General features: G+C 42.5%; 1 protein-coding gene across 6 annotated transcripts; it reads right to left on the reverse strand.

The window, feature by feature from the left end:
* Positions 1 to 47,446: 47,446 nt before the first annotated feature.
* CADM1 (cell adhesion molecule 1) lies at positions 47,447 to 334,014 on the reverse strand. 6 transcript variants are annotated; one of them, XM_054005223.1, is made up of 12 exons: positions 333,856 to 334,014; positions 122,988 to 123,134; positions 121,610 to 121,762; positions 115,238 to 115,375; positions 113,194 to 113,349; positions 99,237 to 99,336; positions 93,640 to 93,812; positions 88,670 to 88,735; positions 75,930 to 75,962; positions 64,069 to 64,122; positions 51,344 to 51,475; positions 47,447 to 50,326 (listed from the first exon to the last, which is right to left on the reverse strand). In XM_054005223.1, the coding sequence occupies exons 1-12, from the start codon at positions 333,968 to 333,970 to the stop codon at positions 50,208 to 50,210; spliced, it is 1,386 nt and encodes a 461-aa protein (XP_053861198.1). In that variant the 5' UTR covers positions 333,971 to 334,014; the 3' UTR covers positions 47,447 to 50,207. The 6 variants fall into 6 exon arrangements, with proteins under 6 accessions (XP_053861198.1, XP_053861201.1, XP_053861200.1 ...); XM_054005226.1 differs by lacking the exon at positions 88,670 to 88,735; XM_054005225.1 differs by lacking the exon at positions 64,069 to 64,122.
* Positions 334,015 to 576,716: the final 242,702 nt, after the last annotated feature.

Genomic DNA, 576,716 nt, shown 5'->3' on the forward strand with positions numbered 1-576,716 from the left:
GCCTACGGTGCATGGCAGTTGAGCCTTTATGGGTCATTAGGTAGATAAGTAATGCATCAAGTAACCATATAAGTCCTATTTTACTGAGACAACCTCAGTGTTTGATGTGATGTTCCAGTCTTCAGGAATTTTTCAGGGCACCAGAAATGTCCCAGGTTTTAAATGTTAATCAAAACAGTTTTGTAAAAAAAAAATAATTACTATGTTTAAGATGTGTTGTGGCACTGAGTCGAATGTGCTCGGTGCTTCCAGGAACAAAACAGTCCCGTGCAACGAACGTTGTCTTGAGTGGAGACCAAAGTTGAATGAACGCGGACACTTTAAGAGATCATCTTTTGCTTAAAGTTAATAATGACACTTTTTCATCATTCCATAAAACTGCTTCAGATATCAAGTTACTGGGGGGAAAAATCCTCTGCTCTACAAAATATGCCCATGTCAGTGTTGAATCAGAAGCTGAAGGAAGCAAGACATTTTGAAAAAGGGCAGACCCCGGACGTTGGCGGACAGGATCAAACTGGGGGCCCTCTAGAGTTTAGTGCATGAGCCTCTATCACATGAGCTAAAAGCCAACTGGCTGTTAGCTAAGGCTGTAGCACAGACTCATTAATTGCTCTCTAAGTGGTCTCAGTGCCACTAGATGGGACAGAATGCCACACCCAGGAGATGCGTGGGTTACACCATGTTAAACCAATGCATAAAGGTGAGACTTTTACTCCTTAAAGTCCACTTCTTCTAGTCCAAAAGCACATAATTCATGATTGGCTTCCTCACTTTGAAATACTGGATTCCCATGCTCTCTGGAGCAATGAAATTTCAGAATAATTATATAAAAAAAGATAGAAAACTGATCAAGCTTGTCCTCTTGATACAACAACAACATGGCCCACTTTGGTCCCATTTATCTATAAATTGAAGTGTTCTTCTTAGGAAAATTAAACTGATTTTCTGAACCTAGCATGATATTTAAGTGTTAAAACTACAGCATCTGCTTTGTACAAAGCCCTCACAGCGGTTGGGTTTGGCCGATACTGGTGCAGTAGAACAGTTCTGATCCATAGTAGTGAGACTGGTTTCCAGCAAAAATCAGCTTGTTTCTTCCCCTGTAACAGTTCAAAAAAGATCCAGCAAAACATGGCCAAGTACAAGTTGCCCAAGTGGGAGGCATGCAGGTCCCGTGGCAAGGGAAGATCCGGGTGTTCTGGCAATAGCCAGAAAGCACCACACACCTTGCCCAAGATCTTACACATTTATTATTAAATTTATCTCCCTCCATCTTTGTTACTGTTTTGCTTCGTGCTCTCAGACTCGACTGCAACAGAATATAATTTGAGCTGTGAAAATACAGTCAGCACTTACAGCTGCTGTTGCCTGATCGTCCACGATTTTGTCAGCTCTCCATGGTTGACAGAGTTTTCTGATGTGAAGTAGGTTTTGCAAACCAGTTGGGGCAAGCTACTAAGATAAGAAACCACAGGGAGGAGGGGTAGACAAAGCAAGTGGGGGAGAAAGTGAGAGGGGAAAATGGGACTCTATGCCTCTCATTCAGCAGCTAAAACCTTTTAAGAACATGATGCTGTAGAAACCTGAAGTCATTATTTTGTATGGACCCCGAATGGCTGCATGGGTGGATAATGCCTTTCCCATGCTACCAGCACACCACAAACAATAGCAATGGCTCCCAGAGGGGCAGATGCATGATGAGAAACAGTTCATCTTGACATGGGCTGCATCGATGTTACAAGTGCAAATGATTTATTTATTTTTTTTGGCCATAGGAATGTAATATGCCAGGTTCACGGTGTAACTTATCAGTTACAGTTCAGCCTCTGGTTGGACCAGTATCTAGAGAGCAAAAAGGCGGTTTATAACAGCCAGACATGATCTTGATGCTGCTGAGGACTGATCTTGTACAGCCCAAAGTGACAGAACAGCACTGCCTGCTTGCCAGCCTGCCCGGTTTCTCCAATCACGCTTTCCGGCAGCCAGCAAACCTCTCTCATTAACAGAAAGCTCTGACCCATGCAGCTCATCACAAAGCATCTACAAACAGCCCCTGATGTACACCATACAAAGATAAAACAACAGAGGAGGAGAACAAGGAGCCTTCACAAGATGTCAAAACAAGCCAGCGCTGCACTGCAGCCACATGGGCATACTCCAGGGTTTGATTTGCTCAGGCTCTTGCCAAACTTCTTTCTATTCTTTTAAAAAATAAGTTTTCCATCGTAGTCCTTAGGCGCCAGGCAGGGCTGGGCTGGAGCCTTCGCTAGCCTGCCTTGAATTTGTGAATGGTATGGCTTGTTATTGAGACATGAGAAGCAGCTTTAAGCGGAGTTGATAATCTGCCCCAAAGTCAGGGCCCTGTTTGGAAGAACCGAGCAAAGGCCTTTCCCTGTGAGCCACCCGTGGGGAATGCAGCACCGCGCTGCTCCATACAAATGTAGCTGATCATGCACCTGCATCTTAAACAAGCCAGCGGGACTAGGCGACTTTCCAGAGAGTTTTAGCAAAACAGTCACAACGGCTGCTGCAACTTCCTATGGGGGCAGTGAGGGTTTCACAGGGCTTTAGTCTCTGGTGAGCTCTGCCAAGTCCAAAAGGGTGCAGTTTGGTGTTGAAAGGGGAAGAGTTGGCACAGTTGGAGTGTTTTAACCAGTTGGCTTCTATGAGACTAATGAGCCAACAGCTATGTGGGGGAAACCAAAAACCATCACAGCGCTCTCCAGTGAACTCACACAGAGCAATGGTCGCCCATGGGCGAACACTTTTCACAAAGTGGCCACTCCATATCTGAGCTTTCCCAGGAAACCTGCACAACTCCTCCACAAGATGAGCCTGGAACTTGGCTAGACACTAAAAACCATGGGATCAGCAGACATACTGGTTTATTGGCTCATTACAACTGTTGAAAGGACATCCCACTGCTTGCTAACCCTGTCATTGCCCCACTTCATTTTAAGTGGTTCCCCACAACATGTGTTAACCCTTTATGATTAACAATCTGTCCTTTCTTGTATTTAGCTCACGCACTCTGGGTTCCTTCCCCAGACCTGAAGAGCTCACTGAAGCGCAAAAGCTTGTACCTTCCACCAGCATAAATTTGTCCAATAAGAGGTATTACTCACCTACCTTGTCTCTCTCATATCCTGGGACCTACATAGCTACAACAACACTGCACACCTCTAGGGGCTAACAAGGGGTTAAACTTGGGAACCACATCCCATTGTTAAACAGGCTGGAGATTTCCAATGCAAAGAAAGAAGGCCTCCTGTAAATTGCAAATGAGACTTTAATAAGCAGACCATGGAGTTTCTTCCCATGTGGTTGATCTTTGAGAATTTGCCATTGGAAAACCTTAACCAGGTCCAATTGCTGAACTGGAGCTCAGTTGAACTCATCTCATTGCAGAGATTCTGGCCCCAGTACAGAGTCCATCCATATAATTGATTAATTCATTGCCCTGTGGACATAATAATGAACATATCCAGATCTCATTGCCTCCTGTAGCCTGGAATTGCATTTCACCCAGCCAGAAGCGAGCACACATACGCAACACACACCTCGGTGTCCCCAGAGAGACCGCCTCCCCATCACTTGGGAATACATCCTCTTTCTGTGATACAGATGCTGAGCCTCCAGATTTCCTGTTTGACATCAACAGCAGAGTTTCATTTATTTGGATTCCTTGGTTTTATTTTGATGATGAGGGGGAGGAATGGTTACTGTCAGAATACTGTGGGATAAGAGGGAAGGTCCTCTCATGGATCAGTTACTTGTTACAAGATAGGAAAACAAAGGCTAGGAATAGTCAAGTTTTCACAGTGGAAAGAGAGGAACATTGTGGGGTCCCCCAAATATCTGTCCTGGGACCTGTGCTGTTCAACATATTCATAAATGATCTGGAAAGGGGGGTAAATAGTGAGGTGTCAAAGTTTGTAGATGATACAAAATTACTCAAAATAGTTAATCCAGAGCTGACTGCAGAGAGTCACGAAGGGACCTCACAAAACTGGGTGAGAGGGCAACAAAATGGCAGATGAAATTCAACGTTGATAAAAGCAAAGTCATGCACATTGGGAAACATAATCCCAACTACACATATAAAATGATGGGGTTTAAATTAGCTGTTACCACTCAAGAAAGATCTTGGAGTCATTGTGGATAATTCTCTGAAAACATCTGCACAATGTACAGCAGCAGTCAAAAAAGCTAACAATGTTAGGAACCATCAGGCAAAGGATAGATAATAAGAAAATATCATAATGCCACTACACAAATCCATGGTACACCTACACCTTGAATACAAGTGCCCTTCTGGTCGCCTGGTCTCAAAAAAGATATATCAGAATTGGAAAAAGTACAGAGAAGGCAAGAAAAATGATTAGGGGTATGGAACATCTTCCATATGAGGGGGAATTAAAAAACACTGTTCAGTTTAGAAAAGAGATGACTAAGGGGGAAGATATGATAGACATCTATAAAATCACGAATGGTGAGCAGAAAGTGCATAGGGAAGTGTTATTTACCCCTTCACATAACCCAAGAACCATATGTCACCCAATGAAATTAATAGGCAGCTGGTTGAGAACAAACCGAAGGAAGTAACTTCTTCACACAATGCACTGTCAACCTCTGAAACTCGTTGCCAGGGGATGCTGTGAAAGTCAAAAGTCAAAAAAGAATTAGATAAATTCATGAAGGATAGATCCATCAATGGCTATTAGTCAAGATGGTCAGGGATACAACCCCATGCTCTGGGTGTGTCTAAATGTCTGACTGTCAGAAACTGGGACTGGATGACAGGAGACGGATCATCCAATATTTGCCTATTCTGTTCATTCCCTCTGAAGCATCTGGCCACTGTCAAGAAGACAGGATACTGGCCTAGATGGACCATCGGTCTGACTCAGTATGACCATTCTTACGTTCTTAGAAACTTCAAAAGAGAAGGGGAAGGGAAATCAATGCTGAAAGCCATTCTGAGACCAGGCAACTTCTCTACAATGTGGCAGTGGATAGCTTCACACACCACATGTCACCACTGCACACGTATGGGCAAAGAAAGCTGAAAACTTCTTTCACACGCATCCTGAATGCAGGTGCATAATAGTAATAAGAGGGTCATGGCACTGCCAGCCACCAACAAATAAAACCAAAAGGCATCCAAGGAATTCCTCAATCACCGGAGCTACCCAGATCAAAGGGTTTGCACAAGTGAAAGGGGAATGTCGAAACATGCAGCTCTATCGTATTTGACCTCCCCTGCAGACATACCATGGAATTCCAGAGTCTTTAACAAGGACACCAGTATTTTGTCCAGCTGTTTCCAGATGGGTTTGCACATTAGGACATATTTAATCCCTGGAGGAACACAGACAACTCTGTAGTCAGCCCATCAAAGCACTCTATCTCTGCAATCTCTTTTTTCTTCTCTTTAATACTGAAGTTGAAAAAATAGCTGCTTTGTTTGATAAGGGTTATTTCCCCCAAAGGCATAGTGTTGTGGGTTTGTTTAATTTAATGAATGCATTCCCATTCCTTATTTATCGGCTTTCATATTTTAACAGAGGGAATCCTGAGTGATATTTTACTGAATTTCCAATGTCTGTAGAAAACCAATACTTCATAAACATTTAATTATGCCCTTACCTCACCTGCTGGTGTTGGGTTTCTAGGAGCCAAGGAATCTCACTACTTCTTCAGTCAGTCAAGCTCAGAAATACACATAGGTACAGTTCTCACTTCCCTGGTACCGCAGTCAAGTGGATCCAAACCGCTCTTCAGCAGGTTGGTGGTGCAGACATACCTTATGTGGCTACAACATTTTGCACTTGTCCAGAGCCCTTTGGCGGAGGGTTTTCAAAGCCCTTTGGAGACATTAAAGTATCACTGCCTGCCTGTGAGGCAGGTCAGTGTCACAGCAGCAGAATCTGACTCAGGATTCCCACCACTTTTACCACCAATGTTCCTCTTATGGGTAAGAGGGTGAGTTAGACATAGGATGGGATTTCTGAGATGGCCTCACAGCTCCCCAAACCCATTGAAATTCAGTGGGAGCTGGGATGCTCGACTACCCTTTCAAAAATCTCTCCCTAACCTTGTTCCTCCTGGCCCTCCATTGCAGCTGCTATGACGTCAGCCACTGACATGTCAATGGACCATTAGGACATCTCCGGAATGCCTGGCAAGGTGGCTGGCCCATCCTAGCATGATGTACTAGGATCAGTACAGTGCAGCCAGTATGTTCTCTCTGGGCTGCTGGGGAGCTCTCCTCCACAGCCTGGCAGAGCCCCTTCCAGACCTTCTTAGGCAGTGACTGCCCTGCTGTTTTACATAGCCTGGCCCCTAACGTCACCATCAGGGTATAAGGAGATGTTCCTTCTCCATTAGACTTGGGCAGGTGTTTCATTCCCAAGATCCAAAGAATAAGGGTGAAATCTGAGCCCCATGCAGTCAATGGGAGCTTTGCCATTGACTTCAGTGGGGCCAGGATTTCATCCCAGGAGTTTAGAGAATGGCATAGGAAAGTACTTGTCTTTCTCCCATATCCTTTAGGACACTGCAGACAGGGCAGATTCCTCTGAAACCACTGGTTCTCCTCATTTCTCCCTCCATCTCTCAAGGAAGGTTTTTTTCAGGAATGGAATGCCTGGCTCATTCTTTTAAACTTGGCATAGGGCATCAGGCACCAAGCCACATGACAACACAGCTGATGGAGATAAGAGGACAGAAGAAAATAATTCTGTGCTGTTTCAGAATAGCCCTCTCACACACACACTTTAATTTCACTACTCTCCATCCTCTGCCCGACAAACTTGTACAATGGCTCATGGGTTTTTTTAAGACACTTTTTTAAAAAAGACCATACACTTATATTAATTAAAAGTCTGCACAGGAATGAGATTAATTAATTCTCTGACTACCCAAGAGTCCTCTCTTTGTGTTCACTTAAATGAGGTTTTAACTGTTGTCTCAATGATGTATCTGGGCTAGTTCTCTCCAGACAACACTTGCAATGTTACTCAGACGCGCACCGTATCGGCAAGATTCATTTAGACAGAAAATGAAGTGTGCAAGGCCAGCCCAGGCTCTGCTTTTGGCAACGTTTGGGAGCGAGGGGTTTAGGACACAAGTGAAATTAATTTGGGCAGCTCAACTCCCCTGGAGAGGAACTGTTCCTATCACAGAGAATCTGGCAGCCACCACTCAAGACAGCTTCATTCGTAGAGGAGCAAGAGGACATTGTATGTGAATGGGCCAGGTCACAGGAGGGCTATAACAAGAAGGGTGCGTTGGCAAAGCTATGCAGCGGCTCAGAGCTTGGGTAGCTGGGCGTGGTGCAGGGTGAAGGTGCCTTCACGGGGGCGGGACTGGCATGGCACAAGGTGCTGCCAGTCACAACCAGTGCGCTAGGGCAGGGATGAGCGTAGGAGCTTGCACAGCACGACTCCCACTATGCCTGGCTGCTGGCCAATGATATCAGCCCTGTCAGTTCTAGAAGCAATCCAGACCAGCCAATTAACACCCTGCTCTATGTCCCCTCCCAGAATCTTTTCTAAATGCCATTTTTCTGAGAGGTCTGGCTTTCCTTCCAGGTGGGTCAGCTGCAAAGCCTGCTCTGATTAGCCACAGCTAAAGGGGATAGTTAGCATCCTACCATCCACAAGGGGGTTTCAACCATCTGAAGCGAAAGGAACAGAAGAAAGGAGGAAGAAAAGAGGCGCAGAGAAATGGCCTAATGCAAAACACTACAGACGTGTACCTAGAGGTCACTTTACAATGAAAAGCAGAACGTGCTGTGAGCAGAGTCTAAGCTCTTGGTGAGGTAGAACAGGCAGCGTCGTTTATCTCCTTTTTCAGAACTGGGCTGTTCGTAAGGGGTGGCATTTGACTTACAGAAGGACAGAGCGTAGCAGCAGCAATGGGCCCTAAGATCAGCCTAGGGTCTCATGGCACTTTATGTGGCTGAGAGAGTATTCTCCCCATTTCACAGATGGGAAATTGAAGCAGAAGGAAGTTAGTTACTCCACTGTAAGAAGCAGAGTAGGGGTTAGAACCCAGGAGGCCTGGACTCCAGTACCTGCCTAACTATTTGTGGGGCCTCAGGAAGCCCTGGGCATCCCGAAACCATAGAATCATAGAATATCAGGGTTGGAAGGGACCTCAGGAGGTATCTAGTCCAACCCCCTGCTCAAAGCAGGACCAATTCCCAACTAAATCATCCCAGCCAGGGCTTTGTCAAGCCGGGCCTTAAAAACCTCCAAGGAAGGAGATTCCACCACCTCCCTAGGTAACCCATTCCAGTGCTTCACCACCCTCCTAGTGAAATAGTTTTTCCTAATATCCAACCTAGACCTTCCCCACTGCAACTTGAGACCATTGCTCCTTGTTCTGTCATCTGCCACCACTGAGAACAGCCGAGCTCCATCCTCTTTGGAACCCCCCTTCAGGTAGTTGAAAGCAGCTATCAAATCCCTCCTCATTCTTCTCTTCTGGAGACTAAACAGTCCCAGTTCCCTCAGCCTCTCCTCATAAGTCATGTGCTCCAGACCCCTAATCATTTTTGTTGCCCTCCGCTGGACTCTTTCCAATATTTCCACATCCTTCTTGTGGTGTGGGGCCCAAAACTGGACACAGTACTCCAGATGAGGCCTCACCAATGTCGAATAAAGGGGAATGATCACGTTCCTCGATCTGCTAGCAATGCCCCTACTTATACAGTCCAAAATGCCGTTCACCTTCTTGGCAACAAGAGCACACTGTTGACTTATATCCAGCTTCTCGTCCACTGTGACCCCTAGGTCCTTTTCTGCAGAACTGCTACCTAGCCATTCGGTCCCTAGTCTGTAGCAGTGCATGGGATTCTTCCATCCTTAGTGCAGGACTCTGCACTTGTCCTTGTTGAACCTCGTCGGGGTTTTTTTGGCCCAATCCTCTAATTTGTCTAGGTCCCTCTGTATCCGATCCCTACCCTCTAGCGTATCTACCACGCCTCTCAGTTTAGTGTCATCTGCAAACTTGCTGAGAGTGCAGTCCACACCATCCTCCAGATCATTAATAAAGATATTAAACAAAACCGGCCCCAGGACCGACCCTTGGGGCACTCCGCTTGAAACCGGCTGCCAACTAGACATGGAGCCATTGATCACTACCCGTTGAGCCCGACGATCTAGCCAGCTTTCTATCCACCTTACAGTTCATTCATTCAGCCCATACTTCTTTAACTTGGCGGCAAGCATACTGTGGGAGAGCGTATCAAAAGCTTTGCTAAAGTCAAGGAACAACACATCCACTGCTTTCCCCTCATCCACAGAGCCCGTTATCTCATCATAGAAGGCAATTAGGTTAGGTCAGGCACAACTTCCCCTTGGTGAATCCATGCTTACTATTCCTGATCACTTTCCTCTCCTCTAAGTGTTTCATAATTGATTCCTTGAGGACTTGCTCCATGATTTTTCCAGGGACTGAGGTGAGGCTGACTGGCCAGTAGTTCCCCGGATCCTCCTCCTTGCCTTTTTTAAAGATGGGCACTACATTAGCCTTTTTCCAGTCATCCAGGACCTCCCCCGATCGCCATGAAGTTTTCAAAAGATGATGGCCAATGGCTCTGCAATCACATCGGCCAACTCCTTTAGAACCCTTGGATGCAGCGCATCCGGCCCCATGGATTTGTGCTCATCCAGTTTTTCTAAATAGTCCTAAACCACTTTTCTCCATGGAGGGCTGGTCACCTCCTCCCCTTGCTGTGCTGCCCAGTCCAGCAGTCTGGGAGCTGACCTTGTTTGTGAAGACAGAGGCAAAAAAAGCATTGAGTACATTAGCTTCTTCCACATCCTCAGTCACTAGGTTGCCTCCCTCATTCAGTAAGGGGCCCATACTTTCCTTGACTTTCTTCTTGTTGCTAACATACCTGAAGAAACCCTTCTTGTTACTCTTAACATCTCTTGCTAGCTGCAACTCCAAGTGAGATTTGGCCTTCCTGATTTCACTCTTGCATGCCTGAGCAATATTTTTATACTCCTCCCTGATCATTTGTCCAATCTTCCACTTCTTGTAAGCTTCTTTTTTGCGTTTAAGGTCAGCAAGGATTTCACTGTTAAGCCAAGCTACTCGCCTGCCATATTTACTATTCTTTCTACACATCGGGATGGTTTGTTCCTGCAACCGCAATAAGGATTCTTTAAAATACAGCCAGCTCTCCTGGACCCCTTTGCCCTTCATGTTATTCTCCCAGGGGATCCTGCCCATCTGTTCCCTGAGGGAGTCAAAGTCTGCTTTTCTGAAGTCCAGGGTCCATATTCTGCTGCTCTCCTTTCTTCCTTGTGTCAGGATCCTGAACTCGACCATCTCATGGTCACTGCCTCCCAGGTTCCCATCCACTTTTGCTTCCCCTACTAATTCTTCCCTGTTTGTGAGCAGCAGGTCAGGAAAAGCTCCGCCCCTAGTTGGTTCCTCCAGTACTTGCATCAGGAAATTGTCCCCTACACTTTCCAAAAACTTTCTGGATTGTCTGAAATGCCTATGTTTGTCTTGCTGACCAAGAGAGGGGCAGAGGAGTCTGGTAGAAGAGAGATCCCTCTCTTCCCAGCAGCAGGAACAGAAGAAACCAAGGGTCAGCCCATGAGAGAATCACTTAGCTCATCGCTTGCTGCACTCCGGGGCCTGCATAGAGCATGGAACGCCGTGCCCTAACACTAACCCTATGCACTGCTTCCCCTAAGGCCTTGGAAATAAAGCTGTGATATTCATATGAGATCAAACACCGTAAGAGTGTCAGAGGAAGGAATTAAATACTTTCAAGGGACATAGAAAAGCTGCAGTTATCCCTCCTACCTGAGCGGGGCAAGCACTGCGTTGACTGAGTGAGCTAATGTTAAGCAACTTTTACACCCAGACAAGAGGCTGTTTAAGAATTGCAGGATTGCATTAATCTTTGGATAATCATGTAGCAGCATAAAAACCCTACTACACATAGCAAGATAGCAGGGATATGGCATTTTCTGTCCTCCACAAGAGGAGCAGACCAATGCAGAGTTAGCACAGACACCACAAAGTCACAGGCTCTCTGCAGCAGTGTTATGTTACTCCTACCGCTATCTGACTGCTCCATTAATTTTTTTCTTTTATGCCGTTTTACAAGCCACCAATCTTCTCATCAATATGTGAGCAGCCTCCTATGGTCAAAGATTAACTGATAGGGGAGCAGGAGATTTCTCCTCCAGAATAATGGGGTCTTTAGCTAGTTCTAATAGGCTGCCAGTTGGGTTATTTACATTTTAAGTTAAATATAAACTCTCACAGAGATTTTCCCCAAGGAAGATAAAGGCTGATGATTGGGGTAGTCTTACTTACAAGCAACACTGTGTGAAACATTTGGAACCAAACTTTCCCAGTGGAAGGAAGGAAGGGGGAGCCATGTACTAGTCAGCGTTTGAAGCTTTAGCCCCACTACAGTGGGGACTGTAAGAGTGCCATGCATTTTATTCAGGGAAAAGAAATGTGAGAACTGGAAAGCACCTGAATTAATCTAGACACTTCTGAGCGGCTGAGCATAATATTGTTCGGAGGATAGTTAAAATGCTTTACATTTCCTTAGTAATATAGGAATTGCCTTCCTGGTTTAGAACAGTGGTCTATTAGTCTTGCTTCAGTCACAGGAGCCAACACCAGCTTCAGAAAAGGGTAGTTCTGAGAGAAACTGCCCTCTGAGGAAGTTTCTTCCTGACCCCTATTAGTCAGAGGTTGGATTATGCCCTGAAGACGGAGAGGTTACATCCCTTCCAAAACTCTTTCTAAATCCTCGTGACTACAGCTCTGGATATCATCCATACAAATGTCTTATCCATTTAAAAAAAAAATCCTGCCTTGATATTATCTTGTTGCAATGAGCCCCACCGACTAATTTAGAGCACCTGAAAGTGGGGAAGTAGCAGCCCCATTTTGCGGATGGAGAAAATGAGGCACAGAGAAGTTAAGTGACTTCCACAAGCTCATCACACAGCTGGTCAAGGGAGGAGAGTCTGGGCTATAACTGACTCTCTTCACTTTTAGTGTCCTGTTCTAACTAAATTTTAAGAATAGGAAGTGGGTAAACAGCCCAGCGTAACAGCCTCCTTTTTAAGGTATCATCTTTTCACCATCTCTTCTCAGTTACCTTCTCCAGAAACCCACTCGGTAGTCTCTTCTGCACTGCTTACTGCAGTCACCTTCCCTGTAATTCATTTCTCCTGGATGTGCATCACCATGTGCTCACTAGAGAAACCCACACTTAGGTAACCCATTTATCCCAAGTTGCCCCATTCCAGAACTATGTCCTGAACCTCCCAACAGCATCCAAGAGAGAATCATCGGGGCTGATTACCTTGGCACTTCTTTACCTATGGGAAGATGACGAAGGCACCTCTCTCAGCTTTCTCCTCCTATTTCAAACACTGTTAGTTTTTGGGTTTTTTTTTTTGAATGAGTCAGTTTCTCTTCAACATTATTTGTACTGCACCTAGAAGTCCTGATCAGGAATCAGAGCCCACAGTGATAGACTCTGTACACACAGAGAGAATAAAGACAGTCTCTGCCCCAAAGACCTCACTCTCTGAGTGAGTGATGAGACAAATAATGACAGTGGGACAATGTAAATAGCAAAATCATCCCGATTAGCTTAATAAATACAGGGGACATTATAAGCATTGCCTTGCCATTGCCATGTGATTTGGAGGCATCATGGGCAGAATTTCAAGGAGGGATTTGAAAGAGAGCAACGCAGCAGATTATAAATAATTATAATAATTAATGGAGATATCCTATCTCCTAGAACTGGAAGGGACCTTGAAAGGTCATTGAGTCCAGCCCCCTGCCTTCATTAGCAGGACCAAGTACTGATTTTGCCCCGATCCCTAAGTGGCTGCCTCAAGGATTGAACTCACGACCCTGGGTTTAGCAGGCCAATGCTCAAACCACTGAGCTATCCCAATCATGGGGGGCAGCATGCATGGGTGAACCAACTGCAGGAAATGAACTAAAGGACTCAGCTGGCATCACTGGCAAGTGTCAATGGCACAATGAACGAGTGCTGTAGGTAGGGTGGGTGTTTGCACTGGAAAATTAAAGCAATTAAGAAGAAATAGGTCTGTCCCTGGGGTTTGGTACATGACGCCCCAGCTGGTCAATACTGGAGGGAGGAGCCATCACGGCTATACATGCCCTGTTAGCAGCTCCAACACATACAAAGCCTGTAGCAATGATGTACATTTTAAAGAGGGGGTAATGCTGGCCCCCTCTCATGACTTTCCAGTGTGATGTGATCCCCTGGTGGGAGGTACTTAAAAACACTGGTTTTAAACCCAAAGAGCTCAATTCTAATGCCAATTAATCAGGCGATTTGTGTTTCCTGCCAATGCACCAGCCACAGGGGTGGAGTGAGGCTGTGGTGTCTCCGCTCAAATGCGACTCCAGAGCCAACAGTGATTTTCAAAAGCTTCCTCACAGTCCCAATGAGTGTCACAGGGAGGGAATTGGCAGGAGGTTTAACGATATGTATTTCAAGAGAGACATGGAAATGTGGCTGCTTTTAAGAGACACCATAAAAATACACCAGACCTACGATAAACTCCACCATAAAGACCCAAGCTGGAGAGCGTACAACACTATCTCAGTGCCAATGTTTCATTTACTGCGAAGCCAAAATAAATACCTATTACATGACTCCCTCTTTGCTCCAATGACTGCTGCGTTTCAGGGTCCCAGCTCCCCTCAGCCTCCATAGCATGGAACACGGCACACAACCCCTTGGATAGCTGCAAGCCAGACTCCAGGCTGTGCACTCGGTGCTCGCAGTAAGATGCAAATCATTTCCCTCCCTCACCAAACCTGGGTAAGCGAGCACAGTGATAAACAGCAGCACAGCACTCAGACACCGCAGCAATTTCTATTCGTAGATTCCCAAAATACTCTACAACTGTAGGTAAGAATCCTTATCCCATTTTTTTAGATGGCAAAGCATACAAGTGTGACTCGACGGATGGCGTGCCCCCGGGTTGGTGGGATTGGTGTAGCAGGCTCACCGCCTCGTGCACCGCCGCCACTCCAACCCTGCACAGGTCTGCTTCTTCTTCCAGCTCAGCCCTCCAGCCAGGTCAGGTAGCCCCTTCCCTTAGGGAAGCTGAGGTCAAATGACTTTTCCAAGGTCTCAGCAGAAAAGGCTGGGACCAGAACCCAAGTCCCACCTGACCTATCCATTGGCCCATACTCTCTGTTATACTGTGCAGACTTTACCCAAAGACCAAAGGACGTTTCAAAGACCTGTCCCCCCCCACAGGGGTTGCTCTCTATGGTCGTCATCTGTTATAGCAGCACCTAGGAACCTCCATGAAGAATCAGGCCCCCTTTGAGATAGGTGCTGTATAAGCATCTTACAGGGATGACAGCGCCCGCCCTGGTGAGCTCACATCGCAGGCGTCAGACCGGGCACAACCGGTGGACGGAACAGATAAATGGGGTGGGAGCCAGCAGGAGGAAGATGAAAATGAACAGAATTTAGCAGATCACCACAAGTGTCGACCGTGGTCTCTTCTCACCCTTCTCTTAATGGATCTCACAGGAATTGCCAAGCTGACGGATAACGTAATGAAGTCTGGGATCCTGCCTCAGATAGTGACCAACACCCGAGTACAGCGTAAGCCGTTCTCTCCTTCCTATCAACACATGCAGCCAGATGTGCAATGCCGTCCATCATCTGGGGGACTCCTCCCTAACCCAGGCATTGAACAGCCTATACATGGAGACAGGAGATTTGAACACCGTTCTAGCAATAGCTTTCGGTTAAGAAAAACCCAAAGCCAGCAATGGTTTTTCAGGGCATCTCCCTTTATTACACACCTGGCCCATCTCCCACACCTTCCCTTTGTCCTCTTTCATCATCCCTCTAAACTCTGTCCAGGACAAGCCATGCCGCACTTTTTAGACCTGCCCCTCTAACCAGCACCCAGTTCCCACGATCTCTCCCCAATGGACAACTACATTTTGGGGTTGGCCGTGACCTTGCTGGTGAGTCCTGCCCTTCAGTTTCCAGGCTCCAGCATGGCTCTCCAAGGTTATGCCGATCTCACTCTCCACAGGCAGTTTAGATTTCACCTGCAATTCTTCTGACAAATCCTTATCAAAAATGCCCATAGCAAGTCTATGGTGACTTTGTTCATTCTTATTAGCTGTGCACAGATTAGCTCTTTGCAGCGCTTAGCCAGTTTATACAGATTTCTGATAAATGTTTTGATTGATTTTCCTGACTTTGGAAAGAGAGAAAGTGGGGTGGGGATGGGGGGGGGGGGAAGGAGGAGGAGGAAAAAAGAAAAATCACCCTTGCTTTTCTGCAGAGTTGTGTCTAAAAGAATCCACCTCCTTAGACATCCTTTCAAATCAACAAAGTTTTAAGAGGTCCTTTCAGCCCAGAGTCCCAGATCCATAAATTCCAAGGCCAGAAGAGACCATTGTGATCATCTAGTCTAATCTCCTGTATAACAGGCCAGAGACCTGCCCCACAATAATTCCTAGAGCAGAGCTTTTAGAAACACATCCCATCTTGATTTTAAAATTGTCAATGATGGAGAATCCACCACAGCCCTTGGTAATAGTTCCAATGGTTAATTACTCTCACTGTTAAAAATGTATTCCTTATTTCCAGTCTGAATTTGTCTAGCTTCAACTTCCAGCCAGTGAATCATGTTTTACCTTTCCCTGCTGGACTGAAGAGCCCATTATTAAAATACTTATTCCCCATGTAGGTATTTATAGACTGTGATCAAGTCACCCTTAACCTCTTTGTTAAGCTAAATAGATTGAGCGCCTTGAGTCTCTCTCTCTCTCTCTAAGGCATGTTTTCTAATCCTTTAATTATTCTCATGGCTCTTCTCTGAACCTCTCTCCCCAAGTGTTTATCAGAGTCACTGTTTCTCAGGATAGAGGCCCCCATCCTGTATGTATGACCTACATTCTTTGTTCCCAGATGTATACATTTACATTTAGCCATATTAAAATGCACAGATAGCTTTCACCCATTTTACTGAGTGATGCAGATCACTCTGTATTAATCTTCATTATTGACCACTCCCCCAATTTTTGTGCCATCTGCAAACTATCAGTGATGATTCTATATTTTCTTCCAGGTCATTGATGAAAATGTCTGGGACCCCACTAGAAACACACCCACTCAATGACTTCCTGTTTATAAATACATTTTGAGACCTATCAGTTAGCCAGCCTTGAATGTGTGCCATGATAATTTGACATTGTTCGAGGGTTGTTTTTTTAAAAATTTTTTATTAAAACATTGTGTGGTCAAACAAACACCTTACAGAAGTCTAAGTACATTACATCAACACTATTGCCTCTCTCAACCAAAGTTGTCATCTCATCAAAGAAAGATACCAAGTTGGTTTGACATGATCTATTTTCCATAAATTCATGTTGATTAGTATTAATTATATTATCCCTCTTTAATTCTTTAAAAATCAAGGCCCATACCAGCAGCTCCATTATCTTCCCTGGGATCGATGTCAGACTGACAGGCCGGTAATTACCTGGGTCATCCCGTTTACCCTTTTAAAATATTGGCACAACATTAGCACCTGCAGTTACACTGGCGGAAGCCGTGGCTATATCTCATCCATAGAGAGTTTTGGAATCCAAGCTTCTTCAATACCCTAATCTCCTCCTGTGACAAACATGGTTATGCAAATCGGGGAACGCTACAGCCTGACCAGCACCACAGATTGTAATCTTCTTGTCCTCTTCGGAAACTGTAGCAAGGGATGGAAATTTCCGATGGCCCTTTCATGCAGCCATTTACTCTCTGCCAGATTTATCTTCCTACTATTAGCCTTCAGAGCTCTGATTTGTTTGCCTGTCATTTGGACAAATGTTGACGGGCAGAAACAAGCAGAGGTTTTTTTTGAGGCTATCCAGCTCCAGCTAGCAGGATCAAGGAAAAAGGATGAACAACTGACCCATAAAATAAATACAAGGCTTACAGTTTCTGGTAAAGATTAAATATTGTAAGAGTCATTTCAAATGAATAGATAAAAGCTAGTGGAAGGAAAAACCTTAGACCCAAGTAGAAATAGAAGCACAAAGAAAAAAAAATAGATGTCTTATAAGTTTTATGGTGAGTTTGATGATACAAATAGGTTTTGCTCTGAGCAGACTAGGTCTCACAAGCTCATCCCAAATAGGCCTCTGAGAAATCTAAAGAAGAATGAGTGAGAAGCTAAAGGACAGCACTGCTATTATGCTGAAGTCAGCGATGCTAGGTTTTTTTTGCCCATCTAGCTGCTGCACCAGAGAGACCATTACTCAGTGCTGTCTGCTGTGGGTTTTACCAACAAATGCAATGAAGTTTGATGCCTCTGTTTACAACTGGCTCTTACAGTAAGTGAGTGAGGACCTTTTGTTTCTCAGTGCTCAGGTTTTATAACAAGAAGATAGTTGCCTTCCAATGGAAATGTGCATGAGCAAAAATGCACCACCTAAACAGGGAGTCAGCCTGCAATTCCTACAGCTATATCCCCCCCAAGTCCCTAATGCTATCAATCCTATACATTGTGATAGCGTTTAATCAGGTTCAGGGCCTCAATGTGCAAGGCACTGTACAAACATAGAGAAGGGACAGTCCCTGTCCTGGAAAGCTGATGTAATTGTTTCTCTAACTTATGTTCTGACTTATTTAGAAGTGAACTGAACCAGTCAGAGAAACTTGCACACATGGGCTGAGAAGCTGAGGTTTGCACTAGATCAAACAGCTGTCGTGGCACACGTCACATAGTGTTGTAAAGATTAGATTGAGAAGGGCTGGTTGAAAATTTTCCACGAAAACGAACAGTTGGTTTTCAACAAAATAGATTTTTTTTGTGTGAGAAGTATCTGCCTTCTGCAGAAAATTTTGGTTTTGCATTGAAAAACCAAACACCTGAAAACAATTTTTACTTTTCAGCCAACATTTTTCAGGTTTCTAATTTCCATCAAAAAAAAAATTGAAATTTTCCACAGGAGAAGGAAACCCCCCACAAACAACATATTTTGACCAACTGTATGAGGAAGAAAGAATGAGAAGACTTCTCTCTTCTCTGTAGCTTTCAGAAGAGAGAAGACCGGACACCTAAAAGATTCACTTTTAACCCCCAGTAGAGGAGATCTCTGTATTGGAAATCAAAGTTGTGCATTTTGGGTGCAATTTTCAGAAGTGCTCAGCACTGGCTCTATTTTGTTCCTTTTGATGTCAATGGTAAAATTCCCAATTGGCTTCAGTCATTAACACACCTGCATTACACCATCTCACCAGCAGAACAGAATTAAGAAATCCAAGGGACTTATTGAGTCGCCCTCTGGAATGGTGCTGCAGCCATATCCCAGCTGAAGCCGGCCCTTACACTTTGCGGTGACAGGCACAGAACTAAAACGGTTTCAAGGAAGCAGCCAGTGGCTCCCGTAGAGCGGAAGGAGGTGACAACCTCCAGCGCTGAGCAACCTTGTCAGCAGCCAGACGCTGTGTCATAATAGTCGTAATGTATAAACTGTGCGAACAGGCTGCAATGGACAGGAATGAAATGTATTTACCTTTGTGTTGCTAGCTAATAACAAGACCTTCAAACCTCATGGACTTTTGACTGACATCATGCGTGCAGTACGTTTCCAGCCCTGACACTCCCAGGAGGGAGAGCTGCCGACCTTGGTAATAAAAATATAAGAAGCTTTCTGTTGAATAAAGTAAAGAATTGAGTGTCCGCAATGATTCCCATTCCCAGCTCTTCATTTCCCTCAATATTACTGTGTAACTGTTTGCTAAAGCACCTAAGTGACCCAACTGTTGGATTCTGTGCTTGTCAGACCATTCCAGAGATTTAATTTGTCCCCCTATGTCCTAGTTCTGTGAATTGGTTTTATTTAGGTCCCCTTGGCTTTCCGACATATTTTCAGCCCAGCAAAAGGAAGCACTGTTACTGCACAGCGCTGCTCAACTCCCTGCATATTGCTAGAGACATAAGGGGGCAGTAGTACCCCTCGTCTAGCCCATATTTCCCTGCTCAGAGTGTGGCTTTGCATGGAGTCAATGCAGCTGCAAACTGAGACATGGCCACAGCTGGCTAGGAGAGGGGGAAACCTGCAGGGCCATTGTGCTTGGCTCTTTGGGGACCAACTAGCTTTTCAGGCAACCTTGCTACAGCTCCCCACCCGACAGGGTTTAGGAAGTTGCACGTGGCCCAAGCGCTGTTATTTTAACCAGCCAGTTTAATTCCTCAGGAGTAAACGGGGTTGATCGTGCACACAGTAGAGAGCATCTGTCCCAGCCACAGAGCAGGGCAATGCCAGGCCACACTTTACCCAGATCCCCCTTCCACCAACAGACTCGGGGGCATAGTGCAGAACCTGGGGGCTTGGGTAAAGGCCCTAGGGCTGGAGCAGGAAAAGGATTCCTGCTACCTTTGGTGGGGCTCAAACACCTGGCTGTGGAGGCCTCATTCAACAGCAGCGGTTCATAGGGTGAGTGTTCTGTCTCTCCAAAACCCATACATGCAGCAGGGCTTCCTGCAGCCAGAGTGCAAAGCAGAAGCCTAGACTGCAGCTCATTCCAGCCAAGAGTCGACGAGGAACCAACACCCCCACCCATTCCAGCCCAACTCCCACCGATTCTTCCTCCCCGACCCGCACTGCCAGGTTCAATGCCTGGCTGTCCAAGCCGTATGCCTCTTAGCTGGCCCCCACCCCGCTTCCTTGCAGACCTCCGCACTCAGAGCCTGCAGGTGCAACTCTAACCCCTTCCCTACCTTCTGTGGATGGCTCTACACACCTATTCATGTAGGGTGCATCTAAAGCATCACCATTTTCAGTGGCACCAACGCGCTGGTCCATTAGGCACCTGGGAGGTTTCCTTTGCTTCGGTGTAGACTGTTATATGACATTCCTTACCGGGGTGTCTGGGCAGCTGGCATTTGGGAAGGGGGAAAGGAAGAGTAGGCGGGTGGTGCGATAGGCGGGAGCCTCAGCTCTGGAATGGGAGCCTTGTCATGGGCATTTTATGATGCTTTCGGATGAAGGCATTTAAATAGCACAATAGTGCATGTCAGGAGAGAGAAGCAAATCTCTCCAGCCAAATCCCTCCCCCTTCTAATTTGCACAGGACTAGAGTCTCATTTTGATGTGTATTGATTGGCTCACTGTCTCCCCCCAGGACTAATAGGAGCTGCCTACGTAATTCATCTGTGCATCCAAACGAGACGGTATTCTTAGTATTTGGGGTAGTGTTATTCAGTCATTCTTTGTGGCTGTCCTGCTTGGCCCTGATATCCATTTGTTCCATGCATATGCATTTCCTAGTGGCAGAATGAGATTCATGGGGCCACTTGGGATGGTGGTCTGGAAGCAGCTAGAGCTGGAAAGAGTCAAGTATTTCTCATATGATGTACTGAGAGTCTAATTGTCTTTGGCCTTGTCAAAATAACAGCTCAACATTTTGCAGATAAAAACGGTTCTATACACAATCAATCAACTCCCCCTGCCCCCTTCTCAGTGTAAGGCAAAAAGGGAGTAATATGTCCATGTCAGTGATAGGGAAACTGAGGTCAATGATTTGGCCAAGGTTAAAGGTGGAGATCTGGAATTAGAACTCAAGAGTGCTCATGATCAGATTGTACTTCCCTTAGTGGATTGGTAACATTCCCAATGGCTGCTCAGTTCAGCTGCCTATAAGCCCAGTATCTGCTCCAGTTCTTACACTATTCGTTTCAGTTCAAAGTGGTTCTGGTCTACCTCGTTTTTTTCTATGCCGCACCCAGCACAGTAGTATCTGGGCACCTTCCATGGTGCATTAACCAATTTGACAAACATCTGTCATGTTTGCCCTCACGTGCGCAGGGCTGTGTCTTGTTTGGGAAGAGTTCCCCCTGCAATGCTTTTAAAGCGAGGCCAAGCCACCCTGGCGTCATTGTGGCATAGATTGAGAGGCAGGAGTCCCCAGGTTCACAGACACCCACAAGAGGAATCCAATAGTTTAACCCCTATTGCAGATTTTGGGTCTTTCATGATTCACATGAAGTTTTATTCTGGCGCTGGGGCCACTGTCCAGGAGCCATGCGCGCAGTCACATACTAGTGATTGTTTGCTGGCCAGTTCCACATGGAAGCAGGTGAACTAGTGACTTTTTTTTAGCATCTGTATCATCTCATTTCATGGACCATCTCAAATCATTCTGAAAGACCTGCTTGAAAACAAGGCACAAGGAGGAATTTGGGGAGACTCTGGAAGTTTACTTAGAGAGTTATGCTGAAAAGTCTCTGCTCCTCAGTTAATTTTTCTCTCTTTCACCGAAGGATCAGATGCATTTGATTCAATCCATTCAAGCAGACAACTGCTTGGGCAAACACAAGCCAGAGAGTTAAACTGCAGCACAGAGAGAATTGGAGCTGCACTTGGCAGCAAATTAGACATTTAAACACCAAGCAGAGCGGCTGGCGAAGATTAAATGCATTATAGATTTGCTAAAGGGGGGGCGAGCAAAAGAAAAGGTAGATCATTGGCACCCTTCAGGCAACAGGGTGAAGATTTGTTTACGTACCAGTGTGTAATCAAGTGGGAATGAATGCAAGACACGAGGCCTTAATTTTTCATTTGCAATCATGACCATGTCCACCTTTTCACAGAAAAACACTGCCATTCTCCCTGTTCCCTTCTACAGCAGCATTACCAAGCAGAGTGAAAATTATCCAGACATTATCAGGCTGATTATGGCCAGGGAGCAGTCGGGGGAAAGAAAGCTCCAGGGGCTTGCAGATGAGATGCTTTAGCCAAACAGTTCTCTAAACAAGGGGGTGCAGGAAGGAATTTCAATCCATCACAGGCACAGATCACCTCCATGCCCCCATGTCTGGGAATGAGTCACACCCAGGACTGGCAGGATTGTATCGTGCCCAGAAAACATGTTTTGTATACACTCAAAAAATGCAACCAACATCTCCCTGTCCTCAAAATGAGATTAGCGCTAGTGAAAGATGTGTGGGGTGGACAGCATGGAGTCCCCTGTTTATTTCCAGGACATGCATGGCATCGGCAGCGTAAACTTCCACCCACACCAGCCCGTACAGTCCTAACCCACATCTCATCCTGCCTATGGAGAGGGTCGATTTTAATGATGGAAGTTGGGTCTTCATCACCCTGCCAGTCAGTCCCTAGAACCTCTGCTGAGAATGAACAGGATTTCCTGGAGGTTAGTGCTCTGCATTGCCATGCACAAACTGGGTAAAATCTCTGGTCCTGGTCTCGTGCCCTACAGACTGGGAGAGGTGCAGAAGCATCACACTCAGCACAGAGAGGGATTGTGATGCGTTTGAGGGAGGAAATAAATAAAGTGGCCCTTGTTGCTCAGTAATGTTCTCTTCCAGCCATTGTTAGGTTCCCGATAAGGTCCAGTCCTGTGCAGTTCAGTTCAGTCCAGGGATTGGGATGCTGTACCATGAAGAATGGAAGATTAACATAGAGGGGAAACAATAGGAAGGTCAGAGCTCTGATTCCCTGCTGCCCTGCACCTTGAGTAGTCATTTACCCCTGGGCAGAGTGGGTGCAAAGCACGGGCAAATCCGAGTGGCAGCATTTCACCCTACTTCAAGCTCACATTGCATAGGCGTAAATGCCCACCCGACAAGAAAACTAGACGCCAAAGCTCCAGCACTGACCCCATGGCGGGGGGGAGCATTCAAAGAAGGAGACTCCGAGCAGCTATTGCAGGGAGATTAGTGCCTCAGCACTGGTGAGAGACTGCCTTCAGACTGTTTGTGAAGAACCCTGTGGCAGGTTACAATCCCCCCAGAACGTGCTGCCTCGCCTGCCAGATCTCTTACGGAACAGGCATGCTTGGGAACACAGAAAGGGGAAGGAGCTGGAGTGAGAACCAGACAGCAGGAAACAGGGAGCAGTGGAGAGGAAGGAGATGAAGGTGGAGACATGCAGAGGCGCAAAGGGGTAAGGAAATAGATGTGGAGACACTAGGTCGCCTTCTCTAGCTCATTTATATTCTTGTGCAGCTGCCATATTGAGTAGCTGTTGCCAAGCATGTTGTCTCCATGCAGATGAGAGAAAGGTTGCAGCACTCACAGCCAGTGAGGTGCCAGCCCCCAGGGACAGCGGAGAGTTGAGTACAGAGAGAGAGAGACAGAGCGCGTGAGCAGGAGGGCGGGGGGAAATGTGTGATCAAATATTCCTTTTATTCCTGGAAGCCTTCATGTCTCCGGATTGCTCGTTGCACGTGCGCCTGATCCGACTGCTCTAGTGCAGGTGAGAGGACTCCAAACACTGCTTGGGCTGCCAGTTGCAGCAAGGGCTCTCAGGAGAAGGACGCAGCCTTGGCATCGGTGAACAAAGGGGAAATGGGCTGCAGGGGAAATCAGCAGATAGTGGACTTGCCCAGGGCATCTGTATACTGGGGTATAAAGCTGAAGTACAAGTCATTAATCATCAGTTATAAATGACCAGGCCAAACACTTGGCCTCAGGGAACCAAGGAACCTGGCAGAAGGAAATCCCATTTCCCTTCCATGCAGAGGGGTCAGCCGAGAATGGGGATCTGTTCCCAACTCGTCCAAAAAGATGTTGAGCAGATGGTGCACAGAGAATAAGTGGCCCCCAAATGAGATGAGAAAGGCCAGACCTGAACAGATGGGACTTACAGCATGTCCTCAAGTGACCCAGTCTGAGATAACCAGCATTTCCACTGAGGCAATTACAGGCTGTCATGAAGCTAGATCTTCCAGGCTGCACATCGGAGCTCAGGCAGATTCTGCTGCCCCGCACAGATGGGGTAAGCTGCAAAGTTCACGTCCCACCTTCTCCTGAGTCTTGAGGGGTGTTTAGATTTGGGTTCAACCCCTAATCACAAAGTGGAGGAAACAAGAAAATACTGATCCAAGGTAACTTTTAAGGCTCTAGTTACAAGCTAAGTAAAAAATCCTTCACCTTCCTCTCGCACCTTCCATCTCAAAGCACTTTTTGAACATTAGCCAAGCCTCACAGTGCCCTTCTCTTCTGGGCCAGGCAAGGATTGCCCCTGTTTTACAGGCAGGAAAATGGAAGCAGAAAGATAGATTCTGACCCTGAACCAGAAAAGCACTTAAGGACATGAATAGTCCCAATGAAGTCAATGACTCACACGTTTAAAGCTACGCATGTGATTAAGTGCTGTGCCGTATCTGGGACGTAGGGACTTGCCCATGGTCACACCCCAGTAAAGTCCTCTGCTTAACCACTAACTGCACACTTCCTTTCTGCCAAAGGCACCCAACAACAAACCCAGGCATGCAGACCTGCTGTCTCTTTCCAGCTCTTGCCTGTATAACTTTGTCTTCCATTACCAGTAGTGGAATGGCTGAATTGTATCTCCCCTGTATCCATTTTATCGATATTAAAAGGTGTTATTTTATCAGAGCAGCTCCCATCCTACAGGGCTGGATCAGAAACTGATGCAGCAGAATACAGGTTATGAAGCAGGCAGGCAGACACGTGTGGGTTAAAACTGATATTAACTTAGGTAGGCCTTATCTGACAGGGAAAACAGATGGAAGCCCTTTGCAGTCAGTGTCTATACATATATATATAAGAGAGAGAGACTGTCTGACAAGACCTCAGGAACAAAGCACTGGATTCAATCAGTCTGACTGTGCCCTGGCAAACAGCTCTGAAAGGCAATTAAACGAGAGTGAAATGGGTAAAGGTGGAAGGAGAGAGAGAGGTAGGGCTGAGTAGGGAGCAGACTTTAAGCAAGTGAAGCATCGCAGCTTTGAATTAAGAGAATTGTTCTAGCTGGGAGACTGTCCTGGCAGCAAGATGCTCCTGGTTGGTTGGGCTCATGGGCCAGAAGAGATGTTCTAGAAAAGCCATGCAAGAGGTCTAATAGGATCACCATTTTAGAAAGAGGAGCAGGGGCTGCAGGGTAATCTGCCCAGCCATGCAGGAGCTAGGTGCAGCCTTTAGTTTTCAGAAGATGGTCGCTTGTTTTCCATTGTCCTTGGAAAGAACCAGACATGAAGTAAAGGGCTCAGAGTAGTAGAGAGAGTTCAGATTTATTCTCCAGAACTCAGCCTGGGCAAGCTTTGTTTAGAGCATTTAACACTGAAAAGCTGTGAGAAGATCATTACAATACCTGCGAAGATTGACCGTCTCTGGAACACAACAGGGCAGGAACATTTGCTAGCTACTAAATCACTCCCTTTTTGTAGACCAGGCTTAATCCAGATCAGTGCTTGTGAGCGAAGTGCTTTCACAACCATTTCAAAAGCTAACGAAGTGCAATGGATTGGTAGGACACAGGGTCTTTCACTCCAGGATGTTGTTCAAATCCCACATGGATTGATAGTGACCAGAAAAGTTGTCGCCATCATTCAGCAGACCCTACCTGAAATGAGTTTGGGCCTCGGAACAGTTATCAGTGGGCAGTTCTAGGTAGTCTTCAGCATAAGAACATGAGAACGGCCACAGAAAACATAACGGTGTCCAGCACTCTCCATCCAGCCAACCCCAACGAGGAACATTCAAAGCAAATTTAACATAAAGCAGATTTCCAATGTATTTAACCTCCCTGCCCAGCCTGTGGTCACAATGGCAGTACAAACAGATACAATGCAAGTAGAGCAGGTGATGCTACTCGTCTTACAGCTTCTCCATGAGACACCCTCATTTCAGAGGTGTTATATTATATGGTGCTAACTTTCCTTCAGTTACCAGCCAGCACCCACGCATGCAGATCCCTCAGCTGGTGTCAATCAACATGGCTCCATTGAGGGCAGGGCAGCTGTGGTGACGGAGACCAGTTCAACACCTGGTTGTATGGTACATGGGCAGCAATTAGCACCTCGTAGCCTGGGTCTTTTCTCCCTCTGTGCAATGAGCCTTGGGCACTGATGTCAGTCAGTCAGGAGAGGGTTAATGCTGAATCTAATCCCAGTGCAGTGCAAGCAAGTTGTCAATAGGCTGGAGTTAGGCTATCGGCGCTCCGTGGTTGAAAACTGAATGGAATTTCTGAGTCCGAGGAAACTATATTACCGTATGGAGGAGCCTGTGCCATAATCAATTAGGCTGCAGAGATGCTTACCCCTCCTCTCCAAAACAGGAGACAGTTGATCAATATGAACGCTGATGCCAGCAGTAAGAGAGACAAGCTTGGAGAGAAACTGGGGATGATATCCGCAGCTCTCTATTTGGTCTGCACAGCTTTAATTTCTGTTACATTTATTTTGTACTAGGACCAAAGTCCAGCAAGAAACTTCTGCAGTTAGCCGGGTGCCTGTAGTCACTCATGCTCTCAGAGAGAGCAGCAGGGCGTGCAGTACTTTGCCCTTGTGTGTCTCCTTTCAGCCGAGCATCTCAAAGCACTTTACAAAGATTGACCCGGGGGTCATGTCAGTCTTCAGCTCATAAGGGAAGCAATGCTTGTCCTCTTTGCTAACAAAGGGCTGCATCCTGCCCTCAATTACACACATATGTAACCCCATTAACTTTGTTTAATGGGGTGGCAGGTATAGACCTGAAGGCAGGATTTGGGCCAATGTTTTTAAAGCTTGATTGAAGACTTTCCCCATGGCTTCAGCAGTTCTACAATCTGAAAAGCAAGCACCAAAGCTTCTTTTAAATCAGCCATTTAGCCAAATACTGAATTATGGCTGGACCATCAGCTCACCAGGTTTTTAGTTCATAGACTTTACCTTGTTTTACTTATCTACTGCAGTTTCTAAATCCCATTTCATGGCTTTGGCTAGGAATGAACAAACAGTGCAGTAAATTTTCCATGCAACTTCTAAACAGGCATACCATTTTAACAGTGCCATATCTTATGCCAATTTAGGAATACTTAAAGTTCTCTTGCACCTGTTACGTTTAACCTTCTGCATGCTTGATTAGGCATCTAGACTAATCCAACAATTTGAATTTAGCCATCATCCTAATCACTCTGAAATTTACTATTCAAACGTAGGAGTACTCTCCTCTTCACATGCCTTTGTGAGCAGTTTTACCTGCATTAACAGTCATGCTCTCTTTCCCACTCAGAGCCGTAGATATTTTGAAGCAGTTTGCACTTGCATAGCACCTTCTGTCTGAAGATCACAAAGCATTTTATGAACGATGCATTAAACCTCACATCATCTGCAATATAGGGGAGCATTATCCCCTATTTTACAGATTGGGAATCTGAGAGATCAGACATGAAATACATTGCCAGCAATCATAGCAAAAGCCTGTGGTAGAGTGAGGAAGAGAACCCAGCACCATGACCACAGGACAGTCCAGTCACCATAAAACTGACTAGAACATTGTATAGTAATTCCAAGGATCCCATTTGCTGGCACAAGAATAGGGCCTCAGCAGAGCCAACCACCCTGGAGGTTGTCATTAGTACACAAACAGAGGTGGGCAGCTTGACCCCACAACTCAAGCACGACAATGTCCATCAGGCTTTCATAAATTCATAGATTCTTTAGGCCAGAAGGACCTACCAGATCATCGAATCCAGCAAAGGCCATGGCACTTCATCACTATTAAAGTGTTTCTTCCAAAAAGGCATGCAGGCTTGATCTGAAGACATCAAGAGATGGAAAACAGATTGTCCCAATGATCAATCACTCTCACTCTTACAAGTTTGTGCCTTATTTTTATTTTGAATCTGTCAGGCTTTAAAGTGTCCAGCCATAGGTAAATATACCGACATCCACATGGCCACCACACCCTGGAGGTTTACTGGGTAATAGCACATGTGAGAATTAATAGGAATTGCCAGACTGAATCACATCGGGGCTCCACAGAGTCCAGTAACCTCTCAGACAGACTGGTCAACCCCAGCTGCTTTGGAGGACAATGGAAGAAACTTGCTAGTGTACAATTAGAAAATCTGTCCATAATAGAAGATTTTCCCTAGCTCCATCAGATAGTTTTTAACTGAAATAGGAAAATTTCTCCCCCTTCCCAAGTATTTGCCACATCCTTTATAACAGAACGATGGGTATACTCATTATCCATATAAAAGCATAATTCTGCCTGAATCCCATTAGGCTCTGGACTTTCATGATATATGGTGGCACAGAGTTCCACAGGTTCAATATGTAATATTTTAAGTAGTATCTCCTCTTATTTGTTTTAAAAATATTGCCTTTCATCATGACTGGACATCCCCTTGTTCTTCTGTTATAAGAATGTGTAAAAAAAATAGGTGCCCCAAATTTCCTCATCTGTATATGCTCAATAGTTTGATCATTGTTCCCCCCCACACCCATCCTGTTTGTCTTCTCCCTACCAAAAAGAAAAAAAAAATCTCAATCTCTATGCACACAGAAGTCTCTCCTGACCTCAAAACATTTTCATTGACCATCTGTGGACTCCTTCACCTTCTTTTTTTCTTTTCTTTTGAGATTGGGTGACCAGAACTGAACACATGTGAGGGTGAGCCATTGATTTATAAAATAGTGCTGTTATACTTTCAGTTGTTTACTATCCCATTCTTTCATTTTCTTCGCTTTTTTGACTGCTGCTGCATATTGGAGCAGAGGTGTTTATTGAGCTGTCTGTAGTGATGTGTAGGTCTTTTTTTCCCAGAGTAATGTTATGTCCCTGAAGATTACTAAGTCATTACCCTTAATAGAACCAAAATAATAGTTACAATGGAAGATGTCCTCTGGGTTTGAATATGGATATCAATCATGTAATTACCATTTCACATTTTTCATGTCATGCCATGAGTGGCTTGGTATCTAAGTATCACTAATGCTTGTTTAGAGGATGAATACCACTTTGGCCTTCTATCAAGCTTTGTGCCCAAGATTGCATCACACGTTTCAATGATGGATAAAAGCCACCATTAGTCCTATTTGACAGATGGGTTAACAGAGGGAAAGAGAACTTAAGGTCATGCACTGAGTCAGCAGAACAACCAGGAAACATAAGTTCTGTAGACTCCAAGTACTGGATTCAAGTTACTTGCTTGCAGCTGCCTCTGAGAAGCCATTATCTTTTCAAGAGGAGCTTAGTACACAATGAGCCAACATGTAGGGGTGAATTTTTGAGTGGGAGAGTTGTTCAAATAAATTTTGAGCTGTAAGTCACACACTCGTGACCACAAATTTCTGATTCAAGCTGGCATAAGCGGGGACGGGGGATGGAAAAGTCACTTAGTTTCAAAAATACCAATTAAAAACATTGAAATTAAAAATTGGCCAGCTCTATAATTAGTCAAATTCTTGTCTGCCCACACCCACAATTTAGTTGAAGTTTTAAAGAGACTCAAACAGCTCTATTCTGACGAAGCCAATCACAGTTGAGTCGTCGCCTTGCCTAAATTTTCAAAAATGACTCATGATTTTGGCTCCCAACGCGAGAAACCTTAACAGGGTTTGATTTTTCAGAAAGCGCCGAAAAACCTCCCTCTGAAAATTTGGTGCATTTAAAGAGTGCCTCAGGCTGGGCACCAACAATGAAGGCTTCCAAAATCACCAATCAGTTTTGAAAATTTAGGTCCCTCTTATCAGACGAGCAAAGAGCCACTTCGGAAAAGAGGAAGCAGATGGACAGTCCTTAGTGATGCTTCAATTTGTTTAAACCATAAGAAGAAATTATCCAAGACAAGCCTTTGACTTATAATAGGAAATGTCTCTCCACTTCTACCCTTTAAAACAGGCCAAGGCTCCTTTAAACTTTTATTAGCTATAGAGTATTTTCTCTCTTGCCGTAATTCAGATGTTAAAATATTAGCTAAAGCTTTGCCTTCGAGGCTGGAAATTGTTTTTTCCCTTTGCTGAAATTATACATCCAGATAAAGTAGTGTTCATTAAAGAAAGATTAGGAGAGGATAATATGTGCAAGGTAAGTAATCTTTTGCAAATGGTTAGTAAATTGGAACTACCACAATTACAATCTTGTTCGATGCACAGGGCTGAATTGCTCTGCCTGGGCTCGTAGTCTCAAATAAAGCTCATTTCAATTGGTATACTATAAATATTGTATACTTGCTATGTTCATAACCATCTGCTTCACTGGTTGCCAACAGAACTTTCTTACTTTTCATTCTGCTGCAAAGAGGCCCTAGATAGGTGTCTCCTGATTGCTTCTTTTCACTCATCAGCTCAGCTGGTGACCACTAACAAGTATGAAAATGGCAAATTCTTCTTCACACAGATAACATGCTACTTACCCTGGCTGATCTACAACCAAATGCCAATACAGTTTCTCATAGGAATGGTCTAGAAAAATCTCATTAGCAGTAAAACTAGGAAGAAGTCATTGGGCTCATCTTCAAATTAATTGTGAACAACCAATAGGGCAATGTGAAGAATTTGCAATCTAAGTCCTCAGCACTGGGATAACATTCAGTTAGCAGGGATCTCATCTGAACCTGCTGAGCAAACTACTCCTCGATGGTCATGACGTATTGGGAGACACAAGAATACGTTTTTGAGAACCAACAGCACACCTGGACACTTGCTGTGCAGACACCTCTTCCACAAAGGCTGAGAAATCTTACTGAAATATATGGGGAGAGGCAAGGCAAATTAGGACTCTGCAAAATATTCACAATCCACTTGAAACCACTCAAAGACAGGATTTCCTAAGGATGTTGTTCTTGTTTTATTTATCATAGGTCATTTTAGCACTACTTCACTTCCACAGCACCTTCCCTGCGAGTATTCTCAGAGCACTTTACAGTTATTTAGACTCACAGCTCCCCTGGAAAGTATTTTACAGATGGGGTCAACTGAGAACAGCGCTAGTTAAGGAGCTGTGCATTCACACAGAGGTCACACACTAAGTCAACAGCAGAGCGAGGAATAGTTTTCACCCTCAAATCTTTCAATACTTTCTTAGGACTCACTTATGTTGAGATGTCTAAAGAACATTGCCACTTGATGCCTAGGCAGGTAGAAAGCAAATATCAGTGCCACTGATTGGTTTATTACAGCTAAAATTTGCACACACAGCTGTTCTAAGTAAAACATGCTTGTGTTCCTGATACGCTGTTCCCCCCAACACTGCATTTGGTTCATCCACCTGTAGTGTCCTGTCTTTAAGACTAAGCTCTTGGAGGCAGGAACTGTCTTTTATTATCTGTCCCTACAGCACCTGGCACAACAGAGCCCTGGCCTGAAGGGACCTCTAAGTGTTACGGCAATCTCAATACTACCAGTAGTACACTGGCTCTTAGCCCCCTGCTCCTCAGCCCATTGGTTGAGTCAGATTCCAAGGCCAAAAGGGACCACTGCGATCTTTTAGTCGGACCTTCTGTGTAGCACAGACCAGGGAATGTCCCCAAAGTAATTCCTAGAGCGGATCTTTTAGAAAAAACAGCCAATCTTGATTTAAAAATTGCCAGTGATGGAGACTCCACCACAACCCTTGGGAAATTGTCCCAATGGTTAATTACTTTCACTCTCACCATGAAAAATGTACACCTTATTTCCAGTCTGAATTTGTTTAACTTCAACTTCCAGCCATTGGATTGTGTTCTCTGCTAGACTGAAGATCTAATTATTAAATATTTGCTCCCCATGTACCTACTTACAGGTTGAAATAAGCCACCCCTTAATTGTCTCTTTGTTAAGCTAAATAGGCAGCTTTTCTAATCCTTTAAACCTTCTTGTGGCTCTTCTCTGAACTCTCTCCAATTTATCAACACCCTACTTGAATTGTGGACACCAGACCGGGACATAGGATTCCAGCTTCAGCAGCACCGTAAGCTCTTTGGGGCAGGACCATGACTGGCACTCCTAGGCGCTACTGTACAACAAAGAACACCACTGCAATATCAAAGCATATCCAAGGGAACGGAGGTGTCATTGTCTAAAGATCCAACAAACTTTTAATGCAGACAGTGCCCTAATACAGCAGGCGCCTGCCTTCTCTAGAGCCAGCCACCCGCCAAAAGAACGCTGTTTCACTCCTATTCTCTCAGCCCTTCTCTCCACCCAAACCTACCTGCAACAACTCAGCTAATGCAGAGTGGGCGCTCTTTACAATACAAATACCTAACTTGCAGGCCCAATGGTACAGGGAAGCATCATCCCAATCAGATGATATAGTTTCATTTCTTGAGTGATTTGTTTTTGTTGTTATTGTTGACTTTGCACCAAAGGCGGCGGTGCTGTGAGGCATACCAGTTCCCTTTTGCTCTGGGAATTGCCTTTTTTTTTTTATATATATACATTACAAACCAAAGGACTCTTTAATAATATCTTTTACTCTCCAGAGCTATGTGCAATGGGATATAAAGCAAGAAAAACAGGAAACCATTATATCTGGCATTAATGATAGCTAGATAAATGAGCACGCCAAAGGGAACAGAATCTGTCACTAAAGCAGAACAGCTCATGGTCCGCCTAACTGTTAACATGGAATGCGAGCTGAAGCCAAAAGGAGAGAGAAAGAGAGAGAGTGAATTCAATACAGTATGGGACAGATATTATCCCATGTGGAACACCTCAAACTACTGCCTAGAAAATTTGATTGGATCTTCAGAAAAACCTATTAGTTTGTTGTCAGGACCTTCTATTGATAACTGACTTGTCATTTCAAATCAATGACTTTGAGTTGTAGTGTTTCTGATATTTTTTAACAGCATATTCTATATATAACTCTCAAACTCATTAAAATTAAGACACATTTTGCTTGCGGCAAGTTAAAGCACCATTACACAATTACTTTATGTAGCACTAGTGATGGAGCCCTGTACTTTTACTAATATCAAGTTGGCAGAAAAGTCAAGGAAGCCATTATACAGATGACAATCATTTACTAAATTAAAGTAATTCCTCACTATGTTTGGTTAACATTCCAAAAATTATATTACTAACCTAAAAAAAAAAAAAAAGAATCATGGAGTTAGTAACAAATTACTTATTCAACTGTTACAGTGTTAAACCTAGAGGAAACAGTAAATTTTTATTTAAAGTCAGGATCATTTGCTTCAATTTAACAAAATCTAGTCATGCGCTGAGATCATTCGAATTAAAAAAAACTCAGCAATAAGGTTACATAGAAGGGAAAACAGTTTGTGCATTTGGCTACTGAATGCAGCGTGTCTGATTACTTGCCTTGTGGGCAGGTGATGTGTGCGCGCATTTGGTGCAAACAACTCACAGCCATCAGAAACCAAATACAGACTCGAGACTCAACTGGAAGAGCTATGGGAAACAGAGCGATATATAGACGAGACTTTCTGGGATCCAGTAGGGTGGACAGCCTGTGTGCTGTTGAGGAGAATGAAAGTCTCAGGGAAAGGGTACATCCAGCTGGAGAGAAGCGAAATGATCCCATAGTCGGGGCCGTCCTTTCAGATAACTTGCTGGTATCCTCTTGCACTGAGATACCCCTCCAGGGGAGGGAAACCTCCGTTATTAGGAAGAGGCAGAATGGGGAGATTCGATTAACAGGAATATAGATAATCGGGTTTGTGAGGACTGGGAGAACGGCATGGTGAATGGCCTGCCGGGTTCAAAGGTTGCAGACCTCTTGAGACACTTATGTACAGTGCTGGGGAGGAGCCTGTGGTCCTGATACATGACATAGGGAAAGACAAGAGAGAGGGCCTAGAGACCAAATTTAGGCTGTTAGGGAACAGATTAAAGTCTATGATTTCCAGGGTAGCATTCTCTGAAATGCTTCCAGTGCCATGCACAGGGCCAGTTAGACAGGCAGAACTACAGGGTCCCAATACACGGATGAGAGGAGAGATTTAGGCTTATTAGGAACTGAGGAACCTTTTGGGAAAGAAGGAGCCAGTACAGGAAGAATGGGCTCCACCTAAAGCAAAATGGAACCAGAATGCTGGCATGTCAAATTATAAATGTCATAGTGGAGTTTCTAAAATAAGGACTGGAGGACAGCCAACAGATGTAGAGGAGCACATGGTATCTCAGTGGAGGGTTTATTAAAGATGATTCTCTATGTTTCAGTAAAGAGGAGGGGATAGGAGTTGATTAAGTACAGGTAGGAACGGAAGAAAAACAGTCACACGAAAAAAAAGAGTTCCATTCAATTACATCACACGAAGGCAGACAATTCAATACTGACAAATTTAAGTGCTTGTATACCAATGTTACATACATTACCTCACCCACCTTTGTCTCCCCAGAAGCCTAAATAGTAAGTTGGCTGGACTTGAGTACCTGGTACTAAATGAAAATATTGCTATAGTAGGCACCACAGAAACTTGGAGGAATGAGGATAATCAATGGGACACTAATATCAAGACATAAAATACATAGGAATGAGAGTAAGTTGTCCTGGCAGGGGAGTGGCACTATATGTGAAAAAGTCAAATATAGTAAAAATCTTAAATGAATCAAACCGTACCATAGAAAGTGGTTCTCAACCTGGGGTCCAGGGCCCCCGGGGGGCCACGAGCACGTTTCAGGGGCGCCGCCAAGCCAGGCCAGCATTAGACTTTCTGGGACCCAGGGCAGAAAGCCGAAGCCCTACTGCATGCGGCTGAATCCTGGGACCCCGAGCCCTACTACCCGGGGCTAAAGCCAAAGCCTGAGCAACTTAGTATCATGGGGCCCCCTATGGTTTGGGGCCAGGGGCAGTTGCCCCGCAACACTGGTCCTGGCTTTTATATTCACAAAAACTGTTGTGGCACAGGTGGGCTGTGGAGTTTTTATAGCATGTTGAGAGCATCACAAGGAAAAAGGTTGAGAACCCCTGCCATAGAATCTCTATGCATGGAAATCCCATGCTTGAACAATAATATAGCAGTAGGAATGTACTACCAACCACCTGACCAGGCTGGTGACAGTGACGGTGAAATATCCAAGGAGAACAGAGTGGCCATAAAGACAGAAAATGCAATAATAATGGGGGATTTCAACTATCCTCATATTGACTGGAGTATGTGTCACCTCAGGCAGGGATGCAGAGATAAAAAGTCTCTAGACCCATTTAATTACTGGTTCTTGGAGCAGCTAGTCCTGGAACCCACAAGGGGAGAGGCAATTTTTGATTTAGTCTTAAGTGGAACTAAATCTGGTCCAAGAGGTGAATATAGCTTAAGTGCTTGGTAATAGCAACCGTAATCTAATTAAATTTAACATCCTTGTAGTGGGGAAAATGCCAAAGAAACCCACTACAGTAGCATTTAACTTCAAAAAGGGTAACTACACAAAAATGAGAAAGATAAACGTAAATTAAAAGGAACAGTCACAAGGATGAAATGCCTGCAAACTGCATGGAGGCTATTTCAAAACACTAGCAGAGGCTCAAACAAAAAGTACAGCCAGTAAAAGAGGCGGTTAGAGGCAAAAAGGCATCCTTTAAATATTGCAAGTCAAATCCTACTGAGGAAAACAGAAACGAGCATAAACTCTGGCACGTCAAGTACAAAAAGTAAGATTAGGCAGGCTAACAAAACTTGAAGAGCAACTAGCTAAAGATGCAAAAATTGACAGCAACATTTATTTAACTACATCAGAAGCAGGAAACCTGCCAGTCAGTGGGATCACTGGACAATCCAGGCGCACAAAGAGTACTCAAGGAAGACAAGGCCGTTAAAAAGAAGCTAAATGAATTCTTTACATTGGTCTTCACCGCAAAGGATGTAGCTGAGATCCCCACACCCATGTCATACTTTTTAGATGACAAATCTGAGGAACTGTCCCAGACTGAGATATCCTCAGAGGTGGCTTTGGAACAAATTGATAAATTCAACAGTAACAAGTCACCAGGACCAGATTGTATTCATTTAAAACTTCTGCAGGAACTCAAATATGGAATTGAGGAATGACTAAATGTGGTATGTAACCAATTACTTACACCAGATGACTGAAGGACAGATAACGTAACACTGATATTTTTTTTTTAAAGGCTCCAGAGGTGATTCTGGCAATTAAGGCTAGCAAGCCTAACTGCAGTATCAGGCAAAGAACAAAATTATCAGGGACACAGATAAACATGATTTGTTGAAGAAGAGTCAACACGGCTTTTCTAAAGGGAAATCATACCTCCCCAATGTAGCTAGAATTCTTGGAAGGTGTCAACAGTCATGGTGATACAGTCTAAAGTAAAAAGAACGAGGAGTATTTGTGGCACTTTAGAGACTAATAAATTTATTTGAGCATAAGCTTTCCTGGGCTAACACCCACTTCATCAGATGCATGCAGTGGAAAATACAGTAGGAAGATATATATATACACACACACAGGACATGAAAAAATGGGTGTTGCCATACTAACTATAACTAGAGTAATCAGTTAAGGTGGGCTATTATCAGCAGGAGAAAAAAATTGTAGTGATAATCAGGATGGCCCATTTCCAACAGTTGACAAGAAGGTGAGAGTAACAGTAGAGGGCAAAAATTAGGATGGGGAAATAGGTTTTACTTTGTGTAATGTCCCATCCACCCCCAAGTCTTTATTCAAGCCTAATTTGATGGTGTCAAGTTTGCAAATTAATTCCAATTCTGCAGTTTCTGGACTTTCAGAAAGTTTTTGACAAGATCCCTCACCTTGGGGGATATGAGGGAAGATTCTCTCATGGATCAGTAACTGGTTAAAAGGCAGGAAACAGTGTAGGAATAAACCATCAGTTTTCACAGTGGAGAGAAGTAAATAATGGGGTCCCCCAAGGACCTGTACTGGGACCTGTGCTGTTTAACATCTTTATATAAATGATCTGGAAAAAGGGCTGAATAATGAGGTGGTAGAATTTGCAGATGATACAAAATTACTCATGATAGTTAAATCCAAGGCTTACTGTGAAGAATTACAAAGGGATCTCACTAAAACAGGTGACTGGACAACAAAATAGCAGATAATGTTGATAAATGCAAAGTAATGCACACCGGAAAACAAAATCCCAACTATACATACAAAATGATGGAGTCTAAATTAGCTGTTACCACTCAAGAGATCCTTGGAGTCATGACGGATAGCTCTCTGATAACATCTGCTCAATGTGCAGCAGCAGTCCAAAAAAAAAAAAAACCCCTAACAATGTTAGGAACCATTAGAAAAGGAATAGATAATAAAGCAAAAACAATATAATTCCACTAAAAAAAGCCCACACTTTGAATACTGCATTCCGTTCTGGTCACCCCATCTCAAAGAATATATTAGAATTGGAAAAGATAGAGAGAAGGGTAACAAAAATGCTGAGGAGTACGGAACATCTTCCATATGAGGAGAGATTTAAAAGACTGGGACTGTTCAGCTTAGAAAAGAGATGACTGGGGGGGGTCGGGATATGATAGAGATCTATAAAATCATGAATGGTGCAGAGAAAGTGAATAAGGAAGTGTTATTTACCCCCTCACATAACACACATTTCATTTCCATGTTCATTTCAGTAGGCAGCAGGTTTAAAAAACAAACAAAAGGCTGTATTTATTCACACAATGCAGTCATTTGCCTTGGGATATTGTGAAGTCCAAAACAATAACTAGACTAAAAAAAAAAAATGAGAAGTTCATGGAGGATAGGATATCTGGCGCCAACCACTGTCAGAAGACAGGATACTGGGCTAGACGAATCATTGGTCTGACCCAGTATGGCCATTCTTATGTACTGGGGACATGTTAGTTTCCCCTCTTAATTTTCTTCTTTTCAAACTTCTCTCTCCTCCTCATTTGAACATCTCAAGTTTTTACCTTGCCATTTTGAAGAGCTAATGCAATGGACTCACAACCTGGCATCAGGAAACTGGCTCTGAACATTAAATTCAAGGTCTATTTTAAAATGTTTGCATGATTTTCCAAGAATAGATTAAAAAAGAATCCCTGTAATACTAAAGTATGAAAAATATTAAAAGGTGACATTAAGCAACTTAAAAAAAAACTCCAACCAAGCAACCAGGAGAATAAAGTTGGAAGAGAGCCCCCACAGTCAACAATGTCTCTCTACTCCACTTTGAAATAAGATTAGAGCAGCAAACATGGCTGGAAGCTGAAGTTTAAAAGTTTACCATGGAGGGTAATTAGCCATTGAAACTGTTCATTTATCAAAGTGGTAAATTCACCCCCATTTTCTCCAGTCATTAAATGGAGATTGGATGGCTTTCTTCAAGATAAGTCCTAGTTAAATCACGGGCTATTGGGTTTGACATTGTTTCACTGGCCCAGTTGGGAGGGATAAATCCATCCACCATGAGAATCACTGGATGTAATTCCCTGGCCTTTGTTCTACAGGAGGTCAGATTAGATGATCATAATGGTACCTTCTGGCCTTAAAATATATTAAACTGAAAATCTAGAATTCTACCCACTTTCCAATCTTTGAAGCCTTTACAAGTCTGTGGAACAAAGAATTACAAGAAGAGTTGCGATTCCCTCCTCCAACTCCCATGTCTCAAAAACTGTTGTTTCTCCAGGCCAACAATACATTACTCCAGCAACTTCCTTTCAGGCTCCACTGTCTCTTCTCCCCCTCATAAACTTTAAAAATCCCATTGGATCTGGCATGCCTTGTGGTAATCAATGTTCCCTATTGCAGACACTTTATTCAGGACCTGATAATCTACAATGCCCCAGAATGCATTGCAGACCTGGGACCAAAGTATACCTCGGGTTTCTAGTTTTAGGTTAAATACGGATAGATAAAATACCCTGCTACAAAAAGAATAAAAATAAAAATCAGTGTTTATTCAATCCACACTTAAAGTGGTTCCTTGTATCTAAGCTTGTCTACATGGAGAAGTGATGCAGACTCTGGGCATGTGATTTCTAAAGTATATTAACCTGGTAAGCATTAATTGGTCAGTGCAGACTCTCGCTGGTGGTTGGAACAGTGCTACATTAAAGCCCACTAGGGAACATATGAAAAGAGAAAGTCCCCAACCTCCCCCTGATTTTTGGACATCTACAAACTCAAAAATTGCTAAAAATACACCCCCAAAATGAAATTAATAATCCCTGAAAAACAGAAGCCCTAAGTATACCTTATTGCACCAGTCATCTGCAGAACCTGAGGAGAGATGCCTGAGAGAAAAGATCAAGGAAAGGAATCATTGCTGTGAGGCATGGCAAGGCGAAGATGAAAGGCAGAGGAAGGTTGGTGGGAGAGATGAGAAGGAAGGTGGAATTGTCAAAGTTTGGATAAATACTAATTGGTTGCACTCATCTAGTGTTTGCCTATCCATGATGGCCTGTTGGATGCAATTAAATGGACAGGACAAACCTAACATTTGTTTCTGAAAATGACTGAGGAGGTAATAGCCCCATTGGAAGTTAACAGGTTCTGCCTGGAAGTCCAACAGCAATCTCTACCATTGGCTTGCTAGGGAAGGAAAGGCTATGGCATGAAAAGGAGACACATTCAATATGCAATCCAGGAGCACAGAGAATGGCCTCAGCTGTTTAAACCTTTGCAAATGAAAGCAAGATGGATGCTGAACTGATTTAGACTGCACTGTCAATGGTCAGGCAAATGCATAATACCGTCAATTATATTCACACCTTGAAGTGAGATAGTGCACGTTGCATGTTGACATGAATACCTTTCAGACACCTCAGATTCAGTAGCATTGAACTCCTGTTGTCCAGGCAGACATTTTTATGCCATAGGATGTAATGAGGTATAAATAAGAACCATTTGAAGTTGTTACTAAGTAAATCTGTGATCATTTCAAGCAACAGTTTCTGTTTGTGTTTCTTTTTCCAAACAGATGGATATTGTAGCATGAAATTGCCAAGATTAGAGGGAGCTGTAGTTTAATACACATGGCTGGGGAAATAGCTGGGCCATTCGAGGAACTAAATCCAAAATCTTGGCAAAAGCCCTGCTCAGCATTCACAGAAGGTAAACAGCCCAAGAGCAAAGCAACTGCATTTCCTTCACAGCACAGAAAAGTTGGCAAATGTAAAAATAATGAGAAAAAGCTCTGATTTGGGAATGCTATGACTGAACCACATATGCCCATAAATAAATCATGAACTCTCCAACATGCAACTTATTTTTTTCCTCACAAAAGCGATGGCTGGCAGCAGTTTCACTGAGCAGTGTACACAACTGGATTCTTAATGGGCTATTAATGTTCAATCAAACTTTTAGCAGTGGAACCCTTGAAACTGAGAAGAGGCTAAAACCAAACAGGTCTTTGTGCTTTCCCCATCTTCCGCAGCAGCCTGACTGTGCTCTTGTGGGCTTTTCTTTTGTAAGCCATCCACTACCTTGCTTTTGAGCACACCAAATTATTGAAAATTACTGCAGCTTAAAAGTGGCAGGATGATTGCGCTGAAGAAAAGCTGTAGCATTAATCATAGCACAGAGCTTTCAGGGAAGAGTTCAGACTCTGGTGGGGTTGTATGCAAAGCTTTCGGGAAAAAAGCAGCACATCAAAAGATTAACACAAAGCAAGACTCTCCCCACCACAACATTCACAGACACTTAAACTTGCACAATGGAACCAGAAGTGCAAAGGATCAGGCTGTGTATTCATAAAGTACCTACCTGCTGTAGTACCTACATGCTACACATACAAATAAGACATACAGAGCAGCCATAGTTATACCAAAGCACTGAGCAGCTCTCCAGACTCCAGGTAAACAGAAAATAGTGGGTAGTCTTTTTTTCCCCCCTTCTGTAGCTATTTGAATCAGCCAGCTCAGAACACAGCTCAAAAACACCCGACCTATGAAACTCCAAGGAACCAAAGAGATTCAAGTCATCAGGTAGTTTAATGAGTTACACATGAAGTCCTTTCACCTTTTGGAGCAATGCACCTTTGCATTGTTTGCTCTGGAGATGCCCAGAATTCAAATAAATGGGGAGTAGCAAGCCAAGACCCGTGTGTTACACGTGCATGGTGGAAGATGACCTGAGAGCTCCTGATTATGCCTTCGCTAGGTGATGCTCCCTGACTGATACTGCATTCAAGACAAAAGAAGTCCAATCATTTATTGTGCAATAATATGTTAAGTGCATGAGACATCAATACCTCTCCATTTATTTAACTTACTTTTTGTAACCTTGAAAACATTTTAATGGAATTATTTTGGCCTGTGGGAAACGATCAGAAGATGCACCGCAGAGTGATGAGATTAGAAAAGGTTTTGCTGGCTCAAGTTTGTCAGCTGTGCATGCTGTAGGTACGTCTGAATAGTTGGGCTTGGAACGTATGGTGACTCTCTGCCAAGTAGCATCACGGCACAAACTTGGACAGCAATATCAATTCAGCTCTTGTGGTTTGGAAACCGCAGTGTTTCCATTGTAGCTCCACAGATGCCTCATGTAGAGCTTAAAAAGATGTTCTGCTTGGAGGCTATTCTGATCATGTGTCAGATTTTCTACATTTCTCTCTCATTGGGATATTGGCATGAAATCAGATCTATGAACTTTGCTGTGTCCTACTTGAGTGCTTAGGCCACACACACTGTATATCTGAGCTCTAAGGACTATAAGGTGCTCAGATACTAGGGTGAAGAAGACCGGACATGCTGCAATTTAATGTGATGTCACAAAGGGGATTGTGGCTTGAAGGGAACAGTAACAGCAGGGGCATGCACCTCATCTGTGGTTGTAAAATACCCTGTCAACTGATAACACTTTATAAGGGTCTCTAACATAGGCACTGTGTTTTGATGCAAATTTCCTTACTTCCTAGTTTTCTCCAAGTTTTCCTTGTGGCATCAACAGCTCTGTTAGTCAAGTTTTTGATTTTGCCAATGACTCTACTCAAAAGCACACAATCAAGAGCAACTGTGAATGCCAGACTCTTCCTAGATCTGCAGCACCAGGCTTTGGCAGGGCAGCACAGAGAAACCACCTCAAGTATATTTCAATTTATTTATTTATGGGCAGTTCTGCAGTGCTCATCTCTGTAGTACCGATTCAACAGAGCAATAGCTCTACCCCCACCCCTATTTCTTTGTCCAAGCCATAAAAGATTCATGCCTTTAATTTAAATACTGCAGCTGCCTCATAACCAGATTCCAGAAGAGGTGGCCTAAGGGAAATGTCTGGGGAGAAATTAACATTCATTTTGTCACTAGCTAAACTGAGACTGATTAGTGCTGAAAAGTCCCTTTCATGGCAGTACTTTTTAATCAAGTCTGGTGTCTCTAGTCAAACAGGTTTTAGGTATTAGGATTCTGCCTCTCTGAGCATGTTGCAGGTTTCAAAATAATGAAAGAATCAAACCTGAAGAAAACAGAAATCGGAGCTGAATTTGGGGTGGGAATGAGGAGGGGGAAGCTGCATGTTTCCATATTCACCTACCATTACAGGATTTAAATATTTGTCTGCTATTAAAGATTTGTGCTAGACTCTCCCAACATCAGCCCTGGAAGATTGAAATATCAATTACAGATCAATTTTCTCCTTAAGTAAACACTAATGCAGGATAAACAGTATTAGAAGATGCAATCGTAACATTGCTGACTTCAGGATGGACTTCCTGCTGCTCAGAGCAAGTTTAAGCCTGGAGATTAATTAACCTGAGAAGATATCACTTAAGGAAGATTTAAGACGATCATGTTGGGAATATGAGTGAATGAGATGCCGTGCATGTTAAGAGGAACGCTGCAGAAAGGATATAATGTGCTTTGATTTTCCCCAGTCTAGCTCTTGTTTTCCCCAGAACCGATTCTTTACGGCTTTAAGGATTAGATTTGTGAAACTGGACACATTTTCTTTTCGTGGCTAAATGGTGGTAAAACTGCAGGATATCCAAGTAATTCCTGGTCATGATTGAAATAATTATATAAATCTTTCAAAGCTCGTGCAGCCATGTCGTCGTCTCTGTGCAGGTATTTACTGCCTAACAATCCCCAGCGCTTTCAGGTATCACTTGTTTCATTCATTACTGGCTGTATCCTGTGGATTTTACTCCCCGCTTCTTTTAACTTGGTCCTGCTATTCTTAAAGAGTACTTCAACTTCCTCACTCGTCCAGTGACCTTTTGGCAGCATTAAGGAAGAGGACTCTAAATGATTCGAAATAAAAGCTGACACCCCTCTCTCACCGTATGTTCAGCGTTCCTGAGTGGCGATGTAGGATTACGTATACTCCATTGAACTTCTAGCACAGGGAGGGAAATCAAAAGATGTGAGGGTCCATGTCCCATTGGAGTTGCATTTTAGAGAGGAAGGATGATTCAGTGATTAGGGCACGGACCTAAGAACTGAGACTTCCCCCTGAGGAAGTCTCTGTGCCTCAGTTCCCCCTCTGTACAGTGCAGGAAAATAGCCCTTCCCTTCTCATGGGGGTGTTGGGAGGATCAATGTTACAGATTGTAAGGCGCTCAGATACTATGGTAATAGGGCATAGTCAGACACCATAGACAGAAGGACGTATGTTGCTTAGGCAACACTCATGTTTGTCTATAAAGAGTGTACAGAAGAGTTTTAAAACCTGCTACTAACCTGCTCCCCAAGGCCAATGACAACAAAATAAATGCTCACGCCAACAGGGATGGTGATAATTTCCCATCATCCCCTTGTATAATCCTCACAAAACTCTGGATTGGGTTTTGAGGCGAAGCTGGGGAAGAACTGTGCAGTACAGGACAGGGATTCGGTGCATGACCAGGTCACGCCTGCATTTGCAGATGAGGAAATCCAGAATCCCATCTAGTAATAAAAAATTCTTATCCTGAAGGGTTCTAAAGTACTTTAGAAGTCACACAGTATATTGGGATTGCTCACCCACTAATGAAATACAATTGCTGAGATGGAATACAGGAGTCATTAGGAAGAAAAGAATATAAAGATACTATAACCAGGTGAAACTGAAGGGATAATTTAGTCAGGCAGTATTGGAAGTTGACCAGGATATGGGGTTAATGCACAATGCAAAAATTCTAGTTTTATGGAAATCCACATTAAAATGTTCACATTTTTGTGTTACTTTACATGCACCAAGTTTCAAGTTTATGTACTTTCAATTTCATGGATTTTATTACACCCAAAATTGGCAAACAAAAACGGATGTTCAGGTTTTTTGACCGGAAAACCATCTCTGCTTCAAAAGAGAACCACCTTCATTTTGAAAACAAGCCCAGCTTTGCTCATAAGCCTCGTACCTTAGTGAAATTTCCCACAAAGCGGGCTCATTTCCGAGTTTGTAGCAAAATGACGAGACAGTAAAGCCCAAGGGATGTGTGTGTGGGTTTTTTTTTTTTTTTTTTAAGTCTTGCATTTCCCTCTTCTTACTTTAAACCCTCTCTCTGGGTGATCTCACCCACTTGCAGGGCTTCAATTACCAGTTTTATGCAAGATGTCTGAACGTGTCCATTTCTGCTTGGTCTCCATTCTGCCACTTCCCTACACCAGCTTGTCTCCAACATCTCCTGGAGAGCATGCTGTAAATTCAAGTTTAACAGACCTGAACCCCTGATTCTCCCTAACTCCCCCCCCCCCTTACATTCACTGCCACTATGCCCCCCCACACACACCTTGTAATCTGGGAGTTATCTGCCTATCCTCCCTCTCCTTTGACCCTCACACACAGGCTGTATCCAAATCCAACCTCTTCCTGTCTCTCCCTCGTTCTGCAGAAGCGAAACACTCGCTCAGGCCCTCAGTCTTCCAGTGATTATTGTTAACCTTCTCTCCAGCATCCCTGACACCCATGTTGTCCCCATAACACTCTGTTACCAAGATTTTCTTTGACCAAGCTGACCACATCCCTCTCCTAGAAGCCCTGCTTCAGGCTATCCTTCCTCCCAAACTTCTGGTCTTTGCCTCTAAGGCCCTACATAACTCTTCCCATGACTCGTTTATCTGCTGCTTTTGTTTCTGTGCCCCTCTGTCCTGCCTCCATGTCTTCTATGTCCACTCCACACAAGCATCCTTCTGCTGCCCTCTATACTGTCTTCTGTGCGCAGAATGTCCTTCCTGAACTGATCTCCAAGGCCACTACCCTATCTGTACTAAATCGCTTTTGAAGACCGACCTCTCCCGTAAGGACTTCAACACGAAACTAACCTTCCAATTATGGCTTTGTTGTGGGATATCTGGAGATAATTTATATATTTTAACTAAAGAAACCACTGTGTTATATTATCTAATCTCAACACTTACTACCCTGACCACTTTACTGCTACATCGTTCCCTTCCCTTCAACTTGCGTGTGTTCTTTTGCCTTGTGGATATAAGCTCCACAAGGCAAAGGTAGTACTATAATTTTGGAAAGCATCTAGTACCTAAAGGGCACTACCACAAACAGATAATTAATGTTTAGTATACCTCTAGTTAACTCTACTGCTGCAAAAAGTACCATGAGAACTTTACATGGTTTAGCTGACACAGGTGTGTGTGTCAGCCAAAAGACGACACCCTGCAGATAAGTGTCCCCCACACCACCCTAAAGTAAGCCACCTAACTCAATTGCTGACTGCACCTCCTCCAGTACTTGGGGTTTGATTTGGAAGTCACCCATTCAAATACTGACCATAGCCTACGCCTCTGCTTAGCTTGTGTGATCTGAAAAAAACAAACAGAAAGAGTGTGACAGCAACATCTTCAAGAACTATGGCATTTGATTCTTTAGCCTCTGTGACTAATATGGGATTAAAATTTAATTTCATTCATATCTAGGAGGATTTCTTCACAATACAGCCAATTGCATTTATATTTTCTATCCTACCCTTCTACATAGATCACTTAACTCACCAATAAAATGCAGCCACCTCCCAAGTGGAACACAACAGTTGTTTTACAGTGGACAGCCACATTCTTTAGCAAGTTAGAGGACAAAGTGAAGATGGGTATCCAAATTGGAGCTGCAAAAGGGATGGATTTAAGAGAGGCAGAATGTTATCGGTAATAAATTATTCTGTCAATCATTTTTCATCCAGTTCTTGAGTCAATAAATTGCAAAACGTGAACATGCCATTCTGTTAGGTGACTGCATTCATTACAGTGTAACAGTACAGCAGTATTCTATAAATGGCTAACTGTTTGAATGCTTTTAAAAATTAAAGACACTGAAACAGGTCTTTAAAAAAGTCAGACTTTGTTAAATTGCCCCAAAGTACGTTAACAAAGTAGCATGGCCTCTCGGTCCACAACAGTTTTGTGCTTCTTCGTCCTTTATTATTAAATACATGAAGGGTGGGATTTTTCAAATCACTTAGGTGATTTAGGAGCACAAATCCCATTGAAATTCAATAGGACTTGTCACTTACATCACTTAGGTGCTTTTACCCACCCAAGTACGTTCAGGTATGTGCGCATAATTTGTTTTTAGGGAATTTGACTCCTATGGTTCTGGAGTTTTAGTGCCTGTGGTCTGGACAGGGGAAATGCAACTGCTATTGTGGTGCACAGGCTGAATCACCTCTCTCTGGCAGGCCATTTAAAAATAAAAGAAACAACAAACATTCCCTTTTAAATTGTGGAATTGGGTAACACTGTCGTGGATTTAGCATTCTGAACGAAAGCTTCAGAAAAACCTCTCTCCAAGGAAACCATCTCTTCTACAGAACAAGATTTCTCTTTTCAAACTTGCAGAAGGCATTGAAAGATGGCACCAATTAGAGCCGATATGTCACCTAAGGGCCCTAACCAACATATTGGGAAAACTCATCAGCCAAAACAATAGTGAAGACTAAATTTCCCTGCCCCAAGGACCTGGCTTCATTTTATCCTGCTGCCAAATATGGGAAAAGAATGTCTGGAGCCTTCAGAAGAGCTTTTAAAAAAAGCTATGTTGACAGCACATATTCAGAAATAATTCAGAGCTGAAGAAACTTTAAAAATGATTCTCTTGTTTCGGGAGCAACTATTGTTGTTTGGTACATCCAAAAATTAGAGTCATTTTCCTTGTTCTTCAGAATACTCAAGCCGGCTTGTGTGACAGACCCAAAGAGAGGGCTAGAGGTAATACTATCTCCTACAAGCATACCGGAAATAAAGGAGTGCCAGCTAATCACCACTATATTTTTCTACTTTGCACAAGATGGGGTGAAATAAAAGGGGACTAACTCAGACATAGTACATGCCTTTGAAAGAACATAACCATAGTCAAACAGGGAAAAATATGTCAGGCCATTGTTAGTGAGACGTTAATAAAAAAGGATTTTTAATTATGAAAATTGAAGGCATCTTTACACGAGCTATCCGAAATAATACAAGACACGTAGGTCAGTGATCACAGAAGGGACTTAAAAATACAAATCCACACAACAGCGGCATGTTCTGGCTGACTCAGCATGTTGTCTAGTTGCCCGAAATGTTACAAGGTCCTGTGGCTCTAACTAGCACTGCTGCCTTCGCCAAAGAACAGCGTTGGCTGCCTAACAACCACTTGTGAGTCAGAATAGGGAGACAGAAACAGGTCAAAAGATGGGGAGGGAGGATTAAAGAAGGGAGATTTATTTCTAGGCTGCCATAGATCTTGGGGAACCCACAACAATTTTTTAAATTGGAATTTCACCATAGGCGAGCCAAGAATGGACTTCACTGCAACTGGCCACCCTGACTGTGGAGGTAAAGAGTGCAAAGTGAGATTAAAGAATAGTTTTGTAACATTAATTTTTTTTTATTAAGAAGACAGATATTTTATAGTACTTCTCTGTTTGTAAAAATGATATACATGAACCAATACAAAATGTGAATGGGAACATATGGATATGTATTTTCTTACACTGTAACATCGTCCATGGACACCTTAAAACAGAACTGGCCTAAGGGGGAAAAAATAAAAAGGGCAGGTGAGTAAAGAACAAGCTTATTTGCCATCAGTTACACATCCTTCATTAAAGAAAAAGTAAGTTTGTTCTTTCTACACTCTTAAAAAAACCCTTATGATCTAAACCTGTACAAAGTAATACTCAACAATACATTTCAACAGCGCACTGTATACTGAAGAAAAAAATACATAAACCAATATACAACTAAAATCCATAATTTCCTGGGGTTTTTTTTGTTTTGTTTAGTTCTCTTCCAATGTGTGGGGCCGAAAATTTTGCAATCTACCTGAGACGGAAAACACCAATCAAAACACATGAACCTGAGACATGTCAACATTGTAAGTCAAAGTTACATCGGTAACACTGCACTACAGTACACTTTCAAAACAGAAAGATGGGCTGGTCAAAAAAAAAAAAAAAACCAAAACAGAATGCTAATTCTGTGATCAGTGTGTAAAAAAGCCTCCCCCCAAAACCTTCCACTAAAATGCTAAATGCTTCTTGCCCTTGGCTGTGGTTTGGCTATGGGCCCAGCTGGTGCTGAAGGCTCAGAAGGGAGCTGCACTTGACAAAATTTACTTTCCTTTTGTGGATTCTGAGGGAGGGGAAAAGACAAAATACTGCTCAAGAATGGATTTGGTTTTTTTCCCTTTTACATGCCAACCCGTTCCCAAAAGGCTCTTGTGTTGCAGTTGATCTGCCAAAAAGTTAAAAAACAAAACCCACAACTTAAAAAATGCTTCCTAAAAGCCCAAGAAGTTGTAACAGATGCAAATTTTTTCCCTTAAATAAATCAGTGTAAGTTTTCTACATAATGTAACAATAATAAAAAATCATCTTTCAAAATCCAAGATTACTCACTGAACAGTTCAGTATAGATATATTTGTTGTTTTTTTTATGCTATCTTCTCATTGTGGACTGTTATCTGTAGGTCCATCATAATACTAATTCACATTGTTTTTTCTTCACCTAAATATTTTAAAATCTGTTTTCCTTGCAGTTTTTAATGCAAATCCCCACATTTCCTTTATCGGAAAAGAAAAGAAAAAGGCAACTTCACGTATCCAGTTTCTCCCGAGGCTACAAATCTAAAACATTTTCAAGGTAACTTATTTTTAGTAACTGTGCACCATGACTGCATTCATGCAAGGATCAGTAATTTGTTGGCAGATGGTTCTTAAGGCTGAGGAATGAGGCCAAGGCCTAGTGTATGAAAGGTAAAGAGATAAAAAAATACAACATTTGAGTTTTGATTAAGTGACTGAAAAAGCCTACATGCTGTTATTTCCACCTGCTCTGACCTTTGCAGAACTGAGAAACAGGGCACACCAGCATGAAAACAATAGCGACCCTTCTTCTGTCCCTCCTGCTTTGTCAAACCAAATCTTAAGGAATTAAAGTTTCACACAGTCTCTGGTTGGATCTCTCAGCATGACAAATATCTGTAATATACAGTACATGCAGGCCAGATCCCACTGCCTTCCCTAACTAGCACAAAGAGAAGAAGGAAAAATAATATAAAATCTGCTCATTTAGAACTCTTTGCACACCATGAGGACTTTTCTTTTTCCAGCAAATTAGGCAGAAGTAAGGCCGATTGGGAAAGCTTGATGGAATTGTTTGGAACAGAAATAATCAGAGCAGAACTACCTTTTCCCCCCCCCCTTTCCCTCCTGTGGCAACTCAAATTTGTCCACTTGCATAAAATGAACAGCCTTCATCTGTCAGTTCTGCTTACGGCAACAACAACGAGGATTCCGTCATGCCCCAAACTTGTCCAGACAGCATGAGGGTACCTCTACTGAGCAGTCTACAAACACAGAATTCAAGACAGATTCAATCTCACAGTGACACACCTCACTTGCAGATAACCCTGTGCAGTAATGACTCTCCGTAGCCAACGGAGTGCATTGTCTGAGTCACAGCCTATTTTCTACTCTCCACCACTAGAAAGCATTTGAAACACGGGCAGCCGCAAACAGTTTTCATAGCTTCTTCATCCAAGCCTTTAAGACAACAGAGAAGAATGTATTATGGATACATTGAATTGCAAACTACGAAATCTAAAGCGTGCTGGTTCTCCTCCTCCGATGAGATTGAATTTTGAACAGAAAAATAGTGGCGTTAAAATAAAGAAACACTAAAAACAATTAAATCTATTCCAAGGGGTTCCAGCAGGCAATTCCAAAAGAACAGAAAGGGGGAGGGGGAATAGAAGAAACACACATAACCCGCTCCCCGCCCCCCAAAAATAAAATAAAATAAAAATAAAACAAGGCACAGAATTTTCTGCAAATGACTTAACTAAACTAAATCCAAGCTGGACTTGGCCAAAAAATAAAACCCAAACTGAGGTGTCGAACAGCAGAGTGTACTTTACAAATAACATTTTTTACACAGCCAATCCCGGATCCTCCCAGTCTGACATCTCTCCACCCATTCATTTAAAACAAAAACAAAAACAAAACAAAAAAAACAAAAAAAGAGACACAAGCTGGTTGCAACTTCCAATATCACTGTCTCTGTCATCTAAACTGGGCCAGTAACTGTCCACGGTTGGACACCTCATTGAAACGAAGGCTGATCTAGATGAAGTACTCTTTCTTTTCTTCAGAGTTGTTCTGTCCTCCTTCTGCATTGATTATAGCTGTGTCTGCGTCCGCTGCATCATCTGCTCCTTTGGCTTCATGAGTGAAGTATGTACCTGAAAATAAAGCAGTGAGGTTCTGTGACTCATTGATGGTCTCTGCATAAATGGCTGTAACACTGCCGCTTGCTTTACTGCGAAGAAGCCAGGAGAAGGGGAGAAAGAACCATCACCGGAAGGAAGGAGAGAAGTCTGAATCTAGGGGTTCCGTAGGTGTTACTCAAACCAACAGCTGTGATAGCATTAATCCGCAAGACAGCACAATGACCTCAGACATTAAGCTTGAGATTTTTCCAATGCTGCCTCATGGATTTAGATGCACACTAAATTCAGTGGGAATTATGCATCTAAATTCTGCAGGGAGGCTTTGAAACTGACAGTCTAGGGCATTATAAAAATGACCCCAAGGAAAGAACGAACATGACCGGTTAGGACATTATATAATGACCCAGGGCGAGTCTCTCTCCATGACTGGGTAGATTGAGAACTACCAATAACCATGCTTCTCCCCACCCCTTTTAAAATTTTGTCATTGCAATCAGAGCCTCCAGCACGGGAGGGCGGGGGTGGGCACTTCAGCGGTGACACTGGCAGTGCTCAGCAAAGTACATAGGAGTTCTCAGGAGCACATACAACAAGTGATGATCATCAGCATCCCACACTGACCAAAGGGCCTTAAATGCTCTTATGAGTGGACTGAATTAATTTTAAGTTACTTCATGCCATGTAAGAGTCTGGAATGATATTGCCCCTAGAGTGCAAAAATAAATTAGTATATTCTCAAGCACGTCATGCCCTTCCATTAAGGATGGCATCTCTTTCATCTATCCTCTCCCAATCCTGAGGCGCTTTCCCCCTTCTTCTCGGTCTCTATTGTGCGCCCCCATCTTGCTTTCAGCTTCTTCCCATCCTGTATTCCCGTTTCCTGGATCCCCTTCCACTATACAAGTCCGTCTGCTGCTTTTTCTGTTCTCGCTCCTGCTGTGTGGCAAAACACTGTGCCCTGTATCACTGAGTGTTACAGCTGCCACCACGCCAAACCCTCCCAACGTTGTGTTTTAAGCCTCAGCTTACCTTTATGTCTTGCAAAGTATCGCCCTAAAATGATGAGCAGGCAAAGCATTGCGAACACCACCACGGCCACGACCCCGCCGATCACCGCATGGTCCACGGCCCTTATGGACCCTTCATCACCTGCTCGAGAATCTGTCAAGAGCAGAATAGGAATAGGAATTTGGGACTTATTACAGGGTGATTTGAAGGTTTGGCTGCCGTTGTGCCCAGGGTTGGAAAAGCCACCCTTTTACTTTTAAAAGGAGATGGGTAAAGCACTGCAGTGTGTGTGAGTGAGAGTGAGATATGTGGGCAGTTGTGTGCAGACTGGGCCACAGGTGGAGAACCACTGATTCCAATGGGTCAGTTCACACAAGGGTGCAGACAGGCCTGGCTAATCAACTCACAAGGTATTTTTCCACTATGCAGCAGCAGAGTCACCACTAATGCATGTGGAACAAGATCGGGAAGGGAAGGGAGACATGGAATCATCTGCATCTTTTGTGAGGGTCTGTCCACACCTCTGTCCCCAATTTCAATTCTCCCTCCCCCCCAGGTAAAGGAGATGATCTAACAATTGGCCAGGGAGTGCCAGTATGGTGACATCAAATATCAGTTGTATGGAAATATCAACAGGACATTTATTTATAGGAATGTTCAATCCCCCAAAATTTTATTTGCATCGCAAAAAAGTAATCAAGTTCTCAAGTTTGTAATTTCAAAAAAAATCTAGGATTATATGATTAAACACATTTTTTCTCAATACCATTCCATGATGCATCAAATAGCAGAACTCTCAATGCAAACCATAAAACCCTCTTCAAACACAGATAGCGAGCAATAATTGTACATTGCCTCCAACCGCTTTATTTTATTTATTTAACACCTCGCCATGCAATTAATTTTCTTTTATAAGCATCTCTCCCTTAGGATGCCAGTACCTTAGAGAGGAATGACTTATTTGGCGGGGGAACAACTCTGAAATGAACCCGGAATGAGCTATGGCCATGTAAAATGAATGTATAGCAGTGTAAACAATTTTAATTTAAGAATGCAGCTACATCAACCCTTGCTGCAATTCTAATGGCAACCGAGATTTATAATGTAGTAAAAAACAATTATTCTCCCGTTGATTAATACATTAACATTTGGAATGGAAGCTAAACCATTGTCTTTTTTTTTTTATTGAGTCAAGCGCGACACCTCTATTAAAATGATTTACTAGCCGTACCTTACAATTTAAGCACAGCAGCAACAGAAACGGTAAAAATCTTTTAACTTTACATGATTTGTGAAGTCATATGTGAAGGATTTACCATTTAAATCTTTCACTACAAGCAGCACATGGCCTATAAATCTGTCCCACATGCAGTTGCCTGGACACCTAAGAGAAATGCATTTCACCAGGAAGACTGAGAGTGCAAATTCAAGTCAATTTTTAAGAAAGATTTATCTCTGTCTCTCTCCAAATAACAGAGCAAATCTCTGAAGCCTCCACCTCTAATAATATTTGAAGTTTATCGATCAAGTGTACAGATCCGTGACAGCTAAAGGTAATGGTGCTCTTTTGAGCCGAAACCTGATACAATGTTTTCAGCGGGAGCGCAGGATTTACACTTTCTATCGATATTTCCAATTCTGTTCTAAGATTAAGAACTGAAGGATGTAAGTAAATAATTCGTGACCGAGAGCTCCATAAAATGCATTTTAATTAAAACAGTTTAAATTAAACAGAAAAAAAAAATCTTAAAGTGTTTCTTCGAGTTGCCTTTTAAAAGTAACAGAACAAAATGGGTAGAATTGGCATAAACTAAGGAATGTCTAGGTTTAATTAGGTCAAAGTAGGTGCACATTAAAAGGACAAAATGAAGAGCAGCCAATTAGATAGAACCATGTTAAATAAAATCCCCTTCAGCAATATATCTAATACGTTAAACTAAGTGTGGCAAAAAATATTCTCCTGTTAGCCAAAAGCTTTCACTACTGGGGTAGCTCTGGCATGATATACATAGAAATCATTTAACTATGATTAGAACGTACTAGAGAAAAGCGTGATAGGGGTTAAGACTTCTTGGTGCTCACAAAACAGTGCCTACAAATGGCAGGTATATCCCATATAGGTTATTCCTGATTAGAAAAATGAAATGCAAAATTCTCTCTAACATAATGACAAAGTGTATCTGAAGGACAAAACTTATCAGGAAAGCAACCAATGAAATATTTTACTCAGTTGAAAAAACATAAATGCTGATCTCTCAATGAGGAGAATTAACTAATCATGACCTGCCAAGGGTTTCAGATCCAATCAGGTTTTTTTTCCCCCCCTCAAGTAAATTTTTCATAGCTGGGTGGAGACAAACAGGAAGAAGATATTTACAATACAGAAGATACATGTACAAAGGTAAGTAATTCAGAGAAAGGTGCAGATCCTGAAAACTAAGGGCAGAGAAGGGCTCCCAGTGACTGCAAAATATACCCTGAAAAAATTTCTCCTGAGAAGGGCATTCTCTGTTACCCGAGCTGCAGACATGTGCCTTATCAGAAAAATACATTTGCATTTGCTGTTGTGGCCAGAGGTGTAATGACCATGATTACTGACAGCTGCTCCACCCAAACATCATGTCCCCCTTGGCACCTAGACTGCAAACATACTAGGGGCAGGGACTGTGTTACTTGTCAATATAGCACCTAGAACAATGGGTGATCCCTGACTGGTGTTCTAGGCAACCCTTCTAAAATCATCTCATTCCATGTTCCAGCACAATATTTAAGGTCTTTAAAAAGTCATTTTCCACAAGACAACCAAAGTTGGCTGATCCACTCAGTGGTCATTTAAGACAGGTTTCACTGTATTTATCAATGTAACCAATTATTTTTATTTGTTCTAAAATCTATGTACACTCTTCACAGCTACTTACAGCAGAAGCACACCAATTCAACAGGTATCTTCCAAGTCTCACTCTGATCACACAATTAAATAACGCCCCACACTAACTCACCTATCTTCCTCAGTTTGTTTATTGCAGTTATATCAGTTAACTCCAAAGACTGGCAACATCAGACGTTATGATTTCTTAGTGCTGCACCCTCTCTGAGGGAGAGATGGACGTACCCCAAATTAAGAGCAAGGATTTCTTGCTGACGTTGGGAACAGTTAGGGCAAAGTATGCACATCAAAGCACATCTGTACCATGTGAGAGCACAGCCCAAGAATTGGAGCCAAGATGCATTTTGCTTGACCCAACACAGATGGAGAAAAAGAAATAGGACCAGAGCTTCAGATGGTGTAAATCGGCATAGCAACAATTACAGTGGAGCTACGTTGGTTTACCCCAGCCGGAGATCTACTGAAGTGGTGTGCCAAAGCCACTGGCCTGACAGCTCCTTGGTGGTTTCTGTTCAATCTGTAATTAAGTCAAGAGCAGTGAGTCTTTAGTCATGTCCCTGCTTCCCTGAGTACTGACTTTCAAACACAGCTTGACAAACATTTTTGGCCGGTACAGCTTATTAAATATGATTTCTTCCACTGGGACAGGCACTATTTTTCTTAATTATTTTTATGGAAAACAATATTTTTTTCCAAGTATACGCTCCAAGTTTATGTTATTGCGTGTATGGCTAAATAGTCTAAGTTTACGTGTTAATTAAAAATTAAATACAACACACTGAGGATGTCTAGTACTTGCAAACCATCTAGAGACAAATCTGAGAGTCAGTCAACAGTGCACTTTTGCCTTAGAGGAAAATGGCTTCATATTTGTATTAGATCATCAAACGAAAGGAACTTCTCTCAGAGTCTGACTGCTAATACACTGGATGTTTATTCCCTAGAAATGCTGTACATATTACTCAATTAAAACAGTATTACCCAATCAGATGTATTTATGCACCTGCTCCCACTTCTCCCATCTTCACAAACAGCCTTCAGCTGAGGAAAGGTAAGTCACCTCTGCAGGGACTCTGCCAATGCACCCCACTCCTGACCTGCAGAACCTCCCTGTTACGTCTGTACTGAGTCTCCCACAAAGCTCTGCCAATAGATGCTAATCCTGTCTTGCAGCCCTATTCTTCATATCCTGGGCCTTGAGCAGAGTCTACCAGTTGTCTTAAATTGTGTGGCTGTTTCATAAAGTTGACAGATAGGGACTCAGGTGACTCCCTGATAACTCATCGCATTTGTGACCCAAGATAAAGTTTTAAACTCTGCCTCCAGAGAGCACAGGCTCTAAACCATCAAGCTCCATCCTTTCGTGTACATATTTCATGTTTAGCAGCCTGCAGCCAGCTTCATAGAGCAAAATAAAACCACCACTGCCTCTGCTTCATCTAGTCTCTCTCTGGGCAGTTTGGCTACTTGCCATTTCAACTGGGAAAGAAAATTCAGGGGATATTTAAAGCTCATTATTTAATTTTTTTAAATGGAAAATGGAACAACAGATGCATTCTAGCTGCCAGTGGGCATCCAGGAATTCCTGCACCTTTAAGATTACACCTGGCAGGCAAGGCCACTGTTGATCCAAACTGAGGCCTCAAGTGAAGGATTCATTTCAGAAATCATGCTCAGCTCCACTCACAAGTGGGTCAGTGTCTCACTGATAGGAAGAAAGAAAGTTCCTGAAATAACAACGATCATAGAAAAAAATTCAACTTTCTTCCCTCCAGACAGATGGATCAGCCTTTCTGCTCTTATTGCCAATGCTTATCAGTGTTTTGAATGGGATTTTCAAGAAGAGGAGCTTACCATCTAATGGCAGGGGCTGACTGCGTTTAAGGACTTATATGGCTTTCTGTCATCATACACCAGAGCATCTGGTGCCATCTCCTCTTCTTCCCCTGTTGTCACTAATTTCTTCACACCTTTTTGTTCTTCCTCTTTCTTCACGTCTCCATATTCATGCCTTAGCCACCACTCTCCACTAAGCATTGAAAGATCAGCATCACCTCTCTTACCCAATCCTACATGCAGCACCACTGTCAGGACACTTAACACTAATAGAGTTTCTGACTACTAATGCAGGAAGCGCTAATGAGGCTTTTCAGTGGGGCAGATATCACTGGGGAATCACTTGGTGGCATCTGACCCAACCGATCCTGAAATGAATGAACCTTTATTTTTAGGGATGACTGGAAACAAATCATTTCCCATTTATTTTAAAGTGCCACAGGGCATCAGATCAGGCTATTTAATTTTTTCTATTAAATTACTCAAGTGCAAAATAAACAAAAAAAATTCACACCTGAGATGGGAACTTACCTTCTTTTTTACTTGTGCTTTAGATATAGGGAGTAAGAACCCCATCCTGTAGCTCAAACACACAACGCTACTATTGACATTCATATGAAATCTCCATGTACAGGCTGTAGTAGCAAACCTACAGTGCATACATTATGTCCACACACACATGCACGCTTTTCCAGATGGTAGAGCTCTTTCCTGGACATGCATGCTGAGTTTTCAGCTCAGTTACTAGCCCTGAAGATCAGGTGTTGTTACAAACAATGACTCAAGCCCCTTCAGAGCAGTGGGGAGGAGGGGCATTATCCTAACACAGGGAATAGTCAATGATTAATGCCAATTCTTTGTTGGAAAGAAAGGGATGTTGGAGGGAGGGAAGAGGGGAGAGAGTAGCGGAAGCAGCAGCTTTCTGAAATTGGTGGCAGGAACAAAGATTTGACCTTAAAAAAGGCATCTGCTGAAAAATGTGCCCCCAATTTACAAAACCCACTGTAGCTTCATATCTATGATAAAAAAAAATCAAACAACTTTATTACTGAAGGGGGAACAGGCTAGATGGCAGGAACTGACAAAATTGTTTGCTAATCCTAATATGTTATTCTTCCTTAAGATTTGCTTTGCTCAGCACCAATTCAATTACAGATGCTACAAATCCTTCTGACATTTAATTCCCTCTTGTCAGAGAGTAGGAAATGTATACATGCTCCGCTTTCCCATTAAGATGTTAATATACATTGGAGCACGCTGGTCTCGAAAGGGCACAGCCTTTTTAAGGGTGTGTTTGGTTGAGAGGAAGCAATGTAGGAAGGTAAGAAACAGGTGAATATACAGTGTTGCATGTTGCTCTCTGAGCAGCATGCAGTGGTACAGCACTATTCAGCAACTACTTTGCACTGTAGCAAAAGAAAAAAAATCATCCAAGTACGGTTCTAATATGTCAAAGCATCTTAAAGGAAAACTGCAGTGATTTGTTTCACCACCTCCTTAGAGGGCTATATTCATAACTTAATATAGGTTGAAACAATGAGTTTTTAAACACTGTTGTACTGCCTCCATTGAGGGAAAAAATGGAGCTGATGACTTTGAATTGGGGGCTGATACAACAGCGAATGTCTCAACCAGGGGATCAGCCTGGTATGAACTAACAGCAAGAACATTCTGCTCCCATTTAAAAGTACAGGGAATTGGAGACTTTGGAAGTTATTTTAAATTTTTTTTTAAAAACTGGATAAGCCAACTGTTACATTATCCACAAATTAAGAAATATCCGAGCTTTGACAATATATTAAACCTGAAGTTTTCCTTGAAACGAGCATATCTGATAAACAGTATACATAAGGAAAAAAGGAAACGCTCTTTTGTATAGTATCTATTCAACACCATAGATCTGTTAGATATAGTTCCAGATTTCTGGGGAGGATGGATTAAATAATACAGTTAATAGTGAACCCATGGCAGTGTGCAATCTGTAGAATTTCAGCAAAAACAGCGAGATGCCATAAGGACTCCTCCTTGTTTTTGCTGATACAGACTAACATGGCTCCCACCCTGAAACCTGTAGCATTTCAGTTCTTTGCGTATCTGTTTTTCTGGCTTAAGGAAAAATCCCTAGTGGCCTCATGTTTACCTTTTGTGAGAGGGAGGATAAATTAGGAGAAAACAGTCGAAAGTACCATGTTGGACTATGAAACTGATCAGTGAAACTGCTTATGCATCTTTTGATTCCAGACAAATTTCTGTCCAGAATCATTTTCACAGTACTATATGCCGTTAATTGCTGCTTTTTAAACCTGAATATCCTGTTTTAATTAATTTATAGTTTTAAAGACTAACAACTACTTAACCCCAGTTTCCAAAGCGGACATGATATTTTGGACTTCCAGAGAAGTAACTGTTTTAAAACAACCAGAATACTGGAGACTATCGACTGTCTGAAAAGAAGGGAGTGGATTTTGGTGGCAGTTTTCGGATAGTGTGGGTTAAAACAGCTAGAGCAAGATTGGAGCTCTGGGCTAGACTGTGGCAGATCTTTTCCAGGTAACCGGTGAATGGTTCTGTCTGATTCTGTGTTTACTGGGCCATTTTTTAGATGTAATATTTTGTATTTTCCAGATCCCTTGAGTTTCTTTTTACTCTTTGCAAGCGGTGAGAACTCAAGCTTCAGAGCTTGAGAACGACTGGATAAGATACGACAATGGACTCATCACTTGCCCGAATTTAAAATCCAAGTCATATCTGATTTTTTTTTTTTTTTTTAAAAGCAACACACCTGTAAAACCACTGACCGAAATGGAATGTTTTATTTTAAAAAATCTGCACAAGAACTGAAAGCCCTAGGTGACCAAGTTCAAGTCCTAGATGGAATTTAGGCCTGGTAATTAAAACTGAGAAGCTGGGTTTATATCAGCCTGTCCCTCTTGCACAAAACAGCTGCCCCTATAATGAGTCAAGGTTCTTCACAGTAGCTCCCGGGGTGACTAAAGGGATGAAGGTTTCTTCACAACACTCCCAACCCCCACGGTGCATAGAAACTTTAGGTTCTGAACTTGATGTCCAGCACCGCATCACCAGGCCAGACTAGCCTCAAGGACTGTTTTTAACAATGCACCTTCACAGTGGTTTTTAGTGCAATTCCATGTGCTCCACCATTGTGGCTCATTAAGGCTCTATTTCTACCACCTGGGGCACAGTGTAACTAAAGTACTTAAGGAGATATAGTTTGTCCCACCTCTGGCTCAGGGAACAGAGTGTTTTACTCCACTGATTTACTGCAGCTGCTATGTCTATTTTTTCTGGTTTACATTCTGCTATGGAGACCAAGGTCTTAAAACATTTTCTGGGGGGAGAAATAGGGGGGTAACTGACAGCTCTGAAGTTTCTTCTGTGCACATTTGTACTGTAAAAGCAGAAGATTGATAGATCCCTTTGTGCATGCGCAGCTTGGCCGTTAATTTCGGCAATTGAGATTTACCGCTGTACTCCCACAAAAATTTCTTAACAGCACTTCCATTTCTAGGGGGAAATTAATTTTTAAGCTATGATGTGGGACAATTTTTTTTAAAGTCTCTTCGTAGCTACCATACTACTCATGTTTTTGCAATACATGGATTGTGCTGGAGAAGGGAAAACAAGTGATGCTTTTTAAAAAAAACCCTAAACCCAGTAAATATCTTACTTTTAAAAGGTTTCAGAGTAGCAGCCGTGTTAGTCTGTATCCGCAAAAAGAAGAACAGGAGTACTTGTGGCACCTTAGAGACTAACAAATTTATTAGAGCATAAGCTTTCATGGACTACAGCCCATGCAGCATATGCATCCGAAGAAGTGGGCTGTAGTCCACGAAAGCTTATGCTCTAATAAATTTGTTAGTCTCGAAGGTGCCACAAGTACTCCTGTTCTTCTTTTTACTTTTAAAAGGTAAAGTTAATGAATACCATTTTCAAAAGTGCATATGTGACTTAGGAGACAAAGTCTCATTTTCCAAAGTGACTTAGAAGCCTATGGCCCATTGACTTTCAATGAGATTTAGGCTCCTTACCTAAATCACGTTTCATAATGGGACTTTGGCCGCTAAATCACTTTGGCACTTTTGAAGATGTTACCCACTGTCTAAAAGGCATAACAACATGTAATAAAAAAAGCCAGTCTATCTCTGCTAATAACTAGGAGGCTAAAAAAAAAACATTGACCATGAACATTTTCAAAGCGCATTTTCTATTTAAAGAAGTACCTTGATTGGTCAACTTGCTTTGTGGTGAGTTTTATCAAGCTGCCTATGAAAACCGTATCAGCTAAAGCAGCAATGGGGTTTGGGATTTTTCGTGCCTGTCATTAGTTTGGAGAAATGTGTCATGTTCATCCATAAATAGGGAAGGATTGGAATTGCTACCCGGATGCAGTAGGAATGGATGATATTATTATTCATGATGACAGTTTAGCATTAAGTGCGCTACACCTACTCTAATTTATTGATGGACTGTTTAAGACTGGTGTTAACCTGTTTGTCTTGTATTATAATTGAATTTGGTCTCTAACTTAAACTATAGAAATTCAAGGAGTTCATCCTTCTTCAATCAATAAGTTCCTCTGCAGTGACCCATTTCAAGATAGCTTCATAAAAAATAATGTATCTTGTTTTAATAAATTTAATCACTATGACAGCTGCTCAATTTTTATTGGCTGTTTCTTCAGACATCTCTCTGCTAGAGAATGAAGCCACGCTTACAATCAATAGTAATTGATTAATCAGCATCCCCCTTGAACAAAGATGCTAATCAGGTTTTGATTAGCTAATCAAACCAGATGCAGAGGCTACATGGTTTTTCCTTGATTGTTCAGTGTTTTACAAGATGTGTATCACCACTGTTGAGAAAAGTAAGATGACTATAATGCATCTGTGGGGAGGGAAACTACAATTTACTGAATTAATTTAACTGGATTATTACAATCATAAGCAAAAAAACATCTTAGCACTTGTGACAGGTGAGTGATTGACAAGACTACAGCTATGATACCCCTGATACTATGGTGCCAAGGAGGGGTTGATGGGGGAATAATTTCATATGAGTTCCTGTGAGCATAAAACAAATTATTTCACAGCAATAGGGTCTTATGTTACAGAGCAAATGTTTGAGTCATAGGGACATATGTACCTCAAGCAGCAAAAGTCATACAGGCCACTGGAACCTACCTACCTAGATGCAGGGGAATAGATGCATTATATAAAATTGTACTGTTCGGAGAGCCCCCGGGGGAACTATTTAGCAGGGTGTGAATACCAGAAATAAATGTCATACTGCGCAAACCCTGTTGCTGAACTAGCATTTAATGATGCCAGAGCTCATCAATAATTCTGTCTGGAGGGGCTTCCTGTTCAACTCTGGGTGCAATTCAAGGTGTTGCTATTCATTTTTGAAGCCCAACGTGCTTGAATATCGGCTAGCCACCAAAATCCCAGTCTCCCAGCATACATGTAAAGGAGATGAGATCAGCTGGACACTCACTCATAGGCCTTAGAACTGGAAGTTTGGAGGCTGGGCATTTTCAGTAGGTGGCTCTCAACTCGGAACTTACCTTTACCATATGTCGGAAAGCCTGAGTTTGCTGACTGACCTTCTGGGCATGACGGACGGCCCATCTGGCTACTCAGGGTATGTCTACGTTGCAATAAAACGCCCGCAGCAGGCCTGTGCCAGCTGACTTGGGCTTGCAGGGCTGGGGCTGTAGGACTATAAAATTGCAGTGCGGACGTTTGGACTGGAGCCTGGGCTCTAGGACCCTCCCCTCTCGCAGTGTCCCAGAACCCAGGTTCCAACCTCAGCCTCAATTTTTACACCGTAATTTTACAGCCCCACAGCCTGAGCCCCTCGAGTCCAAATCAGCTGACCCTGGTCAGCCACAGGTGTTTTATTGCAGTGTGGACATACCCTCAGACTTTTGCTTAAGGGGTTAGTGTATGCTTGTTTATAGCTAAGGAAGAGGATGCGACACTTCTGTAATTCTTAGTGACGTTGATGACTAAAGTTGGTGGCGTTCATCTCTGGGCACATGCGCATAAGTAATAAAACAGTTTTTAAAAATCTACAAAATATTAATAACCTATAGACCAAGTTCTCAAAACAAATGGTCTGTTTTACATCTGCAAAAACATACCAAATGGGCATGTGCTCGTGCAAACAGGACACCTTCTCACCCACTTGGTATGGGCAGCAGGTGTGTTAGCAATGGATTTCGTGAAGATTTTTGAAAATGTAGCCCTACATTTTAAAGCTTCAAATAGAAAAACACACCTATCAGCAGAAAATATGCTATCCTGTCAATGCCTCTAGGCAGAATGAGTCACTGGCTGCACTGGAAGCAAAATGGGAAAATTAAACAAAATTATTACCTTGTCCCTATGCCAGTCAGTACTATCCATTCCTCAACAGCCCGCTACACTCAGTTTGAGAGTTTGTGCTGTGGTCAGGAATTTGAGAGACAGGCAGCTCCACTCAAAAAGCAGCAACAGGAGTGATGGAAGAGATTCATTTCAGCAATTCGACTACGGAATTCCTCTCAGTTATTCAGTTAATTGGCTATCGTTTTTTTGTTCCAATTAACTATCAAATCAAAACAATAATTTCCCCATCATACATTGATACATCACAAACACCTGGTACTTCTTAGCTATCAGGACCGGCTCAGGCCTGAGGTATCCGGTATCAGCACCGCCAGGCTCTACAGCTGTTGTACAGCTCATGGGATGTCCTATTCGGATAAAATGCACGGTAGTTCAATAATGTCTAACCACTTGGCCAATTTACACCTCTAGTGGCACACACAAAAAGACGCAGATAAGTTTACTGCGAATAAAACAAAAAAAACTTTCTATTAATTAAAAAAAAGGTATCAAATTGGACTTTTTTTTTTAAACTACAAAATGGAGAAGCATCAAATCAAGACGATGCCTCTGGGCAGCACTGCTCCCAAGTACCTATGGACCCTGCAGCCAGCCCCCTCAACAATTGCCAGGAGTCCCACAATGGAAGCAGGACTTAAAGTGGGTCTGCTTCACCATGATTTTGTGTACTATGGAAGAGCCCCATTCTGACGCCTGAAGGGGAACCCATATGGCCCATTTCTTTCTTGACTGTTTAAAAGTCTCACATGGTGCCTCACAGTTCACGTGCACTCAAGACCTCACAGCACAAATAAAAATGGGTCAGTAAAACGAACAATTAAAAGTGAAGCAGTGACAGCAGGTGCTAAATTAGAGTATTTAGAATATTCAGAAGGAGCTCATCTGACTAGATGTAAGTGAGACCAAGTGATTTAACATACATCTATGTACCATAGTTTATGTCTGTGTTTCAACTACAACTACCACTCCCAAATCACCCGCTGAAGAGAGGTTTGTTTCTTAATTTGTAACAGTAATGCCTGCATTTGGGAAATCAGCAATAAAACCTACTTGTGCAAGTTGCTCAGTCTGCTGTGAAAAAAGGTTCAAAGCATCTAATTAATTTACATTATAGCGCATGATAAAAGAATTGTCCCTTTCTCTCCCCATTTGAGATAATCATGTCATGACAATTTCCCAGCACAACATGAAGTAGCAGGCAGGGTGGATTTAGCGCAAACTGCATTTTTATAGACGTTCATACAATCCAACATTCGGGAGTGTTTTACAAATGTAACAAAATTTCAACTGAACCATTCTCTAATTAGGATTAAAATATTATTTCAAGCCACTGAACTTACAGTTGCTGTTTGACAACCTGAAATATGAATCACATCGTATTGCATACATTTCCCTGCCCCCATTCTGAAGTATGTTAATATGTAAATGCATGCCAATATTGAGAGAGGAAAAAGAAGCCGAAAACAAGTATATTTCTAAAAGACAGGCTTCTATATTTCACTGCTACACAACAGCAACTGTGCAATGCAAAATGGCCAAGATGCAGAAATCAAAGTGGACGCAGTATCCACAGATTGAACACAACACTGTTTTACCTAATTACTCGCCCTTACCTGAGAGATCCCCATAGTCCAGTTCCTCTGCGGAATTTGGCAACCGAGTAAAGCCTTACAAGTAAAAACAAACTCGTTTTTCTTTATATTCCTCAAGGGACAACAATAATACACTTAACAATTGAGGATGGATTTACTGGAAAAAAAAGTGAGTCAGTCACTTGCCACCTTTGGATGGTTTGAATAGATTAGCTTGTAAATGCAGTTCTCCAATCGTCTACTTTAGTACTGATAGACTGTCAGAAAGATTCCTCAGTCTACACGGTTTAAAACACATGAAACATGAAGGTGAATGTTCAAAATCACTCATCCATAACAGCATGCAAAAACCCTTCCCAAACCTTGATTGTTAACTGTCAAATGGTGTGATGTATCACTTTATTACAGTTCTATTTAGATTACACGTGTGTATATGTAAAATTTTATTTCTAGTTACAATACAAATTGAAATCCTTGGCCAATGTTGACACAAACAGCATTTTATCAATTTATGGATATCTTGGATAAAAAGGTTACCCTACCTTTCCAGAACTACTGTTCTTTGAGATGTGTTGTGCATGTCCATTCCACTGTGTGCGCGCCTCATACACAGCGTCAAGAGATTTTTTCCCTCAGCAGTACCTATCAGGGCAGCAGGAGTGCCCTCTGGTGCCTTCCACTGCTGCGTCCAGGTGTGAAAGGCCACGCTGCCCCCAACCCCCCTTCAGTTCCTTCCTACTAGAAAGGCTCTGATAAAGAGGGAGAGGAGGGTGAGTCATGGAATGGACATGTGCAACGCATCTTAAAAAACAGTTACAGAGAAGTAGATAGTTTTTTTTCCCCTTCGAGCAATTGCACATGTTCATTTCACTGTAGGTGACTCAAGCAGGGAGGGAGAACGCACATGTGGGCCAAACAAACACTGCTACCTAAAATCTCCAATTAGAGGCGCAGGGATGCAAATACACCTACGGTGAGCACCCATAGGGACACTACTCAAAGAAGAGTGAATGTTGACTTGTCCACACTGGGGCTATTAGAATCTTGCTTGACTTTGGACAAGACTTTGGGCAGGAGCAGAACTGGAGGGAAGGCACACAACAGGCCTTCTGACCAGGGTCAGAGGAACGCATCGGTCAGTGAACCTGGGCTGTGAATTGCTCAGGAACAAAAAGATGACATTTTGTTTGCTCTTATTGTAAACAGGTCCACTTGGGGAGTTCCCTGCTGCTAGAAAATGGACCTGGACACATCTGGGCTCAGATACCATCGTGGTGATCTGCAAACGACCTGCTCAGGCAGTATACCAGAGTGTTTTGAACTCCTGGAAGGTAAGCAGCTCTCAGGTTGAGAGAACTGGCGATGTAGAAATTCCAAAGGAGGATTGCCTCCCGGCATAACATTGTCAAATGGGCTCCCTCTGGTTTGTATACTTAGAACACGGCCTCTGCGCTGTCTAAGAGTACCAACGAATTCCGCCCCTCGATACACAGAAGGAACACCACGAAAGCCAAACAGATGGCCCAAAGTGCCCCGATATTTATATGGAGATTTAGATCCTCAAGAAACCAAAGGCCCTGAGTATGAAGGGGACCTAAGTGAACTCTCCAATCTAGATCCAATGCATCTGTGACTAGAGTGAGTGACTTATGGAGGAGCAAAAGGAAACTCCCTCGTCAACACAGGTTGATGGGTACTACCTGATAGGTACTGCCACTGGTGTGTAAGTCCCCGGAGACATAAAGGTCACCCCTGAATCCTTAAGACTGTGAAGCCTCTCCTCTGTCTTATCGGAAAAGAGTGTGAGGCCTTCAAAGGTTTGTTGCACCTGTGGGGGAAGACCTGATGACTGCAGCCAAGATGAACATGCCGAGTGATGATCGAAGCCATTGCTCGAGCCACAGAGTCCACCACATTCAGGCTCGCTTGCAAAGCTGTCTTGGCAACAAATTTGCCCTCCTCCACCATAGAAGTGAATTCCTGCTTTTGGCTCATCAGGAAGTTTGTCTCTGAACTTCAGGATACTTCAAAGGCCCTAAGCTGTAAAGCTCCTGTGCAATAAAGCTTCCTGCCGAACTGGTCTAGCTTTTTTGCTTCTTTTCCTTTAGACGTTGAAGCCTCATGTCTCTCTTCTTCTTTAGCAGCAGCAACGACCAGGGAGCCTGGAGGAAGGTGATGATAGAAGTGCTCGAATCCCCGTGAAGGGACCTATCTTCTCTCCACCCCTTTTAGCAGTGGTTGGCAGGAAAGATGGGGTCTACTATAAAACCGTGACAGGTTCCAGGATAGCCTCATGAATAGGGAGAGCTACCCTAGAGTGTCCTCCAGAGGCTAAAATGTCCACAAGCCTGCATGCCCTCTCCTGTACCTCTTCTGGTTGGAGAAACAGAGCTGCAGCCACCCTCTTCAACCAAGTCTCAGTGAGCTCTGAAATCAACGGGACGGTGAGAGCTTGGCTCAGTCACTACCACCTCATCAGATGATGAAGAGGCGGCAGCTCAGGATTGTTGAGGAGGTCCCCTCCTCTAATTCCTCCACAGGACAGTCCTGTGCACGCAGCTCCACCTGCACGACTCTGGAGGAGGAAAGACTGACCTTGTTGCAGATGCTCCCAGCATCTAGGTAATGTGTAAGAGTGGGAAGGGAGCGAAGAGACTCTAGAACATGGAAGGAAGCCCCTAGGGTTCTAAAGGGGCCATTGATATGGAGGCAGGGCCCGGCTATGTGCAGGCCACTGGTCCTTAGAGAGCTGCGGCTGTGGCCAGTACCATGATGGGCAGGCACCCCACTGCGGGTTGCTGGGCATGCTTGGGGCAAGACACACATGATCCAATGGACTCCGTTACCTCAGATCACAGTGGAGCTGACCCCATTGGTACCGGGGAGGCCAGTTCTGAGTCTGGAGATGGGGGTACCAGTGAGATCATTGCTGGCTTCCTCTAGATAGAGCCCTATGGCAAGGGGCCACAACTACAGAAGCCACCAGTACTGAATGGTGCTCTGGGGTTGGAACTGGGACCAGGTGCTTCCAATCCTGGTACCAGGCGAGATACCCAAACATCAGGGGCAGCTGCCACCGACAGGTTAAGCAACTCTCTGGCAGCCTCAAAAGCCTTGGCTGTAGACAGCACCAGAAAGGGCTCCGGAGTCTATGGTACCGAAACGCTTGCTGGTCCTTTGGGGATTGGTTGCAATGGACCTGTCCCAGCCTCTGGAGTCAACAATCCCTCCAGGCTTACTGACTGTGTCTGGGGATGCCTCCTCTTTGAGGGCACCTCTGAGTTCTTGCCTCTGCTCAAGTGCCTTCACCATAGACTTCAAAGGCCCCAATACAGAGTGTTTGGAAGATTCACATTGTCTCTTCTTGAGTGCCAGCAACAAGGATCTGCCTCTGGACTCCTAACAGGGGGAGCACTTGTAACGGACTCTTACGTGCTCACACGCATTCAGAGCGGGAAGGTTCTGAGGGCAGATTCCACAAGCAAGTACTTGAGTCTGGCAGCCCGATCCTTTTTCGATTGGGGTTTGAACCTTCTACAAACGTGACATTTGTCACTCACATACCCCTCTCCCAGACACGTAAGGCAGATGGGGCGTGGGCTGCTCACGGGCACAAGACTTGTTACATGAGTAACAGGCCCCAAAGCCAGGAGACAGAGGCATTTAGTCCAATACCAGGTTCGGAAGCCCACTCTCGAGAAACACTATCCTAAATTTATTCTAAATATGTACAAACACTACACTAGCCTAAACACTAATTCTACAGACACCGTGTACACTAAAAGGAGGAAGACTTGCAGATATAAAGTTCGGTGCTCCAACAACTGTTACTAACAGGAGGAAGGAACTAAGTGGGGTTGGAGGTAGCATGGCCCTTTGTACCTGCATGCAGTGGCGTGAGGCACCAAATGGCACTCATACTACCCTGCTGGGTACTGCTGAGGGAAAAAAAAAAAATCTTCCACAACTGTGCGTGAGACGCACACCTACAGTGGAATGGACATGTGGAGTCACTCAAAGAAGAGCACATTTCAAAACTACACAGCAGCCTTACAAGCAGATTGCAGGTTCTATCTTCAGTGAAAAAAATCTGATATGGAAAATGATTTTTTTTTTTTAAATTTCAAAACTTGATCCGTTTGTGGAAAAGTATCCTCAAAGCTGATAAAGCAGTTAGGCAGGATAAACCCCTTCCGTGACCTTTAAATACTAAGAGCTATTGCAAGCTACCACTACAACCCAACTAGCTTTGGTTTGAACCGTCGTATCTTTTTTAAATGTGTTTGAAAAAAGGTTTTTTGAGGGGTTGACGGGAAGCATAGAAAATTTAGTTTCGCGAGGACAATCTTATTCTTTACTACTTTGTTAAAGTGTCAGCACCAATAAAGTATCTGAAGGTCAAAGAACTCTATTTAATTAAGGGATAACACCCAGTGCGATGAAGTAAACTGGTACTTGTAATAAACTGCTGTTGCAAGTGACTGGATGCCAAAGAATGTACACTCAGATTTATATACACTAAGAAGTAGTACGGTTTTAGCTGAACTGCTGCTGACCACATCAGCTGTGCATGGACAAGGGCCAGAACCAGATTACCTAAAAACTGCTGGCAACAGATTTCTGCTCTTTCCTAGAGTGGACAGGGCCTTAGCTGTATGAGTAGAAATATCATCCAAGTCTCCTGAGATTTCATTGGTTGAAAGTGTTCTCTTGCAGAAATGATTTTATCCATTGTATAAAGACACATTACCATTATTCAAATAATAATGACAAATGGGCAACAAAAAGCACCTTAACAATATATCAGAGAGGTAGCCGTGTTAGTCTGAATCTGTAAAAAGCAACAGAGGGTCCTGTGGCACCTTTGAGACTAACAGAAGTATTGGGAGCATAAGCTTTCGTGGGTAAGAACCTCACTTCTGACTTGCATCTGAAGAAGTGAGGTTCTTACCCATGAAAGCTTATGCTCCCAATACTTCTGTTAGTCTCAAAGGTGCCACAGGACCCTCTGTTGCTCTTAACAATATAGTTGCAAATCTCAGAAAGTTAATCCCTCTCATTTACGTGGTCCAATGAGTATCAAATAATGTTATATATGCTCCTATAAGCATAGTTGCTATTGAGGAATGGCAAAAATGGAGTTTAGAGCTTGTGTTTACTTCATATTCTCTTTTGAGAGAGAGAGATTTTAGGAAGAAGGTATAGAGGTGTTTTTTTATAATAAAGATGAAGAGGTTTATACAATATTGTTGACCTGCAAAATTTCCCCATTAGAAAGCAGCAGGCAGTCAACATACACCTCATTATAGATGAAACTGTCATTTTCAATGACATAGTGTTTAAAATACACCACGTCATCTGGAATCTACTGCTTGAATTATCTACTAACGTAGAAAACCATTTAGATTAATGGCACGAAATTTGTTTTCGCACCACTGTTAAATTTCAGGAAGCTGCACATTTTTTACTATAATATGATCATCTTTGTATAAATATAATTAGAGTTGACTCTCAGAAGAATTAGACATGCAAACCTGTGCTCTGAAGAGCAGCCATTCAATTTTTATCTCACTAAAATTGCTTCTGTACAGTGTTCTCTTTCACTTAAAGGGAACTTCGTTTTCTCAATAATGAAAAAAGGGCAACGTTGCATTTTTTATGAAGCAAAGAATCTTTTTCAAAAGGAAATTTAACAATTCAACAATTCAGTTTCTACCTGCACCTGGTACACTCAAAAATGTCACCGAACAGTATTAAAACCTGTTGCGAGGCATTTTAAATATGTGGTAAATTACTTCTTGATTTTTCTCATTAAACTTTCATATCGACTATTAAAGTCCTTTCTCTTCATTTCTGATTAAAATGTATGCTAAGTCTTCTGCAACTTCTTTAAATAAATGAAAGTTAACTTTTCACTCCAATGCAATTTTGCTGCCAAATAATAAAACTTAAAAAGGTGAAAACATCAAGTTACAAGTTTAAGCACTTCCAGGTACAGATATTTAAGTGATTACGTTAGTATGCCATTTATTTATTCAGATTTATATTGACAAAATAACATTGTGTAGCGTCCCGTAATTAATCTCTATTTTTTAAAGCAACAATTATTTTCTTTCCTTATAAGACAGGAAATCAAATTATGGCTCTATTTTATGTTAATCATTTTACACCAGTTGACAGACATCTTAAAACATACGTAAAGATCTTTGTGACATTTTATTTAAATTGCCCCAAGGATTGGACGTGCGAGGTAACATTTTAAATTATTTTATTTACTATTAGGGTTATACATTAAGGGGAAAATTTTCAAATGGAACAAATAGCCGTTAGGCGCCCACTGCTGCCCTATTATGTCAATACAGAAGCCAGCATGAGATTGTTCTTTATTGTACTGTTTATATGGCCAAGATTCTCAAAAGTGGTTAGTGCTTTTGGATGGCTCAGTTTGGGATGCCATCTTAAGCCTGATTTTCAGAGTGGGGAACTGTTAGAAAGGAAACAGTAACTTAACCCATTGGACATTTGTGTTACCATCAACATCAAAAACCCCTCATGTGCTACCAATTACCTATTCCCCTCCTTAGCTAGCATGAATATCTACAATATTGAGATGGATAATATTTTTTTCCTCCCTCAACCTCTAATCAGACTTTGGTGTCACAGACATTTTATTATGAAATTCTGTCTTTCTTTCTTTGTCAGCTTTAGGAGGGGTTTTCCCAACCAATTTATTTCCTTGCTATTATTCGTGGGAGTTCTGTCTGCACTAAAATGGTAACCTACTGTTCCCTGGCTAAATATTATAGCTGAAATGCCATCAATAACTTCCCCTCCATTCATTAGCCTCTTCAGGGTGTGCTTTTGCAATGTGTATGCTGTTAGCAGGATCCCTTGATTGAATTACAGTTTCTGAATGTTATTTTTATGTATTCAGATAAATATGTACACATGTAGAACAGATATGCCATTTGTAGTGAAGTACAATGTGCACTGGTTTTTAAATTATTTTTTAAAACTGGTTTAGGGCTTGTTTAAAACTGACTCGAGGTAAGAACTTGAGAAAATGATAAAGTTCAGATATTGTCTTTGCTGTGGCAACACCGTGCATGATGAACGAAAGCATGGCCGCAGATACATGCTCTCTTTATATAGGCAGTATAAGAATGAGTTCGGCAATTATATAGAGAAGTTTCTTAAAGGGTAGATGACCTATGAGGCTAAGCTCCTAAGCCTACCATGGAACAAAGATTTTAAACTGTTAAAGCAAATAAATTTAGATGTTGGTGAATGGGGGGGAATGGACCCGGCCTATTCTCCAAAGTCTATGGGCTTAGATGTTTAACTAATTATTTTTGCCATTGCTATACCATGTTGTGGAAGCAGAGAGAGAACTGTCATGCATTGCATTCCCTTCCTGTCAGTTCTTTCTCTGCTTTCATAATGTTCAACCCTCACATTAATTCTATTGATACAGGGAATTGGGATTTCAAAATGCATGGGGGAGCTTCAGCCCCACTGGCACTATGAAGTGAAAAAATAAAAAGGGAAAGCGGATTTTTAAAAATTTTCAGTAAAACCAGTTTACCGCAGTGCAGCAGAAACACAAGCACTACTGCCAGCCATGACCATGCTGTTATTAGAGTTCTGATAATGAACAGTGCAGAGAAAGGAAAAAAATGCACAAGAAAATTTAGTTATTTCATTTTTAAACAGAAGAGTTAATAAAGTTCGTGCTTTAAGTCACTCATGCATTACTGCTGCAAATTCTGTACCATGAGAAAATAGGAATGGCAGGGTTCTTTTGGCTATTGTTTTACATGCACACACGCACTCTCACACGTGCATACACACACTCACACACGTGGCTCCTCTTTTCCAGGCCTCTAGGATACACTCCAAAAATCATAATCACTCAAAAAAACCTTTCAGAGATTGTAGTTTTGTATGTCTCACTAGCCGTAAATTCCACTCTTACAGTCACATTTTCTTTACTACCAATCTATTGGATTTAAATTTTTAATTAATTTTAAGTGTTTTTTGGAGAAAATCCATTTGGTTTTATATCATGCCCATGCATTTCTAATCATTCGTGTACATGCTCACTCAGATTGGTAAGAACAAATGGCCAACATACATAAACATCTGGTATACTCCATACACACTCCAGCAACACAAGCTTGGAAAGAAACCCAAAAGTCTTCCTAGGGAAAGAACACTTTGAGAGGAAGGTATTGTGGAGCTCAGGTAAATTTTTAAGGCTGAAAAGACTATCAGAACTAGTTTGCCTAGCACATCTTGTCATTCAAGTTGTTTCTGTGATAAAAACTGACAACTCTCACCCCTGTAGATTAAGGGCAGGTCTTCACTACAGGGAGGGGTCCATTTAAGATACGCAAATTCAGCTATGCGAATAGCATAGCTGAATTCGATGTATCAGAGCCGACTTACCCTGCTGTGAGGACGGCGGCAAAATCGACCTCTGCGGCTCCCCGTTGATGGCGCTTACTCCTACCTCCGCTGGTGGAGTAAGCGCGTCGATTCAGGGATCGATTGTCGCGTCCCGACGAGACGCAATAATTCGATCCCCGAGAGATCGATTTCTACCCACCGATTCAGGCGGGTAGTGTAGACCTAGCCCAACATACTGAAAAACAAGGTCTTCTTGGTGTAATGGAGCCCTCTCAAGGCAGTTAAAGAATTAAAGCTATTAGTAGATCTAGTTAACAAATATTTGTTATTTTGCTGCAACTGTGTTCCAATGAGATTTCCTTCTGCAACATCAACACCCATATCAACCCTTCACAACAGTTATGGATTCAATGATTTCATTTTGATACCTCTGGGGCTCCCTCCCACTAGCGCAGGTTCTCCCAGAGATCAACAAAAGTGTTATTTCAGACAAAGAAGATGTCCACCTTGGTTTAGTTTACTAGTCCTAGTTGGCAGAATGGCAGACCCTTCTAACTCTCCCCACAGTGACGCAAAGAACAGCTTTACTTGCAAATGGCTAGGATTTCAGACAGACACCAAAGAGATGTTAGTACAAATGTTGGGTATTATATGAACTAGGTATCCTACAACTGGACATATTAAGCTTTTCTTATACAGATCCCTAAGGTCTGAGGCATGGCATCCCCATGTTTTTGCTTTAACATCAAGAGGAATTAAAATGGGAAAAGCCTCCAACCCATCAACTCTTCTCTGGCTGGAAAGTACTGATCGAGCATCAGGAGAACCAGTAACCTAAAATCCTTATGGTGAGCGGGTTTCACACAATTCACTATGGTTACTATTCAATCAAACCACACTGGTAAAAGGAAAAAAAAGGAAGAACTTGATTTACTCCACAGTCAAGCCATGTGTATTCCCTGAACATCCTACTCCGTTTTGGATGTTTCTAATATCGCCAATGGTTTCTATGGAAACAATCTCAAGCTTATGACTTGGCAGATGTAGTAAAATCAAGGTGGAAAAGTCTTTCAAATATTTTGTTTTAAACTGCATGAACAGTAGGACCTGTCTGGTGATCTCAGTAGGTGCTGAGTGCACTATTATCATGAGGACTGAAATTCAGGACTCAGTCTTGGCCTTGCTCTTGTCCCAGCAGCGGTTGGGGCACTTGATAAAGCTCATGCAGCCTCCCTATATTTCTCTAGAAACTTCCAATTATTCAAGGAGCAGTATGCACTGGCCTTGTAAAGGTACATGTCCAGACTTCTTTTGCCAGGGGATATGGCCTCTGTAGCACAGAGACTTTGATAATGAGATCAGGAAGAGAGGAGCAAGTAAATAGAGGCTCAATATAAAGAGATCCTCGGTGATCAGAGGATGCCTATGGAGTAGGAAAGAAATACAAGTAGGATTTTCAAAAGCGCTCAGTGTTGGCCGAACTCTGCTCCCGAGAAGCCCATGTTAAAACTCCTAGGCAGCATTTGGCCAACACTGAGTGCTTAGGAAATATCACTCCTAATTTTTATGGCTAGGCATTTTGTTGCCAACTTTGTCATCCTAATTAGTCCAAGATATTTTTAAATTCCACAGTCCCCCTGAAAGTATAAGGGATTTTAAAATGTCAAATAGAAAGTAATATCAGTCACTCACAAAATGACACAGAAATAAGCCTGGAGGGCTGAGATGAGTCACTAAATCAGGAAATTCTGGATAAAACTGATTAATGACTAGGATTGGGGTGTGGTGGAGCAACATTAAGAGAGGCACGATGGTGCACTATCCTAGGAATCTGAAATTTAATATTTCAATCGATTCCTGAATCGGAGATTAGAAATAGAAAAGAGTTAGAGTTAAGTCATTCAGCACATCTCCGAATGTGTATTTTTAACCGTTGTAGAACTTTGCTTAGCCGACTTTTTCAAAAGTCCATAGTCCTATTTCATCTGTATTTGCCTGTAGTTTTAGTTGAAGTTCTAACCTCTTGTACACCTCTAAATAGTTCTCCTCCCTCAGTTTGGACACATCAGTTATGTCCACCCCTTAGTTGTCACTTAACCCAACCACTGTATTCATATTTAGTTCTTTTAATCTCTCCTCGAATGTTAATGATCAGTAGGTTCCATAACTTTTTGCGTTCATCTGATTTTGAATGTTTGTTCAATGTAGTCTTTGTTTTATGAGGTCATTTGGGCTTTGTTACTTTACAATGGCTTCTCCTGCTGCAGCTGCTAGAAATGCATTCATTTACCAGGAGGCTTGACAAAACCGCTGTAACCATGTGAAAATGTGTAGCATTTAACAGACCCTGTCTGTGATCATAATTTAGAGGGGGAGGTGGGCAGTGTATGAATAATATGAAAACATCCTAAAAAGATTTCTTGAACAAATTGAAAAAAAAATGTATTGCAAATTAGATTGCAAGTTCTTCAGGACAAAGACGGTTTTCCTCCTTTTGTATTGTATATTATCATCATATTCATTTAATATCTCAGTCCCCCTCCCTTCATTGTTGCTGAAGATATGTCTCACTAGATGAGAAAGTGATTATTCCACATTATGGATGTATTGGCTTATCAAATTTCAGAGTGAAACATGGAACAGTTGCATTACCAAAGTGAAAAAATTAATATTAATCCCTTTACTCCCTCCAAAATATGGATTAGAATTCATTACAATTGTCAGATTTGGTGTCATTTTGTTTAAAAAAGAAAGTAGTTTGTGCCAAGCTCTTTGTATGCTGGAATTTTGGCCTGAAGTGAATATTTGAACATGGTTTAAAAATAGGGAACAAGAAAAGCCGTCAAATTGATAGACTAATTTGAACAGAAGACAAGGATTGGTTTGCTAGACTGCTATGACAATAAGAAGAGTTAGTGTTGGTGTTTGTTTTAAAAAGCTCTTCTCACAGGGTGATGATGAAAACTTTACTCCCGACCTATGAGATGAGAGGGTCTTCTGTGGAACATCTACAGAATATCAAAAATATCACTTGTTTCCAACAGACTTAAGGGATTCAAGTTCTTCCCAAACCAAAAACACTACTGAAAATTTTATGCATCTCTTAAAAAATTAAACTTGAGTTCATATTTTCAAAAGCCAGATTTCTTTTTAATCTTTGATGTGATTACCCCACTAATAAGGATTACTAAAAATCAGTCGCTCCCTTTGTACTGCTCTTACATGCATGCCATTTCCATCAGTTTGGGGAATTGCTGCTAGTCTAGGACTGTAACAATTGGTGGTTAAACGCAACAGAAATGACAAGACTAGACATCCTTTCAAGCCTTAAAAATTATGTTATATTTATGAGATCAGTCCACTTGAAACATGATTTCCCTTGAAGACTACATTTCCTTCCCCCCCCCACCCCCAAGCTTGTCTTGCCACTCAGCAGTGCTGAGAAAGTAGATAAACAGGAATGTGATACCAACCGTGAACTGCCGGTTCTGTCGTCGCCGTTGTGTCTACACACGGGAACAGAGGATTGGAGGAAGGGAAGAAACAGGAGGAACGGCATGCAAAAAAAGGGAAAATGGAAAAAATGGAACAGATAATATATGAGCAAGCTTTCAAAGAACATTGCGTGACAAGCAATAATAAAATGAAAGGCAAAAAGCATTTGAAGTGAGTTGCACTGTTTAAAGGACATGCCTTGAATTCAAAAGCTGTGAGCCTGAGGAAAACAGTAAATTCTTTGTTTTTCTGGAGTCTTGCCAGGAAGATATTTACTGGTTGTCAAGAGCTAAGGGGAACATGAAATGTGGGGAACACCAACAGTGTCAATTCTTTGGTTGAGTACTCCCAAAACACAGATGCTCAAAACTAGGACAGACCTAAAAGCCTGGAAATGGTTTCATACATTCAAACATTGCCTTCACTAAAATCTTCCCCTCCAGCCTGTTCACCCCAGGTCCTTCAATCAATCAGCCTCAAGTTTCCCCTCCTCCAGCTGATGCCAAGAAACCTAGAAGTGCTATAATGCCTGGTTTAATTTCGGCATCCAGCTCATTTTAGGGTTGATCAGGAGGTAACAATTAAGCAACAGAGAGACGATGAGGACTAGCGCACAGTGTTTTCACAGACCACATTCACTCAGAAACACTTATTAAATTTGTAGGTGGCCTTTTTGCTTGGTTTCTAATGAATCATGCACCAATGAGACATTCATTTGATTGAAAAGTACAAGTCTTCGCAGAATACTGGGGCGGCAAGTGGAGATCGCCAGTTCCTCTGCTGAGAAATATCGCCTGATCTCCGATTCTTTTTTAGTCTTTTATGCTAAGCTCTGAAGAAAGCATTTATTTTTCAAGAGGCTGAGTGTCATATGTTACAAGTTAAATATATTGCATTGTTTTCATCTAACCTCAAATATATTGGTTTTGAAAACTTGCTTCACATCAAACTGTGAAGCTTTGATAAAGGCTTTTGAAATATTTTTGGAGTTGCTGCTTAATGTGAACATATAGACCGTTTATAAAGACTAAACTGTATTTTGGATGAACTTCCTACCACCTCAGCTCTGAGTGTCCTGGCAATTAGATTATCTTCCCAAAATTCCCTATTCTAACTGGGTCTATTCCGCATCAACACTGTAAATGGCAAATCCGTCTCCATTTGTTGACTTACACCTGGTTCTACTTTCAGACTCCTATTACTATGCTAAATGGGTCAGAAAGTTGTTACTACATGCATTTGTTGGTTGCATGCTATAATCGGCTGGTTATTCAGAATATATTTGTAAATTGTCAATACTTACAAAAATATTCGCAAACTCTCAGTAAAATATTGACGTGGTCAGTCACATCAGAAAGGGGCTTCAAAGGACGACATTTGGACTACAAAGGCAATGTTTAAATGAACAAAAGCATATGTCAAAGTGCAGAGCAGCACTCCAAAACATATAATTTCTATAAACTAGCCAGGAAGTTTAGTTTTATAATTATAGTACACAATTTCACATAGGCGTTCCCCCTCAATTAACATGCTCTCCTCAGAACCATAGGAACTGTAGTCTTTCCATACTCAGAATAAGCAATAGGAAGCATGAAGGGCTATTCCTCTGTAATTTAGCTAAGGACAGTCTAGGTTTGAATTTCTGGACCATCAGTGAAGACGAGAATCACACAAGGAGTACACAATACTTACAGATTCAAAGTCTGCACACTTTAAATATCAAAGCAAAAAAAAAAAGCACAATTTAACCAACTCTACACCAAGATTTGCATGACAGATTATCAAGCCATCATTAATCTGTTCCCACTGCCAACATATACTGTTCTTATCTTGGCAATCAAATCTAACACGTTCTTAATATGCTAGCACTCGTTCTCATGCTGGGAACTTTGGTGAAGGCAGCATGGAAGCCTTCCAAAACAAAAATGAGAACAAGAGTGGGCCTTTATTCTTTTGGAAGCAGCATTGTGATAATGCCTTATTTTAAACAAGCAAATGGTGAAAGGAAAAATGGAGGTGGGGGTAGGGAGTGTTGTTTAGAAAGAATTACAGAACTGTCAACTCTTGAGATACCATCTTGGCATCTACAAACAGTCTCAATTTACTGTCTTCCTGAAATAAAAAAAAGTTATGTCAGCATTAAGATTAAATAAAACTGTGCTAGAAGCAACCTTGTACTCATATGCTGGAAAAGATATTAGTCAAGAAACAGTGTGAACTGGACAGTGCATCTCGCTTCCTCTTCTGGGGACAGAGACCAACAGCTTTACAAAAATAAAGTTCTCAAGCAGTTTATAAGCGAGAACAAATATCCAAGTCAAACAACATGTTTGCTGCAGCTGGAATGGTAAAGTTATGATTAGCAAATGGATTGGATGATTACAGCAGGAAACACAGACCAGTTAAAGGTTTAGAACGTGCTTTCTGGAGGTCCTTCTCAACTCCACCATCTTCTTTCAGAACAAGGATTGTATACATATTTTTACTTCTTTTAACGCATGGTACAATGCTGCACTGCAGAGGAATGATCTCATGTTCAGAGATTTAAAACAACACACGCTTAAGGAAGATTATTTTGCATCATGAGAGAGAGAAAATTAGCCTTTTGCTGTGCTCCTTTGATACGAGTCTAATGAGTATATGCAAAACGGTGTATAAATCACTCAGGAACACTACTGTTCTGCTTGGTGTAAGAGAAGAAATATAGCAGTAACAGGAAAGACTGGGGGGGGCTGCTACTGCGAGAATATCTTATGATTTTACCATGGGTTGACTAGTTTTTAAACTAATTCTCTGGATTTTAGCATGGTTACCCACTTTTAGTTTTATTTCATACTGAGGATAACCATGTCACCCCACTGATTAACTTTACGGTCCAAATTCTGGAGGGAGCGGTGTGTTGTTTTCCTAGTTTAAAGGTCCAGTGAAGTCAATGAGAGTCTTCAGGGACTTTGGCAGGCATTTGATCAGGTCCCTTAGTGATGAGGGATAGCAACAATCACATGAATTTTATGAAAATGAAATTTATCCTATGATGCTGACACTGGATGTTTTCTATTCTGAGGTGAGTACAGAGGATAGAAGGAAGAATACAACAAAACATTGAGGCAGAGTAAACGCATTGTTAATCTTAAGGTAAAACAAAGAATAGGATTTTAAGTAAGGCTCAGCTAAAATTGTTTTATGTGGTGTAGTAAAAACAATCCAACGGCCTTTCCAGTTCTACATATCCATAATCCTACTGTGTTCACTAGATCAGGGGTTCTCAACCAGGGGTACACCGAGGTCTTCCAGGGGGCACATCAACTCATCTAGAGATTTGCCTAGTTTTACAACAGGCTACAGAAAAAGCACCAGTGGAGTCAGTACGAACTAAAATGTCATTCGAACAATGACTTGTATTGCTCTATATACTATACACTGAAATGTAAGTACAATATTCATATTCCAATCGATTTATTTTATAATTATATGGTAAAAATGAGAAAGTCAGCAGTTTTTCCACTAACAGTGGGCTGTGACACTTGTATTTTTAGGTCTGATTTTGTAAGCACGTAGCTTTTAAGTGAAGTGGAACTCGGGGTACACAAGACAGATCAGATTCCTGAAAGGGGTACAGTAGTCTGGAAAGGTTGAGAGACACTGCACTAGATGACTGTTTTATGAGTATCATTAAACATGGTATCCCAGGAAGGAATTTCTCCGCTGATATAAAGTTGCATATTTCACTTAATATCGACTTCCTTTTAGCATCAGACATAGGACTCACTCAGTTTACCGTGACCAGGACTTGACTGAATTAAACCTCTAATACACATTATGTTGTGGTAGAATATGAAGGTATCTGCAAAATGGGAAAACACTGGCAACATTCAAGTCTTTAGACACCAGCCATTTAACTAAGTAGCAAAAAAATGCATTGCTTCAGAGGCAGCGGGGCAATATTTAGTTGAAACAGTGGCACAAGCGCTCCACTGTGGCACATTCTCATTCTTTCACATGGCTTCTCTCCAACTGAAAATTGTTCACTGAGTGTGACAGACTGCGGGTTTAAAGCTAATCCATAAATTAGTCCATAGTCTTGAACAGAATGAACAGCATAAATGAAAACGAAAATCTTAGGAACAAAATTAAATGCCTAAACTTAAAATGCTTTTTCTATTTCCAATTGAACTGCAGTGTTACTATCTTTAAGAAGCTACAGATCCGCTGGGGCTTTTTAAAAACAAACCCCATACAGGAATGGATAGAAGAGTAGCATCTAAAAGTGCACATAAGGTTCAACTGCACCCATTTCACATGTCAGTCTTTAAACCAAACTAAGAAGTACAAACACAATATAGTTCCTTTCTAGTTTATTTCCTTCATTAAAGTAAAAAAGGAGCCAATAGGCTTTCTAATCAGACTCACTGAAATCGTGTTCCATCTGCTTTTTTCAGATTTCTTCACATTTAGAAGGCCAGGGCAAGCATGAGTTCCCTTGATGTTACCATTTTTACAGCAATGCCCTAAGTAATGAATGCTCTGTATTTATGAAAAGAATATTATTTTCCGGTTTATTTCAAATCCATAAGAGATAGTAAAAGGAATACTGAAAAAAAAAATCTATTAATTTCCACTGACCTAATGCCTAGCTTCATTTCATTTATGTTACACTTCAATTAAACTGAATGGTGGCAGGAGGGAGGATGAGGTGAATTCAAGCCTACATATAATGCCGAGCCGCAGCCATCCTTTATCTCTAAAGTCTTCCCAGAAGAATGATGAATGGACTCCGTGTTTGATACTGTAAGATCATGCTTTGTAAAATAATTCCAAGTTGGCTTCAAAGCTTTTGCAGAGGTGTACTGCACTGCACCCCCGAGACAGCTTCATTTGCAGACCAGATGTTTCACAAAAATAATCAGGATCTGCTGAGTAACTTTGTGTGTGTGTGTGGGGGAGAATTCTAGGTCTGGTGCTGCAACTTGGTCTGGGATTTTTAACATTTCTTCAAGAAAGCCCTACAATATGCACTCTTGCTTAGGCCCCAGCCTTGCAAAGAAAATTTAAGAGAAACTGCACAGAGCTCCCTGAAGTTAAAAAGGCTCCACACCTTTGCCTATGCTCCTCTCTTTGCAGGATAAGGGGGTTAGTAGCTATTATTTTAGAATGAGGACTCTTCCTACAGCATGCACAGATATTGGAAGCTACTAGATATACCAGCGGTCATGGAGAAGCCCTGTGAATTTTGAACTCAACAAAATAGTAAGTAGATATTTAGACTATATCTTGTTGGAGAAGTGGAATAAGCAGTTTTATTATTTTTCCATTAGTCCTCTTGCTTCAAAATAGACAAGTTTTCTGAAGATACACAATTAAGTAAAAATGATTGCTGCAGTACTTTATTCATCACAAACAAGTAACAAACAAATCAAAGTGCTCTGGCTGTTATTGACAGAGCAGTGGGGTAAGACTGGCTTAGTTATTTCTTTGCAGGCATGTAGGTTATTCTCTCCCTTTTCCCCTTTAATGTGGTCACATACTGGATGAAAATGTCAGAGGAGTACGATGTTAACGGTAAATTAACCTGACATTTTATCAGGGACACAGGGAAGCTTCTACAGAAACCAAGAATGCTACAATAAATAATTTGGGGAAAGGAATGACTAAGCGGTGTAAATCTCTTCACCAGCCTGTGAAGCATTGCGTAGCACCAAACACCTAGCTTTGTGTGTGTGTACATTCAAAGTTTACAACGACAGAGTACTGCGAGGCTCTTATTTTCAGATTCATGTTTTCGGATTTTCAAATGTCAAGTTGTATACACTGCTGCATCTTTAAAGAAGCATTCAGAAAAGGAGACAAAACTGCTGCTGGGGCCATCTGTAGTTTGCCCAGACCAGGTTGGAATTAACCAGCATCATCCATTGTATAAGTTCATGGGAAAGAAATAAGTTTTCCATTTATCCATTAAATTCCATCTGAACAGCAACACCGACATCACAAAGTGTCAGCAATAGTAACCGATTAGGCACAAAGCTTCCACATCCACTGGTACATATGTAGCCCCATTAATCCACACGGTCTCTGAACCTCCCACAAACCTATTGCTCAAAATACCTTTCAGCAAAGAATACGTTTTACTGCATACTTCCCACCTATAACTTTTTTGGATTACTCCTGGAATAAATCCCAGGCAGCTGTAGTTCATCACACTAGCAGCTGAAATCAGGAAGAGGACAAACTTGTGGCAGGAATAGATTTATCATTTTAAATGAGTTTTCTAGGATGTAAATTCCAATTTTAAAATGATGCAACATTTTTCTTCGCTAATGAATACAAGAGTTCCCATTTTTATATTCGATACCTATGCAAAGATGGAAAAAAAAATTCCACTGACTTAGTTTCAGAATCTAAGTTTAACCTGTCCTTCAGGAAGAGTGTTTAAGACAGGAACTCAGTGCTATTCAGAGGAATTCATCTGGGAAGGCAGGAAATCCTTGGAATTTTTAGGCACCAGCACTGTAGCTTTAGCCTACAGAATATTTACGTGTGAAATCATTCCAGGTTTGGCAACACCTACTTTATTTATTTATATATAAAAAGACAGTCAAGTTGTTTAGTCCCCACATTTAAAATTTCACAAAACGGAATACTAATAAAACATTAGCATTTAAGTGAAAATGTATGAAAAATACTTCATTTCTACTTCAACAACCTCCTCCGGTATTTGCAAACTAAACAGTGGAGCATTTACATAAGATTTGGAAGTAGATTCATAATTTTACTTTCTAATGCTTAAACTTAAAAACAGCAGAACAACTGAAAAGTTTGTTCTACTTTTACCATTTGGTTTTAACCATTTATGGCAGCGTTTCTCAAACTTCATTGCACTGCAACCCCCTTCTGACAACAAAAATTACTACATGACCCCAAAGTGGGGGTGGGAGGGGGAGAGGAGGTGCAACGCCAAAGCCCAAAGGCTTCAGCCCCAGGCGGGGAACCTGTAACCCAAGCCCCAGCAAGTTTAACACCAGCCCTGGCAACCCCATTAAAATGGGGCCATGACCCGCTTTACGGTACCGATCCACAGTTTGAGGATCTATGGTATCACCAATAAGGATGTGTTTATTTTTAAACCTTCCAGCATCTCTAACTTAAAAAAAATGTTTTAATACATTTTAAAAGATTTCACAATTATTTTAAAGGCAAGTCATCTGATATGAAACCTGCCAGTCCAGGATCAGGACGTGAGGAGTTGCTGAGGAGCCTTGATATTGCTACAGGATTGCACTCGAGTCTCTGTACAAGTTATAAAGGAACATCCATGCAATATAGACTCAAACATGTAATCTGCAACACTAGGGATTCCCTAGAAGTATGCTAAGTACATCCCACGTTCCATTAAAACGGCTGCCATGTTACACGCAAGTCCCAATAGCAGAGGAGGCAACAAACATGACTGTACAGGTACACAATTAATTGTTTATGTGCTGAGGGGGAAGAAAATTAGCTCTACAGAGAATAAAAATTCTTTAAAAGGCAGACCATTTTTTTATACTACATTATGACCAAAGAGAAGGATTTTTTAAAGAAAATTAAGAACTCCCAGGATAGAACAGCTGTCCAAAAACAGTATTTCAAGTGAGGACTCCAGGGGCAATTTAAATTATGCAGTTTGCTCTGCCATATCATATTGTACATCTTAATGCACAAAGCCACGAGGACAATTTGAAATGATAAAAAAAAAGGTTTTGCCAGTGATAACAGCTGAAATGCCAAAGGACGGTCAGAAAATCAGGGTAGATACTGAAAAGATCAAACCATCATGTGATAAATCGTAAGTAGCAAAGCAGCAGATTCAGAGCAAATGGTTTAAAGGTTGTGCTCTTTCAGACGCTCCATGACTTCCCCGCAGCACTACAGAACTGTTTCCAGAGTTCAGCTTGACTGATCAGGTCAAGTCCATGCCAGCAGTTTTCACAGTCACATCAGGAGTGAGTGTGAGAGTGAGAGAGACACTTATGCTCAGGAAGTGGACTGATTGGACAATGAAGGCATGCCAAAACTTGCCTTAGGTTGTCATCTAGAGTATGGAGAAGAAAGCATGGCTAGCCGGTGAAGCATGGCTGGCTGGCTGGCTGGCTGGCTGGCAAGGGGGCAGCACTGAACAGGGATTGTTAATGGGCTGGGGAGGAATTTTGTACAGATCAAGGGCCATATTTTGTAACAAAATATATTATCTGTTATAGCGATGCAAGCTCTCTGGTGTAGAAAGCATGCTCTCCTGTAATGGCTGTACAACACCGCCTAGCACGTATGGCTTTATACGAATCATCAAAACAGGTGTTTGCCACTGGAGACTATGGCTGAAGAACCTACTGAACATGCCCAAGCACAAATGGGCCCTTCCTAGGCCCGTTTTTACGGTAGAAAAAGTGAGCCCTCAAAGCATCTTCAGTACCTGAATCAGGAAGCGTTCTCTACACTGGAGGGGGCATCTGGTAAGGAGTGCAGTGTAAATGCAGAGAATAGGAGCTTTGCCAATGAAAACTCTCTCAAACACAGCTCATTTTTCTTATGAAGACGGGGTCCTGGCAGAACCGCCCTGAGCTTCCATGCGATGGCAGCTGAGTGTGCCCCCAGCTTGTGTGGGGAATGAAAGGAGAGAAGTTGAAGTATAATGGAGATAAAAATCTCCCCCGATTTGAGGAATCCCATTTAAAAATGCTTAGAATTGGTTTGGGTGGAAGACTAAGCATGAAAAAAGGAATTCTACCACCTCTGAACAAAGACACTCACCAGTATTCAGACTATATGCCAGGGATGGCCAAAATGCAGCTTGAGAGCCGTATGCGGCTCTTTTCAGTTAAAGTATGGCTTGCAGAGACCCCCCACGCCTCCCCACTATTCTCCACCTACGAGACTGGGGTGGTGGGGCTACGGGATTCTGCCCTGAGAGGAGGAGAATCGCAGGGCTTCAGCTCCATGGGAGTTGCCTGCCGGGGCTTGGGACTTCAGCAGAAGTGGGGTTGAAGCCCTGAGCCCCGGTAGATGTGCCTTGCAGGGCTGAAGCAGGCACGCCCTGGGACTGGAACTACTGAAGATTATCGTATGTAGCTCAGAGGGTCAGTACATTTGGCCATCCCTGCTATGAGAGAACATTTCAGTATTTTGGAGGCAATACAATTAGAAGTTATGTATTGTCCTTTGAGGCTTTTAAGTAGTATTTCTACACTACTACTGTACATAATTCTTGCAATGATGCTAGTTTGTAAATGGATTTCACTTGCAAAACCCTTTACTGGGAAGAAAGGAAGATAAGCTTCAGTATAAAACTGCAGGAACTTACTCATCCGTGTTTGGCTGCTGAAGCTTCTAAGGTTAACAGGGGCTGCAATGAACTAAACAATGCAGGGGAAGAGTGGAAATTAATTTTTATATCCATTTGTCAGACTTGGGTTTCCAGTTAAATTTAGTAGACTGTCTAGTCTCTGTAGAAATGGAGATGGAAAATGTTCAGTTCCATAACCTTTAATCTATTTGGAGAGAGGAGCAAATGTTAAATTCCATGAGTGCAGATATTGAGCCTTCAGGATAAGATAAATACACATATAGCTGCTTGCTAAGACACAGTAACTCTGCAAGATCACATCCATCAAAGAGAGGGATTTGACAAAGTTGTTCTAGTAGCAATTTCAGTTTAACAACGCCTCAGTGCTAGCTCGTTCATTAGCACAAAAGCATTCTGTGCTGAGAGAAGATACAACTCCTGGATCAGGAGGTTAAAGTATATCTGTAAGGTGGCCTCAAATCTCAAGCTGATAGGCCAGCAACAGAATGAGACAGAAACAGAAAGTTCACATTGAAACCAAGGAATTTGGCACAATTGGCCTGTTTCTGCCCTCATTAGAGTCAATGGAAAAGTTCCCATCGATTTGGATTAAGAGTAGAACAGAGTACAATGTCACTAATACAGTCTGGCCCCACTCACACAGGTCAAACCAGATTAACTGATGAGGGTTATGGCTGAGCATAAACTATGTTTAAACATGTTTTTTAGCTCTGTTTTAGAAGCCAGAGTACCTGGGGTCTTTTTCACCCTGTTATACTCACTAGATAGGTAAGGGGAGAGGGGTTTCTACCATCAGGAACAGGCAAAAAATGGGTGTTTGATTGCTGCAAGAATCATAAGATACCCATGACTTGCCCACTATAAGTGGCTGTCAGATCTCACCAGGCATGTGGATCTCTCTGAGTCTGAAGAAGATCTTACGATCTTGAGGTGTCTGTGTCAAACACAAGTGAATTGTCAGAGAAATCTGGGGAGCTAAATTTAGATTATTCGGATCATCATCATCAGGTCCCAAGGCCATTACAATAACTCTTCTGGAAATGCTCCAAAGGCAGGGCCAGCCGACAGGGAATGTTACATGGGAGAAGACAGATTACAGAGGAAGAACAGTAGGGAAACTTGAGAGAAGAGGAGGGCACAGTGATGGAGCCAGCTAGCGCATCAGCGGTGCAACGTACATTTTGAAGAATGACTGACACTAAAAACTACAAAGGCAGCCTGGATTACAGGGGTGGGGTAGCCAGTAGATTTCTGATCCAAGCCAGTCTGTGGGGGAAGGACTAAGAATGTGTGTGGCTACAAAAGCCAACTCATAAGAGCACAGATTTCATACTGAGGGGTGCTGCAGCAGCCTGGGGATCAAAGGGTGAATGGTAAATGCAAAATATTGAATAATCAGTGAGGCAACCAAATCTGCAAACATCAGTAATAGGATTAAGCCACTAAATAACAGAGGATGCAATATAATCAAGTTCAACATCAGTTAAGGGGGACGCATACCAAGAGCCAGTGATATTTAGTTTCCAGAAGAGGGACACTTATTTTAAAAAAGAATGAGGAAGCTAGGAGCACCCAAAAGGAGAAGTTGGAGAACTCTGTAGAATCAGCATGGAGGTTGCCTAAGATGCCTTATTGTAGTCTTGGATGGTAGCAATGATTGAAGCATTTGAGCTACAAACAACATGTAATTTATTATTCGAAACAGCTACGATATTGAGTGTGGAAGGGTAGCTTAGCAGAGTATCCATCTATACAAAAAGTACTAAAAGTGAGCCCAAAATGACATGTTAGCAATACCTAATTTCATTTCCAGGACAAAGAGATGAGAACATTATTAGTGTTACAAAGCACCACATGAATATAATGCAATAGGGCCAAAGCAGCTTGGTTCCTGAAAGGGTAAGTAAGCCTCTGTAACCATTTACAGTTCTTTGAAAGCATTAACAAAACAGTGGATAAAGAGCCACCGAGTTACAGCATTCCTTTAGACCGAGAGACACTTGATAAAAAGTCTCCTCACAAAAGGCTCTGAAGGAAACTTTGACAAGATGAGGTGAGAGGTTAAAGACATATTATGGAATAAAAAGTCGTTAAAAGATAAAAACTGTAATAAATAGCCAAGTCTTGAGATGGGAAAAAGTTAATGCCAGCATGTTCCGAAGTTCAATAGTAAGGAGGCTGACAGTGGACCTGGAAGGAGGAAGACAGTGACATGGCAAAATCTGGACAACACAATGACAGATGAAACACACGGTGACAAGAGCATGTTAAGGCACATTGGAAGGAAGCTTTTAAATTAATTGTCCACCTCCGCGAGTCCTGATTTAGTTGTAAAATCATATGGGACTGGGGGTGGGAATGTAGGACAGTTAGAGTCGGCTAAGGCACGATGGTAGTCACAAAGATAAATAAAATGTTATGCTGCCTTATGAAGGGGATGGAATACAATACAGGAAATATTAAGTCACTGGACAATCGATGGTACATTCTCACCTTCAGTATTGTGGTCAGTTTGTCACCTCTATCTCAACAAAAAAACATAGCTGAAATAAAAAAAAAATCCAGGAAAGGGCAATGAAAATGAGCTGAGTACTGTAGCTGAGCAGGGGAAATCAGAAAAGCCTCCCTTATGAGGAGTGACTGGGAAGACAGATGTAGTTATTGTGGAGAGGAGCACGAGGTGAGATGATGGATCGATGTAAAATAATGAGTGGTGTATTATGGACAGTTGGGTATTCCTATTTACCTGGTCCCAGAATACAGGAAAATAGGAATTCAAAATTAAAAGGCAACTTAAAAAAAGGTGAACAGAATATTCTTTTTAATATTAGAATAATATGCATAATTGACTGGTGGGCTCATATATAAGAGCTAGGTGGTGGTGTTATTGTTGCAGGATATTGAGGTAGATAGCTTGTTTTGTTAAGTTTCAGAAATAGATGAAACACCTATGAATAAGAATAGCACTTGTAATCATACCAGTTGGACAAAATTACAAACCAACTTCATGCTTCCGGGCATAAATAGCTCAGAAAGTGATATCAACTGGGGTGAGCATGATATTTAACATCTGCTCCCCGAGTTAGATGTACTACAGGGGTGTTTATACCTTCATTTGAAGTATCCGATATTAGCCACCAGTCCTGGACTAAAGGGACTGTTAGTCACGTCTGACATGTCAATTTCCATGTTCCAAGAACACCTGCAGTAAGGACTGTCCAACTTCCTGAGATTATAACACACCAGTACAAGAATTGTATATTATGAAAAATAAAGATTTTTTTTCTCCCCTTCCCCCCCCCCCCCCCCCAGGCTTCTGTTTATAGACATAAAAGACAATACACATTCAGGACATTTCCAATGGTCATGAAGGTACCATACCTGTGATGGTGGTAGGGGTGGTGGTGGTGGTGGTTGTTGTGGGAGGAGGGATAGTTGTGGGGGGATCTGGATAAAAAATAAAAAGGAAAATAAAAAGGCAAATTAAGAAAAACAAGCAGAACACAACAATGATCAACAATGATAAGAGAGAAACGAGGACACTGAAAAGCAGCATGGCTGTTTGATGTCTTTATTCCCCTAAAAACAGGGGGGTGGGGGGGCAAATTTCCCAACTGGCTTTACAGACAGAGAGCCAGAACCCAGCTGGTATAGCTGCACTGATTGCAATGGAGCTACACACAGACTTATGCCAGCAGAAGGGATCTGGCCTGAAATTTCTCTTGTTCTGTCATTTATAAATGCTTAAAAAAAAAAAAAAAACAACACACCTAGCACAAATTAGTCATTGATGGGAGAGCGCGATGGAATGGGAGAGCTATAAGAAAAACAAACCACAAACTTCCTATAACAAGGAGGACAATTTGCTATGTACAAAGACAGACAATGGTGCTTTGTCATTTTTCTACATTTACATTTGAAAATTCTGGTGGGGAAGGGGGGAGTTCCTGCTGCGCTTAACAGACTAAATATCCACAGCAGATTGAGTCTCTCTCATGCGCTTTTTCCAGAACTGTTAACTTCATTATTCTTCCTCCATCAATACATCTCTGCAGGATGTAAAACTACTTCTAAGCTAGTAATAAACACAAAGAAACGAGAATGTCACTATTAAATATCAAGTTTGAGGCATGCAAGATTTTATCAAGACTTTTTTTTTAAATAAAGTCAATATCTTTGTGACTGATAAATATCAATATTTTAATGCTGCCCTAGCTTTTGTTAATATCGCATCCTGGATGGGAAAAAAACCAGAAAACTGAAGAGATTTGTTTTTCTTTACAAAGAATTTATAAAAGACACTTGACCTGGTAAAGCCACCAAACAGTGCTAGGCTATACAATATAAAATATTTATACCATATAGAGTGTCAGATCTTCACAAAAGTTACTTGGGGAAGGAGGAAAGATGAGAAAAGATGTGAAAGAAAAAAATTATATGTATATCAATGCCCCAAAATGATCAAACTGAATGTGTTAAGTAGTCAGCAAGACTTTGAACTAAGGAATCATTCTGCAATAATAGAGCATGAAACGGTTCATAGGCTTTTGATTTTAAATTTTATCTAAAGCATGTCAACTTTTCATCACTGACACATCTGTTACTCTTTTATCTCCAAGTGAGCTCTCAAATTCTCTAATTAATACATCCAAACTTTAATTATATGCTGCACCTTTATTGTGTTCAGTACAACTTCCTGAAAGTTAAGAAACATTACCTTGGAGTTCGCTTCATTGTGAAGTCAGCTAAAGGAAAATGATCATTCATGAAGAATGTCTTTAAACATTTTGTCCTTCTCCTGCAGCCACAATAGCTGGGTCCATTTCTTTGTTAGATAACTTCTTCATCATCCGCCTAACTTGGGATAGGCTGACAAGGTACTACACTGATGTTTCTTTATTAGCAGTGGAGACAGAGCAAAGCATGAGAAGAAAATCACCAACCTTTGTCACGGAGGATGAAAAACTGAATTTTGTGTTTCACTGTCTCCACCAGGGGAAACTGCTACTGACAGTTTCGTCCCTACTGATTGGGGGAGATGATTGTCTAGTCTCATGTGCTAATCACACTAGAGATTTCTAGGAAATGTCTTTGGTCACTCCCAATGTGAAATCAATTTTTAGGCAACAACATTTTCAGTTTGTCTTATCTTGTATGTGATTAGACATCCTTGTAACACATCAGCAGAATACAAAGGTGTGTGTGTGCGCGTGTGCGTGTGTTAAGGACAGTTCCGCAGCAATCACTTTGCAGGTTCTTGCTGCCCGAAGTCACTTTAGACTTAATTTAAACATATGTGTATTTTAATTTTATAAGGAGATTAATCTTGATGAGGTGGAGTAGGGCTGACATGTCAGATGGTCACAGCTCTTCTGCAGTCATTACATTCTATTGCATCAGATAACTATTAAGGGACTTGTTAAGACACGGAGTGATTTGACAGACTAATCACCCTATTTTCTTATTCTCTCTCTTAAGGTCAATTTGGTGCTGGTACAAAGTCCTGTATTGACAGCCCTAGAGAATAAGTCCTACTTATTTATGGAACAGGTAGAGAGGCAAGCAATAGAGAAACCTTTTAATGCATTTTGCACTAGGCTTGTAGATGCTACTTCCACGGGTCAGTTTCCATGCGGAGAAAAAGATGCCCAATGTGGTGATGGCTTATGAGACATGCATGCTTTATTAAGAGGTGGACTCAGACTGCCGACACATTTCCATGCAGGACACAGCATAGTATTTGTATTCCTTAATACAGAGTTGGGGTAGATTTGAACCAGTGCACTAGAGAAGGAAGCCATGAGCAATCCACCTCTCCTAAGACCAACAGCTCTGAATTCCTGGGCTGAACATGCATAGCATCAAGGGACTTCTTTATACAATCTAGAATATCGAGCCATATTGAGACACTCCTGATTTTACAAAATCTTGATACGATGGGATGTAGAAAAGTTACTTGACCATGGACCCCCCGACAGACCATAAAAGTGGCTAATCATGCCTATATGGCTGTCACATCTATGCACTATGGGCACAGGCTAAAAATCTTTCGGAATTTTTATTTCTTTTAAAATAATTTAATTGCAGTCTTTCCCTGTGAATTCGATGTGCCAATGAGAGGTAGAGCACTGACAGCCCTAAACTTCTTGTTCACACAACAGATACAGCAAAATCAGTGATAGAGTGTGCTAATATGAGCTCTGAAAATTTCGCTCTTAGAACATGTCTAACATTCAGAAGGGAGTTCAGTTTCCAGAGCACATTGAATCCTTGGCCTGAAACAGCCAGAGATTCCAACTAGAGCCATTCCCACTAGAGCTGTTTCTAAGAGAAGCTCACTAGGAACTGGAATGAGACCAGTTCATTTAATATCTGCTAAATTTTGTTTAAAATCCTCATTTATGGGACAAGTAGTATATGAAGCCACCAAGAAATGGAAAATCGTTTCATTGTTGTTTTATTATATTCCATAGTTCTAGTTTCAGATGAACTCCTTAGTTATGATGTTTAGGACAATATACAGAAAGTGTGATTGCATTGATGCAATAAGCATGGGCCTTGTTTCACATGTTCTCATTTAGTACGAAGAGTTTATTCCTTCTAGGACTGCAAAGTCAGTCAGGTGTTGATCTAAGGAAAAAACGTCAGTGTGAATGCACCCCCACCCCACCAGAGCCAGAGAAGAGAAACGACTCTGAAATATGGATGTGTGTCTTATGAAATAAACTTTCACTTTAAAAGCAGACGACCTTTTCTGGGGCACTTTAGGGGGAAAATATTGGAAACGTTCACCATTTGTTTAATTCAGCCGTTTTCAAACTGTGGGTCAGGACCCCAAGTGGGTTGCGACCCCATTTTAATGGGGTTGCCAGGGCTGGCATTAGACTTGCTGGGGCAGAAGCCTAAGCCCCATGGCACGGGGCCAAGGCCAAAGCCCGAGGGCTTCAACCTGGGGTGGTGGGGTCAGGTTACAGGCCCCCAAGTCTGGGGTTGAAGCCCTTGGGCTTCTGCTTTGGCCCCCACACCCTGGGTGGTGGGGCTCGGGCACTCAAGCGTCAGTCCCCCCTCCTGGGGTCGCGTAGTAATTTTTCTTGTCAGAGGGGAGTTGCAAAGCAATAAATTTTGAAAACCCCTGGTTTAATTAAATCCATAGACATACATTTCTACAGGGGCCTCCCTTTATAAATGCCTAAAATATGCTTGTGTACGAAAGTCAGAAGTTGGGCACTCAAGCTGCCTGATCTGTGTCAGCACAAGGGATTTTGAGCTGTATTGTTCCAGGCGGAGCTAATATGGAGTAAGTTTTAAACCAGAGAAAGCTTCCAAAACACAATACCAGCACAATCTTAATTGTAATCATTCAAATGACATCAATTATCAATACTTGCGAGAAGTCAAGGGGGCTTTAGAAGCAGTCAGGATTGACCACCACTGGCTCTCATGCTGATCTGTCCTTATAGCTTGCCATGCTATCTGCACAGACTAGGGGTGGCAGCATTTATAAAATGCGGGGGGGGGGGGGGGGGGGAAACCCATGCATCTTAAGTCTTCCTAAAGAACTAGCCTTACACATGTAGCACAAGGGAATTGTTCATAATTAGACTGGGGATCATTCTTCAAGTGTCTATTGAATCTTCATTATATGCCCGACCTCCATGACAAGAGCACAACAAGGTTAAAAGTGATGGTAAAATAATGCAGAGGAACTGAAGAATTAAAGTAGGTACTTAACCGCACTTTAAAAAGATGCTGAGGCATGTTTTAGTATCTGTTTGGCAGCCATAGATATGTTTAAGACATCTCATTCCTCCAGCTTATTTACTGGTTTGTAATGATCCGGATACGACTTGCTGATTCTTCAGTCATTTAACTTGCTAAAAACGGAGTGGAGAGAAAATCCTGCACCATTGCTGCAGATATTGCACAACAGATTAGATAAGACACCATAGGGAGCAGTCCTACAATATTCAGGACTGTCAGAGGATAACTTAAGCCCCCTCCCCCCCCCATGAGCCCCTCCCCACAACCCCTCCAGCTTCTGCTCTGGCTTTTTCCCTGTACTGCATCTTACAATACATCCCACCTCCACGGCAAGCTCACAATGACAGCTCCGAGAAGTCATCACTTACTGGACTTTGAACATCAGAGGCTCTGCATCTGAGGCTAGCATTGGGGGAAAAGAGTGAAGGAAATGGTTTCCCAGAACCCCCAAATATAATGAGAGGATGCATCGGATGTATCAGAAATTCCAGCATTAAGAAACGGTTTACTTTTTCAAAAGCTTTCAGAGAGTGGCATGTAGCAATTATGTGTAAATGAGTGTAGGAGAATGGTGTTTTTTCCTCACGTACCGTATACAAACAGCATGTAATCCGCAGACGATTTCCCCACCGCATTTGAAGCCTCACAGCGGTATGTACCATTATCTGTTTTGTTTAGGTTATTAATGAGAAGGTTTGAACCCGACACTACAACGTGTTGAGGCATCTCATCATCTACTCTTAACCATTTCACTTCCGTAGGCCTATGCAGGAGGGGGAGAAAAACATTTGCATTACTAATTCCGACAATCAAGTCGGTATTTTCAACATTTCATCCACATCCAAATATGAGATCACATGACAGACAAAGACACTAAGGAAATGACGTGACCTTCCTGAGTAAGATGCACTGATTAGTGAATACTCTCTTCATTTGCTTTTGAACCACTCATGTCTCACATGCTGAAGCACTTACATTACTTACAATTTATCCTATACCAATTGGAAACGATTCCCTGGGAGATTAATATTTTTTGCCTTGCTGTTTCACGCAATCCAAGCAGAACAGACCTCACCAAAAGATAATTCTCTCATTTATTTGGGGGGAAAACCCACAAACCCGTCAATGGGCTACACTTGTATGTACAGTAGCCCTTTAAGCATGAATTAAATTTCAACATTTTATTGTAAAACACGTTAATTTAACAAAATTGATACATTTTAGCAAGTTTGAACGCTTTGAAAAGGGATACAGTTGACTCATTTGCAACATTTTTGTCTCTCCTGTTTGTTAGTACCATTTTAGCAGCTGGAAAATAACATTGCCTCTTCTCCCCACCCCTAATTACCCTTTTTCCATTTGGTAGTCTGTTTTCTCATCTGTTGCTAATGAAACAACAATGAACGTAATAGTTACGCAGCTCAGGGAACAGGGAAATTCCTATAGAGTCAGTGGAGGGAACAACTGTTTTTGTAGGTCTCACAATGGCAGTAAGACTATCACTGACTTTCATTAAATGTTCAAAAACACGTCAACACAGTATTTGGAATCAAGAAGAAATTCCTCACCACTCTAAGTGAGAGAAAAAAATACTGTACCTCTTAAGACAACTGAATACTGCTCTTCTGAGGAGTAAAGGGGAAAAAAAAAAAAAAAAAAAAAAAAAACAAGCAAACTCCAGAATATTATCTAAACAGAAATGGGACACCACACATTTCTGATGCAAAGTAAACAATTGAGAAGCACCGGCCTAAACTTTCCATCAATTCGAACAGTCTCAATGGGCAGGGACAGATCTATGAATCAGGCATTATGGCTGACTAAGAGATATTCAAATCATCGTAGGGTACATTAAAAGCTTTAAACTGCATCTAAAAACAATAGTAATTGAGTGTGTCACCATGACCCAGTAAAGTAACTTAAAAATTAGTATCGCGTGTGTCAGCCTAGCAGGCTGTGGCGAATGGGCTGCTTGGTAATCAGAACTCCTGCTTGACAGGTGAAACACTTGGGCTATGTCTACACTACACAGCTTTTAGCGACATGGCTGCGTTGCTACAGCCATGCCGCTAAAAGTCACGCAGAGTAGCCGCTGTTTGTTGGCTCTCCTGCCGACGAAAAACTTCCAACCCCAACAAGGGGCGTTTGTTCACACAGGCGCTTGTCGCGGCAAAACTTGTGTCTTTCAGAAGTGTTCTTTTTAGACAAACGTCTTGTCATTCAATTGGCAGTGTAGACGTAGACAGAGTGTGATAGGTGGGACAATATTTAACAGCAAATTAACGTTACCCTTTTGATTGTACACATCTTGGCAAAACACACAAGTAACCTACCAACATGTGCTTATGCATACAATCATATCAACATGACTAGAGAGAAAGAATTAGTGTAGACACAGTACTATTAATGAAACGGAGAATAAATGCAATCACTATCCCTCTGCTATGGCATTAGGTTCCACAGTATTTCCCTCCCTCTCCCACCCCTCCCGCAAAGAAAGGAATTTGCGATGTGTTTAATTTACTCCAATTTAGGTTTTCAATGTAGGTCATGAGGCATTTGAGATCCTTCTCAAAGTTGGCTTTGCCTTTTGGAGTAAAAGATGAGCTCTTACTTAGCCTATGATGCAATTTTTAAAAAACCTTTTACTCCTGCAGAGACGAAAGGAAAGTTGGGATTTTTTTTGCCAAGAGCAAAAGCTAATGTTTTGGCAAGGAGGTGGTCATGAAGGACATTTTGCTAGAACACACGGCCTCTACACAGCCACATACTTACAAAGGGAGAAATATGGGCTAGTGCTTAGAATAAAAGGACTAATATGGTAGCTGACTTCCAAATAGAACTCTCAGTCACTGGGGGACCCTGAGCTAATTGCTTGGTTTAGCTGTGCTTTAGTATCCCAGTTGTAAAATGGGTATCTATCTATCTATCTAAACCACTATCTACCTCCCTCACATAGGTTTTGGAGGACTTAAGAGTTTGGAAAGTACTTCAAGATCATTGGATGAAAGATTATGTAGGAGAGTCAAGTATTCTTAAGGCAGCCAGATTCGGGGGATAAGATTGGTTGGTTGTCTCCTGTTGGAGAGCCAAAAGAGGGAGCTCGTACCATTTTTGAGGGTCCCACAAAAGTTTGGGCTTTTCTTGGTGACCAAGTGATAGACTTTTGTAAAGAAAATAGATACTGAGAATTTTGAGGTTGCCCACCAGGCAATCCGAATGGATGTGACAGAAGGGATCTTGGGGCTGGGCAACAGGAACTCCTGCATTCTGATCTCCTGTTGGCCATCAATTCACTGTGTGGATTTGGGCAAGTACTAACCATTGTGTGCCTCAGTTTCCTGCTCTGTAAAATGGAGGTAATTACCTACCTAGTCCACAGGCATCTGTGGAACTTAGTTAAAGCATGTAAACCTCTATACACAAACTAGGTGTTATTAAAATTGAAACTCAAAATTTGACCTGTTATTTGACTGTGTGGATAAGTTTCATCTTAGTGTTGCCAAGCCAGGTTTTATTGCTATTGGCCTTGCTTTTCTAAACTGCCTAATGATTTTGGGAGTCTCAACTTTGGGGTGCTTACCTTGAAGAGATACAATTTTAATGGAGTTGCTGCTCAGCGCTGTCTGAAAATCAGGCACCTTATAAAGTGTCCCAAGTGGGACAACGAAAAAATAACACCCCCAAAATCTTATTCTTTTGCCATAGACTTTTACATTTCAAGCTTGCAGATGATTTAGCTGGGAATTGGTCCTGCTTTGAGCAGGGGGTTGGACTAGATGACCTCTTGAGGTCCCTTCCAACCCTGATATTCTATGATTCTAGGTCATCAGAAGATTCTGACGGACAGCAAACTTTAATATCGGGCAAGAGGGGTCACAAAATGACTTTTACTGTTAAAGGGGCATAGTTAGAGTCATTAAAAATGTTATACAAAATATATGCAGATAGTAAACTAGTGCGACAGCAGCCACATCTCCTATGAAGTTATGTACAGTGGTGGCAATTTGCACATTCAGAAAGGACTTCATTTCCTTACGTGTAACACCTTAGACCACTAAAATTGAAAGAATTTTGCAACTCTTGTTTACTTGTCACCATTTACATTTGTTTAGTTTTTGGTTTAGTCTAAGTTTAGACAATGAAAATGGACTACTGCGTAACTAGGCACAAAAAGATCACGTCTAGCCTTATTTTTCAAGTTCTAATCCAACTCCACAAAGTCACGTTTGGGTTGCAAATATCGCAGGGGAATATTTCTTTTTTTAAAAACTTCCACTGGAATTAAAATATCAAGGAAACTTTCCACTTAATATTAATTTTTTGAAAAATAAGCTTTTATGACAACTATATTTCTAGAACACTTTGACCTGGCAGTTACCCTTAAAGGCTATATTTTTGATGTAAATGCTTTCAGATCCCCAGATGAAACCCACTATATAAAAAACAGTGTTATCACCATATAGGCATCAACATAAAGTTAGATAACAGACAGACTGGGGCAAGTGTCTAATGGGGCACTGCAAGGGTCAGGGTTACTTTCAGTCCTACTGAACATTAGTCATATGGAAAAGGGAGTATATTATATGTTCATTAAATTCACAGATGATACTAAATTAGGAAGAGTTGCAGTTACCAAGGAGGACAGAAAAATACAAAGGGGCCTAGAGACATTAGAATCGTGGGAACAGAAATCATAAAAAGGAGATTCAACTGGGAATATGCAGATTAACATCTGGGGGAAGGACTCAAATGCTGAATGGGGGAGAAGAAGCTGGGAAACAGTACTACTGAGACAGATTGAGGAGGGATAAAAGGTCGGACATGAATTTAGAATGCAAGGTGAAAGTAGGAAGCCACTGCATTTCTGAGGTTTATATACCTCACGTCACTGCCCATGGAGATAGAACTCCAAATCTAGATTGTTCTAAATCCAACTATACCCAGAATAACCTCTTCAGTTCTGGACAAATTACCAAAAAACGGTAGGGGGTTCAGAGAAACATAATGAAGATGATGAGAATAACCCTACATCTACACTATGAGCCAAAGGTGTGATTTCCCAGCTTGCATGTCCGCACTTATGGTAGTTCCATTTGATCTAGAGTGGATGTAAATAATAGTGGTACCATGGGCAGTGGTGGCAAGGTACCCACCAGTGGTACCCATCAGTTTCAGGAGTGTTTCATTGCCACCGAACATACTACTCTACTATTTATACTCACATTAGTTCTCATCAAGCTACTAGAAGAACATGTATGCAAGCGGAGGAATCACACCGCTAGCTTGTAGTTTAGATGTAGCCTAAGAAAGGGAGGGACTGAGCTCATAAGGAAGAGAAAAGGCTAGATTACGTGATTAAGAAGAGTGAGTCAACATATTAACCTACAAAAGCATGTAAACCCAAAATGGAAGAGGAATTGTTTAAGGAGGCTACAAGGGTTAAACTAGAACTAATGGCACGAAAATAAAGGGGAAAATTTACATGTTGCAATCAGGAGTTTTGTCCTGGGGTACAATCTATTAAACTGTATAATAGCATCACTGCACAAAACACTGAAAACTACACCACTAAAAAACAAAAACCACCGCCCAGAACAATCACATACAGACAGGGAGAGAGACTAGCTAATCTTACAGTTCCACTCCAACTCTAATGTGCCATAGTCTCCACCCCTTGTGACATAATTACTCAGCCATACTTGCACCTTTGTAGGATTCAGTACGTAGTCAATGGCCTGGATTTTGTAGATTCATTACAAACCAATTGCCATCTAAGCCATTCCCTGAAGGAAGGGATGTCCTGTCATGTGGCATCCATAACAAAATTCACATTGTTTCCCTTTGTGCGAGAGAGATCTTACTGCCAGTGATGCCACGAAGCACAGAGTTGCTTCCTATGTGCCCATTTGTGAAAAAGCTCTATTTAGAGCTTTGAAAGGAGACATTTTCCACCTATCACTTACATCAAAATGGATACAGGTTAAAATCAAGATCTTAATATTTTAGCTGATGTCCAGATTCAGAGAACATTCCCCTTCAGCACTCACTGTTTGCAGAGAAAATAGTTTACCCATGAAGAGTATCTCATTAACTTCCCACGGTAAGAATGTGAAAATCACTTTTCTATAGCATGACATAATTGGCACTGGGTGATCTGTTCAAGCCTTTGAAGTCCCAAACTTACTGTGGCTTTCCAAAAGCTGTGCATGTCAGTTCGAGTGGCTCCCCTTCTCTCGTTAGACCTTGCAGTGGGTAATTCTGTAAAACCCGCACTTGAGGCTTATCTGCATGACAAAAAAAAAAAAAACACCACACCAAACCGTTTGACAAATTATCTCATTGAGCAGAATCAGATTTGTATGCACCCATAAAGGAAAGCCTGGCATCAGTACTCCTACCCTTGCCACCTTCATACCATTCATCTAATCAGTAAATAGATTCAGTATTTTCTCAAATTAAATTGACTAATAACACCAAAACGTGAGACTTAGATAAGAGCGTTTCACACTAAGTGCAGCACCATCGTTTCCTGGAAAATGCATTTTGTTACATTGAAGTTTATCTCTGAACTCACTCAAGCTAAAGGGAACTCATTTGCCTTCATGCTGAGGTGAAACCCAAGATATTTGTGGTGCTCAGAATTGATACATTTTATCGTGTGTCATATTACTGTATGACAGTACTTTGTGCTGCTGCATATTAATATTTTCGGCTCTACTGGAGGCACTTGTGCAAAAGACAGAAAAATCATAACTGCTGCTTCCTTTGTTTGAGCAATGCCAGGTTCTTCCTAGTGCAAATGAAATTTGTGTAAGTCTCAAAATAAACACAGGGGATTAAAGCGTTTACGCCAAAGGACACAGCTCAGAAATCCTTCAGAAAGGCCCTGTAGGAAAAAGGCCACAGTCCGCAATTAATAAGAAAATCATTGCCTTCAACAGCTGAAACAGATTAAAAATGCAATCTCAACTGTAGCTAAAATGTTATGAACGCAAAAATCAATTCAATACCACAAATGCCATTAAGCCACATATATTTTTTAGAAAGTTACTCAGCTGTAAGAAACGGGGAAGGGCAACAACTCAGTATGCATAAAGGTTGAAACAATTCAAACGTTTTTATTTTGTTTGAGAATCTCTTCTGCCAATACTATTGGCTTGTTGCCTTTTATTAACAGTGTTTAACTCATTAACATGCTTCATATGGAATAATGGAAATAAAAAAAAATCCATGGCTGGGTTTAACAATTTAAACCCTCATAATTTTCAGTAATGGAATAAAGTACACTAGTAAATCCTCTCCTGAGATAGCTACACAATAAATGCTTTTTTATAAATGAATCCTTGTCTCATAGATCTTTCTTGCGACTATGAAACCATAAGACTTTAAAAAAATATCATTGTGCTGGTTTACCAGGTCACAGTAAGTATTTGCAACATTTTAGAGATGCAAAATGATCATATACTGGATAGTATAAAATATTTACACATTTGAAAACACCAGCTGACCTTCTAGTTACATGGTTTAATTTGTGGTAGCTGCAAAGTAAATCTGTACGAGTAATTGGTACATATATTCCAGATATTCTTATCAATCATTCATTATTATCATAACAAATCTTTAGACTGAAATTTTTATGATGAATTTATGGTCTCCAATAACTAGGTATCAGCTATTAAACATTATATTTAAACATGCCAAGTAGAGCCCTGTGTGGATGCAAAATTTGTATCCGCATCCAATCTGCAAAAATGGTCCACGGCTCTAACTCAGATATCCACAGATTGCAGGGCTCTAATGCCAAGCTCCTAGAATTCTGTAATTAATGAGACCTGCAGTAGTACATTCTGGGGCAGTTACGGCATGCCTCAGATAGCAATAGACGGCATAAGGCCAACAACAGATGGACATTTATGTACAACAAAACTGCCCTGAAATGCGAATCTTGGCACTTCTTTATATTATACAGTGGGATTTCTGATAAAAACAAAGATGAGTCGTTAGAGCCACACCTACACCACCGTAGTACAGTACTGGTAGTCAATTAGTTCTAGTCATCTAAAGCTGTTTCCTAATACACTTACAACTTTTCCAGTGGCTTTAAAAAACCACCACCAAAACCCCACCCCCGTAACTTTATAAGGCATCCTTATTAAGCTGAATTCATTCAAAAGCTTACACACCAGCCATCTAAAGGACCCACTACAACAGCAACCAATTTGAAAACCAACCTTACTACAAGCCATTCTGGGTTTGATGAGATTTCTTTAAAAGCACTCATGTTGCATGCCTATAAAATACACGAAAAGTAGCCTTTAAAGAGGCCAAGATAAGACTTGCTCTTGCTCTCTTGTTGGTAGATTAGTTTGTGCCAGCCTGACCAAGCACAATGTTCCGTGGTCTTTAAGTCAACCGATGAAATAAAAAGTGCTGTACATGGAACATGTGGCCTCCCTAGAGGTCATTGTCAATAACTCTCCGTGTCTGGCCAGCGATGGTTTCTCTGAATAGGGTGCCTATCTGCCCATGTGCCAAAGATACAAGTCTATAACGCCTGTTGACAATCCTGACACACAAGTCCTAAGGCTGTCTCCACTTCTCACCTCTTTACATAGAGCCATGCTGCTTCCCGCATCCAGGTGTGCTGGAACAATTTGTAAAGTGGGGATGTTGAAAACCACTGAACCAAACTCTAAACCCTGTATTTGATGGAAACCCCTTCAAGCCAGAGGGTGCAGCAGCACCCCGAGTCCCAGCATCTATGCCTGCCTAGCTCGAATACTAGCTATTGCTGAAATTGACTCGGCATTTCCTCTTTCCAAAGAGCATACACTGAGTGTACACACAGTTTAAAGAGCACGTCTCTTTCAGAGGAGACCCTGAAAGGAATGGCGTGACTGACAGTCTGAATGTACACAGAGGATACCATGACTTTCCTCAAAAGGTCAATATTTTGCATTAGAGTCCTCAGCTAGAAATTCCCCTCCATGCTCTGCAGCAGTTGGTTGTCACTCTCTATCCCAAAACTGACTACCTTTCAGCAGGGCTGTATGCAAAACAGATGGTCCCACGGGTAACTTGACCATCTTGTCCTTAATACCTATTTTGAAATGGTGGTGCTTAATTCATGTTTTAAGTTTATACAGCGCTTTTCATCTCCAACTCTTCCCGAAGCACTTCTTAGGCTGTACCACACGTAGGCCTGCCTTGTTTAGAGACCACCCTTAAATATTAACCTCACCTTAAAACCATGCAAGGTGGGGGAACAACACAGGATACAAGCTGCAGCTTCTACTGAAGATACATGTGCACGTCAAACTGTTTAAAAAGGACTGAGCTTTTGCAAAAGGGGCACCAGCTACCGGTGTGGTAAGAGACCGGTGCTGTGCACACAACAAGGACAGCAAAAGTAGCAGCAGAGCAAGATTCCTTCCTCTTCATCCTCCCACGTGCCCCTGAGCTGGAGACAGCCCTTCCTGTGGAAGCAGAAAAGCAGCTTAAGCCTCTGGGACTCGTTGGCTGTTCGGACTTGGCAGTCAAAGATGTAAACTGTGGCCAACGGGCGCTAAAGGCAACTGACATTTTTAATAAGAGTAAAATGCTTAACTGCAAATTTTCTTTTCTTGCTGAACCCCAAATAGGAGACAGAGAGTGATCACACTCTGACACCCCCTTAGAAATACAATCAGCGCATACAGAATGGGGGAGTGCTGTGCAGTACCTTTAATTTTGGTGGCCATGTACAGTAATTTCACTGTCCACAAGAGTGATCACAAACGGCAGTGAGAGAGAAAATTGCATTATGCTCAAAGTACAGACAATGCTCTTCGGGGCTGTGTCAATCAGACCAGATTTGATTCATATCACACTAATAGCTCGTGGCTCTTCAGGAATTTCAGTGTAAGTGTTATGGGGCATACAACAGCTGCCCCGGCAGAACCATCCATTTTCAATACACACTGACTGTGTTGGACCAGAGCCATTAATAATACAACAACATTATGTAAAATGTTTTTTAAACTCAAGAGAGCGTTTTCATAACTCAGCCCACTTCTGACTTTTCCGACCTGGGAAAAGCAACAAACTAATGATCCTCATGGCTGATACAGCCCATCAGACTGAAGGTTTTCTTTGCACATTGCTGCCTTCAAAATCAACCAAATGAACAAACAGTCTGTTTAAAACACACTAAAATTCATGGTGTGTATATATGAACAGATAGATCAAGAAAATATATCAACGGGCTGCTTTCAGTAACACCTAGCACGCTAGTCTATTATATTCATTCGAGAGAGCAGATAGAGAGGCATAGCTGCAGCATCTCTCCTGCTGCACAAGCCATCTCAGAAGGCAACTAGCTCTGTGTAAACATGAAAGCTTGTCTGTCTCTCTCACCAACAGAAGTTGGTGCAATAAAAGATATTACCTCACCCACCTTGTCTCTAATATCCTCGGACCACCATAGCTACAGCACTGCATACAACATTTCCAGTATAAACTAAAGAAGTTTGTAACCCAACTTGGGCATGCATGGACCAGAGAGAAAACTTGCATTGGTGCTGACTTTATCTAGCGCTACATGTTCATTAATATAGCATTCAATATTTTGTTTCTTGATTTCAAGTATGAAACGCTTTTTAAATGCCAAATCTTTTGCCAGCTGAGAAAATTAGGAAACTGAATCTTCTAATAACTCAATTAAAAATTATCTTGCTTAAGTTTTGAGTTTTTAAAGTCTTAATATGTTAAAATCTATTTTCTGATTGTGTTAATCCCAGTTTTAATCTCTTTGCTGATCTAGGAGACACTGTTTCCTCAGAAGAAAATATTTTCAGCTGAAGTAGAAGAATTCCTGTCTACTTTCCTTTACGTTAGTTTAAAAATCGTCCAAGATGTACTTCACAATACTCCTTCCAATAGCCTTTGAGGCTTGTGAAAGTTTTATATGTATTCTCATCTCCTTAATCTATGGGTTTTGACCTGTTTTACACTTTAATAGGCATGATATATTGTCTAAATTAAAATTAACAAGGAAATTGCTCATAGAGCTTTGATTTTCACCAGTTTCTAAATCAGACTGCATATATTAACTCCAGAAAAAGCAAAATTAGTCAGAAAAAATATTTAAGTTAGAGGGGAAAAATGTCTAAATTATAAGAACACAACTTTTGAGTTAAAGGGTAAAAATGCAAACAGAAAAAGCAATAAATTCAGTTGGCATTTTAATATGAAGCTTTGCAGATGCAATTAGTGCATAAATCTAGACTATAGATTAAGACCTGGGGATAGGCCCTCAAGGAATATATTTTTCAAAAATGCCAGAAGCATCAATATTTGTATATTGGCTACTATGTATATATAAGTGCCATCTTTATCCTAAAATCAGATGTCCCCTCTTATCAGGGGATTATATTTCATAGTGGAATGGGTAGGGACTTAAGAGTCTAATAGGTCTTTCCATCTCAGCTTTTATCATCTTAGCAGCACACATCTGTATCAATGTTATGGTTCATATAATGGTTGAATAGCAACATGGGATTATAAAATAAACAACTATCAGATCGATAGATCTCATTTTTAAACTAACAGTTAAAGGGATGACTGACATACAGTGGGTCTAAAGGAGCGTTTCTGATCTCCAACAGACTTTTAAAAAGTCATCCCTGAAACATAAAGAGAAGATTTAAGCATTTAACTTGTAATAGTAACGAAATATTAAAGTTAAGATGCGCCAGTCTTCTTATTCCCATTGTGCCTTTTCTTATTCTTTTTTACACAATGACATGCTTTCATTATATAGTGTCTAACCTTTAGTCTGAATGTCCAGACTAAGTGTTGCTACCTTGTTGTTATTCAGATTAGTTTTTTTTATTTAATATATAGCATGCGGCTCTTGTTAAACAGCCAGTTACACTATTAGAGGCACTTCTCAGATGGTGAACTCTGCAACCTTTGCCACCAATTATATGTCCTGCTATACCCAAACTTAACAAAACAGATGTACAGCCACCAAAATCATAGGCATATACAAAGAAATGGTTAATTATCTGGTTCCTGGGGGCCATATGTAGCAAAATGGTTAATTTTTCATTTTAAAAAGTACAAGGCTTTGGTCTAAGTCGGACAGAGAAGACAGGGCTTTTGAACGCAAAGATTTTGTGTAGAATTATTTCCCATTTTAAACATCTAACTGCACACTGCTGCTGTATGTTTGCCGAGCCTCACAGCAAAACTATCAGACCCAGGCCCTACTGTATGTTCTTCATTCTCAACAACATTCCTCTGAGAAAACCTTATTAATGAGCTTGTAAACGAGCACACAACTGGGAAATGTCACAAACAAGAGCGACTAATGCCCCAGAAAATCAAATAACTCAACACTTGGCTGATTGTGGTGCCTTTCATATTTACAATAAAAAAACATAAGTCTCAGATTCTGAAGGGGTCAACACCTCACTGAACAAAACAACTCATTTATTTATGTTCAGAAATCTCCAGATGATAAATTACATTGATGTTAATCACTTCACTGCATACCATGCAATTAATATCTGTACTCACCAGAAACAAAGATTACTGAAAGTATGAAAGCATACATATATGGTGGATTTTTAGCATAATTGGGTACAATGAATTCTCCTGGCATAACAAGCGGTTACAACTGTTTCCATGGGTATATATTTTTATAAACATGCATGTAGACATAGAAATAAATTAATTAGAATTTAAACCCAAGAGAAAAAAATACAGAGTTAAGGCTTATACTTTGTCATCCATTTTCAGTGCTATAACAAGCAAAGGAAAAGTACCACAAAGACTGAAGATTAATCTTTAACACATTTTTCTGGGGGTATTTTCTCATTTCAACTCCTTAATGATCTTTTAATGTATTTTGTTGCTGTTTCCTCTCTAAAAATTATATGCAATACAAACATCCATCCACCCCTTGTGCAATAATGAATTCTAAAAGAGACAGCTACTCAAGAACCATTGGAGATGTCTGAACTAATACCATGCAGCACATTGTATCAATCCATCGCAGAGTTATACATTTGCTACTGTGACTATTAATCAAGCATGAAAGAGTTATTGTTACTGAACACAGTTGCCATTTGTCAAACTCAGTTTTGCTTTTAAAAACATTATTAAGACATTATGGCCTCCTTGTTTGCAGAGATTTCATTTCAATAATATCTCCTACATTCCTATAGTAGCATTTATCTTAAAAGTTCAGAAAGGACTAGACTTTGCCACCCTTTACTCACGATGCTATTAGCTTACTTCAGGGGTCGGCAACATTTGGCACGCGGCTCATCAGGGTAAGCATCCTAGCAGGCCAGGCCAGGCCAGTTTACCTGCTGATGTGGCAGGTTCGGCCGATCGCGGCCCCCACTGGCCGCGGTTTGCCGTCCCAGGCCAATGGGGGTGGTGGGAAGCCGCGGCCAGCACCTCCCTCGCCTGCATCGCTTCCCGCCGCCCCCATTGGCCCGGGACGGCCAACCGCAGCCAGTGGGGGCCGCGATTGGTGGAACCTGCCGCGTCAGCAGGTAAATAAACTGGCCTGGCCTGCCAGGGTGCTTACCCTGACGAGTCGCGTGCCAAAGGTTGCCGACCCCTGGCTTACTTCATAGAATCACAGAATATCAGGGTTGGAAGGGACCTCAGGAGATCATCTAGTCCAACCCCCTGCTCAAAGCAGGACCAATCCCCAATTAAGTCATCCAACAGCTTTTTGCCTCATATCCCTAAATGGCCCCCTCAAGGATTGAACTCACAACCCTGGGTTTAACAGGCCACTGAGCTATCCCTTCATGAGTAGGATGAGCTACTACTCAACATCAGAGAGGCAAAAACCAAACTCAGAGTTCATTTATTTGAGAACTTGCAGCTCACTTAACTACTTTGCACACTTCACAGTACAGTAGTAAAGTGATTGTAGTATTTTTCTATTAAGTCTCTCTCATATCAGACATCATCACGCCCCTATTAATCCAAAACAGGGAGCAGAGTCCTACAGTGCTAGCTATCCTTATCTCTCTCTCTCACACACACCACAGTCTCAGAACATGACAAAATGCTTACAAATAAGCAGACCACCAGGTAATAATGGAACAATCACATTAAGCATAATGAGCAACAGCCTTACTAAGTCTTTGCTAAGAAATGGGGTCATTATGGGGCTTGTGGAACAGTGAGAGACAAATTCTACTTCACACCCAAAGGACTTGGAAAACACCAGAAGTCCATGTTTTTTTCCCCTGCAACTCTGCATGAGTAGGTTGAAGGATAGGGACCTTGCTGCCTACTGATACCACAGGGGAACGTTAGGTGAGCAGAATACTAATGTCACAATGGAATCTGGATAGGACACTAGCCTTATTCTAATGAAAAGTGCCCTGGAATTTCTGATGGTAACCACGAGCAGTTGGGGCATCCTTTTCTCACTCACATAGGTTTGGACGCTGCAGCAATACGCTCCCTCAGAATCATGCTGAGGCATAGTTCTAAGTAGACTGAGACATCAACTCTACTTCCCGCATCACCTGAAGCTGTGCCTTCCCTGACACAAATGTCTCCCTCTCCATCCCTACCCTCAAGTGAGATAACAGATGCTCGTTTGCTAGCTTATTATAAAATCCTAGTGGAGACAAGGCATCTGAATTTTTTACCCTGACATAGGCGAGGCAAAGGTCAGGGATGTGGTTGACCTTGCCTAATTTACCCTACCGTAAAACTCCACTTGTCTCCACTGTTTTACTTTTACAGCTAACACAGCTGCACACATGCCTTTCTGATCAGTGAAGTCAGAGCCTAAGATGGAATCCATTGTCCCTTAGAGCACTGACTCCCCACCCCAGCCTATTTTAGGAGATGTAGAGAGCCCTCAGCCCAAGGGAGTAGGGCTGAGAGCCATTTCAAAAAGTTAGCTCTTAGGAGTGGTTGGTAAACGAAAAAGAAGCTGAAATCTTTCAATTCTTTGAACTGTAACACACAAGAAAACGTACAAATGAATTGTTTATAAAACTCATTGTAACAGGTCACTTTGCAGGCTGACTTCTTGTACCTCAATTGCCAGTGGAATGATTTCCTTTTCTTAACAGCTGAAAATATATTTCTAATGGAAGAGAGATATATTTAAGGACAGCATTCTCAAGAGCACCTGCATGAATTAGAAGCAGAAGTGCTATTGACCTTCAATGAGACTTGAGCTCCTAAATCACCAAGGAGCTTTTGAAAATACTATTTTTTAGGGTCCAAATTTTTGAAAGGGAAATTTTACCCTGGCTATTTTATAGTGGTAATTTACACCATCTGAGGGGACAATAGGAGGAACTTGTTTATTGGGGAAAGGTACTTGGACTTTTCTGCAATCATTTGGCTTCTTTTGATGGCTACCCCAAACTAATCTTCTCTTTGATCATTTGCATTTGCACCATGCACATATTGGTTAATCTGTGGTGAGGTTTCTTTTTCAAGAGCATGACAGAAAAAACATTACCACAGCTGCTATTAACAGTGTAGGGAATAACCCAAGTACATTTTTCTTGGAAAATTACTATGAAATATGTAGGAGAACATCTGAAAGCACTACTTCTGTTTCAAGACTACCCTTCATAAGGCCCAGATTATGCTGAGTTCATTCAGCCTTTGCTCTCTTTTGTGGGTTTTATTTTGATTTGTTTAGTAGGACGCCAACCATTTCCTCTCCCCCACATTCCAGGCTTTATGGTTTATGCTGTGTTTCTTGTGTTCGTTTTGCAACTAGCCTTATGATGTCCCTGCACATTCTGAACTTGAAACCAACAAATATTAGCTCATAAGCTTTGAAAGTTGGATCCATCACTTGAAAGTTGCCTGCTAATACTTTTTTCTTTCTTTTTCATACACCACCTTTCTTAAGTCTGACAGACTAAGAGCACTGGGGTATATGACACCTTGGGAAACCGGTCTACTCTGGCTCCCCGTATAGTGTCAGTAGCTGACATTCCAAAGACACAGGCATGGTGTGCTGTATGGATGGAAGGGCAAGTTCAAGCTGGCATTGTGCAACAACAAATGCAATCAGTTTTTTAAAAGCAACCAACCCTCTTTCAAATTATGCCTCTCTGGGCTCAGCAACACAACTATGTAAACACATGTTTTGACACAGCACTGTGTGCAAATGTTAATTGCCACTTGCTTGGAGATTCGGTATACTGTAAAGCTGGAGGTAACAAAGTGGTCAGCTAAAGTGCATGAAACAGCCATTTGGAGGCTACTTCGCTCTGATTGCAAATCCCAGCTCTAAAAAGCTATTGAGAAAGTGACAATTATGCCTGATTTTAGGAGTATAATTTCTTTAAAAGGCTGGCCCTGCGTCAGAGGACGCTCTGATCTACACTTCAGTCAGAGAAGACAAGTGGATTTTCCTCCGCCTTATGTAGCCCCTCTTTGGGTAATGGGTAAACAAAGCACTGAACTGCATGCACCGTGCACAGTGAGGAGAAACTATGTGGAACAATAACACTTAGCTTTTATATCACACTTCCCCACTCTGGAGATCGCAAAGGGCTTTACCGAGGAAGGCTGTGCTGATGTGGCAGCACTGTGGATTCTTTTTGATGCTCAGCCTCCCCAATATCAGCAGCCACAACCACTCCCCATCCTCTGATCCCTACTTCTGCCATCGGATCATACTGGCTCCCTTCTCTTCTAGTGGTCTATATACAGAATTCCCAGTGGTCTAGAAACAGAACTGCCTGGAATCCCCTTAGAGGGTTCCTGCCAGAGTTTTGATCCCATCAATTCCTTCCTTACTTCCTCCCTAGGCCCGCAGTGAAACCTCCGACCATATTGTCTTCAAAAACAAAGTTTGGAAAAAATAGATAGGAGACTGGCTCCAGAGATAAGAATTGGGCTCTAGAACCTTCCACGCCTTGGACTCCAGGTCAGATCCAAAACAGGCTGGTACTGACTGGAAGCCCTTTCCATGTGATGGTTCTTTGGTGGCTTTTGGATTCATTCAGATTGAATATATGGATCAAAAGATGTTAGCATAACCCAGTCACTGTCCAACATTAAACAGTGTTAAACGAGGTTCAGGATTTGAAATACAGAGACCTCAGCCTGCCTAGTCCCATGGAAAACACACCATTAAAAGGAAAAAAAGGCCAAAAGGTTAAAGCATTTGAAATGTCAGTTATTAAATAAGGCTTTCATTTTAACCACATCCCTTGTGCCGTCCCCTTCCCTTTAGCTGGAGAGAGATTTTTAGAAGGAAAAATAAAATCGCTTGTTTGACAGTCTTAGTCTATGTCTACACTAGCGAGTTTTTGACCGCACAGCTGTACCGATGCAGCTGTAAGATCTCGCGTATAGCTGCTCTTTGCCGACAGGAAAGATCTCTCCCATTGACATAATTAAACTACCTGCGATGAGTGGCAGTAGCTGTGTCGGCGGGACCCCGAGCAGCGTAAGTTTGGCTGACATAAGGGAAAATGTAGACGTGGCCTTAGATGGTATCAAAGGTGGTAAAAAACTGTCCTTTTGAGGAAAAGAGGGGGAAAAAGTTAGCGGAGATGGGTTGAGCTGTTACGATGTTCGATTCTCTTTCATCCAGGTGGTGTTTGGGAGTCAGCTGGAACCAGTGTGGTTGGTCATGACATCTAGGTCCCTCTCTCTGCCCCGTCAAATCAGGATATCTTTCAGGATTGGTATGACAAAGGCCCAGGGTCCCAAGCGATGGTGGGGGTGGCTGTCATGAGGGTGAAGCTCACTCCAGTAGCAAATTTTTCTCCCCAAAATCTCTTTGAGGACCTGCAAAAGGAGCGATAGGCGGAATACACCCCCACCAATTAGGCCTAGTTTCCAGCACACCAATTCTGGTTCACAGATTTCCACACTTCTCTCGGGTACCAAGCACGATCTTAACACAGTCCTCGAGTTACATTAGTAGGCCTGGTTGTTTAAACTAATTCAATCTCTGTCTCACTTTTGCTTCTTCTCACATCCACATTTGTTCTTTACGTTATTGTGATCTCTTATAAACCTTCATATATTTTTCAAAGACGAGCTCACAATTAGGGTACATTTGTAGGCCCACTTATCACAATAAAGCTTAGACATAAGTATAATTCAGTGTCCTCTGACTATACAAATCTTCATTACCACCCCCACAACAGGTTCAGAAGAAGGGCCAGAAATTGACGCATCTTGGAGACCAAACTCCCCTCAACACCAGGAGAGGGCTGACACAGATTGATAGAGGGAGAGAGGAGACTGTTAGGACACACATTGTGCAGCTCCCTGGGCCATTTGCTCGTTCTGTGGATCAAAAAGCAATGATCGCTGGCAGAGCTATTCATCTAGTGCCTTTCACAAGCTCCAGGTTAATTTCAGAACATGAAGACAAACATGCTAGTCAACAAGACCATTTCACATGGTTTCCCCATCCTCTTGCAGAAAGCTCTGCATTAAGTGCATTCCAACAAACTTGTGGTAAGCATTAGGTAACACCTCTCCCTCCCCAAGAGACACCCAAAGGCAGGCCTAAAATTAGCAATAAGTGGAAAAAATGCCCTTTGCAACACAAAACCAATACAGTGCAGGTTTTGGATGTCCCCCACGACCTTCAGAGAACCACAGGTGTAAACATACTTTGTCATCATTCTGTGTGTTGCCTTTTACAAGCTGCAACCAAAAGGATTCAGAAAAGAGATTTATTCTCTCTTTCATAGACAAATGTAGAAGGAACCCTACTGCACACACTGTTAAAAAGACGGACCCATTTCTACTGCGCCAAAAGGTAGGCATTACACAGAAATATCCATAGGAAAGCCTTAAACTACTAATCTGACCCCCTTCTAAACAAGTTTAAAAAAAAAAAAGCATTTCAATTTTCCTGTATCATCTGAGAGATGGGATTTTTCCCCCGTTAAGTAGTTGATCAAGCCTCACAAAGGTGCTAATGTATTATTAAGGCTAATGGAGCTCTACAAGAAATGTTAATGGACATTAAGTTTGCATAAAATGAATTACACATTAGCACAGTCACAAGAAATCTAGTATCTGCCAATTTAGGTAGTATCTGATCATTTTTGTTTTCCCTATTATAAGGACATTACTTCATGCTAGTTTCAGTGATATGAAAATTGTAAGCAGAATGCTCTTAATGAAGCTACATAATGAAATAGATGAAACATTAACAACTCTCCACTCCCTTTATATAATGTTACGGTTGAGATGAATCTACAAAAGAAAGGAATTTGAGTCATCTTAGCATCTCACCACTTTGGGGGGTCTGCCTCAACACAAGAGAACAGCAATGTCAGGTTTGTTTGCATTTCTGATTTCAAAAGCCATATTCCACTTGATAACATGACACAGTGATGCTAACATGACTGTGTCCTGTGTCACAAATATGAACATGAGCCACCTCTGCTGTGGATTGCCCCCTGGGTATTTTCAGAAATCTACTTTTCTATTTATGTACATCACTCATGTAATGTGTATAAATGGCAGTTCATAGAGAACGAAGTGAAATGTCCCACCTAGCTTTTCTCCTAAAAGTAGTCAGAAGCATTAAACCCTAAGATTAGCTTGCTTTAACAGGGTGCTTTTACTTGACCTTTACCTTAAAGGTTCCACTATTTTTAAAACATATTTCTGCAGCTGTAATTTAGAAAAGAACTACTGTACTATACTTCCCATTATATGCATTATGAAAGTCTCTCTTGCATCCCAGCATGTGTCTCTCAGTTCATTTACCAATGGAGAACTGCAGTAAGTTACTTTAAATGGAGCTCGGCAGTGATGATAACTTTTAAAGAAATACATGCATTGTTAAAAAAGTTAGGACTTAAAATTAAAATTAATCTGCTGTGACATAATTACAAGGCCTAGCTATTAACCCTTCAAGGTGCTAAATCTGGGTAAAGCAAGGTATTCTATGTGGAGAGAATAAAAGTAGGAATTTGGCATCACAGCAAACTGCAAGGAGAAGTCATTGTTTAAACCATTAAACAATACTCAATACTTTGATTTCTACATTTATAAACCCTATCTACACTGTAATAAAACCTAATTACATAATTAATGGTTTTGAACTTCTGTTTAAATGAGAAACATTCTAGGTTAGAAGAATAGAAAGCTCTGGTACTCACATATTACTTCTAGGTAGCGCTGGGTCTGTAAGTCTTTGACAGCGGGGTGATCTACCAAGCAGATGACAGGGACCCCATCGTCCTCGCGCCCCACGGTCAGCAAAAGCTGACTAGTCACAGTGAACATATCAGACCATTGCTCCACTTCAGATTTGCCTGTCAGATAGATGAGGGAGAGAGCACAGAGTAATCATGGGAGAGCATATTCATGACAACATCACATTGTCATCATCTCGCTGGCATCACCATGGTAGACAAAAGAGGTGCTGGGAACAATGTGCCCTTAAATTTCCAACTTTCATCTCTATAGCATTGACTGCTCAGGGCAGGGAGGTGTACACGTGGGTAATACTATCCCTCCTACCAAAGTCATTAAAAAACTTAAAATATACAGTGCGCTGTCATAAGGATTAAAAATGCCAGGATGCTTATAGTGCCACTGATTTAAGAGCTTGGGGGGTTTTTTTTGGAAAGCATCCTGGAATTCAGATGCTATGGAGATGAAAACCCATCATCAGCTATTAGGAGGGAAAGAGAGTAAATGGATTAACATAATTAAAAACAGTAATTAAAATATTTAAACAGTGACGCTGTTGAAGATCCATTGAAAATATCATAGCAGTGGGTTGGAGTGAAGTATATTACAGGGCAAGACTTCCAGAACACACACAGAACAGGAAAGAGGCGGCTCAGGGTTACGTGACAAACTAATGAGGTTTTCCATGAACTCAGCACATACTTGCTGACCAGAAACCACTGCCTCTTTTAAATGAGCTTATCAACTGCACTTTTTATGTTTCAAATCATGGAGATAAAATGGATAAGAGGGAAACCCACAAGCGACACCTCCCCTTCAAGCCCACAAAACAGCTCCTGTGGATAATACATAAGTAAAACATGTTGACAACTGTTTAAAAACAACAACCTGTTCTGTTTAGAGGAAAGATTGCATAATCAAAGAGGATTCTGGTTCTCTCTCCATCTGAGTCCGTATAAAATCAAGAACAAAGAAAACTATTTCAGTTTCCCTATTTCTATTTTTGAAAACCCCACTGTGCCAAAGAATCAGCAGGGTGATTTGGTATTTCAAGAAGCCTCTACTTGCTCGGCAGTCTTCAAAGATACAGGACTGTTGGAATTCAATTGCTGAAGCGAGAAAGCTTAATAAAGGAACTGGACAGGTCAAGCACAAGTGGTCAAATACTGTTGTACTGGAGCCCTACAGAAAGCAAAAGAAACCAAAGAGGAGGCCATTTGAAGATCCATGCATCATTTAGATGACAACAGGTGCCGGAAAGCAGTTGGTTCTATGGGATGCTACAGGTGACAGCAGCTTTGCCGTCCACTATTACCAGCATAAGTTCAGTATGTGTCATTGTGCTAAGGGAGGGAAGGGATATATGTCCTCTGTCCGGAGGACTTTATCCTGTCCTTGCAGGGGGTTAAATTTGCAGGCTGTGTCTGACTTCTGTAAAGATGTTATCTCAGATGGGACAAAACCAGAGGTGATGGCATGTGCACACAGACTTAAACAGCACATCATATGCAATCCATGTTGTGACTTATCTGTACAAATTCCACAAGCACTAGACTTTACAGAGTAGAAGAAACCCATGTTATATGAACATCTACACAATCCCGCATGAAGAACTGAGCTAGATCTAAAAGTGCACTGAAATGCTTTTACACCCCAGTTGATGCCATCACACTGACCCCTAAATCAGGGCAAAGAGCTATCTTCCCCGCACACCGTAAGAGATCACGGAGGACATCAGCAGCTGAAGAGCAAATCCAGAACTCTGAACTCGGATTCTGGCAAGTAACTAAAGGACAAAACAGGTGTAAAGACCTTTACTGCTAAGATGCGTTTGTCATTTAAGTCTGCCCATATATTTTGCCACTGACATGGCGTCTGAAACAGCTTGCTCTATTTTTTTTTTTAAACCAAGTGTTTTCTATTCTCTGTCACCACAATATTATATTTAGACAGTATAAAATTTGACCACGTCAGTTAAAACGGTGCTGATTTAGAAGATAAATCTACCCCTTAGCTCCTTGTTCCCTTTGAACCATCTGATTTTGGTGGCTGGTCTGCTGGCCATGGCAGTGCAGTTCAACTCAATCTCCTCTCCTTCAGTGGCAATGTCTTTCTGGATATCAATCACCAAATTGCGTGGTGGGACTAAAATCAAAAATATAAATCAGAACAAGGTCAGTACATTTTTATCTTTAACTGGTGTATACCCGAGAACATATCAACAAGTTACTCAATGTTACATAAGAACGGCCATATTGGGTCAGACCAAAGGTCCATCCAGCCCATTCTCCTGTCTACCGACAGTGGCCAATGCCAGGTGCCCCAGAGGGAGTGAACCTAACAGGTAATGATCAAGTGATCTCTCTCCTGCCATCCATCTCCACCCTCTGACAAACAGAGGCTAGGGACAGCATTCCTTACCCATACAGGCTAATAGCCATTAATGGACTTAACCTCCGTGAATTTATCTAGTTCTCTTTTAAACCCTGTTATAGTCCTAGACTTCACAACCTCCTCAGGCAAGGAGTTCCACAGGTTGACTGTGCGCTGTGTGAAGAACTACTTCCTTTTATTTGTTTTAAACCTGACAGCTGGATTCTTTTTGGGTAAACTAGGCACCCAGACTTATCAGATCTCTTAATTTATCAAATTATTATTTGTACTATTGTCCCTTAACACACAGGTTCCTAATAGTTGTGTTCAATGTTTTCAGCCCAGCTTTCAACTTCATCAACTATTGCTCATTAAATTCTCACATTTTCTATAGTCCCTCCCAGCTAAGCATGGTCCCCTGTAAATTGTATGCTCTCTTTCATACTACATGGGTGTGATACCACACAAAGAATACAGCTTGCATTCATATAAATTTTACAGTCAGTAATGAGAAGGGAAACAGAAAAAGGATTACATTTAAAGGTACCATACCTACCTACAGTTTTAGCTTCCTAAAGGTAAAACTTTTTTCATCTGCTCATCAGTTTCAAGATGTGGAAGATGACCAGCAAAGATCAAATACATTTAAGCCTCTTAAAAAAAGCCACCAAGCCTGGGACCAGAATAGAATGCCACTGTCTCCAATTGCCAATGCATCTCCCATCAAAATAAACCAAAAGGCAAATACAATCCCAGATCTGATGAAGAGATGTGGAAACAACTTTGGATCTTAACAAAGATAACTGCTTCAGATTGCAATTACTGCAAGCTGAGAGTTTTCCTCTCTTTAAGGCAAGTACCCTCTAGAGACAACACTACTGTGAGCTACAAAGCCAGAGGGCTGTAATCATCATCAGTGAAAAACAATCCAATACTATTTAGGAACAGTGTAATACCCAAGGGAGACCACCACCACCACAGTAGCATGCAATCCATAGACAGGATAAAAACAAGTTTAAAATTCTGAAAAAGATGAATAAGTCAGTAAGGAGGGAAACATGAATATATCACCCAATATACACAATTCCATCCCTATTAGGCCTTTAAGTAAAGCATTTAAACTGATATTTCCAAAGATAACTCAACATTTTTTGTTCTCAACACTATGATTAAGCAATTGTCTGGTTGAAATATGACTCATACATTTTCAAGCTCACGAAGAACAAATGTATAAATATCTTCCAGATGATCGAAGGACTAATTAATTAGTCACTTGTAGCTTTTCTCCAAGATGAGTGAAACAGACCATATATTTCAGATTTTCATATGTTCTAATCCATTGAGAATAAATAAATATATAGAGTGTCATAGAAGACATTAAAACACACGGCAAGAGAGGAAAAATAATAAAATGACAAAGAAATGGTAACAGGCAGCCACTGATGGCTCCTTCACTGTAGCAGTGGTGAGAGACACCTACAAAGTCTCTTGGGAAAGCAGAGAAACCTATCATTGAAAATGTGACTGGAAAGCATAATGTTAAAGCTACTACTAAGTGTAACATCAACACGGAAATACAGGTGCTATTTACTTCCCACGTACAAGATCCCATCATAAAGTGCTAGAAAGGAGGACCAAGGACATGCTCTGACTTACTTTCTTTTTATGTGAACATTTAATCAAGGGAACAAGGTTTAGCCTAGTGTTTTGAGCACCTGAGATCCTGGTTCCCAACCCTGAATGACAGCCACTCTTTGCTCTTGAGCAACTGAATATGCTTCTGCCTTTGTTTCCCGCTCCATGAAAGGAGGGCTAGGAGCACACTCACATGCATAGGCACCCCCAATATGCCAAGAACTGACATACCTAGATGCTCAGGGCCTTACAGATGCATCAGGTATACCCACAGCTGCAATTCCTCTAAAATAGCGCTGGAATAGAAGAAACAAAAAGTGGTATATTCTGAATCTTGAAGTGCAACTTTCTTAATGAGAACAACTAAATTATTTTTCTAGCCTGTTATAGAAGACACAAAATACTTGCTTATAGGCCCATTAAACAGTTATCACTGCTTCTGATGCATCTCTTAGCAATGAGTGAATGTACATTAACTAACTCAATACATTTAAACATGTACCAATTGGAGAGAAACTGAAGGGGACAAACACCATCCTATTCAGCTGAACATCAGAAAACTGAAGTACAACTTGAAGGCTGTTGATAAACCTGAGATCCATCCTAGGGCGGATTATAAACATTGTTTCCACAGTTTTAACACTAAGACAGAACAGAATCTTATTAAATATGAGAAAAACAACCAAATTTACAACCAATCAGTGAGTGAGATTTTACATTAAGATCTTCCACTGCGATTCGAGTTCTCTTATTAACAGGGGCTTAAAAGCCAGCACTAATCTTTAGACATGGCTGTAATACTATTAGCTACTATTATCTGTAACTATATTAACCTTATAACTGCATCTATATCATTGCTTGCAAACCATGAGAAATAGGATGAAAAAGAGGAGAATTCAGTAGATTACATTTTCACCTAGACAATTCTGAGTAGAAAAAGTGAACTGCAACACTCCAAAATGGATAATACCTAAGCAAATGAGCACACACAAAACGTCAGATGAAAGATTTCAAGTTCTTTATACATACAAACGAATACATAAAATGGTGGCTATTAAATCAGCCCAGACAAAAGTTAACAGAAATCCCTCACTTTGCATTATAATTATGCTTAAGGTTTTGCTTAAACAGCAAGCAACTAACAAACATGCATAAGCATCTTGAAGCACTTTAAGAGGTTTAACAACTGCATAATGTACATAGTACTTTCCTTAAAGAACACCACAGGCAGCGAACAAGACTTTAGTCTTCATTTATTATTGTGATGCTAGCAGACCAGGTGCCAGTTTATGCCACTGTCCCCAGACCTTCAACTGGACACTGAGCCTTTGAGCAGAGATTATTGGTAGCAATGCTGATTTGACATGCGCATGTGCCCTATACATCCTTGTGCCCCATACTAATGATATGTAGGACTGCGTGAGTGAACCACCTTCAGTTCCTTCTCCACCACAAAGTCCCACAGAGGAAACTCCAAAGCAGAAGGGAAGTAGGGTGGGTAGTGAAGCACCCATAGAGGGACACTTCTCGAAGGATTCCAATTACTGGACTCCTTCAACTAGCATCCCTATGGGTGCTCCACTTCAGGTGGCTTCCGAGCAATATCTTCATCATAAGGAGGGAGCTTCGAAGTAGAGTCCAACACCGAAGACAAGACCGCATTCCCCAGGGCACCATCTGATCTAGAAGAATGATCCATCACATCGTGTTTGGAAAAGGTATGTGTTGAAGTCCAAATTGCAGCCTTGCAGATCCCACCAATGGGAACATGTTTAAACACCACCATAGACACTGACAGAAATCTAGTGAAATGGGCTAACACCTTGGGAGGAGCTTGTGTATCGTCAAATTAACAACAATGAATCCAGATATCCACCTGGACAGACTCTGAATGGAGACGGTGGTTCCTTTGAACAGGTCAGCAACTGAATTGCCTGGGAGACTAGCCAAATGACTTGGTTCTCTCCTTTGTACTGAGGTCAAAGTGGCCGTTTTGATGTTGAGCTGGAGATCTAACTGTGGGGCATGGGCAGTGATGAGTTTACGGCAGAGAGAAACCTCGTTGCAAGTCTGGCCCTTGAGCAACCAATCAAGGCATGGAAAAACCATTGTCTCCAATAAACAAAAGGTAGTTGGTGACCACTGCCAAAACCTTCAAGAATACTTTTGGAGCAGAGACAAGGCTGACTACAAGTATCCAGTACTGGATGTGATCTTGACTGACCAGAAACCAAAATAATCTCTCGTGAAAAGGACAAATTGTGGCATGAAAGTATAAGGTCCTGAAAGTTGAGGGCTGAAAACCAACCCCCCTGGATCCATTGGTGGAATTACAGCTGCAAAAGTCACCATTCTGCATTTTTGTATTTTCAGAAAGTTTAGGAGTCAGATCTAGAATTGGTCTCCACCCTTCGTTCTTATTTGGGACCTTAAGTGATCGATGATTCACCTGTGGTCTCAGCAAAAAGAGTTTCAGTCCATCAAAGGGGCAGTCCTCAACAATACTTTGAAACTCTCTAGGCAACCCACAGAACTGGAGCCAGGATGCCCAATGTACGGTGACTGCCATGGAGATGGAGCAAGCTGCAGTGTCAGCTGCATCTAAGGAGGCCTGTAAAGATGTTCTAGTCACTAGCTGACCTTCAGCTATGGCAGCGTGGAACTGCTCGCGATGTTCTGCTGGAAGGTGTTTAATAAATGTGGTGAATTTGGAATAACTGGTGAGATTATTTAGCCACAAGAGCTTGGTAATTTGCAATTCTAAACTCTGGGGTTGCAGATGAATGGTGCTGTCTGCCACGTTCACCACTTCAACAGCCAGGGAATTAGGCAAAGGATTCAAAAATAAATGTTCACAGTTCTTGGCTGGGACAGAATACTTCTTATCAGAATGTTTGCACATGGGCAATACCATTGCTGGGGTCTGCCAGATGGTGTTGGCAGGATCCAGGAGGGCCTCATTTATAGGCAAGGCCTCTTGAGCAGAAAGTGTCATTTGCAAAATGTCCAAGTGCTTGTGCTGTGACTCTCAAACCTCCCCTAGGGGAACATGCAATGAATCCGCAACATGTTTTATTAGCTCCTGAAACTGTTTGAAGCCAGAGAAGGTGGAGGGGGCATAACAGCTTCATCTGGGAAAGATGTGATGACAGTTTGAAGAGTACCCTCCTTGTCTGCTTTGGCCTTTTACTCCTCAAAGGTTTCCTCCTGCAGTTGAAGTAGTAGACGAGGAACAAATGAAATATGGGCCTGCCTACCCCAGTGGTCCCAATGAGAAAAGTTACGAGCTAGTAAGAATTGCTGTTGGTACGCAGACCAAGGGTCCCAATATGGCCACTGAGAGGAACCATAATTAATATACTCCTATTTTTAGATAAATAATATACTTAAATCTTATTCCTTCCCTTTTTCGCCTCACTGAAAAGAATCTATGACCACGATCCCCACCCTCCTACTGAAGTGTGACACACACAGATATACTCCGCTACCCTAAAGATGAAAGGCATGCGGTCTAGGAAAGTTCATGAGGATAGTTTGCAGGATTACTAAAGCCAGCTGACTGTCTTCCCCTAGTAAGTGTTTGCCATTCCCCAGACTGTTGGCTGGGCAAACATCCACTCCAAGTCAGTAACAGTGTCAGATTTACTCCAAAATGTCACATTAGGAATTCATATGTTTACACTCAGCCGATGCAGTGATTCATCCTCCTGCAGCCTCGGCAAGGCAGGTATTGTCCCAAATGGAGACACTGACCAAGGGAATTTAAGTGACCTGCCCAAGTGAGTCAGTGACAGGCAGAGCCAGACTTAGAATTCAGGGGCGTCTGGCTCCTAAACCTGTACTTATCTCACGAAACAGAAATGCTGCAGAAAAAACAAACACCTGGCTTCTCCACTACAAACAGGATATTAATTAGAAAGAGGAGCACGGAGAGTGATTACAAAGAAATTGTATTGGGTAGAGGCACACAGCCAGTCTTTTCCTCCCTTAGCTAACACAACTAGTCGCTAACAGCTAGGATGTTCCATGTGGCAAATGGCTCACTTGAAAACGTAGGTTGATCTTTGCTAGTCACCTTCAGAATCTTGAGATTGCTGTTTCGAGTCCTAGACTCAATAGATCCATAAAGGCAGTTGGTCTTTAGTGTAAAAGCTCTTTGGAATAAAAAAAGTTGATTTTTAGTGAAATCTCAGAGTGGGTGTGGCTCTATAAGGCAAGTCTTAAGAATTGATTAAGTTTTAGCAACTTTTGGTGGCTGGAACTGCTAAAAAATAGTTTCCAAAAACCATGTGCTGATTCCCTTTCCCCTCCCCTTCATTCCTGGACCCTCCATGTTAACTGAAGAGTTCGAGTTTAGTGCCCGGCACTTACCAAGCACCGTCATAGTGGTATAAATTTCCTGTGGGGGATCGGTGTAGAGCTGGCAGAAGTATCTTCCTTCATCAGAAACGGAGACATTTGTCAACGACACTCTGAGTTCACTGTTAGAGAAATTCACTAACTGAAACCTGCTGTCCTTCAAAGCTGTGGAACAAACAGATCATTCGTGATTGTGATGAACAAGACAGATAGTACATTTCCTCCCACAAAAACATGGCAAAGCCAGAAGCCTGAAAGAGTAGTAATGGTGCCTAAACCAAACTCCTGCATTTTCCACATTATTCCAGCTCCTTGCAGTTTGGGTTTGAACAATACTCACGTGCTCAGACCAATATAACTAATCAATACCAATTCTCCATACAAACTACTGATGTGTCTAGCTTTTGTTTTTCAGAAGATGCAGTGATGTTTTTGGTAAGAAGGCTGCCGTAAAAACAATTCAGGGGGTTATTTTGTGGCTTAAAGCAGAGTGCAGGATTGATACCATGAGTGGATTAGAACCGGCATGAAGCAGAGATAAGAATCAGGGCAAAGAATTTAAGGTTTAGGTTTCCTTACACAAGTAATTACTGCTAAAATCCCTTTGGGAATTTTGACAGCACTGACAAATATTTCAACTAAGACTCACTGATGGTCTTTCTTGAGTGCCAATTTTGGGGCAGAGTGTCTGTAATACCTAGCAAAATGGGGACCCTGATCTCTGATCTGGGTCCTTAGATCTATTGCAATACCAGTAAATCACAATCTCCTCTGAGTTTGTCTCACCCAATTAGTTACTTAGATTGTAAACAGTATTGGAGAAGAGACCCTCTGTGCTGCGTGTACACAGAGAGCACAAGTAGTCCTGGTCCATCCCGTCCAATTCCAACAGCAGCCATTAGACTAAATAATTTAAATAGTTTCATTTCAATTGTTAGCCTCACAGTATTGTCTAAACAGGAAATAAAGCCATCCTCCTGCACTGAGCACCATGGCGACAGATTTTGTTTTGGCTTTAAAGGAGACAGATTATCTTGAACATGTCAATCTTCAGACCAAACATATTACTCCTCAGAACATTGTATTCTCCTGCATTACTCTATTCAATTTATTTGTGTCAGCTAAATATTTGGCGCTCGGTTGCAATTCACCCTGAATTACTACAATCAATTCCTATTGCAAAGTAAAACAGTCTGACTTTTAAAAGGGACCATCAAGGTTTCCATTAAGGAGAAAGATTATGATTGCCTGTCATCTACGCTCTGAAGAATCAACTAAACTTTAAGTGCCTAACATTAAATTAAAAAAGAGGCTTTAGCAATATCTTTATCCAGAAGGCTAGGAGGGTGGGGGTCAGTTGCTACCAAATAATACAGGGATGGAAACTTACGCCTGAAGTCTTTGAAATAAATCGTCTGTCTGTTGGGATTCAATAGCTGAATCACTGAGTCATCACTGTTTTTGACTCGACAACTGATGGTGGCAACTTCTCCCTCCACTACTGTCACATCTTCAGTAACCAAGTTCTGTCCATCACCTTAAAAAGAAAGGAAAGAAAAAGATTAAATGCTGTATTGCCAAGTTTTTAAATTATGTCACCAGGATTCGTGTAGAATTGATCAAGAACAAGCTTTGGTGGACCCCCATGCTGAAGCAAACTATTCCTTCTTGAGTATGAAGAGGGTATTACTGCCTTATTATTGGCTTAGTGTCTATGGCATAGACAATTCATAACTATAGTTACCTGGGAAATAATTTCATTGCTGCACACATATATAGTTGGCCATTGGACAACATTTGAAAGGGGGATCCTGGGGAGGAAAAATAACGACATGCCGCTTCACTCTAATGAACACCACTAAATTAGACTAGAATAACTGGGAGAGTTCTGTGGGTGGTTAGAGTGGAGAAGGGGCAGTTGCTTTTCTAAAAAACAAAGACTGCCCCTTCTGCTGTATGCATTGGCAAGGCTGCTCTATAAACTGCTGATGGATCATTTCATCTAGATGTAAAAATGTGACTCCAAGGGAAGAGCTGGGCAAAGACGGAGCAGGCAAAGTCTCTTGCTCCTGGAAGCTAAACATCTGCTACCTTATCCCACCCGCCCAGAATGAAATATTTTAAAATTAACCCCCTGGTTGGCAGATATGCAAGGAACATATGCCAAAGTGGGGGAAAGAGGGAAGGGAGCAAGAGGAGATTTACTCTAGGGGGCCACGTCTTCATCTCAACCCTACATCACAGTAAGGAGCCAAGCACCATGGCACAGACTGGCTCCTAAAAAACAAGTGGTGGAGGCATTGTGAGACGTGCAGTTGATGGCATGATGTCTACCTCTTAATTCCCTGGAAACCAAAAGAGTATCAGAGCTACACAAGAGAGTGAAAGGGAGAAATGAACTGATAGCGCTGCTGATAAAACAAAGCTGTAGGGAGTAAAATATCAGGACCTATTAACGCATTCAAGACATTTCCTGGAGCCACATGTGCAGATCTTGGTGCTAAGGAGGCAAACCGATTCACTGAAAATGTGAAGCGCTTCCAAGAATACAGCGATCCTGGGATTTCCTCTTTAAGTGGTGTGAAAATCTGGAGCCCAATTTTTAGTTCATTCAAATTTGATTGCATTTGCTATACAGCCAATTTCTAGTACTGTTATATTAAAATATACTAAAGGAGGAACAAGAAGGGAAATGGAAGAGCTTACTTCTATAGTATATTATAATTATATAAGAAAGATTCTGGAAACACTTAGTTAAAAAGTTTTCCCCCACTCTCCAACCAAAAGTAGAAAAGGGAAAGCTGATGGGAATTCTTGCTAGTCAAAAAAAAAGCTATTGGCAGCACTAACAATCCTAAAGATTCAAATATCTCCAGCAAAATATTGAGCAACACATGGCATCATCATTTTCTGTTGTTGTTGTTGTTGGGATGGAGGTGAGGGAACCGAGCCCACTGAGCGATTTAAGAAAATGTGACTGGACTACTCAGATTCTAGAACTGAAAAAAGTGCTGAATTATTGTTAGGACAATTGCAACACAAAATACTGCCTGTTCTTGTTAAGGTTTTTGAAAGGAAATCACTTGTGGTACGAAGTGCCCATGTTCACAACAGCCATACATGAGAAAGCCCCACAATATCAGGCATTCCCCCCTCTATACCTACAGCTTTCACTCAGTCTCTGGGATCTGGGGAAGCTTTATACAGTCGGTGACACTTCCTTTGGCGTATTCTCCATTTTTTTTTTTTTTTTAATATCTGTGAATCACCACAAATAACAGTTGCTATTTTCTCAGCAGCGATTTGCATATTTTTGAGGAAATACAGCAATAATTGTACTGTTTTATGATAAAGCAATAGTTTTCAAGACTCGCTTAAAAGGCAATTAAAGTACCCATAGATTGGGTAGTTTGTTACATACATTACTGGTCTTTTTTTTTTAATTTAATCTCAAACTACACAACTAAGTTATACTAAACCTCTGCCTTCAAGGATGGGAGCCTTTAGCAGGTCCAAGCTGAAGTGGTAAAGAGATCATAGTAAGTTTTTATCAACATACACTTCATCACATCAATGCGCATGAAAGTTAGGCCTGGTCTACACGGGGGAGGAGAATCAAAAATACGCAACTTCAGCTACGAGAATAGCGTAGCTGAAGTCGACGTATCTTAGATTGAATTAAAATTTCTTTACTTTGCGTCCTTGCGGCGCAGGATCGACGGCCGCCGTTACCCCATCAACTTTGCTTCCTCCTCTCGCCGAGCTGGAGTTCAGCAGTCGACGGGAGAACGTTTGGGGATCGATTTATTGCGTCTACACTACACGCGATAAATCAATCCCCGATAGATCAATCGCTACCCGCCAATCAGATGGGTAGTGTAGACGTACCCTAAGGGTGGCCAAGCCCTATAACACTGACATTGGCTGTGATAACAAGGACTGTCCTAGAAAAAAGTCAAGGGTAGTTGACTGAGATGAATAAAGACGGGAACAGAAAAGTATTTGCTTAAATGTCTGAAAATTATATTTACCTTTCTCAATCTTGAATTGTCTATAGATTTTATGTACTAAGAATGCAACATATTTTCCCCTCCAGCAGGCCAAATATTCTTTCCAATTGAATGATACTTAGCAACATTAAAAAACTGCGAATAAGGGAACACAGGAGAAAAACGGACAACTTTTAAATGTAATGAAATAAACTGGACTGGAGATTCGGGGGTGTAGAATGGAAAAGCGAGGTATATCATGAAAACAATTTAGTGACTGCCCCACTCATATAGGACAGTTCACATGCACAACAGAGACTTGATAATTTCCAACCAGGAAAACCTGCACAGGCAATTAGGCAGCCACTAAACACAATAATGCAATAAGATGTGCAGCAGAAGTGTATATAGAAATTGTTCAACTAATATAAATAATATTACCAAAGCCTTTTGTATTTTATCCTTTCCAGGACTAAAAGGAAGTCAATAAATAAAATATACTGGATATATCACATCAGTCAGAATGTTCTGTACCAACAAGCAAACCCAATAAAAACATTCAGTAAACATCAAGTAACTATGAAAGGTTAACAAGTTAATTTTAATGCCTGAACACAACACCTGAAACACAATCGCTATTGTTCTAATCTGCATGAGTGTTCTTCTACAAATATTTTCAATTGTAATCTAATTGATCTGAAATTCATCCCACTGGGCGACTCCATTTATGTCAGAATTATACTTACTCCATTATTCATGAGCCTTGCAAAGTATCACTATATCCATGCATGGTACACATGTGCTTATGACTGGTAAGCAAGAGACCATGTAGTGATATCACAGTAGCTCCAGTTCTATAAAGAAGAAATCTGCAACAGATAGCCAGCTAAAAAATTACATAGGCTTCAAAACAAGGAGTAAAGTTACCAGCACACTTTTTTTCCTTGGTAAGAAACAATGATTTCCTTTAGCTGGGTTATGCAAGAGACCAAAAAGAGCTGGCGCTCAAATTCCAACAAGGATAGATTCCTTCCAATGATGCCAAAGCTGTGGGTTGATGTTCTCAAGGTGCGAACATCTCTGAGGACTGGCAGCTATGGTCACAACTGTTTTCTTCAGGTAACAAATGACAATTCTTACCTTTGTGCTGTTGTACGTGCTCTACTCCATAAAGGTCCTGAACCCCTAGAAGCTACTATGTTCGAAATATGCCACAGATGATAATAGCTTTATTTGCCATGGAAATATTCGAACTATAAAGCTCTACTATAAAAAAATAGAAATAAACCACAAAATACTTTAACTCTTTCATCTGCATGCAGCATGGCTATTTTAGATAAAGTAGGTACACTTCTCAAAGACGCAGGGTGACCTAATTGTAATGCCAACCTTGTATTGCATGAGGAATTGGCTGTACTATACACAGACCTTCTGCATTTTTGAAGTCAAGCCTTCTTCCAGTAAATTTTTGTTTATTAAAAACCCGACAAGCCAGAGTGATAAACTACTCCAAATCAGGAAATGTATTTCAAACTGCAACCTTTTGTGTTGAAGTTTCTTTTATTTAGCGGGTGGACAACTATCCCTGCTTGTGCATCGTTTATTTTGTTATGGAGACTATACTTGTATGTAAATGAGCTCTTTTACACCGGATACTTTTTTTTTTTATTCCTGTAATTTATCCAGGACCCAATTATGCACATCAAGACTAGGGAGAAACGGTACGGAATATCAAATACCTTGTTTACTACTCCCTTCATTCTTTAATACTCTGCATGCTTAGCCTCGGGAGATCAGCTTTACTTCCATGGTGGACATTTACCAAGTCTATGAACTCACCCCCCCCCCAGTTAGCCTGCTACTAAACAATGCTCTCCATATGCTTTGGAGAAGCCCCTCCATTTGAATCTGCAATAAAAGAGAAGGCCCACAGTAAACCAGAATCCAGATTACATTGTGACAACATATTGATACCAGAACTCTTCAATGTAATTTAAACAGAAAGAGTATTTTGCAGATAACAAAAGAACAGCCCAGTGTATTAAAGCACAGCCAACTGCTCAGATCAGAGAAAATGAAATTAGCACTTAACTTCTTGGCATTGGGGTGACTGCATAAAATGTTACAAGACTGACTCCCACTCTCTCAAAGCATGAATATTGAAAGACTGTTCTCACAAAGCAATTCTCTTTAAAACATTTTAAAAAATATAGATTAGCAGCAATTTGTCCTCTGATTATCAGATATACACTTTGTCATAAACATACAGCTAAGGGTAGCATAAAATCCCTCTTTACCCTGTAAAGGGTTAATTCCTCTTTTACCTGTAAAGGGTTAAGAAGCTCAGATAACCTGGGTGGCACCTGACCAAAAGGACCAATAAGGGGAGAAGATACTTTCAAATCTGTGGGGGAAGCTTTTTTGCCTGTGTCTCCAGGAGTCAACAAGGAAACAGAGCAGGGAAAATACATCTCCCTAAGCCATATCTGAACTAAGCATCTAGTCTTGCAAAAATAGTAAGTAATAGCAAAGAAATGCGTTAGATTACCTTTTGTTTTAGCTTGTGAATTTTCCCTGTGCTAAGAGGGAGGTTTATACCTGTTTTTGCAACTTTAAAGTTTTGCCTAGAGGGGAAATGCTCTGTGTTTTTGAGTCTTTTGTTATTCTCTAAAGTACTTGCCATCCTGATTTTACCAAGGTAATTTTTTTTTTACCTTTTCTTTAATTAAAATTCTTCTTTTAAGAACCCAATTAATTTTTCATTGTTCTTAAGATCCAAGGGTTTGGGTCTGTGTTCACCTATACCAATTGGTGAGGATATTATTCTCAAGCCTTCTCCAGGAAAGCAGAGTGCAGAGCTTGGGGGGGGGGGGGGGGGGGGATATTTTTTGGGGGAATAGGACTCGAAGTGGTCCTTTCCCTGATTCTTTGTCTAAATCACTTGGTGGTGGCAGCATACAGTTCCAGGCAAGGTGGAATTTGTGCCTTGGGAAAGTTTTTAATCTAAGCTGGTAAAAATAAGCTTAGGGGGTCTTTCATGCAGGTCCCCACAACTGTACCCCAGAGCTCAGAGTGGGGAAGGAACCTTGACGTGCTTATTTTCGTAAACTGCAGTAGGTGATGCTGTGGAAGTCCAGAAACTGAAGAAAAATCCTTAATGCAATCTCCTCTCTGAGTCTAGTGATATTTACAAGTCAGCTGTACAAAAACCCTCTCTCTCTTTAACTGACAGGAGCCAACGTATCAGGTGCATGCAGCGATATCTGGGCTCAAGTTTTAGAGAATGCTGGGGAACATAATTAAAATAAAACCCTTACATTCTAAATTTCTAATTTTCTTCATAAATGATGCTAGTTCTGTCAGGTCACAAAATAATCCTAAGGAAAATTAGAGCAGAAGCTAAGCAGTAAAAAGTACATAAAACAGAACTGGAGAGGCTATCTACCCAAAAGAGAAATTCCAATTTAAGTCCCTTTGGGTCACTTCTGATCTCTCATCTGCTTTCAGACTATACAAACACTACGGACAAAAGAACCGGTAAGTGGTTTCACTTGTTGATGACATAAAAGCAAGCACAGACTGGAAAAAAAACTTTCAACTTTTTGATTGGCAAGATGTGTCGAATTAAACTTAATGATGGGAAAATGTAAGAGATGTAAGTCTATAGTTAATGACTAAAAAGAATGCTATTGAACTAGAGGTGAGAAAGGGAGGTATCAATGAATGTCTAGAAAATATAGAAGAAAGGCGTCAAGGACACTAATGACAGCATATGCATAAAGGGTTAGCATTAAGGCTAGAGAGTACAAGTATAACTTAGTAACAATGGGACTATACGTGCTTCCGATGAAACCTCAGAATAAAGTTTATTTCTGTGCACCACAATTTAACAAAAAGGTTGATAAGCAGCAACACAGACACAATTTACTCTTAAAATTTCATATTTTTCTCATTATTTAACCTGTAAGAGTAATGTAAATTTTAATAGACTGAAAAATTGCCACATGCCTTTCACAATGCTCAGTGAAGGAGTGGCGAGGGCTTTCAGGAGAGCCATGTTCAAATCCTGCCACCATTTGGAAGAGGGATTTGGAGCAATTTCTCTGACCCTGGGTGTTATCAATGTGTCTGTGCCTATTGCTAAATCATCTCAGATTTATAAAGCAATTAAAAAATATCAATAAAAGCAATCAAATGCCCACTAGAGAGGATGTGTCCCCTAGGATTCATTAAAAATACTCTTGATGAATGTGTTACAGGCATTTAATTTTTTTCCACCAGGTGCCTCTACAAGACTATCAATGCTCACTCCTTATCTCCTTATCACATAAGCTAAACACCATTCTATACTAACAATATACTCAGCACAGTTTTCTGGAACATCGCCAAACAATTATTATCTAGTTTGCCAAAATGACGCTGTCTACTTAAGCCGTTATGTTGGGGAATGGGGGAGTCTCCTATTCAGACGGGAAAACAAGTGAATGTATTGCATGCAATTGACCTCACTATCCTTTTTGCACAAGAAACCCTGGAAAGGTGGTTTATAATGGCTAAAGGGTGGAATCCTGGTGGGAGGCCATGTTAAAATACTTGGCAACACACTACTGTGTGGTCTTGTTTGGTAACTAAATCTACAGCGAACCACACAAAGATTTTTGTGATCAATTTCAAGTTGGCATTGCACCTGTTTTTCTGCAGTAATTTTTTTAGGTGCAAACAAGACGATGTTTTTTGGATGCATTCAACTTGCTAAGTCATTAAACAATGAAGAATTTAACAGGAGGGTTAGCTCCCCAGCTGAAAATTGTCACCAATACAGAAGCAGAAGCTTCTGTTGTGGATAAATAGCAGCAAAAAAAAAGTTAACCACCACTAAAACACCCCGGGGAAGAATTTTATCAACCCAATTGAGAAAAGACTTCTGGAGAAGGTTAAGCTGGATACATTCTCCATACTTCTTTGTAAACACAATATTCACTACAAAGGATTAACAAAGCTATTAAGATTTGATTTCCATCTAAGCAATTAACATTTTTTTAACTCAATCCTATCTTTCAATTCATTAAACCATTCCTTATATTTGTCGAGTTTTATATCAAGTCAAAACCCTATCTGAATTAATAAGAATTACAGCAAAAGTAATTTAGAAATAAATTACTTGAAGTTCAAGTCACTGAAGCTTCTGATGATGGAATGTCGCTCCATTAAAACAGACGACTGATTTCTTTAGAAATCCAGTGCCTAGGCTGGCCCAAGCTGGAATGTCAATATGTCTAATGGAAGTGTGTTTTCACCTTTAGGTTTGGGGTTCATGATGGGATCCAGGAAGCATAAGAACAGTCCTGCCTTTTTGGAAACAGCTAGTGCCTCAACTTTCATGAAGATTTGAATAGTTATTTTGAATCAAAGGCCTCCCAATCTAAACATTGTTTGAAAAGCTTCTCTCCAACAAACCCCCTCCCCTCCCCTCCCCCCCCACACACACTTTGACCTCTATCGTAAGACCATCACAGCTGCCATACTAGGTCAGACTTTACAGACCTCTATCATACCCTCCCGTAGTTGTCTCTTTTTTCAGATCTTTTAAATCTTCCCTTGTATGGAAGCTGTTCCATATCCTTGGTCATCTTGGTTGCCTTCTCTGAAACTTTTCCAGTTCCACTATATCCTTTTTGAGATGGGGCAACCAGAACTGGTTACAGTGATCAAGGTGTGGGCACATTATGGCGTGTGTGTGTGGGGATTAGTGCCATTATCATATTTTGTCTTATTTTCTATCCCTTCCTTAACAGTTCCTGACCTACTGTTTGCCTGTTTGATTTCAGCTGTGCACTGAGCGGAAGTTTTCAGAGAATTATCCATGGAAACTCCAAGATCTTTCTTGGGTGGTAACAGTTAATTTAGACCCAATCATTATATATGTATAGTTGGGATTATATTTTCCAATGTGTATTACTTTGCACTCATCAACACTGAATTTCATCTGCCAATTTGCTGTCCAGTTATCCAGTTCTGTGAGATCCCTCTTCAACTCCTCACAATCTGCTTTGGACTTAACTATCTTGAATAGTTTTATATCATCTGCAAACTTTGCTACTTCACTGTTCACCCCCTCTTCCAGATCGTTAATGAAAATGTTGAACAGCACAGGTCCCAGTACAGAACCTTGGGGGATGCCGTCGTCCACCTCTCTCCATTGAGAAAACTGAATTTATTCCTACCCATTGTTTCCTATCTTTTAGTCAGTTACTGATCCATGAGAGGACCTTCCCTCTTATCCAATAAAACTTAATTCCCTTAAGAGCCTTTAGTGGGGGACTTTGCCAAAGGCTTGCTGACAATCCAAGTATATTGTATCAACTGGATTAACCTTATCCACATGCTTGTTGACATCCTCAAATAATTCTAGTAGATTGGTGAGTCATGATTTCTGTTTAGAAAAGCTGTGTTTACTCTTCCCCGACAAATCAGAGATATCTATGTGCCTAAAAATTCTGTTCTTTACTATGGTTTCTGCCACTCTCCTCGGTAGTGAACTTGGGCTCACTGGCCTGTAATTGCCAAGATCTTCTCTGGAGCTCTTTTTTTAAAAAACGGTGTTACATGAGATACCTTGCAGTCATCAGGTACAGATTTAAGTGACAAGTTATATACACCACACTTAGTAGTTCTGCAATTTCATATTTGAGTTCCTTCAGAACTCTTGGGTGAATACCATCTGGTCCTGGTGACTTAGTGTGTAATTTATCAATTTGTTTTAAAACCTCTTCTATTGGCACATCTCTTTGGCACAGTTCCTCAGATTTGTTGCTCAAAAATAATAGCTCTGATGCGGGTATCCCTCACATCCTCTGCAGTGAAAACCAATGCAAAGAATTTATTTAGTGGTATTGTCTTCCTTAGTTGCTCCTTTAACACCTTGGTTATCTAGTGGCCCCAACACCTATTTGGTAGGCTTCCTGCTTCAGATGTACTTTAAAGAATTCGTACTGTTAGGATTTTGTGTCTTTAGCAAGTTGCTTCTCAAATTCTTTCTTGATCTGCCTCATTGTACTTTTTACAATTATCCTGACAGTTTGTGCTCCTTATTTTCCTCACTAGATTTTGACTTCCAAATGTTAAAGGATGCCTCTTCGCCTCCAACAGCCTCCATCACTTGGCTGTTTAGTGGAATTTTTTTGGTCTTCTTACGATCTTTTATGACTTGGGTTATACATTTAGTCGGAGCCTCTGTTATGGTGTTCTTAAGTAGTCCCCATGTTGCTTGCAGGCATTTTACCCTTGTGAATACTCAGTTTAATTTCTGACTAGTGTCATTCTTTTTACCTCCCTTTTTTCCAAGGTAAATGTTACCATGATTTTTTTAGTATATTCCCCAAGGATATTGAATTGCATTATGGTCACTACAGTTACCTCTTGGACCAGATCCTATGTTCCACTTAGGACTAAATCAAGAATTCCTTCTCCCCATTTGGGTTCCAGGATTACCTGCTCCAAGAAGCACCACTCTAGAAATTTTATCTCTGCATTAGGACCTGAAGTGACATTTACCCAGTCAAAATGAGGACCATTCACATCACCCATTATCCTTGTTTGTTTTAACTAAAACACTAGATAGTATAAGACAGTGTTTTCAGTCATCTGTATACATATTAAGTGTCATGAAATAGAGAAAAATATTAATGTGAATCATGCAGATTACAAGCATAAAGATATATTATGACAAACAGCAGTCTCATTTCAGTTTCCCTTCAAACATTTCAGGAAATATTCAGCAAAATATTTACTGGTGGTAGATAAACATTTTAAAGTGTGTTTAATTTCATTAGATTGCATTTATATTCTAACAAAGAAAAAATACGGAGAGGGGGGGGAGAATCAGTTTTATGTTCCCAATGCAGAATCACAGGGGGTGGTGTGAGTGAGGGGAGCTGTGCTAAAGGGTGAAAAATCCTTATTTGAATAAATATCCTCTAATAATCAGCAACACTTTTAAGCAAGTTTTGAAAAACAAGTGGAGAAAAATCAACTGATTTATATTCATGTTGGATAGATTTTGTTCAATTAAAGTTAACTGTGCACAAATTGAATATAAAAAAACCTGTATGCTTTGTATCTGTATTATATATAATTAATTTCCTGTTGAGATGTCTAACACTAAGTTAAAATTCTCTCTTCCAGCTTAGATATGCATTATTACGTGGGTATGTTTGATTAGCTTTAAACTCCAAAAGCTTATTACTATGCACTTTAAATATGTAAATCACATAATATAGTGTAATGGCTCCTTTGGAGTCATTAGGGGCTATATAGTAAATATGATACCGTTTCACAATAATTTAAATACATGTTAAGATGATAGTCTAACTGGTTACTCTACATTCTGTTGCCTTGGATATTTGCATATAGATCACAGTCATATCTCCTTGACAACAATTAAGGTGCATTGTCTCCAATTCTCTGGGTGGATTTGGTAAAAGAAACAAAGGAAAGAAAATATTTAAAAGACCCACATTCAAATACAGTTAATGACTTGGCAAACCCTGGAAATTCAGTTTGAAAGTTGAAATCCCATCCTTAACTCACCCCTTTAAATCCCAGTGTTTGTTTAAATACTGTAAAGTTTATTAAGTTAACCATTGCTCAGGGGCACAAGGAATTTGTTAAGAACCACACTAAACTCCACATTTTCTTGCTTTTTGGTTACATGATTTAATGCTTATTCTTGTCCACGATGCATTGTTTTACTTCTAAATACATTTCCACCATATATCGACACTAACTGAAACACAATCAAGACAAGAGAGTCACTGAAGTGTCTCATTTTTAAAGGAGCACTGTGCCTCCAGGATTTCAGTCCCTCTGATTTCTCCAGAATGTTCTTGATACAAATGGTTTCAAGTTTTTCACTGTGACATTACAATGGATTGAGATTTTCCTGTTAATACAATGACAACAGGATTATTGGGTCGAAAAATATAGATAAGAAAAGCTGATTTGACCGTGGGGCAATTCAGTTTGTCTGTCCTACCTCTACATCCGCCATCACACACAGCAAGCTCAATTTATTTGGTGGATGCCTGAAATATTTCAATGCATGTTATGGAGTTTTACACGGAGACATTTCAATTTCAACATAAAAGGTATTTCTGAGCCAAGCAAAATTGTTAAGAAACTTTTAGTCACCTAATTATTACATCCAACGTTGAATTCTGCAGTGCTGAGTACTTTCATAGGGACATGACTATATCCTTCGAGCCACATGCGCTAATCCCATTAGCTTCCAAACACAGCCTACACACTCCGAGGCCATATGTGGTAAAACTACACAAATTCATTTCCAAGTATTCTCATCAGTGACTGAAATAAATTAAGTTGTTACATCATCATCTTTGGTCCATTCTTTAAAAGCATTTGTCTCCTTCATGGCATGTTACGGCTCTGCTACGGGGCTTAGCTGGTGCTATACAGCTTCCTAGAAACTGAACATTGGGTTTACATAAGGTAAGTGAAATGGCGTCTTAAGTGACCCTCCGCGCACTCCTGTGCTCCACCCCTTCCATACCTAGATGTCAGGACGAGAGAGACTTTTAAGGGAAAGATCTGATTCTGATCTGCTTCGCCTTTGATCTTACCCACACCTGTCTTATCCATTTTAGGGATCCTCCCATCACTACAGCAGCTGAATGCCTTTTATCGCCAAAGCTCTGTGAACCAGCCAAGACCGCAAGTACCAGAAAAGATTTCAGCGAGAGGAAGGATGGTCTGTGGTTAAAGCACAGGACAGAGACTCAGGAGACCTGGATTCAATTTCCAGCTCTAGGACAGGATTCCTGGGTGACCATGTGGAAGTCACTTAGACCTCAGTCCTAGTAAACTATCTCCCCCCCCCTCGCCCTCCACCCTTGAGATCAGGGTCTGTAAAACAGTCACAATACAACTGTTCCTCACCTCGGTATTGGGAGGATACCTTCACTGCTGTTTGTGAGTAGCTAAAATGCTAGAGATTGGGAACCTACAAGAAAACAGAGAGGCACACTTGGCTTTTTTTTTGCTGAATCTAATAGGGAAGGGATATAAAAAGCAAAATTCAAGCCAGATTCCAACAATGACAAATGCTCCAGGTTAAAAAAAAAAAAAAAAAAAAAAATCAGAGCCCTGGAAAAAGGGGAGGGGGGGAAGAGAGAGGAAATAAACTTCAAATAACAGTTTGTTTGCTAACTAAATCCTAGCTTATGCTGCAGTGGAGAACCCATTTTATTGGTGTGAATGAGGCAGTCGCACTTGTCAGCATGCAGATTTTCAAACCGTTTTCCTCGATTAAACTTTCCATCTCTGTGAAAAATTGGATGACCTACAGTTTACGCAACTGGCAAGAAGCCTTTTGAGCCAACGCTGGGGTAATTCAAGCTACTGGAGAAATGCTTCCCTATTTTGGGAAAAAAAACCCACAACATAAAAGTAAACCCAACTCCAGCACCTGAGCATTTTGGATTAATAGGATGAATAACCATATATTATATTTATGGGAGTCAGTAGTACCTGAAATAGGTATCTGCCGTGTAAGTGAAAGAAAAATCACTAGGCTCTCTTTTCCTTATTACCTAAAGGGAATCTCTGACCTCATTTATTCAGTCCCTCTGCACCATTTAAAAACGAGTGAATTATATAGCGAGTGTAGAGAAGGGGAGATGGAGGGACATAAATCCTGTAAGGAAAAGTCTTGGAATAAACCAAGATGCAAGGAAGTTAGGACGATGGTATATGCTGAAATTCTGCAAATGAATATTCTTGTCTTAAGTCTTCGTTAGTTTGTAAAGCTGCAAAATAAGAAAATTCCCCAATAAGCAGAGTGTTTGGAGCAAGATCCAATTATGTGCATCTTGTATAGATAGGGAAATGACGTGGGAACATCCTGCTCATTCACACTGACCACATTTAGGTGATATTTACCCTTAACAATAAATCCTTGTTCTGTACGTACTGGACTCGGGTGGAGCGACAGGTAGGGGAGAAAAGGAGGGAGGTTCAAAAAAAAAAAAAATATCCTCATGACAACACTTCTTCAGTCTCCAACAGAACTTTAGCCACGTGCTTTATAATGAAGAGCTCTCCGTAAGCTCAAAAGTTTGTCTCTCACCCACAGAAGTTGGCCCAATAAAAGACATTACCTCGCCCACTTTGTATCCTTAATATCCTGGGACTGACATGGCTACAGCACTGCAAATAATGACTGGTTGACAGCTCTCTAAGACTGCTGAATCAATACACTGGCTGTAACTTTCTCAGGATGTCCAGGACTGTGGCCCTTTAGCTACTCAAACATTCTCCTCTGGACTCTGCTACTCCCACTTTGCCTTGCAGGTTAGCACTGGGTGTATCCCAGTCCCCAAACACTTGAGGCACAGCCTCCTGTTGTGTCCAGCCCATCACTGGACACTCTCGGTAATTATTAGGCTTTCTACTCCCAAGGGAACAGTACATAGACACTAGCTTGTTTGATTCAACTGAGTATCAGGTCCAATATAACAGCATTGTAATCTATTGATAGTAAAATCAAATATAACTTCATTGACAAAAGATTAAGAGATAATGAGCAAGGGTAATAAGAACAACATGTTATACAAAAGTACAATATGCTTTCTAGAAACTAAAACTTAACTGTAACAGACCACAAGGTCTGTCTAAAGGATTGTAAGCTTTTTCTGCAGAGCTTGCTAGTTTTCAGTCAAACCAGGATTCAGAATTACCAGAACACCAAGTCTGTTCTTCGGTGAAATAGATAACATAGCGATCTGTTTTACTACCCCTTATGCCCCCAAGTTCATTGTGTTTTCACCCCAGAGACAAGAAAAATCCCTGTGCTTCCAGTCTCCAGTGTCTTCCCATGTTGACGTCACATCCTACTATTGGTTTGGAATGCCAACTTGGCTCCCATTGTGTTTGGTTTGCATTGCTTCACTTACATATCCGTTGGGGCAGACAGGTAAAACAATCTTCCTTTGTCTAGGAAAAACTTGTCAACCCTCACTGGGACACAGATTTTAAACTGTATTTTTCAGTATGTACATCACCCGTACCTACACTGCACAACCATTATGCGGTAAGCTCCCATTAGACACCTCACACAACTCTTTTCGGGTAAATGTTTTGAAAGCAGTGTTCAGGGTAGTGAGTTTGTGAGGCCTGATGGAAGGTGCTATTACAGAACACGCAGGTTGGCAGAAAAGGGTTCTTAGAGTCACACCTTTAAAAAAGATTATGAAAATTAATGTCAACTACCTTATCTCAAACCTAAAAGCAGCAATCCCCCTCTATAACCTGATTCGGGGGGAAGAAGAGGAACAATAAAGTCCATTATCCTGCTTGTTACTTTGAAAGAAAAAAAAAAAAGAAGACAATGATCAATCCACAGGACTAACGCAATTTTAGTGTCAAAAATTAATCAATGTTAAAGATCAACAAGAAAGGCAGTGGCTAGGAACCAACACATTTGAAGACAAACATCATGTAAATCTTACAAACATCTAGTCATCTATCCATGCTACTAAAAGCATTGTTTGCTTGTAACTTCTTGTAACTGGACAAAGTCCTTGCCCTTTCCATTCATCATACAGATAGGATATGTTTAAAGTAAATGCGACCTATTTCTGCGTCAAGACTATCATAAATGGACAGACATTGCACGGTATAACGTATACAGGATTATATGCTGGGGAGGGGAGGGAAAGAAAGGCTAGCCACAGTTTCACTATGCTGCAAGTTTGCTTTAAGAAAAAAAAAAACACATCAGAAAGCAAGTCACTGAAGCTCACTGCATCTGGTCAGGAAGTCTTAGGAGACCATTTTAAAAAGCCATACAATTGTCAAACTTGAACTTTTGAGAAGAATGGACAATTTGTGCTAATTGTGTTGGCAACGAAAGGCATTTACTTTCAATGGAGTTAATTTTGTGACGTCTGTTCATGGCCAAAAGAATAAAAGGACAGTTTTAGACTAGGCTGTCAGCAGAAAAATATCAAAGCTGTGCTGCTTTCTATCATTTATTAAGTCTCTTCCGGCCAGAACAGTTTTATACCAATGATAAACAATATCAAGTCTAGCTTTGACTGCAGCTGCTTTAAAATGTACTATGTCCTCCGAGATCTATTACTATATTTAGTGTGTGTAAAAACAGGTATGCCATTGTCCACTTGTATAAAAACTTAAGGGTGAAAAGATTTAGAACTTGTTTCTAAAACTGTAGAGGGAGCGAATGACTTAGAAGAGCATTAGTGATCAGATACAGAATCTTACTACAGAAAATGCCTTTCCAAATCACCCATCACTGTGGTGCATACATACTACAGCAGCCTCCCACCTGTACGGTATCGGTTCGAATACCGCCAGGGTCAGTCGCGATCAGAAGTAGCTGCCCTCCAACATCTACTCACAGACCACATGAAGGGAATCGCTGCTCTGTCCAGTTCCTAAGCACAGGTGACCACGTAATGAAAACCTCCCATATTAACTAGCATCTTTGTTAATAAGCTCGGGTTTCTATGAGAGCTGGGAAAGGTGATCCCCTCCCACTCCACACACAATGCTTATGTTTTCAATCCCAGGTACCATCTCCTCCCATAGTCTCGGGACCAGATTTACAAATGCATTTAGGTGCCTAGTGAATTTAAAGAAGCACCTGAACAGGTTAGGTACCTAACTGCCCTGGGCACTAGACATCTTAGGTTGGTGACTATCTAAGTGTCTAAATATCTTTGTAAAATCTGACTCCCAGTTACTACAAAAGCCGTTTCTTTTCTGCTACATACACTAACTTGTGCAGTTTGCCTCATTTCCACTCTACTTCCACAGACATTTGGAAGCTGCCATCTATAAAATGGCAGCTTTATGAGACCTTGGAGACGTGTGGAACACACAATTCTCTTGCTCTGTCCCTAGCTCTTGGGCAGGGAGCAGTCCTGGTATGTGTTAATGATGACAGGTATTTGGCGCTCTACAGGGCACAAATTAAATGTAGTCTCTTTCTGAAGAGCTACGGAGCTAATAAAACAACCAGACAGCCAAAGACAGGGTATATCAGAGAATCCACTAGAGAGAAGAACTCCGAGTGCTGTATCGCCTTCCCTAAAAAGTGAGCTTTTAGGAGGGATACAAATGAAGAATAGGTGGGTGATGCTCGGTGAGCCAAGATGGAAAAGTCCAAGAGCGAGAGAGCATCATGGAAGAGATGGAAATGGGAGAAAAGAGTTTAAGACATCAAGGCTGGCATTGTAGGTGAAGCAGAAGATGCAATAAAACGAGGTCCAGCATGAAGGCTGGGATGGAGTTGTGCAACACCTCTGAAGTAGCGTGCAAGAGAGAAGGAATTCAGAGAGGGGACTGAAATGGTAAGGACAACTGGCGAGGAAGACTATTCTTTGCAGACCGTACCACAGATGTTCGTGGCACTTTGCAGACAACTAAAATGATACACTTGCCCCAAGGAGTTTACAGTCAAGATGGCACTTCTACTCAGACTATAGGAAAGGTGAGATCCTGAACAGTTATATTTCACCCCACCCCTCAGCAGGATGCGCCATTATAAACATGTGTTGGGGCAGGAGGGGAACCAGCAAAGGTTTGCTTGCATTTCTGTATTTATATACTTGTATGGATTACTGATGTAATACCCTTCTACCAGTTAGTTGATCGTGAATGCGGTTATAAATCCCCTACAATGCACTGTGCTTACAGAGCAGCAATGGAAAAGAAACACTGACTTTCTACCCACAGGCGTTGTAAGACCAGATTCATGACGTGAGTTGAGTGCCATTGGCATGCAGCATTTTCCATTTATTAACAGTGTTGACTTTATAATCCAGGCCCATTTTAATCAAGTTTCATTGCATGCTTATCATGCATACGAAAGACACCCAAGTCTTCAGATATCCAAGTGTTAATGCAGGGAGGTAACAAAATAACTCAACATCTCATTTGCGCACAGTAATAAAGATAAAACACTGCAACAAGCACCTGAACTTATCTAAGCATTCAATCTGTCAGCATTCAGCAGTGTCTAAATGTGACACTGATGAAATTAGCTCTATAACCAGAACCTAAAGACAGGGCCTTTGGTATTTAAGAGAAGTCTGTTGAATGATCTAGCCTCTAAAAGCAGATCAACTCCACCTTCAGACATTCGCAGTACCTGCTTCAAGGGCATTCATTAATATTGACACAGTCTGCGTGACTGAAATTTGGCTGCAATCTTAGTCTTCTTGCATCTCCTGGTTCATTTTTCCTGCCAAAGAGAGATGTTGAAAGCCTTCCAAACTCAAAGCTTAGAACTGACACACCAAGCAGTAAGGATCGGTGTTGGAACACATCAGATATGCACTCAGAGCGAGTGTCAGAATCCTCTGACATTACCAAAGACACGGGAAAGCAGGAGACGGGAGAAGAGATGCTCAGCGCTCAGACTCTTATTCCAAAGAGAGTTCTGAGGGGGTGGAAGGAATACATTTCGCTCAAGAGACAGCTGTAAACAGATGATGATAACCGTGCTGAATAATATTACAATGTGAAAATTACTCATATTTCTCATGAAGTTGCCAAGTGGTGTCAGACTATTATATGAAAGGGTAATTTCTTACCTGAAAATTAGGTTTCTGTGACTCAGACTCACCAATCTATTGTGATGGGTTACTCACTTCATCAGCTGCCAAACAAACAGCAGTTACCAATAGGAAGACTTCATGTATCTGCCCCCCATAATAACTTCTCTTTTCTGAGCGCAGGCAAAATAATCAATAGCCTGAAAGCCTCCCAGGCACAGAATCTGATGGAGAACAGTAACTCCCTTCCTTGGAGACACTATTTACCAGAGAAGATTGCCACCTGAAACTTCTAACTCTCCCACACTCCTCTCCCCTTCAGAAAGCGGGACAGACAGACAGAAATTCCCTACTGGCTAACACTTTAACCAAATAAGAAGAGTCAAAATCCAGGTGTAATTCAGTATAAGGCAACTTGGATAGAGCCCACAATTATCCACAGCATCCGAAAAAAATCTCTGTGCAGGCCAAAGAGCCCTGAAAGAGGAGAATGAGGATGCACCACTGTCTAAACAACTGGAAGACCAGACTTCCCAAGGAAGCTAGGACACCCTGGTGAGATGCCTCCCCCAAGCTGTCAATGAGCAAACATCGCCCCGCAACAGGAAGAGAAGGATCTGTGATGGATGGAGACCAAGGCCGACAATCCTGCCTACACTTCCGCCCATCCATCGAGCTCTTGCCAGCTGTGGTTAGGGAGTCCACAGATCTCATGCTGATGCAACGGGAGCACTAGCTGGATCCATGACACATGCAGTACCACCTCACTGATATCCTGCCTGAAAGAGGACAATGTTAGCCAAACGCTAGTCAGGGGCATATCCACGTGCTACCCCCTACATGTAGTTTTCTGCAAGAGCAGATTGTAACCTTAAATTCTGTTTAGCTCCTAGACACCCTTCCCCCCTCCGGCCAAACAAACACACACACATACAACTCTAGACACTCCCTAATCCAGCTTCTGCCTGGACTCCATAGAAACTTCTCTCACTCCGGTCCCCAGCAACCTTTTCCTGGCCAAATCTCATGGACCACACAGCATTCCATCCTCAACCTGCTAGACCTAGCAAGTGTCTAATGTTCTTCTCAAAATCCTAGCCTCCCAGAGATTTTATGATTCCATCCTCTCTTGGATCTCCCCTCCTTCAGTGTCTTCTTCAATGGGATCTCCTTTCCTCTCCCTCTTGCAGTGAGGATCACTCAGATCTTCATCACTGGCCCCCCTCTTGGTCCTCTGCAGACTATCTCACGGTGACCTCACATGCAACCATGGCTTTGGATACCATTATCGCCGGTCGAAAAATCTGAAGGTATTGTTTCCCATTGGGAAATGCAGTTTTGTCAAAATTGAAACGTTTCACAGGAATATGTCGATTTCGATAACATTTTAGACAAGAAAAAGTCAAAACAAAGCAGTTAGTTTTGATGCCTCTAGAGAAGTCAGAATGCTGAAATGTGAAAAGTTATTTCTCTGCCAGCAAACTAATATGAACCACGCAGGACTGGTATTTCATGGCAGACTCCAGCAGGAAAAAAGCCTGGGAAAAGACAATCAGTCAGGAAAAGTCACTAGCAGTAAAACAGAAATGCAGAAACAGTCTCATTTCTCAGTTTCCCACCACTGTGGAGGACTATCTTCAAGTATCTCATCTTCTGGGATTTTCACAGGGCAAAACTCTTATTGCTATAGTGGCAAGAGCACTAGCTGTTTTATGGACACGCAAGCTCCTGCCTTGAAGTCAATCTAAACCAGTGCTTCTCAACCTATTTACCATCGTGGGCCGCATATGCAGCCCGCAGTATGTTATCCAATACTACCTGTACGGCCCCAAGGGTGTCACATGAGCCACCGCTGTGTGCTGATTGGGCCGGAAGCAGCCCACGGGTTGCAGGTTGAGAATCACTGATCTAAACAAACACTGTACAAATGAAGTAAGAGGAACCAGGTATAACAGTTTACACATTTATACTTCGGAGTCTGAAGCTTATGCTCTATAGCAAATTCATCTGCTAGGGCTCATCTTGTGCTAACATTTTTACTTTCAAATTGAATGGGTGTCACTCATCCTTCACTTCCCCACAAAAAGCTAATTTTAAAGAAAAGCAATGAGACAGAGGGCAAGTGTTTCCTTGTCAATTCCGTTGCTCCTGATTGCAATGGAATCTGACGTGTCAACTCTGAGCAGGAATGCAAGTTAAACACTACTTCCTTTAGGGGAGAAAACTTACCATTAATCTTGAAGGAAACCATTCCAACAGTTTGTGTCATGACACTTTAAAAACAGAATTCTTGGCACTGGCGGAGCATTTTACATGTGCAGAGCACTGAACTTTACATCTTGCAATAGAACTTTGAGGTAAGACTCATCCCCATTTCACAGATGGAGAAACCAAGGCAGAGGGGGGAAAGCAACAGTATATCACCAACAGAGCCAGGATTAGCATCCAAGATTTGATGACTCCAAGCCTGTGAATATTTCTTCAGGACAGTAAGGTAGAGAGAATTCTCTCTGCTCCTCCCCCCACACACATGCCAGATCCTCCTTTATAGTATGGCCCCTTTGTTCCACTCTAACAGTGTACAAGTATCTTAAGGATAAATAGGAATTGGGTGCTCAGAGCCTACTCCCTAAAGATGTCCAAGATGTAGTAAGCATGGAGTTTGAACTTCATTTTAACATTAAGAAAGGGACAAGTTCTGCTTAAAACTGGACACAAGAAGTTTCCACCTGAAACACACAGTATCTCTGCTTTCCAAAACAACTAGCTCTCCGTGCTGCCTACTTCAAACTTCACCAGGACAAGTATGTGCAAAAGAAACGTATCAAGGATAAAAACAGGGGTTTCAAACCACAATGCAATTATGCTGCAAAAGTTGTGGTGCAACCATGATTAAATTCTACAACACAACCAGCAGCAGTAACATTTGCGTTCTTCAATTAGTCTGCTAGACAACACAATTTTCTGCAACAATTTAGTTGTACCACAATCACAAATGCCTGCAAGAGCCACACTCTATACATAGCAACAAAAGAAAGAAAAACAGGCTCCAGATTAAGGAAAAGAAAGGAATAGAATAGGTATGGAGTCAGACATCCATATTCAGCTGGGCCGGGCGGCCCTATTTGGATGCAGAGTAAGGGGCAAGATTTTCATAAACCAAAATGGTAATTAGGTGCCTAACTCCCATTAACTTCCAATAGGAATTAGGTACCTAACTGCCTATTAATGCCTTTGAAAGTCTCCACATTGGACACAATAAGAGCAGGAACAGACCATAAGCAATTTGTTTGAAGCTTCTCAGAAGATGACACTAGACAGATTGCATGGGAAGAAAAATAACGCAGGTGCCAGATAAAAGGATGAGAAATCCCAGAAGCCCACTAACATCTCAATCAGATCTTAGGAGATTTCAGCAAAACTTTAGGCAGCTTGAACCTGCTCCCACTGAAGTCAAGTGGAGTTTTGTCACTGAAGTCTGGGCACAGGATTAAATCCTTAATATTTAGGGATTTAGTATGAAATTAAGATTGCACAGACTTGAATGCTAGTGGTCTTTGCATCCAGAGATGTCTACATGTAAATTTTAGTGAGCTTCCCAGACCTTTTCTGCAGAAAAACATTCCGCATGCTCTGGCACAAAACATTTCATTTTCTTGTCATCTATTTTACTCAACCTCTGTAATTGCAGGAACTTATTTTCTCTCTCTTCTCAATACATATTTTAACAGGCGTGCACACGTGTGAATGCTTTCAACACTTTTCATTACTGATTCACCCAATATGGCAGTGAACGCCTTTCCACAATCCTTGGCGAACTGCAACTTTGCTAGATCACTTGACTAAAGTTTTCGAGAGAATATCTGAAATCAGGTCTTTAAAAAAAAAAAAGGCAGATCTGTTTATGGGGAGCATATTTATGGTATAAATTAGATCGTTCATGGGCAAGTACTTTCATTCCAACCAGTTGTGCACGACCATAAACTCCTGCTGAAAAATGTTGCCTCTACTGACGCCTGTCCCCATTGCTACGTTTTTGCTTTCAACAAGCACAATACCCCCAAACTGACACCAGCTGTTAGGTTTACTAAAACTTTTGTCAATTTTCGGTGCAATTAAGCTGTAACCAAAACCTCTCTGTGGCACTAAGCATCCAGGATACTATAAGACAGGAAACGGATTTAAAATAATGCTAGGGTAACAGCATAAGTGACTGTACTCTGGGTCCAAAAGAAGGCAGTCTCTTTGCTGAATCATGCTCCATTTGTGTTATTAAAGTGCTTAGCATTATTTACTCATCAGGCTGTCAGGAGGTGGGAGTTCCTCATCTCTAAATGACCTCTCTAGAAAAGTAACCCTTAGAATGCAAGCATTTTTCAGAATGCTAATCCAAAGGACAGCATGGGAGGACACTCAGTATGTACGCTACATTGCATGTCTGCAGTGTTCAGTGGTTTTTAAGGAACAGAGATCAGTTCTGAAAGCGGTCCCAGCCTGAGTTGAACAGTTTGACTAATGATGTTTGCAATGTGGATAGGTAAGGAGGGGACCACCAGAGGTCTAGCTATGAAAAATATATACGCATGGAAGTCAGCACTATACGAAATCTATATATGTCAGTCTGCTTGTCCTTCATAACAGTACCTGCATTGTCTATTAGAGTAACTAGTTCTAAATCCAACCTGTAAAATGATTGATTTTTAAAAAAATTTTATACGATTAAATCCCTCTCTGAGGTGAAAAACAGCTTCTTTTTTTTAAACCAGAACATCCGATTTCCATCTAAGCCTTTTCTAACTTTATCCTGTTAATCCTTATCCCTTTTCCTCCACTGCCCATTAGCAGTACCATATCAGTTCAGATTTATGATCTGTCACCAGTGTTGTGATTAGATGTCATCCCTGTCTTTCTATTACTCAGATATTGATAGATAAAATTCTATGGCCAAGCATTGCATGGCCCTTCAAAAGGTTACGGGCAGTAGATGCTCAAAATCAATACAGATCATATCTGTCAGAAACCACAAGAAAACCATGGCAAACAAGGCGCACTGCAAGGCATGGGAACAAGTCAAAAAGAATATGGTGTGTCTCATGGGATTACAGCTTTGCGTAGAAAACCTATTATTCTATAAAAGTCTGGCCAGTTTATGTTTTATTCGCATTTCTAAGTGAATGATCTTGTGGTAGATTGTAATTTACATCCACTGCTGAAAATTCCTGGCCTTACAGAATATTAACATATTTACAGCAAGGGATTTTTAATGTAAGGAAAGAATTCTACAATTTATATTCAGCACAATAGAGTTATCAGTTTATAGAGGGAAAAAACCTTCTGCTTTCACTGACTACACTGGAAAGTTGTGTCTTATGCATTGCCTATTTTGGAACTAATTTCTCAGCCCATTTTACAATTCCTAAAGAAGGGAAGACACCACTGCAGCAATCCATTTCTGTTAGATCATTATGATAATACTGTACCCTGTAAGAACTTTACAAGGTACTTCTCCAAGGATGTGTGTGGATGCTTAAATACTTTAATTAGCTGAACAGAAGAAATGCTTTCAGGAACCAGTTACCAATTGATCTATCGCTATTATCTTGGAACTAGCACCTGGGAAGACAGTACAAGGTCACTTATTAAAACACTGCCTTATAGCCAGATGGTCAATAGCAAATTATCAAACTAACAGCTCAGATGGACAGCATTGTGGATAACAGTCTCTGGCTGCTGCAACCTTTGTAAGACAGTCAGCATGGAGACTAACCAATATCAACATCCTGCCCTGGCAGATTGTCTAAGTGTACTTACCAACGGTGCAAGACTGGGGCGAAGATGTGATGAGGAGGAGCTGTGTTGAAGACACATTTGCAAGTGGACGATATTGACAGAAACCGCACAGGGTATCGAACAATTGCAGTGCAAAGAGGCTACTTAGTAGAACACTCCTGGCTGGTTGGGTTTTGGAAAAGTAGTTGGGACTTGCTCACTAGATCCTAACTCGCTACATCGACATCTCTCAAAACGATCATCTGAAAGGCATTTCCTGATGGTCCGGTGAAATGCTTGCATAAAAATGGTGAAACATCCACAAACCTTCAAGGATTGATGCTTCCTGCTTGCTCTAGCCCAGTTCAAGGTTTTTAGGTGGGTTCCAGAGGCTTATTTGACTCACGACACTAAAACAACCTCTCTGTACTGAGTGGCTACTTTGTATTTCTCATTGTCATTACTTTGATGTGAATCCAACAGTGTTTATATCTGAACACAAAACCACCTGGAAAGATAGTAAACAGGGAGAACGAAATGACTTGGAGAGATTAGAGCAGTGAGGGCTGAAGGGAATGATACAAAGGTTGGCCTAGCACAGTGGCTCAACCTTTCCTGATTCCTGAAAGGGGTACCTGAGTTGGAGTTTCATCTCACTTAAGAGCTTCTTGCTTACAAACCAGACAAAAATACAAAAAGCGTCACAGCACGCTATTACTGAACAATGGCTGACTCTCTCATTTTTCAGAGGGGTAGCCATGTTAGTCTGAATCTGTAAAAAGCAACAGAGGGTCCTGTGGCACCCACGAAAGCTTATGCTCCCAATACTTCTGTTAGTCTCAAAGGTGCCACAGGACCCTCTGTTGCTTCTCTCATTTTTGCCACTAATTATAAAATAAATCAATTGAAATATAAATATTGCAACAGGTTTCAGAGTGGTAGCTGTGTTGCATTGTACTTACATTTCACTGTATAGTATACAAAGCAGGATAAACAAATTGCTGTCTGTATGAACTTTTAGTTTGAACGGACTTCGCTAGCCATGGACGGCAGGAATAAAGGCCAGGGGAAGCTCAGCCTTCGCTGGTGCTGCCACCGGACCCCCAGTTGCAGCATTTTTGGTGGTGGTGGGGGGTTGCTTTATTATGCCCGATGCAGGTACCAGGGCGGACCCTGGACTCCAGAGAGAATACTGATGAACCCAAGAAGCTGATACCGCCAAATACCGCCTTCTTAGCTGCCCCAGAACCTGCATGGGGCATAGGAAAAGTTTCTTTGGACAAGAGCGAGAGGCTTTTCCCTGCAACGGCTTGGGGTCTGGGGAGGGGAGGCGCAGTACTGCTGGCCCGGGGCTTCTCTGGCCTGCCGAGGGAGGCGGGGGGCAAGCTTGGGACTCCTCCAAGCAGGGAAGGGGGGGCTCAAGGCTCCGGCCACGGTGGAGGAGCAGGAATCTTAGGGCTCTGGCTGCGGGGCGTAAGGGGAGGAGCCAGGGCCTCCCCTCCCCTAAAGGGGGCTCCACCCACCGCCCATGTTGCTAGTGCTTTTTTGGTAGTCTGTTGTAAAACTAAGCAAATATCTAGATGAATTGATGTAACCCCGGAAGACCTCTGCGTACCCCAGGGGGATGGATACCCCAGGTTGAGAACCACTGGTCTAGCACATAGAATGAGAAACTGGGACTTGAGACCCGATTTCAATTCCTAATTGAGCCACAGACGTGGCAAGTCTCAATCTATCTGGTGCCTCAGCGCCTCATTTCTAAAATAGGGACAATATTGCCCTGCATCACAGAGTGTTGTGTGGATAAAATCCACTGATGACTGAAGAACTCAATATGTGATCGGGGCCATAAGTACCCAACCAAACAACAAAACAAAAAAAGGAAGACTTGATACCAGCTCACGTAAAGCTCAGCACCCCAGGGGAGAAAACAAACCGTACAGATACACAATGGGGGAGAAGGGTAGATAAACACATCCAGTAGCCACACCCAATACATTAAACTGAATTGATTTTCATCCTGCCCCCTTTGTACTGACCTAACGTTTCTCCTCTTTCATGTTCACAATCACGACGCATGTCACAGGAGATTCTGCGAATCTCCACCCTTCAAAAACTGGTCCAGCACGCCAATGGAAGTTGTGTGTGTCCTACTGTACTAGAGGGATGAGTAGAGAGAGAGGAGATTCTTAAACACATGAGCACCAGTCAGTCATAATGAGATCCAAAAAGCAGACCAAGCATGACTGGCCTGTGCTGTCGAGGAGCTAGACTGCTCTGCAATATGAAGTCAAAGATCCGATTAAAAATCATCCATAACTGCTGAATAGAAGAAATGAAGCTAGTTAAAAAGGTTTCTGTTCTTGTCATGGACAGAGGACTCTAGGGCAGGTATACCCTTCCTGAGCTAGTGCTAATCATGTATTATGTACGGCATGCTCAGTACTGTACACACAAGGCGAGAAGGTCCAAGCCCCAAGGCGCTTACAAACAAGAACAGTCACAAAACAATTTAGAGATGCCTGGGGCTTTGGATGACTGTGGAGGATTGAAAAGGCACTGGACTGATGCTGATGCCATTCTTCAAATGTTTTAAGCAAGATGCTAGAGACACCTGGTGGGGGAGGTAATACTGTATTGGGCCAACTTCTGCTGGTGCAAGACAAGCTGGGAAGGAGATCACAAGAGACGGGAGTGCAAATGTGCGCACGTGCGAGAGAGATTTGGTGATCATCAATAAAGAGCTGGAGACCTCATCTGCTGACTCAGGCTTGAAACTAAGGGAGCTGTCAGGTGAGGAATGAAGGAGAGGAGATGGGGGGCAGGAAGGGTCAGAGCTGTGCAGAGCCTAGAACCAGAGGGGGAAGGTGGGTGGGTGGGGGTTCTGCAGAAACACCACCATTATGCGAGCGCACCTTTTTTTAAGCTCAGCTGTCCTATTCAAAGAGATCCTCTATTTATTTATTTATTTTTAAAAAGGAACAGTTCAGTCTTACTATAGAAAGGCAATTGCTCCAGCAGCACAGGAGGGAGGCAGTGGTACGACAACAGAAGATGGTCCCTGCAGACTGCTGCCTCCATCCTGTCTATTTAAACACTACTCAATTAGGATCAACATGCATTTATTATTAATGCTCTTCTAATACAGAGTTTCTTATCTGCATTTTATCTTCCAGCTACATCACTACCAAGGACTCACTCAGCCTAGATCTGAGAATGGAGATCTTGATGAATCTGGAGTTTAACACACACAAGGAGTTTCTTTGGTCTGTCATGACTTGTTTTATTAGTAAAGATTTACTGCGGGATTGCTGCAGGTGAGGAAGAGGAATCTTTGTGAAAATGGAATATTTCAGCACACAATAAGTGTATTCAAAATTTTTACATTATTACAAATTTATTTAATAGCACATTCAATGCTACATACTCATTTCCATATTTGTAACACTGGGTAAGAGCTGTTGCAGCTTTTGTTCCAATCTTAAACACCGGGGGGGTGGGGGAGAGGAGGAATTATATTTTCAGGTTTGTGATCTGCATCACCACCTCAATTTTTATACATATTGTGTAAACTGGCAGCTGTGTCAGGCATCTGATTTAATATGCACTCTCTCATTCAGATATATTCCCCGTCTGGAGAATATATCTTGATGCTGAGTAAATCAAACTTTCCTCTCCTCCCCTACTCTAACCCCCCCCCCCCCCCACACACACACACACAACCGTACATGGGGATGGAAGCAAGCCACATACTGTCACTGTATAGTATTGATATGCTTTTGTGCCATCTCCCTCAGCTATTTTGCCCCCAACATAGAACCAAAAGGGTCAAAAGCATCTGTATAGCATTAGTGAGCATAGATTAAAAGAAAACGCCCAGTGGTCTGTCTCTGCCGTATTTCTTATAACACACTTGTCTCACAAAATGCTCTGAAATTACTCTTCTTTGTATATTGAAACTTTGCACACACTCTCAATTATCTAAGTATTGTTATATGGTGATCTAAGAATCAATCACCTAACAAGGAATGGCTAGGCAGGCAGCATTCTATGATTTTTCAATCATTAGAAAGGCAGTTTTATCCACTAAGTGACTTTGTGGATGAACTACCATTTGTTAGTAGAGAAATGTCAGAATATTGCAGGGAGTCTGACTACTACTTGTTTCCAGCAAACCATTGCAATTATACTAGTCTGAACAATATTTTATAACCGCACTACTGAAGGAATAACTTCTATTGTCAGGTCACTAAGTCACAGTAACATCCAAAATTAGGTCAACAATTAAAATGGATGTCTTCCATTTCAATACATTTCCGTTGATATATTATAACCATATAATATATATTATTCTGCAGACATCGTATGTTTAAAAATCTTATGAAGAGTTATTTACCCCTGCCACAAGTACATTCAGTGAAAAGATACTCCCTAAGGTTTGTCTGTCTCCTGGTTTCTCTCAACCTTTTGGGTTCACTTGCTTTACATTCTCCAGCTTTTCTCTGCAAACTGGAGGGCTAGATCCTTTTTTAAAAAGATGAAAGCGGAGCTTCTAAAACGATTTATTGATTCCAGCTGCTGCTGCCAAATATCTGGAGAAGCACAATGAAATCATCTGAACTTGCAACACAATCAAAAAAATTCCTGTTCAAAATTTTTGTTGTCTGAACCCAAGAGTCTAATTCTGAAAACGATAACACTTTTTGGTGCAACTATCCAAGGATTGCAGGGAGCTTTAACTGATGTAGTTAATGATCAGTGTTACCAACTGTACATGATATAACAGCTAATATAACTAACAGATCCTGCTGCTTCCTTCCCAGAGCACTTCTATGCCAGCAGCTTACTGAAGCCAAATGTGCAGAATGTCAAACTGCAGCAAGAATCATAATGCTGCCTTTGTGAATTTTTAGTATACAATGTTGGAGCCTTAAAACTCACTAAACAGTTCAAGGGCAGAGCAATGTTTACACTCCCTATTAGTCATTTTTACAACCTAAAGCCTTACCATACATTAAATAAACCCTGCTTACTAGACACTAAGCAGTCTGCAGCGATTTTACATACTATCTGTGCTCCGATACCCAAGTATGGAGGTGAATTACGGACAGAGCTTTAGCCTGAACTTCAGTGCTCAGGGTCTAAATGCAAAAAACACAGGGACAAGAGAAATTCAAACTAGTGAATACTTTATAGGAACTCTATCACCAGGAGCTAGACTTCCTTGGGAAGTGTGCAATTGGTCATGTCTTTTTGTATTATTTGTATCCGCTCTCCTATCAAATGTGAGAAGGAATGTTAGTTCCCGTAAGAGCGCACACATCTACTCCATCAATATACAGTGAAAACATCCTTTTGCTTTTCAGTGGCCTGGAAATTCAGATAAGTCATCTCTGAAGCAACATCTGCACTGTGCGCGCAAACCCCGTCCGCCCCCCCCACACACACACACTCCCCGCCACCATGGGGCACCGGTAAAGAAACACTAGGCTCTTTGTAAAATGAAAGAATGACAGACACTACCCATTAATGTTACGTAATTCTTTTCAAACTCTCAGAGAAACATTTAAATAACTCAGCAGCCCTGTGATGATCAAAGTGACAGAGTTTCTTCCAATTTATACCTCAAAGAAAGGATAAACAGGTATATAATAACAAAAGCCTTTAGTCTAGATTTCATATCAGACACATTGATGAATAGTAGCCTAAAGGGCAACATATTTATAAGTTTGAAGTCTCTCCTGCAACACAAACTGTCCTGATTTATCCATATGATAAAGGCAGTTCTGAGAGCTACTTTACCATATTTATTACTTTACAGAGGGGAAAAATGTTGATTCAGCCCTCAATCTGCCACCAACAGAGTAATAAATGTTAGCCAAAGACCAGTGCTGATGTCTCTAAATATTAATCTATTCACTACAAGTTTCGTTCCCCCCATACACACCACCTTTCAGTAAAAAAAAACAAAAACAAAAACAAACAAAAAAAAAATTATCCTTGCTGCATTTACAGGATTTGCTTTATTGAGTGAAAGCTTGAAAAGAACAGAAAGGGCAGACTCTCCTGAGCATATTACTGCTTGCTGTCATTGCTGGGGTAGCCAGACTTAAGTGCAAAACTCTGAGCCGATGTTTGTTTTTAAAAAAGGCAGCTTTACAGACGAATACTCATTCTTGACATGTTATTTTCAATAGAGGAGCTTCTGTTTGTTTGCTAATGCACAATGGCACATCTGGGGGAAGGAAAAGGGGAATTGTCCCCTACCCAAAACAAAACAAACCCCTCAAGAAAATGTTGATGAGTTTGCAAAATAGTTTATCCTCCTTCCTTGTGAAATTATAGTAATTAAAATTAAAAAAGATTAAAAATGAGAAAAATGTTATTGAAGCTGATCTTCAATTAATCTAGCATACATCTTTGCTTGATATCCATCAACACCCTGCAGGTGTAAGTTCCCACCTCACCTGAGAGACTATCTTCATCCTTCCCAAGGCTGGTCAACCAAGTAGCATGAACCAGTGGGAGAGTCAGTCAAAACCAAAGTCAAAAAGTACTCGTCTAACCTTTAATGTACAAGAGGAGCAAATATTTTTTTATGTAATTAACATTTTTGAGGAGTTGAGAGTTTGTCCCAGGGTCGTGGCTAGACATCCTGCTTCCTTTATCACTGGAAAGCACAAAGGATCCTTTCAGGTTCGAGGCACTACAGTTGACTCTAAGGTGGTGTTCATGCACTGAATCACTAACATCTGTCCCTTAAATAGCACTGGAAACCTGAACAAGGTGTCAACGTAGCAATACCTTCCATCTTAACAAATCCCAGCAGACTGTCCGGGAAGACCTTCAGTTCTTATGTTGGAGTTACAGTCAGTTGTTCTTTTACTCTGTTTGGGCGAGTGTATGGGGCAAGGACTTTCAGTCTTTCAGCACATTATTGAAATCCTGGATTGCACAGATAGTTGTAAAGCCTCACACTTGCTACTGAATTTTACACACATTTGTATTAAGTCTCCAAACAAAAGCTGCACTATGTCTCCAGGTGTTAGATCACATCTCCGGAAAGCATTACATTTTACTCTGCACCCCCCGCCCCCCGCTCCACCCAACTCACTATTTGGAAAATAAGTTCCAGTACTTTTACACATACCAGGAGCAGATATTTCTCTCTCTCATTAGCAGCATCTCATGAGATGCTTCCATAAAATCCTGGGCATCTCCTATTTCGACCACGTCACTAATGAAGCGGTCCGCAACATCACCACCCAATGCGCTGGGTCGGATGAAGACCTCCTGACGACCGTGAAGAAGCACAAGCTGAAGTGGTACGGCCATGTAACAAGATCATCCTCCAAGGGACAGTACAGGGGAAGAGAAGAAGAGGTAACCAGAAGAAGAGATGGATTGACAACATAAAAAAGAGTGGACAGCAATGGACTTCGCAGAGACTCAAGCACTGACACAATCATCAGGGATGGAGACAATTGGTTGATTACTCATCAATCATGGTGCCCCAACGACCAATACAGTTATGGGAGTGATGACGATGATGAGCAGATGCACCAGTAAGTTCCTTGGTAACAGTTTACTAGCATCTAAAATTTAGTCACGAATAAATAAGACGTGACAATTGCTTTCCTATGAATCTGCAAAAGACCTGAAGCAAGTGAAGTGCTGCTCAGCTGGTTAAGACAAGCAGAAATGACAGTGGTTCACTTAAAATGTAGGAGACTGGCAATGACTCAGACACTTATGGTGTAACCATGGAAGACGGAGTAACACCATAAAATTTCAAGGAGCACAAAGGCAGACTTGGCAGAGAATCAAAGAGTGGGCTGGCAAGCAGACAAAAGGTTCTGAATACCATGTAAACAAAATAATGGTGTAGATTTTTCTTTTAAAGTATAATGGAAAAAAACAAATAAAAAAAATGATGAATTTAAGTGAACGATAAAAATGCCACTGGCTAAATCCGACACATCTAGTTTCATTATATAGTTTCCTCTTAAAAAAACAAGCTCAAATTTGAACTTAAAGTATAATGTTTGATAGAATGGAGGAGGTAGATGGTGATACCCTTACTTTTTACCCCACTGATTAACAGTAGTAATGGGATGCATGGAGCCTCAGAAAATAAACTTAAAAAACCAAAAGCGGGTTTGTAAGAAAGAAGAATGTTGCTTGTGCAAAATAATTGTCACATTTATCTGAGAGTCGCAATTGTTTAAGTCAAACAAACAACCACCAACATGTCTGAGAATTCAGTTGTAGTTTCTGGGCTGGACTCCTTTACCAAACGGTAGAAAATCAGAATGTCCTTCACTTGATTGGTTTCACCAGCACTAACAGCCAAGAAAGGAAGGCAATTCTGGAAGACTAATGTTACACCATGTGACCATGCTGTAGATAACTGTGCCCATCATTTACAACCACCATATCAAATTCAGATTGGAACCTAAATGGCTTCGGTTAATGTGGAACGCTGTTAAACACTGCCCTAAAGTTTCAAAATAGAAAAGCGAAGAGGATGACTCATACCAGATTCAATTTTTTTTAATTAAAAACAAAGTCCACCAGTGCTTGAGAACTGAAAAAACAAAACAAAACCCCCCTCAATGAAATGGATCTTTCAATAGAAGCCCCGTGATTTTTATCAGCTATTTAATAAAAAGTGCTAGGTACCTTTTAAAAAACGAGATACAAAAATAAATTGTGTTTAGTTTTTAATTAAGTCTTTATCTTTATATTAAAAAAAAATGTAAGCCTGGAGGTTTAGATTGTCATTTTAAACAAAAGTAAATGGTAAATGCTTTTTTTACATGCAACACTATTAGATATAATTATGCAATGAGTAAAGCATGCATCGTGCTATAAATGTCATTTGGTTTTACAGTTATAAACTCATCAACATTTATCAAAACACTGCCTCAAGAAAGAATGAGACAGCTACAGTGAGTGACTTAAATTCACTGCTGTCTTTGAAGAAACGTGCTGCAAGGCAAAACCACAGCAAAAAAAGCCTTTACATTTCATATTTTCATCTTCTCAACTGAAATATTAATTTCCTCTTACAGTTCTGCATACAGCAGGACAGGGGAATATTTAACCAGCACACACCGTAAAGCTTGGCAAATGTGTTCCCTAATATTCAAGGGAGAGAATGTTGAGTGAAAGGAGCTGAGAAAGAAAGACAGAGGTCAGTGCAAAATATCTAGGTTTCAATTACACCACCTGGAAATTATATCCTGAACATAAGTATGTGAGGAGTATGATGACATGCAAACATAAGTGATGCCAAGAAGAAAGTCAATTTTTAAGAGCACATGGTAGCTAGCGAGACATTTTAGATACTGTGAATCCAAGATTTTCTTAGTGTCATCAGATTGGAGTAAAAAAAAAAAAAAGGTGCACTATACTCGCTCCTGTTTTGGCATCATCTTTCAGTTGCACGCTCTTTGTTTAACAAATCATCTGCTGGATTACGATATAACCAAATGCAGCAAGGACACCAGCACAACACTATCTTAGGCAGCTGTGCTTTGATTCTTAGATTACTTGTTCAGACACAAAACCCGAAGCTGTGCCAGTGGTACTTAAACATGAGCGTTGGGTTCTACATCCTGCCGAGCAGCATCCTCTTTTCTGCGCTGTGTTTCACTAACCCCATCAATCTGGTAGTTATCACCCAGGGAGATTCGTCCCTTGAAGAACAAAACAGCTGGGAGAGAGAAACCTTGTTCACTTCTTCTCCTTGCCCCAAATTCTCTTTTGTGCAACTTAATACAAAACCTTGACAATGGTCCAATATAATAACTCCATCAGCAATGTTTCTGCCAGATTAACACCTGCCATATCTAGCACAGCTCCCACGAACTGGAAACAAAAGATTTAGAAATTATCCATTGACTGGTCTTTGAATGGGTTCAGAAACGGGTCAATGAAAACCCATATATTTCGCTTTTATATTCTTCATGACCACCTTTCATTCATGCACCCTTCTGCTTTTAACCTCTCTCTAACCAGGTATACCCAGCTGCCTAGACTGCAAGGAAAGTAAAAACAAAACAGTCAAGAATCTTACACAAGAGAAAGGGTTAACAAGGTCTCTTAATATAATCGGATAAGCCTATTCAAGGATCTAAAGTTGAAATTTTGGGGGGAGGGGAGGAACATACCACTCCCCTAAAGGCATAGGAACGGCCATACAGGGTCAGACCTATGGCCCATCTAGTCCAGTATCTTGACACTGACCGAGACCCATACCAGAGCGATAGGAGGAGTGTATCCAACAGGGCAATTTGGAGACATCCACCCTTGTCTTCCCCACCATGGGGTTTCACCTGAGCATCAGCATCATGGTTAATAGCCATTGCTGGTCCTATCCTCCATGAACTTATGCAATTATACTTTTGGCCTCCACAGCATCCCCACGGCAATGAGTTCCCTGGGTTAATCGAGCATTGTGTCAAAAAGTGCTTCCTCCTCTTTGTATTAAAGCTGCTGCCTATTAATTTCATTGGGTGACCCCTGGTTTTTGTATTGTGGGAAAGGATAAATAACACTTTTCTATTCACCTTTTCCCACAGCAAAGTCATGATTTTAGAGACCTATTATACACACACACACCCTTAATCTTCAGGTCAGCGTGGTGTGGCACAAAAGCTTGTCTCTCTCACCAGCACAAGTTGGTCCCATAAAAGATATTATCTCACCCACCTTGTGTCTCTAGTACAGAGGTGGGCAAACTTTTTGGCCCGAGGGCCACATTGGGGTTGCAAAACTGTATGGAGGGGTGTGCCTCCCCAAACACCCTGCCCCCATCTGACCACTCCCGCTTCCCTGCCCCCCTTAGAATCATCCAATCCTCCCTGCTCCTTGTTCCCTGACCGACCCCTCGCCCCTTATCCAACCCGCCCCTTATCCAACCCCCCCCAGGACCTCACCCCCTTATCCAACCCCCCTGCTCCCTGACTGCCCCGATCCCTATCCACACCCCCACCCCCTGACAGGCCCACCGGGACTCCCTCGCTTATCCAACCCCCCTCCCCGTCCTCCCCGAACCTCCGTCCCATCCAACCGCCCCCTGCTCCCTGTCCCCTGTCTGCCCCCCAGGACTCCCTGCCCCTTAATCCAACCCCCCACCCCCGCTCCCCACCCCTTACCATGCCGCAGAGCAGCATGTCTGGCAGCCACGCCACCTGGCCGGAGCCAGGCATGCTGCCGTGTTGCCCTGCAGGAGCGCGCAGCCCCACCACCCAGACCGCTGCCCACACGGCAGCACAGCTGCAGGGGGAACAGCGGGGGAGGGGTCGGGGTTAGCCTCCCCGGCCGGGAGCTCAAGGGCCAGGCATGACAGTCCTGTGGGCCGGATGTGGCCCGCGAGCCGTGGTTTGCCCACCTCTGCTCTAGTATCATGGGACCGACACAGCTACCATTACAGTGCATACTGTGAAGGTTTGAGTCTTTAGCAAATTTCTTCTCATATTCTTTCTTGGCCTGCCTTGTTGTACTTTTACACCTAACTTGCCACAGTTTGTGCTCCTTCCTATTATCTTTGCTAGGTTCTGATGTCCATATTTTAAAGGATGCCTTTCTGGATGTGTCTACACTGCCATTAGACACCCATGGCTGGCCCGTGCCAGCCGACTCAAACTCGCACAGCTGTTTAATGGCAGTGTAGACATCTGGGCTCAGGATGCAGCCTGACCTCTGGGACCCTCCCAACTCACCGGGTCCCAGTGCCCAGGCTGCAATCCAAGCCCAAACATCTACACCGCCCCTTAGCCCAAGCCCCACGAACTGGAGTCAGCAGGCACAGGGCAGCTGCGCATGTTTACCTGCAGTGCAGATATACTCTGCCTCTAACAGCCTCTATTTCTCTGCTGATCAGCCATTGGGGCATTGCTTTGGTACTCATTTTCCTTTCTGATTTGGGCTATACATTTAGTCGGAGTCTTTCTTATGGTGTTTTTAAGTAGGCACCATGCTGCTTGTAGGCATTTAACCCTTGCGACTGGCTCCTTTTAATTTCCATTTAACAAGCGCTCTCATTTTTGTGTAGCTCCGTCTTTTAAAGTTAAATGTTAAACGTTAAACGTCTTCCTCCCACCTCCGATGGTAAAACACAGAACATCCTTATTAGCTGGTCTGATCAGACCCATGAACATGCTGACACTGCACTAATAGCATCTCCTCATCCCCAGCAAGTATACAACCATAGCCCCCGGGGTATAGCAGGCTGCATGTTTTGGATGGGTTCTGTTACATAATGGATTAGCAGCACTCTGATCCCCGAAGTCTCCTGCATGCAGACTGCCCTATTAAAGCCAATAGGGAGACTAAGATAGAACGAGGGGTATTTTTCTGGATGCCTTTTGATTACAGGTTCATTTTAGCTATTATAGAAAAGCAGCAGACAAGCGCTGTAAAGAGAAACACAAGAAAACGTGCATTAGAAGAGAATGGTGCCTGTTCTATTTAAAGGCTCAATATTTCTTGTTTTCTTCTATCTGAGATGCGTTAAAAAAAAAAAAAAAAAAACTCCAACCTGAGCCCATTAGCAACAATTTTCGGTTTGCTGATCTTCCCCAATACTCCGAGCATTCAGGAAACATGGACAGGTATCAGTTCCATGAATAAAAGGTAGCAAAAGCTTGTCTGCATTAACTGTATTTAATTTCAAGCTCTCTGACTCGCAGCTTTAAGAGGAGGAAGAGAAGAAAACAGCTTATTTAAAATTGATGTTTTTTATCGTTACCCATCATTAAAAAATGATGCTGTTGTACCATTTCAGAAGTAGCAGGGAATGAATATTTAGGGGTTTTGCAAGTATTTATTAATTCCGCTTGTTTACAACTTTGTAAAGAACAGCTATTTTAAAATGACTAGCGCCCACCCCCCTCCCCAATCCACTTGCCATTTAATTTCTACAGTAAATCATCCTTTGCACCCACAGATACAGGTGAATGTTGGCAAGGCACTGGGCAGTGCCAGACTGAGAAATTAACCCTCCATGCACATCCAGATACAAGAAAATGGGACCACATGCTAGCAGCGCATGGGAGAAAAACAGCATCCTCCATGATGTCCCACAACTACCCTCGTTGTCATAAATTTTAGATCCACCCATATGCTACAAAGATACACAAAAGGAAAAGAGAGAAGAACCTACTGAATAAAGAAAACTGAGCGAAAATAAAGTGACTACATTTTCCATTTAAGATTAAATTGAAGCACAAATACACTCGGGGGTGATGTACCGTAGGCGGCTGCAAGCTGGCCTGCAAGATGTTACTCGTTGTTAATAACTATAGCCTTCCAAACGGCATAGAAGGATGCAGCGTTAGCGATCACGTCACCAGCTTTGCTACTGAATAGAGTTTGCCAAGACAAAGTTATACTTTGATAGCGTTAAAAGCAACAAAAGCACAATGCAGCTGTTTTGGACAGAAGTACAAAAAATTCCATGACCAGTTCAAACCAAGAGGAACAATCTGGAGAGGTAAAAAGTAATTGCCCACACTGGGACTCTGCCAGGATACCGAATCTTATTCCCTCTGCTTTTCTGAAGAGGGGCATGGGATCTTTAACGAGCATGGTTGGAATTCCCCTGAAAAACAGTACAGCACAATTCCCCTCATCACTAGGGTGAGACACAGGGTGCAGAACTTAGTGAAGGAGAAGACTGCCACTTTGCAAAAAGCTAATTTTGTTCCTCGCCTCCTATCACCTGCATTCGGCTTAAATGCCAAAAGCACCTCACTCTCGTAAAATGGTTGGGTTTGTTTTTGTGTGTGACACTGCATCACTTGCTCTGGACACCTGTCTGGTGTGTCCACAGGGAGCAAAAAGGAGATCACGGTATTCTTGACATTTCAAATGACAGAGTCCTGATACGTATGGTCCCCTTTTAGCTCCCACTGGAATCTACTGCAGGTTTCCAGTGCCTCCGGGTCTGCAACATGTGGCAGCATGGAGGATTTCACCTTCTCCCGTTTCTATGCTTCCAGAACAATGAAAGTTCTGCTACCAATGCATCCCCATCTGTGTCAGGTGCCCTTTCAGACTAACGGATGGATTCAGACGGCTTCATTTGATCTATTTTTGCAGAGATTAGTTTAATATTGATAACACGTAATGAAGCATGTGATAAACAGGTGTGCTGCACTGAAAGCTGCTTCTTGGCGCTGATCACCTGATGTGTGTGTCTGGTTACAAAGGTTAATTCCCTGCCACAGGACAAGGGTCAGCATCCACAATTACATCGTCTCAAACTGATGAGGATTGGTCCTATTTAGCTTGTAAGATTGAGGCACAAGTGGAATGGCCAGGAGGCTCTCTTTAATTTTTGCACACTGGCTGATACCTGAGAATGGCTTCTCTGAGTTTTGGCTGCTTAGATTGTAAATACTGCAAAACATGTTTTCTAGCCTTTCCCTATAGCATCTGACACACTGTTGGCACCACAAATGAATTCATCACCCCAATGAGAAACGGGAGTGGTTCTCCAGTCTATGAGCAAGGTTACACCAACAATCATGAGCTTGTTAATACTACTATAAGGTAAGAGGATTATAAAATGCATTTTACTGATTTGCTGATACTGGTAAAACCCACCAAGAAATCTTAAGCGTCCACATTAAAATGCTAAACACCTCAATAAAAGTCTAGCAGGGAGGGACTATCATCCAGATTTTACACAAGTCAGACATCATCAGCAGTTCAAAGCCAGACATCTTTCCTTTCCATCCCCACCATATTTAGCAAGTGTTTATTTATATACAAAGACATACGCACAAATGCAATTTGCCACCACATCTTTAATTACAATGGTCCTTGTATAGTGTCTAAAAATATTTAGTTACTGCTTCTCAATGTGCTGCACTCTTCTTGCATTCCAAAATGAAACCACAGCAAACCAGCACCCTATAAAGGGATCATGCCTTGCATACTCTATTGCTGTACAATGCTAAACTCCTTTCATGGAAGAACAACAGACTTGGCTGCAATGCATGCTAACACTAAACCACTGGATTTAATCCAGTTTATAAAAAAGGCTTAATTAACAAGACATTTGCTTTTCAGTAAACTAAGAATGGGGAGTTAATCATTGGAAGTTCCTATTCTGTATTTTTAATATCGGAAAGCAAGAGTTCTGTGTGTAATGCAGAAACGCTAAGCATCTCGTACAAACGCCATCTTCTCTGCAAGGATGCTCAACTGATTTTCAGACGTGTTGAGCGTCCATACTTCCCATTGAGTTCTGCAAGAGCTGTCAGCTGCTCAGCTCCTTTGAAAATCAGCCCATAAATAAATAAGAGCCTCCATCATTCTAGCTTTCTGTCCCTTGGGTGCCTGTGTAAATGTTCCTCTTATCAAAGTTTTTTCTGTGTGGATTCTGTACTTGTAAAGAGTGCCAGATTCCCAGCCTTCAAGAGAGCTGTGCTTTACTTGACCACAGAGCAGATACCAAAGGATGCAGCCATGCAAACCTTTCCCATACCACACTGCTGAACTGCTACACCCCTGAGCACAAGGATCCTAGAGATGAAAGATGAGTTGGGTTGTTCTAAACTAGCCCCCTCTGCCAAGAGTGCCAACAAGGGCTCCCTGGATGCCAGCTATTGTGATGGTTTTGGGATTGAGATGGGATCCCCAGGGTACAACCTGGAACTGGGGTACCACTGTGCCCCCTCAATTCTCCAGTCTGGGCCATCTCTCATAATATTTTGCTAGTGACAAGCAGCAAACTCCCCCTGGTGCTGTTATCACTCAGCACAACCGCATGTGGAGCCCCACACCCAGCTGAATTGCATGAAAGTTCCTTGAGCCACTCACGAATCACACAGAGAAAGGCACCAGCAAAATCTCCCAAGCCCCTAACCTTGCACCCCAGAACTGTACCGTCTTGCCCGGGTCAGAAGCCAGTGTAAGTTTATTCCCAATCTGCCCCTCCCTTGATGTGGAGAGGACACACACCAGCCTTTGTAAATTGAGCTGAGATTTTCCAAGCATTTCAACCAAAACATGCTATTTTAGATAAAATATAAGTGGTAGGCATAAAAGGTCAGAGATAGTTACCAAAGAAAATAAAAGGTAAGCACACAGTCTAAACCTTAAACCTTATTAGACTAGGTGGTATTTAGATCAGTTTTTTTTCTTCCCACTAAATGTTGCAGTGGGATTACAGTTCCTAATACACAGGCTTTGCCTTTAAGACTGGGACTGGTCTCCTAATTCAAATCTTTGTCTTACCAGCATTCTTGTTGCGTCCAGCATAGGTGAGGAAGGAAAAAGGCCAAAACGTGACTCCACTGACCCCTATTTGATATCTTCAGTCCATGTGCCTGGAAAACACTAGCCCAGACGTGTCATGGTTTGAGCAATCCTCCATTCTGTTACATTTGCACAGCCCTCTTATAGCATTGTAAATCTCTTGATTACAACTCTCCTGCTGATTAATGGTCGCTTAACATCCTCCTGGGAGTCGATCACCTCCTTTGTCACTGGAGAACTAGCAGTGGAGACTCTCAAACTTAAAACATATTTCAGTAACAATCATACAGCAAGATCTCGTAATGTCATACATACTAACGATAGATATATTTTGACAGAACAGGTTTCAGCAGATCATAACTTTTCATATGGTATCTTACACAGCATGCTTTGTATGAAATATATCAGAATTATATGATGGGTGAATATGGGGGTTCCAGGGTGCTGCTTTGAGGTAGAGTGCCACAGGGATATGAACTGATATTCGATCAAACATCTCCCAGAGACCATGAAAAACTTGCTTGCAGCGTTGTTGTAGCCCTGTTGCTCCCTAGATACTAGAGAGAGAATGTGGGTGAGGTAATGTGTTTTACTGGCCAACTTCTGTTGGTGAGAAAGAGAGACTTTCAAACTTACACAGAGCTCTTCTTCAAGACCTGAAAAACTCTGGGATAAAGCAAAACCTTGAAAGAAAATGCAGTTTGATTTTTTTAGACAGAAGAGGGACTGGTAAACATACATCCAGTGCTGGCTTTAGGAATAAGGGACCCTCCCCACTGTGTCCTTACCACTCAGTTCCAATTCCCATCTCTCTCCTCCCATCTCTCCATATGTGCAAATCTAGGTAAAAGCAGCAGCAAGTGGAACACCACTTCTTCTTAGTGTGTGCGCAACGTGCCTCAGGTGGCATGTGACCAGGATTCATCACCAAATTTAGCCCGCTGGTTGGATCATTAGTTTCCCCGGCTCGGGCTGGGTTCTTATGGGGAATGCAACATGAACACTGATCCAGGCCTCCCACCCCTACAGCGGAACACTGATAAATAGGCCCAGATGTGAAAAAAAATCCCCCGAACACATTGTCTCATATTGGGAATACTTGAAAGTCAAACTTTGTACTGTGGGTTTCATGAATCCCAACAGCCATTTTAGTTTAGATCAGGCAGTACAGAATTTGAGTGGAATATAGCTGTTGTGGGCATTTTATATAGATGTCTGGCCCCGTTCTTCCATTTAAAGAAGGAAGTCACTTTAAAAGAAACTTGCAGATATTTTAGCAAATAAGCTCTCTCTCTCTTTTCCGGTTTGTAAATAAGAACACAAGTTAATCTTGAAATCAGACTGTTTTAATTTATCCTCCTGTTTCCATCAGTGCTGTTACAGACAAATGCCAAATTCTTAGCTGCCATGGTATGGAGCAGAGACTAGTTATGAACTTTCATAGTTGTTGCTGAACAGAGCAACTTCCATAAGTCACTATTTTAATATCTGATTTACAGATCTGCAAATCATTCACTTAACTTCTTGAAAGAATATAGTTTGAAATTCCATACGGAATAATTTCCGCTATCATGTTCCAACGTAAAGAACGGTTTGAAGAAGTGTGATTACTTCTACTAACTTTTAAAAATCAGAAAGACAGCCCCCTCCAACGCCAGACAAACATGCAGGTGAATGCATGGCTGATGGTACGTAAAACATCAGAACTGTATCGAGTTAGATAAAAATAACTTCAGCACCACACATCTCAATGAAGAAAAAACACACTGCTGTCACTTAGAATTTTTTTCCCACTAAGCCACTTCTGACAACAGAGAAGCTTCAGAAACCAGTAGAATACCTGATTTCTACAGCAACTGTTTGAATAAATAACTGAAAAAAAAAATCTCACAATTGTACTTCAAGTTACCAATATTGGGTTATTTTATTCATTAGCTATATTTGCATTCAAGACCTAGTATCTACAAATGGCTTTCAAATTAATAACTTTTGTTTTCCGTTTAGCTAGTCATAGCATTATATGGTGCTTTGGTCCAAATTTTGACCTACAGTAATAGCGCTCCAGGTGGAAGTTCTTCCTTTCTGAAAACAAGGGCATGGGGACTTTTTGCTGCATTTTTGCATAATCCATCTAAATTAAACTGAACAAAATCAGATGCACATTTTAAGAGCATCTCTATGCAGATTAGTGAGATAACACAAAGCTGTATAAACAAGACCACCAGTGCTTCCAACTGGACTCATTCTAAAAGAGGCCATTAGAATTTGCTAGCTCAGTCGTGTAGTTTAGTGCAATACAATCTAGGTAAAGAAATTTAAAAGTTGATTATCCTCAATTCTAAAAACAAACAAAAAAAACCCCTCTCTTCCGAGGTCAAAAAGCTTATTAAGGGAGCCAAAAAAGTGTTAGGAAGGGGACATTTTAAATGTGATTTAAGGCCAGGAAAACAACAACAAAACCCACTGTTGCAACTGGGTATGTAGAGCTGACTTAACAGCTGATCTTAGTTTGAGCCTGAAATAAGTCACTGAGTAATAAATTCTGTAAATGGAATTTAGTAAATTCTGTTTATGATGCAAAGCAGGCAGGTCTTTATACAGTCACTTTAAGCGTCCTACCATATATTTTGCATTGAATATATGCCAGGTTACTTCAACAAAGAAGATTTTTTCCCCCTGCTGCATATATTTTATAATTTGGTGACAGCTCTTCCCTCCACCACAGCCCTGAAGAAGGAATCTAACTGCACGTCTGGAAATGGATGGATGAACATGTGCTTTTCTTCTGTTTGGGATGAATTATCCTTTGCATGCTATCCTGAGACAGCCATGAACAGCTTTACAGCTTTGATGAATGGCTTTTTAGTTTAGGTTGCATTATGAGAACAAAACAAATGATCATGAATCATAAGATTTTATGGGTCTGCAGTTTCTTATAATTTCCTAAAAATCAGAATTACACTCTGCTCATTACAACCCAAGCTACATAAAGTCAAGTATCTTGAGAACGTACAAAAAGCCAATTATATGGAGGAGTTTGGGGGACAATGGATAATGAGTTAAGTCAAATTCTATTTAAATGTGCCCAAAGACACTATGGTGTAATCAAATAGGGGTGGGGAATTAGAAAAGAGGAATATAGCTGCAATATTTGTCTGCATTTCATTCTGAAACGCAATACACTGAACAACTTGTCACTCATCAACTGTAAACTACCAGGAGCCACTTAATGTACTCACACTGCAGGCTGGGACATCAAATCTGTAGATGCTGATTTTCACCAGACAGACCAGGCAACTGACTGGTCCATTCTGTACTGCAATTTTAGGAAAACTAGGTTCAATGACCAGAATATTTATAAAGGCATTTTAGGAGATGGGAAATGGTGACTTAAGATCAAGAACAAAAAGACAACACTGCCATCTCACTCTCCAGCAACTTTATTTAAATCCCAATTTCACTACCTGTGCATACTAATTGAGGGCCTGACCCTGTAGGCCTTCACTGGCGTTCCAGGCATGGAGAGGCTGCAACATCTTTCCTGTATGGAAAATACTTAGAATTCGATAACGTCAAAGAGGAGCAATTCCATCCCTACAGGAAAGAATAAGCTACTCTCAGCATTCGGGGATAGGTTGCAGCAAATGCATCATTTGAAATGTTCCATCTTGACCAGAAAAATAAAATGAAATTGAGAAACCTCATTAGTTTACACAGGATATTCAGTGGACTATAGCTACCAAGACCTATCATATTACAAAGACAATGGTAGTAACCACTTTATTTCAGATTGAATTGCTGTGTGTGTTCCATTTCAGATTGAATTGCAATATGTATTATATTTGTCTTTTATTGTTCAAATTCCTTTTGGGCTGAATTTTTCATGTGTCTGCCTTGAGTTCATTTTTTTTTTGGAAAGCGTCATAAAAAAAACACTGTTCAGGTATTTGAGTTATGCAAGTAAAAGACAAATGCACACTCACGTGTCTGAACAGAACAGTGCATAATTTACTCAAAAACAGCCAAAATGACTCTATTCAAACTTGACTTGTTTAGAACTCACTGAACTCTAAAGAACAAGTACAGTTTTAAAGAAATTGGCTCAGAAATGTTGAAGTTATGATTATTAGGTTTTCCACACTCATACACAGAAGGGTTTTCCATTCGTTTCTTTGCCTGATCTGAACTTTAGTTTGCAGCTCATCTTAAAATGTTATATTGTTACACTTTCTCCATTGAATTACATAACTAACATCTGTGCTCGGCAATCGTTTTAAGTACGAGTTTAAGCTTAGTAACTGTAAAGCCTTCCCATTTTCTAAGCACTCATAATTCTAAAATGCATTTTTCCCCCGTCCCTATTGACTGAAATGACATAAGCATTTGATTCCTAGCGAATGGACTCCATCCAGGAATGTCATTCAAGACAAAGCTTTCGTATGCTTCAGTAGCTTAACCCAGTCATGCATTCACCCTCTGCATCTGATGGACACATCCCAATGCTTTCTGACATCATAGAGAATTGGCAGGTTTTTATGTTTTAATAAGCCAAATGGGACTTCTCTCCATGATCCATGGAAAACAACTGAGTCATCAGCCCTACGTGACACAGCTCCAGTCACCACCCTGAGGCGGTAACCTGGTCCTGATCCCATAACTGCCCTCCTCCATTGACCGTTTGAGTCCACCCTCTCACACCACGCTTATAGGTCATTACTCCAAGCCTGAAGAAACAACAACAAATCAAATTAAAAGTGAATAAAAGCTACGCTAAATACAAAATGCAAGCTGCCTCAATTGTTACTGACCAAATTCAGGTATTGCAGGGGGTGGGGATACTGTCTAGCTAGCACTATCATATCACCGATTGATTCATTTACAAAGTTGCTCATGCAAATGAACTTCTCGGGTGGCTTTTCATTTCATGCTGGCATTTAAGTTGAAGTACAAATAGATTCCAGTCATTCAGTTCTGCATGTTCTCCACATATGGATCTTACACCTTCCTTCCTTCATGTAGGCAACAGGCAAGCTGAGCATGTATATAATCAAATTTCTCAGATAGTAGATCATGTTTTCACCTCTCCTATATGCAACTTTCCCTCTTCCCCGGTTAGGTCACCATTTCATCCACTACAGAGGCTGAGCTTTAGCAGAATAGAATAAAAAAAAATAATAATCAAGGGGAAAGAAGAGGATTGCCAGTGAGTTTTCTCCACCTCCTGTCACATCGCTACTAATTAAGATGGTGCTGAAGGTACAGAAAGCAAGCATATTTCAAGCACAACGGAACCTTTCAGCTAGAGTACAATTCACTTAATTGAAAAGCTACTTGGAGTACATATTTTAATAAAAAATGCGGAATCATTCTTCAAACAATATCACAAAATCAATAACAGAATGAGCTTCAAGAAAAGAAGCTTATCAATCATTTCCTGCTTGGGAACGCCTCCATTTTCTCTCAACACTTGGGAGAGATAACCAAAGCTAAGAAGGAACATTCGGAATGGCTATCCTAATTAAGAAGCATACATCTGTTCAAGTTGAGAGGTTTGGTAGCTTTCATTCAAAGATTTTCCCTTTGATGTTAGAATCACAAGACCCAGCAGCATCAATTGTGAGCCGGTGGGGAATATGGCTCTAACACAATACTCTGGAGAGACTGTTTTATTAGTTTCCCTAATACTATTGAAGAATGCAATAACCACACACCCTTCCTCTCCCCCGCCCCCCCCAAAAAACAACAGATGCATAGCCCAAGATCAGGAAAGTTGGCTGGTCCAATGAAGTTTCCATGATACTGGTTCTGGACTGTACTACACTGCACAATTGTACTCATCTAAAGAATGCATTCAGGAAGCATATTGTAAACCAAAGAGCGTTCTACTGCTTCTTTGCATTAGTTTCCAATGAGGAAAGCCTTTTAAAAGAAAGGCTAGTCTTTGGCAGTAGTGTCAGTGTACAGTATTGGGCAGTAACTTTCTACAGGTGGGGCTTTTCACAATTTTAAAGGGAAATTAAAAGATTCTTCAGGTAATTTTTAATACTGTCACTTCCAGTATTTTCATACTTTTGGGGGAAGGAGGTGAAAAGGCATTTTACAACTTACAGACGCTCCCTCCCGCCTCCCGCACGACTTATGCAATCGTTCTGTTCCAGAAAACCTTGCGTCACTCGAATTTTGTGTAAGTCGGAAACATACTTGTACGTTACGCAAAAATTTCCGCAACTCAAAAATCCTATTTCTGGCTTATGGAACTTTTTCCATAAGTGCGAATTTGCGCAAGTCGGGTCTTGCGTAACCCAGAGAGCGTCTGTATTTCTTTACAGCATGTATAAAGAAACCCCGAAAGGGTCTGTATGGGTTTCAGTTTGTACTTGAGGCTGCTCTTCGGCTAATGTCAGCCCAAAGCACCAGAGACCAGGAGCCCAAATGCTCCATGTCCCCCAAAGAAGGCAGTTTTGCAGCTGTGAAGATTTCTACATGCACTCTCTATTTCACTAGGAGAGGCAAATCAAGTACAACTGAAGGGAACACGGCACACACAGTCAGAGTTTTTTCCATGCTTAATATTATAAGCCAGGACGGACTTTAAAAGCCAGATCAAACCCAAATTGAAAGCTAGAATAGATAAAGATGAACCAGGAACTGGCATAAAATGTTCCTTAGGTGGACACAGCTGCAGTATTCTGACCCCCATAACAGCAAATCATCAATTATTTGATATGTGCATCTGGTATGTATTACAGCAATCCCAGATGTGAGGAAATGAAGTTATAGACAGGAATTTCAGCATCAAGGAAAAGTGGTAAGGGCACAGATTTGCAAGTGATGAGATGCAGGTTTTTACTTCAGATTTACTTCTCATGTCTACAACCACCAACATTAAATGGAAACAAAAGGACAGAGCGGAGATAGCACTCATACTCCCTCCTAGGAAGTCCCTGCAATGATTCAGATGAAGTCTGTGAATAATCATGTGTGAGATTTGGAACAGCTAGTCAAATTAGAATTTAAGCTAAGACAACAGAGAATGTAGTTGGAAAGAAGTGCATACAGCAGCTGAAGGAGACAAATGGGAGCATCACCGGGAGGAACCCTCCTTACTAGCTACCTCAAATATGTTTCTTTTTCTTTTGTAGAGCACATTTTCTGTAATAATTTTCAAGGACAGAAGTAAACTGACTGTACAAACGGCATGGGTAATATTCAGCACAATAAGTAAGAAGGCTGGAGTCCTGTACTCAAGCTCAAGTACAGCAGTCTGAAGAGACACCACCTGACAAAAACACTTCCGTAACTATCTGTTTAGGGAGACTTTGGATTACTAGACCTGGAAAGGCAAGCCTTGTACTAACAGAACAAGAATTGCCCAGGAAGTGCCAGGGAGAGCTTCTTCCACTGTCACACACACACACACACACACACACACACACACACTTCAACCTTGACCAGAAGGGACCTTGTTTAGGGATAAAATGATAAAATTGACTTTCCACACTCAGCTAGTCCTGCCACACCATTATGTTTTCTATTTAAGTTAAAGTAGTCTGCGGGCTCCTTTCTTTACAATAAATACATAAATAAAAATCTTCTCCCTTCTAGATGCACCAAGCAAGAAAATGTCCAGGGTGTGTGCACGTGCGTACATACAAATAATGCACTGGAAAAAGCTCCCACCAGGAGCCAGAGAGAGCTCGAGAGAAACTATCTCTGAGCAGACATGAGTGACTAGGTAGCTGGGGTTACAAACGGTACTCTTAAAAGCTCCCCCTGCAAGCAGATCAAGCAATTGTGAGCAAGGGGCAGGGAAGAGATGAAGAACCCAGTCACAAATGAATCACATGGCCACAGGTGCCCAAGACGACAGAAGAACTGTACAGATAAGCTTGGAATTTGATGCGCTATAAAGAGCCAGGTGTACCAACACAGGGTAGCAGACTGTAATAGTGGAAAAAAAAGAAATCTAAAGGCATCCTATCAATGTTTTACTCATGCAGTATGTAAGGTGTTTTCAACTTGTATGCATTCTTTGATCTGCCATCAAACACCTCCAGCTATACATCATCATTGACAAAAAGACTGTTAAGTAACATTCCACTGTACACTGCACACAGTAAGTTATCTTGACAAGCTATTCTATCGTCCCATAGGAAAGGAATGCTTCATGCCTGCAAACGAAGTGGAAAGAGAACAAAGCAGGTAGATCTGGAAGGGTAGGGCATGGTTAAGAAAGAATATTCTAGTCTGAAGGCCTCTAATGAGAGGATGCAAGAAGTTCCATACAATATTTTATACCTTAGTAAATTCAACCTTCTTCTAATTTAAACTTACAGTAATTCTGAATTTTCTTTTGTCTGACAGATAAGATGTAATCGGTGAATTCCTTTCTCTGGAGGTTTCATAGAAAGAAACCTTTTTGTGGAAGTAATATCCATGGGGTTTGAAAGATAGTCTTTATATTAAACAAATTCTGGATTGGGTTACTCAAAGCATCAACCTGCTTATCAATCTAAAAGCTGCATCTTTAAAGGTCACAAGTGAAGGAAAATCAGATAGACTCATTCTAATTCCTAGCAAACAGGAGCTCATTTCTCTCAATCCACCCTGCAGTGCTCAGTTACACGACCTTTCACTTAAAAAGAGAACAGCAGATTTCTGTCTCTCTCATGTGTTATCCTCCCTTCCTCTTTATAAATTAAATGTAGTCTTGATACAATCATAATATATGCTGCTCACAGTCCACTGAAGGTTCCATACTTAAAACTTTTTTGGGGAGGGGGGCAAGGGGATCAGGAAAGAACTCCCCAGCCCTCTGACTCATGAGGGGAACAAGAATTCGTTGAAACTAGTTAGTTAAAGAGCAACTTTGTCATTAATTAATTAAACCTGACTGCAAAGGATATTACTACATATGCTATTGAGATGCACAGGCATTGTGTTATATATTCCATATAAAATGCTAGTGGACTGATCATTTTATTAGTTTTTGGACTGGATAACATTAAATCCAGCAAAGCCCATCTTTTCGTTGGCAAGTTAGAGAACATGGGTCATAGGGAGATCGTGTAAAGAGATCCACATAATAGGATTCAGTTACAGGTGAAAGTAAAGTTAAAAACTAGGGCTGTCAATCACAGTTAACTCACGTGATTAACTCAAAATTAATCAAGATTAATCGTAGTTTTAATTGCACTGTTAAACAATAGAATACTAATTGAAATTTAATAAATATTTTGGATGTTTGTCTACATTTTCATATATATTGTATTCTGTGTTGCAAGTGAAATCAAAGTATATTTTTATTACAAATATTTGCACTGTAAAGATAATGAAAGAAATAGAAATAGTATTTTTCAATTCACCTCATACAAGTACTATAGTGCAATCTCTGTCATGGAAGTGCAATTTACGAATATAGATTATTTGTGTTACTTAACTGCACTCAAAACCAACATAAAACTTCAGCACCTACAAATCCACTCAGTCCTACTTCTTGTTCAGCCAAATAGTAAGACAAACAAGTTTGTTTACTTTTATAGATGCTGCTGAAAGTGACAACAGGCATTTGCATGGCACTTCTGTAGCCAGCACTGCAAGGTATTTACATGCCAGATATGCTAAACATTCATATGCCTCAGCTGAGTGCATTTATTTCCAAGGAAATAGTGCATTTGCCAAAAAATTTAATTTCAGGTCAATCAAACCTATTGGAGAATTCAGGCTGAATTTGATGAAGAGTTTCAGCTTTAAAAAAAAAAATCACAAAATTTCAAAAAAGTAAATGTTTTTGTTTCAACTTTTTCTAAACAAAACATCTAGAGATTTTGTTTCAAAATTCCAATTTAATTAAGAAAATGTAAAAACATGAAATTTCGTTTTAAATTTTCACAAAAAAATACCAAAAACAAAACAAAAAATCACTTTGGGTCAATCTGAAATGAATTTTTCTAGTTTTTCAGTTCAGCCTCCGCAGCAAAAACTCAATTATTCGACCAGGTCTATTTGCAAGTTCTTGGAAGGAGAGCTAAAAATATCACAATTCTGCTGCTGGAAATCTCTATGAAATGCACTGTTAAGTCATTGCTCGACATGTAGAAATTAAGAGTTGACTGTAATTCTTCTTTGTTTTTGTTTTGTGTGTGTGTGTGGGGGGGTGATTTTGAAAGAGTGATTGTTCATCACCAAACCCATTTAAAGCATATCAAGCTGGATGTGCAAAAACAGACACCCATTAAGACATTCAGTTTTTAATATCTTGGTCTTGTTCTCTTTGCGCAGTAAGAAACAACCAGGGAAACAAAAGGAACAGATTATCAGAACCTGCAATTTAACTGAGAAAGAAAATTTTATTTAGAAATAGGCTTAATATGATTTGGCAAGAAAGAAACCCACACACGCACCCATTTTGAATTAGTTAAATTTTACAATGCTGGCAATGAAAAAGACATTGGATCTTCTAGCTTTCTACAAACTAGCAATGGTCTTCCAGTGGTGGTGTGAGCTTTGCAGAAGAGGTTACACATTTATACTTACTACATCTTTCTTACAAAAGCAGTACATAGCACATTTGCTATTGCTGCGTTGCTATTATCGCTTTAGTCTGTAGCAAGAGGAAATTAAAATGTCTGCAGCAGATTCCACACCATTTTCAATTCTTGGTTAGAAATACTAATGTACATCGCCCTGTCCTTAAATGCATTCCTCCAAACCTCAATTCCCTGCCATTGCAGGGCCTCAGGGATTGGTGAGCCTCAGTCCCGGCTATTCTCTGCCTCTGGCCCATAATAGTTCAGTCTCCTGAAGGCTGTAATCCCTTGGTCTAATTTTGGCTACTGGGTTTAGTGTGTGGGGTGTTGGTGGCCTGTGATACACCAGACTAATGATCTGGTGTTTCCCGCTGGCCTTAAATTCTATGACTAACAGGACACTAAAAACAGCCCCAATTAGCTAACACCATCGTTAACCGTCTATGTTTGGAGAAATGGCTGCTGAAGGACAATCCTTTCCTGGGTGGCTAGGTTTGTAGACTCTTTGAATTGAGGTCAGGTCTTGCAAGGTAATTAAGAGCACTACCACTGGATCACCAAGCTGGGGTTTATTTGCAAACTTAATTCAAGAAGGGAGCAGAAAAGTCAGGACAGTGAGGGTAAATACTGAAGCAAGCCTCCCTGATTCTTTATTTCCTTGAGTCAGACAAGGCTTATAGCAGGGCTCTACAGCGAAGTGTAGCTTCTATGGTATTAGGACTCTAGCTGACCTCAGTTCTGAGTACCTGTACGTGTGTTTTTCTCCATACAAGAGAAAATGTACTGCAATCATGTGACTAAAACCAGTACGATTCCCCAGACACTTGGTAACGTATCTTAGAAGCAGCACATAGAACAATCTCTGGCAGAGGTAGGGAGAGACTGAATGAGCTCAGAAGGGATTTGAGAGTTATCAAGGAGACCAATTAGTCCCCCCGAGCTAAAGCAGATGCTTCCTACCTTGTAAGCCTGCAACAGGAGGCCCTGAAACCTTTAATTTTGTGATGTGAGCTTATCATGGTGCCCAAGGAACTTCAGACTGACTTGGCCTACTGATCGGAACCCCGTCCTCACTCTCTGCACAAAAAGCACATTTACTTTAGCAGAAAACAACTTCATGAACACACTCAAGTGTTCCAACCAAATAAGAATCTGTTTGCACCAAATGAACATGCCCCACCTCTTCGCCTCACTCCACATTCCCATGGTGGGAAATCAGCAGAATGGTTTCTGCTCCACTAAACATGTAGCAGTCAATTAACTCCTCATGGAATGATGAGGCATATGTTAATAATAAAGCCTTCTTCAGCGCACACATCCCCCACTGAACAGACTACATTAACGGTAATCAGCCAGGGTAGATGGCAGAGCGGCACTGACAGAGATGCCTATGATCACAGATACCTAGGTGAAGCAATCAGAAGGTGGACAGACAGACAGATGTTCAACTGCACGATGAAGAGCAAGATCCATATGAGAAGATTGCTTTGATCCTTATAGTTATTGGTATAATGAAGCCGTGGATACCCATCATTGCTTCTGTCTGCTCACATCTCCACCAGGAATTTTATACAGAAAAACAAGGCAACACAAACAGAGCCACTGACAACTAGTCAAAGGTATTGTCAGTTTGTTGCTGATTAGTCCACAAATACAGCCATATGTGTTACGTGCCTGACACAGCTTCTATATTAATCTCAAAACAGATTTTGTAACAATATTCAGCATCCCTTTTACTGCCAAAAACGGGAAACTAACAGTTCTCACTACATCATCTTACACAAGGGTATGTAGGTTTTATCAAGATATCGAGATGAAAACTGTTTAAATATTTGTTGGTGACAGCATTAAAGCTCAAGGCAGTGTACGGGGTGCATGAGGGTGCTTGTATTTACATCAAATTTGCCAAGTCTTGCTTTTTTGGGTTCGGGGGAAGGAGCTGGCAGCTGAGTACCTAACCTCACCGCAATATCTTTAACACCTTTTCCACTTCTTCGGACAAAGGGAAATGCGTATCTTAATTACAATTTCAAAAGCAGATGGACCACTCTAGCTAATAAAACACTCTCCTGGAGTCAACAAGTCACCTCATCTAGCAAGCAAGTATAGTTCCATATGTTCATGAATTATTGATCTCTACCACAGCAGCAATGACAACTGTGCACAGTAGCTCACTATGCCAATATATGGCTCTCGTACATATTAAAGAGAAGGAGAAAGCAACATCAGAAAACCTAGATCACCAAAAGAAATATGCCTGCTTTCAGAATTCTGGCTTAGTTGTACAATCCAACGACTCTCCCACCCATAACTTTATCATTATTAATTTATTATTATTAACAACTCAATGCTTTTAAGTAACTCGGTGTCAGTCTGGAAAACACTTCTCAGAATGTTTCTTAGTCTGACACCCAACACCACGGGCCTGCTGCCAACTCTCATAGCCTCGTATCACAGACAACACATGCCAAATGAAGAGAATGGCATATATCTGTCAGTCTGTGAAATAGCAGCTATTCCTGGATTGGATTTACATGAACAGTTTCCTGCACATTGCTTGAAATCTTCATATTATAGAAAAAGCTGAAGTTACCTGAATCCTGTCAGGTCAGACTATTTCAGAATACTAATAGTAAGCAGACACCATAAGGGCACCTGTTGGATGTATTTAAAAGAGCTAACTGTGAAGCTTAGCTCATGTCTCGTCTCTTTCCAGAGTTAATTAACTCTTATGCTTTAGTCTTAGAAAATATTTTTGAAAGAGCTATCTCAAACTAAAGATAAGGACAGCGAACCTAACTCTTCAAGCAATTCAGAGCAATTGCAAGGCTCAAGGAGTGCTGCTGATCAGAAACCAAATAAAAAATTTAACGCGTTTCCCTTCCATGCTTAGGTGTTTTGCACCTTGTTAGCACTGACTGTAGTCCCAATTCAGCAAGTTTTCCCACTGAAGTCATTGGGGCAACTCACATGGTTAAACTTATATGCATTGTTTAGCCACGTTGGTCCCAGGATAAGACAAGGTGGGAGAGGTAATATCTTTTCACCTCACCCACCTTTGCAGGCTTAAAGTTAGGCATAGGCTTAGGCACCCTTGCTGAGTCAGGGCCTGTACTCTTATTATTTGCTTAAACTTTGCTTTCAGCCTTGAGGGAATTTATCTCAAAAAGTCCATGTGTTTACTCTTTACATTCTATGTAACAGCTAGGTGTGACAGATACCAAAGATGTGCCTTCTTTAATCATCATAAATGGCAGCCTCTGGTGCTGTGAAAATAATGATGCCTAAATGAGCAAAAAGAGAGGGTCAGTGCATAAATATATATTAAGTCTCTATTAACAGTTTTTAAATTTTGTTTAGAACGTAGAAATAGCTCATGGAAGGCCTGTCCACCTACGGCTTAGGTCTTTTTGGTAATTCAGTATTCTATACCCACAATTTTGCAGTTTGACCTACTTTTCTTGTGTGGACTGCATTATAGCACCTTATTGAGCAGAAGCAAGTGTTAGATGGCCTTAGAAGTCACCATCAACACGGTAATCAGTCTTTCTGATAGAGGTGATACAGAGCACTGACACGTGAGCCACCATTTTCCCCTGTTTTTCTCATAGATACGAAGATGGAAACAGAATCCTCTGCCTTGAATTTGTAATGTTTTAACAAAGATAGAGAGAAACACATTTGGTTTCACATTTCAACATTTACAAAGTGTGTTCAAGGAATCTAAATCAGCCAAACGGGAAACATGTTTTAGAGTAATCTTTCTATAAAAGCAGTCAAAATTCCCTTCTGATTGAAAACTGCTATTTCAGATTAGCTACTTTAAGTGTATTATACAGGCAAATGTAACAGTTTTCACTTTATCCAGCCAAAATTAGGCTATAAATAGGGAAACTGAAACACGGCAATTCATCTAAAAGGAAAAAAATCTGAGCTGCTCTCATACTGAGTGAATGTTTCTAAAAATGAGTTCTTGCAAGTAAAGATTTTTTCCCCCCAGGATTTTGAAAATAATTACAAGCTTTAACAACAGTATCCTACACACCTACACCATGTTTTTCAAACAGGTGTAGACATGAGACCCCTTGGATTATTTGGTATTTGATCATTTTTCTATTGGATGGATTTGCTCAGGCTATTTTAAAAACAAATTATATACTTTACACCTGGTATTTAGGGTAATTGCTTGGAATAAGTTTTAAGTATTCAGATATTTTGAAAGTTTGCAGTATAAAACAACATGGGGTTTGCAATATTACTTTAAGACTTCATGATAGCAAATCCTTGCGGACTGTAAACTTATTTTTGGTGGCCTAGGAATCCCAGACACTTATCAACAGACTTTCCCCTAAATCAAAGCTACCCAGTTGTTCCACACTCTTCTAAAAGGTACAACTCAAAATACTAGAAGATAAGCGTGCAAATATGCAATGCCCTCACCTAGGCCTATAAGTATGCTGAACAACAAAATAAAACAAAAAACACAACTCTGACACAGTAGCTCAGGTATCCTCAACAAGAACATAGAAGGAAGCTCTTACCTGGCCAATGAGCCAGTTTGCCATGAATACTATACATTATAGGGGACAGTTTGGCATTTCTATCCTTGGTCATCTCAAATAACACAATTTACACAAACTAGACTAACCATATAGAAATTACAATTGCAACCCGGATTAACCAGAACATATCAAATGAAGTTCTAGCATCCTGAAAAAGTACACGAACATGCTACTTAGTTCATCCCTAGTAAGGCTACGAAGGCTCAAGTGCTGTAAAGCACACCTCTACCCCGATATAACACGAATTCGGCTATAACGCGGTAAAGCAGCACTCTGGGGTGGGGGCGGGGCGTGGCGCTCTGGCGGATCAAAACAAGTTCAATATAATGCGGTTTCACCTATAACGCGGTAAGATTTTTTGGCTCCCGAGGACAGCGTTATATCGAGGTAGAGGTGTATGTGATAAAAAGTCTTTTGTGATTAGATACTTCTCTTCCAGTCTCCCTTGCACTCCATCCCCCCCTCTCTTCAGTCCCCAAAACAAATTTGTAAACTAACACACAGTTAAAGTTGTTTAACTCCACTTCTTTCAATGGGATACCTAAAAATCAAGGAAGACACCAAGTTGGCCAACATAAGCACTCATGCTTACCTCATCTCACACTTTTCCAACCATATACCACAATACCCAAGTATACTCAAGACACCTTAGCTTCCCAGCACACCCACTTAATGCACTCATCCAATCTATTAAAATGACACAGACATCTCTGACCTCAGCAAGACAGATCATTGCATAAGCATACACTTAATTTGTGCCTGGGTAAGTAGAGACCAGAGTTTAGTGGAATTATAAAAAACGGCATGGGTGGTTTGTGAGTCGGAAACCCTGCTCTAACAGATTTGAAGAAGCCAGGGGTGGGGATAAGCTGCTGGGTTTCAGAAGTGGTATGAGGAGGAGAGGGTGGAGATGATGAATGGGAGCCTGGATGGATGGGGGATATGATCACATGCAGAGGGAGCAGAACTAGGCAGGCGCACACTACAGCCCTCACTGCCCATGTCTCCTATCTATGCTCCCTGGCCCCTCGTCAGCTTCTATGCCTCCCCTCTTCTCCAACCACTGACACATTCCAGCAAGGCACTTACTAAGACTAAGCAACTCACTCCCACTGGGTCCTTGGGTCCCTCTGAGGATGGCCCCTTTGGCAAGCCACCGGGAGGTTCATCAGAGGGTGTGCAGTGGACCTGCTGACCCCTTCCCCTGGGTACCCTGCCTTCTTACTGTCAATGGAAGGGGCAAAGCCAATTTTTCAGACACACAGAATTTGCTACTTTACTCTAAAAGCAGCTGCTCCGTTTTGACGACTCTCCTGTGGTTCACCAGAAAGTGGAGAGGGAGAACATGTCGCAACAGACCTTAGGAAGTCTCCAAAGCAGGATCATGGTACTCAGGAGGTACATGTGTTAGAGAAGCTGGGCTGGTCGGGGCATGGAGCAGGATGGGAGCAATAGGATTTGTGAGGCTGGGGAGCTAGTAATGGCTGCCGGCAGGATCCAGAGGGGCAGGAGAGCCGGTGAGTAAGGGGAAATAACCTCTGCAAATGGAAGCAGCTGGCTCATCTGATCCATTTCACTGGTTTTCCCTGGCAGACGAATCAGGAGGAAAAAATTTCTGCTAAAGTTTAAAATTTGGAAAATAATACAGTCTCTGGGACATTTCCTTTCCTACTGATGGAGGGAGTGGAAGTATATTCTCCGTTAAAGCCAGATTTTGGGATCCTAAAAGTGTAACCTTAAAAAAGCCAAGACAGGTGCATGACAATGGTCTTTGAATGAGCCTCTCCCAGATTTCCACAGCAGGGCTATCACATGCATTAAACAATATCTTGCATGCCAGCAACCGAATACAACAATATAAGGATCTATTCAACTGTTCACTGGAGGGGGGAAATTCTCTTTTGAACAGATTCCTGGACTGATAGAGAAGAAATGCATAAACTTAGCATGCAAGTAGAAAGAGAGATTGTCCTGTTGGCAAAGCCTGCTTGTTCAGATGAATCCAGGGTTGCTAGGACTAAGCAGAATCATAAGAAAACAAAAGGATGAACAATGACATACAAGACATATTGTCTTGAGAGAGATTGCCTCTGCTGGTGATCACATCCAGCTAGCAGTGCCAAGTAAATACATTCCCGGATCTTAGAGTAACAACCTAATACATCTCAGATCCAGGCCTCTCAGTGCAGTAGCTACTACTGTGGTGTGAGAGGCTGTGAACAGCTCTTTATGGAGATCTCCCTTATAAGATTATGAAGTGCAGGAAGTGATCCATCTGGTAGCAGACGGGCCAGGCAGGTATGACTCTCTGCTACCTCACACAACCATGACTTTTAATACTGTTTTCTCCTTTCCAAATATAATTAATTCTTTCTTAATCCTCGAGCATTTCTATTTCATTGATTTGGAAGGGAGTGCTTAGTTTTACTTACAATTTCAGTAACAGAATGAATGAAATAAGCAGTAAAATAAATACAGGGTGTCAGACATACAAAGCAAACAGACAGTAGAGTTGAGGAACTATAGATCCTGGGTTATAAGGAGAGAACACCCAGACCATTATAATAAATGAGATTATTTTTTAGTCTGCATCCTGCTTAGTCCAGCTCTTCTCAAATAGTACAGCTGTTAACCTAGAAAAGGCGGTGAGTGTTTTTTCTTCATGCTTTTACTCTTATCTACTGTGTTACCACAATAAGCATTTCATTTTGCAACCACGGGCCCTGGCCCTGGCCCTGCCCTGCAAGGAGTTGTTTGGGGTCATTGGGATCTGCCTGCATGAGTTCATTACAGGATCAAGGCCATAGCAATAAAATACATTGTACTGACAGACATTAGGGGATTTACTTCTAAGTAAATTCCTCCCTTTGTTTAAGTTCAGGACAATACCTTAATGGGCTTTTGGTGTATGTAGACCTCAAATTAAAAAAAGATGATTCAAGTTATTTTTTTATTTTAGAGAGTGTAGCAATAGATGAATGTCTGACTGCAGTGAATAATCTGTGCTAAGATTTGGGATGATATTTCTAGGGGAAGAGGGGCAGCATTTTATTTTATTTTAAATTAATGTGGACTAAAGATCCTGGTTCTAAAACCTACAGACAGCTCATCCTTAAAAGCAGCTAAAAGGGAGGGTTGTTTGTTTTTTTAAAGAGGAGAGTCAATACAGTATATTAAATGATCAAAACAAAGAAAGATCTAAGTTAAACAGATGCCACCTATTTATTGTTTTACAGTTCCATATAAACCAAACTTTAAAATCTTTGTTGTCTGAAAATATTGTGCTTACTGTAACTACATGGAACAAACAAAAAGACTACCACTGTCCTGCTTTACAAGTTTACTTACTTTCTGCATCTGACAGCACTATGTATAGTTGGTTTTACTATTCCTCTTTATAGCCAGTTTCTAACTTGCTGAAAGATCCTTATGCATCAGCAGGGGAGTGTGCTCGTGCACTCCCCCTCCCCGCCCGAACATTATGTATCCATACACACTAGTTTAAAAAGCACCCTTTACACATCATACCCTAAGACTGCTTTTTTTAAAAAAAAACTTCGCTAATTTAAAAAACCAAAACTAGTTAACAGTGCTTCTAAACCCTGCTACACCAGTTGAAGTTACTATGCATAAATGGTTGATATGGTATGGGTTACAGGGACTTTGAAAAAACATGTGATGCTTTTAGCTACCTGAAAATGTAATCCTGAGAATGTCAATAGCTGGCAGAGGGACCCATAAAATGTTCTATGCCCTTCTCAATCCCAGTTAGAAATGGTGATCAAGTATCCACAATATAAAGCATATACAGGTTACAGAAGGAACCATCTACCAGCTGTAACTAAGAGACAGCAACTGAAAAATAAAATAAAATTTTTGTTGCTGGAACCAAAGCCAAAGTGAAAATGCTCTACGGAGAATGCAGGGGTTGAGGATTGCTTTTTGTCCTCGCGTGCCTGCAGAAAACAACTACCCTGCAAGCTTAGACTGGTAGGCCTACAGAACAAATAATTAGGGTTGTAAATTTCTTCCCTGTACAAGCCAAAACTCTGTACTCCAGCAAGAGAACGCAATGGTAACTGTACAAGACTAGTGTGAAATCCCTATTTACCCCACCCACCTTTTCGGTACAGTGAAAAGTGTGCTGCTTTTGTAAAATTACTCTGCGTGAAGCTGCATTACAAAGGCTTTCATTATGGATGCGAGAGATAAAACCTTTGGTTTCTACAGGACAGTGACCAAATCTACTTGAATATTAAGTACAAATTGCCTGGTTAGAATAATAAATGCAGGATTCAGGGTTTAAATGTCAAGCATGCACAACATATATTCCTTTGTGATCCAAGCCTCAGATTTTTTTAAAAAAAGGGGGGGAGGTAGGAGGTACAGGGCGGGGGGGGGTGCAGAGGATCCTTGTCTGCCTGCAGATAAACTTAAGTAAATAACGTTTGCTATCAACTCTAAATGAAGAATGACAGTTAAATTTTATAATCATCTTCACAGCTTCAGGACTTACTTTATATTTTCTCAGGCTCATGACCCAAGGGTTGCCATAGCAACTAGGAAATCCTACCTTATCTGACTCTTACATTTACATTCCTTACGGCTGCTTCCCTTTATGAATTAAATCCATCATGGTCTTCTATTCTCAACGTAAGAAATTCTTCGGATTATCTTGCAGAAACAAGGATCAAATGCTTTGATTGAAACACACTATGCTAAAGCTAATTCAATGGTGGTTTTCTTGAAGGGAAGATATGACCGTGGCACAAATAAATGACTCATCCGATTTTGTAGTTACTAGCTTTTTTCGCGCGCACACACACACACACTGTTAATACGATGCAAATGTGAACCTTGTAGTATGCCCTAGTTAATGGAAGCCAATTGAAAACTGGGCACTGAAGGACTCCGGTTATGTCTACGCTACAAGCTAGAGGTGCGATTCCCCAGCTCATGTACGCATATCGCACTAGCTCCAGGAGAGCGAGCACAAATATAAATAGTAATGTAGCCATGGTAGCACTGGTTGCAGCAACAGAGGTACTCAGCATGGATCAGCTGTGCCTCCACCACCACTACTACAGCTACACTGCTAGTTATACTCACGCTAGCTCAATGAGAATGTGTTCATAAGCAGGGAAAAAAAATCACACCCCTATCTCACAGTGTAGACCTAATCCCAGTGTGGCTGACAAACGTTCCAACTGGACAGGAATCCAGTGTAACCGCACAGGTGAAGACAAACGAGGGAAGAGCTGTAAATTCACTGAATAATCACTGGGATAGTGCAGCTCTTTCGAGACTTTGCAATTTTCCCTTTTACCTCAAGTCTTCCTCCAAGGGATAAGCCAGCTGCAACGCATGCTGAGCTCAGGAAGGTGCATCCCAGTTCATCAGACAGGATCTGGCCAGAGGCAGGGACCCTTGATGTCTACGTATAACACTGCGACAGCTGGTGCTCGGAGGGAGAGGGAGAGGAGAGAGCAAGTAGCCCCATTTTTCCTCTCCATGTGTATATAATGAAAGTAACCTCATCTTTGCCCTTAAGAATCCCTTTTCATTTGTGCCTCTTACTAGCCCAAATCCTTCGGAGCTTTGGTTGTGTGTCATTTTGGTCTCCGCTTCTCATGTTCACATTCTGATGCTCACAGCTTAGAGAGTCATAGCACAAGGAGACGAAGGAGAAAAAAAACCTTGGGCAACCACAATGAAACTGGGGTTCTTTTAAGTTCAATTGAAGTAACTGTAGAAATGGAAAAACTTTCATATGGAATTAGCATCTATATTTCAAGTTATTGGATGAGCAAAGCTGCCCTCTCCAAAGGTTCACTAGACTAGACAGCTGAGTGAACCAGCACTTGCTTTCTGCTCGAACCATTCTAGAGTCCTTTGATCAAATCAGATTTAAGTTACAAAATATTTTGCTGAAGCAGGATTGTCTTGCCCAATCAGCATGTTGCACTGTTACTGATGCACGACTGGTGCCTTACCTAGTTATCTATTTCCTATACTCTAGTTGGTTATAGAAATGTGATGTCCAAAATAATTATATGACTATTTCAAGCATAAAAAACGTTCACTCCTGTAATTTCATTAACTGGCAGCTATTATTAGCCAGTGCAAATTGAGGGCTCTGCATCAGGTGGTTATTCAGAAGCATACCAGTGTTTGTACTCTGACGGGCAATCATAATCCGTCTATTTAGTATAGAACTCAAGAGGTTCTAGGACCTGACTTAATCCAGAAGCTAATGATGTCCCTCTCATTTACAGAGGATATTAGGCCCAAGTTAGTGCTGATATCAACAGGTCCAAACCCTCAAAAGCCAATGGAATTGTGACCACCGACTTCAGGGCTGAATTTGGGCCATTTTCTAGAATATGTAAGCTCAAAGGACAATCATCTCTTACTAAAGAATACATAAATTCCATTACCAGGAAAATTTGGCTGGCCTGACTGTAGAACCAGGTAACTAACGTATTTATGTCCCGTGGCCAAGATTTTCATAAATAGCTGGCTTGATTTTCAGAAGTACTGCATACCCAACATTTCCCTCTGATCTCAATGGGAGCCGCTGGGTGCACATTACTTTTGAAAATCAGACCATTTATTCAGGTGCCTAATTATAGGTCTTTATCTTAGGGAAAAAACCTCATAGGCCTGGTTTCCTAATGGTTTAAAGACTCATACTTACATTTTTGGCCAGGTGAAAGGAGTGAAGGAGGAACAGTTAAGTGTTTCAATCAGAACAGCAGCAATATGTTCATCTCCTCACTTATAAACCCTTAAATCCATGAACAAGAGTCTTTCATTAACAGGATTCTACTATAGTATAACGAAATTCATATAGCCAAGTCTGTAGTTACAGACCTACAGGCAACGTAAGAGTTTAATTTGGGTAATGTACTTTTTATTCATTACTGTTCCTCCATGAGAAGCTGATCTCTAACTTGCAGAGTGCATTGCTTAATTACCCATGCTTCTCTTTTTTAAATGAGAAGTATTTAAGTTGTCCATCAATACCCCACACAGGGCAGTAGCCATGATCGATTTATGCAGTGAGAGAGTAATGCACAGCTAGAATGTCAAGGAAACTTAGCATCATGCTGTTGCATTAAAAAGATCTAAACAGTATATATTAAGCAAAACAATCAAAAATTCATATGAAAGATTTAAAATCCTTTCTATTTCCACTGATTTAATCTGGCTTCTCCTATTTGCAGATGAGGAGTTTTCATTCGGCTATCACATCTCTTCTTGTACATACTATACATATCTCCATTTCATTGCAAATAGTTCCTGAACATCTTGTCTGGGCAGCTTTAAGCCAGAAGTATGTACATTTCTGCTTTATCTCTTGCCTGCATATTGCTTATTGGGAGGACAATGAAAATGTGCATCCTAGTCATCTGTCAGCTCTCGCTATCCCCTGAGGAAATGCAGGCTGCAATCAGGACGCACTGCTCACCAGCACCAGTTACCTTCACATACTTAATGAAGTTTGGATTTAGAATAGTAACCATTTCCATCAGTACAGCTTAAGAGGTAGTTTCTACTTTTTGAATTACTCCATTTCCTTTGAAATGAGTAAACAAGGATAACACATACAAAACGAAACCTTTAATAATGTAGACGGAAAAGACCACCTCTTGGGACCATACTCTGCTCTTGGATGTTTGCATCCAAAGATAGACTTTGATCCTTGTATTGTTTCCTCTTTTCAATAAAATAAATGGTGCCGTATCCTATATACTGTATCTTATTTCCCTTGTTTCCATGAAACATTTATTCAGCACTTTGCCTCTCCCTCCTTTGGCGTTTAGTGATTATTTCATACAGCACTACATCCAGCTGTGAAGTATTTTCTTGCTGAAAGACCACAGATTTAAGCATCAGGACAAGATGCTACAATGCTTTGGTATACAAGAACTTTCACCCTATTAAAAAGCATGAGGCATTTCATTCTGGAAAGACAACTGGGTTCTCAGCTTCCAGAGAAAGGCATGCAAGTCAAATATAGAGTCAAGAATCTATGCGCACTATTGGAATTCTAGCAATCAATAGAATTGGAGCATATTATGTAACATGATGCAAGTTAATCCACTGCCTGAAGAATGTGCTGGGGGTGGAGGGGGGGAAATCACCAAGTTTCATTCTAGGAACAATTCCACAAAGCTTTCCCCAACATCAAGATATTCGCAATACTGAAAAGTTAATCAGTTGTGTGCAATAAATACCTTCCACAACATCCTGAGAACTTTCTAGGCCACCTTGAACTGAAACTATTTGCAGTTAGGAGTTACATTAAAAGTCCTTTGCAAAGAAATACTAATTCAATATTCAATAATTTAAGTCAATATTCTTGTTTCCCCTTTTATCCTTTCAGCCAATATAAACTAATATGAATGGTAATGACATGTCACCCATGCCCTCTTAAGTACACTCTTTATTCTTATGTCCTAATACAGTCAAAGCGGTGTTATCCGGCACTTTACCAACCGGAAAGCTCTAGAAACCAGCATTTCTGATATCCATTAAAAGTCTGGGTGGCGCAGGGCAGGCAGGCTCCCTACCTGGCTCCCCGTAATCAGCGACATGTCCCTGCTTCTCCTAGGTGGAGTAATGGACACAGGGGCTCCGTAGCTCCCACTGGCCAGGAACCACGGCCAATGGGAGCTGTGGGGGCGGTGCTGCGGCCAGAGGCTGCATGCAGAGCCACCTGGCCGCGCCTCTACTTAGGAGCAGCAGGGATATGTTACCGCATGCAGGGAGCCCCCAATGTGAGCGCCGCCCAGATACGGCGCCCCGAAACCCCTCCCCTGCCCCAGCCCCCTGCCCTGAGTCCCTCCTGCACCCAAACTCCCTCCCAGAGCCTGTGCCCTGCCCCACATCTAGTCCTGAGCCCCCTCCCAGACCCAAACTCCCTCTCTCCATATAAAACCCTTAGGTAACCAGAACTTTTGACTAACCAGCACCCCCCATTCTCCTAGCATGCCAGATAGAGCTTTTACTTTATTTATTCTCACCTCCAAACAGATTACTCAAGTTTAATGAAAAAAGTTTATTTTGGTAAAGGTAAACAACTGTAAAACCCTATCATCTCATCAAACCAGACAAACAGAAGCAGCAGATTTAACATACAGTTTTAAGATGTGGTGAAATTTTCAGAAGTACCTAAGAGAGTAAAGATCCAACTCCCATATTCCCATTAATTTTCAATTAAAATTGGACACCGAATCGCCTTAGGAGCTATTAAAAGTCCCACCGACAGACTGCAATTTATAAATGATTTGCATTTATCTATAGCACCTTCCCTAGGAGGCTCTCAAATGATTTACAAGTTTTAGCAAATCTCACAATATTCTCATTTCTATGATTATCGCCAAACTCCTTTCTTCTTTAAGATGCATGAGGAGAAAACAAGCACAAAATTTAATTCAATGGAACAACAAGCTCATACAGAAACTCCATGGAATAGCTAGGAGCAGAACCTAGATCTCCCAAGTCCCTCTCCCCACGCGTCATCCATGAGATCACATTTCTACCAAGACATTCTGACCCAGTGCTTTGTTATTTCAGTAACAGCAGCCACCAGTTGTTAAGCAAAAGAGGAAGAACTGAAGCACAGGAAGTTGGATTTGTAGCTGGCTCAGTAGTTTAGGGTACAGATGCCCGCGGGTTACGCAAACCCGACTTACGCAAATCTGCATTTACAGAAAAAGTTCTGTAAGCTAGAAATAGGAGGGGTTTTTTGTTTTGTTTTTTGGGTGGGGGGGGGAATATACGTTTCTGACTTGAGCAAAATTCAAGTTACGCAAGACGTTCTGGAACGGAAGGCTTGTGTAAGTCGGGAAGCATCTGTACTGATATCCCACACCTGGAAAGCTGGGTTCAATTTCTGAGTTCAACCAGAAACATCATGAATCAGGTGGTCTCAAGCCTGCTTCTGGTAGTCATTTATAGACCGCTTCCCTACTGTGCCAAATTATGTCAATTTGTTTGTGCCATGACAGAGACTGGAGATAAATAGGGAGCTGTAGCAAATGGTGCATTTTCACAACTGAAAGGAGCAACCTTACACATCACTTTCCTGTTCTACTCCTAGTTAGAACTGGTAATATCAAAGTAATTTTATGAGCCTTTTTAAAACAAACGAACAAACAGATTCCGTATCAAACATAGGAAGCTCTGCAACTTTCACAGAATCTTAGCACTGACAAACCCCCCAAAATAGTGAATACAAGGTTCACTAATGGCCGCATAAAAAAAAAAACACACTTGCAAGTGTAAAAGTCAAAAGGACAAATTAAAAATGTACATAATGGTCACTTGTTCTTAGCATAAAAGGCCACAACATCTCACAAGAAACCCCACTGCTAGTTAACAAGCACTGAGCTCAGGTTGGGCAGGCCCACAGCCGAGTCTACTTAGCAGTATATGCCATCCGATTCTCCAGAAAAAGAAAGCAAGGGATCTTTTCACTGCATGGTTGTAGAAGTTCTTCATGGCCATTTAGTGTTTGACTTGCAACTTTAGCTTCTTTCATGGGTCATGGTGAAAGTGAAGAAACCACTTCAGACAAGTACACAGGCCACTTTTACCACACCCAATTGAAGGCCAAGGTGATTAAGCACATTTACAAAGTCTGCATATTTGGAGGGGACATTTTACACAACGTGCAGAGGATGCCACAATACAACTTTCCACACCTTGCTATGAAATGGACCATGAGGGGCATGAAGTCCATCATGCGCATCTCTAGGGTGCTTTTATAACAGAAGACCTTTAGAGGATTTGTAGTGAGTTAGCACAGGGGTGTTTTTCAAGAGCACTAACTAGAAAAGGGACTTTCCCTATCTGTGGAAATGTATTGCATAAATTCTTCTGTGCCAAAGAGTACGATTTCCTTTTTTCCTTCAACTCACTTGAGTGGACACTGGGAAACTTAACAGATCAAATCAGAGAGGCTGTCCTACTCTATACACTCTTACTTCTGACAACTCTTCATTGTTTTGCAGAAAGGTGACCTTCTCTGGAGTACGAGGGGGATGGGATGTCTGCTAGGGAAAACCTGGGTTGGATTCAAACAAACCCTGGGACATGTAGAACTATGCCATGGTCCTGGAGCAATTCGCAGTCACCCTTCTGTCTCCCTTCCTAAAAGCCTTCCCGCCAGTCCTTTTGGTTGGCTGGACAACATGTCTAACCCAGCAGACTACCCTGGGGTCTTGTCCCTCAAAGGAAGGTGATATGCTGCTCCTTGCATGTTCTGTAGCTGTGCTAGATTGCTACTGGCGTAGAATTAAGTGGCGCACAAAACAGCTGAATCAGGCCATTGATAAATTCAACCCTCTATTGCATCCAATTCAGCCTGCCATCTGTGTCCTGTTAATACTTGTTTATGCGGGGAGGGAGGGTGCACTGATTCACTGCTCACATCAGTTCTTTTCAATACAACTTTCCACTGGTTCCAACTTGCAACTTACGCTGTAGGTAAGGAAGTGGAAGTGGCACAAGGTGTCTTTTCAGTGCATGCAGTGGCTGCAGCTTTGATGCAAGGTTCCTAGCCACATAGCTCCTACACTCACAAGTGTCCCAGTGCACATGTTCTGAATGAGCAGGAAACCATACTGGTTTCTTGTCCCTTTCCCCCTCCTCCCCACTCTTGGAGGGTGAAAGTTCACGTTCGCGTGTTCCAAGAAAAATCTTAGATAAAACAGACAGGAATAACGACTCCGGGTCAATCTCCCGTATGAAAACCATACAAGGGCATAAGTAGATACCCAAGCTGGAAGCGTTAACTTCTGACAAAAGGATATAACGTGTGATTTCCTTATCAGCTGAGAAATAATACTTAAACTGTATTTTTCACCTGGCAATTTGCAATGTAAAAATTTTAAATATGCACTTTTATTTCTAGGTCAGAGGCCTCAGTCAGGATTACATGTCCTGAACTGCGGGCAAAACAGAGAGGAAGACATGGTCTCTGCCCCAAAGAGCTTACAGATAAAGCTGACAATCATACAAAAGGCAGAGAAGAGGACTACAAGAACAAAATAAGTATTACATTAGTCTTACTGTCCGATTATAAATAAGAGCATTTTACTTTGGGCAGCTCAAATAGAACCTTCCCTCCCATGAGCAAAATACACAAAAACTAGACAACAGATGAGCACTCATCAGTTTAACACTCCTTCCGTCCGTCCCTGCCACCCCCCTTTAAGCACAGCCTAACCAGCAGTTCCATATTTTGACTCCCAACACAACGATTCTCATGTTTTGATTGCTGGAAGACCGACTGCTATAAAAACGTACAATTGAAATGCACTAATCCATTAATAGCAGCCTCAGTACAGCTAAAACAATAGGAATGTCAGCTTATCAGAATGCGTCATGAACACTAAGTCCTACACAGAGTATCAGTTTTTACATTTAATACTTATCCTGGACTTCTGTTAAGACAGGTATTTAGCTAAGGCAGAAAATTAAAGAATCCAATTGTATTACAAGTAATTTACAGGGACATCAACAGCTTTAAAAAAGTCACATTTCTCCCAGAAAATATTTTTTCACTTCTGTTAAAAAGCCCACCACATAGGATTCAGGTAACTGAAAGACTAGGAACAATTTTTTCCCCAGCTTCCTTACTGTGCACATCTGACAGAAAATGTACCTGGACTTACTTTCACTCTTTCCCCTGTATAATTATTTTCCCTGTGTATTGGTCTTTCACATACCAACAGGAAAAGAGAATGTTGTTTTCAAACTGCAGGGAGCCTCAAGGGCAGTGAAAATACCTGAAAATGCTTTTAACTCGTGTTTTTTTAAAATCATCTAGGTTTCAAGTTGACAAAGTCCCTCAAAAAATCCATAAGACACCACAGAACAAGAAACCCACAGGGACCCCGCATCTTGAAATGCAAATTGGTATCGGAAGTGAGCACCACCAAAAACAAAACAAGATGCCTCTAATTATAAATAGCTCAAGTCTTGCCATTTCTTAAAGAGCACCACAATCTGTATTAGAATTCTGCTCAATAATCAACTGACATGTCAGAAAGCAAAATTTCTGTTTGTTTCCCCCCCATAACAAGTGGCAAAGACGATGTTGCATAATCTAAACAGAAAAATAAACTTAAACAGTAACATCGACAATATTAAAACAATAAGAGGTTTCAGATAAGTGTTCCTCCTCAGTACAGCCAGAGTGTTCTGCTAAACACAAGGCTGGGAAGTTTTGCAGTAGTTCCAGACATTAATTGTAAGATGACAGTGTCTCTGAAATAATATCCCTGTTTTACAAAGAGATTAAGTGAGTTACTCAAGGACACAGGAGTCATCTGCATCTAAGCGATGATTAGAACTCAAAACTTCCTGATTCCTACCATGTCTAAACCAACAGATCACACCTCCCCCCAAAACAACTGAAATCACAGCTCCATTTACAAGGAAGGCACCATACACACAAATAGTAAGAGACATCCCTGGCCCTTTGTATTCAAAATAATTCTTTGTAGTCACTTTTTTTGTCCCTACTAGCTTTTATTTGCAAACACTTTATAGGAGTGCTTGTATTACTGTACGTGACAGTTGTAGCATGACAAAGCAAACATTGGGAGGAAAAAACATCTACCAAACCAATGACTCCATAGGGCTCCCATTAGAATAAACAGCAATGTTGTCATTGTCTTCTGTGGGAACAGGATTGGGCAAATGAAAAATATAATTTTAAATGTAGATAAATAAGTTAAATTTTATAGCTAAATACCATATGAACCCAAACAGCTTATAAAATTATACCCATTTTGACAGTTATCAAAATGCAATCTGAATATTCACAAACACCAGAAAATACTATTGCTACAGGAGAGACCACGTTCAGTGACTTAAAGTTCATAAAATCATACAAACTCTAACCAAGCAACTGGGCTGTAGATGGTGTTCAGATCCAGGGCTGACATGTTAAACAGTTTGATTTAGGTACCACTCTTAGCAACACTGGGTGTCTGCAACAAAAACAGCTGCCTTTAATCATTTCAAAAAACGCTCCTGTCAGAAATGTTCTGTGTGACACCAAAAATCAATTTCCTGCACCTTTACTAACTACTCTTCCAAAAATAAGGAAAGTCCCCCTTAATCTAGTCTTTTACAACTGGTACAGAACGTGCTTTTAAGCGACACAACACAGAAGCACATTAATGTGTAACTGCTGTAATTAGCATTATTTTGATAAAGTGATTGGCAACAAGACAGAACCTGATCCATCTTCATTATGGAACTCTATAAATCCTCTGACAAGTCCTGAAGAGAGAGCCTCCTTGTACCCGTACCTTATATTTCTACCTAAGACAGAGCATGACATAAATGGTCTTGAGATGGCAGAGGCAGGAAAAAGAAGAAATGCAACATTCCCTCCCAGGCCCCTGGAGCTTTAACTATTTGCACAAACATATGCGGGACCTGTAGTACCTCACACTGACTATCAAACGACAGCAACCTCTGCAATTCCAAAGAACCTGGTATGTATATTTAAGCCGAGCTTGTAAATCACACCTATTTAAATTGGTTGGGAATCCAATTAAAAACAGCAACAGTAGTCTAGTATATTGAAACTAAAAAGAACAAAAAAAAAAAAAAAGTTACATGGGAATGCCTCTAAGGTAACAATTTTCAAAAGTGCCTAAAGACTTAAAAGCCTAAGTTCGATTTTCAAGGACACTCGGGCACTTAGGGACATAAGTCACTCGGGCACTTTTAAAATTTTACCTTTAGTCGCTGTAGGGGCACCATCGACTGGGGGGGGAGGAGGGGAGAGAATCAGTTCTGAAAATATTATACTTATCGTAAAAGCACCCTCAAGATTATAACAGAAAGGAATTTTAGAAAATATTTTTTTTTCTAGGTTGTTTGGGTTTTTTGCATTTGACCAGACTTTATGTGCAGTTAGATTTATTGTTTGTTGATGAGCCAGGCCTTTCTCCCAACTCCACAAGAGAACTTTTACTAATAGCAACAGCAACACTGAATCGGCTGTAGGAAGGAGTCAAAGGAGCGAAGGAAAGTTTTTTGTTTGTTTGTTTTTTAAATAGAGATATACCTTTCTCCTAGAACTGGAAGGGACCTTGAAAGGTCATTGAGTCCAGCCCCCTACTTTCACTAGCAGGACCAAGTACTGATTTTGCCCCAGATCCCTAAGTGGCCCCCTCAAGGATTGAACTCACAACCCTGGGTTTATTAAGCCAATGCTCAAACCACTGAGCTATCCCTCATATATCAGGGTTGGAAGGGACCTCAGGAGGTTGTCTAGTCCAACCCCCTGCTCAAAGCAGGACCAATCCCCCAAGTTGGCTTGCATATGTTTGGTGCTGTTGCTCTCCGGCGAGTCCTAAAAAAAATCGTGCAAGTAACAGAAATCCCTTTATTTGTTTAAGTTTTCAATGATAAACCTTCAGGACACATGGTCACAACACTGACTTTTCAATTAGTGAATTCAAGTTGACAGTGATGCGCTAAGTGCTGTGCCAGTCAAGCCACCCGATGTCTCACCAGTCAGGGATTAGGAGAAAACATTTCAGTCTCTGTTGAACCTGCCCTCCCTTCACTGTTCTGAATTATCATCATGGGAACAGCCAGGGGTACTCGGATGGCTCTCCGATACGCCAATCACTTCATGGGCCATTCTGAGGAAGAATTTCTGGAAAAACGCACCACAAAACAATGATATACCTGAGGTACATCAACAATATTTTCATCCTCTGGACAGACGCCCTACACTCACTCATAGATTTCCACCCCAACTTCATCACCAGCCAGCCTTGCCTTCTAAAGGAAGAGAAACTTAACAGACAGATGGAGAATAGAGGGAAGGGGAAGAAACCAAGCAGAAGGCCGGAGTGGTGGCCGGCCCCTTCCTGATAATATGAAGTTTTAAGGAAAACAGTTGTTCTAAGGTACCTTCTATATACAGTAAGAATCCCAAACTGTGCTACAATACAGCCATGCTGTTAAGAGTTACTTGTAGGCCATGGCACGGATACTCAAATGAATACAACGGGCAGTACTGAATGACACTGCACAGCTAATGACAGGGAGGTTTATATTTGCAGGAGGAATCCAGTTACCTGCTCAATACAGAACCAGTCTGATTAGACTTAAATATATGTAAACAACTCATGAATCACCTTAGGTTTTCAATACCTTTGAGAACAGTGTTATCAATATAAATATCACTCTTCATGTGTCAGTATAATAAGCCTGCATCTGTAATTTTCACTCCATGCATCTGAAGAAGTGGGTTTTTTACCCATGAAAGTTTATGCCCAAATAAATCTGTTAGTCTTTAAGGTGCCACCGGACTCCTCGTTGTTTTTGTGGATACAGACTAACACGGCTACCCCCTGATACTAATCAATATAAAGACAATATTTAAAAGTCCACAAAATTGCTCGTCCAACACCAACATTTAGGTCATCAGCACCACTCGCTTCAACAAGCCTGGAGTTTAACTGTGCATAATCTATCAAACCTGATGCAGGGGTCTTTGGTTAGTGTCTCTGTCACTGGCTACTGCCATCCAACAGGTTAGCATGCTCGAGTGGTAGATCTCTTGCACCTGAGTGTGAAAGAAAATTTTCATATTTCTTACCTGCAAACAGAAAGAGAAGGCAAGGTTGTCAGGTTTCCTGGCCAACACAATATTTTGTTACTCTGAAACAAACATGAAATTGCTCTCCAGTTTGCTCTATGCAGACAGCACACAAGTCCATAGATGTTTATTGTTCTAAAAGAAAGATTTCATGTGCGTGAGAGAAACCATGAAACAAGCAGATCTATTAGGATAAAATCCAAATATGTCCACTGGGTTTCTAAAGAACTGGTTCATAAGCTGCTAATGGTGATTCGCAACTGAGTAATCAATAAGCTGACTGGAGGCCTCTATCTATTAAGTTAACATGCTTTAAAAAAAAAGGAACCTTGTTCACATGGACTCAGTGACCAACTGAATGAATGAATGAATATATATTTATTTCAATAGGTCGAGTACATGTGAACATATATATCTATATATTGCTTATGTCTTGAAAAAAATAGCTTTCACCATCATATGTTCAATTTATTTTTGCTTATCTGACCAGTTCCCATACGGCAGAAGGCTAATGACTGTTCATCATCATCGAAGAGCACTGGCTATTTACATCCATCCTGTAACCATGACAGCTGTGTCACTAATTCCCTAACCACATCCACCACATGAACCAATCATCTGGCATAAAGCTGCAAAATGAGGTACCCTACAGTCATTATTCACCAAGCATTTTCATTAACAAACTGCCCTTAATTACAGTGGTAATTGCAAAATTATTTCATAGCAGCAATTATTTTTCTCAGCCCAATCCAAGCTATTTAAGTAGGACACTGCCTATGAAGATGGCATAAGGCCAACTAATCTATGACCAAGAATTTGCTTTAATTGTGTTACACACTTAGTTTCAAAATACTGCATCCAAAACAAGGCTTTTGATACAACACATCTTATATATATTGGGCAGAGAGAGTTCTAAAGAGAATATATTCTAACCTGTCAGAACCCTGAACTGAAACAGAGAACATATGGAGTTTATTCTATTAAATACCAAATGCTTAAAATCGACATGAAATTTGAGCAAACCTGGGAGAACTTGGGTTTTCTACATCACATTCCGTGCTCTAGATGTTTCAGAACAGTGAGCAACAATTGAGCATTCATATCTACATATCTATCTTTTGTATGCTCAGGGATCAGTCCACATCGAACAGCAATATTTTGGTTTCATAGTTTGTTCTCCAAATTCTTGGAGGTACGTAGCTCCCCTAGAACACAGTAAGAGTTGTGTGCATAAAATCTCCAGGAACTAGTCTCTTCTAAACTAGAGGACATACTCACAAATGTTCTTTAATATGTATCCAGGGCGGGGGGGGGGGGGGGGGGGAGGAAACACACTCATCAAGCTTAAACATCAATGACACCAGAGGAAACCCATTGTGTTTATTAAAAAAATGTCTCCAACCTGCCCATTGCTACATGAGATTTTTCTTTAATTATAGTAATTAATCTAAAGGAGCCAAACTTTTTTTTGAAACCACGATTTACTTTAGGCTTTAAGCTAATTAAGCATTGCTTTTCTTTCCAGAAATTCTAATATTTACTGTTAAAAGCAGCTAAGTTCCCAGCTAGATCAGTGACCCAGGACCTGCAGCCAGAAACTGGCTAGATTACAGCACGGAACAGGAAGCCCTGAGGAGGCGTCAGAGTGCCCGTGTGACATACTAACACCCCTTTGCCCCATAAAATGAAGAAGCGCAAAAGATTAAAGGATGTGGGAAGGGTGGTAGGCTACAGAGCATCATAATGCACATCACTGGTAGAAAATGGGGAACTCTCTCTCATTGTTAGTGTTTATCGTGTTTAGACACTGAAGGATTCTATGGCACAGTGGTGCCTAGAAGCACATATGCCAACTGTAGTCAGACAGGAAATGAATTTAGAAGACAAGAGTAGCCGAGCTGCTGAATGAAGAGCCTAACATGAGCATATGGGGACTTAATAGCTCATAACTTTTGCGGTAGGAGAATTCAAGTGCTGGAAGTACAAACAAGACTAGAAATCCACAGGGAGCCATGGGGGAATTCAGAATTTGCAAACCTTTTCCTTAAACATATTTATGCTTTAACTAAAGGCAAGATTTTCTAACTCAATAGGAACGTGTTTGCTCACAGAAAGATCTATTTTGGTGCTTTTCTGTCCCTTGTATAGTTGCAACATCACAGTAGAACACTAAAGAAAACTACCCCAAAAACTTTTATAAATCAAGTCGTTAGCTCTCCAGGCAAACTTAAGTGGGCAGATGCAAATGGTTGAGTATGTAATTTTAAGGTGCTACACTTTCTAAAGAGGTTGTCAAGGAAAACACCTTATTCATTGTACAGTAGAAAGTTAAGAAGAGTCACAGGCTTTCCCAAAAGGAAATTTAAAGCATCTGTGTTTAAATATGTATTGAAGTTTGTGATTTAAAATACAATCCCAAATCTCATCATCACAGCACCAGGTTGAGACAAATGGGCTATTTTATCTGAAAGAACTACAGCTGTATTTAAAAACTCCCCACAGATCATACTTTCAACAACACTGCAGCCAGCAAGTGAATGTATTTCATTTTGATGCTTTCAAATACTGCATTAATGAGAAAAATTGAGGGATATTAGCCAGTGATCTAAAATACTGTGCGATTGCAAGCTTTATGCCAGGTTTCAAGTCAGTCAACTTCAGAAATGTTAAGGGGCAAAAAATATAATAGGAGACACAAAGAATTATGCCATACCAATGGGAGTAACTGTGACTCAAGTTAACAGTCCAGTGCTCTCCCTTAAGAGTCAGAGATTGGTGAGGTTTATTTGATTAATTCCATGTTTTCTGTCCCTGTATATTTTTAAACATCCTCTAGAGTAAATATGTTAGCTGTAAGCATACAGTACTTAGAGAAACGCATATTGCAGAAAACTCCCAATGTTCTCTGTAGTCGGTAAAAGCAAACACGATAAAACAACCTGCCATAAATTCAGCTCTTCTCCGTTACTGGATCTCCTTTGAGCAACTTAAACATGCAAATCATATTCCAAAGCATCCTTAATGTTTGACCCAGATTACACAAAAGAATACCAGAGTACACAGTGTTTGCAAATCAAGTGTATACAGAGAGGTTATGACAGCTACATTTTGGGGATTTCCTGGCAATTACACTCCTGATCTTCTCCCTCACTGAACTGCTAGTGCAGCAGTCTTCCATTACATCGTGAAGGTCCCATATACTCCACGGGAAGCTGGACCTAAATTCTGAAGCTAATGTCCTGGATTTTGCATACTATTAGAAATTATACTAGTATTTTTATTTGCATTACAATAGTGCTTGGAGGCCCCAACTGAGATTGGGATCCCTCTATGAATACATGTATGTACAGCTCCTAGCTGAAGCAGTGCCTGGCCTGAAGAGTTTACCATCTACATAGACAAGACAAACAAAGGCTGGGAGAAAGGGAGTACTATTCCAAGTTTGCAGATGGAGAGCTGAGGCACAAGAAAGACTAAGGCTTGGTCTACACTTAAGTGATATCACCATAGCTATGCAGGTCAGGTGTATGAAAAACCACATCCCTGACCAATTGAGTTATGCCAACAAAACCCCCAGTGCAGACACAGTATTGCCAGCTGAAGAAGGCTTCCATCAATATAGCTAGCGTCAGAGAAACAGTGTACCTATGCGGGCAGAAAAACTATGTCGGCTTTATTGACACTAGCAGGCTATAGTACTACTCCATAGTAGAGATATGGCCTAGGCGAGTTGTCTAATGTCACAATCTATGGCAGAAACTGGAATTGAACCCAGATGTCCAGAACCTCATTCCAACACCTTAACCACAATATAATCCTTTTTTAAATGAGAAAAGGGTTATTTTGTTCATTAAATACAAAAAATCATCATACAATCAGTAAAATAGCCTGCGTATTTTGATAGTCAATGTAATTTTTTGCTACCCACACCTTTAGTTTCTAAAGTACCAAGGATCTGTGTGCTGGTATCACAAAGCAACATCACCAGAAGTTGTCAGGGGCAGATGAGGCTTTTGGCAACTAGAGAAAAATGGGAAGCAGTTTGCTATTGAGGACTAAATGCATTAACTGGATGTTTCTGCTAAATGTAACAGCACCTAAATAGTTAATATTGACACATATCTACCCGTTAATACCGCTCCTTGAGCAAAATAAGAAGCGACTTGCTCTTTTCAAACCAGTTGTTTCAGACTGCCTGTAGAATCAGGAAGACGAGACTGTGCTCATCTGCATTTTGTTCTCTTAAAACTTTATATGCACACAAAACCTACAAGCTTTTTATAAAAAAGCTGAGATTCTGGTGCATATTTGGGCACAAGGGGTGGATTCTTCAGCTAGTAATATTTCACCTGTGACCTTGACACTTCTTATAAAACTGCTTTAGAACTCCAGGCATAAGTAACTTGCTATCAGCCCAATCCCAGCACATGCCATTGGTCCCTATTAGCAATGAGACACTCCAGACAATGCATTTCTATAGTGTTACTGAACTTCCCTGGTGAACAAGAGCTATTCAATAATCATCCAGAAATGCACCATCTGTTGTGCTTTATTGCTTAATTAAACTAAAACCGGGAACTTAATTCTCATAGTTCATAAAGATAAATATCATCATAGAGCTTTACCACCAGGTCTCCTCTACATAATATATGGAGGCTAGAATTTCTTGTCAAGCCATCACTCAAAAATAGTATACAATCAATCTGACATACAAACTCATAATTCTGTCTGTCTGGCATCAGATCGATGGCACGACTTTTGGACTGACAGCTGGAGTGGAGAGTGTGTTACGTTTAAGATGTTGTTTGTTTACCCTCTCCACATCACAACAGAAGCTCAGTGGCACAAGCAAGCCAGGGTAACTGAGTTGACCAAGTTGATTTTAGCTGTCAATGACCTTGTTTTTTCTTTCAGAGTAGCAGCCGTGTTAGTCTGTATCCGCAAAAAGAAGAACAGGAGTACTTGTGGCACCTTAGAGACTAACAAATTTATTAGAGCATAAGCTTTCGTGGAATGCATCCGAAGAAGTGGGCTGTAGTCCACGAAAGCTTATGCTCACATAAATTTGTTAGTCTCTAAGGTGCCACAAGTACTCCTGTTCTTCTTCTTCTTTTTTCTTGTAAAACAAAAAGTTATCCTATAAACTTTTAGAAAACCCTGTATCTCAAAGAGCCACTGGCACCACACACTGGAAATTTTGAAGCATTGTGTGTAGAGGCCGGTGCCTGGTACATACTATTTTCTAATTGCTATGGACAGAACACCAAAGCTTAGGAGTTGGTGATCATTGGATTCCGAGGCCAGAAGGGACCATTGTGATCATCTAGTCTGACCTTCTGTATAACGCAGGGCACAGAAGTTCTCCAAAATAATTCCTAAAGCAGAACTTTCAGTAAAACATCCAATCTTGATTTAAAAGTTGCCAGTGACTGAGAATCCACCACGACCCTTGGTAAACTGTTCCAATGGTTAATTACTCCCACTGTTAAAAATGTTAGGTCTTATTTCTGGTCTGAATTGGTCTAGCTTCAACTTCCAGCCATCGGATCACGTTCTACCTTTCTCTGCTAGATTGAAAAACCCGTTATTAAATATTTGTTCCCCATGTAGGTACTTGCAGAGTGTAATCAAGTCACCCCCTAACATTCTCTTTGTTAAGCTAAATAGATTGCACTCTGAGTCTATCACTACAAGGCATATGTCACAGGGTGAGTCCTTTCTTGCTTTATGTACAGACCACACCCACTCCACGTCTCCTTCCCACCTCCGAACGTTACTATTCTGAACCTGGAGTGCCATTTATAAGTCCCAACTAGCTCCCCACTAGCAAAGGAGCAATGCGACATCTCTGCTTTCTTTCAGGTTCTGAGCTCTCAACTTCCAGGCCTTCCTTCCTTCCTCTCCTTTTATCTGCTCCCAGTTGCTGGGGTTGTCTCCCCCACTAATTAGTCTTTCAGCTGTAGCTCCACTTAAAAATTGATCCTCCAATTAGGTCCCAATTCACCAATATTGGCAGGGATTTGCGTGACGGGTATTGAGTTAGCGCCTCACTCAGCACCCCTGTTAAAGCATGTTCTTTAATCCTGCTCATGGTTCTTTTCTGAACCCTCAACCACTTAACATCCTCCTTGAATTGTGGGCACCAGAACTGGACACAGTATGCCGAATACAGAGGTAAAATATCCTCTCTGGCCCTACTCAACATTTCCCCCTTTAAGCAGCCAAGGATCACATTAGCCCTTTAAGGCCACAGAGTTGCACCGGGAGCTCCTGTTCAGCTAATTATAAACCATGAGCCACAGGACCCAGCTTCAAATTAGTCAAGGACTGTCAGGCTGCCTATCTGTCATGCACCTGCAGAAAAGGAGGACAAAAAGAGAAGCAAAATGAAAAAGGACATCTGTATGAAACGGTAACAAAATAAGCCTGGGGTACAGAGGGCCTGAAGACTTTGAAGGAGATGGCAATAGTTGGGCTCCAGGGTTTCAGTACGGGAGGTAATTTTCAGCACCACCGAAGCAGTAACATGCTGGCTAGTAGTCTATAAGCTATATTAGCGACCATCACTGGTCTTTCATTTCACCTTCTCATTGGGCTCCACCAGAGGCAGACCGAGAAGCATTTAAGAGGCCATCAATCCATGGACACCATTATGGTTCCATGGCTTAGGAAGCATTTGGGTCAAAGTGGAACAGAGGCAGGAGCCATCCCAGCCTTCCCCTGTGGAATCCTGAGTGAGAGAAAGGCCCTATATCATTGCATTCACTTCTCTGAATTGTCTCTGCTGGAGCTTAAGCTCATAACAGCCCAGTCTGTTGGGGTGACAGATGAGAGTAACAGCTAGTTGTTCTCCTTTCGGATACATAAAGGGAAGTTAGAGGTTTACTGTATCATTCACCTTCTGGCTATTCCAGCCAGACATGCTCCATTCTCCCAGAATCAAAAGCTATTATTTTTCCAAACCTCCCCCATGTTTTTGTTGCTCTCCTCTGAACCAGGCATTTTGTCTTTTAAATTGCATGTTTTAGTCAACCCAGAACTCCAACGGAAGCCTCACTAATGAGGAGTGGAGCCCAATTACCACCTGGCCTGTTTTTACAGGTTTCCTTGATATGACCGTGAGGGCATGAGAAAGGGAAAATGCAGAAATAGCCCAAAGGGCACAAGGTCTTGAGACCACCATAATGCTTGTGGGAGTTTGTTTGACTGGTTCCAGAAAAGCAGAAAGATTGAAGAGAAACGTTACTGGACTTATTCAGAAGAGGTTGGCTGATCAGAGGTGTTTGGGGTTTTCTTGCCTGCTGCTTCCTGTAGGTGGAGGCAAACGCCTTGTTGAAGCAAGCACATACATCAACATGAAAGCTCAAGTGTACTGTGGTAGCTGTGAGTGAAGTGCTAATCAAAGTCGCTATAGCATCAATAGTTCCTCATTCAGAACAGCTTGTTACTACGGCTGATGCAGCCGTGTAGAAGCAATTCACCTATAGACAAGTCCCCAATAGGATAGTCCATAATAGCTGCAAAGATGCTGTTACTTTATCAGTCATGTGAACAGCAGATTAAATTTGTCAGCGTACATTACAGAGGACTTGAAAATGCCATTTTACCTTGCAAAGTCACTACCCTCCATCAAGTCAGTCTGTACAGAGGCAGTTTACAAACCTGATTTTTAACACCTAAACAAACCCAGATACCATAGCCCCTCGTTGGTCTGAGCTATATGCAGCGTTTGTACTGGTACAAGTACACCAGCTAGGAGGGTAGTGTTTGTTTATTTATTTAAAAACCAAAACAGTTACGTACAGTCTCTAATGGGGATGTAGCTATACCATATAAAGGTGCCTTATGCTATATAGCTTATTTCTCTTCATGAGAAGGGAAATAACCTATACCTGCCTCCACAGTAGGGTGTACTGTAACGATATTGGTATTGTTAAAGCAGTAGAACTGCATGGAGTCAACAGGCCACACACACAAGACAGCTTAAATGCACTCCCGGTTTAAACGGCATCTTTGGCTACATAAGGAACAGAATTTTTGACAAAGGCCCCCAAAATCAAGGAAAAGTAACTAAGCATGTAAGGTTTCAGAGTAGCAGCCGTGTTAGTCTGTATCCGCAAAAAGAACAGGAGTACTTGTGGCACCTTAGAGACTAACAAATTTATTAGAGCATAAGTTTTCGTGGACTACAGCCCACTTCTTCGGATGCATATATGTTCCATTCTATATGCTTATGCTCTAATAAATTTGTTAGTCTCTAAGGTGCCACAAGTACTCCTGTTCTTTAAGCATGTAAGGTGTCTGTCAGCGTCATTAGTAGTTACGTGCGCTTGTGATGATGAGGTAGTCAAGAGGTATTTGGACACAAACTCAAATCACTTTCCTCTATTTCTACCTAAACAGCAGAAACAAAACATCAGATCCTGTAACGAGCAGCAAAACTTTTCTTTTCCTACTCGGCTTTAAAAATTTAAACCCCAGCTAACTCAACATGAATACATAAGTAAGAACATCACATTGCTCTCAATGTAGGTGCGGTGTTTTAAAGCTATCCATTAATATTTTAGTCTCCCCATCTTTGTCTTCCTGTAACTGCCCTGGTTTTATTCCTATCTGCAGGACGCCATTCTTGCTTGTCTCCCCAACAACAAGGCAGCAAAATACATTCTCTTGTGAGACTAAACACTTCCAAGAGAAATAACACATCACCATTTATCTGGGGTAAAATGCTTTTTAATTGTGTCTTATGATCCCAACAGGCATTCACAACACTGTAATCTAACACAAGATTTGCTCTTGCCTGCCCATTCATATTACATGCATGCTATTTTAATAGTAATTTAAATCCCTGGTACCTGATGTGTGCTGAGAAATCCTACCTCCCACTTGCAAGAGGTAAGTAAAAATTAAGAAGAAAGTAATATTACACACACCCTCTCTTTAGAGCAAGATTGACTCCAATGAACACATACAAAGTGTTTTACACACCAAACCATTCGCAGAACTATTTATAGCTGAACTTTGTTATTTATAGTGTTTTAGGTTCCCCAGGGAGGGAATGTCTTTCCTGCCTTGCCTCCCCCATTCCAACCCCTTTTCTGTCAAGCACTAGGCAAACCTGCTCCCCTATAGACTGATATTAAATAATTAATATTCTAGAAAAAAAACACTGTTCCGTGAATATTGATCTAGAAGTCACTGGCAGGTGATCAAGAGTAATGAATATAATATGCATACCTTGATAGAGGTCATTTTAATGCGTCTGATAAAACAATGATTTTCATGATGCAAAAATAAGATTTGATGTATTGAGTATACCTCATAGATTTGTGCCGTTACTGCAAGTGAGGATTAAGTTACCCATGTTAACGCAAAATGCTTTGTATATATATACACACACCGTAACGAATCAGACTAAAGAATACGCCAACTCTCAAATTTCTGGACTCCATGGTCACTCCTGGTATGGTTTCTGACTTGACTAGGAACAAAATTAAATTATACAAATATTTCACTAAATATCTGTTAAAACCTTATTAATATTAATATCAACTCCATCTCCTATGTGCCTGGCATTTAAAATTCATTTGAAAATCTTAAACTAATTTAAGATTTCCATCTAGAATACAAATTAGCAAGTATGCTTCCCTGCTCTGTTTTTCCTAGCACCCATATCTGCACATTTACTACTAGATGTCAGTTCGTAGCACTTAGAGATGATGAATATTAAAAGCGTGCTCCTGCCTGCTAACATATTATAGCTTTGTGACCACTGAATTTGTCAAAGGCCATGATTGCACTGAACTAACAGTCTCTAAAAGACCAAAGCGTTCTGTTCATTCCCCACTTTGCCATACTGCCGAAGCACACAGGTATGGTTACAAATTAACATTTAAAATTCACAAGGCACGAGAAGATTGATTGTATGGGCACGTTTTGCTTTTCTGTATGTACCATTTTAAATGCAATCTTTAAGGGCCACATTCAATAAAAGAAATGTACTAATCCAGTTCCATACTGCAGTCTGTGCATGCTTCCCCCCCCCAGTATTGAACTCTTTCAGTTTTACATGTATTTTTTATTTCTGTAGAGCTGCAGTAGCCTCATGAGAAACACCTCGTTTTCATGACATTAGCCCTTTATCCAGAAGCGTGAACAAAAATGTATTTTCATTTCTGAACCAAGCAGCCAACAGCTGAAAGATTAACAGAATTTTATATAGTTTAAAAACAGATGTGTCAGGAATTACAGGTGGTTGAAACTTATTAGCTCACCTAGTCCATCCACCTGCCTACACAGTATTGTTCCCTATAGTACACACTTGTGCTTTGCCAGTAGCCCAGTCTTAAAATGACAAGTAATCAGGCTTCCATCACTTCCCTTGGGAGACAATTCCAGTCTAATAAATACCATTTCACAATGCCCGGTTACTTCTAATTCTATCCCTCTGCACAGCCCCGAACAAGTCTCCTCTCTCACTGATGTTTACAACCTTAAAATACATGTAAGACAGCACTGCCTTTATCTGTTCGGTCCCTCTATACATGTAGAGGCCCCAGTCCTACAACTGGATCCAAGCAGATGAACAATCAATTCCTGCCGTGGGTCCTGTCCAGCCCAATGAAGCATCACACAAAGACACAAGGGGCCAGCAGTGTGGAGCAGATGGCTGGATAGGAGCTTAGGGGTTTTTCCCCCCCTAAATTGCTCTCACCTCCACTTCGTGTTTTTTTTTTTTGTTTATTTGTTTTTTTGTAATTATTCTCTTCTGAATTCCCTCCCATTTGCTACCCTCCTTCTAGCAGAGAGATGGGCCCACACCAAAATACCAGATCTGAACTCCCAGATGGAGGGAATTTAGTGCTAGGTCTCTTCTACGACACAGATTACCACCTCTTTGCTCAATGCATGATACTTCTGCATATACAGCCCAAAGATGCACTGGCTATTTTACTGTCTGCTTTTGCATGCTCATGTCTAATTTGCTGATCATTATCACCCCCTTGCTGACCCTCAGTATTGCCCTTACCTAATTTTTCTCAATACATATATTTGATTAATATTCTTCAGGGGGATTCACTTGAATGCTTCCAAGTTCTATTTCCTCCCCTTATTTCTAAATAATCCTTCTTTGTATTATTCCACTACCCTCCATAGCATATACAGCACCATTTAGTCTCACCTGAGATTAATTAGCATGCTTGTCCTGGTGCTCCTTTTATTTTTGTTTAAAGACTTATTAATGAGATGGTTTAACAACAATCCCTGCAACACCTCCTGGGGCATCTCCTGTGGATTCAATAAATTGCCATATATCATTACACTTGATATAGAATTTTTTCCAACCCGTTTATGACCCATGTGACAACACTCAAATTCAAGTCAATTTGAAGTCTGAAATAAAATGTTATAGGAGAGACTATAAAATGTCCGGATACGCATCTACCTCTTTAGCACAATACATGCAGACCTGCAAGACATTTTCCGGCTACTTGAAATCTGGTGATGGTATATGCCACCATTTGTGGGTGGGGAGAGAGAGACAATCTTATGAAAGAGAATGTTACCATATCCTGCATACAACTATACTGAACCATGTGTTGGTACAGAATATTGCTACACAATTCTAAGTAGTCACAAAGGCTTCCGTGTTGATTACACAAAGTAAATTAGACAATGAAAACAGAGGAAAAAAGGAAGAAAGTGGCTGCTCAGCAGCAATTGGTCACTTCAGAGTCTCAAAACAGCTCATTCTACATTTGCTGCCCTTTTTAAAAAAAAGCAGGGTACAGAGAAACACCATCACTGGCCAAACCCTCTGTCACTTTTCCATCCTGTAAGCCCTCTGGGAAGCCCTCTCTCATAATGCTGCGCACTTAATTTTAAAGTAAAAGTGGCCAAAAGGTAAGCAAATCGTTCAGTCTTGTTCAAATGTATGTCCTTCGGTGCTAAACTTGTCCAATTCCAATGATTCTCAGTCTATCCAGTGATTGTTATAAGAAAATATATAAACCATGTTTTTTGAGTGACATAAAAACATCATTCATGCCTTAAGACTGGGGGAAAAACATTTTCTCATGTAGATCCCAAGCTCAGAAACTGAATAAGTTTGGGGCTCTGACTGTAAAAAAATCTTCATTCTGGTCACACACTATACCTGTAAACAGAGAAGAAGTGGGCTGTAGTCCACGAAAGCTTATGCTCTAATAAATTTGTTAGTCTCTAAGGTGCCACAAGTACTCCTGTTCTTTTTTTAGAGAAACTTTATTATTTTATATATTTTATTTGCAACCAGAAATGCTAGAAACCTTTTTCTTCCCCTTTTTAAAAGGAACGTTTAGATTCTGTAGATGCCGTCTGGGAGCTCCCAAGTATCAGTGAAGCATTCCAATTGAATCTCACCCAACTGCCTCCCTTCTTTGGTGCAAATTAATGATCCCATGCTGCATTTTTAAAAGCAGTAAACAATTATCACCACCCTAAAAAGAACATCATTTGATTCAGAAAGAAAAGCATGCACATCGGCAAATCTAACGGACCTCACTTCAATGCTGCCCGGCTCGAACTCAAACCTTAAACAATAAGCAGCAATACCAGGGAAAGGACAACATGCTGTTTCTCAGTGTCATGCTAAAAGCAAGAGAGTCTCCACTGCTGATCTGGAAAACAAATGAACGAGCTAATCCAGTGGATAGGGAGCTGGACTAGGTCACAGGAGACCTGCCACTGACCTCCCAAGTTACTTGTCCTCTCCGTGCCTGTTTCCTCTTCAAATCTTTGTCTTGTTTATTTAGATTCTAAACACTTTCAGATCAGGGAGTGTTACTATTTGCCTCACACAACAGTCGTCTAAGTGCTACTTTAATACAAATCAACCAGCATCTTGAGCTTGCAGACAAGTAGCTGAAATAAGCAGCTATTGCTTGAAAAAGAAAAAAAAGCAAATATTTTGCTATGTTCACCCATCTTTAAATACAACCAATCCTACAAAGCTCAAATGCATCAGCAATACTTAACCCTAAAACATCTTCTGCTCTTCCCCAAAGTCTTTACAAGAGTGGTCAAGTGTCATCATTCTGTTGGGATATTTTAGGGTTAAGTATAACAATAAGCTGCTAATGTGCTGACATGGTATTAGGTGGAGATGGATGGCAGGAGAGAGATCCCTTGATCATTACCTGTTAGGTTCACTCCCTCTGGGGCACCTGGCATTGGCCACTGTCGGTAGATAGGAGACTGGGCAAGATGGACCTTTGGTCTGACCCAGTACGGCCGTTCTTATGTAAGGAACAAAGGCATATGTAGGCAATATTTTCGTGGCTAATACATAAAGTTGTAAAATTTTTCAGTATTTCTTTGTTTAAAATGCAAGTTGCCAGATTCTTCCCTTCTCTGTTCCTCATAAAGATTAATAAAGATGCGACTGCAGAAAAATGCCCTTTGTGTAGAAGGTAAAGGGAATGTTATCTTCCTCTCCCGCCATTTCCCAGATACATCAACCAGCCCTGGCTTAGGGCCCCTTCCCCCACCTCCCTTGAGAACTGTCCATGAGCCCCTTCCTCCCTCCCCTGGGAACTGCTAAGAAGAAATATTTATGGCAACAAATTGTTGCAAAGAAATGTATTTTCAAGGTAACAGTATGTGTAATGCTATAAGCAATAAATAGAGGTGGGTTTACTAACAGTGGGTGTTTCTATTACTTAATAAGGGGTTTTGGGGTGTTGTAATAAATGTAGGCATGTACATACTAACCTAAACAAAAAGAGTATGATGTAACTAATCCAGTGCTTACTGGACAATTGGGTCCAGAGGAACAAGTACTGCAATAAAGCAGCCCATCTACTCAAATCCACCTCTGGGTCAGCCTGCTCTTTTTTTCCCTTCTAATACATTTTAATTTGAAGATGGGGCGGCAGAGGCATAGAAAGATGAAGTGGCGTGGCTAACATCATTCAGCAAATCAGCGGCAGAACTAGGAACAGAATCCCCCATCTCCTTTTCGAGCATTCTATCCATTGTACCACATGGCCGGCTTCTCATTATAGGGTTCACATTCCATGTCCAGGGTCAGTTAGATTGGTAGAGCAATTCACTGTATTTTCAGTTCCATGACAGATGCCCTCTTTTCCTATAGCCCAGTGCCTGCTAAACTGATTTATGTTTGACTATGAAGCTATGAAGACTAATCCATCCACTAACAGTATAGAGGGATCCCTCTTCAACAAGGTGCCATTTTAAAGTCAACTGCAGTAAACTTCATCTCTTGGAAGTTTGTGTCACTAACAGAGACCAATGACTGTTGTCTCTTCCTTGTAACTTAACTATTAGAGCAGTGAAAAGTTACCAGCACAAATCTCAAGAATTGGATTTCACTTTATTAAACTAGATCAGAATACAATTTACTTCTTGCTTGTCAAGTTAAATGCGTCAGTATCTAATTCAACGTTCACAAATAAAAATGTATAAAAGATCTATATAATACCTTCATTTTATATCCATCTGCTAAGGGAAAGAAATTATGCCAGGCATTTGTCATGATTGTCATCCAAAAGATAAGTAACAATTGAAATAACTTTAACTTACCTTAAGAACTGTGACTACTGTAAAATATCTCTACATGTGCAGCTTCTATCATACTATAATAGAAGATTACTTTAATCCGATTCCTTAGAAGCAAAGTTAATAGAGAACCTGGGAACAGTCCCAATACATCACAACGGAGGAGCTACATCTATATTCTGCTCTGAAGGAGTCTTACGTGACATAGCAATCAAAGGCCAAGTATCTAGACGGTATGAGCTCCAAAGAAAGTGACATTGGATCGGGGGCGGACAAAAAGACATTTGGATTGGGAAAACCCCCTTGTATCTTCTTATAAACTGGAAGCAAAGAGTGCAATTCTGTGGAGACAATTTTGTGATAGAAAACAAAAAGATGAGGTTGGATATAGATACTGTCCACTAAGTAGTGCCACTTTTATAAAACCAGGTGTAAGTAATATGTCCACTGTCTTTCAGAGAGAAACTAATGTACAAGGACACTATATATTTTTAAAAATAATGTTTTTGCTTAGTATTTAGTGCTAGCTTAAAGTTCCATAATAGCAGCTCTAGGAACCAAAACCCTCTTTTTCCAAGAAGCAGTATAGTATGGGCAGTATCAATACAAGTTTCTTCATAATATTCTACCGCTGTAGTTTGAGCATGGACTGTAGAGTTGTCTAGTAGCTGAGAAAGGAGCTCATTCTTAATGTCCATTCAATCCTGAGCCCCCAAGACAATGGTGCAATTATTTCCAATTCTGACAGCTATTTGGATTTCGCTTTTTATTTTTTATGGTGTACAAATGCACCAACTTTTATCCACAGACCATTTTGCTCCAGGAGGGGGAGAGAGCTACAAGAGATACAAAATGAGGGAACGTTACAGTACATCTCAGCTTTCAGCTATAAATCTGATCCGACAATTAGAAGTCAACGTCTGCTATCTGAGCAGCATTCTAACATCCAGACAAACCCAATTTTACAAATGATGGGGGTTATTTAATCATTAGATGTCATTGAATTCCTTCCGTATTAAGAATTCAAACTGACTGACTAAATTAAACGCTACAATGAAAGCAAATGCAAAACAATGCAACAATCAAGATGCAGCAGCCATATTGGGGGGGCACATGAGCTGTATTACTGGCTATTCACAACTCGACAAAATTCATTGGTCAGTTGTGGAAAACAGTTAAGATTTCTTTAGAAAAGCAGAACCAACTATGAGCAAGATGATTCATAATGTACACGCCAATAAATATGAATAGCAAATTTTAAATCTGTGGTCTTAAAGATGTTTTGAGCTCCAGTTTTTAGTGGAATGAATGGGTTTGGGCAAGTTAGATTTATATTCCAGGCATTTGCTTGCTTCCTCCTACGGATTCCAGACACAGCACAAGCGGTTTTATCAAGTGCTATTTGGTCTGAAGACTGGTTACTATAGAGGTCACTTTCCTTCTTGTGTAACTGCAAAGGCTGGAGTTCAACTCAAGTCTTCCGATACAGTCCCTACATGTGCAACTAAGGACTGCAGGAGTGTTCATTAGCCTCAGATCTCTGGTCAAATACTCTTGTAACATTCAGAGCTCAGTAAAAGGTACATCTTTTTGCCAAGCAACTGTAATCATGAGTAACTATTCAGGGCCTGCTTATGGTGGGCTGTTGATGGTGCAGTGAGAGCAACTTTTTGTGCAGTCTACTGTGATTAGTTTAATGTGGTACTTATACACGTTACTATTACTACTCACTTGTATTACAATAGCTCCTGGAGGCCCTGAGATCAATGTTCCATTTTGCTAACCAGTGTACAGACATAGTGAGAGAGTGTCCTCCCCCCCCAAAAAAAGACTTGAGAGGCAGAGGAATGAAACTAAGTGGAAGTGACTTGCCCAAGGTCCTTCAACTGGTCAGTGGCAGAGCAAAGACCTGAACCCAGGTTTTCCAACTCCCAACCTGGTGCCTTATCTGCTAGATCACGCTACTGCTCATGTGGCCAAATATCACAGTGATGAATACACACACACACACACACACACGCACACACACACAGAGTCATTAAAGCGAGGATAAGTCATGACCTAAGTACATTGTGCACCAAACACAGATGTCACATCTGTCTAAAGAATGCTGGTTTTATCCCCAGCATCATACAACTGTGCCACCCTAACTGACCCGCAACTATCAGCCTTTGATCAAACAGTAATTCCATAGCATTAAGCGGACATACTTGAATTCCTCAATGGAGAGGTTGGGCAAAGACAGACATCCTTCTCACTTAACTACATTTGACAAAGTTAGCCCACCTTGGGGCTTCAACTTCTAGAACTCCACTTCAAAGTTCACCTCCTCAGACCTTGTTCTCTGCGAAGGCGGCTTTCACCTACCTCCCTCTCCTTCGGTTAGAGATGGTCAAGCTCCATCATGTTATGACATGGTAGATGATTTCCACTGATCTGATGCCTGTAAGCACAGGTTGTTCAGACATACTTCATGTTAGCAATGAGCTATATTGCCATCATGCTAACAAAGTACTCACAGAATATAAAATGAGACTTCTTGCTGTTAGAAAATGTCTCAAGTCTGAGATAGAAATCAAGGGTAAAATTAATCAAAAGAATTCAGGCACTAAAAATGGAGTGGGAGTGTGGGGGGAGAGACTTCTCTCATCCCTAAATTTAGTACGTTTTTCATTTGTCAGTGCTCAGCAAGGAATAAAACAAGGCTAAAGAACGAGAAGTTGAAAGCTGATGTCTTGTAGTTTATCTACAAAAGCAGCGCAATTTTTAATAGCATCATCCCAACTGAGCATGACGCAGCTAACTGCACATTTACACAGGGAGCTACATATTGTCCTTATGCCACAGAACAAGCCAGAGACTGTCCAGGTCGTAGCACGCTCCATTTGATTTGAAAGACCCCAATAGCCCATAGTTTCACCGCTACTCACCCAATACCACTGGCAAGTGTTCTTGTCCTTCAAATCTCAACCCCGCCATCCCGCCCCACCTCACAAGACATCTCGAGAAGACTGCTTTTTACTAATGATGGTGCACGATCACTATTTAAAACATTTTCAGCTTAAGAGTAAATGCACCCTGAAGGCCTTCTGGAAAGATTTTTGTACTGCAAACTCCTCTAAGTCCTCAATCAGTAGCTGTTCTGATTCTTTGTCCTTTAACACTGTCACTTAGCCAGGACAGCAAGCATGTTGTATGCTCGTTCCACCTGGAGTACATACTTCTTAAAAAACAATTCTGTATGAAGAGGTCATGGCAACATGCACATGTTAGCATAGCAAGTAATAAACGCACAATACTGAGCAGCGATACGTACACCAGTACACGTTTATTATAGGGAAAGATGGCCCTAAGGCATAGTCACCCGCTCTAAAATGGGGCTGAAATTAGTTTTTAAAGAATGTCTCCTTCCCCACTATTTCCCATGTGATGTACTTTGTGTTTCGTTTTCAGAAGCCTGTATCCAAAATACTTGGAAAACTCGCACAAGCCCTTGTACCAGACTGAAGCTCTGCTGGCAGGAACAGGAGATTGGTGGTGTCACAAATCCACTCGCTTTCCACTTCTCAAGAGCCAGGATCAAACACAGACCTAAGATGCATGTGAACTCTGTAAGTACCTTTATACCCCTCGCAATAATCAAGTATCCGAAAGACTCATCCCTAGCCCCTTTTTGTCCACAACATAAAGCCAGCATGAAATGGAGCATAAGATTGGCAGTCACTGCTCAGAAGACCTGGAAGAGAGGGCAGGGATGTTTTACATCATGACTAAGGCAGACTAGTAATTTTTTCCCATTCTCTTATTTAAGGAAATGTTAATTGCACTGTATAGTTAACCTTCGACTTAAGGGAATCACACCAGCGTTCTTAGTAGCACTAAAACTCACTTCAAAAATTGACAAGACATGATTTACACTCTAAAAGGCCTTCTGGTCAAAGACCAGCACCATGATACTACTACAGGAGTATGATACCTGATTACCGTACCGGTACATTCCAGCCATTTCCTTCCACTGCCCCCAAAATTGTGAGCAAGTGATAATATTACATCTGGAGTTTTAATTAGAGTGTCAGATCATTTGCTATCAAGCCCATTTTAGAATTAGCATCATACTCAGGCCTTTACCCTCTGGGTACAAAGCTGTTTCACAATTTTCTGCCCTACTCTACCAAGACAAGAGCAGATGCATTGCATGCTTTTTATAATTAGCCTTGATCTTGGCATCCACAGAGACTAGCATCTCATGTTCCTCTGGGAGATGGCAGATCCACAAATGCAATGTACATGTTAAGCTATAGTGACTACACTGTTGGGGCACTGTGCCTACAATAAAGTGAACTATTTAAAAAGCTAAGTATAGAAACAATTTAATGATCTTTATTATACTACAACAGTTTTACATCTTAGTAATGTGCCGACAAAGTCAGTTCCAAGACTACTCACAATATACCATTCCTCAGCTCTCAACAGCGTACACATTAGACTGCTACAATCTCTCCTTATATCATGTTTGATAATACAGCATGTGATGTATAATTATATTAAATGGGGCTTAAGTCACTTCACAACAAAAAATACTTTGATTTGGAGATTTTGTGCTGCAAGTTACAAGCTATATTAAGAAACAAGCCCTGTGAATAGGGGGAAGCGGTAGATGTGGTATATCATGACTTTAGTAAGGCTTCTGATTCTGTCTCACATGAAACAAAACAAATTAGGGAAATACACCTAGATGAAGCTACTATAAGACGGATGCATAACTGGTTGGAAAACCATTCCCTGAGAGTAATCATCAGTTGTTCACAGTCAAGCTGTAAGGGCATATCAAGTGGCGCCCCACAGGGATCAGTTCTGGTTGGGTTCTGTTCAGTATCTTCATCAATGATTTAGATAATGGCATAGAGAGTCCACTTATAAAGCTTGTGAACAGTACCGAGCAGGGAGGCATTGCAAGTGCTTTGGAGGATAGGATTAAAATTCAAAATGATCTGGAGAAATGGTCTGAAGTAAATCGGATGAAAAAGATCAATAAGGACAAATGCAAAGTACTCCATTTCAAAGGAACAATCAGTTGCACACATACAAAATTGGAAATGACTGCCTAGGAAGGAGTACTATGGAAAAGGATCTGAGGGTCATAGTGGATCACAAGCTGAATACGAGTCAACTATGTAACACTGTTTCAAAAAAAAGCAAACAATTCTGGGATGTATTAGCAGGAGTGTTGTAAGCAAGTAATTCATCCACTCCATTCCATGCTGATTAGGCCTCAACTGGAGTATTGTGTCCAGTTCTGGGTGCCACATTTCAGGAAAGCTGTGGACAAAATTGGAGAAAGTCCAGAAAAAGAGCAACAAAAGTGATTAAAGGTCTAGAAAACATGACCTATGAGGGAAGACTGACAAAAATGTATTTGTTTAGACTGGGGGGGCATGAAAACATTTTTCAAATCCATAAAAGGGGTTACAAGGACAAGGGAGGAAAAAAAATGTTCTATTTAACCTCTGAGAATAGGACAAGAAGCAATGACTTCCATTGCAGCAAGGGCAGTTTAGGCTAGACATTAGGAAAAACTTCTGTCAGGTGGTTAAGCACTGGAATAAATTGCCTAGGGAGGTTGTGGAATCTCCACCACTGGAGATTTTTAAGAACAGGTTAGACCAACACCTGTCAGGAATGGTCTAGATAATACTCTCAAAGTCCGTTCCATTCCGATCATTCTATGAAAAAGGATCGGTGGTTGCCCTATAATATACAACTAAAGGAAGGTTTAGAGCAGTGGTTCCCAAACTGGGGTTCGTGAACCCCTGGGGGTTTGCGAAATTTTACAGGGGGTTCTTGGGAAAAAATTCCCTAATGGCGGACAGAGCTGTCCCTAGGAACCCTGGGCAGCACGGGTCAGCAGCCCAGAGCTCCTGGACTTTCAAGAGCTAAGTAAATCAAAGAAAGCATTTCTATCACACTGAGGAGATTTAAACTTCAAGACTCCTTATAAGAAATGGAAAGGGAGGTGGATATTTTTTGCTGTTTTTAAAATTAAATAGGCAGATAGTATTATTTTTAAAATTATTATGAAGAACAAGTTTAAGCTTTGTTGTAATGTGCATTGTTTGCCTAGACTGCTCAAGACCTGAATGCTTGTGTAGGAGGAACTCTGAGTTGGCTTCTTAAATACCTTCTTGCTGTTTCACATCTGATACTCCTTGATGAAACATAGGAGCCTTGTCTTATAACATGCTTATTCAAAGTGACACAAGCTACGAAAGTGAGAGCTTGGAAGTGTGTTGCCGTTTTCATAATGTAATAAAAATACTGTCACGATAAACGATAATTAATAAATAGTGTGTAATAAGCATGTCAAAAACAAATTTTATGTTTCCAAGATCACTGCTTTTATAATTTATACTCAGGTCAAGGAGAATATCCCTGGAAATATTAATTTTTAGGAGGGGGTTCACGAGACTTGACATTTTAGTGAAAGGGGTTCACAGGTTGTTAAAGTTTGGGGTTTAGAGGATTTAAGGGGACTTCAGGGCTCATAGATGGGCTGGGTAAGGTAAAGGCACACTAATAATAGAAGGTCCACATTTCCCTTTCTACAAAAATAATACCAGCTGCAATGAAGTTGTATAAATGAAGTTACTTCCAGTGTTATTGATAAATTTTGGAAGTTTGTTAATGAAGACCGTAAATTACTGGGCTGAAACCTGTCATTTGCTAATCATATTTAATATTAATTTTCTTCCTGCAGACACACACAAGACAAATTATCAATTTCTGTAAACCGTAATTAGTTCAGAGGCAGCTTTCACTTCAACTAAAGATTAGATCTGTACAGTTTTAAATTAATAGTACTTAGACACATTAGGGTAGTTGCAGGTGAACCTTCGGCCAAGTCTGGGATTTCAAATTGTGGGTCACAACCCTTGAGAATCAGCAACATTATTTTTTTTTTATTGTAAAATTGTGTGTTATGTATAAGTGTTGGATTTTTACTAAATGATGAAGAGAAGTAACTGTGCTTGAATGTTTGAACATGATGCTCTTTATTTAGTGACTCAGAAGTCTTCTCCAGAATAAAGGGACACACTCTTTTTGATTTTATCCTCTAATGAATTATTATTTACATAGGTAGAACTTTTGAGACAGACACTCATTTTCTTAGAGGCATAAGCCTTCATGAACTGATCTCCCTTAGTTGCTGAAAATGAACCAAATGGTTATTTACTGACACTTTTGTCTTCTAAATTTTGTTTCATCGGTATTCAATATAACATTTTGGTCTCAAAATATGGGACAAGAGAGTCACTTTAACAATAATCGTATTGCAATGAAATCTACTACAGAGTGGACTACTAAATTTGAGAATCCCTCAGCCCATGCATTTGTTTTCACTGGAACTAAATTAGATTAAAAGGGACATGCTAATGTGACATTTTACTATTACAAAGGAAACTCAGTGCTAAATTTAGAGCATAAATCAGGCACAAATATTCTTCTAGATATGCAATCAACTTAGCTTACTATTCATCCTCCTTTATGCATCAAAAGGATTGTATTAAATTCCCGTATGTATATTGTTAACAGCTCTGTGTGTTGCTCCTTGCTCACCAAAGGTGCTGAAGCAGTTATACTCTTGCAACACATATGAAGTTCAATGTAGATAAAGCAAGTCATTAGAGGGACTAGAAATATTCGTTAAAATATAAATGCTTTAGAGTTTGGGATATTTGTCCACATTACATTTCATATGCAAGACACTGCACAATTTGACATATATTTTTCAGTTTCAGCACATAAAACACTAGTGTTCACATTCAAAGGAACATTAAAAGCCAAATGACTATTTGGGAAACAATGAACAGCTTGGGATACAGACCACACCCACAAAAAAAACTTTACCAGTTCCCCAAAGCAGTATCCAAATATGTAAAAATACACCCACAATGGCTAAGCAGACTAATGCACAGTTCTTGTTGGAACATGCTTTTCAAAATTGAGGAGTCACTAGGCATCAGCCCTTGCATGCCAAAGGCTGACTCTGCTGGTATTTTTGCCTAGGAGGGACGCAAGAAACATTTCACACACTCCCACTAATCCAAGAATAGCAGAACCCATCTTCCTTAAGGGCCCGAAGTCATCAATGCAAAGAGGTCAGAAGTGATATTTGCAGTTTAAGGTGTTTCTTCCCATCTCTTCAGCCTTTCCAGGTAAATGGTGTTTGAAAGAAAAAGTGAAGTGCAGATAATTCAGGCAGACAAAATTTCAATTAACTATTTTGGAAAGAAATCATAAAAATGTGCTGTGCTGAACCTAATACATAATACAAACCCCAAACCAACACACAAAACATTAGCTGAAACCTAAATAGGCCACAACAAGCTTGGTGAATTGAACACAACATTTCAAGGCATAAAAGAATTTAGTGCATTAACAATTAGCATTTCCTTTGTTCCGAATTCATTGAATTCATATCATCCTTCAACACTGTTTGACCAAAGCAAACAAAAACAAGAAAACAACATTACTCTTTCCAATCCATACAAAATGATCTGGATATTCACATTTAAAATTGCTATCATGGATTAGTTTAAGGCAATTATTTTACTTCAGGCATTCTTTCACAATTATTTAAAAAGAAAATTCAAATAAGTCTCTTGCCTAATGAGAAAAATGAAATCCTATTAGTTGTGTCTCCAGTGTATATTAACATTCCTTTTGTTTAGAAAGGTTAATATCCCCCAAATAAAGGAGAATACACTGCCTGTTAAAATAATTACATGATGACATTTCGGAAAGGTTGGCAGATAGACTGTTTCAAGCAAAGAAACAAACAAATGTAAGTAATAGTTTTTTTTTTAATTATCCATGACTTAAAAAAATTCAAGGCATTGGTAATTCCATCATATTTGCAGCTTCTAATATTTTCTCTGTCCCATAGGAAACATGCTTTCCAGTCCCAATATCTAGTGATCCACTAGCTAAAGAAACTAACACAAATCTGAAGCCAACAAACATTAGAACTGATCATTCAGGTTGCTATTATAAAGACACCCATGTCAACCTTAATCACTGCTTTCCAATTAGCAACTTCAAGCAAAGAAACTAGCTCATCACAAAGAATCAAGTGTTTTCCTCTTTTCTAGGTAGCTTGATGCCTAAGGGTACCAGCAGAAGCCAGAGTTACCCTTACTATCTGTTAGAGCCTTAAAATAATCTCTTGTGAGAAACTGCAAAAGATAATATGATTTAGTAATACAGCACTACTCACGATTGCAGAGTTTAAAGTCACCTTGAGCTTTGGACTTAAGTCAGGGACTCACCCATAACAATGGTTGAACAATACAGTGCATCCTTCTGAAAAATTACACCATTTACTTTGAGCACAGAATAAATTTTCTGAGAATTTACAAGTAAGACAGTTAATTGGTCATGGGTTAAAACTACTTTAAAAATTGTCATTAAAAATAATTAGCACCCAGTATCAGACCATTTCTCTCCCCTGGATGATCATAGTGAAATACAGGTGCTTCAAACTTCCTTGACAGTCAAAACTCACTGATATCCTCTACACCACACGATACATTTAAAGGTTGTTGTGAAGGTTTTTCTTTTGTTTATTTTAGAAGAGTTCATAGCTATTCTTCCCCCATTATTCTTCATGAAGTTTCTTCTTCCGCAAGGGATGATAAATAATATTCAACTCCAGATAATTCCATGTAGAAGCACCTTCTTCCAATATGGCTAACATCTTCCATTATTCTAAGTAGAAATGAGGTCATAAATGTACCTACAGTTGGGTTGCTATTTTGAGAGAAGGGTGTTTATCTCCTATTCTCAACAGGATTGAGGACACAAGCTGTTCCAAGATGGCTGCCGGATTCGCTCTTAGTAAAAATAATGGGGTGGCCATTTTGAAGGACACCTTTCTTGAAAGAGGGCAATTTTCCACGAGTTTCTCTGAAGGAAAACATGATTTATGCAGCAGCCTCTGTTGATGGGAACTTTCAGTTATGAAAATTAATGGCAAACATGACCATTAGTACTAAATATTTATTTTCAGGAGCTACACCTTACAGCAGATACATTTGGAAGAGAAGGGGGGACTGGTTTGTTGGTGTGCACACGTACCGTGAAATAATGTGAGGCACTGCAAGAGGGAGAGGAGTAGAACAGGTAGTGTGTGGATGTGCATAGGAAAATTTATTTGTCACACTGGTAATGGACAGGGGGAATTCAAAAATGAGAGAGAAAAAAACCTCACTCTCATTATTATTGGAGATCTGACCCATAATTTTTTAACTTCTGGAGTTGTACTCTAGCTATTTTGAACTCCTCTGCAGCTCTAATTCAGGTTAACTGGCCAGCATTCTCTGGATACCTGGTGCTACTTCAGAATAGCATTAAGAAGTCAGATCATAGTGGTAAAAATGGCCATAGAGGTTTAAAAACATTAAAATTGATAATTACATTACACAGATATCACATAACACAAATATCACATCATTATCTGTGGGTTTCTTGTTTCAATAATTTCATAGAAGAGTAACCCAAAAATAAATTCTCAAGATAGTTTTTGTTTAAGATGCTGCTGAAGTTGAGAACACATCAGTAATATAGGGTAAAATACATTATGGTGACACTGAAGAGAAAAAAAAATAATTTGTCTTTAAAAATCAATTTAACCTAATCTGGGAGTACAAACACAAAAATGCCTCAATCCATTTTACAGTTATTGCATGGTGTCAATATAGGGAATAGTTAAGGCTGTGTGAGAACACACTATTTTTATACTTTACCATGTTTGGATTTCTTTTAAATTCAATCTTAACTCTTAATTTCTTGGGTTTAGAACATCCCTAAAACATGTTTTACTCTAAATTATTAATATGTACTCCCAATCTTTACCATTTTTAACTGCAACTTTCTCTTTCCTAGCATCTTTTTCAAGGGAGTGGAGGAAGAGAAAGTATCAGGGGGTAGCCGTGTTAGTCTGTATCTACAAAAACAACAAGGAGTCTGGTGGCACCTTAAAGACTAACAGATTTATTTGGGCATAAGCTTTCGTGAGTAAAAACCTCACTTCTTTGGATGCATAGAGTGAAAGTTACAGATGCAGGCATTATATACTGACACATGGAGAGCAGGGAGTTACTTCACAAGTGGAGAACCAGTGTTGACAGGGCCAATTCAATCAGGGTGGATGTAGTCCACTCCCAATAATAGATGAGAAGGTGTCAATTCCAGGAGAGGAAAAGCTGCTTCTGTAATGAGCCAGCCACTCCCAGTCCCTATTCAAGCCCCAATTAATGGTGTTAAATTTGCAAATAAATTTTAGTTCTGCTGTTTCTCTTTGAAGTCTGTTTCTGAAGTTTTTTTGTTCACTGATAGTGACTTTTAAATCTGTAATAGAATGACCAGGGAGATTGAAGTGTGCACTTACTGGCTTTTGTATGTTACCATTCCTGATGTCCGATTTGTGTCCACTTATTCTTTTGCCGAGGGACTGTCCGGTTTGGCCAATGTACACGGCAGAGGGGCATTCTATTACAGATTTTGGAACATTAACATACAATTCGATCTTTATAAGCCTTGGGATCTATTTTTCCCCATTTGTCTGTGATAACAGTGGGAACAACCTGCCAACCCTATCTCCGACTCACTATAATACAAATTATGTGTGTATATTGATGGGAGAAATTACTGTCTAGGCCCATCAGAAATAATGGAATGATAAGTATTATAACTTAACAGGTGACAGACAAGTCATTAATATAATAATATATTAACATAATGCTATCAAATATTTTAAAAGCTATTTAAACAACTCTAAATATGCCAAGACATATCTGCTTATGCTTTCAACAGCAAGTGACTGAATTTAAGCCAAAAATATTTTTGAGACCTCATGTCAAGGTCCAACTCCTACTCAAGATCATAACAACTGCAAGTCACTTCAATAAAAAAGAAAAAAAAAAAACTTGTCTCCCACACAAGTATTATGTGACAGCAGGGTATTCAGAAGTGTTGCATTGCTGAACAAAATTCTACTGTGTATCACAAGTACTTGGAGCTGTAAGACTGGCAGCTCCTGAATCCAAAAGCCAACTTTTTGCGTAAATAATGATAATACAAGTTTGAAACTGTGAACAACCTTTAAACCAAAGACAACCAACTAGGTCAACAAAAGCTGCAACTCATTCATTAAATAATAATTTAAAAAACTATACTGTTCAACAGCTTACTCTCAAGTCCTGTCTCGTGAATACAAAAAACTCGATATTTAAGTTATGCTCCACATGTGAAAAGAAAACTTCATCCTGATGTAATCAACCAATTCCACAAGAGCCAAGTTATGTCCTCGTTTTCCTTTTCCTGTCCTGCGCCTCAGAGTAGGCAACAATGTTAAATCTTACTAAAAATCCTGCTTTAAGGCCAAATAAAACCAATCTGTTTCAAAAACACCATGGTAAAGCCTGGCTCAAACGTGTTTTTGCTGACCTGATTCTACTTGTTTCACCAACACTGCAGGCCCTAAGCTTCTTCGCCTGCATGCACTTTTTTTTGCCATAACATTGCTACCACATGGTGCAGCTCCCTCAGGGAAAATTTTTAAGAAAAATCAAGTCTACTGTACATAAGGCCCAGGAAATAGTGTATAAAACCTATATATGAGCCACATCCTGTTTAGAGAACCTTATTTAAGTCCAATATTGCTGCCCTCTGCGTGTAAAAGGGGCCTAAAAACTGGATCCCAGTCCCAGTCCTCATGCCCAAACAGTTCCAGCCTCCCTTCCCCGTCCCAGGTCTTAGCTCCAGCACCCAGCCCAGCACAGCAGTAAGAGGGAAAGGCCTTCTGACCTCCCAGAGCCCTGGACAGGAGCATGAACTGTCGGAGTAGCCATAGGGGCGGAGAGAGGCTCCACCATGCTCAGTGAGGACAGAACCTTGAGATTTTAGCTAAGCTCTAGTCAGTCTTCACTAAGCTCGCGCAAACCGAAATTTTCCTAAGACTTATAACTTGCCTAAATATGGGTAGATTTTCACAGGGATGACAGAAGACACATCCCTGACACAAAGCGCACACCGCCAAATTTCAAGTGCTTGCTCCGAAGCAAGGATGGGTGCAAGAGCTTTTCAAAGACAAGGCTGCCAGAATTGAAACATGGCCAAAATGTATTTTTCCCGAGCCTCATTCTCAGAAACAGCTGATCCGCTTTGGTTAAAGTTACAAAAACCCACAAACACCCCAAAACAGACACCTGGGCTTGTAAATTCTCATCCCAGTCATTTAAAGTTGGGCAAAGTTATAAGCAACTGAAAACGGTCTTATAATTTAAAGCATCAGGCAGCCCTAATAGGCAGTGGTGCTACCAGCCTCACCTGTAACTCGTGATACATCACAACTTGACTCTCCAATCCTGAAGTGAACTGAGAGGTAGAGGGAGGGAGGAAGACTTTTTTTTTTTTTAAATAGCAAAGTCAACAAATTTGGGAATCTTTGACACAATAGACATGGAACCCCCCTGTCCCTCCCAACACTTTTACAGACTGTTCTTCAAGCAGCAGCACATTTCAAAGCATCCTAGTTTCAGGAGAACTCACCAGACAAGAGGGCACATGCTGGGTGAATTCAAGTACAAAAGTAGGCCATTTTCCCCCCAACTTGGAAATTAGTACGAAGTTTCATAAAAATCAACATAACATGATTTCCACAACAGATTTTATAAAAACATTTAAATACAGGTATCTTTAATATGGAGACGGAAAACCAAATCTTCTCAATATATTTTACAAACCAAGGAGAATGACCTATTTAGAGTGAAAGAATATTCCCCCCTCCCCCCCGGCCAGCATTTCTGGTATAGGCACTGCATTCCTCCCTTCCCCCATAAAGTACAAAACTGACATGAGTCACATCTGTCTGACTTGTCAAAAGATGGTGGAAGTTTGAGCAAGTGGTGTTCTACAGATGTTCCTCTGACTAAAAATATCCTTCCCACATAAGGATGACAATTTTCCAGCTCAGTGGCCAAATATACTGCTCAAAGGCATGTGCTGCCAACAGAGATTCACTGCAGATGGTAAGGTTAGCTATTCCTTTCTTCTCCTATTAAAACTTCTCTCCGCTACCGTCATATTTTGTAAATGAGTGTTATGAAAAGAAACCATGACAGCATTTCAAATCCAACAAAAAAAAAAACAACAACAAAAAGTCCATTCGAAATCTTCATCTGATCTAAATCTATTTTTAATATCCTTATTAGAAGAGAGACCTTTTCAAATAGATAGGACATTCCTGTGCTACACGTACGAAAAAGAAGAAAGTGTTTGATAAGACAACTTCATGGATAATCTTAAAAAGTAGATTATGAATCCATCATCTTCCAGATTAACGCAATGTAAATCTAACCGAACGATTCAAATTGGTTGATTAAAAACACTTAGCTGGAAACACATCAACACTGCACAACTCCAACAGGCTTATTTGGTAATTATGGATAAAAATAGCACTAGGAAGAGCTATGCAATCAAGGGAACTTTAGCCAATGCCCCCGAATCCTACTATTTATATCCCAGCTCCTTCAGTTCCCAGTGACTACTCAGCACATAACTAACTGCATAGTGATTCTGCAATATGGAAACAAATGAGAGATTAGAAGAAGATCCAGCCCTTGAAGCCAAAGTACGTCTTTCGAGACGAAAGAATCATAGTGACTGTACCAACTACTCCCATGAAGATGTAAGAGGTATGTCTTCACTGCATTGTTAGCCCGGCCTCTTACTCAGCTGCTGATCCAAACCCCTCTCCCATCCACACAAAAACCATCTTGAGTTTAGTGGGGCTTTCAACCCAGACCTAGCTGGCATGACTATGCAGGGGGTCAGTATGCTGCTTTCACTGGGACTGGTAACCCACTCACTTAGCAGTGAGATTAAATCATTTGAGTGCTGACCGTCCTTCAATGCCTTCCCACAATTCCCACTGTGTGCACAGAAGGACAATATATTCCCCCACAATTCAGTAGCAAAATGATCAGAGCACCTCAGCTGACTGCAGCACGAAAAACCATGGGATATGCCCCCGAAGTACTAGCGGCACACCTGAGGAATGCAGCACCCATGGAGATACTAACTATAGTAGGGCTTTGCTCTGTGTCTTCTCACACCCAGGCTAGGCTAAGGTGCCAGTCATCCAGGTTAGCTCTGCAGTAAAGACATACACAAAGAAACAACAGTAGTGCTTTGTCACCACACATCTGAGTTACTCTTAAAAAAAAAAAAATCCACCACACCAAATTAGGGTTTTGCATATACTTTTCTTTAACTTCCAAATGTGTAACCCTAGAATCTGTTGACTGGCATAAAGTGCAGTTCTGACACAAATGATAAGACATGAATAAAACATCTGCACATTTTATGCCTTGGGGATATCTTCTTTTGGATTTGCATCTTAACTTCATTTGTACCCCTGTTATTATACAGCCAGCCAATAAATGTTACGCATCAAAGTAAAGACAAAGTAGTTTCTGCCAAAACCTGCAGGTAACAGTTCGTGTGACTGATGGCAAAAAACTGAGAACGAAGAGCATTAGACCTGTGAAGAAATAGGAAAAATACCTTCCAGACAAAATTCTATAAACAAATGCCGATATCCCAATGGCATCTAGGTTAAAAGTCTGAAGGGAATGAAAATACTTCAGAACCTGGTACATTTCCTGTTGAAAATTCCTCACATTCCATGACTAAATCATAAACGGTACAGTAGTATTTCAATCTCAGATTCTGCTGATTTACAAAAACCGAACTGTCCGTGTGTGGTTTATGCTGTCAGCAGAACCCCTTCAATGAACACCATCTCGTTCATAAGATTAAGTGTCCAAAAGGCAATTCACCAAGTTTTAAGAGAAAAGAGTGATTACCTCAATCCCTTCAGGAAAACTTTCTTCCTAAAAATGCCTTTTAAGAGGCAGTGGGGGAAAGGATTCCATAGGAATCAAAGTAATCTTTTACTTAAGCAGCCAGGCTTAACGGTTATCTTGCTATACTTGTGACTTAAAAATATTCAGCAATCAAACTGATCCATCTCTCCCAAAATAGTTACTTCCATTGCAACAGACACTCCCCAAGCATACGCACACTCTCCTCAAGATTTAGGCAACAGGACAACCAATGTAATCTATACACTTTCCAATTCCAGCTCTCAGCTCCACTAAAAGCTTTTACTAGGAAAGTTTAAGAGCTTATGTAAGCAGACTTCAATTTCTATGCCCTTTTTTGCTCCATTAAGACATATAAGGCAGCCTCAAAGGTTATTTTACACCCACCAAAAAGTGTAAAATACTTTGCCCAGATTGTTGTTATAGAAATTCAGATGTTGCCTACTTGGTTTCTCTTAGAAAACTCTGAACAATTGAAAAACTTGCAGATTGGCTCCATGATTACCAAGAGTCAAATCTGAGCAACAGAGGGAAAGATTTTGAGTCAGTTTGATTCCTGTTTTTTTGGAAAACACCTGATTCACAGGCCTCAAACATTTGAGAACAAGATACCTGGGGAAGGTGCAACATCCATACACTCCGCTTGAGGGAGATAAGCAGCTCCGAATACCATAGTGATGAGCTGTTGCGGAGTGTGGGGGAGTCAGGGCCCTGCACCCCTCTTCCCGAGATTCACTGCGACTCTCAACCAGCCAGTAAAGCAGAAGGTTTATTTAAGGACAGGAACACAGTCTCAAGCAGAGCGTGTAGGTACGACCAGACCCCCTCAATTAGGTCCCTCTGGGAGGTTCAGGGAGCTTAGACCCCAGCTTGGGGGTTCCCTGCCTTGCACCACCCAGCCCAAACCGAAACTAAACTCCCCACTCCTCCCGCTGCTCCTCTCCTTTGTTCAGTCTCCCGGCCAGAAGGTGTTAATTCTCCCCACCCCCGTTCCTGGCTCAGGTTACAGCTCAGGTAGCTTCCTTCAAGGGAAGTCCCACATCCCCACTGCAATCCCCCTGCAACATTCCCAGGTCAAATCTGCCCTGCTCCCTGCTCCGTCACATGAGCATGGAAAGAAAAACAAAGGCAGGGGAGAGAGAATGTCTCACTGCAGTTCTCTTCTCCTCCAGGGAAGAATTTTTTATTTTATTTTTTTATATACATATATATACACATTTAGTTATTTATTTATTTTATTTTTCATTCCAAGTATTTTTAAGATAAAATATGCTGAAAAACACAGGTTCTGAAGAGTTGTGTACATTAGAAAATCACCAGTACTAAAGGGAAAAAAACAGTTCCTTTTTCCCCTTTGCAATTCACCTTTAAATGTTGGACACTCCGCCCCCAATCCTTCACAATTCGTTTCTTAGCTATCCCAACAGTTCAATTGAGAAGACATCTGAAAAACACAGTATTGATGGATTAAAATGCATAGCCTGGAATAATGGGAGTAAGAGACATTCACGAGTAAGAACTAAAAATGGACTGCAGTAAGTTCTTCATGAAGGTTAATGATCTCTACACCAGTGGAATCTTGATAGCGCTATTTCATTCTCTGCTAGATCCTGTCCAGGCATCCAGCACAAAAGGAATTAAGTGTCCCTATACAGAGAAACCACTTTGCCAAGATACCACAAAGAATACATAAGCCATACATTTCTCTTAAGTTACAGCGGTGTCAAAAAAATCCTCCTAGTTTTGGTTTCTTTGTTAAGAAAGGTTTCCTGTAAGCCAACTGCATCTAAGAGGAAAAGAGACAATACTCATTGTTCCTGTTAACCTACAGAGTGCCTTGTAAAGCCAGAAAAGCTCAGCTAGTTAAGCTCAATAGCAACAAAGCTTGTAGTTTACTGTTCATGTAAGAACTGGTGAGCTGCAAAAGATTCCAGGGCATCAACTGAGCAAGCTATAAAAACGACATTTTACCGAAGAGAAAGTTTCACAATATCTGCTATGCCTGTCACACACCAATGTTCTTTGCAGAGACAGATGGTCCAAGCTTCTATTAGCAATGAATAACAAAATCGGAAGTGAAAGGTGTGAGAGATACTCTTGCTTTCCCCCAACACCCTAAGTCTTGAACTGTACAGCATTGGATATTTTTGTCCTTCTAAAAAAAGGAAGAGAAGCAATAATTGCAAGTTAGCTTTGCACCAGTTACCTCATTATCTTTAAAATCAGATTCGTTCCTATTTTCACCTCCTTCAGTATTGGTGAGCTGAACTATTTGTGATAGGAACATGAGGCAATACCCAGCTGCAACTGATGAGTGATACAGGTGACCAATCTGTCAAACTTGAAGGCAAACGTTCCGAAAGTAGCATGGGCCTATTTATACCACTTCTGTCTGCTTTCAGCACCTATCTTATAGCATCCACTTGGTAGAAAGACGCAGAGTTAGCATACATCAGTTAACACACACCACACTTTGTTGGAGACTAGCTCACTTGGGCCAATTAGACAGCAACAGCCTATGCCTGCAATTGATAAAATACAGTCTCCTCAATCGTCACTTAATTCAATAAAAGGTTGTTTATTTAATGTGTAGAACATCTTAGCCAGTCACCCTCAATATCTAATTGCTGCTACCCACTAGCATCAAGTCATCTTGCCCAAGTATTGACACGGATTCCATTTCCAATAGGACGGGTATAATCACCAGCACTGTAGATCTATAATACAAATACTAGCCCACGAAAGCTTATGCCCAAATAAATTTGTTAGTCTCTAAGGCGCCACAAGGACTCCTTGTTTTCTTTTTTTTTATTTTTAGTGAGAATAAAGAATTTTACCAGAAGAAAGTAGTTCAACCGACAGATGACCTAGAAAGTTTGAGAGAACTCAATTTATAGGACAAATGCAGTAAGTGTCAAGTGGCTTGGGCAGGGGAGGAACTACTGTATTCCACAAAGAAAGATGAGAAAAGGAGGCCAATTTAGCACCCTGCAATATACAGAAAATAGTAAACAAAGGACTTCAAATAGGAGATGAAGACAAAGCAGGGTGCTGCTTCTTCATCCCGGTCCCCATTTTAAATTAAAGTTCCTCAGGAAGGGAACAATCAAGCATCTTAGAATTCTAAAAAAATGTTTCCTGAATGTTCCTCCAACTATACTGGAATTACCTATACACAGTCACCTCTGGGTTTCCATTAACACTGGATATTTATATAGATTTGGAGAGACCCTATTTCAATATGATATATAACGTTATTGCTCATGTCCTGCAGCAATAATTATGACACAAACTAAGTGACAAATCCCTGCCAATAGCGGACAGACAGACCTTTTGTTATTTATGATGTACTTGAGTGTAACATTACTTTCATATCATCCCTTTTATTAATTTATACATTTTAATGTGACTTCACATTATCGACACTTGAATTTGAACATTGCCCATCCTGTATGCTCAAGGATAGTGCACATTCCCCTGTTCTGCCCACCCCAGGCTGACCACTACTCAGACATTGCATATGCCCAGCTGTTTTACCATCACTGAACATAGGTTATGGAATATAAAAACCAACGTTAAGTTTTGAAAAAATCATTTTACAAGTCAAAGGCAAGCTTCCTGTAATAAACACAACTCAACATCATATTTGCCACTGGCGTAATTGTCTTCGTGCTCCTTTTAGCTACATCTATAAGATGGCAGGTCTACCATATAGATGGCAAATTATTACTGGTCAGTTTTAACTGATTTTGAGTAGCCACACTTAATATTCTGTTAGTTTACACACTTGCTAAATCCATATTGGTCAATGACTAACCTCTGTCATTTGCATAATGAGCTAAATGATTCAGAATATGATCAGGGAATGCCTGTGGGTCAGCTAACTTGACAAAAATATTTTCTAATTCTATTATAGTTGTAATACAGTAACTTTATTATTTTAAGCAAGCAGTCAGAGTAATTCAAGCTCCCAATATACACACTTTCCCCAACACTCTCACATATTAACATTTCAGCAATAAAAAAAACCTACAACAGATATTAAAAGTGTTTTTCTTAATTAAGAGCTTAATCACACCTGTGTATTCTAGGAGAGCAGCATTTTGCACATTTACCATGTTACTATACGCTGAGATTTCATTCAGATGGCCTAGAATATGCAAACACTAATATCAGCGCAGACATCTACTGAATTTGGTATTTGTTACAACAGAGCAACGTTCATTTACAAATACTAGTGTCAACTATTAAAATTAATCTGCTCAATTGAAAATGTTTAGTATTTTAATTCAAAATAATGGGTTCTTTGAGTACAAACGCAGTCACTAGCGTCACATGATCTGTAATAGGGCTGCACAAACTGCAGAGATACAAAACTACATAATATTTATTGAATTAAGTCCACACAAAGATACAGTTGCCCTTCCCCACTTTCAGTGCAAGGCTGGCAGAGAAGGATACAATTTTTAATACACATATTGCGTTTTTGCTTAGGCCTTGTCTACACGAACACTTAGTTCCTGGGGTGTGAATCGACCCTGTACATTAAGTGTCTGTGTGGATCCTGCCGCCGTGTACTTTAATCTACTCCCTTTTCCAATTGGGGTACATCTAAGTGCCCTAAGGAAACAGTGTGTGGCAGCAGGGTCCACGTGGAATGTTTGCACACAGAAGGGTACCATTTACACCCCAGCTTCACTTAGACCATTCCTGACAGGTGTTTGTCTAACCTGTTCCTAAGAACCTCCAATGGCTCCACAATTCCCCTTGAAAGCCTATTCCAGAACTTAAATTACCCTTAGAGTTAACAAGCTTTTTCAATAGCCAACCTAAATCTCCCTTGCTTCACATTAAGCCCATTCCTTCTTGTCCTACCTTCAGAAGTCGGTAGGACAATTGACCCCTATCCTTTTTTACAACAACCCTTAACATATTTGAAGACTTATCTGGTCCCCTCTCAGTCTTCTATGCTGAAAACTAAACACGCCCAGTTGTTTTTTTAACCTGTTCTCATATGTCAGGTTTTCTAAATCTTTTATCATTAGTTGCTCTCCTCTGGTCTCACTCCAATTTGTCCACATCTTTCCTAACATGTGGTACCCAGAATTCAATGCAGTGCTCCAGCTGAAGCCTCACCAGTGCCAAGCTGAGCAAGACAATTACCTCCCATGTCTTACATAAAACATTCCTGTTTATATGCCCCAGAACGATATTAGCCTTTTTCACAACTCTATCACATTGACGCAGATTCAATTTGTCATCCACTATAGCTTCCCAAGCCTTTTCAGCAGTACCACCACCTAGCCAGTTATTCCCCATCATGCACTTGCACGCTTGATTTTTCTTTCCTAAGTGACGTACTTCACACTCATCTTTACTGACTTTTGTCTTGTTGATTTCAGACAATTCTCCAATTTGTCAAGGTCATTTTGAGTTCTAATCCTCGTCTCCAAAGTGCCTTCCAGCTTGGTGTCATCTATACATTTTATAAGCATAGTCCCCACTCCATCATCCAACTCACGGACAATACTGAATAGTACCAGACCCAGGATTGATTCCTGAAGGACCCCACTAGACACATCTTCCCAGTTTGACAATGAATCATTGATAACTACTCTGAGTAAGTCTTTCAACCTTATAGTAACTTCATCTAGACAACATTTCCCTACTTTGCTTATGAGTATGTCATGTGGAAGTGTATCAAAAGCCTTACTAAAATAAATAAAGAAAGAAAGATATACCACATCTTCTGCTTCTTCCCCACCACCGCTTCATCCACTAGGCCAGTAAAACTGACAAACAAGGAAATTAGGATGGTATTTCATGATTTGTTTTTGACAAATCCATGCTGGCTATTCCTTATAATCCTATTATGCTCTCGGTGCTTAGAAACAGATTGTTTAATAATTTCATCCATTATCTTTCCAGGTATCAAAGCTTGGCTCACTGTCTAAAATTCCCTCGATCCTCTTTGTTCCCCATTTTAAAGATATGTACCATGTTTGCCCTTCTCCAGTCCTCTGGGACCTCTCCCATCCTCCTTGAGTTCTCAAAGATAATTGCTAAGTGTTCCGAGATTGCTTCAGCTAGTTCCTTTAGTATCCTAGGATGAATTTTATCTGGCCCTGCCAACTTCAATAAATCTAACATCTAAATATTCTTTCACCTGTTTTTTTCCCTATTTTAGCTTGTGCTCCTAGCGCCTTGTTGTTAATGTTGTGCTGAGTAGCTGGTCACCCTTAGCCTTTTAGTGAATACTGATGCCAATGTCTTTAACTCTCCCTCCCCACCATGTAGAGGGCTTACACTTTTGTCTCTCTCGTTCCTAATGTATCTAAAGAACCTCCTCTTATTCCCTTTTATGTCCCTGGCTAAGTGAGACTCATTTTGTGCCTTCGCCTTTTGGATTTTTTTCCCCTACATGCTTGTTCTCTTCTGTTCTAACTCCTCCTCCGCTATTTGTCTATGTTTCCACTTTTTGTGGGATTTCTTTTTTTGACAGCACTGCCTATAAAACTGTTAGGATGCCATTGTTTGTAATCCCGCCTATGGTACTTGATCATCCTGTTCACGGCACCACATTTGAAAGGAAAAGGTGGAGAGCTTTTCCCAGGAGTGGAGAGATGCCAGTGCTGAATTAAAGGCAGGGATCAGGTGTCCAGAAGGTACCACTGAAGTGATATGTCTTTGTGCCCACATCCTTGCTTGGTGGAAGGAATTCTCACGATATTAAATTTTGTAAAATACTGGGAGGGGGGATTATAATGGATAACATGGCCCCAGTGCTGTATTGATTGACCATGTGATTCAATATTCATGCTGTAAATACATACATGTGTTGTAAATAACCTGGACTGGTTACCTTCAGGGCATGCTGCTAATGCTATTCCCCAACATCTGGCCTCCTTCCCCAGGATTTTGGCAAGGGGAGCAGTTTTGTGGGATCTCTTTTGTGTTTATTGGTAAGTGAATTATTTTATGCTTAGAAGTTTTTAGGGGCAGACCGTTTCTTTATTTTTTGTTCTCATGGTTTTAATGGACTGCATAGATTTTCTGAGCACTTAGTCCAGAGCAGATCCAGAAAAAAAAAAAAAAGTCTGGCAACACAGATGTGTGCAGTCCTTGGTTTGAAGAGATTACATTCTGAATTAGACATTCATGCATGCAAAGACAGAAGGGGGTGCTGGAAGGTAATTTAAGTACTGACAGCTGGGGCAGACTACTGTTAGTTGCAAGGGTTGGTCGGTTGTTGTCCAAGTTTTATATTTACCTCATAACAAAAGGGACTGGTGTACACAATTAGGGGTGGAGGCTAGCAGGAAGGATGGGGTTTTAGGCAGCATTGAGATTAGAGAAGCCCCTATATAGCCTAATAATGAATAAGAGGTTTGTGCCCAGCCATCCCCATTCCCTGTGCCAATGTGCAAATCCCCACCTTCATTAAAAATACAAAAAAAAGCAAGCGTCAGGCATTCACAACTTCAGTGGTTCCTTTAAACCTGCATGAAAGTCCTCTGCTAAAAATCCCCAATGACTAAGCAAAAAAGGGAGATTTTACCCATCAAGGAAGTGAGCTGTGAAGCCCACACACTGCAATTCGATCAAATGAGCTAACAGATTTAGGAGAAGCTTCAGAAACACAGGCCTCCCTCCTACCCAGTGAAAGTTAACTGATGAGAGAAGTGCAAGCAACATCCAGCAAAAGGAATGCTTTTCTGCACCAACCGTTTATCCAATAAAGCACTGGAGAAAAACCATGTAAGGCCATTAACAATTACTCAACAGAACCAAAAAGTAGAATACCGCTGATACCACAATCTTGCTGCAAAGCCACAATTAAAGAGAAGGTAACTACTGTCAATCGATGCATACATTTTGTTGAAGTGCCTTCATTTCAAATCCTTAGGCAAATCTGGAGAATATTAGGGGGATTATATATATATATGTAACTACACAAGGCTCTATCAAGTACAGATAACTCTTTCCTTGAGGCAAATAAAAACAAATTCTTGCACAAGTATGTTTTTAAAATCCAATTTGTCATGGCAAATAAAAATGGATAAATTTATTTTGTTAACCTTAACACTAAGAAATAAATTTCTGTATAAATTAATGGGGAAAATAAAATGCGCTCAGATGAAATATGGGTCATCTCTCATGGCCATATGGCGAGACTACAAAGGTAGCAGCCTTATGTATGAAATATGCTTTCTAAATCCTACAGTCTACACGAACAATAAATATTGTGGGATTGACATGACTTTCAATTTCATAGGAATGGAAATAAAGTTAATCCAGTTCTGATTCCTATCACTTCAGACTTCACTAATGAGCTACTCTAATCATTCCAAATCCACCAACACTCGGGGTAAAATAATAAATCCTGCTACCTGTTCAGAGTTTGAGGCTCCACAGCAGTGACACAGGCATAAGGAAAGTATATTTACTTACTACATTATTCTCTACTGCAAAAATACCAGAACATATTCCATTTCCAAACAGCGTGACATCCAATACTAAGATGTTAAGATTCGAGTTATTCATTTTAACACCATCTCCTTGCAAATTCAGCTTTCCTCAGACTTCTCTGCTACTGATCCCCTTCCTACAAAGTTGCTCATGATTCAAACAGATAATTTTGCTCTCTAATCCAGACTCCGGTGAAAACTAAATTAACTTCTCAGTGCCTCAAACAGAAAACACTGCAGCAGAGACAACGCATACGTTTGCAGAGAGTTGGCTTATTTACCAACATATTACTGCAAGCATTTAATGAAGCATTCAACTAGTCTCAAATGGGATGTTGGATGGGTAAATACACAAAATGTAATGGTTCTAACACCCAGCCCACAATAAAATATCTAACCCATAGAATTGGGGAACAGAGTGGTGGAGATAGCAGCACTGTTAAGACATACTTAAAAACAAACTCACGAGCCTCCTGTTTGGTGTGGCATAAAAATGATACTCTTATTTCTCCAAATGTGACTTCCATGTCATCTTTGTCAGTAAAGTAAGATGTTCACACAGACAGCATTGCAGACAACGGAGCTGTCAGCGTTTGGTCAATCTCACTTAGGCTTTATGGGTATTTGTGTTTAGACTTTTCTTTAAACAATGGTATAAGTTTCATGCATTAGTTATCGCGCTGTAAAATCATAAGTGGAGACAAGACACTTGGAGTATTTACTGTAGGGTAGATAAGCAAAGTCAGCAACATACGCATCGTCCAGGGTTGACCTGGCCTAGTTCACCTTATAGTAACGCTTATCAGGAAATCTGAAAGCTGTTACAAAAGTTCTCAAACTCTGTAAGAGCAAAGCCAAATCTGGTCAGGGGGTCAAACAGAGATCCATTAATAGAGCTCAGCTGGGACAGCTCTATCCTATTTTCTGAAGTTTACAGGTGTCCCCGGGAGTTGTGGGTAATTCAGGTAATACTGCATTCTACTCCATCCCATATATCACCAGCTACAATTTCCAACAGTGTCGGGGATTTTCAAAGCCATATACCAAACTCTCTTAGGGTCCTTTGAAAATACCAGCCTATATTAATATTCCAGAGACTTTACTGGGGATATATCAAAGACACCCAGTTGCGTTTATATCACTGGCAGTTTGAGTTTTCATCTCTCTTCAGGGACTAAAGATTTTGAAAGAAAAAAAATGTTTATTACCTCTTTAAAGATTTCAAAGCATTCTAAAAGCACAAATCCTTCACTAGTTGATGTTCTACACATTTCACAGATGGGGAAATATACAGAGATAAGAGAACAGGAGTACTCGTGGCACCTTAGAGACTAACAAATTTATTAGAGCATAAGCTTTCGTGGACTACAGCCCACTTCTTCGGCTGCATATGAAGAATGCATATGCATATGCATCCGAAGAAGTGGGCTGTAGTCCACGAAAGCTTATGCTCTAATAAATTTGTTAGTCTCTAAGGTGCCACGAGTACTCCTGTTCTTTTTGCGGATATAGACTAACACGGCTGCTACTCTGAAACCAGAGATAAGAGAGTTGAGCAAGGTCATCAGTAGCAGCACCAAACACAGATTCTAGGTGTCTTAATTCCCAGCACCCTACTCTAACCACTAGACAACATTCCCCTCACCACTTAGAGTTCAGCTTTAAACAAATTTCATTTTCTCTGGAAGTGCTCAAAATAGCGCACACACACACACCCCTTACACTATTACCAGCCAAGGCATTTTAAAATTGGGGAGAAAAATAATGCAAAGCCACATTTATTAATCAAGTTTTAGGCCTGAGTACGTTATAGGTGAGAATTGCAAGTCCCAGAAAACCCAGAATTTATACAGGAAAAACTCATGCAGTACCACCATTATGTCTTGAATACGGAGACACCTTACAAAGAGATTGTGGGTACAGGGAGAAGGGAAAAAACTCTGCCCTCCCATTACATTTATCCACATCAATAGGAGTTGTGCATGCTTATTAACTGATGAAACAAGCCTCAGGATTGTAGAGGCTTCTCTTTTCACTTTAGCTTGGTGTTTTGACAACAGCATTTTTTACAAGACATTTGTCATTAGCAAACTTTAGACAAGGTTAATGAAAGTCCTGTCACTTTAATGTCTAGTCTGCTTTAAATTACAGATGTCATGTGCCATGACTAAAGAAAGGGCACACTGCAATAATACTATAAACTATCATCTCCAGGGACACACAGGTAATTGCACAGCTCATTAAAAAACGGTTTTAATTATTAATTGACCATGTCAGAGTTGTCCTTTGAAGTCAATTTTTTCCCCCTTGCAAGCATGATGATTCCAAGCTGACCTACAGAACTTTGAGTACTACCTAAAGGACCGCCAGGCAAGGTTCGGGAACCACTTTGTACCATGACGACTGTATTTACACATGGTAGAAATGGTGCATACTTTCCAATATGTTTAAGTTATGGGGAAAAATAAGACTGAAAAGGGATTCAGCTTCTTGGGGAAAAGTGATCAAATACCTTTACTGGAAGTTGAGAAAGCTTAAATCATTCACAAAAACAAGGAGTCCGGTGGCACCTTAAAGACTAACAGATTTAATTGGGCATAAGCTTTCGCGGGTAAAAAAAACCCCACTTCTTCAGATGCACTGAGTCATTTTTTACCCACGAAAGCTTATGCCCAAATAAATCTGTTAGTCTTTAAGGTGCCACCGGACTCCTTGTTGTTTTTGTGGATACAGACTAACACGGCTATCTCCTGATACTTAAATCATTCAATTACTGACATGCTGCAGCCAGATACAAAATGAGACCATGGTGATTCTCCTGGTCTTAAAATTTCGTAGGTGTCACATTCCCCTGTTGGTGCAGAATGTTCTAACCTATTGTCTGGATTGGTATATAGGAATCTATGCAGAGACTCTATACCACTAGAACTTCTCCACACCCAGATGACAAGTGCCTCCCTCTCTAACCTGCTCTGAAGGTGAGTGGTCAACATGAATTTGAGAAATGGCTAGCAACTCAGGGTGGACATCTGTGGCTCTCCATCTTTTGCTGTCCCAGAGGACTACCATTACAAAAGAAGGGTTTAAATTCCCATAGCATGGCATTTCCTGCTCAAACAGGCCTAAAAGAGAAACAGTGAAAGGAGAAAGGGTTGCCAAGCTGTCCAGTTCTGAAAGTGATGCCAGTGGCAAGCTTAAATGAGCAATTCTATATTTATAAGGCAAGACAATTCATAATGTCAGATGACAAAGTGCTAGCAGATTTATCATCACGTTGAACTTTCAGTAAGGGAACAGCTCCCAAGTTCTCTCCCTTATGCATTAACTTCGAGGTTTAACCCACCTATTCTTGATCACTGCTCAAAAGCAGCTTCCAGGCAGTTGATCGGGTACCTTTTTTTATTCATTGCCTGGTGAAGGTGGAATGGAAAGCTTTAAAGTGATTTTCATTAAGTCTATCGAGACTTTATGGAAGCAGCATGCCTCTGCAGTGTTCCAGTACTATCTATACAGATGTAGTAACAAGATTATGAGACTGACAGAAACTTTACTTATAAAATTAATCTTGTGTTATTCATTTATATTAATAGCAATGGCCAACTAGCTCAACAAGAAAAGTCACAGTTGAAAACCGATACTGAAAAACTGCAATCAATTTACAGCATTTTGTTTTGGTTAGGATTGTTAATTTAAAGGCAGATTATGCACATGTTAATTATATTGAGAAATTCCAGAAATAGAAAGGAGTTTCTCTTGAAATGAGAAATCAGACCAATCAACTCAGTGGCATTATTGGTTCCTCAATAATTCAAAGCTAAAAGCATCTGATAGCACAAGGTAACTGCAACTGAAAATAACCTACAATTATCCTTTGCTCACCTTAAATCTACTACTTTAGGCAGTGGTGGGGGAGGCTTGGAGGCACAAGGAAATCAGCTGTTAAACTAGGGAATCTAGTTTAGTTCTACAGGGGGATTCTACAAAGGAGACTTCGTTCATCACAAAAGGAGCCAGTGGGGCGGGGTATGGTTTGTACCAGTCACCAGCAGTTTTATTTATACATATACCTAGATATCACAGTCATTAATGCTGTATAAATAAGGGAAGCGACTGTATTATAGCACCGAAGGAACAGGAAATAGTGTATGTAAGCTATAAAACTTCATTTAATTTAAAGAGGAGTTACATGAACAAAGAATTTATCATATAGTATCTTACCACCAATCCACCTACTCCAGCATCTTGGCTCTGGCCAATATCTGATGTTTCAGAGGCAACGTAAATGCCTGATCAACTGGGCTGGGCTCTCCATGTGTCCGCCCACTCCCGTCTCCCACCCCTTGCAAAAAAAAAAAAAAAAAAAAAAAAGTCTTCCCAATCCTGCAGGCAGGATCCTGGTTTACATCTTGAAGCCAGAGATTAGATTTCCCTTCTCTTGGTTTTGCATACAGCTGTTAGGTCATGAAATTATGCCAGTTTTAAAACTCCAGCCACAGTATTAAGCTGACCTACTGCAGCAACAAGCTCCCCAACTTGTCTACAAACTGCACTGAAATGGTTTGCTTTGTGCAGTCTCCTACCATACACAAGTTCTGCCATTCTACTAATTGTCCTAGTACCACTGAAAAAAAGTCAGAAGTATCTTCCAGCATTAACCCTTCCTAGAACATAGAATTCTAACCCAAATGAGGACGAGTTGGCTGCTCAGACCCACTGGGGAAAAGAGGACTTAACCAACCTCTACAGTTAGTTGCCACCTGTACTTGTGACAGACCGGAGAGACTGTTCAAATGCTCTGGTAGCTGCTAGATCACAGATGACTCAAAGAAAGTTTTGGATTAGAGCAAAGTTTCCTATTGTCAAGTAGGAAGCCCCAGAAACGGAGGAATAGAACGCATTTGCAAGTCTCTCGAATGGCATTACCAGGCACTGCTCTAATACAGTTCTTGAATCAATACAAGTTCGGTCTTTGATATAAAGATCTAAGTACAATAAAATGTACAATATTCTAATTCAACTAAAGAATGCCTGCACCAGCCACATTTCCATTAGCCTGGTTCTTATTTGATTTAGCTGCAATAATGAATGTTGAATCCGATTAGGGCTGTTAAAAGTTACCTGGCTTTTCAGATCTCCTGAAATTAGGACAAAATAACTGAAGCTCTATAATAGCTCAAGACATTTAAAAATAAAGCTCATTTATCTTCGATTAAAATTGCCTCAATAGAGAAGATAAACACATTAACTCCCTCACCACACCATAATCCCCTTTCAGATGCACATTAGCACAGAAATTAAGTGTCATGAAAAACAGTCACATTTCAGAGGATACATGAAAAAATTGTTTTCTTAAAGCATGAATGAGAGCATGCAAGACAACTCAAAATATTATTTTGCTGACAGAGCGCCATATTGACCACTGGCTTTCATGAGGATTATTCTTCTTTGCCTCCAAACCAGCAACACGCATGCAGAAGCAGTCAGCATCCTACAAATTAGTAAAGCGATTGAGAGGTGAAACGGTACACTGTTTACCTGCCTTACGCATGGACTGGCAGCAAGCTGCAGTAATGCTGGGCAGAGAGTATCACCAAGTGTGGCTACCTCCCAATTCCAAGTAAAAAGCATCACGTGAAAGTCTAGCATCTGTACCAGGACGCCGTGCCAACCTTTAACACCAATGAGTTTATGGTACCAATGTCAATAAGCTCTGTGCGGGAACTACCTCAGTCAGTACAGTGTGGCAGAACACACAGTATCTTTTTTAATATTAACTTTTAGGCACCAATTCATTTGATTAGGTAGCAATAAAACACAGCTGCTCCTTCCTCCCGCTACAGCACTTGCAGAAAAAATACAATCTAGGTATGTGGGCTGGATCAATGGGGTGAAGGCAGAGTTCTTGGGTCCTGTTGTGCAGACAGCGGCTCAAATAGGACCTGCTCCTCACAATCACAAAAGGTGGATTTTCCTCTCACCAGGCAGAATTGGATGTCTCTGTTTGCCATCCTATGATGCCTAGGCCTAGTTCATGGTGAAACATTTACAACACCACTGCCTCACAACTTTGCCTAAGGCAAAGTACAGCACCAACAACAACAACAGTCAATTTGTGTGTCGGACAACAAATATTGTGCTAAAATAGTTTTCAGCTGGTCTCTCTGGAAGCCAAAATAGAATTTTAAAAAATTAACTGTCACCAGTTATGACAACTGCATGTCAATCGCATGATTCATTTTGGCCTAAGGCTAGAACGGATAGCAAAGGACAGTTAAGAGTCATTGGAACGCCACATTGGAAACTCAGGAGGGTCAATTCAGCATTCCAACACTTCCAAGGTTGAGAAATGGGGCTTACAAATGAGACTTTATAGCCAGACTTTGTTCTGCATTGACATTAAAGATTGTTCTCTTTTTAAATACTGTTTGCCAGTACTGTTGACCAAAATTCCATCTTTGCTTCTGTTGTCATGCCATGTAAAACATCATATCCTTAAAAATGTGACAAGCGTGCTATCCTAAACATACTGTAAGCCATTCTTAAGTTTAAGTGATCCTATATGCAAGTCCAGTTTATGGACAAAATTAAAATTCCAATGAATTTTTCAGTAGGAGGAAGGGCTTCCTAGAAATATGTGAACTTTCCTACTGGAAGTCAAATGCGAGATTAAGAAGGTAGGCAATTTCTAGTATACAATTCCTTATATAATTTACCGTTCAGTTATGAAGTGCTGGTGTAAGTCTAGCATGGGGTTTTAAATTAAAAGCCTCTGGAACTCCTATTTGAAGCTCAACTGACATTGAACAATGTTGCTAAAGGTATAACCGATTTAGCTCAAGTAACCAAAACAGCCAATTTATTGTCTAAAGTACAATATAAAAAGTGAAGAGTCAATACTATACAAATCCTTCTAGGAAGCTTATTTCTCACAACATACAGTTCAACGTACCAAGAGTGTGTACTTTGAAGCTACATTCCCAATATAATTCAGTTAACAAAACTGCCCACATGCTGGGTATAACACAATATTAACATGCTCTGCCTTTGCCTACCACGTATGTATTGGTTAACAGTACTACACTACTCATTCAATGGACTTTGGGAATAATAAGCCAAAGATTTACAATTAGAGTAGCTTGCAGGTCCCCTAAACATTAACATTTTCCTTATATTCCAGATTACAGAACCTGCCAAGTCAGCATTAGGAATCAGTACTTCAACAAACTGAACTGGCAACACCAAATGACAAACTAAAATAATAAATTCCGAGAGTCAAAGCATAAAACTAAAATATTGTACTGACATGAAAATTTATCACCCTAATGAGTTTTTATTGCTACAATATTGTAATCTTCAAAATCTTGTCTTTCAGTGATAAAGATCATGAGTGGAATACATGCTTAAATGTTTTAGACCCTTGCTTGTTATTGACGACAATTTACATACTGTACAAAACCATTAAACACAGTCCCTATGCCAGATTTTACTATCTTGGTAACAGATGCAGAAAACAAGTTTTAAGGATGGCCCTGTGGTGAGGGAGCTGGACTAGGATTTTGGTGATCTAGAGACTATTTCTGCTTTGCCGCAGACATCCAGTGGGACTTTAGGGCTGGTCTACAAGGCACAGCAATGCTCATTAGAGAGATGTGATTTCTAAAGCACTCCAATGTTCTGTGCACATGCATGTAGTGGTGTGTGTGGACATGAATGGGTAAGTGAACCCTTCAGTTCTTTAGCAGAAACACGAAGAAGAATGTGGAGAATCTGGCACTGCACCAAGACGCTTTGACCTCTGGAAAGAACATGGACCAGAATGCCAATCTCCACCTTGGTAGGTTGATCATCTTGGCTTGTGAAACATGAGTAATTTTATAGCCATCTTTTAATACTCAAGATGCGGTGTGTAAAAGCCATTTGTAGCTCTGTAAAATTGGTACTTAAAAACTTACCTCCATCACAAGAATGGTGTGAACATTAAAATGCTTTGAGAGCACCTGATAAAGGGTAGTAGAGAAGTGCAAAACAGTATAGAGTTTGTACTAGAAGCAGGCAAACGTAGCAAAAAGTATTAACTCTTAGCTTCTTGTTCCAAACCTTGAACATTGCAAACACTTTTAATTCAGGCTTTCCTGCTCTTCTGGTTAGTCTTTTCGAAAAGTAGGTAGAGACCAGTGAACAGACTTCACACACTTAAATAAAATTCAGAGCAGACATTCTGATATAGGACCTCAGTACTATTTTGCACTTCTCTACCAACTTTCGTCGGATGCTCTCAAAGCATTTTACCAATTTTCACAGCGTTCTTGTCAAACCAGTGTTAAGTGCCAGTTTTATAGAGGGTAGAAATGCAATACCTCTCCCCACCCACATTTTATTATGAAAACAACTTCATCTTTGTAAGGTAACGGGGTAAATGCAATAGCAAGGGCTTAAGACATCTTTTGTAATTTTTGCCCTTTTTTAATCTTGCCACAGCCCTGCAGCACATTACGCTATTTTCTAATTAATTATTTCAATTCCTGATTTATTAGTGGACCTGCACTGTAACAATTCATCTTAGCACAGTACTGGATAAGATAACAGTAGTCAAAATATATTTTGAAACAGATCCTATAACTAAGGAAAAATATAGATCAGAAGCAGGGATTTTCAAAAGGGCAAACTTTAATGCAAAATACATAAAATAGATTAAGTGAAAAGATAACTAGCAGTGACATTCTCTAGAATACAATAAGACATGCTTCTGTGGTTAGGACCATGCAAGGTGAGAGCATATTAATGGCTAATTAGGCTCCTGTATTAACTAAACGGCAAAATGAAAAAAAGCTTCAGTATACTATAGAATCACTGTCATATTGACATTAATTCCAGCTGTCAGTATATCATTGATTTTCTTAGAAGCCTAGCCTTGTGATGCTAGAATACTAGTATCACATTTCAAAGCATAGACCACCTACACTTGCATTAGCTGTAAATAATATGTACATTTTGTAATGAAGAGACTGGCTATTGTTAGATAGTAACAAGAAGTGATTGTTTCCCCCCCCCCCCCCCATTTGATAACTAGTGCTTTTCTTTATAGAATAAAAGTCTATGAAGGTAAATTATGACATTCGGGTTGAAGGGGACTTCAAGCAAGAATTTCCCATACACAGTAGTTTCTCCTTTCAGTGTGTAAGACCAGGGCCCACAAGCCTAGACAGGATCTTTCACCAAGAGGAATTTACCCAGATTATGCTCTCCATCTTCCACCCAGGTCAATCCTATGGGGATGCCTGCAGAATCACAAAAACATCTCTTTGGTCTAAGTAACCAAATGTGTTGCCTCAAGGATGCAAAATTCCAATTAAAGGGGACAGTGGCAGTGGTATCTGGATTCCGAATCACTTTGCCATTATCGTTTTTGTTATTAATATGGTTATACATATACACACACAACTGAATAGTCAAGCATTTACATAAAGAAATAAAGCAGTCTGAAATGCCTTTAAAACTTTAAGCCTGAAGACTATTAAATATGGAAAATACAATTAGGTTCATCTTCTTTGGTGCTTTCTGAATGTGTGGTGTACCCACCTCTCCCATTTTATTCAAATTAACAGTGCTTCTTGGAAGCGCATGGCCCTTGAGCATATAGTAAATTTCAATTCTTCAAGAGCTAGGCAGCTGTTACCAACCATGTTTTTCTCCAATGTGTTTAAGTTATTGGACACCAAAATTTCGCTAAGCCTCTATCAATTATGGTAAGTAGCTTCATTTCTAATTTCCAGTAGCTCCTATTTTTCAGTTATCAGTGTCTCCGTGGTATACAATGAATGTAATCAGAACAAAACAATTAACAAAAAAAAAGTTCAGCCATTGCATGGGGGGGATTTTAAGCAGCAGCATTGCAAAACATTCTTACAATCCAGTCTGCTTGCTGCTTCATTTTCAGAGCAAGTCAGTACAACAAACAATGCAAGACTCCAGGTAGAGCTCATGAGTATTAACGGAAAAGATCCACGCATTATGCAGTAATGAATAATACATATATATGTGCATACTGAAATACCATGCAATTCATATTAGCCTAAAGGTCTTTCTACATCAAGTATGACGAATCGCAGCAAACCTCTGGTCCGAAAAATAACTTGCATGGAATGTTATATGTGTAGGGGAGGGTTAATGAAAATAATGTTTTCATTTTAAGCTATATAAATCCTCAACTGGCACTCCACTGCCCCATGACCTTCTTTTACCCAATTCTTGTTCAAGCTATTTGCTAACGTAATTGAAACCTTCTTTGAGAGTCTTTAGATTTCATTTTGTGTTTTGGGGACAGTGTGGTTGAAAGACATTTACCATCCATCTTTCTTAACACGCCTAATCTAAATAGAAGACCCAAATCCAAGATTGTGCTTTTGATGGATAGCTTACCTTCTTGGAACAGAAGAGCTTAAATTCTATTATTGCATTCTGGAACCTTACAGAAAACCCACTTTCATACTTATTTTAGCTTCTCTTACCAAGCTAGCTATTCGACACACTGTTACAGTACAGAACGATTAAAAGTTGTTAGGGTGAAATGAGCTGCCATGTGTTAACCATGCTCATGTACCCCTGCCTAACAGACCCCCCCCCCCAGTTTCAGATAGGGTTTTCAGGAATTTCAAGTTGTAGAACACACACACACACACACACACACACTTCACCCACCGCCTCTCCTCTCCCTCACTTCTATCTCAAGTCAGTCAGTCCAACATAGCAGTTTTTGGTATAATGAAAATTCCTCAGCAGAGGATCATTAACGGAGTCTGAAGGGGTTTATCCAGTTTAAAAAGTAAATACACATTGTGCAGCTTCTTTATGTTGCAGATAAAAGTATCTACCAAAAGAGATCTCTGAAAGTCAGTATTTCCAGAACCAAAAGTTTCCAGCAACTCCCAAAGGAATGTTTTGGCATGCAGAATTTAGTAAGTATAAAGCTTTGCTGTGAGAATTCAGTAGCAAGCTTTTGATATGAAGACAAGGCAAGATAATCCAGTGCAACACTGAAACTGTAGCTCTTATTAACAGCCAGTGCTAGAAGGCGCACACTTTTCCTCAATGAGGAAATAATATTGCACTAGGAAATTAAGTTAAATCAACTCAGATCTGCTTGGTAAACATCAAACTCCTTTGAAATAAAAGCAGCCAAGGTTCAAGCAAGCAAGCTTTGCTTTGTAAACCCAAACTTCTATATATATTCGTTATATGTACAACTCTCCCAGTTTCATGAGACTACATAATATTTTGCTAACAAAACTTATGATCCATTTTGTCTGGTCCTCAGAGGATGAGTGTGAAGCATTTTCTTTTGTAATTAATGTCCTCTGGTACTTTACATTTTGGGACTTTCGACGGAATCATTGGATAATACTAACTGCATACCTGTATAGTACGTATGTAGATTATATACAAAATTAGTGTCAAGAGAAAGTGCCATCTCCACGTTTGCTGTGCTGGATGTAGTGTTTCTAGTCTGAAGTAGTGTAGCTACAAAAAGTTTCCACATATCACTGGTTTCATATGCTTTCTAAAGAGGGATTACTTATTGTTCATTTGTATTACAGTAGTGCTTAGGGGCCCAATCAGGAAGAACTGCAACCCATTGTACATCTGATACAGAAGTTTTTAAGGTCAGGCTTGACAAAGCCCTGGCTCGGATGATTTAGTTGGGAATTGGTCCTGCTTTGAGCAGGGGGTTGGACTAGATACCTCCTGAGGTCCCTTCCAACCCTGATATTCTATGATCTGCTAAAAACCTTACTGATGTGTAGCAGTGATAAAATTCAAATGCTCAAGAGTCAGGAAATTGACAGCCTTACATCCTATTTCCAGCTCTGCTACAGACTTCCTCTGTAACCTTTAGCTAGGGTTACCATATTTTAATTTTTAAAAAGGAGGACACTCCACACCCCCAGCCCCACCCCAACTCTGCCCCCTCCCCTGAACGCTCCGCCCCCTGCTCCTCCCCCTCCCCTGCTTCCCCCGAATCAAATGTTCACGGGAAGCCTGAAACAGGCAGGCAGCAGGTAAGCTGGGGCTGGGGTGGGGCGTGACCCAGTCCAGCCACCCTGGCCGAGCGGCTCCCTCCGATGGCCGGCTGGCCCAGACCAAAAGGCTCTGGCCCCGGCGTCTCCCGCCCGGCTCGGGCCCTGGGGCACCGGGCCGCCGGCCCCGGCCCAGCACCGCGCTGGCCCCCGGCCCCCAGCCGAGCAACGCCGGGCCCTCCCTCCCTATTTTCCCAGACATGTCCGGCTTTTTGGGATTTCCGCCCGGACGGGGATTTGAGGCCCAAAAAGCCGAACATGTCCAGGAAAATCCGGACGTATGGAACCCTACTTTAGCAAGTCACTTATCTATGCCGCCATCTCCCCATCTTTACAAATAGGGATGCTTTTATTATGCTGTCTCAAACAATTTTGTCCCTGGCTTTTTAATCACAAAGTGCAGAGAAGGTGAAGTATGATTAGTTAGCCAACATATCACCAGGTATGTGCAAGGAATACTGAAAAATGTTTTTGCCTAACACTTACCACATACATGGCAGCAGTGCAGCTGTCGAACCTTGGCCTAACTTAGATGGCGGGACAATTGCTAGCATCCTATAGTCTCCCTGGAAACTTAATAGTGAGGGTTGATTATGTGACCAACAGCACATATGTACATTTTTAAAACTAAATACTTAACAGAGCCAGTGCTGTGAAACCACCGTTTATGAGCAAAATTCAACACGGACAGACAGCTGGGCATAACTGAACTACAGTTTAATATATCTGTATCAAACCTAACAGCTAGCACACTGCATAGCAGTATTTTGTGGGGGAAAGCAGATGATGATTACACCTGCTAATCAGAGATCCTGAACAAGAGAGCCCATGAGCAGCACCATGATCTGAAAGAACAAAGAGAAGGCTGGGAGACAGATTCCTGAATTCTAATCCCAGGTCTAAAGAAGAACAGGAGTACTTGTGGCACCTTAGAGACTAACAAATTTATTAGAGCATAAGCTTTCGTGGACTACAGCCCACTTCTTCGGATGCATATGAAGAATGCATATGCATCCGAAGAAGTGGGCTGTAGTCCACGAAAGCTTATGCTCTAATAAATTTGTTAGTCTCTAAGGTGCCACAAGTACTCCTGTTCTTTTTGCGGATACAGACTAACACGGCTGCTACTCTGAATCCCAGGTCTGCCACTGGCTCAATGCACAGCTATGGGCAAATCCCATCACCTCATTGTCCCTCAGTCTCAACAACAGTGTTGATTTGTAAAAATAGGGTATCAGCCCTCACAAGGATGCTGCCAAGAGGAGCCAATATCTAGAAAGTGATTTGAACATATTTACCACGACACAAACTCATTACAAAGGTACACAAGTACTGAATTATTTCCTAACCAGTTTGTATTACCATTATACAGGATTACATTGGGCACACAATTCAGGTTGGGACATGTTTGACTGTTTCTCCCATCCCTCCACACAACTAAAGACTTTTTACACTGCATAAACGTGTGCGTGCGTGCATACACACACACACACACACTAAAGTTTATGAAATCCTGCATGTGTGTCATTTGACTCCATCTCGCTCTCTTGAGTGAAAAAATATTTAGCCTCTTAAATTGGAATCTGGACCATATTTAAAAAAAATATACCTGGCATCTAGTGGTATGGATCACAGCTTTAGAGATCTGTACCTACCATGGCTGTGGAAAGGACAAACCAAACAGAGCAAGATGAAGAGACATTTCCCTGTCAGGCAGCCCATTTTGTCACCTCCCTCGGTGTGACAAAAGCCCTCTGAGAAAGCTCAGCCTTAAAGAGTGTTGTTAGGAGACATCTCTAGATGAGGGTGACCTGACTGATTTTTTTTGTTAATACAAAGTGACACTGGGTAGATATACAGTTCATTCTGCTGCACAAATGGTGTCAAGTATTAGAAGCTACCAATGGTCTGTACCAAATAGCTGGTTATTAAAATAATCTGAGAACAAAGATGAAAATTAACTTTTATTCATGGGAATAAGTTGTGCTCTCCTCCTCCTCCCCCCCCCCCTATCTAGTCCTTTAAAAGCCCATCCTCATACTCCTCCCGCAGTATTGCACAGACAAAACATTTATCTAGTCAATTTTTAACAACTTTGGTTGTATCTTCCAACTCCTTCTCAGCCAATGAAATAGTTAATTAAAATTCTTCTGCCAGTTTAATTCAGATGGAAAAGTCAAACACTTCATTTAATAATTTAGCTGAGACATGTTCACATAGGAACACACTAATTTCTCATTCAGATTTCAAATTGAATCAATTTAAGGACTGCCAATAGTACAGAAGCAGGAATGCAAAAAACAACACAACTGACAATCACCCAAAGTTATAGCCATGCTTTATGAATTGACAAGTGTCTCAAAGCCTGTGAAAAGAAATCAATGTACATCACTGTCTAGAAACTATTAACCTATCTGCACCAGACTGTAATAATTGAGCCCAATTAGACATACAATTTAGAGGATTCAACAAAATGAATGAACAAAAATAAAAAATTTTCCATTTAGTTCTTGTTCCTTTTCAAGAGGACACTACTTTTACTGCAAGCTATTTTTCACCATTTCTTTATTGCATTCATATTCTTTATCAGCAAACGATTACAAAAGACTCTGAGTTAAGTGGCGCATGCTGAAACATCTCTCTCATTCAGAAACACCAAGAGTTTCAACATCAGTCCTGAAAGACGAATGAAGCATTCAAGATGAAGACAGAATTATTCCACTACATCAAATGATAAAATATAGCCTCAGAAGTCAAAAATCATTTGGACCCCATACATCCAAGTATTATTTAGATCCATACTTAAAACTATCCTTGCAATATAATAGTACGAGTCATAGCTGCAGTTATTTAACATGAACTATCCACTGGCATTAGTGTGTTTAAGAATCCAGACTGAAAACAAATCTGGATGAATTTAAACTTTAAAAAGCCTGTTTTATACATAAAGCTGTCAGCTTTTGTTTATCCTATTTTAAAGCAAATCCCAATTCAACAACTCTGTGTAGTACAGTGGTTCCCAAACTGGGGTTCATAAAATGTTACAGGGGGTTCTCCGGAAAAAATTCCCTAATGGGGACACAGCTGTCCCTAGGGAGCACAGGCCAGCAGCCCGGAGCCCCTGGACTTCCAAGAGCTAAGCAGATCAAAGCAAGCATATCTATCACACTGAGGAGATTTAAACTTCAAGGCTCCTTATAAGAAATGGAAAGGGAGGTGGATATTTTTTGCTGTTTTTAAAATTAAATAGGCAGCTAGTATTATTTTTAAAATTATCATGAACAAGTTTAGGCTTTGTTGTAACGTGCATTGTTTGCCTGGACTCCTCAAGACTTGAATGCTTGTGTAGGAGGAACTCTGAGTTGGCTTCTTAAATACCTTCATGCTGTTTCACATCGGATACTCCTTGATGAAACATAGGAGCCTTGTCTTATAACAGGCTTATTCAAAGTGATACAAGCTACGAAAGTGAAATCTTGGAAGTGTTGACGTTTTCATAATGTAATAAAAATACTGCGATGATAAATAATAATAAATAATGTGTAATAATCATGTAATAAAACAAATTTTATATTTCCAAGATCACTGCTTTTATAATTTATACTCAAGTAAAGAAGAAAATCCCTGGAAATATTCGTTTTTAGGAAGGGGTTCATGAGACTTGACATTTTAGTGAAAGGGGTTCACAGGTGGTTATAGTTTGGGACCACTGGTGTAGTAGGTCAGATCAGATTCTTGCTCTCTCTCTCATACACAATGTTGCAAATAAATCCAACTTGTCTTTGTCTGCCTCCCACCCACAGCCTATCACAAATCCTCCATGATGGCTTAAACAGTTTCCTAGTTTCCTTAATAGGGTTCTAGATGGTGTACAAAGAGCAAAGCTTCAGTTCATACACACTCTCCCTCTCCTCCCATACCTCACTTCCGTGTTCCTAGTAGAGAAGTGTTTTTTTTAAACAAATGCATGTAAAAAGGGGTAATACATGGGAGGTGTTGTCAAAATAATCCCAAGGGTCGATGTCAGACTTTGATTACCTCCCTTGCAAGTCACAATGCCTCTTTCAATCCTTTGTTCCAAGGATAGTTACCTGAAATTCATTTGTCCTAGCAGACTCAGATTTTCTCCCAAGGAACACAACATGCATTGATTTACGCTCTGTCATCTGCTCTGCCTTCCACCTAATAATCCCAGCACCAACGTATTTTTCATCCCCTCCAATCCACCTTCTGGTGCTAAGAGATTAACTTGTTACAACCTCAATAATTTTACTGGGGAAGAATGACCACTATTTTACTGGTGGGGAGGTCAGTTTGTGGAATGGGCAGATACTTCAACAATCATCATCCAAATGATATTTTTAGTAGTATGGCCGGCAGATCTTTTCTCAGTGGTTCATCTTCATTTTATCGGTCTCAAAGAGCTCATTTGGCTATCAGTCAATACACCTCAGGAATTTAATTCAGTTTAAATCAGATAGTTAAAACACTTCCCATTCTGAAACCACTATAGGAACTGCATCATCCTATGCTTTTAGCTTTACAAAAGAAGTGATTGCATTATTGTTTTAAAGCAACCATCATCTTTGCACATTCTTGGACAAGTGAAAAATAAAAAGATAAAAGTACAGGGGAAAAAAATCACTGCTTTCCTGATCAGATTTCATTTCTCTCTCTTGTTTCAGCTATAAAAGTTTAACAAAGATTAACAACGGAAACAGACTAAACAAAGAAATACACCTCAATGTTTTAATGTAACAGCAACCCCATGCCCTTGGGCTGTTTCCCTTGAGGTGATAATTAGAGTTGAATTATAGTTTCAAATCCTAATATTTCAGAAAACCAATGAGGCACCTGTTCAGATAGACACATGTTAAGAGCACACCTGCCACAGGAGTAAAGATAAAGGGCATTTGCGATGCTAGCCCTCTCCTCCCCATAAATCTGCTTCTTTTAATATAAAACAAAGTCACTGATAGTAAATGGACTTTTCAATATATCAGCCAAATATAGAATTTAGGTGAACTCAGTCATAAATTACCCAGAAGATAAAGACTGCACATATAAAATAGCACAGCCTTGGTGAAATACTAGAAGAAAAGACGCCCTACTTTCAAAGGATATTTTTCTGCTATCTTTGTCATTTCACGATTCTAAAATAAACCAATTAAGGTAGTTTAAATGTGTGAGCACATCCACATGTTAGTTAAAATTTTAAAGCAACTAGAACACACTTTAGCAATCAAGTTAATGTATCAGTGGAGGAATAACATCAAAATCCTTTGCAAAAAATGTTGTAACACGATTGTACAATGCTACCTTGTAAGCTTACTGTAGGCTGTACTCTAAAAGCAAGATTAAGATCATCCACGTTGCAAAGTGGAACATAATAGAAAAAACAAGTAGACCTATTATTTTAAGTCAAATATATTTGGCTAAGCATGAAACAAGATGCTCCGATTCCTTATAACCTCTGTTTTTAAGTCTGGCTCCAGAGGGAAATCGCTGTTCACTAAAACAGATAGTGAAAAGCAATAACCAAGGTAAATAAAAAAAATGCAGGGTTAAGTTTTAGGCAGGACTTTATTGCAGTGGTACTTTGTTTTATGGTACGAAGAAATCGCCACTTACTCATCTCCTCTAGCATTACCTACTGCAAGAGGAAAACTCTCCATTTAATGTCATCTCATTTATAAAGACCTTAAGGGGGAAAAAATTTATGCTGGCTGAACGCTAGTGTCAGCATATACTATACAAACCAAAGTCAAAAGCCAAGGTTTGATTTCTGCCACTAAAACAGGTGGTAACTAACAGGAAGCTCTCTCCACCACTTTCTCAATGTGGCATTGCTAAAGTGGTCACTACCTATGAGATAGTTCAATTGTTTATTGCATTACCAAAAAGTCTCCAAAGGGCAATGTATGCAGGCAATGATGATATTATGTGGCTGACTGCTTAGAAGAATTTGCAAACTGACGTTTGCAAAGGAGTAACCTCTTAGATGCAGCACTTTCTGTAAATTTAATTTTTTATGTATGTCCTCTCTTTGCTATTTTGGACCTGAGTTTCATTAAACACAAGAGACATTGGATGAGACAACTTTTGCTCGAAGCCTCATCCAAAAAGACGTTAGCCATGCCTAGTGATTTGGTAAATACCACATTCCTACCATCATAGCTTAACTGACAATCCACAGCAAAAGGAGTCATTAAAAACCGTCACGTTTGGCACCAGACTATTTCCATATTATTAACATTTAACAGAGATAATCTCATCAGGAAAGTTGCCAGGGAGGAAGGAATCCAGAACCAGCAGCCGACAAAATTATACCGTGTTGGTTCCAAAATGGCAGCATTTAGGAGAGGTTTTAAAAATATACCTATAAAACGGTCATACGTGATCAGCTACAATGACTACATCTGAATACACTGTTTGCCAGAGACACACTCAGAACCTTGAAGTGCCTTGGACTACAGAAGGCAGCTCAGCTGCCACGTGCGGAGGGAAAGATCAAGATCTGCCTGCAGTTCCCATTCTCTCCCAGGAAGATCTTAACCCACCACCGATCTCATGCCAGTCTCACAAAGGGAGAGCAACCTTCTCACTGGTCTGTGATCCAGAGGAAGGCCAAACAGCCCATCGTCCTGCCCATATGTTGTGGGTGGAAATTCCCTCCTCGCTCAAGACTGGTGATTAGTTTTAGCTTGTGAATAAGCAAAAGCCACCACAGGATAAGCTACCCATTTACACAGATCTATCTGTGGTATCTAATAATCGTTCCTTTCTCCCTACCCCAACAATCCAAGAAATATGGATTTTGCTAGTGCTTTTGGGGCACATACTCAAACATCTCCATTGTCTTCTGGGACTGAAATCCTGCATACATTTCAGTTTGTTTTCTTGTTTTGGTTCAATTAAATTTTTCAGATATTTAAAAAAAATTAATTTTGCTGTATCAGGATTTCACATATCCATCACACATGCTACTCATATAAGAGGATCATGCAATTTTGCTTCACTGATGAGCCTAACGGTTGAATACTTGTGCACTTCACTAAAATGAAATAGATTGTGGGGGTTAATAAAAAAGAATGTTTGACACTTTCTAAAAAGTTAAACATGAGAATTCAACCTCAAGCCATTAAAATCATGGAAGTTGAGGAAACTGTTCTGACATTCCATTTGAACAAACCCTGTTATGCCTCATTATTGTAACACAGGGTATGAAATCACATCAGGGATCCAACAATGTGTCAGACTGACATCACAGTTTTAACTCTGAATTTTGCCATTTTTGTTGATTTGCAAACGCTTTCACAACAGAAAGGGAACAACTAAAAGGAATTTTGTTTATAACATATCGATTTATATAAAATAACCTAAATCTATTTAACTTTTACGTACTTTGCCCTTGCTAAGATTTGGGGGTTTGCTTTGTTTTTTAAGTCTTCTTTACTATTTCCTTTGAACCCATGTTTTTCTCCCTTCTCCACGCTGCCATGAGGTCATGATACATTTGTGGAAAAGTTTCCACGGCAACAGACTGACGACAAACACAAGATTAGGATTTCTCTGCAAAGCAGAAGGAAAAAAATGGATTGTGAGAAAAGGCTGTTTATTCACACAAACCTCTTCAGTAATAGCTGTGGGAATACAGAACATTACTGACAAAGTAAATTGCTTTTTGTATCCTTTTTGTTTTTAAAAAAAGGTTGCCCCTATGTGGAAGTCAGAACCTTAACATTATTTTAATGTACTATTCTGTATTTAATAATCTTTTCCGTCAGACATTAGTCTGTTACCATGGGAATGACAGCAGCACAAATACAGGATTATAGCTATCAAGCAGAAGGAGAAAAGAAATTATGAATAAGCTAGTTGTGTTCAATAATTAGCAGCAATATGAAAACCAAAATCATGAATTTAGATTGATGCATTTATCTCAGTGTTTGAATACAACATTGAGTATGTTATTGCTGGAAAATGGGATTCTAACACATTACACAAGTATTTTTGACTAAATAATCCTACTTGAAACTATCATTTATCTTGTTCCTATTCCCATTTTTTCCTTCTACTCATTAACAGTCCACTCTGTATAATGGCTTCTTGCAAGCACAGCAAGTGCATAACCCCTGGTAAAACAAGCATCTGTATTTCTCTGGATAAGTGCTGAGAAAGGCAGTATGTGCTTCAGCAGGCCACAATTGCACATGGCTGAAGAATGCAGCTACTTCAGGTCACAGAGCTTCGGTCCATAGCCTGGTGCCGATAACCACTCAGCTAAGAACACAGCTTAGTATTAGTCAGATGGTTGTTTCCGTCCTTCACACTCACCTTATAAAATCCTTCATTTGTCCCAGGGGTTTCATTGCCCCCTTAGCGTGAAGGGACGCAGTTTGGACTAGCCTGCCCCAGATCCTTAAGTGGCCCCCTAATCATGAATAGGCACCAATTAAAAAGTAAAGAGCTTTTAACTAATTTCAGGTGATGAACTGAAACAACCAACCAGAGAGGGATGCTAATCACATGATGTGCATTCAGTTGCCATCTCTTCCCTTAACCCTGTTTATTTCTAGTCAGTGTTTGTCAGCCAAATATTTTAGGACAATTGACTCGGACCCCACGTCGACATAATCAGAGTTTCTCCACTGACTTGACTTCAGTGAAAACAGGCGAGGTCACGTCTTCACTGCAAAAAGCAACATTCTCCAGTATGGAAAGAAATCAGCCATCAATGCTTGAAGTTCTCCTGATTCAGTCTGAGATCCCTCCCCTGCATATCTGCTGCCACTAAAATTGCCCAGTTTGTAACTCCATCTACTAGACCTACTTGCTCACTGGATAAAATGGAACAGATGACAAAAAGCATTCAGAGAATTTGACCCGAGAGGGATCGTGTTTATTTTCTCCAAACACTTCTGAATTTAAATTTAAATTAAGCATAAAAGAACATTTCTTCCCCTCACCCCCTCATTCAAAATTAAACAGAAGCACATTCCTGCCATGAGGAATCAATTAAAAAATGTTGACTAAAGGACAAGGATCTCAAACATACCTGGAGAAAAACTAAACCCCTGACTGCAAAGGGCATTTGGACAAAAGAAAGAGAATCAAGTCTGCTTTTCATTTCCCACTCAGCCCAGAGAACCCCACAGAACTCAGAATCTGCTTCCTACTGAGTATTTTTCTGATAGCAACTAGCCAGCTCCCTCCAGAGCCATTCAATGCCATATCTCAGATGGCAGGAAGGGTCATTGCACAGCCAAAGAGGTCACTTAACCCACACAGGTCTGAGAAACAGAGTCAGAGCCTTAGACTAGCGCCAGACAGACCACATCGTAATTGTTTTTACAGGTACATTGCACCTCATGCATTCTATTGCTAGATGTGCTACGGGAGCATCTGTCAGTTGGCAAGTATCTCAGAGCTGGTCAGAACATTTTCGCCCACGTGTTTCATGAAGACATACTGGCCTCCACAAAGCTTACTGGGAAGGTTTCAGGTCTGGGGCAGAGAGATTGACTCAATATCTGGATGGTTAAGGTACGAACCTGGGATGTGGAAAATCCAGGTTAAAGTCCCTGCTCTGCCTGCTTTGGGGTGATATAGTGTCTGTGTCCTGCACACTTTTGTTTTCACGTCACTGCAGAATGAAAACTAATTCGGAAAATCTCAGAAGTTGCTGCTAAACAGAACTATCGTCCTCTGGTCAGCTCTACTTACAATTTCCTTCTGAATTCACAGTTGCTGGATGCAAAAACACGACCATACAATTGGTATATCCAAGCATTACGTTCACTTACCTAAAAAGAGAAAGACAGGGGGAAAAACATTACTACAAGCATAATATGTTAGGTGTAAAAGCTTGTATGGGAGGATTGAAAGTTTATTTTCAACTCTATGTAACCATGCAGTGTTAGAACCCCCAGCGCCAGCCCATGTCACTTGCACCCGCTTCCTTTCCCCGCCCCCAGGTATTCTGTTCCTATTACTTAAGGCACCACAATAGATTTTCTCAAATGTTTGAAGACAAACACTCACGGGCACACAAACTTAACCAGTTCACTACTGTTCCGATTTCTGTGGAACAGCAAGGTGAGCTATGTCCGCAGAAATATATATTATATTTCAACTTATAGGTATAAATAGGACCCAAGATTCATTTCTACGCTAAAGGCCCCAAACAACCCAGTTAAAGAGACACCTTAGCCCCAACTCCAAAATCTGTCAATTTTACGATTAAATTAATCCGATGCACCCAAAGATCTATCCAAGTTAGATTTCTTTTGACACACCACAGACTCCAATACCAAGTCACACATGAGTACTGGAGGAAGAGGTGTGAGGAGAGAGGGAGAGACTAAGTTTATGTATTGAGTACTAACAGTGTTCTTGGCACTGTACAGAGATCCCTGTCCCATAGAACTAGAGCCAACAGAAAACACAGTTCAAAGATACAGAAACACTGAAAGGTGCAATTGTCAAACAGTGCAAGATCTGTACCTAGAGAAAAAAATATACATGCTCATTGAGTCATCTAGGAACGGCCCCATGGAAGAATTGTGTGGCTGGTTGGACGTGGTATGGGGAGCACAAGCACATTTTAGGAACGCAGACTTCAATGTCCTTTTTACCAGATGCTTCTCCATACCATTAAGTTAAGACTGGTGCATGTACTATAACTTCTGTAGTTAGACGCAAACATTTGTTTTCTGCAAAGTTGTAAGCCCTTAAAAAGAAGGGGGAGAGCTTAATAAACACTGAAGCAACTTCAACAGAGGTATGTTGTTTATCCCTACAATAAACACCCCTAAAAATCACTGCTACAAGGTAACAGCCCCCAGTGTTAACTTCACAGTGCCTGAAGAAAGTGGGTCAATTTTAATTTAGATGATTCTACTGGCACAAATTACTCATTTCTTTAAGCTACAGATAACATGCTGTGCTTCTAACATTTGGAATCCCAGCAGACTTTATGTTCTGGGACTCAAACCAAGGAAAGTGAGCGAGTGCCTGCATTTCCTGCACTGAAGCAACAGTCTAGTTCTCAACTGCACCAGCCACTGACCTAAGATGGCAACAAATGAAACACTTCAGAAAATGACACTGAAAAAACAAAATCAAGCAACATGCCTTACCACATCATACTGCCACAGACCATTCCCCCACAGAGCTTTCTAAAGGTAGTGAAGAAAAGTAATTAGGCCGTGCCTCCAAACTGATCCCTTTCTCCCCTCACAAAGAGTCAGGCAAAAAACAGCAACACAAATTTCAAAACCCTCCCAAGTCAAGAAGCAGGCGTTCCCTATATATGAAAACTGAGTCCGTCTCAATACTTCATCTGCTGCTTTGACTTTTTTCAAAAGGAGAATTTTGGCAGGCTCCTCAGAGGTTGGGTGTATTTTTGGTTTGTTTGGAGGGTTTTTTTTTTTTTTTTTTTTGGGGGGGGGGGGGAGGGCTTTACTTTCTGCTCCTATAAACTGGAGAACGTGGCCAATTCTGTGACACAAGAAATAAATTTCCAATGCTAAATATTATGAATCACATGTAAAAAAGGCATTAAAAGAAATTAAAGGAGATATATAGAAAAGTCATTAGAGCAATTTCCGAAGTCCTGATCTATGAGATAAGAGTTTCTTCTTTAAGAATAATATTCCAAAGGTCATATATGCCTGAGCAGGCAGAAGGAATGGAGAAGGAATAATGTATTTAGGAAGTCTTTAAATTAATCCAACTGGATCTCAAACCAAGGCTAACACAGGACATTGTAGCTGCAGCATTTGCAAACAGAAACAATCATTCAAAATTTGTACACCCAACATGAATTATGCTACTGAAAGGTATTTTTACTCTTCCAGTAATAAGGTTAAATACATATTTATACATGGTGTTTTAATAACTGAAAGTGAAGAGAATATAGAACTATTTAATATTTGGGAGAAAAGATCCACTTTGATGCCTCTGTCAGCTAAATAACATGAAGAAAAACCCTGAAAGCCATTTTAGGCCTTGTGTACATTTCCTCACGAGTGCATGTTGTGTATCTTTGACTAACATGAACACTGCAAAGATAAGGGAGAAGCAACAACTTACTGCATCAAGCTTGCTCAATAAATCAGACAGAGGGACAAGGAGCGAGCAAGGATGAATACCCTTTCTTTGAGGACCAAAGACGACCAACCCCAGAATCCCAACTGAAGTAGTCCTAAATTAAACCTGTTTAATATTTCCCCCCACCCCCCCCCACCCCACTTTCAAGGTCTCCATGTGTGTGAATTATCACTCCCTTTTCGTCTGCTCCTAGACTCTCAGTATGTAAGGATACGTTTCATGCTGGCAGATGGCCCAATCCAACGGTTGCAGCTGTAGTAGCTGCCTTATTTAAAAAGCAATTCAGGAAGCTTTTAGAGGGCAGAGTGCACCAGACAGGAGGAGGGTCTGTATAAGCACAAAATGGATTGATCCCAATACATTCATAGTAGATAACATCTGTTCTGAGATTCCCCCTTGGAAACATGTTGCATTACAATTTAAGTAAACCCTCCACATGTTATTCAAGAAAACATACATACATATGCACTCGTATCAAAATGATATGCTGATCGTTATTAGGCCCTTGGGCTCTCCCCAAAACGTGACAAGAAACACTGACTACACAGCAGTAGGATAGTCTAAGCAGATTTAAATAATCTCCAACCTGGCTTCTCCGTCTTGTATTACAATTACCCACAGCATTATTAGTCTGCATCCCAGGCTCACAATCAGGATTCCAAGTGCATTATAACCTCACGAGAGCGGCATCTTTCCTCAGTCACTTTCAAGTGCAGAGGAGCCAGGAGCTCCTTTAATTCCCTTAACAATGCCTCCTGACATGTGGAAATCCTTCTCCAAGCGTGCTTAAAGAGTGTTCTGACTGGGCATGCTAACACGATGGCCCCCAACAACTGCAATGAAAGTAAGCTACAACAGAACCTCAGAGTTAGCAACAGCAGAGTTACAAACTGACCAGTCAACCACACACCTCATTTGGAACTGGAAGTATGCAACAGAGACCAAACAAAAGCAAATGCAGTACGGTACTGGGTTAAAGGTAAAACTACTAAGAAAAAGGGGGGGAGAGGGCAAGAAGAGTGAAAAAAGTTTGACAAGGTAAGGAAACGGTTTCCATGCTTATTTTGTTTCAATGAAGATGCTTAAGAGGAGCATTTGTGTTCTGCATAGTAAAGTTTCAAAGCTGTATTAAATCAACCTTTAGTTGTAAACCTTTGAAAGAACCACCATAACGTTTGTTCAGAGTGACAAACAACCTCCATTCCCAAGGTGTTTGTAACTCTGAGGTTCTATTGTACTTGAAAGAGAAGTTACCCCTGTAGTGACAGGGTGGAATAGCATTGCGTGAAATGGATCCAGTCTTTACGCATCCACAAGGATGACACATCCCAGTTCTTATAAGTTGGCAAATCAGGTAGTTATGACACATTTTGAGAAAGTGATGAAGGAAGAACAGGCACCATAACAGCTTTCAACTAATAGAACAGTAAGAAAGTTCTAGGTGACCCATCTAGGGATGGAATTTGAAAACTTCTACAATCATGAAACGCCCTGATTAAAACCCAGTATCTACCTATACAAAATGAAGTACATGAAAAACCTTAAAAACCCCTTCTAAATTCCATGTCCTTTGCTCTTATCTATATAAAGTTGTACATAATGAAACCATCTTCAAAGTCTGGTAAAAGAACTCAAACTAAACAAGTCAGGAATGAAAGGTTAAAATAACCTATTCAGGCATTGAGTGTGTCCTCCCACCAGGAAAAGATACAGTCCTCAACAGAGAATGTATCAGACATTTAACTGATGTTACATTGGCCTTTGCCAATGATTTGGCTCTATTAAGTTCACTGACCACAAGTCACAGCTTCAAATGGAACCAAAACAGGGCTGAAACACGAACTGTAGATGCCACCGGAGGCCAAAACAGAGCTGTCAAACGTGGGGCCTCATGAGCCAAAAGAAGGCATATCGTTACAGCTGGTGCCTACATGTCAATTTATGATTACAACGTAACCCAGACCACAAAAATGCTCCAACACTTTGCACATGAGTCCAGATGCAAACAGAGCCAGCTTAAATGGCAAACCAGCTGGGGGCATGAGATCTTAAGTTCGCCCTTTGCAGCTGGCTTTTTGTACAAAAGGATGGATAAGGAACGAAACTCTATTCATAGTCAAATCCCCACTACATGAAGTGGGAGGGACTGAAGAGGAAGAGCGACTAGGATCGCCCATGGACTGAATGCAAAATCTATCCTAAGTGATGCTAAACAAGAATGTTTCTGACTCACTGCAGAATGATTCTGACATCCATCCTACAAGCGCTCTTTCTTTCTGAAAAGCGGAGTTCTAACTCTGTGACTACACATTCGGTGGCCTCCTCAAAACACTAATTGTATTCCTTTCCTCCTCCCCATATCTGCGGCTGCTTATGAAACAAATGCTTAACCAGGAAACACCAAGAGGAGGTATAAATGCAATCCTGCATCTCCCATGGCTATAAAGACTCCCTGTACTTAAATAAAAGAATGTGTTCTCTCCCTACAAGTGGCTGAAGATTTATAGGAAGAAGTGTTAAGCATAAAACTAGAACTCTATCTCCCTGCGTGGGCAATACCTATGCCATAAATCAACACAGTGCACAGGGACTACAATGCACCTTTCAGATCGTAATTACACATATTAATTACACATTTAATTATCACACATTAATATCACCTCGGTATATAATTACAGCTTATTCGTGTAAACCTAATCAAGGAAAGCCAGCATATTTGCATAAAACTCGTAATGAAAAAGTACAATGATTTCACTAACAAGATGTGGATAAGAATGCGTATCTGTGACAAACACTTTGTGCCAAGAAGAATAGAAAGCAATTTTCTTTCCTGAAGATTATTTCAGGCCCATTTAACACAATCTGTACCACTAAGTTGATGTGCACTATCCTACACACATCAAGTCATATCTGGATAATGTTCCTGACTTCAGATAAAATTTCATTACTATATTTAGTTGTAGAATGGTATGAAATGCTTGCATTGTTAAACTTAATAAAAATTGGAATTTGCAAAGTATTAGGCAATCCTCAGTACCAATTTTTCACTTGGTGTTCAACCACCACAACAGTTCTACTATATTCCCCCCACAATACAGCCTACATTACAACCTAATTTTCACCCATAAAACGAGCAATTAAGAATAAGTACAACTGCTTCAGAATTCCTGAGGCCAAAGATAAAACAAATCAGTTTTTATAAATTCACATTTTGCCCTAGTAAAACAAAAGACAATGCTAATTATCAATCATTTGTCACCTCTAATTTAAGTAGACTCATCATAATCTTCTCCTGCTTGGGGTACGAGCAGCACAAATGCTGTTCTTGGAGCTATGTTCCTTGTAAAAGATTGAACACATCCCCTTAATAGTGACATAAAATGAAGAAACCAAAATTAATGCATCAGATTCAAGAGGGAGTAAATACGGTAAATGTTTGCCACAGATGACAGAGCCAGAACACCAACATTCTGTTCCCAGTTCTTCAACTGGACTTGATGACACACTTTGGACCAGTCCCTTCCCCTCACAGTATCTCAATGTACCCATGTGTGAAATGGAGACGGATACCTTACTTCCTGGGGATGTTGTTTGTGAAAAGCATTAAGAACAATGTGTGTAAGAGACATTACAGAAGTGCATGTTAATATAAAATTATAAGCTTTTGCACTTCTCAGGTTACCCAAACATACATGGGAATGCACACACTCTCTTCTGCTACCTCTGTAAAGGATGAGAAAGCTGCCCCATCACAGCAGTGTCCGTTCCTACTAAATTTGTTAGTCTCTAAGGTGCTACAAGTACTCCCGTTCCTACTATGCCACACACAAGTAAGAATCCCACAAGAGTTGGAATTACTACATGGCAATACAGACTGAACTACTCACCTAGGACTGCATCTTCATTTTTTTTTTTTTTTTTTTTAAACTTAGAATGTTATTTGGTTTGTAAATATAACCTCTTTGCACACCCAGTTCCGTACCAATGCAATCACCATCATGTGCATCTACCATCAAACCAGTATTAGCAAGTTCCCATGAAGCATTCCCCATCAGTAAATACAACAAACACCACACGTGAACAATGTATTTTAAATATCCACATGAGAGTACAAAAGTTAATCTATAAAAATAAATTTAATTGCTGCAGCCAACATCTGAAGAACCTAAATGAATCAAATCACTCACTTGTAGAACTACAAGTATGTGCCAGTTCCTTCTAAAGTACAATTTCTATTAGTTCAATAGGCCTCATTTGTCTCCTTGACAACAGATACTACTAAGAAACCTGATAACTGAGCTCTAATTATGAATTTAGTGTTGGGTAAGAGGTCTCAAAAAGGGATATACAATTACTACCAACAGATGGATGGGTCAGTAGCTACTATAAATCTCAGTAATACTGCACTTTAAGAAGAGACCAAATTTCATCCACAGCGTTTGCTTCATAATTAGTTTTGCTGTTTGGTTATTGAGGGAAAGGAACCCACAGCAGGCAATTTAAACCGTCCCCAGTGATATAGTGTAGTACTCACTAAAAATTTCAGTTTAATGTTATCCATTGGTCCACATGCCATTTCTGGCATTTTGTTTAAATGTTATAGCTCAGTCCTCGTCCTTATAAAACCCAAGTCAACAATTAATGCACCACTTTGCCACAGGCTGAGAGAAGACTCAAGGTTTTTTAATAATTGACAACCTGAAGTAATATTCTGAGACAGGAGACGCTCCTGTTCAAAGTTCTGCTTCTTTGGCCAATTCTCTGCTGGTTTCTCATGAATCCTTTGGGAATGTGTAAAGAGAAACAATACATAGCGCTCCTATTTCTGCCTATCAGAATCATTAAACCCTGATATGAAAACTGGTGAGGCTGTAAACATGGAATGAATAAATCTGTAGAGTAACAGTAAACACACAGCACAACTACAGTAACGCCTCACTTCACGTTGTTCCTGAAAAACGCAATGTTAAGCGATACAATGTTAAGCGAACCCAATTTCCCCATAAGAATTAATGTAAATGAGGGGGTTAGGTTCCAGGGAAATTTTTTTCCACCAGACAAAAGACTATACACACACACACACACACACACACACACACAGTATAAGTTTTAAACAAACTGGTACATGGTGATGATTGTGAAGCTTGGTTGAGGTGGAGGAGTCAGAGGGTGGGATATTTCCCTTACTGCTAAATGATGAACTAGCAATTGGCTGAGCCTTCAAGGGTTAACTCTCTCTCTACACAAGGCAGCAGGAATGGAGGGAGAGATGTGCATTTCCCTTAAGTACACTGCCTTGTTAATTAGATCAGCTTGCTGAGAGGCAGCTACTGCAAGCTCCCTCCATCCTGAGTCCTGGTCTGTCCCCCCTGCTCTACGGAAGATGGGGTAAGCGGGGTGCAGGAGCGTGGGAGAACAGACACACCTGACATTAGCCCCCCTCTTCCTTCCATCCCGCCCCGCACAGCAAGCAGGAGTCTTGGGGAGCATCTCCAAGGCAGAGGGCAGGAGCAGCACATGGCAGTGGGGGGAGGGACACAGCTGAACTGCAGGCAGCTGCTGCACAGGGAACTTAGGGGAGTGGGGAGCTAATAGGGGGAGCTGATAGGGGGCTGCCGGTCCACCCTGGTTCCAAGCCCCCACCAGCTCGCTCTTCCTGAAAGCAGTAGACAAAGCAGGCGGCTGCCAAACGACGTTAGAAGGGAGCATTACACAACTTTAAACCAACAAGCATGTTCCCTAATTGATCAGCAACGTAACAACGAAACAATGTTAACCGGGACGACTAAGTGAGGAGTTACTGTACTCTGATATTTTGAATAGGTCAGTCGTCTCAGAGCTTAAGCAAAGATAACTGGGACCAACCTGGAATACTGTGTGCAGTTCTGGTCTCCCCCTCTCAGAAATGACAGAACAGAAATAGAAGGGGTTCAGAGACAAGCAGTGAACATGAAAGGCATGAAGAAGCTCACAGAATAGAGTCTGGCTGTTTAAGTTCAGCGATCAGTCATGATATAGAGGTATATAAAACAACGAACAATACAGAAGGTTAAATGGCCGCCCTATTCATCCTCTAATAATACTAGAGCAAGGGAATGTTCAGTTAATTGAAAACACTTAAAAACTGATAAAATGAGCTATTCTCCACCCAACCCCCAAACACCCACTGTAACATAATTAACCTATGGAACTGATTGCCACAAGACAGTGAGGTTAAAATTTAAAACCGGTTTGCACACAACTGGAAAATGAGTCACCCTAAGATCGACGGGCTGGGAAGAAGAATCCTCTGGGGTGAGCTGGCATCATTGTTCACAGTGGGTTTTCTTGAACATCTGCCTAAAGCATCAGATAACAGCCGCTGTCAGAGTGGATGCTGGACTAAACACACTGCTTATATAATCTGATATGGCAATTATGTCCCAGTCTTCTGAAGATTCAACACTATGTATACTCACCTTACATTTTGTACGTAATATAGTTAGAAATGGTTCAGATAAACCAACCATTCATTTGCCACTTAGGGCAGAAGCTAACACACACACACACACACACACACACGTAATTAAACTATATTAGAACCAGGCTAATTCACACAGATGACCAAGAGACACCGCAGATTGGTGAATTTTAAGAGTAAACAAAAACATGTCCCTTTAATATGAAATGGCGTGTATCAGAATAACTATATACTTCACTATATGTAGAGCCCTACCAAATTCAGTGTCCGCTTTGGTAAATTTCAGTCATAGGACTTTAAAAATTGTGAATGTCATAATTTCAGTTATTTAAATCTGAAATTTCACTGTGTTGTAATGGTAGAGGTCCTGTCCCCCAAAAGAGTCGGGGTTTTCTTGAAGCGGGGGGGGGGGGGGGGTTTGCGGTACTGCTACCCTTACTTCTGTGCTGCTGCTGGCGGCAGCACTGCCTTCAGAGCTGGGCAGCTGGAGAGCGGCGGCTGCTGGCCAAGAGCCCAACTCTGAAGGCAGAGTCGCCACCAGCAGCAGCACAGAAATAAGGATGGCATGGTATGGTATGGTATTGACAACTTTACTTCTGCTGCTGGCAGGGTGCTGACTTCATAGCTGGGCGCCTGGCCAACAACCGCCATTCTCCAGCTACCCAGTTCCTAAGGCAGTGTAGAAGTAAGGGTGACAATACCACAACCCCCCAGCAACTCTGTTGGGTAAGGATCCCCAATTTGAGAAACCCTGGTCTCCTCCCCGAAATCTGTATAGTATAGGGTAAAAGCACACAAAAGACCAGATTTCATGGTCCATGATGAATTTTTCATGTGCAAACATTCTGTACTGTATTCTCTGAATGTGCCAAAGACTTCATGATAGGCCACCTCACTAAGGACCATATCAAAGCACTTAAGCACATGCCTAACTTTAACCGTGTACTTAAGTGCTATGCTGAATCAGATTCTAAAAGGAGTCTAGAATTAAAACTTTGAAGAGTGGGCTGACAACACCATGATTTTTATTTATTTACACAATTAGTGAAGTTACTTTAGTTTGTTTGGTGTAACTACTGCTAACTCCATTGGTTTACATGTCTGTAGCCTGAATAGGAAAACAGTTATATAATGCAGTGAAAATATTTTGCTCTTGCACTAAATGTTACCTTATAATTTCAACAAACAAGTACATTTGCCCAAACTGTAAACAAAGAAACAAGCACATTGCATGCCTATGTAGTGAATCTTCTCCTTCAATATTTTGAGTACAGTTTTCTGGGGGGGAAAAAAAGTATTTATATAAACCGAATCTCAATCAGGTATTGAAAATTATTCCTGTTATCCCCCGGGAAGCCAGGGTTACCCATGGCTCGGTAGTTGTGCATTGTACCGTTTGGCTGGAAATGGAACTTCCCTTTAATACTTAGCCCCAGCACTTAAAGGGAGTGGAGCACTCAAGCAACTCCTATTATACACAACAAGAACACTTCATCTACAGGTCCTTTATTTCACATGATCTACTTACTGTCAGGATGGTTTCTACAGCAGGGTAAGAACCAAGGGCTGAAATATCAAACTCCTATCCATTCAGATTCACAGAAAATTATATTAGACTCCAGGAAAGGAGTCACCAGTTGGGACTGTCTCCAGTTATTTAATGATAAGTCTGCACCAGAAATATTCTCTACATTATACTCTAAAATATCCTGCTGTAAATTGAATTTACTGGGTCAGTTTAAGATGCTCACAGTTTCATTTAACAGTTTACTAAGATTAATGTCAAAGACTGCAAAGACCCAAAGCCAAAGTTTATCAGCTACCAAAAGAAAAATTAATTAGGCACTCTAGAATTAAGCATCCAATTCAACACTACGTCTCTTAAATGCAACCCCAGAGAGAGACTAACAGTATTGGAGATTAGGTTTTAGCAAAAACAAAGCCTGCAATAGAATTATTCCAATGTGATATTTTTCAGTATCCAGTATTTTAAACACAATATTTAGGAGATAGACAGTGTCATAATCTACAAAGATAAGACCCAGGGACTTGTTAAATCAGTTTACAGAAGGAATATATGAAGTAGTAGAGAAAGGAAGATTATGTTCCTAGATGAGCCCTTTAAAAAAGAACTCATGATTAAGAAATAAACTGTGGGTGAGATAAAGTACAATTCCAGGGCAGCAAAAATCCCAAGATTGATTCTTTTAAAGGAAAAAGTAAGTTCAGTACTTGGTTTTCTAGAAGTACGCAATGGTCATCAACAAGGCTATATTTTCTGGTGAGTCAGTAAAATATCATGAAGTCCTAGGGACTTGGCTATTGCTGACAATTTTACATGGAAGGCACTCCATCATTATGGTGATTGGTGTCAGTATAAAACACCAGACTAGGCAATACTGGCATCAAGTGGAAACTCAAGAGAGAAAGTTGACACTTATCTTGCAGAAAGTGCTGAAATGGTTCTTTGCAAGAGAAGAGAGCTCTCTCTCTTTCTACAGCTCGTCTGGCCAAAGTAACCATTAAAAAGTGCCATTTTAGAAGAGGGAGTGTACTCTAGAGGAATACTAGCATCGGCTCAAAATGGCAAGGAGGAACATATTTACACGACAGTGGGACTACAGGATGAAAGCACGGATTTCAGGCTAATAGAGCCCAAATTAAGTGTTTAAGAGGATGGAAGCCCACTATAACACTCCCATTTCCCTTGGATGTCCCAAGAGTAGAAATGTGCCCTGGAAGGGTACTACCAAACCCTGCTTGAAGGAACTGTAAGAGGCAATCTGCCTGGGGTAAGATGTTTGATCATCATTCAAAACACCCTTTTATAGGTTTCGGAAGTATCCATAACCGGGGATAGTAGTGGAAAGTCCATTGGTAAAGACGGTCAAAAGAGTAGGAGCAGAATTCATAGATAAAAAAAATCTATGAGAGTTTCATCCTAACGCTGGTGTAATTCTGATTTAATTCCACAAATTAATTCCTGTTTGAACTAGAGAATATCTTTTAGAAAAAACATTTAATCTTGGTTTTAAAATGGTCAGTGACGGAGAATCCACCACAACCCTTGCTAAGTTGTTCCAATGGCTAAGAACTCAGTTAAAAATGTGCACTTGATTTTTTTGCCTGCATTTGTCTAGCTTCAACTTCCAACCATTGGATCTTGTTAGACCTTGTATCTGTTACACTGAAGAGCACTCTCATATCAAAATTTCTGTTCCCTGCGTAGACTCCCTAATAGACTGATCAAGTCATCCCTTAACCATCACTTGGTTAATGCTCGGATTGAGTCTGCGACTATAAAGCATGTTTTCTAATCGGAGCCCTCTCCAATTTAGCAATATTCTTCTAATTGTAGACACCAGAAATGCTTATACATTTCCCTACTGTACTCAAGGACCCTGTGGCAGTGGCAGCTTCCCCCAAAGCCCTTCAGCATGACAGGACATCTGCCATGTCCTTTTTGCCCACACATCCGAAAGGGTAGCACCTCCCACAATATTGACACGTCGCTCTCGAACAGAATTCATGTATAAAATAAAACAGCTGAACAGCAAATTTAAGACCTTGTCTAGGGGATTTGAACCCAATTCAGGCACCATCCTAACAGCATGGGCGCAAGGTTTAGTGTGAACCCGCAAAGTCACCATTTACCACTTCCAGAGAGGCAGCCCTGTTGCCAAGAGTAGCTTTGCCTGTCACCAGGATGGGTCCGACTTACGCGGATGACCGCGACAAAACTCCCAGACAAGACTTTAGATTGCACAATCATCTGCACTCTGCAACAGGCTTCACTTGGAAAGCATATTTTGTACTTGAGATGCTTACTAATTGTGATGGTTGCTGCAAAAGAAAACGCTAACTGATGTGATCTGTTTTGTTTACAGTTTCTGACTAGAAAGAAGCCTGTATATTTCTACAGAGTAAATCAATTTCAGAACATTTAATTCCTCAGTTGACATATCCCTGCTGTTTTCTCTTTTCTTGTCCATTCGCCTTAGTAGTAAGGTCCAACAATGGACTTAACAGGATCAGAAAATCCTTACAATGTAAGTTACTGTGCCCCTGGGACTAAGTCTCAAACCAAGTCATTTCTATCAAGTAGTCTGAGCCTTTTGATCTGTGCGCTATGCCAGGAGTGTTTTAGGGTTTTTTAATGTTATGTTTGTTTATTCTGAATTATTTATGTTTGAGTTGTAAATCATAATGAACCATGCGGTGTTCTTTTTGGCTCATTGATGCCCAACAACGTCAAGGCAGTTTTCTGCTACCTGCACTTCAACACCATGCTAGGCTCAGAGTCAAAGAAAAAGTGGTCCACAAAGTAATCTCACATATTTGGAAAACACAAGTCCTAGTCTTCAGATCTTCACGCTAGGTCAACTGGAAGGGACAATTTCATTGCTACACTAGCACGATAAGAGTATTCTATCCTTCACACAACAGCAGCTTTGATTAATATATGCTTGATGCTTTCATGTTAACCTTGAGAATGTAAATCCCACTGGCAAAACCTATTGGTGGACCCTTAGGACAGCCTCAGAGACTGATAGCTCTGCCAGCTTAACCATTCATTTTGTGCCAAATGCTTCCAGCTGATCAAGTCTGCTGTGGTTTCATCCGCCAGGAAGATTCTATTCATTCCAAGTGATATCTGAACATGGGACTACTAGCCCAAAACAATTCAAAAAAACCAAACCAACTCTTTCCTAATGCCATTTTGGGAAGAATAGAGTGGAAAAAATATCTTTAAAAGGGAGACTGACTTCTAAGCGTCTGGAAAAAACAAGGCCCCTATTCCTGTATTAGTTTATCATACACTTTAGGAAACATGTGCACAGCTTCATGAAACAAATCTAGCTGACCCAAAATACACTTAAATTTCAAACAATGCTCAAATCATTTGTCTCAAAAGTTTTATGAACATTTCAATATAAAAATACACGCGAATGCAATGTGCTTTCATTTGCACAAATGTTGGCACACTAAACCTTCTCTTAATGTAAACAGGTAGTTTTAAAAAGCCAATTTAGATTCTATTGAAAAAAGTCCAGTTCTATGCTATTGTCTGAACAAATTGTACAGATGTCTATCCAGAACTGTTCACTCAAACTTGCTTGACAGCTTCAGAGATCGTTTAAGAAAATACATTTACGATTCCTGCCAACCACAAAAAGGTCTGGCGATTCAAAAGATCAACTACTTAAACATTTCTATACAAAATATTTGAAGTCAGAAGTTCAAAATTAATGCATTTTTACATGTCTATTCATAGAAACGGGCCCTGGGGTTAGTCTCTCAATCCATTCATCTACTGCGATCTTCTTGTAACGCTTCATCTTATTTGCAATATACATCTGGGCAATTAACTTCAAAATCTTGCTACAGGCATTAGTTACGTTGAAAACAAAGGAACATGGTTTTTGGAGAGAGACACAGCTAGACTGGATAAGGATAACATTTATACAAGTTCACAAACATGTCTGATTGAGGTAAATAAGATACTGTGCTACAAATTATAGAACTGAATTCCTTAGTGGAGCCATCACATCACAAATCCTGGAAAATCATCAGCTCTGAGCAGTAGGTTACCAACTTGCAAAATGTATGGTTTCTCATTCAACCATGTTATTCTCAAGTTACTGAAAACAGGCTAAAGTCACGTTTATGACAACAGTAGGATCATATATTTAACAAAAAATCTGGCAAAATTTCTTCACTGGCAGGTTGCAAAAAAACACAGAACTGCAGGTTCAGGAGATTTGTGTCAAATTTCTTTATCTTATTGGTTTAAAGTTATTCTACTAACAGCACACAGCTGTAACATTCCAATCAAGAACATGGCATTAAGATAAGCCCCGGGATGCATGGACACCACACTGCACCCAGGAGAAAAAACAGCTGTCGAATCCGGCCCCAGAACCACTGAGCACCCAAAGCCTCCAATGACTGCAAGGAGCATTGGGGGTGCTCTGCACTGATGAAAGTCAGGCCCCTGGATTCTATCCCTGCCTGTGCGCAGGGCCTTGGATGAGTCACACTGAGAAGTGCCTCCATAGTATTGTGATGAGCCCCGTAGAAGTACTTTGATAAAACAGGCGATATATAAATGAACAGAAGTTAAAGGACATGAACATGCGCAACAGAGAAGGCTGAATAGAAAGCAGAGCATGCTGTAGTCTGATGCAGCAACACGACACGAGTCTGTACCTGAATTTTTATTTCTGAACCGTAGTCCGCTGCAAGAGCTCATCACCAATCAGATTTCTGAAAGCATCACTCTGGATAGTTCAGCTGCAGTAACTTCAAACTTTAGAAAGGCTGGGCGAGGGGGGAGCATACCGTGAGGAATCTAATATATTTGTCTGTAAAACACCATGCAAACCTACGGTACTCTATAAATAATCATTTGATGTGTTGGTTGATTGTAAGCTCCTTCGGGGAACTAACCTGCCATCTTCATTTTGCATACAAACACTAAGCATGTTGACACTGCTCAGTCATTTCCACAACATACTCCTTCAGATTTTCATCTAACAGACCATTCATCTGCCATTCGAGTTGCCATCTCTCAGGGGACAGCTGGGATGATCCTGCATCCCTAGAACTGGACAGCTGGTAGTGTTTAGTGAGCACCCTTGCAGATTTCTCAAAACAGCTGCCTCAAAAGAAAAAAAAGGGGGAAATCCTGGGAAAAGCTGGACAGGCAACACCACCACTTTGATGAAACTGACTATGCCAGGTTTACTGCAGTGATACATTTTTATTGTATTCAAAGGAAACCTTTAACTTCAGTTGGGGATACATAGCCGTTTAAGGTTAAGCCCTGCTACAAACAAGTGCTTAGAAGAACATTCTTGTTAATGAGTGCTCCATACTTTAAAGTTTTAACAAGGGGGAAAAAAAGACAAGTTTTTCATTTTACAGAATTTTAGTTTATGCTTAGTGTTTGGAACACCCTTCTAAAGTATTTCTGTTTTCCCTGGACATGAAAATAACTCATCCGTGAGTTACCTTGGTACATCAGTTAGCGTATTTTAGTTGATGTGTAAATCAAGAGCTAGGAGGTCAGAAAAAACATAGGGGGAAGCAAGTACAATGAAAGAGAGATACGGGAAATCCTGCATATTCATGAAGAGACTCAACTGCCTAATACTCTTAAATTACTTGGTCATACTTAGGAGCTGTCGCTGGCACCCTTCCAAACCGCAAATCCTAGATTGCCCTATTTTGCACCTCATGTTTATATTATGCATGAAAATTCTAACTTACGATATTCGAACTACTATTGCTACAGAGATTGAGTGAAACTCGCAGTCAACGTTTCTACTTCTGAAAGTCTTACAATTTTGCAACCTGCTAGAGAAAAAAAAAAGTGCAAACCCTAGTCATCAGTGACAAATTAACAGTATCCATAATTGAAAATGCAAGGTATTTTATACTCATGCTCTCTAAGTAGGTGGTTTTGTTTGGTTTTTGGGGGTGGAAGGGGAAGGTAACACTGGCTCTAGTTTTCCTTGCATGATTGTCCACCAAAAATAAAGCATCCAAGAAAAAAAAAAAAATCACCAATATTGATTTTCTTTTTAACTTTTTGAAGTTCCAACTCATTCAAAATATACAAGGCATACATATTTTAAAAAGAGGGTTTACGATGCATATTACTCTTACGTGATTTATCCCCCCAAGCGTGAAAGGAAAGCAGTTGAAGGAAGAGGTTGCCAGGTGTTGGTGGCAGTCATGCCACTGGAATGACAGCCAGGACTTAAAGTTTTGTCTCGCTCCACTCCTCCTATGAATTGCAAATCTTCAGGTTGCCACAGAAACTCTATGCACTAACACACAACCGTCAGGAAGCATCAGGGTCATCTTTTCCATCTTGTTTGCTTTGCATCAGAACACTTTAAACTCCCTGTGGCGTTGGTGCTCTATGGAAAGACTCCCCCTATGCAGTTATTCTAGAGCAGTGTCCAAACCACAGCAATTAATCATCCCTGCTTCCTCAGCTGACACTTCGAGGTGGGGAAACGACATCCTAAATGAGCAGAGCTGATTACCTGGGAAAGCAATTCTTCAAGATAGCACAGCTAACTAATAGCTCCATCTGCTACACAAACACATTCCCAAGCCCCAGAAGTAGTGTCAGGACATAGCTAACAGTTTTGTCGCATCTGCCAAATTTTAAAAATTGTTTGTCACACGTTGCCAAATACGTCTGGAAAGTACTCTATGCTTTCCCTCAATACTGTGTTAGGAATCAAAGGGTTTGGATCAGGTTTATTGATGGGGCAGGAGTTGAAAGAGAGAGTCAGATCTGATCATATATTTTGTCTATCAAAACCGTGTCTTACAGTACAAGTCAGACTGTCCGGACAGCTATTGCTAGGATTTTCATAGTAGCCGAAGGAACTTGTGTTTTGGGCACCTAACTGTACTTTGTGCCTGGTGAAAAAAATATCTACCCATCTCCATCCCTGTAGTACATTTTCAGTCAATAAGCAAAAAGTAGGGAGTGGACAAAAAAGTTAAGAAGCAAAGGGATTGTTTTATTTTGTATGATGAATTTCACTGTTTGAGTGATTTTAGCAGCATCCTCCGTTAATGATTCATGGGCTTATTCCAATCACTTAGCTCAAACCAAGGATTGAACCTGAGCAAGGTACTAGAATAGGAAATTAAACTTCCAAAGGACATTGCAACAAACCAAGCGGTAACCATCCTGAACAACATTTTGCTGCAGGAAATATGGCTGCACCAGGCTATTCTTAGAGCCGCTATAAATGGCACATGCTGCAGAACAAGCCAAAGTAACCACCTGCTCCTGAGAAGCTGGAGTTTCCATATTACATTCCCAGACACCTCAATCTGTAGAGGAAAACGATGCTAAGTCAAAACCTAATGAGTCTGAAGTAGTTCAGGAGCATAGGACTCCACTCTTCGCCTTGTCCAGCCAGAAGCACGACTATTTCACATGGAATTTAATACTAGACATCAACAAAGGCAGAACAGCTCCTCTTCAGTTTACACCATGGTTTTAAGAACAGAGAGAGCAATACAGCTTAGTGAACGTTTTGCATTACACTCACTTCAGCAACAGACAAGCACCTTTCATTCTCATTATGTTTCCACCTGTTGCTAGGTAACAGCTATATCTTAGATTCCTCTGGTCATTACGCAGAATGCAGCTTCTTCCGCTGCGCTTGATGTGCTCTGGGCATTAAAACACCAGATTTTTACAATACCCATAGCTCATAATTTAAGGGCTTTTTCTTGTCTGGTAAAAAAATATTACCGTTAGAAAGTTACACAATTCAATATACTTACAACCAGATGAATTGCCTCTTGTGAGAGGTCTAGTTCTTGAGGAGTATGTGCAGTGTAAGGCTTAGGTGGGTTACATAGATATTACGGTGGTAATTTGGTAAATGTTGCTGAATAGGTGCCTATACAAAGGCTCTGGGCAATTAATAATACAACACAACACAGCCCCAGAAAAATAATCTCTGCCAGCCAGCCACCTACAAAACATGAATTCCACCCCTTCCTTCTAGCAACTTACCAATACCATACTCTCCAAAAACCACTATCCAAAAAGGCTTCACCTGCAGTCTGCCTGGAAGGGTCACCAAATTCAGGTGATTTTAGTGTTGAGGGGGAGGTAGTTCCAGGGTACCCAAATCTTCACAGAACGCCCTGCCTGCAAGCCCCCTCTCGTTTATAATGAGACGGACCTGCAGCTGTTATAGTATGACATGGGAAGAAGGTCCCAGGTAGACAGCTCCCAGGCCATTTAGGGCTTTATAGGACACAACCAACTCCTCCAACTCCATCCAGATGCAGACAGGCAGCCATGGCGGGTTCTGGAGCGCTGGTGTCATGCTCCCAGCACAATATCCCACTTGGGAAGTGAGTCGTTGCATTCTGTACCAGCGTGAACCTCCGAGCATATTGCAACAGTCTGATTTTGACATAGCGACTGCTAGCCCCACATCCAAAAAGAAAGGGATCCCAACCTCCTGGCTAGACACAGTTTAAAAAAAGAAAAAAAAAACCTGACTGGCAGCCAGAAGCACTGTGTTGCAAGAGTTTGGATGCAGTAACGTCTTCTATGCTAGGTGATTGTGTACAAGCAGGAGTCACTGGCAGTTTAGCAGGCATGTCTATGTCCAAAAACAGTACACTCTCCAGACTGGTTTGGGAGTACATGGAAATAACATTACCGCTAAGGGCTTGTCTACACAGGGAAAAAGCCCACAGCAGCTGGTGTGTACTAGCTACTCGTACCAACTCCTTACGCAGTCAAAAAATGTCAGTTCCATTTGGTTTGGTGGGAATTTTAGCTGGCTTGTCTTTTCTCTCTGCTACAATTGCAGGATATTGTAACTGAAAGGTTGGGAAGTATGTTTTGGGTAGCAGAGATGAAAAAAAAAGAAAAATCAAGGCTCGTGGATGAGATTGGCCTTAGCATCTTCAACACAGGGGCTGCATAACATTTTAGAAATACTACAAAGATAAAGTAGGTCACCAGCTCTGAAGTGCAGCTTTAGTCACAGATCATAGCCTCCTGAAAAGCACTTAATTATCCAGGAAGATTCCATTGATAGTTTGAAATGCTTTCAACGTTCAAACATTGTATTTAGTTGCAGAATAAGAAATATGAAGAGATTAACTCCTAAGCAAAATATTGTATGTTTTATGCAAGCATTCTGTTGCACTTAATACTTGAAGAGAAACACAGACTATGGTACTAGTTAAGCAGGAGCTTAAAAAATAATAAAACTAGCAATAATGCTTGTCCATGCTTTCAATGAGGCATCAGCAACCAAGCCAAGTGTTCAGCTGAATATGCCACAAAAACAGTGTTTTGACTGACATCTAGTTTTCAGTCTCAAAAGACGTGTTTGAAAAGCATCCAGTTTAGAGAAGTGGAGGCAGAGTAATATTATTGCTGATTTCAGAGTCGCAGCCGTGTTAGTCTGTATCCGCAAAAAAGAACAGGAGTACTTGTGGCACCTTAGAGACTAACACATTTAGTCATACCTTTGGTATGCATCTGAAGAAGTGGGCTGTAGTCCACGAAAGCTTATGCTCTAATAAATTTGTTAGTCTCTAAGGTGCCACAAGTACTCTTATTATTGCTGATGGAGTACAAACAAATTAGACTTCCAATTTTAAATAATGTAAGTATTGGTCATTTTGTACTCCATTTCTAAGATTTCTACAGGGTTCCGCACCTCCATTAAAAAAATCATAGGGGTCTGGAAATGGAAAAAAAAAAAAAAAAAAAAAAAAAAAAAAAAAGGTTGAAAACCACTGCTCTACTAGATAAACCAAAAAGGCTCCAGAGAACACAGAGGTGAGTAATCAGAGAAATCCACCCTCTCTCCCCCTCCAACACATACAAATTTAGAGGGAGGCTTTGACCTAATCAGAGCATACTTCCATACATCAAAAGAGGAAACCATTCTCTAATATTTATCTAACAGAATTATAGCCTTGCCTCCATGACTACTAATTCTCTTACAAGACAAGGTGGATGAGGTTATATCTTTTACTGGCCCAAACTTCTGTGGGAGAAGGAGACACGCTTCCGCACTTACACAGAGCTTTTCCACCATTACAGCTACAACACCACAGCATAAAATTCTCCTATAAGTCTATCAAGAGCAAGTTCCACCAGCATTGTGGGGAAGAAACCTAACCAACTACACAAGAGACATGAATTAATTGGTCCCAGGAGAGCGGGGTTAGAAAAGTTCCTGCTTGCTTGTGAATTCTTGCAGTTTTTTACAACTAAGAGGTCCCAGGTGGATATTCCTTACCCTGAAGAAACAATTGTAATATTTAAGCAAATTAACCACAAAGAATGGCCACTATCAGTCACTATCCTTGTGAAGACTTCTAAAAGGTAGAAAGTAAAGGATTCAGAGAAGAGTCACAACAATGATTAAGGATTAGAAAACATGCCTTATAGTGATTGAACTCTTTGAGTCCATCTATTTAGCTTAACAAAGAGAGTTTAGAAATAACTTGATTACAGTCTAAGTATCTACATGGGGAACATACTCAATAACGGGCTCTTTGATCTAACAGAGAAAGGTAGAACATGATCCGATGGCTGGAAACTGAAACTAGGAAAATTCAGACTGGAAGTAAGGCATAAATGTTTAACAGTAGAGTAATTAATTAGCCAGTAGAACAATTTATACCAAAGGTCGTAGTGGATTCCTCCATCACTGTCAATTTTTAAATCCAGATTGGATGTTTTTTAAAAGCTTAGGAATTATTCTGGGGAAGTTCTATGGCCTGCGTTATACAGGAGGCCACTCAAGGGACTTATACTCTACACAGGACAAACACCACATTGCAATGACTGACCATGGGTTGGATGGCTCAGTTTCAGAACAGCACAACTTTACCTAACTCTTTTCCTTCCCCCGCTTCTTCCTTTTCAGTGCAACGTTGAAAGGTCACTCTAGAGCAGTGGTTCCCAAAGTGGGGTTCGCAGAACGTTTCAGGGGGTTCGCAAGAAAAATTTCATTAATGGCGGCCAGAGGACTCTGCTGGGACCCAGTTGCAGGGCAGACAGCTCGAGCCCCAGGGATAGCGGGGCCAGGCAGTTTGAGCAGGCAGCCCCAGCCCTCCCCTGTCAGCGAGGGAGCCAGCAGCCCCGAACCCCAGCACTCCATGCAGGGTGCAGGTGGCAGCTCAGATTCCTATCCCACCTTCCTCGGTGGAAGAAAAGCTGTTTGCGAGCCAAGCCAGCCAGAAGCACATTGTAGCCAGTGTAGGAGTGTTAATTGTCCTTCTCTCTGGAGGGCTGATTTGCTTCAGTGAGTGAATCTTCTCAGTTTCTAGTTTGTTGGTTGTTAGCAGTCTCTCTCTGTTATTTTTATTAGAACTTTTGTACACAAGTTCAATGGATAAGTAGCTAAAAAGGAAAGTGTAAAGATGCTGGAATCAGCTAGTGTTTCCTCAAGTCCACACTGTGGAAAATCTAAGTCTAATGATCATGATGGTCCTGGAAAGTCACTTACAAAGAAAATAGGACGATGATTATATAAAATATGGCTTTACACGCATTGGTGATCAAGAACATCCAAAACCACTGTGTGTGATTTGTGGTGATGTTCTAGCAAACAGCAGCCTCAAACCTTCTCTACTTTGGCGCCATTTAGAAACTAGGCATCCTGCACAACTCGACAAGCCTGTTGATTTTTTCAAGTGAAAATTAGCTGAGAAGAAAAGTGACATTACCAGTTTTATATCCAACGCAAGTACTGATCATGAAAATGCACTTGAAGCGTCATACCACTTGAGCTACCGAGTAGCAAAAGCATCAGAAGCCCATACCATAGCAGAGAGCTTGATTGGTCCACGTATAAAAGACGTAGTTCACTGCATGCTCGGAGAAAAGGCTGCAAAAAGGACTGACATGGTACCTTTGTCCAATAATACGTTGTCACGAAGAATTACATGTCAAATAATGGAGAGACCACAACTGTACATAGAGTGAAAAATAGTCCATATTATGCTATACAGTTGGATGAATCAACTGATGTAGCTAATCAAGCTATTTTGCTACTGTTTGTACGTTATGTGAATGAAGGTATGGTTGAAGACTTGTTGTTTTGCCGACCATTGGAAGAACGTACAACTGGAGAAGATTTCTTCAATCTGACTAATGCATATTTTCAAGAAAAGGAAATAGATTGGTCTCATTGCCTAGGCATTTGCACTGATGGGGTCACATCAATGATGGGGAAGTATACTGGATTTGTAGCTCGAACAAAAGGTTGCATCAAAAGTCTCTTGGACTTATTGCAGCATCCATAGACAAGCCCTTGCAACAAAATGCATGCCAGAGGGACTGAAGGAAGTGCTGGACAATGCAGTGAAAATGGTGAATTTCATAAAATCATGGCTAACAAATTCCAGAATATTTCACGTACTTTGTGAAGAAATGGGTAGTATACATGACTGTGTGTTGACCCATACTGAAGTTAGATGGCTCTCAAGGGGTAAAATCCTTGTCTGCTTGTTTGAGGTTAGAATGGAAATCCTAGGTTTTTTTCAACAGCCACCCTTTCCACCTTGCCAGCTGTATGGAAAATAATGTCTGGGTCCAGAGCCTAGCTTATTTAGCAGATATTCTCTCAAGAATTAATGACCTAAATTTATCTCTTCAAGGCCTCAATATAACAGTTTTCAATGTGCAAGAGCGAGTTGAATCCCTGATAAAGAAGTTGCAGTTCTGGGGAAGTTATTTGGAAAACAATCAAGCTGAGTGTTTCAGTAATCTTCATGACTTCCTGGCAGAACATAAACTTCAGTTGGATCAGTGCACTAAAACCAATATAATTGCACACCTAAAAGGACTTTGCACAACTTTCAGGGAATACTTTCCAGCTATGTCAGGCGATAATGATTGAATTTGCAACCCTTTTGATGATACCACTTTTTCAACACAGATATTAAACACCAAGGAAAAAGAGAAATTGATTGAGATCTCCTGTGATTACGAACTGAAAAGGAGTTTCAGAAATCTATCATTGATCAACTTTTGGCTGAGTTTAAGAAACGAGTACCCCTTTCTGGCAGAAAAAGCAGGTGCAGTTTTGTTACCATTTTCAACAATATACTTATGCGAGAAAGCATTTTCCTCGTAGGCACATCTGAAACCAAATACAGAAACAGACTTGATGCCGAACCAGACCTGAGACTATCTTTCTCCAGTGGTTCCAGACTTCCAAGAGCTATGCAGAGCAAGGCAAGCGAATCCATCACACTGAGGAAATTTAAACTTAAATCCCTGGAAATATTCATTTTTAGGAGGGGGTTCACGAGATGTCACAATTTAGTGAAAGGGATTCGCGGGCTGTTAAAGTTTGGGAACCACTGCTCTAGAGAGAGGAACCGAGGGAGGGCAGGGTGGTGATTTGGAGCACAAGAAGTGAGAGACTGAACCATAAGACTGGTTTAAGTGGCAGCCTGGACAAAAGCACGAAGACTAAAGCGGGAGAAAGATGGAAAGTGAATGGTTCAAAGGCAGGCAGTGGCAGAATTCAAATTAAAGGTTTACGAGTTATGCTACTGAAGTCAAATACGTTATGCCATTAATTAGCATCGATACTGACCAGCACTGGGACACTCCTAAACGGAGATTTTTCAGCAATATGTCCACTGTTAATCTAACAGGGCAGCAGCATTGCCAACCTCAGGCACTCCAAAATCACTAGTTAGGCTCAAAAACCTCGTGGATTTAAATTAGTACTGGTTTCTTCATGTTTGCCTTCTGGTTTCTGAGCTAGTACGGGTACACTATTCACATTGGCAGGCTTTCTCCACAATCACAAAAGCTAGAAACCTCTTTTCTAAATGAAAGTGTAGAGTCTCATACAATCAATTGACTCCTGAAGCTTTAAGACAAAGGACCAACTACTGAGACACAATAAAAATCACTACAGGTGACAGCACTGTGGATGCAGACCCAATGATGTTAGCGATGGTAGAAGTGCTCGTGTAAGCCAGGTGCAGGCACTGTGGAAAGATCAATATGTTGGTTACAAAAATCTTGTGTCCTGACTATCTCAGTGCTTCCATAGACGCTACTAGTAGTAGTGAATCACTGGTGCAAGACCAAACAGTGGAAGAACTACTGAAAAGCCTCAGTGTAGACAAGGCCCCAGATTGATGGCATTTATTATGCTATTAGGTTGTGTTGTGGACTGAATGCAGCCATCTATAAACAATGGAAGGGTTTCCGGTTTATACTGCATATTGGAAAAACAGTTATTGCATCTATATTCCAATAGGTTTATTTTGGCCTTACTCACTACTTTGATTTTTCTCTCATTCTCAGGGAAGGTAGGTGTGACGGGTTAGATCACAGAAACCCCCCTGGGAGCTGCCACCTGATGTGCCCAGACTACTTCTGCCCCTGCTTTCCTGCCCTGTCAGCTTAGGACTTCAGTGCCCTGCCTGGTTTGAGCCAGACCCGCTAGCCTGCTGCAAACCCAGACCCAGGTCTGAATCATGTCCCCCAACAGCTGTAGGCTTGATTGAAAGCAGCTAACAGAAGTATTCTTGTCTTCAACACTCAGATGCTCAACTCCCAATGGGTTCTAAACCCAAATAAATCTGTTTTACCCTGTAAAAAGCTTATACAGGGTAAAGTCATAAATTGTTCGCCCTCTAGAACACTGATAGAGAGATATGCACAGCTGTTTGCCCACCCAGGTATTAAACACATACTCTGAGTTAATTAATAAGTAAATAATGATTTTATTAAATACAAAAAGTAGGATTTAAGTGGTTCCAGGTAGTAACAGACAGAACAAAGTAAGTCACCAAGCAAAATAAAATAATATCTAATCAAACTGAATATAGATAATCTCACCCTTAGAGATGCTTCAATAAGTTTTTCCTCAGATTGGACACCTTCCAGGCCTGGACACCATTCTTTCCCCTGGTACAGCTCTTGTTCCAGCTCAGGTGGTAGCTAGGGGATTCTTCATGATGGCTCTTCTCCCACTTTGTTCTGTTCCACCCCTTTATATAAGGTGGGAATCCTTTGTCCCTCTCTGGGTTCCCACCCGCTCCTTCTCAATGGAAAGACGGCAGGTTAAAGATGGATTCCAGTTTAGGTGGCATGGTCACTAAGACCCCAAGCCTTCATTCCGCCCAGCCTGACTCACAGGAAGGCTTGCCTGCAAACAGTCATCCACAGTCAGTTGTCCTGGTTGATGGGGGCCATCAAGATTCCAAACCACCATTAATTGCCCGCACTTTGCATAATTACAATAGGCCCTCAGAGTTATATTTCATATTTCTAGTTTTAGATACAAGAGTAGTACATTTATACAAATAGGATGACCACACTCAGTAGATTATAAGCTTTGTAATGATACCTTACAAGAGACCTTTTGCATGAAGCATATTCCAGTAACATTATATTCACTCATTAGCATATTTTTATAAAATCATATAGATTGCAATGTCACAGTAGGATAATATTGCAGCTAAATAAGATGCTAGTGAAAGTCACAGAAGTAGTATGTTTTGCAACATTTATGCACCCTTATAATTAGACGATTACATCATAGTTCAAATGAAAACCTTGAGGCAACGCCACCACCGCAAAAGAAAATGCTGAAAAGAGTACAGTCACACTGCATGCAACACGTGGAAAAACTCCCTTTGTGCTTGACCCAGATAGCTCATCTTAAAGCTTGCTCTTCATGTCAAATTACATTCAAATTAATAGTTTACCTTAACTTTTTTTTTATTTTTTATGTTTTTTTACACGCAGACCAAGTTTACTACATAAAACTAGTGGCGCAATACAGTAAAGTTTAATAAGTCAAACATCTACACTATGCTTCTACCAGTAGACATTTTGCCACATCACCATTATTCATAGCTCTTGAGAAAAATCCTCAAAGACAGATCAAGCTTACATGTATGTCCAGACTGCACCATCAAGATTTCCATGTACCAACACTCTTGATGTTGCCATCAGATGGAATTGTATCCATGTTAGCAATGGTGGGCAATTTCAGGGGAAAAGGCTAGTACAGGGGGTCTCAAGAAAATTTTTGGTAGCCTCAAAGTATGGCCACCAACTCTTGCTGGTGGCCGCTCTGACAATTTTTTATTAAATACTCAATTATCTTTAGGAAAAAACAAAAATATGCACATATACTTGTAATTTATGTACATAGATTTTTATTGCTGACTCAATAAAAATATACATCTGTCTATTCGTTACTGGACCTAAACAGAACAGAAACAAATCACATGCTTTGTATATTCTTGTCTTTTTTGTTGTTGTTTCTTTTGGTTGTTTTGTTTAAAGACTTGCTAGCTAGTAAGTATGTTTCTGTCAAAAGTGATATTTGTATTTTTCCATCACGGCCCAATCACCGCCCAGGAAGCTGTGGTCACATGAAAAGCCTCTGGTGGCCACATTTGAGAAACACTGGGCTAGTGTATGCAAGGCTTGAGAGAGAGATCATCAGAAGTGATGGTTTAAAGGTCCCAAACTGCAGTTGGGCAACAGTCCAGGCCAGGCCTACAGACTTAACAACTAAGATGATGCATTCTATCATATAACAAACCTCAAATTACAAACCAACATCGCCAAGATATATAAAACCTATTTGATTACATTGTTCCACTTACTTGATGGTGATAGGCCAGACTATTTAAAAGCTGAAACAGAAGGAAGCTAACGAATGACCCATCCATTAGACTGTTATCACTTGAGTAAAGACACACAAGGACCTAGATTTTCAAACAGTAATTCCATGAAGTCTGATTACCATTTGATTGTGCTTTCTTCTGTGAACAAGTTGCACGAAAAGGGCTGCAAATATAGTTCACTGTTAGCATTAATTTCTATACGCAAATTTGAGAATTCAGTTTAAAAAAAAAAAAAAAAAAGGTCAAGCACATTTTCCCACAGTGACTCAAACCCTACTTCTGCAGGAGTTTGCCACAGACCCACTTAAGATAGAACCACAACAAGCATTAGTATAATCGAACAGCACTGAAGGATATATAAACAGCATATGATTATATACCAAGATGACAGGGACTTGCAATGTATCTTATCAACGCCAGTATAACAATCCTAGTTAGTTACTGCCTGTAATATTACAAACAAGCCCATTAAAACATTAAGACGCAAACAACCTGAACTCCGGGTTTTACATATTGTCATTCTGTCCTTAGTTTATTTCACTATGCTTAACTAATAAAACTAATTTAGTAATAACCCTACAAAGATGGCAATATTCAGATAATACAATGAGAAATGAACAGTAAGTCTTAATTCAGAACTCCTTTGCTTTTCTGGATTTATTTCAAAGCCTCAATTTTAAAGTATTGTAATGGTTTTCTTTTACACACTGTTTATAAACTAAATCCAGGTTAGTTAACATGGTATCCAGCTGAATCACTTAAGAAATTAGCCCATTAACCTGCAAACCATAGGACTAGCATCCTGGATATACTTGGAACTACTCTTCCAACCAGATTTAATAGTTCTGCCTGTTGTAGTCAGTCACATTAAGATGAAAACAGAAGGGTTATCACATTATTGTAATTAATATAGGAAAACAATGCTTGCTAAAGCACCTTCTTACAATTATATTACTGTTATCTAGACAAATGATTTATTTTTTTAATCTTGGACAAGAGACTAAAAATGCCTCAGGAACAGTGATTTGTTAATTTCATTGAAAAGTCACCATTCACCTGTGTATTGTGCTGACAGCTAATTTAATATCCCCAAGATCAAATAAATTGCTATTTTTTAAAGGAGTCTGGCATTTCACTTACACATTATGAATGGAGGAAGAACAATGAAATGCAATATTCGCATTTTGTACACAGAATCTTAAAGAAGAGGTAATAGACTACTTTCTTATTTTGTGCTTAGGTCACCAGTAACTTAGGCAAGTGACCATGTTTCTACTTTGATTTCAGTCTTTTTGCTCAATTCCACCTTTTCCTGGCACTTCCAACAATCATTCTGGACTCGACAACTTATTCTACGCACAGCTCCAGGCTATTAGAAAGGAAGCCCTATTCTCCTAAGCGAGGATAAAAGACTAGAAAAGCTGAGTAAACAAGATACAGAAATTTGGAGATGCAACACAGGTTTGCTATTTTGCTATTGGGTTTTTTCAATGATTGCATGTCATTTGCCTAGTAATGAATAATAAACAACTCCTTTCATGTAACAAATAAAAACCAAGCCATACTTTTGAGATTAAGTTTGAGAGAGAGCCACAGGATTTCTACTGTTTTGGACAATAATTACAAAGTCCTCCAGCGAAGTTAGCAAAACACACAAAACTGGATTTTCTAAGATGAAAAAGGCAGCTATTGCATCCTCGGGCTATAAGACAGACACTTAGAGCGGTTTCCAACAGACCACAACGTGTACTGAAACACCATGACAAAATGAAATCTGTTTAGATACATTTATTTGAATGGTAGTCTATCGATTCAAAGGGAATCAGGGAGATTCATTTATTCCTTCATATTCCAATGACTTCTACAGTTGATGTTTAATATACAGCATAGCTACTAAAATAGGTAATGTGCATGACTAGCTAGTTTCTAGTAGACTATCCTCTACACTGAAGTAGTGATTTAAATAACATTTCAGCCCATAATTACCAGCCACCAGAAAGCAGCCCGCCAAGCATTATTTGACAAATTCTGTATCCCGTTTAATGCTTTTAAACATGTGCATAGTAGGGATAAAACATATTGAGCCACATCTCTGTGTGAAAACCCCAAACCCTTACCACAATACTACGTCCACAACACTCATTGCTGCAGAGTGGTTTTCTTTCATCTTCTGAAAAGCTATGTAGATAATATTTCAACAATAACCACACATTTCTCCCTGTGGTATAGACACATACAAAATGCATTAGGAAAAATGCCAATAACTGAAATGCTTTTCTCAGTAGCTCTATTCAAGTGAGTGTCTCGCAGGTGCTGCAGAACTGTACAGCTTTCTGAATTCAGTTCCAAAGGGAGCTCAAAGTCAATAAAGGCTCCTCAGCTATCATCCAGCATGACTAAATCACTCCAAGGGCAAACGTTTCTGAATTATGTGACCATTTCTGTTTACCGTTTTACCAAAAATGGCAAGCCATACGCCAATTTAATTCAAGTTAACCCAAGCTTATGGAAGAAACGGAACAAAAAGCCCCAAAACAAGAGGGCAGACATTTCATATTGCAGACACTATTCTACAAAAGGAGGAGAAACTGAAAAAAAAAAAAAATCACATTGTAATATAGTTACTAGGGTACTGGCACTCACAGAGTACCTACACACCCCACTTTCCTCCTGCCAAATGGAACAGCCCTCAGCTTGTTGGGCCATGGCCAGGCCAAGTAAGGAGAATATGCAGCAATGCTGCAAAGTGAGCAGGATTCATTAGACAGGTAAAAGCATCAATAACCAACTGAGCATGCTCAGAAGTGATCCTCTCCCCTCCCAGCATTTGCTTTACTTCCTCCCCCCAGGCAAGAGACGTCACCCCTCACTAAGCCCTTGTTCTCTGGCAAGTTTACATGTAAGCTGTTTCTGCTACAGCCCTCTGAAAAATGCAATTTGATTTAAAAAAAGGATTTTCTGCATTTTTTGTAACAAAATCTGCTTATGTAAGCAAAACTCACACTTGGTTCCCCCTTAAAGTGGTACGGTAGCTAACACTCCAGGACTGTCCTGGAGTCTCCAGGAATTAAAGATTGTGTCATGTGATTAAACCTCCAGGAATATGTCCAACCAAAATTGGCAACCCTAAGGACCTGCCCCAAAGTAAGTTTGTATTCACACTCTTAAATTAACAGCGTACAAAGACAACCTGATGTAACTGTTTTTGTTGTGGTCATTTCCCCCTTACCCTCTTATTTGTTTTTTTCCCATATTCGAAATTCAGGTCTTCCCTGCACTGAAAGACTACAGTAGCAACTGGAGAAGTAGTGGAATTCTGACATCACTGGAGACTGAAAGCTGGAAAATTGAGTGTTTCAGCCAGATACTGAGCACTGGCTTCTGTTAAAACCTATTAAAAAGCCAATGCCAGATGAACAATTGGAAGAAAGGTTAAAGATTCCATATCCTGCCCCTCCCATTAAAAGAGACCACAATACATCTTTCTGAAACTCCCAGTCCACCAGTAAAAAAAAAAAAAAAAAAAAAAAAAAACAGGTAAGGTTAGTCTTTGCATTCCTCACACTTCTCATGTAAACAAGAAGGTGGAAAAACCTCCATAAACAAGCAAAAACGGGCCCCACCCCAAATTAAAAAAAAAAGTCTTCAAGCAAAGACCAAATATGGAGAATTTCAACCCACTGGCCAAATACTTTGGAAAGTTACCAACATGTGAAACAGGATTATTACGAAAACTTTTCTGCAACTTTAACCAAAGCAGGACTGCCAGGTGACCATTAATATAGTTATTAGTTTTGTGCAGTGTTCAGGGCACAGGGAAGAGGTTCAGGAGACTTTTTAAATCATTACAATTAAAATGAGGTTATCTGTAAACGAGTCGCTCATTACAAGCTTTATGCTTCTTCAAAGGGGTGCAACAGACTGAGTTTGTGCTGAAGCGAGATTATAACTGCGCACAAACATTGATTGGTTCAAGGTTCTTCGAAGGACACTCCTGTCTACCTTTTATGTTCTTTCATGTGTTGTGGATTAGCAGGAGGAGGGGATTCTTTACTCTGAAAATACTCTATTTTAATAGGATTACTTTTTAGATTGGCCATGTTTAAAACAGTCCCTTGAATTTATTACCCTGCCAACACTCCAGATGAAAGATCTTTGCATTAAAATTACTTAAGTTTAAGTGAGGGACAGGCAACAAGTCAATTCCCCACCCCCACAGCTTTCTTAGACATAGGGTGACCAGACAGCAAGTGTGAAAAATCGGGACGGGGGGTGGGGGATGGGGTAAATAGAAGCCTTTATAAGAAAAAGCCCCAAATATCAGGCCAGTCCCTATAAAATCGGGAGATCGGGTCACCCTACTTAGACAGGACACTAAGTGTCAAACGAGAGTTTGTGAACTGAATGATAAAGCCCTAACATCTAACCTTTTCTACCTTTTGCATGGAAGGGTTTTCTTAAACTGATTGTTTTGGATCTATGAAAACTAGAGAGCAGCAGAGCCAATGATAAAGACACCTCTTGTTTAAGCATCCAATGTAAATTAAGAGCAAGCTAAGATATGAATTTACATAAGATGTTCATTAATTTTACTAAAATTAATGCAGTAACATAGCTGCTCAAAGACAGTACATTGTGACGGCATGATGAAGCATAATTTTTAAACATAAAATTGACATTAAATCATGAGAATGGATTAATTTTCTTAGCATCACAAAAGAAGCTGGCTTGATGACAACTGTATAACTGGCAGACCTGCCCTGAAGGGTTACGGCCCATTCACTTGAATGTCTGGCTTTCAAGTGGCTACATTACTAGTCCAATTGTTTGCCTGCAGTGAATTCACTTATATGCACAGGTTCTCAAACAAGCAGAAGGGCAAGACAAGTGACAAACAGTGACCTAACTAAATACTCGGTCTAGGGATAAAAAACAAACAGGTAAAAACGAGGCCTATTACAAAAGCAGTTTCAACAAATTAGCATGCGAGTATATTTCCTAAACTTAATTAGAATATTTGTGTAGTGATGGGGGAAACCAAACTATTTATTAAAATCTTGCCTAATTTTGAAGAGTGATCTGTAAAATCAAGGATACAAGGTCGGTGAGGTAATATATTTTATTGGACCAACTTCTGTTGGAGAGAGAGAAACTTTCAAGCTACAGAGTCCAATAAAAGACATTACCTCACCCACCTCGTCTCTCTAATATCCTGGAACAGACATTGCTACAAAAACACTGCATACCTCTCTAAAAATCAGTCCATTTCATTGGAAAACCCAGGGTTTGTATACTGCCGCGTCCAAAACAATTCTACCTACTGCTGTCACTACTTACCTAGAGACTGATGTCCACTGCTCGGGAATGTCAGACGTGCAAAGTGTTATTTACTTGTGTGTTTTTTCTTAGTCAAGTTGTAGCATTTTTATAGTGCTTGCCATAGTCAAAGAAGGGTGTAAACATTAACCCTTAGAACACCCGGAGGGAGGGCAGGGTTATAATCCCTGTTCATGCAGAAAGAGAAACATTTAACAATTACTTTAACAGTGGCTATTTTCAACTCATCGTAAGAGATCCAAGCAGTGATGCTTCCCTAACAAATTATTATTATATTTAGCATTCTTTTGCTCGATTTACCCTGTTAAGATGATGTAACTAGCACTACTCTCTAAAACAAAATCCCATCTGCCCCCCTTAACATAGAGGTCACTACCTGCTTCTCCTATAGTTAAGGATGCCTGTCTTACAGCTGTCAGACCCTTTTTCAGCAGCTTACAAAATTTGCCAAATTAACAGTTCAGGCTGAAAGTCTTTATGTTGGGTGACTGACAGAGCCTTGCATTCCTCTGCAAAAGTCTGTCTCATCCCCCCCACCCTCTAGTGACTGTGCCACATAGTGGTAGTGGCCTATTATCCTCTACTAGTTACTCCATTAGCTCACACGGTACAGGCTGTGCTGTGAATCTCAAGGTCCACACAGTGCCCATAACCCAAGCTGGAGGTCAATATGATTCCATGTGATGGGATTTCCGGGAGCGGGGAGGGGATTTGTAGCTTTTTAAATAAGTTAGAAATTGCATCCCAAAACTACATTAAAAAGTTAAGGTTGCAAAGTCAAACATGCTCAAAAATTAGGAAATGCCATAATTAAGGCTCACGCTCGCTCTCTCTCATACACACAGAATCTTAATTTGTATAGACGGCAATGGAACTTTGAGGTGCCTTTCACGATGGTGGTGTATGTATGTAATCGTTTTTGCATTACTTATGTTTTGCGACTGCAACTACTCCAAAAGGCTATTCCTGTGTCACCTTCAGTGCATCCCTCAGTATACGAAGATTTGAAGACACACCTGGAACCTGCCATAACATGGATACACTTTCCAAATGCCTCATCTCTCCTGGAAAGGACATTTAATGTTTCCTTTGTGTTCAAACAAGGGGACTGAGCGAAGGAAAGAAAAGCAGCACGTACAGGTATCACACTGGCCAGCAACCAAAAAGGTAATTAAAAGCCTCTCCTTGAACAGGTGGACAACAAAACCCGCTGTTAATGCCTCGATTGCAAAGCAACATCTTTCACCATACTAATTGTCATAGCAAGTCAGTGGTATTTGAAAGCATATTTCTGTTCTTTGACATCTGGCCCATTCCCAGAACAAAATTACTATTGATCTATTGTGAGCTGCTAACGAAACAGTATAACCTATCCTCAGCACGACTCATCCATTAAAATAACAGACTGACCAACTACTATATTTAATTGTAGGTTTAACATAGCAAAACATTTGTGTAATTATGCAGCTTGTTCATCCCTGACATGATCTTATAACCTATGACATTGTCTCATGTCGAGGGTGATTTTATGTTTGCTAGAGGTAAAATGGCATAGGAGTATCAGAATGACAGGGATATGCTGCTTGTTAGCTTTGAATATGCATGGGGGCACATAGGTGAACATAAGTAAATGGGTTATTAAGTTTGCTATAGTTAAGGACCTGTCATATTATGTTAAGGCTTTGTGGGAGTAGTTTATTAAAGGCTGAAGTGTAGCTGAAATGAGAGAGATCTAAGGAGATAACCCCAGGTCAGATCTTTTGCACTCTCATTCAGAGATACAATCAAGTACTGACAAATGGGTATACAGACCCTCCCCGACTTACGCAGGCGTTCCATTCCGTAACTTGAATTTTGCATAAGTTGGAAACCTATACCCGACCATTATGTGCAAAAACACACCCCTCCTATTTCTAGCTTACGGAACTTTTTCCGTAAGTGCGGATTTGCCTAAGTCGGGTTTGCATAACCCAGGGGGATGGGGGGGGGGGGTGTAGTACACCACAGAATTCTGCAAGAAGAGAGTTTTGGGGGCTTTTAGCAATTGTTGCTATGCAATAGATAAGCAGTTAGACCACATGTTCATATAGGAATTATAAGAAATAATGATGTAACTCATGGATATTAATGCTTAATATGAACACCGCAAAGCCACAAGCGGATGGGGGTAGGAACTGACACTATAATCAGGACAAAGGGTCAAATGTGGCAAATATTACCATAAAAAGGTATACAATATCATACCCAGTTCCTATTCCTTTGGGTTCATCGGGTCCCCAAGATGGTGTAAACTGAATCAGGACCTCCCTTCTGATGGGCTTCACTTTCCCTTCCATCTCGGTTTTCAACGGTCTCCATACATATGCACAATGCAAGATTGCAAGTATGAACAATGCAGGAAACCACTTCCTTGTGTTTATCTTATTCTAATCATTATGTGTATTGATCCTTTCCTATGATTTCAATTATAGTTGTCTGTATTAAAGTTTCTGTGTGTTTCACCAATTCCACCCTCTCAATTAACTTTAAGTAGCCACCTGGCAAAAAGGAACCGGTTATCTGTGATATGTTGCACCCCAATACATAATCTTATTAATGTAATAGTTGTTCAGGCTACAAGCTTCATTATTATATTTACAGCGGGAAGCTAGGAGAAGGATTTTGAGGAGAAAGGTTTTTAACTGTATTAACATTTAGGGAGTACATGATCAATACAGTTTCACTCACTAGTCTTGAGCTTGAAAGCATACTCCTTTTTATTGGAAACGGACAGTACAACCATTTTTAACAGCTGATGCACTGTATTGCAAGAAAATGATTACACAAATCAGACGGTGAATAGTTGTGAAAATATTCAAGGTAAAAACACCAGCTAAGTGTAAGACTTATTCTCATAATTCCAGGAGAGAGTATCACTTCCAATAAAGCAAATTTCATTAAAACACTTCTTTTTATTAAAAGAAAAAGACAGTCTATTAAAAAACATTTTCCACACAGTCCTGAACATCGCCTTGGTTTGCAGGTAACCACACAGCACTGCTTTACCTGCTCAGTTCAACAGAAGATATTCTTTCTTGCCAAGGATGGCAAACTAGCCACGTAATTTTAGGCCTCTGCAGCAAGCATCCTAAAAATATATCCATTTTCTTTTCAGCGAGTATTAACCAGGAGGATATTTGCCTATTTCTTTTGCCTCTCTCACTCAAGTCAATGAAAGGGAAATAATATAGATCAAGTGCACCTGTGCCCCAGCCCTCAGCAATCTGAGACACACGTGATTAAATCCTGCCCAGCAATTTTATAGCTGAAGTGGTCCATCTACCCACAAGGCGGCTTGTTAGCACACCAGAGATGTAAACTGGCACACACACACACACAAAAAATTTTACCTCCAAGTTTATCAAGTGTAAAAAGGCAGGTCCTGAAAAATGTTAGCCTTTGTCACAAAGCATTCTGAATATTTTAATCATTCTATAAAAACGCCAATTTTAGAGCTTCTTTAAAAGAGAGTCAGATGACAGTTACCCGTTCATAAATATTTTCATTTACATAAGTAGTGACAGGTTTTGTACCCCAGAAAGTCATCTTAAATATTAAATGTAAAGGCATTAATGAGCACTTAGTCAATGTTCTCCTTAAAGAGTAACAAGTAGCACTAAGTAAAATCTGATACATTTAAAGAAGTCCTTGCTATACCTTTATTGGCAAGTGCATATATTTTAGCGAGTCTGTTACAATTTCACAGTCAGCATTCAGTAATACTTGTCATAGTGCAGATGAACATTATTCTGTTATCCTACAGTGGATGAAGGCTACATCTCTATGCCCACACAGTCATACTGACCTCCACAAGACACCACTCTTCTGAGATCTCAAACAGCACCAGAATCTAAATGTGAACGGTTTCACAAGACTGGTACAATTTGACTAAAGATTAACCCGCAGCACCCAGTTGATTTTCAGATCATTATTAGCACTCCTGCCTCCCTCACACCAGAGTCATGCACATGTCCTGGCCCTTTGAATAAAGTATTGGCTGTTTTCTTTCTCCAGAAATTCTGGGGGATGGAAGAGGGAAAAGAGCCTCTGTTACGCAATAATGTTATTCCAACCCAAGAACCGGCAAGCGAGAAATAAGAGAAAGCCATCTAGCTGCCATGAAGCAGAATTATAATTGCAAAGGAAGGTTACTCACAGCAAACAGTTATCGCAGAACTACACTGGAGGAAGGACACACTATTATAACCTTACAAGCCACATAACAGTTCACCACACTTGGGGATGCATGCCCATTACTGAAAATTGAAATGTTCCAAACCATGGCTTGGAAAGCCCATCTGTCCCAATTGATGCGTTTGAGGGAGCCGAAAATGTCCTTATAATTTGTAGCATTACAAAATTACAGCCACATTACTCCACTGACCAACTTTAATGTGGCAACCCTCCCTTTGGTGGCCAAAAGCAGATGCTACTCCTGTGGAATAGGACTAGCTACCTTAACTAGTCACTCTGGCAGCTTGACAAGCTTTGAATTCTCTTTTGATATTGGGACTTCCTTTGTCCAGAACACTGGGAAACAAAAGGAAATCAGGTGTGAACTCTTCTATTTCAAATTAATTCAAGCAATGTCATACATGCCAATATCCAGAGCAATGAAATCTGTTTTCTAGCTCCTTCCAGATAACAGACCTGATTCAGATTTCGAATATAGAAATAATCTTCATAAAGGGCATGGGTTTTTCTCAGGTCTATTTTGTGATTTAAAAGAAGGTTTGAAGACTGCAGCTGGGGTGGGGAAGGAGGAAGGGATCGGTACAACATTAGTGTACCTGGGCAGCTATGTACATGCAAGAAGGTATCAGCTATCACTGTAGGGTAGGGGTTACCAGATTTCCCTTGAGGTCTGGGGAAAAGCCACATCCAACAGGGATATGGGAAATATCACAGAGCATGAGAGGGGTTGGAAGACGCTCCTGGAGACGGTTCTGCCATTCTGGAGGGGAGAGGAAGGTACAAAGGCCAATGTCAGTCAATAGGCATTTCTTACAAGTACCCAGAGCCTGCAAGGATTTACAAAAGCCAGAACGGCATCTCTAATTTTGTACGACCCACAGGAAGATGGGGAAAGACCCTGAAGGGCACTCCCCTTTTCAGGAACAATGTCAGCCCCTATTCCGTACAGCTCTTCGACCAGATTTCTCCCTTTCAAAAACTTCCACTGATAAATGGGACTCAAACTATTGACTCCAAAGAACCAGGGGCCTGATCTCAGAGGAGGCCACAGCACCCACCTGATGGAAGCATAAGAATATCGGTCAGGTCTGGGCTGCCCCTGCTGCTTATGACCTCGAACTTCATATTTCTTCTGTCTCCATAGGCTGACAAGGAGGAATGCAAAAGGACACGTTCATTTTACCACCAAGTTTTTCTATCAAGAATTAATATCTCCTTTAAAGCGAAGTGATTAACAAGTTTGTCAAAAATTCCCTCTGGAAACAAAATTTAATACATGCTCATCTCAGACATGTCCTTTGCAGGAACTGTGTTAACCAAATGGAGCTATTTTATTATGTCAACACAAGCAACAAAGGATTATATGTTCAACAAGTGTAGTGTATGTCTGGAACTGCAGTTAGTTGGGTGTTTTGTTTTATTTATATTCCTGTTAGTCAAAGAAACAAATAACTTGTATGCAGTTCTTGTAAATTAGTTAATTAAGCAAACATATCAGCTATAGCAGTATCAACCGTAGAAAGCTTTGCCACACATCAGCATGCAGTCTAGGACATTCATCCAAAAAAACTGAATTCTCATCTTAAAATGGCTGTCAGGAATGGTGTTTAAAAAGTACAAAAGAAACAAAGGCAACTGCGGTATCCAGAAGCTTCATGCCTTTAGAATAGTATGCAGAGAATGTCTGCAACTATTAGTCCATGAAAAGAATGTGGACTAGATTGACAATCCGAGAGGTTTTACTAGAAAACCTTCTGCGTTAAAAGAACCCCCCTTTGGCCTAAATTTACAATGGTAACTATCAGCTGAAAGTTTTGTATGCATATACAAAGTATATAGCTCCCCCCTTCAGCTTCTGTCAAGCTAACTCAACTTCCCTTAGAATATCTAAAGAAAACTTAGAATTTAATTTCTTTCCATGTATTACCAAACTTCTATTACTAGAAATCATGTTTAATGTTTTGATAGTCTACTTTTTTGAGACTCAAGCTACCATTTAAGGCTACTGCTTCTTGGCAACAGGACAGACTACACAAAAGACAAAACGAAGACTTTGTTGAACTCTAGAAAGTAGCCAAATAGTGAGGCTTTATCTAGACAGACTGTCTATTGAAGACTTCACCAAGAGCAAGAGAGACTTGCATAGGATTTGCCACACGTAAGCCTCTAGATGTTAATACTTCAAATAAAAATACGGTTTTAGCATCCACAAAATTGTAACCATGTTGCAGAATCAGTGACACTAAAGGCTTATACGGCAGGAAACAGCTTTACTATGTTGTAACCCCAGTTTGATAAGCAAGAGGGAGAGATGTCTGACAGCCTATTTTAATATATGTTCCATAAAATATTTTCAGGTTTTTCAGTTGACTACATTCAAAGAGATACGCAAGTCATTCTTTTCTTATAAAGAAACAGCCTAAACGTTAGCAGGCCTTTGATATACACTACCAAAGCTAAGGGATTTTCATTCTAGAAACAATGTCGGTGAAAACTTAATAGCAGCCACCAATTTACCAAGAAATCAGAGAATAAGCATTGGTACAGAACTACAGCCAACATTTTGCATTTTCTGCTTCCACTCAAGAATCTGGCTGTAAAATTTATCTAATGCTCCTACTCTCAAGAGAGTCAGTAGAGAGTTAAATAAGAACCTTGTAGAAGCCCGGAGAAAAATATCTATATAAAAAAAGTACACATAATAAGGCTACAGACCATTGGGTAGCTGCCAGAAAAATGATGGAATGCAGTATAGTTTACTTATTTCTTTCTAATGGCTCCAACATTCCACCTGAAAAATTGGTCCCAGAGCTGTATAATTGGGGATAAAAATTAAATGACAGTTTCCATTTGTCACGATGAAAGCTGATCACTTATGTTTTTCATACAACTCTGCAGAGTGCAGTAGATACTGACATTTACCTGTCTAAGGAGAGGATGAATAAAAGCTGCAGTTTTTCCCACCTGCCCAAAATGAGTGCACCTTCAGCAAACACTGATTTTTTTTTTTTTTAAATCAACAAAGCGTGTTGAGACTTTGGCACCCTACCTAGGATTTTGCATTACATCATTTCTACGTGCTTCCCACACACACTTCAATCCCCAGATCGATCTTGCCTGAACACCAATAACCCACATGGAGAAGCTAAAACAGAACATCTCTGCAGCTTCTAAATGCGTTTTCACTCTTCTTCTGCCCGTTCCACCTTTCCGTCTTTAAAATAAGCAGTCTTCTCCTATTTGTAAACATGAAGAAGTGACCTAAGGGCAACATATTGTGAAAGTGCATTAACATCAGTAACAACTCCAGTGGCTCATCTCAGCATGTTTTGCCAAGCACTCATTAGTGGAATGGTACATTGCTTAACTGTCCTCTTAGTTAACATTCAGTTTAGAAAATTCATTCTGCAGCTTCCTTAATTGACCCAAAGACAATGCCTGAAAATATGAACATTCTATTCTTTTCCCTGCCAAGTGTATTCCCAAAGCCTTCAACTAAGCCAGCCTCATTAACAGATGAAACTTCACTTGTTAAGAAGTCAAATAACCCTTTCTTCCCCACCATTTGAGGCCACCTTCATAAAAATCACCGGAAACTTTATTTCAATTTTTGATTTTTCAACAAAAATAGACTACCCATTTTGATAAACTCTCATGTACAAGGAGCAACCGGAGAGTAGGGATAGGTAACAGATGGCCTGGTTTTCATAATCAAGTTTGCTTCATTTCCAGGAAATTGTCTGCACTCCAAAGATATATACAGATTTCACTTCCACACCAATATGCACCACTACCATTCTTCAGTGAGAGATTCATTCATCCATCCTCTCTTCCCAAATCATACATGTGTAAGATGACAAAAAGGTGTTTAAAAACAAATCTTATAGTTTAGTCTATCCAACTTCCACAAATACTCTTAAAAAAAAAAATCAGGATTTCTGGACCCCTGACAAAACTACTTAAGTGAAGAGTCTGCCACAGTAATATTTAAAGCAACCGACCTTTTCCAGCCTAGCCTACATTTCAGATAATTTCTAAAACAGTGGGCAATGCATTGTGCCAAGGAAAATAATGAATTGCTTGGTGGAGCGCACACAGCTTTTGCTCAGCATCTCTGCATTTTCAGTCAAAGGTCTAAGTGATGCTACCCACCAACTTTTTCACTGCCAAAACCAATAACCTGCATTCATTCCCTAAGCCCCCATAGGAGTTTGAATTACTGCCCATTTTGTACTTAAGGTCAACCCTGGAAAACTGTTTTTCTAGCAGAGTCATAATCAGAAGTGACCTCTTTGAACACCAATTTGCCTGAGCACACAGCAGATGGGGATAGGGAGAATACAGCACATGAGTTCCTGTAATTTTCCATTTCTAATATTTGAATTCTTAAAACTGATCTCTGCTACTGAAAATTACACACTTCCTCCTAGCAGTCCCATCAGTTAATGCTTACGGCACTTTTATTCAGAACATGCATGCCTTCAAGCCAAATGGGAAACAGTAACGTCCCAGACAGTTTTAACTTTATAGTTCCAAACAGTCTACTGATTTTAATTTCATTGCGCACACAGCCTGCAAAAGTAAAAAAGCAGCACATCTTATTTTTGCTTCAGAGGTGAAAGTGTTTTGGCAATTTTGTTAACATCCTAAAAGGTATCATACTACAGTGGCTACTGATGTTTTTCCCTTATCGACTGATCATTTGACAAAAAAGTTTTCAAAAATGTCAAGATTAAAGAAAAATATATATTTATTGCTTTTAAATTAGTATTTCAGAGTACTCTGTGTATAGTCACTTTCCTCTGAGTACTCCGCATTCCTGCCATTTGTGTGGCCTTTCACATTGCAAACAGGAAGAGAGACATTTTAAAAAGGTAACAGACTGTAAAATACTCAGTGGAACCAAGGAGTAGGTGAAGCTATTTTTGTCATAAAAAAAAAAAGTTATATTTTAAATAGGCATCCCTCTAATTATCTCCAGCATAGAGGGATAGCTCCGTGGTTTGAGCATTCATCTGCTAAACCCAGGGTTAGGAGTTCAATCCTTTGGGGCGCCATCTAGGGATCTGGGGCAAAAAATCTGTCTGGGGATTGGTCCTGCTTTGAGCAGGGGGTTGGACTAGATGACCTCTTGAAGTCCCTTCCAACCCTGATATTCTAGGATTCTATGTTAAGGCTACACCTATATTCATAAAAACCAACAAGGAGTCTGGTGGCACCTTAAAGACTAACTGATTTATTTGTCCATAAGCTTTGGTGGGTTAAAAACCTCACTTGAAGAAGTAGTGAGGTTTTTTACCCACAAAAGGTTATGCCCAAATAAATCTGTTAGTCTTTAAGGTGCCACCAGACTCCTTGTTGTTTTTGTGGATACAGACTAACACGGCTACCCCCAATACTTGATGCCTATATTTATAGCACTCATCTTCCTGTGAAAGAAACCCCTTATACAGGTCTGTCTCCTCTTACGCGGGGTTTCCGTTCCGCGGTTAGCGCATAAAGCGAAAATGGCGTATAGCCAAAACCCATTGAGTTCAATGGCGGGTGAAATCACCCGCAGTACAGGTATAGTATTAAAACTGTTTGTTTGTTTTTTTTACGACCGCGTAAAGTTGAAATTGCGCATGTTAAATGCGCGTAAGATGCAACAGACCTGTATCTGATGGCTATGTACTGTCATATAGCAGCACCTTGGGTTCTCAAAAAACTGTCCCATCAAGGACTTCAACCCTAGCCAGGATAACCCACTTTCTGGTAGCTTGTGTTTAAAGGATGTGTTCAAACCAGCTTTTTTGGGTGTCCCTTGCATGGAGAATGTCAAAGATAAGTAAACTTTGGACCCCTGGGGATGGAAGAGAGCAATTCCCTCCCCATCTCCCAATTAGGGCCTGAAGCAGGACTTGAACTCAAACTAGAGGTGATAGTCAAGTACTTTATCCATTATGCCAAGCTGCTTCCCCCCAAGACCAAGAGTATTTTAATTAAACAGGACAGGTTGAACATAAAACTGTTGATACAGGTGGTGAGTGTTCTCAGTCATTTACTGTTAGCAGCATGCGTTTGTGTGCAGCTATGTAAAACCATTCCGACCACAGGAATGTTTTGTTTTTATGGACAAAGGTTTACTACCATGTTATAAGGGAGGGATTTGCAGAAGGCAAATGGACCAGTGTCTCAAAATAGAGTGTTTACATTAACACTTGGTGAGCAGAGCCCTGCGAACACAGATGAATAGAGATAAGCTATATAAACACCATGGACATTTAGTTGCTGGACTAGTATCTTGTAAATCCAATTTCAACTCTTTCACTCAAGTGTCACACACAGCGTTTCGGCACATCTCCTCACTTCCCAACGAAGATCAGCCAACAGAAGAACAAGCAGCTTCAAAAACAGCTCATATTTATAAGGGTTTTTAGATCTATTAAACTACTCTTTCAGTCTGTGGAGATGTTAAAAGATTGGGGAAGGACAACTCTAACTAGTATCACCAGCAATCAGCAGAAATATGAATATGGAAGGGCCAAATGTATGGTTTCGGTTCTTAATGGAAAAAAACAGGCTTTCGCATATTTTAAGGGTTTCATGGAACTTCACTAATCAAATTGTCGTCCTACAACTAAAGTTGCTTGTTTTGTGTGTGTGCACACGTGTGAGTGAGAGACACACAAGTATCAAAATTACATAAATCCAATTTCCCAGATGTGAGCACCTCCAATGACTACAATTCTGAGTACAAAAGCAAACTAGTGACTACCAAGGCTTTTAAAATGCTGAGGTACCGATAAGCAGAGGAGGGAGACGTGGAAGAGAAGTGGGGTGGGAATGCTGCCACATTACTTATGAAACCTACCACCTATGGGTTTGATTATCAGACACTTTCCCTGTAACAGGATCAGAAGTTTACAAGAATGGCAGTGCAGTGTTCTCGTCTAGCCACACAAGTGACACATTGCGGTCCCAGGAGGGTAATCTCAGGGATGCATTCCTGGCCATTTTCAAGCACCATGTTGCAGCTAGAGCAGCATAAAGGGGCCTTAGCATAACAAAATCAAGGCCAACATCTTCAGGGTGAGTGCAACAAACAGAAAGAATAGGGGCACTCATTGGCTGAAATATCCAATCCTGGAATTACTGCCCAAGGATATTCCAAGCTGCAGGGATGGAATCACTTAATGCAATTATTTGATCATTTCTCTTTGCCATCTTCTTGCTAATATATGGTGGTGTCCTCACTACACAAAAAAGATGGGGCCTTGACACAAATTGGCCTTTATCTTGAGTTAGTTTGAGTTCCACGGTGTCTTTTTTGTGTAGTGAAGAAAAAAAGCTTACAACAAGAACTCAGGAGGATATATTGTTTGCTTCATATGGTGGGACAAATTGGTTTATTCAAAAATCATATGCTTTTTTCCTTTTAAGACCCACTAACTTCTAAGACAGAATTAAGGGAGGGAAACACTGTTGATAACCAACTAGACTCATTGCAGGAGACCTGTTCTCTCAAATCCTAGATGAAAATACTTGCTAGTCCAACTTACATTTAAAAAGAATCTAACATGGCAGAGTGGGCCATAGTCCTTTCAGGATGGCTTTCCTAGTCTCTTCCCTCACAATTTGCATTGAAAACTTCAGCTATAAACATCTGGGACATCTTCCACATATTGGTAATGATTCCCAAATGGACGGCATTTCAAGTCTCAGAGTTTAGGTTCCTCTTCAGGGATTTTTATTCAAAGTATGTCTATGGTTACCAGACTCTCTCCTCTGTAATTTTCATTGGGAATAGGGATGAAAGCAATCTCTATATATAGCTGTTTAAACTCTCTACTTCTCTGAAACTTGGAAGAAAGTAAAACATGGTGGTTTTCCTGCAGTTTTGACCACTAATTTTACTCGAGATTTAGAAAGCACCTCGCTCCACAACCAAATTTGGTCAGCTGGAAGAGCTGCAGATCCTGGCTTCTCAGACACACAAGAAATGTCTACACTGCATCTACAAGCCAACCTCCCAGCCCGCATCCACAGAGAAGGTGGCCAGGCATCCTGTTTTTGACTGGAAAGTCCAGTCAAAAAGGGGACCTCCTGGTGTCCGGTGAGATCTATTGACCAGACACTCAAAGTCGGGTTACTACAGGCAGGGGAGGTGCAAAGTCATCACCCGTGCCAGCCCCTACTCAGCCAGGGCTGTCTCCTACCTGCATGGGGGGCTGCAGCTCCCAGCCCCAGCTCTACAGGCAAGTCTCTCCCAACCCACACAGGGAGAGGAGCAGGGCAGCAAGCGATGAGGGGAGTGGGGTGTCAAGGGGCACAAGGTGGGGCAGGGGCGGTTCCAGCACTCCTGTTGGAGTGCCCGGTTTTTATATATTACAAACTTGGCAACTCTATCTAAGAATCTAAAAACCTTCCAAAACTAATTAAACTCTTGACAACACTCCTCCAGATTCTTTAACCTTCGCATAAGAAACTCCCCTCCAGCATCGGGCTACCAATAACTCAGGAAAAGCAGGTGGCAGGCACGGATGTTTGCTGAAACCCTGAAATTCTTTATATGGGCAAGGGAGGCACCCTCAAAAGGATTCTTTGGGATAAAGAAGGGGGGCAGTTCCCTTCCACGGTATCACTCGATAATGCAGATGCTGCTGCTTCTGTTTGAGATGTTTGTTTCTGGTAGCAGGAGGGTGCTCTGTGTCATTCCTAAAACTGGCCAGGCCTCCTCTCTGGGGGCACCTCAAAGCATATTAACGTTCTCCACCAAGGAAATTCAGGAATCCCTGTATCTTATGTGTACTTGGGAAAACATTTGTGCTGCTGCTTCTGAATGCAGAGAATTTGTTACCATTGTAACACGACTCCAAGGGCAAATTGGGGATTCTTTATATCAAAGACTGTCAAGACCAGCTGTCTTTTTAAAGACAGGCTACACAGGTGCATCTTCCTTCCTGAGCAGGCAGGACCAAGAAGAAAGCATTTGCCTTCCTGAATATTTTTAGGTGCCTATTTTAGATATTGGTCTCAGAGGAAGGCGATGGACAGACCGAAGTAGACAGCTCCTGACGGCCACAAGAATACTTCCTGGGTGCTATTCAATTGCTACACTCAAAGCCAGACTGCACTGCTATCAAGATTACCCTTGCTTCTTTTCCTAGGACTTCTGTTCCCAAAGGAATTGCAGCAACGTCATTTCCTTGGCAATTCTAGAGACAGCTGTACTCAGGTCATGCCACTGCTTCTTGGTTGGCTTGCATAATTAGCCCGGTCCTGGGGGTGCCTGCTCCACAGACCTCAGGAACATCAGCTCTTGCATAGCCTAGGGAGCCAGCTACTCACATCACTGTTTCTGAATGCAAAACGTTTAGCACCCTGCAATATATAATGCAGAGGATTAAGAGAGCCATCTTACTGAAAAGCTAAAGATAAAGCTCACTGAGGTACCTGACAGTTTCCTGAAATTCTTTCAAACATGAACAGTGAAGCTAAAAAAGATTATTTCTTAATTTTCTTTGAGGAAAAACACTCCCTGCAGCCTCAAAGGCTAAAAGCAATAAATCTGATTATGTAAAAGTGTACCTGACTGCCCACTTCACTCTGTGTAGAGTTAGAACTTCTGGCAGGAACTCCTGAAAACCAAAAGGCTTGCAGATTGGCAGTCCCCTGCCAGGCAGCTTCTGGGGCACCCAGCACAGACGGAAACTCCCCTGGTGCTAGGATTAGTGGATAATGCAAGGACGGGTGGGCAGAGAAATCAAGCCTACTGGAACAGTGCTTAATTGTTTTAGGAGAGAAAAACCCGAATCCATTCTAACTTGAGTACAAAGCTTCGAGAGCAAAAAGCAATATGACAAGGCATGTAGTTAGAGCCGACACCTGGTGAGGTATCAGGATACCCCAGTGTCCAAGTAGCATATGTGACAGACTTAAGATTCTTCCCAGCAGCTCTAGGAAGAACCTAGAATCAGCCAGAGATGTACCTCTTAAGAACGATAAGATGACAGACAGCACTAAATCCTTGCAGCCCAGGGAACTAAAGCTTTTTAGTTTAAAACAGCATCCAAAGTACTGGGTCACAGGTGCCACACTCATCCCTAGCTTCTCACAAGTGACTGATACAATCTGGAGGCACAAAGAAGGCGGATAACAAAATTAACTCAAGAAGTGAGCAGCAGCTGTGTAATGGACTCCTAAATTGTACAACTACTTTAAAAGCAGTTTCATGAGAAACGCCAAATACCAGACTCCTGTTTCCCTTTTCCAATCTATTCTAAAGATAACCATAATAAAACGCATTGCTCAGATCTCACTGATAGCCAAACTGCAGTTGCAGATTCAAGGCAGAAGAGGCCTTTTAGATTACTTGGTGCACCCACAGGTCACTGCAATATATAGTCATGCGATAAAGGACATGTACTACACAAGACAGCATGATCTAGAGGATGGGATCAAAGAACTCCTAATTTTTAACCTCATCTCTTGGGACAAGTCACTATGCTTCTCTGCCACATTTTCACCATTTGTTAAATGGGCATGAGATGACTTACCTACCTACCGGGCCTATCCCATAGGGCAGCAGTTCTCAAACTGTGGGTCGGGACCTCAAAGTGAGTTGTGAACCCATTTTAATGGGGTCGCCAGGGATGGCATTACACTTGCTGGGGCCCGGGGCTGAAGCCCAAGCCCCACCATCTGGGGCTATAGCCTGAGCCCCACGGCCTAGGGATGATGCCGAAGCCTGAGGCTTTGTGCCCTCCCCACCCCCACGTAGGACAGTGGGGCTTGGGTGGGCTCAGGCTTCAGTCACCCTTCCCGGGGTCACATAGTAATTTTTGTTGTCAGAAGGGGGTTACGGTGCAATGAAGTTTGAGAAGCCCTGCCATAGGGAAACTGAATTAATGTTTGCGCAGCACTGTAAGGGATACTGCAATACATATGAAAGGATGTATTTTAAATATTCAAATTGTAGTCAAACTTTCCTGCAAGCATTTTGTAGCAGTAGAACTCTCCCCCTCCCCCCAAAGGAAGAGGGGAAGTTAATAAAATCCATGCCTTGAGGGCAGGGAGGAAGAAATGGGCAGAATACTGATAACTATCCTCTACCTGCAAAGTTCAGTGCGCAACAACATCTGATACACCAGCACGTTTACGTCACAAGATGGTGGCCGAGGTGGTCACCATTAAAGTGATTAAAGCTAAGTGGCAAAATGGAATTTGAGGAAATTTGAGTACATCTAACAACAGAAGCCAAGGTGAAAATGTTCTTACATGTACGGCAAAAAACCTGTTCATTTTGTCTGTGCGCACTCTGGTGAAGTATTTCATCGATCTCGTGTGCTGTATTGCAAGATCAAGTCAACAGGATATGCATGCTCTACATTTTCATTCTGAAATACCACCAATTGGCAATATCCAAAGGCAATTCTGGAATTCAAGCAGCTACTGCATAAGTATTGCCCCGCTTTTGCTCTTTCATGTTTAGTTTACTACAACAAGAAGTCACTGTCTCTCTCTCCCTCAATGCACACATCCCCAGAATGTGGGGGAGAAGGTTATAAAGCAAAGCAAAAATAATCTAAGAGGAAATATAGCTACAATTTTGCCTCTTTTAGGACAAACACACATTTCATAATAAAATTACAGCGCTGTTAGAACTACTACTGCAACTCCCAGGCCACCCTTTGCGCAAAAAAAAAAAAAAGCTAATAGGGTTGAAATTTTTAATTGCTCGAGTTAGTAAATTCTCAGAAGATTTCCACAGCAACCTTAATTCCACCTCTGTGGGTATGCAATACAATTGTATGTGCTATGGCCATGCAATGAAAGATACATCTGGCCAAGACACCATCTTTGGGCATCTTAGAATAAAGACAGAGATGGGGTTATATACTTAAAACTGCATCCGCCTTATTTACCCAGCACAGAAAAAAGACCAGTCCCTTTCTAATATATTACCAGATAGTCTTGGATAATATAAAGTCATTCATCTCATATTGAAAGACCCCATAAACGGACAGGGGAGAGTTATAGTTGCTATGGGATTTTAATTGCATAAAAGTCAGCCAATTCAGAGGCAATGTCAAATTAATGTAATTTAACGCATCAACTTGCCTTTTAGAGGGAAAAAATAGAAAAAAACGCATCTCAACTTTATTTTAAAGCATTCCTGAAGATCAATGGATTTTCTTGTAACGTTGCAGAATGCATTCACCCTCAAACAGAGGGGAAAAAATTTCACCCTGAAATAAAATCGTTTTGCAAAACGATAGGCTACTGAAAATGGGGGCCCAGAATGGAAGTGCTACCTGAGCCATAACTCTAATAAAAACAGCTAATGAATAAGTGCATTCCAGCAAGAATACATAAAAAACTGCGAAGGCTGGTGTGGACAACACAGAATATAGAAAGGTATCCGAGTAAGGAAACATTTAATGAAGGATTATCCTTATTTGGGAGGAATTCATTCCGGCAAGAAATTGAACCAGAAACTTCCTGAAGCCAAAAGTGGTAAGGCTAAGAGGGGGGGAGATTTTTTTGGACAGCAGCTAAAAGTCTGAGTGTGCATGATGTGCCTCTGAGGTGTCTGATCCACGAAGTGACCAACTCCAGCCATGCTTAACTTCTAAAGCAACATGAAACGAGTTAGAGTCAGGGGACACAGCCATTCTTTCAAGCAGCCAGCTACTCAATCTTCAATTTCAGCTTTGACTACAGTAATTTATATGTGTGTTATATCTGATGGTTTTATACCATCAGTTGTATAATTTTATAAACCATTGGTGGCAAAGAGCCGAGTGTTATTGAACACTTTCCTATACCACTCACTGAGTAAAAGGTCTATATGCCTTACATGCACTTTTTAGTATGCAAGACAAATCAGACTCCTGAAAGGGGTATAGTAATCTGGAAAGGTTGAGAGCTACTGGTCTACACTAGCAATGGTTTGCTGGTATAGCTACTGCAGCAATCCTCCTCATGTAGACAGAGTTTATGACAGCATAGTTTATCCCAGTTCCCACACTGAAGTGAGTTGTACCAACAAAACCATTGTTATGCCAGCATAACCAGATCTATATTAGACCTTTCGCTGGTATAGAAATAGTGCTATAAAAAGGTAACCCACACCTAACAGACATTGCTATATGGCAAAAGTTTCTAAACTTGTCTTTAATTGGATGAAATACGATAGGGCAAACAATCCAGATCCAGTCAAGGGGGGGAAAACGAGTTACATGACTCAATGGGCCTTTCCCAATTCTCAAATACTGAATTCTCCACTTGGAGACAGAAAAAGTGGATAAGATTGCCAGAGAACTCCAGACACTGAGGCGTGAAAGAGATCCTCTCTCCCTTGATTTTCGTTTATGATGCTACATAGCAAGGATCCATAATTCCGTTAATCACTCATCACGTAAACAAAGAAGCCTCTTGAGAGCCAGAGAGGAACATGTACATGCATTTGCAATGCATAAGAGGGTTTTTATTTTTTTTAAACGGAAACAATGCAATCTATTCAACGTGAAGAGTATGCTATGCCAATTAAATACTTTGGGTTCCATAATTATAATTGCAATAATGAATGGAAAGAAACATTATTGCTGGCACAATGTGGTTTTGTAGTCAATTCAATAATTCAGTTCTTGTCTGCTTCCAACTAACCTTTTGTGTCTCTTCATATCAGATTTCATTGCAGACTGCTTTCATAGTATAATAAAAATATCCCCAATCCAGGTAATGTAATATGGTAAGCATCCTTTAATTATGCCTACGTGGAATCTGCTGAAGAATTTCTCAGTGAAAGCACAGTGTTTAAAATATAGTCAATTTTAGGCATTAGTGAAAACTCAGACTGGCTCAAATTGCTATTTATACACCTTGGAAAGGTTGAAACTATAGATTAAGTTGAATGCTGGTCTGCTGCTTTCTTTCAAGAAAAGAAAATTCACAATTCCCCTTCGCAGGGAGGTGAATTTCAGTGAGGAAGTCTTGGCCCTCATTTCTCTCTTAGCAGTCCAACAGTAGCTTTGACCAGCTGTTTCTCTGCAACTGGTTAACCTGAAGAAATTAAATTGGAGGAGTCACAAAAAAAAGTTAATTCAAAGCTGCTTAGTGCAGAGTTACAGGAATCCAAAATCCAAAGGATTTTTTTTTTTGCCACATGTGCATAAGGTTTCTGTTAACCTCATGTTTATGCTTCATTGGGTTCAGTAAATTTTGAAAATAAATTACCTCCTGGTACTTCACCAGAATATTTCAGGCTTCCAGAACTCTCCAGAGGAAGACTCGAATGTTCCTGTATACTTTCCAGCTTTTATTAACCCCTCTAGTGATTTCCTCACAAATAAGATTTAATATTGGGAATAAGGATGCTTTCACGCTCTCCAATGTGGCACCAATAGTCTCAGTGGTTTCAACAGGCAGACGAACAGGAAAGGGTTTTGACGGGTAGAAGCCTCACTTAAGTATCCAAGAAAGTGAGCTCTTTCCTTTTTCCCCCCACCCCCCCTTTGCTTTCCTCTCCTCATTGCCATGAACCAAGCAGGCTCTTCTTAATGCCTACACCATGGCCAAGTCAAAGGAAGTGTGCCTACCCCTCAATCCATCACCTGCTTCATTTTAGGCTGGCACTCCTCCACCCCCCACATACCACCCTTTCCATCGTGTAAATGCCATGGCTCTTAAAAGTCCAGCCCAGGGCATCCACACATTTAAGTGCTACTCTATTCCCATCGCTGAAAGGTACACTTAACAAGCATGGCACATACTGCAGAATTCCCCAGGCAGCTACTAACTCAACTGGCAGTCTGAGGTTATCTTTAAACATGGGTCCTCCTACAGAGCAGCTTAATATCCACAGAGATGCTAATTTTAGGGGTTAAAGGGCACTATGCCCTGCGCTCACCTAGCATTCTGATGGCAGCATCTCCAGCTGTGCTGGTAGACAACATTCAGTCTAGTACCAATCTAGAGGGAAAAAATGCTACAGTAAAGCATTCCACCATAAACTATTAAATCTAAAAGTAATTATTTTTGTGCGATAGGGAGAGAAAACAGATCTTACAATGAAAGAGGGTCTGAATGCCAACAAGGTAGTGGTTACAAGCATCTCAAGACCTAATTACACTGCCAGAGGAAGAGAAGGGACATCATATTGTGATCACTTTTTAGACAAGGCACGCTGGGGAATGATTTCTACCAGTTTACGTGTCAATCGATAAACCTTGTGTTTGCAGCTTCCTGTATCGATGAGTATATTTTAGAAAAGACAGCATTAACTTGCTGGTAGGGGTTGGAGGTAAGAATTAACAGGACATAGAAATCTCCTGCTGACCTCAGAGAATAGTAACTTGGGGAGCAAAGAAAGCATTGGGGACACCTCTGTCTATTCAACCGTCATCTCAGCAGTGCACTTATTTCTATAGCTCTGTAGACCCTGCACAATTACAATCTCTTATTCAGTCCTATTCTCCATCTTCCCCCCACGCACAAAAACAGAAGAGGCACAGATTAACTTTAACGCCCTGGTCCACAGATTCTTTTTAAATTACTTTGATGACCTGAAAATGTTTTCATGCGACATGGACAGGTTTCCAAGATGCTATAGAAAGGCAATTCACAGCAGACACCCACCCCCAGACTATATTTAAGACACATTTCATCTTCGATAACACTTTTCATAGGACAGCTTTAAATAAAATATGTAATACGTGTTCTTTATTGAAAAAAGTCTTTAGAATATTAACTGACTGCTTTCCTTTCTCTGACAGAGAATGCTTCCTTTCTCAAAACGTTAGTAATTTTATACCAGTTGAATTGTGTGGAAAAAGCAAAACCTATATTTGGATTCTGTAACATGGAATATGAAGCATGCTACTGGGAAAACAGGGTTTTTAGTTCAGTGATTTAAAATATTAGGCAGAGACTTAAAAACAAGATTTTAGGACTAAAAATATTACCTCATTTCCAAACCCCAACATAAGGGGCCTAGTTTTCTGAGCTCAGGACTAGGAGACATGAACTCAAATTCTAATCCCTGCCATGACACCCCAGACTTATTACCTTTGGTTTTTACTACAGCAGCACCTAGAAGGCCCAACCAAGATCACTGCCCCATTGAATCAGGCACTGCACAAATATGAAAAAAACAGTTCCTGCCACAAAGGGCTTACAATTTATTTGGACAAGATGAAACAGAACAGCCTAGCAAGGTCTTTCAAGGTCACCAAGCTGATAAATGGTAGAAGCAGATCTAGCACCCTATCCACTAAGCCACATTGTCTTGGTTGCGTGGCCTTCAACAAACTCCAGCTCTGTCTCATTTTCACCATCAGTAAATGGTGAACATTTACCTATTTCACAGGATTGTTGCAGGATTAGTGTCTGTACAGCAATGTACAGCAAAGCAATGTGATTATGCACAAGTGATTTTTACCGCAACGCTTCTGCACAGGAGCCCCATCTCCCTTCCTTGTTTCTCCGTAACTGAAGTTGTGCAAGTCTCACTTCTTTGTGCATATACCTTCATGGACTCTAGCTTCACCATATCTCCCTCTCCTCTTCCTAAGGAAGAGACTGAGGCCATACATACAAGTGCAGCTGTATTGATGCAGAGCGCCCGGTGAAGACATTCTATGCTGACGGAAGAGAGCTTGCCCATTGGCATAATAAAACCACCTTTGCAAACGGCAGAAGCTAGGTCACCGGTAGAAGCTCTCCCACCGATGCAGCACTGTGCACTCAAGTGCTTATGCTGACGTAACTTATGTCGCTTGTGGGAGGGTGGTTTATTCTCACCGCTGAGCGACATACGTTATGCCAACATAGGGTGCCGATACATCCTGTTTTGACCAGGACAGTCCCTTTTTTAAGCCCTGTCCCAGCCGTCCCAACTTCTTTGGCAAAAGTGGGCATTTGTCCCATTTACTCTTGCCAACTTGATCAGAAGGGGAGGAGGGCGAGAGGCAGGCAGGGCTCGAGTGAGCAGTGACGCGAGTCCCAGCCTCGCAGACAGGGCTCAGGCGAGCAGCAATGCCAGCCCTGCCTGGGGGTGGGGGGCAGTGCTTGGGGAGCAGCTCGGGCCAGCCCCATGCACCGGGGTGGAGTGTCCTTGGCCAAGTGGTTGGGCCAGCCCCGTGCGGTGTCCTGGTTTTCGCTTTGGGAAATATGGTCACCCTATGCCAACATCAGTGAGTAGAGACAGTCTAAGACCGGGTCTGTGTCCCCGCTCCCCTGACTTCTGATGAATCATCTGCAGTAGGTTGCTCCTGCCATCTCTATGCTGACCAAAGGTTCAAGCAATCAGTGGCTGTTTGCTTTTCCTTTACAATGAATCAATTAGTGTTAAAATATTTAAACACATTAGCCTTATTTCATGGAACAAAACAATTCCCAAGCAGGCAAGATAGTGGTAATGTAAGATAGGACGTGAACCAGAAGCATAGCAACACTGAATAAGGAAGGGAAAATAAAATATTTAATGTAAGGTGAATGTATATTTAAATAGAAATATAAACCTATTCACAATTCTCTGGCAAAGGATTGCTGGTTTCTCTTCACTCTCCTGACAGGTCCTGAATCTTTAGAGAAAAGATTAAATTAACCCACATAATGGGTTAATGCAGTATAATGCATATTTGAGACAGTCATTCCATTAAGCATTTTTCCTTCATTTTCTAAACTTGATGCAAGCTCAATTTCCCTAACAAGAGAGGGGGTTAACAGGCCAAATTGCCATATGTACACTGCAATTCACATGGGGGGTGGGAAGAAAAGGGCGAGGGAGAAGGTGAACAACAACTGAACATAGATTTTACTGCATCCAATGTTTAGAGTCGAAGATTCCAAGACCACTGTGATGACCTAGTCTGACCTCCTGTATAACAGGCCAGAGAACTTTCCCAAAATAATTCCTAGGGCAGAGCTTTTAGAAAAACATCCCGTCTTGAGTTAAACATGGTCAATGATGGAGAATCCACCACAACCCTGGGGGAAATTGTTCCCGTGGCTAGTTTTAGATACAAAACTTCTAAAGCCATTTGCAGAAAAAAAAAAAAACATCTGTACCCTCGTGGTGCTGTGATAGCATTCAGATCAACACACTTGAAGGCATCATTTTTAATAGGCTGTGTTTATCAATACAAGGCATGAGGTCTACTTCCAAAGCGATGTACAAACTAGTCATAATACAAAACTGACATTCCCCTCTATTTCACAGGAAAATCTACAGTATATTAGTAGGGTCTGATCTTACCCACCCTCACAATATAAAGAGGAAGGGTTTGACACTACTGGGATAGGAGACTTCCTGGAACAACTGAAGTGCTTCTATAAGTTGTCTTGGTATCAGAGGGGAGAATTCCACATCACTTACATCATCAGTATTTTCTGTACTTGGATAATGGATTCCTTACTGTTCTTCGGTTTTTGACGTAGTCCCCAACGTCATGTTATCTATGTCCTTGTGTGGTGCTAAGAGGAGATATGCTGCTATGCAGCCATTTTTCAGCTGAGTCAAGCCTGAAGACCCAAACACCTAATGTGATTGAAAGTACCATGAAACTTGCCAATGTAAAGGTGTGGGCCTTGGTGTCTTAAGCAAAAATTTTACTCAAGAATTCTTACTTTGTTTATCTGAATTTCTTTTGCAATTCTAACTGGATGTGTTTGATGATAATATATAAGTCTAGTGGCTGCTGAAACAGGCTGAATCAGGAATCTTCAGTTTTACTCAACTCTGCCATGTTGTTTTATCCGTTTTGGTACGAGACAACATGGGTGAGACAGTATCTTACTGAACCAACGTCTGTTGGTGAAAGACAAGCTTTAAAGCTTACACAGAGCTCTTCTTCAGGTCTACCTTGGGCAAGTAGCCTTTCTGTGTCTCAAGATCCCCAACTGTAAAATTAGAAAAACAAAGCCACCTTTGCAAAGCACTTTGAAATCCCTGAAGGGTACTCATTTGCCCACAAAAAAAGCAGCTACAGAATCAAGGCTTCATCATATCTTGGAGATGACTACATTTTTAAAAGGTGGAAAATAGTAGCGTAGAATGCGTCAGAATAAGGTTTTTTTTGGGGGGGGGGGGTGTTTTTTTTTTTTTAAAAAACAAGCATCTCCTCCCCACGCCCTTCAGAGAGACTCCCAGAAAATATCCAACTACCAAGGTAACAAGTCTCACTCAACACACACACTGATGACTGGACTCCACAGCGTTTCACCCACCTTTTAGTAAGACCTATCAGCATGGGTATACAGAATCTGTATTTGCCTACAATACAGACCTGTAAAAATTCCAACACTGCCTCAATCTCATCTGTGAAACCGACTATGGACACATTAGTTGACATTTCCTGTTGACTCTGAATTAGAGCATCTTTTAATAAAGCTCACTTCAAAATCATTTTAAATCCATTTGCACATGTCAACATCAATGTACTCACCATTATCTACCAATTAGTAAACCAGAAACTGTTCTTTAGATAACCTAAAATCTCAGTAAAATATTCAACATGTCATTCATTTACTACAAACTGCCCTATAAAAACAAATTACTGGAACCAGCTGTCACACAGCAACAATAATCTAAGGGTACCATGCATTTTAAACCAAATGACTTTTCAGAGTATTTGTGAACATCAGAATGCAGCTAAATTTATTAATGTTTTGAACTAGACATTGTATCTGCCGTTCTACTTCAAAGATGTTCATATATTTTGAAGGCATGAGTGAAGCAACTGCAAGGGCTTTTCATCCACTAGGTCTATCGGAACACTCCAGTCCTGAGGTGTTCTTGTCAAGTTACTCAACCTTAACTGACACACCTACCTCTTCCCAAACCAAATATTGACTCAATATGAGTAAAAGAGGTTTACATAGCCCTCAGCACTTTTATTGTGCCCACCAGTAAGGTAAGAAGCAGCAAAGTCAAGTCACCTTGATTTTATTTATTTGCACTGCAATAGCACACAGGAGTCCCCATAGTGGACCAAGGCACCAATGTACTTTAGCACTAATTACAGGTAGAAATCTTATTTTATTTACCTAGCTACCTTTTGAGGAGGCCGCATTGAGTCTTGCATCATGCTCTGAAAAGCATCAGGCTTGGGCCTCATTCTGATCTCAAGTTAGAGGTCCCAGAGCAGAGAACCTTCCGCCAAAAATGCTCTACTCCCTACACCCAAGCGTTTTCCCCATACTTTCAGCATAACTTTAACTTTCCCTCTGCTGTAAAAAGCACAGTAGGCCAATAGACCTTTGAAGTTTTTTGTAACTCATGGCAACTAGGAAGTTCAAAAAGCACAAATATTGACTGAATATCAATACAAAAGCTGCTAAAATAGGAGATACTGTCCTTTCCTCAGAATTTCTATGGAGTGCATAATTTTCATCCCATACAGCTGTACTGTACTTCTAAGTACATGAACTACCTAGGTTACTTGTCCCTTCCACAAATCAGTTTGACAAAATTCCCCCGTTTAAATAACGCAATATTTCAATAGTCTTCCACTTAAGACCCTTTCAGTATTTTTCATTTTAATGTATTGGTTATAAATAAGCTACAGCAGACTCTGTTCAAGGGAAAAATAAGTGCTTTCATGTTATGAGTAAGTAGGTTGAAAGTCTGTTCTCTGATGAACACCTTCATGATATGCAGAGAGCGCTACTAGCTGTAGAGTGTTACATTCTTTACCAGAAATTCCCAAACTAAGCTTCAATCATTGCTAATGCTTCCTCTTTCACGATATGAGACTTCAAATTATGAGACCAAAACTAAGGCTTACATACATTCATATATCATAGGTCTACGGATATAAATTCATACATCATTTCTCCTCTAAAAATACATGAACAGAAGTGGTGGAACTACCAACTCAATATACAGTAATAAACGACCCAAACCTTTTGCAATTAAACTGAATTTCCCACACATTGCTCCCAAGGCACACAAGTCCTTCCAGCTATTGAGTAGCTAAAAATTCAACCCTCTTTCTATTGTTAGGAGAGGACAAAAATCCAACATGCGAACTGAAAGCTTCCCCTTTGATCCATGCCAATGTGCCGTAGATCACACAGGGAGTCTTCCTTCACTAAAACAATATTTTCAAAATACACCAGCCAGTTTTAAAAAAAAGCAAGGTGTGGTAATCATGATATGGGATAAAAGGTGCAACTCATTTTCCCTTTGTATTGAAGTAGAATGTATTTTTAAAAAGCTCATGCTAACTATTCATCTTCAACGGAAACCACTAAAAATCCATGAATCACCAAAGAGAATTTGAAATTCACACAGAGTCCCTTGGCTCCAACAAGGAAGATGTTCAACTCCCTCCAGCAGCATGCTTTGTTGTTCAGAGGAAAAAAAGAATTCACATTCCCAATGGAGATGCACTAAAATTCCCCTTCATTACCTCACACCATTTTCTTTATGGAAATGAATAGGCCCCGAACTCATGGAGTTACTGCAATAGTGTATATCCATTCTTGCCAATGGAAGCTAGCCTGGCCTCCAGTCCAAGACACTTTAATTGAAAAACCTATCATCCTTCTTCTAGTCTCAATTATTTGTTTTTATATGGCAGCCACGTAAGCCTCTAGCTACCCTATGCAAACATGATCAGAACCAAAGAATCAATGCAAGCTTGTTGTCCTTACCTTTACAGGCCCTTCAAAATTTAGCCCAGCCCCAACTATCAGATCTTTTGGCTCTGCCAGCGTTGCCAGCATTGATCTCCAGTTATGGTACGTCTACATAGTAAAAAAAAAAGTTGCTTTATCTATGGAGTTACCTTAATGTGATTGAGCATGCACCCTTATTACCCCTGAAAATCAATGGAGATACAGTTCACAATTCTCTCAGCAGGTTACGTTCTAATCGAGGGTCCCCATTCCAGGGTCCATCACTACCAACCCTAACTTTTAGTCTGCTTCTCCCAGTAGTGCTTTTCTATGCTACCCTTTCTTCATTGTACAAACTACTCAGAAAGCTACGTTTATCCTCCTTTAAACTTGCTTAGGATATAATGCTTGCTAGTTGATAAGTTAGACAACAGGTTAACTACACTGTGTACACAGGCAGTCTACAAAAATATAATTGGATCACTATTATGTTGTTCTCGACACCTCCTTTTCCCCATCACTCCACCTGCTGCATCCTCTCATTAAACAAGATTATAAGCTCTTTAGGGCAGGGGCTCTACTAGAGCTCTGTAAAGCAACTAAGACAACTAGGCCTGAATTGGCGCCTCTAGGCATTTTGGGAATATATTTAAGAAAAAAAAAAAATCAAATGTCTGAAGGTTCCAGAGCAAATATTTAAGTTCGGTGTACTCAAATTCTAAATGGAGAATTATGATTTAAAGTCTGTTAAATTTATTTATACATCATATCTATGGCTTCAAAACCAGGTCAAACAGATTAGATTTATTACCATTTCTTTTACAATATCGAATTCATTCCTTAAAGCACAGAAATACACTTCTTGCATCACTGCACACATCTGCTGACTACACATCTGCATTTCAGTAGGTCAAGGTTGGTTAAGAGAACTTGATATGGTACTGTAACACTGGACTTCCCCATACACTGTATTTAAACCGACTGCTATAAATGGGATAGAGTAGAACCTCAGCGTTACCAACACCTTGGGAATGGGGCTGTTCGTAACTGAAACGTTCGTCACTCTGAACAAAATGTTATGGTGGTTCTTTCAAAAGTTTCAACTCAACATTGACTTAATACAGCTTTGAAACTTTACTATGTAGAAGAAAAATGCTGCTTTCCTTTTATTTTTTTAAAAAGACTGTTTAATACTGTTTAACACAGTATTGTCTTTGCTTTTCCACCATCTCAGCTGCTACCTAATTGCGTACTTCCGGTTCCAAATGAGGTGTGTGGCTGAGTGGTCAGTTCGTAACTCTGGTGCTCATAACTCTGAGGTCCTACTCTATGCGATAGAAGTTATTCTTGCGATGTAGAGCCCTCTTGAGACAATTCCCAACCAAGGGATTGTCACTGTGTGGAAAATGGTGTGTGTCCATTTTGCAAATGTTTAGCCAACATACTGGCCTGACCACTCGTATCATTTGTCCCAATTAGGATTTTATACCAGTTATAAATTAAAAACCCAATATGAAAGTTGAGTGACTTCTCCAGGGATTGAACCGCGAATCAAGCGTCAAGCCTCAAGTAGTTTTCAGCATTTTGTCTTACATTCATTCTGATTAAGCCAGCCACAAATCCATCAGCAAATTAATAAAACAGTCAAAAATTATATGGTGCCCAGAGAAAGAACTTTTTAATATTCTGGAAATGCATTCTGGCAGAAAGATAAAAAACAACCTTTCAGATCATATTAAAATCACGTGATCCGTTATGCAGCATGCAAACTGTGATAGTGTTATTTATAAAAATCAAATACAATAGTTCATGAATACTGAAAAAAATCAAATGCCAAGTTAAATGACAAATTTCAAACAGACTAAGGAAATTTGATCATAAACCAAATAGTCACATGAAATACCATTCCATCATCAACTTTTTAATTACCAATTGATCAACATGTAGACAGTGTAACAGCTTTCAGCTTTTAATTACTGAACTATCAAAATCCCAACCAAAAAAAGCAATCTCCAGAGATGAAACTGTAATGCTTGATTATTCATTGCTACATAATGAATGATTTGTTTTTAAACAAGATGTCAACTTCCCTATGTAATCCATCTGGATGTATGACTCTAAGGCCTATTCTGTCCATACGCCTAAAATCCTCAAGTATCATCTCTCTTCCTCTCATCACACCTAGACTTCCAAGTAATTTATCAATACTGGATGGAGCCCTAGTTCCAGCGAAGAAAGTAAGTATCGTCTGCAAGCACTGCTTCTATTTCAAGTGTCTCACTGTTTCAGAAGTTAGCCACACGAAGGGGGAAAGGGGAAAAAAAAATTCCCACTGAGCAAACCTCAGTTTTGAGTTTTGTTCATTTAATCTAAGCAATGCTATTATGACGCTGAAGAACTGGGGATTGCTCGTGTCATTTAACTGCATGAACAGGGCATGGCAGTGTGTCTGGGAGAGAAAGCAAGGACCTAAATTCTTTTACCAATACACTCAAGTCAGCCAACTGTATTATAAATCACTTGTGTCCAAATCTCATTTTTTGTCACACCACCGAGGAGCACTGTAGTTCTACAATGTCATTTACAAATTTTCAGCCCAATTCAGCCAAGTACCGCCAAAATCCTAGTGAAGTCAAAGCTCATGGGTCCAGTTTCCAAATCTGCCACTAGCCAAGTGTGAATGAGAATCACCAGGAAACCACTTCATTTTCTGTATTTCGATGTGCCCATCTGTAAATGGGTACAATACTGCCCTCAGAGTGAACACGCTTAACGAATAGCACTAAGGCAGTTCAGAATTAACTGTATACACAATACAATCAATTCATTTTCACTCCCACGCACTTTTAGATACTAAGCAAGCCAATGCCATAGGTTTTCGTTTTTTACTGGCCTAGAACTAAAGAAACCAAAGTTTACTACCAAGCAAGGTTTCGTACAAGCTTGGCAAAACACTGCCTACCTTCTGGGCCAACAAAACACCCAAATAATCCTTTGCCAAGACCATGCCTTGCATGCAGAGGGATATTTCCTAGAAACGTTCGTGTGGTAACATCAGAGGCCTAAACAGACATCAAAGGCATTCTGGAATGAATACCATAAAGGCGTAATACAATTACTACTACTTATTAGTCCATTAAAAAGCTAGCAGCAAATCACATATTTGTCCCTTTAACCCCGCTATCTATTAATGTGTCTCCCATCCACTGTTCTCTCCATATGACCTCACGAACATCCTTCGTACATTTTGTCGCCAAATCATTACCTTATTCAGCGAAGAAAGGGAAAAATTTGCTTCAAGTCCAGTCTCAAAATACCTGCTGCTGCCACAGATCAAGTGGCCCTGAACTTAAGATTTTCCTGATAAATATATCAATGCAATACAACCACACCTCGGATTTCATTTCTATATGCAAGCCACAAGCTCAGTGCTCTAGTTCCCTTGGGAACCTACTAGCATGCATAGCCTGTACAGATTTAAAACATAAGAAATTCAGTAATCAGCGCACAAGCTATAAGCACTTGTGACAACAATATCCATCAACACGCTCACCATATTTACAACTAAATCATGGAAATACAAGCCAGTTTTCCTTTGCATGCTGTTAATCTGGACAAATGAATGCTAGATACACCAAAGGACTAAGCCTACAAAACAGTGTGTGGTGAATAAATAAAACAGATTGCATGCTGATGTGAAATGGTTAAAATCGATACAAAAGGGCACAGAGGGAAGTCAACAGGAACAACTCATGAAATGTTCACTGACCTGCAAGATCAAACAACATGAAGGTCTACTTTTATCACTATTCTAAGCTTTGCAAGCAGCACCTTCCTTACGTGCTGCAGTTTTTAGTAGCTGCAGCTTCCATTCCAGAATGCCCATATATTTCCCTGAAAAATAGATGCGAGTTGCTTCAATATCTAGCTAGTGCTGTTTACTCCCTAGGCACCTTTAATTCCTTAAAGCCCGTGAACCAATTTGAAATAAAGATACCAATTTCAGAAGCACTATTTTCACTAAAATTCCTTTTTAATAACTTAATAAGTTGTCAAAAAATTACCCTTTGGCAAGTTTATTCACGTGACTTTTTCCAAAGGTTTAGGGAAGAGATTATCTAGCCAGTTTTCTATTAACCAAGCTTTGAAAAATAATATTTCTTTAAACTGATTTTTTTGCGCACTCCAAAAAAAAAAAAAAAAAAAATCAAGAAGTTTATTAAAACCTCAAAAGCATATTGGACTTAAATCTTCAACGAAGACCAATGCCTTGGATGTGGGTCAAGAAATGTGTTTAAAAATAACAGTTATGTTTGAAAATGTCCTAAAGGTTTTCCTTTCTCAGTGAATTTAGTGCTGGTGAAAGGTGCAAGATTTGACAGCCTTCAGCACCCTAGAGGCAGTGGTTAAAAAAAAAAAAATCTCTACCACTTCTCTTAAGCTTTGCACATTGAAAAACATTTCTCTTGAATTTCAGTATGTGACCCTTATACACCGGGGCAGTCTTCCGCGATCCTCTTGGAAGAAAGTCACATGACATGTTTAAATGTCCTGTTGTAAGAAAAGATCAGTTGGCCAAATTGAAGCGACTCCTTATTTGATTGCAGGATCTATACTCGTTCATGTTGACAACTCAGGAGCCTAAATTTAATTCATTTTGGTTATTTGGACTTTTACCAATGATAATAAGAGTGCTGTCATCCAATGCTTTGGGTAGTCTTGACTATCTTAAAAACACACTTAAACATACCTACCAGATCCTCCATATCAAATCAAGTAACCCAGCAACACCACCAACTTAACAGACTATGCCAAAGCCAGGAATCAGCACTGTCCAGCAAGACCTCGAACACAAGCAGAGTTGAGACCCTCTTCCTGGAACAGGCCAGGCCCCTAACCTTGAAATAAATCATCAGGAAACCAATGCAGCCCTCAGATACCTGTAATCATTTTTGGGGATAGGGTAAGCCAAAGGAATCAGGACCAACTGCTATCAAGGCGGCTCCCTGGTTCCAAGTCTCCACCTGGCTGGGTGGGAAGAGGTCTAATGAGTTTTTCCTCCCTGAAGGAGGTATTCCCACTGCTGCTGATATAGAAGATTAGGACTTTAAGGGCTGAGCTTCCCAGACAGTCTGAGCGGGGCGTTATGTTACATGTAGCCCATTGGAACTGAACAGGTAACAAAACAGAATTCTCCCAAGCACCTTAAGCACTGAGCAATTACAGACTACTACACTAAGCACAGTTCCACTGAAATTATTCTGGCAGGGAATAAGATTTACCCATTGTACCACAGCTAAGCAACTATTAACATTTGCCAATTGGTAACAGGTGCAAAGCGTTATTTTAAAAATACAGTCAACAAAATAGTAAAAACCCCAACATATTTTGAGCAGAGAACAATTTCAAACACTTCCTATTCAAAGTTTCTGAAAAGAATCCAAAACAAAAAACCTACATATAAAATTCCAAGGGCATAAAAACTGTGTGAAACTTCAGACTGGAAGACCACCCATGTGTGGGGAAAAAACCCTGAAATTTATGTCTATTTTAAGTCTGTTCCAGAATGCAACCTTCATTATGGCAGCACCGCTGTAATTATTAATGGAAGCCAGGTTACCTTTTAATCCACTAAAATATATAAATAGTAGCAGTCTTTAAATCTGCACTACAATCACTAGGCAAGTCTTCCCAGGCAGCTCTCCCCAATGTGTGTCTCACGCCACATCTGCAACACTCCTCCTCTTCCAGTCCTCTTGTGCGGTTAACATACATACCTGAATGCCTGACTGAAGGAATTTGTCTTCATTTGAGACCAAGAAAAATTTCAGCCCAGATCCTCAACACATTAGAGTTAATGCAAACCCACGTATTCTTTCTTCCCCTTTGCATTGTGGCATGCACACTTAAATCTCAGCGTGTTTCAAAGTTTATTTTGGACTTAAAAATAAGTGATAGGACACCTACACCCCATTAAGTCATTTTCATCTGTGGGAGAAGAGAACACAACAACATTTTAAAATTCCCCATGCAAGAAACATAAGACTATCAAGGGTCAATAAATCATCTAAGGAAGTCCCTCTCCTCACACAGGAATCACACCAATAGACCTATCCAGTATCTACACACAAAATGCTATCCAGTTGCAAAGCCAAGAGGAAGACAGCAGTATTTAACATGGCCTATGAGGCTCACAATGTTGTATTGTGTATTTATCTGGTTGTGTCAACTTACTTAATAAGATTCCATTTGCAGAAAAGAGGGCATGGCTGAGAGATTCATTATGCAACCGTGCACTCAGCATCCTCCTGGGGCAATTTAAAAGCCGCACCATTGGTTCTGCTATAAACCCTCCTTTTTATTAGGCTCAAATTATATTTCTGTTTAGCAATAAATGAACTGGCTAGAAGTGGGTGTTACATGTCTCACTCACACTAGGTTTTACCTTTGCGCCCTTCAATCTCTCAATGTAGGTGATATTACTCTAAGTTCTGGAGTGGGGAATAAAATTGGCAATGGACAGAAAAAGCAATCACTTACCTGCTCTTTATAGTCAGTGGACAGCAACTGGCAGTTATGGATTTAAAAAAAAAAATGCATGAAATTTGTACATCCTGTTTAAGAGATTATGTAAAGCAATTCAGAGTAGTTAAGAACTTTAAATCAACTTAAAAGCAGTTACTGTGGACAGAGCTTATGAGGCTCAGCTTAAGAGTCACATTAACCTGGCAGAAAAAAACTCTTTAAAATGAGTAATGTTTCTTTCACATTTCACTCACTTTCAGCATCAGAAGGAGAAGGGGGCGAGGAAAGATCACGGGTTTTGGCATGAGATGGCAATCATGGAATCACAACCTTAGAGATATAGCTTCTTAAGAACTAAGCAAAAGGCATTAATCTGAGCAATGGGTGAGCTATTAGAACACTGAGGTCAAAAAGGATAATTCTTCAAATGAAGTTAATTTCCTCCTTAAGAGATTTCTGGAGTTTTGTAAGTAATAAAATAGTAGTGAGTAAGCAGTAAGATAATGCACCAGCCTCAACAAAAGAGTTTTAAAAAGACAAAAAAGGAGTTGGATGAACTCTGCCATATTTCTACCTAATCTGGGGTAAATTTTGGCATTGATACTGGCCAGAAATGAGTTGCATCACATAGAAGGGAAGCTGTGTGCCACTTGCCCCAAGTCATGCTATGTGCAAGACAGGGCCATCCGTCAATCCTTCACATATTAGCCAGACTTGGAGTCCACCCATTCTCTTCTCCCACATTCAAGGAACGCAGAGTCACCTACCACAGGTGAGGTGAAGTTTTGTGTAGCTGTTGGAAAGTTCAAGAAATGCCAATGACATGTCAGCATGATGCCGTATTAGGCCTGAGTTAAACTCTCACTCATCAACTGCAAATGAAGTTTGTAAATTTAATTCCAGACCCCCTGCTGGCTAATATGCACTAAGGAACCAGACACAGTTTCTCTGGACTTTGCAAATCATACTAAAAACTAGGGTGACAAAAATTAATCTGCCTAAAGAACTGGAGTTGCTTTTAGGCTGACCTAGATTCCCACTGCTCTCACAGAAGCATTTCCTATACTAATCAGCTTTTTGTTTTGTTTTATTTCCTGCTCCCTGGAAAAAAAAATTGTGCTTACTCCAAACAATTCTAGTCCAACTGCTCCACAAGAACGCTGAAGTTCAATAAAGCCGACAGTCAGTCAATGAGAAGCATTAACAGTTCTGATGCTTGTGGATCAGATTTCTACTTAACTCTGTAACCCCAAAAATCTTAATTAGACAGTATTCAGAAAGCAATAATAATGCCGAATGGCACTGCTCAGTATTAAGCAGCATTATGAAATTACTCTGAAGTTTTTTTCCTCTTCTCCATTAAGACAGGAAGATAGATGTGGGCATGAATGTTTTAAAGAACTGCTGACACCTCAAAAACTGCCATACGTTCTATTTAAAAACAGCTTGCATAGTACAAGGAATCTCTTCTCCCTTCATCTCCATTACAGATAGTTTTTTTTTTTTTAACCCACACAGTTTTTTTAACCCACACAGCTCACCCACTCCTACAGTTGGTCATCCACTGAAGCCTTTTGACATCACAACCATGTTCATATTACCAATTAGATGTCAGAGGGTTAGGGATGGGGAGCGGGGGTAGGATCGCAGAAGCAGATGAATTTAAGAATCAGAGCTTGTTTTCATTCGAAATCTCACAACAATAAGATACACAAAAGACAAGCCAGAGCAGCAATTCTCTAAGAAGGGATATTTTGGAGCTTAACTGTAATGAATCCAGTTAGAATTGGCAGACTAACCTTTTCCTTGACTCAATGCACAAATGTTATATCCTGTACATTAATATACCATGATTTTATTCAAGAAATGAGATTTGTCTAACATCAGCTTCATGTCTTCACTGGCTTATTGGTGGCATCCTATGAAAGAAATGCTTAACTGAAGCCACAACAAGACTGCTTGAATACCCCGCTCATAAAGCAACCAGTCCTATCTGCAATATCCACCAAGAAATACCGTTTGACATCACCTTACGCTTCAGGAAAACAAAATATTGGTCTTTCTTCTAAAAACTTCAACCAATTGAGCTAATCCATATAGAATGCTTAAGCAAATACAACTGTGTAACCGAAGACAGCGTTTTACATCCGCAAAGGAAACACTGACATGACGTTTAATGTTTTGATGCTGAAGAACATTGCAAAGAATAAAACTGGCAGTCTACTTGCCCTCAGCAGACATAATAGAAGGTCAAACAAATGGAAGTTCATGTAAAAGAGACAATCTTGGTGAATAAGCTATAAATAACAAGAGCCACTAGCCTTTTCCTCCCCAATTCAGCTCAGTCATATAGTTTCAGCTACTGTTTATGGATGAAGAGCGACTGTTGCCCAAAAGTTATCCCATGATATATTATGGCAGCTGAGGGAAAAAATAGCTTTTTTAAAAGCCACATGCCTTTTCAAGGTCACAGATACATCAGTGTCACTAAATGCATTTAAGAAAAGGATTACAGCAATAAAAGGTGTCTAGTGCAGGTTCTACCTCTACATTCAGAGTTAGGTACAAACCCCAATCTACTCCCAGGATATGGATTAAAGCGGGAGAAAGTCATTCGTTTCACCTTTATTTTAATGTATTCACCTCCGAGCAAACGTGAAGCAAATCTGTTCTATTTAACAGGAGATTGTTTGAAGGCAATTTACTTTCTGGCCTAATTGTAGCCAAATCTTATTTAGCAATAACTCCAATTTTAGAGCTTAACACCACAGATATTTTAAAGGACACATTTTCCTAGGAGGGAGGCTGCCTCATTTAAAAAAACAAAAAAGCAGCAACAAGCCACTTCTCTTGCTCCATCCTATTGCTCTGATCTTTTGATGCTGTAGACAGACTTATTTCTAAATTCCTGAATGGGGGTTGGGAACAGTCACTTGATGCTTAACATTTCCTCATTTCAATTATGCTTCTTCTGAGAACACACATGCTGTAGATACCTAGTACAGACGACACTTCGAGGACTCAGATGCCAGGCAATGGAAGAGGATGCTTTTGTCCTCTAGCTCATGGGTAGAAATTTAACCCAAACTGCCGAGGAGCAACAGTCCTCAGCCAACCGCTATTCAAATTAATGGGGATTTGGGGAAAGTGTGCCAACTTCTGTGCAGATGTCTCAAATGGAGCATATTGTCTACCAAGTGATGAATTATAAAAAGAACAGGAGTACTTGTGGCACCTGGTGCCACAAGTACTCCTGTTCTTTTTACGGATACAGACTAACACGGCTGCTACTCTGAAACCTGGAATTATAAAGCTATACTTCTTGGCCAGCTAAATGTGCTGTTCTCAAATGAACTCTGGAGAGCTCTGCCCCAGGTCTTCACTCATCTCAAGGTTTATGTTTTGCATTAGGGTTTAGGAAGTTTTGTTTTAATGCACAGAAAAAACAAACAAACAAACAAACCCACAGAAGCAAACTTTCAAACACCTAGTAATAGCTTGAAGGATGCAATTTAAGTTCTATTCTGGATGAGTCTTTATCTCACAGATAAGGTGCTAGAAGGGGATACAAAGAGATCTGAGATGTCTAACACATTGGCAGAGCTACAGTCCGAACCCACAGTGCTCTTATGTCCATCAATACTAGTGATTGAATTCTGAGTGCAGAATGCTCACTTCCATCCAGGAGAGTGATACTTAATGCCCCTAAAGGAAATCCAATCCCCTGTAACTCACTGACACTGGACTCTCCACCCTTGAAGATTACCACCTATTACTTGTGTTTCTCTAAAAGAAAATGCAAAAATACACCTTGCATCATCATCTCCCTGCGTGGCTAGAATCAGTGATTATTAAGAGTGATGTGATGACCAGACTGGTATTCTAGCTCTTCGGAAGGAACCTCTAATTCCCCATAGCATTATGCGGCTATATGTGACTGGAATCTTGAGGCAGGACGTGCGCTTACTCGCCGACTGACTTCATGAAGAGTCAAGGAGATCCAAGGCGATCTCAGTGATTTTTTCCTTCAGTATTATTCCCCTGCCCCATTCGCACGCGCGTGCTCAGGTTTGTCGGGGAGTGGGCTGAAAACAGTGGATGTTTAAGGAAGTTTAATACAAATCAGTTACAATGCTGATGTTTAGGCATGGACTGCCAGCACCTGGAGGCAATTCCCACCAGTAACACAGATGTAGCAGCAACACCCCGTGACCCTAACTCTGCAACTGTGAATATCTTCTCTTTGATGAGGATCAGAAAACTCGAGAAGGTGGTTTTGTTTCTTTTTTTTAAAATCAGGGAATCCACTTTTTGAAGAACCCTCCATCCTGGTAACTCCCTACTCTCATGTAGAGACAAGCAAACCATGCTTCGGTACTGTAAGTGCAATCTGTCCCTGCCCCCAACATCACGCCCTGAAACACTGTTTTTACCCGTGACGGATCTGGCTTTGCTGCAATGCCACAGAGAACAGAAGGTGAAGTGTAGACCAAAAAAAAAAAAAATTCAGTTTCTCTAGCTAATACAAGAATCTCTTCTTCCCCATCCCTGAGGGAAGCTCAACATGTGACTCACTGTTCCAGGCGTCCAATAAAAACAGCTGTGAAACAAAAGTTATTTTACAATCAGGAGAGTGTTGAATTACCAATTAACTAACTGCTTTTTCTGGCTTTAAAGTTTCCATTGTTTAGTCAAAGATTTCCAAAAGAGAAATGGAAGCTATGTGCTCTCTCCACTCTAAAGAGGAATCAGATTGGTAATCTAGAACTGCAGGTTCTCAACTCAATTACTTTCCCCACTTCCAAACAGAACATCTAAAGACAAGTGGTTTCAATCACGTACAGCTAAGGGTCTGTTTTCTCCTCAGTATGTCCACTCGACTTCCACTGGCACCAACAGAAAACCTGGAAGGTGGACAGCTTATTGTCCAAAAAAAAAAAAAAAAAATCCAGAAAAATTATCGATAAGATGTTAGAATGGTAAAACAAGTCAAACTGCGCTCACAAATGCCATTTCCACTGATCGTGAACCAAAAGCCTGAGAAAGTTGCTTAACAGGCTACTGCTAGTATTACTGCAATACAGAAAAGGGGCATTGCTAGTATTAAACACAAAACTAACAGTGTCAGAACATGGCACTTGGGCTAAACTAATCTGGATGTCTTCAGTCTAGAAAACGGGCATTAAAACAGCTACATTTTAGTCATAGAAGCGTTTCTACTGAAGTCAGTCAATAAGCTCTTCCAATTAAGCCTCCAATTCCTAGACAATATGCCATTTCTTCATTCCCATTGTGCAGGAGTGTAAAGATGGCATTTTTTATCTCAGTATTGAGCTCCTAATAAAGACTGATTTTGCTGTTTATGAGTTTATCTTGAGAATTCAACATTCTCAGGGAATTTCCTTCACTAAAGTTCTAGTCAAATTACAGTTTTTATGATTTAGTTTAAAAATGTACTGCACATGTACAATAAGAGTTGGTCCAGCAGACATTCTGGCTTATGTGCCACTACTTGCTTGAGCAGTCTCACTGACTAGCAGGTTCTGGCTATATATTACCAGAATGTCCCAGTATGCGGTGGTCCCCCAAGGCAGGCAAAATCCACACACAGCAGCAGCTGAGTGAAGGGTGGAGTTTGGACCCCGCCATGAGAGCTGGTTGTGTCCACAGCAGGAGTTTGAGACAGGAAGAGAGAATAACCCGAGCCGCCTCATTCACTGGAGAAACCCCACATGCCCTGCCATGTGGCCTACTCACCCGCTCCTAAAAATCAGAGATTTGTACTCACTTTCAGCTGCTGCATAAAACAATTTGGTAAAAGATTTAAAATGCAGCACAACAAGCCAGCCCAGCAAACTTAACTGACTTTAAATGAGTGGGAAAGAGAGAGAGAGAGACACTCTCTCCTCTCCTCTCTCTCTCTCTCTCAAAGTACTGGAAAAATAATTGGTGAGGGCCATGTGTGCACAAACCACAAATGTATCCAAGTATCAGAATGCGACCTGCCATATCCACTTGTAGCTTTAGGTGAGGAGTTCCCCCAGAATGGCCAGGCTTGACTAATGTATCTGACCAAGCTCAACTGGAATATCACCAGGGGGACCAACACTCATCTGCTCCTCTTAGAAAGATGGCCCTACTGTTTCAATTGTAAACTTGTGACCAAAACCACGTAATGCTTTGTTTCCAAGGCAAACCTGCTGCATGTCAAAAGACTATCCCTCCCACACCCCCATGTTCTCCCCACCTCTTCCGACGCAAAACTGAAGCCAGCTGCACCAAAGTCTCTGAGCCAGCCCTGGAAGACCTTCAAAGAAAGTTCTGCAATGGAACCTCCCATTAACCACAACAGCAGCTGTTGGCTGGAGCATGCAATTAAACCAGTTACTTTTTCAGAGCTTTACGAGATTTAAACAAGTAGGTACAACTTGTAATTGCAACATTCCAGCTAAATTCTCTCCCTTTTATTGCAGGTTTCTGAACAAAGACTGTTTATTCAGTGCTGGTGGTTCTGCAACACTGGAGAATTGTATACAATGCTCCGCAAGGAAATGACTACAGAGTTCTCTGTGTAATGTCCAGTTACACAGAAAAGATACAAGCAAAGCTGGACAGTAATCTGTATCCCTAAACCACTGCATAAATGTTTACTTATGTGGCTGGAATCCAGCCAGACTGAATGCTTTAAATTTACAGTCCGCTTGCATATAGGACCTTTTAGACGTCTGGTAAAATCCTATCCCCAGAAACAAAAGAAGGTGCCTAACTTTTGTATACAGTCGGAGAAGGAGTTCTGGGACACCCTGAAACATTCTACCATGTTTGGCTCAAAATGAAAGACATATCCAAAGAATTGTAAAGACACTTTAAAAAGGTAAATTACCAGCATCTGCACTAGTCAGTGCCAAACACATGCATAATGCTACCAGAAAAGTTACTAGGAAAAGTTATTTTTAATCAACAAAACAGGCTGGTAAGAGCACTTAAATAGGCTGAAGAGGCAGCATGGCTGGTCTAAAACAAAAATGGATTCTGTTGGGCCTGGCCTCAAGGTCTGATCCATTTTTAGATCCAGCAATAGGGTTGAGACTGTCTGCATACTGCTGCCCCCCTGTACCATGTTCAGAAATCTGGCACAGCCCAAAGGAAACAGCACTAAGCCATCTTTATTTACTGAGTCAGTGTTTTATGTAAAGTGTTTCTTTAATTACACAACCAAAAAAGAAAGTCAAACAAACAAACATACATCAGCAAAAGATCAACACTAGAAACAGATGAAGACTGCTGCTTGAAGAAGGCACATATCTATGCTCTGGCTTAAGGGTACAATGGCCTCCCCAAAAACAAGAGCAGCAGCAGCGGCGGCTCTTCCTGAGTTGTACAGTTGTGTCCAATATTGTCACTGGTTAAAACTAATTAGTGAGATGAAGGTGCTAGTGACTAGCCCCCATCTCACCATACCTTTTGCACGTGAAGCCTGGTTGATTGGTATTATTCTTCTTGCCCTTCAGAAGAGGTCATAGGGCTGGTCCACACTAAGCCCCCAGTTCGAACTAAGATATGCAACTTCAGCTATGTGAATAACGTAGCTGAAGTCGAAGTATATTAGTTCAAACTTAAAGGTACTTACCGCGGGTCCACACGCGGCAGGCAGGCTCCCCCGTCGACTCCGCCTACTCCTCTCGAAGAGCAGGATTACCGACGTCGATGGCGAGCACTTTCGGGATCGATTTATCGCGTCTAGACAAGATGCGATAAATCGATCCCAGAAGATCGATTACTTGCCGCCGAACCAGCGGGTAAGTATAGACGTACCCTTAGTAATCCCACTGGTGATTAGGTTCCTAAACCTAATGTCATGCTTACAACCAGAGCTCAAGCACCTTGAATGAGCCCATATCACAACCAGAATGGATAGTTGTATTTTCTTTGCCAGCCTCTCCTTTGCAACTTCACTCAAGTGTTTGCATATCATGCAGACCACTCAGAGCCAGAAACTCTTAGTATATTTTTTCACGCCAAGTGCTCAGCTCAGTCCCAGTGAAACACAGTGGAGAGTAAGATTTCTTCCCCCCCTTGCAGACAAAGGCTCCTTACAATCTCGCTCTATATTTACAAGAGTCTGCTTAACCCATATTCTCAGTGGGATTGTTGACCAGACACGTTAGATCATTGACATCTGAGCAGATCTTTTTGTTGGTCCGTTGCTCACAGGGCTTATCTATCCTGGCTAAGATGTAAAACTCAAGTCCTGACCCTTCTTGTCATTAGATATCCCACTGCATTCTCGTACAGGTATAACTGTTAACCCCCTGATTTGCAGCGTTGTAGCTGTATCAGTCCAAAGCTATTAGAGACACAAGGTGGGTGAGGTACTATCTTTAATTGAACCAACTTCTGTTGGTGAAAGCTTATCTCTTTCACCAATAAGAGATATTACCTCACCCATCTTGTCTGTTAACTCTGGAGGTCAGACAAGATTCCAGGTTGGGCAGTTATACTCTGCCTTGCTAAATTCCCCCAGTGGTTGGAGTTGGAATGTTATTCTGTCTAAACTACCATGTAGTGTATTACTGTGTACTGTTCCACACCTGCTTGTTCCACTCCAGGACTGACTGCAGTTCAGTGCTAGCTGAAGTCATTCCTGTATTCTTTTCCTATTTCGGGGAGAGAGGGTGAAACTTACTTATGCGTAAAGCACGGAGACCATCAGATGAAAGGTGCTGAAGAAATACACAGATTCATCATGGCATTAGACTATTTTATACCAAGTCTTAACACTGCCTAGCCCTATAGCAGTTACCGTGTTGGATTCATTCAGCACAGCCATTACACCATGCTCCAAAGCACACCCCAATTACAGGATTCCACCAAGACAGCGAGATAACAATATCACTGTATTGTACCTTGCCCAGCACGGCAGAAAGGACCTATTTAACCCTAGAGTTAGGAGACAGAAAGGCACGCAAAGCTATGCAATTATTACCAAACAAGTATTTACTACCATGGCATGGATTCTCTTTCCCGGACGTACTGAAACTTCATTATTGCATATTAATTGCTTTTAAAGGTGCTAGGGGGAGGAGGGAGAAGTGAGGAAAACATTTCTGGGGTTTTAAGAAAACTTGACATAAATTCAGCCAATGGAGAGTGTCTAGTGCTTTACCCCTTGCCTCGGATAATCAAACTTTTAGTGGAGATTAATGACCGCCAGGCTCCAAGTAGCAAATTATCCGTTCTGCAACAGTTACCGCTGTGTGGTGCTCTCCAGTCTGTCATTGAGTAATACCCAATGTACAGGTCAGTCACATCCCTTTTAACTGAAGAACTGCAGCATTCAGATCCCTCATTTTCATGTCTTTTCAATTGCTCCTAATGCTGCTATATTTTAATTCAGATTGTTATGTCTATTAGCTGGGCTCCATTTACCCGGCTTGCCGTGTAGTAGCGCGGTACAAGCCTTTCGTTTAATAAAAAAGTTTTTTTTTTTTAAATGGCGATTCTAAGCAGGAGATGAGGCATTAAGAGTTTGAGATGCAGAAAGAGGGAATGAGATACTGTGTATTCATAGCCACGTTATGAAAGCATTTTTATTTTAGCTCAAGTATTGTTTAGTGATCCAATTCTCCAGCTCCAACGACTGAACAATTCACTGTGTGTGAAACTAAAACCTAACAGGTATGAGCAGGAGCACAAGCGAACTCCATGATCCCATAAAACCAGAGCCCATTTTACAATGTCATTTTTGAAAAGGACAAAAATCCATCTGGCAGCAAAACATCTTAAAAACCTTGAACACAGTGCAGTAATTGCATAAATACCTGAGCGTTTGAACATATTGAGTGTTGGCCTCTGCCTGCTGAGAGCCATGCCAAAGTGACATCTCTGTTTCCCTACCCTTAAAAAAAACAAAAACACTATCAGCCAATGGCACATTCCCTTCCTTTCCCCCCACCCCCTTCCCCCAACAAGCAGGCACTTACATCTATGGAACAGCTGAGCTAAGAGGTGGGACTGGAACTCAAATTAGCACTTCCTCCAAAACAATGCGTTTTAAAATGGCACATTCATAAAGTAACTGCCATTGACCTAACTGGTAGGCAGACGGCACAGGATGGCGGCCTTGCTCTGGAGAGCATTCCTCGTTCAAAGAAGGTATGTCAAGTCAGAATAATGAACTGAAAGTGACACCAGTTTTCTTCCCCCACTGCCTGACCAAGAGGGCCACTGGGGAAAACATGTACAACATACATATGAATAAAGCTCTTTGTTGGAGAGAACTGCCTGCTCTTTTATTCTCCACCTCCCCCTTTCGTATTAGTTAAATTCAAAAGATCACTCAATGACTCTCTTGTTCCTCCAAAATGTCCCAGTCAAATAACGCTAGCTCCTCTTGTCACACAAGTCAGTGAATGAAGCCTTGTGCGTCTCCAGTGACACACTGTAAATATAAAGTGGCATTAATGAGGGATATTTTATCAAAGCCAGACGCAAGTGCAAGTCCCTCCTGTGGCTATTCAGTTCAATGCAGAAGAAACGCAACAATAGCTCGGCAGCACTTGGTAGAATACGTAGCCCAGAATACAAGCTTGTCAAGCCTCTGCAAAAACGCTGTGGCACAGTCCTGAGGAAGTTGCCCCAAATCACCCACAAAATTGTCAGCTGAGAGTCCAATTATAGCTTGAAGTTAAAATCATACAGCTTCCCTGTAAAGCAGGAGCAATTTTATAGAGCCAGAAAGGCTTGGGCAATCCCATTTTAGCTGGGTTAAATAACATCTATTTAATCCAAAACAATCGCCATGGGAAAAGCATCTAGTCTGAATGAAAGACATATTATGTTACATTGAAGAACTCCTTTTAACAAGGCCCCATTAGCCACAACAGAAAAGAAAATGGAAGCACCTAAGTTCTACTTCGATACCAACAGGTTTTCGACTCTTCACTACAGACTTTCTGGCTTCCCAATTCATCATCGGGGTATCCTTTCTGAGGCTGCACTGACAGACGCCTGCCTTTGCAGCATATGGCCCAGACTTATTTAGCACTTTCAATTACAACAATTCTATGAACAAAGAATTCTAGAAACCACACAGAAACCAATTACTTTTAAATGTGAACACTACTTGATAGCCAGTCAGACCCATAAAACACACAAGAGCAAGAAGCTGCTTCCATGGTAACCAGTAACAGAATTTTCATGTCACTGACACGCACTGTCGAGCCCACAATTCCTTCTTTACTAGTCACTATATATCCCCTTTTAAGAACAGCAATTTCATATAGCAAAATATTTATAAATAAAGCAGTTACTACTTTCACCATTCATTCAACAAGCAAGCTTAACACTCAGATGTAGCCCATTACTTTACTCTCCATAAAGCAACCCTATGTATTTCTCATTTTTGATCTAAAGGAAATATCTGTGCCCAGTCTCTTCAGCAGCCAATGTATTGCTGCCTCTATTATTCACCAGTTTCAGATCCTCACGTGCACCCAGGTTTTAATGACACAGGGACTTTCACAATGCAGTAGTCCAAAGATGCTCTTTCAGGAATATTTTATTAAGATCATCAAAACTTGGACATCACAAAGAAGGAACCTCGAACAAATCCAGGTTTGCCAAACCAATTTATCTACCCACTCATAAATTAAAGATTTAGCGATTCACACAAAGCTTTCAGTGGAAGAAAAATGAGACCAAAAATCTCATTTTATGCACCCGATACACATTTAGTCTATAAAATAAATGGCTCGGAGGAAATAGAGCACTTTTTAAAAATGCTTTGCGTGGAATAATCCTCTCAAGGGCTTGACCTAGCACATTACGATTTACTCCGCTGCATACTATTTACATAATTGTGAAAATAACTGGTAAAACCAAAACATCAGCGCGAGAAATTCTAGAAGACACTTTTTAGCAGCCAGAGAACAACCTTCAGGCCACAACACAGCTAAACATTCTTTCTGAGATACGCAATTTTTATTTTTATTTTTTGCTACTTGTTGCTGCTGATGTAACTGTGATCATGGGTTCTCTGCACAAGGGATGTTCAATCTGATCTAGTCCACACGTGTATTTATTTAGGGAGGTATGGGTGAAAAGAAATCGGCAAACAGCATTATCTGAAGCAGTGCAAAGAGTGATCTGACGGTGAAGTGATTTGTCTCTCTCCCTTTTGTTATTGAAAGCAAATACTGCCCTCTTCATTTCCAATCTTGCCAACACTCACAGGCGCTGCTGTTGGAAGAGAAAAATGTTTGCAATAGAGGGAAGGAAATAAAATCCCCTTCTAGTTACAACACGCAGCTAGCCCCTGTAACAACAGGGCTGAGACTCCCAACACTTGATCTGAACTAGTCCTTCCAATCTCCACGTCCCTGCAAGATTTAGAGAAGCAGGAGGCTGTCCGGGAGTCTGCAAGCCCAGGAGGCGGCAGACTGGCTGGATTCAAAACACTGATAGGGGCTGAGATTTGTAATTCACACAATCGCTGCCTGCCTCCCGGCTTGGCCGACAGGGAAACAATGGGGGGAAGAAACCTGCCCTCCCCAAACCCCGGCCCCCCAGCACGGCTGCTGAAGAGAGAAGCACAAGGAGTCAGGGCCTGGGGAAGAAGCCGGAGCCAAGTCACGGGGGGGCAACTTCTGCTTTGGAAAGCCAGACAGAGGGGAACCGCAGCCAGCCCCGAGATGGCCCTGCCGGGGGGCACAGCAGCGGGGGGAAGGCCAGCAGGAGAGGGGCTATGGGGTGGGGGGGGACACAGCCCTGCTGGGGGTTGCAGGGGGAGAGCTGGGGGGCGGGGGGAGCTGCAGGGGTCCGGCAGGAGAACTACAAGGGGGTGGAGAAGGGGAGCTGTAGAATAAAGTGGAAGCTGTAGGGGATGCAAGGGGCGCTATAGGGAGCACTATGGGGGTTCAAGGGGGATCAGGGGGTCAGCAGGGAGCTAGGGGGTGCAGCGCGGGGCTATGTAGGGGGTTATGAGGTGCAGTATGGGGGTTGGTGCGCAGCAGGGGGCTATGGGGGTGCAGCGGGGAGCTATGTAGGGGGTTATGGGGTGCAGTATGGGGGTTGGTGCGCAGTAGGGGGCTATGGGGGTGCAGCGGGGAGCTATGTAGGGGGTTATGGGGTGCAGTATGGGGTTGGTGCGCAGCAGGGGGCTATGGGGGTGCAGCGGGGAGCTATGTAGGGGGTTATGGGGTGCAGTATGGGGTTGGTGCGCAGCAGGGGGCTATGGGGGTGCAGTGGGGAGCTATGGGGGTGCAGTCTAGGGTTGGTGCGCAGTAGGGGGGCTATGGGGGTGCAGCGGGGGCGCCCCCCACCCCGGCGCCTGGGACGCAATGGGGCCGGAGCCCCCCCGCCCTACCTCTGGGGACGAGCGCGGCGGCGGCGAGCAGCAGCAGCAGCGGGAGCGGGAGGATGCCGGGGGCCCCGCCGCCGCCGCGCCCGGAGCAGCCGCTGGGCTCGGTCCGACTCGCCATGTCCGGGCACCTGCTTCGCTCTGCCAGCGCCGCCCGCACCTAGCGATCGAGCGCCCGCTAATGAGATGCGCCGACGTCACCGCGGGGCGGGGCAGGGCGGCCGGGAGTCCCGCCCCTCTCGGCGCCTGCTGGCGGGATGCTAATGAGCCCAGCCATGGCCCCGCCCCGCCCCGCGACAAGGGAACGGGGGTAAAGTCTCATCTCCAGCCTAGGGCGCATCGGCGGCGGGAGAGGTGAGGCTACTGCTCACCTGAGCCAGGTGTCCGGGGGGAGGAGGAGGTGGGCCAGCTGCCACAGGCCTCCCCGCTGTCCCCTACCCCAACTCCCTCCTTGCTATGTCCCCAGCACCCCTACCAGCCCCCCCCCATCCATCCACCCACCCTCCCCCTCTGTCACCTGCTGCAGCCCTAACCCCCAGATCCACCTGGTGCATTTCTGCCCCCCCCCACTGCACACCCCATCATCCCCCTCATCTACTGCATCCCCCTTCCCCTCACTGCCCCTTCCCCCCCAAAGTACTCCTAACCCCCACCACAATTCCCACACCCCCAACTACAGCTGCTGTGCTAAACCGACCCCTGTGCACCCCCACCCTGTCTTACTTTCTCTAATATACCATATGCACTCTCCTAAATCTTCATGAGAAATTTATCTAACGGCCCAGCACCCTCTTGCCACCCATGCATACCCTCCTCTACCCACCCCTTGTAGAGCTGCAGAATTTAAATCAGTATGGTATTACTCTATAAAGCAAGGAGGTTTTGCTAGCTTTAGCACTAGGTAGATACACTGAGGCAGGCAACATCTCAGAGATGTAATACCAGTCATCTTCACAATCCATGCACCTGTATGCTTTTGCACTTCTGATTCAGCCTTAGCACATTTTCCTCATCAGAACAACCCATTTTGGTTAGAATCACTCAAGTCACACCCAGAGTGGATACACTTACATTGATTTAAAACTGGGTTATAGGGGTTTACTTTTACCTGTAAATTTATCAATATAAGGTGCACCCACTACAAGCCAGTTTTAAAGTCACTGTAAGACTATCCACAGAAAGTTTTGCTAGTTTACCTAAATCTGTATAAAAAAACCCACCCACATTTAGGCCTTAGTTACATAGGAAAGTATATCAGTTATAATAGTCTGCCCACTGTAGTCAGACTATAATGGTCTGTGGCCACATTTCAAAGTGAAAGTGGCTTTTTCCACTTTAATTTAACCCCTTTTGCCCAATCACTAAACAAAACTGAAAAAAGCCACACTTAACCTGGAGTAAGACTGTCTAAATGAGGGATTATACCTAAAGGCAAAAATGTTCAACCTTTTTCATGTAAATTCAGCTACACCAAAATGTTACACAAATAGCGTGTTTGGATTTCGGCTATGGCTTAACACTATTTTTCTTCTTCAAAATGAGTTTTAAAAATCCATTTCCTTTTATCAAAGAAATTAAAAGCCATCAAGATGAAAATGGACCATTTAGACTGTCAAAACAAAAATGGTTTTGTTCAACCCAAAACAATTTATCAACTGCCAATGAACCAAAAGATCTGGTATTTGCACAGCTCTAATTATACCCATGTAATTTATTGGTTTAAATTCAAACCTTAGGTTACAATGAAGCTTTCCCATATAGGCAAAGCCTTAGTTAAACTGGTGCTACACAGTGTGTGCACAAGCCTATTGATAAATGGGACATGGGAAGGGAGGACACATGGATTTTATGCTAACCCCAAACCCCACAATTCTTTTACATCTCTTGAATTCAGTGTCAGGCATTACCGACTATGGACCAAATAGCCACTACCAGATACTCCGTCGCTTGCTGCTAATGCTATCGCAGCCTAAGTCCTTTATAATGACGAAACACCCAATTCCTTGCCTTTGTTCAGTGCACGACTGCTCACTATGGAGAGCAGAATTTAGCAGTGAATTGCATGGATTATCCAATAGGGCTTTTAGGATGTTACAATTTACTGTCACAACATTTACATTCAGGGTCTGGTTACTGGGGATGTGTTTTATGAACTGAACAAATCCTTTTAAAGTACACAAATGAAAAATATTTAAAAATCTCCTCTCCCCCCCAAAACAAACAAACAAGTGGATGTTTTTAAACAATTTTTCTTAGTGCCTCTGTTTGTATAGAGTCTTTTAAAAGAAAAACCCTTTGTTACCAGTCTCTTAGATGGTATCAAATGCTGTTATTAGGGTAAAAAAAAAGTGAGTTAGGCAGAAGCTCTCTGGTTCCACCATTGAAATCGGATCCTATTTAAGGCAAAGTAAGAAGGGAGGGGGGACACAGAAAGGAGGGAAAAGCATAGCTAAAGATAAGAAAATGCACCTTCTGTCTCTAATGTTGGCAATTCAGTTGCTAAGAAAAAAGTCAGACATAGAATACAGCTATCACTGATTAATCTGTCCATGATTCATAGTTGAGAGAGTAGAATTCATGTTAAGAATGAATTGTAAGAAATAATAGTAAGGGGAAATATACAACAATGTAAATCCTGCCGCTTTAAAGACAGATTGAGCTCAATTCTGTATAACATTTCTAGCCAAGGACAACTGACATGCAAACAAAGATCCAGTCATCTTGACCATTTAGGCTTACTAAGGGGCAAGACAGATCTAAAGAGAATTTGCAATGCTGGAGTTTTAAGATAGGCTATTGGGAAATACCTTCAGCGCTAGACAGGAGATGTTAGCCGATAGCAGGGAGACCAGCTACTGAACAGTGGGCAAACACTATCACACTTGACCAGGCTGGTGCACCTGATTACATGAGCAATGTAATGTGTAACCACCACCAGGATGGCCAATGTGATCATGAGCTGTCCCACACATCTTCAACATCAGTGAAGGGGCACAGATTATAAAGGATTTGGATCGGATGGGGAGGAAAAAGAGGCTTGGTCTTCCCTGGAGAAGAAAGGTGCATTTTTAACCCATTAACTAGTGTGTGTTAGTCCCAGGATGGAGAGACAGGCCATTGTAGTTTTAATATATTCACTAGTCAAGTTGAAGCCCACAGGGAAGAGAGCAACAACACATGAAGCCAAAGATCTATCCTTCACTGGCAGTAATTTCTAGGAGTCATTGGAGAACACACTCTCTAGACATTTAAGGCTATTTTGAGACAGCTAACCCAAGCTGCTAAACTCTTGGTGAATTTCAGAATAAATCCGAAGGGTCTGCACAACGTACCTACTACTATGATTTTCCCCTCTTGATTTTGTCTTTCAGCTCGGTTGTCTTGGAGTCTCAGATTGTTTTGAGGTGAAGTGGCTATAGTAAGACAAACCTTCTGGCCTCTGGTGAGAGACAGTCTGGGAAAAAGACATGACCTGCCCTGGAATACCACATTGAAGTGTCACCCAGATATTGGCTGCAGTCAGTCAGTTGAGACACAGGGAAAGCCTGGGGACACAAGCAACAGTAGGAATCGAAGGTTACAAGGCTGCAACATCCAGTTCCTCAAGTCCCAGAGTGGCTAGCTTCCACTGAAATCAAGCTACTCAGGCCTCAGGTTTAGCTGTATGTTACACAGATAGATTTGTTCTGGTTGGCTAATCTGGACTCATTAGAAAAAAAAAAAAAGGCAAGAGCAGGAAAGGGGTAGTAAAAAAAGGCGGAGTAGGAAACGGACTATGGAGGAGGCAATAGGGGCAGCCTTAGGGTCACAATTTAGAAGTTGCTCAGAAAACAGTCATTACTGTCATCTGTCTCTCTCTCCCTGAATGTATTTTATGATCAAAACAAAGGCAGCCCAGGAGTAAGATATTATGCAATTGATACCGTGAGGTGGATGCTGGTAAATGCTCCAAGTTAATAGGGGTTTGTTTCCCCACTAAAGAAACACACAAGATGGGTGGCAACTTAGCCCCACTGCAATACACCAACCAAAACAAGTATTGATGGTCCACATTGGAAATGCACCTATCTTAGCAGGTTGGTTTGTTCTTGTAATGATCCTACCACCTCACCAGGAGCTCTCAAAGCCCCTAAATCAATAGCTGTTTAGTTCAGATAACTCCATTTGCATAATTCCTTGCTCTGTTCTAGGTTTCCTTTCAATCAAACTTTTCTTCCACCCCCCACATCTCACCCCTCCATCCAACTGCTCCCTGAACAGACTCATAAGATAAAGTAACCTACCATCTTTCCACTCACTTTGGCCAATGTAAGGTGTCAGGCAAGGGCAGGAATCAGTTTATGGGCATGAGGAAGGGCCTCCCAAGGGAGTGCCATGCATCCACACATCTTTTCCATTTCTGCAAGTTTGACATCAGTGCATTACACACTATATGGAACAGAGTTATCTCCTTTGCTCTTCTAGCCATGAAGTGGGGTGTGGTCATCTCTGGACAGTCACCAACTCCCCACCCCTATTGCCTTGTTTTTCTCGATTGACAGTAAATGGGAGATGGGTGTCAAGGAGCTGGTAACTTTTACCTTTCTGTAGATTTTCCATCTGTGCAATGATTTTTACAGGTCTTAATTGAACTGAACCACCCTTCCTTCCTCTTCAGAACAGACTAGCTCCAGAGAATTGCTCCTCCAGACTGCTAAGCTGTGCCTTAATACATTTTGTGCAATGCATCATCTTGGCTATCAACTAGTAGGGGTCTCTTCCGTTGGAAAGAAGAACTTAACATCCCTCTCTCATTATTCCTTAACATTATGGAACTAAGCATGCCTTACCAGAAAGGGGATGCCAAATATTTCCAACAATTCTTAATTAGGTTATTCGAAGCAATGCTTCAGCAAAGGAGTTGTCACTTTAGCTTTACAATTCTGTCACCTTTTCCGGAGTCTAAACTTAAAAATGCTCAGGGCAAATGTTGCATCACGCTGTAGGTTTAGAAAGAACTACCTTTTCCGATTGAATTGCTTCTAGCATGGACTCAGACAAGCATTATCTGCGCAAACACAGGACTCTTCCCACACGCTAACTCCTTCAAACTGGGAGCATTTATACCCCAACTAGCCTCTGAGCAAAACAGCCCCCTTTCTCCTCCGTTAGATCTGTGCTCTTCTCACTTCTGTTGGAAGAGTAGCATCATTTTGCATTACAGATTTTACAAATAAAGTAAGTAAAACATGTTGCTCCCTGCACAACAATTGCCCTGTTTCACAAGATGCACACAATGTTAAGGTTGCTAGGGTCATTACAACTATGTGGCTAAACCAGATTTATCCTTTGATTAAGAGGGAGGCACTTATCTTAGTCTAGGACACCATATATTGTTCATCTCCAGAAGGACTTTCATGCTGGTAAACAAATCTGGTCTGAAAGACACTGCATATAAACTCAATTTGCCTCAGTATGATTAGGTACCAGACTATCTTGTTTGTCTATTTTTAATTACTTATTTTATTCCCTTCCATAAGATATTGTACATTATGACCCAGTGCTGCTCAAGCAACAAATTGAAGGACGACCCATATTAAGTGTAAAGGTTTATAATAATTTAAGTATTCATGGGATGCAGAACAATAAGATGTAGGAAATACAATTTGCATAATAAATATCAATATCACAACAGCTAAAACAAACCATGACAAATTATCTGCTGCTAAATGACCAAGAGATTATGGAATGCAAATTGCAAATCCTGAACTTTAGGAAATGACTTCCTTAACTGTGTGTGTTTCTTTCAGCAAAACACAAAAAGGGAGTCAAGATGTACTAAGGAGAGTGGCTAGGTTCCTGTTGGAAATGTCCTAATGCATTCTATTATGCATTAACTTTAGTTTCAAGAGGAAAACTATTTCCTCTACCATGGAAGTTTAACCTCAGATTATTGGTCACAGTGAGTTAGCAGTGTTGATCTTGAAGCATGAGCCCCATTGGCAGTGATTGAAAGCTATATTATATTTGAGAGGGCTCAGGTTACAGGCAGTTGGCGACAGAAGCTAGTTAAAAAGTGGGAGGGGAGAAGGAGAAAGATTGACCTGACCATTACATCTATAACAGAGATTTCTTAACATTACAAGGCCTCTCCCAAAGTCTCCCATTCAAATTGACATTCAACGATCAGGTTTCTCAGTCCAGTAGTGACCTTTCTTTCATGCAGATGCAGTCGACAGATCAAGGGAACCTGGGAGATGTTGGGCCTGTTTCTAAATTCCTCCAACAGAGAAATGGAGGATGGGAGTGAAGATATTCTTAAGCCATTTTTGTTCTCCCTGTTTTCTCAGCCATGCAGGATCCCACCCAGCACACAGTGCAAGTGGGAGCAACCTACGAGTCTGGCGAAGCAGCAAACAGCAATAGTGCAATGCACTGACCATGCTCCCAATCTGTTCTGTATGCTGAGGGCTGGGAGCAGGACTAGTATACAATCCCTCCCCCAGTCAGCTCTCCGCTGGCTGGAGATTCACAACATGCTGCTTCTGCTTACTCTAAGGTCCTTTACGCTGCTGGAGTGGTAAAGAAGGGCCCCAGAGTATCCAAGAATCAAAACCCTCTGAATCTAGTAATGACTCACCTCTCCTATTGCCAAGTATTGGGTAGGTGGGAACATTTTAAGACTGTATGGGATGCAGTTTCTAACACTTTATAACTGGGGAACATCAGCAGAAATCCACTCAAGTGTGATAGGATAATTCCCAGACTTGAAGATGATCTAGATCACATATGGAATATGTGAAATGTGCCAAGTTTTCATAGCTACTTAATAAAAGTTATGAGCATGAGGAATTTCTTGACAGTAGCTTTTTTTATGCTACTGGCAAATATTCTTCAGATGGGAATTTTTTTTCTACTTCCATTTAGCTAATTTCAAGTACCAGATGGTGTTTTTGCAGTTTATAACCGATAATCAATTGTTTGTTAATGCCTTTTTAAATCAAGAACAGAAATAAACTTAAAAATGAGAATTCCAATCTGTAACATACTTGAGCTGGAGAAAATGCCAAAACTATGAAGTGCTAGATTTGCATATATAGAAAAAAATGCAGAAAAGTGGAAAGGCAAATTTATATACTGCTCTCCCTCATGCAACAAACTAAAGAGTGAACCCTATTTAAGGAACAAAACATGCCACTTAGGGCAAATATGACAACATAGGAAGGATTCACATTCAGATATTTGGATGAACAGTGAGCACTGACTCATTTCTCCAATTTCTAGATTGGTCAGGTTACAGACCAATCTAGCTCTTATTTGAGAGGTCGTCTTCCTATTTACTTTAAGGGGCCTTTTTGACATTCAGATCTAACCACTAGACAATAGTACAAGATATATATACATTCACATTTGGTATGTTTGTGCCTTAGATACTTTCACTAATTTTGTATAGAGTCTATTCATTCTAAAAAGAGTATCTACACAGTTCTACAATGAGGATTTTTTTTGAACTACTTCTAAAGAGCCAATAGCAAGAAATTGTGTTCATAATCCCTGTAAAAATAGCAGTCATTACATTTTTTTAGTTTCTTGATAGGTAAACTACACAACCTAAAATGTATGAAATCCAGAGGAATTTCTCCTGCAGATAAGTTCAAGGTAGGTCAAGCTATTGTTCAAAAGGGAGATAGAAAGCTAGACACAGAGTAGCAATTCATGGCCTAAATCCTGCAAACACAGATGCTGAACTTTGCTCCCAAGAATAGCTGGATTGAAGTCAATTGGGCTAATCACATGGGTAAATTTAAGTAAGTGCATGAGGGTCTGCAGGACTGGAGCCTGAGAGCAATAGTGTATGTAGCAGAGATACTACAAATGTAACAGCTATAATGCCAGATGTTCCCTAATGGAATTTATGTTATCCAGCTAGGAACAAAACCACAGCTGAAGAAGGTGGTCTCCACCAGAATCCTAGAACATGTATGCATAGCCTACTGTACAATTCAGAGATCACCAGGGTTTATATACATATGCCAAGTCTTAGGATTTCTTTTTAACTAAGGAAATAGTTTAATTCAAAATTATGTACAAAGGCCCCCTTCTATCATGTGTGTTTAATGAAGTTTGGTTGATCAGAGATTTGTTAGTACAGAGACATTTTAAATGTGTTATTTAAACTTACACTTTTATTTTTAACCCCACCAATGGCTCATTGTGCATTTAGTGAAGTTGGAAATAACTCAGATACACACTGGTCATTCGCAAGCATCATTTTCATTGCATTTTCACACATTTTATGAGTTTTTTCATGGGAACATCATTTCCTGAAATACAGATCTTTAGTGATATTATTGATGTAAAGCAGGATCTTCTCTTGCCATGAGAATTTTGCTCAGATTGTGTGTGGATTATGTCATCATCTGAACCCCATCAAAGGATTATATCTAGGTATTAAACTGTTCCCTGTCCAGAGAGCATGATTAACTGGTTAGAGCATGGTGCTGGGAGTCAGGATTCCAGCGTTCTCCCCCTGACTACCATTCACTTGCTGTATGAACCTTGGTAGCTCATCTTGAGTTTATGTCTCAGTTTCTCTGTAAAATGGAGATAATACACATTAATGTAATTTGTGCAGGTATTGTGAGGTTTCTTCCATCCTAATACAGCTCTAAGAGTCTCAGATGAAAATTGCTGCAAAGAGCAATAGATTCCTAAGAGATTTCCATTTTCCCACAAATGATAGTGTTTGTTCATTCACATACTCTGTCAAGTGGAATAAAAACAGCCATCTTTCTTGCGAGAAGCATCAGCCCTTAAATTTTCAGAGAGTTGCACGGGATTTAGCCACACAACTCACATGAAAGTTGGTGTGTGGATAAAACCTGTGTAACTCTTTGAAAATTTAGGCATTTGTGGAAAGAGTCCAGAAAAGGAATAATCAAGTTATAGCATTTCAGACTCAACAGCTCTCCTGACAGAAATTCAAGGACTTCAAGGATGTGTTTCATTCAACCAACAGGGCTCCCAGGTGGAGTCTGAATGTCTTCTTTTACTGATCCCTAGACTGAGGAACTGAAGTTCAGTCTCTTTAAAGATCAGGTAAAAATGCAAAGCTTAATTTCCTCTCTTTCATGTAGTGTGACAAAGTTGTCATTTGCCACGCTCTTCTTCTATAAATTTAGTACTTTAGTTCCAGTACAAATATCTCAATATATTTTATTTATTTGGCTTTCTCTATGATGAACAAATTTGTTCAAAATCTAAAGGTATCAGAGAGACTCCAATACACAATGCAGGAATACTGCTCTCTATCCCCATTAAAAAAAAAAAAAAAAAAAAAGATAAAAATATGGAGCATCTTGTGTTCTGATCCCATCAGTTTTCACAAGCTAGACAAGGTTAGTTATGAGAAGACAGACGATCGAGGAAGTGGTTTTGGTGATTGAACAAGGGGATACTTTTCCCATTATTAAACGTACTTGTATTGCAGTAGCACCTGGAGACACCTGTAATGATCAGGGCTCAATAGTGCTAGGTGCTGTACAAACATACAGGAAGAGGTAGTCCCTGCCCAGAGAGCTTACTCTGTACTGGCTGAATACCCCAGCATTGTGTAAGGGGATGTTGTGTTGGTGGAGAGGCCACTTCTGAATACAAGTTTAAGCCAATTTTGATGACCACAATTTAATTAGGGACTGATACCAAGGCAAGGAAAGCAATGCAAGGATTTACAGAGGATTCCGACTACTAGATATTCAAGAGCCCATAGGGCTTTTTGCATCACTAATCCCAGTGTCCAAGCCTTGTTTCAACTTAAGTAGCTAGATTTTTGCATCCCTAAAATCCCCAATAAAGTTGCAGTGCCATAAAGTCTATAACAACTTCCTAGCTTATGTAAATAGTAATACTACCTCATTCTTGTTTGAAATTTTGCATCCCTAGGTCTCAAACTGCTTTACAAAGGAAGTCAGTATCATTATTCCCATTTACAGATGGGTATACTGAGGCATGTAATTGAGGTGACTTGCCCAAGGTGATCCAGCAGGCCAGTGGCAGAGCAGGAACAGAACCCAGGTCTCCTGAGTCTCAGCCCTGGGCTGTCCACTAGATCACACTGCTTCTAAATTTTTAAAATAAAAATTAGCTAGCGTTCCCCGTTGCTGTGCATTGGCAGTGACTACATTTCACTCCAGAGGTGGCTGCTTTTCAGTGGAGGCTAATGGGGTCTGTGTAGTTGGTCATCAGTTCAGAGAGCACTTTTGGATCTCTTTATAGTGCAGTAAACTGTGGCTCCAATTCAGTAATGCAACCATGTGCTTAACTTTAAGCATGTGCTAGAGTCTATTCCTAGTCAGCAAAGCACTTAAGCACATGCCCAAATTCTATTGATTTCTATGCAATTTAACCACACGCTTAAGTACTTTTCTGAACCAAGGCCTCTGTCGGGAAGAGATTAGATTTCAAATAGTTGCAGAAACAATTCATAAATTAAAAACATAAAAGCAATGTTTATACAATGCTGTAAACAGACTTGCTTCAATTCTCTTGCAATCTATAGAAACACTGCATGCATGTACACAGGCACACCTATTATGGGCAATAATGTAATCTTTGTAAAGCACATATGCTCAGCACCCATCATAAACAATTTCATTTTGAGTTATAGTTACAACATTTCCTCCAATACCCCACTTGATATTTGCATTTGCTCAGTCCTTTTCTTGGCATGTTTGTAAGGTTTAATTTTTGTTATGTGACCTGAAAAAGATTTTTTAATTTACTTGTAAAAAACCCACCAAATGTGACAATAAAACAGTCTTTTGATTTTGGAGAAATCCTATTGAGGAACTGAAGGGCTGTCATCAGTGCAGCATCAGTCTTCATTATCTGATTCTTTTTCCAATTGGCAGCACTTTACAGAGAACACGGCTCTTTCAACAAAAATGATAAAGGGGTATTTGAAATAAACAGAGGAAGTCCCCAGCCTATGAATACCTTAGATTGCTATGGACTGTGACTTAAAGCTAACTCCTAGGAACTCCAGCTTTTTATCTTTTAATAAAAAAAAGCACCATACAGATGGGATTTTTTTGCTTGGCTAAGACCTTTGTTAACAAAACCAAATAAACCCTAAAGAACACTGCACAAATACTAGAAATATAAATGTCCCTTCCAAGCAGAGAATGGAAGTCTCCAGCATGCATTGAGTCAAGACTATTCAAAAAGGGAGAAGTACTCCCAAATGGTTGCAGCTAACCAATAGCAATTGTCTCTCCAGATATCTATATCATAATCTATATCCCCACACACAAGGACTGCATTACATTTGGATTTGTGAAATGCCAACCTGTCCACTTCTGCTTCAGACTGGTATCTTGAAATATGACAGTCACAGTCCTGGTTCACCGAATCAGTTCACAAAGGCCAGTTTAGTTGAATCTATTTTTGTTATTTTTAAATTGTTGTTTTAATTGGGAAAGAGGCTTACACAAAAGGAAAGAGGATACATGTGGGAGGGTGCATTGTGGTTTTCACCATGGGGCTGTAGGATACAACTTTTTGCACTCCATTCCTGGCTCTCCAGTTCTGAGAGAAGAGTGACCTTGAAATTCAAAATTAAACAAACATTGCAAGTTCTTGCTGAAAAACGAATATAGCTGTTGTGTCAAATTTTACAGAAAAGCAGAATTTGGGATGAGTTCAATGGCCTCAAGCCAACTCTGACAAGGATTTCTCAATTACTTTACAGAAATATTGCCATCACCACTTTAACATAGCCCAAGTGGGAATCAACTTGTAAGGCTAGAAGTGGTTTTGGTTCCGCTGGTCAGCCAGTCTCGCGCATTGCAAAGCTGGCTTTGGGCAGCACATAAGACTTAATCCCATCCATAGGGAGTTTAGAGAAGGGAACAAAAATGAGATGAGTCCAGAGAATGGTCTGGGGGCATAGGTAAGAGAGAATGAAAGAGCTCTCAATCTGGAAATGTATCCTAATCATGCAAGTGCATGGCACACCCTATGCCAACTAGGAGACATTGAATTGAGTCCTAATTATGGAGGCTTGATCTGCAGTATCTCCAGAATTATCCATTGATACATGCACAGATCCATTCTTTATCTGTATCTAGACACACCCACACTGACTGAAACTGGTACCAAAAAGTCATGTATGGAGTAGCTGAGCACATTGCTAACACTGAAATATGAATTCGGAAACCTCATATGTTGACAGCCCGATAAGACCCATGCCCAAACTGTGTTTTTGCAGCATCTGTCATGGGGAGGTCCTGGACCACGACCGGAGATCCTGGGTGCTATCACAATGCAGATAGTACATAGATTTCTGCTCCACCTCCCTTAAGACCGGCAACTCTACAGAATCTATGATTATATATAGTATAAAGTTTTATTTTCATCAGTTCTGATGACTATTACTCATTACTTAGTAAGACAGATACACACTCCTCACTGATCAGTTATCACTTACAGTAAAAATAACCAGAAAGGTTAAACTACCAGATTTGTTGGAACAAGATGGAATATTTTCAGATGGATTTAAAGAATCTGAACTATTCCCCGGCGTACAGATAAAATGTGAAACTCTAGCCAGTCTGGCTCCCTTGCAAGTCTAACCTTTTTACTGCTGGATAATGAGGAATAGACTATAATTTAGACATAGTATTCTTTTCACTGATCATATTGAGAAGGGAGGGGAGGCAAATCACTTTATAGTCTTGCATCATCTCTTGCAGATGAGCATAGAGCACCCTCTCCATAAAACTCATCGGAGAAGCTGTGCCCTCTGAATGTTGTTGTGATGAATTTCAAATCAAGAGGGTGCTTGAATTGGATTTATTACAATTGGAAGACAAGAAATTGTGATCTTTATGAGCCAATGACACGGAGCCTTATAATAAGGGAATGGAATATCATTTTAAATTTAAAGCAAATTAGATTATGGGGTCAAATCCTTTTGCAGAGACCATCTTCAGTGTCTCTCTCTTGCATCTGACATCTTTTTTTTTTTTCAGGTTTCACATTATCATTTAAGTGTTTTTAAATATGTTTAATACTCTTATAGAAGAAAAGTGCCTGTAAAAGTCAAGTCATGAAGATTTTTTTTGGGGGGGGGGGGAGGAGAAGAGGAGAGAGTAAGCTATCAATAAGTGCTAAGGGAAACCACAGGCTTGTCAAAGAGGCTGCTTCAAAGCTAATAGAATGCTAGTGCCTATCTCCTCCTCTTCCTCCCCCACATGCTTCCCAAGCCCCATGATTCTTACAGATGCGATAAAGACTGGTTCCTTTTGAAGTTGCCCCAGACAGTGCTGCTTTCCCCTGAGAAGAATACCTCCCCAGGCAACAAATACATTTTTAACATTGGACTTTAATGCAAAGCAGAGTGTGTGTGGTCCCTTCCCGGAACCTTCTCAGTCACTGCTGTGACTCATCCATCCTCCCTTCTAGCTGCCTCCGCTGAGATTCTCAGATTCCAAACTACCCCCTTTTCTCAGGGAAGGCACAACCACACCACTGCTTCAAATGCATACCTGGGATGGTAGCAACCAAGAGCTGCTCCCACCACTATTGTTTCAGTGCAGCTGTTGGTGGACAGACATCTACAACACTTACACTCTGGATGTCTCTGCAAGAACTGCACGAGACAGAGCAGTATTTAGCTGGAAGTGGTCTTCTGGTCAGGCTCGAAGCAAGTGGGTGGGAGCTGTGGGAAGAAGCTTGTGCTGCCATTGGTCTGCTGCAGCTGTTCTGTGCACATATGGGCAAACCCGAACACTGTGGTGAGTGGTTTTGCTGCACAGTTTCAGGGGAGCCATAAAGGGGTCACGTTTGTAGAATCTATGCAACTGAGTGGGAGAGATTGTTTGCCCAGAAATAACCAGCACATAGCCTGCTGCTCAGTCTGTGCTCTGGATCCCTGCACTTAGCCCTGGGGACTAAACTCCTCTCTCAGGACTGTCTGCCTGGTGTCTTTCATCACCACTTAAAAGAAAACAAAACAAAAATAAATCAAGTACTTCTTCCCTCTGGTTGCATTTAAAAGTGTCTCCTCTGCATGGGAGGTTACTTGGAAGAAAGCTGTAGATCCCAGACACAGAAGATTGTGTTAATACTAGTTGAAAATAAGCTCTGAATAAGTAAATTCACATCCTCTAGTGTCTGTCAAATCAGAATGTCATTTTGTTTGCTGAAAGGACACCAGGGAACCTTCTGAAAGGGAAGAACGCACCACTACAGTGACATTTCGGAGGGCTAGAATGTTACAGCAATGATACCTAACCCTGTTTTCCCACAAACTTTCAAGAGAGACAGATTATTTCCAGGGAAGGTATTGCAGAGAATTTCCTAAAGCTAGTTTATTGACCCCACAACATGAAGATTTTAAGCCAAGAATTGCAGAAATCAGAAGTAGAAGAGACGAGTTAGACTATCCAATGTACATCTGTGTCAAAGGATTGTTCTCCACATCGTGTTTTTGGATTTGCATTCATGAAAAAATAGGTTCAGATGATCAAAGTGATGCCGATCGATACCCACGTGTGCAGTGAGACTTGGCTGGTTCTCTGATTTAGGAGACTATGCCTGTGTCTTCCATTAGCACTACATGTAGCCAACTGGAATACATAAGCAAGAGGCCCCAAAAGGGATACAAATACCACACATGAGGGGCGGGGGGGGGGGGGGGGGGAGAAATCTTACTTTGCCTTGAGGGAATTTCAAATTAGGTTTAATGTAACTTCAGTTCTAACATTCAATAAGGGCTACACTGACTCATTTTGAACTAATGGGGTTTTCCTTTGAAGAATCTGTGAGCAAATTTAAAAACTGACATGCTAATTATTGCATGTTGTGGCAACACCGAAGAGCCCCAGTCCAGGGCCAGGACTCTATTGTGTTGGGTGCTGTACAAATACTGAACAGAAAAGGTGGTCTCTGCCGCCCCCCCCCCGCCCATCCAAGTATAAAAACAGGAGACAACATGTTCCCCTGCCTGTTTGTCTCCACATAAGACAAGACAACATTGGTCAGCACTCTAAGCCAGGGGTGGCCAACCTGTGGCTCTGGAACCACATGGGGCTCTTCAGAAGTTAATATGCGGCTCCTTGTATAGGCACCGACTCCAGGGCTGGAGCTACAGGTGCCAACTTTCCAGTGTGCCGGGGTGCTCACAGCTCAACCCCTGGCTCTGCCACAGACCCTGCGCCCCCACTCCACCCCTTCCCACCCTCTCCCCTCAGCCTGCCATGCCCTCGCTCCTTCCCCCTCCCTGCCCACAGCCTCCTGCACTCCACAAAACAGCTGATCGGGAGGGGGAGGGAGGGAGGGGAAAGGTGCTGATTGGTGGGGCTGCCGGTGGGTGGGAGGTGCTGGGAGTTGGGGGGAAACTGATGGGGGGCTGCTGATTTATTACTGTGGCTCTCTGGCAACGTACATGGTAAATTCTGGCTCCTTCTCAGGCTCAGGCTAGCCACCCCTGCTCTAGGCAGCGGTCTCAGCATATCAACTGCCTCGCTGTTGTCAAGTTAATCATTTTACTGTGAGGCTCTGGACCGGGGTGGTTCTGGGTACCCACCTCATTTGTCTAATGACACGCATCTTTGTCTCTTAGCCCGATTTATACTTTGCTCTCCAAAAAAGAGAGACACCCTTCTTCCCCATCCCCTCAACCCAGAATCTTTACCCCAAACTCACCTTTTATCAGAGTCACAAGTATTTAGTTACCTTCGTCTTTTCCCCAACCACCACCCTACCTCACAAACACATCCATGCCCCATTCAGCATAAAGCTGCACTTGGAAGTTGCATAAGTCTCCCAATAAAGCCTGTTTCGGAAAAAGATTTCCAGCCCAATTTTATATATTCGAGATGTTTGGGGAGTTTGGAGAAGTATCCAACCTTCTGGGAGCTTAGACCAGAACCCAAATGTTCAGCGATTTCACCTTTCACTAGTGGAATTGGGTGGCAGTGGGTCTACCGGTCCTAGGGTGGGAATGGGTGTCAGGAGACCAAGGCTCTGCTCCAGGCTTGCTGTACAATATAGAGCAAGTCACTCAGCCTCTGTCCCCATTTTTACAAATGAGACAAAATTCTTACCCACCCTATAAGGCACTCAAATCTTCACATGATTTTCACAAGTGATATTTGCAAGTTATTCCTATTCAAAACATGCCCAGAGGGATGTTGTGGACCCAGAGGCAGAAGAGCCACATACAAAGAAGCGAGACATTTGTCCATAAGCATTTGCAAATATTCTGCTTCTTCACAGCAATAGAGCAGAAAGCATCACAGCAAGTGATTTGTACTTACATTTTTTAAATGAACAATGTTAACAAAAATTGGGGGAAACGGTTGCGTCAGAGAAGCATGGTCTGACTATTGCTTAACTGTGTGTACGCGATGGCAGACCGATCTTAAGAAGGGATGTGGACTTTTTCCCAATGATTATTTTTTTCCAAATCACCAGATGGAATGCTGCAAACAATAACATTTACAGGGTAATCTCCATCCCTAAGTAATTGTTTATTTCCTGAGTGCCAATCAGATGGAAGAGATCCAGAAATCCCAGAGTCTGGACACCTGCTTCTGAGCATCTTTACAATTTTATCTTTCAGCTGTTTCAGTTACGATATGTTCACATATATCACAGTTATGTACCTCACATACAAGCTCTCTATATACACACTTATATGCAGTACTTTAAATATGCATCTGATCCTAATAATTGGTTTTGTAAGTTTCAGTCTCAACACACCAATAGCCGCAGAGCAAAACACAGCTATTCTGGTATCAAAGAACAAAGCAGGAACTCCCATACGATTATATTTTATCTCAGTGGAAGGTGAAATCATTAGATATTAGTGAGGTGCAGTGGCATAAAAGTGATGTGTTAGCTGGGGTTCGTTACCCTGTATTTTCAGAGCCAGGAAGATCAATGTGTTCATGCATCATGGATTAGACGCATGCTTTAGTCTTCCCGGCTCTCCGGAAACCCAACATGATCTATCACCAGCCATACATCATTGTTTCAGCATTGCACATTAATGACAAAACTACAGTTTCCACTTGTCAAGCTGGCCAGCTACTTTTCTCTGCACAAGAGGAAAAAAAGAGCTAAAAGAAGGAGGAACATGGTGACCTCTGGGCCACACTTTGCAGTGAATTTCAACCTGCCAAACCTCTTATTTTTCTTTAGATCCATCACTTCTATAATCTAAGTCTTCCCTGGCTTTCATTGTTCACACCCAAAGCCCAGTAGTTCTCAAACAGAATCCTAGATGTTAGAAGTGGAAAAGATCCATTAGGCCATTTGGCCCAGCCCCTGAGCCAATGCAGAATTGTTCCTTAATGTATATTTCCAGGGCCAGCTCCAGCCTTTTTGCTGCCCCAAGCAGCGCAAAATAAATAAAATTTTTTTTAAAAAGCCGCGACTGGTAGCAGCTCTACCGCGCAGCTTCATTCTTCAGCGGCAATTCGGCAGCTGGTCCTTCCCTCCGAGAGGGACAGAGGGACCCGCCGCCGAAGACCTGGACCTGCTGCCCCTTTCTGTTGGCCGCCCCAAGCACCTGCTTCCTGTGCTGGTGCCTGGAGCCGACCCTGTATATTTCTTAGTGATCGGGCCAGTCTAGTTGTGTGTCAGTTGACAGGGTTCTTGCCACTTCCTACCATTAGGAAGGTTTGTTTTCCCTCCTGCAATTCAATGCAAGTATTCGCTTCTGATTGCATTCCATTACTCTTAACCCCCTAAAATGGGGCTCTCCATCCCTTGAGTACAGACCCTGCACATGGATATATTGCAACCCATCTGTTCTCATCTTCGCTGTGCAAAGCTATTTTTATTTCAGTTCCTGCCCTCAAAACGGAATCCCTCCTGCCCCCTGAATTTTAATCGTGGGTCCACATTCCCTCCAGTTTCCTTTTCACTGAAGTGCCCAGAACTGAGCATAATACTTAACTATAGGAATGCCTATATAAGCAGGGTGATATAATCAGTGTTATCTACCTAGAATACTTACCTGGCTCCCATTTCAGTACTACCCGAGCACCTCACCACCTATAATGTATTTGTCCTCATAGCACCCCTGTGAGGCAGGGCAAGGCTATTATCCCCATTTTATAGATGGGCACAGAGATAGAGATTACGTGACTTGCCCAAGGTCAAATGGTAAGTCTGCAGAAGAGCAAGGAACTGAAGCCGGGCTGTTGAGTCCCAGGCTAGTGCTATAATCACTGGACCATCCTTCCTCTCCTACATGCTAGCCCCTCTTGTCGAAAATTGCTCTGCTTGTTTCCAGCACAGGGACCATGACCTCTGGTGGAGACCCATATAGCACTGTTAACTGTGAAGTGTAGTTACTAAGCCCAGGGGGAAAGATCGCCTCTGATCGTACTCTCACATTCTGAAGGGGAGTGAAAGGTTGCTGTTTTTTACTAGGATTTAGAAATCCACAAGCCGAGGGGATAGATTCCTCAAGATACTACTTGCTCGTGATGGGTAAAACTCAGGTGGGTTTGGGGGTGCAGACCGACCACTTAAAATTGCAACAATTGGTCCAAATCTCAGAACACGTTCTCATTAGCTTTCCACCCACCGCTTGTCCCCTCTTAGCATAGCACTTGAGCAGCCTCTTGCAGGGGAACTTGACGCTTCCAGTTCTGAATGCAACTGAAATCAAACAAAAGGAGGAGGAACAAGCCCCAACTCGAAGTCTGACTTTTCAAACATTCTGTACACGGGTAAGAGCTCAGGAAGGGGAACGGGTTCTTGTTTGTCCCCAAAACCAGTCTGCCTGTCCCTGCTATCTGTTCTATAACCCATTAACTAACTGGCAAGCACACAGCAGCTGTCTTCACTCCACTGCCGCCCCTCACAATGTAAGGTTTGAGAGTTGCAATGCTACTAGAGTGCCTCCGGGTACATTTGTTTTTTGGAACATTGATTAACTGTGTTTGAAATATAACAATGTACCAATACTCCCCTTGTTACATGACAGATAACTGCATTAGCTCTGCATTCACAGAGCAAATGCAGCTATTGCTCCTTATTATTTGCTAATGCTTACAAAACAGCTGACGGTTGCTGAGCTCATTAAGGCAAATCATTTCTTTCCCAGCCTTGGATATTTCCCTGGTAATGATCCAATTCCAGTTGTGGGGAGATGCCCCTTCAGAGTAAAGTGCATTTGGTGGGAACTTTACTTTCCTGCCTTCAAAGTACCTAAGCTATTGATATTGAACCTTGTGATGTACATTCACTAAACATTTAATCCATTTTCTTCCCATCATTTGATGGCAAGATGCACATTTATTAAAATCCCTCAAGGTATGTGGCCTCCATAGCTGTACAGAAGCTTTCATTTTTCCCTGCCTTCCACCCATCCAAGGCCCCATCTCAGTCATCATCCTTGTGTCTAGACTCCAGAGTGCTTTAGATAACACTTACTGGTAATGTATTGCTTGTGTACATAATATACAACTGGTAAGCCATCCTGGCTTCCTGTAGCATTGGGAGCTACAATGCAGGATGACCGCTCTGACCTGTGAATGGATGTAGATCTATATTGATATCCCTTTCACAATGTCCTGCTGTATTATGTCATTAGGATTCAGCAATGGGTGCTTTTGTAGGCTAATGAGCACATGCAAAGCTCGGGACTGTTACAGTCCCATCAGCTAGTCACATTGTTCTCCCAGTCCATGCCCTTAAATAAAGGCTTGAGCATTCCCCCTTCAAAGAGGAAGCCCATTCTTCGTCTATTACTCTATCTCGCCACTGAGAACCCCCCACCTCTGCCCCTACCAATTCCCTCCAGCTACATTAGCAAAACAGCCACTTCCTCTGTCCGTACAGGCCAGATACTCTCATTGACCATGGCTCTGCCACAGGGCTCCCTTGATCTGGCTAGTGGCAGTACAATGGGAGCTTTTCAGTGGCTTCTTGTTAGCTTTAAACAAGGACGGTTGTCAGTTTTATTTTAGTTTCCCTTCCCCCGCTTTTCCGTTCTGTACAAAGTTCGGGCTTTTCTAAATTGACCAACGCCAAGTGTCACGCTCATAACATGACCTTTAAATGCCAACCAGAGAGACAAATTATACTCTGCACCCCTTCTGTGCATCTATATTACATGAAAGGTTTCCAGTTTTCATCGAAAGGGCCGTTGCGAGCATGAGGGCTCCACAAACAGACCACCCCCGTGCCTGCGGTCGACTCTGGCATTGATTAGTGACTTAGTGCTCTGAAACGCAGAATGGGAGAGTTTTCCCTAGTGTGCTTCCAGCCTTATCCGATGTGCTCTGAATGGTGGCGACTTTTCCCTCATGCTCTGAACGCCCCGCCTGCCACAAATTGGACCCCCAAAATGTGAACCCCAGCCCCTCTCACCAGTGTGGAAGGGACTGCATTTGCAGCTAGGACTTCTCTATGGAGGGGCTGAGCTGAAGCACTCCAAGCCAACATTCCCGTTGGGGTACTAAAACAAAAAGACTTTCTAAATCTAGAGCAATTTCCAATATAATCGGATATACCCACAGTCCAACTGTGCCACCCTATTGACCAAGGAAACTGGGAATTCCAAGGCCCTTGCTCATCAGTAACTTGCTCAGACACCCACATGCCCATGTGTGTACTGCCAGAAAGTTTTAAGCCATCTGCTGTTGATTGCATAGCACATGCCCAATGACACTCCTGGTTCTATCATTGATTACAACATTATAAATGATAATAGTTATATTAAAATGACAGTTATATTATACATCTTGACTACCCAGGTTAGGGTAGGGAAAAGGAGATGGCTTAGAACTACTAGAACTCAGCATTGGAAAGAATTACGAATTAATTGTAGTCTGGTTGCACTTTGAGGACCCATTCGGGATCAGGGCTCCATTGCATTAAGTGCAGTGTAGATCCAGGAGCAAAAACAGTCCTGCCCCGAAGGGTCTGCAATCTGAAAGAAGAGGCACCCGTGGGTATAACAGTTGAAGGACTGGGGGGGGGGGGGAGAACAAGGATCACCACATGATTAGCACCCATGTGGTCACCGAGGAGGGGTTTTGTGGGTAAATTAAGATTTAAACTAAATAGCCGTGCGCAAAGAATGCAAGTGGAAACGTGCAGTGTGAATATCGATTGAAAACTTTGCGCCATAACCTCGGGAAGTATTAAAAAAGGAAAAAAAGACCAACTTTGCAGGGTTCAGAAGGACAGTGAATGTGGCTGGCTGACCAGGACAAAGCCAGCAATCTAGGGACACTTCTATAGGTGTCACTATAGGTACAAATGCAGGGGAAACGGATGTACCATGCTGCATGACATTAGCTCAGACAGCATGAGCTAAGGGGCAGGGCCGGCTCCAGGGTTTTTGCCGCCCCGAGCATAACAAAGGGGTGACAAATAGGCTTAATTTCTTCAAATCTCAGCTGATGTACTTTGCCCTTTCAAAGCATAAAGCAGAGTGAGCACAACACTAATGGTGCTTTAAAAGTATCCTCCATTATGACATCCCAGACATTAGGTATTAAACAAATTCAGCTACAAACACCTTCCCTAACCGAAATGTGCAAATACCTGCTGCTCTCTAGGATGCCTTTAACAGGAGATGACACTTTAAGGTACCATTAGGTTGTGCTTTCCATTCTGATCTCCATGCTGAAGTGAGCAGATGGCTATATCGGCCAGAATTTTGCACTCTCCGAGATAAAGGTAAGTGAATCTTGAAGGGTATGAATGTTGATTGGGAACTTCTCCCCTTGCAGTTCCTCTTCCCTATATAAGCACAGCATTTTTCCTTCCTCCTGCTGATTGAGAAAACTCTACCAGGCAGTCATGCTGCTATACCTTTGAACATATAGTGAAGGCCCAGAACAGGTTTGATGTATGCACTGCTTCACACGGCTCATCCTCTCCAAGCACAAAGATATATCATGCTTTATATTGAATATATATACAATTATTAACACCCCTCATTCCCTTTCTAGAGGATCTGAACATTACATTAAGGAAGGCCCTCATCACAATTCTCACCGTAATCCATAGGCAGAAAAATGGAAATTGAACAACATTAAAAATGTAGCAATTACCCATTGATTTTCTTTAGATAAAGCTATTGGTTCTTTAGCTTGCATACGCTGCTATTCTTCCCCACAAAAATCAATTTTCTATTGCACAGGGAGTGGTTTTCAGTTCCCAAATGTGCCTGTAATCCTGGATCTTACAGAGGGGTGAGGGGGGAGATTTTCTTCCTATATTCTTGTGTGTAGAGTTAAATGAATATTTCACAAGTAATTTAATTGCCGTTTAGTAATTTTCCTGCAATACCTGAGCAGGTTGCAATTTCCTCACTATTGAGAAGCATTCAAGAAGTTGTGCATGGTTAAAAAACACCAATGGTTTGATTGTATTTCTTTGCAAGTATTCAGTATTTGCTATTCAAGCTGTACTGGTTAGTTGCCATTGGCTTCTAAGGTCAAGTCTTATCTTGGTTCATCTGCCTAGAGAATTTGGGAATTTAACTCACTTAGAAGACAGGAGGACTTTCCTACTTGATACCTATATTATAACTTGACTATTCATAGGTTAAGTGGATGTTTTAAGATGTTTTGACTGAGTGTAGTTTATCTTGTATCTAAATCAGGATACAAGTCAGAATACTGGAGAATGTGTGAAAATTCATGCGAGAAGATTCTTCTAGGGTGCTTCAGAAGACAGACAGAAGAGGGGGCAAAAGAAGATGTTTGTGTGTTTGTACATGTAGAATAATGTTCAGGAAAGAGTGGGCCAAAACAACATTTACAGGTGACATTGACAAAGAGGAAACAATTATGCCTCATGCACCATGTAATAACAATCTTCATAGATCCCCAACTGCTGTTCTTTATGTGCTGTAAATGTGCAACATCTCAAAAATGGTGCTCTCTTGCTTATGGGCAAACAAAAAGAATCAACCCTGGCAGAGACGGCGCCTCCGAAAGTCATAGTGACAGGACTGGTAGAGACAATATAAGGTGAAGAAAATCAAACATTGCAGAGTGAATAAATATGGCACCAACAGCTGATCTTCTATAGTATAGTATAGCTCATGAAAAAAGTTATAGAATAACGGATGGTCTGTTACCACCACATTTATTCACTGCAGGATTTGATGTCGTTAGCATTACGTGCTCACTAAAATTCATGTTTTGTTAGAAATCCTTCAAAGATTGTGATGTTCTCCTCAGGGCAGCCTAAGCCACTGTGCCGCCCTCCCCAAGCAAGAGTGAGCTTTATTGAAGATTAAGACTGTCAATTCACTGCCTCACCAGTCTGTCCTCATCACAAACTTTTTAAGACTCTGCCCGTCTTCACCTTGGCTCGGAAGTTACAATCAGTGACCCCAGTTCTCAAGTTCCCCAGAGACGCCTCTAGAATGTAGTCCAGGGGTAGGCAACCTATGGCACACAGGCCAAAGGTGGCATGCAAGCTGATTTTCAGTGGCACTTACGCTGCTTGGGTCCTGGCCACCAGTCCGGGGGCTCTGCATTTTAATTTAATTTTAAATGACGCTTCTTAAACATTTTAAGAACCTTATTTACTTTACATACAATAGTTTAGTTATGTATTATAGACTTATAGAAAGAGACCTTCTAAAAACGTTAAAATGTATTACTGGCACGTGAAACCTTAAATGAGAGAATAAATGAAGACTTGGCACAGCACTTCTGAAAGGTTGCTGACCCCTGATCTAGTCCCTCTCACTAGACACTCAGAAACTAAGTTAGCTGCCTCCCAAGAGACAGTGTACACAAATCCCCCATTAGGTGAGCCAAGGACTCCCCTCTCTACTTCAATAGAAAGCACTGAGATTGTTTAAAAAAACCACTTATTTAGTTTTACTATAAACCAAGAACCGTTTTAAAATGATACTAAGCAGAGGTAGCAGAAACAGACAATGGTTACAAAGTAAAACTCACTTTCTAGTGACTGAAGATTTGATTCTAGAAAGCTGTATCATTGCCTAAAACGGTTTCTCATCCACAGCAAGCTGTCAGTGGCTCCTGCCCTTCAGACCAAGTGGATCCACCATTCACAGGCTCAGAGGATGCTGTCCCCTAAGGGATGGAGAAGATAAGAGGGAGCAAAAAAAACCAGTCCATTATCTTTATATCAAGAGTCAGGAAGACTTCCTCAGGGTTCAAAGCCTATTAAATGGTTTCCTCTGTCACTGGTTAGCTTGATTCCCTTGTTGAACTTATTCTACCTGTAATCAAGCCCATCAGACATGTAAATCCTTTGTCTAGGGCAGACTAGCATTTTGGAGGCAGTGCATAAATCATTTTAAGAACCTATTTCCAGCACACATACCAAATTCTTTATACATACAAACTCATATGTACATGACAATGATATTCATGACCAGCATGTCACCAGTCTTAATAGGGTATCTTACTCAATACACTTTTGTAGTACAATATTATACACAATTGATTCAGTTGCTTATTCTTTGGGGTTCAGACACCATGTTCTCCTTCTGGGATGTCTGGACACTGCCACAATCCTAATTTCCCTGGTGTATTTAACATGCTGCTGCTGTTTCCGACTGTCAAGTCCCCTTGAGTTTTGGGGCACACTGCCCCTGGCAGGCTATGAACTCAATGACCTCTACTTCTTCGATAGGCCAAGAATTAAGTAATTTTGCTAAAGCTATGTCCATCAACAAAAGCTGGCCTGTTTCAATGGTCATCTGTTTTACAGCTACTGCTTGTTTCCAGCTGGTCATAGCAACCTTATTCCCCATCTTCATTTTTGTGGCTCATTTCTGCTCTGCTACCAGGACTTTTCCTTAAGACAAAACAAGTCACTTTCATTGGCCTCCGACATCCTACATGAAACCACCTTTTGGACACAACCACTGCTCAGACTTTGATTAATGCCTTTGTGACCTCATGGATCACAGCCAGCCAGGCCATGCTGGCGGACTGCCTGGAATGCTGTGGCAGTCTGTAGGCTGCCGCTGGTTTTCCCTTCCCCTTTCCAATGGCAGAGAACTCCAGGACACATCTAGTTTATACTGACTGCTGGTGTCATTGGAGTTGCAGATACTCTGTCAAGAGAAGATCAATCATTCCATAAATCAAAAAAAGAAGAAAGGAGGTGAACCCCCCCCCCCCCAGGTCATGCTATAAAGTAGCAGTTTATACAAGTGCTATAAGCCAACAAAGTCTACTTTGGCCATCTTTTTATACTCCAAAGCCCCAAGGAGCACAGAGACTATAACACTAGGTACTACAGCACTCTATAAATATCTACTAGATGAAAATAAAGCACAGCTGCAGCTTTGGCAGAGACTTGGCTTTCTTTTGTGACTCAAGTTCTCTTCACCTCCTTTGCTGGGCTGGGATTCTGGCCACCTGGCAGGTTTTAAAATTAATCCACGTGGCCGGCCTGCCTCCTTCACAGCTCCTAGCCGTCTCTCTTCCCGAATGCCGTGAGAAGTAATTCTGGAGGATGAATTTCTACCTGTGATTTTCAACACTTCTCTTCATCTTTCACATTTGGTTTCACTGCCACAGTCATATGCAACATTTTCGCAGCCAGCGTTGCACATGTTGTGCCTCTCCTGGTTCCAGGATCCACGCATGAAGGAAGCATATCCCCCTTCCCCGGCTCCTGAATTAAAATAACTTCACTGGTTAGAGTTGAAGAAATACCACCCCACACACTCTTTATTCTCTCTCCTTTCAGAGCGTTGGTATTGCTAGTCGAAGGAACATGAGGGATGAGAGCAAACTAAAGGAAGACACTGCAGTAAGTGAGCTAAATATAAATGAATGAAATGCAGTATTTGCCAGGTCAGAAGTTGCTGGCCATTAGCTTTTCCTCCCTCCCCTCTGAATAAAGGATCGCTTTCAGAAGCCCCCTAAAACGGCCGAATGGGTGTTTGTAGCAGTTGGTCAAAGGGGGAACAAGATGAGGAACAGCCACATGGATTTTTTTAAATCCTCTTGATCTGGACCAAAAAGGCTACATTCCACTTATTCTGCTTTAGAAACACTACAGCACAATCTTAATGAGGCTTAATGTAGGAGGAAATAGCTGTCCTAAAAATAACGTGGAACCGGTGAAGTAATGACATTATTAGCAAACTCCAGAGTTGAGGGATTTTAAACACTTTTGACTAGACATTTTCTTTTAGTACAAGATGTATCCCGGAGATCTATTATACTTGTCAGCCAAAGCTGGGGTTACAGAGGAAGAATTAAAGTGAAGCCCAGTGACACTTCCTGTAACCAGGTTTTCGAATAGTCTGCACAGATATGGTTTCTGACTGAGATCTCCAACAGTTCTGCTTCAGAAGCAAATGGGTCTTCCCTATGGACCCATGCTACAGTTTAAACTTCATTACAAACACGGGTCCAGGGTGAAGGTGAGGACAGTGGAATGAGATTAAATGGACCCAAGGAGACCCCCGGAGAACTACATTTGTAACGGAATATCTTTTGAAGCCCCCAGCATGCCCATTCCCCACTCATTTTAGAATGGAGGCTAGGAGCAGCCATCTAAAAACACCCATGTGACCCCAAGCACATGGGCCTCTTTCGACAGGAACTGAGACCTGCATGCCTTGCATAAAATGGTGCACACTTGCCTGAGTAAGTGAATTACAGAACTAGTGCGAGCAGTCTGAGGAAATGAAATGTCTCAACTATATTGCACCCACAGAGCTCTCATCTGGGTAACAAACATGGTGGTGGGTTGCAGAGAAAAAAACTGAATGTTTAGTTTAAATTTTCATTGGGCCTCCACAACTTTCCTCCGGAGCAATAGGAGAGAAACACCATCTTATTGACCACAGGCCAAACGGAGAGAAGGCCCAGATGTTGTGTTAACCACACTGCAAACCCCTACCCAGTCCTGCCACCACCACAGCCCCTCTCACTCCCCCACAGGATGGCAATACCCATAGCGATCCTTCACTTGGAACCCATTTACATTCACGCATCTTTCCCATCTCTCCTCTGCCCTGTTACAGATATGCTCACGTCTCCAGTAGAGCTCAGACATGTCCAGCAAACCCATGAGTACTCCGTGAATAACTCCTATGTGGCGGATAAAGCCAAGGACCATTACAAGAAAGAGGAAACAACCTTGGCTTGGCTCTGAAGAGGACACACAGGGCATATGCAAATTTATCTACCTTGGCCTGAAGTTACCTAATGTAAGTGACAGGTTTCACCTCCTACAAGACAGGCCCAACAAAGAAAATAACAGAACACCACTAGCTGTCACCTTCAGCCCCCAACTAAGACCTCTCCAGCGCATCATCAGAGATCTACAACCTATCCTGAAAGATGATCCTTTACTCTCACAGATCTTGGGAGACAGACCTGTCCTCGCTTACAGACAACCCCCCAACCTAAAGCAAATACTCACCAGCAACCACACATCACTGAACAAAACCACTAACCCAGGAACCTATCCTTGTAACAAACCCCGATGCCAACTCTGTCCACATATCTAATCAAGTGACATCATAGGACCTAATCACATCAGCCATACCATCAGGGGCTTGTTCACCTGCACATCTGCCAATGTGATATATGCCATCATGTGCCAGCAATGCCCCTCTGCCATGTACAATGGCCAAACCAGACAGTCTCTACGCAAAAGAATTAATGGACACCAGGAATGGACACATTAATGACATCAGGAATCAAAATACTCAAAAACCAGTGGGAGAACACTTTAACCTGTCTGGTCATTCAGTGACAGACCTGCGGGTGGCTATATTACAACAGAAAAACTTCAAAAACAGACTCCAACGAGAGACTGCTGAGCTAGAATTGATATGCAAACTAGACACAATCAACTCCGGTTTGAATAAGGACTGGGAATGGCTGAGCCATTACAAACGTTGACTCTATCTCCCCTTGTAAGTATTCTCACACTTCTTATCAAACTGTCTGTACTGGGCTAGCTTGATTATCACTTCAAAAGTTTTTTTTCTCTTAATTAATTGGCCTCAGAGTTGGTAAGACAACTCCCACCTGTTTATGCTCTCTGTATGTGTGTATATATATCTCCTCAATATATGTTCCATTCTATATGCATCCGAAGAAGTGGGCTGTAGTCCACAAAAGCTTATGCTCTAATAAATTTGTTAGTCTCTAAGGTGCCACAAGTACTCCTGTTCTTCTTTCTAATGTAAGTGAGGTAGTGCTGTGTAACAGTCTGAGCACAGAGTCGGGACTTCTGGGTTCCAGCTCCATCTGTCCGACTCACTGAGCGACCCTGAGCAAGTTGCTCTGCGTCACTTAAGCAGCTGAGAAATGGGAATAATAAACAGCAGTTACTGTACCTGCTGGGGGCATTAGGTTTAATTTAGGTGTCAGGTAGGCTCCAAGACCCTCACATGAAAGTCATTATACAAGCATTATAGAGCAAATTATGTGGGTTCCTAGAAAAAAAAAAAAACTTGGAGGCTGTCCGGTTCACAAGCAGCCTGTGAGGAACTGGCAGCACGCTCCTACTGTTGGTGCAATAAAGTACATAAGCCCTTATTTTTCTTAATTACTCCTGATATTTCACCCATCATGGTATCAGCTTCCTCTGAGAACAGTGATAAATAGTGCTTCTCATCTTGTGTCCTTAGGGGACGCTTGCTATCTACTCCTGTGATGGGCAAGACATCGTAACTAATTAGGAAAAATGGTGGCCTACTTGCACCCAAATAGAAAAGCTATCAGTTTCCTTGTTCAGAGGGAGATGGTCCGTTTTCTCTGATGATTCAGTGATCATTTCCTGGGCACCAGCCACTTGCAAATGGAAAGTACCTTTGTTTCTCCTCTGAAAACTCCATGTACCAAGGGAAAAACTGGGTGAAGTAATATTTTATTGGACCAACTTCTGTTGGTGAGAAGCTTTTGAGCTACACAGAGCTCTCCTTCTGGTCTGGGAAAGGTACTCCAAGTGTCACAACTGCAAGGTGGAACAGATTGTTTAGCATAAGTAGCTAGCGCACATTCTAAGGGACCATTCAAAATAGAGCGGCCTGTTAACACCTCTGCAGTCATAGGACAAAGAAGGGGTTAGTGGGTTACACATTGTAATAAGCCCTAAATTCATAGCTTAAATTAATACCTCTGGTAGACACAAACTCAGACTGAAAAGAGACACTGGAATGTAGTAGATTTCCATCCTCCACATCTTAATATTCACATTGGGCCTACTTTAACATAGAACAAAGGAGTGGGTAGGCAGAGAAGATAGTCTAGTTTACTGCAGCATATACTCCTGCCGCTTCCTCTGCCACACATGCTGTGATCATGAAGATGTAATCTAAGGTCAGCATTTAAATGGGCAACTGCTTCAGGATTTGTAAATGCTTCCAATTAAAAAGGAAACAATTAATCTAGAAGTTGCTTCCAGAGGAAAACAATATATGTAGTGTTTCTCTGGTTCCTGGTGCCCTCTGAGAAAAGATGTGTATTGAGTAAAAAGGAAAAAAAATAGAAAACATGCACAGATGTCAACTAGCACTAATGATTTATAACCCACTGCCGAATGGCTATCGATGCACAAATAAAGCATGCGGAACCCAGAACCTATGCAGTTTACCAGGGCACCAGGGTGGGGAGATAGGAAAGGGGGGAGCAGGTTTCCTTTGTTCCTCAGATTAGGGAGGCAGCACTCGTTACCAAGTGGTTGGGGTTTTGTTGAAGCCCGTTCCCACTGACATGCAATTGAGGTTGGGCAGAGTAGAAACCTTTTATGTCTGAAAACTAATGGACAAAACTCCCATTGTCATGGTCATGCCAGCGCATTGCCTGGGATTTTTGCAATCTATTGTGCACTGTCACATTGGGTGAAAGTTATTTGTTTGCAAATTCTCCCTCTGGACACCAGCCCATTCTAAATAAGCTGTCTGACGTAACCAAAAAGGGGGTGGGGGAAGCTCCTGAGAAATAAATTGATACCAGATCTCCATTTGGCAAGTTTCAGAACCTGGAATTAAAAAAAAACCAAACCAAGCCACAGAAAAACCATACAGAACACTGCCACACAAGCTCACGTGTAGCAGGTGAGTACAGCTGGAGTGGTGCGGTCTCCAGTCCACCACATTAACTGGTGGAACACTAACAGACTTGAATACCTGGAAGTATGCCAGACAATATTATTGGGAGAACAAACTTTCTGCATGAGTGGCTCATGTATCTAGGTACTCAGACAGCATGCCAGGGCTGCCTGCATTTCCTGCATTCTCACCCATCCTGCTTTTGGGCTTGTGCCTAATCAATGGTGTTGATGGTACAGGGAGCACAGAACAGCATGGGAGTGAATAGATTCTTTTCAGGGCTGCAAACAGTGGGGGTGAGATAGCTGGGTGAGCAGGTGGTGAAGATTAGGCGCACCAATGATGGCATAAAGACCAGGAATGCTGTTTCGTGAATGGCTTTGCCTCTTCAAAAGCAACTGGAAAGCAGCATCATGACTGAGCCCATAAAACAGTTACAAACCAGATATGCACTCAATTTGCACAGAATTTCACAAGTGGCTGTTGTGTAAATTGGGCTTTGGGCTTGCTAAAGAACCCATACAACTTTGTTACAGTTGCCCTATTATGTGTCAAGATGATCATGTGTTGTGGAGATTTTGCCTTGTAAAAATTAGAGTTATGTTTCAGTGGCTGGAATGCAACAAATGCCTGGGAGCTAAAGAACTGAGCAGTTCTCAGCCCAACTCACATCCCCACTTGGGCTCGGGCACTGGGCTGAGATGCAGCGGGATCCACACAGCTGAATTTTCAAAGCATCTCCATTGCGTGTGTAACGATGCTACAATGAGAGGTCAGCAAGGATTTGAACCTGGGACCTTCCATCACCAAAGCTAAACTCCTAACAGCAGGAGGCTGTTATCTATGTGGACCAGCCATCAGAGGGACAGTTTGCCCTCAAAAACAAACATGCCTAGAGGGCTTCAAGGCTTCCCAGCTCCACACCAGCTTTCATTTAAGATCTCACATCTTCCCTTTCCCTCTTGGTCCACCAAGGCCAGGCTTGATGTCCCTTCCCCTCTCCTGGGCTACCTCTCTATGCATGGAGCTGCTTCCCTGTATGCCAGATGGCTTCTCCCACTGCTTACGCAAATGCCTGTGAACACCAAGCTGTGGCAGTCAGCCTTCTGCAACCCACCATCCCATACAACAAGGAGGAGAGAGAAAGAATACAGAGCTAACACCTTCCTCTGGGTCCCAGGGGGTGGTCTTCTCTGTGTCTGCCTTTTATGCCTTGGCTGACCCTGCAGCAAGCTCCAGGCAACCTGACCTCAACACTTGTGTGGTGCACACTACAGGACCCAGGCCTCCAATTGCAGGTCTCAGGTTTAGAGACTGCATTTTGCCTTGCTCAGCATCACACACATAGCTGGTGCTTAAAGTAAAACAAGCTGGTTTTGCAGGCTGGTGCCTTTGGTGGAGCTGGTTAAAGACAACAAAAAGTGGGGACAATTTCTTTAGGAAAGGGAAAATACTTAGAAAAATCTGTCCCCTCCATCCTCCACACAGACCCTGTTCAGTTCAGTAGAGCTGGACGGAATGCCTGGTTTGTAGATATGGTTTCATACAGTAGCCCGGTAAATTAAATTAAAGCTATTTACTCTGTATTTACAGGCTCACAAATAAATCTCAGGAAGCATTTTACTGAGCGAGGTGGGGAAAATGTGTTTTCTGGGCCAGATAATAAACAAGAGCACAAACCTTCTCATGATTACTTATTAGCTAGGGGGAAAGGCAGCTGCGAATCAGTGTAGCTGGAATAATGCTACAAGGAGTGGTGGAATGCGACACTTTTTCCCTTCTCATTTGCAGGTAACAAGAACAAACAAAACGGTCTTTTTATGTAAGGAAAAAGCTCTCCTGAGTTTCTCTTTGGCTGATGTTTGCAGCGTTACCTTCATTTTAGCTGAGCGCCATGGGTCACTGGGAACCCGTTCAAGTTATAACTGCATGATCATCCCAGTCTGTGATGGGAAGGCGGTATTTGTGTTTAAGTGGCTGAGTGGGTTCTGTTTGGTCTGCGTTCTGCAATGTAGCAAGGTGCATTAGTAGGGAAATCAATAGCCGTTTACAATGTGAAATTTACCGGCAGACCCGGGGGCAGGGTAGATTTAAGGGATATAGTAACAGCAGAGAAAACAGGGACCGCAAAGCAAAATGGACACAGGGAAGCAGGTGGAAGGGGAGTGAGTGCCCCTTGCCAAATTTCATAAAGGTAAGACCTCTGCTGAAAGCAGCCAGCTGCCCTTATTTAAAAAGACTACATTATTCCACAGCTGCGATCCAATCCACTATGTCTTACAGTACGGCATACTGGGGCCAGATTTTTCATGGTATTTAGGTGCCTAGCTTCCATGGACTTCAACGGGATTTAGGCATCTAAAAATCCAGCCATAGGGGGTCAGAGGTGAATGGAAGCCTCTTTGGGCTAGATGTTGCACAGCAAAAGATACTCCCCCCTGTGCCAGTATTGCCAGCCCCAAGAAATCAGAGACAGGCTCCCCCTGTCCCCCCCCAAAAAAATCACAAGACTCGCTTAAAATCATGAGTTTTTTTTAAAAAACACATTTTAGGGTTGTTTTTTTGAGCCTTAAGTCAGGTCATACTTTCCACCTTGTCTCCACAATTGTGAAGGGCTGGGAATATCTGTCCTGTCCCCCCCAGCAAGTTGTGTGTTCACAACTCTGGGATCGGAGGCGTCAAGAACACCAAATACTGAGGGACTCAAACAGTTTAATTTCAACACTGCGGCTGCCCCCCCCCCAAAGCTTACAAATGAAGTAGTGCAGGCAGACAGAGCGGGGAAAAGGGACACAGCGCAGAGTGTTATGGGTGTGCCCGCTTCATAGAGTTTATTTTAATTCTTTGGGAGCAGCTGTTAGTAGGGGGTTAGAGAGGGAAGCATGGAGGGGGCAGATGAGGTGAAGAAGTTGTGAGGGAGAGGATGGAAGCCAACAGCCAATCAGTCCGGAGTCAAAATTGTAACAAGAGTCATAATGTTTTCAGTGCCCAAGGGTCCCCACTGACTAATGTCTCTGGGCCACTGGGGCCGGCTCCTTTCAGGAGTTTCACTTGTCCCTAAGATCACATGGAAGAACTGCATGGGTCCCCCTGACTCCATAAGGGCAAAGGGGTCAGCCTGCACAGTTGGGGTTCAGAGGCCACTGAAAGGAAAGGTTCCCTCTTACTCCTCCACTCTCGATGTTGCAACCCCTGATGAGATGAGCTCCTTGTGTCTGAGTTAGTGCTACTACAGCAAGGATTACTACAACCATGTTGCTACAGTAATAAGGACATGTCCCTTGACATGTTCTGTAGGAGACGTGTGCATGCGCATTTTGACTGCCACTCTCTGTTCAAGGGGCGGAGGATGGAATAGCAGGGAAGCTCAACAGATCAGGAATGAGGTGAACCGCAGAGCTTCCAGTTGGGGCCCAATGTGCTAAAATAGAAGTGGTTCTGCAAGGCTGTCTTTTCTGATTCTATGAAATCTCTTATGTAGGGCTGGAAGAAACTGGGGGGGGGGGGGGGGGAAGAGCGGGAAATCAAGTCCAGCCTCCTGCTCTGAGGCAGGACTAAGTAAACCTGCACCATCCCTGACAGGTGTTTGTCCAGCCTGTCCTTAAACCTCCAATGACTGGTATTCCACAACCTCCCTTGGAAGCCTATTCTAGATCTTACCTACCCTTATTTCTTAACATCTAACCTAAATCTCCCTGGCTACAGATTAAGCCCATTACTTCGTATCCTGCCTTTAGTGGTTACAGAGAACAATTGATCACTCCCCTCTTTATAGCAGCCCTTAACATATTTGAAGATTTATCAGATATCAGTCTTTTTCCTCAAGGCTAATTATGCCCCTCTTAACCTTTCCTCATAGGTCAGGTTTTCTAAACCTTTTATCACTTTGTTTCTCTCCTCAGACTCTCTTATTTGTCCACATCTGTCCTAAAACGGGGCAGCCAGAATTGGACACTATCCTCCAGCTGGAGGTCTCACCAGTGCTGAGTAGAGTGGAACAAAATTACCTCCTGTGTCTAACATACAACATTTCTGTAAATATACCCTGAAATGAAACTAGCCTTTTTTGCAACTGCATCCCATTGTTTACTCAGATTCAATTTGTGGTCCACTATAACCCCCAAATCCTTTTCAGCAGTACTACCATCAAGCCAGTTATTCCCCATTTTGCAGCGGTACATTTAATTATTTTGTCCTAGGTGAAGTTCTCTGCACTTTTTAATTTCATCTTGATGATATCAGACCAAATACTTCAATGTCGTCAACATTTTGAATTCTAATCCTGTCCCCCAACATGCTTGCACCCCTCCCAGTTTGGCATCATCTACACATTTTGTAAGTATCCTCTTTACTCCATTATCCAAGTCATTAACAAAAATATTGATTAGTACCATAGCCAGGACTGACCCTTGTGGGACTGGACTCGATACACCCTCCCAGTTTGTCAGCAAACCATTGACGACTTTTTGAATAGAGTCTTTCAACCAGTTGTGTACTCACCTCACTAATTTCACCTAGATTACATTTCCCTAGGTTGCTTATGAGAATGTTGTGTGGGACTATGTCAAAAGCCTTTTAAAAAGCTCAGATGAAGCCTCTGGTATTTGCCAATAGCCCAGCTTTTAAACCCAATTTTCCAGATGGGCTCCATTAAACAGGAGGTCAGATGACTCCCTGCAAGGTCACAACAAGACACTGTCTCCGACAGGATTAGATCTTGGGGTTTACTTGTTATCCAGATCCTTACTCCTACCATTAGACCATATTGCAGGAGAATGTAGGAAGCTACTACATGAAGTCAGTGTAGAGCTTATTGTTATGCAAATCCATATGTAGACACTGAATCAATACAGTATGTACCCAGAGTCATTTGTTCCCTTTTTAATTCCAACTCCAGCTCCTAGGCTTCAAGCGTTTGTATTTTGGAAGAGGGCAGCTGCTGGTTAAAATAAGCAATAAGTAACACATTCAAGGTTAGGTCTTGTTATTAAAAATCATTTAGTTTTTGGCACAACTACCCATTATGAAAAAACACCACTACAGCAGGCGGATAGATCGTATGACGTTATTACAAAAGATTCATAGTTGACAGAAGACCATCCTCTGCCAGGCCCCTCACTAGTTAGGGTAAGGACCAAATGTGGATCCCAGATGTTTTTCAAAGATATTTCCTCCTCGATGGTATGTGGATATAAAAGTTCCCTTTATAGCATAGCTTTGTTTGAGATCTCGATCATTCCTCAATTCCCAGAGGTAAGGTTAGTTTCCATCTTCCAATGATGCTGATCAAAGCTATTTCTGCAAGCAAAATTCTGGCAGATATTTTTGTCCCAGGTCTAGGACTGGTCCATCTGGCACACAACAGCAGCAGCACTTCCAGAGTACAATCTCCCAGTGCTGGGTCAACATTAGACAATGTCGAATGCAAGCCCTGTGTAGCAGATCAGTGTTATTTAGCAGATGAGCAAAGTGGGATGAGATCGTGCCTCATTTTAGACACCTAAATACATATTTACCTGATTTTTAAGGCGCTGAGCAAATCCCACTTAAATCAATAGGAGTTTTGGATGCACCTCTGAACGTCAGCCCAGTCATTTAGGTGCTCAACTTTAGGCAATAGGCTGGAAAACTTGTTTAGCCTGGGCAAGGTGTCCAAAAGTAACACACTATCAGTAATCAACTAGAGTAGAATCCAGGGGTCTCATCTCCCAGTCTCTGCTGGTTAGACCACAGAGTCTTTGATAGTACCCTGTCCACCAGGTTCAATATCACCAACACACAAGATGGGAACAGCTCGAGTGGACTGCTCCATCCAGCCCAGTATCTTTCTCCTGTAGCGGCTAGCACCAGCTACTTCCAAGGACAGTGAAAAAACCCTTCAGTAGGCATGTGTGGGACAATCTGGCCTCAAAGTTTTCATCCTGATCCCTATCATAGAATATCAGGGTTGGAAGGGACCTCAGGAGGTCATCTAGTCCAACCCCTGCTCAAACCAATTCCCAACTAAATCATCCCAGCCAAGTCTTTGACAAGCCTGACCTTAAAAACCTCCAAAGAAGGAGATTCCACCACCTCCCTAGGTAACGCATTCCAGTGCTTCACCACCGTCCTAGTGAAAGTTTTTCCTAATATCCATCCTAGACCTCCCCCACTGCAACTTGAGACCATTGCTCCTTGTTCTGTCATCTGCCACCACTGAGAACAGCTGAGCTCCATCCTCTTTGGAACCCCCCCCTCAGGTAGTTGAAAGCAGCTATCAAATCCCCCCTCATTCCTCTCTTCTGGAGACTAAACAATCCCAGTTCCCTCAGCCTCTCCTCATAAGTCATGTGCTCCAGACCCCTAATCATTTTTGTTGCCCTCCGCTGGACTCTTTCCAATATTTCCACATCCTTCTTGTAGTGTGGGGCCCAAAACTGGACACAGTATTCCAGATGAGGCCTCACCAATGTCGAATAAAGGGGAACGATCACGTTCCTCGATCTGCTGGCAATGTCCCTACTTATACAGCCCAAAATGCCATTAGCCTTCTTGGCAACAAGAGCACACTGTTGACTCATATCCAGCTTCTCGTCCACTGTGACCCCTAGGTCCTTTTCTGCAGAACTGCTACCTAGCCATTCGGTCCCTCGTGTGTAGCAGTGCATGGGATTCTTCCGTCCTAAGTGAGATTGGTTTAAGGCCTGAAGCAGGAGGGTTTATATCCCTTCCAATTCTTTTTGTTAGCACTTGCATTGCAAATCTTCATTCAGTAGGCTCATAGTGGTCTATACTAGCACCATGAACGGTCAGAGACCACAGCTGCCCCCTCTCCATTGTCCTTTGCACTTTAAAAAAGGTTGCATTCTTGTGCAAAGTGTTTCAGATGGGTTTCTGCTTTTGTCTCCCCCTCTCTAGTTTACACAGGCGTCTACAAATCATGTGTGTGTGAAGCTGTGAAATTAATAACGATGCAGCAGGTCTTATCTGGTCTGCTCGCAACCACTTTAAACGTACCACTCCTTTGAAGCACGGAGACGTGGGGGGCGCATATGCAGGGAGTCCTCATCTAGCAGTGGACATTGGTTAATCAGTCTGGCATATGCAGCAAGGCGGAGATCTGATCAGATGATAATCAGGCTCCAGTAGCTGTGTCTTCAGGCCGTAGTTGTGCCGTTTAAGTTTGGAGGCTGCTGCTGCCAGGCCAGGGTCTGAATGGCAAGCCTGACAAAACCAATGGGAGGACCTGCCAGGGCTCAAAGTGCCTCAGAATGGAGCTCTGATGTTTCCTGTCCATTCCACAGCAGGAGCAAAATTTCAGGGCAATACTGAGCATTAGCGAGTTTCATTTGAAAAAGAAAAAAAGGTGTCAAGGAAAAGACTGGGAGGTGGGGATGAAAGGAAGCTCCTGCACTTTGGTCCAAAATAGCCCAGAACTGTTGACTTTCAGGGTGAGCTACAGGACCTATTTATTTTCACGAGAGGCCGGGAGATGGAGATATACCCCAACATACAGGAGTGCTAGCATCTGATTACAAACTGCTGCTTGGTAGAAAGAGGCAGACTAGAAAGACTGGACCATGTATGTAGGTTGGTAGCTGTACAGTAACTGAAGGGGTACTCACAGCCCATGCATGGGTTGCTTTATTATTCTAAGGTTAAAGAAAGCCAACTGTGAAAGAATATAAAGGAGAGAAGAATTTACTGTTTTATTATTTCCTCCTGTGCCACAGTGCCCAGCTCAGCCTTGTCCTGTTTTGTCCTCCAGGAACGACCCAGCATCCCACTTCCCAGCTCAGCCCTGTTCTGCAGTACCGTAAGGTTCTCCTCATTTCCCTTCTTAGTCTCCACACCTCAGAAAGACTTGCCACAACCATATTCCCTGGGTAAGCATCTTCCCTGGATGACTCAGTGCACAGTGGCATTAAGAGACTTGGTAAGCAATGCTCTAATTTTAGGCTGTCTTCTTCCCTAACTCTTCTGGATGTGTGTGTGTGTGTGTGTGGGGGGGGGGGGTTAGGGTGAGGGGAACCAGTCCTAACAATCTTGCTTCACTTGTTTGGCTTCTATTCAATCAGCCGCCACTAGTTCATTTACTTGTCATGACTCCTGTCCATGAATCAGGTACCCCATGTGGAAAGCACAAACAGAGGTTTCAGTTCTGGTGCTTAATGGAACCCTCATCTCCCCAAGGGAGTTAACCTTCCAAACAAGTTAGAGCACAAAAGCTTCCTTCCTCATCTCAAATCTATTGATTTATGGTAAATATCAGCTGTTTATTAGGACAACACATCAGAGATAGAGAGTGGGGAGAAAGAATTCCTTAAAGTCAGTATCTCTCCTCCTCCCATACCCACCTTTTCGGCCTCAACATCAAAGGGAGATGTTTGGTGCAAGAACACAGAAACATGATCCAAGTCAGTAACAATTTGAGTTCTCTCTCTCTTTAATAAGACCCATTGTGCAAATGAACACTATAATAAAGAGTATGTAAGACAAAGACTTCCCTTTGGAAATGGGAGATGCAAGTGCAGGGATCACATGAACACAGAAAGCAAATCTAGTGCTTCTTTTCCAATTATTGTGCACTCGCTGCTCTATTTTGTTGACCTCACTCATTTCAATCAGATTTCAGCACATTCAGTCTTTACCGGTTAGGAATCAAAACCTGGAGGGCTTGGATCTTGCTGCAAAGAAACCCTTTGATAAGCTTGTTGTGGATGCTAGATAGATGTGGTTTGCAGGGTGCTTTTCTTGAAGTGGTATTACAAATTGATGCCACCACCCTAGAAAGTAGCAGGATTTACCAGGCAGCACTGGGGGTCCGGCTGGGGTGGGGGAAGAGAGTTGGGCAAGGGAGGGAGAGGTGCAGTGGAGTTAGCGTTTTACTCCTTGCAGTAAACTACTGTGTGTCACTACAACCAGAGGGAGAATCGAGAGACTAGGGAAGGTAATGTTTGACATCGGAGATTATATTTAATAGAATTGCTGTTTTAAGTGCATTCAATGGAAGCATTGAGGAAGCAGGATGACTGAGCTAATCTATCTCCCCAGACACACAGAAGGGGGAATAGAACACACTAGATGTGGGGTGCTGAACAAGCTACTATTGAAGGCTTTTAAAAAAATAATATCCCATATTACAGCCATCATCCAGAGATGAAACACACGGCTGCTGAGCATCTGATGTAGGCTTGTGCCTTGAGCAACCCAGAGCTGCAGTGTTAACCCAGTTCTGAATCACTTACCTGGCAGTGTCTCCACTTACTCCCATGCGAGCAAGATCAAAGCTCTAGGCACACGACACTAGTGCTTCCTACCCTCTATCAGCTGGGTCTCCAGGCACTTCTTCCTCTGCTAAACAAACAGAAGAAAGTGGGTCCAATTCTGTTACAAATACCACAGCAAGGCTCCTCTGGGCCTGCTCTGTTCCCATAGCCCATATTAGACGTGGTCCTTTCAATTCAGGGAGAAAGGCTCAGTTTAGGATGAATAGCTATAGCCCTGCAGGTCAGATCTCACTTTAAGCTTAACAGGTATTAGCTGAAAGGATGAATGAAAAAAATCCCGAAAAGAATCCCTTTGGAGGGCTATAGAGCCACACTAGCAACAACAAAACCCAACGCAATTCAAGGAATTGCAGTTTAAGAGAAAGCCAGTCCCTGCTAGTTTTGAGAGATGTGCCATGGATTCATTAACAAAGGTTTTAATTAATTCAGGAACAAAGGTTTGAGCTCACAGCTCAGCTGAAAGAAGGCATCTCCATCAGCACAGGGCCCTATAATATTCTGCTGGGGGCCAGTTCAGTGCCGACAGAAAAATCCCTCCTACTAACTGAGCAGCACCAATCCCTGAACATCCTGGATTCTCCTTGGAGGTCTCTGATCCAAACAGTTATCAGGTCTGACTCTGCTTCAGCTTGTAACTGAAGAGATCATAGCCTGAGGTAGTATGGCTGCAGGCCGTATTATTCCTGCCACAAGGGCAGCTAGGGGCTCGTACTTCACTGTTATATGTATACACTTCTTAAAAGCATTCAAACTGAACCAAACCCCTCCTGAAGTTTGGAAAGTTAGGTTAAGTTAACCTCCTCTAAAGCCATTCTTCTCTCAGATCCCGTGCTGATGCCTCTGCACTCAGAGGTTTCAGCCAGAGCCCGAAGAGTCAAAATACCACAATAAGGTCTGTAAACACCATGTGTGCAACCTAATTACACAGAGATGAGTTTCAGAGAGTTTGGATAAGCAGGATCTAAACAACTGAGCTTTTCTGCTTTGAACATTTTGAGGGGCTCTTCTAGCCACAATATCTGATAAACCGCAGGTTAACACTTTGGCCCTTTTAAAAGTACATAATGGAATATAAACCTTCAGGATTAAATTTATTGGTACCAATAATAGTGACACAGACAAGGCAACAGGGATAAGCACATGGGAAGGGGGAAAGAGAATCAATTAACTAGAACGTTTACATAATAGCTAAATTTGTGCTTTTCAGACTAAGATCATAAGGGACCACGATCTAGGTCTGACCTCCTGCACATCGGAGGCCACAGAACCTCAACCACCCACTCCTGTAATAAACCCCTCACTTCTGGCTGAGTTACTGAAGTCCTCAAATCATGTTTTCAAGTTACAGAGAATCCACCACTTACACCAGTTTAAAACTGCAAGTGACCCATGCCTCATGCTGCAGAGGAAACTCCCCAGGGTCTCTGCCGGACCTTCTAGCAACAGCAATTACACGGTCAACTAAAAATAATTACTTCTGAAGTATCTGATTTTAAAATATTCAGAAACAGCTGAAATCTCTCATTTCAAATGTCTTTCATCAGAACTTCTCAAAGCAAGGCATAGTCTAGGACAGGGGTAGGCATCCTATGGCATGCGTGCCGAAGGCGGCACGCGAGCGGATTTTCAGTGGCACTTACACTGGTAGGGTCCTGGCCACCAGTCTGGGGGGCTCTGCATTTTAATTTAATTTTAAATGAAGCTTCTTAAACTTTTAAAAAACCTTATTTACTTTACATACAGTTTAGTTATATATTATTACAGACTTAAAGAGACCTTCTAAAAACATTAAAATGTATGACTGGCACAGGAAATCTTACATTAGAGTGAATAAATGAAGACTCGGCACACCACTTCTGAAAGGTTGCTGACCCCTGGTCTAGGAGGTAGGCAAGGATCAGCCTTACTTTCAAAGTGGGGAAGCTAAAGTGCAGAGAGATGAAGCGATTTGCCCAAAGTCACTCAAGAAGCCAGAGTCAGAAGCAAGTACAGAACCAAGATCTCACCATCCAAATGTTCGTACTTTAAATAAGCACAAGGCCATCCTTCAGTGCAAAGCACTGAACTGGGAATCAAGAGATGCAGATTCAATTCCAGGGTTTGCCACAGATTTCCTCTGACCTTTGGTGACTCACCCCCTTTTTGTACTCCAGTTCCTGCATCTGTAAAGTGGGAAAACTTGCTTTCTCCCACCCTTTGTCTTGTCTAGTTAGATTGTAAGCTCTTTGGTGCCAGGTCTATCCCTTACTGTTTGCCACACGCTACACTGGGGCCAGGAGGTGCTACTGCCATACAAACACTGTCACCACCTGTAGCAGGGTGGTTACCCCGCTCCTAAAATAGCAGGGGTTAAAAGCAGCCCTGCAGAGGGCTGGGAGGGAGACCCTAGTACTGAGGAGTGTACTGCCAGGGGGCAGCACCCCAGATAAAAGGGCACCGGGGTCTTGGGAGGGACACAGGGCCAGAGGACAGCTGGACCACCGGCCTGCAGGGGGCGCTCACGGACACTGGAAGAGCTAATTCCCGGAGATGACCAGCAGGAGGTGCCACAGGGGTGAGTCCGCACCTCAACATCACCTGCTGACCATTAGAAATGTGGCCCTTGCAGGTCTCCAGTTCAAAATGATCCATAATTTTCAAGTTATTCAAGACTTGTGCCAGCTGGACTTAAAGGCCTGGTTCTTCCCAGCAAACTCCTTTAGTGCTGGCCTCGTCATAGTCCTGTCCCATGCTTTCTTCCCTCTTGGTGCAAGAGCCTTCCTGTCGCCTGAAACTGCTTCCCTATATCTTCTTAGACTACTCTATTCTTTATTGGCTCTTATCCTCCCCTTCCCCCCATTGCTGTACTATCAGCATACCTTCCAGTAACTCATTAAACAATGTGACTAAATCTTTCATGCATGATTTGGTCTCATCCTCTCCCTAAAACAAATAAAACAGGGGAGGACTGTGTAAGTGAAGAGTGTTGTTTTAATAGGTTACCTCAAACCCAGATATCCACGCTGCTTTTTTAGGTCTGAGACGGCAGGCTGGAAAAGTGCACCTTACACATGAAGTGGAGGTGATGAGACGAGAGATGGTCCTTTGTTCTTGTGCGAATTTGTTCCGCAGTCTCGGACCAGGCCCTGAAAAGTGGTGTCTCCTCTGCAGACACCTCCTCTCAGATCTCTGCTCTTCAACTTTACCTTCACTTCCTGATTTTGTTCTATTTTTAATTCTATGAAACAGTTGTACCCACACACCCACACACAGAGAGAGAGAGAGACCAAGTAAAGCTGGATTTTCTTTCTACAGGAACGTAGATGTTGGCCAACAGACCTTACCACATCAGTGAGGAAATCCAGACCCTACAGCATTGGGTGAAAACAGCGCACACAAACGCCCCCTAATCATTGGAAACATTTGTTTCTGCAGTTCTGTGCACAGAAGCACATGGACATTCTGGAATGTTTTCTTGATCCCTTAGGTTTGTTTCAAGAAATCCCAGGTTTCAGGGCTGGATGAATTTATTAGAATTCGTGACCTGTAGCCAAGCCAACACAGAGTTTAGGAAGTTGTGTATTTGACTCTGGTGTCCCCCCCCCAAACACACTTTCAAGGAATAGCTAGGTCTTAGCTAATGCTAAAATTTGCTGCTCAGCATAAAGTATCCCTTAGATGTATTCTGAGAAGCTTGTTGTAATAATAAACCTCAACACCAATTGAATGGATGCATACATGACTGCTCTGGATGGATTTTGCAAGCAGTGCTGTGTAGAATTTGTACAGCTTGCTTGATTCAGAGAGGACAAACAGTGGCCCTCCTTTCTCTTATGACCTGTGTTTCAATACCCTGGAGCCTTACATTACATTGGCATAATTAGTTGAATACTAAGAAATCCAAGCCTATGACTTAATGGTCATCAGTGGCCATTCAGAACTTCACATCAGCTATGAGGAGACAGCACTCAGACCCTCTCACTCCAAAAGTGTTGGCCACTGCCCTTTAAGATAAAAGGAGAATCTCTGCTAGCAGTAATGGGGTCAGTACAGAGCAGCGTCACACACATTCGGAATTCAATTAAAACTTTAAAGAGCTTGGAACAGCAATTATGAACATCCATGTCTAGACAGAACCATTCATTCATAGACCAAAAAGCCCCACGACAAGGCACAATGTTCTACGGTAATAGCCCAAACCTACAGCCTTCAATAGGGTTTTTGAACCATCGAGCTAGAATACCCATACCTCATTTTTATTACACACACGTCAACACACTCATTCATAGATCAACGGGTCAGAAGGAAGCATCATATAGAAGGTCAGACGAGATGATTTAACAGGCCATAGAATTTCATTCAGTTACTCCTGTATTGAGACATCTACACACACAGGCCTACGTAACTGGTTCACATATACACACCCACACATACAAAAAATTAGGCCATGAATAACTTTTCTGAGCATAGCTTTTTCTCCCTAGTCATACCATCCTCATAACACAGAAGCCACAACATGCCTAGGTCCTTTTTGGGGGTCAGAGGGGTACACAAAAGTATGTAGGGGTCTTGATGGGAATTTCTGGTGTTCTTCCCCACCGCATTCAACACCGTAAAACAAAGCAAAAGGTTGTTCTGCTTGTCAGCCTCAGAGATCATATGTAGTAAGACATGATTGCATTATTTCTACTATACTGCAACAGAGCTAAACAGAAAGCTGTAATAAACTACCCTCACTATGTCCCTTAGCACAGCTAACAGAGCAAAACCAGATAAAACAAAAGGTGTGCCGAGAGTCCTGGGCTTATGATGGAGATCTGGACTCTAGGAAGCAGGGACCCTGGACCTATGAATCATCCACTGCTTTCCGTAATGGTAGATTATTTGTGTGGTTTTCTCTTCCCCAACTGGGGATATTCGATTTGTGTCTGGCTAAAGCATCTACAAAAGATGGTGAATTTTAGCACTGGTGGGCTTTGGAAATCTATAGAGAGAGAAGAGTCCAAGATGGATTTATAAGAGATCAGAGTAAATGTCACCCACTGTCTTGGTTAGATAAAGCTAGCTGATATGCTTCTGCAAGAAGCATAAGTGGGTACAGTTCTCTCCTTCAGGAGTGGCAAGAGTCATGGACCTCGTGATCACTGTGGTGTATAACCCCATGAAAGAGTAATTCTGCCATTACTACCTCTCCCCTGAATGGACTGGAGGCTATAAAAGTGATTAGTAGAGGACGTACTACAAACAGACTTGCACAACCCTTCCTTCAAATTTAGATAGATATTCATGGCTGAAGGAAATCCTATGCCGTGGAGTTACACTCAAAGTGAATTTTAAGCTTGTAAAAAGTTAAAATTCACTTGGGAGCATTCATGAGAGAAACATGGTTCTTATCCAACTGTGGGACAGACAATGGAACCTTCATGACCAATTAGGTCAGCTTGCAAGATGAGTAGGGCTCAGTTCTGAAGGCAACACCACTGCCACTAGCAGCAGTGCAGAAGTAAGGGTAGCTGTAACGCAACTCCTCCCCCCCCCCCAATAACCTTGTGACCCCTACAATTACAACACTGACATTTCAGATTTAAATAGCTGAAATCATGACATTTACAATTTTTAAAATCCTATGGCCATGAAATTGACGAAAAATGGACTGTGAATTTGGTAGGACCCTAAAGATGAAGCACAGCAGGACATTCAGTGAACAAGGTTCCTGAAAGACAGCTCATATGATTCCAGGTAACAGTTCTGAGAAAATTGCAAGCTGCTTGCAGACATGTCAAATGGGAAGAAGGAAAATTTGTCAAATTATTCGTTAAAGGTGAGGTTTTTCAAGACAGTTTAATGGAGTTAGGGTTCCAAATGTCAATGCAAGTTGGTGCCTAACACTCTTAGGTTTCTTTGAAAACCCCAGCCTCAATTATCTCATCTCTGTGCCACAGTTGTTATTCCTGGATGAGCTCAGCAGGAGAGTTCTGCTCCTTTAGGTCACCAAGTAGAGACCCCCAGGCATTTGGAGTTGGAAGTCTGCTCCACATGCCATGCAGTGTTTGTGCAGTTAGCCTTTAAGAGTCTCTTGGCTCCTTCTACCCCATTATACTCACAAGGGGCATGTGAATCATGGATATCGAACTCTGAAAGCTGGGCTACCCCTGTAAGATTAAGCAAAAGAAATTTGGAACCCATCTTCCACACCTCAATTGTGAATTAAGAAACAAACAACCTTTCATTTTGCAAACCTACTCCAATCTTTCCTGCTCAGGACAGATTTGTGGCAGTGCCTGAAAAGTCCTTGTTCAGCCTTTTTAATATCTGAGCAAAGCAATCAAATCAGTTACAATCTAATATAGGCTGGATCACTTTCCTGTCCCAAGGATGAAAGTTTATTAGTCTGTGGCCCATATCACCAGAGTTATTGTGCTGTGTTAAATTTATTGGTGCTATCTCACCTCATTAAATACTTGAATAGACCTGACAAGACAGAAAAAACAGGACTTTTAAAAACTAAAGGGACACAAATGCCAGCTTACAAGTCACCTTTAATGCAACAGCCCGCATTATAAGAAAAGGACAGAGCATCAAATGAAACCAAGTATTACACAGACAGCACAGTTAACCCACTAATTTCCTGGAAGGCCCCGCTGGGAAAAAAAAGCAACATGCATTCTCTCTCAAAAGCACATCAATTTGACTTAAATCTTCTAGGAGAAACTTGTGTCCGTCATTCCACCCTATTCTACTGCCCAAGCCAAAGAGCAGGTTGGGAGAGGAGGAAGAGAGGGGATGGAGGGAGGACAGGACACATGCTGTCTATTCAATGCCACATGAACTTCTGCTACAGATACCCCAACAGCACCCCATTGCCTGCATGCCATTACAGCTGCATTTGTACCAGGTTTCAGAGAGGATAGTCTGAGGGAAGTTCATCCAATCATTACTGCTCGGCACTCTTCATTTCCATCTGCAATCACACCCCCATTTTACCAGAGCTGCTCTGTACTTTCTTTACAGAAAACCAGTGTCCTCAAAGCACCTTGCCAACAAGTTGGGCAGGGGGCCAGCTGCAAGACACAGAGTATGGTGACACTTTATATTCTGAGTGTTCCAAATACATAATACTGCACTTAATTTTGATTTAGTGGGACAGCTACAGTCTAGTGGCTGCAGGAGACCATTATCCTGTGACAGTGTTCTGTTCCACTGATGTTATCGCTTCATTAATTAAATTTCAATTGACTATTAATTGCAAGAGATATTTATTATGGACAGAATCGGTTACAAAGTAATTATAGGTCAATGGCATGCTTTATTCATCAGTTAATATTTATATTTAGATTATATATATATATATATATATCTGTGTATATAATCTAAATATAAATATATATTATATATATATATATAAAAATAAAACTAGATTGTATATGTATAATATATTGAAAATCAGAGTCCTGTGGCACCTTATAGACGAACAGACGTATTGGAGCATAAGCTTTCATGGGTGAATACCCACTTTGTCAGATGCAGCATCTGCCGAAGTGGGTATTCACCCACGAAAGCTTATGCTCCAATACGTCTGTTCGTCTATAAGGTGCCACAGGACTGTCGCTTTTTACAGATCCAGACTAATACAGCTACCCCTTTGATACATTGAAAATATACACCTTACCAGTGAGAGTTTTCAAAGGGAGTAATCATTTCGGGCGAAGATTTTCAAAACTCCTCAAGTCACGTCCCTACATTCATATTTAGGCATCTGTGTAAGCAGCCTGATTTACAAAGAGCTGAGTCCTCACTGCCACCGTTAACATCAAGGGAAACTAAGTGCTCAGCCCTTCATGTTTGCAAATAGCGCAGATTATTGGATGAAAGGCGCCCAGGATCAACTAGTCATTTAGCCACTTCAGAATTAGTATATATGGAGGGAAAGAGACCATTGAGAGACGTCATAAAGCTGCCCCACCATAAACACTCTCCCCATCGGAATTAGAACTTGGGACCAGATCCAAAACACTTAGAAACCAATAAATAGACTCCTATTGACTCTAATAGGCTTTGGATTAGGCTCTTGGCTTCTAGATTTATGCGTAATTAATGGTGGGTGATTTCCTTCCCTAGCCACTATATCAAGGAAAGTTGCCAACTGTTTATACCAGCCATGTGAATGCCTCCACTTTCAAGGGGAGAAGTATGAACAACTGTGAAGTCTGCACGACAACACTCTACCCACCTGCCAGACAGCCACCCACCTGTACATCCTCCATCCATTGTATATAGATGGCCTATTACCATAGTCTTTGAGGGCCAAACCATTAAAAGTGCAATGCACTCACCCATGTGAGGTAGGGCAGTACTTTTGTCACCCTTGTACCAATAGGGGATTAAGGTATAGAGGGTCCATCTAACTGCATCTGCAAGCGAACCTCCCAGCCAGGGTCCAAGACAGGTGCTAACAGGACTTGTGTTGAGGCTTGGGCTGGAGTTGGGGCTCTCAAGCCTATGCTTCCGAGTCCCAGATCTAGCCTGATCATACCTGCACACCTATTTAGCGCATTGGCATCAGTCTGTGGACCCGGGTTGGGAGGCTCACTCCCAGCTGCAGGGTAGACATACCCAGAGAGGCCAATGGACTATTCCCAAGGGCACACGGGAAGTCTGCAATCCCACAGGGGATTTAACCTGGGTCCTCGCAAGTCCCAGGCTAGTGGTTAGGGCACTACACCCATCCTTCTGCTGTTCTTATTTCTACTATATTAATACAGGTAGAAGGCTTCAAGAACAGATATTTTCCCCTGCCAATGAAGACCCATCCTGAATGTTAGACACTGATGGTCTCGCTTTGTTACAGCTCCCAGCAAAAACATATGGTAATGGAAGATGCCACATTTTTAGAAGAGTTGAACAAAGTGTCTTCAACCACCCACTGCAGATGTCATGGTCACATTTTAAAAAGACAAAACAGGCTTGATTGCCAAATTAACCAGCCATCCCTCATGTAAATATCAGTTACTTTATGCAGGGTCACATTAAAAGTCTGATTCTAGTAAGCCTCAACTGTACTGTAAAACCATCCAAGGCTAATAGACCCCAAATCTCCATTAAGGATGGGATAACTGCTTTGAGGATATAAGAACTATGAACTTTCGTTGCAATAGCTGAATCAGACTTTAAAAGACAGTCTGAGCTTAAAAAAAAATAGTTTCCTTCTAGTTTTCATGCTGTTTCTATAGTGCCTGATTCACATACAGATTCACACTGGATCTACAGCTGCCAGTTACAGGACTCAGTCCTTGAAGCCTGAGTTTGCAGAAAGCTCAGGTCTCAACTGGAGCCAGATTTTTAAAAAAAGAGCTCAGATCTCATTTGTACAAATTAAGTGACTAGATTCTGTTCCACACCCAAACTCCTAGGACAGTTTTGGAAAAAAAAAAAAGTCCATAGGTGTCAAAATGTCACCGGGGAACTGAGCACTTTTGAAAATCTGACCCCTGTTGTGGGTTGGGAGCATTTGAAAATGGGCTCTGTACACTTTTGGTAACGTGGACCTGAGGTCATGCTGTTTAGATCCAAAAAACACCCGGCTCTGGGTCTTAACTTTGCTGCTTATGCTCATTTCTGTAAAGAGGTAAAGTATTAGAAAATAATGAATAAGTTATTTGATAATCAAAGAGCTGAGCACCCCTTACCCTCTGATTCCGATCCCACAACTGTCTCCATTGTGGGCAAATCCCCTACCCAACCTCCATCCCCAGCATGTTATGTTTTCTCCCCCCTGGCTGCTAACCTCCAGCGCAGTTAGTCTGACTAGTGCACTCCATTCGTATTAACCAGATTGTGATCCATCATGTTTATCAACTGCATCGTGTTCAAAAGCAGCAGCTGAAAGTTATGGTGATGGGTGTTTTAAGCATACTTAATGGAGAGTTCAGAGTCTTTCTTGGATGACAGATTCCAAAGCAGATGTCAAGCCAGCTAGACTTCCAAGAGTCAAGTTGTTCCTTCAGCACTGTGACTGTCTGGGTATCACTCAGAGTGATTAAGGAGCTGGGAGGCCAGTCATAAAAATCACAGATGGAACCGATACATCAAGGTGTCATTTTCACAGAGCCATTTGCTGCAACTAAACGACACTGAGGATTTGAGAATTACCACAAACAAAACAAAGAGGCCCACCATGAAACCAGTTCCTTGTGTAAGATTGCTGCCCTGTTACAGAAGAAATTTTCTTTTAATGCCACCTTAGTCATTCTTGGTGAGCTTCTGCCTCATGAATTGGCTTTTTTAAAAACCAAAAAAACCCTACACTTTATCTAGAGGAATTTTGTTGGGCAAAAAGTGACTGTTGGGGAAATAAGACACCTTGGTACAGTTCATCTCTGCTCTGCATATGTCCTGAATCGTATCTGCTTAGCCAACTGACAAGAACAAGCTATTACTGTTGTCAGCTTTGCAAAGGCAATTCAGCTGCGAAAGAGGGAGCTGGTGTCTTATTACACCTTGTACATAATCCACAAGACTACTGGCTCCATTCGGATTCCAGAACAGTTATTCTTGACGATGCAGATGAAGTTAGCAGCATTTAAGATGCACATCAGTGTAAGAACCCTGCTTGATTCAGATCCCAGGACTTGTTCAAGGTCACACAGAAGGTTGGCGGCAGAGCCTAGGTCTGAGTTCACAGGATTTGTGTTAAGTTTTATATGGGCTTGTTACTAAGATTGTAAGCTGTTTTGGGCAGGGACCAGCTTTCGTTTGTGTGTTTTTGCAAACCTTAGCACAGTGAGGAGCTGATCCTTGATTGAAGCTTCTAAACACCCCCTCAACATGTGTGCATGCGCACACGTAAATGGAACAAGTTGCCTCTACTCGCGGAGGATAAACATGGAACCTGAAGAGAATTCTGAAGAGTCACTTCTGACCATAACAATGCTCTCCCTTATTTTCGGATACATCTGGTAACTAGTCTAAGCCAACCAGTCCATTGGAGTAATTAGAATCCTAGAGCCTTACTGAGCCACTAACAGTTACCCTTATTTGCCCACAGAGGGGCAGTTTGTTTTGAAGACTCATACAAGCGTATGTGCAGAAGTGCAGATGCTGATAGCAGCAGCACGGACATGCTCCCCACTGCAGCCTTGCGAACAGGCAATCTGAGGGGATTTTTACAGCACTTATGGGGGCATGCAAGTATGGGATTTTAATACCTGCCTGACTAATGGCTCTGAAGCATCCAATAGTCCAGCTCTTATTCCAGCAGGAAGTTGGATACAATCAATGTTCAGATGTAATAATTCTTACTATCTAAGCTCTTTGATGCAAGGGCTTTTTATCCCTTGTTTGTACAGCACCTAGAACAGTGGGGCCCCGGGCCACGACTTCATCTGCAAAGCACTGTACAACCACTGACTCCAGCATGCCCAGTGATGTAGTAAAGAACTATTTTCCCCACTTAAAGAAGGGTGGGGGACGGGGCATGAGGCAGGACAGTTAGGTGACTTGCCCAAGTTCAGACGTCAGTAGCCTCAGAACCAGGATTACAATTCACAAGATCTTGGCTCCCCCTAACAAGCACAGTGATACCAGACCCCACCTCTGGGAAACCAACCCAAACCTCACATCTAAACTTAACAGCAAAGTGAGATTTGGATGTGGAAGAGTCAAGACGTTTGGGTTAAAATGAGCCAAGCTGTCACCGACGATTCAACTCACTCCCGCTTTTTGGTAACAAGACCAAGTTCTCATCGTCAGGAGCTGTTTGTCCATCTCCAGGGATCTCGTCTGTCAGCTCACATGCATTGGCACTTTAAGTCCCGAGCAGCTTACTGATTGCCAGTGCACCCATTCAGCATGCTCTGTGCATTCCCTATCACAGCCAGGCCGATGGCAGAGTGACAGGGAGGAGCAAACACACTCCAGAGTTGCAATTAATATTTTCCCCCTCCCTCATGCACAGGAGAGAGCAGAGCAAGTGACAGCTTATGAGCAGTGGCTTGACATAGCCTAGATTTGCCAACCTTCGGGCCACGCTGCAAGGCCTATCTATTTCCCCAGGTCTTTCCTAAGGGGGCAGCTTTTGCTTTTATTGGTGATGGGTTGAGAGGATCTTTCAGCGGATACAGTTTTCAACCTCATTTTAATAATGGCTAAGCACCTAGAGCAATGCTCATTTATATGAAGACCTCTTTTCGATCACCCTGGGCCCTTTTACATTGCTAGAGTGGTGTAGCAAAAGGGACCTCCAGCTAAATGAGAATCTAGCCCCTAGAGTTTAAGTAGATTGCAGGGTGGGGCTTTTTAATCCTTTGAAAGAAATTAATGACATGAGAACTAACTAGAGCTCAGGCTAGAACTGCCTTAGGCACTTTCACACTAGGTATTTTTCTGCACAATTCACGGACCGGCTTATTTTTCAAACTGAAGCCAAGTTAAAAACCTGAAACTTAAGCTCCTCTTCATGCCCAATAGGCTTTTCCTGGTTTGTTTCACAAAATGTGCCAGATTTCACCATGAAGCAACTCACCATGCGAGATATGAGAGATGTACAAACCTTTGGCATACTTTTAGGCAAAAGCCAGAGAAAGCCCAAGAACAGGACGGCTGGAGCGGTGCCTGGCCATGGATGGAGTGGGGCAAAGAGGAAATGGAAGTCTATTAATGGGGTGAGAGAAAGACAATAATAAAAGGTAATTGAGGTGTTATCAGTTTAGATCTGTGATTGTGTCATAAAAAAATAAAGTAGAGACCTATGCTCTGCCACCAACCTGCTGTGTGACTTTGAACAAGTCCTTCCCCCTTTCAGCGAACCACTTACCCTCTCTGTGAAATGGGTACAAGCTGTTGAGGCGTATGGAGGAAGAGTGCTATATGTATAAAAGATAAGAATTATTTGTATTACAGTAGCACTGAAGAGGACTCAAGAGATCAGATCCACACCATGCAAGGCATTGTACAAACAGAGGGATAGACAGCTCCTGCCCTGAAGAGTGTACAAACTAACTAGACAGGGGAAGCAGTGGGAGGGAAAGAGAGAGGTCTGCTTGAGATCACAGCAGGTCAATAGCAGAGGCAGGGATAAAACTCAGGTCCAGCATCCTGTTCACTAGACTGCACTGCCTTAATATTACCAAGAGACAAACTTCATTTTCTATGCTTTCAGATTCATGAATCACTGCTTATGGACCTGCATGTCTCGGCATCACACCAATTACACCCATGTGCATGGAGAATCTCTTAAAATTATTCTTTTAATATGCAGATAGTGGGGTCTTAAAAATAAGAGACATGCCCTTAAAAAACAAGTAACATACTGCAGGAAAGAGGGGAATTTCATCTATCGAACAATAATAGCAAGATATTATCAGTGAAGGTCTGTGATTGTGTCAAAAAAATAAAATACACACTAGTGAATCAAAGAACTACAGACACTTAAGCAATCCCACTCTGGCTTTGCATAACTCCGCATACTGCCAGCAGCACCGTTGTCGACCACAAGAGACCGTAATATACATCAAAAATTCTCCTTTAAATTTATTTTCTGTAAAGATTGGTCTTTTGAACTGTGCTGGTGGAGGCTTAAGGGTACAAAATCTCTTTTTTTGGTCTCTCCCTCTCTTGTGGGAAATGTTGATCTGTGGAGATCTGTGGGGAAGAGCGTGACTGCAAGTCTGTGTGTGTCTTGTCAAGATACCTGTCCTTTTCATGGATCAGTTCTCTTATCAGCTACTTGATTAAGACATTAAAAGAAAGAAGGTGAAGGAAGGTTGTGCAGCAGGAAGAGAGACCGTAGAAGTTTCCCTCCTCCCTGTATGGTATGAAAGAAACCAGGCTGTGTTTAGTGACAGGACTCCGCTCAGTCTGGCGGGGAAGGCAGTGCCTCAGTGCTTGGGGTTGTCCGTTAGAACTGCACTTTCCATACAATTCACAGCACAGAGCTCGCTGCCTGTCTGCATGGAGTTTGCAAAGGCTGCTGCTTCACATTAGCCAAACAAATTCAAAGCAGAGAGTTTTATTAGTCAATGGGACCAGTTTTTTTTTTTTAAATGCATTGTGTGTACATGGGCAAGATGCTATGGTCGAAACAGACCCCTGGATTGCAAGCCAGCATTTCTGATCCCAACAAGACCCTGATAAGAGCAAACTTGTAATCAAAGGCCAACTGCTCTGTAATGAGGGCCTGTGAGGCACAGCTGAGTGGGTCAGCTCTGCATTGCAAGGAAACACACCTGTCCCAAAGCCAGCTGTGCGGGAGATGGGGAGCATGCCATTTACAAGAGGCCTACAAAAGGCCCAAACTGTTCACTGGTCAGAAGGCAGCCTTGCTGTTAGGTTATCAAATGCAGTGTCTGTGGCAGCCTTGACCCCTAAGCCTTTTGTCACCTCCTGCTTTAGAAAGCATTCCATCGCTTGCCACATGAACGCACTGAACATGTGCAGATGGCAGTGGGGGACGGGACGGGACAATGGTTAGCCTAGGAAGTGAAAACAGCCTGAGCAAGGACAGGTCACTTCCCAACTGCTGACCGGAAGGGGCTTAAATTGGCTGCAGACCAACAGGGACATGATTGGCAGAAGGACAAACTATGGAGTGACTCACGTGACTTATACTGAACTACTACTAAAAACCGCAGCCTTTCCAAGTGCCCACAAATCCTGCATATGGGGCATATCTGTACTGGACTTTAAAGTAATTTGAAACAGGTGTTAACGAGCATGAGTCTCAATTCTAGCACAGACCAGCTCAAACATGTGTCCCGGGTGGGGGGGGGGGGGGAGAGGAGGAAGAGGAAAGTGTTTGTGTAACTGCTCCACTACAGCTTACAATCACATTAGTAAATGGGTTTAAAACGGCATTAAGAATTAAAGACTAGTCAGAACCCAGAGGGAACAACATGCTGGTATTGATCAGTAGTCCTGGGAATCTGATGGGTCCATTGTCAATGGTCTTTGTTCCTAGCACAGAAGATCAATGCATATTTAAGAAGGAAAAGTCTATTACAGAGGCCACCACTGCCCCAACTCCCCTGTAAAGTGATACTTTACCTTAAACACGGTTGAGAAAGCTGCATCAACATGAAATTCATATTCACAGCTCACCTGTGAGATAGCGACGTGTGGCTCATTGTTCAGGTGGGAAAATGAGAGAGGGCCTGTTTTTGAATGGACTAGGATTGAAAGTGTGTTACCTAATGCGTTCTAAAGACAACGTGCCAACACACACATTGTAAATGTCTAGTGTAGACCAAGCTGTGTACACTTTAACATCTGCCCTTGTCTTTTACAATGTGTTAGTTAGCACATGTTACCTAACACATTCTAAAGACACTTTCCAAGCATAGCCTGGACAAAGATGAAGCAATTTGGTCACAGACAAATTCAAAGGCAGAGTAAGGAAAAGATCTCCGAAACTTTACATTCCCTGTACCAAGCTGCCTGTGGTTTCTCTTCTCTGGCTCTTGGACAAGCAAGGAAACAGCAGCTGAGATATCCAGAGGAAAACCAGCTCTGAATAAAATACTCCCATCAAAATGTAACATTGCCTGATAACAGCTGCCATCAACACTCCAACTAGCATGCACCCGCCATGAATTAACCACAAAAACCCATATCAGACTATTCCTTCCTCCTCTGCCTTTGCTGCTCCTGATAGAAGTGGGAGGAGATGGAGAACTTGGCTCAGTTGATTGAAGTCTAGTGTAGAATTCCCAGTGGAGAATGCAGAGGCCCTGATGGAACAAGCACATTAAGAGGGAGAGGATGCACATCTTGCAGAACGTATTTAAAGCCTTTAATAATTCATATTTTGATATGCAGCCGCAGTTAAAGTGGGATCCCTATGAAACCTAAAAGCCTTTCTGATTGCACAGGCTCAGCTCACATCTTCATAAAATGTTCTCAACCAACCTCTCCTCTCAGCATCAATAGTTATGAAGAAAAACTAATAGCGCCAGCTGGTAGTCTTTGAGAAGTCACTTCATATTTCACAATGCAAGGAGCTATGTTTAATGGGACACATTGTTTTTCCCTAAGCAGCTGCAAAAGCCCTTGACATCATATTAATAATGCCAAGTTTTATTGGCTCTCTTGTTTGAAATATTAAACTTTTCAGATGATCTCAACTGAAGTAAGAGGCTGTTAAGACCTGGACAGTTTAGAGAATCAGAAAGTATGCTTTGTTAGATCATCATCATCTACATTTTTGAGTTGCAGGGGATGGACTCGGCACAAGAAAACAAGCACTTATTCCCATCCCATACAGACAGCAAAAGGATTTTCCATTCTGAACGTTGGACTTGAGTGCGATATATGGTGCTTCACTTATGACCAGCAAAACAATGCACACAGTGCAGCACACACCTGGAAAGTTCAAAGAAAGCAACATTGGTCTGTTTTCAATATTCAAAAATAATGATTTTAGTTTCCAAATAGGAAGTCCAATTCCACATTTAGATGTGCCACTCTGCTCCCATGCATACATGAGTAAGGAATCGAGTATCCTTACTTGATTTAAGTTTGAACTTGGCCTGCATGTCATTTTGGACTAGGCTTTCAAAATACACCTCTACCTCGATATAACGCAACCTGATATAACACGAATTCGGATATAATGCAGTAAAGCTGCACTCCGGGGAGGAGGGGGCTGCGCCCTCCAGTGGATCAAAGCAAGTTCGATATAATGCGTTTTCACCTATAATGCGGTAAGATTTTTTGGCTCCAGAGGACAGCGTTCTATCGGGGTAGAGGTGTAGTCCATGGCAAGTCTTCCACATGGGTAGCAATTATAACTCAAGTGGATCTCTGTGCACTGGGAAAAACTACAGTATTGCTAAACACTATAATAGATGCAAAGTGAGTTGAAGAGCTGCTTGTTTGCACAAGCAGATTTTTATGCCCAGCTAGGCTGCAAATATACCTCACTTGAGCATTTACGTTTCCCTGCAATGCTGAGAGATCAACATGGAGTGGTGGTGTGGCAGCATGTTTTCTTACACGCCTGTAATTTTCTATGCAAGTTCTCATTCCCCAATGTGCAATTATGTTACTTGCTATGGGGTGTGTGTGTGTGTGTGTCACACACACAACCCATGTATAAAGCCAATTGAATGAATATACTTTTCACATACTGTTTTAAAAGGTACTTTCAGCTTGTATTGTCAAAGGACTATTCCTTAACAGTTTATTTTGGATGATTGTCTTATAGGAACTCATCTTACACACCAGAATACTGCCCAATGCACCTAAAGGATGGCATTTTCAATTGTATCTTTTAATTTATATGACATGAAATGACCATGTTGGGACTTGATTTATTATCAGAAGTTTGAAAAAACTCCCTCAGCAGGTTCCCTCTATAGCTTCTAGAATATTGTCTATTAAGACCATACATGGCTTCTATTACAGCTGCATGTCAGAAGAAATACAGCCGTTCTCCAAAAAACAAACATGTCTACGTTTGTGTTATGCTTGTGATCAATAAGGAAGATGTAGCTTTTTTAAAAAACAAAAATAAAAACCATTACAGGTAACTAGTCTCCTGAGTATTCAACTTGCAAAATCCTTTCACTGAAACTCAGTCTGATCTGAAACTAGTTCCTCTGCAGGGACCAAAGAGGAATCACTTTAAGTACTATTATAAGTTGCAATGTGGCCCCCCTGGGATATTGCCTTCTGATCTTGTAAGGGTCCTTTTTGTAATCTAAACTCCTAGAAGCATTTTAGCAACTAGCCAGAATGATTAGAGGTGTTCCTGCTGTCACTGGTGCTTTCCCAAGATATCTTGCTAAGTCAATGTTATTTGTCTTGCGTTACCCAGTTGGGACATGCGCTATTCAATTTCTCTTTGAAAATTGTACTAGAATAACTGAGAGCAGCTCTGCTTATTCCCTCAGCGTTCCCCTAATTTGAGTGGCTCAGAACCATTTGTACAGGCAAACTTGGATATTCTGCATCTACCCAACATCCTGCCAGTTTCTGCATTTAGGTACATATGCCCCTGTCTTCAAACAAATAGTGGGCAGTGATTTGAAAATGCAGCCTCAAAAACCCCTTTAATTTGTATTGTCACAGTTCTTACTGTAATTTAGTTACATTTCCCCCTTAAAGTGAAATGTACAATCAATTCTCACCAAGGACCAAATCCTAAAACTATTGTGGTAATTTACAAGACTCACTAGACTTCAAAACCAGGCCCTTGCTAATTGACAGTTGACATGAAGTAATTAACTGTATATATGGAATTAGCCATCTGTAAGGACTCCTGTTGTGTCTCACTTTTTATTCAGCTGCAATTTTTGCATTATTTGAACAGAGTGGAATTTTTTTTTCAAAAAGATCTAATCCAATTGGAAAAATTTCTGAGAGGCTAATGTTAACATATAACCCACTGTATTTGAGTGTCATTCATTTATGCAGGGGAAAGGCAGGAGAAATCTTCCCTGCATGAACATCATGAAGGTCTTGGGATGTTCATTAGGGCAAGTTCACTTCAACCCATGATCCTCCCTTTCTTCTCTGATTTATCCTTTCTTGAACTCAGTCCAGACCACCTCTCTTCTCAGCGGGAGTGCAGTGAGCAAACTGTGCAAGAAGGGAGGGTCACTGGCTGAAGCAAACTTCACCTCTTATCTACCTTTTCTATCACGACAGTAACCAAGGCTCCATTCCTGCAAAGACTTCAGCACATGCTTAACTTTATGCACCAAGTCTCATCCCATTGGCTTCAATGGGATTATGCACAGTGTGTAAAGAAAGCACTGCTTAACTCAAACTCATTCATTCACTGTCAAAACGGTCATTGAATGGCAGGTTTATTTAGCACCAAGTGAGGCTAAGATAGCAGCTGTGGCAAAAGGGGGACAGAACTAAAAGGAAATAAAATAAACCCTGTTGGCCTTTACACTCTCCTTAAGGGGTCCCTCATTACCATTCTTACTACATCACCCATGGCAGCAACCACCACCACTAATCCGCAGCTAGAGTGTAGCTAGGCCATTCTCTAGCCATCGTCGCTATTTGATGGGCTACAGACTATTACTAGTAATTTATATAGCATTACTTGCAAGCACAGGGCTGCTCCAGAAAATTCAACAAATTGAACTGCAGCACGAAAGTTATAAATAAGCAACTCACCCACTCCGGAGGTTGATCCTGCCACCTTTAGGAAGCAAACATATGGAACGTTTCGAGCTTTCCCCGCACAGGATTTTAACTGGAGGATTACACGGCTATATCACAGCTCTCTTCACAGACACAGGCTTGGTGTAATTACCACGGGGCAAACTCGCTCAAACAGGCAATAAGCTGACTAAGGCTCTTAGAGGCCTGGCCGGATGGCCTTCTTATGTCTCACTCAAGAAGCCCTGAACTCTTGTAGACTCAAGGTATTTGTTGATTATCTGATTCTGTCAACAGAAAAGCTTAAAGCCAGTCCAAGAACAACCCCAGCCCCGAGCTTCTCTCAGATAGACTGAGTTTAGGGATCATTGGTAGAACCTTACAAAAATAGAAGCCTTACGGAAATGCTAGGAGTCGTCTCCTGAAATGGTGTAGTACCACTGCGATATCAACATTAAGTATAGTGTCTGCATAGGGTTTGGGTACATAGGAGAATTAGAAAACTAAAATGTCATTTATCGTAGTGTTGCAAGACTGGTCTAAGAGGAAATTACTACAGCTTGCTATGTTCAGTATCTCATTGTAAAGTTTTCAAAGTTTGCACTGAGTTTTAACATTCAATATAGGAACAATGACCAAGATTTTCAGAAGTGGCTAGTGAATTCGGTTGCCTAAATTGAGACACCTTAAAAGGGCCCTAATTCTTAGAAAGGGCTGAGCATTTGCGCTATGAAAATCAGGCACATTAAAGCGTCTGTTTGGGAGCTCCAAAAACCGAAGCAGCCAAACATCACTGGTCACATCAGATAAACTTGGTCTGTTTTCTAAAGGGACTTCAATTCAACCTTTTATTGGCATGCACAAACCTATGCATCTGTGCCTGCAAATTAGACAGTCAGTGCTTGAAGCTCATGGGGGTTTTGTGCCTGCAAATAACTACAGGCAGAAATCTGTGCATGCAAAATTGGGAGAGTGATTTTATGAAAATGTTTCTGAAATTAAACTAAACCTAAATGAACAGATTTTTGCAAGTTGTTTGTATGTGCATGAAAATGCAGGAGGGTCCAGGGCTTATGAATTCCATAAATATGCTTTACACCCAGTGCTAGTGCATTGGCTGAGGGGCTGATGGAGCAAGAGGGTTGAGAGATACTGGACCACGTGTCTATTTCTAGGCTCGGCTCTGTCTGTTCTGCAGAATGACACTGCCATCAGATTTATTTTGAAAATAAAAATTAAATGTTGTGCCATTAGAGACACTGTTTGCAGGTGTAAGTGAAGGAGCGATGGTGCTAATTGGAGTGGAACCATGCATATACACCCTTATCACTAGTACATGTCTAGTTATAGACATGTATTTTTCCAAATAGCAGCATTAATCTTCTGTCACCTCACCCTGACAACATCAGCCTCCCCAGCTCCATGAGCTCCTGATGCCACCCTTTAAATGCTTCCTATACCCCTAACCTTTTGCAAAACCTTTCTAGTTTGACCTTGTTGGCAGCACCATGCCCACCCAGTCACACATGTTAACTGCTGCTGTGTATTCCTTTGGAGTTGAATTGCAAGCTCTCTGGGGCCAAGACCCTAGCGTTTTGCCAAGTTCTGTGCACAATTAGAATGCTCTATACATCACTTTCCAGTGTCTAACCAAGCAGTCTTGTACAATTACCCATGAAAGCTTCTCCAAGGCTTAGCCTCAATATGCCTTGTAACACTTCTCAGAAGAATGTGTCTGGTCTAGGAGCCTCGTTAGTTTCAAGAGCCTCCAACCTTTTAATAAAAATTTCTTACATTATCTGAATGCTTCCTAATTCATCCTCTTCTGTTCCTGAAAATCTAAATCCCATTTAAGTTAATGCCCTTCATTTTCATTTATAAAGACAGATACTAAATAATTATTTCCTATCTCTGCTGTTTCCTTATCTTCTGTCCTAATAATTCCTCACGGTCTCTTTCATCATTTGTCTTCAGTGCAAGAAACTTTTCTGTTAGTTAAAATATTCTATGTTAATTTTCTTCTGTTTCTTTCATCTCTCTGCTTCTCTCCTTACCTGCCCCCTCCTAATTCCAAGGCCCTCCAATGTTTTTTATGCTTATCCTTGATCATAAGGATCTTCACATCCTTCCTGTGTTTGTCTATTGGTTGGTAACTTTATATGTAAATTCCAGCAGGTTACCCCTTCAAGCTTTGCCTTTGATATCTGAGTAGCCCTGCCTTGCTGAAGTGTTTTGCATAAACAGTCATTCTAAAAGGGACTGCCCCATCCTCACCTCACATGAAAGTAGCAAAAACAAGCATTCAAAGATACATCTCCTGGTGACCATTTGATGTATCTGATTAAAAGAAAATCTAGTTCTGTGCAGGAGACCAACTTGCCATCTCTTTTGGTGATTAAGTCATTAGAAGATGGACAAGGTCATGGGACACTACTGCAGAAATCACCACCACAAAATAAAGCCTAAAGCTAGGTAGGATTTTGAAGATTAGACATTTATATGGATAAGCACATCCAGTTACCTGCAAGAATTCTGATGATTCTGGTTGTCAGCTATTGTGTGCTTGGGTTACTTATGCTATCGATTTACACATGGAGAGACGGCATTGACTTGAGGGAGGGATGTGAGAACACTGGGCCCCCACCGACACTAACAAGCTTCCGCTCTAGCTATAGTTTACCAGCAGCTCCACCAGTTCAAGCTGTAGTGTAGACGGAGACTACAAGGTAGAGAGACATGGCAATAAGAACTCTGGAAGCCTGTCTCCTGTACGGCTTGCACCATCGCTACCCGTGGTGGCATTGCGCTGGTTGTGAATCCTAGCTAGTGTAGGCAAGGCCTGCGTCTGAATCTTGAGATGGCTGGTTGAAGCCAAGGGGGATGAGGAACGTAGGTTGTTTTAGAGTTCAACTCCCATCAGCAGATTAGGAAACAAACCATGTGTGACTATCATTCCCTTGACCACTCCAGGCTGGATTATCCCAGCCCTTACTTAGGCACACAGGGAAGAAAGAGCATAAGACTCCCCTCTTATTCCCTGCTTAGCTCTGCTCAGATAAAAAAAATCTGAGCTAGGCTACACTCCTGATCCAACCTGCTGTGTGGGTGGGGTCAGGCAGGTCGCAGGAAGAGACCTGGATTCTAACCATTTGTTTTTTGGTTTGCTTCTGAGACCATGCATCTAAGTGCCACACTTTCCTCAGGGTGTGGAAGTTACAATTTACCACTTGGCTTACATACCACCACCCCTTCCCCAGCACCTCATCTGTCTTTTTAGACAGTAAGCTCTTCTAGGAAGGGTTTGGCAAAGGCCTGCCACCTGTATCCCTTTTTTCCTGTCAAGATGATCTAATTACTGTCCACTATTCATCTAGTTTTCTTCCCTTCTGTACCACCACCAAGGACAGTGAAACTAGGCTAAGCTGCTCCAAATTGTGGTCTATATGTGCCACCTGCCTCTTTCTAAACAGCATTTGGGCTTTAGCACTTTGTGGGAAGGTTCACTTTCATGCCAATAAAAGCAGATTTGGTTTTAGTAAAGATCAAGGCCAGAATTCCTGTTCAGTTTTAGGGTCTGTAAAGTAATTTAGAAAAAACCTCAAAGTTCAGAACTTAAGTTAGTGACAATGGCCCTTTAAAGGGGACACTCCTTAAAAATTACTTTCTTAAAAATATTTGCTATTGTTACAAACACCAAGGTGTTTCATCAATGAAAGATTAAAGGTAACAACGTTATGTTTTATCCATTTGTTCACTTTATGCAGTGGGCAGAACTTTGTCTTCAACCATATTTGCTCTTGCTCTGTATAGTCAGTTTCCCCTTTTTTTGTAGAATGTGTGTCTGTGTGCACACACACAAGTAAAAATCAATAGAAAATAGGAATGTACAACCACAAAAACTGGCAATGGGACTCAGCAGCGATGACATCTAAAACTACTTCTAACTGCATTTCGAGACTGTCTCTGGCCTTTTCATCTTTGACAAAATCCTAAGAAATAAACATCCTCAGCTCTGCATTATGCTCTTTTGCAGAAACCCCCCCTAAATGTTACTTTCTGCTAAACATTCTGACAAGAGAAAAATTAGATTAGTAATTACACACAATTATGCAGATCTGGTAAGAAAAGAGAAATTAAAGTCTAACATTGTCTAGTACAGAATTACCCCATATGATAAATAATTTTGACTGACTCATCAGTAGAATTTGCTGGAATATAAACCTGTGCTGCTTAAACAATTTACAATTAGTTTGTCGTGCCTGTAATTTTTATTCCAAGGAAAAAACACTTTTTAAATTAAGGAAAGCAGACCTTATTTCTACTGCTTGTGCTACACTGTATTTTAGCAAATATCCTTGTTTTGTTACTTCTTCCTAAAACATGGTCACAAACATTAAGTACTGAAACCTCAGCCTGGGAAGCTATATAGGACAGAGGCAGAGAGAGAGATTAACACCCTTGCCTGGTGAGTAGAAGATTTGGGAATAGAATCCAGAGCTCAGCAGCCCAAACTTTTGACCACTAGTGGCCAGAGAGGGATTCAGAGAAGAAAGTTTCTGTAGCCTCTTAGGGGATAAAGCAACAGAGGGTCCTGTGGCACCTTTAAGACTAACAGAAGTATTGGGAGCATAAGCTTTCGTGGGTAAGAACCTCAGTTGAAGCGAGGTTCTTACCCACAAAAGCTTATGCTCCCAATACTGTTAGTCTTAAAGGTGCCATAGGACCCTCTGTTCCTTTTTACAGATTCAGACTAACACGGCTACCCCTCTGATCTTAGGGGATAGGTATCTTAGCGAGTCTTAGTGGAGTAACTTTAAAATACACATGCACCCTAAATTACCAGCTGGTCTCCAATACATTTGAGTCTCCAAGAGAGTCTTAATCTAGAAAGGGGGAAGCATTGAGGTAACAGTTGGATGATCAAGTTATTTGGGTTACTCAGGACCAGAAAGGACAAAGAACCTAGGTAAATGGGCAAGAAGATTTCAAAAGATATTCACTGTGGATAAATGCAGAGATCTGCACATTGGAGGGGAAAATTTAAACTTGTATCCCTTGCAGGCTTCTAAATTGCTTGCATCAACTCAAAAGGACCTAGGTGCCATTGTAAAGTGCTCAGTGCAGATTCTGTTCCATGTGCAGCTGTGGTCAAGAGGCTAAGATGTTGCAGGGAACGGGATAGTGACTAAAAGAATATTATAACATCTCATATATAAAATTTATGAGCTTAAACCAGTGGCTGTGAAAGCAGCACTGAACACAGGTCACTCCGCCCACACGAGTGAGAGAATCTTGCTGCTTAGGAGAGGCCCTGCTCAAATGGGCCAGCGTGAGATTGGTTTCTGAGGACAACCATGCAGTGATGTAAATTGAAAGTGATAAGTAAACTCTTCAACCAGGTCCCTGCTGTGCTGCAGGTAGAGGAGAGCTTGCTGATTACCTTGATGCCACTTCCAGTTCATTGTACTGGTTTAAAGTTTAACACACTCAATACTGTACATACAGCTCCTTAACTCCCCTCCCTCAGCAGTAGTAAAGCAGAGCATCAGAGGAGGCATGACCTGATTTAAGGAGGAGTCCAGAGTAATTTTAGAAGACAAATGAATCTAGTGAATCCTGCAAAACAATTTGAGGGACTACAAAGGCCTCAGCAGCCGGCTTGGGCAGAGCAAGGGAAGGAGGTGTTTGAAAACAATCAGTAATTTACTAGACAAAAAACTCTTTAAAGCCAAAATAAAGGTGAGGAACTAAACAGCCAGGAAAACCTAGAAGGATGTTGGTTTGTTAGAGGATGGCTGGTTCCCAGAAGTTGAAGGCTTCTGCCAGAAAGTCACATGTGCGCACACCCCCTGCCCTCATGCTCCGGAATTCTGAATCTCCCGTGTTTTATTTAGATCGTGTGTTCCTCAGGGCAGAAAGAGTGCCTGATTCTGTGAGCCTCACGCAGGTGATTAAGGGCCTGCCTCCACGGTGGGTGTTCTACATCCCCTACCCTTGCCCATGCTTGATCCACAGAGGATAAGTCTGTTCTAGTTCACAGCTGAAGACTTATTTTGCTCAAGCTGGAGAGGCTGTTATTGTTGGAGGTTTTAAGTTCAGTCCCCAGTGATGACTGCTATGCAGTGTCACTTCACCATGCCACGTAATGTATCATTAGAGGGTAAAGGGAAAGGAACAGTGAGGTTACAGCATAGGCAAGAGAAAGGAGGCACAGAGCCAGCAAGAAAGAAGCACAAGGCTCTTCCAGACAGGCAGAGCTGCAGGGGAGTCTGCTCTTGTGCCTGCGAGGCTGAGGCCTGGTCTACACTGGGGGTGGGGGTGGGGGGGGGGAAATCGATCTAAGTTACGCAACTTCAGCTACATACTTAGATTGATTTACCGTGATGTCGATTGCTGCCGCTCCCCCGTCAACTCTGCCTGTGCCTCTCACGGTGCTGGAATACAGGAGTCGATGGGAGAGCGCTGCCTGCCAATCTGGCGGGTAGTGTAGACATATCCTGAGACCGAAATGGGATTGAGAGCAGGCCAGTCCCACATGAAGGCAAAGAGGAAAGGGAGGTTGGAAACTCCGTATCCACCCAGGAGGCTGGAACAAGCTCACAGAGGCTTTCAAACACCAGATGGGTTATTTGGACAGGGATCCAGATGGATACAGAGAAATGGATGGAGCGGTCTCTAGGGGAAAGGAAAGTTTGGCTTCTCAGGGTGGGAGGAGCCTGCCATCAGCATCCTGTGGACCACTCCTAAAGCACTAACATCATGGAAATTGTGTCTTATCCCCCCAGCCTCATCCCTGTGTAGGATTGTGGTCATACGCAAGTAACGCACCACAATGCATGCTCTCAGGGGCAGAATCCAGCCCCTGCAGCTGAGCTGATACTCTGCAAGTTGGCAGCTTAAACTCCGGTCCTGGTGCTAATGCGCTTTGTGGGTGGAGAGAGAAAAAATAGAAGGCGTTGCTAGCTGAAGTTTCAGAGTGAGATATTGTCACCACTTCTCTGCCAGCTAGGGTGACCAGACAGCAAGTGTGAAAAATCAGGACGGGGTAGGAGGTAATAGGAGCCTATACAAGAAAAAGACCCAAAAATCAGGACTGTCCCTATAAAATGGGGACATCTGGTCACTCTACTGCCAGCGTCTGCCACAGCATAGAAAGCCTGTGAACATGGTGCCCTATAATCCTTCTGAGGTTCCTTATTCCTGTCCGTGCTCCACAGCAATCTGTCTCTGCTCATTGCCTAGAGTCATCTGCAAACAGGGCCGGCTTTAGGCACCAGCAAAACAAGCTGGTGCTTGGGGCGGCACGTTTTTAGGGGCGGCATGGCCGGCGCCAGAATGCTGCCCCTAAAAATGTGCCCCGCCGCCTTAGCGCACCTCCGCTGCTGCCGCTCACGCACCAAGAGCCGATTCCCTCGCCGCTGCTCTCCCCTCCCAGGTTTGAGAGCCTGGGAGGGAGGAGGGGGAGATCCTGAGCGGCCGCGGCATGCGAAACAGCTGATTCGCATGCCGCTGCTCGCTCTCCCTCCCTCCCAGGGGAGGAGGCAGGGCTGGGGATTTGGGGAAGGGGCAGAGCTGAGACTGGGCCAGGGGTGGGGTAAGGAAAAAAAACGGGGGGCGGCCAAAATTGTTTCTGCTTGGGGTGGCAAAAATCCTAGAGCCGGCCCTATCTGCAAATCTCCTAATGGCCACCAGCATCTTCCCCCTTCAGTGACCTCTCCCCTGACAGGCCGTATCTGGGGGCCTCCAGAGAACTGTTGCACCGTTTGCAAGAGCATTTTCGCTTCTCTGCCAGCATGATGCTCAAGACGGCAGGAGAGTCATACTAAGGAGGGGCCAGAAATGTCCAGGAAGGAGCACTGAGGAAGAGATTCTCACTGGCTGAGGCTTTTCCATTGTTCTTATTTGGGGACATCAGCATTTGGTGAATTCACAGCTCACGAGAAGATGGGATTGATAGCCATGGGCTCAGTTAGGACCAAGCAGGTCCTGTGGGAGTTTCTCTGAGAGCTGTCAGTCCAGGTCTGCAGCAGCCCCTGCTGTTCCAACCTCAGGTATTTACTGGCATGTCTACATACTGCAACTTCAAAGCACTATCTACACAGGTAATTTTTAGTGCACTAGCATGGCCCTGCTAGCCCAGTGCTGTCAATTTGGGCTGGGAGGCTGGTCCCTGCTCTGTCCAAAGTGCTGTGTTGACACACCCAGTGAGCCCCACTGACAGCAGCAGCTAAACAGTAACAAAGAGCAGAGCTGTTTGAAAGAGGCTCCACTCTTACCATCCTAGTGTTTGGCTATTTTCTGAGGTTGCAATGCTCCCCCCCTTCCCTGCGGTACGCCGTGTCCCCTGAACACCTGATCGTTCAGTACTCCCAGGTATTCCAGTCTTCCTGACTCACCAATACCAGTTAACCTCAGTCCTAACCTGTTGGCTCCGTTATTATTCCAATGTGGTTATAACTCTATTGCACTTCAATTTTGCCCTGCTGTGCCGTCCTCTCCAATTTGCAGCACCCCTTTCTTTTCTGGGGGGCATATTTTATTGTAAACATTCATGAAATTAGCATGCAAGTGTCAGACACTCACCACCGCTCAACATGAACCATTTTTAAAATAGCAGACATTTGCCAATTTTGCAAGCTATACGCTGACTTTGTGAAACTGACCTACAATAGAGTAATTAAAATGCATCTAAAATGTGTGTGACCTTAATGTGGATTTGACTGGAGGTCTGCAGAACAGTTAGATGAGGGCTTTGACCATCCTGGATCACTTAGACCAGGAGTCCATCTCTTTCCTTTTTCATTTCTTCATGAAAGAGACATTATGTAACACCATTCAGATGTCAGTAAAATCCACGAAGGCTGATTAAACTTGAAAGTTTCTGATTTTTAAATATGAAAACTCATCCATGAAACTCCCAAGTCTCTTATAACCTGTAAAAAGCAACAGAGGGTCCTGTGGCACCTTTGAGACTAACAGATGTATTGGGAGCATAAGCTTTCGTGGGTAAGAACCTCACTTCTTCAGATGCAAGTCTTATAACCTGGTTTATTTTTAACAATAAAGAGATTCCCTTGAAGTTTCCCAATGTAAACAGACACCATAAGAGACAGATGTTGATTCTGCAGTGCTAACAAGGAACACTGGTCTCAGGCAGGACAGCTGGGGCATGAAGGTGAGGAATTATTGCTCCAACAAGAGGAGTTTGAGGGGTAGGGGCTCATGTGTCTCTGGAGCTAAGGTTATTCTACACATTCAGAGGTTGTGAAGAACCTTGTTTTAATACCTCAGACTTGCCTCTAGCTGTGGCTAATTAATGTTGCAAAGAGAGGGAGGTGGCGAAGTCTGGAGGGAAAGGAGCAGGAATATAATGCTGTCATCACATAGCCTGCCCGCGCAATTCAGGTTCACAGAAATGGAGAACAGCAGCAGCTGTAGCAATATGAACTCAACTGATAATGAGGGAGCTTGTTTGCCAGGGTGACCTAAAGCTTCAGTTATTAGGCAAGGTATGGGTGAGAGACATGCCCACAGCTGCCCACACACCTACATACACAGCTTTACTGGTGAGAGACTGGCCAGTGCTGCAGAACATGCAGCCCCATATCCCCCACTGCAGCAGGGCAGCTTGGGTGCACATGTGTACAAGATGTAGGTCTTCTCCATCTCAAACTGCTCTGAGGTACATAGCTAGGTGAACACCCATGTAGCTATACATGCGTGTGCACACACCCCACTCCCATAGTTGGGCACACAGAGCAATCAGCCTTCAGTGACAAGATTCAATGCATCAGAGAAGCAGAGATTTTGGTTTTGCTGAAATGAAGACAAAAATGGATAAATGTGGGCAAATGCTGCAAAGGAGAAGGAAACCTCTTTTCTAAACCCCAGACTTTCCTGTCTACCTTCCTTTCTGACTACTGACTTCCTTTCCCATCGTTTATATGAGAGCACTGTCCAGAGGTCCCAAGTGAGATCCAGGCCGCACTGCTTGAGGTGCTGCACACAAACCTAGCAAGAGTGAAGACAATCCCTGCCCTGAAGAGCTTACAATCTAAATCAAGGATTTTCACAGATGAGTAACTATGGCTCAGAGATTAAGTGGCTCAGGGTCACACTGGGACAATCAGGAGTTGAAACCAGTTCTCCACAATCCCAGTCCAGTGCCTTAAAAATAAAACCATCCCTCCCACTTCATGCCTTGGAGTGCATTTCATCCCCATACCACTCCTGAAGGCCACCACGGTTCTGCAGGATTCAGGGGGAGGGCTTTCTGACAAAACCCCATCTGAGACTCGGGCATTTTCCTGTAACACTGCAAAATGCCTTTCCCCACCACCAAATACACCTGACTGCTTTGTACCAGCCCCAATTCACATTTGTATGTTTGCTTAGAGTGCATTCTCTCATCTGTCACCCTGTCAGAGTCTGGGAAAGGAATCCTTGACTTTTTGCGGTCGCTGACTATGGTCAGGCATGAGGGAGGCCGTGTAATTATTTTCGCAAAACCCACTGCTTCCTGAGCCCCACCCACCGAGCGCATGAGGGAGCCCCCGCTGGAGCCCCGAGCATGGACAACCAGTGGCTTAAGATGTACAGTTCAGCCTGTTCTAGATGCAATGTCTCCGTGCCGAGCACTTCCCTCCTGCAGCCGGTTCCTGAGCTAAGCAACATCACGGTAATAAAAACAGACAAGCAAGAGGGGAAATAAGCACTCACCGCGTTTATGTCTATTTCTTCTGACAGCGGGAGATGCTTGGATGGCTGGGAGAGAGGAGCAGCATTGATGATGCTATTAGAGCACAGTACCTGTCTCTTGCACAGCCATCTTCTCCCTTATTCAGGTGTGAATATTCTTTATTGAGATTGGTGCTGGGGCTTGAGAGGGGTGGACAAAAGGAGAAGGCCTACACCAGGCAATGCATCAACTTCGGCATACGGAAACGACCAGACTACTGACAGTGACCAGCACTAGCTGTTTCAGAGGAAGACGCAAGTAACACTATTAGACATCCACGACTACTGGCTTGTCTTCTCAGTCAAGGGCAGCCTGACACTACACCTAATGCCAGGTTAGGCCCCGTTTCTCAGGGCTTCATGTGTTATTTGAACATAGAATTCAAAATACAATGCAGCTATTCCCCCATTCTCCGACAGACTATCTGCAAGGGAGTCTGCTACTCCAGCACCTACAAGCCTCATACTGTTTCCTGTAGCTCTCTCCACTCCAAAAGAGCCACTTGCTGGCTTTATAGTCATCACCTGACCCTTTCCAGGCTGGGTCTGATCATCCCCTGTACCAGGCCCAACCACCTGTTCTTAAAAGGGCTCTCCCTCAGAACAGGGCTGGCTAGTCACAGGGGGCTGCCCACACAACAAGTTTTTCTGACCCACCTTGTGTCAGCAGCTGGCTTACATCCTGAAGCATGAGAGTTTTACTTTAAGCAATTGGGCTAGGGCTGTCTTTTCACTGTTTGCTGGGCAGGGGGTGTCTACATTTTAAAATAAAGCAATTGCTGTTGAGTGTCACTTCATTGAACAGTTTTGTACCAGGATTAAATGTGTCTACTTAATAAAGTTAGATTAAACAAGCTTTTGTTCCACACAATATTTCCTTTGTTAATGCCATTTTTTTTTTTAAGAGGGGGAGTGGGGCTAAATCTCCCCTCAGCCCCCAGTTGCCTATATCCATGGTTTGTACTGCACCTAGCACACAGGGGTTCCTAGATTTGACTACAAATACTGTGACTCCTGTATTGCAACATGGGACATTCTCATTAGTCATATCGAGGTCTAATTCTTTCCTGAATTCTACTAAGCTCTTGGCCACAATGATCATTTGTGTAACACCACACTGGGGAGAGACTTTCCCCCTAATGTCTATGAATCACCATCAGTTGATATCGTGAAGCCATAGGAGTAATCAGTTTTCAATTTGAACCCTACCTGGTGTAGCTCAAGATGCTAACATAATGTACCTGTGCCCTCTACCTGATGCAATCAGAACTCCTCAGTTGGGTTATAGGTCCCATAATACTAGGAGTCTCCATTTGTGCAAGTGGTGAGAGTTTGTGCTTCCGGAGCTGGGGGTATCTGGGTTTTATTGGCACTATCCTGATCTTTAGCCAATTCTGAGTGTCTGTGGTGAGACATGGTGCCAGTTGTGAAGTCCTAGTTAGCCATGGATTCATTATAATACCCAGGTCTCCTTTGGAAACTTACTAAGCTATTTAACTTTGATTTCCTGCAGCAGCAGATTCCACAGATTAATTTATTGATATCAAATAATACTCAGGCATGATAAACTTCAACACACACAAGTTCTGCATGAGAGAAGCAAACTGAATGCTTCATAATTTTCAACAAGAACTTCCTTCCTCCTTTGACAGAAGCCTGATATTCAATAATTAAAAAAGGGGAGTCCATCTGTCTGCAAAGACGAGGGCACAGACGCTTCAATGACAACATATTTAAGGCTCTACTTAAGAAAAGAGACATTATTTCAGTTCCCATATTGCAGCCACAACCCGTGATGCACTATCAATTAAGAACAGCCATAATTACAAACGGAAAACTGCAAACCTCAGAGCAGATAATGTGTTTCCATTAGATTAAGTAGTCATAGGAATCAAAAATAAAACCTATACTTCTGCTAATTAAACCCACTCACCATCTGATTAAGATGTGTTGTGATACCATGGAAAAGTACCGAGGAGTTACTGTAAGTAAACCCAAGTGGATATTAATATTATATTCCCTGACACAGGGAATAATTGATCTGCCTAAAGGTTAACCAAGGTAATTACTACAAGTTGACAAACTGTCAATACCAAAACCATTTGCTTTAGAGAGCAGCATTATGGACAGAGAATGGATTTAAAAAATTGGCCCATTGTTACAATCCCTGTAATCTCCCCCTTGCATGTGACTCCCACCCTGGTTCTGATGAGGCTGCACATTGGCTCTTCTGAATAGATTTGGTTTCTACTCAGATTTTCCCTTCTCAAAAAAAATCCTCTTCAATTGATTCTCCATCCCCCCCCCCTAGAAAAAAAATGAGAACTTTTCTTTTGTTAAAAATGGGAGAGGGGAAAATTTTCTCTCTCATTGCAAAACTAAAAAACTTGCAGGAAATTTTGGAAGACTAAAAAACATTTCCCAGAGAAAAACAATTGGCATTCATAGCCATCTGCAGGGCCAGCAGTGAAAAATTCCCATCCTTTATTAGGAAGAGTCTAGGGGCCAGAGTTTTAAAGGTATTTAAAATGCCTAAAGATGCAGACAGGTACTAAATGGGATTTTCAAAGCACTTAGGTGCCTAACTCTCAATGGAGAACCTAAATACCTTTTACAGTATGGCCCTAGGTATTTGGGCTTCCTCAAACAGCCAATTATCTTGGTGCCATTTGTCCTGACATCACTACTATAATACTGCTGGTACTACCTGCTACATAGAGATGGTAGTTAGGGACACTAAGTATTGCATCCTGAATTTGGCAATTGGCTGAAATCTCAAAATCCAGTGGCTCATCTTCACCCTTCCATCTAGTCTTTATCCAGGAAGAACTCCCATTCACTTCAACAGGAATGGTGCCCAAAGGCGGAGACCATGATATGGTTATTCATGACGACCAACGACTTGCTTCTCAAGCAGCGCAGTTGTGTACAAGGGGACTAATTTGTGCAGTACAGCACTATTCGAGATGAGTCAAGGTGGAGTCTTATCTGAACCTACAAAGAAACAGCTTCTGCCCCAGATGGGGCCAGATTGTCATTCCAATACTCACACTGAACAGAACTTTACAGAAACTGTGGCTTTGCTTAGGCCAATGAAACTATTTGTCCAGCACGGTACTATTCCATTAACAGGTGTGTCCAACTCACCCTTGGTTTGGAGGATGCCTGTCGATACAAGAGAAGGTGTTTGGAGGAGTATCCCTCTTGAAATGAGGCTACTCATGCAAGCACTCAGAATTATGAATTTCAGTATCAGTTTATTAATATTCTCCAGTATCGGCTTCAGAGCCACGTTTCCATGAAAGTTGCGGCCACCAATCTCCTTTGCTGGACAATTCATGAAAAATGAAGACAGAGGGACACGGGCAGAATTAAAGCCAATTCACTTTGCAGTCATGGAATGTTTTTTTCCTTTATTTACCCAAGTCTGTCTCAGAGTTTTGGGTTCCAGTTTTGATTGTTACTGTGGAAACCAGCCTAATACTAGTATATAAAAAGAATGAGCTCATTAATTAAAGAAATTAAAATTTGAGATGGAACCTTGGGGATCAAAACGTGATAGGTTGTTCTCTATTTAGCTTGCGTGTATTTAGAAATCTCAGTTCAAATATTCCGTAAAAAGTAGCAGGGAACTAAATGTAGGATGCGTAGTTTGTCAGACTCTCCTGTACTTTACAACACTGGGGAGTACTGCAGCATGACAGCTTTCTAATCACCACTAATTAGGCAAATGCTGAGTAACATGCTTCCCCCCACCCCAGATACAAATAGATCAGCAAAAGGTTCTCAGGGACACCAGACACAGACAGAGTGAATATCATGCAAGTTGTCACAAAGGCTACTGAAAGGATGGAATTTGCTGAACACTCCTGGTATCCATGGGTATCAACTGAAAAAAGTGATTGATCAGGTGAATTTGCCTGTGCTTGGACCACAACACGAGTGGGCTGCTCCAGACTCAAGATGAGGGTTGGGAATCCCCTTCCTTCTCTGCCCAGGTTAAGCATAGTTCCATTGGAAAAATTTGTCTTCTAGTTTGGGGAAGGTGTCGTCATAGCAAGGGTGGGCAGACAGCTGTCCAGCACCCGATTCTTTGTAGAAATGCAACCCCTCTAAGGCAGCAGCCAGCTAGACATTCCAATGGGTCACTACTATGCCTCCCTTTGTCCCTACATCCTGCGGGCGAACCTTTCGTCCTCTCCACAGCTCCTATTTCATCTCTATTCCCCATCTATTAAGACCCCATTGGCCCTGGTGCCTGAGGAAATTCTTGCATACCAGATCCATTAGTGCCATTTCACAGGCTAGAAACCCGCAGGATGCAGTTCCTGGCCTTTCATTTGCTGAAAGGGTTATTTGCCTCACCTCATAACACACTTGATCAACAACAGATCCATAAAAAACTAAGGGTGTGTTCGACAACATCTATAAGGTTTTATTATCAGGTTTTCCCAAAATATATTTTGCGGTTTCATGAACATGGTCATTGAACCAGAGGCTGGGAGATGGATTTCCATTTGCTTTTCTCCCACTGCACTCAGTCCTCCTAATGACACAAGCTAACCAGCATCAAGCCACAGGAGCAATTCCTGAAGTGTCCATCCCTGGTTCAGGATATGTTGAGCTCTAAGATGGTACCATTTTGTCCGGCACAGGAGTCATGCATCTCCTTTCCAAATGGGGGGGGGGGGAAGAAGAGAGGAATATGGACAGTAGCCACGGAGACATGAGTGTGATGCAATTTTACCTGCTGTGTTGTATCTTGGACAAAAATGGATGGGAATTTAGGCCGATTAAGGGTTTTGCTAAAAGCCCTGGCTCAAGTCCCATTGACTTAGGCTCACATTTTGGAATGGTATTTAGGCAGTGCTGGGCTCACTGTGGCAACGCCTAACCGATTTATTAGCCTAACGCATTTTCAAACGTGATTTAGGCACTTAGGAGCCCTAAGTGTCTAAACCCCTTTTGAAAAGGAGACCTAGGTTCCTGAGTCAGCTACGCATTGCAACACTGAGTGCAGCAATGCCTAAATACCTTTACAAATCCAAGCCCTAGAGACTATTTTCTTTTAGACTGGTTCTTCGCACCTGAGACGGTCACTGACACTTGAGGAATCTGTGCATACAACACGAAATCTGGTTGATATTACAACCTTATGCAGTTGCTGCCATGAAAACTGCAGTTTCTTGAACTCCTGTCTCTTGTGTATCCACCATTGCCAACACGTGTACTTCCCAGACCAGTGATAACAGCCAATCATTAAGGACTATCAGCGCTGAGATAGCTCCTACCTGGGGAGAAGAGTAAGTGCCTCGTAGGGGGAAACCAGTTCTCTTCAATTTTCCACAGCAAGGGGCTAGAGGTTTGTAGAATAGAAAGTTATCAGGCAAGACAGTCAGAGGACAAAAGCAGCAGATTATAAAAGGACTCAGCAGGGGAAGGTTCAGGGAGAAAGACACAGGAAGTTTGGACAGCAGCAGGCAAGAGGATGGACTGCCCAAGGTCAGAGGAAACTAGCTGGAGGGAGAAGGATCTACATTTCAGAACCAAGAACAGACTAACAGGAGGATGCCGGACAGTGAGAGATCCAGGACCCCAGCCCAAGAAGTGCCCTGGAGTGGTGAGGAAACTGAGGCAGGGAAGTGAGTGTAGGGTTTTATTGGTTTTGTAAAAATCTTTGCTACGACAAGCAATATACTGACAGAGCAATGCTGCATTTGAGTCCTGTGCAAAGTCAGTGTTGTGCTACACCTTATCAAGTGCCCAAGAGAGTTAAACTGTAACCCACATGGCTCACATCTGTGTGGGATTCTGGGAGAGGGTGTTTGATTTAGGGGGGCTGGGGAGAGTCAGCCCTGGTTCCAGGGGGTCGACCAATGGGCCATGTGGTCTAAACACTCAGGAAGGGTGCAGATAGAGGAACTGCACCCAAAGGGTTTGCCTAGGGAACCAAGAGGGACTATTCAGACCCTGGAGGTTTAACACACATGGGATCCAGCGAGGTAATTCCCCCACAGTCTTGTGAGTGGGGAAGAGGGGGCACTTGACTGGACCTCGGACACTCATGAACCCTTTCTGAGTAGGCACCAAAGCTTCCTTGAGTGTAAGATTTCCTTCTTTTCGACTGACTTGTGTCATTTGGGTCCAGCCCTCACTTTCTCAGTAAATTCTAGTTCTTAAACTCCTTCCCCTTGGCACTACTCCCCCCAGGACGAGCACCATTTCCCAGCCCTGAGAGCTGCATGCCATTCTGTGCTTTGCTACAGGGAGGGAGCGCTCCTCCATCCCCCACTGCACCAAAAGGGAGAGATACTAAAAGCACCCCCCATTTGGCAGCCCTGGGCTCCTTGCATAGTGCACCCGGAGCAGACATGCTTTTCCTGGAGGAGAAGGCTGCCAGTTTCTCTTCCTCCGCTAAGCAGCCAACACTTTTTTAATTGAATAATTTAAACATTATTGATTTTTTCCTGCTGAGTGGAAATCAAGCCCCAACCTCAGGCAGATCAGAAATGATTAAAAAGTAGCCTCTACCCAGGGCACTATAGATCCTATCCTTCGCCTGCGTGGAAGGAGAAGCTAGGATAGTGCACTGAATATGTGTAAGGGCTAGAGAGGACGCAGAAGGCATTGTAACGTGTTTCCCAGGAGCTGCATTGCCTGCAGCTCTGGGTTTCATCACTAGACATCCCTTACCTCATCTGCGCGAATGGGGCTTTAGTCATTTGTTAGTTTTTGTATGTACAGTAGGGGATTCATGAATGGGATAGCTGATGGAGCCAGGGTAACAAATCCCCACACAGAGATCAGGACATGAGGGGAGGTGCATCAGTCCATCAGCTTGCCAGAGCTCACACTGGCTGGAGACAGCAGCCCAAAGAACCCCAGCTAACATGGACAATTGCCTCTTGCAAACACAACACTTTTCTAGGTGCAGCAGACAAGTGGAGACCCTGACATGACCCACCTGGGCTCAACTATCCCAGCAGGAGGCAGTAAAAGGGGAGCGGGACCAAAAGGCTCTTAGCACCTCATAAGGTGGGTGTATTTATTGCTAATAAATAACAGTGCAAAAGGAACCACCCATGTGCAATAGATGCTAGTCATGCACCTTAGTGTGCTAAGTAGCTCAGATGCTGTGGTGGTGCACACTTGGCAAGGACATGAACACATTATTTGCATTATGGTAGCAGTCACAGTGTGCTAAGTGTTGGCCAAACGTGTAAGAAGCCACGCGTCCTGCGCTGAAGAAGTCAAAATATAAAGCAAGTTACAAATGTAGAATAGGAAAAAGGTAACAGACGATCAAGTATCCCCAGTTGCTCCTTGTCCTACCTGTCTGACTTGCCTAATTTCTTACAGCATCACAGTGGAAGCGAGGGTCTTGAGGGATTTGAAAGAAAAAAGGTGTCAAAGTGTTTTGCACATGCCTGCATAGATGATCATGCTGCAGACTACACATTGTGCCTGTGAATAAATGTCTCCTTGAAAGTAAAGGCTCATCTACATTAGGCATTTTTAGATCAATGACATTATGCCAGTGCAAAACCTGAGCACAGATGTGGCTTGAAATGGGGCTAAGATATAACAGACCCTGGCTTTACACTGGAAGCTGGCATCAGTCTAGTTATTCTGTGCAAAAATCCCTAATAAACCCTCAGAATGAGCCTACCATTTTCCCTTTCACTGGGGTAAGCCAGGGTTCAAACCCATGACCCACTCAGAGGCAGAAAGGCAGCTGACTAGCTCCCATGGCCACTGAAGGCTCAGCAAAGCTTATCCTTCTACAAGAAAAGATGAGTCAGGTTATAAGAAACGCTGCCAAAGAAGTGATGAACACAGCATTGCCAAGAGTATCAATTTAAGGTGCACTTTAATAGTTTTGCTATTGATCTGAGGTTGGTAATTCTACTTCTGACATTGGACACAGTGTAGAAGGGAAAGGCAGCTAGCATGTTGTACTTGAGGGGTTGGTTGTTGAAGGTAGAGGATTCTTTGAATTACAGTAGCCCCTAGCAGTCCCAGTCATGGACAAAGGACCCCGTTGGGTTTGGTGCTATACAAACCCAGTCCTTGTCCAAGGAATTTACAATCTACTCATGGATATGGCCGCTTTCATACCATGGCAGCTGGATGGAATTCAGGCTGCCATAGAGCTTTGGATACCCCGAGTGCTGTTCATGGGACCTATGACTGTGCCTCGTGTGAACCCAGCAGAAATCATACCCGAAACATCTGGCAAGTCATGCTGTGCGAGTGAGTTGGATGTCCTGAGCAACGTTTAAAGTAATAGTTTTCCAAACTAGAGCAAAACTGCATGAACTTACAAACTCAAAGCCTGGTCCACAGTCAAACCATTTGTGAACCTTCCTGTGAATTTCAGGCCAAGTGACCCCATTTCAGGTGGAAGAAATCTGACCATCTGTCTCACGAAACAAGGTCAGAACTTGGTGATTTCAAGTGAATTTCAGTTTAAATTTTCCAATGCATCCCAACATCCTAAACACTGCAAATACCAGATATCAGGATGGGTCTATGCCAGTATATCATTAATGAAACCTCACAGCAGCTGAGAAATGAGATGGAATGCAACCACAAAGGAACAATGAAAGATAAAGGAATTCCACAAGACGGTGGCAGAGCTGGGATTAGAACTTGGGTCCTTCCCGATTCCCAGTCCTGTGCACAAACCACAAGTAACACTGGAAAGAGACAGCTTGAGTCCTCCAGAGCAGTGGTTCTCAACCTTTCCAGGCTACCGCACCCCTTTCAGGAGTCTGATTGGTCTTGGATACCCCCAAGTTTCACCTCACTTAAAAACTACTTACAAAATCAAACATTCAAAAGCAACACAGCACACTATTACTGAAAATTTGCTTACTTTCTCAGTTACCATATAATTATAAATCAATTGGAATATAAAGATCATACTTACATTTCAGTGTATAGTGTACAGAGCAGTATAAACAAGTCCTTGTCTGTATGACATTTTAGTTTGTATTGACTTCGCTACTGCTTGTTATGTAGCCTGTTGTAAAACTAGGCAACTATCGAGATGAGTTGATATACCCCCAAGAAGACCTCTGTGTACCCCCAGCAGCACACATACCCCGGTTGAGAACCACTGCTACAGCGCACTCCCCTCCTCGCCCGTCTCCTCTCCAATCTTCTTCCCATCTCTTTTCAAAGCACTAGATGCACTTGGAAACAAATTCTAGTTAAGGAAGACCAGAAGAGTAATCAATTGTTTATCAGCCACTGGCAAATTTAAAGTAGTTCTGTAGACTTTTTTTTTTTTGGCGGGGGGGGGGAGGAGAAGAGGCTGCAAGTGTTCTTCATACAACACCCAAAGTGACTCAAGTTAAGCCATTCATTTGTCACACTCCTTTAAAAAATACAAATCAAAGGCAGAACAGAATTTGGATTGACTTCCATGTTTCAATACTGGATATCTGGGCTTCTGCCCATCCCACAATCTGTTTAGTGGAAGGCAGTGCATAAGGGGAACAATGTGAGAACAGAGCACAAGTTAGGAACTCAGTTGCCCACTAATTGGATTTCCTATGGTGCCAAGTGTGAAAGGGAATGGGTCTCTTTCTGTGCTAGTCACTACACTGGGTATATAGCCTGGGGGTTGTTGGCCCACAGCTGCTATGGACTCCAATGACCTTGCAGTTTGATTACATGCACCAGCAGGGAGCTCCTAGCCACCTTGGAAGGAGGTGAAAAGACAGTGATGGGGGTGGGTTGTGAGCATAAAAGTCAACCTTAGAAGGAAAAGTGACAGGAGAAGGAACTGCTGGGCAGCCTTCGGCCCAGATTTGGGGCAGGGAACAGCCTCCAGATGCAGTAGTAGCAAACCACAAACTTTGTGGAACGGAAGTGGCAGTGGTGGTTCTGACCCCATCAGGAAACCAGGCTCCAAACCTGTCCTCTAACTCACTCATTCACTCCCCAAGGAGGAGGGTGCACTGGGTGACAAGCTAGGCTCAACCCTACACTGCTAAAGCAGAAACTCCTGCCAGATGGACAGGTGGGGTAGAGCGGCAGTGGGGAGGATGGTCTCCTTTCCTGTAGCAAGGTCACAGAACAAGAAGTGAGGTGGTGATAGCGAATGTGTGGCCTCTATGACAATGCTACATTCGTCGGCAGTCACTCACTGGCCAGGGTACTGTTATCCCTGGTCATTTACAGAGCAGCCGTATCACTTCACCCACAGAGGAAGAGGACTAGTCCCTGCCCAGAGGAGTGTTCAGTTGGGCAACCCACATTGGCTGATATTTGGTGTGAACCTCAGGGTCACCGAAAGGCCCTGATGTGCCAGGCATCCGACACTGAATAGATTGCACAGGGCACTTGGCTGCAGTCTGCCAGACACCCCTCTTGTGTAACAATAATAAAGCATTTACACTTTCACAACAATTTTCAGAGGACTTTAAACACTTCAGAAGCAGAAGGCCCACAACACCTCTATGAAGTATTTTACTGGCTCCATTATATGGAAGAGAACACTGAGGCCCAGAAAGGTGAAGTAATTTGCTCAAAATCATGCAGTCAAGTGAGAGGTAAGAATCTAGTTCTGAATCATGGCCCGCCAGCTCTAGCTCTTAGTTCAAACTCCTCCACCCAAGATGAGAATAGAATTAGGACACCCAACCCCTGGTCCCCTGTGCCAGTCTCTAGACCACACTCGCCTCCCCAGGAGCCAAATCCCAAGCGTCCTGGTTCCCAGTGCCCTTCTCTAGCCACTAAACCACACTCTTTACTGAGCGCGGCTTCTGACAAGACACAAACGGTTGATGATTTAAGGTCATGGGAAGCGAGCAGCACAGACGGCAAGGGCAATGATCAGAGGCAAGTGCTGCACAATAGGTTATTCTTTGCTTGAACCACAACAATGGTTAATTGCTAGACTTTGGACTGGAGACAGCGGCTGCCACTGGATCATCTTACTGTCCAACATACCTGGCACGGAGAACGTGAAGCAGAGCAGCAGAGTGCTAACAGGACATGCAAGTTGTTTATGCCCTGTAAAATGAAGCCATACTCGTCTTTGGAGGGCCGGGTGAAAGATGAATGGGCAGAGGAAGGCAGAGAAGAGGCAATGGAGGGGGTGAGAAGACAAATGATGAAGGAACAGGGTAGGGGAGAGGATTCCTGCTAGTATCTCCCTGTACCAGTCACATCTTAGCAAGTGCCTCCCACTGGACTGTGAGGGGAGCGACTATCCCCAGCCCCTGGTTTGGGACGCCTCATTGAGGAGCCTTGTCATCATTCTTCAAGATTAATTTTTTTTAAATTGCAAAATCTTACAGAGCTATTAACCTCAAAAGAGGCTTAACATATGGCAGAGCGAGTCTCCCTCTTACCCTAATTATAAGGCTTGCAGTAATGGGGCTGTCTTTTAAGTTACAGCTGCTGTGCTTTTGGCTTTTCGCTAACATTACATCCTATTAAAGAGCTACATTAAATGCATGCAAATTGCCAGAACACCGAGTGCTTCAGACCAATGAGGGGATGCGTTTAAGCAATAGCGGAAAATATCCCAGGGTCAGGCTCACCCTGCTGAGAACACCGTATGATCCATCAATCAAATGCCACTCATTAATTAACTAATTCATTAAATAACTTTATATATGAAAGCTCATCAAGGTGGAATACTGTGTTGACAGCAATGTCCTGTCAGCACTTAGCAGTACCAGAACTCCCTTTCCTCCAAGCACCGTTCAGCAGGCTCACGAGTACGGCAGAGCCAGTGTGAGCATGTGCACATTTCCACTGGTGAAAGGCATCCCCACCCACCTGCCAGGGCCATTTCAAAACCCACCCTGCCTTCCTAGTCAGGCAGCAACTTCTTAGCCCAGCAGGTGCCTGCTTCGCTGCAGAGCAGAGCTCAGTAGGCAGGTCCCCTTAGCGGATAAGCTCTCTCCAATGAGAAGCAATTGCTTTGCAACCAGTCTGGAGTAACTTGCAAGAGGGAATTAAATTTGCTGGGTGATTTCAAGGGGGTCATGGAGGGGACTCCTGACTAAGGCACAAGGGGAATAAAACTGAATAGAGTCCTTCTCTAATCCAGCCCCAGAGTAGCCAAAAAACTCCCCATCCTAAAGCACTTCCCCTTTCAAAAGGGGCTTCGGTCTCCCAGCCCTGCTGACTCAAAGCAGACCCCAGTTCTCTCTGGCCATGTCCTCCATCCTTAGAGCCATACCTTACACCTCCACAGGCCCCAGATCTGCTGTTCCATTGCTCCAGCTTTAATTCACACCTGCTTGGGGAAGAAGGGGGTAGAATGTCTAAGACTTACCAGAGCAATGAAGTTTGGGGTGTTTGCGATGGAAAGATCTCTAAAATTAGTGGAATAGGGCAGATTCTGAAGCAGCAGCTCACTTTGTGGGGAACTTCACACTTCCAACCACATCTCTTTTGCAAGCCTTGGTTGCACCCCACCCATTATATAACTTCACTCCCACTCAGCCCTCCTGGGCTTCAGCTGCCACAGCTGAGAGCACTTAGCCAAGATTGCAAACACTGCTCTAGCCCATGAGGGGTGGGGAAAGCACCACTCTGCCCCACATTAACAATAATACTTGCCCCTGAGAGGGGGCTGAGCTGTGCAAGGGATTAATGCATTAGTCTTTCTGCTTTGGACAGCTGTGCTCAAAGTTGAGTCACAAGTGAAAGGAGTTTGATGGGACTCAGGCCTCTTTTTTTTATTTTTTCCACATTCAATCTTGGCATAATAGCAAGGGCTTGGCTGCAGCTGAGGACAGGACTGGGAAAGCAGAGGGTGCTGCAAGTCAGGATGGAGGTGCACAGGTTGGGTGGGAGGGGAGGTCAGGACTCAGGGAGCACAGGGCAGGAATAAAATGGATTGGCAGAGGTGGGACCTGGAATAGCAGAGGTGCAGAACTGCAGCAGGTTCATGGATGGCAGTTTCCCACCCTATGCCTGGCTCCATTCACCCCAATAGCTGGTTACTTGCGTAAACTTTAAAGTCACCCAGATTAATAATAATATGGTTGGAAACTCTGAATCCAGCAGCTACTTGGAAAATATTAGTAGACCTCCTTCCTGGCCTCCATAATGTGCTCTCCCTCTGTTTCTTGCTCATACTCACTGATGTGTCCTGTGATACTGGGGTACCCCTCAGCCCCACTGAGGCCAGGCCTTGATATGTTCCCTCCCTGGAACAGCTCCAGAAGGGGTCATGTTGTGCTAATGTGGCTTAATGATAACCTCTGAATCAATTTGTGCTCCCCGAAGAAAATCCCTCCTGGCTTCGGCGGTGCAGGCTGTAATATGGAAAATGGCTCTAGATTTGAAAAATTGGCACTCTGTAGTCCAGCAAGGCAATTCCTGAATTGCTCCCTGCAGCTGTGCGGCTCTGGATGCTACGCTACTTGCATCCTAAGCTGCAAAGTTGAGAGCCTGTTCGCAGCCAAAAGCAGAGATGTTTTTTGTCTGCCTGCCCAAAAGCCTGGGCCCCGTTTTCATGATCAGCAGTCGGAGCAAGAAGCCAGGATTCCCAGCTCGGCTGCAGGGCGCCAGCGAGCTGCATGAGCCAGCTGGGGACAGCAGGAGCAACACCTCGGTGAGATGGGAACCAAGCGGCACGTAGAGGTGGGGAGAAAGGAAATGGCTCATGGATACAGCCTCAGAACTCACCTCCCAATTTGACCATTGCCTGTTTGTCAGACAGCTCCAGAGGGCCCCATTTCCCCCCCACAGGACAGGAGTGACTCCTACTGGAGTTACCTGCATCGTGTGGGGGTGCGAGGAGGAGGAGGAAGAAAGGACCGGGTCTCTTCACCTTAGCAAAGGATCAGCAAAGACAGAGCTGGTTGTAAAAGGGGTGGTGCTAAAAGGAGGCTGTGCTTAGGGTGTCAGCGAACACATGGCCAACCTCCCTTTAGAGGACACCGCCAGCCACCCAACTGCACTGCATGCCTGGATCTGGGGCACCCGACCATCAGTCTGAGCCGAGGGTCCCCCTGCCACACAACTCAGTCTAGCCCTGCTGTTGCCCATGGAGATGTTGTTTGGGACTAGGACAGCAGCAGCTGCTGCCGGTCAGGACTGAGGTGCATTGGCAGAGCTGGATGGGCCAAGGACTGGAAGAGCTGAGGTTGCTGCCAGTCAGGATAGAAGTGCACTAGCAAGAGAGAGTCTTTGTGTGTGCGTGCAAAGTGTGCACAGTGGTTGCTCTCACTTATGCCTGGCTGGAAGATGCTCACGCTCATATGCTCTAAAAAGACAAGAAAAAAGTTGAATGAAAAAGTGACGGGAGAAGGAAAGAGTAAAAGAACGAGAAACCTGCATGAAAGACAAGCCCAGGTCAGAGATACCAGACCGCATGAAAATAAACTCTCTTCTTGAACCAGCCAGAAGGAAGAGCTGCTTTACGCTGCATTGCTGGGGTGTAGGAAGACCAAAGAGGTTGAGAGGCTGCCAAAAATGATGGTTGTCTGACAGGCGGGAACCTTTCAGGAGCAGCATTTATTTACTGTGCTGCTGTTCAGCTGTGAAGCCAATAATGCAGTGACTCATTAAATGTTAGCATTACCCCCGCAACCCTCTGCATTGTTTCATTGAAGTGTAATAACTTGTTTGGTGGATTTTTCCATCTATACAAAGGACTTCTCCCACTCCCCTGAGCGAAGTGCCTCATTCACTGTCAAAAGCTAAGGTCTTTGTTCGCCCGATGGCTTTGCATTGTCAGAATACTTCTGGAGTTTGTTACCAAATGGGAGGATAAGTTAAACAGTGGCACTGAACTGTACAGGAAGAGGGGAGCCTTGTCTGAGACTGAGTACTTAGACAGCTGATTAACATGACTGCCACATTGTTGGGGAAGTTGGCCCTTTCTGCTAAGGGCAGTACTGGTTGCATCAATCTGCTTTGTATGTCATTTCCAGCCACTTACTTCCAAGGAACATAATTGCCAGCCTGGAACCAACTAATGATCCGTCTTTATTATTTGTATTTCTGTAGCACTCAGGAGCCCTCGTCATGGATCAGGTCCCCATTGTGGTAGCTGCTGTATGATCAAAGAACAAAAAGATGGTTCCTTCCCTAAAGAGCTTCCGATCTCAGTATGAGACAAGAGACAACAGACGGGGGGGGGGGGGGGGGCTGTAACAGGAAACAATAAGGCAATAGCCGTCAGCATGTTAGGCAATATTCTCAGCACATCGCCAGCCAGCTATTGTAGACTGGAATCTACTTTCTCGAGTGGCCAGTGTTGGCTGCTTGGTGTAACAACCCACATATATCATCCACCGAGAAGTGTAATACTATACCATTGTGGGATGGCAAGAGGAATTCTCAGCTGGGGTTATGTCTCTCCAGGCTGTCTATCTTCCTCTAACTGCTCCCTTTATACAGTCTTGGTGTAGCTTTCACTTGAAAAAATGTATGCTCATTGGTTTGCCAAAATAGCACCTCGATTTTGTTTTCTTTCTTTACCTAAATTGAAAATGCTATTTTCTATGATGTATTGAAAACTGTATTAAAATTGTGATCTATCACTTTAAATTTGCAGAGGTTTTCCTAGTCCTGCCTGCAGGCCAGAGGGCTCTGTAGAGAAGAAGTGTGTGTGATCAGTTAGTCTGCAGCCAGCCAGCCTGTTTTGGGGAGCAACCTGCTTTTTCTCTTTCTCTGTTTCTTGGTACTTTTATGTCATCATTCTGAACTCTAAAAAACACAGTAGAATTATGTTCCAACTTTCCAGAAAAAGTAGTTTGTTATCTAATGTCTCTGTGTTTATGCATTGAACATAACAGAGAAAATTGATGATAAATATGAGATAGTAAAAATAAAGCAGAGAGAGACAAAGCAGGCTGCTCCCGAAAAACCAGAGCAGCACAACTCACCCCACCTTATACTAGGCTGGCTGGCGGGCGTAGACTGACTCTGATCCCACACTTCCCTACGCAGCTCCCTAGCCTGCAAGCAGGACTAGGAAAACCACTAGAATTTAAAGTGATGGAACACAATTTTAACACAGTTTTGAATAAATCACATTTTCTATTGCTGGAGGGTGGCTGCAGCATCTTGTTTAGAGACAAGTGATTGCTGTGTGGCTCAGTCACCATAGTCTCTCTTCAAGGAGCTATAAATCCAAAATATCAAAGCAGCAGGGATGTAGTAGTTGCCTGCTCGCTGCCTTTGCTTACACCAGGAGTACTAATAGAGAGACCTTCAGAAGGCTTGATTTTCAGCAAGTTCTCAGTTCCCGCCCTCTGAAAATCAGATCCTTTAAGATGCCTCAGTATGGGCACCCCAAAAATTGATGCACCCAAGGTCACTAGTTGCTTTGGAAAAATCTTGACCCGATTTTATTGCCATGCAATCTTATTTATTGTGCCTGTAAATCAGGCAGTCAGAGCTCAAAGCACCTGTTTTTTAGGGGCAGTGGTAAAGTTTTGCACTTGCAAAACTGTGCATGCAGAATTGGGTGGCTGATTTTTTTTTGAAAATGCTGCCTGTGAAACTTTAAGTCTGAACAGAATTTCACCACAATGAAAATGCAGGAGGTCCAAGGGCTGTTTGATTTAGGAGCTTATTAAAAATTCTTTACTTATTGAAATGTGTTACCTGTGTATATATAATACATGTACAGCGCCAAGCACAATGGGGCAGTAATCCTCAGGCAGTGGTCTCTAGGTGCTACTGTAATGCAAATAATTATAGTAGTAATAATTATGGTATAATCAGGTAAAAGTCATCCTGAGCCCTGGAGCAGATGTGCCAACCAGTGTCCACTGATGATAGCAAAAATCATATGCAGAGTTCATCCTGGGCTGTTGCTGTGAGGTCATGTGAAGAACCGGACATGTAAGCAATGTGCAGCATGTGGAGTTATCCGCATTTCCTCTCTGTAAAATACATTAGGGAGTCTGAAGCAGCTAGAGGAACTCCTGCAGCAGAAAGAGTCAGATACCACATGTGTGTGACAGAGATCGCCTGGGATGGTTCAGTGGAAATCAGTCACTGGTTTAGTATTGCACAGAGCCCAGTGTCGGATGATAAAAGCAACACCTCCGCATTATCATCTGTGCTGCACAGTGAGACGGCTCCCAGAGCCTCGGCATCAGGGATTCAGACAGACACAAGTTTGTTGCTGAGAGGGTGAGTACTATCACAGAAATTACCATTCCCCCGTCCGACAAAGCAGCCCCCGTCTCTGTGTGTCAGAGCCTGGTGCTCTCCTGGGGGCAATGGATACAGACCAAGTCAATTACCCAGAAAAGTTTCACTTAACCCTCTCTTTGTTGAACTACAATGTACCTTTTAAAAAAAAGATCCAGAACCATGTTCGGTATTACAGCCTCTGCTGCCTAAACCAGGTGGATTTTCTTCTGGGAGTGAAAATTGATTTGGAGGTTTCCATTAACCCACAGTAGCACAGAAAGGCCACTTTCTAGGGCTGATCTTGGCAGTGAGTCTATTGTAGAGGAGACTGGATGTTTTCAGTGCCTGACTTCAGTGGAGGTAAGTACCAGGGTGACTCCACGAGGTTAATACCATAGGGAGCACATGAGACTCAGCATTTTGGAGATTCTGGAGAAGATTAGATGGCGTTTTGCTAGTGACTTCAGAATTCAGAGCATGTCCTGCAGATCCGTCTTAAATTAGGAGCTTCGGAGAGTCAGAGGCAGCTGAGAAGCACTGCACCAGCCTGAGATAGCGTGGGCAAGTATGGTGCAAGCCTCCCTTACAGAACCCTGCTAATGTACGCCAGATCCTCCCTGCCCCTAACAACACCTAGCTCTCATATAGCACTTTTCTCACTGGTAGCTCTCCAAGGGCTTTACAAATGGGTACATTTTACAGACGGGGAAACTGAGGCACAGAGAGGCAGAGTGACCTGCCCAAAGTCTCTCAGCAGGGCATGAATAGAACCCAGGTCACCTAGATGTTACAACGAGATGTGGTGGGAAGGGAGATAGCTGGACTCCAGTCCTGAGCTTCTAAATCGCTCAGCCAAGGCTACCTCAATCCTGAGCTGTGTTGTCCCCTGATATGCCAGTCCTGACCCATGACCAATAGCACTGTCACTTGGATTTTGACCTGCAGTGCCCCCTGCTAATTGCTTGAGCAGAGGTGGACAATAATGCTTTTTTGTGCATTTTGGGTCAGATTGTGATACCCTCCGTCAGGCCGGGTAGCACCTTATAGCACAAGTTCATTGCCGTCAAAGGAAGTATCAGTGGCATATGGTGCCATTCAACACAAACACGGGTATCAGAATCTGGTCCTTTGCGATGCAGACTCCCACCCCAGACCAGCCTAAGAAGCCACTGACCTCATTTCATTTGTGATCTAACCGAGAGGTAAATCACCAAGATAACATGTACATTCACAAAGCCACCAGCCTGCTGCCCACGTCCCTCCAGAAACTAAAATGCAACAGCCCAACTTATTGAAAATCCCCTTTTTCTTCAGCTGCCTTTCTCATGCTGTGTGACTCTGAACTGCCAGTTCTTTTTGTGGGGGGCAGCGCTGGTGAGGAGTGGCATGATTGATATTGTGATGAGGCAATTGCACCTTGGCCCTGCAGTAATTGTGCTAGACAGAGCTGTTTAAATACCACCAGACAGAATATTACTCAAATTAAAATGAGGCCTTAAATGTCATTATTTGTGTCATTATTAATAGCCCCTAATTGTGTTCTCTAATCATCATGAAATTATGTTAGTATTAATATTCACATCAAAAGTGCCGAGGGAACAGAGAACTTCTTAAAAAAATTATATCATATGTCAATTCCCATGAATGTGAAATGCTTGTTTTTTTGCATCTCACAGATGAAAAAGTGAGATGTGAAGATACAGATTTGGTTTTTGTTAACATACCTGTAGATATTGGAAAATGTTCCATTCTTTCCGTGTCCACATTCAGGGAGGTCCTGAGGGTTTCAGCATGCTTGAAGGAACTCACCTCCTTGTAGTGTAGCTCCATTCCCTGGAGACCTGATTCCTTTGGAAAGCTGTGTTTTGAAAAATCAGCCTGCAGGGAATGGCCCATCCCATTGAGTTGTGAGAGAGAGACCCAAGCAAGAACTTGGTAAGGACCATGATACTCAGACAACTACTATATGGCAATACATGAAGAGCCCATTATGGTTTGATTTTGAAATTGTTATGGGGAAACTCATTGTTGGGTGATGGAATTCTGACATCAGAAGTGACTCAGCCAATCAGAAACACTACTCTTTAGTTTATTTGCAGACTGACGTCTTAGTGGACATAACCCCAAAAGAGCCCCTTTGTGCAAGATGATGCCCAAACATAGACCCTACCCAAATACCTTACATTCTAACGGGCAACACATATCAGACAAGTGGCTGATGAGAGGGTTGAATATCAAAATAATAGGGTGCTAAAGCCCAGATAACTGTGTGCCTGGTCGTTAGCCAATCAGCAGCCATCACAGGGTCAAGCCCAAAGTTACCAGAGTCTCACATGTAGGGCTGGGCAGAAACTGTCCATAAAAACTGGTTTTGGTGAATAATTGTGGTTTCCATAAAACTCAATTTTGGGGGTAAAGTGTCTGATTTCCATGGAAAAGGTAGATGTTTTGCTGAAAAACTGAAAACCAAAAACTGTTTGGCCAACATTGTTCTGTTTTTGATGAAAATGTCAACATTTTCTGCAGGAAAATGTTGATGCAAATGAATTGTTTTCATTTAAATTTTCAGCAGAAACACCACCAAACATTTTCCAACTGGCTATATGCAAGACTCTGGAGCATGTAATACTCAAACCTCTTACTTGGTAAAATAGCAAAATTGCTAAGCTCCAAAATATTATGGATTTAGTCAAATATAACTCAGAGCATTAAAATAACTGCAGGGTATGTAGAAGTGTGTTTGTGCAGGGAGACAGAGAAAGTTTTCTGAGAACAACTTCACAGCACATTTGCTTTCTGGGGCTCTAGAAAGGGACATGCAGGTAGCATAGAAACTGAAATTACACACAGATGGAGCTTTAGAGTGAATCTGAGGTTGGTGAAAGGTGCCTGAGCTCTGCCCTGGATCACCTCTTTGGGTGAGAGTGGCATTCATTTTCAAGGACTCGTCAGACTTTGGCCTCTCTGCTCAGACTTCCAAAGAGAATGACAATTGGCTACTCTCACTTGTGGAAACCGGTTCACTAGGTATTACAAGGCTTCCAACTCATTTCACATAGGACCCTGTGCTGTTATTAGATAAAAACACTGTAGGTATCATTCTCCTTACCTGGCCATTGGTGAACAGGTGACCTTGAAGTGACAGGCTCTGTACTTTTCACCAATCCCTGAGCCATCCGTACACCCAAGAGCCATGTTTTAACTGAAGCTGGAATGTAAACACAGGAAGTCAGTGGCCAAACAGCGAATAAAAGAGTCTGATGCTAGAGCTGGGTGGAAATTTTTTGTCAAAACACTTTGCTGTTAGAAAATGCAGTTTTGACTAAATCAAAATTTTGCACGAAATCGCATCGATTTTCACAAAATTTCATTCTGAAAAAAAAGTTTAGAGAATGTAAAAATGCCCCATTTCTGCAATTTTGTAACAAGGGGTTTTGATTTTTCATTTCAAAGTGACGTTTGTTTCAAGATTTCCTTTATTTTATATTAAATATTTTTAAAGAGGGCTAAACCAAACTGAAACATTTTGAATTTATTGAAATCAAACATTTTGACTGACCTGATTTTTTTTTTCAGAATTTCAGTTCACATTTTTTTCTAGGAAATTTTGGCTTTTCATTCCAATTCAGGATGAAAACTTTCTTACAAACTCAAAATTATTTATGGGATGGGAAAATCCATTTTCTGACCAGGTCTAGGCCATCCTTCCCTTCCATTTATTGATCAAAACCTGAGAGTCTGATTCCCACCACACTCCTCATGGATTTACAGCACTAGCATACTTTCCCTTGGCTTCAGTGAAGTTGATTTTGCTGTGAGAGAATATAATAAAGTGCTTAATAATAATAATAATAATAATACAAGTAATTCACATTCTCAGCCCATAGACCAATAGCATGGGGACAAAGTATTTGGCACTCTGCACCAAGCAATTGAGACAGATGATCTTGCAGAGCCAGTAGACCAGAAGAACTGTACAATTTTGGGGTCTTTTCAACCAGTCCTGCTCCATTCTCCCACCTTCCACTCACCATGCACCATTCCCCAAAAGGATGGGCTCCTCCCACTCCCCCCCAACGATATTCTCCACAATGAGTTTAAAGAGCAAAAGGAAGATGCTTAATGTTCTACAGGTGTTGTTGCCAGGCAACAGCCCCCTTTCGGCCACAGCATGGATCAAACCCCATAGCACTTAATCCCATAATTGCTTAACTCAGGCACTAGAAAGGGCACTGAATCACATATCTATTCGCTATAATCGAGGAATGTGAAGGGATTGTTTATGGTGTGTTTGGTCCCTTACCACACAGACATATAAATGTTAGCCCCTGCACCAGATATCACCAGTGTGGTGCATCCCACTCATGCCAAACGACTCTTTTTCTCTCTCAAAGTGAATGTGGGGTTTGCGCAAGGTGCGGGATTGCTAGCCCTGGGCTCTGTCGCAGCACAGGCTGAGAAGGGAGTTCAGTATCCATGCCCTGCTGAGATCTTGTCTGAACCTGATAATGACCACCAGCTATGGGATGGACACAAGTGCCTGGACTGAGACCACAAACTCATTTGATGTAGGCTGTCTCTCAGCTGGTGAAAGCATTCCTTCACTTCTGACATCAGCAGAATTTGCACCAGTGACCTACAGGGGAAAGGCTTCATGTGACAGACTCACAGCCATTCAGCCTGCCCCCACCAGTGCTCCCTTCTCTCCTCTTGGCTTATACGCCTCACCCCAGCATTGGCTCTCATGCACATCGAGGGAAGGCTGTACACAAAGTAATGATGGACTCCCATTGCCTCCCAGCGGCATGGTGCCAGAGGACATGCTATCATTCATGCCTCTAGAGGGGCTACATCTGCAGTGGTGCAGTTCAGCAGTCCCATGACTCGTTTTGAATCGCTTATACTACTGCACAATGGGATGAGAACTCAACCGAGGAATGGGTTACTAAGGGACTGTTTTCCCCTGGAGGACGTGGGGGAAATGAAGGTGTAAAACGTATTTAACACTTTCCTGTGAATGATTTTCCCATAAAATATTAATGATGTGTATATATAATCTAATTGATTCCTCGGGGCAATAACCTCTGACAAATCGGCCCTGATTAGGAGATAATTGAGTGTGTTGAATTGCGTCCTGACAGAACTTAATGTTGATAAGGTCCATTATCCTGTGATAATGACCCCCTTGTGTCAGGTGTTAGTGCCACTAGGAGACACTTTCCCAGGAATAAATCCTTCCGATGAACTCGTTTGTCTAATTACATGGATGATTTTACAAATCACAGCAAATGTTTGCATCCTTTACCGGGTCACAAATGGGAGGGGAGCAACAGGTAGGATGGTTGGGTGGCACCTCCTCAGTTTGCGTTGTCCCCCTTGGGGAACCACCCGACCCAGGGCTCAGCACCGCAGAAGGGTTAAAAGGATCAGTCCCTGCTGCCTCCCAGTTCAAACCTGTGGGCATCTGAGCACCAGAGTGCAAAGCCTGGGTGCCTGGACACCTGAGCACGGCATCTGTGCCTCCTGCATGAAGGCAGGTCATTGTATTTACCAGCAGCTTCCCAGGCACATACGGAGATGAGCTAAGGCCATAAGCAGAGGGAAACTGGAGGGAAGCCAGAATGGCATGTGCCAAACATGTGTGCGAGGCTGCAGTTCCTGCAGGGAATTGGATGATGCTCTGACTCTGAGGCCCTGATCCTGCACCATTAACATCCATGAGAATTTCATCGTTGACTTCAATGCCAAGAGCATTGCCCTTAAGGATGGCCTGACCAGCCGCCCTTTGGTCACTTGAGATACAGGGTCAGATTCTCTCTGGTGCAGCCATTTACCTCAGTGCAAAGTGAGTGTGAAAAAACACTACGGTTCTGAGGGGGTAGCATCATTATTTGCCTGGGTGTAGTGCCGAGGGGCCCTAGTCATAGGACCCCTGTTGTGCTGGGCATTGTACAAACATTACATGCCCTTTGCACGGAGGTAAATGATGACACGAGGTGCTGGCCTATGCTGCCCCACTGAAGGGATGGCATGTGAGTCACACGGCATAAAGTGGGGAAGAAGCAAGAAAGCCTTGTCAGTCATGGAGGGGATGCCCCCAAGGAAACCAAGAGGGAAGGTCCGTGGTAGGCTGTGAGGTGACCTGTGGCAGCCAAGCAGTCAAAATGAGCGAACAGAATGTTAGGAACCATTAGGAAAGGGATGGATAATAAGACAGAAAATATCACAATGCCACTCTATAAATCCACGGTACGCCCATGCCTTGAATACTGTGTGCTGTTCTGGTTGCCCCATCTCAAAAATGATGTATTAGAATTGGAAAAGGTACAGAGAAGGGCAACAAAAATTATTAGGGGTATGGAACAGCTTCCGTATGAGGCGAGATTAAAAAGACAGGGACTTTTCAGCTTCGAAAGAGATGACTGAAGGGGGGATATGATAGAGGTCTATAAAATCATGAATAATGTGGAGAAAGTAAATAGGGAAGTGTTATTTACTCCCTCACATAACACAAGAACCAGGGATCACCCAATGAAATTAATAGGCAGTAGGTTTGAAACAAATATAAGGAAGCACTTCTTCTCACAACACCGTCAACCTGTGGAGCTCATTGCCAGAGGATGTTGTCAATTCCAAAAGTACAACTGGGTTCAAAAAAGAACTAGATAAGTTCATGGAGGATGGGTCCATCAATGGCTACCAGCCAAGATGGTCAGGGACACAGACCCATGCTCTGCGTGTCCCTAAATCTCTGACTGGCAGAAGCTGGGACTGGACGACAGGGGATGGATCACTTGATAAAGTGCCCTGTTCTGTTCGTTCTCTCGGGGATACCTGGCATTGGCCACTGTCGGAAGACAGGATACTGGGATAGATGGATCTTTGGTCTGACCAGTATGGCCGTTCTTATGACTGGGTACAGAGGGTGTTTGTGGATCCTTTAGCCTCCTCGCACCTTGCCTCGGTGGCGTTCCTATTGAGTGGCCTCACCAATCCAATCAGTGACCTAGGGTTTTGGCGTGGGGGCACCACTGGCAGGGACTGGTGGTGCAGCCGAGCCCCTTCCACGGGCACCAAGAGGCTATCATGCTTTGACTGGGGCAGTATGTGAGATGCCTCTGTGCAAAGAGAGGGATGGCCCCCACGCCTGGCAAATGTGCCTGAGTCGCAGGCAGCAAGATGCTTGCTCCTATATTCTCCTGCAATGATCAGAGTATCTCACCGCTGTTCTGGCAACAAGATAGCCCTTCACCTGCATATTTTCTGGAGTGTGAGACCATTTGCTATTTAATATCTGTGGTTACTGTGGTGTGACTGGCCTTTGATCTGTATATAGAAGGATACAGTTCACACTCACCTGCAAAATAACCCCTCTCCTATTTAAAGTAGAACAGTTATTTTCATTTGAATCCTAGTTCCTGCCTATTTTGTCCGCCTCCCCACTCCCAGACCCTGGGCTCTTTTATATCAGGGAAGGTTTGACTTGGGCGCCTTGGTAAGGTCTCAGCCTCTAGCACTAATCTCCAGTTGATGGGAAACAGATAACATCCTGGCAGCTTAGAAGAATGTGTTTTCACACACAGAGAGAAAACTTGGAGCAATCCATCCATTACAGACAGAGACTCGGAGCTGTATTAAAAAAAATATGGATTCTCTTATTATTTCAGCTGATTTCCCAAGGAGAGTGAGCTGCGTGACTGAGCAGAGGTGAAACCTTACCACTTGTTCAGAGACTGGCCCTGGGAATTGTAGCTTGGGATTCCTCTCTCATTTCTTTTTTTTCTGAAGACTTCTCAGAGGCCACGGATGCATCTTCTAGAGAGACAGGATTTAGAAACCTGCTGCCTATAAAATGAGCTTTCTTTGAAATCATAATATTTTAGGTGAACTTTCAAGCAGAGCTGTGCAAATAATGTTTCCCCCACACCCCTCCCACACCCCACTTTGCTGGCAGTTCTGAAAAACCGAAAAAAAATCAGGTCAGGTAGAACCGAGACTGGAATTGGTCAGAGTTTTCAGTGAATCGGAAAAGGCGGGGAAATGTTGTTTCGGGTTAAACAAAACCTTTTCTCCTGGGCATTTTTAACCTTTTTAAATAAAAGCAAAGGCATTGATGATCTGACCATTCTTATGTTAGATATTGGGGCCAGAATTTTCAAAAGACCTCAGCACCTTGAAAGTTGTGCACTTTGGAAACCTGCCCCTTTCTAAAGTGCCTAGATGGGAGTGGAGCTCTTTTGAAAATTTGACCCCAGTAGTGGGTTCTGAGCACTTGAGAATCTGACTCCCAGCTCTTTTGAAACTGCGGCCCTGTGTGGTTTGCCCCAACTCACACGTAAAGTCTGTGACAGAGATAGAAATTGAATCCAGATAGCCCAAGATCCAGTCCAGTACTATACCCGCAAAACCATAAAGGGAACTTGTATGTGGCTCGGCTGCATTCCTCTCGCATTGAAAACAAAACCAGATTATTAAAAGCAAACATTCTTTAAGAAGCTTTGTGAGACAGGCAGCCATTCCCAAATGGAGAGAGGGAATGTCCTTTGGCGCCTAATTTTTTCAAAGGCTCCTCTTTTTATGTCCAGCCTTACACGTACCGTACCGACACTCGCCGTCCCAGAATTCCCGCTCGTGACATTGTGAGGTTTGGCTGTAGCTCAGCCTTGGTTTCCTTTGGTCTTCTACAACTGTGCTCAGCCTCCTATTCCTTCTGGAATGCTCCGGGGACTCACCTGGCCCTCCGGCTACGTCGTTAGCGAAAAGTCCTCCCCTCCTGGGGAAAACAAGTCCAAAACAAACACAAAGCACAGAGTCTTTACACCAGTTTGAAACGAGGCCTCGGCCCTGCCCCTGCTTCCCAAGTGTTTCTCTTCTCCCTTATGAAGGTATGTCTAGGCTTAAAATGCGACAGCAGCACTGGAGCTGCGACACGGTAGCGCTTCGGCGTAGACACTCACTGCAGCGATGGGAGGGGTTCCGGAAGAATTCTTCCTTTGACCTAGCACCGTCTACACCAGGCGTTAGGCCGGCATTGGTACGTCTCTCAGGGTGTGGATTCAGTGTAAGTGAATGTACGTTTTCAGTGTAGACCAGCCCTGAGTCAAGCATGCTTCTGCCTACCCTCGGAGCTTAACTTTCACCCTCCTCAGGCTCCTTTTCCTCTCTCCAGTCAGCCCCTTGTGTGCTATGCTTCCCCCGCCTCTGCACTGCGGCGCTTCCTTCCTCTTCAGTCCTACAGGTGTACAGGCTGGACAGGTGTAGCTGGGCAGGGCAGGGTTAATTGGACAGGGCTGACAGGTCCAAGGGCTCTGGCCCTTAAAGGGGCAGGCTGCCCTGTTACACTTAGCCCTGGTCTACACTGGGGGGGATCGAGCTAAGTTATGCAACTTCAGCTATGTGAATAGCGTAGCTGAAGTCGACATACTTAGATCGACTTACCGGGGTGTCTTCACCGCGGTGAGTCGGCCGCTGCCGCTCCCCTGTCGACTCTGCCGGTGCCTCTGGCCGAGCTGGAGTACAGGAGTCGACGGGAGAGTGCTCGGGGGTCAATTTATCACGTCTAGATTAGACGCGATAAATCGATCCCTGCTGGATCGATCCGGCAATCCGGCGGGTAGTGTAGACATACTCTTAGATCGCAAGCTCTTTGGAGCACTACTGCAATACAAATAACGCATAAATAATACAATTGGTTAGAGCAGGTGCCTGGCACTCAGGAGGACGCCTGGGTTCTCTCTGAAGCTCTGTCACTGATTTACAGTGAAACCTTGAGCAAGACACTCAGGCCATTAAGTTAACCTTTGTGTGTATCAGTTTCCACCTCCGTAGAGCGAGGTAAATAGTGCCAACTTTCCCAGCAATGGTGTTAGTGTTATTTAGTTAATGTGGCTAAGCGAGATGTGATCCTCTGATGAATGGAGATGTGGAAGGGAAACACACCAGTCTTCTGCCTCTCTGAACCATGTGAGAAACACAGTAAAGCTCTGGTCATATATTATTTCTGCTGCCCATGCAATAATAAGGTGCTTGGCTTTGTCAGGCTGAACAACGTTAGATGGCATTTAATTGCAAATCACCCCTGGCATTTCCAAAACCTAGACCATTCAGGGATTATTGAGCTATTTCCCAGTAGCTGGGCCAGGGACACAACACTAAGGAAAGGAGGGAAACTCATAGGCTAAACCTTGGAAGGATGACAACCTGAATCTTGTCTGGGAAGCTCAGGCATGTGGAGCCCAAATATCCTTCTCCAGCTGTGTTTCAATTTCCCAGTTCTAAACATTCCCTGATGAACTGAGAGTCAAGTGGGTGTTTTTGTTTTGAACTGACAACAATAATTTGATTGTGTTTTTTCTGAGCACACACAGGATACTAGAGAGAGTGCGTAGGGAGTTCAGGAACTCATCCTGAGCAAAAGCAAAAAACACTAAGGGGAAGAGATGGTATTTTCTCTGGGGAAACGATGTCTCTCTTGTGCTCTGTCTCTCCATGTCAGGGCATGTCTACATGGGGAAATTTGGGGCTTGTCTATACAGAGAAATAGCCCAGAATATCTATTCCACGCTTGCTCCCCATGTGGACCCATATTCTGCGCTGAATGCCTTTGTGCAGATTAGCTTAATTGACTCCAAAGGCGCTATTACTGCAGAATAAAAGTGTCCACATGGGCAGTTCATGATAATTAGTTATTGCACTTTAAATTCACACCCTGGCTTATGTCAAAATAGCTTCTCTGGGTAGGCTAAACTCTCCGGAAATTTAATACAAATTGACTAAAGGTAGGATGTGAAAGCACATTAACTCCCTGTGTGGATGCTCTCATTCAGAAGTAAAGCAGCCTTCATTTTCTTTAACTTAATCCTACTTTGGGATGAAATTAAATTTTGAAATCTTGGAATTTCCAGTGGTATGGAAACTCTACTGCTTGGGCAGCTGTACTGGGCCTGTCTCATTGCTGTATCTCACAAAATCAGACTGGGCATGTCTGAGCAAAGGTGGGGTCTAAAAGGCAAAGGCAGCCCTAGCATTGTGACTGCAATGTGCCTTTCCCTGGGGATTCTCTGAGTGCCTGCATGGCATTTTTGCCCTTAGGGACCATTCAGTTTCAGTGTGCGCAAGCTCCGTGTTGTGAGTGACAAAGAACGAGCACCCTCTTCCACAGTCCAGTCTGAATCCCTTCTGGTGATCTCCTCCTCAAGGGATTTTCTCTTCATTTCTGTTTCTTTATTTGAGGAGAGGAGGAATCAGCATTAAATGCAAACATTTCAGTGGACTCCCTGGCTCTGGGGATTGGCCGTGCAATGCAGAGCCTTTTCTTCTCGTAGGCTGTTGCTCTGACTCCAGTCTGGGTTGGTGGTATAATACATTTATTACCTTGTTGGCTGCTTGGGGACCTGGGATACATGTCTTGGTGGTGCCCTACGCCGAGTCCCCACCAAAAGAGATAGCACAAGCCTAGGTACCATCATAAACAAACAACAATTCAAGCCCTGAGCATCATCTCCATGACTGGTCATTAGCGTGAGAGTTTGGAACTGCACCAGGCAGCACAAGGAAGGAGTTGCATGCCAGCCAGCGGGTGGAAGTGGCCGGGTCCAAGAAGCTATTGCAGGCAATGGGGTAGCTGCGATTTTGCAGGAAGAGGGTCTCTGGACCCCATCTGTTACAGTAAATGGGAGCAGAGGGGGATCAAGTGAATGTGTTTTGGAGCTGAGAATGCTGCACTTGGGCCCTAAGTCTCAAGGTATTTAGGCACCAAACTCCCACTGATTTCAATAGGAGCTAGGTGCCTACATACTTTTGGGGATCTGGGCCTTAGTGCTCACTTTAGGGCCTGATCTTGAGCAAGACTCCTCTTGCTTTCACTGGGCTTTCACTTGAAGTACATGTTCTCCACTGCAGCTCACATTGGCGCTGTGTGTCAGTGAAAGAGTTGCAGGACCAAGGCCTCAGTGTAAACACAACCAATCTGGGTTCCAGTTGTCCCCTTGATTATAGCATCTAGCCAGAGAAGGAGAAGCCCATCGGTACAATAACCATCTACTGGAGAGTGCAGGCAGAGAACAGAGCTGGAATGTCACAAATTAGGATGAAAGTGGGAGAGACAAGAACATCGAGCAGAAACTGATGAGGCACGAATTGGAAGCCGGTAAATCTCTCTTCTTCTTCTTCTTCTTCTTCTTCTTCTTCTTCTTCTTTTATATTTTTAACAGGGACGTGTCATTTGTACAAATTGCCAGTCAGTGCCAGCTCAGGAGAGATCTTATAAGAGAAAGCTGGAGCCCTCCCCCCTTTTCATGTGAAAGGATGTCCTTTTTAATTCCGAGCAAGGAGTAACTGGAGAAAAAAGGAACCACCGCCAGCTTCTCTCCAAGACAAATTGCTTCCCGCAGCCAGAGGTGGCCCAGCTCTAACAATCACCCATTCCCAGAGGTGAGCCAAAGTTTCCCTCTGCACTATGGCGGCTGCTCCCTCCCTCCTCCCTAGCCTTTTCTCTCCTTCACAGCAAGCTTTGAAAGCGAGCCCCAGATAAGTAACTAGCCATCCTTCCCATTTGTAGCTGGCCAGAATGATTTACTGAGCTGGTGTGTTGGAGAGCACCGCGCTCTGCTGCTCAGGCGGCAGAAAACGGCTGGGTGCCTAAATGAAATGACCCTGCCGAAGCGCGGGGTTAAAGATGTGTGATGCTCCCGTTCCTTGGCTCTTCTGCATCAGATGGGCTGTTATCTCGCTGCCCACCTTCCTCTTTCCAGTGTGTGTGGGGGAGAGAATGGGCTGCTGTAGGATGTGAAGCCATACACGGTTGTTAAAACAAAGAGCTGTCACGGGTGCAGAAAGGAGACCGGGGCTCCCACCGCGCCCACATTTCCTGGAGCTTAAGGGAGATGCCATATAAAACACACAGGCTGGCACCTTGAGGTTTTAGCCTGAGCTCTCAAAGCAGCTAATTAAACAGGAGGGAGAAATACAAAAAGCAAACGTCAGGCCACTGAATAAAGAATTGGCTCAGGGGGAACTAGCTGGCTCTGGGAAAGGACATAAAGGGCTGGTCTACACTGGAAATTACATCAGCATATCTACGTCTCGCAGTGATGTGAAAATCCACATCCCTGAGAGATGGAGCTGTGCCGACCTAAGCCCTGGTGTAGACAGCGCTAGGTAAACAGAAGAATTCTTCTATCCACCTAGCTCCTGCCACTCAGGGAGGTGGATTAACAACAGTGACAGGAGGACCCCTCTCATAGGCACAGGTAGCGTCTACACTGAAGAACTGCAGCTGGGCCCCTTTGCAGTTTAAGTGTAGACATACCTGATGCCTCCCGTCTCCAGGATGCTGGCTTTAAGCCTTTGAGGTGCATTTCAGAGAAAGGTTCAGGATGGGACTTGTTGACTCAAACGGCTTGTTCACCACTGGTAATAATTCACCCTAACTCAGGCTCAGAGGTGAGGGGCCACACTGCAGGGGAGCTTAAAACAGTAAAATAAATTGCTGAATGACACTCTCGCCGACTGCCTTCAATTTACCTCCACCTGCACCCACTCAATCCCCCTCCTGCTCTGGGTGTCTCTCCCTTCCAGTCTCTCTAGTGCCCCAGCCTCCAACCCCAATACCATTTCCTGCTGTCCCAGCATCTGCACCCTAATCTCTGCCTCTCTATCTGTCTCAAGTACCTAGAGAGCCCCAGCTTTGTAATCTCTGAGCATCTCATAATCTTTATTGCATTTAGCCTCACGGCCCCATGAGCTAGGGCAGGACGATTGCTCCCATTTTACAGATGGGGAACTGAGACACAGAGGTATTGAGGCTCCTAACTCCTACTGATTTCAATGGGAGTGAGGTACCTAAATACCTTTGAAGATCAGGGCCTAAATGACTTGCCCAGGGTCACCCAGCATGTTTATGGCAGAGCAGACCCTGGGTCTTCCACAGTCCACCCGAGTGCTCTAACCACTCCACTGAGCTGTCCCTAATAACCTCATCTCTCTGTGTCTGATCAGAGAGTTAGCAATGATTCTATCCTAGAGTCAGTACATCACACCCCAGCCCCACCTATGAGGGACAGATCATGTGGGGGTAGGGGGCAGTGTTTGGTGTGTGGCCCCACTCCTCCTGACTGTCTCTGTAAGCAGGAAGATGCCCCCGTTTGATTGATCTTGGGCTAGCTGTCTGTCTGCCCAGGCCCTAGTACCAGTGGCCTCATTAGTTAGAGAAAAGAGTTGCTGAAGTCAATTTCTAATATGTATTAGGGAGAAACAGCAAAATCAATATCTCTGCAGAGTCATGGAGGGGAAGGATGGGACACAGGGGCAAGTTTAGATAATTGATGAGCTTAAAAAAGCTGTTCCCAACATCTGTGCTCATGTTAAATACATAATCGTGCCCATCAAATTCTGATTAACTTGGTGAGATGCTTTTCATTTGCAGCTCCTTTTCCCCCTCCCGTTGCATCACTTGGGCCTCTGAGCTGCAGGGCCCAGACAACCTTGTGTTCTATTAGCAACGACATCCAGCCAGCCACTCTTCCTACAGGAAATGACACTGGGGCTTGGAGGTGGGCTTGAGTCAGCCTCCCCCCTCTCCAAATCTGGGGTTATTCCCATTAGTTCCTGCAATATTGTGGGCTTGTTTGGAGAGCAAGCTTCCCTGGAAATGCACAATTAAGGAGTCTAAACAATAGAGATTTGCTTGAAAGTGTAATTTCCCTGGTCTAATTCTCTACAGTCACCCAGTTCAGCAGTTATGACCATGATATGTTCTCCCCTTTCATCTCCATCTCATGAAGGATGTTGATAAATTGGAGAGGGTTCAGAGAAGAGCCATGAGAATGACGAAAGGGTTGTTAAATATGCCTTAGAGTGATTGACTCCAGGAGCTCAATCTGTTTAATTTAACAAAACGATTAAGTGGTGACATGATCCCAGTCTGTAAGTACCTACATGGGGAACAACACTTTAATAATAGAGGATTCTGCAGCAGCAGACAAAGGCACAACAATATCCAATGGATGGAAGCTGAAACTAGATAAATTCAGAATGGAAATAAGGTTCTCATTTTTGATAGTGACCGTTTCTAGCTGTTGGAACATCTTAGCAAAAGTTGTGGTGGATTCTCCATCACTGACAATTTTTAAATTAATATTGGATGTTTTTTCTAACAGATCTGCTCTAGGAATTAATTCGGGGAAGTCCTATGGCCTGTGTTATACAGGAGGTCAAACTTGATGATCACAGTGGGCCCATCTGGCTTTATAATCTGTAAACCTATCAATCTGTAAACCTCAAAACCCTCCCTTAACTTGTTCCTCTTCGAAGTCTTCTAGGTGCAGATTTCCATTTAGTGGTAACTCCTTTAATAGGTTATTTTTATTGTGTGGTTTCACACTCTGTTGTTGATGAGACTATCCAAGGAGTTGGACGATAAATTCTCCTCTCCCTGTTTTGTTTCTTTCCCAGTTGGCCCCCATCAGGTTGATTTCCCTCACCTTCAGTGTTTTACATACAGAGCCTACATTAACGTAGCTGCTTTAAAAGAGAATCTTTGATTTACATATCAATATATTTGGCCAATGTAAGCATTCGTGACTATGAGCCCAGCATCTGAGATGAAGAGAGTGCATAGTGCATAACAGGATATGTTGGTGAAATGGTGTTGCCAAGCTAGCCAAGTACCGTATTTATATAGGGCCTATAAAAATGGGGAAATGGAGAAAAGCAGTGGCAGATTTTAAAACATATTTCAACTCTTGCAGACTTTTTCCGTCAGATTATTACACCTATAAGAAACTCTATTTTATGTATTATGGCAGTGCCTAGAGCCTCCTGCTAAGATTAGGGCTCCATTGTGCCAGTCACTGCACAGACACAATCGGCCCCAAAGAGCTTACAATCTAAACAGCAAAACAAACCAAAGGTGGGAGTAAAGATGTATTGGTATCCCTGTTCTACAGATGGGGATGTGGCACACAGAGACACGCAACTGAGGTCACACAAGGAGTTCATATCAGAGCTGGGAACTGGATCGAGATCTCCCAATCCAGTCCCTTAACCACAAAACCATCCCTCCTCTTATCTAACAAAAATATTAGACTTAGCAACTCTACGGTAACAACCCAGCCTGTGTGCATGGCCTGTGTGAAGCAGGTGAGTGTTATTCTACCCATTTTATAGAAGAGAGACCAAGGCACAGCAGAGGGAAATGATTTGCCTGAAGCCAAACAACAAGCCAGCAACAGAAATCTGATCTCTCGATTCCCAGCAAGAATTATTGACCCGTTAGACCAAACTCCCTTCCTTCTGCCTATGAGTCCTTGTCCTGCCGCTAAAGCCCCATAGATTCATAGATTCATAGATTATAGGACTGGAAGGGACCTCGAGAGGTCATCGAGTCCAGTCCCCTGCCCGCATGGCAGGACCAAATACTGTCTAGACCATCCCTGATAGACATTTATCTAACCTACTCTTAAATATCTCCAGAGATGGAGATTCCACAACCTCCCTAGGCAATTTGTTCCAGTGTTTAACCACCCTGACAGTTAGGAACTTTTTCCTAATGTCCAACCTAGACCTCCCTTGCTGCAGTTTAAACCCATTGTTTCTGGTTCTATCCTTAGAGGCTAAGGTGAACAAGTTCTCTCCCTCCTCCTTATGACACCCTTTTAAATACCTGTAAACTGCTATCATGTCCCCTCTCAGTCTTCTCTTTTCCAAACTAAACAAACCCAATTCTTTCAGCCTTCCTTCATAGGTCATGTTCTCAAGACCTTTAATCATTCTTGTTGCTCTTCTTTGGACCCCTTCCAATTTCTCCACATCTTTTTTAAAATGCGGCGCCCAGAACTGGACACAATACTCTAGCTGAGGCCTAACCAGAGCAGAGTAGAGCGGAAGAATGACTTCTCGTGTCTTGCTCACAACACACCTGTTAATACATCCCAGAATCATGTTTGCTTTTTTTGCAACAGCATCACACTGTTGACTCATATTTAGCTTGTGGTCCACTATAACCCCTAGATCCCTTTCTGCCGTACTCCTACCTAGACAGTCTTTTCCCATTCTGTATGTGTGAAATTGATTTTTCCTTCCTAAGTGGAGCACTTTGCATTTGTCTTTGTTAAACTTCATCCTGTTTAACTTAGACCATTTCTCCAATTTGTCCAGATCATTTTGAATTATGACCCTGTCCTCCAAAGCAGTTGCAATCCCTCCCAGTTTGGTATCATCCGCAAACTTAATAAGCGTACTTTCTATGCCAATATCTAAGTCGTTGATGAAGATATTGAACAGAGCCGGTCCCAAAACAGACCCCTGCGGTACCCCACTCGTTACGCCTTTCCAGCAGGATTGGGAACCGTTAATAACAACTCTCTGAGTACGGTTATCCAGCCAGTTATGCACCCACCTTATAGTAGCCCCATCTAAATTGTATTTGCCTAGTTTATCGATAAGAATATCATGCGAGACCGTATCAAATGCCTTACTAAAGTCTAGGTATACCACATCCACCGCTTCACCCTTATCCACAAGGCTCGTTATCCTATCAAAGAAAGCTATCAGATTGGTTTGACATGATTTGTTCTTCACAAATCCATGCTGGCTGTTCCCTATCACCTTACCACCTTCCAAGTGTTTGCAGATGATTTCCTTAATCACTTGCTCCATTATCTTCCCTGGCACAGAAGTTAAACTAACTGGTCTGTAGTTTCCTGGGTTGTTTTTATTTCCCTTTTTATAGATGGGCACTATATTTGCCCTTTTCCAGTCTTCTGGAATCTCTCCCGTCTCCCATGACTTTCCAAAGATAATAGCTAGAGGCTCAGATACCTCCTCTATTAGCTCCTTGAGTATTCTAGGATGCATTTCATCAGGCCCGGGTGACTTGCAGGCATCTAACTTTTCTAAGTGATTTTTAACTTGTTCTTTTTTTATTTTATCCGCTAAACCTACCCCCTTCCCATTAGTATTCCCATTAGTATTCCCATGATAGCAGCGCCTTTCCCTCCCTGGCCCTTTAACTCTTCGGCGGCTTAGGGAGTCACTCCTTCTTCACCTACGTTATTGCACGATCCCGGTTTCCCTTTTTCTTTTCTCTAGCCATTTTTTGCCTTATAAATTTTGCATTTTCAGCCTGCTTGTCATATTTCCTACTGGATTGGGTGTTTAATTAAAATCATAATTAAAAATGATCTCCTCATTAGCATGCACCTGCTCTGCTGCTCACATCACGGCATTCCATTATCAGCTGAAGATGTCAAGTCTGACAGGCGAGAATGAGACCCCGGCCATCAACCCCTGACAGGACTTCCCGGCAACAACATCTGGACAGCGGGAACCTGTCTGCCAAAGTATTCCTGCGTGGGAGGGGGTGGCAGTGGTAGAGGATGGGGATGTGGTTGCTAGAGAAACAACAAACACTAAGCACAGAGAAGCCTGCTGGGGATGGTCTGAGATATGCTGCCTTCCTGCTTTTCCCTTCCATAGGCATGCAGCTGATAGCTTGACCCAGTCGCACTTCTCAGCACCAAGCGCCAGTTCTAAACCTGTGCTACCTTCCCCCTTTTGGAGGATGGTACAGTGAGTCTTTAGGACATGGCTAAGATGAAACACACAGCGCCATCAGCATAGAGGGACCATCTAGCCCAGGGGTAGGCAACCTATGGCATGCGTGCCAAAAGGCGGCACGTAAGCTGATTTTCAGTGGCACTCTCACTGCCCAGGTCCTGGCCACCAGTCCGGGGGGCTCTGCATTTTAATTTAATTTTAAATGAAGCTTCTTAAACATTTTAAAAACCTTATTTACTTTACTTACAACAATAGTTTAGTTATATATTATAGACTTATAGAAAGAGACCTTCTAAAAACATTAAAATGTATTACTGGCACGCGAAACCTTAAATCAGAGTGAATAAATGAAGACTCGGCACACCACTTCTGAAAGGTTGCCGATCCCTGATCTAGCCTATTCCCCTATATCACTGCAAGCAATGAACCCACAAAGCCAGTGGGATAAGACAGTGCTCCCAGGTTTCATTGCACGCTGCAGGTTTGGCTAGTTAGAGCTGGATTTAATGTGCAGTTTCCATGATGGTGTGAGGAGGTACACCACAAACCATGTGTGGCACATCAGATTTATACCCTGCATCTTAGCCGGGGCCTTGGAGCCACTTGTTTCAATGCAGTCCTATCTCTCCTTTTATACATCTCTGAAATCTGATGGGACGAGATTGCTGGGTTGTGTTGGAGGTAGACTTGAGCTGCGGGTTTTGCTCAGGTTATGTTAGCTGAAGCAATGTCGGAGGTGCAGATGGTGCAGTTCTATATGTTATAAATTGCAGTAAATAAATAACAAACTACATTACAACTTCAATAGCTCCACTGCAGTCAGTACTGAACCATTAGCCAAGGGGATTATGGGGGTGTCACCCTCCCCTCAAGCATCAATTCTGGTTACTGTTGCTGCAGGCCGGACACTAGACTGGATGAACCACTGGGTTAGGTGAAGCAATGGCCTGCATCCAGCTTGGCAAATCTGCTGATTTTAAAATACAATCTATTAATAGTGCACTGTATGGAAAGTCATTTTATCCCCAAAACTGATATTAAGCATAGATGGGCCTGAACCAAAGCCCTGGGCCCAACCCCCCTTACCCATGGTGGTGCTTGAAATCCTGGTCTACAGCAGGACCCATATTTTGCAAATGTGTTTATAATTGCACCCCCCACTCCCAAACTTCCCAGCCCAGAACTAATACCGCCATACTCTGTAGAGTCACACTGGTGTAAACTGGTCATCACTCCATTGGAGTCACTGCCCCAGATCCAGTGAATCCGCATCACTTCACTGACGACAGTGATGTTCTGTGTATAATGTTTGTTTTCCTGAGAGTGCAGGAGTGGTCTAGCACCAGCCTTTCTGAGAACACATGGCTACATGCCTCCATGGCCATGCGTGTGCTTACCCCAGGAGCATCACACAGGCAGATTAAAATCCTTGGAGTACTAGCAGGGCCGGCTCCAGGGTTTTTACTGCCCCAAGCAGGAAAAAAAAAAAAAAAAAAAAAGCCACGATCGCGATCAGCTCTACCGCTGCCACTTTAGTCTTCAGCAGCAATTCGGCGGCGAGTCCTTCGCTCCAAGAGGGAGTGAGGGACCCGCCCCCGAATTGCCGCCAAAGAGCTGGACGTGCCGCCCCACTCTCCGTTGGCCGCCCCAAGCACTTGATTCCTGGGCTGGTGCCTGGAGCCAGCCCTGAGTACTTAGTTGTCTTCTGAAGACAGAAAATAAATAGGGAACAGAAAGAACTAATGTGGCCCCTTTAGGAGGCTATTACTGTCCTTCACATAATAGCAACCACTTAAAAACATGAACAAACAAAGCGAAAATGGAAGTGGAGAAGGAAGCTGCTGTTTGCTCTCATGCCCTCCCCATTCGTATTAAGATTACAGGGAAGGAAGATGTGCTTAATTACAGACTTAGCGTTTTTATGACAAGCTCCTGGCAGCAATGCTGCGGGTTATGGAGCAGAGGACTTACTGAGTGTGAGATTCAAAGGAGCTGAGTGTGATACGGGACAACTGTTACAGCTTTTCTCCAGGCGTGCAGGTGACCCAATCATGTGCCATTAAACTTTGGGGTTAGGAACATTCAGGATATGCTAAAGAGCCAATCCTCCAAAGGAGATGAAAAAACCGACATCTCTTACTGACATAGTTACGCCAACAAAACTCCCAGAGTAGATGCAGCTATGTTGATGGAAGAGTGCTTCAATGGATGTTGTTTACATCATTTGGGGAGGTAGTGTTCCTGCATCAACAGAAATACTCCTTCTGTCAGCAAAGGCTGCATCTACACCAGAGGGCTATGCCAACATAGCTACGCCAGTTCAGGCTCTGTAATGTAAACATAGGCCTTGGCTACACTGGCGCTGTACTGCGCTGCAACTTGCTGCGCTCAGGGGTGTGAAAACGCCCCCCCCCCCCGAGCGCAGCGAGTGCAGACGCTGTCAAGCACCAGTGTAATCAGCGCCTGCAAGCTATTCCCCTCTCGCAGCGCTGGCGGCGCGACTACACTCGCGCTTCACAGCGCTGCCGCGGCAGTGCTGTGAATTCTCAAGTGTAGCCAAGGCCAGAGTCATAGAAATGTAGGGCTGGAAGAGACCTCAAGAGATTGTCTAGTCCATTTCCCCTCCCTAAGGTAGAATTAAGGATATCTCTCTGGCTGTGGTCTCACTGAGTCCCTACTGTGGGGTGGGGAGTCATACCACTTTAATTATACCAGCCTAGTTAAAACAGTACAATTTTTGTGTATAGATTCTCCCATCCCCCCTCTCCTTTTATTATTATTGCTATTACTTCAGAGGCTACTGCGTGCAGCAGAAACTTTAAAACTGCACCTGCTCCTTATTCTGTGCATTGAACATAATAAAGCCGCTAAAAGACTTTTTGGGGGGAGGAGGCATTATAAATGAGGAGTTTCATTCCCCTGTACCCTTAGCATCTCTGACGGATGGATGGAAGTCCAGCAGGATTCATGAAATGATGAGAGCTCATCAGGACATACCCAATAGTTTCAACATTCTCCCAGTTGTTTCTTGAGTATTAGATAGGTTTTAAAAATACCCAGTGGCCTTCCCCCTTTGCCCCTTCCACTTCTCCCATACTGGAAGTGTGTCCAGGCAGTTTCAAACCTAATACATCTCTGCCTACCCACCTCCTAAGACTTTGTGATTACTGAACCATCAATTCAGACACCAGGATGATGTAATGGAGAATACTTACAAAAGTGGCTTCTAATAAAATGATAAGGAGGCCTTTAAATCTTCCTTCGATTGTTCTTATTGTAACTTCAATTCTGACCATTTATCATAAGTTTCCTCACTGGGGAGGCCTGATAACATATTGCGACCTGCTTGTATGGTGCAGAATGAATCTGAGAGAGCATGCAAAAGCAATATCTTACAGTGAAGTTGCCCTTAAATTGTTAGGCTACTTATAAGATTGAGGCCATCAAATGCCAGATGCAGGGACCTTTTTGCAACAAGAGGCAAAGCTGATGAAACCCAAAGCTGAAATTTATGAATCTTTGGCTCTTCCAAAGTTGATGTAGTTGGAGAAAAACTTGCTGGTTTGAAAGAAGGAACCAAGTGGATATGGCCAATGTGTGGGGTGGTTTATGCCAGGACAAGGGAGAAGTATGAAGTTTCATCCATACCCATTATGCATAATGAATGAAAAGCAGACATTTCCAGTTCTTTGAAGGACATGAAAAATAATGATTAAAAAACAAACAAAACAAAAAACAGATCAGATACTGGTATGAATTTATCCGCTCTTCAAAAAGACAATATCTCCCTCTAATAAGGAACAGGACATTTGAATATTATAAAGAAACACATCCAGTACTATTAATGGCCAGATATCAGCACAGCAGCTTGGTGGGGAATATTATTTATGTGGCTACATCATTAGTAAACCTGCTGGGAATAATATTATTTAACAACATGAGAGAGAAGGGGGCCCTGCAGTTTATGTGGGGTAGGAGATTGAAGAAAAGAGAATGCTCGACTCTGAGGGCCACATCTTCAGCTGGTGCAGATTGTCATAGTTTGACCTAAGTCAATGAAGGATTGACAACAGCTGAGGACCTAGACACATGGCCCTAACCCTGGCTATTTGATACCTCTGATACTACAAACCAGAATCAGGGTACCAAATTACGAGGTTCTTAACTCACACAAACTCCCAGTCTTTTTAATGAGTTTTTGCCTGAGTAAAGATTCATCAACATTGAGTATGGGCCAGGGAAGAATTAAGTGTGGACACTTACATGGCTGTGACAGTGGAAGAAGGGGGATATTACACAGGTACACATACTCAAGGAGAAAGGATGTCATAAGTGAGCCTGAAGCCAAGTATTGCATTTAGAATTTAGAGGAATGAAAGGATCCATTTTTCACTCGCTCTAAGTAAACATTTGTCATTTCGTTTCTAATTACACAATTACGTAAATGTGTGATATTAGTAAATGAAAGCCTGAAGATGTTCAATAAAGAATCACTTAAGTAAATAAATGCTGGAAAGCAATTATGTCACCGGGTTTAAAGTTTAAAAAACAAATGTCCATATTTGTTCAGAATAAAACGCAGTGTAAGAAAAAATCAGGAAAAGGAAGGCCTACAAAACATGAAAATATATATAGACACAGGATTAAGTAACATAAAGGAATTTATTTTAGTGTTGATGATACAAGAGACAGGAATTATGTCACTATAAGTGACAGACTGTTCTCCAAAGGTTCAGTTCAGACTTCGCAGAATTGCTTTGCTCAGTTTCAGAAACTGAGAGGTAATTCCTGCTGTCAAGGTGTCTGGCACTGGCTCAAGAACATGAATACCAACCATAGTGCAAACTGTTAAGAACCAGGGCACAAACCCCCTGGTTGGGAGATTGATACTTAGATTTCAGCAACCAGTTATCAAGTGTAAATTCCTCAGGCACTATAGCAACCTAAACATGGAGTCACAGATAGTCCCCTTGGGTACTCCGATCTGTCTTGCCACCCAGGTGAGCCTACCTTTGTGATAGATGGTCCCTTACATCAAGTATTACAGCAATATTCAGGTTACTCCCAATCCCAAAGGACCAGTCACTTGCCCCAGGTAAATTGCACTGTAGATCTCATAGCAAAGACAACACTTGTAGCCAATCCTATAATAAACGATATGCAGATTTATTAATAGGAAAGGGAAATACAAGAGTTATTTACAAGGTTAAAGCAGGGAAACATAAATACACACAAATGAGTTCCAATCTTAAGTTTCAAAAAGTAATAGAAACTTCTATAATAAGCAATCTCTATATGTCCTTTAGGGCTAACTCATGTCAGTGTTCAGCTTATGCCTGGTCACCTTGGTATGAGCTGGCACCTGGTCTGCCACACCTGGATGCTGGCTCCATGATTTTTTCCCCTCATTTTGTCTGACTTGAAAATAAACTAAGGACAGACTCCCAGAAGGTTCATAGTCTGTCTAATAGTTAAAGTAGGAGACTAAGAGCCAGGATTCCTGAGGACTAACCAGAGCTCAGTCAATGATTCACTATGGGACTGTCAACCCATCATGCCTCAGTTTCCCCTACTGTAAAATAAGGCTGTTAATACTTTACCAGCTCACTCTCTCAATCTCCACACACACACACACACACACACACACACACACACACACACACACACACACAGAAAGAGAGAGAGAGAGAGAGTGATTGCATATAGGCAGGCAAGGTTTAAAAAAAATACAGCTAAATGGCCTTGAGCCAATTAATGGCCCCTCAGTAACCACTATTTAAGCTTGAGAAAACTTCCAGGGAGCCTGGCATGAAAAAAACAACCCTCCAGCATGTGTGCAGCAACCCCCACAGCACCACAGATGCACAGTGGGTGATCGTGGATGCCCCAGGTGCGGTTGGCTTTGGCACAGGGAACCACATCACACCTGATCTTATTGACCTGGCTCCAGAGGTGGCTTGGGAACCCAACGCCAGGCAGCCATTCTGGCCTGATGATGATGTAGGAGTTTCTGGTCATGGCAGAGGTTCTCTCCCTTCTGTCCACCACAGTGAGCTGATGATGTTGTCAGCTGATGATGTTGTGCAGCACTTGGCTGGGGGTTTGGAGCCTCATAATGAGCTTAGCACATGGAAAGTGCACTAAGGGAGCAAAGGGTTATTACTGTGGTGGTCCTGTCTACTTCCAGCCTCAGCTGAAACCAGGGTAGGCAGAGACAGCAATGAAACTAAAGCTCACAGACCTTCCTCACCTCCTTTGTTGCTCAGTTTCAATCCAGGGCTTGAGCCAGGAGGGGGCTGGTGCTATTGTGAAAAGAATGGGAGATGCTCAGACAGGCTCAGTCTCAAATGTGTGAAATCTGGACAGGCCACCTAGGAAATCAGAGACACAGAGCTCAAGGGGGAAAGGCTTATGGTGCAAAGCACAGGCATTGCTCCTGTGTATAAACTCTAAGCTTTATGCTACCTGAGCTGGACCATCTAGAGTAGTGTCTGATGGTGCCAGTGTCAGAATTGTGGGGCTCAAACCTGCGAGGTTGGCCCCGATCCAGCAGGCGCATAGCTTTAGGTATGAGTAGTTGCATTGGTTTTAGTGGGATGATGCACCTGCTTGACATTAAGCCTGTGCTTTGAAGGATCAGGGCCAGTGCACTCAGCACATTGCAGAACCAAGTCCCTGGAAGGAAGCAGAATATCTCCCCCACCCTGCCTACTGGCTTATATGGAGCTGTACAGCATTGAATTAGGCATGCAGGGAAGTCTGCATCTCCGCTTAATGTTTGCCTATGCAAGGAGCTAAATATTCATTGAGTAATTAGCCAGTTCAGATTAGCAGTATGAAAAGACAATTCCTTCTAATTACAAGGGATGTCAGTTAGAAGATGCCACACAAGAATGTCAGTCGCAATGGAAAAGCAGCAATAAAATAGTATATCGAGAGACATTGTCCTTGCTTTGATTCACATTCAAAAAACCAAAAACGTAAACAAACAATCAAACAAATTCCCCACGTTACTTTAGATAATTAAATATTTATCAGAGCTGAGGAAATAAAACCCATGTAATGTTTCAGGCTAGTTAAAATCTCTCTCTCTTTTTAATTCCTCTTGCAATTGCTTTATCGTTTCCTTGCCTTCCCCAGACATGGGGATTCTGGTGTCTGCAGCAATGGCTTGTGAATCTTGCAGAGTATCTGCTTACCTGATCTGGGGAAAAGAGAGAGAGAGAGAGAGAACTTGTTGCACGGGACTTTCCTTTTCAGCCAGGTCTCCCTTTTCTTTTCTTTGTCATTCCAGTGCCCAGCGTGATTGCTTGTCAGGGTAGCTGCAGGCAATAGAAATCCCTTCAACAATGCCTACCATTATCTCAGAGATTGGACCAAGTGTTTTCTTCCTCCTTGGTAAGGGCTGCAAAGAACTGTGTATAACCAAGACAAACTCATCAAAGCTCCTTCTGTTCAATTCAGGGGTTGGGTTTGCCTATGTGGGGGGATGACTCACTTGACCGATGTGCTGCCTTTGGACTTCAAGGCTTCTGGTGGAAGCACCAACTATGTTAATGTTTATGACATCCCACCAGCATATGGGTTACTCTGAACTGGTCAAACCCCCGTAGATGTCTGACCATCAGTTGTTAGACAAAATAGATTGTGACTTTTCACTAGGAGTGACTCACATTGATAGTCATCGTGATCCAGACCCGTGCAATGGTAAATGTGGAAATGGAAGGAATTGACCAAGGCATGACAAAATGGGTCAAATACTATAACTTGAACTTAAGTCCTTTCTTGTGTGACCTGCTATGCCAGCTTTGCTGTCTTCTAGGGAACCCAGTCTTCGGGAGTCTTAGTAGGATTGCTCAATGAGCAGTGTAATGAGTTGATTGTGTTTCCCTCTGGTGTGATTTAGGCTCTGAGGGCAAAATTTAACTCTATCCTAAAAAGCTCCAACTCCCACTGAGCTCAAAGAGAGCTGTGCTCGAACTCTGTCAGAGCTGGTGGCATAGTAAATTGCTGCTGAAGATAGCAGGAGAGATGCCACTGGCAGAAGGTGCACTGGTGTGATGGTCTGAGTTTGAGTCTCGCCATCTAGGAATGTCATACTGGATAGCACAAGGGGCCATTTCTGGCCTCTCTGCTGTACATGGGGAGTTCAGAGGTGCTTCAAGACTCTTTAATAAAAACAGCTCATGGGAGGACAAGAGCTGCCTAGGAAAGAAGTGCAGAAGACTCCTCCGAGTTTATAACCCAGCAAAATGGCTCTGAGGACAGTGCAACGTGCTGCCTGACTGTCCTTACTGTGCAAACACTTTGGGAAAAGCTGTGTATCTCCATAGTATGGAGAATCTCAGCACAATCAATGCAAATTGCATAAGGGTGCTTTGTTACCAATGCACAGCAATGGCTTGGTGACCTGCCAGACCGAGGAGGCTATTTATAAACAGCGGGAGGGAAGACATGAATGCCAGTAACTGAACTGTGCCAGCCTTTTGTTACTAGCCAGTCATCTTTATAGCTCTTTTTAATGTTGGAGAAGACATGTCATTGGATGAGCAAAGGGGTGGGCTACATCTAGGAGAAGACCCCTCCTTTACCTGTCTCCAAGTAGAGAAGCTGAGCTTTGTGTGACGAAATTTCACATTTGGGATAATTGCATTAGGGTAATTGCCACTACAGCATTATTTTCCATTCCTAGGAGGGGCTGAGAAGAAGACTGAGTGTATTGTGTCTGCGTTAGCAGATTAATAATTACAGTCTGTTGGAACATTGCTAGTTTGTATAGATTTGCAGCTGCTGGGTCATTATGATGCAAACTTGAAGATACCCTATAGGAACAATGTACTGTGCTATATATATTTTGCTTCTTCAACTGCTTGTCTGTGTGTTTTCTATATTTTCATCAGATTCACAGCTTGTTACAAATAGAAAACATTTACTACTGAAAGAAATCAAAAGCTGGAACACTGTAGAATGACAATGCGCTGTTGTGGTCATGGATTATCTATTTAGCAGATTTTGGGGGGAAATTCTGGGCATAGTAATGACACTTTGCACATCTCTATAGCATTATGCTCTTTAGAGGTTTTCAAAGTGCCTCACAAACATGAGTTAATTGAGCCTCATCACCCTCTTGTGAGATAGAGAAGGAAATATATAGAGATCACTCTGCTGACCACTGAAATCTATCCACCTCTGTAACGTAGACACCTGTGCAGCAGCTGTTTAATCTCTGCACAGAAGTTCAGGACAGGAAGTGAATTCCATGGCTAATTGAAAAGGCAGCGACAATTTAGGGAAGCAGAATTGAATTTCTCACGTGGGTTAATACTCTGGTGCTACTGACTCATTCTTTGCGAAAATGTCATGGGATCTTTAGTGACTGCAAACAGTGAGGGGACATCTGTTTTACAGATAGACTGCACCTCCTAGCACACACACTGTGCCAATGCATGAGAACCGGAAAGCTGACACTGACTCTACACAGAAAGAGCAACAGTCCCATTAAGTTTCACTCTCCCAATTGGAGTAAAATGCAAAAAGCAAACTAACAACATAAACAGTGAAAAGCCAATTAGATTTGTGAAATGATTTCAATTTGCATGATCTAAGGCATAACGCCGCTAAGGAATTGTGTCAAATCTAAGATTTTTGTCTTCCTTGATGGTGTCTCTTTCACATAATGAATATTTATATCAAGTACACCATCTAATTTATGGCACAGAAAAACAATATTGTATTTCTCCTGTGGAGAACCTCAAGGGATTTAATGTAAGATTTCAAAGTAAAGTGAATATTGTTTATTCATGTGCAATTTAATCTTTATAACTGAGTCCATGGAGACGGTGTAACTTATTTATAGGGCGGGGCGGGGGAGCAAATGGTAAGTAGTGAGCATAGGAAACATGAAGATGGAGCTATGCACATATCTATCATTCTGCTCCCCCACCGCAGCAGGGTGGGGATTGGAGAGAGCTCTGCATGTGTTACTACCCAAGAATTGGATCCAAAGCTCATTGAACTCAGTGGCAAGACTCCCCTAGATATAAACGGGCTTTGGGTCAGGCCCTAAGCAAACAGCAAAACACTGTCAACTGTGTGATTCTACTGGATATCCTCGTGGCTCAGTCAGCATCAGAGATTATATTACAAATCTCCCTACAACACCCAGTGGAGAAAATTATAGTATCAGTACTGTGCACCTCCAGCCACTCAGCAGAGGAAATAAGATGACAGCTACATCTGTAACACCCAGTGGAGAAAAGGAGACCACTTGTATATTTTTTTACATATGCAATTGTAGTCCTGAGCATTATTTGGATTTGCTCCTGCAGCGTGTTCTAGCCAAATTACAGTTCCAAAATGAAATGTATATGTGCAGCACCACAGAGCGGCTCACCTTTGCATGGAAGCAAAGGGGACATAATGACTTGAGCATGCTCTCTCCCAATGAGATCTAACTTGCTATCATGCAGGGGGATGAATTCTATTGGCCCACTAGTCTGCAATATATCCAGCTAAGATACACCATCTGTATTGGAGGGTTGGTTCAGAGGTCATCATTTAAATAGTTCTATCTATCTGTCTATTCATTCCCATAAGTATCTATCTATCTATCTATCTATCTAACCATCCATCCATACCAGGCTTGCTACTTTAGCATCTGATGCCCTCCAACTGTTTTTATATGGCCACCTACCCTCTAACAAAATTGTAATAACATTGCACAGTGAAGTGGCATCTTTCCTTCTAAAAGGTAAAATCACCCTAACTTGTAGATGTATCCAGCTGTGAAGTCCTGGCTTGGTCCTTCCCTAGGCAAATCTCTCCCTGGAAGTAACTGTCAGAGTGAGGATGCTGTCAAGATAATAATGTGATTCTTTTATAATTTTATCATTCCTCTGTGAGCCTCCCTTGAAATGAAAGGCTATGTAGGATAAAGGTTTATGTAGTTAGATCTCTGTTCACTTACCAGTGAGTGCTCTCTCCTTCTGCACCCTGCCAATGCTAACCCAGGCCGGAAAAATGTAGCCACCACTGCTCTGTTAACAACTAAAATAAAAAATAATAACTAAAGCCAAAATAATGCCTTAAATTAGCACCATCCTGGGGCTCTATCTCCGTAGCTGGCTATTGGTTTACACCATGTGTTATCTGAGGCCTCCCAGGACATATTTGTCTCTGTTCTTTGTCTATTTAGACTGAGAAGCTTCAACACAGGTTCTGAAACCCCACATGGCAGGTCCCAGAGCCTGGGCTCCAGCCCAAGCCCAAACATCTACACTGTAATTTTATAGCCCTGCTGTCCAAGCCCCGCAAGCCCAAGTCAGCTGACCGGGGCTCTGCGCTTTAGAGCTGCACGTTTTGTGTTGAAGTGTAGGCATACCCACAGAGTCTGGCAAGCTCTTATATCAGTAGGACTTGTTTGTTTAATTATTTATTTGTTTGTTTGTTTATTTAACAGCCCGTCCGAGGCCTTAAGTGCCCTGACCACATTAAAAGCACAAGCAGCTTGTAATCTGCTCACAGTACAGCAGCCTATTGAAGTGTTACGTCTCTTTTGATGTTCCATGTGGTTGTCAAGAATCAGGATGGCCTGGTGGGAGTTATTTTGGTCCTAAATAAGAAGGCTAAAGAGCCTGTGTTGTCCCTTATTGCTTGGAAGCTGGGGGTCGCCTCATAGCCTGGAAGGCGGGGAGGGGTGTGAGATGAGACCAGTTGGAGACAGAACACCTGGAACTACGAAATAGGTTCCTCGATCAATCTCTCTCTCCCCCAGGAGGCACTCAGAGATCTTGTAAGCTAATTCCAGTTCATACATGAGTCACGCTGCTCTTCTTCTGGGTGTATGGTCAATGGGAACATTCATAACAGTTCTGAGAAAAGGCACAAGGTGCAATGAAAGAGCTTTAGCCTGCTGCGAACAGAAGGATGTGGTCCTTAGTCTCTGGCCTAAAGATTCTACATAGGCTGCATTTGCAGTGCCCATGCCAAGCCCATAGAATGACTGGCTGCAGTGCTCTCGCGTGGTCGGATACCTGGTCACCTCTTCTTTGAAGCAGAAAGTGGAACGACAGCAGCTGTCGCTTACATCTGGACCAGAGCGGGCAGTGGGCCAGCACTTGTGGACATTGGCAGAGCTGAGTGAGCCCCTAGTGCTGGGATATCCTAGTGAGTCACAAGTCAGGAGAAAAGTGTACTGGCAACGCTGTGCATGGACATTCAGAACTTCAGCAGCTGGGGTGGCTGTGAGTCATTGCTGAATTGCTTCAGCAAAGCTGTGTGGGAAACCCAGAAGTGGAATAACAGAGGGTGCTGCTAGACAAGGTATAGGTGCATGGGCAGAGTCCGGTAAAGCCCAGAACTGGACTAGCAGATGGTGCCGCAATGCAGGCAGCCTTTAGATGGCCATCGGCAGAGCTGTGTAGCAGTTAGAGCAGTGAGATCATGCCTGCAGGATATCTGGATGCAGCTAATGCTAGGAGTCCTTTAAAATCTTGAAACACAAATTGCCTGTTCCTTGAAATAAATAAAATGGGAAGAGGTCGGGAGGAAACCGTTAACATCCACCCGAGGAGTCAGATTTGGCCCTGTGTTGTGTCTCAGACAGTGCAAAGGGAAGCCACTGGCGAAGCAAGCAGTGGCCTCCGGCCGCATAAAATTTGCCCCCACTGGCCCATTTTTTGTTTTTGAAAGAGGTATAACTGCTAAGCTTCTTTCGCTGCCCATCCAATCCATGTTAAAAGAACTCCAGATAGCTCCTCAGGGAAAGCCAATGTAAACGAGATTCAAATCAAGGCAGAAGCCCCACTTGCCTCATCAGGCCTGCTGCAGGCAGAGAAAGCACTTCTGCCCTTGGCTCTTTCGAAGCAGCCATGTTTTGCTCCCTCCATGGAGACTGCCCAGCCCCCCCTGCTCCGGGCTTCTTAGCTGGAATTTGCAACGCGGCATCTGAGCAGAAACCGCTTCCCGCACCCAGCCAACGAGCTAAGTCTGAGCCACTGAAACGAACAGAGCTACGGCTTCTCTGCAGGACGTCTCTTTATAGGCCTGAGGAACCCCGGCGCTCGGTTGCATTTGGCTGATTATAATATGCCTCTTTAAGAGGTTGCTCACTGTATTAGTAACAAACACCATGCTACCAGCAAGCGCTCTGCAGCCAATTACTCTGCTCCGATCAAGCCGTCAGCGGCTTATTGCTTTGTCCCCCTCTGATCGTGTAAGGGTACGTCTCCATTGCCACACAACATCTGTGGCTGGCCTGTGTCAGCTGACTCAAGCTGTGGGGCGATACAATTACCCAAGATACCCTCTTGGGTCCCAGAGTCCAGGCTTCAGCCTGAGCCCGAACGTTTACACTACAATTTTATAACCCCACAGCCTGAGCCCCGGGTGCCCGAGTCAGCTGATATGGGCCAGCCACATGTGTTTTACTGCAGTGCAGACATCCCCTTGGTAAAACGAGGCATGAACTGAACGCTCCTTTCATATCGTAGGAAGCCTTGGACGGATCTCTGCTGAAACATGCTCAGCTGTAATCGGTCTGCAAGTTTGCCCCAAGATACCTCCTCTTTGCATTCTTTCCTTTTCCTCCCCTCCTCTCCCATCCCGTCCCGCACCCAATTCTGAGGCTCTTCTCATCCTAGCCTGAAGTGTGGGATTTCATAAGCCGTGGGCCTTGGGGGCTTAAATGGAGAATGCCCAGCTCACCTCACCTGCAGGTGATGCCAAGCGCCGACTCAGCACTCTAGAGCTGACCAGCCTTAATTCACCTCACCACCCAACCAGCTGCTAGCACACAGCTGAAATGGAAAAGTAGAGTTAACCCTTGGAAGGCCAGCACTGTCTCGGATGCTTGCCAAATGAGCAGTTCAGGGGAGGATGTGAATGCAGAAACCCCTGCTGTCTGCAGAATGCCACCCAGTTCTGCAGAAATCCAAGTGTGCTCAGACCTGCCCATCTGTCCTGAGTGATCCAAGTTAGTAGCCCTGGGCTTCCCACTCAATCCCCACATCAATAATAATCAATAATAAAAGCAGAAGATTAGAAAATAAATGTCATCTCAGTGAGTTGATGCCTGGATCTCATGTTTGATGAAACCCTCTTCATATGCCCTTAAACTGCTCAATCCCAGTGGCGTGAAAAAAATAAGATTGCTGCTAGGAAAAACAATTAGAAATACAATTAGTATTTTAAAAGCCAACTATAAATATTTGAGTTCTTTCTCTCCAGGGGAGAGACAGTGATGACAGATCTCAATTCCTTGTATTGACAAAGGAGGAAACAGTCCATGAAACCGGTCATTTGCTGGGAATTTTTATCTATCAGTTCTGAGTGGGTAAAACAACAGAAGCACGAAAAATCAGATTAACTGTCAAACCTTCATTCACTTTTGCAACATCAGCAATATGCAGTTACTGCAATACTGTCTCTCTCTCTCTCTCTCTCTCACACACACACACACACACACATTTAAGCACTTACACAGACACAAAGGCTTATGTATATTTCAGCCTGGAGAGGTACACACAAACCATGACAAACAGAAACAGACCTGAGCAGACACACACTTGGGCACAAAACTGCATAACTCCAAAGGCAGGCAGGAGTTGAGTGTGCAGTGCCCATGTGAATCGATGGGACAGTCACAGATGCATTAGAAATGATCTTTTATTTATTTAAAAGACTGGTAAAGTGCTAAGAACAGAAATGTGCTAGTGACTTAAAAGACACCCTCCTCCTTCTTCAAGAGGGATTGAAAGGCTTTTATGTGCCAGGAGCCTAGGACAGGTTTCTGGGATTCTCCTGGTTCCTAATAGACATTGTTGGAAGAAAAGTTAAAACATAAGGTTGCATTTTGCCATTTACACCAGCTGCCCATGTCGGCTTTGTGGGGCTAATGGAAACATGTGATCCTTCTCAGGACACTGCTGGATCTTCCGGTCTTTGCTTCAGACATTGTGTCTCCTGTTGTCAGTGCCTGTCAATGTGGTGTTCCCTGCACGCAGGAGGGGGAGTTAGTGCTTATCCTAATGGCTGGCAGTGTGGTATTCCCAGTACAGAGGGGCCCAGTGCGGTGCTTTACCTACTGCCTGCCGTTGTGGTATGAGCAGTGAGCACGAGGCCTAGGGGAGTACTTTACCCATTCTATGCACCTGGCAATCCCCACCTGGTCAGGGCTCTCTGAGATATTCATTGTGGTGCAGTCAGATCTGCTGGTTGCCCCACAGAGCTGTAAAGTCCGTATCATCCTCTCCTGCCTGTGCCAGCATCTAAGTGTCAGCAGGTGTGACCAAGACATGACACTGGCAGTGTTCTGCAGCCTTCCATTTATTCCCCTGGTTGCTTGGCACCTAAGCCTGAGGGCAAGTGCCTGACCAATTTGTGTGTGGGCACTGTGCCTTCCTAACAGATGGGCATGAGGGGAGCAGCCAAGAGAGCATGGGTGTGCTTTAAGTGGCCTTTCACAGAGGGCAGAATTCTCCAAACAGACAACACTGAAACAACTGGAAAGTCTTTGGGCTTCTTCACAGCTATGGGCCAGGGGAACGTGCTTTATTTCTGCCAGTCCTGCTCTGAGCTGCATACATGCTCCGAAACAGCTTCTGCAGCCACCCCAGGCTAGCTGCTGGGCTCGATGACTCAGATGCTGGGTTGTGTGGTTGGACAGTGAAATGGGGAAGTGATTCTCTCCCCCTTCTTCTTTCACTCAAGGCCAGGCAGGTTGCCTCACACTGGCCTGAATTGCATCCTCTCAGCATGCTAACAGCAACTGAACAAAGCCATTAAAATTACACATCAGCAGTGATTTTCCAGGGAAGGGGAAGCATTGATCTGCCTCTGCTATTGAGAAATGAACTAGTCCTAGCAGCACCATTTTAACATATGAATTTCTGATCAATAACCTGTTTTCATTGATTCCTTTACTTGCTGTAATGAACTGATTAAGAGAAATACAGCTGCAAAACCAAGTGCTTTCTACTAACCAAAGCGATAGCCTGGTCTCCTTAGTTAAGCAAAAATCCATAGCAATATGCATGCATGCTTGCGTGTGTATTCACATACACACACGAGAGACTGAGTACACACACACACGTTAGATATATTATGGATCATGGCTCCATAATTAAGACTGACTACACACACACACACACACACACACACACACACACACATAAATAAGTGATGGATAAAAGTCCCCATGTCTTTGAATCAGAATGGTCCGTCAATAAGGCTCTTGTTAGGACTTCTCTGAGAAAAACCTGTTTTTCATGTGACCTTCAGCCCTTCTGGTTTTTGCTCAGACCTGGCATACTGCAAGACCTGCCTGCCTGGTAGCATCACCTTCTGTCAAGGCTGATTTCCCCACTCTGGCACTTTGAGTGCAGAACGGGGGCGTCCGCAAGGATTCTAAAAATTAATACTGGCCACTCCAGGCTTGTATTAAACTCTCAAGGTTACAGCTTCTCTCTGACCTTGGATGGGCAGATGCTGCCACCACCCAAGTGAAAAAAAACCCTTTGGACCCAAGAAGGCAATTCCTGGGAATTCCTCCCTGTGGGGTACCCTCAAGCCCTTTCACCCCCCCTCCAGGGAAGAGCTGAGAAAGAAAACAAAGGAAATCAGCTGTTGCCACCAGCTAATTAAACAACATATGCACAAACCTCTTAGGACACACAAAACCTTTAAAAAGGTAAATTTTATTAAAAACAAACAAAAAAAGAAAATACATCTGGAACTTAGGTATTGCTAAATTTAAAAAGAGTAAATATAATAATTAAGCATCAAGAATGGTTTTCTTGAGGTCCAGTTTAAAGGTTACAAGCAAAACAAAAGCACCTGGGATTAGCCCAGAGGAGTCCACAAGCCATAAAGAAATAGGAGAGATAAACGTAATCACGTCTTCCTAGACATTTCCTGATCTACTTACATATCTGGGCTTTCAAATGAGGAGTTTCTAGGTATAATCTGATGGTTTTCCATACCGGGCTTAAAGCATTTTACAGCATAGTCCAGCCCTGTCCCTGCTCTCCGGGAGAACAACCACAGACAGACAAAGGTAATGTTTTTTCCAATTTTAAAAAGTGTAGCCCTCCCACTGGCTCTTTTGGACATGTGCCCATGCCCTTCCTTTTACCTATGGGCTTTTTTAACCCTTTACAAATAAAGCAAGTAGAGAACAGCTACTAACAGGGATTTTGTAGATAATTGGCTGGTTGGGTGTCCATAAAAGGGAGCTACCCCCACCCTTCATTTATCAAACCTTCTCTACAGCATTTCAGAATTTCCATCCAACATCCAAACGAGAACCAAGATGGACAGAAGTTGCACAAAAATTCCAATTGACGAGGCAGAAAGTTAGCAGAACATTTTCAAAGTCCAGAAAGATGTACATTTGGTATGAATTTGCCCTGGAGGTTCAGGGCTTTCTTATTTTATCCAGACTGGTCCATTTGTATCCATTTCTTCATCTATCCCTCTATCTCCAACGCCATCTACCTCTCTCATCTCAAGATAAAGAGTAAAAAATGTCTTTTTTCCCCTTCTTAACTGTATTCATTTTGAGTTAGAACTTACATTGGCTGACCCTGCTGTGGCTGAATCTCAATGTCCTCTATATTGAATCCTTCTTCTGAAATTTATTAGATAGCATGGTATTACCCTCATAAAAATACAATAAATGGCCCTGTTTGCAATATATGCCATAATGATTCTAACCCAGTGGCATTCTTGGAAAGACCTCTTTAGAAATAAAGTGGGAGAAAAACCTAACGGAAATCTTTTGGATAATTAGATTGCTGGAGTGCAGAAACCTTTTGAATCATTTAAAAATCAAAAGAGACCCAGACTTTAAATCATAGGTTAACAGTGCTTTGGTAAGTTGCAAAATTCTGCAGTCTTGCCATATCTTCTTTGAACTGTCTGTATATTAAAAATCCCCAGGGACCGCTGAAATGTATGTCTCTTTTATGTCTTTCCCTTTGCTTTCTCACCGGTTTGAGAAAAGTCAGTGGGCTTGCTTATGGTATCACCTTGGTGTAAACCAGGAGTTACTCCATAGGTGTCAAAAACACGACCCTGATGTAAAGCTGGTATAAGTAGATAGGGAATCAGGACCAGTGTCTTTGACTTCTGCTCATGCTGCCAAAAACATTGTCTTCCTCGAAATGGCGGATGGGTTCATGTCGCATCTTATTTTATGTCACGTAACCTGCTGTAACCCCACGCGCCACATGACCTGCACAGCTTCACATGATAAGTATCGGAGAGGTTCTCTCCTACTCAGGCTACGTCTACACTTGGAGCTGGAGGGTTGATTCCCAGCTCAAGGACACATACGTGTGCTAGGTCTCCTCGAGCTAGCATGCTAAAAATAGTAGTGTAACTGTGGTAGCATGGGCAGCAGGGATAAATCTGCCCAGACCCTGTGGGCACATACTCTGGGCTGCTAGCCGATGCTGCTGCTCACCGTTCCCTGTGCTACTGCAGCGACACTATTCCCTGAGTGTGTTAGCTCGACCAGAACTAGTGCGAATATGTCTGCTCAAGTTGGGAATCACGCCCCCAGTTCCCAGGGTAGATATAGCCTAAGATATAGGTACCTCTGAACATAGCTGCACCAAACAACTCCTACACCGTAATGCCACAGAGATTGCTGCCAATCCCAGGAGCTGTAATCAGTCCTTGTGGCTGCTCTCTAAACCCTATCAACACCAGGAAGATTTTGCAAAACATCCCCACCATTGTTAACACTGGGGGAGCTGAACTGTTGCTAGCAATGGTGGGGAATATTTGCAAAATCTCCCTAGTAGAGACAAGGCTTATGGGTCTGATCCTGCATAGGGGTCTGCTAGAATGGCCTCATGCGGATTCCCAGTGATGTCAGTGTGGCTTCTCACAGAAGCAGTTTGCAGGATTACAGCCTTAATGAGCAACAGCCATAATCCCAGTGCACTGCTGAGGGATCCTGTCACTTTAAGAGAGGCTGTCCTTTATGTAAAGTCTCTCCGGGTGTGAGTGTGTGTGTAGGTGTGCTGGGGGGTTGCGTAGCTGAATGTAGTGTATGTAATATGCTGTGGGGAGAGTGGGTGAGTATATGTATGTGGATAAATGTTGTTCGATATGACAGGGGTGGAGAGGAGGAGAAGAGTGAGTATACGTTTCTATTTCTCCGTGTGTTACAGTATGTGGTGCTGTGAGTGTTTGGGAGATGGAGGCTGGGAATGTCGATGTGTGTGTATGTCATGGGGGCTGAGGGTACATGTGAGACGATAGTTTTGTGAGTGTGTGTGTTTATGTATGTATGCAGGTGATGTACCTATAGTTAATAGTCGCTGGATTTATTTGCCTCATTTTGCACTACTAGCTTGAATTTGCCCCTGTGACATCTGAAATTCAGCCACAGGGCAAGACTATATAATTTTTACCATACCTGGATTACATGTCATAAAATGTTTGGCACATTGATTTAAAATAGATGTGACAATACTTAAAAATCTCTCACGCGGTATGAAACGAGTCACATTTTACTGCATTTGAAATCTTTGGTGTGGGCACGGAATAGCCTGCTATATACAAAGTACTTCTCAATTAGTGAAAGTGTTTAATAAATAATAGATATACCAACATGTGTCAAATACACCGGGCCAGATCCAGAGCTCCAATAGGGCTCCTTTATGGTGCTTATGTGATGTAAAGGGGATGAAAATGACTTCATGGGACATCATCCCACTCCCCCTCTCAGACCCCAGCATACGAGGTCCTGGGGGCATGGCCAGGGGCAGGAGGGGATGGTCTACCATTCTAGGCTGATGTAATTAATAGCAGCCTCGGGGTTGATGTAATTCACTCAAAGGGACACTCTGGCCCCTGGAGCTGTACCTGAATCTGGGAAAATAAAGCCACCTTAGCCACTGTTTCTGGGGCTCCTGAGAAGCACAGCACGAGATACGGACTGCTCAGTCATGCCACAAAGGTTTTTAATATGAGTTGCACTACAGATCTGGGTCTTTTAGACTCAGTGCAAGCCTCCCTGTGCTGGACAGGAGCATGGGTGGATAGGGCTTGTGACATTGGGGAGACACAGAGTTCAGCCTGCAGACACAGGCTAGCAGTTTGAGTAGCAGTTGTGATGCTGGCATGCCAGGTGCCAGCTCATGCCAAGGTGCCCATGCCTCAGCTGAATACTGACAGATACATGGCTGGAATCAGTCTTGTAGTATTGTTAAAATAGGTATTAGTATTATAAGAATGAGTTTAGTGTTTAGACGTTCTGGAATACTTGTAAATTGTTGCATGCACTAATCTCACTTATATAATCTGTCTCCCATATTATATGATCATATTGGCGCATTTGCATTGTAAGCCTCTGTAACTGTGTAGATGACCAGCTAGGAGAGAGACATTAACTGGTTTGAAATTCTGATCTCCTGCAAAAGATGTTACATCCTGTCCAATGAGGAAGACCCATTGATGCCAGATGTCCTAGTATGGAACATTAAAGACAATAAAAACTTTGTTATTTCCCCCTAACCCCATGAAGCTGAGGCATGCAAATGAGTTCCTCCCTTGAGCTGAGTTTATCTCTTAAAGCACAAGGAGCTGGGAGTGCACGTGGGTGGGAATGAAAACCCCTAACAAGAAGGAATTTTCTCTCTGTGCAGCTTGGACTCCACCAGGCAAGGTTTTCTAGGCATAAGCAAGAGAACCCCACTGCTTAGCCTGGGGTTAGCCCTAAAGGACATATAGAGCTTGCTGGTTACAGAAGGTTCTATTGCCTTTTAAAACTTAAGATTGGAACTCATTTGTGTATGTATGTTTATCTGCTTTAACCTTGTAAATAACTCTCATTGCCTTTTCAATAAATACTTCGATAGTTTAGTGTAGGATTGGCTACAAGTGTATTTAGTGTGAGATCTAAGGTACAACTGACCTAAGGTGAGTGGCTGGTCCTTTGGAACTGGGAGTAACCTGAATACTGTTGTGATTCTTGATGTAAGGGACCATCTATCCCAAAGATAGGCTCACCTGGGTGGCAAGACAGACCAGAGTACCCAAGGGGACTGTCTGTGACTCCATGTTTAGGTTGCTATAGTGCCTGAGGAGTTTACACTTGATAATTGGTTATTGAAATCTAAGTCTAGAATTCTCAACCAGTCTGCCCTGAGGTTGGTATTCATGCTCTTTGCCCACTGCAGGACAACAGTTAAATAGAATAAAAGCAATCTGGTGATTCTTAGATGTAGCAAGCAGAGCTCTGGGGCAGTGAGAGATAGCAGGTTAAGAAATCTTTCTCCACATATGAAAGGCCTATATAAAGCGACCAGAAAAGAAGGGGAGAAAAAGAAAACAGCAGCAAAACCAACCAACCAACACTTAGATCACAGGGAATTGCTTTACTTACATATTGATTGAACCAAACTTTGCAAAAACTCTGAAGGACACCAGCTCTGCCTCACACTATATTTGTTCAGGATTTGTCAAGCTCTCTGGTAAAGTCAGAGGCAATATTCATCTGGCACTGAGAACAATCAAGACTGGGGCAAATGGAAAGTTTTATAGCTTGTGCTAGCAGCTGCTGACTTCCATGGGTAAAATTTTCAAAATCACCTAAGTGTTTTAGGAGCTTAAGTCCCCTTTTCAAACATTACTTAGGTATTTAGCTGCCTAAGTCTCATGGCAAGTCAATTTCAAAGCCAACTAAACATTTTATGAAAAATTTGTGAGCTGCTCTATTGTTGTGCTTAAACTAATGACCACAAGCTGCATGAATGTGAAGGGAACATAAAACAAAAATCCTGCGTGCGAAATGACTGAAGAAAAGTGAGCAACATAATTTGGAGAGATGAGAATGTAGATTCAAACTGGTTAATTCTATATTGGAGCTGGGGGAAGGGCAATGAGGATCAATGTGGTTAAATAGGGATGTAAAAATGAGTGTAAATAATAAGCAGAAAAGGAAAACAAAATAAAAAGAAAAGAAAAAATCTTTTCAAGAATATAAACAATCTGGTAAAGAGGGGCACTGGGAGAGCCAGAAAAATAAGCAAACTCATCTTGGAGAGGGAGAGAGAGAGAGAGAGAGAGATTCATGATGGGAAGAGCAAAGAAATACAGGATGATGAATTGCAGGGAATCTTTCAACTAACAAGAAAGGACTCATCAAATATATCTGCAACTGACACAAGGCAAAAGGGAAAATTGGTCCAATTGAAAGCCATCAAACAAAAAACCAGTCAACCAACCAAAAAACCAGCAAACCTTAGTGCTGAATTGGATACAAGGGAGGAGTTGGAAGATTCGTAAAGCTGGTAGAAGTGGTTGTTGTTGTTTGCAGCTTCCTCTTCTCCAAAGAAGGAAGAGAGAGGAAAATTGTCCCTTTGGCTGAGATGAGATCTTCTAGTCTGGGAAGCAGAGAACTGTAATGAGAGTGGATGGGATATCCAGGTTAGTGCTTGTAGTGAGGCGGTGTGGTTCCCCGTCACCCCGGAGAGAGATGAGTCCCTCCGGACACCAGAGTGGGCGGAGCCAGGGAGCTCTGAGCCCGCCCCCCAGAGGGTCAGGCGTTGCCCCAGAAGTATAAAGGGCCAACCTCAGAGCTCACCGAGAGAGCAGCCACCGGGGAGGCCAGACGCCTTGGGCCTAGCTCACGAGTGGGAAACCCCAGCAGCCTGCAATAAACCCAAGGACTGGCCTGACCTGCCCCGCGCCAGCTACCTGGAGCAGTTGCCGAGCCTGCCCCACACCAGCTACCCTGAGGAACCCATGGTGCTGGACTCCCCTGAGGACACGCCCTGACCCATGTCCCTCAAGAGGAGGAATCTGGAAGTAGCCCGGGGGCAGTCGACCCTAGTCTGGCTGCAGCACTGCCAGAGCCCATGTCAGTGTGTTGCGGCCAGGATCCCCACTGACACCGCAGCGGGTCTTCTGCTGCTGCTAGGGCCCCGGGCTGGGACACAGTGGAGTGGGAGGGCCTGTGTCCCCCCTGCCACCCACTTGCAGGTGGCCGTCTCCCCCCCTCTCATCCCCAGGCCCTTTGGAACCTAGGGCCTGGGCCTGCTGTTATATACTGTTACTGCTCAGCCCCTGCCCGAGGGCCTGACTCACCAGTGCCCCGTCCTGACCCAGGGCCTGGGCTCACTGTGTTTATTTCTACCGTCACAAAGGCCGTAGAGGAAGACTCCTGTGGCCGGACTAATTCCCTGCAAGAGCTATTCCCAAAGGTAGTGAGGCGGTGTGGTTCCCCCGCCGCCCCGGAGAGAGCCGAGTCCCGGCTAACTTCTCTACAGTGCTGCATGAAGCCCAGTGAAGAAAGAGGAAGTACTGACCACTGTTTATCAGTCAGGACTGGGGGTCAGGACTCCTACAGAACTAAAAGGGTCTTTAATCTAGCACAGAAAGAGCCAATGTCTGGAAGCTGAAGCCAGATGCATTCATAGAATATCAGGATTGGAAGGGATCTCAGGAGGTATCTAATCCAACCCCTTGCTCAAAGCAGGACCAATCCCCAGATAGATTTTTACCCCAGTTTCTTAAATGGCCCCCCTCAAGGATTGAACTCATAACCGTGGGTTTAGCAGGCCAATGTGCAAACCACTGAGCAATCCCCCCCAAGTCAAATGAGAACTGGTGCACAAATGTTTAACAGTGAGGGTGACTAACCACTGGAACAAACTCCCAAGGGAAGTCGTGGATTCTCCATCTCTTGAGGTTTTCTGATCTTGGTAAGTGGGTGAAGTGTAATGGCCTGTGCTAACCAGGAGGTGAAACAAGATGATTGAATGGTCCTGTAAATGTTACAAATCAGATTTCTGGGTTCTGTTCTTGACTCTGAGACTAACACACTGGGCGGTTTTGGGCGAATTCCTTGCCCTCTCTGGGGCAGACTGGGTGAGACTTACAATGGGACCCACCAATGCAGACTCTCCATTGGCTAGAGAGAATGCTATTGAGTGACACTTCCCAATCCCACCAAGGGCTTCCCACATTGCTTCTACAGCAGTCCTCTCAGTCCCTGTAGATCCCAGGGAGTGTCACCGGGAACTTAACTCTGCTCTCTGTGACAGGGCTGGAGCACCCAACCCATTTGCCTCCTTGACACCTGAAAGAACACAGCATGAGAGCCATGCTGGCTTGCGCACCAACTGTGTTTGAGCATGGCATCTCTACCACGTTGGCCCTAGGAACCAGCCCCACTGGTGCAGTTGTAAAGTGGAGCCCTCTTTTGCTCAGGGTGCTGCCCACTGTGGGTGAATTCAGGGCCTGGGAGCAGTAAGTTTCCCCTGGTTAAAGAGGAAGAAGATGGAAGAGCTGAGGCCCATGGGAGCTCTGTGGGAAAGCGGGGAGTGAAGGGTGAGGGGGAAGTTAGTTCAAGAATCTAGGGGCCTGCTAGGTGACTCTTCGACTCCTAATGTTTTGTAAGGCCAGCAGGTTTTTTACCAAGCTGGTGCTGGGGGCGAGGGAAGGCTGCTGGTGGTGTGATGATTGCCATCTACGTTCCCTGGGTTACCCTGGCATCTCCTTTGGGAGATGAAGATGAATCCTTTAATTTAGAAAATATCTCCTGCTAAAAACTCCCCCGGCCTGGTGTGAACCTCCACGACCCAGTCTGAGTCTGGCCACATGCAGCTGCCCGAGTCACCACTGGCTTTGCTTACTGCTGACTTAGGAGCATGGTTTATCCTTGGACTCAGATTTACTTGGCTTTGACTGAATGCTACTTAAAGAGAAAGCTCCATAACCCTGCAGGAGGTTTTTGCTTGGTCAGTTGGTCTGACTTCTCCAGATCCCATATTTTTTTGGATGGTATGCCTGTGGCAGTTTTGTCTTCCATCTCAGCCTCTCTCTTCTTCCTCCTTTCAGACTCTTACTCTATGCAGACAGGCTTCTCTGTGTAATAAGAACATGGGAATACCAAACTGGATCAGTCTCAAAGTCCAGCTAGACCAGTATCTGGGCTCTGACTGTAGTCATCACCAGATGATTCAGAGGATGCCTTGAGAACCCTGCAATAGGGAAATATGGGATAATCTAACCCCCTCTAATAGATGAGTTAGAGATGCACTGAAGCCCTGAATCAGGAGGTTTCATATCCCTTCCTGAAGGTTTGTTAGCATTAATTATAACAACTCCGGATAATATCACAAACCAGTATTGCAGGACAAGTTGATGTTTATATCTGCAGGGTGGGTATCATAAGGTGTGCACCTGGAGGTGATTTGTTAATTAATGGTGTCTGTTTCCAATGAGAGGGGGCTAAATCGTATACTACAAAGGTGAGGAGATAGCACAGTGCAATTCATTTCTGAGTGAGTAGTTTGGGCAAGATAGAAGAGACCAGTTTAAGCTCCAAAAGGAGAGGGATTGGGTTAATAGTCCACCAAACAAACAGCATTCCTGATTGGTTCCTATTTAAAAGTAAATACCAGATAATCCTTCTTGGATCTCTACAGAGCTACACTGAGATCAGATCAGCTAATCAATGACCAAACAAGAAAATCACTGTCTTCCTCATAAATTTGGCAGACAAGCTCTCTGGCCAGTTGCCTCATGCTTCCCAGCACAAAGCTGCACTTTGATCTGTTTTTCAGTTTGAAATCCCGCCTTCGATCCATTATTCACCACCGTCACCAGAGCCCTGCGCCTGAGTCCTGATGGGAATGGAGCGGCTGAACTGCAGCCTTCTCAGGCGGCTACTCCCTAATTATTTACCGTTCGCATTCTGGTGACAGCCTGTATAATGCAATAATGTTTAGGAGCAAATAGTATACACACAATAAACGGCTTTCAGCTTTGGTAAATGCTTTAGCTTTTGCGTTGCTGTTTACCTGACCTGGCAGTCGTTTATTGCTCCTTCAGCTACTCACTTCTAAACATTATGGCTTAATTACATTTTAGGAAAGTGGCACTTCAGAAATATGGACTTTGCAGTTACAGTCAGGGTGTGTGTTTACTTGGGCCCTGTTTCTACACAGGATAGTGCAGTTTCTTTGTACTCTGCTTCCTTTAGCTAAAAAAATAAAGTTGAGATATAAATCCACAGCAGAGGGAGAGGCATAGCCAAGAGACAGCAATTCAATAAGATGTAGCTACAGTAAGGCAGGAGCTGCAGAGGAGAAGGCTCCTGCATGTTTCTGCACCCAAGGTCTGCTCATGGACTATAATGATCCAGAGGCAACCGGTCTCACAGGGTTGCAAAAGTCAGCTTGCCTCCCGCATTGAGCCAGTAGGAGCATGCTTGCATCAGCTTCGTTTTACCTGCACGCACCAGTGGCATTTTAAGAGGAGCACTGGAAAATTTAAAGAACATCAGCCTGTTAAATAAGGGTCAGGAAACTTGGAAAAACTGAAGAATGAATGATGGATTTGCTCTGTGTTGTGTGCGTGGACTAGGGTGACGCATAGATCTGGGTCCTGTTAACCCATGACCAAGCCAAAGTAGACAAATTCAGATATAGTCTAGCAGCTAGATTTCTTCCTCCATTCCCCAGGGCAGGACTCCTATTGTGTAATTTACTCTGATGGTATGTGGAAATGAAAACAAAGGGAGCATGAAAACAAAAGCTCTCTGCTCTGCAAGGCCAGTAATCGAAAACTCCTGATGCTAAACAGAAATGAAAACGTTAATGGCAAACACCCAACGCAAATGTATTTCATATGCACAGGACAGCTATTGGCTGAAGAACACACATTTCACCTGAGTTACAGTGGAAGGAAAATGAAAAAACATTACAGGCAGGAAGAAAGTGGATTTGCTTCCTGCTGAGTCCAATCCAGCTCCCTGTCACTAGTAGCTCTATTTGGCTCTTTGCTAGGGGCCCACCCAAACTGCAACACCAGATCAATGATTTCCACATTGTCTAGGTCCATCGTGTTAGTGCCGGATGGTCCATGGCGGTGGATGGCATGTTATAACAAAATGGTGCATTGTGTGGAACGTTTTTGTGACAGTTGTGTGGCTAGTACTCAATTAATCTGCGGTACTGTTACACCCGCCAGTGGATTGGAGGTGCTATAAAACCACGGAGTCAAAGTCATCCCTGGAGAAGCCTCTCTGAAGTGAAGCATAAATCTGGCTCTTAGCAGAGCTGGTCATAATCTGCTGCCTTCAAAGCAAGCAAAACTCCGCAGTTTCCATAGAGTTTCTGCTTTGGGTTTATTGGTTCAAACTCTGAACTCAAAAACAAAATGAGTGCAGAACCCCATGGGAACCCAAATGGACAAAAGATTCACAAGTCCCCTTGTCATGAATGGAAACTCCCAGATATCCCACAGCTCTGAACATTCATGTTCTTATTACAGCTTCTAGTGTCATTATCCTGCTCCGGGTTGAACAAAACCTGAAATAGTTGGGCTTGGACAAAGCTCACACAAGCAGTTCTAGGAAGGTTGGTGTGATGGGCTGTGGCTTGGTAGTACTGTGGTAGCTCCTTGAGGTTCCAGGCAGGACTGTCCCCTGTGTGCAAAGCACTGTACAAAGATACAGTAAACAACAGTCCCTGCCCCGGGGAGCTTACAGTCCTAAAAGGCTGCCTCCCGATGCAAATCTCCCATGGCAACTTCTACAGCTTGTTCGCTATTGGTGCCAAGAAAATATGTCTGGAATGAAACTAAAGAAATTAAACTTTTAGCACTAAGGGATGAGGGGATGCAAAGTGGGACGGCTCAAAACTAGCCTGGACAGTAGAATGACGGGATCTAGGTCTTCCTTCCTTACACTGGCGGTGTCTAAGAAAGTCAGATGCCTTCTGACTCCTGCTTCCAGGCCAGTCCTGCCTGGGCAGACCCAGCTTGGGGGAAGACTTGAGCAAGGCTCTCTTAACATGAAACTGTTTTCAGAACAACATGCTGTGGGGTATCGTTTTGGATGGGAGCCTTTTACTGCCTCTCTCTGTGACTGACTGAGAGCAACCTTTAGCTTTGTCCCCAGGTAGAATTGCCACAAGCAGAGCTGGCATCACGTTTTGCACCTGGGATCTGAGAACGTTTCCGAGCTGGCACAGGAGGGGCAGGGCTGGAACTTGGTCCTCTCTGAATCTTTTCTCACCTCGATAATATCACTGTGGCACAGCACAGCACCAAAGTCCTGGAACAAGGAGTTCTGGTAATTTGAGCGTAAGCGACTAACTCCACAGAGCCTCATGTTAAACAATGTCAACTTTGCTGAGTGCTGGGGGACCTGAAAAACAAAACTGCCGCCCTGGTTTAAAAGCAGTCTGTTTGGTGCCAGACTGACAGCACAGGGGTTTCTAGACTTCTGTCCTCAAGCAGGTACAGCATGAGTAGCAGCAACGGAAACTTTCCCCCATGCTGTCCTCTACCATTGTGCCTCATTTTACACCTGTAGGGACCACTTGTATCTATCCTAGGTACTTATCTGGCCTGTTATCCTAGTATCTGAGCACCTCACAATCTTTAATGTGTAACATTCCTGCGAGGTAGGGAAGTGCTGCTGTTTTTATAGATGTTAACACAGGACACAGGAACTAAATGACTTGCTGGAGACGTCTGTGGCAGGGCAGTTTATTGAACGTGGGTCTCCTGAGCTCTTGGCCAGTGCCCAAGCCACTTGGCTCAAGGATTCTGAGGAACAAGGGGTCAGTCTCCATTGACCTTTTCAGCCCCTGACGTCTCTGCTGGGACTGCCACTTGCTACAGTGCATTTAGGCCCCGATTTTTCAAGGTATACAGTTATTGCTGTGCTCAGGGTGCAATGTCCAGCTGATTACGGGGCCTTTATGGCGTTTGTTAGCAGGACTCACATAGAGTCATAGAGTTGAAGCCCCGCAGGGACCAGCGGTTCATCTAGTCTGACCTTCAGTGTGTCCCAGGCCACCCCCCCCACTAAACCCAACAACCAAAATTAGACTGAAGTATCACAGCCCAACAGAGGCTACTAGTGGTTCTCAACCCATGGCCTGTGAGCTGCATGTGGCCCAATCAGCACATGGCTGCAGTGCATTTGACATCCTTAGGGCCATACAGGTAGTATATATATTGTGTGGATGCGGCCCACATAACACATATGAGGCCCACAATGATAAATAGGTTGAGAACCACTGGACTAGACTGTTCTGTGCCACAGGAAGAAAACAGGAGGCCCCCTCAGTGGCAGGGAGCTGACGAAGAGAGATATACCCAGATAATCCCACACACTGCAGAGGGAGGCAAAATATTCCAAGGTCATTGCCAATGTCTCATTTTCAAAAGGGATTTAAGGCACGTAGCAGCCAAAATCCCATTGACTATCAATGGGCATTCAGGCAACAGACTGCTACTAGCGATCCTAGCCCTAGACAGGGCCTTGCTTTTATAACTGATCCTACTTGCTGATGGTGGGGTTTGAAGCCCAGGATTTATACATCTTAAACTAAGAGATTAAATCCCCTAGCTGGCAGCTGCAGTAGACTCTTTAACTTCTGAGACCAAGAAAGGACACTCCTCTTCTACTGGGGGTTAAATAATGATGCCAAGCGAAAACCTGATGCAGTATTCAAGTGCTTTGAACTGACCCTCCAAAGCGGATGTAATGTGCAAACCCAGGGCACATCAGGTGACTATACTGGCGGAAGGGAGCAACTATTGTTCCTGTTAATAGATCATAAGAGTCCTGCTAACAAATTCCAAAAAGAAGGGGCTGGAGGGAAATAGATGAAAGCAATATTCATTAGGGAAGAACATTCAACACCATGAATTATTGTGTTGATTGGAGGAGACGCCATAAATTCCTCTTATTAAACTTCCTGATGCACAATATGAGGCAGAGACTAATTACTTAAAAATAATACACAGAAATGTAGCAGGAATACAGAATGTCTGGTTTGCAGGCCCCAGGGAAATCAGCCTAATGCTTAGCGAACGTTGGACAGTGAGCATTGTTGTTTTTTCAATGGCCCCTAAACGACACCACTGGGACAGCTTATAGCACTGGGTGTTTTATATCAGGAGTTCTTTATGGCTCCAGTTGTTTTTAATGCAAACAGAGATTCTCTATAGAACTCAGCTGCCCCGTGTTGGACAACGATGGTCCAGTGGTTAGGGTACTAACCTAGGATTTAGGAGACCTGGTTTCACTGCCTGCTCCATCAGAGGCTTCCTTCATGAGCTTGGAGAAGCCACCTGAGTTCTCCATTTCTGAAAAAAGAATATAGCACTCCTTTCCCTGTCCCCACTCCTCCATGTTGCCTTTGACTGGCTCTTTATGGAAGCAGTGCGGGTAGTGGTTTCAGTGGAGTATGTGGGTTCTAACTCACCACTCTGCCACTGATGTTGGTAGGTGATGTTGTTCCTCTGAGATTCTGCTTCTCCAAACTCCCCTTTGCACTTTGTGCAAAGTTCTCATCACCCAAATTTGGGGCTTGGATATCTTGGCTGTGTCACTTTTTTCCCTCTCCTGCCATCTACCTTCAAAAGCTCTTCCCCCACCACACACACAGAAATCAATGTCCCTGAAGTTAATCAAGCACAGCGGCACATCCCAGGGACAACTGTGAGGCAAATGCCTTGGTTCATAGTGAATCTACAGTAACCACACATACCCTCCTGAGGCAGATAAAAGCAGAGTCCATCTTCTAGTGGACTGGCCCACTGAAGCAGAGCCAATGAACGACACAAATTGGATTTTCTACTTGCTGGTTCTCTCTCATTTTTAGAAAATCTTCTTCTTCTTCTTTTTAATATTAACCAGAATTAAAGTTAAACGTGAAGTTGAAACAATAAGACATGGAAATCGCAGAAATAACTTCATTAAGTTTTTAAAGATTTCCATGCTTGAATAAATTAGCTTCTCTGCAAATGTCACAACAGTCAGAAAAAAATGGTAATCAATGGAGCACAATGCAACTCTGCTCTTTATTTAAATGAAAGCTCCAGTGGTGCATTTCCTTTCACCACTTCCCTCCCCCCGACTTCCATCCTGACGGCTCCAGGGGAAAAACTCCAAAAGTTGACCATCAGCATTTTTCATCGCTGAAATGATCTGGAGAGATTGCATTTGCTGTTATACCAGCCAGTTCTGGTTTGCACATCCAGATTCCTTCTGTAGCTTGAGAATCAAACAGCTTCTCAGGGGAAATGGTGTGAAAATTTGCTGCATGCAGTTGGCAGAAAGAAGGTGGAGGGGAAATCATTACTTTTGTAAAACAATTGTGCTAGTTACGTGAAAAATTTGGTGCAGCGAGCTTGAATTTTGTTTGCAGTTTCTACTATGGTGAAAGGCACTTTGCTTTTGGCACATGAGCAAGGCTTCCCAGTGTAAATCAGCATCCGTGCTCAGCACTGCATGGAGGGGATGTGGCTTGTGAGAAAGGCTCAGGTGAAAACAGAAAAGTTAGAAGGTGTTGTGAAAGGAATACCCATTGGTGGGAGTATCACTCCCACAAAGTTCTCAAAGGTCCGTGGTTTGGAAGGAGGAAGTTCGGAGTTGGCAACAGCTCCTCCATGCAGTTCACGCCTAACTGATTCTGAAAAAGTAGAGGCACAGTGGTGGGCGGTACCTAGTCTCAGGGTGCCTTTGGAAATGCAGGAGGAATGCGTAATTGCTTTAACAACTTTGGTGCTAAATTGACAGTGCTTGAAACTGAAGCTTTCTATAGTCATATGTCGAGTGCACTGCCAGCTTCTCACCCTGTGCCCTATTAAATGTGCCTGGATATTGTCATACACAAAGAAGCTGCCTCTAAAAGGGAGAAAACAGTCCAATCTACATGGTCCTTTCAGCTCTTGGGCCCTTTGTGAAGGCTGCTAAAGAGGGGGCCAGTTGTTCTGTGACATAGACCCCTGTCCCCCTGAACATCAACACATTTCACATAGGAAACCAAACAGCCATAAATGAGAGCAGCTTTCAGTTATTTCTGGCCTTGGTCAGACTTGAACCTGTAGCCTAGAAAAGATAAAAGGCACCATATTCTAGCCTACTGTTAAGCTCTGGAGTCATTCAGGCTACTTAAGGAAGGATTCTGAGATATGAAGTGAACTGTCAGTGGTGTTAGATGGCACCTCAGACCCCTCTTTCATACAATCAATCCCCCTAAAAATAACTTTCCAGAGGGGGATCTTCCTGGTGATTATTTGGGTCTATTCTGATGTCCTTAGACCATTAAGGTCCATACTGGAACTATAGTAAAAGAAGAAAGAAGTTATTTCTTAGGACAGGTAATTCCTCATGTTTCCTATTGTATTTTCAAGGCAGTGGGTATATAGAACAATTCTAGAAACAACAGCAGCAAACAAACCATGTGTGTAGCTGTATGATCATGAAACCAAAGCAGGAATTCAAACCCGAGTTCTCCCACATGGCATGGACAATAGGACAAGTATATTTTCAATCCATTTGTGATATATTTGGATAACTATAAGGGCAAGCTAGTAAGCTGCCTTTCTTTCCTATTGGAGTTAAGTTTTGGAGTGGGATTTCTGCTTTCAGATACAGTATGACTTATGCTTTCTAATACACCAAATTAGGCATGTAGGAAATTGTTCCAAGGCCATATTGAGTGTCCTAGAGGAATCAGTGACCAGAACTAGAATCCCAGGAGGAAGAAAACGACTGCCAGATTAAAAAGGGGAGAGCAAGGACATTTCTTCTTTGACTCAGCAGCCAATTAGATTTTCAGCACCACAAAAGTGAAGGGCAAACTGTTAGCTAATGGCTCTTGCCGCCAATCCCATTACCAATGATGTCATGCTAAGCTCACAGCACTGAGGTAAAGCAGCTGTGAGGATTCCATGGGGAAATCTTGGGGGAAATATAAGAAGCCTACAAATCAGCAAAAGGCCTGGCAAAGTCAGGGGAATTGGAATCAGAGTCAGGCTGAAAGCAAATGTGCTAGACAATTAACATTTTCATAGGGAACTGGATTCTACTTTAGTTGGGGGGCATTGCATTGTTTATTCTTAATATCTCTTCTTTTACAATGTTTTTAATAGTGAATTTAGTGCTTGAGAAAGCCAATGGATTGATTGCCCTGGAGAGAGAAGTGCCAGGAGGTCAGAGTAGATGATCACAACGGTCCCTTCCGGCCTTATAAACCATGAACTGCTTATTCACAGTGCTACAGGATAGGCAAGGACAGTAACAGCTTTCTACACTGCTCTGCACCCACCAGGGTACTCCAAATATGACCTATACAGACTGCCTTTAAAGATTTGATCCAAAGTGCACTGAAATCAATAGAAATCTTTCCATTGACATCAGTGATCAGACCAATGTCAATGGCTCATGCAATTCCTGGCCTCTCTGCTGATATTAGACCCAAGCATCTTGTTCTCACTGAAATCGACGGCAAAACTCCCATTGACTTTAATGGTGTATGATCAGCCCCATTGTCAACAAGGGAGCTAATTAATCACGCTTGTCTGATAGGTCTGAAAGGTGAATACCTGGCCCACTAACACTTGCACTGTTACTTGTATCTCTAGTAATGGAAAAACAAAAATCAGCCTGTGGAAAAATCGATGAAATTATTAGATGGAATTAAGGCTACGCTTGGCCCAATGTGTGGTGTACTGGGGCAAAGAAGAGAGACGGCAGAACAATTGGTGTAGTTACAGATAAGAAGTACAGATCAATTTGATGAATCACATTCGTCCATGTTTACAACTAGAGTGGACTGACAAACTGGAAAAAAAAATCATGAGAATGTTGCCAATTTTTTTAGGTCCAAATTGCAAATTTTGATGAAAACAGTGTCAAAATTGCAAAATGCTAAAAAAAAAAGAAGAAAAAAAAAAAAGTGTGCCCTGGAATTATTAATGACTGTGTGCTGGGCTGTAGACTTCTTTCAAATATATTTTTTTAAACTTTGCAGGATTTTTATTTGCCCGTTCTTGATCCAAAACACTTATTTCAAGTTTCAAGAAATGCCTTATGTCCTGCAGCTAGCACTGCTGATATTTTCGGTGCTGTACAGACAAATAAGAAGGCAAGGCCCCTGTCCCAAGGAGCATGCGGTTTCAATTGAACTAGTAAAAAATGGACCAGGTCCATAGTTCTTTTCTATTTTTAGTTTCTGGACCTTTATTTTGCATTAAATTTAGATTCCCAAAGGACAGGAACTACAGATTTTCTTCCCTTTCTGGGTATTTTAAAAAAGTTGTTTTTAAAAAACTCCAGACAAATTGTTTATCTGAAAGGCAAAAGCTTGGAAAATTACACTTGTCTTAACTGAAGATAAATCTTTCTTCTTCTGGCAAAATTTGGGTCCACTCTTATTAATGACCCCTTTGGAGCTGTGCCCAGAACACAAAGATATTGTCTTCTGATCCGGGTACTGAGGTTGCAGCTGATCCTGAACAAATGTCAGAATTATTTAATAATTATTTTGTGAAGTCTGCCAATGACATGTCTGTCCGTCAGGCTAAGAAGCACCTATTTATCAGCAGGCCTCATGAAGGGGTCTGATTATTTTAGATGGCTTGTCTGGCAGGAATTCGTTTCTCTTCATTCTCTCAACGTTTCAAGGGATCACATTTGATTAATTCAAATCAAATTAATGGCCAACTATAACTGTTGGCAGATCCTGATTGGGAGACGATAATGTTTCTCCCAATTCAATCCAGAGACATGGCAAACAGAACATTATTTTGAAGTGGTAAGAGAGTGGCCCATTACAGACAGTTGACAAGAAGTAACAGTAACAGTAGGGAGAATCCCGGTGCCAACTCTGTCCACATATCTATTCAAGGGACGCCATCATAGGACCTAACCACATCAGCCACATCATCCGGGGCTCGTTCACCTGCACATCTACCAATGTGATATATGCCATCATGTGCCAGCAATGCCCCTCTGCCATGTACATTGGCCAAACCGGACAGTCTCTACGCAAAGAATAAATGGACACAAATCTGACATCAGGAATCATAACATTAAAAAATCAGTAGGAGAACACTTCAGTCTCTCTGGTCACTCAATAACAGACCTAAAAGTGGCAATTCTTCAACAAAAAAAATTCAAAAACAGACTCCAACGTGAAGCTGCAGAACTGGAATTAATTTGCAAACTGGATACCATCAGATTAGGCCTGAATAAAGACTGGGAGTGGTTGGGTCATTACAAAGCCTAAACTTAATTTCCCCAATACTAATTTCTCCCTACTGTTACTCACACCTTCTTGTCAACTGTCTGTAATGGGCCACTCTCTTACCACTTCAAAAGTTATTTTTCCTCCCTTGGTATCCTGCTGTTAATTTATTTATCTCGTTAGACTGACCTCACACTTGGTAAAGAAACCCCCACCCTTTCATGTATTTATACCTGCTCCTGTATTTTTCACTTCATGCATCTGATGAAGTGGGTTCTAGCCACGAAAGCTTATGCCCAAATAAATGTGTTAGTCTCTAAGGTGCCAGAGAGGGATAAAGTGACTTCCCTAATGTGATGAACAGAACAGGAACAGAAGACAGTCTCTTGACTCCTAGTCCAGTTCCCTGTGCATTAGACTCTCCTGGTTTTTACAAGAGCTGCAGAACCGTAACTTGCACATAGCAAAGTTGGCAACGTTCTGCCGCATAGAGTGAAAACCAGATTTATCCCTCGTGCTTGGATTACCCTGGTACAGAAGGCTGGCCAGGTGGGCTCTAAGTGAGCTGTCCCCTGACAATAATGGGTCAATGGGGGAGGCTTCTGGAAATAGCATCAAGTGCCAATTCACGGTGGAGTCAATGGAGTTTCAGCAGAGCTAAATCAAGCCCAGCATATCTTAACGGCCTAGTGCGATCAAGGCAGAGTATCACATGCTGGTATAATAAACTGACTCTACATGCATACAGAGAGCTGGGACATCACTGGGACCTGCAGTTTGGACTTTCTGCACCAAAAGTACCCATGAAGGGTCCAATACAATGCCCTTTAAAGTCAATGGATGACTGCACTGGCTGCAGTAGGTGATGGATCTGGCCCTAAGGAAGAAAATCCTTTAGCAGTGTGCAAGTGACCTGTTCTGACCCTCACTGGTGCCTTGATTCAGGAAGGTACATAGTAACTTCTTCAGTGGGACTTCTTACATACCTATAGTGACCAACGAGCTCAAGTACCTTCCTGAGTCAGTGTTTGGGGACAGACTGAAGAGAGGAACTAAGCCACTGTATTAAACTGGGACGTGTAGTCTCTGTAGGCGCATGTCTGAATTCAAGAGGCGAGCAACATTTGTGGCACTATAGGAAGCATGTGCAGTATTTGTCTCATGGGTTTCTCATTGGCCTTCTTGAAAAGGATGTTCTGTTTAAACACTAAGGTCAATCATTTCTGAGCATCAGCCGCAGGAAGCTAGCCCTGTTCCTGTCTCCACCAGCACTCACATGTGCTGCTGCTCACCTCCGGGCCTCATCCTTTCCAGGGAAAGCAGCCCAAAGCCCCTTACAAAACTGTCTGATGAATGCCCCTTGGCTGTCCTGTTTGTATAACTATTCACAGGAAGCCTTGCCTTTCATTTCCTTAATCTTAAATTGCATCAAAAAGGCACAGATTAGAGGTAAAACCTCAATAAAAGACTGAACAAAAGCCTGTGCCCAGATCGGATCCTCACACCGAGCTTTGCCTTATTTTTTTATCCTCTTGTCTGACAGACGCTTAGTCTGAACCTTGAGGGGGGGAAAAACCCAACCCTTAGATTAAAATACTATTTAGAAAAGGCCGTGCCAGTTTGAAATCACTTGTGGTTCATACATTAAACATCAAATGTACATTAACTCTGAATTATGGTCATGAAAAGCAAATCCTTTAATACCGGTTTTTGTGTACCGCTGGCTGAAGCTTAGCATTAATGGTCCCTTTTTTCCTCACAGCCCAGTCAATGGAATAGGACTTTTCTGCCTTTTATTATTCTTCAGCATTTGCGGATGTTCAAATGTTCATGCGCTGTGAAAAAACACACGCACAAAAGCTGTGAGAGTCAACTCTCATTTTGGTTGGGCTGCTTATTCACCAGCACCTTCCGAGATTTTTCGAAACAGGGGGTTGCAGCTACCAACGCTCCTCTGGTTGGTAGGAGAGGATGCCATAGGAGTAAGGTCTCCTTGCTCCCTGTGAACAGGTAGAGTGATGCATCTGAGAAAAAGAGAGACGATCAGCAAGGTCTTTTCCTCAAAAAACAATGGGCCTAGAAGTATGGTGATCATCAGCTCCAAGGTTTGTAAAAAGAAAGCAAAAGCATCAGAAAATTCCACCTTGTGGTTCAACTTGGTCCTCTCTAGCTAAGATTTTTCTATAAAACTCATCACTGCAGCTTTTAAGGAATTCAGAGCTTATTTATATCAATGTGAGTCTTTGCATTGACTCCAATGGGCTTTGAATCAAGCCCTCAGTGCAGGACAAATGAGAATTGCATGGACAGGTAGCAAAGGCCATTATTATTAACCCCTCTGATTCTGGACGTAGAGCCTGGAGTAATGGAGGTGGTGGAGCTAAGCCAATTATTATAGCTGAGTGTCTGGCCCCATATATCCAAGATCCTTCAGCTCTGGAATTTATGCTCTTGGTGGACTTTCAGGGTATACTGCAAAGGTTATGTACCTAGGCTCTTCCTGAGAGAGGGAGCAGAGCGAGGGAATGTCTCTGATTTTATGGGGTTTGGCAGCACTTGAGTTTTGATGGTGCATCAGCTCTGAATTACTTCTGCAACATGTCTCTTCAAACTCGATTTGTTTTTGTGCTTAAGAGCTCGAAACAAGCACCTTGTAGGCACCACAGCAATAAATAATAAATCCAAACCTGCATCATCTTCCTAAAATAACACAACAGCTAAAGGAAACCATAACGTAAGTGACAATAAATATAAAGAAATCAAAGCAGCTTCACTCTTTGCTCTGTCAGATGTTTTCTTGGGTGACAATGTTTAAAGAAAAGAAAATGATGTCTTCAAATGACACCTGGAAGGAAAAGAACCGAGTGCCCCACACCAAACGGACACAATTAATTCCAGGCACTGAGACAGGGCTTTTGTGTTTTCTGCTTTTATTTCAGACCATTATTGAAAGTTGTCAGAACTTGTCTTGCTTTTCTTTTATTATTATTATTAATAATACTAATGTGTAAATAACGTGCCCTGGGAGTGTTCCTGACATGCAGTGCCTAATCCCGAGAGATTCATGTATGAATGCAGCATAGGGCAAAACTGACTCTCCGCTACTGTAAATTGCTGTCAGTTAGAACCAAACATACCATCCGCAGCAAAACAAAGAGGCTTCCAATAACATTGCTGTGAGGCACAGAGGACAGGGGAACAGCAGCCCAGTAAGATAATAAGAATCCTATTTTTACATTTGTGCAGCATCTTTCATCCGAATGGATCCGAAACATTTTGCAAACTAGATTCAAGTTCTTTCTTTATCCCCAGCACAGATGCAGGCAGTATCAGCTTCCTCCATATTGTTCCATCATAATGGTTCAGATTACACATGGATGATCCTATTGTACGGCTAAGGGATGTGACCAAGACCTATTAATTACCTTTATTATATTGTATTAAGGACCCAAACAGGAATTAGGTCTCCTTGTTCTAGGCATGTCCCGACTACTAATACCAAGACATTCCTATTCACCCCCTCGGAAGCTCTGCTTCCCCTGGTGATATTATTGTTGTTGTTTTTATTCACCCCCTCGGAAGCTCTGCTTCCCCTGGTGTTATTATTGTTGTTGTTTTTATTATTTGTGTTGTGGTAATGCCATCATGCCCCAGTTATGGACCAAGTCCACAGTGCGCCAGGTGCTGTACAAACACAGAACAAAAAGACAGTCCCTTACAAGGATAGCTGTTGTGGGGATGGTTTGTATCACACGGACATTGGAATGAAACCACAGGCTCCTGCTGGTCATCTGATGGGAGCAGCTGGAGTGGAGGTCTAACCTAAGCTCTCATTTCTTGTCTGCCCCCTGCATATTTAGTGATATGATATACCAGATCTAATGCGAGTGTCCTTCCGGGTGTGGCAAGCAGACAGCATGGGACCAGCCCCACTGCCCAGAACCCATGTCACAGACAATACCAACCAGAGCACTGGGCACTTATATATGACAGCTTTTCATTCCTAGATCTGAAGAAATTTTACAAAGCTGAATAACCACCCCCATTTTGCAAATGGGGAAACTGAAGCAGGGAAAAAAAACTTGCCCAGTAACACACAAGTCCGGATCCAAGCCCAGGCATCCTGACTCCTACCCCTCAGCGTAGTCCCCATGACTGCAGCCGCCCCTACGCTTGGGCTCTGAATGCCGCCAGGGAAACAGGGAGGGGATATTAATGGTTTTAAGCCCATGGTAAATTATTTTGCTTCACCTATGAGCACGCTCGTGCCACTACCATGCAGGATCTCTCCCAGCCCTTTGCCTTTTAGCTCAGACTTCTTGCTCAGAGAGGGTAGGTGCTAGTATTTAACAAGGAGGCGTGCGTAGCTACCAGTGTTTGTAGCAGGAGCTGTGGCTGTTTTTTTACAGGAACTAACATTTCGCTGTGCTGCTTAGTTTGCTATTGAATCCTTTCCCCCAGAGAAGAGGGCCCGTTAACTCTTCCTTTACCACAAACTTCTTAGAGGACAGACATTTTTTTGCATTTGTTCTGGCTTCATATTAATGCAGCATTATGTTAGGCTGTAATAATGGTCTGATGTTCCTGCCTATGCGTGCTCCCCGTGTCAGCAGAGTCCTCTTTCTGCACATAGTGCGTTAATGACCCAAATAGGCTTTCGGGGCTAATGGAGCCACAGAGAGATGAGAAGCAGCATGTTTTAATGGGCACAGACTAGCCTTTCTACTACTTTCAGGTCCTTTCTACTCCTGGTTCTGCCACTGATCAGAGGTGTCACTTGCTGACCCTGTCTAAATAAATCTCCATGGGTTCCTGACACATGCCTCTATATCTCTTGTGTGTCCATGTTGCCAGCCAGGACTGGCCTTACACCAAATGGTGCTCCAGACGAGGAGCATGTTTGGTGCCTCCCCTCCATTTGTTAAACTTTTTAATATCTTATTTTTTTATTTGGTGCACGATTTGCATGCATGATTTATCCCTGTCATATCAGACGATAAATTTGCACGCTGGAATCTGTAACTCGATATTTATATCTCACTGACTGCCTGGCGACGCCTCACCCCTGATATACCCACCAGAGCTTGGCTGACAACATTCTAAGAGGTCTGAGGAAAATGTAATTCTCAGAAAGTCTGGAAGGTTCCACAAGATTCTACAAAGGCCAGAACATTCTAGGACAGAGGTGGGCAAACTATGGCCCACGGGACCGTCCTGCCCGGCCCCTGAGCTCCCGTCCAGGGAGGCTCCCCTGCTGTCTCCCCTCTCGCACAGCCACAGGCGGAATGGTGCGCTCCTGCCGAGCAGCGTGGCAGCATGTCTAGCTCCGGCCAGGCGGTGCGGCTGGCAGACATGCTGCTCTGAGCGGCATGGTAAGGGGGCTGGGGCTGGGGGGTTGGATAAGGGGTGGGAGGTTCTAGGGGGCAGTCAGGGGACATGGAGCAGGGGGCAGTTGGATGGGTCGGAAGTTCTGGGGGGTGTGTGTCAGGGGACAGGGGACAGGGAACAGGGGGGGTTGGATAAGCATGGGAGTCCCGGGGGGCCTGTCAGGGGGCAGGGGTGTGAATAGGGGTCTGGGCAGTCAGGGGACTGGGAGCAGGGGGGTTGGATAGGGGGTGGGGTCCCAGCGGACAGTTAGGGGCAGGGGGTCCTGGGAGGGGACGGTCAGGGGACAAGGAGCAGGGGGGGTCGGATGGGTCGGGCGGTTCTGAGAGGGGCAATCAGGGGGTGGAAAGTGGGAGGCGGTGTATAGGGGGTGGTGGCGAGGCTATTTGGGGAGGCACAGCCTTCCCTACTGGGCCCTCCATACAGTTTTGCAACCCCAATGTGGTCCTCAGGCCAAAAAGTTTGCCCACTCCTGTTCTAGGAGGTAAGCGAAAGATGAATCCACATATGGAATACCTGACACGTTACTTCTAACAGTCTATTTTCCCTTTTGCCACTAACAACAAAAACATCATCCCGCGCCTGGCGCCCCCCAAGCCCAGCACCCCAAGTGGTCGCCTGGATCTCCTGCCCCTAAATCCGGTCCTGTTGCCAAGTCATGTGATTTTATTGTGAGTTACAAGATATTTGATGTCTATCGCAAAGCCCCAGCTCTGGAGTCATGTGATTATGTGAGACTCTCGCTTGTTATATATTAGTTCCTATCCCTCATGGTTTCAGAGAAAAGTTTGAAAACCTTAATCCTAAAGGCAAAGAACGTTATGATTTACATTTACATTCATTATTTAAAAAAAAAACCCTCCTGGTTTTTAAGCCAGTCTCATGATTTTTGAGGGCTTGGGGTTAATAATATTGTAAGGACAGAGGGATTTGGCCCTGTTAAGATTACGAGCAAATAAACATGTCCACACTGCAGCAGAGAGACTTGCACTCGCGGGGCTTGAGCTTGCGCACTAAAAATAGCCATGTGGACATTGCAGCAGGGGTGCGGGTTTGGGCTAGCCACCAGGGCACAAGCCCACCCTACTCCCTGGGTCCAAGCTCAGGTGGCTAGCCAGAGCCTCCATCGGTGCCACAACTCCGCCCCTTCCCCATCCTAACTCCGCCCCCTCCTCCCTCCCACTCCCAGCCACGCGGAAAGGGCTGCCCGAGCGCTACCGGCTTCATGGTTTGCCGGGCAGCCCCCAGACCTTGCGCCCCCGGCCGGCGCTTCCCCAGTGCAGCTGGAGCCCGGGAAGGGAAGCGCCCAGCCGGGGGCGCAGGGTCTGGAGGCTGCCCGGCAAACCGTGAAGCCAGTAGCGCTTGGGCTTTGGGCAGCCCCCATGCCTCCGGACCCTGCGCCCCCAGCCGGGCACTTCCCCTCACGGGCTCCGGCGGCGCAGGGTCTGGAGGTATGGGGGCTGCCCAAAGCCCATAGCGCTCGGCTCTTAAACAGAGCCGAAGAGTCAGGGGAGGAGCAGAGCCGCTGCGGCCGGAGGCTCTGCTCCTCCCCTGACTCTTCGGCTCTGTTTAAGAGCCGAGCTGCCCCAGCGCTACCGGCTTCGGGCAGCCCCCATGCCTCCGGACCCTGCGCCGCTGGAGCCTGGGAGGGGAAATGCCCGGCCGACGGCTGGGGTCTGGAGGCAAGGGGGCTGCCTGAAGCCCATAGCGCTCGGGCAGCTCGGCTCATAAACAGAGCCGAAGAGTCAGGGGAGGAGCAGAGACGCCGCGGGAGGGGAAGTGCCTGGCCGGCATTTTCCCGGACATGTTCGACTTTTTGGCAATTCCCCCCGGACGGGGGTTTGAGTGCCGAAAAGCTGGACATGTCCGGGAAAAAGAGGACGTATGGTAACCCTATTCACGGGTACCAAGGGATCCCATAGACAGCAGGACAGTTGGAAGGCCCTAGGTCACTACTCCAGGTTGCCATATCCCACTTGCTGGACAGGAAGAAGCAGCCCGAAGACTGCAGCCTACAGGCCAAATTGCTCACTACTCCTTAGTGGTGTCACCTATTCTCACTTATTATCACTTTTACCTGCCCAGAGCTGGTTATTATGTTGGGCATTTTGTGACTCACGTTTTTTAGGAGGGTAGCAACACAGAGGCAGCAATGAATTATCGGCTCAACACCCTATCTCTCAACACCTGCCTTTCACCCTCTCCCCTGCACTGGCCAGCCCAGTCAGACCCAGGTTATTATTGCAATGGGTTTAACACTTGAAATTTATATGGCAACACTTGGGTGATTTTGAACAGGAAATATTAGCAGAAGGAAATGGAAGAATCTCACTGATTATCCAAGGCAATTACAGCGGAAACTCTCTACTCTTATGATTTAAGGTGCTCCTTGAAGCTGCAGCTGCTGACCTGCTAATCACCCTCCTGCATTTTGCTCTTGTGGGACGGAGGCGACAAGAGAGGAGGTGGAGATGGAAGTGATCTGAGCTTCCCTAAGGGACCTCACTGTGTGAAAAGCTTTGTTGGCAAATTCTCATCCCTCCTGTCTTTCAGACTCACAACCTAAGGGCTGGTGGGGCTAAGTGATCCCAATTGCCAAGGACACAAGAAACAGGGACAAACAAACACCAAGCCTGTCTGAATTTCATATTTAAAACTCTCCAGATGAAATATTGCTGGTGGTTTTATCTCAGCTCCCTGGGTGGGGACATAGCTCCAGATGCAGGACGCATGAGTGCTGGGAGGAAAGTGACTAAGATCAGCTGGTCTGCATCTCTAGAAAAGAGTGTCAATTTCCTCATTGATATTTTGCCAGTTTCAAGCCTTAAGAACAGGGACATTTCAGCTTTTGGAGGGCTGGAAATTTGGAGCTAGATCTACGTTTTGTGGCTTGTGCCCATTTCTACTTGAAGTTAAATGGCCACTGTCATAGGCAATTCTACTACAAAGAAACAGAGAAATTGTATTACTAGATCAGACCAGATCCATCTAGCCCAGTGTCAGACATCTAACAGTGCCAACACCAGCTGTTTCAGAGGTAGGTGCAAAGAACTGTGCAGTAATAAGTTAATCTGCCACCTGGGGAAAAAAAGTTTCTAGCTAGAAGTAGGCATCTGCCAACCCCATCCACCCAAAGCATCTCTGAGACTGGAGTGCAACCTCACATTTTTACTGAGGGTTGATCTAAATTCAGTTGACTTTTTCTTCCTCCATTTAAAAACAAGTTTGAGTTGCCTTTCTGGTTCTGGCTGTGCAACAAAAATGGCAAAACATAATAAGAAACATCCCTTCTCCATGGTTTCAAGATCCACTTTTGTAGACCCAAACAATTTGGTAAATTTGGAGAAGTGTCCAAACTTTGGGATCCTTTCCCTGACCCAAACTTTGAAGTTCCCTGTTCACACAAACGAAAGGATTACTCTCCCAGGGCTACATCGAGTGCAGACCACTCATAGTTCCTGTTTTTTGCAGGAGATGCTTCCTCTGCTCAGGTCTGCAAATGCTTTCTGCAGCAGTCAAGCCCCAGCACCACAACTTCTTGCTTTTTTTCTCCTTTGCTAAATCCCAGCTCCTTTAGTGGGACTTTAACCTGATTTATTTTTTATCTTTTGAGCATTTACTTTCTCATGTATAAATATTGAGTTGTGTGGGGGTTGAAGCCAATGCTCCGTGGCGAGGAGCAGTGACAGCAGAACTCCAACTGGGTTATTTTTAAATACAAACTACAAATTATGGGGCTCCCAAGATGTTTTCCAACGTCTTATTTTTTTTCCCCATTCATAAAGGACACACACAAAAATGTGGCCTCTGGCTTTGCTGAATTTTTTCATGGCCCTTAACTTGTGGTTAAAGTGAAGGAAAGGAATGATTATTTATAAATAGGAGAAATGTTCACTCCATGCATTAGGAATGCAGCCCCTGAGCTACTAGAATGCATGATAAAATATTACCTTAATAATGTACTCTGGGAGACCAACATGTAAATGGTAACAGCTGCTTTTGTGATGACCACATTACAAATGGTTGCAGCCTTGATCATTAATATTGCATTGGAACAATAACATCTTGATTTGCAGGGAGAGCTACAGTCTCTCATTATTTCACTGAGCTGGATTGGTTCTCCTCTTCCCTTAAAAGGAAGTTAGTCACATTAGGGTTACATTTCACACTTTGCCAGCTAAGGGTTGAAAATAAAAGCCCTTAGCAAATGGCGTTGGTTCACCCGGAGAGGTTTAGAAATCATTGCCCAGGGCAGGAGGCCAGAGGGGGGTTGGAAAGTGAAGATAATTTTTCTTTTAACTGGCTCCTTGAGAAAATGCTTTGTTCTATATATTATTAGCCTTCTGTCTGCGAAACAGCAGATTGGATCACTCTGTTCCTCATTGTTCCAAACACTCTGATTGCCCCGCAGATGCCAGCTGATCAATGCCCAAGCTGAACCTCTCACCAGACTAGATTTTGACAGAGACTGTGCCACCAAGCAGGGGCTTGAGTGGGAGTCAGACTCCTCAATGCCCCCCCCCCCAACGTACGGATTTGAACCGGCACAGAGGTAAGAGGCACTGTGCACCAGAGAAGGTGGGGAGTGGCCTGACCTGCCCCCCCTCCAGTGCACCAGCCAGCACAGCGGAGGTGGGGTGGGTGGTAATTTGCAGGTGGCATAGCTCAGAAGCAAAATTATCACCCCTTGGGAAAAAGCAGGGAGCAGTGAGGAAACTAACTTCCAGAGCTACAATTCCTGCCCTGAGATGCTCCTGTCCTGGCTCCTTAGTTGAGCTCTCTCCCTGGGACGTGTTCTAGCCCACAGTGTATAGAGGACTTCAGTGTCCAAAGAGCCAGTCTGGTGTCTTTTGCCCACACTGAAAATTCACTCACAATCTCAAACAACCCTCTCCCCCAAACCCAGGAGAATAACAATGAAACTGACTTGAGCAAAGTGTTCCTTCCCATTGTTCTGACATGTGGTCCCCCTGAATGACTGAGTCTAATCAATTCTCCTTCTGGGCCTGCTGCCTGCCTCATTCCAGCAGGATGGGAAGGATGCTTGTAAATAAGGCAAACGTGCTGCTCAGAAGAGGAGGGAGACTTCCTGGGGAAAGATTGCATTCTGTGTTTTACCTTAATGAACAACGGTATTTATTACCAAAGCCGTTTGCTCCTCAGAGTGATACACTCAGAGAATTTCATCTCGAGCCTGTTGCTTTCCCAGGTACCAAATGCTTTGTAATTGCTGCTCGTAAACGCAGTGGACAGGATTGCCAAGAAAAATAACTCCTAGCTGTAAATCTTAATAATAAAAATCAGCAGACCTTTGCTTTTCTATTTGGACACAATGCCCCAGAGAAAGTGGCACGGTATATGCCTTTTCTAATGCTCTCATTCCTCCTTCTCCCCCCCCTCTCTCTCTGCTCCAAAAATCCAATGCAATTTATGAAAGAAAGAGCTTCGTGACAATTTCAGGGGAAGAGGGAGGCCAGCAGCTGCCTGTTGAGGGTTGGAGAACTCGCTGGACAAGATCAGCAGTAGCTTTCGGGGCTACATTCAGAACTTGGGGAGCTATGGCAGATCTGCAAATGTGCAGGTGCATGTATTGGGTCTGCAGCATCCACATTAGTGCATGCAAATAGAGATTTGTGTATGCAGCTTGGGAAAATACACACTTACCTACCCATTTGTCTGTGCAGTTACCTGACTTGCAAGAACAGATATAGGATTTTGCAGTTGCAATAGGTACGTGCACATATTTTGCTGATCTACCCCTAATGCTGAGGTTTGAATATTTGAACCTGAAACTCACTTTAGACAAAATCCTCTAAAAAATAGCAATGGGTGTACCTCAGTAGGTTTGGTTGAAGATATGGGATGTATTATAGGATTGATGATGGGCACAAGATTTTCAACACTAGTCGTGATTGTGTGTGTGCAGTCCTGATTTCCATTAGCGTTTTCTGAAAATCAGGCTCCATTGAGGTGTTTCCACTCAGGCATCCAAAAATAGAGGCACCGCTATTCACTTTTGAAATATATTCCAGCGGCTTTTACTGCTAGGCCACTGGCTTGTGTCTGTCCTCGGACACTAGTGACTAAAAGTTGTGTTACTAGCCGATAGCTGTTCATTCACCTACATGAAATAGGGATAGTTGCCTTGATTCATTTCCCAGTGGACACATCTCTTTTTTCTAAAAGAAGCACTTACACAACAAGCAGCATTAGTGGGCAATCTCAATTAGTCTGTTCTACAAAAATGGCTTTTTCATAAAAACAGAAATTTCAGTGTGAAATGTCTGATTGTGATGATTTGGGGGGCAGGTTGTCCAAAAAACACCCCAAAATGTTGACAAAACAAAACAAAACAAAATGTTCCTTTACTTTCAAAATTTTGTCACAGGAGCAAATATAAATACCCTGATCACCTCTACTGAATGGTGCTCTGGCGCCTAAACATGGCCACTTCCAGGACAGAGTTGAATCACGTTGGCAAGGTAATATAGAGACATTTGCCCTCGTTCTCCAGACTGTCCATGTTCTGAAGTTGATCAAGGATTTCAGTCTTCAGGGCTGTCAAGCCAACACCTTACATAAGAACTATAGTTATAACAACAGCTTTTCTATCGCAGTATCTGTCACATGACACTTGTTATCCAAACTAGTTCCTTTCCCCGTCTCCTCTTCCCCTCACACCTCTCCAGTACAAAAACTTGTGTGTCACAGCAACTTTTGAATGTCTGAAAGCTGTCTAAACTTCAGCTGACAAAACGGAAAGCAAAAGTCCTACTCAGACGAGTTCTCCTGTCTATAATGACAGCTCAACAGACATGTGAGATGGCTCCTTTGATAATATTTAATATGGCTTGGCTATAATGATGTCATGTCATTTGCAATGATACCGAATCACTCAGGGAGGCCAAAAAAAAAAAAAAAAAAAGTACATGGTGTGCCTATCAGCTTTGGAGTGGAATGAATTATAACTTTTGACAATGGCCATCTTATCTCCTGCAGATGTGCTCTTCATAGAATTCCCCTACAAGATTACCAGGGTATAAGAATGTAATGGTAGGAGCAGTCAATAATTCAAGGGTTATTGATTGAAACCAGCTCTTGCTTCTTTTTTAATTTATATTTTATCCATTTTTTTTACCTGTTTTATTTTTTTAGTCATTCGAGGACTCCAGGGCTCTCTCTCCTGACAAAGGCACCTACTGGGCAAGATTGGCTCATAATCAATTTATAATTTTCCCCCATTCTTTAAATTGTAGGGATAATTCACAGAGCACTTATGAAAGTGGAAGAACTGATAGTGCTGGAGAGAGGCCAGAAAATAGAGCCAGCATGGACTGTGTAAGACACCAGCAACACATTGCTCTGTCCTTTAGCAGGGCCGGCTCCAGGGTTTTGGCCGCCCCAAGCAGCCAAAAAAAAAAAGCAAAGCTGCGATCGCGATCTGCGGCGGCAATTCGGTGGGAGGTCCTTCACTCCGAGCGGGAGTGAGGGACCGTCTGCCGAATTGCTGCCGAATACCTGGACGTGTCGCCCCTCTCCGGAGCGGCCCTCCAAGAGCCTGCTTGCCAGGCTGGTACCTGGAGCCGGCCCTGTCCATTAGTGACGGCCAGCCCTCAGTCTGTGTGTAGATAGAGGAAGCACTGAGAGCTTCCCATGTTGCTATATGGCCTAGGAACAGTAACATAAAAATGACCACACTGGATCGTACTAATGGCCCATCTATCCTCAGTGACTCATTTCCCCCTCTCCATACCTGTGTCTCCCCTCCTGTCTTTGTCTGTCTTGTCTCTTTGGATGCAAGCTCAGTGGGGCAGGAGCTTTCTGTCACTGTGCATGTGTACAAAGCCTTTTTTTTAAATTAAACTAATGTAGATACCCTATCTCCTAGAACTGGAAGGAACTTTGAAAGGTCATTGAGTCCAGCCCGCTGCCTTTGCTAGCAGAACTACTAATTTTGCCCCAGATCCCTCAGTGGCCCCCTCAAGGATTGAACTCCTAATGCTGGGTTTAGCAGGCTAATGCTCAAACCACTGAGCCAGCCCTCCCCCCTCTTTGCTATAAGGAGTCTTAATCCCAAATGGTGCTTCTGGAAAACAAACAATAGCACAACACAGCAGAACATCTACAGAGATGTGCATTCACAACATGTGATGGCACATGTGACACAGGGCTGTTCCACCCACCCCACACGACAGAGAGCATCCACTAAACTCCGACTCTCCATCCTCCTCTCCCTGTAGCCCACGGACATTCGTTCCAGGCAGCTCAGGACTGCACTGATCACCACAGGGCCATTTTAATCTTCATTCTGCACATCTCTCCTCATAGGTTAATTTTATAAGAACTCCATGAGCCACTATTTTTACACCTGTCATTCCAGTTGCTTTTTTAACTTGCGATTTTGAAGCTGGTACAGGTTGCACAGTCTCTGTAATTTACAAGCCAAGGGACACTGTTCCTCTCTAGTCCAGAGGTTCTTGGTTTGTTTGGTCACATGGTTCTGACTTTTCAGTGAGCTGTTAATAATCTGGCCATTACCTATGCAAATTAAAGGAGCAGATTCAGAGGGTGTGCTCTTCCTGGAGAGAAAGGCTACTCTCTTCGAGCAGTAAGTAATAAATCATTCCAGTGTTCTTATTAAATAGCTCTTCTCCCAGGCCTACCTCTCCACATGCCTCTGCCTTTCCTTGCTACGTGATCAACACTATTTATAAAACACCGTGGGAGAGATGGACAGAGGGGAAATAAAAAGGCTGGACTGCCTCTCTTTCTAATAAGGTGAGCAAATGAAATGGAATAACCAAATACCAGCCGGTGTCACTAAAGCCTTGTGTGGCACATGCTGCACGGTACCTGATTAATGTTCCGCATTGGACCATGGGAGAACTTTTTCTGAATTTCCATCTGAACTCATTAGTGACTGTATAGTGCTTTGAGATCTGCAGAGGGAAGCAGAGTGTTACTACCTGGAATCCTGGTATCACACTGACAGCTAGCCCTCCCTTTACTCCCTGCAAGTGCTGAAAGCCACACACGTCCCTTCTAGGGATGAAGGAGACCCTGGCATGGCTACATGGCTGCCCTCCTCGGCGAGACAGGCCAGCTCCGCAGCACGCTGTGGAGGAAGCTGTATCTAACCAAGCTGCATGGTGGAACCTTCATAATGAAGTCTCTGAAACTCGGTCAAACATGCAAAGTTTCGGGGCGGTTATTGCCCTGAAAATAAGGCCAAGCTCCCTGAAAAACATGCTGAGATTTATGTATCAGAGGGGTAGCCGTGTTAGTCTGGATCTGTAAAAAAAAGACTAACAGATGTATTGGAGCATAAAAGCTTTCGTGGGTGAATACGTCTGATGAAGTGGGTATTCACCCACGAAAGCTTATGCTCCAATACACCTGTTAGTCGTAAAGGTGCCCAGGACGCTCTGATGCTGAGATTTGTGATCCTGGGGCCAGAAGATCTAAGCAAATTGGGGCCTATTGATAGCACCACTACAACCAAAGCAGACAAACAGCCCACTTCAGCCAAGCCCGAAGCAAAGGGTTAAAGCAGCCACAGAAGCTAAAGACCCAAGAATGCAAAACACCTCCCCTTTTTCTGTTCCCTGCTTCAGCTCTCCTCCTAGAGACCCTGACTCTCCCTAGCAAACCAAACAGGTCCCTTTCTCCATCTTTCCTACAGCCACTGGGAAATGTAATTAATGCCCCACAGTGGAGGCCCAGCCCAGCCTCTCAGCAAATCCCTGCACTTAGCTAGTCAGTTGTAAGCCTGCCTTGAGAGTTAACTCTTTCCTTGCCAGTGTCTGGAGAGGCCCTTTATACAGGCCAGGCATCTAGACACCCAACTCACACTGAGATCCGTCGAAGTTCAGCACACAAAGACCTTTGAGGAGCTGGACTTACAAGCATTCACAATTCATTTCCGTGTCATTAATATTAGTATGTGGATGTTTGTATCATGGGAGTGTCCACGCAGGATCAGGCGCCACTGTGCGAGGTGCTGTACGAAACACAGACACAGCACAGTCGGTTGGAAATTTTTTTTCTTTTTCCACAGAAAGTAATTTTTGGTGAAAAAAAAAATCAAAATCTGAAATACTTAGGATGAAAAGGGAAATATTTCAGTTCTGAAATGCCTCCATGGTGCCGTACGGGAGTCGTAGTTTGGGTGCCCCATGGTGTCATTCTCCTGTGTAGGCTGGGCTCTCTGTTCAGCCCACTTCTCCCTTGATGCACCGTGGAACGTGCTCAAGTTGAGCAAGGGTATTGTGGCAGCTGCACGACCAGGGTGCATGCTGGTACATTTTCAACCAGCCCTCATAAAGGCACAGCCAAGGTTTTCAAAAGTGACTAGTTATCTGGGGGGGGAAGGGCTCTTCAGTTCTTGGGGGCTCAGCTTGGGACACGTTCAGGGGCCTGATTCTCAGCTGGTCACTGCTCAGCACCGTCCGATTGCAGCTGGATAGAATGCTGCTAGCCCGCAGTGCACTCCTCTGCCAAAAGGCCCCCCTGTTCTACCAAGGTACTGAAACGGTGTCCTGAAGCAGCCCCTGTAATTCTAATCCTGCACCCTTCTCCCCCAGCTCTGCCAATGCATCTCCCCCGGCTATTCCAGTTTGGTGAGCCACACCCAGCACTGGCTATGCACTTAAACTCTGTCCTGCAGTTCAGTTTTTTGGACTTTCCTAAGCAGAGGGATGTCAGTCCTACTGAGCTGTGCCACATGAAATCAGCTAGTGGTTTTGAAGTGTGTGTGTGGGGGGAAATGGAGATCAAGCCATTGGCAACCAGCAAACTCATTGCACTTGTGCCCTGAAATGGCTTTGATTGCCAGCTGCTCAATGTTAAATTAACCTAGTGCACAGCCTGGCTTCCCCATGACATATTATCATCTACCATTTAGGACACCTGCTCCTACGTGTGTGCTCATCTGTATTTATACGAACACAAAATCAGAAGCCCAAACAATCATGTCAGGGATAGTTTAGGGGGTGAGTTGATCCCGGCCTTCACTTGTCTTGGAGTCTGGCTAAGTCATAGGAATTTATATCTAACACAGTTTTTATCTCTGTTCCTTTTGTAGCATTTAACTAAATATCTGTTTGTCTCAAGTCGTTCACTGACAGCTATGAAACCACCAATGATTTATCAATAAACACAATGAGATAATTGACTGGAATCTCACCTGACCTTTCCTCTGCTCATAGAGAAAGGGAATTTTGTTGGTTTATCCTTCTGGACTTTCATATTATTTCCTGCCTTTTCCACTCTCTGCCATACACTAAGTTTGCTGATGGTGATTGATGATTTGCTAACAAATATAAAAAAGAAGCTAAAATACCACTGGACAGTTTAACAGCCTTTGAAATATAATGGTCTCTCTTGCTGGACATTTGCAGTAGCCACAGAGTGCCAGGAAGGTCAGATTTTAATGAAGTGGTGAGAATTAAACAGAAGATATGAAACGGAGAGGTGTCCCAATGTCCTGAATTGACTGCAAAGCGTCTGACCTTGGGAAAGGAAGAAACAATTTTGTTTATTACATTTCCAGGGCTTTTTCTTTTTTACAGAGCGGATCTGCTCTGTAGCTTGGATGGGTAGTCCAGTCACCGTTTGCAACAGGGATATACTACCAAGTTTTGCCAGCATAAGTATTTCTGATAGGGCTGTAAAAGAGTCACCCCCTAAGTGACATAGCTATGATAGCAAGCCGCTACTCCCCAGGTAGATGCAGCTTATACTGATAAAAGAGGCCTTTTGCAGATATCGCTTATGTCATTTGGGGAGGTGGTTTAACTCCTTTTGCCAGTATACCTCGAGTTTCTGCTGGAGAACTTTGCTGGGTAGCTATTGGTAGCTATAGAAGACTATTCTCGGGGTTCAATGCTACATTAAGTCAAATATGAATTGGATAAGGTGGATCTCCACCGAATCCCCACGGTACCATTGCTGCATTGCCCCCAGTTCAGTACAGTTTGGCATGATTGGGAGCATCTGGCCAAAAAAAACCCTAGGACTGGAATACCAAGCCGTGCTTCAGGTCTGGACTCAGGAGCACTGACAAGACCTGTTTGGGCAGCCCAGGCCTGGCCTGGCAGGGGGACTGCAGGGCAGGACGGACTGAGGTGCACTGAGATGTGTGTGACATCCCAAAATTGGAACCATTTTGAGACAGTCCATGTGAGAGCGCAAAGCAAGTGTCAACAGGGTGATAGGTCTGTAAGGCACCCCACTGTGAGCAACCCCTGTGCATGGAGACAGCCCCTAGAGGAGGGTTTAAAATGAAGCTTTTGACAAAGTTTGAGAAATTGCCTGGGAAAGGAACAACCTCTGCCCTGGGGCAGCTGCAGTTCTGCTCACTTAGGCCTCCTGTGCTTTAGTTATTTTGGGTACCTTTCACAGGGGAAACAAACAAACAAATTAAAAACAATCAGTTTGGTTTTGAGCAGGGTAATTGTTTCAGGCAGTTATTTATTAATGCAGAGAAACAACATGTCAACAGACAGCGGGACTCGCTGTAGAACTAATCTTAGCAAGGCACAGGTTATGGGTGAGGCAGGGCTGCTGTCAGTCTGCATTTGCTTAACGCTGTGAGTGTCTATTAATTACCGCTGTTTGGCTGTGCTGATCTGCTGGGCGAGTGGCCTGGGCGTTGGTGGTTCCCTTTCCTGTGCTGTGCGGATGTGCTGCTGGAGATGGCAAAGATGGGAGATGAAAGGGCTCTGGTGCTTCCCTCCCCATGGCTGCCGTCTTTAGAAAAACACTCCTGTTCCTTTAGTCTAGTCACAGCAGCTCCAGTGCAGTCCAGCAATGATTGCGACTGGCGAAAGTGAGAGCAGAATGTAGCCCTATTTGCTTTTCTCTCACTGTCTTTTAAACCTTCAATGCCTCCTTTCAGTTCAAGGGTTGGATTTTTACCTCCAGCTTTGGAAGAATGTATTGATTGCTCCTGTCATTGGGCCATTCTGAGATGAGGGCTTGGAAAGGCAGCATCCAAACCTGCCTGGTTCTTGCTAATCTGTGTACCAGGAGCAATGTGACCTGTGCCAGATGATTCGAGCTCACGGAGCTCAAGCTAAGGGGCTGTTTAATTACAGTGCAGATGTTGGGGCCCGGGCTGGAGCCTGGGTCTGGAGTCCTGCGAGGTGGGGGGTCCCAGAACTCGAACTGCAGCCTACCCCCTACGTCTACACTGCTATTAAACAGCCCTGCAGCCTGTACCCCGCAAGCCCAGCTCAGCTGAGCCAGGCCAGCCATATCACAGGGCTTTTATCCCCATGTAGACATACCCTAAGAGAACCTATGGTGCTGGGTGAAAACCATGCACAACTCAGGGACTTTAGATTTTTGACCTGAAACAAGTCTCAACGAGCTGGTTTTGACTGCTTTACTCCATAGGTGCAAAAATTGACCCTCAGACTCTGTCTCACCTGAACCCCTTGAAAGTGAAACCACTGAGTTTTGCATGAGCCCAGGTACCTAGCAGTACAATTACCCACAGCTGTGGTTCTCTGCGGCCGTACTTACTTTGCAGCTGCAGCAGTAGGGCCTCTTATCCTTTGAACGCGTAGTTGGTGAAATAAGCTCCAGTGTCCAACTAGAGAAGAATCTGAATCCAGTTAATAATATTATTATTTGAAATATGCATCTCTGCTCTCAGTCTCCCTTCTCCATTGACCAAGTGGCTATGTACAGCATTCTCTGTCTGCTACACTAACCCTGGATGCAAGAGAGCAGGAGCTGGGTTTTGATCTCAGTTCCGCTAGGGTGAAATCCAGAGTAGCTCTATTGACTACGGTAGAGTTATCCCTCTATTGACGCTGGTGTGAGCCCAGGATCTAGCCCAGACCTCGGAATTGGACTTGAGCCTCTCACACGGCATTATGCAGTGTCAGGACAGCCCAACTGCATCACTTGTGTAATATAATCGGAAAGCCCACATTTTCCCAAAGGGGTGGGTCCTCTCCTGTGGCTTATGGACCAAATTCATCCCCAATGTAGCTACTGATAGTGATGGAATTCATCCAGGCATGGACGTGGGTGCTTCAGAAATTGTTCCTATCTGTCCTGCAGTCATTTCGTGCTGATAGCGATGGGAAGCAAGGCTGGTAAAATACAAACTTTCCCTGAACATATTCCTCGGCATGACACGTGTCAGCGGCAGACACAGTGAATAAATCCATTTTAATGGAATTATCCATTTCAGTTCCCAACTTAATTGAGCTTTGCCCTGTAACTTAGCACAAGAGTGCCTCTGTTAATTAACCCCATGCAGGCTACAGTGTTTTACCAGCACTTACACACATATTCAAAGTTTGAGAACCTATATCTGTGCAACATGATTTCTCCTGGCTTGAAAAATCGACTTTCTCCTGGTGAAATGTGCCAATTTTTATTCAGCTGAGCTGGGTCTGAAACTGTGCAATGGTGAAGTGAGAGGTGAAGCTGCAGAATCTGTCAATTGCTATTTATTAGAAATCGTGGCTGAGTTTTGTTATTCTCGGGGTTTTATAATGTAGAACAAAACCCACACAGAGTAAAGGGTTCTTGGAAAATCACGCCTCCATCAAGCTGAGATGTGCTCCTGTTTAAATTTCTTGTCTGCCTTTTCACTTGATTTAAAGTTACAATGGGGTGATAAAAATCATATCTATTTTTAAGTTCTTACCTCTAACTGCCTGAAATAACTTTTAAAATTGGAACTCTTGTTCACCACTTCCACTGCTTGTTTACATCCTGCATTCCACTCAAATTATAACATGAGATTTGTCAACTCAACCTTCTACAACTGTATAATAGATTTCGCTTTCTGGTTCTCATGATGCTGTTGTGAGTCTACACCGAGAGTTTACTTTTACTCATAGTAAAGAGCAGCTTGTATCTGCACTGCCCCACGGGTGGACCCGGGGGCGAACTGTGACTCTGAGAGGGGCTCCCCACTTACTCCATACAGGAAATTTGCTACTGGTATGGGCCAGCAGCATTGGCCCATGTTTCATTCCTCCCGCTCACCTGTGCGGGAGAGGGAGCAATGGCCCATGGAACTTGCTGTCCCCCCGTGCCCTGAGATGCCCCAACTCGAGCAAACTTATGCGAAGTGTGAAGATGCATTGTAATGAATGTGCAGGAGAAACTCAGCAGCCAGCATGTGTTGTGCAGCCTCTTCTGCACCTGATCCACGGAGAAGGCCAGACTGTTACAGTCCCTGCCGGCAAAGACTGAGACTCCAGCTGCAGGGACTCATGCTTTGAGCATTGGAGGTCCCCTTTCAATACCACGTTTGTCAGCCAAGGTGGCCACCGACCGACAGACGAGCAGGTAATGCAACCCATGATTTTGCCTTTACATGGAAAAGTTCCTCGAACTGGAGAGCGCCTTTCTCAAAGACGGTATCACATGCACTAGGGATCTGCTAAGCCCCAGGAAGTCCAGCCATTCACTTAAGTCATTGAGGACGTGTGGTTTAATTAACTCAGCAAAAATTCCTCCTTTCTCTTTCCCACTTTCGCTATTAATATTTTTTCACGATCTGATAATGCAGCATAGCTAATTCTTTCTGGCTTTATAATGAATGGCACTGTAATGAAAAAGGTGAGGGATGCTTCAGGCAGCTTTTAATTATCCCACTGAGCAGGTAAAAGAACTTTATTCTTTGCTTCCCTTTCTCCCACCCTTACTTGGCACTGAATGGTAGAGCGTGGTACCTTGTTGTTTTCTAAAGACAGTGAGCATGCACTGCTGTTCGCCATTTTCCTGCTGTAACTGAACGGAGTTTATGGCTAGGAGGTTCGTTCCCATTGGCTCCTCTTGCATGTGGATTGGGAGAATGCCCTGCTCTTAGAGATACAATAGATATGGCCCTCAGCCAGCAAGTTGCTTAAAAACATGTCTAACTTTAAGCAGGTGAATATTCCTATTGAAGTCAACGAGACTACTCACACACATTAAAATTAGGCATGTGCTTAAGTATTTTGCTGAATCAGACCCTAATCAGGCCAGAGCCTGGGGGCCTCACTCAGACCAAATTCCCATTGGCTTCAGTTAACTTCACTGACAGCAGCAGGAGCTGCAAAATAACCGTGTAAGACCCTCAGGGGTTGGTCCAGGATGTATGCATTGTTTTGCCATTGATTTCAGTAAGAATAGCATTAGGTCAGATCTTCCCCTGATGTAAATCAGCATAGATTCATATTCTTGTAGCCAATCCTGTAATACTAACTAAAGATGTATCAACTAAGACAAATAAATGAGGGTTATTTACAAAGTTAAAGCAGGTAAACATACAGACACAAATGAGACACAGTCTTAGGTTCCAAAAGGTAATAGTTGCTGCTATAATTTGCAAGCTCTATATGTCCCTTAGAGCTAACCTGACCCAAGCCACTTGGGGATCCCTTGTTATGCTTAGAAATATTGCCCTCTCCAATATTCCAAGCAGCACAGTGATCACAATTCCTCCTTGGCAGGGATTTTTAACCCCGTCTCCCAGCATTCAAGCTGTGATGAGAGGAGGAGTTGCGCAGGTTCCCTTTTCATGGATGGGGGAATCAATCAACAGAGCCGTTTGTCACCTGCTGTTCCACAATAGCTTGTCTAGTGTCTACGGGCCTTCTTTTGTTGGGGAGGAGAGGACACCTCTTGTGGCAAGCTAGCATTTCACATATGCATCCGAAGAAGTGGGCAGTAGCCCACGAAAGCTTATGCTCTAATAAATTTGTTAGTCTCTAAGGTGCCACAAGTACTCCTGTTCTTTTTGCAGATACAGACTAACACGGCTGCTACTCTGAAACATTTCACACTTGGTAATGCTTCTCCCCTGACTGTGAGGTTTTAGAGTTTTAGCAAACACCTTTACAGTTACAGAGAAGACACTTCGCTATTACCGTATACCATGGGATACAGATGTTCTAAGTAAGATTAATACATGCAGCATCCTGCAAGCATTTCATAAACACAAAAACACATTCTTATAACTCTAATATCTATTTTAACAATACTAACACACAGGAGATCCCAACAGGCTTCCAGCTACGCATTTGTCAGTGTGCACTGAGACCTAGGGGTCTTGGCATGAGCTGGCACCTGGTCTGCCAGTGTCGCAATCGTAACAACCAGCTTGTTACACGAGTCAAACTTCTGAGTTATTAAACACTGACCCCTACTGTGTTGAAGCTCTGGTTTCCCAAATTGGGACATTATGCCATCCACTTATCCCTGCTGCTCGTGCAGAATCAGAAAGTTAATAAATAAATCGGATATTTACAAGGCCCTGTGTTTATAACAGCGTCAGCAAATCCATAAATCAAAAGCAACTCATACTGAAACTTCTTTGCAGTAAATCACAATCCTCTCTTATAAATAAGGCATCTCAGATGCTTATCGATCACACTGACTAGTAAATCAACTGAGTTTCTATGGCAGGGGGAGGAGGGGAAGGGAAGGAATTTGGCAACCTGCCCCAATGTTTATGAACCGAGCTGGGGCATCTGTCCAGAAATGGATGGGGAGTTAAAGTAATCAAAAGTAGTAATTTGTTTTTAATTTATTTCCCTGGCTTTTATATATTACAGTACATCCTGCACCAAGGGTCAGTCACAGGATGGCTTAGCAACTCACTAAAACACCCTCCTGGAAGCGGATTCTAGTACTTGGGGTTATTATAGCAATTTTATACATTCTTCCCCTGTGGGTTCCTAAAACCCACTAAACACACTGTTTCCCCTGAGCTCCTGCCAGTTAGTTAACTCTGTTATTTCAACACTCCGGTCCCCCTTCTTGCAGATGTGAAAATAGGAATAAGCTGCCCTTTGGGAGAGCTGAGGAAATAAATCTCACACCAACTGGGCAAGGGGCTTCAGATTCTTAACTGGAGAGTCAACTTTTTCTTGTCCCCCCTCTCTAAGTGTCGCCTTCAGAGCCAATCTCTAACCACTACAGACCAGGATGAGACCTGATGTGGGGGGAACATTGTCCCACAGCTGCTGCAGCGGGGTTCTTACAGCTTCCAATGAAGCTGCTGGTGCTGGCCATTGTCAGAGGGAGACAGGACACTGGGCTACATGGGCCATGTCACTAGACTAGCGAGATGAGCAGGCCACTATCAGAGAGACAGAACGCTGGACTAGATGGGCCAAGGGTCTGATCCAGTCTGGCAATTCCTTTCCTGCTATGTTCCAGGCTCTCCGTCCTGCTTGCCCCCTGGTATAACTACTGGTGACTGTTGATCGCTACGGCTTGTGCACTCACTTGGCTACCATGTGGCAAATGATTTCCTCAAGAAATAGGCACCAGCACTGTTCCCTCACAGTATTGGTTATCCTGGGGAAGAGCTCTCTGCACAACCAGAAATGCTTGGTGGATTCCCTTCCCTCCTCCGCGGGATTCATGGAGCTCTTGTGCAAGAAGCGCCTTGTGAGATATTCGGTGCTCTGCTTCTCACAGAATCTTGCTTTGCATGGGTCTTGATGGTCTATATTTTCCCCCTGGGGAATGGGTGTAATCATCTCAGGCTCGCTCCTACAAGACACTGAGCAAAGTATTTAGACACATGCTTAAAGTTAGGCATGTGCTTAAGTCACATTGACTTCACATGCTTAAGCACTTTGCTGGATCAAGGTCCTTGGAAGTATTTCAGTGTCCTCTGGAGACACAAGCTCCTTACTCTACACTCATTTGCTATCGACGGGGGCCGTGAATGCTGCTGGGATGGAGCAATGGCCTGCCCAATGCAGCACACCATGAGAAAAGGAAACCATGCAAAACTGTGCAAAGGAAAAGAGTCACCAAAGGCACCCATCCCATCCCGGGCTGGTGCTCCGCATTCCACAGAGTGATGTGAGGTCCCTGGCTTAAGAGCACATTTAACTTTGTTGAAGACTGTTTTGGCGATTTGAGCTTTGAAGTGGAATTCATAATCTCCTGCAATGACCCATGAAAAAAGCCACATTACATGGTTTCCCACTGAACATTTCTTTATCGTGGCTAGTGTGGAATTGTTTCTTTCTATTAACTGTATGGTTCCCATTCTTAAAAAAAGGAGGGACCAGCCAGTATCTTCCTATTTTCTATTCCCCTCCCCTCAGTCACACTCAGGGCTTGTCTGCACTTACAGTGCTCAGCGGCTGCCATGCTTAGTGAAGATGCTACCTACGCCGACGGGGGAGCGTCTCCTGTTGGCATTGGTACTCCACCTCCCCAAGAGCTAGTAGCTATGTCGCTGGGAGAAGACGTCCCATAGACATAGTGCTGTCTACACCAGGAGTTTGATCAGTACAACTGCATCACTCAGGGGCATGGCTTTTAGTACTTTTACCAACATAAGTTTGTAGTATAGACCAGGGTTCAGTAGCACAGCTCTCCTAAGTCCCAGTCCTGTGTATTAATGACCCGACCAAGCTTCTGCTGTCAAAGTCCTCCAGCTTCCCCCAATTATTCAAACCTCTTCTGATTGCAAACCTTACGAGCACATTAGATGATTGGTTTTCCTGCTTCCAGTCCCAAATGGAAATGTAACATGGACAGTCTCCATGGTGATATTTTTGCTAGCAGGGAAGTGAATTTTTCCCCTCCTGAAAAATTTTGATAAAAATATATTTTGTCAAAAATTTTCTCAAAAGTTTTTTGGGGGTTTTGTTGAAAAATCAAAAACATTTTCAACAGCCAAAACCCAAAATGTTTCAGATTTCAGGGTTTCATGTTTTTAAATGAAAAGCTACACATTTTGGATTAAAATGATTTTTTTTCCTCACAAAAATTTCCATTTGATCAAAAAGACATTTACCAAAATTTTCAACCAACTCTGCTTCCCTATCTGACTGCAAGTTTAGGCCATTGAAGTCAATGGACTATTCATAATGCATAAAGTTAAGCAGATGCATAAATCTTCACAAGATCGGGGCTTAAATGTACAGGAAAAAGCAACAGGGACCTGTAGCACAAAAATCATAATCATTCAAAATATTATGTGAATATCTTCAAACAGTAGAAAGTACCCATCAGTGCTGAGAGATTACAGGGATGGGCACAATATAGATTAGATAGAGGAGTTAGTAAAACATGGGAACACTTTTCACAACCATTTTCTTGATTAAAGTCAACCAGTTTTTTCATTGAAAAATCACAATTTGGAACATTTTGGCCAGCTCTAATAGACAGAACGATAGAAAATATTCAGGGCTTGTTTCCGATTGCTTCATATTTGACCAGACGTGGTCTCCTTAGCACACAGCCATCTTAAAGCTCTTTCCTTAAGTACTATCTCTTCTAGGATGCCTACAGAAGATTGCCATATGACAATGGCTTGGCAAATGGTACCTAATTCAAAGCCTGTTGAAGTCCATGTGAGTCTCTCTAATGACTTCCATGTGCTCTGGATTAGTCAGAGGTAATTATTTTTTAACTGAAAATTGTTCTTTTTCGACATTGACACATTTTTCATGCAAAGTTGTCAGTTTGTCAAATTTTTGTGTATTTTTTTCATTCATTGTCATTTTCCGTTTTCAAAATAAGCAGTGTTTTTGAAACAGAATGTTTAATGTTTGAAATAGACTAATTGCAATTCCCTGGATGTGAGAAGGATGACCAAAACTCATTTTCTAAACATTTCTTATTTTGAAAATGGAAAATGATCAATAGAAATTGTCAATTAAAAATTTTGCAAAAAAAGTCCTGAGAAAACATGTAAAAAAATAAACAAAAAAAGGAAATGAAAATGACTTTTAAAATATTCACACAATTTATTTTCATTTTTTGATCAACTCTGCTATTAAATATGCAAAAACCCTCTTGCTTTACTGTTACCTCATTATATCATTAAATAAGATTGTCTTCCCACCTCTACACAGCCCCTTCTTTGTGTGTCACTTACCTGTTGGACTGTGATCTCTCTGGTCCAGATACTGTCTTTGTATTATTTGCTTGTACTGCACATAGTACAATGGGTCCATGAACCACATTACTGATGGGGGTTCCCTAGGAATTAAGAAAACACAAATCAATAAACACATAAACATGAACTAATAATACGTTGCTCAGTCACCATTGCAGGGGGTGTATCTGAACACATTTTAAGCTAGATCAGCTGGCTGTAACATGGACAGCATTTAAGAAAAAGGCTACTAGACTCTGGCTGGTCATATGAAACCACTCATCCTTGATTTCCCTTCCCTCTTCCTATTTTCAGCTGGGGTCCCTCCATTTTGGTCCAGTCCCCACCCCAACATGTCTATTGATGACCATGGGATGGATACGGCTGCTGATCCTGAGGATTATCCCAGCTGGGGATTTATTCCCTAAATCGGCAGAGAGCTTGGCAGGGCCAGGAAAGACGCGGGTGATTATTTTTAGTCTCTTGTTCCTCTGACTGGATTGTGCATCACAAAAGAATGCTAATGCTCAGTGTCTTTATGAAAGCACTCGAGTTCATCAGCTTTGCAAAGAAGTGAAATTAAATCAAGATTTAATTGGGATATGCATGTTTTATTCATGGTACTATCCACAGGAGAAGCCAGACAGCTGAAGGTAAAGAGAGAAAAAAAAATTCTTTTGAAAAGTTGTTTCTCTCTGATTAAATAGAGATAGTTTCCCACTTCAAAGGAAGTGCTTCTTTAATGTATTTTAAATGCTTGAATGCGCATGATGCCTCTGTGCATAAGGCTGACAAGGGCAACGTGGGCCTTCTCCCATTCCTTCTTACCATGGCCTCTAAAGCAGGTTTGCTGCCCCAGAACAGCATGCATGGAATGGCCTGCAGCAAGTCAAATGTGCATTCAGATTTTCAATGGCTTTTGTGTACAATGGCAGAGAGGCTGGACCAGACTCCTTGGGATCATAAAAGAACCCAGGCGAACTTTTGTCCCAGTCTTAAATGTTTCCAAAAGTGCAGCTCTGCTCTGCAAACAGACTCTGTGAAAATGGCACCTTCTTACTGCTCCCTTTGAATGATCTCTGAGTCTGGGCCACTGACTAAACTCACACTCCCATTTGTCCTGAAGAGCCAGCGCTGGTAAGAGAGAGGGAGCGGGGTTGTGTCCATTCTTGTGCATCATCAATAGAATTATTTACTCAGTTCCAACTGGACTCTTGTTGCTGGCTATAGAATTTGGCCAGGAGGTGTCACTGAGGTCATAATTAAAAGACAAGGGTTGTACGGTAGTTGCTGAGGGGCTAATTTGACCAGAATAATCTCTCTTCCTGGTGGCACATGAAAAAGGCAGAACCCAGCTTGACTTTCAGATTGTAGGCTGAGTTGGCAAGGCTGGCAAGGTTGAGGTAAATAAGCAAATACTCTGGACCAAAGCTCTGAAGCTTTGCCTCCTCAGATAAAATCAGAGCTCCAGAATGCTGTGGGTGGAGTGGGGTGAAACCTGGGACCACCTCACCTCCTGGGCCCAGTTCTCCTTTGTGCCCCATACCTTGTGTCACCATTGACATCAGGGCAAAGTCATATTCCCAGGAAGAACACCCACTATGCATTCACTGTTTGTCAGAAGGTGGAGATGGACGGCAGGAGAGAGATCACTTGATCATTACCTGTTAGGTTCACTCCCTCTGGGACACCTGGCATTGGATACTGTCGGTAGACAGGGTACTGGGCTGGATGGACCTTTGGTCTGACCCAGTACGGCCTTTCTTATGTTCTTGTGTCAGTACTAGATACTGGTGGCTCAGGCCCTGGGCCTACAGAAGTCTATAGGTGTTTGAGTATGCAGCATGCACAGGGCAATCAGTAAAAAGCTCAGGAGTGAAACTGCATGCAGGCGCTTGCTTTGTTTTTCCCTGTATTGTCTAGGATTAGTGCTAATAATGTTGGGGTGATGGACACATCTGCTTTGGTCTACCCTGAGCCCTGTCAAATGTACAGACCTGGATTACAGTACAATCATGCTGAGTGAACATTGCTAATGTGGCTGTGATTTCCCCTCCCCCTTCACATTTTAATGTAAACGCTGCACGACTTGCTTTATTTTTACACATTATATTCTTGTTAGCAAGAGTGGGGAACAGGAGGCAAACACAGCAGTGAGATGAGGGGAAGGGGGAGCTAGACATGGCACAAAGGCTGAAGAAAGAGTGAAATGGAAGAGTGTTTGTAGGTTACAGTGGAGTGAAGCAAAAGGGGAAATGAAAATAGGCAGGGGAGCATGGGGAGGGGAGAGATGAGGGTTAAGGGAGAGAGAGGAAAGAAAATGAAGCATATCTAACTAAGTTCATTTGGACTCTACTTCATGAAAACACTACCATTCAGGGTCGCTGGGATTTGAACATGCTCAAAGTTAAGCACATGCTTAAATGCTGTCCTGAATAGGGATGGACATAAGTGCTTTCTTACCTGCACCCATCACCGTGTTACCTGAGTGTCTGAATTTGGGAAGCACTGGGCAAAAGGCTCCTCGAGAGCTTTGGAGAAAAGGTCGATGTGAATGAACCCAGGGCTCAGCTGGGAAACGCTCCTCACCTCTTCCTCTCCTGCTGCTTGTGTCCTCGTCAGTTCAGGTGCTGGATGCACATGAGAAAGGCATCCACCAATGATGATACAGGTGACGGGACCGAGAGGGGCAGAATTAGAGTAGGGGACTAGGAGACACCTGGATACAGCAGCCAGAAAAGTGATGGGACAGGAGGAAGGGGAAGAGTCTGGCTCAGAGATGGGGATAACACCAGCGATGGCGTGCACACACACACACACACACACATACACACAGAAAGGCAGAGCCACGCGAAGGGGGAACATAACATAGAAGAGGCACAAAAGCCAGACTTTGAGGATACAGGGAACTTTTTGCTTCCTTTAAAATTAAAATCAGTAGTTAATCTATTGCAGCACCGCAGCTTGTATGGTGGGGGAAGCAAATCTATACTGCAAGGTTTGTGCCATTCCAGGTGGGAATTTTTGCATAAAGGGCCTATTGTTCATTGGCTGTGCCTGGCAAAAACTACAATTGGGAAAAAAAAAGAAGTGACAACTTGTGCCCTTCAGAAGCAGCCCCTTTGCATTCGCCTTCTCGTAAAGCTGCTGCCTTGGGAATCTCAGATCTTTGTTAAGAAAAGGACATGCAAAAGAAACATACGTTCTCCGGGAGACTCATTACTCAAACGGTTCCAGACCCAGCGAACGAGTGGCGGTGACTTTGGAAGATGAACAATCTTATCTCCTGGGTGAAAAGGACCATTTGTTGTTTACTGTCCAGGAGAGAAAACTCACAATAGACACGAGGGGAACTTGGAGAATAGCTAAGCAAAAGTCGCTGAATGAGCTGAGAAGGAAAAAAAAAAAAAATCCTGCGCTGAACCAGTGACATGTATTCAGATGAGACACAAACTCTTCCCCAGTGCAAATCTAGCAAGGTGGAGCTAATTAAAAAACAACCATCCTCTTGTCAGTCATGTTTGAGTGTCATTTTCTGGCTAGTTTTCTTCTCGTGCCCTCATTCTCCTCTAAGGGCCAAGATCCCCTGCTGGACCCCATCTCCCATAATGGACCACAGCTTGGGACTCCATAATGCACAGCTTCCCCTCACCACGAGTTCAGTTTGGGGCTGAAATATTTTGGTTTTTGAGGTTTTCAGTCAAAAATAGCAGGGAGTGTCTGGGGTCTGAAGACGTTGCCAGCAATGGCCTAGGGAAGGCTGCCCAGGCGGGTTTCTATTGGATTTCCAGGCAACTATTGTTGCATAATTGCTTGTTTAGTTTGGAGATTGGAATGCCAAATCCTGGTTCACCCAGGGCATCAGTTAGTTGTTTCTCTGTGGTGTCTGGAGCAGACATAGTCCAGATTCCAGAGGAGATCAAGGCTGGACAGAGGCATGAAATTTGTTGGCATATCTTTAATTAAAAGAGATTTTACATCCCCCCACTGCTGAATGGCATCTATTAATGATAAAAGTTCCTGTGGTTTATAATTACCAGTTTGACGAGTTCACGAGTTCTCTGTTAATTATTATAATTAGCTTTCACTCAGTGAGAATACAGGAGTTTAACAACAATATTAACAATGGGAGGACTACTATCAAGAATTAACTACAAAGACCTGACTAGAAAGATTTCCTCCCGACTGCCAATGAGACTTGTTAATGAACAAGAACCCTGCTCTTTTCCCTTCAGTCTTGCTTAACTCAGCAACTAGCTTGAAAGGTGTTCAGAGAGTTAAAAGCAATAGTTTTGTCCACATGTTAAAGTGCCAGCTTTGGAAATATGAACCAACCCTGTGCTGCTTAAAATAGGATTGAGCTTTAAACCAGTAAACACGAGGAAATTATAAGCTAAGGATGCCACAGACCACCTGGCACTTAAGAGAAAGTTGCTTGCACTCAGTTTGCTCAGCTCAGCATTTTAAAACCTTCCCCCGAGGAGCGCCACGTTTTGCCACGTAACCACTGTGAAATGGCCATGGGTATAGATACATTGCCCCCCACAGGCCTCTTTGCACCTGCCTAGGCTGTTGGGTCAGCATACTGTGCCAACTCTGCCCAGGGAGCTATTGGGGTGGGTGGATCTGCAGGAAGGAGAGAGGAAGAGGAGGCATAGTGAGGGCAATCCTGAGCTCTGGCCATCCCCTTGGGGATGCTGTAACATGCAGAGAGGCCCAGCATGGCTGCAAAGTCCCAGAATGGGGGCAGTGGTCTGTCCTCAATCCCAGGGGTAGCCCTGACACCAACACGGGGATGAATTTGGCCCTCGTGCTTAGGAAAGGAACAGAAATACACCACTGGTCAGAGCCAAGCAGGGTGCAACATAATACCTGGTGCCAATGCAGTAACATGCAATGCCCCATCTATCTTAGTTCTGAATCCCATCTTCAGTAGCCACGGGCCATAACACCACTCTGCTAATGTATCGAATTCCAATCCATGTGCACTCGGGGATCTATCACCTTTTCATCTCTCCTCCTACATCCTTTAGGGATGTAACCCTCCCTGGCCTCGACAACCACACAAACGCCTCCCTGGCTCGTGGTTACATTGGGTATCTGGGGCTGCCAGCGCGGTGGTGGAATTTTGGGAAGCCCTGCCCCCTGGGGCAACGTTTGCAGGAGTGATGTGACAGAGATGGGCAATAGGAGTTAAAGGAGTTCAGGGAGTGTTACTGATGGAGGTAACGCCTTCTCAGCTGGTATTCCGTTCACAGGAACCAATGGCTTTCACTGTAATAGTGAAGAGATGGGGCCTCATCTTCCTCCCAGTTACACACCAGTTTAACTCCCCTGGCTAAAATGGAGTTACTCCTACTTTACAGCGGTGCACAGGCCACCTGACACAATGACCACTAAGGCAATGGGACTCCCTTATGGAATTCAGCAGGCTTTGAGTCAGGCCATGTGTGAAAACAGAATCGTGACAGCATGCTTGATTCCCCTCTCACTTACACCACATTTACACCAGTGAATTGCACTGGAATGACCCCTATTTACAGTGGTGTGAGTGAAAGAGAATTGGGCCCAGTGAACATATTTTTGTATGTATATGTTCAACACTGTACACTCCGAAGCAACATAGCCAAGGAGGTCTTAAGATCCAGTGATTAAATTTCTGCTAAAGCTTTTCCTCCAGGGAATACACAGCAAGAGACAATAGGCTGAGCAAATATTAGAAAAATATCAATTTTCTGCCTTCCCCAATTTGCTGAAGATGAATGGATTGACTTCTCAAACACGGCAAGATCTCGACAGCAAAGCTGGATTCAAGATCAACATCGCTCAACTTCTTCCCTAATTTCCAAGTTCAAATGTATACAAAATATTTATCTAAAGTACAGAGGCGCTCAGAGAGGCAAGCTGTGCAAATAATTAGTTATCTTAAGCTCTTTCACACCTGAAACAGAAGGGTTTTTTTTAAATTTTTAATCACATCTTTGTGGAACCGAGGTAATCACTAAGCAGCTTGTGGGAACAGTCAACCAGATCAATATTATCAGCCGAAAATGCCTTATGACACCCATGTAAATCTGTCTGAGATCTGAAACTCTAACATGAAGGAAGTACAGTCACAAAGAGAAAGATTTAGGAGAAGCGGATAGTGCCTGCATCTGGGAACGGAATCTGCAGCCTCTCATCTCTAGGGCTATGTCTTCCCTGTGATGAAAGGGGTGGGTTGGGTGTGTTTTTTCTAGAACAAACATTGAGATAGCCGACTCAACGTGAAATCCTGGTGGAGACAAAGCACAGGGAGTTTTTACCTCAGTGTCGCTAGTTAAGCTCAACTGTGTACCCCTCACATGGGGTTTACTATACCTTTTCGTAGTGAAGATATTGTCCAGGTCACTGCTGGGGATCCAGCCCAGGTCAATAGTGATTGAAAACAATCACTGAAGGTTGCTAGGAGGCCTCTGTGAAATGAGGTGGGGGTCTGAGTCCTGGAAGTCGTAGGTATCTGCACAGAATGCTACCACCCCCAACTAGTGCCAGCTGCCCCCCCTCATCATTCTTAACAGGAACTAAGGATTAGAGCTGGTAGGGAATTTAACACGGAACCGTTTTTCATCAGAGAGGGCCAGTTTCATAGATTCTAGGACTGGAAGGGACCTTGAGAGGTCATCGAGTCCAGTCCCCTGCCTGCATTGACACTGAAGCTGTTCACAGGAAAGGGTTGCTTTCAGTGAATTTCCCATTTAAAAAAAAATTGGAAAAAATATGTTGAGGTTGTCAAAACATTCTGCTTCAACGTTTTTCAAACAAGAACTTCATTTTTTTTTATCTGAAGCAACTTTTCATTGAGAAATGTAAGTCAATTTATAGTAAAATTAAACAAAGCAGAAGATATTTTGATTGCTCACACCCAGATTTTTTTTTCCAGACTTTTGGTTCATGAAAATTTGAGATTTTAACTTTTCATCCTCATGCCAGATGGGAAAGTTTTTTGAAATCTCAAAAATGTTCACAGAGTGGGAAAAATGTTTCCCACCTACCTCTACTGAGGATAGAAGGGCTGCAGAGCTTGAGAACGACGAAGAACACGCTAAGAAAGACAACTGTGTCTATGTTCCACTATGTTATATTCAATTGCTTTCCCCAATACGAGGGTCCTAGAGCCCCACCTCGTAGGGTCCTAATGCCCGGACTACAGCACAAGCCCAAATGTCTACACTATAATTAAACAGCCCCTTTAGTCTGAGCCAGCTGCGCAGGTTTTTAATTGCAGTGTTAGCATACCCATAGACACAATTTTAACTGTTTGACTACCACTGAGTGTTGTCTAGGAAGAATGCACCTGTGCTCTGCTGCTGAATGCATTAGGGAAACGTCCAAGTGGATCACATTTGCTGTGCTGTGTCATGTACCCTTCTTCAGGTTTAGTATGTTACAGGTTTGTCTACTTCTCAGCAAGCAACTTCTGCAAATCTCCAACTCCCACTGTTTTCAACAGATTACTAACAGATCAGACTAATAACACCGCCTCTTTCTTGTCTAGCACTTCTCATCCATTGATTTTGAAGTGCTTTACAAAGGAGATCAGGACCATTATCCCTGTTTAACAGATGTGGAAACTGAGGCCAAGAGAGGGGACATTGCTTGCCCAAGGTCACTCAGAAGACCAGTTGTAGAGCTTGGAACAGAGCACTGGTCGTTTTAAGCCCCAGTCCGTGGCTCCATCCACTCCACCACATTGCCTGCCAAATAACCACAGACCAGAAAGTGTGATGGCGGCTCAGTTGTTAAAAAATGATGTCATAGTGTAACATCCCTTCCAAAACCCAATTATAAAATACTTCTAAATTTTTTTCCCACTTAGCTATTAGCATCAGTAATTTATTTATGAAATTCCCAGGGGAGGAAATTCTTGCTAACACCTCAAAGCCACAGACAAAGGTAAAAACCACGTCATAATACATTTAACAAGTGAAAGTACAAACCACAGAAAAACAGAGCAGGAGAAGGAGGTGATGTGGGTTGTGTGCGTGGGTGAGAAGAATCCATTCCCCTTCTGGGAATTTATTGAAGGTTTAGCATCAGGGAACAGATAGTTTAAGCGAAGGGAATCTTCTGACTTCCTCCTTGCAAATAAATCCCCAGTTAGCACAAGCATAACTATGGGATGCTGGGTTACTCCTCTCTCTCTCTCTCTCTCTCTCTCTCTCTCTCTCTCCCCTAGCCTTCTGGGAAATTTCTTTGAACATTTGCAATCTGAGAGTGTGGGCCCCGAGATTTGTTAGACATATCTGACTTTATTATTTTTTTAAAAGGGGGATATTATCTCCCGCCTCCCAAGGGAAGGGGAAAAGGGAAAAGCCACCGATATGGAGAGGCTGGAGATGGGCTGCGGTGCCTCATTATTTAAAAAAAAATATTAAAATATACAGACAGAAATATGCTCTTGCTTTATAACTGAATTCTGTCCTCTAAATATTTCATTTCCGACTAATGCATGAGCCAAATGGAAATTTTCAAGCAAAACTGCACTACTTAGAACATGCTAAATTATTGATTCAGCCAGGGAAAAAAGAAAAAGGAAGAAAGCGCGCCATGCTGCTGTTGAGTTTGTTCTCCTGGTCCCTTCTGTGCACCAGTGGGCACCTGGGCAGGCATTACCAGCCGCAGGATCTGCACACACTCCCCCTTGGAACTCTTGGAAGGGGGAGTGGAATTTCATCCTGGATGGTGAGGGAATGACAGAGATGTAGGGGCTTGAGGAAATTGTTTTAGCTGACAGCGAGTGCCCTTCTCTGGCCAGGAGACCCAGGAGGGAGCGGGTAACTTGAAGGAGACGAGTTAGTGTTCACAGCAGGCACCCCACTGCCAGAACGTGGGATGGTAGCAGAAGCTTGTTGTGTCAACACATTGGAGGCCAGAGAGAGCAGCAGATGTGACTGATGTGCCAAGTCCTCCTTGTGGGAGCAGGAGTTGCTGTGAGCATCCTGCACATGAACACAGCCAAGATTCACACTACATCTTCTGTGATCCAGGGACGGGGATTGGGGCCTGAGAGCTAAATCCAAGAGCCGATATGAACTTCACAATGCTGGCCTCGGCTGGCAGTCCCCCTTCCCCGGCTAGCCATTTGATCTGCTCTAACCTAGTGCTGAGCTGGCAGGGGGCTCCCCTGAGACTTGCGACTGACCTTCCCAATCATCAGTCCAGGAGGAGGCTCACTGAACTGGTCTAGTCTGGGAATTGGCCCCTCCTGGATGAGTTTGGCATGAACTGCACTGAGCTGCACGAGGCTGGACGAGGTGGTAGGAGCTGTGCAGCGCTCACTCCACTGGGCACCTGCCTGCTACCTCACAAAGCCCTCTGCAGGGCTCTGTGCTGGCCAACTCCCTACTGGCCTTTGACACTTCCCTGGACTCGGCACCCTCTGCAGTCGCCACACCTCACCAAAGTGGCTAGGGAGGACACATTCATCTCACCTAGTTCTCCCTCACTTAACTAACAGCCATGAGTGCCATCCCTGCACTGCCCCTGCTACAGCGGGACAAACAGTTCCTGAGGAAAGATTTGAATCAACAGGAAATGGAATTTTCAACTAAATGAAAGTGTCCATGGATGGAGTCCCCTAATTTTGTTGACACTTTCAGTGGAAAATCCTTCATTTCCCAGCTGGCCCTGGAGATGGACGAGTTACCCTGAAGAACGGACATTATTCTGCACAAGCTGCTTTCTCCCTCACCCCCATGAAAGAAAAATCTGTAGAGAAAAGTCACTTGGTACTCACATCAGAGGGAAAAAAGATGGCTGTGTCTGAGGGTTTGGATACACTACAGAAACTGGCCCAGCCCTTTGGTGTAGATGCAGCCTACAGAAACAGAATGGATTTTTCTGTCAGGATAGGAGGAACACGACCTCCCTGAATGAAATTAGTAATGTTGATAGATGTCCTCTTCTGCCGATACAGACACAGCCACGGTATGGCTACATCTGGCAGTGGTGTGATTTTTACACAGCTCTGACTGAAGTAGCTATGTTGATATAAAGTTCAGTCTAAAATAATCTTATTTTTCTTGGCTTCCCTTAACCACACTCCTATCACTTGCCAGGCCCAAATGAAGAGCCAGATCTGGAAGGTTTTACAGAAGGAAAACCATGGAGGAATATTTGTTCTCTGGTTATTTATACTGCATGTAATAACTTTTTTTCTTCAATGATTATATTTGTGTGAGCTCTTCCTTGAGGGTGTCTTGCTCAAAAATGCTTTTTAGCCTATTGAAGCTAAGTACTGCATTCAGGTGAAGAGGAATAAGAAGAGTTTGACTCATCTAGTTTCAGCTAACAGAACCACAACCAAGACATACATTATTTTCTGAGGTTAAAAACAAGCAACTGAAACTTCTGGTTGTTTTTTTAACTGGGTTATAAAGTGTGAGTTAGGTAAACTCCATCGCCTGGGTGTTACCATTTCCCTTCCCCTTTGGGTTTAAACACAGCCCAGTTGCACAGCAGAACAGAGCGGCACATCAGAAGCACACTGGTTGGGAAACAGTCCATTCCAGTTGTTGGACAGATGGAGTTAAGTGCCATTGGAACACACATGCACAGTTTCCTCCATTGTCCTCATCTCGTAGTTGGTCCACACAGAGGATAACAGCCTATTACTGCTACCCCCAATGGAGTTATTCTCTTAGCTCAAGCATTGGAGCTCAGTCTTTTGGTGCGGAAGATAATGGGTCCAAATCTTGCTTATGACTGATGTGGAGGGGGCATCAGCTGGAGAGCAGAAGCAGGTTTCTGGCCAGCCTACATCTAACCATTGTGAAAGCAACCGATGCAGTAGAGAGATGTGAGGTTACAAGTGCCCCAGCCAACTGAACTATCTGTTTCTGAGGCCTGGTCTGCACTATAGCAGGCAGGGGTATGAAAAATCCACAGCCCATAGTGCTGTAGCTATGCCAGCCGAACTCCTGGTGTAGACCTAGCTAGGTCAGTGGAAGAATGATTGGGGAGGTGATGTTCCTGCAGAGATGAAAAAACCCTGCCATGGCTATATCATTATAGCCCCTGTAGTGTAGATGAGGCCAAAGTCATGGCATCCACCTTACTGATATCTACCCAAATCAAACCTGACGCTCTCCTCTGTGACTGAGTGGGGCTGGATAATTGAATTTTGATGTCTATTGGTACACAAGTACAAGCAGCTGGGAACATGAGAGCTTCTCACCACGACAAAGCAACTAACTAAACACACCTGTGTTTGTGGCATTAGCAGGAAAACAGCTTTGGAAAGCAGAGGAAAGGAACAGAAAATAGGAAATCAATGGCAAGTCGAGACCAGGGAGAGCAATTAGTCCTTGGAGCGCTGCTGCTTACCATGGCGGGACGGCGTTTTTAAGTGTATATGAACTGGATTTATACACTTACACAGGGCTGAAAAATCTCTCAGACAAAGCAGTTTATTACTGTGGTGCCATTTACAAGGAGAAAAACTTTGGCCACTGTAACATGCACAAATGGACTCCAGGGGCCTGATTTTCCTCTCACATAAGAGTAAATCAGGAGCAGCTCCACTCAGTTCAGTGCAATTGCAGTAATGTACAGTCGGGGTAAGGAGAGAGGTGAGCCAAGCCCAAGATGAACCTGACGGGGAATATCTCCGGTGTGTTTTGTAAAAGGTTTCACTGGTGGCTGTCACACTCTGCTAAGGGGGTGAGGGTGGATTGTACCCCTTGAGAATGTTAAAACAAACAACAAAAAACACCACCAGGATTGTCTCCTATCGGAGACAACTTGAATCATATTGGGGACGAAAATATTTCATAGGGCAAGCTCCACTGTTCCACTGAACTTTTTTCTTGGCAAAGAATGGGTTTTGAGGAAATGAAATTTTTCTAGTATCTGTTGTCCTCTTAAAATGTTTGATTTTTTGGGGTTGGAAAAAAGAAAACGTTCAGTCAAAATTTCAGGTTTTGATAGGCTAGGTCTACATTGGGGGGAGGAATCGATTTAATATACGCAAATTCAGCTACGCGAATAGCGTAGCTGAATTCGACGTATCCTTTTCGACTTACCCCACTGCGAGGATGGCGGCAAATCGACCGCCGCGGCTCCCCCGTCGACGGCACTTACTCCTCCTGACGAGGTGGGAGTACGCGTGTCGATTCGGGGATCGATTTATCCATCTAGATGAGATGCTGCAAGAGTCTCTGCCGAGGTTCGGCCCTCAGCGGGGCTGTGGGGTATCCCACTGCCTCGCTCTGGTCCGCCGTCAGTCCTGGTCCAGCGGCAGTCTGGGACAGCAAACACACGGTTAGAGGCTCAGGCCCCTTAGGGACTGAGCCAATAGGTCAGAAAAAGCCCCGAGCCCTCAATCAGGGCGGGGCAGCAACCACACAGTATGGAGCTCAGGCCCTCACGCAGGGGCTGAGCCAATAGTTCGGGACCCCCGGCCCTTAAGCAGGGGCTGAGTCAATGTTTGTAGCAGCCCAGGCCCGGGGCAGTCAGGGCGGGGCAGCAATCAAATAGTCAGTCGGGAACCCAGGCCCTTAAGCAGGGGCTGAGTCAAGGAGCAAGAGGTCCCAGCCTCTCTAGGCCAGGGAAAAGGGGGAGCCCGGGGCCCTAGCAGCGGTGGAAACTCGCTGCTCTCGGTGGGGATCCTGGCCGCAACACACTGACATTGGCTCTGGCAGTGCTGCAGCCAGACTGGGGTTGGCTGCCCCCGGGCTACTTCCACACTCCCCCTCGTAGGGACTGGGCCGTAGTAGTGTCCTCAGGGCTCTCCACCAGCATCAGTTCCTCCGGGTAGGTAGCGAAGGGCAGGCTCGGCTCCTCCTCGGGATAGCAGGACAGGGGCAGGCTTGGCAAGTCCTCCTCAGGGTACCGGGCGAGGGGTAGGCTCAGCTGGCCCAGTGAGTCAGCAGGCCGGTCGCGGCCTGCGGCTGTTTCCCAAGCGGGAGCTCGGCCACAGACGTCTGCTCTTTCCGCCGGCTTGTTCTCCACTGAGCTCTGCAGGCGGGCTTTTATACCTCCGGGTCGGCGCCGTGACCTCTGAGGGGCGGGCGCCGGACCCCGTGGCTCCGCCCACGTTGGTGTTAGGGGAGGTTCGGCCCTCAGCGGGGCTGTGAGGTATCCCACCGCCTCGCTACAGACACGATAAATAGATCCCTGAGAGCTTGATTTCTACCTGCCAATCCGGGCGGGTAGTATAGACTAGCCCATAGTTTGGGGGGTGAGAGGGAATCAGGTTTTGGCATTTTTTAGCTGATTTTTGGTTTTGTTTTCATTTTTCTGACAAAAAAGCCAAAATTTTCCACTGAAATTTGACAAAAAATGAACCATTTTTCCTTTTCATTGAATATTGCCACAGAAAAAATCTGACTACCTCTAGTATCTCCATGCCTTCTTCAGCCACACCTGTCCTCTATCTCCTCAGTTTGCAAAGCCACCAACCTCTCCTCATTCAAATCCCTTCTAATAAACCAAATTTCTCCCATGAGCCCTGGTTTATTGTCGTTATAGAGGTATATTTATCACCACCTCCTCAAAATCCTTAAGTTAGCCTCAAATCTGCGGTTTCTCAATGCATTCTGCCTTCATTCTGCAGAGCTTCTAAGTTATAGGTACAGGGATTGTTTGAGTTTTTTGTGCATTGCATAGGGCTCAACACAATTATTGTCATTAAATTAATTGTAATAACTAATAACATTCCAAGATCTGTGATCGATGGAGCAGGAAAGCTGGAGGTGAATCTACCCAGCTCACAGTATTATCTCATTTTTTTTAAGTGTTAAAAATTCCTATTACTCTCCAATTTCTCTAAGTTTTATGTCCATCTCAAGTTAAACTGTCTTTTTTACACAATCCTAATCAGCGTCCAATATAACCTACATGACTGTCTTAGTAGCTGTTACTGCTCTTTATTAGTTAGCCTAGGGAGTTAAAAGTCCCCTAAGAAGCCCCAGGAAAGGGATTTCTGAGACAAGTAGAATAGGATTTTTTCTTCCTCCATGGATGGAGGCAACAAGGGAGGGAAGGAGTTGTCTTATGGTTAGAACTGACAGGGAGAGAGGCTTGTGCTTGTATTAGACATGTACCGTGTGTGCATATATAGGATTTAAGAAATAATTGAGCAAAGAGACACTTCTCTTTTCTTAAAGAGGAGAGATAGTTGGGGGATAACGCACTGGACTAGGACCCAGAAGAGCTTGGTTTGGTTCCCTGCACTATCACAGGCTCCCTGTGTGACCACTAGTAAATCACATACTCTGTGCCTCAGTCTCACAGCTGTAAACTGGGGATGATAATCTTTCTTTTGTCTCTCTGGACGGTAAAAGTTTCAGAGCAGGGACTGTCCCTCAGTATGTGTAAGTGCAGCACCTACCACTGGGATTGTGATCTCAGTTGGGGCTTTTAGGTACTACTGTAATATAAGGAATGAGATCCCAGTAGGCCATGCTTAAAGCCTTTTCTTCTACTGACAAAAATCTTAATGTTTCTTCTGAAAAAACTGACTCAGACTAAATCCAAATATTCTCTTGCATTCAGCGTTCTAGGGTTTAACATTTTGTCTTGCAGTTTTTTCTTTACCGGAAAAATCAACAACTCGATCATCACGGCTGTGACCAGTTTGTATCACCGGGATCTGCTCTCCCTATGCTCCTCTGTGTCAACATTCCTGGCACAGCTATCATTTCACATCCCTTGTCTCTTCTAGCGCAGAGCAATTGCTGGCTCCATTAACAAAATTAAGTTGTGCACATTGCGTGTGCTGGGAAAAAATCTTTTCTCCATCTCCTCTGAAAATTATATGCTACAAATAAATAACACAACAAGGCTCCTAGAGTCCTATGGATAACTGAGGAGAAACTAGTCTCCCAATATTTCTATCCATCCACCCACCATACCGTGTTTTATTATCTATTATCCTAGAGCTATCTAGTTCATCTTCATCTAGTTTTTTATCTTCATCTACCTCTATTTTTAAATTGCCTATTGGCATTTGGGAATCAGTTCACCCTGTGGATCTATAAAGGAATAGCAACAAAGGAATCTATGAGGCGAGATCAGATTTTGAAAAAAAAAATATAGGGGACAGAAGACAGCGGTGAGAGCACTGTGTTTTCCTGACTACCCAGATCTAAATATTTATAAGTCACTTTTGAAAATGCCTGACCTCCGTGAACCCCTTCTGATGAGCTGCCACTAGAAACAGCACAAGAGCAGGCAGGGCACTCAGTTAACATTGCCTGTGTAGTCCTGCACTGAGGCCTGGGATGAGCTCGCAGAGGAAAGAGGGCTGTGGTAATTGGAATGCTGAATGTATTCTTGCCTATAACTGAAATGGGGGAACATCAAGCCTGCAAAATTAAGTGCAGATTCAATTAGAAATTTCACTGAAATTTCAAATTATGGCCATTTTTTTAAGCGACAGAATTATACCGTGTTACAGAGAAAGTGACAGGTAATTTGGGACACTAAAGATTTCTTGGACTCTGTAGTTAATGGGGAGTTTAGCACCAATTCCTCCTTAATTTGCACTTCTGAGAAACTGCATTATTATAAAGTCAGAAATCTCTAGCTCTTTCAACTCCAAGATCTGCAAGCTAAAGATGACCAGAAATTGAGAAGGCCTGAGTCCATAGGTCAACCATTTCAATATCTGAAGCTGTGTGGCTTCCAAAACCTGGCATTCCAATTGAAGAGTTGAAAATTGGAGGTGACATTCAGAAGTCTCTGAAAATTATAACCCTGACTTCCTCCCTGAAAAGCTTATCTGAATCCTAGCTTATCCTTTGATGAGGTTACTGAAAAAGCATTCTGTTCTGAGTACTTGAAAGATAACAGGCAATGCATGTGAGCCAGTGCACTTCTCCCTAGGGGAGAAACACTATTGACTGAAACAAGCATGGGGCACTAATTAAATGGTCCAAATTATGCTGGACATCAAGATCTTGGTATGTCACATCTTTCCCCTCTATATCCCTACACTCACAGAGGTAAGGTGTGGGCTGGTCTTTCTTCATCCACCCACTCCTAGCAATATATGCACAAAATTCACAGCTTTTAACATCATAGGGTCCGATTCAGTACTGGCCAAGCCTGCAATGCTGAATTCTGGACATAGAAACTGCAGGCTTTAATATAGCATGTTACCAACTGAGACTATTGTCCATCTCTTCCTCTGAGTGCAAGGCTTGGTCTTAATTGTTCCCAAGGGTGGAAATCTCTTGGGGGAAGAACCGGTTTCTGGATCTCAGCATAAAAATTGGGGTCCTTAGAAAATCTCTAAAACATTCATTAATTAAAACAACAAGGAGTCCGGTGGCACCTTAAAGACTAACAGATTTATTTGAGCATAAGCTTTCGTGGATAAAAAACCCACCACTGGTTCGCCCCTTGTGAGGTAACTCTCTTCTCTTCATATGTCATATATAATGCCTGCATCTGTAATTTTCATTCCATGCATCTGAAGAAGTGAGGTTTTTACTCACGAAAGCTTATGCCCAAATAAATCTGTTAGTCTTTAAGGTGCCACCAGACTCCTTGTTGTTTTTGTGGATACAGACTAACATGGCTACCCCCGATACTTGACATCATTAACTAAACACATTCTTTATTTTAGAGGAGATAGAAAATTGAGGTCCTAACTGCTTTTGCTCATTAAAAATCCCACGAGAACAGGGAAATTAGTGTCATCCTATTCAGGAGAGCATTTAAGCATGTACTTAAAATTTAGCACATGCCTAAGTCTCACTGACTAAAATGGAATTTAAGCACATGCTTAAAGTTAAGCAACTACTGAAGTGTTTTCCTCAATGTGGTCCTTAACAGAGAGAAAAGTGAGTGAAACAAGTTAATAGCCTCCCAAAGATATCACTGAGAAACAATGGACTCGGGCGTGTTCCGTTTAACCCGAGCCCAGTTATCTACTGAGCAAGCTAAGAAAATGACCAAATATGATATTTGTGAAGGAAAATAAAGTAAGTTATTTTATAAACTAGAGTGATATTTGAAGCTCATGAAAAACAAGATAATGCATATAAAAATAAGATATTATGGTAAAATCAGTATTAATTATCAGGAGCAAAAGTGCTGCACTTGAGGCAATAAAAGTTTTAATATTCTAAAAGAAAATGACTCTCATAAAAGGCTAACAACTGGGCTCTGTGCCAGAATCCCATTGTAGGAATGTAACACTGCTGCCGCAGAACCCTCCCCAAATAAACATCCACACAGCACAGCGCTAATTTGGCTACTATAACTAGGGTAGGAACAGTGGGGGAGAAAAGTGCTATTCCAGCAATTTACCTTTTTAATAACAGTAAATTATTCTCTACATAAAGCTACTTTGTAAACCTCTTGTGTGCTTTACAATGGCTATTTACCATTCTTGTTCACTTCACAAGTCTGAGGTTTTTTTAGGGTGGTTTTGAAACATACATAGTGCATTTTTGTCACTCGTTTCTCCTGCAAAAGCCCCCAAATCCTTTAATTTATGACAAGCCAGAATTACACTATTATTTTTTTTTACATTTTGAATTTTAAATAACTTCTACAGTTTAATACAGACTACAAATAAGATGCAAATGTGATCTTAAGTTGAGGCTTGCAAATTATTTGTAATTAAATGCAAAACAATGTAAACTTCAGGGGTGGTGGGGTGCTACATTTTATAACAAACCCCCAAGTGGGCTCATTCTTGTGAAAAAGTTTGGCAGGATAAGTACATTGTTCAAGTGGAAAGGGATGCATTTTCAAGAGAAGGCAGCTTTGCATCTTCACATTCAGCAGTTTGTGGGGCTTTGCGTGTGAAGATTCAAATTCTGCATAAAGACAAATTACATGAGATTAGAAATTTAAAACTGATGTTTGAATTTTGCACAGATCGAATCATTGTTCCAATTAAACTTCATTATGCAAAGAGTTAATGCTTAAATTAAAAAAACCCAACACACAAATTTTGGCAGGGATATAAAACCTCATGTTTCAGGGTTAAAATCAATCTCTAACTATTAGGGATTAAGATGAGACTTTCACGTGATGCAGATTATCCTACATCTCCCCACAGCAGGGTTTCTTGCACTTTTCTCTGAAGCAACTAGTATTGGCCACTGTCAGAGACAGGATACCGGAGCAGATGGACCATACATCTCATCCAGTCTGGCAACTCATTTGTTCCTCGTTTACTTAGGGTGACCAGACAGCAAGTGTGAAAAATCGGGACAGGGAGTGGGAGGTAATAGGAGCCTATTCAAGAAAAAGACCCCAAAATCGGGACTGTTCCTATAAAATCAGGACATCTGGTCACCCCACATTTACTTATGAAGACATATATACACCTCTACCCCGATATAACGCGACCCGATATAACACGAATTCGGATATAACGCGGTAAAGCAGTGCTCCGGGGGGGGGGGGGGGGGCTGCGCATTCCTGTGGATCAAAGCAAGTTCGATATAACGCAGTTTCACCTATAACGAGGTAGAGGTGTGTTTTTAAATCAAGATATTTTTGTTGATTTTATTATGAAACAATAGAGGCCCAGATCCTGCAAACACTTACCCATGTGAGTAACTTTATGTATGCTAATGATACCTTTTAAGTCAGTAGGAGAACTCATTTGTGTGGGTTTGCAGGATTGGGGCCCTGGAGAGACTAAATTTAGGGGAAAAAAATAAGTTACTCAGCTGAAATAATTGTTTCTAAAACTAGTTGTGTTTCTTAATTCCCTCCCCACCTACACTGACAATCATTGTTTTCTGGTTCACTGCCCCCACGCCCCCGTCAGTGCCTTCAGCATTCCAGTCACTGCAGTGTGAGAGTAGCTGGTATTTTGAGTGCTTTGCATCAAACGGATTGCAATACTATACATTTAACAGAGTGTATTCTGCAACTGTCAGAAAAAAATTGGAAGTAACTTTGAAATGGAAGGTCTATTTAATCTGATTCTGGAGGAAGATCAATGAAGCTAATATGTCTAGGGGGAAATGATGAAAACTGCAGATACTTAATTGAAGAAAACCTGGAAAACAATAAGACTGATAGATGATAGAGCTCACCAAATTAAGTATGATCAAGGGATGCTATTCAGATCCAAAAGGTGAAGGGAATTTTGGGTGGTAGACTCCGAAGCAGGAGGCCAGAAGGAGAGCTGTGTTTGTTGATGCAGCTGCAATGGGATCACACATTTACACCTGCCAAGAGCAGGTCTGAATCTAGCCCGCTGTGTTACAAAGCAAGCAGATAATACTTCTCCTGGATCCCTACATTTAGCTCTGTCAGAGTACCTTAATAGCAGCAAGAAGGGACAAACTAGGAGGGGTTCAGAGAACAGCAAGGAGAATCATCATGGGCGAGGGCTGCGGGGGATTGAGATAGAGAGAAGGAGGGCTCACTTTCTCTGCAGAGTGTTACCTAGGCATCTGCAAAACGGGAAAGAAGAAAGAAAGGAAGGGATGAAAAATGGGGAGGAAAAAAAATGAAGCTAGAAGGATCAAAGGTTAGGAAAATGTTCCATGAATTACCCATGACAAGCTGCCATCTTTAATAAATCTCTCCCCGCTTGCCCTAGCCCTCCTCCCCCCCACCCCCAGACGCACATTGCCTAAATGCTCACCTGTTATGTTACACTGGCTTTTAATGGTGTGATTGCTGATGGACTGTTCTCCCTGGCTGCAGTGGCCGAAACAACAAAGCTAAGCAGCACTTCAGGGAAATCCTTCAAAGGCCCCTTGCCTTGAAAACGCTGAACATTATTTCCGTGGGCTCTTAAACAGAATAATTCATTAGTCAGCTAAGAACAATCAATATCCCACTCCAACAGTTTATACTCTGACTCTGTTTACCCAGTGGACCCTCTTTGATAATATTATTTATGATTCTAAATAACTCCATCGGTGTTCAATAGAGCTGGGAGGTGCCTATGGGACCAGGGCACAATCAAATTATGAAGACATATGGTTTACTCAGCACTGGAAATGTTCAAATGCGTTTCATTGCTGTTAGCCTTGCTGCAGTACCTACCCCAATCAGTTATACAACCTTCTTAATATCCTTTACTATTAGGAACACTTCTTCAGGGAGAGAGAGGGCTCTGACTCAGCCAACTGAGAGAGGCTGCTGTAACGGGTATTTTATTGTGGCTATTTCAGGATTCTTAGAACTGAAGGACACCAACAGTTCAATGCATCCCAAACTGAAGCCGCAATTAAGCTTCTGCACTGCTTAGGATCTAGGGGGAGGGAGAGAGATTGGAAAGAGGAGAAGGTTTTTTGGGGAAAATTACACTACCCTCCACGAGAGAGGAGTCAAATGAGTGCAGCACTAGCTCAGAACTACCCTGGTGAGAACATCCCAGAACAGAGACCAATGAACTCTGCACCTACATACTGTATTTATGTCCAAGGAGTACGTTATGTCCATTTTAATACAGGGCTTCTAATACACTCAGAGACCAGCCAAACACTGAGCCTCATTGCCTATATCTCCACTGCAATAAAACACCAGCTGCTGGCCCCTGTCAGCTGACTTGCGTTCATGGAGCTCGGGCTGAGGGGCTATAAAATTCCAGTGTAGACCTTGAGGTCTGGGACCGTGCCCCCCTCACACGTTTGGAGAGGTGTGCACATACAAAACACATATTTACAGGGACAAAACATGCATCTGCACATGCAATATTGTTAATTGCAATGCAAAGTGTTCTCATGTGCATGCAAATACCAACTTTCCAGTGTGGGGGGAACATTTTGTGGACACAACTTACTGACTTTTGCAAATCACCTCCTGTCAGATTCTAGATTCTAAAATGCTTTTATTATTGTTTGTGTGTACTATGGTAGGGTGTTGGTGGTCACCTTTAGATCTTTGGTGCCTCCTTGCAGTAAAAACAGACAACACAGCAACTCTGTCCCAGTTCCCCTGCTTTGATAGGCCAATAACCAACTTGTCCGCATGTGAATTCTTTGTTACAACCTTGGCCCTCCTGTTAAACACTCCAATACTTCAGGAGGCCGGTTCCCAGCCGATCACTTTAGATAAGGGGCACACAATTCCTGGCCTCTTTGAGCACAGCTCACTTGTTCAAGGCCTTAATAAACCCCCTTGCTGGTTTGATAGGGGAACCCAGCCCCACCCACTCTGGTGCAGGGACCCCATACACAGGGGTTGGCACTATGCTCTCCCACTCTTGTACTGTTTCCCTGGCCTGCTTCCTACCGTACCCCTTTTGCAGACTGTTTTTTGGCGTTACACCCTTGGCTCTCTTGTTTAGAGGATCCAGTCTCCTGGATGGCTTCTCCCCACAACCTTGCTGAAGACAGCCGCTCTCAATCCTCCAGTCTCCTTAGCCATCTCCTTAGCTGTGGGGAGGCCACCAATTAGCCCAGCTGAGGAGACAGTCAGGTTCCCTATTAACCCTTTAGTGTCTGAGACAACATAGGATTTGCGCACTCCAAGATGTCGGCTCTAGCGACCCCTCCTGATATTAGAGCCCCAGGGTGCCAGACATTGCATGTAACAGACAGTGCAGTGTTTACAGTCTAAGCAGACACGACAGACAAAAAGTAAGGAATGAGGAAATATTATTAGCCTCATTTTCTAAATGGGTGACTGAGAGACAAAGAGATTTCACAAAGTCATCTCAAAAGCCTGTGGCAGAGCTGGGAATTAAAGCCAGCTGTCCTGAGTCACAGCCCAGTGCCTTTACCCCAGCCCTGCCTTACTCTTTCCTTGCAAAGGGAGAGGTTTGTGTTCTTGAGTTCCACTTCCCTCCACTCTGCATTCCTGTGTCACTGACGTTGCCTGAGAAGGTATTGGATGCTGGATTATGCAGCTTTAATCCCCCAGTTCAGGGTTGCTTGTTTCTCCTCCATATTGTTTGCAATATCTTGCATGTTCTGTCCCTCTGTAAACTCAGCAATCAGCCATGCTGGGTGATGTTGTTCAAATGCTGAAGCCTCTGTGTTTGCCAAGCTCGATGTAGAACAAATTTACAGAGTAAACATTCTGGGGCGTCATCGATTGCAAAAATAAATAAATAATAAAACAACAAAAGGCCTTTTGTTGTCTTCTGTCTCACTGAGTCTCTCTCTCTCCTCTCTCTCCTCTGTCACTCTTTGTTCCCTTCCCTGATCCCTTGAGGTAATTAAAGATCCCAGTGCACTTCTATTGTACGAACAAGGGTGTTAACCGCAGGGTCCTGGCCAAATTCCACTCCAGGAAATTACGTTTGGCCTCTCTAAATTCCCCCGGTGACAGTCACCTGGATTCAGCATCCTTTTCCCCTTCCCGTCCTCAGCTGTTGGCTAATGCGGCTGCAACCCATGGCTGAGAGGCACTTCCACCAGCTGAGTAAGGAAGCAGGGGAGAGTGGTTTGCTTCTGTCTGGCCTGACAGAACCGCTTCCTACAGACCCACTGTTCCAGTAAGTCTTGGTGGTCGGTTGGCCAGTTATTATTTTACTACTTCCATGCCTTCCACTTGGAAATGAATGTTAACGTGTACAGCAAACAGTCTCTTCAGAGAGGTGAAGAGCTAGCTACTCATGGTCACAGTTACTAGGCTTGAAGGCCCCAATACAGGAAAGCACTTAAGCATGTGCATAATTGTAAGAGGTGAGTAGATCCTGCTCTCCCTCCTCACCCTGACAGCCCTATTCTGCACTCTCATCTGGGAGGTGGTGTTCTTCTGAACCAGGCTCACATGTTCAGAAGTGGGCCCTGCTCCTGGAGATGCCTTGGTACCCGTATTTTGTAAGGTTCTGAGCATCTGCAGTTCGTAGAAAGTAGGTCAGAATGAGCTGTGGTTGCTCGGCACCTCTGAAAATCATGCTTTTCGCTGGGCACGAAAAATGGAGGCCACCCAATTTAATCCAGCCACCTCCCTGACATTCCTGTTTGAACCCTGCTCAGGAATTCTCTATGCAAAAAACAGGGATCAAACCTAGAACACATCTTCCCCTGCCCAAACCCATGCATTCGAAGCCTCTAACCTTTAGAGGAAAAGTGGCAAAGGTGTGTAGTAGTACCAGATGCCCAACTTGAGACTCCTGGTTATGAGAAGATGCTGAGCACCCAACCCTTTGGAAATCAGGCCCCTTGAAGGTCACTAGTTGCACACCCCAAATCACTGGTCACTTCAGAACCCTGGCCTGGAAATATAGGGCAGCTTGTGAGCAACCATCCTTAGGGAGCGGTATAACCCCTCCCAGATGCAGACCTCTTCAAACCAGTCTGCTCTCCTGGGAGGCAGGGCTTTGCAGAAAGGCAAGAAACATCAGGCTGTCCGACTCACATGAGATCCCCATTTGGGAAAGGCCTATAAACCAGCATCCAACAACAGAAGGAAAAACAAATCGACAGCCAGAAGTCCTTCCCTGCTGTCACTCTTCTTGCCCAAGTGCATCAGCTTGTTTGTTATGTTCCAGCTTAAAGGGAAGGGGGTCTCATTCCAATCCCTCTTTCGCAGGCTCGGTTTAAATAACACACTGGGTAATATACTTCTCATTCCTCCAGTTTAATACCCTGAACTCCTTAAATGGCACTGAATCTAACTGAGTGGTGGATAAACATTAGTTTCACAGCTCACAAAGCAGAACTGCTGGCTACTGGCAGTGTAGATGTAATGAGTTCCTTTTTAGACCCCTGGGAGCATTTAGAATGGGTTTGTCTTTCCCCAAGCTGCCAGTCAAGTTGGTACCAGGGGGAAAAGAAACACTGTTAATCTATTTCCCACCATCCCATCCCTAGCTGAAATCCCTTCGAGCATGTAACAGTTTTATTTTAATGTGCCATCCTGCCAACACATGGACAGGAGTGGAGTGGGCTGCTCAGTGCTCGCCCAGCCGAGCGACTGGCAGAAACCTGTATGCTTGGCTTTCGAAGCCTTTTAGAATGTGAACTTTGGCTGGAGAATTCTTAATTTGGTGGGAGAGGGACGGACGAGAAGACTAGATGAAACAAACAATGAAAAAATGTTTTCACGTTTCCCTTTTCACCCAGGCTTGGCATTGTCAGTTCCTTCCTCGGATACTCCTTAATTAAAAGCAGATTGCTATTCTAGGGAGAAAAACTAATTAAACATCCAAAAGTAGCAAAGAATGACTGCCAAGCAAGCTATCACCAGTGGTCAGAGACATCTCCCACGGCATTATGCTTTCAATGGGACTCTGAATCACTTGTCAGGAACTTTTCCCAACAGCCAGCGCTCTCGAGCAAATTAACTAAAAAGATGATGGTGTGACAAAGTGGGAATTTTCTGTAACATTTTTAAGAATGATATGCCTGACAGTGACTTACTTGGCTAGGGATTGCAACTCAGTGGATGCAAATGACTGCTCTTGGGCCACAGCATAAGACATAAAGTGGTTGTGTCATGTACCTGTCTGGGGTGGTATCAATGGGTCATTAAAGTTCTGGATGAAACTAACTCATATTAATGGAGGATCTGGAAAGACAATGGGAACCCCAAGGACTGAACAATTGATACCTATCCAGAGGAATCTCTTGCTGGAGGAACACATGAACTCAGCTGAGGTCTGCAGGAGGAAGGCAATGGACCAAGAGGTGACAATAGGCTAGGATAAGAGTTGGCCTTTGGAGAGACATGGGAGTTCACCTGGGACTGACAGAAAAAGGAACGGAGACCAAGAGAGGAAAAAAAGATGGTTCCTTCAGCAGCATGACTCAAGAAAGTTCTGGCTTGGCCTGTAGAGACTATGACGTGAGCTTTGCTTCTCTGTGCCAACCTAGAGACTTCCGAACACTGTGTTCCCTTCTCTGTTTTGAAAAGGCTGCATGGTGTCACTGCAAATACTTGCAGTGGTGCATTGACCCATGAATAAGGAATTCCTCTCAGCTGGACTCGGGCAGAGCTCAGTGTGAAACAGGAACACTGGAGCCCAGAGGCTCAGTCTCTGAGGCATTGTGTAAGGAAGAGTGGGACCCTGGAGGGTCTGGCACATTGAAGGGATTCCTCCAAGGGACTGTTTAGAGGCTGGGGCATAGCGCAGACCTTTGGATCCAGGACAGAAGTCTACCTAGGTTTGCAAGAGCAGCCACAATGGATTCAACCTGTGGTTCTTGTTTTCTGCTAGCCTGTCTCCTGCACTGGCAAATAAGCCATTCTCCAATCCAGTGTGCGCAGTGTCCTGTCTCCTTCAAGGAGGAAAATAAAACATACAAAACCCATATGGCAGGGAGGTCAGACTCGTTGGGTGGAGGGCTGGATTTCACTTTGAATTATGGTCCGCAGGTAGGGGCATATCTTTCAGACTCAGAGCTGCCCCGCTGGGGTCAGTGAACAAAGACAGAATGTTGGATGTGAGAAGGAATGGATCACTCAATAATTGCCCAGTTCTGTTCATTCTCTCTGAGGCACCTGGCATTGGCCACTGTGGGAAGACGGGGTACTGGACTGGATGTACCATTGGTCTGGCCCAGTTGAGCCATTCTCTTGTCCCTATGGCTTTTAATCTTGCTGTAGTAACTAATATTTATTTTTTTATTATGCTATCCCTGCCAAAGAGTCACATTCAGCATCAGTCAGTGAAAAATCTGCTCCCATTTTGGTACACTGTTATTTCTGCCTTTCATCTCTCTTGCTTTTCCATCTTCTTGTTTCTGATTCTCTTCCTGTTTTAATATCCCTCCTCCTTCTTCAGTCTACATCTCCTTCCCTGCAGCAACTCTCAGTTCCAACCTCCAGAGTGTTTTTCCGAATGCCTCTGGAAAGTTGCCTGCAGTGACTTGAGCGTAAATACTAATCTCAGGGCAGAGTGTTAAGAACCAGGGCATAAATCCCAAGTTGGTTGTGAATTCTATACCTAGATTTCATCAACCGATTATCTAGTGTAAACTCCTCGAGTTCTATAACAGCTTCAACATGGGATCACAGACAGTCCCCCTGGGTACCCCAGTCTGTCTTGCCACAATGCCACCCAGGGGAATATACCTTTGTGATAGATGTCACATACACCAAGAATCACAGCAATATTCAGGTTACTCCTGGTCCCAAAGGACCAGTCCCTTACCCCATGTCAATTGCACCTGAGATCTTACATCGAAGACAACGCTTGTGGCCAATTCTATAGTAACCTAATGATTTATTAAATAGGAAAAGGAAACAAGAGAGTTATTTACATGGTTAAGGCAGGTAAACATACATAAACAAATGAATTCCAATCTTAAATTTCAAAAGGTAATGAAAGCTTCTATAATCCACAAGCTCTCTATGTCCTTTAGAGCTAACCCAGGCAAAGCACTGGAAATCTCTTGCTTATGCCTCGTAAACCTTGCCCCCCAGAGTCCAAGCAGCATAGAGAATTAATTCCTTCTGTTTAGGGGTTTTATCCCCCTCCTGCCATGTGCTCTGAGCTGCAATCTCAGCTCAATAAAGTCTAAACACTAAACATATTCTTATAAGCCCAGCACTTCTTTTAACAATGCTAACCTACAAGTGAGCCAGACTGATTCCAGCCATGTATTTGTCTGGGTTCCATTGAGGCAGGGGGGATCTTGGCATGACCTGGCACCTGGTCTGTCAGTGTCACAGCCTCCTCCATATCAACAGCTAAAAACGACATGGGTGAGGGGGGCCGGAACAGTGAGGGTATCCCTTCCTGAGCTCCACAGCAGTTGCTGTATTCCCAGAGGCCTGGCCATCTTCACTGGTTTATACAAAGAGAAATATACAGGTGTAATTGGTAAATTATACTGTGATCCCATCCTGTCTCGCAAGCTAAGCTAAGCCAATACATGCGAGGAGACCTCCATGGGGCAGCTATGGGACCTATTACAGAATCTTAAGAACATAGGAATAGCCCAGGGGTAGGCAACCTATGGCACGCATGCCAAAGGCGGCACGCGAGCTGATTTTCAGTGGCACTCACACTACCTGGGTTCTGGCCACTGGTCCGGGGGGCTCTGCATTTTAATTTAATTTTAAATGAAGGTTCTTAAACATTTTAAAAACCTTATTTACTTTACATACAACAATAGTTTAGTTATATATTATAGACTAATAGAAAAATACCTTCTAAAAACGTTAAAATGAATTACTGGCACATGGAACCTTAAATCGGAGTGAATAAATGAAGACTCATACCGAATTAGACCAATGGCCTGAAGAACTGTACCTGGAGCACATAGTGTTTGGAGAAAAGTTAAACAGCAAGCACCCCATCTCGCCTCTCAGCCCTTCCCCTTGCTGCTCACGTACACTCTGTGTGGGGTAAGAACTCAAGGACCAGTTAGTATTACAAAGAGACGGTAATTACATTATTGGCCTTTTAACACATCCTCTAGGATATTAATAACCATCCGTGTCCTGCTGTTCAGCAGTGCTCTAGTGTCCAGGCAGCCAGCCAGCAGATTTCCACAGGTCACCTCAGCCCTCGCCCCGCTACCAGTCAGCTCATTTACTCCAGTGTTTTCAAGTAGGAAATGAACATGTAAAAGAAACCCATATCTGGGTCTAGAATAAAATTCACAGGGTGGATTATTTATTTAATTATGGAGAAAACTGTCTTGCAGATAACGGAACAAGAGATTTAAATGCTGATGGAAAATATGCAGGTTTCTCAGCTTCAAGAAAGGAGGTGCTATTGCTTCTGTATTTGGCACTGGTGCAGTGGCTATGGGAATCCTGTGTCCAGTTCTGGTTTCTACAGTTCAAGAAGGATATCAATACACTGGGAAATGTTCAGAGAACCACAAAGCTGATTAAAGGGCTGGAAAGCATGCCTTATAGTGAGACACTTGAGGAGCTCAGTGTGTTAGCTTAACAGAAGGTTCAGAGGTGACTTGGTCACAATTGATAAGTACCTACCCAGGGAACAGAAATTTGATAATAAAGGGCTTTTCAACCTATCAGACAAATGTGTAACAATGGCTGGAAGTTGAAGCTAACCAAATTCAGACTAGAAATAAGGTGCATATTTTTAACAGTGAGGAAAATGAGCCGCTGCAACAACTTAACAAATGTTGTGGTGGATTCTCCATCCCGGGACATTTGAACATCAAGATTGGCTGTTTTTCCTCAAAGCTCTGCTCTAGTTCAAACGGGAGTTAATTCGGAAAATCTCATGCCTGTGTTATACAGGAGGTCAGAGTAGATGATTATCACTATCACAGTTCAAGGCAACTGCTCCTGTAGTCCTCCTCTGTGGTCCCTTGGGGGCACCCACTTTAGGCTCCCAGCTCCTCAGCCTCTCGAGAGGAAACCTGTGTCTCTGTCCCTCCTGACTGGGGTTTTTCCAGGCTGCACAGTTCCCTGCCTATACTGTGATATTCCCCAGAAAGCCAGACTACCTGGACAGGCCAGCATCTGTGCTTTGCTTTCTCTTCAAAGGCTATGAATTACCAGCAGTCACTAGTTACTACACTGCCCTTTCTAAGCAAGCAAATTTATTCCTAAGATGAAATAATTACAGAGAAAATATAATAAAAACAATAATAGAAACTACACACATAGAATCATAGAGTCGTAGGACTGGAAGGGATCTCGAGAGGTTATCTAATCCAGTCCCCTGCATTATTTAGACCATCCCAGACAGGTGTTTGTCTAACCTGCTCTTAAAAATCTCCAATGATGGAGATTCCACGGCCTCCATAGGCAATTTATTCCAGTGTTTAACCACTCTGACAGTTAGGAAGTTTTTCCTAATGCCCAACCTAAACTGCCCTGGTTACAATTTAAGCCCATTGCTTCTTGTCCTATCCTCAGAGGTTAAGAAGAACAATTTTTTCCCCTCCTCCTTGTAACAACCACTTATGTACCTGGAAACTGTTATCATGCCTCATTTTGTGGATTCAGGCTGGAATTTTCAGAAGAGTCAGAATGGAAGTTAATGGGAGTTGGGCTTCTAACTTCTTCAGGATCCTTTGAAAATCCGAGCTTTGTTTCTTAAGGTCTCGCACCTTAAACACTCCCAGAGACATTTTCCTCCAGTGACTTTTATCCCTCCTTGCAAATTGAAAAACTCTCAAGTCAGTGACTTCCTTGAAAACCTCAAATGTACCCAGAGGCTTTGACTGCAGCCTCCTATTGCTCTTCTCCCTGGAGGTTGCCTCTGATGGTTTGAAATGTATATTCCTGTGGCTCCCATAGGCCCTAGGTTATGTGCTTTGATGATCTATTGCCCCTAAGATTTGCCATAATTGAATGTTCACTTATAATGAGGTTTGTCAAAATCTCCTTAAAGCCCCACTGGAAAGTGACAAATCTTTGATCTATTCAGTTCCAAAAAGCAGTTGTCTGTACAGCTGATTGCAGTCCAAATCCAGGTATCAATTGAGGATGTTTTCAAATCAGATGCACAGGTGGACATCAATCACGAACATAATCCTCAGTTGGCGGAACACAAAAACATAACCCCACCTTGCTTTGTGAGTGCAGCATCATTAGTCTTGGGATAGACTATAAATTGGTGCATATAGTGAACAACCAGCAATAGGGGAATGTTAGCAGATGAAATAGCAGCACTTTGTAGTGAATGACAAATCATTACTCGTTCCTTTCCCCATCAAGTGTAACACCATTTATCATATGGTGGGAAGCACTGGGTTTAAAGATGGATAGACTATCATCATCCAGATGCCCGTGTGTGGCCTGCCTGGCAGAATCCACTATGATCAGTACAGGTGAATGGCTTAATAGTTGCGTGCAGGGTAGGGGAACAGGCGGAGAGGGTGTGACATTTACTGAAATGCTGCCTTCAAAGGTGTTGCACCAGAAGTTAATTGTCAGTGCAACCTAGTCCATCCAAAAAGAGCATTGTTGGGAAAACAGGTGTGTGGGATTCAAAGGTAGAAATTATTTTGGAGGGGTTGGTCTCTGGAGCTAGGGGTGTAGGCTGGGTATACTAACTACAGCTGGATGCCAATTTGCCAACAAAATGTTTTTTCACTGGAAAATGTCAATTTGTCACAATTTAAACTGTTTCAATGAATCTCTCTGATTTGAAAAAATATATATTAAAAGATCTTTGAAATTGTGAAAACATCTCATTTTGACATTTTAGAAATGAAAAGTTTCAGGTTGTGGTTCAAAATAACTCCGCCCCCTCCCAAATTTTAATTATTTTATACTTTTTAAAAAGGTACAAAATAAAAAGGTCAATATTGAAGCAAAATATTTTGATTGACCAAATCTGACTTTTTATTTTATTTATTTATTTATTTATTTATGGGTTTCAGTTTGTGAAAATGTTCAAAATTTTGACTTTTTGTACTGATTCAGAACGGGAATTCTCATGGGATGGAAAAACCGCTTCCCTTCCAGCTCTAATATTAATGCCTATACTCTTTGAATGTAAGGATATCCTTCGGGGATGGCTATAGGGATGTGCAAATGGGAAAAGGGACTTTTTCTCTTAAAATTCCATCAGATCCTGCTGCACGTTCCCAGCTCTCTATTAGTGACACTGCTAAAAACATTTGCTAGAATCATAGAAATCGGAGATGGAAAGTACTTTTTCAGACTCAGCCCATTCATCTTCTGCCAGTACAAGGTTGCTCCCTAATATACTTACTAGCACTTTGTCCAGTCTAACTTTAAATGCCTCAATCAATGAGGCTTCCACTGTTTTCTGCTAGTTGCTTTTCCTGTAACTAGTGCCACTTCCCTTGCTCAGTGCATCAGTTATACCTGTCCTAGCTTGTACACGCCCCGAATCTATCTGCCTATCCTCTTATGCCCTTCCCATCATTACAATGGAATGTCAAATCGGTGCAAGTTGCACAACTATCCCACTAAAATTCATTGCCTGACCCACTGACACACAATGTAGGACTTAATTTACCTCAAGTATTTCCATGGGTGTTGCATCTGCTTCTATCAGATGTGAATTTGGGCCAGTGTCTTCGAGGGTGAATGACATAAGAGAAATCTGGGAACTATGTGGTATATGAGCAGAATGTGCTATATCGTTTCTCTACAGAGGTAGGGGAAGACTAATGACAATACCAGTTTTCAGGCGGGAAATGCATTTTTCTCCTCTGGTTGGATGTGTTTCTGAGGTGGGTAACCAGTTTCTCCAACCCACATCCACTACAGTAGTGTTTCTCCACGTTAGCATGCCATACCTCCTGCAAAGTGCTGCCAACAGGAATATGAATAGTTTTGGATGACATCACCTCTATCAATTATTCATAGGCTGAGGAGCATATGAATTGGTCAAGAGGGGCCCCTTGAAGCACAATTAACAGCACTGAAGTTATTGTAGAAGCTTACCCAAACAACATGAAATCCTGCAGTGCAGTGACACCAGTGTCTGCAGAGCAGGTGGCAAGAGGCTTTTGAACGCTCCCATCTCTACTCAGCGTCTCCATTCCAAAGTGATCATTAACTAGGTGGACTCAAGAGCCCTAAAGGTCACTGCACAATACACATTGTTATTGTCTTTTAATGGATTTTCCCAAGACGCGATTATTTCTGAACCGGAGAGTCCGCAGCTGAGACTTCTTAGCATGGGCCTGGAATAACCATCAAGGACCAGATACGTCTCTTTCCTATCAGTGGAGTTAAACAAAGGATGACTTTTCTCACAAATATTTGTCTAATCATGTGTGGCCTGGTAGCTGAACTGGAAATGTATCTGTACCAAACCTCTATACCATTGAGATCCATTCCTCACTTAGTACATCACCCCTACTTTCCTCCCACCCCACTTAAAACACGATCCTTAGAAGTTTAAAAAAAAAATAGCACTGCATGGTAACAGGAGTTTTTTCAGTGATGTTAAGGCTGAACAATATTTATAATATTAAATGTACTATAACAGCACAGATAATATCGTAAACCTCATTTTATAAAGTGAGTCCATAGTAAATCAGTCTTATCCATAGTAATGCTACCATGAAACTGTAGGTAGCCAAGTAATGTTGTGGTAAACCATGCTGAGCTATTAACTACAGCTTTATGTTACCATCTGTGCTGTTACTATATTTTTACTGTAACAGCCTTCATTCTGTTAATGCTCACTTCCCTGTACATTTGATATAACCTTTACAATGCAACACAAAACAGAATTATATCATCAGAAGACTGGAAGGAACTTAAGTCTAATACTGCACAAACTCACTGTGATATATTTAGGTATCTTATTGTTAAGTGTGACTGTGTGCACTGCAGTTTTAAATGTCTACGAAACTGCTGTCTTTGCAGAGACAGGCAGACATTTTGTGTTCAGTTCAATGCAGACTGTCACAGAGAAGAGATACACATACACACCGTATGCTCTTATCGGGCAACTTTATTTTAGATTAAGAGAAGAACAAAAAATAAAGGACATTCTAACCGAAAGCATCAGTGTATTGTTTGCATGGAAAAGCACAACACTCTCCCCCCCTTTTAACTGCAGGAAATCAGGAGAGTTGAGCAAATAATTTAGTGTGAATTTAGTGTGAATAATTTATTCAATGAATTTTGACTCTTTGCCCACAAGCTGCTTATGATTTTCTCAAAAGTATTGGTCCTATGAAATTATTCAGAAAACCGGTTTCTACAAATCAATCTTGGCCTGTAGCTTGTTCACTAGCAGTTCACAGTGAGTATTTGACATCCTGTATTTGAAATTCTAGTTGGTTGGTTAGTTTCAGTTAGACACATAGGTCTCATGATATTTATTCTGACCAGATGGAGAACTCTTGGATGAAAACTCCTACAGGCTAAATATTGTTATTATAACTCTGATTTAGGTGCCTCGATCAGGTGTTCCCAAATGCAGAATTCAGTACCATGACTTCAGAAATGTGGAAAGTGGGCCCATGGAGTGTAGGTTACTTCTAGCAATGGTCAAAATGTAACCTTTTAGATTGTAAGCTCCTTGGGTTACGGACTGTCATTTACTAAATGTTTGTACGGCATATAACACAGTGTGACACTGACATGGTTAAGGACTCTGGGTGATATTGTATAATAATTATAAATAATTAATAGCGACCATACTGTTTATACCAATTGGTTTGTCTGTGGGCGAGAGATGGGGGGTGAGGAATTATGCTGCAGCCTTTGCCAAAACATATGAAGATCTGCCTCCAGTTTATCTGGCTTCCCTGCATTTTAAACATTTAAACTGTAAACTACGTTGCATCTGTTATTTTTGTGACTCATGTTCTTCTGGCTGTTCACTGTGCCACAGCGTTGCACTGATCCACCATATATCACTGCTTTTCTGCAGGCTAGCTACCCGGATAGCACTCTCAAGATTGTAAACAGAATGATTCACAAACTGGTGGCAGAAGCTAAAAGCAGAGCAGTTCACAACCCCAAGAGCAATGCCAAGATTCTAAATGGAACGTTGCAACAACAAATGGGATCTGAAGATTCTAAAACAAAATGTGTCATCAGTGGGCTCTAAATAGGGTTATATAACCTGTAACTGACACGCTCTGCAGTTGGTTTTCTATAGTCTCCACATCTGGTCGCCCACTTAATACTTGTTGCACACTATTTATTTGTTTGTTGTAAAAAAGGGGTGGAAGCAGACCAACAACAGTAGCTGGAGTGTCTTTCCATATGTTTTACAACACCGTAAAACAAACAAGCAGGATTAATTTCCTGATGGAAACAGCTCATTGTCCAAAAATCTTAGATTTTGCTTAAAATAAAAATGAAAAAAAAAAAGTGGGATGTTTTTGTTGTGTTTTGGATTTTAATTATAAAGCAGTGAGGCACTGGAGAAGTTTGTATGTAAACTTTCCTCTTGCAACATCAGCAACCCAAACACAACAGCATCACTGAGTTACAGCATGAGAACAGCCTGTTCTGCTGGTATTTTAGTGATGTAAAGAGGCAGGGTCAGCCAGCAGTTAGAAGTTCTAGGTTCTGTTGTTGCCTTGCTTGTGTGAACTTGAGCAAATCACATCGCCTCTCTGCCTCCGTTTATCCATTTGTAAAATGATGTTTATAAACCTTGCTTAATTCACAGAAGTGTTGCCAGACAATTTTTATACAGCACTTTGTGGTCTTTTGGTGTATGGCATCAAGAACTGCTGAGTATTTATTATTATTGTTGGTTTTAGGATAGCTGATATTGATTATTACTATTACTGTTCTATTTCTGCTCTTAGCTATCACTAGGATGCGCAGAGGCACACGAAAAAACACAATGATTTTGATTCTTAATAAGCTTCAGTCATGTTTGAATTGTTTTTAGTATTGGGACTGGTTCATCTGTTCTTGTGGTATTGAGGATTGTGCCTTTTTGGGTACGTCTACATTACACTGTAAACCCAGGTCTGTGGGACCCAGGCTTGTGGACTTGGCATTCCAAGTCCACACTGGAGTATCCACACTGCATTGGAAACCTGGGTTTACAATTGCTGGACCTGGGTCTCACAGCTGTGCTAAACACTTTCATTCTTCACTACGCAGACTTTCTGACTTAGATCTGAGGTTTGAGCTGTGTCCATACAGGAAAATGACAGGGCTTGGACCCAAGTCACAGTGGGACTCAGGCTCTGACCCATCACACAACAGGCTCCTAGAAGCCAGGTCCTGAGTGCTTGCTGACCCATGTCAGACTGATTTATGTGTGGACAGAACCGGGGCTTAGGCTCAAACCTGTGTCAGAGCCCAGACTTAGTGTGGAGTGTAGACATAAGTTTGATGGTTGAGCTTCCCAGTGAGTCACAGAAACATTTGTTATGCACAGGCTCTTAGAACAAGACCTAGAATAACCAAGATCTCTCTTGCAAGCCCCTCAAGTACTGAGTGATCAATGAACACCACAGTCCCCACTTAAAAGAACCTTATAATTAATCCATAGGTCAGTTGCCATTATAACACACTTCACTGTTTATGGGTGACACACTCTGTACCTACTGGAATAGCTAATGCAACTTTGCATTCACTATTCTGCCTAGGGAGTGAATTACTGTGTTTATAAAAAAATCTCCATATTAATGTCTGATTGCAAATCATTCTACTGCCTTTTTTTATGAATACCTTGATTCCTACTATTCTCTGCTGCAAGGCATTCAAATTGCAGCCACTATACAGAAAATAGCCTGCATCCCATTTGTATATCAGCTAAACTTTGTAATCTTGTTGTCCATCAGAGCTATTGTACTTGGTGTTAACCGCTCATGCCAAGAAGAAGAATGTTGACTTTTTGTTTCTAGTGTTAAAAGCTCTGGTGGATTCTATGCAGAAACATCTTCTTTTTTTTTTTTTAAATGTCGAGGGCAGAACATCAGTGTAAAAATAAAAAGGCAGGTGTATGAGCTTACTAGTGAGAAAGACAGGCTTAAAATATGTTCTATCCTGAACTGGCATGTTAGCTGGGAAGCTAAATAAGCTAATCTGAGTTATGAATAATGTGCATACACAACTTTCATTTTTAAACGCATCCATACATTTGATCATGAGTCAAGCATGTGGGTGGGAGAATAGACAGGCTGAGGATGGTATTTTTATGCTTTTGTGAATCATTATAAGAAGAATAGGAGTACTTGTGGCACCTTAGAGACTAATAAAATTTGTTAGTCTCTAAGGTGCCACAAGTACTCCTATTCTTCTTTTTGCGGATACAGACTAACACGGCTGCTACTCTGAAATGAATCATTATAGTACACAATATTTTCCTTCACTGCACTGTTCTGTCTTAATATTTTTCTGCAATGAAATCCATTCGGCTGTACTGGAAATGTAGGCACTTTATAGAAAATCTTTAACAGTGCCGGCACAAATGGATGGGTCTTATTTCCTCTCTGCAGTGTGTGGATTTGCAAAGGCATTGCCAACAAATATTTTTTTAAACGCACTAAAGAAAGGGTCATGCAAATGAAAGCAAGCACATGTACAGAAATACACACTGTGTAGGTGCCCAAACACATGCGGCAGCATACATATACACGCATGTACTTACAGGCACCACAGAAATACACGGAAGGCACTACACACGTGCACACACAAATACACGCACAAACACGGACACCACAAAAGACGCACAAATACATATGCACTGAAACATGACCAGACACACACACACTGATGCGCATCAATGTATATACACATGCCCTCATCCCCCCTGACACACCACCCCATGCATATAAATACCACACAAGGCACACAAATTCACATGCACTCAAACATACACAGAGTACAGCCACACAAATACATGTGCACACAGATACACAAGGGGATAGCCTGCTAAACCCAGGGTTGTGAATTCAATCCTTGAGAGGGCCATTTAGGGATCTGGGGCAAAAAAATTGGTCCTGCTAGTGAAGGCAGAGGACTAGACTTGATGACCTTTCAAGGTCCCTTCCAGTTCTATGAGATAGGTATATTACTATTATATGCATAGGTACACATGTCTTCACAAACAGGAAAATATACAGGGTTCTTATCATAATTTTGTATCCTGGCTGCAATGTCTGTTTGTTTTTTGGAACTCTTGTTTTGCTGGTGGTTTTTTTTTTTACATTTAATTAGTTGAGCCAGCTGGTTGGATTTTATGAGAGTTATTTTTATGTTTGCATTTGTTTTGTTAGCATGACCAATATACTCTCTGGCTGAGTTATACCTCTCAATCCCCCAGAAACCACCATTGTTTATATGTATTAATGCTGGTCAAGGTATAGTTTAGTAGCTGCAGGCTCTGCATTGGTGATTTCAGCCAAAGAGAGCTGGACTCCAGCCTGTGCTCGGAGGAGAATAAGTACAGAACAGTGATATGATTTCCCCTTCATTCTTCTCATCTGGACTGGAGCTGGGAGTGACCTTATACTTTGCAGATTATTGTCCCTTGGAAATGAGATGAAAATCAGAGGCTTCACTAAGCAGAAGAAAGAGATTTCCAGCCAGCATGGCAAGACATGGATTCTGTTCCCCCTGGTGAAGGGATTCTAACCAGCTGCAGCATAATCACTGCCTGCATGGATGAAAGATGCTGATTTTGGGGTTATTTTAATGTTTTTTCCCCATCTCCTCACTTTTGTTTCTTTCTTCCCCATCCTCTCCCCAACCTCTCCCCTTACAGTTTCTGCTTCTGCTTTAACAGATAGCTCTCTCTGACCCACAGGGGGATCTGGAAAGCTCCTTGTTGAAATTCTGCCCCCAAACTGCACTGAGTATTGGGGTGGTTTCCCAGCCACTGATGGTGTCACCCCCCCCCCCTCATTGCATGCTGCTAATTCATGCCTGCCAGAGATTAGGGGTGAAGAGTTTGCCTTTGGAATGGGCCCGTTTACTGCAAATGTCATGTCCTTGCAAAGCATTGCCAGAGCCTTTGAAAAATCTCCCCCATCCCGATTCTAATGACACAAACTGATTCCAGGGCCAATCTGTCCATACAAGGTCTGATCCTGCCCCTTGAACGTCAGTGGGAGTTTTGCTCAGTATCAGTTGCAGTGTAAACTTTAGAGCTACTTGGAAAATGCCAGTTATTTTTTCTGGTTAATTATTTTTTTAATTGTTTTATTTTTTTATAAAGTTCCTGTGAATATTTTTGTTTTGTGATTATTTTTCATTGAAAAAACAAAACACACATCTAAAAAGTTTTTAATTTTCAATAATTGTTTTCTTTAAAAAAAGGTCAGTTGTTGGTAAATAAAATTACTGAAACATTTTCAGTTTTTAAAAAGAATGTTTTTCTATTTTGGTGAAAAATCCACCTGCCCCACCCGAAATATTTCCACAACAATATTTCAACCATCTCTAATACATGTTTCCAGCAGGAGCATTAATATAAGCTTGTTTGCCAAGTTGAATTCATTGCTCCCTTGATTATAGTTAGAAAAAGCTTTTAAAAATATATTGGAAAAGGAAATTAATAGTTTCCCCAGTTGTTCATGACATCCTTAGGAGCTTTGGGGTTTATTACAGGATGAGTGGAGCCTCATGTGTAATATTTGCAAATACAGCTCTACAATTAATTCCCAGCAAAGGGCAAGGTGAATTCCCCCCACCTGCTTTTTTCTGTTTGCAAATTGTCAGTGAGCAAAGTCTTCTAATTTTCTCAAATTAATTTGTCATTGTAATTGTTTAGCTAACAATCTCCACGGATAGTTCTTGGTCCGACCAAGGCTCATGAGCTCTTTGTTCTAAATATTGATTCTATTCAAAATTTCAAGAACTTTCAAAATATCTTGGCTAGTTTTGATTGGATGAATACATCACATGGCATTGTTTCTTTTCCCTGATTGGATGAGTGTGACGCTTACAATCAAGTTTCTGGCGCGAACACTTGTATTTATGAGCTTAATATTCATTTCCTGTGGGCACTGGCTTAAAAATTGCTGCCCCTGTAAAAGATCCCACCAGCCAACTTATTAGCAAAGATATTCACAGAAACCAAACACAAAGGGAAGAGCAAACACCACCACCCAAACCCTATTGACAATACATCCCTGCTGCTGCCTCGAGAGTGAAGAATAATCTGATACCAAAAAGCTTTTTATTAAAAAAATAAATCCTTGCTCCTCTCAGTTTCTTAGTTTCATCGGGAGCTGGATAGAGACATTCAAAGCTCCTCCAGGCAACTGCTGATCTTGCAGGGTGTTCAGCCCCAGCTACAAAGCTTAGCCTTACAAGATTTCCAGCCCCAATTCGAGAATGAAATTCATTTGGTTGCGGCCATCCAATGGGAACCACACCAGCATTGGAGACCCATTCATTGTTAACGCGGCTGCTCCGGTTGGTTTGGAGCTGAGTGGATGCTTTTCACCTTCTAACAGTGGAATGAAAAAGAAATCTAAAGGAGCACGCACCCCGCTGCAATGGGCTGGCCAGCTCCAAAGGCAGGTTACCCCCATGCACCTGACCTATAGATCTCTCATGTCCCAATTAAGTTCTTTGATTGCACCAAATGGCAAGTATTTAAGTAGTACATTGGCATTATGCTAGTCCTGTACCCCGGGACAAATTTCACCCATTCTTGTATTCCACCACTGACCTCTTCATGTACTGCATGAGTTAATTCCCTGCGGCCCTGACACTGTGAAAAACTAGAGATCCCTACACCCTGCAGGTCAGAGTGGACCCCCTGGGATGAAATAGCAGAGACAGCTGCATTTTTTCACTTCCCATGAATCCCCATGAACCTGTGACAGAAGTTGTCTGTGAGGCATCCAGGTATTTGTTTATCATACAGAGCATCTCTCTGGTTGTCCCACATTAATCATTTGTGCTTTGCCTCTCTGGCTGGCTCTCAACACAATGGGTGGCTTGTATCTCTCTCCTGAGAGCAGCTGTGTGCAATTCCTTAACTTTTACCCATAATAAAAGTGAGTTGTTGGTGTCACAAACTGATGATCATAATCCATCCCAGCTTTTCAAGGAGAGAGTGACAAATGGAGTGTGGCCTGGTATTGTTGGCTAGTCATTTCACTGCTTTAGGATTACACCAGGTAATATTTCCTCTGTACACAGCCCTGGTGAGCCTACACAGGAAATACTGTTTACAGTTAGAGGTTTCTCAACAACAACAACAACAACAACAAAAAGCTTTAAAATCAAGTGGAAACAAAGATAAGAGGGTTGGAAGGTCTGACATGAGAAAAAGATAAAGGAACTTAACTTATGGAGCTTTAAAGAAATAAAGGGGCATAAGGGAGTTGGGAAGAATAAGATAGAGCTATACAAAGAATAATAATTTTATTTATAAATTGCTCCACTCCAAGACACACAGCGGCCCAGATAGACAATTAAAACACAATAATAATAAACAATAATAATTAAAACATCATAAAATGCACAATATAAAAAGCAAACAATGTACTAAAAAGCCCATGAAATCCTGGAGAGGAAATAAAATAAAGGCAAAGGAGGAAAACATATTTGAAGTTGACTGAGGATATATCACAGGCATTAATGACTTTGCACTTGGAAAAGGCCAAGTTTAGATTAGATGTAAGGGAAAACATCCTAGCCGGGAGAGCACATGGGCCCTGGGAGCTCTACCGAGGGTGGGCATAGTGCAGCAACAGCAATGGAAGGCTTCCCAAAGAACTCATACCACACACTCAGATAACAGTGTAGTGAGCTAGCCACCAAGGGCAGGTGGTTGAAAGTGAAGTCCAGTACCATTCCCAAGATCTGTGATCACAGCATGGGCAGTGAGAAGCAAAGAGAAAGAAACACCTGAGTTATGTGTAAAGCCCAGTGCTGGTGACTCAGATCTTTAGTCTTTGAAAAGTAGCTCACCGCAATAAGCCTGCTGATGGAGCTGGGATGCAGTAGGTAAGTGGCCTTGCAGACCTGCGCCTGCTCTGTTTGTTTACGTGGAAAAGACAAAACTACGTCTAAGGATGGTCACCTCTCCAAACAGACCGATGGTCCACCTCACTCGGTGTCCCAACTCCAACAGCAGGTTTCACCCCCTTGTCTCCTCTCTGCCTCCTAAAAGTGCATCACTGTGCCAGATGCCACTACACTGCTGGAGGAAGGAGGAAAGAGGATTTTCACTGCCCTCACTGCTCCCTGCTGCTGATCAAGTCTTGACCTGAAGCATGAAGAAAGAACTTCATCCTAGACAGTGTATGGCCCAAGGCTATCAACCAGCCATAAGTGCCCAGGGCATCCTGGGTGAGACTCAGGGCAGAATAGAGCCCCATGGGACAAATGTATGCCCCTCCTTCTTGACCACACAGGGATCTCTTGCAGCAGAACTGGTTGCTCTTCACCTGTACTAGAGGGACAGGATTTGGGGCATGCACCCGTTCTCCCCCTCCCCCCCATGACACCGACTCCAGCTGCATGTGCTGCCAAGTGGCTGGCTATGGAGTGGAGCAAGGGCAGGACAGCCACTGCTATGTGGGTCAACTGCCAATGTCCCCCTGCAAATGGGGCATGCAAGCAGCAGCATGGAGCCGATGTCAGCCCGGTGTCTGGAGGAGCCAGTGAGGAGAAACTCTCCAATGCTCAGCCGGGTTCTGGGCCTGGAAACATAAGTATTTGGGGATGCTGTGTTTGCCATAGGGGAGCATAGGAACTGCCAGGGCCGATCTGACCTGGGGTCCCTCTAGCTTAGTCCCCTTTCTGATAGTGGCCAGCACCAGCTGCTTCATGGAAAGGTGCAAGGAACGCTGCAGTTATGGGACAACCTGCCCCAAGGGAAAGGTTCGTCTTATCTCCAGTAGTTACTTCTGGGCAGAAATGAGCAAAGTCTCCTGTTAGCTCATTATACACCAGAGGTCAGCAACCTTTCAGAAGGGATGTGCCGAGTCTTCATTTATTCACTCTAATTTAAGGTTTCGCGTGCTAGTAATATATTTTAACGTTTTTAGAAGGTCTCTTTCTATAAGTCTATAATATAGAACTAAATGATTGTTGTATGTAAAGTAAATAAGGTTTTTAAAATGTTTAAGAAGCCATTTAAAATTAAATTAAAATGCAGAGCCCCCAAGGTCGGAGGCCAGGACCCGGGCAGTGTGAGTGCCACTGAAAATCAGCTCGTGTGCCGCCTTTGGCATGCATGCCATAGGTTGCCTACCCCTGTTATACACAATAGTCCTAAACCTTTAGCATGAAACTGCCTTGGCAGGTGAAAAAGCATTTCTGCATGGCTAGTTTGGGCACGCATAAAGCTTTCTTCTCCGTATGAAAATGGCCTAGTGTGCCAGGTTGCATATAACTGGGGATTTGCAGAGAACTGTTCATGGCTATTTCAAATCATTTGCTTTTAGTTAGTGGCTAATCTGCTAGCTCTTCACCAAACATTGGATCAAATTTCAGGAAATAATGGGCATCACATCTAAAAACAGCGGGACTCCTTTATGTGATGTTGCCTTGCCACATTGTGTTATGTCATGTTGTCCCAAACTTCAGCACAGCTTGGGCTGGCATGAGGGTAACACATCCTGATTAAGAATGTAAAGACAAGTGCAAACTTCTCTGTGTATAGGCCATGGAGATGGGAATCAGAAGATCAGGGGAGACTAAAATGCAGCATGACTGCAGCACACACAAACCAGAGGATGCCAGAATGCTTCTGACAAGCTACACCAATTATATTCCAGTTATTCGTCGCACCGCTTAGCTCATCAGTTTCCATTTCAAGCATGAGGCTATGTCGAAAGATGAGCCATTAATAAGGAAGTGGAGCAGGTCAACAGCAAGAGGGATGAGGTTTTGGGAGTGCCTGAATTCCTGTCCCTGCAAAGGAGTACCCCAGGCCAATGCAACATAAATAAGTATGCCATAGAGCAACAGTGTATCTCTGCATTTTGCCACGTATTATGTGTGGGAATGACTCAGACGATACGCTGCACAGGATAATGATGAGACTGTATTGTAGTAGCCAGCTCTGGGAAAAGAGACAAAGCTGGAGTTTACCGTACCTGCCGGTTAATAGCTGGAGAACTGTGCTGCTGGAAAATTCAGTTTGCCCTTGGAACATTAGCCATATAGTTTGAAAGCTTCTTTTCTCGGTGACACTGGCTGTGGGTGATGCCTGCAACAGGGAGACTCTCCGAAAAGATGCATTTTCTGACCGTGAGAAAGTCACTCTGACCGAGAGCATCACTGTGTGCTATTGAAATTTCAATGCCCTCCATCAGTTCAGCCTAGTATTAGGGATAGGAAGGCAGGCCCAGAAAATGCTTTTCAGATCCACCTGTGAGTCAGGAGCTGTGGGGAATAAGTTCTCCTGTGAACCCTCAATCCTACAGTCCTTCGAGCCTAAAAATAAGGGTTGAGCTGGGCAGATTTTAATGGGGGGAGTGGTGAGGGGTCTTGTCATGCACGGGGTGGCAGGTCAGTGCAGAGGAAGGAAGGACCATGGCTCTGCCTCCCCAGTACCACTTTCTGACACTTTGGGGGCAAGGTGACGCTTTGGGGGCTCACAGAAGGAGCAGTCCCTGCACTCTCTCTCCAGACCCAGGAGAAACCATGGGGGGAAGCATCATCAAAGGCTGTTAGTGCTGCATATCCCATGGCTTCATTACATCCCAGCACTTCCAAGGTGGCATCCAATTAAGGCTGATTTCCGTTGAATTTAATTACATAGGAACATGGGATTTGACAGACAGGACTAGGCAATTGGTCCATCTACTCCAGCATCTCACCTCACAATGCCTGATGCTTCAAAGGAAGGTGGAAATGTCACCACTCCTAAGTGTACCTGGACAATTGTGGCTGGGGAAGAATTCCTGCCTGACCTCTTCAGACATTATCTTCAGCATGAGCTTGGATTAGCCTTCTCTTTTCCTTGCATTGCTAAAAAGGTAATTATTGATTGTAAAATTATGCAGCTTCATTTTAAATCCAGCTACATTTAACTTTATGACCTGCTATGGATGCTAATTCCACAGGCTGCCAACATACTGGATGAGGAAACATTGACTTCTATTTATTCTAGATTTACCTGCTATTAACTGCAGTGAATGGGCCCTTGTTCTCTTACTTCAATATAGCAAACTAGGGACTGATCAGTTTTCATTCTACTCTTCATAATCTTAACTCTTCAAATTGAATGCTTTCTAGCCTTTCTCCTTGCCAGGCTAAATAATCCCAGTTTGATAGGTCCTATCATACTGCGTATTATGCAGGCTTATTTTTGTGCCAACAATTTTTGCACCTACAATGAATAACAGGTGAAACTGGGAGTCTTTAGACATCTTTCTACTGCATTGCACCAACAAATCAGGAGGTTAGTTGTCTAAGTGCTACCAGCCATGCCCGCAGTTCATTGCAGCTGCTTTTATTTGTCAGTGGAAAATCATGCCCCTAAGTCTGAAGGCCTGTCTGAAAATCACCCCATTGTCTGCTTCTGCAGGTAAGCAAAGAAAGAGAGAGAGAGAGAGATGCACATGCAGACATCAACACACAGATTTCCAGCCTGAATTTGTATCACTTTTGGTTCTACAAAGATAAACAAATAGATTGGTGTTGTTTTTTTCCCCTTCTTCTGCTGCTGAGCTGGTGTGAGGTGTCTTTTGTAGAGAGAGCCCTTTAAAAGCTCTGGGAAGCAATTCCAACATTTTCTATAGGTGCAGAAAGATAATTGAATGCTTTCAAAGAACACTGTGAGGCAGGAAAAGTTCAATTTTGCAGCGTCGCATTCCCTGCATGGACTGAGCTTTGTGCCTTGGTGGGGTTTTTGTTTGTTGGTTTTTGTTTTTGTGTTTTGCCCTCCTCCGTTCCTGTAGAAGTTGAATTGCTCTCTGTGTTTTTGTGGTTTGTCTCTAACAAAGCAGGTAGGGTGGGAAAGGAGAAATGATCTAAAATCTGACCAAAGGCTCTTGTAATCTATCAATCAGTAAAGCAGGGACTATTTTTTATCTCATCTGAAATAAAGAAGAAGGAGCCTTTTCCGGGCAGTGATGACGGTCAAAAAGCCTTTCTGCTGAACCCACACAGCAGCACAAAAGGCAGCTCCAGGCAATTTGCTGGGTTTGGTGGTTTTGTTTTGAATTTGTTGATTCACAGGCAGAACTAGAGTGATATTTTGGAAGCAGAGAGGGGATTTTCTTATCTCTACAGTGCTTGCTGGCACAGCGATTAGATCTGTTTGGGTGTGAAGGGAAGAGCTTACTGCCGGCTGGAAATGAGCATCCGGCAGGCCTGAAGGAGCCAGATATTCTCACATCGCTCTTTCAATGCACCCCCAGCCTGGAGTTCCAGGAGACGGGGTAGGGGCAAGAGAAGGAGAGTGGGTCTCTTTACTCTGACCATCCAAGGATCCAGTTATCTTTACAGACACCTCTCGCTCTGTGGCTCTGCCTCTTTAGATGTGGATGTTGCACACTCCGCAGTCAGTCGCGAGTGGTGCAAAAACCCAAGCTCCCCCAGTGTCTGTGGGGTCCATGTTGGGACTGGCACAGGTTGAGATATATGAATTATTCTGGGCGTTTGTCAGGGTCGATGTGGCTCAGCTGACATATTTGACCAGACGCCGTGTTGCTTTCGAGAACTCAGCCCACTCCTGTTGCTGCTGACGCCTACAGCACTGTAGAAAATACAGATGGAAACAAATCTGTTAAGTCCCATTTAGCCCATCCCACTGCCAAATGTTTATTCCGCTGATTACAGACCACATAATCTAACCTACTTATAAAGGGCCTATGCCATGTGCCTTCCACTGCTTCAGTAGCGTGGTGTCCTACACAGTCCAACAGGCTTCACTGTAGTAACAGAGGAACAATGATCTCATGGTTAAAGCATCAGACTGCGGCTCAGGAGGGACTCTGGGCTCAGTTCCCAGGACTACCCCCAATCCCCTGTGTGATTCTAAGTCATTTAAACTCTCTGTGCCTCAGTGCCCCCTCTAGAAAATGGGGATCAGAATTCTTCTTTTCTGCCACTCTTCAACTTTCTTGTCTGTTTGGATTATAATCTCTTTGGGGCAGGGACAGTTATTTATTGTGTGTGTTCAACACTGAGCACAACGTGGACTGATCTCAGTGGGAGCCTCTAGGTGCTACCATAATGCAAATCAATAATAATAAAAGAACATTTCTTGCTCTGCAGCTCCGAACCTCACTCAGTGTCATTTCAGGGTTCCTACTTACATCCCTTCGGTGCACCTCTAAATCTCCTCTCCCTGCTTGGCCTTTATTGCATGGGAGCACAACAAGATCAGGCCTCTGACAGAGCCTGGAACCAGCTCTGGCCGAGAATTCTGAGCTTTGCGTGCTGTCTCTAAGGACCATCCTAGAGCGGCTCTGCAAAGCAGGCGTTTATCCATGCATCACAATAAGGTGAGATATTTTCCTGTTCTTAGAACATAGCAGTGCAGGGAGGTATTTTTAGCATGCTAACATAAATGTTTCCTTTTTAATACCTACTATGGCAGAAGAAGCAGCGGGTGTGTCTGTTGGTGGGATGAAGAGCTGTAGAAAATGTTCAGGTGAGGGCTACCAGCAGACAGCCACACACAGGATATTTTAAGGCTATGGTGATTGGATTTCAAAGTTAAGCAACCTGGAAGTAGGATAATTCCCTATTTTAGCTCCCCACTGGGAGTGGCAGGCGGCGGTGGCGGAAGGGGGATCTCAGAAGCTTTAGTGGGTTCTTCACCTTTTGCATTTCAGGGCGGGTGATTATTCTGGTACGGGCGCAATCCATGTCGTTTATTTCTGGACCAAAGAAAAGACCAATTTAAGTCTTGTTTCTGTTGGAAGTGACACTACTTATGCACAGGCACATACGCTTCACCGGCTCTGTACCGGCCCCTGGAACGTCGGTGAGAGTTTTGCATTGAATGAGACTACACAAAAATAAATTGTATTGTATTTAAATATTCCTAAAGTCATTTTAGTGCATTTAAGTCTTAATTCATCTTCTCTAAATCCCTTTTCACTACATTAATGTGATGCATTAGAAATGTGTGACAGAAAAATGAATGACATTACTAAAGAATGTTGCTGGCAATTTTAGTCATAAAATCTTTTTTTTCCCCCATTCCCTTTCTCCTTTCCTGTTCGGTCCCTCTTGCTTTCTTAATCTTCTAAGATTATTCTTGGGTTCCTTGAGGAGGCTTCAAGATGTCTCCTAAATCTTTTCACTGCAGCTAATTTAATATGTGGCAATTTAAAGATGTAATGATGAAGAATCAGGTTTGGATTGAGGGAGTTAGACCTGTTCAAGGAACGATCTTCTATTTAGACAGAAGGGTTGTACATAAGGGCTTCCAGGCACATGCACACAGGTCCAAATGGAGCACGTTCCTCCCCCAGCCCCCCACCCTATCCTCTCCATTAAGGAACCTCAATCAGTTGATATCTGAATGCTGGATGCCACCCAGCTTAAGAGTTGCATTGGCAGCAGGCCTCAAGTTTCTACCATTCAAGTCCCGAGCGGCCCGGCTCTGAATTTATGCACTGCTTTCCCATTCCTTCTTGATTTATCATTTCCAGCGTGCCAGCTAAGTCATATACATTAATCATCTCAACTTTTAAACCTTCTCCCTTAAATCATTTTTCACACTGGAAGCCATTTGTTTTGCACACTGGAGGGCCCTTCTCTGTTTCACTGGAGATGTGCATTGCAATCAGAGAAAGCATGATAAGCTGGGGCAATTAGGGCTCTCTCAAAAGGCTATGCCGCTTTCTGTTAAAGTAGGTAGGTAGATAAATAGATAGTTGCAGAACTGTCCCTCCTGGATTGTTCAATTCTCTCCAGTAACAGGGAACTTGGCAACAAGGTAGGATGGAAAAGCCCCGAGAGAAGCTGCTTTTAACAAGAGCTGGGAGTCTGAACCAGAAAGCTCAGATCCAAAAACCTTCAAGCTTGGGGCAATTTAGAATCATGTCTGGACTGGCACAAATGTAGTGGGGCTGCTCTGGATTTACATAGTCACATGGCAGCACAAAATTAGACGCCCCTTGTCTAAGTATTCCGATGGGCGTGTGTGCGTGCGTGCAAGGGAGAGAGAACTCAGAACAGGGATGTTAACAGCCAAAACTGCCTAGCAGTTCCACTAAGCTGCTTTAGAGCTGTGCTAACAATGGATCTTCCCCCATACCACACTCCCAACCTCTTCATATCAAGCCGCACATTTGGTTAGATTTGGATGGGAGCACTAGGCTGTTACTTTCCATATTCCGCAGGGCTCCGGTGGTGATACTAGTCAGGTGGTGCCAACAGACAGATGCCTGTCCGTCTTGTTTGGAGGCTTATTTCCCAAGGCAGGGCCAGTCATCTATTACCAGCTGTGGAAAGCATTGCAGAGATCTCTGTATTGCTGAGGATCCGTTCCGTGCATTTCCGCCCCCACCGCTGCCCACATGCGAGTTCCCTTTGAAGGGGTGGATTGTTCTTTTCATAAGGGATATGTAAGGAAAACCAAAAGCAGGTGCCCGAAGAGCTCCCAAACAACAGTGTTTGTTATTACACTCGGCTGAGGAACAGAAAGAGCGGTGCATTCTCCTCTGCCTGACATGTTGTATTTCCCCAGTCAGGGGAGGTAGGCACTTTGCTGTAGTACCACATTAGCTTTTCTATATTGCAAATTAGATCTGGCTAATTAGGTGAAGAAGAGGAATCAGTTTTAAGGTCTGAAGCCTCCTGGTGTCTCTTTGTAACTAACTAGCCTGCTGCCTTTACCGAACGGTTTGCAAACCAAGAGCCCCCAAGCCGGGAGGAGAGTGTGATTCAAAGTAAACTTGATTTTGAGGTTCTAATCGGGTGTATTCTCTTGATCCCAGCAGCTCGGGGCATTGTGTATTATCCACGCATCCTCCTGTGAAAGGAGCCATTGCCATTAGAAACAGAAAAGGTCTGTCTGGCCCCCTAGTCTTGCCCCTAGGGACTAGAGTATGATTGTGCCTACAGTGCATTTTATGCTGCTTGGTCCTCTCTTGTTTTAAATGCTCCAAGCAATGGAAGTTCCTGTGAGCCTTGGTCATCGGCCCACTGTCAATGGATGGAAGGCATGGACAGATGCTTCTGAGAGGTTGCTAAATGGACGAAACCATGTGTCCCAGGAGAGCACTCTCACCCAGAGGGTCTTGTGAAGCTCAGGGGCAGAGCACAGCAGCTAAACACCAGAGTGTAGGGCTGAGTTGGGCCTGAAACCAGGAACTTGGTGCCCTTTTGCTGCATGGGATGAGTTTGTTCTGTCCATGGTAAACTCACCACATGTAGAAAGGGATCTATGTCAGCTCATGTGGCAATCTTCCCAATGCCCAGTCACCCAGTGGAATTCAGAAGCAACACATGGGGCAGGGTGGTGGAGTTACTGCCATATATTGCTTTTCAACTATTATTCCCACACGTCCAATCTCCTGAAGGTGGTAATTCCTACAACGGGGTCAGGGTGGAGGCAACCCCCCCCCATCATTTTTGCCATGGAAAGCTAGAGAAATTGCTGAAAATGGCAAAAAAATCCACCCCACAAACAAAATGTTCACGAACACTCACAAGGCCAAACTGATGGCGCAAACGATGATCATTAGTGCCAACCAAAATTCAGGCAGAGGATTGAACCCTGCTTCAGGGGTTAAGCGAGTCTCTAGCTATTAGGAGACCAGGATGAGACCTAATGGGGGTGGATTATCCTACATCCGTTACTGCAGAATTCTTACATCTTCCTCTGAAACATCTGGCCCAGGCCACTGTTGGAGACTGGGCTAGATGGACCTTGGTTCTGATCCCGGCTGGCCATTTCTGTGTTCCTATGATACTGGGTCACAGGACCGAACGCCAAGTATAACTGAACTCCTTGGGGCAGGGACAAGCCCACTGCCAGGGTTTAGCAAGTAACAACGCAAGCACAATAATGATTCTCATGGAATGCGGGCCCAGCTGAGAAGACATTGTGCGCCGTACGCCTCTAAAGCTCTGTCACCAACGTAGCAGCCAACGGCAGTCCCAGCAGAAGGGGATCCATCAGTGCGTGCAGTGCACCTCTCCTGCAATGACTCCATTCCCCCGTCAGGTAGCATGAAGGGATGGAGATGTGCACACACTGCATCTGGAGGGGAACGACGCTGGAAACAGGTAATCTAGGGAGAAGTCAAAAGAATGGGAAGATTCCCTTGCTAAGGCACAGTCCACTTCAGTTCATCACCTGCCAAAGTAACTGCATCTGAATGGAGACCTGGAGCACTCGGCTGCCTTTTCTACATCTTAAAGCATCAGAGGCCAAACTCACTGTCTCGGCCCCTCTTCTGACCCAAATCCCTCTCCACCTCCCAACCCCCACTTTCCCTTTGCTGTGGTTTCAACAGCCATCTCAGGAGTCTATATCGATGAGAAATCCCAGCCTGGAGGGCTCAGAGTGGGCTACCCAGGGCTAGGCACAGGATGACACAGCCTGGTTTCTCATATGCTGCTCTGTAATGGAGTCTGAATCATCACACTGCTGTGGTGAAAGCTTCCCATCCAATGCACACAAGTCCTCCTTAATGCTCCAGGATAGCTATGCTCCCCATGTAAATGCAAGAGACATGGCTTAGCACAAATGTAAGCAATGTACAGATTCATTTTGACAGCCTGTGAATTATGTTGTATGAGGGAAAGAAAAGGGAACAAATCAACCTGGGTCTGGGGAGCTTGCACTGTGTTGATTACTGTTTTAAAGGGCCAGCAGCTCCCAGACTTCCAGATTAAAAGGTGCGGGTTAGCTAGAAAAATGTGTATTTGTATGTGTGTAACAGGCTCTGATCACTGTGCTGTGCTCTCACAGACTGTGTTGGAATTGCAAGCTCAGGAACTGTGTGCACTGATCCTTGGCTGACATAAATGTAGCTTAAAAATAGAAAGAGTCAGATGAAAAGTGCTAAGAGAAACTGTAGGCTGCGTGTGTGTGTTTAATATGAAATATTGAAGAGACAGCTCAGAATGGAGTTGTCAGTGCTTTGGGGGTTTGAGGAAGAACTAGAAGGGTGGATCTGCCACACTTTTCTATTTCTTTGGATAAGCGGGAGCTAATATAGCAGGGAGTTCCTGCGTTTCCAGTGTCGTCATGGGTGGGGAAGAGGGAGATTCTCTTTGCTGATGCATACTCTAAAGCCAAAGTGGGATCCCCATTATCCCGTCAGCTCGAAATCACAGAAGGATTTCCCTATAACCTGTGATGTAAAATCTCCTGGATCCCCTCAAACATTATAGTCAGTTTCTGGGATATTTAGCATCTATGTGCTAGCTTCATGTTCTCTGTGTGTGTGTGTGTGTGTGCATGCATACATACATGAATCTGGGGTGTGCATGCGTGTGTGTGAGTCCATGTGTGATTTCTCCACAAGAACAGTGCTGCCACGGGCAGTATTGTCCAGACCCATCTGGCCTGACATGTCATGTGATTTATTTGCCAGGCCATGTGACCATCGTTCCCCGGTGACCTGGATTTTCTAGACACCCTGGAGCGAAGCCTCACACCCGCCAGGCATACGTGATCACATTATCATGCATGGCTTGGCCATCAGCAAACCTTGTAAAATCGGAAATGGGTCTCTGGAGCTCCAGGCCTTACCAGACCTCTTTGGCCTGGACACCTTGTGGGAACAAGTCCCCTTGTGCGATTCCCAGTACCTCCTCCTCCCATCCTGGCTGCCTACCCTGCAAGAACAGCCTCCCTCCCAGCTGTCTCCCTCGAGGGCATTTGCCTCCAGCATCATCGCTATACTCTCAGCCTATGGAAATAAAATATCTTGCTGGTAGGTCTGAGTCCACCACTTGCCCAGTTCCAGGAGCATCTGTGGCACACCCCGGGGCAGAGGCTACTGCTCAGCAGTGCCAAACATTCTCCAGTGGGCCAGCCCTTGCTACATGGCACCGTGTCACACAAGCATGTAAGATCCGATTCCACAGCCAGCATGCACCTGCCTCGCTCCAGGTGTCTCTTATGCAGCACGACAGAGCCAGGCTTTGTCAGAAGCCAGCTGCTGATGCATCCGAGAATCACTCCTGTGCCTCAGACCCGCACAGCCCATTCAGTTCCAAGCAGTGAGCAGAATGAATTTTTCATTCCTTCATGTTCCACTTTTAATTCCTCCGGCATTGGGGACGGCTAGCGTGAAAGGATTTACACAACCCACCACCTGCACGACTTAGGCGAGTAAAATAGAACATGGGCCTTGAATAATTGACAGGGTATTTCAACAGAGGATGGGAAGCAGCCTGTGTGTAAAGACTCCAAGCTGCACTGAGGTCTCACCTGACTCCTTCCAGGGAAATGTAGGCGGATCCCGGGGACCAGTGTTCTAGGAATTCTACAGAGCTTCTCTCTCAGACTCCAACCTTTGCAAGTGCTGTGTTTTGGCCCAAACAGGAGGAATTTTAAAGGTTTATTTCCTGGATCCCAGCACCGCAGAATAAAGCACTTGTAATGGCTTCATCTCTCTGACCTAAATCAGCGAGGGACACTTTAGCCTCTGAATTCATCTTGTATGTTTCCTGTCGTACGTTGGACTGTCCCCTGGGAAGCTGGAGGGGCTGTCCCAGAACAGTCAGCTTTCATGTTGTGAAGCCCCAAGTAAGAATCCAGCCCTTCAGTTATACAGCACACAGTAGGGCCCCAGAAGGATAGTGCCCCAAACAGCCACTCGTTTCACGTGTGTTTGAGGACTCTCTCTCCCCCACTTAGCCTGTATCTAGAAGGGTCGGTGATAAACTGGACCTTTAGTTGGGGATGGTAAGAAGAAGACCCACAAGCACAGGGTCCGCAGCACCATCTGCCTGAATTTTGCTTGATCCTGTTGCTGGAAGTAGATCCTGGACCTTGAATTGCTGTGCTCAATAATTCCTCCCCTTCCTTGGTATTTGCAACCCGCAAATACTTGTAGGTGGTTATCAGAGCTTCACTTAGTCAGCCTTTACCCTAGCTCCCTAGATCGAATTCTAAAAGTGTCCCTTTGTAAGCCAGCCCTTTAATACACTGATCCCTCCCTCCCAGTTTCTGCCAGGCTATAGAATTGAAAGGCCCCACACTGATTATAGAGGATTCTTGAGTGTCGACATGCCCAGGCACTGTAAGGTCAGGTTTAAGAAGCTGCTGCAGCTGGAAGTCAGCACCTGAGATTCAGTGTTATAGAATCCACACCATGTGGGAAGGTTTACATTTGAGCCTGATACCTGAAAATACTTTGGCTACTTGGGAGAGACAAGTGTGGAAGGTCAACAACACCCCCCTCTCCCCGCCAGGCAGGCCTGTTGCTTGAAAGAGAAGAAAGATCTTCTGCTTACTCACTGTTTAGGTTCTCTAAAGCTTCAGCCATCTACCTAGATTAGGGCTGAATTTCTGCTTTAGGTAATACAGCTGCTCCTCAATGCATAAAAGATGCCTTTTATTCTGCTGCACCCAGAACAGGAGCTCCAAAAATTATCTTGTTTCTTTTTCTTATTACACATGTGCTTGTTTTTCACAAATTCTTGCAAAGAGGAATAGTTTCTGGATCTCTTCTCGTAATAGTTCAGCTGGTCTATATTGCTTTATTATTATTTATAATACAGTAGCACACAGAGGTCTGACCAGGACACTATGCAAACAAGTGTGAAGACAGAATCCCTGCTCCGCACAGTTTACAATGGAGAAACAGGACTTTTCTAGCAGAAACAAAGCCTCTGTTGATTTCTGTGGGTAGCAGGGTGGAAGGATTGGGGGAAGGACCAGGAACCTTGTGAATCAGATCATGATATCTGCTAGAGACATGATCATTTCTGTACCCCAACCCCTAGCTGATTGTCTAGAACCATTTGGAAGCTGATGAAAATTGTGTTACAAAGTTTCTGGAAGTTTATAGGAACATTGGCCAGATTTGAGTTTGGGTCTGGATTACTTTATTTGGTCAATAAATGATGATTAGTATTAGTAAGGAATACTATGCTTTGATTTTAGGTGACGGGGCACTGGAATAGGCCATGCACTATCCCTGGGCATGATCACCCTCTCAGAGTCCCTCTTCCCTTGTCACGAGGAAGGAGTGGAAATGTATGAAAGTGTAATTGACAATGAATTGCTAATAATATTTAGCAAAGTGGGAATGGGCCTTCTCATGTGGAAGTCTATTTCACGCTCCTTCTTAAGTGGGCCTCTCACATGTCCTGCTTATGAAGAGGACATCTGATTGTGGTTACCAATGGATTTGGCAAGAAAATGTCCACCTTAGACTGGTACTTTCACCTATGACCTCAGATTATGATATTTCTTCACGCTGAGCTATAGCCAACATCCTGGTACCCCTAACTGCACAAGAGTAATCCTTGAGACAAAGCCAGGGGACACTGAACCTTACAAAAGATTCTCCCACCGATGACACCTTGAGCTCTATCCCGCTTCTTCCCTAGACAGGCCATTCAGAGAAGACATGAAAGACTCTGACCATCAGCTAAGCCAAGCCTGAAACCTACCTGTAAGAGAGAGAAGAGACCGACCACCTCCCTGCATGTGAAAGGAGCTCAACTTGTTTGCAGCATCACGTGAGTGAGAGACTGTAAGGAGGCATGAGAGTGCTTTTGTATAGAATCCAGAGATGTGTGAGTCCTCCAACATTCCAGTAGTGTGTGTGTGTTTGTGTTTGTGTATCACTGAACCATTCCCCCAGATAGACACTAACCCCTTCTCCCCCCAGTCTGTTACCTAATTAATAGGAAACGATTCTGGGTTAACAGCATGTTATTCCAAAGATGTTAAGTGCCTGTTTTAAGAATCATTTCTACATCTGTGTAAAAGTGTCAGAAAGATGCAGACACTATATTAATGTGGGACAGGGAATAAGCCGAGTAAATAACATCTAACCTGGGTGGTATGTTCAGAGAAACTTCAGGTGGAGCAGCAAAGTGGGAAGGTACAAAGAAATCATTTAAAGAGTTATACTTCTTAAAACAAAGGCAAAAGTCAGATTCTGGTTTTGGTAGATTCTGAGCTCAGTTGTTTGGATTGAAATAAAGGTTCTTTCTTTATTTCCCGTAAAGGATTGAAGTAATTCTTAGGTTAACCTTATATATTGATTTAATTGTTCATTGTAGTAATTGGGAGCCTGATAAATTGAACCATTGCTCTCTTGATTGACTTTCAGTTGCAACCTGGATTTGATTATTGCATTGTGTTATATTTGATTAGTTACAGGAAACTAGAAGTACAATTAGCTCGTGACATATTTGCTAACCTTCATATTTGTTTGCTTATTCTTTTAATAAACCCACAAAGTACACTAGACTGGTTCCACTCTCAAAACCTCAACTCCAGAAAACAACCTTTTTAGAGGTAAAGGTAAATACACTGAATACACATTTTCATTATTCAGTTAAAATCCTGTTACCACCACAGTTGGTAAGTTTTTGTCTCTGATACATCCCTCGCTCAGACTGCTCGAACCAATAACTTCTCTCAGGTATTATGACGCTGCATCAGGACATGCGGGGCAGTATGATGTATATAATTAATGTATAAGAGTGTGTGTGTGTGTGAATGGGGGTGGGGAGGGCAGTTACCAAACTTCTTTTGTGCTTGAGTTTGAATTTTGGACAAAGTTTCATAAACAGGAACTAAAATCTCTATTTTAATGTACCTCTGATCAACAGCATGAGAGGTACAAGGAGGCTGATATAAATGCTGACACTCACACCATGAATAACATGACATTCTTAGCGCTTTAACGTGGATCCTCAAACATAGGGACTTGTGAGAGATGATTTAATTCTTAATATGAAATAGACATAAGGAGATTTAAAGGGATACCTATCAAACATGTCCAGTAGAACTTCATAAGGATTACTTCTGAGTCCACATTCCCTATTTGTCATGCTCAAATTGCTGGTTTATAATTCCACGGGCCTTAGGTGAGTCAACAGCAAAAAACAAGGCAGGGAACAGTTGAAGGTTTATTCCCTGCTTGCAGCATGCAACTCAGTTTATGCTTGAATTAGAACTGTTCAAACTATTTGTTAGGTACAATGTTTGTGTAAATTCAGACCCTTGTGAACCAATCCTTATTTCCATGAATGCTGTTGCTGTTTGTAATTATTTACCACATCATTTCTCTGAATAATTATCTGCCTATTCTATTTCAGCCAACTTGTTCGCTCAGAATATTTTGAATTTGTAATATTCAGTACCTGTGATATGCATAGTCACATTGCATTATTTCTACTCTCTTTGGCTGGCTCAAAGTTTTTAACAGCAGAATAATGAATGACAAGCAACATTCATAACGAATTTTTGGTAGAATAGTCGATTAGTTAAACTTTTTGGATCTGTGAGTGTGTGACTATCTGTTAGTGGTCCATATACTCATGAATAATGAATACTATTGCCTCATGACTTTTAACATACTGAACATGGTATTTTTGTTTGGAAAAATATTTGTGAATCACAATTCTTGCACTGTTTGACAACCGCTCTGGTGTATTGCCTCTGAGCAAATTGTAGGGGTGTGATGTTGTGATGGGGTATTCATTCCACACCAGAAAGGAAGGGGTTAAAAAGAGCCTAAGGAGGGGTTAAAAAGAGCCAATTGGAGAGAGGCTGCACAGAGCAACCAATCAGGCCCCAGTGGGCTCATATAAAAGGGAGCTACAGGTCAGAGTGGGGGTCCAGGGAGTCCCAGGAGAGAGGACTGTGTTCCTAATGAATTGAAGGATGGTAGCATCTTGGGCAGAGCAGTTGCTGACAGGGACTGGGGGAGCTCCTAGCTGGCTGCTGGGATGTGCTGGCTGGAGGCCCTGAGAGAAGGGCGAAGAAGGTGCTGAGGCTGTGGGGAAGTGGCCCAGGGAATTGAAGCAGCTCTGGCAGAGAAGTTAAGGAGGGCAGCAGGAGGCTGCTAGTGACACGTGTCCCCTCCACTCACCGCTGGGGAAAAGTCTGGACTAAAGAACTGGAAGATACTCCCACCCCACACCCTGAAAGGGGGAAAACATGGATGGTGACTTGGCCAGAGGGCTGAATCATGAAGGGGACTTGGACTGGGGTGGGTCTGCAGGCAGAGATGATGGGAGAGGCACCATCTGGAGAGGGCGCAGCAGATGGTGAAGCTAATGCCCATGATGGCCAGCAGGAGGCGCTGCCTTGGTGAGTGAACTCTGTCAGCGGCATGTGTGAGAATGTGCATATACCCACGTGTGTCGGTGCGCCTGTGAGTGTTTGCATGTGAGAATGTGTGTCTCTGCGGGTGTTTGTTTTGCACTGGACATGGTTACAGAATTGCAGGACATGATGCTCACATTGTAGTCTTAAAAACCCACTGATGACTCTTGGGAGAACTATGAAAAACATTTTACGTAGAGACAAATCTGCTGCTCAATTTCCTGTGTTTCTCTTCTTCCCAGTCTCTATTTCTACAGAGATATTTGCATGAAAACAATCCTTTTTTTCACCTGCTGCAGCTCCTTACCCACCTGAACCCTTAATCCCCCTGCCTGTGACCTCCCAGTGGCCTGCTGCAATGTCCAAGAAGGTGCAGACCTCAGATGGGGAAATAACCTGAAATGGGAGCAAACGCTTAAAAAAATATATACTCCCAAAGAGATGGCAAAATTGTTCCTAAATTGAATGTTTTTCCTAGTTTTTCCATGTGGTGTCTGCGGCACTTTAAGATTATCCTCTCCCAGGGGGCTTCAAAAGAGCTGTAAATACTCTGCATTGCTTTCAAGGCTAGCCCTATGAAAGTTCAGTTCTCCAGGAAATATATATGCTAATATGCATTTCCATCATTATTCGGGAGTCCTAGGTGCAGACGCTTTTGTGTCTATGAAGAAAAGATTGCTGATTGCTAGTGTTTTGCTAAATGTTAAATACATCCAGTCTTTGTAGTTCACAAGAAGAATTCTTAAAGATAAATTCCAGTGGCGACTCCAATTCATTGAGTCCCAGCTCCAGGGTTTATTTAGAGACTGTGAATCAAATTTTCATAAGTGCCTAAGTGACTTGAGAGCATCAAAACTGGCCTAAGAGCCTCGGTCTCATTGGAAGGTCATGGGAGCTCGGTGCCTGACCCTGCTTAGGCACTTCTGATGCAGTGAAGCAAATTCACAGCTGTTCACTTCACTGCCTGCCTATGCCGTGGCTGGATTTGGCCTTGTGGACAGGCTATTTATGGGCAATACTCTGGACGCTGGGAAGGGAGAGTAGACAGCCCTAAGAACAGCTATTCGTGTGACCTCTCTTAATGAAGCAGAAGTTTTTTACTTAACTAAAACTTAGTTAATAAATTAATAAATTAATAATAAATTAACTATTTATTAATTCGTATTGTGGTAGAACGTAGGCAACTCAGCCCCCTTGTGCTAGGCCCTGTTCAGATATGTAACAAAAAGGCCGTCCTTGCCCTGATTTAATTCGTTTGTTTATTGGCACGTCCATAGCAGCTGAACACCTCACCAATGCTAACGTATTAGGCCTCACAACCCCGATGAAATGTAAAGTGATTATCTCCATTCTACAGATGAGGTTCCAAAGCCACAAAAGGCCTTGCTCAGGTCACCCACGGAGTGTGTGGCACGGCCGGGACAGAACCCAGTCTGCCGACTCAGGCTTTTCCCCTATTTACAAGCCCACCTTCCCCTGAGTCTTCAGCAATGTATCATTTACGCTACCTCCATTTCCTGGCATGGGAGCTCAGAAATGCTTCAGAAATCGGGGCAGGGGGAGAATACACACATTTTGGAAATGATGGGACCATTTATTGCCAGGCTGCATTTGCAATAGAGTTACTGAAAACTGGTTACTCAGCCATGATGAGTCAACATTCGCCCGTGCACCCTCACTATCAGGTCTCAACACGGCTACCCAATCAGCTGTCTCTAAGTGAATGTCGACACCGCAGTCAGAGGAGTGATTGCACCATGTGTGAGCGTACCTGAGCTAGCTTGGATTGACCTGGCTTGCTAAAAATAGCCGTGAAGCTGTGACAGCATGGGAGGTGCTTAGAGGTGAGGCAAAACACTTGCATATAAAGGTGAGCCTAGGTGAAATCTGCATTTTATTTAGTTTTGCACTGGTGACAAAGAGGAAAATTACTTTAGTTTGCACACCCTGCCCTCCCTCCGCCAAAAAAATCCACTTCCCCCCCAAAGCCATGACATTTTCACTTTAAAAAAAGGCTGGATTTGTCATTAAAAAGAGCTCATACAAGGCTGCTGGACACTCAGTTTTTCGATTCAGAGCAGCTGTTTTGTAGAAAATCAGATGTCTGAGGGGAGGTGAACTTCCCCCAAATGAATCAGGCAAAAAGCTTTGAGAACAATATCCCACTAATTTTTCACAGCTCTAGAGGCAGAATGGCTGCATTCTGCACATTGCAGCCAACTGCCTTTTAAGTGCCCTGGCCATTAGATAATAGCAGAGATGCATACTGCCTGCCGAGAACGGCCCTGGCTGTCTAGCTGCATATTGAGCAGTTTTAATCAATTTTAGTGTGTTTGGAAATTGGGTGAAACATCCCAGTGCTTTGCAGTGAACACAGGTGACAAATGTGATAGCAAAAGCAGCTTTCCGTGTAGGAGGGCAGGCTCTGAAACACACACCCACCGGCTCGGCAGCACAGATTAAGTGCTAGCATGATTTTTGGGGGAGTAATATCAGGAGGCATCAGTCCCATACTGACTTGGAAATGGAAGCCGCTGAGCACTAGCAAACTCGGTACATGTATGATAGCACATGGGAGGTTTGTGTGTGTCTGCCCTGCAGACTGGGAAGAAACAGAAAATGCTCCCAAGCATCATCTTTGAAACGAATGCTCTTGTGTGGAGGAGTAAAATACACTAAATCCAAGCCACTGGCCTGCATTGGATTTCAGCAGCACGGCTATCAGCAAGGAGCAGCCCAGACTTGAAGAATGGTGCGGAAGAAAATTCTGATTCTACTTAGACCGAGATATCTACGTACTTATCTGGTGCCCATCACCATGGTACCGCAGCACCTCACCACCTTTACTGTATCTCTTGTCAAACACCCCGGTGAGGTCAGGCAGTGCTATTGTCCCCATCTTACAAAAGGGACATTGAGACAAAGAGACTTGCCAAAGGTCACACAGGGATTACCTAGCATAGCAGGGATTGACTTCATGTCTCCTGAGGCCTACGCGAACACCCCACGTTTGCACCGATTTTCTTCTTGAGGTGCATTAGCGGCTCTGCAAGGGAAGGAAGTGAGCCAGACTAGAATCAGGAAATGCCAGGAGCTTTATGGGGGGATGGGAGGGAGACCCTGGTTTCATAAACTTCCCAGTACTGGTTTTACAGACCCAGAAGTTGGGGGAGTTTGGGAAAGCTGAGCCGACCGTGAGCTCTGACGTTTGTGGAGTTCATCCAACCCCTGGTCTCTAGGTCTCTCCATCTGGCATCTTTTAGCAGCACCAAATTCTTTATACAAAGTAATAATAATGACTAAAAACAGCCCTCCCACAAATCCCCTGTGGGTGGCCTCCTGACTTGGATTTTCCAGGATTACCTGGCATCTCTTGGGAGGAACTCCTGTCGCCCCACCAGAGGTTGTGGGATCTGAACGAGCCCTGAAATCCCATTCTCTCCCTTGTCTGTTTTAATACTATGTGCATCACCCCATGACTGACGGCGACATTCTGGAACAGGCACAATGTCATCCCCTCTGGACAAAAAGTTTCTTCCTGCAAACTCATCCATTGGGTTGTGCTGCCGAGGTAACAGCATGATGGAGAAATCCAGACTCCAGCGCCACTCTCAAGCTGAGTGCATGGCTGTGGATTTAAGAAGCACACGGAGACACAACCAGCTAAACACAACTCATGTTAGAAATATACCCCATGTAAAGCCCTTCACAGAACGTCATGGCTGTGGTATCATTGTGGTCAGAAAGACATGCTGCAGGGAGACGTTTGTAATCTACCACCCCTTAGGCTTGAGTGTCCTTGAAAGACAACTGAGAAATCCTCAAAGAAAGCAAGAGGAAAACCAGAGCTTTGGCGCGCTCATCTTTCATTCCGGGGAACAACGAGGGGGAGAGGAGAAATGAGAAGCAGAGCTTTCCACTGGGAACACAATGCTGACAGACCCCAAATAAGCCTTCAGCAGACTAAGATAACAGGGGATGTAAAGATCCGAGCTTCCCTTTGCTGTCATTTGTGAGATGATTGCTTGTGAGGATTCTACTACCTGCTGACTGTGTGCGTGTGGGTGTGTCTGTGTGCACATGAGCAAGAGCTGGTGTGTACAATTCATTAACTGATTTCTACGAGAACAGTCCAGGACCAAAACAAATGCAATGATCCCCACTGAACGCTGTGGAAGTCTCATTTATAACAAAGGCCCCCAGGCTCTAGCGGTGTAAATGAATGTGCGTAAGAATTAGGGCCTGAGACATGGGGCCAGTCTCCACTGTCTTGGGAGCAGATTCAGAAGAGGCTTTCCATGCCAAGCTGGAACAGACTCCTGGTCCAGTCTGACACCCACCATTACTGAACTAAGCTTTGCGAGGAGCTCAGGAGCCGGCCAGGTTAGCAGGGCCTCCCAGGATAGAGATTAACGTGCTTGGCTTAGTATTTATTATTGTTACACCTGCCTTCAGATAGGACCTGAAAGCACTTTGATAAATGAACCCAGGGCTTTGTCTGGCTTGGCTGTAACTTTTGCGAGTGCTTCTGCATCCTTTTGCAGACCTCACTGTGTAGGTTCTAGCCTGGTTCTTCAGTGCAGGCACCTGGGTGGAGCTACAGGTTCCTGGAGGGTGAAGTGCTCCACAGTGCATAGAGACAGCACAGGGCCCAAGCACTACAGTGGTGCCTGGGTCAGTGTGAGCTAGCTGCAGAAAGATCCTGCTGACAGAGACGAGTTCCAAGGAAATTGCAACTTCAGGCTTAGGATGGATTTAGGTGGTGCATAGGGCTTGAGTTGCCCCTCGGCACTGGGATGAATTTCATCCAAATGCTGGTGGGTGACGGGACTAGTAAGGAGCAGCCATTTGCTAGCTCGACTGGAGCAAGAAAATCCCTGGAGACGTCTTGCAGTAACACTCATCAGTGAGTTGCGTCGGATAGCTCAACACATCCTACGGCAACACGACACCGGGGAACTCGTCTTCTCCACATCAGAGTCACAAAGGGCTGTGCCCCACCTGCAGCCTTCCTCCCTGGAATGTCAAGGGCTCCCAAGCAAGGCTGGGATGCATTCCAGGACTCAGACTGCTATCCCAGAGGGTTCCCTGGGACCAAAAGGACAAGCGTAAGAAAGTCAAACAAAGCCAGCTTTTCTTCTGTCAGTTTGCGCTCCCAAGGCAAAGCATTAATATGCATTTCTCTGACGTGCTGTAAGTCACTTGTGTGAAGTGCTGCATCTAATTGATTTGAGATGCATCAGCCAAGCCTTGTGACTGTCTCTGCTGTGCCTGTGTGTAATAAGTGCAACACGCTGGAAAGAGGGGAATTACTCTTGACATTGGGATTATATCTCTGCCAAAGGCATCAATATTCTATTAAAGATGTGTGATAATATAACACTAATTATCAATTGAGGGCCCATTAAAGGGAGAATACAAACAGCAATTCGATCTCACCTTTCAAATTAAAAACCCACAACGATTTTCTGTTCCCTCTGCTTTATTTTTTTTAATTTTTTGCCTCATGCATATTTCAGTAATCCAAATTGCAGGAAACACCTCAAAAACATCTGTCTTCTCCCAGCATGCTGGAGAAAAGGCTCCCCAGGACTGACCCATGCCAGGGGAAAGCTCCCTCATCTCCACAAGCTGAGAACAGCGCAGGGAACGGCATCGTCTGTTCTTATTTGCCTACTTGCCTCAGGGCAACATAATAAATTGTCTTGATTAAATTATAGAGAAAAGGACAGGGCATGTGAGATGAATTGGTACCAAACCAGCCTCTCAAAGCCCTCAGTAACTATAAATCCAGACAGCAGAAGGAGTGCAATTTATCTTTCCAGGGTGAGGCTGTGGTGTATTGAAAACTGGGTTAAAATTATAAGCTATCACTTTAAGAGTAAAGGGCTTCCTGGTCCTGCTGGCAGGCTACAGGTCTCTGTAGGGAAGTGTGTGATATGGGTGATCTGTGGTCAGTCTGTGAAAAGCCAGCCTACAGCAAAGCAGTGTGAGTTGTGCCTCGTTGCCTCGGGGAGCTGCCTGCTTTGTCACTTGCTGGCCTTTGGTTCTTGTGTGCTAGGGTTTTGGATTTTAAGAAATAAGTTAATGTTACGTTCCAGCCTTCTAGCAAGAGTATTTGATGTTTTTATTGAACTTCTCTGTGTGTGTTGTGAACATAAGAGAGGGTAGGGCAGTTTTTGGCTACAAGTGAGCTGAAGGAAAGATCTGTGTGAATTGGACAAAGGTATGAAAGGAAGTGGGAAGCAGGGTTAGTCAAGAGAGTAGTTTGTTTAGCCACCAGCTGCCAGAGATTATTGTGATAGTGCCCAAGGGCCCCCTTTGGGATCAGGTCCCCATGTGTTAAGTGCTGTACATCTACATAGGAAGAGGTAGTTACTGCACTGAAGAGCTTAGGTCCAAATGTGAGAAGTGAAGTAGGGTGAGGGTACCAGTGATGGATGCACACGGCTGCGTAGGTGAACTATATGCATGAGCTGCAAGTCAACTCTTTCCCTAAACACAGCAATATCCAGAATCCCTGCCTGCCCCTTGCCTAGCCATTGTCTGCAACGGATTGAAGCTTCCAGCTTCTGATCGGTAGCATGCCACCAACATCCCTCCAGCACTTCCAGACTCTCTAGCAGATGCCATTGCCTCCACGGAAAGGTCCAGCACAAGGCCTGGGTGCCACTTACATCCTCAAAAAGGGCTTAGTTGGGAGCGAAATGGTACGAGGCTTTGTGGCTGCTTTCCACCCAGGCTGACCGTCACCTTAGAGAGTAGTTCTGCTGTTCCTTCTCCCCACTTCTTATTTAAGCCTCTCTCTCTATTCATCTTAGTTATTTCTAAGGAGCCTATCACTTGAGGTCTAAGGTCCAGCATCGGAGCCCTGGTCTGTGGTACATGCATGGGTTTAACTAAAGGGGCGTTTTATTTCAATCTGGCCAAACCAGTGTAAATCTTAAAGATTTAAGACTGTCCACACAGGGTCTGCACTGGTTTAGCTAATCCAATTAAACTGGTGCAACTAGCTAGTTAAACTGGCGCAACTTTCAATATAGGCAAGGCCAAGGTGCTCTTGTCTAAGTGGTGGTGTCTAAGGTTATGTCTACATAGCATACTACACCTGGGCTTTGTCGCAGGTTTAACCCCAACCTCTCCTTCCTTCCACACACAAATCAGTTTGACTTGGGTCAGCAAACACTCAGGACCTGAGTCCTAGGAGTCTTCTGAGAGTTGGGCCCAAGCCCTGTCATTTTGCAGTGTGGATGCAGGTCAGGCAACAGTCCCGAGTCAGAAGGCCTGTGTAGTCCAGTACAGATGTGTGAGCACGGCTTGCGACCAAGGGCCAGCAATTGTAAACCCAGGCTTACAATGCAGTGTGGCCGCTCAAGCACAGTGCTGTAAAAACCAAGACCACAAGCCTGTTCCCACAGACCTGGGCTTACTGTGCCATATAGACATACCTAAGGATGCTTCCACTCCTTGCTTTTAAAGGGGCCTCTCCCTCTAGTGGCTGGAAACCTGCACAAAAGCTTTAAAGCCCCAGTAATTTTGCTGGCTTTTGCAGTCTCCTTTCCCACAGCCGTAGGGATGCCGCTGCTTTGAGCACTGATTGTTCCCATGTCTAAGTGCCTGCAGGGAGAGGTTCCTCTCTAGACTTGATGAGGAAAATGTCTTTTTGACCTCTCCAGAGGCAGTTTCCCTTTCACCTTGGACAAAACCAGCTGCACAACTGCCTGGGTAGGAGAATGGGCTTTTGTCAAGTACTTTGCAGCTCTGATGAAGAGCTGGGGTTTTTTTCTCCTTGAAGAAGACTTCAGTCTCTGAGAGCAAGGACTAAGTAATATTTAACATCACTAGAGGGACACCCCCCTTTCTCCCTGGAAGAGACCTTTCCAAAAATTTGGGGGCAGCAGCTGATCTGTCTCCACAAGGAGGATAATGAAGTTAAATCCCCTTTAAACATCATAGCAGGCATCTCAAGGCAATGGGCTTTTTCCAAGTGGAACGTTTTTTCCCTCGCCCTTGTAAACCCAGTGGTTGTAGTTCTGCCAGCTAGTGTATTAAGCATATCAGAACAAGAGTCATTGACTTCCACAATTTCCTCCCTCCTTTCACACCCAACAGCTCTGATCAACTTAGTGATGGTCTGTAGTGCTGAGCTAGCCTGCAAAGGTCAGGCTGAGATGAAATTCATTTTTACATCCTCTGTTTTGGAAGGGAAAAAAATGACCTGGTGCCAGGGGAGAGCTGTTGCTTAGATTTAAACCATGCATTCCAAGAGCCCCCGTCTAAACAACCAGCATGTAATACAGAGTAGTTCATATCAGTTGTTTAACCTCTTCCTTGTCAAGGGGATTTACAACTCCCTGTGCTCCAGGAACTGCATGGCTAAAATACTGTTAAAGCAGGAATAAGTGCACATGATCTTTTAGATTCTTTCAATGCTTCTGGCTTCCAAGATGCCTGTTGTATGCACACTCACCACAGCCCTGAAAACAAAATCTGGCCTCATGATCACACAACCAGTTCAGTAGAGAGTGTAAAAGCCTATTGCTATTGTACTGGCCTAATTACCAGAGTGAGTGGTCCAAGGCCCCGACCACACCAGCTCCTCTGTGGGGGTGCAGAGCCTGGCACCTGAGGGCAGCCCCCATGTCCTCAAATGCAGAACATTTTGCAGGATCGGGGCCTAAAAGTAGAATCAAAATTGCTCAGCCACTAATGCCAATACAAGGGCCCACCTTACCGCCTGTGACTGGGTGACATGCAAACACCCTGAATTTCCAGTCCATATCTGCAAACATTCCTGGGATGGGGATGAATTCCAGAGACCTGGACTAGCCCAGGTGTAGCATTGACAGAGAGATGCTATTCTGGGAATTCTTCCTGAGCATTTGTTTTCTTGCCTGCAGCAGCAATAGCCAGCTATGCATTATTTTAAAGAGACAGAATATTATTCTATCGGTTCCAGGAGCTATAGGTTGAAACCACAGAGAGAATCAGTCTCAACCTCCATATGATCAATCCTGTCAAAACATGATAATTTAATCCCTTATAAAAGCAAGGAAGGCATGTTTAAAATGTCATCCTTTGGGTTTATGAGCAGGATTCCTATAAATCAATCATCTCCGGTAAACTGTATTATTTAGGAGCTTTCTGACAGCAGACAATCTGAAAACATTTTAAAACTAGGCACACAACATTCACAGTATCTCAGACATGTAAATGATGCTGATGTTGTGTTGTGTTTCAGGTTTACCCTACAGATTAATCACAATGGAGTGATTTGTACCCAGAGACACATAAAAGAGGAAGATGGTTAACAAGGGCACACATGACCCATGCCTGAGATAATGTGCCACTGAAACTGCACACTAGTAATCTATGAAATTGACAAGGCAATCTGAGTGGGTAAAAAATTGCAGTCAATGATTCAATGGAACTCTTGTCTCCTAAAGACTTGGGTGATTTAAAAATGGGACTTTGGCTCTGAAGTCACTTAGGGTATGTGTACATCGCAATGAAATACTTTTGGCTGGCCCATGTCAGTTGACTTGGGCTTGCAGGCCTTGGGCTGCAGGACTATCCAATTGCAATGTAGACATGTGGGCTGGAGCCCGGGTTCTGGGACCCTCCTACCTCTTGAATGCAGAAAACATAATCTTGCAAACTGATACATAAGAGACATGCAGATGCACTCATTTAGTGTAAGAGATCAGTGATACGGATATATATATCTATATATATTTAAATTAAAATATAAACTATGCCATGTGGCTTCACTCACTCTGATACCTGACTACAAAGGTGGAGTCATGGAGCAGGTGACTAGAAGTCAGGACCTCTTGGTTCTGTTCATGAATCTGCCATCGATTTTCTGTGAGGCCTTGGGTGAACTACCTCAACTCTCTGAGACTTGGTTAACACACGGATCTAGTCATGTTCACCTCCATCGCAGGGATGCTGGGAGGCTTAGAACGATTTGAGATGTTTGCCTTAAACAAGTACAAAGTAGTATGGTTAAAGCACCAGCATGGGGCAAGGTAGCAACCTTAACTCTGACTTTCCCATCTTGATAATGCTGTGTGCTAAGCTTAATGCTAGCTGACCCCTTGGGTATGAGCTAAAGCCAGTTGAAGACAATTGTGATATCCTCATTGAGTTTAATGGGCTTCAATTCAGAGTCTCAGATAGCAAAATCAGATACCCAGGGACACTCATGATATCGCCAGCGACAAAGATTCTCAGAATAGATGTCCTGAGAATGTCAGACCTCAGAAGGACGTCCTTCTAGGAGAAAAGCCTGGTGCAAAGAGGGGATTTTTTTTTTAAATACCCACACCCCCATTTAAAAGAAAAGACATTTGACAGATATGACAATAGGCATGGATCAGTTGGGTTCTTTATTGGTTCTGAAGGTGCTTATATTTAAAACAATTTGTTACGGTCTCTGTGATTTACTGCTGCACTGGAAAATGGGGCTGAGTATTGATTCTTTGCCTTTTCTATTGCAAATGGGTGTCATGTTTTATGGTATGTCAGAATAATAGCAGCGGGCACTTTATCAATGTCAAATGTTAAAAATGATCAGCTATTGTGATGTAGGAGATTAAATATGAAAGCTTGATGGGTATATAAAAGCGAAATGGCAATAATAAAGGGATTTTTATGTTCAACTCGTTGCTCTCTTGAATCTACCTGGGGAGCTATTAGAACCAATTGTGCTGATCAGTGACATATCACCATGGGTTAAAGGACTGGAAAGTGCTGGGTTTTATTCCCCAGGTGGTTTTATTTGTTGCTGAGCTGATGTGGGGGCTGAGAGTTCCAACTTGCCCTTCTCAGGGAAGACTGGATGATGGTGCTTTTGATGGCTGAGAATGAGCCACACAGTGCTGACGTCTGGTGTTTCTGCAAAATGCAAATCCACCAGGGCATTGAGCGCACAGGATGCAAGGCTCGTGAATCTGCCAACAGGTGGGCCAGGCACTGGAGCGGACTTTCCCAACGGGAATATTCACCCATCCAGCAGCTAGTTTCACTGTATGCACTTGTACATTATTACAGCCAAGGAGTTTCCTGGTGCACTGCTCTCACTGCTGAGTAGAGAAAGCCAGTAGGAGCCATGCTGAGCTAATTGCATGTGCAACTCACTTATTTCATACTAGGGCATCTGGCTGAATGGAAACAGACCCAGACAATCCCAAGGGAAGAGGTGTTTGAAATCCAAACCAGCTTCTGAATTTTGCTGATGGATGCTATTTTCATAACAGGTTGAACCAGAACCCCAGATCCAAACCAAACCAAGCCTAAAATGGGAGTGTTTGAAATCTGGATCTGCATGTTACAGCATGAGCACCTCTCTCTTTAAGATAAACAAATATGTTCTTGAAGCATTTAATAAGTTGATTAGAAAGTCTGTGCTTTAATAGTCAGTAGGGAACCCAGCATATCACGGAAAAATGGAAAACAGCAGTAGCAGCACCAAAGATGCTGTCTGCCCAGCCACTTGGAAATGAAGCTGAGATTTCAAGTTTCAGCCACTAAGCTGGTTGAAATTTTTTCATTGAAAAACTTTTTGAGAAAATGTGGCATTGTGATGAAGACAAACATTTTTGTAGAAAATGTTCATTTTAGTCAAAATTTTCTTGTTTCTCAGCAAAAAATCTGAAAACAAGGTGGGTTTTTTTCCAATTAAAACCAATTAGTTTTTAATTAAAATTTTGAAATTCAGGTTTTTTGTTAAAAGAGGTGGGTTTTTTTAAATAAAATGGTTTTCAAAGATGAGAGTTTTATTTATTGTTGAAAAGCTAAACAAATTTCATGGGAAATTTAAAAAGTACAAATATTTTTCATGGGAAATTAAAAAAAATTAAAAAAAAATTCATGGGAAATTTAAAAAGTACAAACCAAATATTTTTCAAATTTCCTCTGAGATGTAATTAACATTTTTCAGTCACATGTGCTCACCAACCCCTAAGGAACCTCTTACAAACTGAACTGCTTCTGACGAGCTGCTTGGAGCTGGAAAAGAAGCTAACCTCCACATAAGGGAGTAAACGCTTTTATGGGAAAGCTTTATCTTTAAGTGTAAAGAATGTGCCGCTGCCCCTTTAAAGACAAAATACAAATACAGCAGAGCTTCCTGCAATCAACATGCAAAGCAGAGGCCTGGAGCATGGCTCATTGCAGCCAAGCTCCCAGGAAGAACATTCACAACCATGTTGTCCACTCTGTTCACGCTGCCTGTGTGTTATATTCCTTTCCCCTAGCTTGTGTCTGTCTTGTCTATTTTAGAGGGTCCACTCTTCAGGGCAAGGGCAACCTGAGACTCTCTGTTTGCACAGGATCTAGCACAATGGGGGCCCACTCTTGGGTCTTAACTATTACTATAATATACCTGTTTAATAATAATGTTTTCATAGAATCATAGAATCATAGAATATCAGGGTTGGAAGGGACCTCAGGAGGTCATCTAGTCCAACCCCCTGTTCAAAGCAGGACCAGTTCCCAACTAAATCATCCCAGCCAGGGCTTTGTCAAGCCAGGCCTTAAAAACCTCTAAGGAAGGAGATTCCACCACCTCCCTAGGTAACCCATTCCAGTGCTTCACCACCTTGCCAGTGAAATAGTGTTTCCTGATATCCAACCTGGACCTCCCCCACTGCAACTTGAGACCATTGCTCCTTGTTCTGTCATCTGCCACCACTGAGAACAGCCGAGCTCCATCCTCTTTGGAACCCCCCCTCAGGTAGTTGAAGGCTGCTATCAAATCCCCCCTCATTCTTCTCTTCTGGAGACTAAACAATCCCAGTTCCCTCAGCCTCTCCTCATGTGTCATGTGCTCCAGACCCCTAATCATTTTTGTTGCCCTCCGCTGGACTCTTTCCAATTTTTCCACATCCTTCTTGTAGTGTGGGGCCCAAAACTGGACACAGTACTCCAGATGAGGCCTCACCAATGTCGAATAAAGGGGAACGATCACGTTCCTCGATCTACTGGCAATGACCCTACTTATACAGCCCAAAATGCCGTTAGCCTTCTTGGCAACAAGAGCACACTGTTGACTCATATCCAGCTTCTCGTTCACTGTGACCCCTAGGTCCTTTTCTGCAGAACTGCTACCTAGCCATTCGGTCCCTAGTCTGTAGCAGTGCATGGGATTCTTCCGTCCTAAGTGCAGGACTCTGCACTTGTCCTTGTTGAATCTCATCAGGTTTTTTTCGGCCCAATCCTCTAATTTGTCTAGGTCCCTCTGTATCCGATCCCTACCCTCTAGTGTATCTACCACGCCTCCTAGTTTAGTGTCATCTGCAAACTTGCTGAGAGTGCAGTCCACACCATCTTCCAGATCATTAATAAAGATATTATATAAATTTATAATTTATTTTATATTAAACAAAACCGGCCCCAAGACCGACCCTTGGGGCTCTCCGCTTGAAACCGTCTGCCAACTAGACATGGAACCATTGATCACTACCCGTTGAGCCTGACGATCTAGCCAGCTTTCTATCCACCTTACAGTCTGTGGAAGCAGAGAGTTATTCTCCGACAAGTCCATTCATCCAGCCCATACTTCTTTAACTTGCTGGCAAGAATAGTGTAGGAGACCGTATCAAAAGCTTTGCTAAAGTCAAGGAATAACACATCCACTGCTTTCCCCTCATCCACAGAAGGCAATTAGGTTAGTCAGGCACAACTTCCCTTTGGTGAATCCATGCTGACTGTTCCTGATCATTTTCGTCTCCTCTAAGTGTTTCATAATTGATTCCTTGAGGACCTGCTCCATGATTTTTCCAGGGACTGAGGTGAGGCTGACTGGCCTGTAGTTCCCCGGATCCTCCTTCTTCCCTTTTTTAAAGATGGGCACTACATTAGCTTTTTTCCAGTCATCCAGGACCTCCCCTGATCACCATGAGTTTTCAAAAATAATGGCCAATGGATCTGCAATCTCATCCGCCAACTCCTTTAGCACCCTCGGATGCAGCACATCCGGCCCCATGGACTTGTGGACGTCCAGTTTTTCTAAATAGTCCCGAACCACTTCTTTCTCCACAGAGGGCTGGTCACCTTCTCCCCATATTGTGCTGCCCAGTGCAGCAGTCTGGGAGCTGACCTTGTTCGTGAAGACAGAGGCAAAAAAATCATTGAGTACATTAGCTTTTTCCACATCTTCGGTCACTAGGTTGCCTCCCTCATTCAGTAAGGGGCCCACACTTTCCTTGATTTTCTTCTTGTTGCTAACATACCTGAAGAAACCCTTCTTGTTACTCTTAACATCTCTTGCTAGCTGCAACTCCAAGTGTGATTTGGCCTTCCTGATTTCACTCCTGCATGCCTGAGCAATATTTTTATACTCCTCCCTGGTCATTTGTCCAGTCTTCCACTTCTTGTAAGCTTCTTTTTTGCGTTTAAGATCAGCAAGGATTTCACTGTTTAGCCAAGCTGGTCGCCTGCCATATTTACTATTCTTTCTACACATCGGGATGGTTTGTTCCTGCAACCGCAATAAGGATTCTTTAAAATACAGCCAGCTCTCCTGGACCCCTTTGCCCTTCAAGTTATTCTCCCAGGGGATCCTGCCCATCTGTTCCCTGAGGGAGTCAAAGTCTGCTTTTCTGAAGTCCAGGGTCCGTATTCTGCTGCTCTCCTTTCTTCCTTGTGTCAGGATCCTGAACTCTACCATCTCATGGTCACTGCCTCCCAGGTTCCCGTCCACTTTTGCTTCCCCTACTAATTCTTCCCTGTTTGTGAGCAGCAGGTCAAGAAAAGCTCTGCCCCTAGTTGGTTCCTCCAGCACTTGCAACAGGAAATTGTCCCCTACACTTTCCAAAAACTTCCTGGATTGTCTGTGCACCGCTGTATTGCTCTCCCAGCAGATATCAGGGTGATTAAAGTCTCCCATGAGAACCAGGGCCTGCGATCTAGCAACTTCTGCTACTTGCCAGAAGAAAGCCTCGTCCACCTCATCCCCCTGGTCTGGTGGTCTATAGCATACTCCAACAACGACATCACCCTTGTTGCTCACACTTCTCAACTTTATCCAGAGACTCTCAGGTTTTTCTGCAGTTTCATACCGGAGCTCTGAGCAGTCATACTCCTCTCTTACATACAACACAACTCCCCCACCTTTTCTGCCCTGCCTGTCCTTCCTGAACAGTTTATATCCATCCATGACAGTACTCCAGTCATGTGAGTTATCCCACCAAGTCTCTGTTATTCCAATCGCATCATAGTTCCCTGACTGTGCCAGGACAGGAATTTCCTCTCAATTCCATCCCTCTTCCTAAAGAACTTCTCACTGCTCAGTTCAGCCCCCAGCCCTACTCAGCACCATGCCACCTACAATGAGATGGAGGACTTAATTCCCAACAGGCGGTCTTGCAAATCCTTGCATTCAGGGCAATCAGGGCTGCTTCCTCTAGCCAAAGGCATGGCTAACCCTGTCTCAGCCAACCATTGGGCAGGGTTTGTCTCTATAACCCCTCCCAGTACTAGTGGTCCTCTAACTCCATCCCTCCCTTTAGAATGTCTTCCAGTTCACCTGATTAACTTGGATACAATGAAACAGCCACTGAATTAGAAGAGGTGGGGAATTGGGTGTTTGGGAGTTATTACTCCCTGGACTGGGGAAAGTGCAGAATTTCACCCAATGGAGAAATCAGACTCTGAAACTGATTGGTTTGGGGTCTGGCACTGGTTTATGGACATAGGCATCCATCTAAACCTAACCTAAGAACAAGTGCAGTGTGGATACTGCAGTATATACCACAGATCAGCAACCACGCACATCAGCTGTCAAAGGGAATGTTGGGGGGTAGATTTTAAACGCCGATTTCTGGCTGAGTGACAGGTCTCTGAGCTGGAAGTGAAGTGTGACTCCTGCCTTCTCAGCCCTGGAGTAGGATAAGAAAGGAACATCATTGGCACCAGCATGACAGGAGATGCTCCCAAAGGGCATCACTCACAGCACCCAAGAGGGAATAAACTGCTTCTGCTGCTATTTGATCTACCCCTGGAGACTGAGGAACTCAACCTGCCACCAGTTCTCCCTGTGCTGAAAAGAAAAAAGAAACTTTTTAACCTGATCAGTAAAATGTTATTTCAGTTAGTAATTATTAATAATTACACAAGTACTTTATTACGGAGTAACTAAAAAAAGCATAATAGTTCTTGAAGTCTAGACTCTACGTATTTTTTTAATTGTTGTAAACAAGAAAAAAATATGCAGGCGGGACAAATGTTCTCCTAATTACCCAAGGACTTCATTAGCTGGCTCTAATTAAAGCATTTTTTGGAGTCTGACGAATGTTTAGAAATACTCCGTTTAGAAGTCAGCTTCGACTCTGGTAATTTATTTTAAAACTAGAACATGCTAGAAAAAAACAAACCCTCAACTAATTTTATTTATTAAAGTTGATTACAATAATTAGTTATTTGTTACTAAGAGGAAGGCTCTGTTGAGGGTAATTTGTAAGAGAGGGATGGATTGGCTTAGGTCCAATACTAACTGGTTTGAACTTTGCTAACCCATTCCAGAACGATTGCCCCAAACTCAGGCCCACTCAATGTGAATCTTTTGTTGATCTTCAGAAAAGTCTGTCAGACCCTTCTGTTCATTATTAATTCAGTTGCATCCTAACTCTTCTCTTCCATACTCCAGCCAGGAACAGAAGGATATGCACTATGAGAAAGGCTGTTCCGTGCCATTACAGCTGGGAGCGATATCTTCCTTTTTTCTCATGGAACTTTGCAGCCTCTGGAAATTTTGCTTTTTTTAAAAGAAACAAACTACCATCTTTTGGGTGCTGCTGGGACTTAAACTTCTGAAACCCTCAAGATTTGTCCATCACCAAAAGAGGAAACCTTGTAAAAATACTACAGTACAATAATGGTGAAAATGCAGTGGGCCAGTCTCAGCCCTGTGCCATCACATAAACAGGGTTAGAGGGGAAAATTTGCATCTCTCCTAATCAGGGACTGTGAGGGTCATCCCAGCCATGGCCCTTCCTAGCCCATCCACCTCACCTCATCTCTGCTCCAGTGCAGGCCACCGACAGTCCCCTTTGCATCTGGGTAGTGCAGAACTGGCAGAACCAGTCCTGTGCCTGAATGTAACAGACCCCTTCTCTGGGTGTATTACACTTACCTCATGGCCTTGTGTACAGGGCAATGAAAGATAGGGTCCAATAGCATCACGGCAGTTTTGGTCCATGCTTACTGGCATTGCAGGATTTTTTTGATAAGTGAACAGGTGTATTTGATTTCAGTAAAATTAACATCTCACTTTAAAAAAATCTAATTGTCGAAGCAAACAGTACAGTCATAACGGGAGTGACTCAGTTTCTTAGTAAATGAGGTTGAAATTCAGTAATTATAGATGTGGATGTCCTTATAGCTCTTACATTGCTAAAAGTATGCCTAAGTGTTTTGTGCTCCACAGTCCCACGCAGCAAAGTCATTGCCCAATTAGTAACAAGTTACTCACTCGGAGGAGAAATATTTTGCACAGAAAAACAACACATTTATTTTGTTCCAGAGAATGGTTGTTCCCTTAAAGGGACACTGTCAAGAATTTTAGGCCTGACATTAAGGCTTTCCTGCACACAAGGAAACATGTGGGAGGGAATCAGCCATTGTTGCCACCTCTCGTGAGTTTATCAGAAGTCTTGAAATATTTGTGTTCTGTAAAGCCCCAGCTGTGGGAATCAACTGATTGCATGAGGACCTCAGCTTTCATTCAAAAAAGAAATAAGTTTATAACCAGTGTAGCTGCAGAGAAAAGCTTGAGAACATGAAGCAAGTACTCCCTTCTGAAATCAGAAGGCAAAGAAAAGAATCCACAATATATTCTTTTAAAAAGCTCATGACTTTTAAGCCCATCTCCTGATTTTTGGGGCCTGATTCATGATTGTTGGATGCCGGAGGTTAGTGATGCCAGTTTGTATTTCATTTCTCCTGTACGCTCACCCTTAGAAAATGTTGCAGAGACAAATGTGATCCAGGGACAGAATAAAAGGATAATACAGACAAGAGAGAAATTCAGAGGTGGGAAAGAGACAAGCTGAGATGAAGAGTCGGGGAAATGGCAAATGCAATTTGTTAGTGTTAAAAGGATGGAGATGAGGTTGATATTTACGGGGCAGACAGAGAGGGTTAAAGGAGTCTATGCCAGAGCCAGAAATTGAACCCGCAGCTTCCAACTCCCAAAGCGCAGCCTTAACCACAAAATCATCCTTCCTCTCTAACTCCTGAGCCCAGAGAGGGCTTAAAAGACTAATAAAAGAAAGCAATTTTGCCCTGGGTGTTGAAAGATCATGAGCCAGATTCAGCTTTGTTACGCCAATGCAATCCCACTGTGTTAAAAGGTTACAGAAGTGTAAACCAGATCAGAATTTGACCTGGTAAAATATTCAGAGCTTTTTGTGGAGATATCTCTTTTCTCTCTTTATCTCTCTCTTTAAAAAAAAAAATAGAGGAATGTGCTGTGGGCTGAGAAAGGCACTTTAAACCTCACTTGCTACAGAGTTAACTGGAAAGCCTTGACAGCTATGCTAATACTCTGCTATTTAGTCTGTTGAAAATGACATTGAAGGGTCTTGGTTAAAGATATGGCTCATTGTTTGAGCAATTTAATGAGCTGTTACACATATACCGACCCTGTAGGAAGTATCATGGCTTTCTGAATGTTGCTGGTTGTGTTGGCCATTTGGTCTGACATCTGGGCTTACTACACTCTAACACTCAGTAATGTCTTTGAGGGGCCAGTCACATCTCAAGCAAACATAAGAACATAAGAAAGGCCATATTGGGTCAGACCAAAGGTCCATCTAGCCCATTATCCTGTCTTCCGACAGTGGCCAATGCCAGGTTTCCCAGAGAGAATGAACAGAACAGGTAATCATCAAGTGATCCACCCACTGATGGACCTAGCCTCCATGAACTTTATCTAGTTCTTTTTTGAACCCTGTTATAGTCTTGGCCTTCACAGCATTCTCTGGCAAGGTGTTCCACAGGTTGATTGTGCATTGTTTTAAACCTGCTGCCTATTAATTTAATTTGGTGACCCCTAGTTCTTGTGTTATGAGAAGGAGTAAATAACACTTCCTATTTACTTTCTCCATAACAGTCATGATTTCATAGACCTCTTTCATATCCCCGGCCCCTTAGTTGTCTGTTGTCTGAGCTGAAAAGTCCAGTCTTATTAATCCCTCCTTGTATGGAAGCTGTTCTATACCCCTAATCATTTTTGTTGCCCTTTTCTGAACCTTTTCCAAGTCCAATATATCTTTTTTGAGATGGGGCGACCACATCTGCACGCCGTATTCAAGATCTGGGCGTACCATGGATTTATATAGAGGCAATGTGATATTTTCTGTCTTATTACCTATCCCTTTCTTAATGATTCCCAACATTCTGTTCACTTTTTTGACTGCCACTGCACACTGAGTGGATGCTTTCAGAGAACTATCCGCAATGACTCCAAGATCTCCTTCTTGAGTGGTAACAGCTAATTTAGACCACATCATTTTATATATATAGTTGGGATTATGTTTTACAATGTGCATTACTTTGCATTTATCAACCTTGAATTTCATCTGCCATTTTGTTGCCCAGTCACCCAGTTTTGTAAGATCCTTTTGTAGCTCTTCGCAATCTGCTTGGGACTTAACTATCTTGAGTAGTTTTGTATCATTTGCAAATTTTGCTACCTCACTGTTTACCTGTTTTTCCAGATCATGTATCAATATGTTGAATAGGACTGGTCCCAGAACAGATCCCTGGGGGACACCACTATTTACCTCTCTCCATAGGCGCTGCTGTGATTAAAATGTGCATGGTCACAAGGGAGGCATGGGAAAAAATGGCACCTTTTTACACTCAGTAGAATTGGCAGGGATGTGGTTTTCTCATTCCACAAGAATTTTTGAGATTTAAAAAAAATTTCCCATCCCAAATTGGGACAAAAAGTGGAAATCTTGAAAAAACAAAAATCTGGAAAAAAAATCAGATTGGGTCCATCAAAACATTTTGTTTTGATCATTTCAGAAGGTTTCAATATCTACCTTTTATTTTATTTTATTTTATTTTTTTGAGTAAAAATTATCTTACATTTCAAAACAAAAGACATTTCAACCCAAACAATGATTTTTTTTAATTTCAGAAAAGTCAAAATGGGACATTTCAACAATTTCAAAACTTTTCCCCCCATTTTCATTGTAACAGAAGATTTGTTCAAACCAAGCCTTTCTCACCAACAGTTTTGGTTTCAACAAATTGGCATTTTCTGACAAGAAAAGGGTTGTTGAAGAATTCCTAATCAGCTCTACTACTTGACACGTCTGCTCCCTGGGCGTCTTTGAGTCATAGCTCCTCGCTTTGCTGACAGATA

The sequence above is a fragment of the Malaclemys terrapin genome, chromosome 15 (assembly GCF_027887155.1).
Source record: "Malaclemys terrapin pileata isolate rMalTer1 chromosome 15, rMalTer1.hap1, whole genome shotgun sequence".
In the NCBI taxonomy this organism is placed as follows: Eukaryota; Metazoa; Chordata; order Testudines; family Emydidae; genus Malaclemys; species Malaclemys terrapin.

Excerpts from the sequence above, each read along its gene's own strand:
- CADM1 (XM_054005223.1), bottom strand. The coding sequence starts at position 333,970 with ATGGCGAGTCGGACCGAGCCCAGCGGCTGCTCCGGGCGCGGCGGCGGC. Across the intron at positions 115,376-121,609 it reads TACCACTATGACGGTGCTTG|TCCCACCACGCAATTTGGTG; the intron begins GTAAGTGCCGGG and ends TTTTGATTTTAG. Across the intron at positions 113,350-115,237 it reads AGGGAACAAGGAGCTAAGGG|GCAAATCTGAAGTGGAGCAA; the intron begins GTAGATTTATCT and ends TCTATCTGACAG.